The 412,144-nt window shown below is 36.4% G+C and overlaps 26 protein-coding genes, 3 long non-coding RNA genes, 1 other non-coding gene and 2 pseudogenes across 38 annotated transcripts; 16 read left to right on the top strand and 16 right to left on the bottom strand.

The window, feature by feature from the left end:
• Positions 1 to 451: 451 nt before the first annotated feature.
• Positions 452 to 4,978, bottom strand: zgc:153441 (retinol-DH_like_SDR_c domain-containing protein). The gene is made up of 7 exons (XM_051137384.1): positions 4,786 to 4,978; positions 3,337 to 3,471; positions 3,012 to 3,203; positions 2,751 to 2,912; positions 1,387 to 1,506; positions 1,074 to 1,278; positions 452 to 943 (listed from the first exon to the last, which is right to left on the bottom strand). Exons 1-7 carry the CDS (start codon positions 4,877 to 4,879, stop codon positions 838 to 840), a joined length of 1,014 nt encoding a protein of 337 aa, XP_050993341.1. The 5' UTR covers positions 4,880 to 4,978; the 3' UTR covers positions 452 to 837.
• A 2,961-nt stretch (positions 4,979 to 7,939) lies between these two features.
• pogza (pogo transposable element derived with ZNF domain a) lies at positions 7,940 to 20,701 on the top strand (the record flags this gene model as incomplete). Its single annotated transcript, XM_051137382.1, has 18 exons — positions 7,940 to 7,974; positions 9,868 to 9,965; positions 10,146 to 10,259; positions 10,467 to 10,546; positions 10,627 to 10,720; positions 10,968 to 11,174; positions 11,262 to 11,477; positions 13,872 to 13,960; positions 14,065 to 14,414; positions 14,495 to 14,643; positions 15,008 to 15,108; positions 15,210 to 15,356; positions 15,778 to 15,912; positions 16,006 to 16,193; positions 16,325 to 16,525; positions 16,605 to 16,717; positions 17,571 to 17,595; positions 18,628 to 20,701. Coding segments are annotated over 18 exons (3,978 nt in total), but the record flags the coding sequence as incomplete, so codon positions are not given.
• Positions 20,702 to 21,176: 475 nt separating this feature from the next.
• psmb4 (proteasome 20S subunit beta 4) lies at positions 21,177 to 25,498 on the bottom strand. The gene is made up of 7 exons (XM_051137722.1): positions 25,342 to 25,498; positions 24,456 to 24,662; positions 24,199 to 24,345; positions 22,828 to 22,909; positions 21,850 to 21,966; positions 21,646 to 21,734; positions 21,177 to 21,330 (listed from the first exon to the last, which is right to left on the bottom strand). The coding sequence occupies exons 1-7, from the start codon at positions 25,464 to 25,466 to the stop codon at positions 21,318 to 21,320; spliced, it is 780 nt and encodes a 259-aa protein (XP_050993679.1). The 5' UTR covers positions 25,467 to 25,498; the 3' UTR covers positions 21,177 to 21,317.
• A 3,024-nt stretch (positions 25,499 to 28,522) lies between these two features.
• Positions 28,523 to 40,468, top strand: si:dkey-166k12.1 (solute carrier family 22 member 13). Its single transcript, XM_051136201.1, has 10 exons — positions 28,523 to 29,517; positions 30,593 to 30,696; positions 31,126 to 31,280; positions 32,536 to 32,704; positions 34,500 to 34,614; positions 35,157 to 35,260; positions 37,049 to 37,260; positions 37,396 to 37,504; positions 38,534 to 38,734; positions 38,846 to 40,468. Exons 1-10 carry the CDS (start codon positions 29,179 to 29,181, stop codon positions 38,946 to 38,948), a joined length of 1,611 nt encoding a protein of 536 aa, XP_050992158.1. The 5' UTR covers positions 28,523 to 29,178; the 3' UTR covers positions 38,949 to 40,468.
• A 1,110-nt stretch (positions 40,469 to 41,578) lies between these two features.
• zgc:110239 (uncharacterized protein LOC550326 homolog) lies at positions 41,579 to 46,314 on the bottom strand. The gene is made up of 11 exons (XM_051136225.1): positions 46,089 to 46,314; positions 45,843 to 45,902; positions 45,670 to 45,762; positions 45,411 to 45,583; positions 45,061 to 45,310; positions 44,787 to 44,982; positions 44,449 to 44,639; positions 44,268 to 44,359; positions 43,989 to 44,150; positions 43,611 to 43,800; positions 41,579 to 41,986 (listed from the first exon to the last, which is right to left on the bottom strand). The coding sequence occupies exons 1-11, from the start codon at positions 46,132 to 46,134 to the stop codon at positions 41,799 to 41,801; spliced, it is 1,641 nt and encodes a 546-aa protein (XP_050992182.1). The 5' UTR covers positions 46,135 to 46,314; the 3' UTR covers positions 41,579 to 41,798.
• A 3,364-nt stretch (positions 46,315 to 49,678) lies between these two features.
• Positions 49,679 to 52,196, bottom strand: LOC127181475 (counting factor associated protein D-like). 2 transcript variants are annotated; one of them, XM_051136240.1, is made up of 7 exons: positions 51,980 to 52,196; positions 51,776 to 51,835; positions 51,595 to 51,690; positions 51,342 to 51,400; positions 50,439 to 50,688; positions 50,141 to 50,336; positions 49,679 to 49,894 (listed from the first exon to the last, which is right to left on the bottom strand). In XM_051136240.1, exons 1-7 carry the CDS (start codon positions 52,023 to 52,025, stop codon positions 49,798 to 49,800), a joined length of 804 nt encoding a protein of 267 aa, XP_050992197.1. In that variant the 5' UTR covers positions 52,026 to 52,196; the 3' UTR covers positions 49,679 to 49,797. The 2 variants fall into 2 exon arrangements, with proteins under 2 accessions (XP_050992197.1, XP_050992196.1); XM_051136239.1 differs by having other exon boundaries at positions 51,342 to 51,514; positions 51,980 to 52,195.
• Positions 52,197 to 58,587: 6,391 nt separating this feature from the next.
• Positions 58,588 to 69,256, bottom strand: LOC127181474 (counting factor associated protein D-like). 2 transcript variants are annotated; one of them, XM_051136237.1, is made up of 7 exons: positions 69,106 to 69,256; positions 68,927 to 68,989; positions 59,946 to 60,038; positions 59,698 to 59,855; positions 59,361 to 59,607; positions 59,077 to 59,272; positions 58,588 to 58,975 (listed from the first exon to the last, which is right to left on the bottom strand). In XM_051136237.1, the coding sequence occupies exons 2-7, from the start codon at positions 68,940 to 68,942 to the stop codon at positions 58,843 to 58,845; spliced, it is 843 nt and encodes a 280-aa protein (XP_050992194.1). In that variant the 5' UTR covers positions 68,943 to 68,989; positions 69,106 to 69,256; the 3' UTR covers positions 58,588 to 58,842. The 2 variants fall into 2 exon arrangements, with proteins under 2 accessions (XP_050992194.1, XP_050992193.1); XM_051136236.1 differs by lacking the exons at positions 68,927 to 68,989; positions 69,106 to 69,256 and adding exons at positions 60,124 to 60,183; positions 60,293 to 60,464.
• Positions 63,257 to 64,861, bottom strand: LOC127181477 (uncharacterized; annotated as a pseudogene).
• Positions 69,257 to 70,446: 1,190 nt separating the features above from the next.
• Positions 70,447 to 72,599, bottom strand: LOC127181473 (counting factor associated protein D-like). Its single transcript, XM_051136235.1, has 7 exons — positions 72,433 to 72,599; positions 72,236 to 72,298; positions 72,066 to 72,158; positions 71,809 to 71,981; positions 71,257 to 71,506; positions 70,963 to 71,158; positions 70,447 to 70,863 (listed from the first exon to the last, which is right to left on the bottom strand). Exons 1-7 carry the CDS (start codon positions 72,476 to 72,478, stop codon positions 70,725 to 70,727), a joined length of 960 nt encoding a protein of 319 aa, XP_050992192.1. The 5' UTR covers positions 72,479 to 72,599; the 3' UTR covers positions 70,447 to 70,724.
• A 1,731-nt stretch (positions 72,600 to 74,330) lies between these two features.
• LOC127181476 (counting factor associated protein D-like) lies at positions 74,331 to 77,177 on the bottom strand. Its single transcript, XM_051136241.1, has 7 exons — positions 77,078 to 77,177; positions 76,330 to 76,377; positions 76,154 to 76,246; positions 75,897 to 76,069; positions 75,529 to 75,778; positions 75,235 to 75,430; positions 74,331 to 75,020 (listed from the first exon to the last, which is right to left on the bottom strand). The coding sequence occupies exons 1-7, from the start codon at positions 77,094 to 77,096 to the stop codon at positions 74,903 to 74,905; spliced, it is 897 nt and encodes a 298-aa protein (XP_050992198.1). The 5' UTR covers positions 77,097 to 77,177; the 3' UTR covers positions 74,331 to 74,902.
• A 16,933-nt stretch (positions 77,178 to 94,110) lies between these two features.
• LOC127182120 (counting factor associated protein D-like) lies at positions 94,111 to 98,214 on the bottom strand (annotated as a pseudogene).
• Positions 98,215 to 104,646: 6,432 nt separating this feature from the next.
• sytl1 (synaptotagmin-like 1) lies at positions 104,647 to 111,096 on the bottom strand. 2 transcript variants are annotated; one of them, XM_051136232.1, is made up of 16 exons: positions 110,919 to 111,096; positions 110,115 to 110,169; positions 109,804 to 109,946; positions 109,580 to 109,722; positions 109,307 to 109,472; positions 107,952 to 108,006; positions 107,834 to 107,864; positions 107,673 to 107,737; positions 107,502 to 107,591; positions 107,246 to 107,412; positions 107,063 to 107,165; positions 106,816 to 106,977; positions 106,652 to 106,730; positions 106,195 to 106,294; positions 105,912 to 106,111; positions 104,647 to 105,831 (listed from the first exon to the last, which is right to left on the bottom strand). In XM_051136232.1, the coding sequence occupies exons 3-16, from the start codon at positions 109,917 to 109,919 to the stop codon at positions 105,689 to 105,691; spliced, it is 1,620 nt and encodes a 539-aa protein (XP_050992189.1). In that variant the 5' UTR covers positions 109,920 to 109,946; positions 110,115 to 110,169; positions 110,919 to 111,096; the 3' UTR covers positions 104,647 to 105,688. The 2 variants fall into 2 exon arrangements, with proteins under 2 accessions (XP_050992189.1, XP_050992188.1); XM_051136231.1 differs by lacking the exon at positions 110,115 to 110,169.
• A 2,037-nt stretch (positions 111,097 to 113,133) lies between these two features.
• Positions 113,134 to 120,113, bottom strand: fkbp9 (FKBP prolyl isomerase 9). The gene is made up of 10 exons (XM_051136227.1): positions 119,679 to 120,113; positions 118,747 to 118,892; positions 117,949 to 118,138; positions 116,892 to 117,037; positions 116,615 to 116,804; positions 116,388 to 116,533; positions 116,128 to 116,314; positions 115,859 to 116,004; positions 113,694 to 113,857; positions 113,134 to 113,596 (listed from the first exon to the last, which is right to left on the bottom strand). The coding sequence occupies exons 1-10, from the start codon at positions 119,879 to 119,881 to the stop codon at positions 113,417 to 113,419; spliced, it is 1,698 nt and encodes a 565-aa protein (XP_050992184.1). The 5' UTR covers positions 119,882 to 120,113; the 3' UTR covers positions 113,134 to 113,416.
• LOC127181479 (uncharacterized) lies at positions 113,724 to 116,001 on the top strand. Its single transcript, XR_007829783.1, has 3 exons — positions 113,724 to 113,861; positions 115,634 to 115,697; positions 115,879 to 116,001. It is a non-coding gene; the product is annotated as an uncharacterized LOC127181479 (long non-coding RNA).
• Positions 120,114 to 120,363: 250 nt separating the features above from the next.
• On the top strand, positions 120,364 to 127,240 carry crtap (cartilage associated protein). The gene is made up of 7 exons (XM_051136234.1): positions 120,364 to 121,231; positions 122,561 to 122,710; positions 124,929 to 125,100; positions 125,194 to 125,322; positions 125,436 to 125,581; positions 125,677 to 125,760; positions 127,165 to 127,240. The coding sequence occupies exons 1-7, from the start codon at positions 120,773 to 120,775 to the stop codon at positions 127,210 to 127,212; spliced, it is 1,188 nt and encodes a 395-aa protein (XP_050992191.1). The 5' UTR covers positions 120,364 to 120,772; the 3' UTR covers positions 127,213 to 127,240.
• A 2,183-nt stretch (positions 127,241 to 129,423) lies between these two features.
• On the bottom strand, positions 129,424 to 143,467 carry susd5 (sushi domain containing 5). The gene is made up of 5 exons (XM_051136224.1): positions 142,997 to 143,467; positions 138,891 to 139,086; positions 135,860 to 135,969; positions 133,957 to 134,145; positions 129,424 to 133,818 (listed from the first exon to the last, which is right to left on the bottom strand). The coding sequence occupies exons 1-5, from the start codon at positions 143,070 to 143,072 to the stop codon at positions 132,344 to 132,346; spliced, it is 2,046 nt and encodes a 681-aa protein (XP_050992181.1). The 5' UTR covers positions 143,073 to 143,467; the 3' UTR covers positions 129,424 to 132,343.
• A 1,499-nt stretch (positions 143,468 to 144,966) lies between these two features.
• On the bottom strand, positions 144,967 to 146,382 carry LOC127181478 (uncharacterized). The gene is made up of 3 exons (XR_007829782.1): positions 146,243 to 146,382; positions 145,530 to 145,573; positions 144,967 to 145,218 (listed from the first exon to the last, which is right to left on the bottom strand). It is a non-coding gene; the product is annotated as an uncharacterized LOC127181478 (long non-coding RNA).
• fbxl2 (F-box and leucine-rich repeat protein 2) lies at positions 146,301 to 160,621 on the top strand. Its single transcript, XM_051136233.1, has 14 exons — positions 146,301 to 146,753; positions 147,362 to 147,423; positions 148,907 to 148,961; positions 149,059 to 149,133; positions 149,400 to 149,494; positions 149,896 to 150,060; positions 152,417 to 152,543; positions 153,263 to 153,337; positions 153,447 to 153,577; positions 153,660 to 153,720; positions 153,848 to 153,892; positions 155,437 to 155,493; positions 155,653 to 155,865; positions 158,419 to 160,621. The coding sequence occupies exons 1-14, from the start codon at positions 146,505 to 146,507 to the stop codon at positions 158,524 to 158,526; spliced, it is 1,518 nt and encodes a 505-aa protein (XP_050992190.1). The 5' UTR covers positions 146,301 to 146,504; the 3' UTR covers positions 158,527 to 160,621.
• A 1,901-nt stretch (positions 160,622 to 162,522) lies between these two features.
• clasp2 (cytoplasmic linker associated protein 2) lies at positions 162,523 to 223,405 on the top strand. The gene is given in 44 exon segments (XM_051136219.1): positions 162,523 to 163,409; positions 166,040 to 166,118; positions 169,532 to 169,635; positions 169,908 to 169,999; positions 170,801 to 170,876; positions 172,631 to 172,728; positions 180,127 to 180,197; positions 187,149 to 187,295; positions 190,794 to 190,870; positions 191,029 to 191,121; positions 193,031 to 193,176; positions 193,418 to 193,553; positions 193,637 to 193,707; positions 194,591 to 194,650; positions 194,750 to 194,827; positions 194,906 to 195,073; positions 195,168 to 195,205; positions 196,791 to 196,955; positions 197,214 to 197,234; positions 197,844 to 197,948; positions 200,371 to 200,397; positions 200,955 to 200,981; positions 202,700 to 202,867; positions 203,057 to 203,098; positions 203,766 to 203,873; positions 205,594 to 205,656; positions 206,161 to 206,267; positions 207,925 to 207,948; positions 208,063 to 208,307; positions 208,410 to 208,473; positions 209,255 to 209,311; positions 211,335 to 211,498; positions 211,592 to 211,670; positions 213,975 to 214,118; positions 214,265 to 214,408; positions 215,972 to 216,078; positions 216,213 to 216,303; positions 216,305 to 216,364; positions 218,036 to 218,237; positions 218,317 to 218,510; positions 218,616 to 218,744; positions 218,837 to 219,043; positions 222,061 to 222,177; positions 222,286 to 223,405. Coding segments are annotated over 44 exon segments (4,683 nt in total). The 5' UTR covers positions 162,523 to 163,211; the 3' UTR covers positions 222,376 to 223,405.
• A 1,804-nt stretch (positions 223,406 to 225,209) lies between these two features.
• Positions 225,210 to 250,307, top strand: ubp1 (upstream binding protein 1). 3 transcript variants are annotated; one of them, XM_051136228.1, is made up of 18 exons: positions 225,223 to 225,368; positions 227,928 to 228,103; positions 228,418 to 229,352; positions 235,181 to 235,332; positions 235,434 to 235,510; positions 238,018 to 238,123; positions 238,235 to 238,341; positions 240,235 to 240,387; positions 240,590 to 240,700; positions 242,074 to 242,187; positions 242,348 to 242,454; positions 242,547 to 242,601; positions 242,694 to 242,787; positions 243,968 to 244,058; positions 244,184 to 244,305; positions 246,221 to 246,363; positions 248,451 to 248,502; positions 248,913 to 250,307. In XM_051136228.1, exons 3-18 carry the CDS (start codon positions 229,237 to 229,239, stop codon positions 248,948 to 248,950), a joined length of 1,638 nt encoding a protein of 545 aa, XP_050992185.1. In that variant the 5' UTR covers positions 225,223 to 225,368; positions 227,928 to 228,103; positions 228,418 to 229,236; the 3' UTR covers positions 248,951 to 250,307. The 3 variants fall into 3 exon arrangements, with proteins under 3 accessions (XP_050992187.1, XP_050992185.1, XP_050992186.1); XM_051136229.1 differs by lacking the exon at positions 227,928 to 228,103 and having other exon boundaries at positions 225,236 to 225,368; XM_051136230.1 differs by lacking the exons at positions 227,928 to 228,103; positions 228,418 to 229,352 and having other exon boundaries at positions 225,210 to 225,368.
• A 2,246-nt stretch (positions 250,308 to 252,553) lies between these two features.
• On the top strand, positions 252,554 to 268,800 carry pdcd6ip (programmed cell death 6 interacting protein). 2 transcript variants are annotated; one of them, XM_051136220.1, is made up of 18 exons: positions 252,554 to 252,848; positions 254,557 to 254,605; positions 255,123 to 255,192; positions 258,551 to 258,678; positions 258,760 to 258,913; positions 258,991 to 259,091; positions 259,548 to 259,679; positions 259,794 to 260,016; positions 260,106 to 260,229; positions 261,315 to 261,492; positions 262,576 to 262,687; positions 262,912 to 263,081; positions 263,911 to 264,159; positions 264,254 to 264,388; positions 264,487 to 264,581; positions 264,666 to 264,786; positions 264,863 to 265,062; positions 268,056 to 268,800. In XM_051136220.1, exons 1-18 carry the CDS (start codon positions 252,643 to 252,645, stop codon positions 268,228 to 268,230), a joined length of 2,622 nt encoding a protein of 873 aa, XP_050992177.1. In that variant the 5' UTR covers positions 252,554 to 252,642; the 3' UTR covers positions 268,231 to 268,800. The 2 variants fall into 2 exon arrangements, with proteins under 2 accessions (XP_050992177.1, XP_050992178.1); XM_051136221.1 differs by having other exon boundaries at positions 259,563 to 259,679.
• An 8,229-nt stretch (positions 268,801 to 277,029) lies between these two features.
• arpp21 (cAMP-regulated phosphoprotein, 21) lies at positions 277,030 to 293,205 on the top strand. 2 transcript variants are annotated; one of them, XM_051136222.1, is made up of 20 exons: positions 277,030 to 277,160; positions 282,417 to 282,667; positions 282,774 to 282,821; positions 284,358 to 284,426; positions 284,684 to 284,792; positions 285,586 to 285,664; positions 285,741 to 285,800; positions 285,886 to 286,023; positions 286,105 to 286,204; positions 286,343 to 286,441; positions 286,523 to 286,560; positions 288,691 to 288,747; positions 289,095 to 289,267; positions 290,000 to 290,110; positions 290,233 to 290,381; positions 290,524 to 290,604; positions 291,431 to 291,661; positions 291,746 to 291,821; positions 292,103 to 292,218; positions 292,330 to 293,205. In XM_051136222.1, exons 2-20 carry the CDS (start codon positions 282,536 to 282,538, stop codon positions 292,555 to 292,557), a joined length of 2,094 nt encoding a protein of 697 aa, XP_050992179.1. In that variant the 5' UTR covers positions 277,030 to 277,160; positions 282,417 to 282,535; the 3' UTR covers positions 292,558 to 293,205. The 2 variants fall into 2 exon arrangements, with proteins under 2 accessions (XP_050992179.1, XP_050992180.1); XM_051136223.1 differs by having other exon boundaries at positions 282,777 to 282,821.
• A 1,905-nt stretch (positions 293,206 to 295,110) lies between these two features.
• On the bottom strand, positions 295,111 to 304,604 carry zftraf1 (zinc finger TRAF-type containing 1). The gene is made up of 4 exons (XM_051136780.1): positions 303,597 to 304,604; positions 299,724 to 299,962; positions 297,411 to 297,622; positions 295,111 to 296,858 (listed from the first exon to the last, which is right to left on the bottom strand). Exons 1-4 carry the CDS (start codon positions 303,900 to 303,902, stop codon positions 296,467 to 296,469), a joined length of 1,149 nt encoding a protein of 382 aa, XP_050992737.1. The 5' UTR covers positions 303,903 to 304,604; the 3' UTR covers positions 295,111 to 296,466.
• Positions 303,839 to 310,114, top strand: LOC127181828 (uncharacterized). The gene is made up of 4 exons (XR_007829821.1): positions 303,839 to 303,961; positions 307,139 to 307,294; positions 309,396 to 309,731; positions 310,071 to 310,114. It is a non-coding gene; the product is annotated as an uncharacterized LOC127181828 (long non-coding RNA).
• Positions 305,654 to 312,303, bottom strand: dclk3 (doublecortin-like kinase 3). Its single transcript, XM_051136781.1, has 6 exons — positions 311,897 to 312,303; positions 309,852 to 310,774; positions 309,304 to 309,810; positions 307,516 to 307,648; positions 307,169 to 307,336; positions 305,654 to 306,908 (listed from the first exon to the last, which is right to left on the bottom strand). The coding sequence occupies exons 1-6, from the start codon at positions 311,958 to 311,960 to the stop codon at positions 306,454 to 306,456; spliced, it is 2,250 nt and encodes a 749-aa protein (XP_050992738.1). The 5' UTR covers positions 311,961 to 312,303; the 3' UTR covers positions 305,654 to 306,453.
• Positions 312,304 to 320,599: 8,296 nt separating this feature from the next.
• fabp3 (fatty acid binding protein 3, muscle and heart) lies at positions 320,600 to 323,172 on the top strand. The gene is made up of 4 exons (XM_051136652.1): positions 320,600 to 320,778; positions 322,114 to 322,286; positions 322,637 to 322,738; positions 322,886 to 323,172. The coding sequence occupies exons 1-4, from the start codon at positions 320,706 to 320,708 to the stop codon at positions 322,937 to 322,939; spliced, it is 402 nt and encodes a 133-aa protein (XP_050992609.1). The 5' UTR covers positions 320,600 to 320,705; the 3' UTR covers positions 322,940 to 323,172.
• Positions 323,173 to 323,420: 248 nt separating this feature from the next.
• Positions 323,421 to 327,037, bottom strand: zcchc17 (zinc finger, CCHC domain containing 17). Of its 2 annotated transcripts, none has more exons than XM_051136649.1 (9): positions 327,008 to 327,037; positions 326,788 to 326,815; positions 326,547 to 326,626; positions 326,396 to 326,453; positions 326,203 to 326,303; positions 325,963 to 326,054; positions 325,743 to 325,843; positions 323,880 to 324,004; positions 323,421 to 323,720 (listed from the first exon to the last, which is right to left on the bottom strand). In XM_051136649.1, the coding sequence occupies exons 3-9, from the start codon at positions 326,619 to 326,621 to the stop codon at positions 323,565 to 323,567; spliced, it is 708 nt and encodes a 235-aa protein (XP_050992606.1). In that variant the 5' UTR covers positions 326,622 to 326,626; positions 326,788 to 326,815; positions 327,008 to 327,037; the 3' UTR covers positions 323,421 to 323,564. The 2 variants fall into 2 exon arrangements, with proteins under 2 accessions (XP_050992606.1, XP_050992605.1); XM_051136648.1 differs by having other exon boundaries at positions 326,945 to 327,026.
• A 72-nt stretch (positions 327,038 to 327,109) lies between these two features.
• On the top strand, positions 327,110 to 333,499 carry snrnp40 (small nuclear ribonucleoprotein 40 (U5)). Its single transcript, XM_051136647.1, has 10 exons — positions 327,110 to 327,367; positions 328,786 to 328,915; positions 329,030 to 329,123; positions 329,243 to 329,408; positions 330,619 to 330,741; positions 330,830 to 330,950; positions 332,572 to 332,654; positions 332,891 to 332,952; positions 333,034 to 333,137; positions 333,260 to 333,499. Exons 1-10 carry the CDS (start codon positions 327,257 to 327,259, stop codon positions 333,307 to 333,309), a joined length of 1,044 nt encoding a protein of 347 aa, XP_050992604.1. The 5' UTR covers positions 327,110 to 327,256; the 3' UTR covers positions 333,310 to 333,499.
• Positions 333,500 to 335,118: 1,619 nt separating this feature from the next.
• nkain1 (sodium/potassium transporting ATPase interacting 1) lies at positions 335,119 to 342,710 on the top strand. Its single transcript, XM_051136436.1, has 8 exons — positions 335,119 to 335,330; positions 335,538 to 335,847; positions 337,920 to 338,057; positions 338,178 to 338,258; positions 338,638 to 338,835; positions 338,951 to 339,011; positions 339,100 to 339,181; positions 341,852 to 342,710. Exons 2-8 carry the CDS (start codon positions 335,794 to 335,796, stop codon positions 341,859 to 341,861), a joined length of 624 nt encoding a protein of 207 aa, XP_050992393.1. The 5' UTR covers positions 335,119 to 335,330; positions 335,538 to 335,793; the 3' UTR covers positions 341,862 to 342,710.
• Positions 342,711 to 344,499: 1,789 nt separating this feature from the next.
• Positions 344,500 to 366,206, top strand: pum1 (pumilio RNA-binding family member 1). Its single transcript, XM_051136435.1, is given in 23 exon segments — positions 344,500 to 344,649; positions 351,015 to 351,328; positions 351,424 to 351,492; positions 351,580 to 351,685; positions 351,769 to 351,956; positions 353,525 to 353,694; positions 354,733 to 354,979; positions 355,317 to 355,410; positions 355,502 to 355,603; positions 356,887 to 357,029; positions 357,124 to 357,262; positions 358,856 to 358,984; positions 359,573 to 359,844; positions 359,846 to 359,864; positions 360,447 to 360,683; positions 360,779 to 361,046; positions 361,156 to 361,285; positions 361,561 to 361,695; positions 361,794 to 361,931; positions 364,083 to 364,208; positions 364,293 to 364,414; positions 364,502 to 364,694; positions 364,785 to 366,206. Coding segments are annotated over 22 exon segments (3,462 nt in total). The 5' UTR covers positions 344,500 to 344,649; positions 351,015 to 351,025; the 3' UTR covers positions 364,917 to 366,206.
• Positions 363,833 to 363,970, top strand: LOC127182440 (small nucleolar RNA SNORA5). The gene has a single exon (XR_007829908.1). It is a non-coding gene; the product is annotated as a small nucleolar RNA SNORA5 (small nucleolar RNA).
• Positions 366,207 to 371,118: 4,912 nt separating the features above from the next.
• sdc3 (syndecan 3) lies at positions 371,119 to 411,037 on the top strand. The gene is made up of 5 exons (XM_051136628.1): positions 371,119 to 371,539; positions 398,520 to 398,613; positions 401,315 to 402,009; positions 403,767 to 403,998; positions 407,016 to 411,037. The coding sequence occupies exons 1-5, from the start codon at positions 371,483 to 371,485 to the stop codon at positions 407,180 to 407,182; spliced, it is 1,245 nt and encodes a 414-aa protein (XP_050992585.1). The 5' UTR covers positions 371,119 to 371,482; the 3' UTR covers positions 407,183 to 411,037.
• The last annotated feature ends 1,107 nt before the right edge of the window (positions 411,038 to 412,144 follow it).

A 412,144-nucleotide genomic window follows, 5' to 3' on the forward strand; every position in this document is an offset into this window, starting at 1 on the left:
GATCAATCAGCTTAATGCTGGTCATTTTTTAATAATATTAATATAATTATATTATTAATTTTACATATAACTACTGCTGGTTCAGTTAGTCACTGCTCCGACCAGTTCGGTCTGATTTACGAACTGATTCGTTTAAGATATTCGACTCACGAATCGAACATCGCTAACTCTCTCGACGTATTTTGCAGCTTCTGGACTTTTTAAGTCATTTATGTGTTTTGAATTTTATTTTGCAAACATTAATGTTACAATAATATGTTCATTGTTAGTTATCAAAGGAAATGCTGGCAAAAATTCATTGCCAGTATTATAATATTGCTTCAGTGAGTCAGAGTCGGACCAATTCAGTCCGATTCATGAACGAATTTATTTTAAAGATTCGACACAAAAGAACGATTCAGTCACGACCCACGAATCAGACATCAAAACAACAGACATTAACGTTCACTGTTTTACCAGCGTTGTTATTTGAATTTTATTTAGGTTAAAATAAAGATATCCTTAAATGAAAGCTCTATTAATCATCAAATAAGAAGCTTTAAAATGTCAAATTAGATCAAGTATCTTTCATACTGTCATGGGCAAGACAGGGAACACTGGGACAACTACAGTACTGCTCCAGACAAAAACACCATTCAGATTCTTGTTTCTTCTTCTATAGTTGATTCAACCACTAATTGTGGTTTGCCTAATCATTAATAATTCAATCAAATGAAGGTTTCCATTTAAAAAAAAAATTCAACAAAGATGGAGAAGATGATCTGAGTGTTGATAGCTGCATGGAAAACATTCCTGTATAGGCATGTGGTGTTATAAATGGAGCTTGGTGAAATGCCGTCAGTTCTCTTCATGGTAGCCCACAAGTTTTGCACTGATTTCCCACAATCGCAGTGCAGCGAGATCATCTTTACCTTCAGGAGCTGGTTCCTTCAGCTTACAATCACTGTAAACAGATCTCATAATTATCCAGTGTCAAGCATAAACATATCAGAAAAAGTAACAAATGCAGACTAATTAAAATACAAACCAGTAACACTCAAGGTTAATGCTTATGAATAATATGAACAGCTCACCTGAAATAGCAGCCATTGTGAGTCTCTAGCCCCTCAGCAACCGCACAGTAAATGGACGTCTGAGCACCTTGCCTGGGGGTTTTCATCAGTAAGAGAGCAGGAAAAGACAACAGGGCGCTGAGCAGAGGGTGGCGCGTCTGCACGTAACGCCCCAGTTCAGTGCGGATTACTCCAGGGTGAAGCGAGTACACTGTTACACCGGACCCTGATTTAAAACAGAGCCGGAATAAATAAGTCCAATGCAATATTCAGTTCTTTAAAGCCTTTTCTATGTTTAAACATGACTGATGTATTGGGGATTGAGTGAACAAACCTTTAATCCTCCTTGCTAATTCTCGAGTAAACAGCAGGTTGGCAAGTTTGCTCTGCCTGTAGCTGACCAAGGAATCATACGGTGCTTTGTTGAAGTTAAGGTCATCAAAGTGGATCTTACCTGCAAAAAAGATAATTGGACTAGAATGTTTTGTATCGATATGAACAGTCTCATGTCTATGTGAAATAATGTTTACATTTGACTGAGTGGGGATACACAGTATATCATAATCATAGCAATTATTTTTCAGTGTTAGAGATTGGATATTTAATTGTGAATAATGAGCATTTACAACCTTTGCTGTCATCTAATGCTCACATAAACATGTTTAAATAATACTGTAATCTTTAGCATGTAAATGTACAGTTGAAATCAAAAGTTTACATACACCTTGCAAAATGTTAATTATATTACCAAAATAAGAGGGGTCATACAAAATGCATGTTATTTTTTATTTTATTACTGATCTGAATAAGATATTTTACATAAAAGATGTTTACGTATAGTGCACAAGAGAAAAAATAGCTGAATTTATAAAAATGACCCTGTTCAAAAGTTTGCATACACTTGATTCTTAATACTGTGTTGTTACCTGAATGATCCACAGCTGTGTTTTTTGTTTAGTGATAGTTGTTCATAAGTCCCTTGTTTGTCCTGAACAGTTAAATTCCCTGCTGTTCTTTGGAAAAATCCTTCATGAGTCCCTCAGTTGTCCTCAGTGTGAAAAAATGGATTTCAAAATCATACAGTCACTGCTGGAAAGGTTTCAAATACACAAAAATGCTGAAAAACCACAGAATCTGTGGGACATGAAGGATTTTTTTCTGAAGAACAGCAGGCAGGACAAAAAGGGACTCACAAACAACTGTCACTAGACCAAAAAAATAAATAAATAATAATTCAGGTAACAACACAGTATTAAGAATCAAGCGTATGTAAACTTTTGAACCAGGTCATTTTAATAAATTCAACTATTATTTTCTCTTGTGGACTACATGCAAACATCTTTTATGTGAAATATCTTATTCAGATCAGTAATAAAATAAAAAATAACATGCATTTTGTATGATCCCTTTTATTTTGGTAAAATAATAAACATTTTGCAGATTCTGCAAGGTGAATGTAAATGTTGACTTCAACTGTATATACATTTTTCACATTGGCATTACAATTTTGTAATTTCCCTTTTTTAGCATTAAATTTACTAAATTCATTTATTTTTAATTTTTTTTAATTCAACAAATTCAAAAAAAATTTATATGAAACATTTATGGATGATAGGCCATAATCATGAAAGTATTATTGCCTTCACAATATCGTCAATGATTTCATCATTTTTTACTAACATTCCTGATGGGTTTTACCTCCTTTGTGAGCAATACTGGATACATTAATAATTCGACTAGGACTAGACTTCTTCAGCATGTCCAGGAGCAGAACAGTCAGAAGGAAATGGCCCAAATGATTGACAGCAAACTGGGTTTCATAACCATCCTCTGTAAGGCTTTTAGGGCACATCATCACTCCTAATGGGTTAGTTCACACAAAATGTGCAATAAGTAACAGTGCAGCTTAAAGCACAACGTGATTTGTTGCTTAACTAATAATGGGGTCAAAGGTCTCACCTGCATTGTTAATAAGTATATCCAGTCGATCCTCAGTGGCGGTGTATTCATGCACAAACTGCCGTACGGAGAACAGAGATGCCAAGTTTATGTGCCGGACTACTATGTTGCCATTTCCTGTAGATCTACGAATCTCTGCTGCAGCCTTTTCTGCTTTTGAAAGATCTCGACAAGCCATCACAACCCGAGCCCCTAATGAAAAAAAAAAAAGAAGAAGCCATTGTCCATCAGTCTGACTATGATGCACCTTAAATCCCTAAGATCCTCCAAAATCTAGACCTTTCAGTGGTTTTAAAATGACAAAACATTTCAACAGTGTGTTTACCTCTCAAGGCCAAGTCTCGTGCTGTCTCTTTTCCAATGCCAGTGTTGGCACCCGTAATGATGACTGTCTTCCCATCCAGTCGCACACGACAGCGGCAAACTCCACCTTTAATCCATTTTCTCAGCAGAACCAAACCTGTTTTCAAAGATCTTATAAGCCACATTCTCTCATTCTAGTCCAGGGGGGAATTGTACATGTTGTAAATGTGGTCTACACAGATTTTGTGAAAAATTGAACAATTGCTTTCAATTTTTGGAATGTCTGGTGGAGAGTTGGCTCATTGCCCTTATCAAATCCATGGTACAAAGAGCCATTTTTGAAAAATGTATTTTTAAATTTTGCTGTAAATGTTCACATTTGCTGTGTAAATGCTCTGCAAATCGGACAAATGTCTACCTAAATCTAATTTTCGAGTTGGCATCCGTGTTATTTTCGTATTTCTTATGGCATTAATCTTAATTACACTACCAGCCAAAAGTTTTTGAACAGTAAGATTTTTAAATGTTTTTTAGTCTCTTCTGCTCACCAAACCTACATTTATTTGATCCAAAGTACATTTTTTAAAATATTTTTACTATTTATAATAAATGTTTTCTATTTTAATATGTATTCAAATGTAATTTATTCCTGTGATTTCAATTTCAATTGATTTTTAACATCATTACTCCAGTCACTTCTAGAAGGTCTTTTAGAAACATTCTAATATTCTGATTTGCTGCTCAAAAAACATTTATTATTATTATTATTATTATTACGTTAAAACAATTGAGTAGAATTTTTTCAGATTTCTTGGATGAATAGAAAGTTCAGAAGAACAGCATTTGTCTGAAATAAAAATCTTTTATAAATTATAAATGTCTTAATCATCATTTCTGATCAATTTAAAGTATCCTTCCTAAATAAAAGTATTAATTTCTAAAAAAAAATAAATAAATGCTGATCATCAATGATAAATGTTTCATCAAAGAATCCTGAAAATGTACAACAATGACTATCAGAATGATTTCTGAAGGACAGAAGACACTGAAGACTGGAGTAATGATGCTGAAAATTTTGCTTTGATCACAGGAATAAATTACATTTTAAAATATATTCAAATAGAAAGCAGTTACTTTAACTATTTCACAATATTTCTGATGTATTTTGAATGAAATAAATGCAGGCTTGGTGAGCAGAAGAGACTTCTTTAAAAAACAAAAATCTTGACTGGTAGTGCAATTTGATATTGTGTAGTAAAAGAAACATGAACGCATCTGTATTAGATTAGTAAAAATGAACCAAAAAATGAACCAAATTCCTTAAGCTACATTAAATACCTTTTGAGCCACAAATGTTGTTTATTATATTCTACAATACCTATGAAAGAAACTGATTAGTTCATAACTGACTAAAATGTTATTTTAGCCCACCAAAAGCTAGAATGACAGGAAATGACATTATGTAACTTACTAATAGCTGTGACCGCAGTTACTGTCCCATATTTGGCAAGACGATTTGACTTCAGTTCTTCCCACAGTTGAGTTACTTGGATAGAGAGATACATGTCATCAGCTGTGATGTGCAGTCAGCTCAGCTTTCATTTTATTTTGTTGTACTCTTTTCTTTGCTTAAAAACGCTGTTGTTTCAACTGCACGGCCACTGTCAAGCTCATTGCCGGCTAACGCATTTAAGCACCCTGCATTTAAGGCTGGGTTAAAGGTTTTATAAGAAGATTAAGCCAAGATAATGTTAGATTCCATGGCTTATGGTCAGAAAGAAATGTGAATAACAAAAACAGTGATCTAAACAATTGACGCTTTTAACAGAACATTGTAACACGAGAGCATTTCATTAGATGCTAAAAGTGTTTTGGATTTAAGATTGACTTAATTTGTGCAGTCTGAGGTATTTGAAAACAGCCCCTGATCTTTTAAGCTTTAAAAAGCTTTAGGGGTATGTTGTACGGGTCATGTGGCCCTTCCTCCTATGGCCTTATTTATTTGTTTGGCACTATTTGGATCAATTTATTATATAACCTGACAGGATCAGAAATATGGGAATGTTTGGATATGATAAAGTAGACAAAGATTAGTAAGTCAGGGACATATATGCACATATGTTGCATATATATTTTAAAAAGGTTATTACATTATAACCTGTTGTTATAACCATTTTGTAAACAAGACACATGCACTTGAATATGACCTACTTTTTTTTTTTTTTTTTTCAATTGAGTACAAGGCTTAAAGGGGTTGCATTTTATCCAATGACTATAGAGGGTTTGCACTTACGCCACAGTTTGGTCAGTTACCTGGGTGCGTGGCCATTTGGAGATGGAGATGTACACAAAAACATTGATTGCACAGTTAATGAATATGTTGTTTTGCTAACTTATGCTGTCTAAACCCTGAAAAAAATATGTGGACACTGCTAAATCATATACAAAAAAACTTAGTTAGCAGGAAACGGTGCAATAGTTTGACAAACTAAAGTTAATAGCTGATAAAGATATATACGAGCAGTATTGATTAAGATATTAGCCTAATATTTCACATACCTGACTGGAAATTATAAGAATAAACGTGAATGTTGTCAAGATTCTTGCCCTGGAAATCTTTATTCAGTTTGGCCAACCACAAACACCTTTTGTTCCTCAGACAGTTTTTGCACTCTTCTCCTTGATTTGTTATAACTTTTGGCAGTCTATAGTACTCCAAATGTTTTCCTGGGCCGACCGATTAGAACAATGTAAAACATGAAAATAATTGACCATTTTCAGCAGCAATAATCAGTTGTGAGTTTCACTATGTGAGTTTCGTTCGGTTCAGTGGCATTGTTTACGTTCAGTGCTGCCAATATGGCCGACTGATGATGTGTCTTTAAAACACTCTATTGCAAAAAAAGATAATTCTTTCTCTTTGAAGTTTCCTATGGGTGTTTTATTTTTTTAATTTATGAGCAAAATATGGGCCATGTTTTAAATTAGAAGAGACTTTAACATTTTGTTCTACACTTAGTTCCAAAAGGAAGTTTTCACAGAGATGCCACAAAAAACATTTCATGTTCCCCAAAGAGCCTTTTAGTGAACAGATCTTAAAACCATTTTTCTTAGTGTAAAGAACATTTTAATAATCTAAAAACCTCTTTCCACTATAAAGAACCTTTTGTGCTGTTGGATGTTAAAGGAACCATAGATAGATAAAGAAACACTGAACATAAAATACACAGTCAAACCATAAAAGTGAATTTCTAAGCTACTTTGCTTTAAAACAAATTGCCACATACTTAAAAAAACGAAGCCTCCCTGGTGAAAAAAACAGCATATGCTGGTAGCTGTTTTGATGCTGGTTTAAGCTGGTCTTTAGCTGGTCTATGCTGGTCCTTTGCTGGTTCATGCTGGTCATGTTGCTGGTCAAGGACCAGCATAAACCAGCATCAAAACATACCTAACCAGCATCCCAGCATCAAAACATAGCTACCAGCATATGCTGTTTTTTTCACCAGGGCGCTTCATGCTTAATGTTCAATGTTAAGGTATAAATGTATGTTCTTCAAAACAGAACTTATCTAAGCTAAATTTACACCGTCATTATAAAAAATATATAGGAAAATCTCGAAGGGAAGCCGTTACTCTAAAATGCTAATTCTGCTGTTGTTGGTTAAGTAAGGAGTAAGGAACAGCTCTATACAACATGAGGGGCTTCTCATTGTTTACTGCTTATACACGTTATAACATTAATTGAACTAAACACCAATTCGTCTATAAAAATCCCAAAACTGTGTTGGTGTTGTTGGAGAAACATGCTCGTTTCAATATGAACGAGTTGGCGTTTCGTTCAAAGAATATTTGGACAGAAGCATGTAATATCCTATGTCAATAATGCATTCACGACTTCTAATCCTCAGGCGCCATTTTAGAATTAGTGAAGGGAAAGAGTGAAGCCCTGTGCGAAAAGAAAAGGACTATGCGGGAACATGACTAGGATACACTGACTAAATGTATGACTACATGACTAGCATACATTGACTAAAAAAGCCAACGTTTTCCTTTCAATGATCGAGTCGTGAGTTTGTTATTAACTCTGCAGCCGCGGTGTTGGTTCGCTACATTATGTAGCCGGCTAAGCTAGTGGCTGTACATAGAGTTTAGTGCAGATAAACATCGCCGATATACAACAAGCAAATCAGTGCAGAATATAGCACTACAAATTCTCTTAAAATGTGCAAAAATAATGCGCAATGTTAATATTTACTGGAAATGGTAATTAGCTTCTATAAAACGACATTATAATATTATTGTTTAATATTGGAAATGATAGTCCAGGCACATTTTCATATCATTATATGCGTGTAATGTAACACCGACTCTTCGCTTGCATTCATATTAACTATCTTATTTCGCTTTTTTAAATTAAATAATGAATAATCATGATCAACCCGCCTTTCTCACAAATATCGCAACCAATCAGTGTGCTGGAAAACACTCGTGGAAGTGACGTTTTTAAATGTTTCGCCTACCACCGCGAGCTTAGAGGGAAAAACGTCTGCAGAACAGGGATCGTTGTTTTTCCATCATGCCAAAGCCCGCGAAGAATTAAAGGAAATAACGCGCTGTAAATTTGTATAATATCTTGCACGTATGCAAAACTGTGCACGAGGTAAGAATCTCTCTTCTTCTCTCTGGAAGCAACGCGTCGGTGTTTGCAAAGAAGTTGTTAAAAGTTGTTCAGTCAGGTAAATGCTAAGCCCTGTAGCTATGCATATACAGCTGCACGGGGTCGCGCATTGGCCGGGCACACATGAGTACAGTTAGCAGGGCGGGCTAACGTTAGCCTTGCGCGCGCTCGCGAGCGTGCGTGCGTGCGTCTGTTTGTTATGGCGTTACAGGGGCATATGTTTACTATGACAGGATGTAGAAAGGAATCGATTTAGCAACTAAAACACGATACTTTCTGCCAAAATATGAAAGAAGGTAAACAGATATTTAAATTATTTTAAACTTGAAGCAGATCAGCCACAAAACAAGCAGTGACAACTAAAATAATTAATTTTTGCAGGCACATTTCCACTGCTTTCCACTATCCACATTAGTACGTTTGCTGTTTTGTAGTAATAACTTTGTTATATATATATAAGCAAAAAAATAATGCATCTGGTATCATTGTCAGGATTTTAAATGCTAACTATAAATGTATTTCTGTTCAAACTTTATGCTATTGTTGATTAGAAGCTGTACAAAATGATTAACTGTCATGTTAACTTTTTTTAATTAAATAATTATTGCTATTATTATTTAGTTATTTTAGCAAAATAAGAGAGATTACACAAAATGTTAAATTTGATGTAGTACTGGCCTGAATAAGATATTTCACATAAAAGACATTTACATATAGTCCACAAGAGAAAATAATAGGTGAATTTATAAAAATGACCCCGTTCAAATATTTATGTACACTTGATTCTTAATACTGTGTTGTTACCTGAATGATCCACAGCTGTGGGTTTTTTTGTTTAGTAATAGTTGTTCATGAGTCCCTTGTTTGTCCTGAACAGTTAAATTGCCTGCTGTTCTTTAGAAAAATTCTTCAGGTCCCACAAATTCTTTATTTTTAGCTTTTTTGTGTATTTGAGCCCTTTCCAACAATGACTGTATGATTTTGAGATCCATCTTTTCGCAGTGAGTACAGCTGAGGGACTCATATGCAACTATTACAGAAGGTTCAAACACTCACTGATGCTTCAGAAGGAAAAATGATGCATTAAGAGTCGGGGGGTGAAAACCTTTGAACAAAATGAAGATGTGTTGTGTCCCTAAATATCTTTTTTTTTTTTTTTTCGTTTAGTACTGCCCTTCAGAAGTTACAGAAGATACTTACATGTTTCCCAGAAGACAAAATAAGCTAAATTAACACTGATCTTCAAATTCAGAAAGTTTTCACCCCCCGGCTCTTAATGCATCATTTTTCCTTCTGAAGCATCAGTGAGAGTTTGAACTTTCTGTAATAGTTGCTTATGAGTCTCTCAGTATCAAAAGATGGATCTCAAAATCATACAGTCATTGTTGGAAAGGGTTCAAATACACAAAAATGCTGAAAACCCAAAGAATTTGTGGGACCTAAAGGATTTTTATGAAGAACAGCAGGCAGTTTCACTGTTCAGGACAAACAAGGGATTCATGAACAACTATTAAACAATAAAAAACACAGCTGTGGATCATTCAGGTAACAACACGGTATTAGAAACCAAGTGAATGTGAATATTTGAACAGGGTCATTTTTATAAATTCAACTATTGTTTTCTCTTGTGGACTATATGGAAATATATTTCATGTGAAATATCTTATTCAGGTCAGTACTAAATAAAAAACAACATGCATTTTGTATGATTCCTCTTATTTTGGTAAAATAATTAACATTTTGCAGATTCTACAATGTATGTACATTTTTTACTTCAACTGTAGCTGTCAAAATATATTGCTACTATATGAGAAACATTACTAGTCTTGTTGACAGGAGTGATGACAGTGTATAAGCATCAATATTTGTTTACAGAAACATGGCAGAATCAGATCTTTACATGCAATGTGATGAAGATGATCTGGAGCCATGCCAGAGTTTTACAGAAAACAGGAACCAGATATATAACAAAGGTAATTTTTTTTTTTTTAAGTTTTACTGTAAGTACTCTTGTAATATGTATTGTTGTATTGTTCAAATATATGTGGTACAAAAGGCTTTGAAGTGTTTTAGGAATAGCATTAAATCATATATAATGAGTGTAAATACAAATAAAAGTGTAATAACTTTTTGTTTATTTATTCTTTTCTTAGTTACTGTAGTCCCAAGTGGTAATGATGCACTGATACCAATAGAGTCTGATGGCACCTCTGAACCAACATCAGTTACTACTGACCCCACAAATCAAGCAGTGCCTTTGGCTTCTGGTAAGAAAGAACAAGCAAGCATCTAAGCAATATCCCAATGCTGGGTAGAATTGACTTTCTAATTAGAGGCTTACAACTTCTTTTCCATGTACTGACACCTAGTGGTCATTAGTTTGTGATCACAAACACTGCACAAGCACTGTAACAAAATAGCTGTGGGATTTTAGTGTGGAAAGAAACAACCAAATGTTTTGTTTTTACCTCTAGCTCCTGCTGTTACGTTACTGCCTAATGCTGCCCAACCAGCCGGAGCTGCAGGTGGCCAAACTATTTTCATCAGTGCACAGGTTTCACTTTTCTCTTTTACTATCAATGAGGTGTTTACATATAGAAACTATTGTATTTAAATGATCATCATCTGTTTTAGCCTAATCCAGGACAGCCTCTGGCAGGGTCAATGAGTTTGGGATCATCACTTGGTTACCTTTTGAATGGACAGCCTATTAGTTTTCTGACTTCTGGTAAGTGATTTTATTTCACAGTCAATGCATTAAACTGACGTATGTCACAATACAAAAAAATGTATTGTGGTTTTAACATTTATATGCACATATAAATGATAAATGTTCATGCATTAGACATGTAAAATAAATAACTATGTAATGTGTTCGGAGTCTACAGCATTACAGAAATCTGTTGCCATGCATTTAGTTTTCTGCTCAAAAACAGTATTTATTTTGCTTAAATAGTTTTGTCTGACCTTTTCAGCTCAGACACCCCAGTTAATTGCTCCTCGGATGGTTAGCCCAGCAAGTTCAGTACAGCAAACAACCCCTGGAAAAATGCCTACATTGCAGATCCCAGTCACTTTGACCATCAACAACCCCTCAAACTTACAAAGCATCACCTCGTCAGCCCCTGGAGTGACCACTCTTAACGTGACACCCTCCAACGTCCTACCAGCTACAAATCCAGGTGACAGTTTATGCAGTTTATACTTATGATTTTACATTTTAAAAATTTTAGATTGTTTACCCCTCTTTTTTATTTACATTTTGCTAGGAGCAACAATAAAAGTAATAAAGTTTACAAAGTTTACTGGAGCACCTGGAGCTGCTGGTCAAGTAGTGAGTTCATTAGTGCAGCCCAACAAAGCCGTCACCATCCAAAACAATATAACAAACAGAGCTCCAGCTCCGGTCCTGTCTGGTGGGCTTTTTCAAGTCACGAAACCTCAAGCGCAAAACCTTGTTCTTTCTGCTACCACAGCAACTAACGGTCAGGACCTTTTTCTGATGAAACACTGAATTTCTAATTCTGATTTAATTGCAGTATTAAATGTTGTAGTTGTTTTAAATGTTGACAAAGTTGTATTGATTAAACATCACTGATTGACATCATTTATGAGTTTAAATGGATGGTTCACCCAAAGATGAAAATTGTCATTGTTTAAATTAATTGAAACCATATAAATTTAGTAGGGTTGTCCATTTAACGTCAATTATTTATATAAAAAAAAAAAAAAAAAAAAAAAAAAAAAAAAACTATGCAATTTTTAAATGAGTCCAGATTTTGAACGAATCAGGTGAACTAATGATTCAATGGCTCATTTTTAAAGAGAGCCATTTATTTTTTCACTCCTGAATGAATCCAGCAAAGGAATAATTCATTAAGACATTTACTGCCATTTACTGGCAGTTTTAGTTTCTTATTTAGCGTATAATTTTATTCAAAAACAAAACAAAGCATATTTACATATTCATGAAAAAAAATCTGAAAAATAAAAAAATCTATACTATACTAAAAATAAATACTATAAATAAAAACTAATTAAAGGTATAGTTCACCCAAAAATTTGGGTAAATCTATTTAATCACCTAAATCTATTTTGTAATATCTATGTCATGCTTTTCTCATGTAACACAACAATGATTTTAAATGATCTTTTATGGGTAATTTCTCCGGCAAATTTAATGTGCGATTAATATGAGATTAATTAATCGCCACATTGTGTAATTAATTAGATTCAAACGTTTAATTGGTTGACTGGTCTAAAATTTAGCAGTACATTTAGCAGTACTTAATTTAGGCTTTAGGCTCATTTGTGCTTGCTTGTCATGCAAGAACAAACCTAATTGGTGCTCGCATGTATTTCAAGCATGATTGAGCTTCAAGTTACCACATTTAGTGAGCTCTATAGATAGTTGAGGTCATAAGTTTACATAAATTTACATACACCTTGTAGATTCTGAATAAAAATAAGAGGGATCATACAAAATGCATGTTATATTTTTTTTTATATTTAGTACTGACCTGAATAAGATATTTCACATGAAAGACATTTACATATAGTCCACAAAGAGAATAATAGTTGAATTTATAAAAATGACCCCATATAAAATTTTACATACGCTTACTGTGTTGTTACCTTAATGATTTTTTTTTTTGTTTAGTGATAGTTGTTTATGAGTCCCTTGTTTGTCCTGAACAGTTAAACTGCCTGCTGTTCTTCAGAAAAATCCTTCAGGTCCCACAAATTCTTTTTTTTTTTTTTTTTATAGCATTTTTGTATATTTAAACCCTTTTCAACAATGACTGTATGATGTTGAGATGCATCTTTTCACACTGAGGACAACTGAGGGACTCATATGCAGCTATTACAGGAGGTTCAAATGCTCACTGATGCTTCAGAAGGAAAAATTATACATTAAGATCCAACAGAATGAAGATGTGTACTTTTTTCTTATTTTGCCTAGATATCTTTTTTTTTTTCTTTTAATTTAGTACTGCCCTTCAGAGTTTACAGAAGATACTTACATGTTTACCAGAAGACAAAAGTTAAATTTACCCTGATCTTCAAATTCAAAAAGTTAATGTATTGAGTTTTCTTCTGAAGCACCAGTGAGTGTTTGAACCTTCTGTAATAGTTGCATATGAGTCCCTCAGTTGTCCTCAGTGTGAAAAGATGGATCTCAAAATCATAAAGTCATTGTTGGAAAGGGTTCAAAAACACAAAAATGTAAAGATACAATTAGTGGGACCTGAAGGATTTTTCTGAAGAACTGCAGGCAGTTTAACTGTTCAGGACAAAAAAGGGACTCATGAACAACTATCACTAAACAAACACAGCTGTGGATCATTCAGACAACAACACAGTATTAAGAATCAAGTGTTTGTAAACTTTTGAACAGGTCTTATTCAGTTCAGTACTAAATAACAGATAACATGCATTTTGTATGATCCCTCTTATTTTGGTAAAATAATTAACATTTTGCAGATTCTGCAAGGTGTATGTAAACTTATGACATCAACTGTATGTGCTTTGATTAAAGTTTATTTGTGAATAAAAAATCTAGATGCCTAGATTAAATCTGCTCATTATATAAAAAGATTGTGTCTTTTAAAAGACTTGGATAAAAGTTTGATTCAAGATAAATATTTGATTCATTTGGATCTCTTTTGTGATCACTTTATGAATTTTATAAAGTGTAAAATTTCAGTGGACTTTCAGTGGAGGTATAGGAATCTCTCAGGGTTTGCAGGTTTAAAAATATCTTAAGTTGCATTTCAATGATGACCAAAAGTCACATGATGACAATTTTTATTTTTGTACAAACTATCCTATGAAGAGGTCTGTGAGAAGGGATTGAGAGGAGTATCTTTGTTTTACAGCATTGAAGAGAGGCTCCAGCTCATCAAAATTCTGTGTTCGCTGTAAAGCCTTTTACCAAAAGAGCCAGTCCCTCCGTGGATACTACTGTGTAAGTTTTTTATTCATACCCTTTTTAGATTACATAGATTACAAGAATAATGCTTTAAAGAAAATGGTCTTCGCACATTTATTTATTTTTTTCCCAATTTCCAGCAATGCAATCAAGAACTTATCAAGAGCGTCCATGAGCTGGCAGCCCAAACTAGAAAAAGGATCAAGCGCACAAGTGACAAAACCCGCTCAAACCCCTCCACATCTGAGACTCCAGTTTCCTTTTCCACAACCTCCGAAACATCTCTTACACAAGTCACCACTTCTGAAATACCTGAGGGAGCACCTAGTCCTCGCTCTGGGGATTTTGACGAACAGGGCAGAATGATCATGTTAGTTGAAGACTTCTTCTATGGGCAGCACCCTGGCCAGCCTGCACCAGTAAGACCCGATGCAGAGCCTATCACGATGAAATGCCAACTTTGTGACAAGAAGATGAAGGGCAACATCAAGTGAGTTTGTTTTCAGATAGTTTTTTGAGGGGACTTGTTGGTATCGATAGATTTTTCATCTTTCAACCTTCATTTTAAAGGATGATAAACCACACAAAACACCACATGGAGCACCAAACAGGGGAAGTAGACTATCATACTATGTGCCAGCACTGCTACAGAAACTTCTCAACACCTTTCCGTCTGCAGTGCCACGTTGAGACAGTCCATAACAAAGCAGAGTCTTCAAGTGAGTCAATACTTCTAGAATGATATCCACCTTTTTCTCCACCATGGAAGTAAGAGTTTCGGTTCATTATCCGCTATAGGAAAATAACGAGAAGAATAACAACATGCGAGATAATACATTAAAATAATATGGTGAGCAGCAAAACGAGCTGTTTTGTACAGCTAAAAAATAGCTGGATGTGGATGAGACCGGAAGCTAGACCCATAAAATTTACAAATGGCCGCACATGCTCTTACGGCAAGAAAAAGGTGGATAGCCTTAAAATATTTTAATATGTTTGAGAACTATGTTTTGAAACATTACAGCTAATATTTGACTGCTGGTAATTTAGTGTCAACTTAAAACATTTCATTCTGTTATACAGAAGTGTGTAAGATCTGCGAGTGGTCCTTTGAGACCGAACCTCTCTTTCTGAACCACATGAAACATGCACACAAACCTGGCGAGATGCCCTACATGTGTCAGGTGACTGATTTTGTGTATTCAGGCTTTATGTCATTCCTCTCAGCAGTAATTGTTTTGTCTCGAAAACGTTTGTGTGAACCAATTACTCTTGTGTACCCCAGGTGTGCGAGTTCCGCTCCTCTTTCTACGACGATGTTATAAACCACTTCACAGAGCAGCACAAAAACACCTGCATCCTATTGTGTCCCTATTGCTTGAAAGTATTTCGGTCTTGCGGAGGTTTCCAGATGCACTTCACCAGACATCAGGTAAAGAAAGCTTTTATTATAGAGAACAAGTGTTGTGATATTAAAGAGATAGTTCACCCAAAAATGAAAATTGTGTCATTACTTACTCGCCCTCTTGTCCTTCCAAACCCACAAAGCCTTGGTTCATCCTCAGAACACAAATTAAGATATTTTTGATGAAATATCCTAAGTGTTCCAAAGATGAACAAAGGTCTTATGGGTTTGGAACGACATGAGGGTGAGTAATTAATGACAGATTCTTCATTTTTGGGTGAACTATCCCTTTAATATCATTATTATGAAAAGACTTTCACTTGCATTTTCAGCTTATAAACTAATGCTTTGCTATGATTTGACTATCATATATCATATATTGATTATCTGCTGATTTATTGAAATAGTTTATTTTTCTTATAAATCTGAATACTGTTCGTGCATCTAGAAAAAAACAGCGAGGCACTGTGACAAATGCAGACTTCAGTTCATCCGTGAAAAGGACGAGTGGCATCACAGACAAAAGTTTCACAGGACTTTTGTCAAGCCCAAGCAACTGGAGGGCCTTGTGCCCGGCACTAGGGTTAGAGACATTATACGTTTTTATCTCCCGGTCATATTCATTGCTTTTTTATTGCTTGTTTGATAGCATTACCATTTTCCCTGTTTGTTTCAGGTAACCATCCGAGCTTATGCTGACAGTACTGACAACAGAAATCATGTAGTAGCACCTCCACAGAGTACTCCTTCAAACACCACATCAACAACTGTAGCATCTCAAAATGTAACCAAGAATGTCACTCCCATGAAGAAAAAGCCAGTGGAAAGCATGGTGGAGCTAATGGTCAAGTTGCAGAGTCAGTGGTGAGTTCTATCTATCTATGTATCTATATAAATTGCTTTTAATTTACGTTTGTCTGAAAACAAAATCCGATCAAATAAAAATAAATTTATAGATGATCTTCTGACAAATGGCCATCATCTTGTTCTTCCAGCAAGCCTGCAGAAAAACACTACTGCATGGAATGCAACTATGAAATTCCGTATTTTTCCAACCATTTCCCCACCTATGTGAGCTGTTCCCTCTGCCGATACAACACCTGCTGTTCCAGAGCATATGCCAATCACATGATCAGTGTACATGTTCCTCGCAAAAGCACCAAAAAATATATCACCCTATACAAGCCCTGCCCAAAGTAAGACATTTTTCATTCTCTTTTGGTATGCTTGTAATGTTACTTTAATCATTAATAATGCTCATCAACATGTTTGCAGGAAGGGGCGGTTGAGCTGTACCACATGTAGATACAAATCTCAGGTTGGAGATTTGATGGCCAAACATCTTGCAGATTATCCTACACATCAAGCAAGCCGGTGCACCATACGGGGTAAGATGTTTAAAGAGACACTCCACTTTTTTTGAAAATAGGCTCATTTTCCAACTCCCCTAGAGTTAAACAGTTGAGATTTACCGTTTTCGAATCCATTCAGCCGATTTCCGGGTCTGGCGGTAGCACTTTTTGCATAGCTTAGCATAGATCTTTGATTCCGATTAGATCATTAGCATCTCGCTCAAAAATGACCCAAGAGTTTCTATTTTTTTCCTATTTAAAACTTGACACTTCTGTAATTACATCGTGTACAAAGACAGATGAAAAATGAAAAGTTGTGATTTTCTAGGTTGATATGGCTAGGAACTATACTCTCATTCTGGCGTAATAAAAAAGGAACTCTGCTGCCGTACCATGGGTGCAGGAGGCACAATGATATTATGCAGCTGTCAACTCTTAATATCATTGCGCCTGCTGCACCCATGGTACGGCAGCAAAGTTCCTTGATTATTACACCAGAATGAGAGTATAGTTCCTAGGCATATCAGCCTAGAAAATCACAACTTTTCATTTTCCGTCAGTCTTAGTACACGATGTAACTACAGAAGAGTCAAGTTTTAAACAGGAAAAATATCATCATTATATATAGTCATTTTTGACTAAGATGCTATCGGTCTAATCAGATTCAATGATCTATGCTAAAAGTATACCGCCAGACCCGGCGATCAGCTGAATGGATTAGAAAACAGTAAATCTCAACTGTTTAACTCTAGGGGAGTTGGAAAATGAGCCTATTTTCAAAAAAAGTGTTCATTTAATACTGTCTAAAAAATTTGTGACAATGAAAATTCAAGCTTTTAATAATGATCCTATCACAATCACGTTATTAATAATATTCCTTATGTTTCAGAAGGATTTTCACGTGGCTACAAAAGGTATGTTGATTCAATTTGTTTTAAGTTTTAAAAGGATAGTTCACAATAAAAAATATTCATTATTCATTAATAAATATTCATCATTATTATATTCATCATTATTTACTCACCCTCATGTTGTTCCAAACCTGTATGACTTTGTCTTGTGTGGAACATAACAGAAGATGTTCTGAATTATGTCCTGTGCTTTTTTTTTTTTGTCCATATAATGAAGTTGCTTTGGACCTGGGTCAGAAATTAATGAGGACTGAAATAAATGTCAACAAAACAAACAAAAATGCCCCATAAATTCAAGACAGTGTGGCAAAAAAAATGCCCCCGCATAATTCAACCGTGTCGCTGTTGTAATTAAATAAAGCAGTAAGCCCCAAGAAGCCAGGGTGTACAGTGAATTCATAACAGCTAAGGGGCGCTTTTAGGCAAGAAGTGAAGCGGAGCAGCTAAAACCTCCTTTTCACTGTAAACCACAGCTTCACAGGGCTTATTCCATATAGGTAAGTAAGGTTTCACAAAATAAAATAGAGCAAATAAAGTGTAATGATTTAAAAAAAAACAAAAAAAAAAAATAAAAAAACATTAATCTTCCACCAAACAGCGTAGTTTCTCAGAAACGGTTGTGGTTGCAACAAAGTGGTTGCCGAGCATCACACAGATGTAAGGTGTATGTTTGTAGAATAATTTACAACAGCTCAACCAATCAGAATGCGGCTAGTTTTATAAATTAAATTTGAAAATGGGGCAAATATTGCCCCTTAATGGAGGAGTTCATTTCTAAGCCTGCTTTGAACCTCATTGATTTTTTTCATGCATAGACAAATAAAATGCAAACATTCTTCAGAACATCATTTTTTATGTTCCACAGAAGTCATGACTTGTTCACACAAGTCATGATGTTTCCTCAACCATTCTTGTTCTAAGGAAAGTGCTTTAGAATAACATAATTTGTGTAGAGGCCAAAAAACTATTGAAGTTGCTAGACATTTAACCTTTATTTTGGCATAAGAGGTAACTTATGAATTACTATCATTGTAGATTTGTCTTCATCCCAACGGACCTTCTCAGAGGAGGTTCAAGACTCAACAGTGGGGTCTTTTTGCCTTTGCAAGTGAAGCAAGGGGACGGGAGTTCATTTCCTTTTCCCTCGAAACCCCCTCCTCGACCCAGCTACACAATAATGCTCCCTGCTAGCCCCGCTTCCACGCCAGTACTTCCCATTCAGGTTCAGCCTATTGAACAAAGTGCAATTCCAGACAAAAACCATGAAGCCATGGCAGATACTTCTAAGCCAACTTTGAATGGAGGGCTTTCTGAAGTCAACACAGAACATACAGTGGAAAAATCATTTACTGTCGCACAGCTGAAAGTCATACTGTACGCCCTCTGCTTCGGGGTCCCCCAGGCCGCCAATCACTTCGACACCCCACCAGAAGAAGTCCAGTCGTTGCTTATGAAACGGCAGCTTCAGCTTGATCCCTTGAGAAGCCGAGAATGCTTGACATCACAGGTGGCTGATAGCTTAGTCGAATGGGTGCTATGCCAACGTGAGCAACAACTACCTATCGACGAAGCGAATCTGTTCGGGTTCCTGAGCAGTCATGGTGCACGAGATATCTCTTACAACTCAGTTGTCGATTTCTTTCTACGCCACGATCTAGGCTTGCAGGCGTTTGCAACATCCAACAAGTTGCTACCGTACAAATCCCAGGAGCTTGAAAGCTCCTTCAGCAGCTTTCTGAAACAGCAAGTCGCCTCACAAACCTTTAGGTTGTCTTCTGTTGGCGCCATGGATGAGCTTTCCATCTTTGTGGATATGGAGCAGCTGGATGAAGCCTCTGCGGATTCGTCGTCCATGTTGTCTGCTTTTAAGTTGATGGGCACCACAGATCCTCTCATAGATGTTGTGTTCACAGCCCTGGCTGATGGAACCACATTATCCACCATGGTTTTTCTCAAAGGCGAACCTCTTGAAAAGGATGCAAGTTTGTTGCCAGACTTCTTCATCCTGGAGGCTAGACCAGAAGGGTTTACAGATGAAGAACGACTTCAGCTTTGGTTGAACAAGGTGTGGTGTCGGTACATCGAACCTGGTTCTGGAGGCAAAGGGTTGCTGATGATGGACACGTACAAAGGTCACATGTCCAATGAGTTCTTGGTGACGCTCAACAGTGCAAACACCCTTCCAGGTCTGATCCCTCGTGGTTGTTCTCGTCGTCTACAACCTCTCGAAGCCTGCATGGGGCCGGTGTTACGTGAGTTTCTGCAGGCTCGCTGGAGCGAGCGTGTGACTAAGGCACCACAAGAACTGGTTGGAGCCAAACCAGCTGACCTTGCCCTTCTTCTGTCTCGCTGGCTTATCGAGGTACTGGATGTTCTTAAAGCCGAGCCCAAACTACTTTTTCGCTCTTTTGATCGGGTTTTGAGCACAAACCCAGAGGTGCCATCTGAGGAACCCTCTGAGCTGGTGCGAAGTCTTACTGAAGCTCTCCTTGTCAGTAAATCGCATGGAGAGAAAGTTGAGGAGCAGAAAGTGGAGACCTCCAGTGTCGTTTCTGCAGAATCTCTGTCCTCTCTGCAATCCGGCATGCTTGCGTTGAGAAAGATCTTTGAGAAGGACAGCGACGTGGAGTCTTTCCATGGTTTCGAGGATTCAGAAATTATAGATCATTAAGTCTTTTAAATGGGAACACAGTTGTTGGATCTACAGGTCAAAGATGTTTTTGAAATCTCCAGGTGTTTTGTGCCTTCTTCCACCTAGATTTCATATTTTGTCAGTAAAATTGTGAAATCAACTATGAATATGAGTCATGCAAAGGCAGGTTATTGCTAGCTTGTGTAAATATTTGTTCCATTAATGGGTGTTAAAGATCCCTAGTATTAAGTCCAATGTAGTTATGGCTTCTATTGTTCATTGAACTACAAATGTGCAACGCGTTACCCCTTGTGGTTTAGTTTATCATTGTTTGCCTTTACATCAGGTTTGATCTGTTATAATATAATGTGCATAAATGTAAATAGAAATGATTTGAAATCATTACTTACTGTATTTAGGGTTATACTGTAACATACTTGATCACATGTTCATGAATAAACACTTTTAGGTATGTAATTTAAGCAGTGTTTTTCATTTAAGAACCATCATTGTTTTTAATGTGTTTAAAAAACATTTTACCAGACTGGGATAGCTGAACCAGTATTTCATGCCATTTTTACTTGTTCTGTCAGTGTTTTCATTGGCTTAGTCACAAAACAAATTTTAGCAACATATCTTTATATTTGCTAAAACTATTTAGACATTTTATTCAGTTATAGGTTTCTTATATAATCAAAAAGTTGGAAATGAAACGGCAATAATGTTGGCATATAACGCATTACTGTTTGGACTGGAGTTTTCAATATCAACATCAGTAATTTTTGCAAATTTACAAAAAAAAAAAACAATCTCATGTATGTTAGCCAGTCACTTAACATACTGGTGAAAACAGAATTTAAAAGAACACTGGAGAATGTATCACAGAAAATCATTACACACTGGATTTTTGATTTACTGACCAATTATAGAAGAACAATGACCACATGGCAAACAATTTTATGAATTTTATTTATGTATAACAAAAAAAGCAAGAAACAATTCTAACTGTAGTCTTGACAATACAATAGTGATCTGGTGGTGCTAAGAGCATGTCCAAAGATGATGTGGCAAAACAGGGGCAGCAGAACAGGATTCATTCAAAACCACTGCAATAAAAAACAAACAGCAGTTAGTAGATCAATAAAATGAATCAGAAGTCTTGATTTAACTGAATTGAAATATGCACTGCATTTATATGTATACCCAGCAAATCTGCACAGCACTAAATGCATAACCATTCAAAGGTCTGAAGTCAGTAAAAGAAATTAATAATTCAATGAAGACATTAAATTGATCAAAACTGACAGTAAAGACATTTCCATGTTTCCAAATAGAGGTGTATATTGTACTAATCTCATAAAATGTCTGTTACACCATAAATGTTGAGAAAATATTTTGGTGAATCATGAATTTCAGCCTACCTGACCAGATGGGCAATATCCCAGTTTGTTTCAGATGACAGTGGACCTATAATCTCAACGCCTTCAGCTGTTACAATGGCGATTTCGTGCTACAGAAAGTCCCAAGAAAACCCATTATTTTCTTAAAGCACATACAGTGAAATGCTGCACCTGAGATAAGGATCTAAAGTACAAAAAAAAAGAAAAAAAATGAGCATGTCTTACCCTGTTGTAGGAGCGGGCATCACGGTAGTACAGAACTTTCAGGCATCGCTCTATCAGTGCTCGTGCCTCATCCTTTGTGATTTCTACCTTATTCTCCAACACCTCCCGCATCAAGGGCTGCAGAAACACAAGCATATATGATGAGTTCATATAAGAGTTTTAACTTAATTTGAAGGGAACCCCGGGTAACTTGTATGGCTTAATATAACGTAAGTGATAGAAAACCCATGAAGGATTTACTTTATTTCAAAAATCCACATCGTTTTTTAAATACTTTAGACCAGTGGTTCCCAACCATGTTCCTTGAGGCCTCCCAACACTGCATGTTTTCCATGTCACCTTAATCAAACACTGATTCAGTTCATTAGCTCATTAGTTGAGACTCCAAGACCTGAAATAGGAGAGATGCAAAATGTGCAGTGTTGGGTGGGCCTCCAGGAACGTGGTTGGGAACAACTGCTTTAGACTATGGGGGCGCAACCATTATTTCGATGATGTCAAATGGTTGCACTCGGTGAGCTACTGGCACTACCTGTTGCTATTTTTACCGCAACACAAAAATAAAGTAATGATGCAACGACTTTTGGTTGTAATTTATTGAAGGAGGACAACAAGAGAAATATTTACTGCTTTCCCAGCAATAAAAAGAGGAGAAAAGAATTGGAAGATGCCTGTGGACGAATAAAACTGTTCTCTCCACTTCATCCCTGATGCCTTTGAGACTTTTAGTAGACCACAGCTACTGAAAGAGCTTACAAACGGCAGAGACAAGAAATGCTGGATGCAATCCTGACAGGATGTAAACATGTTGACGCCTATCATGATGCCCCAGACACCAAAGGGGTTTCTCAGCGTGTATTTCACTCGATATTCGGCGGCGAAGTTCACTAAGAGACATCATTTTTGTTATATTAAGCCATGCAAATCTTTCCCATAAAAAGCAAGCTTATCTGATCAACAAAAAAAAGCAAACCTTACCTGAGCCAAATAAGCACCAAATCCTGTTGCTACTGTTGGGGCTTCATATGCAACTCCTAACTTGTCCACATAACCAAGAAAGCTTAAAAAAAAGCAAAACAAAGCGAAAGTTCAGTGAAAGTTACATAACAGTAGAGAACTCAAAGTCATCACTGGGTCACAAAATTGACCTTATTTACTTTATATTACACAGTATACATACAGTGTATATATAAGCATATATTACACAGATACATATAGTACACTTCTGGTAAGTGCTAGAAAATATAGAATTGTTACAATATTTAAATAAAAAAAAACAACCACTAAACATACAGTAAATACAGTAAAATAACCTATAATACACTCATGTAATGTACTCTATAGCAAATAGCAACTGCCTGATTTTTTTCGTCACAAAATATAATTGTATTATCCCCCAGCTCTATGTATAAGTACTATATAGCAAAATGTAAACTACAGTTTCACCCAGCTCTAATCTGCTAAACGAGTTGCTAAGAGATGAAAATATTAGGACATTATTATAGACATCAGATAAAGACATAATGATTTGCTGTAAAGCTTCTTTGAAACAAAATGTGTATTGTGAAAAGCAAATAAATTTGACTTTAAAATAACACTATAACAGTAATCTCACTGTACATTTTATGCAAAATAAATAATGCTCTTTATAATGTTTCATCAAAATGTAATAATTTGTGTATTGTAAATTCCCCTTTTAACAAACTTAGTCACCAATATCTCTTAATTTTTCAACCTGTTATTAGAGAGATATTCTCATTAGATGAAATCAAGCCCCTCTCCCTCTCCGTTTCACTCCTAAATAAATCTGATTACAGAAAAAATTGGATTTTGTTTAATGCTGCCTTTTATTCTAATCCAAGTAAACTACTTGGTGCTTAAAAGGTTGAATACTGACAAAGATGAATATTCTGTCATTAATCACTCACCCTCATGCCGTTTCAAACCTGTAAAACCTTTGTTCATCTTCAGAACACAAATTAAGATATCTTTGATGAAATCTGAGAGCTTTCTGATCCTACATATACAGCAAGGTTTGTCAAGCCACAGAAACACAGCAAGGACATCGGTGGTTCAACCGTAATTTTATGAAGCTATGAGAATATGCATGTGACATAGACTATTTTAACAATGTCCTTGCTATGTTTCTGTGCCTTGTCTGTGGTAGTACCCTTGCTGTCTATGGAGGGTCAGAAAGCTCTCAGACTTCATCAAAAAAATCTTAATTTGTTTTCCGAAGATGAATGAAGGTCTTGGTTTGGAACAACATGAGAGTGAGTAATTAATGACAGAATTTTCATTTTTGGGTAAACTGTCCCTTTAACAGTAGTCATCTGGATACTGTCCTACCTCTCTCCATTGTAAAATCCACCAATGACCACCGTGTTCCACAAGGGGTTCATCTTGCTGCGGCGATTGTACATGACCCGCGTGAGCCAGGAGTGGATGGCTTTGGGGGTGTAGCTGTGTCCATCTCCAAGAAGCTCTTCATCAATCCTAAACAAACACAGATCAAGTTCTACCTATTAACATACACTGATATGAGCCCTCAAACGTGAAAAAACAAAGTATTCAACCAAATTATAAACAAATGTGTGTGTACTTACACCATCTGCTCAATGACCTGTTTAAGGTACTGGTAGTCAGCATAGTCTCCTGAGGCTCCCAGGATGGTGTTCTTGTTGACCTTCATGAGTCGGGAGATGTTGCGGAAGCGCGCCAGAGAGCCGTAAGAGCCGAGCATGTCAGCAGCAATGATCACACCACCAGTGAACTTCACACCCAGCACTGATGTGCCCGTTACCATGGGGTTGCTGAGAATCATTTAAACAGTATAATTTAATAAAACACTGCATTCATGACCAGTCTCCTATGTTCTACATTAATTTGATCAAAAATGTTGTTAAAATGGTAATATTGTGAAATATATATATATATATATATATATATATAAACATTACTCCAGGAAAAAAAAAAAGTACAAAATGTACCTTCATATTATGGCATACTATATTCATATTAATACCTTCATCTGATGTCTTCTTGCATATCACGTATTTATCTTCATTAAGATTTTTTTTAATTGTGTATTATTGTCTTTATTAGTCTCATTTATGTCCACAATTATGTCAAGACATACATATAGTACTTCGTATATACTTCCTCACATATATTGTGCATAAATAAGTCTATTAAAACACTGGTTTTAATATTTGCCTATTCATTAGCATTGTTGCTAACAAGCTAACGTATCCCTTTACCATTAAACTCTTATTTTATTTCTAGATGAAGAGCGAAAATAAGGAAAAGATGTAAATCATATTAAGAGTATATTACAACTAACCAAAGATACTTTTTTAAAATATATCTGAGACAATTTTCCGGGGTAAACAGCAACTTTCCTCCATGATGATGCAGCAGAGAAAGGCAAATCGAAAGCACAAACTAAATAACTAATAAAAGCATAAAACTGACAAGTTGTGATGAACTTACAGTGTGTGTTTGATGGGTCCACATGCTGGAGCCGCACTACTGCTGCTGTTACCCGGGAATGAATAAAACTGACCGGGTTTCGGTCCGTTCTCCCAGAAATTAAGCTTCAGTCCATTCGCCTCCATCTTCAAAACTGACGGAAATGACGCTACCGCTATGCGCTCCATGTAATGCGCGCTAGGCATTATGGGGTATTGGGTTGTGTTTATTTTTTCGGTAATTTCCTTCGGTTTAGAATGGATTGTGATGAGAAATCAATGCCATTTACCCAACGTGATATGTCTGTAGTTCATATGTAAAGCTAAATATAATAATCAAAAAGATTAATCAATAACAAACGATCAAATTAATATTTTACGTATTACTTACATGAGCAAAAATAAACAGAGTATTACAATTGTTAACACTGTATTAAATTGTATTAAAATTTGTATAACCTGACACCTGGAGGAACATTTTCAAGTTATGGGGTCACTGTGGAATTTAAAACTATTTATTATTATTATTATTATTTTTTAATAGTTAAGTCCTTGGTTAACATTATGTTGACATTTTGTTTTAAATAATTTACACACAGCCACACCTCCAGCATTTTAAATCCATGTGCTTTTTTTGAACACAGGTTGCTATTTAAAAGACAACGACTACCACATGTTTGTAAATTCACTTGCTTGACAAATCAAACAACTGTTGTAGTCCTCATGTAGCTTAGATAATATTTTACTCAGAAATCCAAAGCCACTAGCGACTTTCAAAAGGAAATTATAATTCTCTGCTAATTAGTCTTCTTGGTTGGCCTACAACTTGACACCAAGATGGAACAGCTTTAAAGTTTCAGTTCATTATTCAGGCCTCATTAAATGCAGTGTGTAGTTAAAGAGTAAGAGAATATTCAAAGGAAAAAGTGTCTGCTAAATGGCATGCCATATAGGTAAGATGTAACCTGAGATGATGATGCTCTAGTTAATAGAAATAATGAATTGAAAAAGATAACTTTTTATTTCTTAAAACTTGTGGGGGGAGGGGGGGTGACAGTTAAATATATGCTGACTCTAAAGTCACATCAAAAGAGAACAAATTTAATTTAATAAAATCACATAATGACAATGGTTAACTGAAGCCATTTCTGTTCATGGGGTGCCTGAAACCTTCCATGCCTCACAGCACGTAAATAGTGAAATTCTGCTAAAAAAAACCCCAAGCCCACCAGGACACATTCCCGCTAAATTCCATTCACATTAGAAAGTAAAGGCCATTTGTTTTAGCAGCTGAGTAAACGCTGTAACAAACCTTGGGAGTCATTGGCAAGACTAACAAATAAAACGTTAGCTGGATACAGATACATTTCACTTTGTCAATCAGCCATCTCATAATAGATAATGGTGATCATTTTATACACATTGGGCCTAAAATCTTGACATTTACATGTGATTACGGAGCCCTTTTTCATTTAAAAGACTAATTTAAAATAAATATATCAAATACTGATAATAGAAAACTTTGAATGCAATTTGAATGTATTAGTACACATTAAAATTAAATGTTACCAAAATATTACTACGAAAATATAAGAACAGTAAGCGTGTGATCAATAGTGTGTTACTGTGGCACTAGGAAACAACAGATGTCAGAAGGTCTGATGAATGTTGCTTAACATTATTGCTACAGCCCTCTTGCATCTTACATTTCTGTCACGTGGTTGCATAAACATGCAGAGAACAACACAAACATTGCAATAATGAAAACAGAATGTAGCAACAATATTGCCACAATGTAAATGTGTGTGGGTTCAGTCCAGTGGCTCTGCCACCCTGTGTCATAGTGAATAGTTTTTATTAACGTTATATATTGATGGTTAGTAAGCAGTTGCTTTTTCTTACTGCGTTTTCTAACCACTCCTTACTGATATTTACATTTATGTACTCACCACATATTGATCATTTTATTACTAGTTTATTATGCAGATAAGCTGATATTTACTGAAGATGTATGAATAATGTTTTAAGCAGCATGTCCATTATAGGCTGCTCATTATTAAAGTGGCCATGACATGAGAAATCAAATTTCCCTTTATCTTTTGCCATATAAGAGGTCTTTGTAACATTAAAACATCCTGCAAGTTTCATAGCTTAAAAAGTCCTCCTCATTATAAACAAAGCATTTATTTAATCAAGCTCCAAAAATGGCTCATTCGGATCTGAGGGGGCATGATGACATCACAGAGGAACAAACATTTGCATAAACACGCCTCCAGAGAAACACATCAACAAATAGTTGAAACAAATAGTCTCACCATAGGCCCCGACTACTGACATTCAGTCACTTAACATCTGATTATTCGAATATGCTGAATGCTAGTGTCGAACAGAAATTACAGTCACTGCCGCTATCTTGTCTACACTGGATACAGATGCGCGTGCGCTTTCGGATACAGTCCACGCACTTGAGTCTGTCGTCAATAGGACAAATGGAGTGAAAAATAAAAGCTTGTTTTGACATGTTTGATTTGAACAGTTCATTTGCGTCTTTGTACAGATATCAGAAGGATCCTAGCATAAAGAACAAGTGGATAGTTAATTTTTAAAGGCATATCGGATTGTGTCTGAGGATTGTTCGGAACATGTTGTTTTGTAAACAAGGCACTATTGCTATAAAATAATGTTTGTCTGGAAAATACCATTTTATTTTGATCATGTAGTCAAAACACTCACATTCAATGGTGAGGGGGCGTTGATACTGTTTCCTATGCAATGACATTAGCCGATCATAACAGTGGCTGATTCCTGACAAGACATGTTGTTTTAGACAGAGTATCATTTCCCACATATTTATTTTTTGTGCAAAAAACTTTAATGAATTAATTAATATTATAAGTAAACCACGAAAAACATATTTAAATCATAATAAAAATCTATGTCCTTTAATTTTTCTTTTGTTGTTCTGTTGCTGGACTTGTTTATGTTTTTTATTTTAATTTAAAGTAATTAAATATCTGGCGTTTGAAATGAAAAGCTTCCTTTTTTCTGAAGGCATGCTTTTGTTTCTCCAAGTCACCATATCTCATTTGTTGTTTTCACCCGGAGGTTGTTTTTCCCGTGTAAGGTGCAGGAGTGGGTCGCGTGGGACTAATTTACACAGAGCTTTGATCTACACAGTCTCATTATTGCTCGCGTCCCATTTAGACTCGCACTTCACCGGTCGCAGACTTCACTTCAAACTCCAAACTAATCAGCCATTTCACTCCAGACAATAGCGGAGAAATACTAACGTTTGCTTTTTATTATTCTTTATTCTCTATGATCAATAGGCGAAAGACTGAACGCAACACAGCAGTTCTCGATCCATTCCAGACGATGTGGTTCAGTTCCAGCATTTCTCGTTGTTCCAAGGTTTTGTAACAAGCGGAGAGCGCGGGGTGTATGTATTTTGGCGATACGGTACAGTCAAACCACATCTGTTGCGAGCCATGGAAATATACGCGCCTGGAAAGTGGACATCAACTCATTTTTTGTTTTTTAACTGTCTTTTTTCTTAGTTTCTTGAACCGTGCAGGGGGTTTGTTTAAGCGTCTTTGTAAACCACAAATATAATTTTAAGATGCTGATGTTGTGGACTAACAACAGTAACGCTATGGCACGCTCTGCCTAAACATGTGTTATTGATCTCCGTGTGCTTTCCATAAAAAAAAAATGATGGATTTAATTTTTGCTCGTCTTATATCTGGTATATATTAAGAAATCTAAATTTATTTTGATCGTCGCTGTAAACTTTATCACTGTATTTTGATGGAGGTGTGAAACTCGTTTGCTTCGAGACTTGTTTTTCCAAGGTTCGGGAATGAATTTTGATCAGCTGCTGGCCACAATCGGTGGCTTTGGGAGATATCAGAAGCTTCTGTATGTGTGGATATGTCTGCCGCAGATCTTTCTCGCATTCCACATGATGGCGAGCGTCTTCACAGGCGCCACGCCACCCCACTATTGTTGGGGTTCAGAGATGAAGAACGCGTCCCTTACCGTCGGCAATTTTTCACATGTGAACCTGAGCATCTCCCTTCTGCCAGGACACGCGGACTCGTGCACAGTAGTTTCAGGAAAGAACCACAGTACACGCTCAAGTTGTGAGACAGGATGGGTGTACAGCCACGAGATCTTCCAGAGCACTACTGTCACTGAGGTAAACGCGGTCCAAGCTGCATTCTTCAGAATAATTTAATGAGTACAACGAAATGTAATTCAATAATAAAAAAAAAAAAAAAAAAAAAAAATATATATATATATATATATATATATATATATATATATATAAAACATATACATATAAACAATATATAATTAAATGATTTTTTTATCAAATATCTATAAAAAAAACAGCAATACTGCAAAATATCATTATTGTTTAAAATAATGGTTTTCTATTTTAATATATTTTAAAATATAATTTATTTCTATGATGCAAAGCTGAATTTTCATCAGACATTACTCCAATTTTAAGTGTCACATGATCCTTTAGAAATCGTTCTAATATGCTGATTTATTATTTTTATTGTCAATGTTGGCAACAGTTGTGCTGGAACCTGTGATTCTTTTTTAGGATTCTTTGATGAATAAAAAGTTAAAAAGAACAGCATTTATTCAAAATAGAAATCTCTAACAATATAGTCTTTGCTATCACTTTTTATCAATTTAGCACATCCTTGGTAAATAAAAGTATTAATTTCTTTCAAAAAATTAAAGAGTAAACATTTACTGACCACAAACTTTTAAATGGTAGTTTATACTGTTACAAAAGATTGTTATTTCTTATATATTTAAACTTTTAATTATTAAAGAATCCTGAAATAAAGTATCACAGGTTCCAACAAAATATTAAGCAGCACAACTGTTTTCAGCAATGATAATAAATCAGCAAAATGGAATGATTTCTGAAGGATCATGTGACAGTGAAGACTGGAGTAATGATACTGGAAAATTCAGCTTTGCATCATAGGTATAAATTAGATTTGAAAATATATTCACATAGAAAATGGTTATTTTACATTTAAATAATATTTCACAATATTACTGTTTTTTTCTGAATTGTGATCAAATAAATGCAGCCTATTTAAAATCTTACTGATCCCGAACTTTTGAATGGCAGTGTATATCAATAAACTATTTTAAAAAATGTGCAAATAAAATGTAAACTCATGACACGCCAATAGTGATTTTTCATGGACTAATACTGTGGTTTTGTGTATGTATTTGTGCAGTGGGATCTGGTGTGTGACAAGGCAGGTCTAAACAGTCTGGGTTCCTCTGTCTATATGCTGGGGTTGCTTGTAGGAGCTGTTGTGTTTGGAGCAATGGCAGACAGGTATATACACACACACATTTGCATCCCTACACTTCACATGTGTGCTTTGCTCACCCTAAATTACCTGAGGGAAACTAGTAGTCATACCCTGCTCATAGCTCTCTTTCTTTGTCCTGCTTCCCATTCAACTCTTTTTGCATTAAATGCCCACAGCATTTTAGTACATTTTTAATATCAAATACACATTGCCTAGAGCTATTTATGCATTCACGGAAAGTAAATGCACTTCTCTTTGTCCAACTTAGTGATGTATATACTTTGTATGTACTATATAGCAGTGGTTTTCAACCCACTAGGGGGCCTCAGCAAACTTCTGGAGAGTAAAAATAAGGCAAATTTAGCTGAATCCACACTATATATAATTTTAAGTCAATTCACCAGCATTTCTCATCAAGTCTTTCTCATTTTCTTTCTTTCTCTCTCTGTAAGGTGTGGGAGGAGGTTTGCCATGCTCATGTCTTTAGCCCTTCAGACAGTGTTTGGTGTGGCCACTGCCTTCGCTCCAAACTTCCCCGTTTATGTCACCCTACGCTTCTTCATAGGAATGACAGTGTCGGGTGTGATAATCAATGCGTTTGTTCTAGGTGAGCCTTGGAGCACTAACGTAACTCTTTAGTCATTAAAGGATAGTTCACTGTCCAAGCCTGTATGACCTTTTTCTTCTGTGGAGCATAAAACAAGATGTTTTGAAGAATGTTGGTAACCAAATAGTCTTAGGTCCCATTGACTTTGGTAGTATTTTCATTCATACTATGAACTGAAACCATTCCTTTATTATCAAGAAGACATTAACTTAATTTAATTAACATAATCCATCTTCTTAGTTATCTCTGATCATGTTTTCATCAGATGGAAAAGAAGATGATAACCTGACATTTACTAATAACAGAATATGAGTAGAGCATGCCATCATTGAGGATCTACATCTTTGATGACCAGTGACCTCTGACCTCTCTATTGTTTAAATGTTTTTGTGCCTTTGAACCTCATGTTATCCAACTTTTTTTTCAACGCAGACGTAAGCCTATGGGTGACACTTCCAGTTCATTATCCGCTATAAGTAAATAATGTGAAGAATAACAGAGTGCAGTAAACAGTAAAACTGTTTGCACTACAAAACAGTGTGCTCATAATTAAGTTAACACATTAAAATAAAATGAATAATACAAGCTGTTTTGTACAGCTAAAAATAGCTGGATGCGGATGGCCACTCTTACGGGAAGAAAAAGGAGGATAGGTGACAATTTTTTCAAAAGTTAGCCATGTTGGATAAAAAAAATCACCTACGTGACATTTTAAGTAAAACTACTTAACTTAACATACTGAACTTCTGCTCATCTGTATACTTAATTTCTTACATATGAGAAAAGTTAAAAAAGTTTTTTCTAACACAGGGTGACTATCTGAAAACCCCAAATATTCATTTCAATTCATATAGGAATTTAATATTAATATTAATATTAATATCCCAATGCCTTTGCTAGACAAGTCAAGACAAGTTCAGACATGCCCTGACTTGTAGCAGGTGGGCTGTACCATAGGAGGAGAATCTGACTGACCTCAATATTATTCTTATGATTATGTTCTGGAGTTCTTCACTTTTTTCCTGATTTATTGGAAAATCTCTAATACCAATATGCATACAAAATGTACTCAATAAATCCATGAAGTCTCTAACTCATTTCTACCTGTGCTCAGCCCAAACCCTTTGAGTGCCCCCCAACAGTAACAAACACTCATTTCGTTTTTACCACAGACCTAAATACCCTAGATTGAACCCATAAACCCCAAACCTAACCACCCCCAAACACTTAACCTCCCCTCACCCCTCCTGCACAGGTACAGAGTGGACCTGCACACAGAGACGGATGCTGGCCGGCATCTTCACCGACTACTTCTTTGGTTTTGGCTACATGCTGCTGGCAGGTGTGGCTTATCTCATCAGAGACTGGAGAAAACTGCAGCTAGCAATCTCTGCACCAGGATTTCTCTTCATATTCTACATATGGTGAGGCAACGTAGAAATCGAGTTAACAAGTGAATATCGAGTAACGGAATTTAAAGGGATAGTTCACCAAAAAATGAAAATTATCATTCTAGGCATATATGACTTTCTTTATTCAGACAATTACAATTAGAGTTAAATTAAAAAAATGTCCTGGCTCCTCCAAGCTTATAATGGCAGTGAATGGATGTTGAGATTTTGAAGTCCAATAAAGTGCATCCATCCATCATTGCACCATCCACATGGCTCTGGGGGTTAATAAAGGCCTCCTGAAGTGAACTGATGCATTTTTGTAAGAAAAATATCCATATTTAAAACTTTATAAACTGTAATCTCTAGCTTCTGCTAACTGTCGTATGAGTGTGCATGACAGAGTGGCGTAGCGTAAACTCTGGTGGGAATATGCTAATCTCACGAGAATCAAGTTTTGTTTACAGCAAAGGAAAAACAGTCTCCTCTTGGCTTATATCGAAATCAGGGTTGCCAGGTTTTCACAACAAAACCCACACAATTGCTACTCAAAACTAGCCATGTTTCAGTGGGGTTGAACCCCAGGTAAAAATCCAATTCCGGGGGGTTAAATAGGCCTCTTTTAGCAGGGTTCCCCTGCTAAAATTCGCATTCCAGGGGCTAAATATCATATTCTTGGGGTTGCTTCAACCTGCAGCCATGAAAAACAGCCCACAGCAACAGTGTTAGAGGAGCCCAATTCTGTGGGAAAACCTTGGATTTGGCAACACTGATTGAAATCCTCTGACATTTTTTCTTTACAAATCCTTGTTTTGTACTTATAATTTGTGACCGGTTTGTTTTGCTTTCTCCTCTGTGCTAACATGTTTGTCACTTCTCACTAGAGTACGCTACGCCTACGTCATCCACTGAAACAGCACTCTCACATGAATGCGCATACAGCAGTTAGTGGAAGCTAGAGATTTCGGTTTATAAAGTTTTAAATATGGATATTTTTCTTACAAAATTTCATTGATTTGTTTCAGGAGGCCTTTATTAACCCTCTTGAGCCACGTGAAGCAGTGTTGCCAAGTCTGCAGTTTTCCCGCAGAATTGTTTTTCATGTCTGCGAGTTAAAGCGACCCCAGTAACATAATATTTAGCCAATGGAATGTTCATTTTACCAGGGGGACCCTGCCAAAATGTGTATTTTACCCCCCTGAAACACAGTAAAATACCTTGCAAGACTGATGTGGAGCACTTTTTATGATGGATAGACCCACTTTATTGGACATCTATTGGGCTGTTGAATATTACCACCCATTCACTTCCATTATAAAGCTTGGAAGAACCAGGAAATTTTTTTAATATAACTCTGATTGTTTTTGTTTGAAAGAAGAAGTCATATACACCTACAATGGCTTGAGGGTGAGTTAATTATGGCATAATTTTGATTTTTGGGTGAACTAACCCTTTAATAGTTTTTGTGGTCGATTTTGAAAAACATTGCAACTTCAACACTGCACTCATTTGATCAATAATTCAGCGCAGTAATACTGCAAAATATTATTACAATTTTAAATAATTATTTCCTTTAAGATAAACATTTCAGAATCTGTTAAACTTTATATATAAATATACATTTATTCACTTATTATTTCTAAAATAATTACTGTAAAAAGCACTGATAATATACTTTTCAGTTTATCTTACCTTACACAATCAGGCCTTGCAGAAGACTACATAAAAAGCAGTACTTTTTCATTTACTCTTGTTATTCGCCTTCCTCTGCCTTTATCAGTCTGACAACATAAATCTCCTTTCATTCTCCTCTACTTCTTTTTCTCAGGGTTCTTCCACATTCAGCCCGTTGGCTTCTTGTGAATAACCGAAAAGAGGAGGCGATTGATCTTCTGCGCAAGGCAGCTACGGTCAATGGTCGCACCTTACCTCCCACTGTTCAGGTATCAAAAATTTTCTCATGGACTCTTTTTCACTCTCTCTGCTCTCTTTTTGGCCTCTTTTCTTGTCATGCCTTTGGCATAATCTTTAAATCCCATAAACTCTCTAATAGCACTGTTAGCGTCACCATGACAACACCATCCCCCACCCTAGGCAACCAAGGGACCTTTGTTTTTAGTGTTTAAGAAGTGATGGTCTGAAGCTTCACTTCTCATCACCAGGGCAACAAGGAGATGACTTTCACATCATCAGGTCAATAAGTGCATTTAGCAAGGTTTCTCTTAATGTTATGAATGTGTTTGTGTCTGGAAAACATTCATTTCATTTCTTTGATCAAAAATAAAGTAAAATCTGAACTGTATAATTTACAGTTTAAAACAGTTTAAATATTTAAATAAAAGTATGTGTAAATGTAAATGGCAGAGCTGTATGTTCAGCAGCATTACCGCAGGCTTAAGTATCATAACACTTTGGAAACCATTCAAGACAGGATGTTTTATAACATTTGTTACAATGTATTAAAGTGTAATTTTTGCTACCACAGGTGGAGCGATATGAGGGCCCACAAGAACGGAGTCAATATACAGCTGTTGACCTGCTCCGAACTCCCCAAATGAGGAAGAGAGCTCTTATACTCTTCTACATCTGGTGAGATTACAATGAGTACAATGAGTACAGATATACAGTTGAAATCAAAAGTTTACATACACAGAATCTGCAAAATGTAAATTATTTTATCAAAATAAGACAGATCACACAAAATGCATGTTAATATTTATTTAGTACTGACCTGAATAAGATATTTCACATAAAAGATGTTTACATACAGTCCACAAGAAAAAGTAATAGCTGAATTTATAAAAATAATCCTATTCAAAAGTTTACATACACTTGATTCTTAATACTGTGTTGTTACCTGAATGATCCACAGCTGTGTTATTTTTTGTTTGTTTGTTTAGTGATAGTTGTTCATGAGTCCCTTGTTTGTCCTGAACAGTTAAACTGACAGCTGTTCTGTAGAAAAGTATTTCAGGTCCCACAGATTCTTTGGTTTTTAAGCATTTTTGTGTATTTGAACCCTTTCCACCAATGACTGTATGATTTTGAAATACATCTTTTCACACTGAGGACAACTGAGGGACTCGTATGCAACTATTACAGAAGGTGCAAATGCTCACTGATGCTTCAGAAGGAAAAACAATGCATTAAGAGCCAACTTGTGAACGAAATGAGGATGTGTACATTTTTCTTATTTCGCCTAAATATCATATTTTTTTCATTTAGTACTGCCCTTCAGAAACTACAGAAGATACTTACATGTTCCCCAGAAGACAAAATAAGTTAAATTTACCCTGATCTTCAAATTCAGAAAGTTTTCACCCCCAGCTCTTAATGCATTGTGCTTCCTTCTGAAGTATCAGTGAGCTTTTAAAGCTGTTGTAATAACTGAGAGAGTCCCTAAAATAATTAACATTTTGCAAATTCTGCAAGTTGTATGTTAACTTCTGACTTCAACTGTTCACTTTTATATGAGAAAAACCAGAAAGAGTGAAAGAGAGTTTCTATTTTTATTAAAACAACTTTTGAAAACTTCTGATTATGCCTTTATTTTTTATTTTTGATACATTTCAAATGGTTATTATGTTACAGTTAATCAGATGCCCATTTTCCACAAGTTGTTATGTTTCTTTAGGGTCTTCATGACATGTCTGTAACAAGTTCATCAATGGTAGTGTAAAACAACTCTTTTTTACCTTGTCAAAAACAGCTCTGTTTACAGTGAGCCGTTTCGGAGCATGTCTCTTAAAATGATATTGAGCTACTGCTCACTTCGCCCCTCTCTTCCATTTTTTTGTGTATTCGGTGGTGCATTAACATCAAAAACAAAATTAATCCATTGCGTCAACAGTGGCTCTTTTGTCAGAAGAAAATGAAGACACTTATGTTCATATTCATAACCAACTACAAAACACCTGCATTGCTCACGCGACGTTGTTGTCACTACAGCTGCTCGTGTGCAAAGAAAATGGCGGACAGCGTACAACAGGCTGATAGTGGAAAAATGCAAATACAGGACAGTCCGTCAGCAGTCATGACATCACACTGCTCAGAAAATTAAAATTAAAAAAAGTTTAATAATTGGGATTGTTTAGGTTTTTTGTTGAATAGAATAGTGGTGAATAGTGAATAGATTTTTATCATTGTAGGGTGGTTGTGTCCACACACGGCTAAGACACATTTATATGCAAACATCATGTAAAAGTGAATTTTCCATCCGATGTCCCCTTTTAATGTTACCATTATAATACTAGTATTGGTGAATATTACCCAATAAATAAAATATTTTTGATGTGTCATTTCCATTAAAGCAGTTTTATTACATTGTTATTAAATTGATTGTCCCTTCGTTGACTCTTTGTCTCTGTGTTTCTCCAGGTTTGTTAATGTGTTGGTGTATTATGGTCTGTCTCTGGGTGTGTCTGACCTCAGTGCAGACCTTTACCTCACTCAGTTCATGTTTGGATTGGTGGAAATTCCTGCAAGGTCGCTGGTGTTGGTTCTCCTGCCCTGCAGTCGACGAATCCCACTGAGTGTGTTCCTTGCTATTGGAGGTGGTGCATGTCTACTGACCCTCATTGTTCCAGCAGGTGACCAGTCCAGTCAAACATGACTAGAATTTATTTGTCTTTTTAATTCTTTTCCCAAGGATGTAGTACTTTCTTACTCTATTGTGACCCTACTCTCATTTCCTTCATTTTCTTATCACACGCTCTTTCTCTCAGAAAGCGCTCATATTCGGACTGCTTTGGCCATGGTGGGGAAATTTGGAATTACAGCATCTTTTGCCATCATCTATATCTATTCTGCAGAACTGTTCCCAACTGTTCTCAGGTACTCTCGTTCAGTGATGGGGAAAGTTACTTTTAAAAGTAATCCATTACAATATTGAGTTGCTCCCTATAAAAGTCACTAATTGTGTTATTTAGTTACTTTTTATGGAAAGTAATGTGTTACATTACTTTTGCATTACTTTTTCTTATCTGGGCTGGGCTTGTTTGCTTTTGGCAAATGTAAAAGCCCTTTCATTCGCTCAGGCTGAAGGAAATGTAAAATCAGCATGTATGATTTTGAGATCCATCTTTTCACACTGAGGACAACTGAGGGATTCCTATGCAACTATTACAGAAGGTTCAAGGAAACACAATGCATTAAGAGCTGGTGGGTGAAAACTTTTTGAATTTGAAGATCAACTTATTTTGTCTTCTGGGAAGTATCTGGTAAGTATCTTCTGTAGCTTCTGAAGGGCAGTAGTAAATGAAAAAAAAAGATATTTAGGCAAAATAAAAAAAGTAGTACACATTCTCATTCTGTTCAAAGGTTTACACCCCTGGCTCTTTATGCATCATGTTTCCTTCTGAAGCATCAGTGAGCATTTGAACCTTCTGTAATAGTTGCATATGAGTCCCTCGGTTGTCCTCAGCGTGAAAAGATGGATTTCAAAATCGTACAGTTATTGTTGGAAAGGGTTCAAATACACAAAAATGCAGAAAAACCAAAGAATATGTGGGACCTGAAGGATTTTTCTGAAGAACAGCAAGGCAATTTAACTGTTCAGGACAAACAAGGGACTCATGAGCAACTATCGCTAAACAAAAGAAAACAGCTGTGGATCAATTAGTAACAGTATTAACAATCAAGTGCTTGTAAACTTTCAAACAGGGTCATTTTTATAAATTCAACTACTATTTTCTCTTGTGGATTATATGTAGATATCTTATTGAGGTCAATACTTAGTTAAAACGTAACTGCATTTTGTATGATATCTATTTTGGTCAAATAGTTAAGATTTTGCAGATTCTGCAATGTGTACGTGAAAGCATTATGTGTAAATAATTTCTGACTTAGCTTTTTTATTTACAGGCAAACAGGTATTGGTGTTTCTTCTATGTTTGCACGGATGGGTGGCGTTTTAGCACCACTAATAAACCTGCTTGGACGCCACACACCTGTTGTGCCCATGGTGATATTTGGCTCCACCCCTCTGCTTGCTGCAGTGCTTGCTCTAGCATTGCCTGAAACTGCCAATCAACCACTACCAGACAGCATCTATGATACTGAGAGGTAAACAATGACACCACATACATTTAAAGGAATGGTTTACCCTAAAATATAAACCCTGTTACCTTGAGAATACTTGTCTCAAATAGTTTCTCCTCCTCTCTCCTCCTTTAGGTCCGCTCTGAAATATGATGCACAAATTCCTGTACATACCAGCCAATCACCAAGCAACCCAGAAGGACAGGAACTGCAGAGTTTAGCAGATGAGTCAAGTTAGACATATATTATCACACACAAACTTTATACAGTGTCACATTCTAGTGCGTTTACATTATCAGTCTTGCTGATGATCAGTGAAACTTGAAATTGGTTAAGGTTTTGATAGAAAAAGCCTTTTTTGTGACTTTTATGACAGATATTTGAACATTTTATAATTTTTTTTTAATGGCTGTAGGTTGGGTATTTGACTGATTTACATTGAGGTTAGCAGTTTTAATAAAACTAAAGTGTAAAGTTTAAAACATGGATGACTGGGTCTGAAAACAATGCAAGTTGTGCATCAGGCCTTTCTATGCAAAACAAAGAGAGATGCTCTAAACAAACATAAGGGAACATTTGTGAATTAGTAAGCCAAACTAAATTCAATCAGTTTACTTTTTTTGGCATTTCTGCCTTTAAAATGACAGGACAGTGTAGAGGAGACAGGAAGTGAAGTGGGAGAGAGAGAGGGGGCAGGATATGGAAAGGTGCTTGAGCCAGGATTCAAACTCGGGACGCCTGTAGCGCAACGGCACTTTATGTCAGCCAACGATTCAGTTTACTTTTAACAGATATTTAAATTTAAAATGTGATATTTTTTTTCTTCTGGCAAATGGATCAAAATATTGATGACTGGTCCTGTACAACACAGATTTTTTGAATCATATGCTCTCTAGAATGAGAATGTCCCTCCCATTAACACCAACTACCACTCACTAAATGGCAAATTTGTGAGGGTTTGGTCTAGTGGAGAGTGAACCAGTGCCTTCTTTGTAATGTAGTTCTTGACACATCATGTCCAATGTTTGGGAATTAACCGGATTTGTCTTATGTGAGGACAGTTCCCAAAGCTTATGCCTGGTTGAAAATGTTTTAATCGCATGTTAGTATCCTGAATTATCTTAGCTCAGTAGGCGAAGGGGAAAGTACACGTATCTTGTTTAGTGCTGTTTTGTCTGTTGTTTGATTGCATTTGATTTTTCTCTTTCTTTAGTGAAAAAAAAAAACATTATCATACGCACAATTTAAGAGTGGGATTTATGTGTGTTGCCAATTTTACTTGAGCCGACGATACACACTCTACTGATGCATATGCAAACGCATAGACTTCAATCTCAGTCGCACACACTGCCAAATGACACAATGTAGTTTTTACCTTTATATCTTGACATTCTTTTTAAAAACAGGGAAATGTACTTTTACTGCATGAAACTGTTTAATAGAAATGAACTCTATTTTATTATTATGCAATTTGTCCAATGTTCTAAATATTGATCAGATCTTAAGGGCATACACCTATCATTATTTACTCACTCCCCATGTCATTTTAAACCCTTATTCTGTCTTACAGAACACCATAAAGCACTGTATTAATATTCTAAGTCATCTGAATCCATGTGAAAAGTTCTGAATGAGGAACAGGGAACAGAATAAAATTTTAAAGGGATAGTTCACCTAAAAATGAAAATTATGTCATTAATTACTCACCCTCATGTCATTTCAAAGCCGTATGACCTTCGTTCATCTTTGGAACACAAATTAAGATATTTTTGATGAAATCCGAGAGCTTTCTGACCCTGCATAGACAGAAATGCAACTACTATGTTCAAGGCCGAGAAAGGTAGTAAAGACATCATTAAAATAGTCCATGTGACATCAGTGGTTCAACCGTAATATTATGAAGCTACAAGGATACTTCTTGTGAGCAAAGAAAACAAAAATAACGACTTTATTCAACAGTCTCTTCCGTGTAAGTCCTCGACGCACATTCACTACAGTACCACAACGCATACGTGTGCCTCTGCTTCTAAACAAGGCAGAAGGAGAAGAAAATTGTTGAATAAAGTCGTCATTTTTGGTTTCTCTGCACACATAAAAAGTATTCTTGTAGCTTTATAACATTATGGTTGAACCACTGATCTCACATGGACTATTTTATCAGTGTCCTTACTACCTTCCTGGGCCTTGAAAATGGTAGTACCGTTGCCAACTATGCAGGGTCAGAAAGGTCTCAGATTTCCTTAAAAATATCTTGAAGTGTTCTGAAGATGAACGAAGGACTTACGATTTTGGAACGACATGAAGTGAGTAATTAATGACAGAATTTTCATTTTATTCATTTGAGTCATTACTCATAGAAAAGCCTGAAAACTGCTGTGACCAGGTCACTGAGTCAGTGGCTCGCACTAGGTTAGTGAACTGATTGCTCTTATTAGGTGGCTTGGGCTGAATGATTCATTACTGAATCTGAATTTGACACACTGACCAAAATTCTTCAAAAGTTTGGAAAAGAAGGGGAGTAAATAATGGTTGAATTTTCATATTTGGATAAACTATACTTTTAACCAAATAATTGTTATATATCACTGCATGATTAATAGGATCTAAACACTTTCGCTTTGTCATGAGATCTTAATTCATCTGTAATTGTATGGTGTGCACCTGTAACTGTGATGTCTTTTAACATGATGAAATGAATAGACTTTTTTTTTTTTTTTCAATCAGCAGAGCCAATATTAAGAAAGCTGGATGGTTACCACAGTCCTCAGTCTTAAAATGATGACGACACGAGAATGAATCAGTTGAGGTCTAATGAAACTGTTATATAGGCTTGCTAGTTACTGACCTTTGCCTGTGAACAAGTATGAGTGTGTTTGTTACTTTTGCTGCATGATGGAATGCAGGTCTTAATGTGATTTTACAATGAACAAGCATTTTGTTATTAAGACTTTCCATTTATTAACATTCCAACTGATGCACAATAAAACTGTGATCAATTGTCCAGCATCCAGGATCTGCAATAAAACTGTTGAAAACAATTCGTCCATCACCTTGCGTGATTTTCTTTTCTTTGAAGGCTGTACGTATATTAAGCTAATGTCACATAAGTAGCATCAGTAGCCACACCACAGTTGTTGTCTTTCATGGACATCAGTATATAACCATCATTGCCCCAGTAAGTGGACCAGGAGTTTTTCACTAGCCAGTAGGGCTCATTATTTATTATCCCATAACCAACTGCTAGCACAGCATGATCCAAGTCATCAGTCCCATTTTCTGTGGATATATAAGAAATATAAAACATGAATCACTGGTTTCTTTAGAAAAGAGTACTGGATACTTGATTTTAGGCAATCTGTGAGGCATTGCTACACTCAAAATAATATGTATGAGTATGTACTTGAAATATGTCAAATATTCACATTTTTATTATAAAATAATAACAAAACAAAATAACCTATAAAACTACAATACCAATTTATTATTATGTATATTAATATGTATAGTTAATATAAATATATTAATTGCCAAAATGTTTTTCATATATAACCCATGCTGCAGAATGTTATTTTATATAATGAAATAATTTAAAAAATAATATATAACATTACTTTGCAGATGAAAACATATACCTGTTTATTGCTGTTAATTGTTTCTGTATATACCAGCGGTGGCGAACGTTGGTCCCGGAGAGCCGCAGCCCTGCAGAGTTTTGCTTTAAGCCTAATCAAACACACCTGAACAAGCTAATCAACGTATGAAGGGTTACTTGGAAGCTACAGGCAGTTGTGTTTTTATTAGGGTTGGAGCTGAACTTTGCAGGGCTGCGACTCTCCAGGACCAGAGTTCGCCACCCTTGGTATATACAGTTGAAGTCAAAAGTTTACACACACCTGGCAGAATCTGCAAAATGTTAATTATTTTACCAAAATAAGACTGATCATACAAAATGCATGTTATTTTTTTTTTAATTTAATATTGACCTGAATAAGATATTCCACATAAAAGACGTCTACATATAGTCCATAAGAGAAAATAATAGCTGAACTTATAAAAACGACCCCATGCAAAAGTTTACATACACTTGATACTTATTACTATGTTGGTACCTGAATAAAAAAAAAAACAATGCAAAAGCAAAGAGCTTTTTGAATTTGAAGATCAAGGTAAATTGAACTTATTTTGTCTTCTGGGAAACGAGTATTTTCTGTAGCTTCTGAAGGGCAGTACTAAGTGAAAAAAAAAGATATCTAAGCATGTACACATCTTTATTCTGTTCAAAAGTTTTCATCCCAGCTCTTAATGCATTGTGTTTTCCTTCTGGAGCATCAGTGAGTGTTTAAACCTTCGCTCAGTTGTCTTCAGTGTGAAAAGATGAATCTCAAAATCATAGTCATTGTTGGAAAGGGTTCAAATACACAAAAATCATTCATTTAGATAACACAGAATTAAGAATCAAGTGTATGTAAACTTTTGAACAGGGCCATTTTTTATAAATTCAACTATTATTTTCTCTTCTGGACTTTATTTAAACATATTCTATGTGAAATATCTTATTCAGGTTGGTACTAAATAAAAATTAACATGCATTTTGTATTATCCCTCTTTTTTACATTTTGCAGATTCTGCAGGGTGTATGTAAACTTTTGACTTCAACTGTATATATGTTAACAGTTAATATATAGCAATATTTCCCAAAATGTTTCCATCTGAAAAAATGTTACAAGTTTTACAGATGGAAATCTTTTTAGGGAAATGCTATGAATATTATGATATTACTTTTTATTTATTTTGTAAGATATATACTGTAAGGTATAATGATTAAGAAGATGACAGTTGTTTTAAGTGTGACATATTAGGATTTAAGTTTGTGAGATGGTATGAATGTGTGAAGACTCACTGCATGCTGGTTCATAGTAGACTCCATTGCTGTAGAAAGCGAAGGAACGGTGAGCAGCATCAATGCTGACTGCTGCAGGGCCGAATTTAAAGATAGCGGCCTTCAGTGCCACAATATCACCACTGGTCACATTAGTGTACCCACTCAACTTCGCCACCATGGAGGACTTATCGTAATGACACAAACCATTCTGAAACACACATTGATTTCATTAGTAACCCTTTTTTAACCACCAATATCTGATGGATCAAAAATAAGGTACTGTTTCAGATTATAGATGTCAATTCAAGCAGTTTTCCAAGGTGGAACCTAAATAACTATTTAAAACAATCAAAAGCATTTGGGTTAGGTGGAGATGTGTGGTGTATGTACACACACCATGCCCATATATCCTCCATAGCTCTCTGCAGTAGAAATGCCACCATGTTTCATCATCCACTCAAAGGCTCTCCATTCCTCTCCTCCATCACAACCGTTGTTCCCAAATCCCCATGTGCAGTCCACCAGCATCTGCTGGGACAGTGGGGTCAGCTCTCCAGTCTAAAAAATAAAAAGAGAGAGAAAGACAAGGACTAGTTCAAATCTGTGTCACTTTTCTTTTTTTTCAGTCGGACATTACAAAGATCAACTTGTCTAGAGCTTATTGTGTAGATTTACCTTCAGGAAAAGTGCTCCCTCTAGTGTTCCAGTGGTGGCAAAGCTCCAGCAAGATCCACACACAGCCTGGTCTTTCACTGGTGTCACAGCACCTGAAAATACATAACAATATGTCTGTGTATCATCTGAATCACTAAACATGCATTGAACAATTCTAACTGCACATACAAGATATACACACCATACAGCCTCCAGTCTATGGTATCAGGGGTGTCTATAGAGCGGATTTCAGAGGGAAAAGGCTGAGCCTTTTTGTGAACATGAGTCCTTTTATGTCCTCTCATCATGGCCAGCTCTTCCTGTGACCGATCAGCCAGGTGATTGACAGTGAGGGAAAATGAAAGACCTGCTCTATTCATGGAGTGCACATACCTGAGGAAAAATGTATGTAATTAATGTTTTCAGTCAAGTTCACAGCCTGCTTATCATTGTATAATTTTGTGTAGTTAGTGGCTATTTTCTATGCATATTTATTCAAAGTAGTTTTTCTAATTTTAATACAAAAGTTTTTTCCCTCACCGAATATTATGCACAAAGTTGTGCTCACGTTCCTCATGCTCTTTTTCATTTTCATATTGACGCTCATACTTCTCTTTAAAGTGGCCAAACATACGATGGGCATGACCGACGGGGGAGGTGTGGACAAGGTCTTGGATGGGGTTGGCCAATAAATGATGCTCCAGACCAGGTCCAGGAAAGTCACCACAGGTCATTCCTAAACACAAAAGTGAGTATTCGATTAGATGGTTTGTAAATCAAATCACTGAACGCGTGTTATGTATTTACTGCATACCTGCAGGCAGTTTGAAAATGTCTGAATCAATTCGAGAGCTGAAGTCACTGTAGTCGATAAGGTATTTATCGTAGTGGGACCCCAAAAGAGTGTTGAAGCCCATCATCTCATAGTGGTGTGGGGTGGCTGGGGAATCATTTCCCTCCGGACGTGTGACCCACAGACGATACGTGTTCTTCTTGTGGCCAACCTGTGTGACGTTTTTCCAGACCTCACACAGATTGCCTGCGTAATACTCCATCTTCTCAAACTGCAAAACAATTTCATAAGCATTTCAGCCTTGTTGCTTTGGTTTTCTCCACAGAAAACAGTAAGTAATGAACTTAGTAAGTCATATGGGTAGTACATACTTCAAAGCCCTGCAGATCAGGCAGTGCTGTCTGTGGAAGTATTGGACCATCCTTGGTACCATTAAGCTGGAAACACTTCATAGTATTGAATTCAGTCTCAGTGGTGACTGGTGTAATCTTGTAAGTGGCACCGTAATCCAAATCATTTCCAATGAAAAAAGTAGACACTGTACCTATAGACAGCAACAATTAGGAAAGCTAATGTTACATGCAAACATGTTTTAATACTGTCTGATTTTATTATCTGATGATCACTGACCATGATAATAGTCGATTCGACTTCTGTTCCCCTTGAGGTCATACCAAGCCTCAAATGGTTCCTTTATCTCAGCATATGGCAAAGAAAGCAGACCTACATAAAAGAGGAATATGCAACTTGTGACAAGAAGTCTAGTGTACTGGCATGTACTGTGTACATAGATAAAAATGTACCTTTAACATGATACATCTTTCCAAAATCAGGCACCGTTCTTCCAGCAACTGGTGTGGCATCTGAGAAAGAAAACATAATATATACACTACAAATGCAAAACATAACATTCGCTAATGACATCGCATTCATCCGCAACTCGTTTTAGCGTTAACAACATAACAGGAAATGCGCTTCAGGCATTAAATCATAAGATCTACTTCTTCCTGTTGTAAACAGTGTTTTCTTTTACAAAGACAACACTTTACCTGCAGCACACACCAACACAACGAACCCAGCTACAAGAAGCAACATAGTGCAATCTAAAGAAACCAGACGGATATCCACCGGAGAAGATAATACGCTTTCGTCCGTCTGAAAAAATGTTCCGAACGAAACACGAAAATCACGCAGAAGTTTAACGAGAGCGTTTACGCCAACGACGACGCACGATAACAGAAAGTTCCCAAAAAACACGAGAAGGAGGGACTGAATTAAAGTCATATGACAAGTGGGTCTACTGCCGTCACATGACTGTAGTCAGCTGTTTTCCTTAACTGGGGTTAAAATTGCTGACTTCATTTGTAACTAGATGTTCACGTGTGGTACATGTCTTAAACATGTTTCTGAATACAAATTACTGTAAATCAGAATATAGCGACAAAACGAGGAAGGAAAAAAACACTTTTACAAGTGAAATTAATGTAGTGATATGAGAGATGGGTAGTAACATTGCAGAAATGCTTGAAACATGAGCTACTGAAAGTGAAAAAAAGCAGACCAAAAACAAGACATAAGGGCCCGGTTTCACAGACAGGGCTTAGGCTAAGCCAGGATTAGGCCATAGTTCTTTTAGGACATTTAAGTAATTTTTATAAACATTCTTAATAAAAAAACATTACTGGTGTGTATCTTGAGACAAAACAAAGGCACTGATGTATTTTAGGATCAGTCAGTACAAGTTTCTTTCAGTTGAAACAGCTCAGATTTACATTTTAGTCTAGGACTAGGGTTAAGCCTTGTCTGTGAAACCGGGGGAAGAGGTTTAGGCTTTGTGATTAAATTATCACAGGGACAAACAAATAAAAAAAAAACAGGTTTAAGTCATGCCTTACAAAAAACAAGCAAGCAAACAATATATATATATATATATATATATATATATATACACACACATGTGCATCTCAGTAAATTAGAACATTGTGGAAAAGTTCATTTATTTCAGTAATTCAACTCAAATTGTGAAACTCGTGTATGAAATACGTTCAGTGCACACAGACTGAAGTAGTTTAAGGCTTTGGTTCTTTTAATTGTGATGATTTTGGCTCACAAAAACCCACCAATTCACTATCAAATTAGAATGTGGTGACATGCCAATCAGCTAATCAACTCAAAAAACCTCACTGGGTTGCACAATCATGGGGAAGACTGCTGATCTGACAGTTGTCCAGAAGACAATCATTGACACCCTTCACAAGGAGGGTAAGCCACAAACATTCATTGACAAAGTACAGCTGGCTGTTCACAGAGTGCTGTATCCAAGCATGTTAACAGAAAGTTGAGTGGAAGGAAAAAGTGTGAATGAAAAAGATGCGCAACCAACCGAGAGAACCGCAGCCTTGAGAGGCTTGTCAAGCAAAAACGATTCAAGAATTTGGGTGAACTTCACAAGGAATGGACTGAGGCTGGGGTCAAGGCATCAAGAGCCACCACACATATGTGTGTGTGTGTGTGTGTGTGTATGTGTATGTATATTTTTTATACACACAATGTTTGTCATTTTATTTATAGGGCTACACAAAGTCTGTCTTTTTTATTTATTTGACTTTTTTGTTTATTCATATAGATAATACAAATAAAAGTAAAGCAGACTACTGTTTTAAATTTATCAGGCATTATTCATTTTTGTTAATGGGTTAGTCTATAGAAATGTCATTTTTTTTCTGTCCCTAGCCCTTACAGAAATATTAAACTTAAACATTTTTTTTTTTTTAAATGAAACAATATGTTATTTGAACAATTACACCTTGAGCTATCAGTGTGCCAATATTTGTTTTTTAATTAATTATTTTAAATACCAAGCACCACAAAACTGCTCGTCCCCACAGCCATGTATAGAGGGAAAGTATGTTACATTTTGATGTCAAAAACAGGTTTTTCTACCATTTAAAATACAGTAATGAATTCACCAACGATCACATTGATGTAAATGTCATATAAAACAAAATGCTGAATAAATATTATAAAATATATAATGAAAGTAGTGGTCCTCTAGAATTGTGTCACTGCTGTGACCGTTTAAGAAAAATTGTTTATTTTGAAATAAAAAGTCAAAATGATGACATCACTTGCCTTGCTGTTTCCTGAAGATCCCTGATGAAAGGCCCATGATAAGTCCACTGTCTCTTTTCAGTTATCAGAAATTTTCTCATTTATCTCATGATTTCATATGAAGCTTTTAGTTGAAGTCACTGGTATGACCTGCTTTGTTGTTAGGGAATTGTAAAAAACTAGAATACAAATGGACTGAATTTAGTGAGTATACCATGACTGACAACATGTGGTTTGATACCTTGCAGCAGCCATTTTGCAAAATGCATTTTCCATGAAAATTGTCACTGGTGTTACCTTTCTTATGGGTAAGTAAATGCAAAAAAAAAAAAAAAAAAAAAAAAAAAAAAATTGAGGTATATTCATGAAGTCAAAAGGTAATCTAATAATGTGGTTACTACATTAAATAATACATCTAATAATGTGGTTAAAAATAAAGTTTATATGTTAGAAAAATAAATACATTTTAAGACATCTTGCTATACCAAAAGTGGAAATTTCTGTAGAATGGCCCTAATACTGATACTATTTACGTTTAATTAAAGTGTGGTTTCAATCAGAAGTTTGTGTTTAATTTCATCTGGGGTTTGACCACACAATCACCCTTTGCAAACAAAATAAAAGCTATATTTTGAACATTTTTTGAAAATAATTTGCCAGATGTTAACCAAATGTAATGATTCAAAAGATGTTTGAAACTTCTGTAATAGCTGTCTATAAGTCCCTCGTCGGGGTGAAAAGATGGATCTCAAAATCATAACATGCTGGAAAATCAAATAATTTGTGGGACCTTGAGGATTTTTTTAAAGAGCAGTGGTCAGTTTAACTGTTCAAACAAGGGACAACAAAACAAAACATCAAAAAATGTTGTAGATCATCTAGGTAACAACAAAGTAATAAGAACCAATTTTTATAAATTCAGCTATTATTTTGTCTTGTAAACTATTTGCAAATATCTTTTATGTAACACTTTATTCAGGACACAGCCCCTATGTGTCCAATAATAACACTGAATCTTTTCCAAAAAAATAAAATTTATAAATAAATTAATTTGTTCACTGCATTCAGTAGTAAAAAATCAAGGAGAGGTCTAACGTTACTGTTTGCACCAGTGACCAAACATGGATTACAGAAGATTTAACATGTGAAGAGGAACTGAATTAAGCCATATAACATAAGGGTTTATCGTTGGAGGATAAATATTTATCGAACCAGGACAAGGTCTATGTTTGTTTCCTCTCAGTAGACATTGCAGGGGTGCATTTACTGCGTTACAGCAAGCATGACAATTCTGGAGTTTTGGCTAAATAAATGCTGTATTCACTGTATAAATCACATACAATAAGCATCAAATGGTTATGTTTGTAATGATTGTAAAGGTAATATAGATGATGTGGTTTACAGTGGTTTTAAAGATTATTGCCATATATGAAACAATGAACAGCTATTTATGAACGTTAATACAACATACCATTTTCTTTTGCTTCAGTAGTAACTTCATCTTTAATATAAATCAATAACTTCATACTCATTGTTTCAATTCAGAATGGTGTTTATTTATGTAACTTTTCAAAGTCACAGTTTATGTAGTCAGCAAATCCATTTTAACTGTACTCACTGATCTATAATAAAGAACATTTATATAGATCAGTGGTAGCGCCTCCTTTCTGTATCCGACCAATCGGCAAAGTCATTGATACCAAGGCTGTATGTAAGACCAGCTCTGTTCACTGTGTGCACATGCCTAAAGGAAGAAAATGTAAGAAAAGAAAGCTTAAATCACAGATTGCTTACTTAAACATTTTGTAATTGTTAAGTTAATATTTGTTTCTGTCAGCAAATCAGCGCACAAACTATGCTGAAGCATCTTCAATAATAAATCTTAATTACCATAATTGATCTAAAGATATGTGGGATTACCATTTACCACTTGTGAGTTTATATGGTAATAGCTTATATATGATTTTCAATTTATTTTTGTTTTACTAACCGAAACGCATGTACAAAGTAGTTCTCACGCTCCTCTTGCTCCTTCGCACTTTTATACTGACGATTGAACTTCTTCATAAAGGGGCCAAACAGACGGTGGGCGTGACTAATAGGGGAGGTGCTCACATAGTCTTGAATGGGGTTGGCCAATATTTGATGCTCCTCTACAGGGTCAGGAAACTCTCTACAGGTCATTCCTAAACACATACATACATACATCACTGAATGTTGATTTGGTTATCTGTTAGCGTAAAACAGGCAGAAAAAGGCATTTCACTGAACGTTTGTTTTCCAGTTACCTCCAGGTCGTATGAAAATGTCAGACTCAGTGTGTGGGCTGAAGTCACTGTAGTCAATAGTGTATTTGTCATTGTAGGACTCCAAAAGAGTGTTGAAGCCCACCATCTCAAAGCGGTGTGGGGTGGCTAGGGAATCATTTCCCTCTGGACGTGTGACCCACAGACGATACGTGTTCTTCTTATGGCCAACCTGTGTGACTTTTTTCCAGACCTCACACAGAACGCCAGTGTGATTCTCCATCTTCTCAAACTGCAAAATTAACAACAAATGTACTTTCCTATATGAATCTTTTGGACAGTGTGACCTAACAATAAAGAATATTGAACTTAATTGACTCTTGAGAAGCAATCTGATCAATCATAACGCAGAATCTGCCATTTTTGTCTGACAAACAAACCAGAAAGGAGAATAGATTAATGTTGATGGATTTGAACTTGAAAAGCAGTGTGTATTGACGTCTTTCAATTGAAAAAAGATACCTTCTAATGTTCATTAATGTTTATTTCACGCTATAAATAGTAAAGAGATGATCGGTTCACGTGCTGCTTGAACTGAGGCGCTACAGCGATCGGTCATGACATATTAAAAAGCCACAAATTGGTATTTATTGTTTGAATTTCTTGACACAATTTGAAAGCTGAGACTTTGTTTCATACATAAAGTAACCTGCTCTGTCAGCACGATGTCAGTTTCCTGTATTTTTCCTGTCAGTTTGCTGATTTATTTTTCATTGTGGCATGCCTTGTCAGATATAGCAGCAGTAACAAAGGGGGGTGGGTCTTTGCGAAGGGTCAATTAAAAAAAGCCTGTTATTGAATTAGAATGATTGATGATGATGCGCCTAGATGTGTCCAACAACACTGAATCTGGTCACCTTAAAAAAAAAAAAAAAAAGTACATACTTCAAAGCCCTGCAGATCAGGCAGCGCTGCCTGTGGACGTATTGGATCCTCCTTGGTACCTTTAAGACGGAAACACTTAATAGCTTGGATTTCAGTCCAAGTGTTAACTGGTGTGATCTTGTGAATGGTACCATAATCCAAGTTGTTTCCAATCAGAAAAGTACGCACTATGCCTGTATAGACAACATCAATGATGAGAAACTACATACATAATCTATTTTGATTGTGTCTTTATCATGAGAAGATCACTGACTATTTCGATAGTCGATTCGACTTCTGTTCCCCTCAAGGTCGTACCAAACTTCAAACGGTTCTGTTTCTGAATCAGAATAAGGCAAAGAGAGCACACCTACACAACACACAGATGGTACATGTAACATAATCAGTTCTACTGTACTGGGATGTACGGTGTAATTAATTAGACAAAAATGTACCTTTGACATGATACATCTTTCCAAAATCAGGAACTGTTCTGCCACCAACAGGTGTGGCATCTGTGAATGAAAACACACAATTCATTTACTCAACTTTTCTATTACTAAGAAAACATATGTACAGGTACTACAGCATACATGCTTAGCATGTTTAAGGTTACAAACACTGCAAGATTTTTTTCTTTTACATAGACAGCACTTTACCTGCAGCACACAACAGCAGCACAAACCCAGCTAGAAGAAGCCACATAGTGTAATGTAAAAAAACCAGACAGATATCCACCGGAGATGATAATAAGCTTTCGTCCGTCTGACAAAACAAAACAAGAAAATCAAAGAAGAGCAATCGTTAGTGCCACCAGCCACCAAATGTGGATAACAGAAGTTTGTAATGAATACATGCAAAGGAAGGGCTGAAGTAAAGTCACATGAAATTATGTTCCAGTGGGGGATGGACAAATATTTGTTGAACCTGGACAAGGTCTATATTTGACTGCTCTCAGTAGAGATTTCGGGGGTCTTCGTTGTGGGACCTCTGTAATCAGTCCATCTTTCTCCCTGCTTGCGACACCCCTGAGCAAACACTTATTAACTTATTAACATATAAGAATAATAAGTAATAATACTTCGTTACAGTACTTAAGTATTTTTTGGGAGTATCTGTACTTTACTTGAGTTTCTATATTTCAGCCTACTTTTACTTTTACTCCACTATATTTCCTAATTAAAATGTATACTTTTACCCCGATACATTTCCCGAAGCATATACGTTACTTACTACAAAATAGTCAGAAGTCAGAAGAACACAGACTGCAGGAAATCAGGTTTGACGAATCAGTGGTCAGGCGCTTGCAAGTTTGACTCCTAAAAACACTTTTGCTCATATGCAAACAAGTGCGCGCACAGCTGCGGATGATTCATTTTCCACTCAAGGCGAGGCTGGGGTGTGCGATATACAGTTTATCTTTTGCAATAATGTGGTAAGCGTTGTTGTAATGATGTGTGATCTGACATTATCAAGTAGGCTATTTCACCAAATCACACACAGAGTGCACGCACGTTGATTTATTAGTCTATTAAAGCTCAATTCCAGGCATTCTAAATTGTTTTTAATGTAGTTAACTTAATCTATATCACACAAAGAGTACCGTTTTCTGCAGATATCAGCATGATAACACATGTAATCATTTTATACAAGCTCAGTAAAGCAATAAGTGAGTTACATTTTAGCCATAATATTGCTTGTCTTTGCTCAATTTTGCCAACTAATTTGATTTGAATGAATCAACTTTCTGAACGAATCGGTTATTAAAAATGATTTAGTGAATCACTCATTAAAACTTTATGTAAAATAGCATGTCCCAAAAGCTTGCCTACTCTTTTCTTCACCAAAAGTAGGCACATTGGGGTGCAGCAATCTCTAAAATTTTATATATATATTTGCTTTATTTCCATTTTGCATTTACTTGTACTTTTACTTGTAATACTTTAAATAAAAAAATAAGATTAAGATAAAAAAAAAAATTGATTAAAAAATACTTTTTGTACCTAAGTACAATAAATATCACATACTTTAAGACTTTTACTCAAGTAATATTCTAAACAGTGACTTCAACTTCTACCAAAGTCATTTTCTGGTAGGATTTCTGTACTTTTACTTAAGTATGGCTTTCAGGTACTTTATACACCACTGATTAAATGAACTTTAAACTACTGGAATAAACTCAGAGAATGAAATGTTTGTTCTATAAGCATCGAATGGTGATCCATAAGTATACATGGTTGTAAAGGCAGGAAAAAGCAATGTAGATATATTGGCTAAATATATAAAATGATAAATTTAACTGGAAATTATTTTATGTTAGAAGAAATAACAGGAGACAATATATAAATAATAAGTTGGTTGGGTAAGCACATGTAGTTACCTGATGTTTAAGCATCAATTGATCCAGACAAAAAAAAAAGAATACTGCAAAAAAACAATAAAAGTGTGGTATTGTTAAAAAGTATGGCTTGCACTTTCATTGATTTTACATTTTTAGACTGATTTTACCTCATAAATGTTTCAGTGTGTACTTTGATGCCATATGTCATGTTGTTGTGGTGTTGGTAGGACATGCCAGCTCTATTCGACTATATTTTAGCAACTTACACAACATAGCTCAGTAATTTCACATTTTTTCATTTAAGAATGGTGTTTATTTACTTAAACTTTCAAAGTCATAAGGTGCATTTCAGTTCACATATTTATGCTCTAGTCCATGCCATTTTGTGGTATGGACGTATCAAAATCTGATGATGAACGACAAAATGACCTTATATAATTAATATAAATATAATTAGTGCATAGTGCTTCATTATGGATGCAGTTTTGTTTGTGTAATCAACCAATCAATTTTAGCAGTACTTCCTCCTCTCTTCATTCGACCAATCGGCTCTGTTCGTAGAGTGCACACGCCTGGGGAAGAAGATATAAAAAAGAAAGGTTTTTTGTTTATCCATACCTATATTTAACATATAGCACCACCTTGTGTACCATATTGTTTAATTAATAGAGAATATAAATAATATAATTTTTCAAATATTTCAAATATTTTTAAATATTTTTAAATATTTTTCAAAATGCCATTATACATCACAAAATCACTAGTGATGTTTGTTGTTTTTACTCACCGAAAAGTATGTACAAAGTAATTCTCACGTTCCTCATGCTCCTTCTCACTTTTATACTGATGATTGAACGTCTTCATAAAGGGGCCAAACAGACGGTGGGCGTGACTAATAGGGGAGGTGCTCACATAGTCTTGAATGGGGTTGGCCAATATTTGATGCTCCTCTACAGGGTCAGGAAACTCTCTACAGGTCATTCCTAAAAACATAATACCTCAGTGAAAGTTTAATTGGGTGATATGTAAATCTAAAAGATGCAGACAAAGGTATTTCACTGAATGTTTGTTTTCCAGAAACATTCCTGTCCCTATGTAGTACATACTTCAAAGCCCTGCAGATCAGGCAGTGCTGCTTGTGGACGTATTGGATCCTTCTTGGTACCATTAAGCTGGAAACACTTAATAGCTTGGATTTCAGTCTCATTGGAGACGGGTGTGATCTTGTAAATTGCACCGTAGTCAAAGTAATTTCCAATCAGAAAAGTCTGTACTGTTCCTGTTTAGAGAATATCAATGATGAGAAACTACATACAAAATCTATTTCTATATAAATACTGCCTGATTCTATTGTCTGATGATCACTGACCATTACGATAGTTGATTCGGCTTCTGTTCCCCTCAAGGTCGTACCAAGCTTCAAATGGTTCCGGTTCCACCTTAGAATAAGGCAAAGACAGCACACCTACACAAAAAGGGGATATGTAACATACTGTAAAAGAAATCTACTGTACAAGGATGTGCTCTGCAATTAGACAAAAATGTACCTTTGACATGATACATCTTTCCAAAATCGGGAACTGTTCTGCCACCAGCTGGTGTGGCACCTGAGAATGAAATCACATAATCATATTTTCAAAAACAAATGTATACTATTGCATAGTTGCATAGCAGGTTTAGTGTTAAACATAAAAACATAACAGAAATCGTGGTGCAGCTATTAAATCACAGGATCAACTGTAATACGTGTTTGTGTTTCTTCCTGTTGCGTGTTTGCTTTTACATAAACAGCACTTTACATGCTGCATATAGTGTAATCTAAAGAAACCAGACAGGCATCCACTGGAAATGGAGAATGAGCTTTAGTCTGCACTGAATTAACGTTAGTTAATATTTATTATAGGATCTTTTGTATCGTTGGCATGATGAAAACAAATAAAACTTAACAGTCAGTGGTTCTCTCCTCCGCCATGCTTGAAGTTTAATATCCGCCCCAGTGGCGATTCTGGCTTGGTGTCCCTGCGAAATCATACTTTGTCCAGTATCACATCGCCCTCTTTCTCTTTTTCCGAAAAGTGACATACTGATGGTTTCGATCATTTCATTCTCAGATATTTTCCCCCTTCACATTTACAATTTATACTTCATGTCACACAGGTTTTTAAGAATCACACAGCATTCTGCCCCCTCACTCAACAGTTCACTAATTTCTATAAATATTAAGAATAAAATATATATGCGGTTGTAAACTAGTATGCTATGTCCTCAGTTTTTTGTAAAAATAAAAGGACATGAATGAACATGCACAGCCAAAAACAACTGATTTTTTTTTTAAAAAAAATGCAGATACATTTTTAGTTTTCAGGATTATTATTATTTTTTTTTTTTTTTTTTTTTTTTTACCAAACTGTGCATAAAGACGAGTCTCAACTATGTTATAACATAATGATTTTATATACCATTTTATAAAATGGTCATAAACAGGTTTTCTCATTTTATACAATGTATCTATAAACTAAATCTAATTCGCATATTAATGTGTTTTTGGGGCATCATGTAAAGAAAAAGAAGTGTAATAATCGGAGTAATAATTGACAAGATTTTCATAATATATAATATTTCATAGGAATAATGAAATACAATTTCTTTCCCTGTTCATTTGTTGTGTCTCCCAAAATGCGTATAAACATGCTTTTAGTCCCGGTGACCTCATATGAGGTCATGTATGAAATCAACGTCCTGTTTCGTAACAGAAAGTCATATTTTGATTTAAACCTCAAAACATTTTCCTGAGATGTTGATTTATGACACACTGTTTAAAAATTAGTCCATAAGATTGTCACTAAATTATTATTAGACATTTTTGAAGACCAAGGAGAGGGAGTGGTAAAACATCCAAACATTTAGTATCTCAGAAAAGCCCTGAATGTGCTCTGTACAGGACATCCAGACTTAAAACTCTGGCATGTACAATCTCAGAGAAATTCACTAAAATATATTGTCCTCATATGAGAACGCTGGGTTTTAGGAGGTTAAAGTCCCACAATGCTGCGTGTTTCATTTTGACAGTTGAGCTAAAAAATAAAGATGTCCTCTAAGAGTTGAGGTTGATGGTCAGTTTGTGTGTGGAATGTATGATTTTTTTTTTTTGTCGACCTTTTTCCACTTTTGATGTCATTTCTAGCAAGAAATTAGCACTGTAGTAATTAGATATCCACAGATAGCCCATGTAACGTCTGCAAGAGGTCTGTTAAAGGTCTCTTGATCTGGAAAGCATCTGCTGTGTACAAATGTCTGGCAGACATCTGTAAGATGTCAGTTTTGCATACACTCTAAATATTAACATCTTAAAGACATAATCTATTTGACATCTGGTAGGAAACGTCCAATAGACGTCTTGCAGATGTAAATGCAGACGTCAAATAGACCTCTCCGAGATGTACGTGTGCTATAAAGGTAGTAATCACCTAATGGTTAGAGAGATGGACCTGTAACCTTAAGTTTGTAGGTTTGATTTTGATGGAATGAACGAAGTTCCACAGCAGCTGAGCTGAACGAGTCTTGCAAGGGTAAATAAAGATCTGGTTGTTTGAATAAGTACAGCATTTTCTTTACGCAAGAAACACTCTGTCTATAAAGGCTCATATTTTGTGTATTTGAGGTCTGAGACGTGTGAGACCGGAGAGAGAGGCCTAGCATTTGCCATCTAGTCTATAGCCAATACACTTAATTAGCCTGTGCATACAGTAGCGTTTCATCTCAAAATGAGATTTTGGCCAAATGTATTTTACAACAGAAAAAACTGAGAACCCATATAGCTACAACAAACTTTGTAACCTGTTTGTAAAGCATAATGTGATGCCGCCGTTTTAATGACGGACAAAATGCACATTTACACACATTCGCTGGTCAAAAACCCCGTAACTGCATTTGAGTTTGACACAATGCGACTGAGTGGTCCTCGTCACCTAAATGTATTTCTAAGAAAATTCTTCTTTACTTTATGACTGCTGATAAACTTAATTTATTAACATTTAAACCATTTTATATTGTCGCATGGTTCATGTTTACACTGTAAATATGCAGGTAAGCTCTAGCTCTCTATACTCTCCGCTCTTTACATGAATAAACGTAGTAAAACATAATTTAAAGTAATGTTTTTCTAACTAAAAAAAAAATAAAAACATTACAAAATCAGATTACTTTTTAAGTTTTAGTACATGCCCCTCAAAAGGTCTGTGGCCGGCCCTGAGTGAAATATTAGGCTAGTGTCTTAATACCGCTCGTACATATCTTTATCGACCTCAACGGCTCTGGCCCAAGCTGTGATAGAAACGAAATGCTATTTGCTATTTAAAAAAGGGGGCGGGACTGCTTGATTTATCCCACCTTGTCTTCCTATTTCAGTTGAGATTATGTCAACATATAGAAAAACGCTGCATATTTCAAAGCACTTCAGTGGACTTTAAAGTCCAAAAACAGAAGTTGCAACAGATATTTTCTTCTGCATTGTGACATACATTCAAGTGTAACAGATTATAAAAGAAAAATATAGGGTGGAGATTTCCAGGGGTAGAGTTTAAATTGACAAATGATTGGAGAAGTTCTGCATATGACAGGGATGTCCAGATCTGTTCCTGGAGGACCACTGTCCTGTGGAGTTTAGCCAGAGATGGTCTTGTTATTAATGTTACAAAGGTTCGCTAGACTAACGACTCTCCTACTTACCGGTGGTAAGAAGGCAACAAGGCACTTACGGATTCAGTGTCTGCTAGGACAGCCCGAGATACTTTCATCTGATTGATTACTGATAGCAGCGTAGATAATCTGTTGTTGTCACTGGAAGGTCCAGTTATAATGTTTTGGATAAAAAATAAGAAGTCAAATAAAAAAAAAATAAAATAAAATAAATGAAACATGCACAGATTTTAACATTTTAAATCCTCAAGCTTTTATTTTGGCATAATACTGTAAACTTCTGCCCACAAAAATGTTGGAAAATAATGATTCAAGTGTGTAACAGCACATTGCATTCCCAAATCCATCTTAAACTCACAGCAAATGAAACTTGCAGCATTGTGAACCAAATGACTCTAATACACTGAAAACAGAATAAAAACAATGAGGTTTATCAAAGTGTATTATATATGATGAAAAAAGACTCAAAGAAATGTGGGAGGACTATTTTGTATTATCCTTCTTCCGAACTGGAATTACTCCTCTCATCCTGGCCTTCTCTGCTTTTGTCCAGTCGGCAAAATTATTGATACCGACGCTGAATGAAAGACCGGCTCTGTTCGTAGAGTGCACAAACCTGAGGAGGAATAGGATGTAAAAAAGAAAGCATGCATATTTCAGACAAGTTCACAGATTTTTTACTACTACTACATTGCAATATTTGTTGGTTTTCCTCACCGTTGAGTATGTACAAAGATGTTCTCACGCTCCTCGTGCTCCTTCTCACTTTTATACTGACGATTAAACTTCTCCTTAAAGGGGCCAAACAGACGGTGGGCGTGGCTAACAGGGGAGGTGCTCACATAGTCTTGAATGGGGTTGGCCAATATTTGATGCTCCTCTACAGGATCAGGAAACTCTCCACAGGTCATTTCTAAACACATAATACCTCAGTGAGTGTTTAATTTGGTGATTTATAAATGTAAAAGAGGCATTTAACCGAATGTTTGTTTTCCAGTTACCAGGTGGTATGAAAATGTCAGACTCAGTGTGTGGGCTGAAGTCACTGTAGTCAATAGTGTATTTGTCATTGTAGGACTCCAAAAGAGTGTTGAAGCCCTCCATCTCAAAGCGGTGTGGGGTGGCTGGGGAATCATTTCCCTCTGGACGTGTGACCCACAGACGATACGTGTTCTGCTTATGTCCAACCTGGGTGACTTTTTTCCAGACCTCACACAGAACGCCAGTGTGATTCTCCATCTTCTCAAACTGCAGCAGAAGAAAGTCATTTAGGTTTGAACAACATGATTTAATGACATTTTCATTCTTAAGTGATCTAGGCCATTAAGTAGTACATACTTCAGAGCCCTGCAGATCAGGCAGTGCTGCCTGTGGACGTATTGGATCCTCCTTGGTACCTTTAAGCTGGAAACACTTAATAATTCGGAGGACTGGTGTGATCTTGTAAATGGTACCATGATCCAAGTCATCTCCAATCAGAAAAGTACGCACTGTGCCTGTATAGAGAGCATCAATGATGAGAAATTACATACATAATCTATTTTGAATTTAATACTGTATGATTGTATCATGCGAAGATTACTGACCATTGCGATAGTCGATTCGACTTCTGTTCCCCTCAAGGTCGTACCAAACTTCAAACGGTTCTTTTATCTCAGAATGAGGCAGAGAGAGCTCACCTACACAAAAGAGGGATATATAACTTTAAAATAAAGAGTACTGTACTGGGATGTACTGTGTAGTTAGCCAAAAAAAAAAAAGTACCTTTGACATGATACATCTTTCCAAAATCAGGAACTGTTCTGCCACCAACTGGTGTGGCATCTGAGGAAAAAAACAGAAATCAAACTCATTTAATCAGCTTCTTTTTAACTAAAACATGTCTGCATGTCATCAGCCTGTTGTATGTTTTATCTTTTACATAGCACTTTACCTGCAGCACACACCAGCAGCACGAACCCAGCTAGAAGAAGCCACATAGTGTAATCTAAAGAAACCAGACAGACATCAACCGGAGATGATAATAAGCTTTCGTCCGTCTGACAGAAAGTCACAAAACAAAATCAAGAAGAGGTCGCTAGTGTTTGAACCAGTGACCAAATGTGGATAACAGAAGTTCGTAATAAATACACACAAAGGAGGGACTAAATTAAGGTCATATGACAAGAGGGTCCAATGGGGGATGGACAAATATTTATTGAACCTGGACAAGGTCTATATTTGACTCCTCTCAGTAGAGATTTCAGACCCTGCGTCCATAGAAATGGACATCACATGATTTTTTGTTTAAACCAATCAAATGTTATGTTTTTAAAATATGAGCAATGCCTGGTCACTGATTGGTCCCTGATCAACCAATTACAATGAAGATCTGACTACTAACTTAATCTGATTGAGCTACAGACATAACAAAAAAGAGAGACATGATAACCAACTAGACAGAAAGAGGTGGAACCCCATATTTTACCTTTTAAATGCAGAGTTAATGGTGGCCTCATCAACGTGCACTGGTTGTAAAATTAAGACTATAAAATAATAATATTCAAAGTTATTTTGAAGATCTGTCAGAGTTGCAGAACACAGGATTTTTTTTTAATTTACTGTTCATCGTAATGGACATGTATTAGTTGTACAACAGGTTGAGAAATTTGTGCAAGCATTTCAAAGCTAAATAACAGAGGTACAAATTCAAATGTTAATGTTTTATGAACATTGATGTTATTTAATGAAATTAATATTAATATGATTTCATTTATGTCTTCAAAGTGACTATAACCTGTAGATCAATTTTTCATTGGTTTTATTGAGAAACAGCCATAGTGGATGAGATCAGTGAATACACAGCAACACACACAGTCACACCCCCTCCACACACACTGATGCCTTGACGCTATAATGCACACAATCATATATTTATCAAAACAATCAGCAAGTACACATAAACCCATACATATACACACAAAGACATTTATACATATACTCAGATTCACCCACTTCAACCAAAAAATATATTTTTTTGAGACTTCATGTCATCTTACCTTTTTTCCACATTCTTACGGCATTGTTCATTCTTACAGTGTTCTGTTCAAAATCTTAAACACTAGTTCAACTATAGTGCACAAATTCTACTTATTATGTATGGTTAAAATATGCAGATTTTTTTCTTCAGTCCTGACGTCCATTGTAGTGGACATGAGAAAAATCTAATAAAAAATGAGTTTGTTCACTGGGCAAGCACTTGTAGTTACCTGATGTTTAAGCATCAGTTGATCCAGACAAAAAAATATATTTGATTATTGCTAAAAACTGATAAAAGTGTGGTATTGTTAAAAAGTATGGCTTGCACTTTTATTTGTTTTACATTTTTAGACTGATTTTACCTCATAAATATTTGAGTGTGTACTCTGATGCCATATGTCACATTGTGGAGTTGGCAGGACATGGCAGGTCTATTCAACTATATTTTAACATTATAGTGCAGTAATTTCACACTCAGTTTTTTCATTTAAATATGGTGTTTATTTCATTTTTCAGTGTCAAAAGCTGTGTACAGTGTTTAAAACCCTTTTGTTGTCATTTGTTAACATTTGTTTAACAATAGTCCAGAATAAATTTTCAATGGGTGTGAGTGCTTGCCTGTCAGAAGATTTGCAAGTAAACAGAAAAAATACTCAAATATTAAAAATACCTTTTTAGTAAATTTATTTTGATTGTGTTTTTTGTTAAATTTACACATATGGCTGTACAACTAGCCCAAAAAACCATATTGCGATAATTTTGTCATATATTGTTTGCGACTTGAACTGCAGTGTGACATTTAATCTCATATGTGACCCTGCCTGGAATCAGTTTTGGACAATCTTTGGCTGAGATACAACTATTTGAAAAACTGTAATCTGAGGGTGCAAAAACATCTAAATATTGAGAAAATTGCCTTTAAAGTTTTCCAAATAAAGTTCTAGCAATGCATATTACTAATCAAACATTACGTTCTGATATATTTACGGTAGGAAATTTACAAAATAGCTTCATGGAACATGATCTTTACCTAAAACTAAATGTTTCTGACCAACTTTTTCCACTCCTGCTGTCATTTCTAGCAAGAAATTAGCAGCCTGGTAATTAAATATTCACTTAGTTATCACCAAAGCTCACTCTATTTTGTTGTAAATCATTACACTTCATGCACAAAAGCTGCCTGCAAAGTCATTGCCTGTTGGAGCAGCAAGACAACAAATCTGCTGCCTAAGCTTTTGGACGAGCCAAGGTCTTCAGACTCACTGGAAACTTTCAGGAAAGTTCAACGAAGCAGGACATTGGCCCTCCAGGAGCAGGACTGGACAACAATGGCATACGTCACCAGAGAGAAATTGTTTTCACAGGAAGGTCAATTTTTAATGTTTTGGTTAAAAATAAAGCAGTCAAATTAAAAAAAAAAGAGAGAGAGACAAGAACAAGAAACGTGCACAGATTTTAACATTTTAAGCTGTTAGTTTGGCATAATGCTGGTGCTGTAAACTTCTGCCCACGAAAATTGTTGGAAAATAGTTATTCAATTGTTCACAATATAATTCTTTTGTTTTGATTAGGCTATGTCTGTGTTGTTTTTGGCCTAAATGTGTGACATGTTGTTGTAATAATGAATGTCCAACTTAGATGTATGAGACTTTACGGTCCTATATCACATACATTTTCACAACTTACACATGAACTGTTTTATTCTTACACACTAGCTGTTAACTCAGGTATACAGTAGTTAATGTTTGAAGCGGATCAAAACCTTTCATCAAAGCTGTTCTAAAACCAAAACAATAGCTGTTCTTGTCTTAGGAGAACTTTGATTTTTTTGATCCACCTCAAATGTTGACTATTATATATGACAATAGGGAAGAAAAGATGATTTTAACTTCTGCTTTATCCCAGTTTTAAGAAAATGTATTCTTTTTTTCCCTGTTACATTTGCATGACAAACTCATGATAAACGCTTGATCTGACAATGAAGTTTACCAAAATCTATTATATACTGCATGTTGGTAACAGATTCAACAGAAATGTGTGAGGACTATTTTTTTAGCATCCCTGGGAAATTCCTCTGCTTTTGTCCAATCAGCAAAGTCATTGATACCGACGCTGTATGAAAGACTGGCTCTGTTTGTAGAGTGCACAAACCTGAGGAGGAATAGGATGTACTTTTATTCTGACGATTAAACTTCTTCTTAAAAGGTCTAAGGTTCCAGACGGTGGGCATAGCTAACAGGGGAGGTGCTCACATAGTCTTGAATGGGATTGGCCAATATTTGATGCTTCTCAACAGGACCAGGAAACTTCTCACAGGTCATTCCTAAACACATAATACCTCAGTGAATGTTTGATTTGGTGATCTGTAATTGTAAACGAGGCAGACAGTGCATTTCACTGAATGTTTGTCTTTCAGTTACCTAAAGGTGGTATGAAAATGTCAGACTCAGTTTGAGGGCTGAAGTCACTGTAGTCAATAGTGTATTTGTCATTGAAGCCCTCCATCTCAAAGCGGTGTGGGGTGGCTGGGGAATCATTTCCCTCTGGACGTGTGACCCACAGACGATACGTGTTCTGCTTATGCCCAACCTGTGTGACTTTTTTCCAGACCTCACACAGAACACCAGTGTGATTCTCCATCTTCTCAAACTGCAGCAGAAGAAAGTCATTTAGGTTTGAACAACAGGATTTCACTGCAAATCAGGCAGTGCTGCCTGTGGACGTATTGGATTCTCCTTGGTACCTTTAAGTTGAAAACACTTAATAACTTGGAGGGCTGGTGTGATCTTGTAAATGGCACCATGATCCAAGTCATCTCCAATCAGAAAGTACGCACTGTGCCTGTATAGTGAGCATCAATGATGAGAAATTACACACATAATCTATTTTGAATTTAATACTGTGTGATTTTATCATGAGAAGATTCCTGACCATTAAGATAGTCGATTCGACTTCTGTTGCCCTCAAGGTCGTACCAAACTTCAAACGGTTCTTTTACCTCAAAATGAGGCAGAGAGATCTCACCTACACAAAAGAGGGATATATAACTTTAAAATGAAGTCTACAGTAGGATGTACAGTGTAATTAGACAAAATGTACCTTTGACATGATACATCTTTCCAAAATCAGGAACTGATTTGGCATCTGACACTGGTGCGGCATCTGAGAAAGAAAACAGAGAAATCTCATTTAATCTTTTTAACTAAACCACATAGCCAAATACACTTCTGCATGTCTTTAGCCTGTTGTATGTTGTTTTCTCTTTTACATAGACAACACTTTACCTGCAGCACACACCAACAGCACAAACCCAGCTAGAAGAAGCCACATAGTATAATCCAAAGAAACCAGACAGACATCCACCGGAGATAAAAATATGCATAATAAGCTTTTGTCTGTCTGACAAAAAAGTCCCAAAACAAAACAAGAAAATCAAGAACAGGTTTATCGTTAGTGTTTGCACCAGCGACCAAACCTGGATAACAGATAATAAATACACACAAAGGGAGGGACTTATTTAACGTCATATGTCATTAGAGGTTCATTCTGGGGGTGGACCAATATTTATTGAACCAGGACAAGGTCTATATTTGACTCCTCTCAGTAGAGATTGCAGGGGTGATCATTGTGGGATGCTTATAATCAGTCCATCTTTCCCAATAGGGTCTGGCTGCAGACATGCACTTGCATTTTCAGACTTGCACTCTCAGACAGCTGCACCTCCGCAAGTGACGTCACTTGCAGTCTTTTTTATTTTATTTTAATTATTTATTTATTTTTTTTTTAATCAAATCTCTCAACATTTTACAACAGTAGCCAGGTGGTGAAGACAAGAAAAAAGAAACTGAATTACAATGTCACTCGCAATCGCCACTTGCACTCTCTGCTACCAGAAATGTCACTTGCAATCCACACAAATTATGCGTGTTATTAATAGAGACAAGACGCTGTGGTTGTTAAACGATTAAAACAAAATTAATAGCATAACGTACAGGGTTGTGGATGTCATCTGTAGGAGATAAAGACAAGACCCGCAAATCCATGGCCACAGAACAGCAGAATATGGACGCATTGCGCAAAGTCTCGTTAAGTGTTTTTACGAGACGTTACATTAGAAAACATCTTAATTTAGTTAATTTAATTTAAAGTTGTATGCTATTTTTATGTCCTGTTTTAACACCCCTCATCAGAACGCTCTGTTTGAATAGCCATGGCAGATTGTAGACTTGTCTAACAGTTGTGTATATTTGACAGCCTACATCCCTCACAGATGCTAGCTGCTGTGATTTAGGTTAAAAACGCATAAACGCACATTTGTGTGGTGCGACATTAATATCAGATTCAATATGCTCAGCACAGCATAGTCTTTTAGTTTCAATCTTTCTGAAAATCCCGCATCAAAATAGTTCTTGTTTGTAAACGAATCTATAGTACAGTGTAGTGTAGTGAAGTTCATCCACTGTTTCCCAATGAAGGAAGGCAATGCAAAGACCACTTGGCACTGCACAGCATCTTGCATTCTGAGCCATTTTTATCAATTGGTTTCTGCGTAAACCTGCGTTCATTATTTACACTGCATGTATGAATTGGTGGGCAAGGCTAAACAGGCAGTGATGTAGAAATAGGCAAGGCAAGGCAAGTTTATTTATATAGCACATTTCATACACAATGGTATTTCAAAGTGCTGTACATAAAAGGAATTAAAATATTGATGAAAAAATCACAACAATAAAAAGTAGAAATTTAAAATTGATTAAACATAAATGAAAACAGTTAAGAATAAAAATGATTACACATAAAAAACAGTGCAATAAGTTTAGACGTAGCACAGTGCTTATTCAGTAAATGCATAACTGAACAGATGAGTCTGGATTTAAATGTGGCTAATGTTTTAGCACATCTGATCTCTTATGGAAGCTGATTTTAAGGCATAATAGCTAAAAGCAGCATAATAGCTAAAAGCAGATTCCCCTTGTTTTGTGTGAACCCTTGGTATTTCTAACTGCCTAGATCCTAATGATCTGAGTGGTCTGTTGGGTTTATATTCAGTAAGCATATCTGCAATGTATTTAGGTCCTAGGCCATTGAGTGATTTATAAACGAGTAAAAGTACTTTAAAATCAATCCTAAATATAACTGGAAGCCAGTGTAAGGATCTGAGGACTGGGGTGATACGCTCAGATTTTCTGGTTCTAGTCAGAATCCTGGCAGCAACGTTTTGAGCTGCAACTGTCTGACGGTCTTCTTGGGAAGGCCAGTGAGGAGACCATTACAATAGTCCACCCTGCTGGTAATGGCTTGAACAAGTTTCTCCAAGTCTTGACTGGAAACAAAACATCTAATTCTTGCAACGTTTTTGAGATGATAGTATGCTGATTTAGTTACTGCTTTGACAAGACCATTGAAACTAAGGTCTGACTCCAGAATCATACCAAGATTATTGACTTGATTTTTTACTTATTTGACTCCTAGAGTCAAGGTATGTATTCACCTTAAGAACTTCATCTTTGTTTCCAAATGCAATGACTCCAGTTTTCTCCTTGTTTAACTGAAGAAAGTTTTGCCACATTCAACTGTTAATTTCATCAATGTTTTGGCAGAGGGAGTCACTGGTGCTGTAGTAGGTAAATCTGGGTATCATCTGCATAGCTGTGATATGCAATTTGGTTCTTTCTCATTATTTCACTTAGTGGGAGCATATACAGGCTAAAAAAGAGCGGTGCACGAATTGAGCTTTGAGGGACTCCGCATGTCATAGATGTCCACTGAGACGTATGGTTTCCTATACTCAGATAATGACCTCTCCTTTCTAGGTATGACCTGAACAATTTGAGGACCATCCCAGAAAGCCAGACCCAGTTTTCCAGTCACTCTAGAAGAATGTTATGATCAACAGTGTCAAACGTGGCACTGAGATCTAGTAGTACCAGCACTGATATATTGCCAGAACCAGAATTTAAGCAAATATCATTTATTATCTTCATGAGCGCTGTCTCTGTGCTGTGATGTGGTCAGAAAACAGAAAATTGTCCAGGTATCCATTTGAGTTTAAGTACTAGTTCAGCTGATTAACCTTTTCAGTAGTCTTGCCTATAAAAGGAAGATTTGATATTGATATATAGTTGCTCAATATGGTGCTATCAAGATTGATTTCAGTAGGGGCTTAACAACTACAGTTTTCAGGGAGTTTGGAAAAGTCCCAGAAAGAAGTGAGGCATTCACCACTTCTAAGAGATCTGCTTCTAAACAGTTAAGCACACACTTTTAAAAAAAGATGTGGGAAGTGTGTCAAGACAGCAGGTTGACAATTTAAGGTGCTGTGCTATTTCTTTCAAAATTTTGCCATCAGTTGCTTCAAAAGCAGACATAGTAACTTCATTTTGAAATTGCGGTCAAATCGGTCTGACCTCTGCATAACTTGAGGATGTGCTAATCGCCTTTCTGATATTATTGGTCTTCTCAGAAAAGACGGACTGCATTTGCTGTCAGAGAGTATTTCTCTGGGAATTTGATGTAGGCGTTGATCTTCTTCTGTGGAGGCGGTGCTTATGCACACTATTATGTCACAATGTGACACATTCCACAAACTGTTGTTTTGGCAAACTGGCTTTTATATAAGCTGATTTTAGACTAACGGGAAAGTTATGAGTTCTGAAACTTGACCTCTTATATGTCAAAATATCAAGGGAATTTTGGTTTATAGTTCAAGCCCCCTTTAAGAAATAGTTGATGAGTATATAAATAGTAAACAAAATTTTATTCTTCAAATTCATACAGATGGATCAAAGGATTCAAATCTCAAATGGAGTAGCAGTGCCATGTTCATTTCTCAGCATAGGCTGAGATTGGGCGGTAGACTAAAAGATGTTCTTTCTGTGTTTGCAGCTGAAACAGCAGCTATTTTATAGAATGGGTAAAGCATGTAAGACCTAATAATATGGTTATTTTATCAGACACTTTTTTATCTTTCACCAGTGAAGTGTAGTAAAATGAGAGATGGGAAGTAACTTCAGATTTATACCAATAAGTGTAATATTTTTTTTATATGTAAATTATATGTTCTAATTATATTAGAATGATACAGAATTAATTATTTTATTTCTAATGTAAAAAGTATAAAATGGAATAAAATTTAGAATTTATTGATTTGACATGCTGCGTATGTTTAATCAATGACACAATAAGAACTTTATAAATAGAACAACGACAAACCATAAATTGAAAATGATAGCAAAATAAGCTTGAAGAGGCATATGCTCCATTTAATCAAATAAAAATGATTTAAAATGTAACATTTTTCTGACAAACTCTACAAAAAACAAAATGCATTCATCATTTCACACCCTGGAAACATGCTCAGAGAAATGTATGAGAACATTTCTGTAGCCTTTGACTCAGCAAATACATTGATACCGTCGCTGTATGTAAGATCCAGAGGATCTTTGTTTGTAGGATCCAGAGAGAGCTCACCTACACAAAAGAGGAATATGTAACTTTAAAATGAAGTCTACTGTACTACAGTGTACTGTGTAATTAGACAAAAATGTACCTTTGACATGATACATCTTTCCAAAATCAGGATCTGATTTGGCTTCTGACACTGGTGCAGCATCTGAGGAAGAAAAATTTAATCAACTTCTTTTTAACTAAACCACATAGCCAAATACACTTCTGCATGTCTTTAGCCTGTTGTATGTTGTTTTCACTTTTACATAGACAGCACTTTACCTGCAGCACACACCAACAGCAGAAACCCAGCTTGAAGAAGCTACATAGTGTAATCTAAACAAACCAGACAGACATCAGCCGGAGATGATAATAAGCTTTCAAGTCCCAAAACAAAACAAGAAAATCAAGAAGAGGTCTGTTGTTAGTATTTGCACCAGCAACCAAATGTGGACAACAGAATTTCGTAATAAATACACATAAATGGAGTTAACATCACAATATGAGGGTTCATTGTGGGGGTGGACAAATGTTTATTGAACTCGGACAATGTCTATATTTGACTCTTCTCAGTAGAGATTGCGGGGTGATCATTATGGGATGCGTGTAATCACTCCATCATTCACCCTTCTTGCGACATGCCTGAGCAAACACACTGCAAATATAAAGTGCGCTTTTTAAAAGTGCACCAATTCCTGCATTAATTGTTGAAATATGAGAACCATTAGAACTAAGAATTAGATTAACTTTAAACTACCGGAATCATCTCAGAGAGCAAACTGAGGGTTGGCCAGCTAGCAGAGTGTTATATGAATTTTTTGAGCAGGTAAAAACAGACAGTGTGCACAGTGTGTAAGGCACTGTTTACAGTGGGCTGAAATTCCATGTTGAACACTGATTTATAGTAATAACAGATTAATCTCCCTAAGAAATAGCTGATAAGTATATTATACTGAATAGAATTTTATTCTTCAAATTTATACAGATGGATCAAAGGATCCAGATCTTAAATGGACTAGTTGCATCATGTTTATTTGACGGTAGATTAAATGATGCTCTTTCTGTGTTTTCTGTGCTCAGACTGTTCTTCAGTTTTAACAATGTACAGTTGCAATCTAGATTATTCAATCCTTGACATTGTTTACCGCCGTAAACAATACAACAAAGACTTCAGATGGATCAAAAGATCCAGATCTCAAATGGAGTAGTAGTGCCATGTTTATTTCTCAGCTTGGGCTGAGATTTAGCGGTAGACTAAATGTTGCTCTTTCTGTGTTAGTAGCTGAAACAGCAGCTAATTTATGTGCAATAGAATGGAGAAGGATGTACAACCTAATAGTATGGTTATTTTATCAGACACTTTTCATCTTTCACCAATGAAGTGTAGTGAAATGAGAGATGGGAGGTAACTTCAGAGAAATGCTTGAAATGAGATGGCTACTGGTACAGTGGAAAAAAAAATGTGTGCTAATAAATGTAACATTGTTTTTATGTAAATAATATAGAATGATGCAGAATGTCTTCATTTTTTAATTTATTTATTCATTCTAATGTAAGAAAAAGTATAAAATGGTTTTAGATTGAATAGTCTGAAACAAAAAAGTACTCAGCATCAGAATGTACTGATTTGACATGCTTTGTGTTTAATTAATGTCACAATGAGAACTTTGTGAACAAACCACACATTGAAAATGATAGTAAAATACGCTTGAGGAGGCAAATACATTGTTTTATCAAATAAAAAATTATATAAAAGACAATTTTGAAACAGAGGTAATGCTGTATTTGTGATAAGAAGGAATTGACCTTTTTTACTTATCAGATTTCTATTAAAATTTCTACCAAAAAAGCAATTAAACTATTGCATACATTGAAAACATACTCAGAGAAATGTGTGAGGACTATTTTGTAACATCATGTTTCTTTACTGGAACCAATAAACCTCCTGTCATCCTGGCCAGCTCTGCCTTTGACCTATCAGAGAAGTGATTGATACCGACACTGTATGTAAGACCGGCTCTGTTCGTAGAGTGTACATTCCTGAGGAGAAAGAGAAAGTAAAAAAGAAAGCATGTGAATCTTGAATCAGACACAGATTTCTTACTACTTCTATATTCCGATGTTTGTCATTTTCCTCACCGAAGACTATGTATAAAGTAGTTCTCACGCTCCTCGTGCTCCTTGTCATTTTCATACTGACGATTAAACTTCTCCTTAAAGGGGCCAAACAGACGGTGGGCGTGGCTAATAGGGGAGGTGCTCACATAGTCTTGAATGGGGTTGGCCAATATTTGATGCTCCTCTACAGGATCAGGAAACTTCTCACAGGTCATTCCTAAACACATAATACCTCAGTGAATGTTTGATTTAGTGATCTGTAAGCGTAAACGAGTCAGACAAAGGCATTTCACTGAATTTTTGTCTTCCAGTTACCTAAAGGTGGTATGAAAATGTCAGCCTCAGTGTGTGGGCTGAAGTCACTGTAGTCAATAGTGTATTTGTCATTGTTTGACTCCAAAAGAGTGTTGAAGCCCTCCATCTCAAAGCGGTGTGGGGTGGCTGGGGAATCATTTCCCTCTGGACGTGTGACCCACAGACGATACGTGTTCTTCTTGTGACCAGCCTGTGTGACTTTTTTCCAAACCTCACACAGAACGCCAGTGTGATTCTCCATCTTTTCAAACTGAAGAAAACAAACAATAAATGTAATGTTGTTCGTATATTTCTAAACCTGTATGACTTTCTTCTACAGAGCACAAAAGATGGCATTCTGAAGTTTTAAGACAAACTTTGATATTGGTTTGACAAAACTTTGTCCAAAAGTTTAAAATAATGTTTAAAAGCTTGAACTTTGAAGCTTTTAGAAGTTAAGAAAAGTAACTTGAGGGGGTAGAGTGGGAACATATATACACCAAACTCTTTCAGGCACTTGTGAGAGGACCGAATTGTTCATTTTTGGGTGAACTGTCCCTAAGCAGTACATACTTCAAAGCCCTGCAGATCAGGCAGTGGTGCCTGTGGACGTATTGGATCCTCCTTGGTACCTTTAAGCTGGTAACACTTAATAGCTTGGATTTCAGTCTCTGTGGTGACTGGTGTGATCTTGTAAATAGTACCATGATCCACGTCGTTTCCAATCAGAAAAGTGTGCACTGTACCTGTATAAAGAGCATTAATGTAGAGAAACTCCATACATAATCTATTTTGATTTTAAGAGTCTTTATCATGAGAAGATCACTGACCATTGCGATAGTCGATTCGGCTTCTGTTCCCCTCAAGGTCGTACCAAGCTTCAAATGGTTCCTGTATCTCAGAATGAGGCAGAGAGAGCTCACCTACAAAAAAGGGATATGTAACTGTAAAATGAAGTGTACTATACTGGGAGGTAGTGTGTAATTAGACAACAATGTACCTTTGACATGATACATCTTTCCAAAGTCAGGAACTGTTTTGAAATCTATCACTGGTCCAGCATCTGAGGAAGAAAACAGTGAGAGTGACGCACAGCAAATGTGTCGCAGCCATTATATCACAAGATAAATACATATACGCATTTGTGTTTTCTTCCTGTTGGATGTTGTTTTCTCTTTTACATAGACAACATTTTACCTGCACCACACACCAGCAGCACAAACCCAGCAAGAAGAAGCCACATAGTGTAATCTAAAGAAACCAGACGGATATCCACCGGAGATGAAAGAAAGTCCCAAAACAAAACAACAAATTCAAGAAGAGGTCTAAAGTTAGTATCTGTACCAATGACCAAACGTGGATAACATTAGTTCCCTATATAGCATGTGAAGGAGGGACTAAATTAACGTCATATGACATGAGGGTCTATTGTGGGGGTGGACAAATATTTATCAAACCAGGACAAGGTCTGTGTTTGATTCCTCTCAATAGAGATTGCAGGGATGATTGCAATTTCTGCATTAGTGGTTATGTAAAAGCCAATAGAGCTTAGAAAAAAAAAATCAATTAACTTTAAACTACTGGAAAAGAGGAGTTTGTAGGTAAAAAGAGACCCACTGTGTACATTATGTAACACACTGTTTACAATGGGTTGAAACTGAACATGAACACTTATTTACAGTAATAACATAGATCGATCTCCTTAAGAAACAGCTGATGAGTATATAAATACCAAAATGGAATTTTATTCTTCAGATTTATGCAGATAGATCAAAGGATCCAGATCTCAAATAAAATTGCTGCACCATGTTTATTTGGCAGTTTATTTGGCATGTGTTTTCCGTGCTCAGACTGTTCTTCAGTTTGAGGGACTTAAACCCAACTATTTAAAAAAAAAGGTTCAAACATTCACTGATACTCCAGAATGAAACACAATGCATTAAGAGCCGGGGGTAAAAACTTTTTAAATTTGAAGATCAAGGTAAACTGTACTTAATTTGTCTTCCGGGAATTTGCTTCAAAGGGGAGTAGTAAATGGAAAAAAAAAAAAGATATTTCAACAAAATAAGAAAAATTTGGACATCTTCATCCTGTTCAAAAGTTTTCTCCTTTTGCTCTTAATGCATCATGTTTCCTTCTGGAGCATCAGTGAATGTTTGAACCTTTTTTAATAGTTGTGTTTGAGTCCCTCAGTTGTCCTTAGTGTGAAAAGATGGATCTCAAAAATCATACAGTTACTGCTGGAAAGCGTTCAAATATGCAAAAGATGCTGGAAAACTAAAGAATCTGCAGGACCTGCCAGATTTTTCTGAATAACAGTGCTCAGTTTAACTGTTCAGAACGAACAAGGGACTCATGAAAAACCATCACAAAAAGTTGTAGATCATTCAAGCAATCACACACAGTATTAAGAACCTGTAACGAGGACGCTGAGGCAGCATTAGAATCCATGTGCGAACGTTTATTGATGATGGCAACAGCAGACAAACACGTGTAAACAGGCAGTGGGTCAGTAACAGTTAAACAGTCCGATCGGTCAACAATCCAAGGGGCAATCCAAAAGACAATCGTGAATAAGCACCCTCTGGGTCCAAAACTTAACATCAGTCCAAACAGGCAAACAATCCAAAAAGGGTAATCCGTGAACTTGTGAGTCAGGAAACAAAGCAGGATCATACACATACACTCAGGCAGAATAATCAATGGAAAACGCTCGCTAAGGCAGGTGAACTGGCAATACTTCGCGATGAGCAAACACATGGTCACTGTTTAAATAGTCCCAAACAGGAAGTGAATGTAGAAGCAGCAGAGGGATTTGATTGCTGGTTTGGCATTACAGAACCAAGGGTTCCCAAACTTTTGAAGGAGGTTATTTTAATATTTTCAGCTATTTAGTCTTGTGGACTATATGTAAACATTGTTTATTTATAACATCTTACTCAGGACAGTACTAAATAAAAAATATCATGCATTTTGTATGATCCCTCTTATTTTGTTAAAATTATTCACATTTTCACAGATTGTGCAAGGGGTTCTCAAACTTTCGCATGCAACTGTATAGTCATGTATTTTGTGAAAATGAAAGACACAAGATGTGGTTTTAATCAGTAGTTTAATCATAACACTGCAAAGAAGTGTTAAAGTATAAACATTTCATTCTAAAACTTGCCCACTGTAATAAAGAAAAGCACAGGCTAAACATACACTTTTACTCATGTGAATATAGTAATTATATACTGTATATGTCTCTTCTGAATAATCAATTATACAATGTATATTTCATTACAGTCGCCTGTAACTATGTCTTAACATGACTTTAGTGCTTTAAGCAGCACATGCATCTTTCAAAGTGCCTGACAGTGCAATTTGCATTTATGCATTTGTTTGAAGCACTTAATATAAAGCATTCTCTCACGTTTATGACAACTTGGCACTTGCATTTTTGCCGCAGCAGCTTACTTTGTCTCCACTATTTTTAGGTGCATTTTGATCATAGAAATTTATTATTCACTGCTGTATTATTCAGTGACTGATTAATGCTTTCTTGATAGTCTGGTGGATGTGATTAATCGATAATCAAATCTGTTATTGATCATTTTCATTATCAGTTATTATTGATTAGTTGTTGCAGCCTGAAAAAAAGAGATGAAAATACCACAAACTTTCTCTAATCTGGAAGCAGTAAACCTCCTGTCATCATGGCCAGCTCTTCCTTCGTCCAGTCGGCGAAGTCATTGATACCGACACTGTATGTAAGACCGGCTCTGTTTGTAGAGTGCACATACCTGAGGAGGAAGAGGATGTAAAATTAAAAGCATATGTAATAAGTCATAAGTTTAACAATGACTTCTACTTGGTTTTGTGTTGCCATTTCTTAGCCATAACTGTAGCATGGATTCCGTGCTGTATTACTTAATTAATAGATACTGGAAATAATATAATTGAGGTCTGTTTTCAAACTTTACTAAATCTCTAGTGATATTTGTTGTTCCTACTTACCGCAGAGTATGTACAAAGTTGCTCTCACGCTCCTCGTGCTCCTTCTCACTTTCATACTGACGTTCAAACTTCTCCTTAAAGGGTCCAAACAGACGGTGGGCGTGGCTAACAGGGGAGGTGCTCACATAGTCTTGAATGGGGTTGGCCAATATTTGATGCTCCTCAACAGGATCAGGAAACTCTTCACAGGACATTTCTAAACACATAACACCTCAGTGAATGTTTAACTGGGTGATATATAAGTGTAAAAGAGGCAGACAAGGGCATTTCACTGAACGTTTGTTTTCCAGTTACCTCCAGGTCGTATGAAAATGTCAGACTCAGTTTGTGGGCTGAAGTCACTGTAGTCAATAGTGTATTTGTCATTGTGGGACTCCAAAAGAGTGTTGAAGCCCTCCATCTCAAAATGGTGTGGGGTGGCTGGGGAATCATTTCCCTCTGGACGTGTGACCCACAGACGATACGTGTTCTTCTTATGGCCAGCCTGTGCGACCTTTTTCCAGACCTCACACAGAACTTCTGCGTGATTCTCCATCTTCTCAAACTTCAAAATAAACAACGATTTCGCAAACATTTCAATGAAACAGTGAAAGTCAGTGGAGTCCAAATCAACACTGGACCCCATGAAAAAAACAACAACAACACTGAGATGTAGTACATACTTCAAAGCCCTGCAAATCAGGCAGTGGTGCCTGTGGGCATATTGGATCCTCCTTGGTACCTTTAAGATGGAAACACTTAATAGCTTGGATTTCCGTTTCATTGGTGACTGGTGTGATTGTGTAAATGGCACCATAATCCAAGTCGTTTCCAATCAGAAAAGTACGCACTGTTCCTGTATAGACAGCATCAATGAAGAAACTCCATAATTCATTTTGGTTTTAATACTGTGTGATTTTATCATGAAAAGATCACTGACCATCTTGATAGTCAATTCGACTTCTGTTTCCCTCAAGGTCGTACCAAGCTTCAAATGGCTCCTTTAGCTCACAATAAGGCGAAGAGAGTTCACCTACACAAAATAGGGATATGTAACATACTGAAAAAGACGTGGACTGTATTGAGATATACTGTGTTAATGAAGCAGATATCTACCTTTGACATGATACATCTTTCCAAAATCAGGAACTGTTCTTCCACCAGCTGGTGTGGCACCGCGGGGGAAAAAACAAAACACAAAACACACAGACAGTTTATTCAATCAGGTTTTCTATAAATATTTCTATTGCGTACTTAATAGGTTGCGTGGATGATCTAGTGTTAAAACATTACAGGAAATGTGCCGAACCATTCAATTTCGGGGCGCAATCACCTAGCCTGCAGTTTTATCTAACTGTAAGGACTGTTTGATTTTAAATCTCCTAAGTAGCTTATGATTATATACATAGTAAACTTATACAGATGGATAAAAAGATGCACATCACACTAGTCGTGGCATGATTATTGCTGCCTTTATCGGAAATATCCCACTTCCCACTTCTGAAGTCGTAACGTCATCTCGATCAAGTGTCTTGAAATCCAGGGGTCACGTAAAGTTAATTCTTGCCCATTTCTTGGCGACATCTTATTAGAATCAAAATGTTTATGATTTAGTCAAAATCTAAAGACTTTTAATCAAATGCAGCGTCCCATTTGCTGATAAACATTTAGCTGTAGCTTCATCCACTGAGCCATAGCTTGCTGATGATTCCCGAATTCTGGTCAAATAAATGCTATTATTGCTGTGTAAAATGCATACAGTAAGCATCAAATGGTTATTTATATACGTAAATATACATGACCGTAAAGGCAAGAGAAAGCAATGTAGGTGAGATGGGTAAAATGAATAAAACTCCACACTCACAGCTTCTCTTCTCCGCCATGCTTGCAGTCTACAGACACACCTAGTGGGAAAACGAAACCGAAACAGCAGGGGCTGGCACAAAATGCGGCATCGGCATCTCGCAGCGGCACTTCCAGCGGCATCTCCAGACAGGTAGGGCTCAACCTGTGCAGAGCACATGCCCTTTTTGTAATTACACTCGGAAGTGCCCTTTTTTTGGGGGAGTTTTTTTTTTTTTTTTTTTTAATAAATCAATGCTATTGGTAACCCTTTACGTCTGTTTGTCTTTTAACAAATATTTAACCAATTAAAGGCATTAAAAAGCGCATCTCTTAGAACCGCTCAAACTGTCAGTCAAACTTCACAACTCCGCCCCCTGAGCGCCGTGAACTTACGTTTCAGCACATCAGTATATATCATATAATGCATCACCACACCGGTGTGATGTTGACGTAATGTGATGTCGTCGTTTTAATGATGGACAAATTGCACACATTCGCTGGTCAAAAACCCGCGGTGTAACTGCATTTGAGTTTGACACAAAGCAACCGAGTGATCCTTGTCAGCTAGGTAAAATATATTATAAGAAATTTCTATTTTGATTTTATGGCTATCTGCTGAATGTGCTGATGCATGTAAATTACATGATGTAATTTATTAACATTTCATCATATTATATAGACTATGGTCACACAGCATGGTAGGTTAAAGTTTACCATGCTATTATATTATATTATGTTTGCTGGCTAGATTTTTAAACAAATCTAGTATTGTATACTCCCCGCTCGTCTTCACATGTATAAACATAGAAAAACATGGTTTACTACTGTAATAATGTTGTATTAAATAAAAAAAACTTTACACAATGAGAATGAGAATCATCAGGTCACTGTGCATTCTATATATTTTATCATGCAGAATGTAATCTGCATGTATGCAAAGCAAAGAAAAAAAGAAAATGAACATCTCACACAACTAAATAAGAGAGAGTGCACAACCAATTCACAAACACAGGACAAATAATACACAGACAACCACCCAGGAGGCAAATTGGTAAAGCTAACTTTACTAGAAGGCCAGGTGTGTTGTTGTAATTAGTTTTAAAGATACCCTCTATATGTATATATTATCTGTATAAAAGTTATTAATACTAATTAAATATAATATAAGAATATTATTGTGTGGGGTTTTTTTTGGTGGTGGAGGGGTTCGTGGAGAGGTTGGGGGGGGTGCCCTTTTTTCAGTTTCAGCACAAGCCCCTCAAAAGGTCTGTGCACGGCCCTGACGACCACTATGTTCATTATTACATCCAGCAACACAACACCTCAATCGCTCAATCTGAGATATTCTTGTATAACTTACATCCCTGCTCCAGCATCGAAACAAAGAGGGCGGACTGTTACAGCTGATTCGAGGTAAATTGCTCATGTCAATCAACTATCGTGGGAGCGGCCTCTGCGGGTGTGACGCAACAACGACAGGCATCTGAGAACGGCTCGATTTGAAAAAGGGAATATTATTTTTACAGATTAATTAAAAACCACTGCATGGATTTTTATCATTATAGGGTAGATTTGTACATACACTGCCAACATACATTAATGTTCAAACAGCATGAAAAAGTGAACTTAGCATCTGATGACCCCTTTAAGGCTTAATATAAATTAAACGGATGAGTTATATAAAAAAAAAAAAATCACCCCCCTCACAGTTGACATAAAGGGCAAAATTAGCTATAAAGATTAAAACCACTTGTTGTACCAGGCGCCAAACATATTTTTTTCTGCTGTAAAGTTGGGCATTTTAACATTGGGAGTCTATGGGATTGACCCACTTTTGCAGCCAGTCTCTAGCGGCCAGTCGATGAATTGCAGTTTTAGTCACTTCCGTATTGGCTTCAAGAAGGAGACCGGGAGGTTGCCGCTTGGCAACTACACCGGCATCTCCAGATGTCAGATGACAAGGACTTTCTTCGCTGGCCAATTGCATAATTCGATCTAACTTTTTATTCTAAAAACTACGTCAACAAAATAACAATATATACCAGGACTGTCATAAGCATTTATCATAAAGTTTGTTAATAAAGTTTTTTGCCAGTATCTTGAAATGACTGTCATTCACCTAAAGTTTTTTTTTTTTTTTTTGTAGAAAGGATGTAGAATGTTTTTAGCAACTTACAGGTGAGATTTTGCCAATATACCTCATTTATTGTATGCACAGTGCACAAATATGTTTATAAAAAATGCTGCAATTCACCAAAAGTTTTTTAAAGGTTCCAGAGGATGTAGTCAGTGTTCGAATTGTGTCAAAGTTCGTGGGGGTTCCCCCTAACCCCCTAACTTTATTAACAAACTTTATGATAAATACTTACAAATGACGGTCCGGGTATATAGTGTTATTTTGTTGACGTAGTTTTTAGAATAAAAAGTATTACATCAAATTATGTAATTGGTCAGCGTAGAAAGTCCCTGACATTTGGAGATGCCGGTGTAATTGCACATGCCGGAGAAAGACTGTGGCATCAAGAGATGCCGCTATAGTCGTGGCATGTGTAGATGTGTACATGCCGCATTTTGCACTAGGCCTCTCTCAACTGAAATGTGAGATGGGAATTATGCAGAAATTATTGATATTGCCATAATGAAAAAATTAAATAAGAAAGCAAATAAATGCAATAACATTTAACATATATTACAATTATACATATGTTTTTTTTTTAATTCACCCTTTGTCGCTCTTATTGTTTTCATAAGGAATGGCATTAATTACCATTACATACTCCTTTACAGGTATATGAAATGATTTTTTTAAGAACTCTGCATAAGTAAGCACGTGACCATTAGAATTCAACAGTTGTGAAACCAGCCAAACATTTTTTCTAAACAATTAACTAATAAAAGAGATATTAGGTGTGTTCGACTTAACGCAGCGCTGCGCAGCTCGATCAAATTCTGACTTGAAGCAGTGCATGCCGGTTAGAAATTTTGTCCGACTTGAGGTGGCGCCGACGCCTGGTGACTGTCACGTGTGGCATCAAAGTACCGCGATAGCGATTCGAGAGCAGCGACTGACTCAGCCGCCGCAGTTTCTCCAGAGCGGCTGCAGGAGCTCTGATCACCACAGGACTGTTTCACGATTGGCCAGATTCACCGCATGACAACGATCACGTGTGTTTTGGGTTTATTCTAACATCCTTAAGTCCGATAATGCTGACAAATCTGTGTTTTTAGAACAATAAAAGTGTTTTTACTGTAGTCGCAATGTTATATTGAGTCAGATCTATCATAAAACACTGATAAAAGCATATACAACCCCATTTTATTAGTATTTAAATAGTATATATTATCATTATTCTTGTTCAGATGGCGCTGTATTAAGCAGTATATGAAACGTGTTTCTGTTGCTCATGAAAACGTTTTTGAAAAGTCGGTGTATTTGATAAATATTGCATTTAATTCACGTCATCTGTGATAGTGCTTGCGAACACCGCGAGAGCTTCACTAACCAGAGTAAAATGTGTCGGTCTTGACGCCTCCGTTTTCAACTCCGCCCCCGACTGCTCTCGGCTGTTCTCGTTGATCGCCGTCTGTAGCCGTGGATGAAGTCGAACACACCTGTATTTTTATTTATTTTTTTATTTTTTTATTCAAACAGATGAAAATATACAATCACCTTCAGGAGAACATTAACAATGTAAAGAAGATAGAAGTAAGAAGAGGAGAAATAAATTACAATAAGGGGGTATGTTGCTTAGAATAAGAAAAAAATAAATAAATAAATGACTACATAATAATAATAATAATAATAATAATAATAGTAAAAAAACAATAATAATAATAATAATATATAAGAGCAATGAAGGAAAGCTATCTAAACCTAATCAGAGTTAATAGAAATAATTTTTCCATATATTTCCAAAAACCTGACACATTTATTATTGCTAGTCAAACAAAAAGATGTGAGCAGTGAGTCAATCTCAATCAGAAAATGTGAAAGAGTGGGAATTGAGCCCATAAATTTTTGCTTATGTATGAAGAATTTGCCAAACAAAATAAAAAAGTTGAAAATATATTCTTTAGGTTTGTTGGCAGAGTCAGAGTAATAACAGATAATATCTTTTAAATTAAAAGATTGCGCAAAGACAAGGGGTTTGTTTAAATGAGAATACAGATCAAACCAAAACTTCTGAACAAATTCACAAGAAAAAAATAAATGTATTAAGGTTTCATCTTCATTGCCACAAAATGTGCAGGTACTAGGAATATCAAGAAATTTGGAAACAGTTGAGTTAACAGGATATATTTTATGCAGTGTTTTAAAGTGGACTTCTTTGGTCGTATTAGGAAGAAAATATTTGTGAGGCAACAACCACGTTCTTCTCCAATCTATATTATTAATTAAGGCAGCCCAATGGGATCTTCCTCGAGGAACAATTCGGTCTCTCTTCTGAAATATCTGGCGAACATGTTTATTATTACATTTCTTGTCATAAATGCCAATGCCGCCCAACAACAAAACCGATTCCTGTATATCTTTGTTGGTGTATAAAATATGGCCTTTAACCAGATGCATTAAACCGGTGGGAATAGCTCTAAGAACAGTGTTGTATTCTTTGAAAGGAACAGGAAAGTCATGGACAGTCATGAAACGTTCATACGACAAGACATTACCAAAATCGTCAAATAAAGGAAAAACATAAATTAATCCTCTATTAAACCAATTAGTGAAAAAAAGAGATTTATTTCTAACAGTTATATCCATATTATTCCACAAGAGAGTTTTATGTGGTGAAAAGTTGTGAACGTAACTTCCATGCAAGAAGAACCTGCTGATGAAAATTTAACTGGGAGTTTATTATACCTATAATTACATTTTAAGATAAAGGGGAGGCCTCCGATTTTATTAAAGATATAATTCGGAATAAGGAACCATACAGAATTTGGACTTATTAAACACCTTCTTAGCCAATTTATTTTTAACGAGAACACACCTGTATTCTTTCTAGCGAGGTCACGCGATGACGTATCGATCTGCTATTGGTCACACGTGATACGAATCGGCAGGTCACAGTTCACGAAGGTCAGAGTTCAACTGTGCAATGCAGTGAAACGCCAAACTTTTGCACACGTTTACTTTTCTAAATGGAAGTCAATGGGACGAAAAGTGTAATCGACTGGGAGAATCTCCTCTCCACCACACGCTACACGATGATTATAGAGAAGAGAAGAAATACGCCCGAATCAACGCTGCAAACGAGCGATTAAGCGATGCGGCTACTACCATGAGTAAAGCCATGTGTCATGACTGTCTACTAGAGGCAACTCACGGATTCGCGGATTTGATGGAAGAAGAAGAGTCAGCCGCTCCTGTCTTGTGGTGAGTGAGAAAATGTAACGTTATTTAAACAACAACCGCAACAAAAGTAGTAACGTTAGTAGTGTATAACCTCAATTAAAGTGCTGCATGACCAAATACCGACATAACCTGAAGGCCTAAATTAGGCTTAAACACCGTAAATATGGCTGTTTGACAATTTTCAAAAAAAAAAAAAAAAAAAACTAGTATGATGCAAAGTAAAAAAAATAATTTTGAATAACACCGTTTATAGGATAATGAGTGCCGCAATCGACGTCGCTTTCTGTCGTTTAAAATGCCGCAAATAACACAATTTGACAATTTTCAAATAAAAAAACTAGTAAAATATTGCAAAAAAAATAATAATAATAATAATAATAATAATAATAATTTGAGTTGCGCCATTCAGGGGATAATGAGTGTCGCAATTGACTGCGCTCTCTGTCGTACAGCACCGTTTAGGGCAGAACTGGGCAAGTTCTATCCTGGAGGGCCGGTGTTCCTGCAGAGTTTAACTCCAACCCTGATAGAACTCACCTGAACAAGCTAATCAGTGTCTTCAGGTTTACTAGAAAGTTACAAACTGGTGAGTTTTATCAGGGTTTGAGTTAAACTCTGCAGGAACACCGGTCCTCCAGGATAGAGCTTGCCCAGATCTGCCCTAAACGGTGTTGTACGACAGAGAGCGCAGTCAGTTGGTGCACTCATTATCCCCTAAACGGTGTAACTTAAATGAATTTTCGATGATGAGTGCCGCAACTGACATCGCTTTCTGTCGTTTAAAATGCCGTAAATAAGGCATTTTGACAGTTTTCAAATAAGGAATCTAGTAAAATGTAAAATAAAAAAATAAATGTAAGTTGCGCCGTTTAGGGGATAATGAGTGCTGGAACTGACAGCGCTCTCCGTCGTACAACACCGTTTAGGGCAGATCTGGGCAAGCTCTATCCTGGAGGGCTGGTGTTCCTGCAGAGTTTAACTCCAACCCTGATAAAACTCACCAGTTTGTAGCTTTCTAGTAAACCTGAAGACACTGATTAGCTTGTTCAGGTGAGTTTTATCAGGGTTAGAGTTAAACTCTGCAGGGACACTGGCCCTCCAGGATAGAGCTTGCCCAGTTCTGCCCTAAACGGTGTTGTACGACAGAGAGCGTTTTCAGTTGCAGCACTCATTATCCCCTAAACGGCGTAACTTAAATGAATTTTTGATAATGAGTGCCACAACTGACGTCGCTTTCTGTCATTTAAAATGCCGTAAATAACGCATTTTGACAATTTTTAAATAAAACTAGTAAAATGCAAAATAAAAAAATAAATGTAAGTTACACCATTTAGGGGATAATAAGTGCTGCAACTGACGTCGCTTTCTGTCGTTTAAAATGCCGTAAATAACGCATTTTGACAATTTTTAAATAAAACTAGTAAAATACAAAATAAAAAAAAATTCATTTAAGTTACGCCGTTTAGGGGATAATGAGTGCTGCAACTGACAGCGCTCTCCGTCGTACAACACCGTTTAGGGCAGAACTGGGCAAGTTCTATCCTGGAGGACCAGTGTATCTGCAGAGTTTGACTCCAACCCTGATAAAACTCACCAGTTTGTAGCTTTCTAGTAAACCTGAAGACACTGATTAGCTTGTTCATGTGAGTTTTATCAGGGTTGGAGTTAAACTCTGCAGAAACACCAGTCCTCCAGGATAGAACTTGCCCAGTTCTGCCCTAAACGGTGTTGTACGACAGAGAGCGTTTTCAGTTGCGGCACTCATTATCCCCTAAACGGTGTAACTTAAATGAATTTTTGATAATGAGTGGCACAACTGACGTCGCTTTCTGTCATTTAAAATGCCACAAATAACGCTGTTTGACAATTTTCAAATAAGGAATCTGGTAAAATGCAAAAAAAAAAAAAAAAGGTAAGTTACGCCATTTAGTGGATAATGAGTGCTGCAACTGACCTTGCTTTCTGTCATTTTTAAATGCTGCAAATAATGCAGTTTGATGGCTTTTTAAATTAAAAAAAAAAAATAAATAAATAGTAAAATGCAAAAAAAAATAAATAAATTTAAGTTACACCGTTTAGGTCAGGCCTGGGCAGACTCGGTCCTGGAGGGCCGGTGTCCCTGTAGAGTTTAGCTTCAACCCTGATTAAACACACCTGAACAAGCTAATCAGTGTCTTCAGGTTTACTAGAAAGTTACAAACAGGTGAGTTTTATCAGGGTTGGCGCTAAACTCTGCAGGGACACCGGCCCTCCAGGACCGAGTTTGCCCAGGTCTGGTCTAGGGGATGATGAGTGCAGCAACTGACAGCGCTTTCTGACGTTTGACAATAAATTGACATTAAATGATGCCGTTTGACAATTTTCAAATAATAAAAGTAAAATGCAAAAAAAAAAAAAATGATGTTAATTTACGCCATTTAGGGGGTAATGAGTGCCACAACTGACGTCGCTTTCTGTTGTCTAAAATGCCGAAAATAACGCCGTTTGACAATTTAAAAAAAAAAAAATAAATAAATAAATAGTAAAATGCGAAAGGAAAAAAATTTAAGTTACGCCATTTAGGGCAGTCCTGGAGGGCCAGTGTCCCTGTAGAGTTTAGCTTCAACCCTGATTAAACACACCTGAACAAGCTAATCAGTGTCTTCAGGTTTACTGGAAAGTTACAAACAGGTGAGTTTTATCAGGGTTGGCGCTAAACTCTGCAGGGACACCGGCCCTCCAGGACCGAGTCTGCCCAGGTCTGGTTTAGGGGATAATGAGTGCAGCAACTGACAGCGCTTTCTGACGTTTGACAATAAGTTGACATTAAATAACACTGTTTGACAATTTTCAAATCATAAAACTAGTAAAATGCAAAATAAAAAAAAATTTATAAATAAAGTTAATTTACGCCGTTTAGGGGATAATAAGCGCGACAACTAATGCTGTTTTCTGCCGTTTAAAGCACCGTAAATAATGCCGTTTGACAATTTTCAAAACAGAAAACTAGTAATATGCAAAATGAATAAACTAATTTAAATTAAATTACGCCATTTTGACAATTTGGAAATAAAAAAATCTAGTCATATGGAAAGTAAACAAATGAAAAAAAAAAAAATTGATGGATTTGCATCTGTAGTCAATTTCTCATGGGATTGCTGTCTTGGTTAGTGGTGGTGGATAACGTTGGGTGGTGAGTGCTGTCCCATCACACCATATCTATGGGAATGAGCCAAGGCATCAGGTGGTGTGACTGTCTCACTCGCCCAATGTTCACCTGAAGCACTCTTACCATAGCGAGACGCTGCTCTAAATTCTCGCACTGTCAGTGAGAGATCAGTAGTGAGGCATCGCTCGGTGGGTGACGGATGGTGTCAAAGACAGCTTCTCGTGAGATTGTTGACTACAAAAATAGCCCTGGCTTACACCTCAGAGGGCTTGCAATGCCTTATAAGTGTAAGGGCCCACTTCACAAACATGCAACTTTTCACTTTACAAGATGTTAAATGATAGTCGTGTAAATTACTTACAGATTATTTTGATGTTTTTATTAGCTGTTTGAACTCTCAATCTGGCGGCACCCATTCACTGCAGAGGATCCATTGGAGGGCAAGTGATATAATGCTAAATTTCAACAAATCTGTTGTGTTGAAGAGACAAGCTCATCTACAATCTGGACAGCTTGCAAGGTGAGTAAATTTTCAGTTTTTTATATCAGTCGGCTATAATCGCATTCAAATACACAGGCCAGATTTGGAACGCCTGTCATTGAAGTCCTACACGTTGGCCGGATGTTCATTGAATGGCTAATTCAATTATGCTGTCAGCTTCCAAGAAGAATGTAGAGAATCTTGGCCCACTTTTACACATTTTACCACCCATTCCACAGAATACTGTAGATTTTAAATTGGCATGCTTTATATATGATGCAAGATCACTAACTAATTTTGCAAATAGTTGCATACATTTGCATCAGAAAAATCTGTAGTGGAAAGGGATTGTGGGCTCCAAAAGCTTCGAAATGCTTCAAATTTCCTTGAAATAGTGCTTTTAGACACATTTAGACTTGAGATGAGATGTACACAACCAATCAAAAGTTTTTTTCATGTTTTTAAAGAAATCTTTTCTGCTTACAAAGCCTGCATTTATTTTATCCAAATTACAGCAAAACAGTTTTTGAAATATTTTTAATATTTGAAATAACTGTTTTCAATTTGTATATTTTAAAAATCGAATTATTCCTTTGATCAAAGCTAAATTTTCAGCATTACTCCAGTCTTCAGTGTCACATGATCCTTTAGAAATCATTCTGATATGCTGATTTGCTGTTCAAGAAACATTTACTAGTATTATCAATATTTAAAACTCTAAAATCTTTTTTTTTTTTTTTAATTAGTCAAAAGTGATGATAAAGGCATTTGTAATGTTTTTTGTAATTTCTATTTCAGATAAATGCTGTTCTTCTGAACTTACTATTAAAAACAACCTGAAAAAAATAATACTGTTTTTAACATAGTAATAATAATAATAATAAATGTTTTTTGAGCAGCAAATCAGAATATTACAATCCTTTCTGAAGGATCATGTGACTGGAGTGATGATGCTAAAATGTAGCTTTGAAATAACAAGAATGAATGACATTTTGAAATATATTCAAATATAAAACAGTTATTTTAAATAGTAAAAATATTTCAGAATTTTGCTGTACTTTGAATCAAATAAATGCAGGCTTGGTGAACAGAAGACGCTTCTGTAAAAAACATTTCAAAATCTTACAGTTCAAAAAGTTTTATATATATTGCAATTTTATTTTATTAGGATTCTGCTTATTTTTTTCTCCTAATTAGCTTTTTTTATATTGATATCTAATGGCTAAATGCTGCTTTAACATGTTTTGTATAGTGCGGAAGAACATGGCCTGATATGGATCACCTCAGATTTAATATCAGTGGCGATTGTCATCGGCATCTTCATTTTTCAGAAGTAAGTGCATCTCTTTTATGTCCTTCAAGTTGTTTCTTAATACTTTTTAATACTGGAAGCTTTTCAACTGATGGCTCTGCCCTTTTCTTCTTGGCAATCTCTACTTTCCATTTTCTCTCTGTCCTCTGCTCTTTGTATGCGCCTGTCCTCCGCTGCTCGCTGAAATTGCTCAGCTATCACCTGATCAGGTAATGAGGATGAGTATTTTAGGGTCTCGATTTGTTCGGTTTCTTATGTCTGTTTGTATTTTTCGTTCCACTAATTATTAATCTTAGTGCTTTTACTTTAGTGTTGCTCTTTAATCCTTTTAAGTCACTTTATCTCATCAAATATTTCAAGATCCAATACTTAATGAGCAGAACTCTGTGGTACTTTCAAAGCCTCAGAAGTGTGTTTTGTTGACTGTGTGTTGTCATGTTTTTTCCTCAGGTGGAAGATGAGTGGTATGCGCAGCTACAACCCTGAGCAGATCATGCTAAGCGCAGTAGTACGTCGGCCGAGTCGTGACGTCAACCTCATGAAGGAGAAAATGATCTTCTCAGGTGAGACTAATGAGCGCACAGCTGTGTGGAGATAAAGTCTGATTAATGGACCCTTATCGCACTGAAACACCGGAAGCGCTTGTCGAAGCAGTGTATCGATTCTTCCGGTTATATATTTTTTTTCAATATGCTGTAATCACTAGTTAAATAAAAGCCTGTTAAAATAAGCATCTGCAGGATGATTTCAAACTCTGGACATTTTCAGAGACAGGCGAAGAGATATTCTGATGATTACTGTGCACAGAATTTTCCAAACACAACGGAACTTGTAGTTTTAATCCAACATACCGATCTGAGAAACTCATGGCTCGTAAACATGCGTGATTTCACCACACTGCGTCAGTGCTGCAGTGTGTGTGAGACCTGATGAATAAGATCAGAATCAACATGTTTATTCATTTGTATTAAATTTTAGTCTTCATTCTGTCACTTTTCATTCACAGTCATTTTTCAGTTGTTTATGGAAATCGGTCAAATCGAGAAGTTTTATTTCATATCGTGTATGAACATCTGCTGTTGCATAAGGAGGAAAAGGCAAGAAATTCTCTGAAAAAAATTGGGAAAAGTGGCTTGTAAACCTGCATCTCCGGTCAGGAGAAGAGTCAGATAATGCTTGTGTGTGTGAATGGTTAATAAAAGATTAATAATATTAAGATATGAAGAAATATATAAACAGATACAGGGTGAGACAGTGAGAATTCACTCAATGCTAAATGCCACACGTACATACAATGCAAATAAGATATTATATTTGCAGTTGATTACAATTGAACCTTGTGAGATTGCGATAAATTGAAGTGAGTGACAGCTTTTTAGTGACTATATGAAAGCGCTATTTGCTCACTTTCTAGGCTATAATCAATTCAGAATTTTAAAAAAAAAGTTTCGCTTTACGTGCTGCTAACAGGACCAAAGGCCAAAAACCCCGTACAGCAGTAGTTTTAGGAGTGACATATATCCTGCATCCTTCATATAAATGTGGGAATCACTTTCGAAAGACTTTGTTTGCTATCAGGCTTAGTTGCGTAGCTTATTTCCACCGCCTCGATGACAGGCAACTATTTCAATTTAGTTGAAAAATCACTCCTCTTCATAACATAAGGATCACATCCAAAATACGTTGTGATTTTCTGTTTATACGTTTCTCCTGTACAGTACAGACATTCCTCCATCTCATCCGTTCTGCTTTTTCAGTCATAATATCTTGTGTCTTAACATACATTGTGTCTGCGTGTGGCGTTTAGCATTAGGTGAATTCTCACTGTCTCACCCTGTATATATTTATCTATTTCTTTATTAATTTTTTAACATATTATTATTATTATTATTATTATTATTATTATTATTATTATTATTATTATTATTATTATTATACGTTTTCTTAACCATTTGCACACACAAGCATTATCCGACTCTCCTCCTGACCACAGACGGAGGTTTACAAGCCACTTTTTTTCTGCGCTTTTCAGTCAATTTCTTGCCTTTCCGCCCTTATGAACAGCAAATTTTCATACATGATAAAAGATATTTTGTGGTTTCTCGGTTTGACCGATTTGAGCATCCATAAACAACACAAAACATAGGCATTTTTGAGTTTCTGCTAGTGATTCCTATGGAAAAATATCACTTCCTGCCCTCCAGCTGCATTTCGCGCCACAGCAATGACGCCATGTGCAAACAACCTATTAACCATGTTGTGTGTAATAAAACTATGGCAATACAATTGGAAATCAGTCCGCGGAAAAAATAAAATATAACATTGTTACTACATTTACTATAGTAAATCCATGGTTCATTTAGTAAGGGTGTTTATTTAAAATGTATTTTAATGTAAACCGGTATAAAATATGATGAGAAAAAAACAGTTAATGAGAAGACGAAATTGACTGCAGCAAGTTAAATTTATTTATTATTCAGAATGCACGTTTGGAAGAGAAATATATTCATAGTAACATTTCAGCGAGTGATATGAGATGTAGGCCTAACCATAATCCGTTTTGAAATGCATACTCCGCGAAAGTGCTCCCACGTAATATTTTAGAAGGACCTTAATTCATCCCACACATCTCATCTGTGTTGTGTCAGGAAATCGTGAAAACTGAGGCAGTGTGTCGTTCTTTAGAATAAAAGCAGCCAAACACACTGCAGTAACACCGGCGAAAGAAAGGAAAGAGAGGATTCTCCCATTAGTTTTCATTGTGTTGCGATGTGGCCGGAAGTGGGGATACACTGCTTCGCTTACCGGATTACCAGCAAGAAGGATTATACGGTAAATTAATAGATTATTATTTACCTTTATTTTTTTTATAAATTGTGGTTTAAAGCACAGTGATTACACTGTTTGATGCAATATTTGATATGTTGCTGTGCGGGGTTAGCGTTTTATTCTGTGAATGATTAATGAACGTTAAGTAGCAGTCTATAGTGAGGTACTTTTTGCCTCAACAAACGTTGTGTGTGTGCACGTGCAAAATTTTATTTATATACAGTACACATGTCCCTTTTTAACGCTTCATGAAAACAGGCATAGGTTAGAAATGCGGGGTAAGTTCAGTTACTGTCTGCATACTGTATGACTTTGTAATGTTTTGTCAGAATTGTCATTTCGTACTAAAATTGATCTTTTAAAGCCATTTTTTTTCAAGTCAATGTCTGTGACGTGCCGAATCCAACAATTGATTATGTTGTGCATTTTCACGTTTTTTTTTTTTTTTTCACGAGAATCATGTTCAGACGTCAGTAAGTTATTCTTTTCAGTGTGTATTTGTATTTGGGGGGTATACCCACTTCTCCAGACACCACGACACCACTGTTTATGAAGTCCTTTTACTCTTCCTCTATTTTAGTGAATGCTTGTGTTGCTTTACAAACTAGGAGACCAGTATAAAAATTAAATGGGTATGCTGTCAGATTTTATTATTTTTTTTGTTTTGTTTTGTTTTTTGTTTTTTTCTCTCTTTTGAGCCGTGTCAGTTCTGCCGCGATATCAGCATTGAATCAGAACTGATCTGTGTTTGAATGATTGTGCTGCATGTAAACGCATTAACCTGCTTTCTATATAAAATAAGTCACTGTAAAAACAGTTTTGTGAAATTCTAATTTTCTAAACCTAAACTTAACCTGCAGTAGTTGAATGGGGGTGGGGATTCATTTGCATTAATACCATTATCATTTTTATTTATTTTTATTACAATTTCATTATTTAAAGAAATGAAGAATTTTTCATATGAAAGTGTTTAAATGTGTTGTTTTGATTATGAGATAAGTTTCACAGTTTGTACTGTATTATTCTTATGGTCTAGATGTTAAAGGGGAGAGTGCTTTCAAAGTCCTGCCCATTCTGGAGGAAGGGTCCACAGAACCACAACCACAGAATTCTGGAAGCCATTCATTGACATACAAACCTGTAAGTTTTGTTTTACTTTTATTTATTTATATATATATAAGGTTGGGTTATTTTTTTTAACCCAGCACTTTTTTTAGAATGTAGTTTTAAGCTTTGCTTTATACGGTTCCATGTCAATAAAACCTGTTTCCTCTTTATACTGTGATCATAATGATGGATTAATCATAGTCTCTAGCAAAGGTGGTATGTCAGACCTGAATTCTGTTGGTTGTGGTTCAACTGGGTTCTTCCCATGTAGGCAAAGGATTTTTTGAGGCCTGTAAGCTTGATAGGAAAGAAAACACAACCTGATTATCAGTAAATTTAATATCCATATTCAATTTGTGCATTATATCTTTTCCAGTAAATTTAGTGGAGCTCCTGGTATGATTGTGAATTTATGAAAAAATGGCTTGCATCCAGGAGCTCTTACTTCCAGAAGGGGCGTTACAGGACATGCAATGTCAGTTCCTGAAATTCCCACAGAGTTTAATTTGATTAGAAATGGGACCCTTATAATGTACAGAGGTCATAGATGATCTATCTGCCCCTGTATCAAAAAGGAAAGTTTGAGGCTGACCATGCACCATTAATGTAAAATATGGTTGATCTTCACCATGATTTGAAAACGTAAGGGTCATCATAGACAAATCGGAACTGACATCACTCTGTAGGCATCCCTATTGTTGTTCATTTTGCCATGTAGTTGGATATTGGGCTGGTGGTGAACCTGTCTGCTTTGGCTGTGGCTGTCTCATCTGAAACTTCCTCTTTATCTGATCTTTTTCCATTTGACCTTGCCATGCCTTACAAAACACTGACTGTGGACCATAAGACCACAACGGTAGCATATTGTTCTTGGCTTTCATGGTTGAGCCAAGTCTGCTTTCTGGTCATGTTGGTTCCCTTTCAATTTCTGGTCTGTGTATCGCAGCCTTAGTTTTAACCATAAAGCCTCCAAAGGGGTCTAGATCTCTAACTCGGTTCCCTAAAGCATCTATCTCCATATCAGATAAATTTGTAGTTGTGATTCTGATTAGTTGAGCTTGTCTTCATTGCATGTTATTCAGGAATGTATTAATAAACAAAGTCTGCATTCAGTGGGAGTTTAGACTCCCAGGTTTTAAACCTTAGGTAGAAGTCAGAAGCAGATTCTTTAGGTTTCTGCTTTGTATTTGCAGCGAATGATAGATCTTGCTTATTCCCCATGCGTTTATCTAGGAAAGCTCTCAGTTCTTTAAAGAAGGTGTCATAGTTTTCAGACTTCTCCCAAAAAAACTCATGAGGATTAGTGGCCGTAGCTGTGCCTGATATTTTATCATTCTCGTGGCTTAATGTTGGACATTCAGTAATCAACATTGATTCAGTAACATCTCCTTCTGTAATCTGCACCAGTAAAGTGAGCATATTTTGTATGTGTCTGCAGAGTAGTCACAAACTTGCTAGGGTTCTGAGGAGAAGGCAAACTTTTGTATGTTGCTTCCATATCTGCCATTTTTATAGGTTTAATGGCTATGCCGTTACTATTGCACTGTTCGACTTCTCATTAGACGCTTCCGTTTTATTGCTGACTTTAGCAGATTTTGAAATATCTGTGTTCATCTTTGTCATTTTAAATTTAGGCGCAGACGGTGCGGTAAGTTCAGGCATGCAGTAGGGGTGGCAGTTAATCCCCATGGGGCAGTTTTGTCTTGCCACATAAGCAGCCACTTGTTTTTTTTTTTCTGGGCCCTGATCCCAAACCTTTGTCATATCTTTCCAAATACCATAACTCTTAGTCATATTGTTGTGATCCCAATTAGGATCGCCCCATCCCTCTTTGACTAGACTTTTAGCCAACTGCATGCCTTCATCTGTAAATGAACCCTCTCGTGGATACAGTGTTTCGATTTGCGGTTTCATTTTTTCTGACCATCCTGCCATATTACTGACATATGGTTCAGTATAAAATCTCTGATTATTTCTGTACATAAAATCAACTGCCGTTTCCCCCCGGTAGTCTCGATACTGAACCCTGAACTGATTACTGTCAGACTTTCAAAATCCTTTATCACTTGACATTATCACCACACAAATAATTAAGTACTAGGACTTATAGTACTAGCTAGTTAGTTATCTTATAGTGTACAGAATAAAACGGCAGCAGCTGCGTTTGTATGAAACAACAGAGTGAGTCCACGATAAAAGGATGACAGAATTAAGAAATTGTACACATAATATTGAGCTGATTTTTAATATTTTTTTATTAACTAATCAAACGCAAAGCTTCCACCAAGAAAAACTATCAAGCATGTAGATCTGACCTAAGTAGCCCAGATGAATCTGCGTTATTAGCTTTTACCAGTTGTTCTCAGGGAATAACATACCTTGGAATGTCATGACTGACCAAGCAGAATCAAGCATTCCACAGAGCCATGTAACAATTTAATTTAAAGCACAGCCACCAAAAATTCAGACTTATGAAATCATAACAAGACATAGTTGAACAACTGGTTTTGAAATCAAATGTCTGCATAGTTTGCATAGACAGGAAACACTGGCATCTAACAGTGCCTTGGAAAGAAACTATTCATCTTAAAAAATAAAGTACACATTGTTTCTCAGTAACTGTAATTACAATTACATTTATTTTGTAATTAAATTACGTAATTCCGTTACATGTAACTACTCCCCATCACCAGTGATTAGTTCTCAATTTTTCAAGTCAGTTGAGTTAGTTGTGTAAAGACAATGAATTCTCAATTTTTCTCTACTCTAGTAAACTCTAGTTTGTCAAACTGTTTTACATATATTTGCAAAACAAACTTTCTCTAAAGCGGAAGCAGTAAACCTCCTGTCATCATGGCCAGCTCTTCCTTCTTCTGGTCGGCAAAGTGATTGATACCGACACTGAATGTATGACCGGCTCTGTTTGTAGAGTGCACATACCTGAGGGGGAAAAGGATGTAAAATTAAAAGCATATGTATTTAGTTGTAAGTTTATTTAACAAGGACTTCTGCTTGGTTTTTGTGTTGCCATTTCTTAGCCATAACTATAGCATGGACTCCCGTGCTGTATTACTTAATTAATAGATAATGGAAATAATAATAATTGGGATCTGTTTTCAAACTTTACTTCATCTCTAGTAATGTTTGTTGTTACCCCTTACCGCAGAGTATGTACAAAGATGTTCTCACGCTCCTCATGCTCCTTCTCACTTCTATACTGACGTTTGAACTTCTTCTTGAAGGGTCCAAACAGACGGTGGGCGTGGCTAATAGGAGAGGTGCTGACATAGTCTTGAATGGGGTTGGCCAATATTTGATGCTCCTCAATAGGATTAGGAAACTCTTTACTGTACATTTCTAAACACATAATACCTCAGTGAATGTTTAATTGGGTGATATAAAGAGTCAGACAAAGGCATTTCACTGAACGTTTGTTTTCCAGTTACCTTCAGGTCGTGTGAAAATGTCAGACTCAGTTTGTGAGCTGAAGTCACTGTAGTCAATAGTGTATTTGTCATTGTGGGACTCCAAAAGAGTGTTGAAGCCCTCCATCTCAAAACGGTGTGGGATGGCTGGGGAATCATTTCCTTCTGGACGTGTGACCCACAGACGATACGTGTTCTTCTTATGGCCAGCCTGTGCAACCTTTTTCCAGACCTCACACAGAACATCTGCATGATTCTCCATCTTCTCAAACTTAAAAATAAACAATGATTTCACAAACATTTCAGTGAAACAATGAAAGTCAGTGTCCAAATCAATAATGGACCTCATGAAGAAAAAAAAAAAAAGACACTGAGATTTATTACATACTTCAAAGCCCTGCAAATCAGGCAGTGGTGCCTGTGGGTGTATTGGATCCTCCTTGGTACCTTTAAGCTGGAAACACTTGATAGCTTGGATTTCGGTTTCATTGGTGACTGGTGTGATCGTGTAAATGGCACCATAATCCAAGTCGTTTCCATTCAGAAAAGTACGCACTGTTCCTGTATAGACAGCATCAGTGATGAAACTCCATAATTCATTTTGGTTTTAATACTGTGTGATTTTATCATGAAAAGATCACTGACCATCTTGATAGTCAATTCGACTTCTGTTTCCCTCAAGGTCGTACCAAGCTTCAAACGGCTCTTTTAGCTCAGAATAAGGCGCAGAGAGTTCACCTACACAAAAAAGGGATATGTAACATACTGAAAAAGACGTGGACTGTATTGGGATATACTGTGTAATAGGCCTATTTCACAACGTGACATCCGCGAGCCGGAAGTAGGGAAAACTGTTTTCCGATAAAAGCACTGCTAGACTTTAACGTTGTCTGTCATTTTAACAGACAGGGTTGTAAAAATTCCATCATAATCTATTATTACCTTTCATTTTCATATTTTAATTATAATAATGCATTAAATTGCTTTTATTTTTGTTCACATTTTCATTTTTAATCATAAACCTACAGGATGACAGCGCAAAAAAAAAAAAAAAAAAAAACGATATTAATAGATTCACATTTTGATATCGATTCTTAAATCCCAGTCGATCTTTTGGTCTACACAGAGCACTGAAAACCAGCTGATGAATGAACAGTACACAGTGCTCTGCAGACCCCTTAGAGACATGCCTACAAACAAATAAGTTTGTTCCATTTTGGTCAAATTTAGTTTTACTGTTATTGCTGTTCTTTGTAACTTATGTTCATAAAATGTATTTTGACCTCCTATTGTAGGCTAGTTATAATTTTTTTGAACCTGTTTCAAGAGTTATAACGTGTTGTACTGCTTTAAGCAGAAGACAGTTCAAACCCTCTACATACTTCTGTTACTTCATAATGGAGTTATCACTTATCTCTCTTAATGTAAAGGGCATTCGAGAGATTGTAAAAAGAAATGCAAAGGCAGAAAAATGAAGGCAGATTTTATTTTTTTACAAGAATCCCATTCGAGTGCAGAGGACGTTTTGTTTTGGAAGAACCAGTGGGTTGATGAACTCTGGCTAGCACATGGAAATAACCACTCAGCTGGTGTGATCACCAGCTTTAGAGGGAAAATTCTTTATAATCAATGTAATGTTATAGGGCATTGGGTATTTTTAGTTGTTGAAATTGGCAGCAATATATTTACATTATGTAATGTTTATGAATATAATTCTTTAGTTTTGAATCATAATCTGTTGGACACTATAGAGGGAAATGTAAACATTCTCTTAACTAAATTTCCAATGGCAAAGGTAATTATTGGAGGAGATTTTAATGTGGTTCATGATAATGCTCTAGATAGATAGGGGTGCTCGCAGGACCGGTTTGAAAACCACTGTATTAGACAATTTGCATGGAGCAATATGCAAATGACTCGAGATAAAGTCGAGAATTGACTTTTGGCTCATTTCCTTGAATAATTAAAGAGATTTGTCCAGTTTCTGCATTCCTTTTCTTGGTTATAGCTCAAGTTTTAAGTAACATGATAAATCAACCTCCTATTGCTTTGGCCAATTATCACAAACAAGCACAAGCACTTTACTGGTCACTTCTGTACAAACACAATTTTTCTCCTAGCAGGTGTTTTATATGTATCAATGGTAATATCACTCGTAATAACAAGTCACCGTACATGGAGAATTGGGTTCGGCATAACATATTAATTGTAAACCAGCTTATTGACAAGAGTGGGCAGTTGTACACTTATTCTAATTTTATTACAAAATATGGCTTTTTTGTAAACGAAAAAGAATTTAACAAAGTAATTAAGGCTATTCCCAATGGCATGATAACTTTAAGCAACTTCTCAGATGCAAATACTAATAATACAACCCTACAAAATCCCCAACTTTTTGTAAATGGTCTTTCCTTTTTTGACAAACGTTTTGATAACAGTTTTATAAGAAGCTCCTTTAATGTTGGATCCAATCCTCCATGTAAATCCAAATGGCTTACACCTAACTGTTTATCTGGGCTTAGCATTTGGACATTACCATATAAATGACATTTCGAATAAAGTAAAAGAAGTACTGTACAAAATTATTCACAGATATTACCCTGTAAATGTAGCTTTTAGCAGATATATTAATAGTGTTTGTGATAAATGTACTTTTTGTAATATGTAGAAGATATTGCACATTTATTTTTCTATTCCTTTATGCCATTTCATTTTGGACTGACTCTAAAATAGACATAACAAAAAAAAATTAAGCAAACCCCTTCATTTAGATTCTCATTATATTTTACTTTGTTTTTTTTTTAAAAACCCATCTTTTTCTGAGAAACAGGTTTATATTATAAACATCTTAATTATCTCAGCAAAGTTTTATATTCACAAATCAAAAGTAAGTCAGAAGAAACTATTATATATTACATTTTGTAACACTGATCTTAAAATTTACCTTGAAACCCTCTCTAATATGAGATCTCAAAATAAGAAGCTCATAAAAACAAAACAAATTCTAAAGCTTTTCAAATTTATGTAACAATTTGAAATGTGAAAAAAAAGGAACACAGTGTGACTTCCTTATATATATCACTGCATATATGGTGCTTTTACTGCTAGAATTAATCGCTACATTTGATATTTACATTGAGACAAGTAATGCATTTTTAAAAAAGCATTACCTAAATCCTGAATGTATTTACCTCAAGCTGCTGTGGTTCCTCATGCTTTCTTAATGACCTGTAACACCTGGCCCTAATTGCCACTTTCTCTACAATAATGTTTGAGACTGAAGTGTCTCTTATTATTGGAAAATTTGTTAATGATTGGAAGAAAATGAAAATGACAATGAATGACAATCGTAATGGGCGGCGACGCAACCGGAAGTACCGCTTCCCTACTTCCATTCTCGGCCGCCATATTATGAAATAGGCCTATGAAGCAGATATCTACCTTTGACATGATACATCTTCCAAAATCAGGAACTGTTCTGCCACCAGCTGGGGTGGCACCGCGGGGGGAAAAAACAAAACACAAATCACATAGACAGTTTATTCAGTCAGGTTTTCTATAAAATCAAATGTATACTATTGCGTACTTAATAGGTTGCGTGGATGATCTAGTGCAGTGGTTTTCAAACCGGTCCTGGAAGCGCCCCTGCCCTGCACATTTTGTATGTCTCCCTCATCTAACACACCTGATTCAGCTCATCAGCTCCTTAGTAGAGGCTGCACAATATGAGTTGGGTGTTTCTGATAAGGGAGACATACAAAATGTGAAGGGCGGGGGTGCTTCCAGGACAGGTTTGAAAACCACTGATATTTAAAACATTACAGGAAATGTGCCAAACCCAGGGGCGTAGCCACGGGTGTGCCAGGGTGTGCCGTGCCCCCCACAGTGGCACCCACACATAAAAAAATGAAAGAAAAAAAAAAATAAATAAATAAATAAATAATTTGCTTTTCGAAATGTCAGCATTTTATTTTAAAAACGGAAAGTGCCAAGTAGACCTGCCCCCGACTAAAGATTTTTCTAGTCAACTACTCTAACCTTTATTTTAAATTGATTAATATAATAACAGAATGTCAACACTGCACTGGCCATCTCCACATGAATTTGTCTTTAATAGAAAAATGTACCTTTCCATTCCGACTACGTAATAAAAGATTTTCTTTTTTTTATTTGGTTCGTTTAATATACATTTCGAGCTTTCTATGGATTTCTTTGTGAGGCAAGTAGCCGGGTCATTGCTGTGACGCGCAGAGACAGCAGAAAGTGCATCTCTATATACAAAAGCACAACCTTTTGGTATTATACGGTAATAATCAAGTTGGTATGCGTATATACAGTGCATATCCAAGAAGCAGATTATTGTCTTCTGCTAGATCCAGCGAACCACTGATGAGCTATCTAAACTGATAAATAACAGATTGGAGATTAAAATAATAGCAGATTTGTCTCATTTCAAATACTGAAATGAAAAAAAATTCTTCAGCCAGAAATGTAAATATCATATAAATCAGGGGTGCTCAACCCTGTTCATGGAGATCGACTGTCCTGCAGAGTTCAGCTCCAACCCTGACCAAACACACCTGAACCAGCTAATTAGGATCTCAAGGAGCACTTGATAATTACAGACAGGTGTGTTTGATTAGGGTTGGAACTAAACTCTGCAGGAAAGTAGATCTCCAGGAACAGGTTTGGGCACCCCTGATATAAATAAATAAATATTCAGCCATATCTTCAAAAGGCTTTTGCATTTTGGCGCACTTTTTTATATAGTGTTGATATGGCACCTAATACTGTAAATTTGGTTATGCTAGCATGTGTGAAATATTTAAATCACGTGTGTTACAATTAACCCCACGTTAGTATGTGCCCCGCGGGCCCCTGTGTAAACTTACGACTTAAATTAAAAATTAAATAAAGCGTGTGTCGCGAATAAAGTGAAAATTAAATGAAAAGTCAAGTGTGTATTGCGGCATTACATTTTTTGATTGTCGGTGGCCGTCTTAAGGAGCAAGAAAGCTTCGGAAAATGACTCAAAAATGACGAGGACGTAAATTATTTTTACAAATCAGAATCTAAAATGAGGGTAGTATGGCATGAAATCTGGTCATTTTAATATGCAACTATCTGTAACGTTAATAGCCTACGCAGAGTAGGATTTTATTTGCACATTAATATGACAATTAATGTGGCACACCCAGTTTTTCTGATGCACACCCAGAATCTCTTTTCTGACTACGCTACTGGCCGAACCATTAAATCACGGGGCGCAAGCCTGCTGTTTTATCTAACTAAGGTCATATACATAGTAAACTTATACAGATGGGTAAAAAGATGCATGATTATTGGTGCCTTTATCGGAAATATCCCACTTCCCACTGAAGTCGTAACGTCATCTCGATCAAGTGTCTCGAAATCCAGGGTTCAAAGTTGATTCTTCCCCATTTCTTGGCGACATCTTGTTAGAATCAGAATGTTCATGATTTAGTCAACATAGCTTGCTGACGATTCCCGAATTCTGGTCAAGTAAATGCTATTATTGCTGTGTAAAATGCATACAGTAAGCATCAAATGGTTATTTATATACGTAAATATACATGACCGTAAAGGCAAGAGAAAGCAATGTAGGTGAGATGGGTAAAATGAATAAAACTCCACACTCACAGCTTCTCTCCTCTGCCATGCTTGCAGTCTACAGACACAGCCAGTGGGAAAACGAAACCAAAGTGTGAAATGGGAATTGTGCAGAAATGATTGATATCAAGTAGGTATAACTGCAGGCTGGAGCAATGGGTGTGCCGATAGGTAAGGGGCGTGTCAAAGGTGCGTTTGCGTTGGCCAATCAGCGGTAACCATACTTTTACGAAACATGTTGGTAAGGCATGCGATCGCTTATTAAGATGCAGTCATAATATATTATTTTCCTTCGCACTGTATTTTTCAATTTTAGTAATTATTTAACTGTTGTTGACAGATACGTTACTGTGAAACAAAGCAACGATTGTATTTGCATCGAAGCTTGTGTCGATGTCCATTTTGTGCAAAGATGTGAAAAACACAAGATACTTGGACATTTGCAACATCACAGACTTTCATCATGAAAGTAAGTATATTTATGATATCCACGTTAAGATAATTTGTTAATGTGATAAATAATAACGTGAACAGCGATGTTACATTTAAAATGTTATGATACGTACGTCAAACATAGTTTGCTTTGTTTATTTTACTGTTTGTAATTGTGTCTGTTGTTCTGCTGTGTTATAGATATATTTCTTTATTGAAAGTGTGACAAATTCAAAAATACGACAAAAGACATAACAGAAAATAGAGGCAAACAACAACCATAACAACTACAACAAAAAGAAATATACAAAAACAAAGAGAAATGTATGAATACATACAGAATGTGTAGTGCAAACATATTCCACAGCCTTTCGATATATGAGAGAGAAGAGTATATAAAAAATAGTAATAATAATACTAAAATACATTTGTAATATATACTGTTACTACTAACAATAATATCCAGTTGTAACATATTTTGTACACACATTTCTTACAAAATATACATTGTGTACATTTTACTGTTGTTTGTATTATATTTTTATGACGGGTTGATGTGTTTGCAAAAGACTGCATTTTATTTCCATCATAGAGCAAGTCACACTGGATGGCTTGTGTAAGTCATAATTAAACATTTTGATGATTCTTTTTTTTTTTTTTTTTTTTTTTTTTTTTTTTGATTTGCTATGCAAGAATGGTCTAAGAGATGGCAGAGACAGTCAAGTGTACAGGTCTTTTACATACAAGTTCAGTAGTTCATGTTCGGATATACCAGTTGAACAGTTCTTTTTCAAATGTTCTCAACTGCTGTGTGGTGGTTCTGTTCTAAATCATTCAGTGTTTTTCTTTTTCTTTTCTTTTTTTTTTTTTTGTGTCATGGTGTTCTTACGAGAATGATATCATTTCTGAAGTTGAAAATTTAAAGGTGATATGCATATTTAAATGTAATATTCATCATAATTTTAATAACAGAGACAATGTAAAACTCTTTCCCTTAAAACACATACTGTAGTACTGTTACTACTTAAGATTCATGTACAGTTGCCTAATGGTGCTGACCTTTGTGTATTTGGGTGCATTTCAGGACAATAATCGAAAAAAAAAAATTACAATTATTATTTTATGCATATAGAATCTCACAAGCTGTTCATAAGTTTGAAATATCTTTTAGTGTTATATTACCATTGTATTGATTACACAGGAAATAATTTTTTTATGGAATCAATAATTTCTACTGTTTTGAACCATGCTTTGCAGTTTTTCTGTACTTTTATTAAAAGTGCATGGAAACTAAAAATGTTTTGCCTGATAAGGGCAAACATATGGGTTAGAATATGTAGAATAAGTACTGTTTAATAACCTTCTGTTAAGTTGCATCAACCAATTTGGCAAACAGACACAATTTTAGCCAATAAAATTGTCTACACAAGTTTTTTTGTCTACACTAAATAAATAAATAAATAATCCCAACAAATTCATTAATACATCAATTTATTCATCCATACTGCAGTAGTGCTGTGAAAACCCCCTATTTTTCTGATGCCACAGTGTCCAGTATTTCTAATTTGTTTTAAGGACTGATGGTAGTTGGATTAAAGAAAAACAACAACAACCAAAAACAATGTTGAAAAAACAACAACCAAAAACAATGTAACATTGTAAATCATAATTACTAATTTATGTCTATAAAATTACAATTACAAATTACATAAACGTTTTAAGAAAAAGGTAGTAAAAATATATGAATATTTGTAATAATTTAAAAAAAAATTGTTAAAAAACCTTTGTGTAAAAAACATTGTACATCTATACCAGTGGACTCCCTCTAGTGGTACGCAGAGGAATCACTAATTACAGTACAGTTTTTATTTAACTTTTAGGTACAACACATTTTAATTTAATCTTTATTCAAGTTCATTTACCTGTTTGTAAGCACAGTGCAGTGTTAATGTTAATGTTCAAACTGTATATTTACAATATTAAAGTGGCTGACAACAATAAATATTCTTATTAGGAAAAAAACATCTCTCTCTCTCATATATCAAAAGGCTGTGGAATATGTTTGCACTACACATTTTATATATATTCATTCATTTCTCTTTGTTTTAGTTGTTATGGTGGTTGTTTGCCTCAATTTTCTGTTGTCTTCTGTCATATTTTTGACACGCCCCCTACCTTTCGGCACGCCCATTGCTCCAGCCTGCAGTTATCCCTACTTGCAGTAACCTGCGGCCATTCAGAATGAAATTCCAAAGGTACAGTACTGTGCAAAAGTCTTAGGCCACTAGTATTTTCATCAGCTAAAAAATGGTTTAAAGTCAGTTAAAGTCAGTCTTTTGCTGTAGTGTGTCAGTAGGAAATATCAGATTACATTTCCAAACATTCATTTTGCCATTAATCGTAATAATCCAGTGAGATTTTTGTTTGCACAAGGAGTCTGACAACAGCGAGTGCTCTGCACAGAGATCTGATCTCACCATCATCCAGTCTGTCTGGAATGACATGAAGAAACAGAACAAACTCAGACAGACTAAATCCAGAAGAACTGTGACAAAGTCTCCAGGATGCTTCAAGAAACCTATGTGCAAAGCCGCAGCACTGTTAAAAGTTTTAGGCACTTGTGTAAAAATGCTGTAAAATGAGGATGCTGTCATAAATAGATTTTCTTTATCAATTACCTTCTATTAACTAAATGAAATCGTTTACAGCAGCTTTTGCCCTAGGTGCACTTGCGCAAAATTTTTCAGGTAGCTTTGCAGGTAGGTATCTTGAAGCATCTTGGAGACGTTGCCACAGTTCTTCTGGATTTATTCTGTTTCAGTTTGTTCTGTGTCTTCATGTCATTCCAGGAAGACTGGATGATGAAGAGATTAGATCAGTGTGGAGTCACTGGCTGTTGTCAGACTCCTTGTGCAAACAAAAATCTCACTAGGTTATTACAATTAATGGCAAACAGAATGTTTGGAAATGTAAACCGATATTTTTTACTGACACACTACAGATAGAAATAACTTACTTTTTTAGCTGGCCTAAAACTTTTGCACAGTACTGTACATTCGAAAGTAATATTTTTAATATCATGATCGCTATTTTTACAGTGAAAGAATGGGATTTGGGTTTATAGAATTATGTTGGATTTATTACTTAAACAGATTAAAGGGATTAATAGCGTTTAAGATAACGGCCTGCCTTTATGTTAGACGGGAAACTCGCAACCAATTGTAAAGACCCTTCGGCACGCCCATTGCTCTAGGCTGCAGCTACCCCCGTCTACTGCCATAATGAAAAAATTAAATAAGGAAGCGAATAAATACAGTAACATTTAACATATATTACAATTATACAGAATTGTATTTATTTGTTTTTTAATTCATCCTAATCCAAGTACAAATAAAGACTGGTTTCAAAACATTACTGAATAGTCTGTCACAAGAAGATATACAGTAAAACATATTGTTTTGTTTTGTTTTTTGTAAAAACTGATGCAATATGCATTTAAGAACAAAATGTGTGATTTTAATCAGTAGTTAGTGTTTCTTTACATTTGGGGCTTGACCTTCAATGTCACCATGAGACCACAAGCAGAAAGATGAAAATACCATTGTTTTCATAGGAGGGCAGTTTAAGTTAGACAGTGAATTCTTATTTCGTTCCCTCTAGGTTTAGCAAATTCTGGCAAAAACACTTAATTTGACAACAAAGTAAATAAAACTGTATCATATAAGTTGGCAACATAGGCTACTCAAAGAAATGTGTTAGAACTATTTGTAACAAAACCACTATGCAAAATGTTTTTTTTTTCTCCATTTCACTTGTAGAATTTTCTCTACACATCTACATGTTTATTTTATGTAAAGGAGGTTGATCTCATTTCTGTCCTGTACAGATACCTTAGTTGGAGGTGAATGGTGTTGGAGCTCAGTTACACTCTTAAAAATAAAGGTGCTTTAAAAGGTTCTTCACAGCAATGCCATAGAAGGACACATTTTGATTCCACAAAGAACCATTCAGTCAAAGGTTCTTTAAAGAAACATCTCTTTCTTTTATAATCTGAAGAACCTTCTTTCACCACAAAGAACCTTTGAAAGGTTCTTCAGATGTTAAAGGTTGTTTATGGAACCATTTAGACAAAAAGGTTCTTCTATGGCATTGTGAAGCACCTTTATTTTTAAGAGTGTAGGTCATGTCATACACTACAATGTGTTCTAAAATCAGCTAAAAATATAAAAACGTATTTGTGACCTTGGAGCACAAAACCAGCCTTAAGTAGGGTATATTTGTTGCAATAGCCAAAAATACATTGTATGGGTCAAAATGATCAATTTTTCTCTTATGCCAAAAATCATTAGGATATTAATTAAATATCATGTTCCATGAAGACATTTTGTAATGTTCCTACCGTAAATATATCAAAACTTAATTTTTGACTAGTAATATGCATTGCTAAGAACTTTATTGGACAACTTTAAAGGCGATTTTTTTCAATATTTAGATTTTTTTGCAACCTCAGATTCCAGATTTTCAAAAAGTTGTATCTCGGCCAAATATTGCCCTATCCTAAACAAACATTCCTCAGTAGAAAGCTTATTTATTCAGCGTTTGTGTCATATATAAATCTCAGTTTCAGAAAATTGACCCTTATGACTGGTTTTGTGGTCCTAGGTCCCATTTGATATCCTCAGAAACACAGTTTGAAGCTAAAAATCAGAGTTAGTGCCCATTACATACTACGCAATTTTCTGTGAAATCTGTCAGCTCCAATGTCCAAAATTTGCAGATTGGCTCTGACTTTTGCCAACTAGCTTCAACCCATCCAGATCGCAACCTGGGTCAAAAATCTGGGAAACATTTGTTTAGTGTATTCCAAAATGTTATCCAACAAAAGACACGGGGTGAATAGGTTAAACAAAGTTCAATCAGAGCAAAGCTGTAAGTTGGTTCTGATTGGTAGACTAGTGTCCACCCAGCTGTTGGGGCTCTGAATCACACTTGACCACACACTGGTCTCATCTTCTGTTGAGTCCATCCAGCAGACAGACTGACCATAACTCACACCTGCAACATATAAACACAGTCTTATCTCTCAGCTATGTTAAATTGTATTGTCAAGTATATCATGTTCAAATGCATGTTACCTGAGCCAGTGCTGAGTCGTACTCCACCTAGACAGCTGGAGGGATGTGAACTCCAGACTGTTATCTCTGCACAGGCCTGAATAAGGTCACTGGACTGAAACCCGTCATAAACCATGGTGTGGTTGAAGACTGGGTTGACAGATCCTCGCACTACCCGAGTCTGCTGGCCACTGACGCCACTTTCATCTGGTAATACCACACTGTACAAACACAACCATACTGATGTGCTCAAAAAATACCAACAAAAATCAAACAGCACACGACTATGAATGCGCACACACACCTTTTCACATATGTACTGGGTGCACCACGTTTTGTGGGAAGTAGACCAACAATCTCTCTCAACCAAATATGGAGCTCTCCAGTCGGTGGACAACCACTTCCTATAGCCACGAAAAAATGTAAATAAACAAATAGGGCTGCACAATTAATCAAAATAAAACTGAAATCACTACATTTCAATATTTTTGTGGACAGTTACCAGCATTTTATCAGATTTGTAACATTTGGAACTGGTAGTTTGTAAATTGTATTGTAATTAAAATGTTTTTTTAATCATTTTCAAATATCAATTTTTATTCCTTTTAATAAAAAATGTAAATAAAAAAGTAATTTATATTTAACTGTATTATTAAGCAGTAATATATTTTTGTCTTCAATTCCACATGTAATTTATCAATGGCCTTGCATATAAATGCAGATATTGAGATTGTAAATATGAAGTGTCTGTTCAGACTCACCCTCTGAACCTGGAGGTACAAACTTAATTGAGAACAGAATGGTTCCTCTGCTGATAATGTCATCTGGGCTTAACTTAACCTGCATTAAGAGAAAGTCAGATCATGAGAGTCTATCACATATTTAGCTCACTACAGATATCAGACTAACTCTGAAATGTGCTTACTCTTGGCTGGAGGTTGTGCCAGGTTGGTTGGCTCTGGCTCCAGTCCCACTGACCCAGCCTCACTTCCACCTCCCCCAGGAAGAGGTTTCTCCTCATTCTCTCCATGTGCCAGACTGACAAACTCAGCACACGAGCCTGGAGGTCCAGTCTGCGCACTTTGTACTGGAAATAATTAGTACTGTAAGTTTGATGGTCATTTTAAATGCAATGGAATAATTTGTGAAATAATAAATGATTTAGAACTAACTCTCATGTTTTCATCGTAGACCGGATTTAATGTTTTCCTCTTCACTGCAGTTTTTTTCTTACTGCGGGATGTGTTGTCAGGGAGAAGGTAAACTTTAACGTATCTGTGTTTAAGAGACGGATAAAGATGTGACTGAATAAAAACGATGATTGAATGAAAATGACCACGGTCAAATACACTTACGGGTCTGATCGATTTTTGCGGGCTGATGCAAGCTCTTGGCAGCGAAGTATGTGCACGTGAAGCTCCTCTTTCTTGACATCATACTGCAATGAGAATTGGATCCGTCCTGATACTACAACATCCCCGAAATCGCCCACACTGTACAGACTCATCAAACTGCCATTCATCTACCCAAACAGAAACTGGACCATTTACACCTTCATAACTTTGTTGGTGCAGAAGATCGAGTGTGAGTGCTTGTTAGAGTGTATATTACCATATGATGGGAGGCCAAGCTGCTAACTGAGCCAAACCTTGTATAGTCTAGTTCAGTGCTACCGGAGTCCACGTCCCCCTCTGAGTCCATCTACAGAGACACATACACACACATAATACAATAGGTTTTTAGGGATGTTTGTATCTGAACATCTGGCCTTGCTGAACAGACCTGTAGAGATGGGGATACACTTGGCAAAATTCTCCTCTCTTTGTCTCCTGACTTTTGAACACTTTCTGTGGCATGAAACAAAAGTGAGCAGAGTGGAGTTTAGATTTATTTATATTTTGTCATTTATCAGATGATTAGCCTGTTATTTTAGGTTATTTTACCTTTAAGACCATTTTCTTTTGCTGCATTACTCTGTTCAAAGCAAGAACATTAGATATCTGTCACATGCAGTATCACATATTTCATAAGCATGTAATATAATCTGAAATGTAAACTGACCTTTGTGATGTGTCTTGTCCTGGACTGTTGTTCAGGAGTTACCATAGGAATGGGACTAAAAGGGAAGTATCACAATATAAGACATATGGATCATATTTACAGTTGAGGTCAAAAGTTTACATACACATTGCAGAATCTGCAAAATGTTAATTATTTTACCAAAATAAGAGGGATCATACAAAATGCATGTTATTTTTTTGTTAGTACTGACCTGAATAAGATATTTCACATAAAAGACATTTACGTATAGTCTACAAGAGAAAATAATTTATAAAAATGACCCCTTTCAAAAGTTTACATACACTTGATTCTTAATACTGTGTTGTTACCTGAATGATCCTGATGATTTTTTTTGGTTTAGTAATCATTGTTCATTAATCCCTTGTTTCTCCTGAACAGTTAAACTGCCCGCTGTTCTTCAGAAAACAACAAATTCTTTGGTTTTCCAGCATTTTTGTGTATTTGAACCCTTTCCAACAATGACTGTACTCATATGCAACTATTACAGAAGGTTCAAACACAGAAGGAAAAACAATGCAAGAGCCAGGGATGAAAACTTTTGAACAGAACAAAGGTGTGTAAATTTTTCTTATTTTATCCAAATATCATATTTTTTCATTTAATACTGCCCTTCAGAAGCTACAGAAGATACTTACATGTTTCCTAGAAGAGAAAGAGAACGAGTTTCCTTCTGAAGCATCAGTGAGAGTCTGAAACTTCCGTAATAGTTGCATATGAGTCCCTCAGTTGTCCTCAGTGTGAAAAGATGCATCTCAAAATCATACAGTCATTGTTGGAAAGGGTTTAAACACTCAAAAATGCTGAAAAAACAAAGAATTTGTGGGACCCAAAGGATTTTTCTGAAGAACAGCAGGCAGTTTAACTGTTCAGGAAAAACAAGGGACTCATGAACAACTATCACTAAACAATAAAGCACACCTGTGGATCAATCAGGTAACAACAGAGTACTAAGAATCAAGCGTATGTAAACTTTTGAACCTACATGTAATTACATCTGTAATTAATTTCTGTAATTACATGTATAATCACGCTGTTGGTCCATCCCTTACACTTTAACCCACCCTTAAACCTACCCATACCACCAAACCTGTCCCTAACCTTACCCGTATCCCATCTCAATAGCAGCAAGTCTTTTGCAATACAATATGAACACAATATGTGCATTGTACTTATTTTTTGATGTAAGTCCACAGTAGTAAGGCCAACTAATATAAGTTTGTCCAAAATCTCTATTTTCAGACATAGTAACAAATCATATACAGACTGTTTAGATGCATGCATTCAGCTTGTTCTGTTCTATAAGGTAGAGAGATGACACCAAAAGTTGCACCAACCTTTCCCCATCTTTTTCTCTTTCCTTTTCTTCCTGACTCTTGTCATCCTCTCTTACACTTACATTTTCCTGCAATTCTCTCTCTGTACTTTTGTCTTCCTCATGCTGCTTATGTAACTGAGAAAAGTTACCTTTTTCCTTATCAAATATTCCTGACAGAGGTATATCTACAGAATAAAACAACAACAGAGTATTACGTGCAGAGACAACACATGCATATACACACAAATACATAAACACTACACTACAGGAATGACTAAAGAGATTATGTAACCTTTTTCACGCTTCTTATGGCGTATGGAGGCATTAACAACATCAGCTCCGCCCTTCTGATATCTCTTAGAGCGCTCTTCATTAAACCATGCACCCGAGAGAGAGCGCAGGTGAAGAGGATCTGACACAGTCTGCTGAAGCTTCCTGAAAACACAAGCAGTTCTTCTTGCATTGCTCATATAACTTTTATTTGCCTAATTAGTTCAGTATTGTACACACACTGACCGTATTCTCCTTTCCTCTTTGTTGCGTAGTTCTGCATCTCTCTGGAGAACATTGAGAATTACGGTTTGCTCCACCTCAGACAGGTGACACAGATCTAGTAAAGGTTCCCCTTCCATTACAGGCACACCTCACACTGATCACACCTGGTTATTAAGATGATTTAGATGAGATTTGTGGGAAACCACACCCAAGAGTTTCAGATAAAAATGTGGGAACTGAAAGAGTTGTGGTAATCATGAATAGACACAAGTTGTTATTTTTGTGTCAAAACATTTTTTAATTGCAATAACCTATAAAATCCATACCCTAACCTGCATTAAATGTTTATTCATGTTCTTTAGATGCAATATAGAGACAATAAATTCCCTAAAAAAAGGAAAGACAACATGTGAACTGCCCACTGATACTCTTCAATAATTTGTTTTTTTATTTTTTGATTTCACAAGAACAAGTTACATTAACAACGTCAATAGCATCGTTATTATATAATGATTTTTCCTATGCTTATATATATATATTTGTTTTATTTCGTTTAAAACGTTAACTTTGTTTTACCCCTTATAACATTTTTTTTTTTTTTTTTTTTAGCCCAAAATGCAATTTTGGGCTCAAAAAAACAAAACAAAACAAACAAATATCACTACACATTATAACTTTCTCCTACTATAAAAGATTTGTATTCCAAACCACTACATTCACAAGCATGTACACAAGTGTATAATATAACGTTATTTCATTCATTCCTATCCGACTATGACTTTGTAATTTCCAATAAATGTTTAACAATATCAGGAAAGTTTATTTCCATACAGACCGAGCGATGCTTGAATCGCGCACGCGCACAACAAACAGTGACAAACAAGACAAAAGTAAACAAATTACTTACCACTTCACTGAGACCAAGTGTAATGTCTACTTTCACATATAACACAAACGGATTATAATACACTCCATATCAAGCTGATAAAAGTCCAGGTTGGTTAAATGTCCAAGACTCGAGGACGAATTAACAGATGGAGTCGCACCTGTCAAACTGTCCCACTTAAACCAAATTCAATCGTGAAATAGAAAGAGAAGACGCAGTTGACATTGGCTTAAACAACAAAATGTAATACCTTTGCCTCATCTAATGTCTTCTGGCTTGGTCATTTTCGTAGTTTTTCTGTGTCAAGTTTAGTTGTCGTTTGTTTCTAAACACACACTCGTTTGTGTCTGATTTGGCAGGGCTGGCACTCTCACACCCGCCCTCGGGCACAGAGCAAAATACGAACCGGATTCTCACACACCACCGACTATGCACTTATTTTACTAATCACTTCACGTTCACATCGCATGGTATGTATGTCTCTCTCCCCCACCTCTCTCTCTCTCTCTCTCTCTCTTTTTTGGTTGTCATTAGGCTATTGTGCTAGTCAGTAAAAAGCTGTTTGTAGTCCTGTGTGGCATTTGAGCATAAAGCTTTTCACGTTTTTCCATGTAATTTGGGGCACTTTGGACTAAAAATCAACGTTTTTGTGGCCTTTGGTGTATAATATAATGTAGTGATGGTGTATTTGACTTTCTGGATATAACGCAGGGTTAAGCCTTGGATTTTTCACACCAATTTAACTAGCAGTCAGTTAACTTTGAACTTACAAAAATAAAAAGAATTGGATAGTTTCTCAATAATGATAAAAAAAATGAATAAAGCATAGGTTAATATTTTCTCAATGCTTGACATGATGGTAATGGCAGCAGTATTGGAGACCGTCATCCTTGTGTGTTTTGTACACAATTTAGAACTACATTTTTAAGTTTGATTTGTGTATGCATTTTACACATACAGTTGAAGTCAAAAGTTTACATACACCTTGCAGAATCGGCAAAATGTTAATTATTTTACCAAAATAAGATGGATCATACACTTACATTTAGTACTGACCTGAATAAGATATTTCACATAAGAGACATTTACATATAGTCCACAAGAGAAAATAATAATTGAATTTATAAAATGACCCTGTTCAGCTTAGTCCCTTTATTGTCCTGAACAGTTAAACTGCCTGCTGTTCTTCAGAAAAATCCTTTAGATCCTATACATTTTTTGGCTTTTTAGCATTTTTGTGTATTTAAACCCTTTCCAACAATGACTGTATGATTTTGAGATCCATCTTTTCACATCGAGGACTCATGTACAACTATTACAGAAGGTTCAAACACTCACTGATGCTCCAAAAAGAAACACAATGCATTCTGAGCAGAATGAAGATGTGTACATTTTTGCCTAAAAATCTTTTTTTTTTTTTCATTTAGTACTGCCCTTCAGAAGCTACAGAAGATACTTACATGTTTCTCAGAAGACAAAGTAAGTTACATGTACCCTGATCTTCAAATTCAAAAGTTTTCACCCCCCGGCTCTTTATGCATCGTTTTTTCCTTCTGAAGCATCAGTGAGCGTTTGAACCTTTTAATAGTTGCATACGAGTCCCTCAGTTGTCCTCAGTGTGAAAAGATGGATCTCAAAATCATACAATCATTGTTGGAAAGGGTTCAAATACACAAAAATGCTGAAAAACCATGTGGATCATTCAGGTAACAACACAGTATTAAGAATCAAGTGTGTGTAAACTTTTGAACGGGGCCATTTTTATAAATTCAACTATTATTTTCTCTTGTGAACTATATGTAAACGTCTTTTATGTGAAATGTCTTATTGAGGTCAGTACTAAATAAAAAAAATAATAACATGCATTTTGTATGATCCCTCTTATTTTGTTAAAATAGTTAACATTTTGCAAACTTTTATGTAAACTTTTAACTTCAACTGTATCTGTTACAGTCAGTTCCAGTAAGAAGTCTCTGTCAGCCCACACCTACTAAACACACACCGACACACGTTCAAAGGATTATAAAAACACCAGGCAGACACTGACATTTAGACGCTCATGTTATACTTAAACATTGAGTTGGGTAGTGGCTGTTTCAGTGCTATTCCTATTTGCTAAGTCTTATCAGGAGGAACATATCAGACATACTCCATCATGAAGAAAACATTCAAAGTGCAAATTTTCATCAATATCATGCTCAAATTACAAACTTCCATTTCAGCATATTGCATTTCGGTTTGCCAATCCACAAGCTAAAACCTTGCATGCAACAAATGTTGTTTTGCAGCTGTTCATGTTAAGAGGAAGCTACAAGCTATTACATAACTTCTGTTGACTTAGATTAGGTTGAAGAAACACCTGGGTTACAGGAACATTGGTCATGGTATTATGAGCATGACTTATGAAAAGGAATATTTTTCAAGTTCTAATAAAATAGTGATTTAGTGAAATCCTCTTTGGGGGTTGGAATGTGTTTATTTAAGGGATTTTTTTTACAAAGTAATGTTTTGCACATTTGTATCACTCCAGACTCTTACAAACAGAGACCCGTACAAAAAAAATCAAATATAAACACAATTATGCACACTCATACATGCACACACCTCTCAGACAAACATCTAAAGTCAACAACATCACAGAGTGACACTTCACTAGCAAATTCAGTATCTTTATACCCTTCCCATTTCTAATATTCAACCACAAGACACAACCAATCAAGACACAACCCTCCATCCCTGAGTCCAGCCTCATAACTCATCATGAGTGGCTGCTTCATCTGCTTTGAGTTTAAACTCATCCTCTGTGATTCGTCCATCCTTGTTGCGGTCCTGATTATCGTACATGTTCTCTATAATGCGTTGCGGGTCAAAACCTGGTGCCAGACGACCTTTGCCCTCTTCTACCTGCTGGAGGATGTAATCTGAAAACTGTTTGGAAGGGAAAGATGATGGACAAATTAGCTTATAAACATTTCGGAGATGTATTGCTAAGCACGCATTCGTGCTATTAAACAGTAGGCTATACCTCAGTCGAATCCACTTGTGCGTCTTTGTTCTTGTCCATCTCAGTGAAAAGGTCGGGCGAGACATCGTTGTTCCACACAAACATGTAGCCATCAGGAAGACCTTCCTCCAGGTCAATCAACTCAACATCAAACACCAGCACAGCACTGCCAGGGACCTCCCCATCTGAGTAAGAAACAGTGCTTAATAATCTATTTTTGTGGGAAATAGTGAGGTTTGAACTGTGTTTATACAATTGGTGGCTCATTGTTACATACTTAAAAATAACATTAATTGACTGACTAAATGACAAACACTGATTTGGGAACCCCATAGTAGCATCCTACTCTTACTATTACTGCCATAGAAAGAATAAATACTACTATGTAGTTCTGTGTTCAGCAAAAACCTCCCTGAAAATTAATATGTCAGCATCTGAATTTTAGCTGAATAGTTGTTAGAAGAATTTACTTTGGCTCCCTCTGGTGGGTCCATTACAAATTGCAAAAGCAAAAAAAATTGAAACAAGTACTATAGCTAAGCATTGTAATAACATGTTTAGCATTAACATGCAATATAATATTTTTATTTGACAAATAAAAGGCTTCTGATATTTATCTAAGGATAAACAGTGTTTCCTGCACAAACACAACATGAGTCATGGCCAGTTTGACTCATGATGAGCAAATGAGTCATATGACCTGTTTCTTTTTAGTGGATGAATTCAGGACAACAAGAGTAGTCCAATTTAGTAACTGCAAACTAACAATGTGCAACACATTTGTTAAAGTATTTATTCATCTTGAATAACAATGCAACTGCTCATTGTTAGTTCATGTTAGTTCAGCCCTATTAAAAATATTAACAGATACAATTTTTGATTTTAATAATGCATTGTTGCATTTTAAATGTAACATTAACTAAGATTAAAAAAGGCTTTAAAAGTGTTAGCTCATGTTAACTATTTTAACAAATGGAACATTATTGTATTGTCACCAAACGACTTTTATGAGTCAGCTTTTTTAATGAATTGTTTAAAAAGATTTGCAAACTCACTAGTATTTAGACATTTTGTATCAGTCAGACAAGTCCTTCACTAATTTAACTAAAAACAGGTAGATTCAGTGTTCACTTTTGATGGTATATCACAGTTTTTCTCTGCCTGTGCCTTTATCTACTGCATTTTAATCACTATCCAAACAAACATGCTGCATATAGCATAAGCAGTTTTTGATGTAAATTAGATTGTATAATTTCTTAGCTGTGATATTATGTTACATAAAACATATCTGAATGAACCAAAATGAAATGAAAGTGAAAATTCACTCTCTGACAGCAGGTGGCGCTTATAGAACAGCAGCAATAGCAAGTTCCCCTCGGAGATACATTCATATAAACCCCAAAGCCCAGTTCAGTAACTACAAATTTCTTCTTTTTCGTGGATCGTGAACAGTGAGTTTGGTCTGACTGCAACAGTATTTTCTCCTCTTTGCATACTTCTTCAGCATCTCTGGCTTCTGTTAATGGCTGTTTATGGTTGGTTTATTTGCCCAGTTAAAGAATTAATTAATTATTCTAACAGTTTTTCAACAATTTATTTGAAGTGTATGCAGTTCCCTTGTGTAAAAACAATAGACACCATGTCAAATTTTGTAATGGTTACTGGTTACAATGGGGCTTCTATTGGTTTTAATTGAAACTGTAATGGACCCTGCGGGTTTCTACTGGTAATTGGTTGTCTTCTATTGGTGGCTTGTTAAAACCTCTAAATTCTATTGGAATATGTCCCAAAACACACTACAGAAAACCATTTTTTAATGGTTTTAAATCTTAAAATTTGATGGTTTGTTTCCTTCTATTAGTGGCTTGTTAAAACGTTGATGATTTGTAATGTTTGTAATGGTATTTGTAGTGGAAACCTTTAGAATTTCTGTGATGGTTTCTATTGTTTTTTTTCAGCAGGGTTAACAGGGATCTCCTCTCAATTGATAATGCTGTGTACTACATTGCTTAGGCATTTAAACAGGTGTGAATTTTTTTTACAAATACATACCATTTGCGTAATTCAAATCGGTTTACCAGTTGAACCTGTATATTGCCCAGCACTAACATTAACATAAATGTATTTGTATTTTTTTAATTAATATTTATAAAATATGTTTTTGTGTCTGTGAGAGGATGACTTACCTACTCCCCTCTCTCCATAGGCAAGGTGAGGAGGAATGACTAGCCTGCGTTTCTCTCCAACACACATTCCTATAAGCCCTTGGTCCATGCCTATGACCACCTGTCCGGCCCCCAGAACCACATCGTATGTCTTGCCATAGGTGTGCCTGCAGTTACACATAGACACAGTGGAAAACATGAATTAGATACAATTTCTTACATATAAACCATTTGTGTTGATTCCCATTTCTATATACTATGTATAATGATAAAACATAATTGCAACGCACGTGGAGCCGATATAAGTGCCATCCATGAGAGTAGCGTTGTAGTGGTATTTGACAAAATCACCACGTTTTGCACTGTAGGTGCATTTCTCTGGTTTCACACTGGTGATCTCAACTGTATCAGATGGGTTGTGGAAATCAATAATGTGGACATCAAACACCAGAACAGCTGAGCCAGGGATCTTAGTTCCTGTATGAGGAAATAGAAGAGGTTAATACAAAGATATGTACTTTTGACTATAAAAGGACTGATAAGCACACACCTGTGCCCTCTTCTCCATATGCCAGGTGAGGTGGGATAATAATCTTCCTGCGCTCTCCAACACACACACCCAGGAGTCCTTGATCCATTCCTGCGATCACATAGCCTTTACCGATGTAAGTGTCATATGTGCGATTCCTTGAGTAACTGAAACACAAATATAAGTTTAAGCATAAGCACATTGTATATCACTTTAAAAACAGTTTCTGTTCAAATCAAGGGCTCTACCTGGAGTCAAAGAATGTGCCGTCCAGCAGGGATCCGTTATAATGGTAACGCATGAAGTCTCCTACTTCACTCTTGCGTGGACAGTGTTCTGGAAGGCTTTGCACCTCTACTGTGATTTCATCTTTGGGGTTATGCAGGTCCAGCAGAACCACATCAAACACCAGAGAGGCCTGACCGGGAATGTCACTTCCTGTAAGTGGAGATAACTGGATGTTGTAATGCTTATTTTGCATACACAAATACTGTTAGTTAGTATTTCTAATCAAATGACCCTCACCATCCCCATTCTCTCCATAGCCAAGGGAAGGTGGCATGGTGATAATGCGTTTTTCTCCAACACACATTCCCAAAAGCCCTTGGTCCATTCCTGCAATGAGCCAGCCAATTCCCACGTAAGTGTCATAAGTGCGCATACGTGTGTGACTGCAAATGAAAGAATCAGAAATATTAATCAGGAAATGCATATAAATATTTTTACATATTTAAAGGGATAGTTCATCCAAAAATTCTGTCAATTAATTACTCACCCTCATATAGTTCCAAAACTCCAAGACCTTCATTCATCTTCAGAACACAAATTAAGATATTTTTGATGAAATCCAAAAGCTCTCTGACCCTGCATAGACAGCAACGCAACTGACACATTCAAGGCCCAGAGAGGTAGTAAGGACATTGTTAAAATAGTCCTCTATAATACTCTAATTTTATGAAGAAATGGTTGAATAAAGTCCTTAGTTTTGTTTTCTTTGCACACAAAAAGTATACACGTAGCTTCATAAAATTACAGTTGAATCACTAATGTCACATGGACTATTTTAACAATGCCCTTACTACCTTTCTGGCCCTTGAACATGGTAATTACGATCTCGGATTTCATCAAAAATATCTTAATTTGTGTTCTGAAGATCTTACGGGTTTGGATCAACATGAGGGTAAGTAATTCATGACAGAATTTTCATTTTTGGATGAACTGTCCCTGTAATATTTCACATGAATACCATGTATTGCATGCACAGATTATTCTGCTGTTAGTTCTGGTCCGTGAACCTGATTGGTCAAGCAGAGGTACAAAAGAGTATAACGACCCAAGTTATACTGTAAATGAATCAATATAACAAAAATGTGTAAAATATTGCTTGTACAATCTTTTGCTTCTATTAACTTATATAATCTTTTGATTTATTTCCATTAGAGATGGGGATTTTTTAGTGTCTCTTTCTGAATGTTACATGATTACGCCAGTAGGTGGCGACATGTGACTGCCTATATGAGTAATTTGACGCCTTCATTCAAACCTATCTGTCTATTTTTTAGGTCCACATGACTCATCTCACCTGGAGTCGAACAGTGTGCCGTCGAGCAGAGTACCATTGTAGTGATAACGGACATAATCAGACACTTGCACAGTGCGGCCACAGTTCTCTGGCTTGTGGTAGGTCTTTATCTGCACCTTGTCCTCTGTGTTCCATATGTCCAACATCAACACATCAAAGTGAAGGATAGAATCTGGGGGGATGATGTCACCTGAAAAGAAATCACACAAAAAAAAATGAAAAAACCAAACCAGCTTGGCAGCTTTAAAATCTGCCCACTAAAGCATGCTTAAAACCAGCTACTCTATAGAAGGACAATAAATGCTTTAGTCTTTGTGTTCACTATAAAGGCTGCATTATTTAATTATTGCATTAAAACTCTGCAAAGGGGAAGTGTGCCACCCTGTGTATTGTGTATTTCACTGAAAGAGCTGATGATGAGATGAATACGCCTGAGATTACTTGTAATAAACCTTGTATATATGTCCAGCCAAACTATACACAACTGTCTGCGTCTTCTGGAGCTGAACTGAACTAGTTCTGACAAGTGGACATGGCTTAACATTCTTCTTCAGATCACTCCCTTTGGGAGTTCACACCCCCATCTGTTCAACTTCCCCCCCTTTCTCTCTCCACCTAAAGAGGCCATGCTTCTCTGACTCAGCAGGAGTTCAGAAGAATCATGGGTATTGTAGGTCTCAGTGAGTTTTACACATTAGCATGTTATCTAGTGATATGTGCATTTAATTGTAAATGTGCTGATGGCACCTACACTGACAGACATTCATGCATGAAGTGTGGTTTTAAAAGTTGTTTTACCATAACCATTCTTTCCGTAGGCGAGCTGTGGAGGGATTTTGATCATCCATCGTTCATTAACACACATGCCAACTAAAGCTTTGTCCATCCCAGCGATCAACTGCTTCCGGCCAACAAACACATTATAGGTTGTGCTACGGTCATAACTGCAAAGAAGCACATTAACAAACATGTATACTGCAAAAATAATTTTCTATGTATGTATGTACATCAAAGCTTAAAACAATATATTTTAATGGGTTAAGAACCCATTGGGTGGAAAAAGCCTTATTATCTCACAATTTCTCAAAATGTAATTAAAATTAAAGAGTTTAGTGCAATAATATTTTTTTCCAAGAACACGTGCAAATAATATTTTTTACATTTTACATTTAAAAATTAAATTAATTAAATCTACACTGGAAAATATTTGTTGATCGTATAATTTTGGCTCAAAAACTGCACATAATTTCAAAGAAAGAAACAGAGGGTAACACTGAATTAAACATGAATTTTGAAGCAGACTAAAACAGTATTTTCTTGTGAGAAATACACTAATCTTTGTTTTATATACAATGTCGAAATTTGACTTTTTAGTAGGCTAAAAAGTATTAATATAGCTCTTTAAAAAAGTTGAAAAAAGTATGTCTTTTCATTAAAGTAGCTATTATGAAAATCACAGCCATTCACCATACTTCATTCATTCATTCACTTATTCATTGATCACTTTTACATTCATCCAGTCATATTAAAATATACAAAATGTTAACTTGTTTAAATCAATTGTATATAATGTGATTTTGCAGAAGTGAATGTTAATAGTAATTGAGCAAGACCCTCTGCTCTGCCTGCGTGGCTCTGTGCTCAGCAGACTGTAAACTCTACAAATGCAAATGGCATGAGGCCATGTAAAAAGAGGAACAATGGAGGTCAATCCTGCATTTTGCACTAACCTAGAGTCAAACTTCTTTCCATCAGGAAACATGCCGATATAATGATACCGAACATAGTCTCCTGACTTAACCATCCGGTCGCATCGCTCCGGAGTGAACGTCTTCTCAATCACGATGTCATCTAACGGTACCGGCGGCGCGTTGCATGCCACGAATGTCACTAGGAAAGCCAGTAGAATCATCTGAACCGTTAACCGTAGCATCTTCCGTTTGTGTTTTCGCAAAGAGCTCGTTGCTGCTTTCGGTGGCTGCAGCAGAGTTTCCTCTCACTCGTAGTGGAGAGGGGAAGTGTGTAGACGTGGTGGACGCGCTGGACGGATCCTCAAACTCCCTCTAACTTCTTTCTATGGCCCCGGTGTCACTTTACATGGAGAATACGCAGGAAAGAGCTCCGTTTAGTAGGGAAATGCGGAAATGCAGGCCTAGAGGCTGGAATGCTTTCTACGTGGCACAGAGAGGGGCGGCTCGGTTTTATGATGGGGGTTTATGAGCACTGTAATTATAGAGGGCCTGCTGAGCGGTGCATAGGCCTTTTTAACTTTAGATTTATTAGATCAAATCATAATATGTCTCCTTATATAGTGAAGTAGTTATGATAAATGCACATATGCGTTATAAAACTTAAGATATAAATTCTTCTTAGACCCAAATGCATCCAGGGACAACTGAATAAAACAATACTTGTGCATGTGAATAATGTTATAAAAATTACTGGTGTATATACACACTAGATATTGCAGCTTTGTATCTTTAAAATTACATATTTTACATGCTTCTTTGTATAGAGCTTGGACAAACTAGAATTAAACAGAAGCCATGAAAAATGTTCACAAATCAAGGCAGTGTAAACTTTCTTAGTTATATAACAAGGCCTGTGTGAAAAAATACTCTTTTTAGACCATTCAGACTTAAAAGTAAATGTTACCCACGGGATTTGACGAATTAATGTATTTTTGGTAAATCACAGTAGTGTTTATTTAGCTGCTTGGGGGAAGGGAGCGAGCTGACTGAATTTGGGGACGTGGAGAGGCTGTGGGGCGGGCGGGTCTTGTTCTCTCAGGCTCCTGCGTACTTTGGGATTCCCATACAGGACCATGGCCTCCTCATCGCACTGCCTCAGACTTGCATTTCTTTTATTCTGCTTTTCTGTTTGCGTTCTTGCGCAGTATGAGAAATACAACTTTCGTAGTTTCCCACGGCACGAGCTTATGCCGCTGGACTCGGCGTACCGACACGCTTTAGACCAGTACAGTGAGGAAAAGTGGCCCGAGACCGTTGAGTTTCTGGAGATGAGTCTCCGACTGTACCGGCTGCTCAGGGACAGCGAGGCCTTCTGTAACCTCAACTGCAGCACGGTGCGTCTCGACGACGAGACGCGCTTTAGCGACTTCCCCGAGCTGCACGCTTTCGGTAACGTGATGAAGCGAGCTCAGTGTCTGAAGCGATGCAAGCAGGGCTTACCTGCCTTTAGGCAGACGCTCCCCAGCCGAGAAACCATCGAGGAGTTTGAGAAACGGGAACCCTACAAGTACCTGCAGTTTGCTTACTTCAAAGTGAGTCTACTACTAAACATTAACTTTCACTCCTTACACCTACAATTATTTATAAAGCAAGTTTAAGGGTGAGTGTGTCGCAATACTGTAACATGGTAATAGATAATAGGACTTCAGATGGTTCACAGTGAAAATACAATGTAGTACGATGGTTGATTTTGCACTTTTTTGCTGTGTAGATTGTATTACATGGTAATACCATGGTACTGAATCATGTACACTACCAGTAAAAAGTTTTTGAACAGTAAGATTTTTAATGTCTTTTAAAGAAGTCTATTCTGCTCACCAAGCCTGCATTTATTTGATTCAAAGTACAGCAAAAACATTTTTAAATATTTTTACAATTTAAATGAATGGTTTTCTATTTGAATATATTTTAAAAATATATACATGTCATGTGATCCTTCAGAAATCATTCTAATATTCTGATTTGCTGCTCAAAAAAACCATTTATTATTATGTTGAAAACAGCTGAGTAGATCTGAGTAGAAAGTTCAGAAGAACAGCATTTATCTGAAATAGAAATCTTTTGTAACATTGTAATATCTTTCTCATTATTTTTCATCAATTTAAAGCATCCTTTCTAAATAAAAGTATTAATTTCTAATTAATTTCCCCTTTTGAATGGTATAGTGTATAATGTTACAAAAGCTTTTTATTTCATATAAATGTTAATCTTTGAATCTTTCTTACATCAAAGAATCCTGAAAAAATGTACTTAACTGTTTTAAATATTAGTGACACTGAAGACTGGAGTAATGATGCTGAAAATCTAGCTTTGATCACAGAAATAAATTACATTTAAAAAATATTCTAAAATAGAACACTGTTATTTTAAATAGTAAAAATATTTCAAAATTGTACAGTTTTTGCTGTACTTTAGATCAAATAAATGCAGGCTTGATAAGCAGAAGAGAGTTGTTTAAAAACATTAAAAATCTTATGGTTCAAAAGATTTTTATATATCAAAATACATGGCATTTCAAAGTTCTTGATGTGCAATGCAATGTTCAAGAGCATGTGGAAAAATCCAATACTATGTCAAAAACTTGAAATTTACGTTGCATTTTAATACTTTCTTAAAGGTAGATTATATCACATAGTTATAACAATGGTGCTGAATGTTTACCTTACGTATGTGCCATGGTACATTAAGTGCATGGTATTCTAAACTAAGCCTACTTATTAACATATATTAACATATTATGGAACATGGCAAAAATTCATTGGTTTACCTTGATACCTTTGTACTATGATTTGTTTGAATATGTGTATGTATACCATTTTGGTTTGGAAATGTCTGACATGGATTGTTATGAATTATTCCAGAGTGATAATTTGGCCAAAGCTGTATCTGCAGCTTACACATTCCTCCTGAAGCACCCTGATGATGAGATGATGCAGAGGAACATGAACTATTACAAGAGCTTACCTGGAGCTGATGAACATTTGAAAGACCTGGAGACCAAGTCATATGAGGTGAGATCCCACACACAAAACACTGAATAAGAGGAAATCAAATCCACATATTAATCCTATTGTTAATGCAGCTGGAGAGCTGCTACCATTACAGCAAAAGCGGATTAAATCAAATACTAGGAAAGAGACCTCTTTCTAAAACATAAAAAAAAATCTCAAGACCCTAAACTTCTGAACAGTAACAGTGGAATGCGATGGTGTTCTAAACTGACAGGTTTATTGTTTGTTTTTTTAAATCAAATGTAAATTCATGTCCCAGTCACATTTTATTGGTTAAATAATCTTTATTTACAATATAAGAAAAAGAAAAAAAATCTATTTTATATTTGTACATTAACAATGTAATCAATATTGTATTTATTGTAGTAAATTATGAATCTCATCAAGTTAGTGTTTTTAAACAATTCATATTTAATAATAACTCAAAGCAGAAACAATTTAAACAATACATTTTATTTGTGAACTTATGTTCAGCTATTCTTTATAATAGTTAACTTTTAACTATATTTGAATTTTTTGGATCATCAATCATCAAAGCTCTGTAAATATTGGTCACAGACAGAGAGATTTACTTTAAATGTTACCAAGATGATACGGGCAACCCCACCCCCATCTCTCTCCCACTTTGTGTCTTGTCCATTCTGATCTGTCCTATCATAATAAAGGCTAAAAATGTCAAAAAAAAAAAAAAAAAATAATAAAATGTAAAAAAAAAAAATATATATATATATATATATATATAATTTTTTTTTTACCAAGCTGACTACCTTTCTAAAAACTCCCACAGATCATGTTTTCATGCCAAGTCTTATTTTGATGTAACAAAGTTGTTAGATCTAAGTATGTGAGTTGTTTACTTTTTTCAATTAGTCTTCCCATTAACACCATTATATTGTTCATCCAAAGTGATTCGCGAGGTGAAACGCACACAAACACAAGAGGCGGGATTTATTGCATGAACCAATCACAGCCAATCATAACCAGTCATATCCGATCATATCATGATGGATGCATTGCCTCCTCTCACCTAACTTTCCCCTATTTATTCACAATTACCCCCCCCAGCAAACTCACTGCATCCTTAGGGGCTCCTTTAAATTTTAACTTTAACTTTACCTGCTGGTGTCGACAATGTTGCTTTAGAGAAACTAATGATTTACATACTTTTTAATTATATATTTTGTAATATTTGCATTATGTACTGTGAATTCTCATCCAATTTTTTGAGGAGGCACTGCCTCCCTTGCCTCCTTAAAGGAACTGCCTCTGAATGGTATAAATATATAATATTAAAGGGGTCATCGGATGCCCACGAGTTGATATTATTCCTTAGGGTCTTAATAAAAAAGTCTATAATATACTTTGGTTAAAAATTCTCAATGGTACATTAAAACAACACCATTTTTATCTTGTCAGAATGAGTTCTGCAAAAATCTACCGATTCTCATGGATTGTTCCTTTAAATGCAGATGAGCTCTGCTCGCCCCGCCCCTCTCTTCTCTCTGTGGAGTGACGAGCCTGTTTACGTTTAGTCACTAAACTTGCTAACTAGCAGGTTATTAGCAAAGGTTATTGCAGAAATTCATAAAAAAAAACTTATAATCACTTCTGCTGTAAGTGAAGCTGGATCACGAATGATTTGCGTGAACATAGACACATTTATGTAGATTGGGAGGCGCATTCCATTAACAAACAAACGTAATCCACTGCATCTTCAGCGCCTCAGATGTCAGGAGTAAATGACAACTACTATATTCATTATTACATCCAGCAACACAACACCTCAATCACTCAATCAGAGATATTCTTGTCTAACTTACATCCAGGTCAGACTGTTACAGCTGATGTAAGATGGGTCTGAGGTAAGCTGCTCATGTCAGTCAACTATCGTGGGAGTGGCCTTACTGACAGGCATCTGAGAATGGCTCAATTTGAAAAAGGGGTATTATTTTTACAGATTAATTAAAAACCACTGCATGGATTTTTTTTTATAATTATAGGGTAGATGTGTACATACACTGCCAACACACATTAATGTTCAAACAACATGTAAAAGTGAACTATGCATCCGATGACCCCTTTAATTTCTAATAATATAGCCTAATACATGTCTACATTTGTGCAATCCAAGCTCAGGTAACGCTCAGTTGTAATACATCTGTTGAATGTAATAAACTGTGTTGTAATTTACAGTTACATGGTGGTCCTTCTTATTTAGACGCTGTTTATTCGGGCCGTGCGGGCCTACAATGGTGATAACTTCAGAACGTCGGTGTCAGACATGGAGTTGGCATTGAGAGACTTTTTCAAGGTGTATGACGAGTGCATCGCAGCATCAGAGGGATCCAGACAGATCAAAGACTTCAAAGACTTTTACCCGTCTATTGCAGGTTGGCATATACCTGCTGCTCTTGTTATGTCTGCCCTTGAGATCCTTTGTAACTCAGCTGAAACATAACAAAGTGTCTTGTTTCTGTCTTTAGATCATTACACAGAGGTTCTGGAGAGGAAAGTTCGCTGTGAGAGCGAGCTGACACCGGTTGTGGGTGGATTTGTTGTTGAGAAATTTGTGGCAACCATGTACCACTACCTCCAGTTCGCTTATTATAAATGTAAGTCTAGAAAGTTCTCTGTTCAAACCTCTTATGTGAACCATGAATGTGAATTAGTGACATATGACGCATACGATTCCATTCAAAAGTTTCTCTCATTCATTCTCATTCAGTGAATGATCTAAAGAACGCAGTACCGTGTGTGGCCAGCTACATGCTTTTTGATCCCAGTGATCAGGTGATGAAGAATAATGTGGATTATTATCGATACCACAGAGAAAAATTTGGCCTCGCCGATGAGGATTTCTTCCCTAGAGCGGTAGGTGTCTCACATCATGATAACCAATGAATAAAACACCTTTATTTACCTCAAAATGTTTGATGTTGTACTCATAATGCATTCTCACGTAACAGGAAGCAGTGCGGTATTACAATCAAACAACACTACAGCTGCAGTTGCTAGAATTTGCTAAACAGAAGTTCCAGCCGGATGATGAGGTGAGAGCTGAGAGTGTTTGAGCACTTTTTGTTGTTGAATGTTCACATACATGAAGTCGTTTTGCAAATATTCGGAATAGTGATGAATGCTTGTAGTGTGAGTTTTAGCCACTTGGGTGCGCACTATGCTTACAGATTCACTCTGAGCCGTTTACTGCGTCACAACGCCCACTAGTGGCTGATACATTAAAGTTTTTAGATTCTTTTTAATTAGCGTGCAGTGCTATTTTAGTATCGTTGAGATACTGTTATTGTTTTGTGTACACTGCCATTCAAATGTTTGTAATGTTTTTTTAAATCTCTTTTATACTAGTCAAGGCTGCATTTAATTGATCAAAAATACAGAACAAAATAGTAATATTGCAAAATGTTATTACAATATAAAATAATGGTTTCTGTTTTAATATACTTTAAAATATAATTTATTCCTGTGATGCAAAGCTGAAATTTAATCAGCCATTACTCCAGTCTTAAGTGTCACATGATCCTTCAGAAATCATTCTAATATGATGACTTATTATTTGAATTGTCTATGATGGCAACAGTTGTGCTGCCAAATATTTTTTTGGAACCTGTGATACTTTTTTCAGGATTCTTTGATGAATAAAAAGTTAAACAGAACAGCATTTATTTAACATTTAAAGCTTTTCTAACAATATCAAAGTCTTTGCTATCTCTTTTATCAATTTAACACATCCTTGCTGAATAAAGTATTAATTTCTTTAAAAAAAAAAAAAGAATAAAAATGTACTGACCCCACACTTTTGAACAGTAGTGTATATTGTTAGAAAATATTTTTATTTTAAATAAATCCTGTTTTTTTTATTCATCAAAGAATCCTGAAAAAGGTATCACAGGTTCCAAAAAAAAAAATAAATTAAGCAGCACAACTGTTTCCAAAATTGATAATAAATCAGCATATTAGAATAATTTCTGAAGGATCATGACATTGAATAATGTCATGCAATGATGCTGAAACGTCAGCTTTGATCAGAGGAATAAATTAGATTTTAATGTGTATTAAAACAGAAAAACATTATTTTACATTGTAATAATATTTCATAATATAACATTTTCTTCTGTATTTTTGTTTAAATAAACAGCCTTAATGAGCATAAGAAATGTCTTTAAAATAATAAATAAATTTGAACAGCAGTGTATAAGCATAGTTTTTTTTATGTCTATATTAAAATTTTATACATTTCAGTTTTAGTTATTTAAGTATATGAAGTTAAACTAAATGAAAATGAGAAATTTTGCTTTGGCAACTAGCTAAAATGAAATAAGTAAGTTTTTAAAAAAATATTAAATATTTGATGTCATTACAGAATAAGAAGCAGATTAAATTTGAAAACAAACACTATTCTCTCTCTTTAACTTCCCCCAACCATGTTTCTCTTTCAGGGTGAAGTCTTAGAGTTTCTTGATGAATATCTTGATGCTGAGGAATAAATCTCATTTGCACTGAAAAAAAAAAAAACATTGTGAAAAAGACCATAAAGGTATTCTCCATTCTGTACCATTTTTCTTCTTGTATTTATTTAGAGATTGGTGATTGGAAGCATAAATATCTTTTTTTTACTGAACACATACGGATTTTACAGATGCACGAGCCAAAAGATAATAAATCTGAGTCCCTGTCAACTTAACTGTATCTCAGAGAAAATAATGTTGTGTTTTTATTTTGTTGGTTGGATTGTTTTAATAAAGATATCTTTTCTGTACTGAATAAAAAGTAGCAATGTTGGATCTGACCCAGATTGGATACCATGTGGAGATATCCAGGCAGACTTGAGCCGCAAAAACTGGTTAAACACTGAAAATGTATTTTTTGGCTGACTGTTACAGATAGAGATGCTATCGTAATAAATCATGTGGATGAAAATGCTTAAACTCAACACTTTTCTGGTGTGAAATACTGGTGAATTTATCAGTGATTTTCAATAACTGTATTGTTTTAGTTAAAGGAGTACTTCACTTCCACAACAAAAATTTACAGATAATTTACTCACCCCCTTGTCATCCAAGATGTTCATGTCTTTCTTTCTTCAGTCGTAAATAAATTATGTTTTTGGAGGAAAACATTTCAGGATTGCTCTCCATACAGTGGGCTTCCATGAGTTTGAACTTTCAAAATACAGTTTAAATGCAGCTTCAAAGAGCTCTAAACAATCCCAGCCGAGGGTCTTATCTAGCAAAATTGATTGGTTATTTTCTAAAATAATTGACCATTTATATACTTTTTAACCTCAAATGCTCGTCTTGTCTAGCTCTTTGTCAACTCTGTGTATTCCAGTTCAAGACAGTAAGGGTATGTCGAAAAACTCCCATCTCGTTTTCTTCCTCAACTTTAAAATCGTCCTACATCGCTGTAGAAGTACCAACCCAGTGTTTACAAAGTGAACGTGCAAAGAAGATTAAACGCTAAAAAGTTAAAGTTAAACCCTTTACAAAAAAAAAGGTAAAACAGCGATGTAGGATGATTTTGAAGTTGGAGATGAAAATGAGATGGGAGTTTTTCGACATACCCTAAACTGTCTTGAACCGGAATACACAGAGTTGACGCAGAGCTAGACAAGATGAGCATTTGAGGTTAAAAAGTATATAAATTGTCAGTTTTTTAGAAAATAACCAATCGTTTTGCTAGATAAGACCCTTATTCCTCAGCTCGAATCGTTTAGAGCCATTTGAAGCTGCATTTAAACTGCATTTTGGAAGTTCAAATCTGGGGCGCCATAGATGTCCACTATATGGAGAGAAATCCTGAAATGTTTTTCCCAAAAAACATATTTTCTTTACAACTGAAGAAAGACATGAACATCTTGGATGACAAGGGGGTGAGTACATTGTACATTTTTGTTCTGGAAGTGAACTTCTCTTTTAATATTGTGTTATTTAAAGTGTAACACTATGTTTGCACAGTCCTCCTTCTGGTAGAGAATTTGTGTTTTTTGGCATTTCAGAAAATCGGACTTACGTTAAGATCTTAAGCTCAGCCATTTTTTTGGTTATGCCAAGCGTCACATAATCTGTTTGGAACAAATGTTAGCACTAATATGTTGTTGATAACTTCACAAATGTTCACTTGGCTGTTACTCAAAATATGTGCAAAATGGTGCTAGGTAGAAGAAATCAAACAAACCTGTCTATTTTCAAAGGCTGAACCAGTATTGCCTGCCCTTAAAAGTAGTAAACATTCAGACTAAATATAATAGCAAAAGACTAAACACTGGACCTTAAGCAAAACACATGAATTTTAAGAGTGCGTGTAGACAGTCATTTTTTAATCCAGACTCCCTCCACATCTCTCGTTCTTCATCCCCCACCCCTTCTTTCCTTTTCTCTGTGGGTTTTTCCTACTATGGTGTGATAAACTGCACAGATACTCCATGTTCAAACACATTTAAGCAAGTCTCTGTTCTCCCGCTGTGCAAGTGTTTGTATGCAGGAGCGTTTCTGAGTGTTTCGTCTTTGTTTTGTGGCAAAAAAACGACAGCATAGACATAGAAAACGTGTCCCTCTTTTGTGATATCAGATTTGGCCCTGTTACTCTTCTACACACACATGCAGATACCTGGCAACGCTATGCAAATGTTTGCAGTCTTATTTTAGGAAGGAAATGTTTTTTTAAGCCTCACAGCACTCAAGGAAGACTAAAGCGGACAATTTTCCCCCAAAGTAATTTATTGGTTAATGTTCCATTAGTTTTCCACAGCTATGTTTAGTCAGATACCCTCATGTCACATCTAAATGACATTGTTACAGTGTAATGTTGATATTATCAAGCAGTTCTAGCTTCAAATGGATTAATAGAACAAAGAGTATGAAATCTCACAGTTCCGTATCACAATAAAAACACGTTACAGTTCAGAAAACAACTTTGAGAAGACACCAGAGCACATAAAACATGTCCCAATAGCCACATTTACCCTACAAATAGTAAATTAACAATTTTATGGTAAGAAGTTTGTGTGTTTATCCACTGTAGCTTTAAGTATAGCTACAGTAGCCAATTGGAATTGATTTCTTAATCTAAAATGTCACTTTTTTAAACTTTCTTCGCATTAAGGCACTGTTTACACTAAAACGGCGTTTTAAAATTCTCCTTTTCACTGCGTTTCAGAAACTGAATGTGGACAGCCACGCTATCGTTTTCAAAGGTCTCCATTTTGGTCCGTTTACACTGAAATGCAACCAGGGGTGAAAACGAGTGCTGTAAAAGAAAACGTTTTAAAACGAAAACGCACGAGTGTAAACGCAGCCTAAGACTGGAAATGCGATTATTTTGTAAGTAAACACGTGTTTTTTGGCTCTTGTGTGAAAAATTATGGTCATTATTTGTAAGTATCTTTGGATAAAAGCATCTGCTAAATGGCTAATGTACTAGCTTCTCTACTAAACAGAGATGTCAGGGTTGAAAAACATATTTAAACAACAACAACCAACAAAAACACGCAAACAGTTAGATAATGTTAATACTGTCAGCCGATCATTAATGGATACTTACAAATGACCCTGGAAAATTCATGAAGCTTTACTCCACTTTTCTTCATTTATGATCAAATCAAACAATGTAAAAAATGCTACATTTGCTCTAACAACACCTAGAAATAAATGGCTTTACTATACTTAGTTATCAATTATTAATATTATCTAAAAATAGCATACTGTATGTTTGACCTCAGTTGAAATATAAAGCTGTTCTAGACATATCTGATTTGTGCTTGTTTTGTTTTAATTCACTAGTTCTAAAATAAAGTTTTTACATTTATAATACACATGATATAAATATGCCTCATAAACGTCGCTGGAGGTGATAAATGACTGAATATTTTGTACAAAACGCAGCCAAAAAGTTTGCACTGAACATCAATGAGATATTTGGGAAAGTGTTTAAAAACAGTCGGCTATGATATAACTTTTTATAGCACTACAAATGTTTTTTTATCTTTTTTTTTTTTAAAAACTGAAACTCAACAAGCTGTAAATGTGTTGAAAGCCAATCAGAGTCCATCCTCAGTTCCTCTGAGAAGAATGTCTCACCTGTCTGTGAGTGTGAATCTTTTCTCAGTCCTGAGCTCAACCCCAAGAAACTCATTTATTTATAGGAAAAGGGTCTGAAATGAACAACTGCTCATTGTATTCTAAATTTAGGGATGAAAGCTATTTATTCTGACTGCTCTAGGTCTGTATGAGTTGAAAGCCAATCAGAATTCACCCTCAGTTCCTCTGACCAGAATGTCTCACCTGTCTGCAAGCTAGAAGCTTTCAATAGCGCACACAGAATACTGAGTTCAACCAGACTCTATTTTAACTGACTGCTCTCTTCCAAAACCAAAATAGGCTAAAGTCACAATGATTCTTTCACACATGCTTACTCACTAATCGACAAAGCTATAAACACGTACAAATCTGGACAGCTGGGCACCGTGTACACACATGCACCGACCCGCAGTCCAATGCAGTCCGTCCAAAGCAAGAGAAGACATCTGATTCATGATACATCAGTTATCCACAATACAATGAAAATAGGCCTTGTGCGATAAAAGAGTGTTGAACAGAAACACTCTTTGTGTTAGTGTGAAAGTCAGGGTTGTGTGGCATTCAAAAATGAATTAAGAATGTTTTTTGTTTCGTTTTTTTGCTTTTGATTCCAATGCAATTCTTGAATTTGATGGATATTTAAAAATTAGCAAAGCAAAGTTTGCCATCTCTGAACGTTGGTTACAGAAAGCTTTGTTATCTAGAAAGATGGAATAGATTGACAGATAGAACAACAGAATGACAGATAGATAGATAGATAGATAGATAGACAGATAGATAGATAGATAGATAGATAGAACGTTGTTTTGGAATGACAAAACAAACAAATGAACGATAGAACAAATGAACAAACAAACAATAAATAGAATGACAGATACGTAGATGGGACGTTAGAATGAACGCATGTTAGAACTTCAGAATGAACGACAGATAAATAGTATGACAGACAGATAGAACATTAGAATGACAGAACAAATTAACAAACGAATGAACAATAGATAGACAGATGGAACGCTAGAAAGATAGAACATTACAACAACAGAAACAAACAAACAAATGAACGAGATAGATAGATACATACATACATAGATAGATAAATGGAACGTTAGAATGATAGAATGACAGAACGAACAAATGAGCGATAGAGAGAATGTTAGAACGACAAAACAAACGAATGAACAAACAATAAATAGAACGATAGATATGTACATGGAACGTTAGAACAATAGATAGACAGAATGTTAAAACAACAGAATGATTGAATGTTAGAACTTTAGAATGACAGAATGAACAAACAAACTATTGATATAGATAGATAGATAGATAGATAAAGATAGAATGTTAGAACAACAGAATGAACAAACAATAGATAGGTAGATAGATAGATAGATAGATAGATAGATAGATAGATAGATAGATAATTCACTTTTTCTACTATTTTGTTGAGCCCCGGTGGACGTAGACTGTAACGTTCACACATAAATGGCTTTGTATGGATGATTGAGTAAGCTGTGTGGATTTACAAGGATCTGTATGACTTTCACACAGTCTGTTGTAATTCAATGCACTGCGTTTGCCTGTTAGTTCCATTGAGCTGGTAGTGCGAGCTCTTTTGTTGCCTCTTTTTATAACACCACACCCCCAAGATCGCACCCACCACTGCTGCAACCACGGCAATGATAATGGCTGCGATCATGGGCCCGCGGCCCGAACCATGACAGGGGTCTTCTGCACAAGCACCCTCTCCAGCTCGCTCCTGTTGATCCAGACTGTGATCTCCACCTCGTTCCATCACGCTCCGATTTTCAGGGTTTTCAGTTGGGACGTGACCAGGGATGTGCTCCAGGATGTGGTCATCAAAGGTTTCCCATGGATCCTTAATGACAGGTGTGGGGATGCTGGTGATAAAATCAGGAATACCATCCAGATGTACCATCCCAGAAGGTGTGGTTGTGCTCTCAAGGCCCAATCCGCTTTGACTGGTGCTCACATTTTCAGGAGCAGAAGCCGGGGTGTATGGCATGGGCCATTTGTGTACAGTAGTATCATCCGGACTGGGTGTGGTCTGAGTAATGAAGGTGGTGGGCTTCACCTCTACAACAGCTGGACTGTCAGTAACATCATCAAACCCCAATGTTTTGGAGTCAGTTTCCTCTGGTGCGTAAGTTTCTTTCACCGTTTCATCTTCTGCAAGTCCTTCAGTTGTTTCCTTATGAGGTGTTACAACAGATTCTCCCTTTTCAAATCTGATTGTCCCTTTACCAAACTCTTCCTCATCTCCTTTCCTGAGGATCGTATCTTCAGGATTTTTCATTTCTCCACCTTCCTCCTCTGGGTTGTCAATCAAACCCCCAGTCTCTTCTTCTTCCACCGGGTTTTTGGCTACATCCTTAAACACCTCAACTTCCGAGTGGCCGGTCAGGGTCTCTGTTTCCGACTCCCCACCTTGTTCTGATCCCACCTCCCCTGTGGACTCACCTCCAGCTTTATCTTCATCCTGAGTAACAGGGTATCCATCTAGCCAGGACTCGTCTGTGCCACCAGCACTGGGGCTGGCAGGTTCATCTGTGGGAGGATCTGTCGGATAATCACGTTCCTCTGTGGTCACATCAGGACCTGACTGGCTGTCGGTTGTTTTGACCATTGTGTGGCTCTCGTCTTCATTGGGGCTTTTGACAGAGGAGGAATCACTGGTGATAACCGGCTGCTTCTTCTCTTCATGGAAGGCCTCTGAAGGGAACCAGAACATGTGCTTCTGACTGAGTTGAGACACTGGAGGTTCAGTGACGGATATAGTTGAATCTTCATCATTCTCCTTCTCCTCCTCAGACATGACTGTCCGCTCAGGCTCAGGCTCAGGCTCAGGTTCTGGCTCAGGTTCAGGTTCAGGAGAGGATTCTTCTACTTCATGATCAGTGGACTGCGTTCCTCCTGGATTCAAAGAAATATGATGCTCCTCCCTCAGATGGCCATCTGTGAACTTATCTTCATAGTCGATGTGGCCTTCAGGATCATCTGCAACAAATAAAACATATTAAGGACTACGCGGCTACACCCGAAAGCCAAATAAACCCTTTGAACCGCAAGAATTAAGCATCTTGAAGCCTCTGTCTCATATTTCGGTTTTTAAATCTCATCATGTTCGCAGCTCACCTTTCACGCAATGCTGCACCAAGCCGTACCATTCTCCACAGCTGTCGCAAAGCAGGCTAAAGGCCGTATCTCCATTGGGGAGTTTGTATCCTGGGTCACAGGCATACAGAAGTTCATCCCCCAGGTCAAGCCCCGTTTTCCCTTGCAGATGTGAGTATGGGAATGAAGGTGGCTGCCCACATGGAGTATCTGATGGATGAAAGGGAAGTGGAACAGGGTCAGTCATGAAGGAGAAGAGTTTGTCATAAATTATAAAAGAAAAAGTTCATAAAGTGAAAAGGATGAATTACCTGTAAGGCAAAAGTAATTTCTGGGTAAAAGAAAAGTAATTTCTGGGGTACCATGGTGAATAATCTTTTTAGAATCCAGTCATAAATCATAACAGTTATAGGAGGTTACTTATAGCACGGGCAGTTGTTTGATGTAATTTAGAATGTAGAGTTAAAAATTTAAAGCATAAACAGAATTGTTTGGCCCTAGTTTTGGGATATTATGCTACATAAAACATATCTGAATGAAACAGAAACAGCAGATGGGCTGAATGAGATGCAAATTCAGTGGCAATACAACTTTTCAGTCTGAATAATCATGTGATATGCGTTTTTGGTTGTGTAGTGTAGACGGAGATTGTTTCTGCAATGCATTGAGAACAAGAGTGTAAACGAGGATCGTTTTCATTTTAAAATAGTGTTTTAAAACGAAAACACACTAGTGTAAACAGGGCTTAATATGCATTATACGGAGGTAGGATGAAACGAAAATACCATCTAAACTTTTCTGAAGACAGTCAAGGCCAAAAACAGGAAACTTTTTTGACGTTTGCCTGTTCGTTTACACGACAACAGCGTTTTTGGGGACTAAAAACGCATAATTTTGAATTTTGTTGAAGATAAGACCCAATACGGGAATCTTTGAAAATGGTGACATAATGCGCATGCATAGTACGTGTTAGGTATGTAGGTATGCACAGTACATATCGATTTTAAAGGCAAGCATGAACAAACAGTGCACCAGTTACTGGCCTGGCATAAGTAATACAGCGTTTTTGGCAGTTTTTGCAGATATGTGTAAATGCAAATCGTTTTGAAAAGGTTGTCGTGTATACGTGAAACTTTTTAAAAACTTTCTGTTTTTGACCACATCATTGTCATGTAAACGTAGCCTCAGATTCCCTCAAAGATACATTCATTTAAACCCTCAACCTCAGCTCGGTGTTTAGAAATTTCTTTCTATATTTTGCACCTTGTAAACAGTGATCTTGATCTGCCTGCTACAGTATTTTCTCCTCTTTGCATTCATCTTCAGCTTCTCTGGCATCTGTTAATTCCGGTTTACAGTTGGTTTATTTTCCCAGTTAAAGAATTAGTTATGTTATCAATAGTATACATTTTTTTCCAACCATTAGTCAGAAGTGTATGCAGTTAACAGGGATCTCCTCTGAATTAATGACGATGTGTACATTGCTTATGCCAGTTTTTAAAAAATTCATACCATTTGAGTAATTCAAACCGGTTTGAACCGGTATATCACCCATCGGTGTATCCTTAAATGGTCTTGTTTAAGTCAAATTTCATTTTATTACCTTGAGAAAAAGTGAGAGCAAAGTGGTATTATGTTTCTGCACACTTAACATTTTATATATACTTGAAAATACATAGCTATTTTTATTATTTATGAAAGTCTCTCATACGAAGATCATCATATTTGGGGGCCCTTGACATAAACGGTTCTCTACTCTAAACTTTACTCACACACATGCTTTTGCTCTTTTGCTCTCGCATGCGGTATGAAACAGGCCAAAGTATTTAGGTATGTTACATGAAATAGTCCCTCATGATCCCTCATAAGTGAAAAAGCACAGTCCCCTTCTCCAATTTCTTTGTTTAAGTGATTTAAAACTGACCGCTATCTTTCACGCAGAACACGCCCAGTCTCTCAGTGTCCGCGGTTAAATTCTCCAACTGCACATCAACTGGCCTCAAACTCCCCGGGACGCCGCTGCACACTGTAGTCCTGAAATCACACGACGGCAAGTTGGAAGTAAATTAGAGGAATTCTTTCTCAATTATTTTTGTCTTCTCCTTTACAGACGTGATGTCACTGTTAAACTCTGCTTACATAGGCAGCTCATGTACTATTTCAACACACACACAAACACACTTTATGCAGTATATCCCCATCACATTGCTATGTCTCCAGTGTTTGTATAAATTTACATCACAGGTCTGTTTTCTGTCGTGCGTGTGTATGTTTTTTAAACTTGTGTTGGCCAGTACTACTCTCTGATTGTGTGTCTGTTAGAACAAAAATGTGTAAGTGATAAAAATATGGAATAGAAACTCATAATATTTGGGATCCTTGGCATAAAAAAATCTGAAAGCACCTGCATTTACAGTGATTTTACCATGGGTTTGTAGACACAACGCAAAGCAGAGTGCCTTGAAACCCTATAACAGTGATCAACACTTTATCAACATTTAGAAAAACATTAAATAATTAAAGATACCAAACAGATGAATAAATCCAAATGAGTATTAATCACTAGAATAAATAGTTCTTCCACCAAGTTATATTGTTCATTACGCCTGTTCAACTGTAGGATGTTCTAAGCCGTAATTAGGAGTTTACTGAGGCAAAAGTCGTAGAATTTCACCTTAGAATAAAGTGTGACCCTTGACTTCACAAAGCCAGTCTAGGTTGCTGGATATACTGTGCCTGTCTACAACCAAGAATGCCTGTCTGTTTTGTCCCAAATCTTTTAGAGACATTCCTCCAAATGTTTGTGAGGGAAGTAAGTTGCTTACCTCACCTTTTAACACTCAGCTGTGAGGTCTTAATCAGAATTATGAGCATGTGGGTATGTCTGAGAGGGTGCAGAGGGGGGCTCAAACCACAACCAGACTGCTTGAGTCCTTACCAGACTGGACTCTCCTGGGATAGTTTTGAGTTACTAGGAAACACCCTGTGTCAAAGTTTAGTGATTAAGGCTCAGCTGCACTGAGGTAGGCTTTCACATGTATGTCATTTATGTGAAATTTTTGTGTCACGACCAAGAAATCCATGTGTAATCTATAGGCTGTTCTGAAGGGAAGGCCACTCCTTTCTGAAAAACTTGCAGATGCAAGTGATATTCAACAAAGGCCTCAGACATTCACAAATTCATACTTGATAACAACAGAATGCTTTGCATTTTGTATCCCAGACTCATTAGAAAGAAGTGTACAGCTTAGAACAAACAATAAGTCTTGAATTAAGCTTATTTTTTATTGTAAGCATAAATGTAAGTAAATACATATTATTGTTTAAAAGTTAAGGTTCTGTAATACTTACTATAATCACTAAGCAAGGATGTATTAAATGTATTAAAAGTGACATTAAAGACAAAATTTATATTATAAAATGCTGTTCTTTTGAACTTTCGATGCATCAAAGTAACCTGAAAGAATGTGAACAATTAAGGAATTAAGCCAATATTATTGATAATGATGATAAAAATTATTCTTGATCATCAAATCAGCATATTAGAATGATTTCTGAAGGAGACACTGAAAATTAGAGTAATGATGCCATCACAGGAATAAATTACATTTTAAAATATGTTAAAATAAAACATAACATTAAATATATTTTAATTGCAATAATATTTCACAATATTATATATTTTCAAAAATATGTAAAACTCTTACAAACTTATAAAAAGCATATATATATATATATATATATATATATACACACACACACACACATACACTATCAGTCAAAAGTTTTTGAACAATAAGATTTTTAATGATTTTTAAAAAAGTCTCTTCTGCTCACCGAGCCTGTGTTTATTTGTTCCAAAGTACAGCTAAAACAGTACATTTTTAAAAATATATATTTTTACTATTTAAAATAACTGTTTTCTATTTGAGTATATTTTAAAATGTAATTAATTTCTGTGATCAAAGCTGAATTTTTAGCATCATTACTCCAGTCACATGATCCTTTAGAAATCATTCAAATATTCTGATTTGCTGCTCAAAAACATTTATTATTATTATGCTGAAAACAGCTGAATAGAATTTTTTCAGGTTTCTTTGATAAATAGAAAGTTTAGAAGAACAGCATTTATCTGAAATAGAAATCTTTTTTAACATTATAAATATCTTTATCATCACTTTTGATCAATTTAAAGCATCCTTGCTAAATAAAAGTATTAATTTCTATCATTACTCCCCTAAAATTCAGATTTGAAATCACATGAATAAATTACATTTTAAAATTAATTAGTTATTTTAAATAGTAAAAATATTTTTAAATATTGTTTTGTTTGGATCAAATAAATGCAGGCTTGTTGAGCAGAAGAGACTTCTTTAAAAACATTAAAAATCTTACTGTTCAAAAAAAGTTGACTGGTAGTCTATATTATGCAGTTCATTATATTTTATTTATTACTATAAAAATAAAAATATAATATTCAGTTTTCAGATGCCATTTGGTTTGATATTTTGTTATGCAAGGCATTGTTATTTAAGGCTTTTTATATTTTATGTATTTCTTTAGTAATACTGTTTTGGGCCCACTATATACAGTATATTTCATTTGAGTCATTTTGGACCACATTTTCGATGTGATAATTATTTTGGGATTTGTGCTCAAGTGGTAAAGTAATACATCTCAGCAATGGAGCAGCACATAAAATAAGAACATGGAAGGTGCTGATGTGTTCCCTCACAGCAGCTCAGGTCCATTTCTCTCAGGCCCTGAGGTGTAAATAGGAATGTTCTGGCTGAATTCACAGGTAGGATTCTCTCTGTCTTGCAATCACACACAAAAACACAGATATACGCAAGCAAGCTATCTCATTATTGTGCCTGAAAAAAGCACAAGGCACATTCAAAAAAAACAACACTTTGATTGACAACATCTGTTCTTCAGGTAATTAATGCTCTTACCCAACACTCGGCCCGGAGAGCCAACCACGCGAGCAGGCTGAGAAGGCACATTCCAACACTGCATGATGCAGGTCGGCCCCGGATGCCACCCGGGCCCCTTGAACCATACAGGCATGTGTTGCTGCCTCGAACCCTTTCTCCTGTCCACCTTTTGAACTCTCCAAATCCAGTAAGAACACACGTCCTAATGGAGAGACTGGTACAAACAGAATGCATTTTACATTACATTAGTAAGAACACATTACCTCAAACACGGGAAATTAGAAGGACATCAAGAAATTAGGAGAATGCAAGGATATAAACACAGCAAGTTGATATAATATCTACAGGTGGTATGAATGGTATGAATTACAGCACAAAGAGCTTTTTATGTCAAAAGGCAATTTTAAAGGAGAAGTCCACTTCCAGAACAACAAATAATGTACTCACCCCCTTGTCATCCATGATGTTCATGTCTTCCCTTCTTTAGTGGTAAAGAAATTATGTTTTTTGAGGAAAACATTTCAGCATTTTCCCCACATAATGGACTGATATGGTGCCCCGATTCTGAACTTCCAAAATGCAGTTTAAATGCGGCTTCAAATTATCCCAAATGTGGTTGTAAATGATCCCACCCGAGGAAGAAGGGTCTTATCTAGCGAAACGATTGGTTATTTTAATAAAAATAATACAATTTATATACTTTTTAATGCCAAACGCTCGTCTTGTCTTACTCTGCCTGGACTGTTTTTTTCTGGTTCATGACAGTTCAACTCCCTCAACTTCAAAATTGTCCTGTATCGCTGTTTTACCTTTTTTGTTAAGGGTGTTTGATCTTCTTTGCATGTTCACTTTGCAAAGACTGGGTCGGAACTTCTGCAGCGATGTAGGATGATTTTTAAATGATTTTTGAAGTTGAGAAAATATGGTCTTATTTTTTGACATACCCTAACCGTCTTGAGCCAGAATACACAGAGTTCAAGGACTGCAAGGCAAGACGAGCGTTTAAGAATAAAAAGTATTTAAATTTTATTTTTTTAATGTAAATAACCGATCGTTTCACTAGATAAAACCCTTCTTCCTCGACTGGGATCGTTTACAACTGCATTTGGGATCGTTTGAAGCCTCATTTAAACTGCATTTTGGAAGTTCAAAATCGGGGCACCATATCCGTCCATTATATGGAGAAAATGCAGAAATGTTTTCCTCAAAAAACATAATTTCTTTACGACTGAAGAAAGAAAGACATGAACATCTTGGATGACAAGGGGGTGCGTAAATCATTTGTAAATTGTTGTTCTGGAAGTGGAGTTCTCCTTTGAAGGAGCAGGATACTCTGAAAAGTCTAAAATGTCTAGCAGTGTTTTGGGCAGTGTAAAGGTGTAAAGCTATACCAAAAGAAGGTTAAAAAACAGAGATATACAGTAAATACATTTTTTAAAAAATAAAGGTGCCTCACGATGCCATAGAAGAACCTTTTTTTGTTTAAATGGTTCCATAAAGAACTTTCAACATCTGAAGAACCTTTCTGTTTCATAAAAGGTTGTGGTGAAAGAAGGTTCTTCAGATTATAAAAAGGTAAGAAAGAGATTGTTCTTTGTGGGACCAAAAATGGGTCTTCTATGGCATCACTGTGAAGAACCTTTTTAAAGCACCTTTATTTTTAAGAGTGTAAGGCAGCTTCTTAATTACATCATTAGTTTGTCACAGTCTCACAAAGAGGAAATAAAATAGCAGCTTCAGTGAGTCAGTTCCTGTGTAAAACTTTTGCAGTTGAGCTCATTTTAGATTACATGAGCATGTCACATGCAGCATTTTTTTCTTATAATAGAATAATGTCTCATACCTCTGTGTCTAATAAATACACATCAGTTAACATCATCATTTGGGATCAATTTGAATTGGAACGGATAAAGTTAGCAGGTTGGTGTTAGTGAGGTAAGTCCATACTGAGTCATGTTCAGAAGTCTGACTAATCAAGATGACCCACCACAAACAACCTGTCATCTATCAATCGTTTGTTACAAATTCATTAGTGTCATATTGATGAGTCTGTTAGGCTGATGTGAAGATATCAGGGGTTTGTGGTGGATGAACATGAAATTCATTAGATCTTCAGTTAAAGGACTTTAACTCTACAAACAACTAAAAAGGTGACAAACATAAACACATCAGTTAATATGTGTGAGAAAGGCTGGTCAAACCTACCGTAACATATTTGAACATACAATACTAAGAGCCTCCAAAACTATGGGACAAAACTGGATAGATGCTTTATTTTGTGTTTAGATGGCTGTGTATAAAAGAAAAATCATAAAAGAAAAACAGCCTACAACACCAAACCAAAAAACATATAAGCCATATTTTGTTTTGTTTTTTTTACTAACATTTGTCATGAATATAAATTTTCTTTTATTTGACTTAAACTAAACAGTTCATTAAAAGGTAAAAATATGTGACTGTGTCTAAAAAAAAACATACTAACCTTGACACACAATTAAACATCTACAGGGATCCTATCAGTTTTATAGTTTCTTGTCACATGACAACAAAATGGCTTCTTTCGTGTTGGTTATGCCAGACTGACTTTTGAATTTGGCTGACAAAAATATTTTAAATATTAACATTTTACCTGACTAACATTTCTAATTTTTAAGATTTTCAGTCTTTGAATGAGCCTCCAACCTCCATCTAAACATTTTTTAAAGCTGCATTATAAAATAATAACTTCAATTTTATTATTTATTGAAGTTGATCTTTAGAATCTGATTTTTAAAAGTATTTTTACAATTTTAAAAACTTACCGACCACACATGGGTCACTGACCCATGCACATATATATATATATATATATATGAAAAGATGAAAAGAAAAGAAGTCTCTTATGCAATATTAAAAATAAAGGTGCTTTACGATATCATAGAAGAACCTTTTTTGTCTAAATGGTTCCATAAAGAACCTTTAACATCTGAGGAACCTTTCTGTTTCACAAAAGGTTCTTTGTGGTGAAAGAAGGTTCTTTAGATTATAAAAAGGTAAGAAAGAGATGGTTTTAAAGAACCTTTGGCTGAATGGATCTTTGTGGAACCAAAAATGGTTCTTCTATGGCATCACTGTGAAGAACCTTTTAAAGCACCTTTATTTTCAAGAGTGTGCTCATCAAGGCTGCATTTACTTGATCGAAAATACAGAAAAAACTGTAATATTGTGAAATGTTTTTACAATATGAAATAATGGTTCCTATTTATTCCTGTGATTCAAAGCTGAATTTCCATCAGCCATTACTGCAGTCATAAGTGTCACATGATCCTTCAGAAATCATTCTAATATGCTGATTTAATTATCAATATTGGCAACAGGTATGGTGTCAAATATTATTTGAAGAACCTGTGATACTTTCTCCAGGATTATTTGATAAATAAAAAGTCAAAAAGAACAGCATTCATTCAAAACATAAATCTTTTCCAACAGTAGAAGCCTTTGCTATCACTTTTCATCCATTTAACACATCCTTGCCAAATAAAAGTTTTAATTTATTTTAAAAAAAGGAAATAATAAAAATTTACTGACCTGAAACTTCTGAACAGTACTGTATATTGATAAAAAAAATTCTATTTTAAATAAATATCGGTCTTTTTTTAAAAAAAGAATCCTGAAAAAAGTTTAACTGTTCAAAAAAAAAAAAAAAACAATACATCAACAATACACGATAATACATCATCATATTCGAATGATTTATCAAAAATCATGTGACACTGAATACTGGAGTATTCAGCTTAGATCACAGGAATATATTAGATTTTAATGTATAGTAAAAAATGTTATTTTACATCGCAATAATATTTCACAGTATTACATTTTTTTCTGATAGAAAAAACGCAGCCTTGATGAGCACAAGAAACTTCTTTGAAAAACTAACTTTTGAACGGCATTATGTGTGTATGTATATATATTTATCACACATGTATAATCACACAGCAAGAACAAATATACCATTCCCACAACGTTCTGATCTTTTGGAAGCTGGACACCTGCATGCGTCCATTCATCACCTCGCGTAGCCTAAATGTGTATTGCAGAGGCGCGTAAAACAAATTACCGCACCCAGATAGTCAAGAGAAACCCACCGTCCGCGCAGGTCAGGCAAGCCAAGTATCCCAGCAGCGACAGGAGCGTGAGCTCTCGGTGACAGGCTCGCCCCATACTGAAAGAGCGTTTCTGGAAAAACGGAGGTAAAACTTTTCCGAATCTGTCAGGAAAGGTGAAAAATCCCAATTGAATAGCGCTCTTCAAACGGACAGGTCCGATGATTCCGATAGCCGAGAGAAAAGAACTAATAGACGCGGTGACAGAGGTGCAAGGGGAGGTTTATCTGACCAAGAAGTACATTACCGAGCTGCTGGTGCGCCCGTGCGAAAACTCGCACGGCGTTGTCAGTAAATACGTCATGACTCAGAACCTGTGCAGTACCGCATGAGAACAGAGACTCTAAGCACTGGGATTGTTCCAGTGCCGTGGGGAGTCCGACTCATAATGGTTTGTGCTTTCACAGAGGAAAGTCTGCCACCGTGTAATGCGTTTTTTTTTTTTTTTTTAGGAGCGGACCCTTAATTTTGGTGCGTCTTGTCACCATAGCGCGCCTGGCTGCATGTCAGTTCAGAACGAGCAGGACAAAACCAACTGTGTCTGTGTCCCAAATTCTTGGGGCCAACGTCAGGACACAGTAACTTTGATGAAGCTGCCCAATATGGGCGCTGTTGGACACGATGTGACTCGAAAGCATAATGGGTGTCTTGGCCCACCACAAACGCACACTCTCACTCACATTCATTCGACTCTAAAAGCTTTTATGTGTACGTCTGTGCTGGAAAAAGAGATAGTGAGTGTGAATTAGCAAGTATGTTTGTTTTTTAGTGAGTAAGTGGCAGGATTGTGGCCAGCGCAGGTTGAGTGTGTCTGAACAGCTTCTAATGTTATTTACTTCAATAACAGAGCTGTGTGTGATCCTAAATTCCGTACCTTATTATTTAGTCAAGGTATTAGCCAAACAATTACAGCTTAAAGCCGGCACACACATATAGAGCGGTGCTTGAGAATTTGTGAACCTGTGTAAAATCTGAACTAGACTGAGATCAGTTCTTCACCAAAAGTTAAACAAAACGTTTAACAAGACGTCCTGGTCTAGAGACACAAAGCCACCAATACACAGCTGACAAACTAACAAAAATATGTTCTATAAGAATGCTTTTATAATGTTCCCATTAAGTTCTGAAAATTATTTCTAAATGTTCTCAGAACATTCAAAACTTTGAGCTTTTTAAAAAAACTTTAATTTATGTGAAAGTTAGCAGAAACATTAAGGGAACATTCCATATTTAACACTTATGTGAATGTTACTTTTGAATGTTCTCTAAATGTTTTGATGCTGTGCGTTAGATGAACATCCAACTAGAATGTTTCAGAAAAAAAAAAACATTCTATTAATGATGTATAATAACATTTGTGACCCTGGACCACAAAACCCGTATGATTTATAAATAAAAAAGCTTTCTATTGATGTATGGTATGATAGAATAGGACAGTATTTGGTCAAGATACAACTATTTGAATATCTTGAATGTGAGGGTGCAAAAAAAAAAAAAAAAAAAAAAAAAAAGATAAAAATCTAAATATTGAGAAAATCACCTTTAAAGCTGTCCAGATGAAGTTCTTAGCAATGCATATTACTAATCAAAAATTAAGTTTTGATATATTTACAGTAGGAAATTTACTAAATATCTTCGTGGAAGATGATATTTACTTAATATCCTAATGATTTTTGGCATAAAAGAAAAATCTATAATTTTGACCCATACAGTATATTTTTGGCTTTTGCTACAAATATACCTGTGCTACTTACGACTGGTTTTGTGGTCCAGGGTCACATTTTTGGTTAGAGAATGTTATAACAACCAGCTAAACTTTGAATGAAGGTTCTTTTAATGCTACTGGAATAAGAACCTTTCCAGAATGTTCCAGAATTCTAAGAAAGTCCCCTGTTAGCTGTGTCTTTTTTGGTCAAATTCAATGCTTCTTATTTTTATATCAATCTGTTTTTATTTCTGGCATTCATTTGTTGACAAAACATTCTTTTCATAGTCTTCTGGCTCATTCACACAGTCTTTGGCAAACTGGTAGCAATGTTCTTGGCTTCCATCTTGTTGTCCTGCCATGCGCACCATTCTTGTGCAGTCCCTGTTGGTGGACTCCTGGACAACCTTAGCCAATGCAAGAAAGGCCTGTAGATGCTGACGTTATACAGAGGTTGTTTGGAACCTTCTGGAATCTTGCTGTTGGAGTGATTTTACTCCTAGGAAGAATAACAGTGATGTTAAACTTCTTCCATTTTGAAGACAAACTCCTTAGTTCTGTATCCTTTTTCAGCCTCAGACTGTTGCAGAAATATGGAGTTTTTAGCATGACTACACATTAGGCACAAACTGCATCTCTTTCCGGTAATTACCTTATAATAAATAGTCCTGCTAAACACGTCATGTTGCAATAGCTGAATAATGACTAACCGGGAAATACTGAAAGACGATTCAATAGCTGAATAATAACTAACCGGAACATTTTCAAGCGCCATTCACAGACTGAAAATCATTAAAGATCATAACTCACCTTCAATGCGGCTCTCTTTCGCCCTCTGCTGTTGACCAGGAATACTGCAATGCAAAAACACTATAAATATCTATTCATGTACAGAAATTAACACTTTATAACATTCAGACTGTATGAGTTTGCAGGGCTGTACTTTTTTTTTTTTTTTTTTTTTTTTTTTTTAGATTTTGTACCATACCAAAGTATTATTGAATTTAGTCGCATTTCCTAGATAAAATAATACATTGATTTTTACTATTGAATTTAGACTTCCAAAGTACATAGTACATTTTTGCAGGTCGTAATGGCATCGCTGACATGTGTAAACAGACAGCAATCAGTTTAGGACTATTCAACTATCAATAAACTATAAAGCTGTATTTAACAATCTCAACTAACTGGTTTCAGGATACTGGATGTAGTTTAACATCTTATGTTAACAGAACCTTACAAAACATGGACATTTTGCAGAAATGTAAAATAAAAATACATAAATACAGTTGAATTTGGAAACGTTTTACTTGTGTATGTTGGTTAGATGCTTCTAAATTAAAATGATCAATTTTGAAAGTATCCATATTTTTACATAAGCATATTTTCTGTGCCAAAATATTGTTTCTGACATTTTATTCTGTATGAATGAAGTGTCTCTGTTCATTCCCCTGCACATCCACTTGTGTGTCAACCACTACACACCTATGCAACCTCATACATCATTATCAAAACAAACCCACCACGCGTGTTTTTCCCGCAAAAGTGACGTCACGACAGCCACTCTTTGGAGCCCCTAGAGCGCAGGAGCGCGCCTTAGCTCCAGTGCTCATAAAAAGGATTATTCTTTAAGCTTATTTGCCAGACACCTCTTGCATTTTATTGGCGTCGTTTAAAGATTAAGCAGCACTCACTTGAGGCAGGAATTTGCGCTCGAGCGGAAATGTAGTCAGAGAGGCAGCTCGGGAGGCGGAAGTGAGGTTAGAGCAGCAGTCTGCTCCGTCCATGTTATTATTGTTATTTTGGCTGTGTGATGGTTCACGGACGGCGGCCAGCCCGGGATTTCTCCGGTTACCAGCGCAGACACGAACGGCTAGCAGGCCACACGTTACAGCTGCGCGTCTGTGTCACGATAGTTTGATCGCCAGCGTTGACAAAACGCGCAAACGTCGCTGTGCGCAGCGCTTGCCGAGGACTGTCTTTATTATTGACACTGCAACAGACATGAACGGCATCACCAAGGGCAGATTTGAGGTAACTCATATCGACTGAACTGTGGACGTGGCCGTTGAACTGTGATATTTTGCCTGGGGAAACGAAAACGGGCGGTGGCAGGTTGTCTGAGCGATGACAGTGTGTTTAAGCGTCTGTTTGTGTTGGTGGGCGCGCGCGCGCGCGTGAGGGACTGACTGCGTGCGTGCCCGCGCGTGTATGTCTGCAAGGGTACTGAGTGTGTGTTTTGGACCGAGCAGAGCTCTATTTTTACGTGCCGTGTTTAGGCTTTTGTTCGTCAAGGGTAATCCCGTCCTAACACAACGGCACCAGCTGACCGTGTCAGCAACGGGCGCTGCGCCTGAATCCGTTTAACGTTAGAGTTGGCTGGTGTTCTCGGAGTTTAGATCAAGCTGATTGGCTTGCTGACGTGCCCTGAATGCGACGGCTTGAGAAGATGTCACAAAGCAGCAGTGTTATCTAAGACACTCGCTGATGCTATTTGTCCTTCTTGTGCAAGTGTTATGGGTGAAGTTGCACCAGGCCGAGGCGTGTCTGAACCAGCTTTGAGCTTATTGATTGTGTGCATGAGCATAACTGGTGCTGGCTGAGCTTTATGTAATGCATCTGTGTCATTTCATATCGTTCAGGTGTTCTCAAACAGTGATGAGGCCCTTATCAACAAAAAACTTCCCAAAGAGCTTCTGCTCAGGTGAGCCCATCATAATTAATAACTCTTATTGCAAGCGATGGCAGATTTTGTTGTAATAAATTTTGGACATATCTATCTGTATGCCTGTCTCTGTATCACTCATCTATCTATCTATCTATCTATCTATCTATCTATCCATCGGTCAGTCTGTCTCTATCTATCCTATTTATCGGTCTGTTTATCTCTATCTCTCTAACTCTGTCTGTCTGTGGGCCTCTATCTATTGGTCTGTCTTTGTCTTTATCTATTGGTCTGTCTATCAGGCTATCTGTCTCTATATATTTTTCTGTCTTTCTGTCGATATCTATCTATCTATCTATCTATCTGTCTGTCTGTCTGTCTGTCTGTCTGTCTGTCTGTCTGTCTGTCTATCTATCTATTTATCTATCTATCTATTGGTCTGTCTATCTCTACATATTTGTCTGTCTGTGTATTGATCTATCAGTCTGTCTCTATATCTATTGGTCTGTCTGTCTTTGTCTGTCTATTGGTCTGTCTATCAGGCCGTCTATATATTTTTCTGTCTTTCTGTCAGTATCTGTCTGTCTGTCTATCTATCTATCTGTTTGTCTATCTATCTATCTATCTATCTATCTATCTATTGGTCAGTCTGTCTGTATCTATCTATCTTATCTATCTGTCTGTCTGTCCGTCTGTCTCTACCTAACTATTGGTCTGTCTGTCTGTTTGTGGGCCTCTATCTATCTGTCAGTCTGTCTGTCTCTATGTATTGGTCCCTCTGTCTGTCAGTCTCTATCTCTCTGTCTGTCTGTATCAATCTATCGGTCTGTCTGTCTGTCTCTATGTATTGATCTGTTTTTCTATCTGTGTCTATCTATTGGTCTATCAGGCTATCTGTCTCTAGATATTTGTCTGTCTGTCTGTCTGTCTGTCTCTGTCTTTCTATCGGTCTGTCTATCGGTCTCTATATATCTGTCTGTCTGTCTGTATAGATCTGTTAATCTGTCTGTCTCTCTGTAATGATCTGTTGGTCTGTCTGTCTGTCTGTTGGTATCTATCTATTAGTTGTCTGTCTTTCTGTCTGTCTGCTGGTCTGTCTGTGTCGATCGGTCTGTCTGTCTGTCTATCTCTATCGGTTTATCTATCTATTGTGTATGTGTGTGTCTGTCTGTTGGTCCCTATCAATCTGTCGCTCTGTCTGGCTCTATCTATCTATCTATCTATCTATCTATCTATCTATCTATCTATCTGTCTGTCTGTCTGTCTGGCTCTATCTATTGGTGTCTACGTCTGTCCGTCTGTCTCTATCAGTCGGTTTATCTATCGGTCTGTCTCTCTCTCTCTCTCTCTCTCTCTCTATCTATCTATCTATCTATCTATCTATCTATCTATTTTTTTTTTCAAATTCAAATTTCTTAATTAGCTTGACATACTTTTGTACAGGAAGTGGGTAGAGAGGAAAAAACAGAATAATAAATAAAAGAAATTAACAAGTAATCAAACACCTCTGTTTTTATTTCAGGATTTTCTCCTTCCTGGATGTAGTTACGTTGTGTAGGTGTGCCCAAGTATCCAAGGTATGTTCAACTGCTTGTTTAGTTAAAATTAAACAAAACTGCCTAGATTAAAATAGTTTTGTAACAATGCGTCCTCCTTTTCTGTGTGGATGAACAGGCGTGGAATGTTCTTGCATTAGATGGAAGTAACTGGCAGAAGATTGATCTCTTCAACTTTCAGACAGATATTGAGGTGAAAAAGCATGTGTGAAGTAAATGTTTTGGTTTGTGGTTTCAGATACAATCTTGTGTGTTATTGGGTTTTGCTTTGTATGTCTGACTTAGTATTTTATCAGTAATATCTTGCTATGTGCTTTAAATTGTCCGTCTGGGCGTTATGTGTGTGGGATTAACACTGGGTCAGTAGGCTTTTCTACTGAATCCATAGACTGTAACGTCATCCCTGATCCTCTGTGCCTGAGCTCTCTTTCTGTCTCTCTCTCTCTGTCTTTTCATTAGGGACGTGTCGTGGAGAACATCTCGAAGCGATGTGGGGGGTTTTTGAGGCAGCTCAGTCTTCGGGGCTGCCTCAGTGTGGGAGATGCCTCCATGAAGTGAGCCACATTACTTTTTGTTAATTAAAACATGCACTGTATGATTGCACAGTTCATGCAATTAATGAAACTGTCCAATCAAAGTATAAAATAGCATTTGGCTGTATTTAAGCAACTCAAAGTGGCAAGTTCTGAGTAAATCAGTTTTTGTCTTAAGTGGCTGTGATTTGTAATTTTTTTTAATATTAAAATATCTTTCTAGTAGCTGATTGGATTGTGCAGCAGTTTAGCTTTCACCGTTACAAAAGTCTTGTCGGTGGAAATGTCATATTGTGGCTGGTTAGGAGATGGTGTAAGGATTATTTGTTGCTGTTGTTGTTTTGCACCCTGTTTACCATGTTTTTACTGTGTAGTTTTTCTGTTTAACATTGTCAGCTGAGAGGTTTCATTTGATTTGGCAGAACCTTTGCTCAGAACTGTCGCAACATTGAACATCTGAACCTCAACGGCTGCACCAAGATCACAGACTCCACCTGTATCAGCCTTAGCAAGTTCTGCTCCAAACTTCGCCACCTTGACCTGACCTCCTGCGTGTCCATCACCAATCATGCACTTAAGGCCTTAAGGTGGGGGGAGTTAAATGGAAAAGTGCTGGGTTATTAGTTTTGATTGTGTAAATAATGTTAAATATCATGACCATAAGTCCTGTTTGGGTTATCTCAAATCATGATGATTATTGGACAAAATATTGACGTAACTGAGCGTAAAATAGGACAACAATAATATTGCTTCATTTTGTTAGGAGTGAAAGACTCAAATTTTAAACACTTGATGATCTCAAAGCTAATACACATGGACCAAAAATGCAAAACTGTGATTTTGTTTTGATGAAGTCTTTAAAACATAACTGGAGAGTGTTAAAGCCTAGTTTTGTTTTTATTGTGTCAGGAGGTTGACTTTGTTAATGATTATAAGTCTGTCACCTCTGTCACATTTCTATATGATGAATCTTTTCCACAGGTGTAGTAGATTATAATGTATGAGCTGGTGAAACAGGAAATTCTGAGAGTGAATATTTAAACAGACTAAGACCAATTATTAACTCATTGGTAGACATTTGAGATAATGTCTGTTTATATTCCCACCTCTTAAAGGGATAGTTCACCCAACAATGAAAATTCTGTCATTAAAGGAGAAGTCCACTTCCAGAACAAAAATGTACAAATAATGTACTCACCCCCTTGTCATCCAAGATGTTCATGTCTTTCTGTCTTCAGTCGTAAAGAAATTTCGTTTTTTGAGGAAAGCATTTCAGGATTTTTCTCCATATAATAGACTTCATTGGTGCCCCAATTTTGAACTTCCAAAATGTAGTTTAAATGTGGCTTCAAAGGGCTCTAAGCCAAGGAAGAAGGGTCTTATCTAGAGAAACGATCAGTCATTTGTTTTCAAAAAATAAACATTTACATACTTTTTAAGCACAAAAGCTCGTGTAGCACAGGCTCTAGGATGCGCATCCATGATGCTACGAATTAGTAATGGGTCATTCTTGGAAAATTCTTTCATTTTGAACGAATCTTTAATGTGACTCGGGAAGAACGAGTCATCTCAGGGAGTGATTCGTTCAGTTGTGCATGCGCAACATCCTATTAGGTTCTGTACTGGAATTAGTTCACTTGTTTTGAGTCTTCAGGTTTTTGGAGTCTTCGTTCATCTTATGGGGCTGTCACGTGATGAACGAACGACTCAAACCCGAAAACTTTTCAGATAAGAGGTGTGGTGAGCTAATCATAGACTAAAGACCCAATTAAACAATGAATTAATGTTTTCTGTTTCTTATAGCATTATAGTTTTGTCTTGTTTTCGTGTGTGATCAGCATTTGTGTAAGCAGTAGATGTGTTAGGGAAGTCACACGTAACATTTTAATTATATTTTGCTAAAATGAACGAAATGACTCAAAGATTCGTTCATTTTGCTGAACGAGACTCAAAGGTCCAAGTCTGTAAAATGATCCAAACTTCCCATCACTACTACGAATCATGTGTAAGTTCATCGTCTATGTACTGAGTATGGCGAAAAACGCCATCTTATTTTCTCCTACAAGGAGGACATTGTTGTACCTTTTTGGTTGTAAACAGCATTTGACTTGCTTGCACTTTCTTAGTCTTTGTGCGTTTGCTTTGTAAACACCGGGTGTGTAGTGCCGCCTACGTTCTGCATGACCTTTCGACGTGATCTAATGGTACGTAGCATCGTGAATGCGCATCCCAGGGCCTGTTCTACATGAGCTTTTGTGCTTAAAGTATAAAAAATGTTATTTTCCGAAAACCCTCCCCGGCTGGTATCATTTAGAGCCCTTTGAAGCTGCATTTAAACTACATTTTGGAAGTTTGAAATCAGGGCACCAATGAAGTCCATTATATGGAGAAAAATCCTGAAATGCTTTCCTCAAAAACCATAATTTCTTCACAACTGAAGACAGAAAGACATGAACATCTTGGATGACAAGGGGGTGAGTAAATTATTTGTGAATTGTTGTTCTGGAAGTGGATTTCTCCTTTAATTCTTCACCTTTACGGCATTCCAAACCTGTAAGACCTTTGTTCATCTTGAGAACACAAGTTAAGATATTTTTGATAAAATCCGAGAGCTTTTTGACCCTGCATAGACAGCAACGCGACTGACATGTTCAAGACCCCAAAAGTTACTAAAAACATCATTAAAATAGTCCATGTGACATCAGTGGTTCAACCATAATTTTATAAAGCTATGAGAATAACAAAAACTAACTTTATTTAACAATTTCTTCTCTTCTGTGTCAGTGGACAGGCATTCACGAGAGTATCATAATGCAGTAGCTTTAAATAAATAACTTTTAATACAATAAATAACTTTATTTTGTAAAGATTTAGATAGATGCAGTGGTGTTAACATTATTTTGTTTGCGACATACCCTTATGTTGGCTCTTTCTGTTTGCTAGTGAGGGCTGTCGGATGTTGGAGAATCTGAACCTGTCCTGGTGCGATCAGATCACGAGTGATGGCATTGAGGCTCTCAGCCGTGGCTGCACAAGTCTCAGAGCTCTGTTTCTGAGAGGCTGCACACAGGTACATACAGTTGAAGTCAAAAGTTTACATACACCTTGCAAAATCTGCAAATTGTTTATATTTTTTTTTTAATTGTATTATTATTTATTTTATAACTAAATAAGAGGAACCGTTTCACATAAAAGATGTTTAAATATAGTCCGCAAGAGAAAATTATAGTTGAATTCATAAAAATAACCCTGTTCAAAAGTTTATGTACACTTGTTTTTTAATACTGTTGTTACCTGAATGATCCAATGATTTTTTTTTGTTTGTTTGTTTAGTGATAGTTGTTCATGAGTCCCTTGTTTGTCCTGAATAGTTAAACTGCCCACTCTTTCCAACAATGACTGTATGATTTTGAGACTAAAAACAACTGAGGGACTCATATGCAACTGTTACAGAAAGTTCAAATGCTCACTGATGCCCCAGAAGGAAAAACGATGAATTAAGAGCTGGGGGTGAAAACTTTTGAATGGAATGAGGATGTGTACATTTATTATTTTTTTTTTTCTCGCCTAAATATCATATTTTTTTAATTTAGTACAGCCCTTTGGAATCTACAGAAGATACTTAGGTGTTCCCCAGAAGACAAAATAAGTTAAATTTACCCTGATCTTCAAAATTAAATAAGTTTTCACCCCCCGCCCTCAGCTCTTAATACATTGTGTTGTCAGCTGTGTAACACTTTGAGAGAAATCGTCGACAATGTAACGTAATTGTTAAATGCATCATTTCAGCTTGATGATACTGCACTGAAGCACCTTCAAAAGCACTGTCCGGAGCTCATGACAATCAACATGCAATCATGCACAGTAAGACTTTGATTCATTACTATGCTAGAGTTAAATATTGCTTATGAAAAACAAAGACAGACTATGTAAATTTGTTGGACATAATTAAGATACTTTATCTGTCTTGCAGCAAATCACAGATGACGGCTTTGTGAGTTTGTGCCGCGGTTGTCACAAACTGCAGATGGTCTGTGTGTCTGGCTGCAGCAACATCACAGACGCTTCTCTGACTGCCCTCGGCCTCAACTGCCAACGGCTCAAGTAAAGCTTTCTTCATCTGTACGCAGATAAGCACACATACCCACACAGAGTCATTCATTCACATCGCATGTGTCTTCCTCAGGATTCTGGAGGCTGCTCGCTGCTCACATGTGACTGATGCTGGTTTTACTGTTCTTGCCAGAGTGAGTAATCACATAAACACCTTGAAACAACAAAACATAAATGCATTGGATTTAGACAGCATGCTTTGTGTTAGAAGACACTGCCGATGTGAGAGGATTCTTAAACAAACTATGCCTTCTGTTTTAGAATTGTCATGATTTGGAGAAGATGGATTTAGAGGAATGTATTTTGGTGAGTTAAGTAGCTATGTGGTGTATATTTCCTAGTCATCATGGACGGGTTCACTTTTGTGCATTGAAGGGTAATGTATACACTACCAGGCAAAAGTTTTTAAACAGTAAGATCTTTAATGTTTTTTTAAAGAAGTCTCTTCTGCTCACCAAGCCTTTGTTTATTTGATCCAAAATCCAAATTTGATCCAATATTGTGCAGTAATATTGTGAAATCTTTTTACTATTTAAAATAACTGTTTTCTATTTGAATATATTTTAAAATGTCATTTAATCCTGTGATTCCAAAGCTGAATTTTAGCATCATTACTCCAGTCTAATTTTCTGTTCAAGAATCATTTTTATTGTTGTCATCATCAATATTTTATCAGTTGAGTACATTTTTTTCAGGATTCTCTGATGAATAGAAGGATCCAAAGATCAGAAATCTGAAAAATAAAAAGCTTTTGTTATATTATACACTATACCATTTAAAAGCTTGGAGCCAGTGTATTTTTTTTTTTTTTTATTCAGCAAGAATGCTTTAAATGGATCAAAAGTGATAATAAAAACATTCATAATGTTACAAAAAATTATATTTCAGATAAATGCTGTTCTTCTGAACTTTCTATTCATCAAAGAAACCTGAAAAAATGTAACTCTGCAGTTTTCAATATAATAATAATAATAAATGTTTTTTGTACAGCAAATCAGAATATTAGAATGATTTCTGAAGGATCATGTGACTGGAGTAATGATGCTAAAAATTCAGCTTTGAAATTACAGGAATAAATTATATTTTATCATACATTCAAATAGAAAACAGTTAGCTTAAATAGTAAAATATTTTAAAATTTTACTGTTTTTGCTGTACTTTGGATCAAATAAATGCAGGCTTGGTGAGCAGAAGAGACTTCTTTAAAAAACATTAAAAATCTTACTGTTCAAAAACTTTTGACTGGTAGTGTAGTAATTCGGTAAAATTCACTTTTCTATTTTAGTAAATGTTTAAAAAAATTAATTTATTCCTGTGATGGCAAAGCTGAATTTTCAGCAGCCATTACTCCAGTCATCAGCGTCACATGACCAGAAATCATTCTAATATACTGACTTGGTGCTCAAGAAACATTTCTAATATCAATGCTGAAAAAAGCTGTGCTGCTTAATGTTTTTACAGAACTGATTTTTTTGAAATATAAAATATTTACTAGCACTTTGATCAATTTAATGCATCCTTGCTGAATAAAAGTATTAATTTCTTTAAAGAAAGAAAATCTTACCAATTCCAAAATTTTGAATGGTATTGCATTCATATGGGGTAAGTTGTCACAAGGCAGCCTACAACAAAATTTAAACAGTAAAACAACTATGACATACATTTATGGTATGCTAATTCATAAAATATTAACTATTCTAATTTATCATTAAATGCCTACCTGTACTATATAGTCAAGGTATCTTAAGGGTTTCTTTTTACTGTTGAGTTGTGTCTGTTTCCTTGCTGCAGTTTATCCTGATTCGTCAGCATGCTGATATTAATGTTCTGTGTCTGTATGTCCCATTCAGGTGACTGATAACACTCTGGTTCAGCTCTCAATTCACTGCCCTCGGCTGCAGGCGCTGGTGAGTGTTTGAGATGGAGAGTGTGTGGGAGTATTGCTTCCATGCTTGTTATTTATGGCTTTCTGTAAAGGAATTATAAAGCATGGCCATTTGTTTTCTGAAGCTCACTCTTTATAGCCTGCTTACTTTGGTGTATATATGTGTGTGTGTGTTTTCTAGAGCTTGTCTCACTGTGAGTTGATAACAGATGATGGAATCAGACACCTGAGCAGCAGTGTGTGTGGTCAGGAGCGTCTGCAGGTCGTGGAGCTGGACAACTGCCCCTTGATCACAGACATCACACTGGAGCACCTCAAGAGTTGCCAGCGCCTGGAACGCATCGAGCTCTATGACTGCCAGCAGGTCACCCGCGCAGGCATCAAACGAATTCGGGTCTGTGGAAAATAATCGCTAGATATGTCACAACGCCCACACATAGTCTCAAATGTAACAACCACATACTGACAAAAATGATCTACATTGAGGTGCAGACTCAAATGTGCAGCGTCTGTTTGAAGTGCCAGCAAGAGAGTGTGTAAATACTATAGGGCCCTATAATTTCCACGGAATCCAGTCATAAAAACAATTTACTGAATAACGTGGAATGTCACGGAAATTGTCAAAGTTTGGATGAATTAATTACAAATAGGTTGTTACACTTAAATCAAAATGTGATACAGACTAGTATCTGTAAATATTAAGCCACAAAAATACCAAATGAGGACATAAATACATGTACAACATCTCCAGAACTGCTCTGAGAGTCACTTCATGAGCATTTGACCATTCCATTTGAGTAAAACTAGCTCATACACACACACAACTGTAAAGGAAGTCACAGCAACTCGTCAAAATAGAAGTCTGGTTTAACTTGAAGACATTGTGCCAGAAATATATTACTATTGTTCAGTAGAATTTACATAGCCTTCTACTACTACTAAAATGAAACAAACATTACTTTTTAGGGTGTAATGACACAACATTTCTTCCATGTTTTAATTTTAATAGTAAATCCCCTTTGTTTGCCAAAAAATAAAGTTTGCTTAATTATTAGTAGTTAAAAGATAAATTAAATGAATTTCTAATGCCTTCATTTGATAAACAGAAAATGTTAAATAGACAACACAGAATTTCTGAGGGGAAAAAAAACATTTCATAAGGCTATTTTAAGAATAAATTTGAATAAATTAAGTATGCATTCAAATTAGACATGCTAAAACACAGAATTTGACAACAGTGAAACATATGGTGACGAAAAACAAAACATTTCATAGGGCCCTAAACTTGTAATTTTTAACTTTTTAATAAATTGATGTGAAATTGTTTCATGATTTTCATGAAAAATCAAGAAAAATTAAAATGGAAAGAATGGAATTTGGGAAAAAATAAAACAGAATTTGGGAAAAAATAAAACTGATTTCATAGGACCCTAATACTAGGGATTGGTTTTGAGTACTGTACAGCAATAATCAGTCATGAAAATATTACTGATCACATTACAGTCTCACATTACAAAGACTCATTTTTAATTTGTTATTGGTTACAGCGTCATTTTGGGAAGTAAACTATGGCCTGTTTTATTGCATTCTGGGCCAGCATCAAATACTCAAGGCACATATTTTTGTTGTATGCATATTTGCACTTTTCTAGTTAATCAGTTGCAGAAATTTTTAATTATAAACTTGTTTTAAGAAAAACAGCTTTGCATATATATATATATATATATATATATATATATATATATATATTTGCCAGTTGTTTTAGAGATGTTGGAGGAGGGAATTTGCTTCTCACTTTTCTCTCCAAAATGGCCCACAGCGGTCTGATAATATTCAAGTCAGGTGATTTGTCTGGCTGGCCCAGATGTTGAGGTTCAGTTTGGTCAAAGATTTTAGATGTACAAAGAGATTGCACTTCTATTATTTATGAATGGGAGAGAGTGCAAATGCGGCTTCAAATGATCCCAAATGACATTGTAAACGATCCCAGCTGAGGAAGAAGGGTCTTATCTAGCGAAATGGTTGGTTGTTTTCATAAAAATAATACAGTTTATATACTTTTTAATACCACTCGTCTTGTCTTGCTCTTCCCAACCTCTGTTTTTTACGGTTCATGACAGTTAGGGTTTGTCGAAAAACTCCCATCTCATGTTGTCCCACAACTTCAAAATCATCCTGTATCGCTGTTTTACCTTTTTTGTCAAGGTTGTTTGATCTCCTTTGCATGTTCACTTTGCAAAGACCGGGTCAGAACATCTGCAGCGATGTAGGATGATTTTGAAATGATTTTTGAAGTTGAGGGAGAAAATACGATTGGAGTTTTTCGACATACACATTAACTGTCTTGAGCCAGAATACACAGAGTTCAGGGAGAGCAAAACAAGGCGAGTATTTGAGAGTAAAAAGTATTTCAATTGTATTTTTTTAAATGAAAATAACCGATCATTTCGCTAGATAAGACCCTTCTTCCTCGGCTGGGATCGTTTACAACCGCATTTAGGATCGTTTGAAGCCGCATTTAAACTGCATTTTGGAAGTTCAAAATCGGGGCACCATATCAGTCCATTATATGGAGAAAAATGCTCAAACGTTTTCCTTAAAAAAACACAATTTCTTTACGACTGAAGAAAGAAAGACATGAACATCTTGAATGACAAGGGGGTGAGTATATTATCTGTAAATTGTTGTTCTGGAAGTGGATTCTCCTTTAATTATTGGTTATCAGACAAGCACTGGACACTAAAAAAAAAGACAATATTGCTTTACTGTAGACTAATGTCTTCTGTGTTAATCTTGAGTTTTGGTCCAAACCAAACGTGAGAAGCGATGTGATTTGTTTTTGTTTTTTTTGTTTTTTTTTTTCTTTCTTGGTTCAGAGTGTGGAGAAAAATGATTTGAATCCAGTTACGTCACAGTCTGGCTCATTCTGCTGTTGTCTCTCCTGTAGGCTCACCTTCCTGAGATCAAAGTCCACGCTTACTTTGCCCCGGTCACACCTCCTCCTTCAGTGCACGGAGGCGGCCAGCGTCTCTGCCGCTGCTGCGTCATACTCTGACAGAAGGAGGGGCTTCTGGTAGATCCCATAGAAAGTCAAGCTGTCAGACAACCTCTAAACTCTGCCCTGCCTCTGCTCCACACCACTACGAGATGCTGTGTGGGGCTGTGGCTACGGGAGGCATGGCTTGTTCACTGAGCGGTTGCCTGGCAGCAGGATGGACCTGAACAAGTTACGCAAAATAAAATACAATGCAACGTGACAAATACTACGTACATAAAAATACCACCTACTGGATATACAAAAAGAAAAATCAAGGAGCTACCATGTAAAATATTTCATATTTGGATATATAGAAAACAAATCGAAGGAAGTACTTCAAGCATTATGGAACTACTGAATACGCAAACAACGTTGCATTTCGATGCCGTTATGACGACTACACAGTGTTTACGTCCTGCTCCTCCTCCTCAACCAATAGGAATGCTTTCTCTCATGACAAGAACAAATAGAACACAAAACGAGCAGCAGGATGCAAGTCTCTGGAGTTTTGTAGGATACGCCTCCCGCCGATTGATCACGTGACTGAGAGCAGGAAGCTTTGAGCGTTTCTGTCTGGTTTCGCGTGTGTGTGTGAGAATGTTTAAATATAGAAAACAAAATATAACACTACGATGAATCAACCCGTATTAAAACTGGAGTAAAATGTTTTTTATTTTCTCAGTAGTGCTCACCCTAATTTTGAGAGGACGACAAAATCACAATTGGAAATCACGAGGGGAAGAGAAGGACTGAGATTGTGCATGCGAGATCAAGTGGATTTTGCTCCAGTGTGGAGTTACAGGACGTCACGATTGATGTGAATGTTCAAATTAAGACAATATACATGTGCTAAGGGTTGGGGGGAGGGGGGTACATCAGGAATAGATTATCAGAAGTTTCACAATGTTTCAGTGCAATATTGAAAGCCCAGGCGTATGTAACTGTGGTATGTGACAGAACACTCCGTATTCAGGCATTTCCTTAATATTGCATATTTTATGTCCAATCCCTGTATATTTACTGCCAATTAAACACTTAATTTAAAGGCACAGTTCACCCAAATATGAAAATTCTGTTAGCACTTTCTCACCCTCATGTCATTACAAACCTGTATGACTTTTGAAAAACTGTTTTTGTGTCCATTTGATGTTTTTTGGAATGCAATGTTCTACATAATATTTTTTGTGTCATACAGGTTTGAATCAACACAAGGATGAGTAAATGATGACGGAATGTTAATTTTTGGTTGAACTAGATCAGATCTGAGCCTAATATGTAAATAATATACACAAAGAATGACCAGTATAAATACGCCAAGGCGAAACTATTAAAACTTAACTAAGCGATCATGATTTAAAGTTTTGCAAAAAATGAATCTTCTGTTATCTTCTCACTCTTATTTTGCTCTAAAACCTTGAAAGTCTTGATGTGTGGAACACAAAAATGTTAGTCCATATTCAAGTTCATTATATAGACCAGGATGCAATGAAAACGAATGGTGACCAAGAGTTTCATTTTGCCTGAAATCTCCTTTTGTGTTTCATAAAATAAAGAAAGTCATACAGGATTTGGTACAAAGTGAATGATGATAATGATAAACTCTTTTGTCCCATGCATAAAACTGATGTTCAACATAGGTTTGATGCATGGCATTGCATATTTAAAAACATGATGAAAACATGATCATCTACTCATTGGAAATGTTTTTGGTCAGTGTGAGTGCCTTTGATTTTTGCAATTGGAGGGAGGGGTGGGTTACAGCCACAGAAATGCTCAGGGCTGCGATGTAGTTCATTTTATCTCTTTTGTATTCCCCCTATTTAAGTTGGTTTTGCCATTGGAAATGATGATGGTGATGAAGAACGTCATCATTTCCTGCAAATGCATACATCAGTGATTCCAGTATTCTTTATCTCGACCATGCAACCACTTTAGAAGGCAATGCTAAACCTGTCTGCGCAACGAAGTTTGTTTAGAATTGTTCTGTAACAGTTAATCGGTTCCCCTCCTTCTCTCCCATATTTTTTGACAAAGATGAAACAAGTTACCTGAATGTCCTTGTGTTCTGGTTGTTAATGTGACATTTCTTTAAATAAAAGATCTGAGCAGTGTGTCACATTCTGGATTGGTTAGTTCTTATGGTTTCATGTACTCTGTTCATTTGTTGATATGATTCATTTAAACAGGACGTAAAGCCTGTGACTCTTTAACAAATGTGTGTCCTGTGGGCATGTTTGCATATTTGAAAATGTAGTTTATCAAGCTTACAAATTAAAGTAGTAATGTCAATACACGTTTTATAAAAGAGTTGCAACCAATTAACAAAAAGCTAGCTGCATATGAACTGCTTGATAAATATAAAATAGAATAAATAATAAAAATGGCACAGACAATCATTATCGCAGTTCAAACAAGAACACATATATATAACATTAAGGTTAAAAAGCAACTTAAAAAGCAACTTCTTTAAAACATCTTTTAAACACACACACACACACATATATATATATATTTTTTTTTTATTTATTTATTTATTTTTTCCTTTTTTAAAGAAGTTGCCCATCAAGGCTGCATTTATTTAATCAAAAATCCAGAAAAAAATTAATATTGTGGAATATTATTTCAATATAAAATAACTGTTTTCTATGTGAATATATTTTCAAAATGTAATTTATTCCTGTGATGCAAAGCTGAATTTTCATTACTGCAGTCTTCAGTGTCACATAATCCTTCAGAAATCATTCTAATATGCTGATTTATTAGGAATGTTGGAAACAGTTGTTCTTTAATATGCTTAATATTTTGTTGGAACCTGTGATACTTTATTTCAGGATTCTTTATTTCTTTAATAAATAAAAGGTTAAAAAGAACAGCATTTATTTAAAATAGAAATCCTTTGTAACAATATAAACTAACATTTATAACAAGTTTGTGGTAAGTAAAAAAACTTTTTTTAAGAAATTAATACTTTTATTCAGCAAGGATGTATTAAATTGCTAAAAAGTGATAGCAAAGACTTACATCGGCTTTTTCCAGCACTGATAATAAAAGAAATAACACTTTAACTGAGACACTTTAACTGGAGTAATGGCTGATGAAAATTCAGCTTTGCATCTCAGGAATAAATTATATTTTAAAATATATTCAAGTAGAAAACCATTATTTTAAACTGTAATAATATTTTTAAAATATTGCTGTTTTTCTGTTTTTTTCATGAGGTAAATGCAACCTTGATGAGCAAGAGAATTCGTTAAGAAACATTAAAAATCTCACTGATCCTAAAATGAATGGCAGGGTATTGTAACAATAATTAATTGTTAATAATACTGTATATATGTATGTAAAATAGGCCATATTTAGTACATTCTATTAACGTAGGTCATTTTATTATGAATACACAAATTTATGAATGAATCTTATATGAATCTGACAAACATATAACCCCACTAGGGGGAGATGAGAGAACATTGAAAATACAATTTGTGTTGTGTAAAAAACAAGCGTGTTCTTATTCATCTTTTTGGTGCTTTTAAGTGCACAAAATGGGTTTTGAAATTATTGTAACAATACGAATTATGTTATAATTAAGAAATAATACTCATTTAATAATATATTCCAATCGTCAACAACTTGATTCAGTCAATACTATGAGAAAAAGTGTCAACATACTGAAATGAACCACTATCATATCACAAATATTTATTGTCGCTGATGTCGGGTGAATATATTGTTAAAGAAATGCATTATTATTAATAATAATTAATGTATTTACTAAACGGTAATGTTAACAGTAACAATATGTTTACAGTAATAGCATTAAATGGGTAGTAGTAGTAGTAACAATAATTATTATTATTAAAACATATAGTGTCTCTCCAGACACGACATAATAAACATGTATGTATGTTGTGTCTATTCAGATACTGTCACACTGCACAGCCTCTGATAAATAATGAATTGTGTACCAAACGAGCATATTTTCAATCAGGCATCATGCTGGACATCTGTGCGGCGTTGAAGGACCTCAAGCCAAGGCCTCGGCCCAATCACTCTGCCGTGGGATCGTTTGCTATTCAGTACTCCAGTATTGCGGCTACTGGCGGTCTAGCAGCCGTGATCGAGGCGTGAGCTCAGAAGGCAGCTGTCAAACTGCGGATTATTTTTGGATTAAGTGTAAACAGGAGAGCTGTGAGAAGAGCGCGCGTCCTGGTGGCTCATCCACTCACCTCCCGAGCGGCGTGAAGCGGGCTTTTCTGAAATGGAGGCCAGGAGGGAAGAGAGCCCCGGCGGCAGGCCCCAGGATACTCGACCATAAGGGTTAAAGCTAGCACTGTTAGCCGTGACTGCTTGCAGTCGGTCGGATACATTTCCACTGTTTTTATACGCGCCTCGCAGCGGATTTCTTTTACTTCGCTTTGCGTCCGCGGTCGCCCACACTTTATTTAGTTGGAAAACCTCTTTCTGTTCGGCGGATTAATCATTTCGTTCCTGGCAAACTTTGTCAAAGTTGTTTATTTTCCGTTACTGCATCGTTTATGTACTAAACAACAGACCTGAAGCACTCTCAGAGTGTGTTTAAATTCAGTATTGGACTTCCTCTTTGTACACATTTCAGTTTCTCGTGCCGCTTACGCGACTCTGACAGGCACTCTGTCGTTGTTATTGTTTCGCCGCAACCGGAGGACTAACCACAAAGCGTCCCGATGGAGGAAAATGACAACATGGACTATTTTTACCAGCAGGTTTTGCAGAAGGACGTGACCCGGCGGCTGCAGGTCGGCCCGGATCTCATAGACTACCTGAGCGACCCGCAGAGGTCCTGCGATGTTGAGCAGGACAAACCCCGCCTGGATAAAACCATAGATGAGCTGACGGGATGGGTCAATTCCAGCAATTACAAGGTACATAGTGTGTGACCTGCTTTGGGGGTGTATATTTAAATTAGGTGTCATAAAAGGTGTGTTATAAGCCGTTTGGCACGTATGTTATGAAGGTTGCCTGCATTGTTCTTGAGCCAAACCCAACAGTTTATTCTCATAAAATCTATTAGTGTAAACCACTAATTGCATCAGGTTTTTTTTGTGATTTTTGTATTCATTTCTGAAGCTTACTGTGAAACTGACAGAAGAATGCTTACGTAATTGTGTTTATGAGAATCTTCTGTCAACGTGTTTAGGTGAAAAGTGTTCAAAGAGTACATTAATATCAATGTGCATACATTACATATTCATTTGTGTCTAGAAGAGAGTGGATTTGCTGGTGGGGGGTGTTGTGAGGATGGGGGAGGGTCGTATAGGGTATTGTTCTGTTACACTGGGGCTGTAAAGGCACATGTCACTGTGTTTTATATGAGCAATCCACTTACATGCTTTTTTTGTGTGTTGTGTTGATTAAGAAAGGCTGTTTGTGTATGAGGATGCTTGCTAGTCATGGTTAAATGGCCTGTGGATGCAAGCAGAAGCTTTTATGCTGGCTCATGGTGCTGCTGATGTTTAAGGCTGAGGCAAAAATGGTCACTTCTGCAAACTGTGACACTGAAACGGGAAGCATGGAACGAAACATGATTGAGTATTGATGTTTTAAAAGCAGCTTTAGACATTTATCTGTTTTTTCTTCAGCTGGTAGTCGTGGTCTTCAGGGACTGATGTTAATGGACTGCTATGACATCAGACTCATTGAGGTCGGATTTTAGAAATGATGAGGGTGATTCATAAATTGGAGACACAGCTGCAGACTTCTACAAATGTATGCGGTTTGATAAATGCAGGGTGTCAAATTCTTTGGCCCACTGGTTGAAAATCTGGTAGACAGTTTTCATCTTTTCACTGAAATATTTTTTTCACAAAATATTTTCATTTTTTATTTATTTAATAAAATCGGTCATTCAAAAGCTTATATATATAAGCTTTTGAATGACCGATTTTATTAAATAAATAAAAATGAAAATATTTCGTATATATACACACATATAATATATATATATATATATATATATAATATATATATATATATATATACACACACACACACATAATATATGTATATATATATATATATAAAATGTGATATATATTCTTTACGTACATGTATGTGTGTATGTACATAATTAATATACACTGTATACACACATTTTATGTAAACAACTTTTATTTTGCATAATTGTTTAACAGCCCTACTTTTATTCAGCAAATACACATTAAATTGACAACAAAGTGACAACAAAAAAATGTATAATGTTACTAAATATTTATTTTTCAAATAAATGTTATTCTTTAAACTTTTTTTTAAATCAAAGAATCCTAAAAAATATTTAGGAGCATAACTCTCAAAATTAATGATAAAATGTTTCAGCATATTAGAATGATTTCTGACAGATCATTTGACACTGAAGACTGGAGAAATGGCTGCTAAAAATTTAAATATTGCTGATTTCACTATGTTTTTTATCATTAAAAAACAGTGTGTAGTAATGTGTGTGTGTGTATAATTTGGTTATATTTTTAAAAGTAATTCCTTTACAATGAATGTATAATTAAAAAAAAGAAAATATTTTATTTTAATATAAATTAATATCAATATTATGTTTATGGTATACATAATACACATTTTATTAACAGTTATTATTAAAAGATATTAATTAATTTTTTTATGATGCTGTTTCGTTCTAAACTCTAATATATCTGTAATACAGTAGTCAACATTTGAAGTGGGGAAAAAAGTTCATCAAAGTTGTCGTAAGACAAGAACAGGTATTGTTTTGGTTTTAGGACAACTTTATTGAAAGGTTTTGATCCACTTCAAATGTTGACTACGGTAGAGGTACCGTTTTACGTAAGAATAGCTTGAGAAGCAATGCTTTATATAGAGTTAAATGCTGACAGAGCTCAATGAGAAAAATGAGCTAAGAATGGACTTGATTTACACACGCAAAGCGTTTTCTCCATAAATCTCACAAGGGATGAAAGCAGAAATGCTTGCTGATTGTGTTAACTTGAAGAAATTAGATAAACCCTCAAAAGTGTAGCTAAACTCATTGCTAAGTGTGTAGTTGAACGCTGTCCAATTAAAACACATTTAAACAATTTCCAAACTGAAATGCCCAGGTGCTTTCCAGTTTTGCCTTTCAGGTGCACCCTCTCTGTTGTCCTTACTCAGGACTCTCTCTGGCTGCTTTGCCTAAAATAGGTCATAACTGGAGCTTATGGGATGTAGTGAATATTTGATTGTTTCTCTGGAATGTGAACTTCCATCCTGCACTGCCAAGAAACACACTGCAACGATCCCACCGCAATCCTCAAATATAGTCCGTCTCACAATCTCTTATTTTCATTCACCCACTCACACACAATAACAATAGTCCTTCTTAAAGACATAGCGCCCATCAACACAAAGCTCTGTAACGGATACTGTATCCGATACTGAATAAGCAGTATTGTGTGTTTAAAAATGCTGTCCCAAACTTTGCCTGCAGGAGAGGAAGAGTGATGTTTGATGTTTTCAGCTGATTTGTCTCTTTCTCGTTTGGTGTCAGGTTATATTGCTGGGGATCGATATCGTCAGCGCATTTGTGGATCGGTTGACTGAACGCTTCAGAGGTTATATCGGCACAGGTAAGCGATGTGCGCCCCCTTGTTGCTTGTTCCACTAAAGTCACAGCTTCAATAAGCCAGCGTTAGCTAAAGATATTCTCCATTGCATAATCAGCAGAAAGGGGAATGCCAGGATGACTTGCCATGTATATGACACAATCCACAGGCTCAGTGCTTGTCTATCAGCTGTTTGAGCCCGGCCTCCTCCTGTTACCACGGGAACGAGTTGTTATGATTCTAACAGATGACCCCCCTCGCTCATCATACCTCATTCATCTGAAAACATGGAACAAACAGAGTATAGAGAAAGGAATGAGATGACTTCACACAAAGAGTCTAGTTTAAGTCTGCCTGGTGTACAACAATGTAGAAAGTTAGATGAAAGGAAATGTCATTTCTGGGCCTCTAGCAGCGCTAAATGACATGGTCTCTCATTGGTCAGCCAAACATAGTATCATTGGTTGAAACTGTGTTACTGCTTTGGGCTTTTCAAAAACATGTATTTGGGAGAAAAATGGTCTATATTTGGTTTACAAATAGTTGAATTTCCATATTGCATTTGGGGATAGAAACAAATACAGTTTATACAACAGTTCTTTCTGATTGGCTGAGAGCCTTTTCTGGTGGTGTGATATTCTAGTGATAACAGATAACAGTGTTTGTATCACTCCGCTTGTGGTATTTCTCACAGCATGTGTCATTGTGGACATCCAAATCCACTGTAATTTTGTAAATAATACTGTTTTGTATCCTGAAATGTTTTTTTAACAGTTTTTAGGTGAGAATGTACTTATTTAGACTTCAAATATGCAATTTGTTAATAAAGGTAACGTCTATATGAAAATTTGCTTAAACGTTTTCGGAAACATGAGCTCCAGGGTGTCAGCAGCCGTTTAGCACTCATGAACCCACCGAGAGCAGCCTTACCTCAGCCAGATCTTCTGGAATTTGCCGCATGCTATGATATCGCTATAGTGGTTAAACATGAGATGTAATTTGTTTTGGATAAATCTAACAGGCAGTCTTTGGTCTCATTAATCTATAATTTGTTCCAGAGCAAATAGTTTTGGCTGAGAGTAAAGTTTCATAACATTATTTTATTTAATTATAGTATAGTGTGTGTTCGTAGTGGTGATTTTTAGTTACGCTGTTTCACCATTAAAGGGGTCATCGGATGCCCATTTTCCACAAGTTGATATGATTCTTTAGGGTCTTAATGAAAAGTCTCTAATATACTTTGATTAAAAATTCTCAGTGGTTTTGTAAAACAACACCCTTTTTACCTTGACAAAATCAGCTCTGCAAAAATCATCTCATTCTAAGGTGTTGTTCCTTTAAATGCAAATGAGCTCTGCTCACCTCACCCCTCTCTTCTCTCTGTGGAAAGACAGTCTTGTTTACATTAGCCGCATTTAGCCGCTAAACTTCCTAACTACCATATTATAAGGAAAGGCGATCGCAAAGATTCATAAAAAAACTCTTATACTCACTTCTGCTGTAAGTGAAGCTCGATCATGATTGATTCACGCAAACATAGACGGATATATGTAGATCGGGAGGCTAATTTACTAATTTAATTTAATTGTCTAGTTTACACTCTGGCATCAAAACATGGAAAGTTACTGGACTGTGACAGCTGGTCTGGGGTAAGAGCTCATGTCAGTCAACTATTGCGGGAGCGGCCTCTGTTGGTGTGATGGCACACCGACAGGCATCTGAGAATGGCTCGATTTGAAAAAGGGGATATTATTTTTGCAGATTAATTAAAAACCACTGCATGGATTTTTATCATTATAGGGTAGATTTGTATATACACTGCCAACACACAATAATGTTCAAACAACATGAAAAAGTGGACTTAGCATCCATCTTTAAAGAGATAAGAGACTGTTTATATGAGTGAGTCAACAATATAAAGACTTTTATATTAAAAGCGACTGAATCACGGTTGTAAACAAGGAAGTTATTTTTACTTTCAACTAGGGCTGGGCAATATGTTTTTAATTTGTCAACTTGAAAATGTAATTACAACATGATTCAAATTACTTTTTCTTTATTAACCTTCTTGTTATAGAAAATTCTATTCCAAGTGCACAATACGTGAAGTTGTCAACATGATGTAAATGTTAAACAAATCACTTGTTAAATATCTTGACAGCAGCTTTCAGTCTGTCATCATGATGCAAATATGAAATATCAGACATACCGTAGCAGTCCTTCACAGGTTTTATCCGATTGCGCTGTTTTTCCATTGATTATTCTATGTAAACATAGACGCATCTCTTGCAGCAACTCGTGCATGAAGCGGCATTCTAAAAACGCAGTGCTCAAGTCAAAAGAAGTTAACTCCCATCTTCTTGCATGTTTTTCCTATTCCACTGCCCGCGTCACATCATCTGTGTGAGTGGCGCCTAGCGTTATGAGCGAGTCACACATGAGCATTTAATCACGTGAATACTTCTTTTCTCTTTACTGTTATTATTATCAAACTGTCTAATTCTAACATTTGATGATATTCCTATTGTAAATCGCGATTCCTCGATTTCTAAAAAAAAAAAAAAAAAAAAAAAAAAAAAAAAGCGTGGCAAAACATTATATTTGAATTAATCAATAAAATCAGAAAAATCACCCAGCCCTACTTCCAACAGCACCTTGTAAGATGCAGCCAATAAATGCACTGAGCAGTGCTGTCATCGAAATACTTTAACAGGTAAAAGGATAGTATGACAAAGATATTGCTTGTTCCTCAGCAAACATTCAGACTGATGTTTATTGTGAAGATGAGATTGAGCTGAAGAATGAATTCTGTGTCAGATGTGGGTAATCACACTTGCTCAGTCCATCTCTCTCTCATAATACTCTACATAATACAGTGATCTTTTAATACTGTAATACAATAAGCTTTCAGTGAAGCAACTCAACATTCTTTCGTTACTAGTTCTAAAGTGACTTTGAATTGGCAACGGAGGCTTGGGCTCAGCTGTTAAACTGTCAACTTGACATTTAAAGAGGGTTTTTAAAGACACTCTGTTGTTGTCTCTTTTTTTTATTTACACACGTGTGCTGTCGAACTGTTGTATAAACGCACTATCACACTTGTAGCTGTGCGATATGGCTTTATATCAGCACACTCTGATTACCTATGGCTGTCGGCCTGCAAATCACAGCTGTGCTGATATACAGCCATATCGCACTGCTACTTGTGTGTTTTTATAATAATAAGGGTTATTGTTTATTATTATTAGCAGTAGTTTTAGTATATTACAGGGATATTGATATAATTAGAAAATATAGGGCCATACAAACAAGTACAGTAAACCTGGAGCTTTTCTTGTAAAAAAACAAAAAAAAACAACCTTGAATTTTAAATTGCACAGCTCCGCATTTTTAAATTGCCTTTTAAACCTCTTTCTTGCTTTTTTCCCCCCATTCAGTGGTGCCTGCATTAGTTGATCGTTTGGGTGATGCAAAGGATCAGGTTCGAGAACAGGCACAAGCACTCATTTTGAGGCTGATGGAGCAGACGGCAACACCCATGGTGAGCTAACTATACAGCGGATGGGCAGTTCAATTTGAAATGATCACACCCATTCACACTGACAAAAAAAAAATCGTAAAGCTGCTGTCTGAATTTTTTGTGTATGAGAGCTGCTGGGTAAATAGAACCACACTTAATTCCTTTTGCTAGTTACTACTGCCAGTGATTCATCTTTTCCTTCATAGCTCATCATCTCTTTCTCTCTCTCTCTGTTTTTGCAGTAATTGATATGCAGTGAACCATTTTTTTTTTCTTTTTCTCTATCTGTGTAGTATGTTTGGGAAAGGCTGTTTACTGGCTTCAAACACAAAAACTTCCGCAGTAGAGAGGGACTCTGCTTGTGCTTGGTTGCCACGCTAAATGCGTAAGTCCTTCATACAATCCCATATTCTCACTTTGTAAACAAACCCACATTTTCACTGGAAATCTTGTCCAATAGGGGACGCTGGTCTTCCACATCACAGTATTTTCAATTTTATTGAATTCTGTTAGTTCAGCATCTGTTTTGACATCTAAATTCACTGAAATTTAGATGTAATCTGCAGACATTCACACATACTAGTTACTTGTCTGTCACACATTGTAAACAAACTCGGCCCACTGAGGTAATCCTCTTACCTGCCTGTAACGATACCAGGAAGGTCAGATTAACAGACATTCTCTCTGAAGCACTACATAAACATTCATATACAAACAAAACTAGTTTCTCAGTAACATTACTCCTCACTGTTGACACAAAAGAGCTGTCACATAGTCTAAAAAGCTTTATACTACATTATTATAATAATAATATGTTGTGTACAGTGTAGTTTGCTTTAATTACAAAACATATGTGAAAATATAGTTGTTTGGGTGTTGCATTACATTATGGGGTAGTTCAGCCTGAAATGAAACATTTTGTCATTGTTTACTCAACCTCATGTCGTTCCAAACCAGTTGGACTTATTTTGAAAAATGAGGGTTTTTTTCTCAGTGGGTTTCAATGCTCATCAACAACAGCTAAAACATTCCACAAAATACAAGTTTTTTAAAATACAAAATAAGCTTATGTTTCTAGCTGTGTATATATACATGCATGGTAATTTGAACTGCTGTGAACTGTGTAGTCCAAGTGGACTCACACTCAGTATTTCTTTGTTTCTCTCTCTCTTTCTCTCTCTCTTAGTTATGGTGCTCAGCCCTTGAGTTTGAGTAAATTTGTTCCACATCTCTGTTCGCTAACTGGAGACCAAAACCCCCAGGTATGAATCTGTGTCTGTGTATGTATGTAATGCTTGGAATGTGTGTGAAAAAGTAAAGTGAGTTAGATGCAGTCTTTGTTTCTGTCCTTTGTGTTTGTGTGTGTGTGAGGGAGGGAGGCAGTACAAACTAATGTTAGGTTTCTAGACATGTACAGCTGAGTTCAAGCTCCCGCTGGGCGAGTGGACCGCTCACAGAGAAAGAGCATTAGATTTGGAGGCTGAGATGGAAGAAATGAGAAAATAAGAGAGATCTTTTAGAGGTTTGAAAAGTAAAACCTAGAAAATTAGGCTGATCAATCCCAATCGTTCCACTCTTTTTGAAGGAAATTAACATGTTTAAGCAAGAATGCATTAGGTCAAGAGCAACAGGAAAGGCATCTATAATGCTGCAAGATTTCTGTTTCAAATAAATGCTGTTAGTTTGAATTTTCAACAATGATGATATGAAATGTATCTTAAGCACCAAATCATCATAGCAGCATGATTTCTGAAGGATAATGTGGCACTGAAGACTAGAATAATAGCTGCTGAAAAATTCAGCTTTGCCATCACAGGAATAAATTACACTTTAAAATAAATGTAAAAATTATTTTTTGAAATTGTAAATGAAAGATTATTAAAGTATGTTTGATAAGAAAATAGTGCTTAAAATGTATATTGTCTAAAAATTCCATGTGTTTAATTTAATGTGTTACTTTCGATTTCTTTGAAATTGTTTGTGAAGCAATTTCCGAGTGAAAATTGTTTTAAAGTAAATCCTAAACCAAATGTTTGTCAGTGTATTAAAATTAGGCATGTAACAATATCAAAATCTCACGATATGATAATATTGCGATATGAAGTTCACATGCAAAAAAAAGACAAATGAAGGATTGGACATTTTAAAGTTAAATTATTGTGTTTAATGCACTTTGAGAGTTCAAAATTAAGAGCTCCAACCCATGATCTTAACTAAGACGTCAGAAAAAAGTCAGTGAATTGACTTGTACCTGAGCTTTAATGGGGACTCAACCCTCTTTTTATTTGTGATATACTGTCTCAGTCTAAATTACATTCACACTGATGTTTTAGGAAGCCAAACAAATTAGAATTCAATAATAACAACAATGACAGTAATACCCATATATTGTAAAATCGTTGCACTGCAAAAAAAAAAAAAAAAAAAAAAGAAATATTTCATAGGTACTTTTTGTGCTTTACACTACAGTAGGGAAATTACAATACATCTTTCCTCATTTCTACACTTGGAGATATTTTGAATTTGGGCTGATGTAACATTACCCATTAAAACAGCAATTCATACTGCACTTTTAAGCTTTTTTTATTTTGATGGCAACGGCAGTAGAGCTTTTATTTTGAAAGGAAACTTCAAAATAAAATGTTTTAAAAAAATACACTTTTTGCTCGGAAGACCTATCGTTTCATATTGTCATATTGATAATATCGTTACATCCCTAATTAAAATAGAAAGCAGTTATTTAAATTCAAATAATTTCTCAGTAGTGCTGTTTTTACTGTTTTTGATCAAATAAATCAGACTTGGTGTGCTTCTTTCAAAACATTACAAAGTATTACCTACCCCAAATTTTTGAGTAGTAGTGTGTGAAAAATCAGCATTCACATAGACAGCAATTTAATCGTTTGCTGTCACTCATGTCACTGCATGTCTGTAAGTCACTAAGTGTGACTGGGATTGCAATAAGATCAACCTGTAGCTGTGTTTTTTCGTTAAGGGTGTGTTTTGTGTTCCACAGGTACGGGAGGCAGCTATAACAACCCTAGTGGAGGTGTATCGGCATGTGGGGGAGAGAGTGAGAGCAGACCTCAGCAAGAGAGATTTACCATCTGCACGGTTAGTTTGATTTACTGTTCAACCCGCAAGCGTTCTGCAAATCTTAGATTTATCAATTTAATGACACTGTGCTAAGCCAACAAGCATCATTCCGTCTCAAATCCAGCCACGTGTTATACCCACACCACACTTTCAGGATGGTATAATTACTCTGTGAGTCAGTTTTAATGACTTCGATCTACCAGATTGTTTGTGCGCGTCGTGGGCGTATTATGAGTGATTTATTATGAAGAATTATACGAATAACTACACATTCACGTAGAGTGGACACACCTATATTTAAAGAAGTCTGTTGCGTGTGGTAATTGAGCATACGTTACGAGTGCTGCTCATTTGTAGCTATTACTAAATACAAGTGGTTATTTTATTTCAGGTGTGACTATTAAAGGAATGGTTCACCCAAAATGAAAATTTGTTAAAATTTTACACACCCTAAGGCTGTCCTAGATGTTGATGAGTTTATTTTCATCAGAACAGATTTTAAGGAATTTAGCATTACAGCACTTGCTCATCAGTGGATCCTCTGCAGTGAATGGGTGCTGTAAGAAACATCACCACAATAATCCACAAGTAATCCACAGGACTCCAGTACATAAATTAACATCTTGTGAAGTGAAAAACAGCATGTTTGTAAAAAACAAAATAGTGGTGTCACAAATAACGCAAGCAATTCATTTTTTCAGTTTAACGCGTTAAAAATATTTAACACAATTAACGCAGGGCCGGGGCTAGGTTTCCCCATCCCACTCACAACTGCTAAACAATTGTTTATTTAGACGCAGAACATCTTTACGAGACGTTTCAGACGCACGCTCCAGCTTAGTGTTTTTTGCCTTTATTAAATTAGTCTATATTTAATTAATTAATTTAAATGAATTGCGATTAACCAGTGGTGTAACCGATTGACACCACTAAAACAAATGTCATTAAGACTTTTTAACTGTTGGTTCTGGCCAAAATACTAGTCCTAATCCATAATAATGCTTCCTCCACTTAAAAAGTCCATCTTATTTAGTCCTCTCACATCAGAGTCCACTGGGATATTTGTTTAGATCAGGTTTGTTTTGTTTCTGACTGTTTTTGGACACTTGTGAATGGTGCTTTATTTGTTTAGATTACATTCCTGTATCAGGAGATATTACTTTTTTCAGTGAAGAAAGCAATATTATGGATAGAGGACTTAGCTGGAAGTAACAATTTAAAGTTACACCTTAGTGGTGAATTTGTTTATTACACACACACACAGAGCTTTTTGCTGATGAACTGGAGTCATTTAGATTACTTGTGGATTATTGTGATGATTTTTTCAGCTGTTTGGACTCTCATTCTAATGGCACCCATTCACTGCAGAGGACTGACTGTTGAGCAAGTGATGTAATGCTGAATATCTCAAAATCTTTTCCGATGAAGAAACAAACTCCTTAACATCTCGGGTGGCCTAAGGGTTTTCAGCTAAATTTAATTTTTGGATGAACTGTTCCTTTAAATATGACACCATAACATATGTATGTAGCATGAGTGTTTTTGAGTGTAGTTAATCAGATTTGAAATATTTTGGAACAGTTGCAGAACAAATCAAAATGAAAACAACATTATTTACAGTTAATTGTGATATGGATATAGGCTCTATCAAAAATAATTTCAAACAAGTATTTAAGTCTTTAGTTTGCACAACTGTTGATATTAGATAATAAATTCACTTTGCAGGTGAAATTTGAATTGATACTGGTCTGCATTTTGCATATGTATTTTAATTATTTATTTATTTTTACACATTCACTAGACTGGATTAATAGATTAGTATGGACATTTTTGTGTGACATTTTTGTGACATTTTAAAGCTTTTTGTAAATCAAAACCTATGAACATCATCTTTCCACACAAAAGCCTTTGGGCCATTTTTTTTTTTTTTTTTGGTTTGTTTTTCCCTCTTGAGATCAGCCTTTTGATTTAATAAAAAGCTAAAGAGCTCTAAAACAGCATTAGATTATTACAGAAATCTATTTGTTAGTCTGTCATTTAGTTCTATTGAAAATTTCAGTACGTGCACTCTGTTATAGTCGGAACATTCAAACTTTTTTCGTTATCTTTGTGTTACATGTGCTGTATAGGCTACATTCCAAGATATTAACTCATGGGTTTCCAGTTTTAGAATGATGACATTCTATTTACATTGTGTTCAAAAAAAGGATTCCTTGTAATCTGATAAAATCTTGCAGGCTGACATCAGTGTGCTGTTGATCTGTGATAAATTGAGTTTTTAAAGACTGTCTCTAATACTCCTGCATTCCTCCCTGTCTGATGTAAGATCCTTAAGGCGCTTGGACAGGCTCCACTGGCTGCATCTTGAACATTTCACGATCAGTTTTCTAATGCCAGTGGATGATGCTGAATCAAGATTTTTTTTTTTCTGTACATAATGGAATAATTTCTGGAAGACTCTGTTGTTGTTGTTTTTTCCTCTTATGGTTTCATGGTCCTAGATTTTGGCACTTTTGCACTGTATTAGTTTTCCCATGAATCAGAATTAAAGTGATTCATGTTTAGTGTTGTCCAGATGTTTCAATACAAACTGAACTATATGGGGTCCAGAATGACCCACGTGATCCACCTGGTTTCCATAGCTATGTGTCAGATTGTCTGGTGTGTGACATGCTTATGACTCTGACACATCATCATCTCAGACAATACCGCTGGTCAGGAACACAAAAGTGCATGTGTCTGCCTGTGTGAAAGAGATGCTCAAGTCTGTTTGATTTGGACCCTGGAACACAAAACCAGTCATAAGTTCAATTAAAGTCAATTTATGGAAATTAGGATTTTGAAAACTGAATAAATCAGCTTTCAATTTATGTATGGTTTGTTAGATTAGGATAGTATTTGGCCAGGATACAACTATTTGAAAATCTGCACTCTGAGGGTGCAAAAAATCAAAATATTGAGAAAATCGTCTTTAAAATGGCCCAAATGAAGTTCTTAGCAATGCATATTACCAATCAAAAATTAAGTTCTGATATATTTAAAGTAGGAAATTTACAAAATATCTTCATGGAACACGATCTTTACTTAATATCCTAAACGATTTTTGGCATAAAAGAAAACTCGCCAATTTTGGCAGTTGCTACAAATATACCTGTGCTACTTAAGACTGGTTTTGTGTGTTTTTTCTAAGCGTGCACCATATTAAATTTCTGGCGGAAAGAATAAGCTGATATATATTTTCATTTTATGACCAATAATCAAATTATTTTTTAAATGAATGGTTTTTTTATGTATAAAAATATATATTTATAAAAATGTATATTTTGTATGTGTATGCACACAAATATATTTTATATATTTTGTTTATTTATAGTTAATATAATAACAAATATATTTTATTTTAAATCAACACAACTACAACTCTAAAATTCAGTAGAGTCGCTTTTGGATTTGCTTCATGTTTAATAATTTTGCAACATTACTTCTGTTAGTTTTGTTAAATACTGTGAAGCTACTTTGAAACTATTTTAGGCTGTTACGAATTATGTTTTAGGCTCTGTTTTAATGATTTAATTTTAAAATATTAATCAAAATTATGTCTAATTAATTGAAAACATTAAACACAATTTAACAGTAGTTTATTAAGCATTTAACAAAAATTAAATTTTAGAGTTCCTATGAAGTATTTATATCAGTTTTATTTTTACCAAATTCTGTTGTCTGTTTAATTTTCTGGATTTTAATAATCAAAAGTATCTCTAATTGATTAATTAATAAAAAAAATATTTTTTCATTATTTATTTTCAGAAATACTATTTTGGTAAATGAATTCTGGTAAATATTAAAAAATAATATTTGAATAATAATTTTATTATCAGCAATAGCATTATCATTGCATTAAGTTGTATGTTTCTGTCCAAGTTTCTTCAAGTTAAACCAAACTTTGATTTTGATGTTGCTGTGAAAACCTTTAGTTTCTGTTCGTAAATGATATGATGATAGTTTTTAGCAAATGAAACGATAAAATGCTCATGAAGTGACAGTTCTTTAGACTATGTTTATGTGTTCATGTACTTGTATATTGTGGCGGCAAAGGCTAAAAACAAGCATCATGTGCGCCATTCATTCACTCAGACATGCAGAACATGCAGGATTCATATTTAAATTACGTTTTTGCAGCTATTCACAGGCACTGGTCCATATCGTGTTTTGATTTAAGTGTACTGACCTATTTTTGATTTATTCATCCAAAATTTGGCAAATTCCATGACATTCCATTTTTATGACTGGAATCTGTGATTCTGTCCATGTTTTTTGCATCACAGAAGTCATAGGGCCCTACAATTTGTGTTGTATAAAGCGCTATATAAAAAAAGGTGTCTGTCTTTATCATTATTTAGTTAAATCAGTATAGAATTTTAATCTTGTTATTTAACATTTATCAACAAAGAGATGAAAATGATTTTTTACTGCTTATAGCATCAGCCAGAATTTTGAGCAATATGTATGCAGTGTTGATTTAAAAAACATCCAATATGTCCAATAACAAATGTTGTACAACAAATACACATTATTCAGTAGAGACTATTTGAGTTCACACTTTCTTGTATAATTTTGTGAGGGTCCGATGTTGTTTGTCTCTTACACGTTGCCTTTGGAGTCATGTTGCATCACATTGATATGATACGATCTGATCTGATCCCCCACACTCGAGGGTGGGTACACAAGCCCAAAAATCACTCTAAGCTACTGTACATATAAATACTGTAATTCAGTGTCTGCTCTGCCCCCGTCTGACCAAGAGATAACAGCTACAAGAAAGGACATGCATATTGTTGACATGGATACGGTTTGAAAGGACGGGGCCGCGAGCTTGGGGCCGTGTCAGTCAAAACAGGAAGGAAGGAGAGCGAAAGGGCAATCTGAACCGACTGAACCGAGCCAAGACGCGGGGGGCAGCAGTTAGGAGAGGGGGAATGCGAGTGGTGCATAAGTGTGTGTGTTTGTGTGTGTGTTTGTGTGTGTGCCCGTGTCTGAAAGGGGGAGGGGTAGGAGCCCTGTCTCTGAGCTCCACAGCTTTAGCCCCTCCCACTGGTGTGTGTTCCAGACAGGAGGTTATGTAAAGGGGAATAGAATCCTAGTGCCGTCTATCTCTTTCACACACATGCAAACACACACACACCCCAGTGGGCAGTTTCTTAGTTTTCCGCGGCGCATATGCAGACACGCAGTCGAGTCTTTTCAGTGCTTCTCGGCCACATATGAAGGGCAATATGTCTGAGCAGGTGGGTGGGACCTTGCATGCCGTCCCTCTGTACCCTCTTTCTTCCTCTCGTCGCATGCTCTCTCTTTCTTCTCGTTCTTCGCTGTTCATACAGTTTTTCTGTGTTTCGTTGCATTTTAGCCTCCCGTCTCGTAGAATAGAAAGAGCAGAGATCCTAAATCGTCTGTGTTAATAGGGATTGATCTGTGTTTGTCTATGTGTGTGCGCATGTTTCTGCGTGTGTAGGAACATGCCAGATTCGTCTGGACTGCAAGCTCTGCGTTAAGCACACGCATGCAACATCTCACGTGTGGCCTTGTATGTGCATTTACATGCATATTGCATGTGAGAAAGTGAACGTTTGCATAATATTATTATTAGTTCATGGTCGTCTGTATGAAGGTCTGCTGGTCTAGCGCACTTACTAAATATCATTTAGTGTCATGCAGAATCTAAGCATCATTCCTGAGATTTTGTACCTGGACTTTAGCATTCGATCTGCTATACATTGAGCTGGTGAGGGACAGTAATTGGGCTGCGGTGTCTTGTTAATTGTTCGTTGTGCTGAAAATAGTCTTGACAGACAGGTTGAGGATAGTAATTAAGCGATGACTTTTAAGTGCACATTGCAGATGTGGTGCGTTTTAAATTTGGTATTTGTTTTGTAATGCACTCATTTGTTATAGTGCTTTTCACTGTGCTTGTGGTATTATGTTAGCATTTGCATCTTAATTGCCTTTAATACGTATCTTTATGGTTAAAACATTTTTCATGCTTGAAGGAAGAAAGTAAATTAAAGGCCTTTAAAGCTACCTAGCAGAACATTTTATGTCAGTGATGTTGTTTGGGCTTTGATAGCGGTGCATGAATGTGCAGACTTGTCTGTATCTGGTTCTGTTTTAATCGGAAGCAGCATTATTGTGATGGACAGATTAAAGCCTTTGGTGCAGTTGACACAGTTTTATTCTGTTTGAAGTGTGCAAGATGTGTTTTACTTCAGAAAGCCTTTTTGTTGTGCAGTGCAAGAGAAAGAAATGCGTTTATTGCATTGTCATTGCACTATACCATCCCATTAGGGTGGGTGAATTTACAAAAAAGAAAGGAAATTTCGGTATTTTTGAGCCTATTGTTGATATTCAATATGAATATTACCGTTGAACTGTTTGGAAAGGTTGGAAAGTTTTTTTTTGGTTTTTTTTTTTTTTCTACTCATGCAGTAAAAAAGTAACAGGAATATTATTACAATCTGAAATGTTTTGTTTTAATATATTTTAAAATGTAATTTTTTCTTCTTGTGATGATCCTTTAGAAATCATTCTAAAATGCAAATTTTTTATCAGTGTCTTTACTGACATTTTTAATAAATGTAATGCATCCTTGCTGAATAATAAAGTATAAATAAAAAAAAAAAAAAAAAATCTTTTAAAAAATCCTACTGACCCCAAGGTTTTGAATGGTAGTAAATGTTCCTACTCAAAGAAAACAACATAATTTTAGCTAATTCATAAATAAACATATTTTTTTACATTTTGACTGGTGCTGTCAAACGATTAATCATGAGTAATTTTGTCCAAAATATATATAGTTTTTGTTTACATAATGTGTGTATACTGTGTATAAATACATGCACGTGCATGAATATATTTAATAAACATATGTTATCTTTATATATTTAAAAAAAATTAATCATTTAACACAAATTTCTAAATATTTTACATAAAACTTTTTTCTACATATTTTTGGGGTTTTTTTTAAAAACACTTTTTATTAACCTTTTTTTTTATTTATTAAAACATTTTCAATTCATGATTAAATCTTTAAATCTGTATTTTAAATTAAGCGAAATTAACCAAGTTGAATGGACTAAAACATCTGTATATTTGCTTACTTGTAAAACAAGAAAGGCCAAAATAAAAGCACATTAAAATCATAATATTTGTTGTTACTTAATTGAATCTCGCCAGCTAAATAATTGTCTATCTTTGATATTACCCAAATTTACGCTTCATAATACCTTAGTTTTTGATCGTTTTCTTGCTTAAGATGGCAAAGTTATGTCCACAATATTCATAATAAAGTTATGTGCTGTTTGTTGAGATTGTGTGCCTCATTTTAATATTAATTTCTAATCATTACTGTTCTTTGTGTTTCAGGTTACAGACCATTTTGAGCCGTTTTGATGAAGTACTGAATTCGGGGAACATGGCTCTCAGCCTGAGTCAAGGTAAGTTAGCTTTAGCATGTTAGTTAGGCTACATCTACATTAATCCAGGTACATTTGAAAATGTATCTCTCTCCGTCCACATTAGTGTTTTTCAAAAGTTACTCATCCACACTGAAATGTCAGAAAACGTTAAATTCGCCTTACTGCGCATGTGTAAAACCTTATAAAAGCTCACTGAAAAGTTTTCACGCAATTCTTCTGGCAGCATCTTTCTATTTATGGAAATATCTCATCATGTTTTATCTAAAAAGCAGCTGCCCTCATGTTTTGCTGCAGGACAGCAATTGTAAGTAAAGTTTCTGTCATCTTTTTAGGTAACAAGTGTGCAAAGTAAACATCTTTAGCAACAGTGTAAGAGTAAACAGCCATAACAGGCACAATTACCCATGCAAACATAGATATCTATGCATCACATGACTAAACGTGCACCATTATTTTCAAAAGCCTCTGTGTTTACAGTCCACACTAAAATGCAAAAATGGTTCTCCACTTTAGAGTGTGTTTTCAAAAAGCTCAGTTTTCCTTGACAAAAATGCTGTCTCAGTGTGGACGGAAGGCTAACGCAAAGAAAAATATGCTTTTCAAATGAAAATGTATTAGTGTGGACATGGCCTTAACTAGCTAAATCCTGTTTACAACACTTGTCTCCATTGGCTTCAGTTGCAATGCTAATATTAGTCTTTGTCAGTGTCTTTAACCACAGTACTGAATATAAGCCTGTGACATCTGAGCCCCAGAATGCTGCTTTCATCTAAATGCTAATCCTCATGTTTTTCATTAGCTTTAGCATTACTAGAGGGTTAACATCAGCATAAAATGATTGGCTGTGTCTAAATGCTGGGTTTCTGTTTGCCACTTCGGTCTCCAGCGAGTTTGATTTAATGTGAGCGCTGGAATCTAAATAGAGGAGATGGTGTCAGACTTCCACGGCCTTGGAAATCTCCATGATGTGTTTGGCATATGTCATATGATGGAAGAGCTGGATCTCCAGGCAGATCACACTGGGCTGCTTTTTTCTTGCTGGTTGTGGTGGAGAGTTGTTGTGGTATAATAATGTGTTTTACAGTGACTTAACAAGCTATAGCATGGTTGCTTTTTTTTTCTTGGTTGCAGCTGTTGACTTTATGGGGGTAAACATGTGTTTATGCTTGTGTTTATGGGTTCAGTAATATCTTTGACTTGAGTGAAGGGCACATGTAGGATTTCAGATTAGTGAACAGTCAACATTTGGGATATGTTTGCTATTAAAAACTTAAAGGGATACTTTACCTACAAATGAAAATTACCCCATGATTGACTCACTCTCAAGCCATCCTACTGTGTATATGACTTTCTTCTTTCAGACAAATACAATTACAGTTATATTATAAATGTCCTGGCTCTTCCGAGCTTTATAATGGCAGTGAATGGCTGTTGAGTAAAGTGCATCCATCCATCATAAAAATTACTCCTTTGCTTTAAAAGTTTCCTTTGCTGTAAACAAAACTTCTCACTGGAACACTACGCCTACATCCTACATCATCCGCTGAAACGCCACTCTCTCGTGAACGTGCGTGTGACAGTTAGCAGAAGCTAGAGATTACAGTTTATTAAGTTTTAAGTATGGATATTTTTCTTACACAAACACATTGATTCAGAAGGCCTTTATTAACCCTCCAGAGCAGTGTGGAGTACTTTTTATGATGGATGGATGCTTTTGTTGGACTTAAAAAAAAAAAATTAACAGCCATTCACTGCCATTAAAATGCTTGGAAGAGCCAGGAAATTTAATATAATTCTGGAATTATATATCATAAATACCTAGGATGACTTTAGGGTAAATTAATGGGGTATTTTTCATTTTTGGGTGAACTATGCCTTAAAAATTGTATTATTTCAAATTATTTAACAGTGAAAAATCATGCAAAATAATTTAATAAGTTAAAGGCAAAGCTAAAAGTATCTCTTTTTCATACTGTAAATTGTTATGATAGCTACATTTGCTTGTAACCTGTACAAGATTAATTGTTTGGAAGTGTTTTGTATTAAATTTATTTAAAGGTAATAATAATAGTAAAATAATCAAGTATTTAAATAAATAATACATTTAAAGATGTATTTAATTTTATTATCAGCTATGTATTGTTTGTTTAATTAGTTTGAAAAAATTTTTTACTTTTGAAAAAATAATTTTACTTTTATAAAAATAAGTATTTAAATAGTATTTTAAATATATATATTTACTAAAAAATAATACTTTAATAATTAAAAGTTATTTATAACTATTTAATATTGTAACATTGTTTTACATATGGTTGCTCCAACCTTGAATACTGAGTACCCTGTAAAAAACTATTTGAGTCAACTTAAAATAATTTACCTGGCTGCCTTAATTTTAAGTTCAGTGAACTCAAAGTTTAGTCAACTTGAAATGTTACTAAGTGACCTCTGCGATATTTGAGTTGATTCAACAAAATTTTAAGACAGCTAGGTAACAGTTTTTTTTTTAAGTTGACTCAACAAAATGCTTTTTTTATTTATTTATTTATTTTTTTAATATACAGTGTACATGCTTAGTTTAACAGTATAATCATGAGTATATGCAACAGGTTAATGCTTGTACAACTTCTTTTGTTTACGCCTCTTTGGTCTTACCTGAATTATGTATTAAAGTCATTTGTGTTTTAAAGCAATTACTTATATTGCTTGACCTTGAACATATGAATTTGGGATGTTACTATGAAGGACCTAATGACTTTTGAGTTAATATCTCAAAGTAGTAACTAGCTGCTGCTTCTTAATGTGAATAAAACTCCAAACCAGTCCCAATGCCTGTAATCTGGAAAACAGATTTAGGACTGTTCCTTTGCTGCTATAGCCCATTAAATGGATAAAATCAGATTCCTATTGGTCTTACAGACCATACACATTTCAACAATGTCTTTTCAAATGTATTGATGACTTCCAAAAGTGTTAAACTGATTGTTTTACTTGGCCATGTGCCTTAAGATGATTCTTGCCAGAATCCAGTATAAGAACAGGAAGGGGGTAGATTGCCATGCAGCCAACTTCCTCACTAGTCATTTTTAAATTTGGCAGAAGACAAAGTAGACGACATTCAAAGAGTTTTTTTCCTACCCATTGGCTTTGCCAACGGAGCCGCTGTGGGGAGAGGGTTATAGAGCGAGAGCTGAGAGCTGTGCCTGTCACGGCATTACTCTGACACAGCGTGACAGAGAGAGAGAGAAGGACGAGAGAAGGAGAGAGTGAAAGAGCTGCCTCTTCTTTCTTCTGTGCATTAAAGCCATGTCTGTGGGTGACGATGGAGATGGTGAGTGCGTTTATATATTTAGTAGTATGGAAATTATTGTAAGCTGTTGCCTTGTTTATGTTCAAGTGGTTTACGGTATGCATTATGCTCTGTTTATTTAAATCTTTTGGAAAAAATGAGGACAATGCAGCGTTATTGTCCAGAAAATACTGTCACCTATTGCTAATTTGCATCTCTTTCAGTTTATAATTTACACTTCTGTTAAAATGAGTGTCCTTAAAGTCCAAACAATGGCATTTAATCAGAATATATTGCATTATGTGTCTCTCAGTGATATACTAGTAACTAGTAGTTTCTGCGTCAGTGGGTTTTTTTCCCTTGGGAGTTCAAGTGTGACCCGGTTTCTAGGGCATTTCGTTGTCGTGGCTACCCATTATTAGACTCTTCAGTTCTTGTCCTGGAAATTGAAGTGCTCTATGAGATGCTGTGTGTCTGTTGACTATAAATGAAGCGTTAAAGCTTTTTGAGTACTTATGTTCGAGGTACGTTTTGGTGGGCTTACTGCACAGGCTGCTTTCTGGCTGTTTGTTTTTCAGGGTAAATGGCTTCGCTTCCTTCTCTCCGTAATCCCGATAACCAGATTAAATAGCCAGTTAAATTACGGATTGACCAGTGAGGACTTAGACATCAACACTCAATCTCCCAACCTCCAATAAGCAATATGGTGTTAATGGCAGTTAGACTGACAGTATGTGTGTTTCCAGCTCAGTTTTGAGTGAGAAATGTGTCTCGTACTGGTGTGTAGTCAGTTGATTTTATTTTTAAATGACCTCTGCTGTTACATAATCCTATTCTTCATAACTGCCAATATGTTGATAATGTGTTGTCACGTCGTTAACTTTGTCACAATACACTTTTACAATTCCTTATATTAAGACTTTATATATTACAATCTTTTCCTTCCTTGAATGGAGCTTTGTAAAATTTAAAGTTAGTGTGTATATATTAGCAAGTTTATATAGCATTCAAACTTTGGTCGAATAAAAATAATTGAATGTGCGTTGACATACAACTGCAGAACATTTCAGTGATGTTTCACAGACTTAATTGCATGATGGCCAATCTTTTTCTCCAAAATACAAAATAAAGTATAGAAACTGTTTTAGAAGGTGAAATATTGCTTTAAAAAATGTGTAAAAAAATTATTTAAGAAAAGATTTCGTCCATTCCTACTACTAATAATATATATATTTAAAAAAAGTTTATTATTTCTGACTTGAGCTGGCCATTTTGGGCAGACCAAAATTAAAACCTATGTAAATTTAGCCTTTAATTCTTCTTCTTCTTCCTAATAATAATAATTATAATAAAAATTGAAAAATAAAAAAAATATTTCTGAATTAAGCTTTGCCATTTTTGGCAGACCAAAATTAAAACCAATGTGATTCAGCCATATTATTTTTATTGTTTATTATTTAAAAAAAAAAAGAGAATAAATGTTTAATTTTTTTATTCTCAGCTAACCATTTTTGGCAGATCAAAATGCAAACCAGTGTGATTCAGTCTTCTTCTTCTTCTTCTTCTTCTTCTTCTTATTATTATTATTTATTCTAAAAAATTAATAATTAATAATAATTAATAATTGTAAAAAATAATTTAAAAAAAATAATATTAAACAAGTTCCTTTTTTGTTTTTAGCTGACCATTTGTGATTCAACCCCATTATTGTAATTTATTATTTAAAAAAATAATAAATAAAAAATATAAAAGTAGTTGTTGTTGTTGTTGTTGTTGTTTTTCAGGCAAGCATTTTTGGTAGGCCAAAATTCAAACCAATGTGATTGAACCATATTATTATCATTTAATATTTTAAAAAAAATAATTAAAAATATAACAATAAAAATATAAAAGTTATTTATTTATATTTCAGCTAACCATTTTTTGCAGACCAAAATTCAAACCAATGTGATTCAGCCTTTTTTTTTTTTTTTTTTTTTTTTTTTTTTTTGCAGAACGAAATTCAATCCAATGTGATTCAGACACATTATTATTTATTATTAAAAAAAAAAAATCTCAAAATATAAATCCACTGATGCAGGCTGCTCTTGTTGTCATGGCAACAGCCTTTTGAGAGTGTCCAGTGCTCACACTCTCACTCTCTCTCTCTCTGTCTTGCTCCATCCTTGCCTTTTCTCCCCTTTTCCCCCTTTTCCCTTCAGCATGTCCCCTTTTCTTGCTTCCTGTTGCTGTTTTGTTCCTTTTGGCCTGCCTCATTCTCGCTTGATCTTGCTCTCTGTGGTCGTCATTGGCCCGTCCTTGCTGGATTGTTGTTCACGCCCTCCCGTCTGAACAAAGGGCGGGTTATGCTACTATGCTAATAATGCTAAACACATAGGCAGACACACAGAGCCCTTTCAGCCCCGCTAGTGGGGTCAGCATCCATAATGTGTCAGTGCAGTCAGCCCTTGGCTTAGTCACAATGTGATTGCCCACACACACACATACTCACACACACACACACACACATTCAGATGCGTAGGGATGTGGCCTTTGTTCTCCCCCGTATCTACTTTTATTCAACCGCATTTCCCCTGAACATGAATGTGCGTTTAAACTACAGTGCACCATGATGCTAATTAGCTTAGCTTGAGCTTCAGACAAAACGAGCCTCATTGACATGCCAGAAGCATCCTCAAATCTCAAAGCTCACTGGCTGGCTAAAGATGATGTCATCAGTCTCCTGATTGGCTCTCAGGGTGCTGGGATGGAGGGGGGGGACGGTGCGGAGCGAAGTGCGAGGGAGTGATGGAGGAGGAGACGAGGGGGGATGGAGCGAGAGAGTAATTGAGAGGGAAGATGCCGACCAGCTTTTGGGTGGTGGTTTCTGCGAACTGTGCTACGTGCCTTGCCGATCCGTCTCGGGATATTTCGTCGCCGTGAGAACCGCTGTCATGTGAGCGGCAGCTTGGGCGTTGCCTCGGATACCAGAGAGAGCCACGCCCGCCTTCAGGCATGAGGCGCCTCATCTGCAAACGCATCTGTGACTGTGAGTGTCTTCTTGAGGTGTTTGAAATGTTGCCGTGTTTCAACTGAACGTTGACGTCTGAATCAATGCAGAAGTAGGGTGTCGCCTAGGTGCCGTGGAGATTTGGGGCGTTTTTAATAGCCGGTGGATGAAACGAAAGACTGTGTGTTCATCTAGCCTGGCTCTTTACTGGATGCGCCCAATCTGTTCTTGTGTGTGGGTGGCTTTGTAGAGTCTTTTGAGTTGTGCAGGCATTGCTCTTTGTTTGTGAATGTGTTTGAGGGATTAATGTTAGTTATACTTCCTGTTTTTGCTGTTCAGTAATTGATAGGCCTCTATTAGGTCCTGGTTTGGGGCTGGTCATTGATTACTTAAGATGATATTGTGGTTGGGAGGAAATCGGACCTGTACTTGGCTGCACTTGATCATAAATCCGAAGTCCTATTGGGTTTTAGTGGGAGTGGAGTTGTTTATTCATATATTCTGATAGGTTTCCTTCCAGCTACAGCTACATTGGAATGAGAATATGAGACTGTTGGTATAAAAATAGTTGTTTTTGCATATCATTGTGCATAAAGTCTATTTTGGAAGCAAATTTGAGGCACTTGACCTTAGCTGGTCTATTGATATCAGACTTAGATATCCCATTGATTCATGCTCTCATTGCTTTTCACAGATCGTAGTTTTGACGACGATGACTCTGTGGATGGAAGCAGGCCGTCGTCGGCTCAGGCCGCGTTTAAAGTGCCCAAAGTACCCAAGAAACCTGGAGACTCTGCCAGCAGTTCCAGACGACCCAGTGCCACTGGAGCTGCCAAGACAGGTGAGATAGTGTGAGATTGCATTTACATATCCTGGGGTGCAGAACAGCTCAGGCTTTAGCCATGATGCTGTTAAGCGGTTTTATGTTGCACGTTATCTGGATAAAATAAACACGTGCTGTGCATTTTAAAAAGTCATGACTGAAAATTAAAAAAACGGGTAGATAATGAAGCTTATTGTAAAGTGTTACCATACTAACTGGTGACTCAATTATTCTGTTCTGTAAGGAACATATAAGATTATCAGCTAGGTGGTATGTCTGAAAAATATTATTGTATAAAGAATTTTATAAAATGGTAACTATGTATGGGTGGAAATAAATAAAAAAAACAAACATGTGGTGATGCCTATTTTTAGACAATCCAGAGGGAGAAAAAATAGTTCACACATGAAAGGCGTTTTGTACTTTGAAAAATATCTTGTTTGATTCTCTTTTCATTTGGAACTTGATGGGTACAAACTAAAACACTGTTCTTAACAAATTATTGGTTTTCACATCAGTGCATTAAAACAGCTTCATATTACGTAATAATGAGAACAAAGGGCTAATATAAAAATATGGATTGTTCCAGTTTTAAATTCTAGTTTGAACCACATTCAGAGCTGTTGTAAAATAGTGGATGTACAGACACCTCATCAGTTCACTGTGGCAAGTTGTGATACGTTCGTAGCCATATATTTTTTTTATGCATTATGGTTAATAACTTAATAGCCTGTGTTCAGTGTCTTGACTTGTTTGGGACATGTTCTGCTGTATATGTTTTCATTATGCTGCATTACCGTTTATGTCTTTGCATTATGTTTGCATTCCCCTTTCAGAATCATTAAAAATATAAATTATTTATTCAAACAATAGGGATCATACAAAATGCATGTTAATGTTTGTTTAGTACTGACCTGAATAAGATATTGTTTTACATGTAATCCACAAGAGAAAATAATAGTTGAATTTATAAAAATGACCCTGTTCAATAGTTTTCATCCCATTGATTTTTAATATGGTAACTGAATGATCCACAGCTGTGTTTTTTTTTTGTTTAGTGATAGTTGTTCATGAGTCCCTTGTTTCGTTAAACTGCCTGCTGTTCTTCAGAAAAAATCCTTCAGGTTCCACAAATTCTTTGGTTTTTCAGCATTTTTGTGTATTTGAACCCACAATGACTCTGTGATTTTGAGATCCTCCTTTTCACACTGAGGACAACTGAGGGACTCATATGCATCTATTACAGAAGGTTCAAATGCTCACTGATGCGCCAGATGGAAAAACAATGCATTAAGAACCGGGGGGTTAAAACTTTTGAACAGAGTGTACATTTTTCTTAGTTTGCCTAAATATCATATTTTAAATGTATAAATATCATAAACTAATCTCAATATAAAAAAAAATGCTTTTTATTTCAATGCAATTCATGTAGCTTTTACAGAATACACAGTTTGCACAAATCCCCTTTTTTTTTTTTTTTTTTTTTTTTTAGTTAAAAATACTTGGTTTGTATCAGCAGATCACAATGAATTGATTTTTTTTTTTGCTGATTACCAAGCTTTCAATTTCAAAAGGTCCATCCAAAATGCTTTGATCTGGGGTTTCCTGAAGGCTGACTGACAGCTCACTGATGCTGTTGTGTTTATCAGACGCTTTGGGTCTACCCCCCATGTGGCAGATCTTACAGGCCAAACCCCCTCTGGGCTTCGCGATTGATCATTCAATTACAGCCGAGGAAGACAGACAGGAAGTCCATTAGGACTGAAAGCTGTTAATGTGTAGGATAAGTTTCTTCCTTCATATAAGACATTAAAGGAGAATTCCACTTCCAGAACAACAATTTACAAATAATTTACTCACCCCCTTGTCATCCAATGTCTTTCTGTCTTCAGTCATAAAGAAATTATGGTTTTTAAGGAAGGCATTTCAGGATTTTTTCTCTATGTAATGGACTTCATTGGTGCCCCAAATTTGAACTTCCAAAATGTGGTAAAAATGCAGCTTCAAAGGGCTCTAAATGATCCCAGCCGAGGAAGAAGGGTCTTATCTAGCCAAACGATCAGTAATTTTTTCTGAAAAATAAAAATTTGTATACTTTTTAGGCACAAAAGTTCATGCAGTTAGCAATGAGTCGTTTTTGGACGATTCTTTCATTTTGAACGAATCTTTAATGTGACTCGGGAAGAACGAGTCGTCTCCGGGAGTGATTCGTTCAGTCACTCATGCGCAACATCCTGTTAGGTTCAGTACTGGAATTAGTTGACCTGTTTCGAGTCTCCGGGTTTTTCGAGTCGTTTGTTTATCTTATGGGGCTGTCACGTGATGAACGAACGAATCAAACCCAAAAACTTATCAGATAAGAGGTGAGGTGAGCTAATCATAGACTAAAGACCCAGGTAAACAATGAATTAATCTTTTCTTTTCTTATAGCATTATAGTTTTGTCTTGTTTTAGTGTGATCAAAATTTGTGTAAGCAGTAGATGTGTTAGGGAAGTAACACGTAACATTTTAATTATATTGCTAAAATGAACAAAATGACTCGAAAAAGATTCGTTCATTTTGCTGAACGAGACTCAAAGGTCAGAATCGGTAAAATGATCCGAACTTCCCATCACTACTACAAATCACATCTGAGTTCATCGTATGTATGGCGAAAAATGTATGGCGATCTTATTTTCTCCTACAACTTCAGAATCGTCCGACATCGTTGTACCTTTTTGTTTGTAAACAGCGTTTGACTTACTTGCACTTTCTTAGTCTTTGCATGTTCGCTTTGTAAACACTGGGTCTGTAGTTCCACCTACATTCCGCGACACCTTTCCACGTGATTCAATGGTACGTAGCATCATGAACGCGCATCCCAGAGCCTGTGCTACACAAGCTTTTGTGCTTAAAAAATATAAAAAAAATTTTTTTCCAAAAAATAAAAAAAATAATGACCAATCATTTCGCTAGATAAGACCCTTCTTCCTCGGCTGGGATCGTTTAGAGTCCCTTGAAGCTGCATTTAAACTACATTTTGGAAGTTCAAAATCGGGGCACCAGTGAAGTCAATTATATGGAGAAAAATCCTGAAATGCTTTCCTCAAAAACCATAATTACTTCACGACTGAAGACAGAAAGACATGAACATCTTGGATGACAAGGGGGTGAGTAAATTATTTGTAAACTGTTGTTCTGGTAGTGGACTTCTCCTTTAACAGCCTCTGTAATGGGTTGCGAAGCGCTATTTCGCTACATTTATTGTACAGATTTGCTCGCACATACTCGCACTCAAACATGTATGTGTATATATAGGTAACTCCCTCCCCCCACAGAGAACACCCTCCCATTTGACTAGCAATACAACAGTTGCCATAGGAACACCTCATTGTGCTCAGTTTCTATGGTAACGGCTGCTACTGTCAGTTAGTTGTCTCCTAGCATGACTGAGATTAAAAATGTCTCAAACTGTGTTGGACAGATTCATAAACCCTCATAGCTGTCTTAATGGAGGTCGATCATGTGTTTTGCAGGTGTCTCTAAGGAGGGGGCAGGAGCTGTGGATGAGGAGGATTTTATCAAAGCGTTCACAGACGTCCCCACGGTTCAGGTGAGATGCACTTGTGTATAAATGGAGGTGTTACGCAATTTCCTCAGAACTGAGTAACAAATCCTCCCGTGGCTTTCATAACGTTCACGTTTGATCAAAGGCTTGGAATTGTTTGATCTGAAACTCATGTGTCTCTGTGCGTCTCTCTCGTTACATAGATCTACTCCACACGAGACCTGGAGGATAATCTGAACAAGATCCGTGAGGTTCTGTCTGACGATAAACACGACTGGGACCATAGAGCAAACGCGGTGAGTACAACATTACACAATCTAAACAGGTAAAGGTACACTGGTCAATATGGCAGTCGCCTTGGACCTACACTGACACATAGTGGTGTGGATGTCACAAAACCACATTTGCAGTTACTAATGCCATGGTCATCCATAATTAATTTATCAATTGATCTTTTGCAAAAACCCACCCCACTTAGTTACTGTTGGTACTGTTGGTCCGGAAAGCCATGGCACTCTCACGCCACACATCATGTTCTCACGCAGTGAAAAACACATCGCAGAGCATAGAGGACACTGACATCGTGCCAACAGACAAGACAGAGCAGGTTGCTTTTGGTCTGAAATAGTGTCTGCTTTCAAATTTTGGTCATGTGTAAGTGAATTCAAACAATAAATACTGTTTTGTGGCTCTTTATGATCTGTCACAGCATGTGCTGTGACAAATCACTGTAGTGCCTTAGTTTAAAGGAGAAGTTCACTTCCAGAACAAAAACTTGTTCTTGTCATCCAAGAAGTTCATGCCTTTCTTTAGTCGTTTTTTGAGGAAAACATTTCCGGATTTCTCTCCATATAGTGAAATTCTATGGTGCCCGTGAGTTTGATCTTCCTCCTTGGCTGGGATTGTTTAAAGCCCTTTGAAGCTGCATTTAAACTGCATTTTGGAAGTTCAAACTCATGGGCACCATAAAAGTCCACTATATGGAGAAAAATCCTGAAATGTTTTCCTCAAAAAACATAATTTCTTTACGACTGAAAAAAGAAAAGACTTGAACATCTTAGATGACAAAGGGGTGAGTAAATTATCTGTAAATTTTTGTTCTTAAGGGGACTTCTCCTTTAAGGAGCATGTGAACCGATCATCTCTTCCTTATTACTGGTTATAGCACAAAATAAACTAAATGACCATGAGAATGTATCTTGCTTCAACCGCGGAAAGACGTCAATACACGCCATTTTTAAATGGATGTTAGTCTACTCTCCTGTCTGCTTTGTTTGTAAGACAAAAATAGCAGATTCAGCGTTATGATTGGTCAGATCGCCTGTCAGTCAAAGCCTGGGCGAAGAGTCAGTTGAACTAAAATGTCTAATAATATGACAGTCGCTGAGATTAAAGGACGTCAGTTTGACTGGTCACTGATCTTAACATGGTGGCCCACGTGAAAAGACCTACCCTGTGTAAAATTAAATTGTTCATACCAGTTTTCATTAGATTACTGATTTGACTGGAGTCTCCATCTATGTTTTATTGATTTCTTTAAATTGAAAAGTTTTTAATATGGGAAAAGTAAGGAATTCTTCACTCAAAAGTTGCAGTGAACCGGAAGTAGCGACAGATCGAAGTATAACGGATTATTGCAAAAAATGTAGGTGGAGACCTGGTTCTATTCACTGGTTGTTGATTGGTTTATAAGATGCTGGCATTTCGCTCAAAATTAATACAAGCTTGTAGTCTAAATGATTGGAGAAGTTCTGTATGCATTACTAGAAGTTTATGACATTTCAATTAAATATTGCAAGGCCACAATTTTAAAAAAAGAAATATAAACATGAATTGTTCACAATAAGACTTAAAATACGCATTCACAAAATAGGGTATGTTTTGGTTTCACGCACACATAATTGACCTAAGTGGCTGAATTTGTTTCCTGAGCAAATATTTGGTGAAATGTTGTTGTATTATTAGTGTTTCCCATGAGAAATGTCAAAGTTCAAGAGGTGATGTCATTGGGATGCACCAGACCTAGAGTTTTTTTTGTGACCATACATATGCTTTATTTGCACTTCATGTTTTAAACCTCTATTCAACATTTTATTGAAATGTAAAAAGTTTCCAGGCTTTTATGTAGTTTTGCTTATGCATTTCCATTCGTTTGTGACAAATCCTTTTTGATGTGGTCTTGTTCCCCCTCCCTCTCACTCACAGCTAAAGAAAATCCGATCTCTGCTGGTTGCCGGGGCAGCAGACTATGATTGTTTCTACCAGCACCTGCGGTTGTTGGATGGCGCATTTAAGCTGTCTGCAAAAGACCTGCGTTCTCAGGTGGTGCGGGAGGCTTGCATCACAGTGGCGTGAGTGTCTAATTTACATCTTGAACAATGTGAACTTGAATCTCTGGCATTAGAACATTGTATGTGCATAGCATGCAGATTATTGAGATCTGTTTTCCATCAGCCACCTAAGTGTTGGAGTCAAGGAGGTGACTACTTTTAGAGCAAAGCACTTCCCTTTTCTAGTCAAATGAATTGTGTTGCTTTTTGTTTGTTGTAAAGAGCACCAATTTATTGTGTCGCTATGTTTGTGTTTGTGCAGGCATCTGTCCACGCTGTTAGGGACTAAATTTGATCATGGAGCAGAGGCCATTGTTCCGGTGCTCTTCAATCTTATTCCTAACTGTGCCAAAGTGATGTCAACATCTGGCACAGCAGCCATACGCATCATCATACGGGTGAGAAACAGCGGTGTGCATAAGTTCATTCTCTGTGACTGCTGTGTCTGTGTGTGCCTGACTTTGTGTTTTTGTATTTGCAGCACACTCATGTCCCACGTCTAATTCCTCTCATCACTGGTAACTGCACGTCAAAGTCTGTGGCCGTCCGGAGGTGAGACGTTACAACTGCTTCAACACAATATCCACCTTTTTTCTGAACGAGGAGTCTCGCCTGACTGGAGCGATGCTTTACATTTCGGGTTTCTGGTGTTTCTAGTCAAATTAATGTATATAATAGTATTGTTAAACCTGTGCAAATTTTTATACTTCGTAGGGATGCACTGAATTTTCAAAACCAAAAATATATATATAATATAATATGCCTATATATGGTGCACCGCACTGCACTGCGACGAGAATGCTTTTTGTACGCAAAGAAAAAAAAAAGATTTTATTCAACAATTTGTCTCCTCCGCGTCAGCATAGTGACATTATAGAGAGAAATACGCTGTTTTCGTTCGAATCAAAGCGTAAATGTACATAGAAAATGGCTGACACAGAACAGCGTACGCAGTTTGCGACCAGCGAATACTCTTCAAAATGGTGCTACGCTGATGCGGAGGAGACGCATTGTTGAATAAAATCTTTTTTTTTCTTTGCGTACAGAAAGTATTCATCACTTCATAAAATTCAGATTGAACCGCTGATGGCAGATGGACTATTTTGACGATGTCTTTCATACATTTCTGGGTCTTGACAGTGGCATTTACCTGGCACTCAATGCCAAAGTCACAAGCCTCATGGTTTTCATGCAAAATATCTTAAATTGTGTTCCGAAGACGAACAAAGCTTTTTATGGGTTTTGACAAAATTTTCATTCTTGGGTGAACTTTCCCTTTAATTGTATATTTTCAACAACTAAATATTGCAGACATCATAAATATATTGTAAATATTGAATTTATCTCCCAGCCCTCCTGAGTCCTTGGCAAGTTTACAGACCTGTGTGAGTACGTTCATTTCTGAATTCTCTTTCTTTCTCTCTCTGTCTGTCAGGCGCTGTTATGATTTTTTGGATCTTCTGCTGCAGGAATGGCAGACTCACTCTCTGGAGAGGTACCACTACAACACAGGCTAAACTAGAGCTGCCTACTGGTGTTGAAAGGCCAAAACTGTTCAATATAACTGCTCTTTATCTTTTCCTCTGTGTCTTAGGCATGTGGCTGTGTTGGTGGACAGTATTAGGAAGGGAATCAGAGATGCAGACTCCGAGGCTCGAGTGGAGGCCAGGAAGTGAGTGCCGTCCTTAAATTACTGCATGTATTTTGTTGTTTCATGTTGTGTTTCATCTCCTACGTTGCTCTCTCTCAGGGCATACTGGGGGTTGCGGGCTCATTTCCCCGGGGAGGCGGATTCTCTGTATAACTCATTAGAATCGTCCTATCAGAAGACACTTCAGTCGTGTCTAAAGAGCTCGGGCAGCGTGGCGTCCCTGCCGCAGTCAGACCGCTCATCCTCCAGCTCGCAAGAAAGCCTTAAGTAAGGATATCTCACTCAACCTAATCTTGACTATACCAGACACCACCAGTACACAGTGAATTTGAAAAAGCTGTGTTTTTTTTCTTTTTTACAGTCGGCCGCTGTCAAAGTGGTCAGCTGCTCCAGGAAGAGGTGAGATACTCAGTGTGTGTACATGTCTTGGAATATGTGCAGGGTAATTGATCTTACGTAGGGCCCTGGATTTTTGCAATGTGGAAAACGCAGACAGAATTGTAAAATCCAGTCATAAAAATGAAATTTAGTGTAAACAGAAAGTCATGGAATTTGGCAGGTTTTAACTGAGTAAATCAAAAGTACGTCAGTACACTTAAATCAAAATGTGATATGGACTAGTGTATTTAAATATATGAATGCATGTCTGCATGTTTCTGGGTGAATGAATGGAGCAGATGCACAGTTTTGTTTACTACACACTACTGAAGCACATGTGATGTTCGCAATGCTTTTAGCCTCTGCTTCCTCAATGTATGAGTACATGAACACACAAACATAATCTCTTGAACTGTTCTAAAAGTCACTTCATGAGAATTATACCGTTTCATTTGAGAGGCTATGCAAACGGAAACTTAAATGTCTTCATAGCAACCTGTCAAAATAAAAGTTCAGTCTAACTCGAAGAAATTGTGAAAGAAATATATTTCTCAATTTAACAATAGTACAACTAAGAACATTTTTTTTATTAAAACAAGGAATAATCAAACTGTTTGTCTTCTATGTTTTAATTTTAACCATAAACCTCAGGTGTGCAGTACATTGTTTTTTTGTTTTTTGTTTTTTTTAAAAAACAAAATGACTGTTTTCTGCCTTCGTTTATTTTCCAGAGAGAGAGAGAGAGAAACTCATAGGGCTCTATTATTGTAAAAAAATAATAATAATAAATAATAATACATACATACATACATACATACATAAATACATAAATACATAAATACATAAATACATAAATAAATAATTTTTTTTTTTTCTAAAATCAATTAATTAGAGATTCTTATTGATTAAACATGCTTTTTGATTAATAAAATGTAATCTAATTATTAAAACAGAGTCCAGAAAAATTAATGGAAAAAAAAACAGAATCCAGAAAAAATAAAACAGAAAAATGGAATTTGGGAAAACGTAAAACAGATTTCATAGGGCCCTGCTACTGTGTTCAGTGACTTTTTTAAAATCTATTTTTATATTAAAAAAATGTGATTATTGAATTGAGAGAAAATTATTTTTAGGTCCTGACTGTTTATTTTAGGCGTTTTCTTTACTAATTAATTTAAAATGTTTATTTTTAAGGTTCAAATATTCCATACATAATTCTAAAGGAAAATTTAAAATCATGTTTGATGTGAGAGCACAAGATTGTAACTTTGCCAGGGTTAAAATGGCTAAAACTGCAACTTATTTTAAAACCTTATTTTTCTTTCCTTTTTTTTTTAATTGAAATAAGAACTGAAATAAAATAAAACCAAATATTTCTGTATTTTTTAGAAATGGCAAAAGCAAACAACAGTTATTAGAAGTAAAATGAAAATTGAAATATCAATAAATACTAAATTATAAATACAGAAATAATACTGGTTCACAGTGAGATAATGTTTTAAAAATATAAATGTGAAAATATAAAAAATGTTTGCTTTTAGATTCCACTTTTCATGCTTCATTTAAATTTTGCATTCACATTTTGTTTGTGTGCTTGTTTCTTTAGTGCCTGCTAGTTCAAAATCATCAGGATCTCCAGGCTCTTTGCAGCGCTCCCGCAGCGATGTGGATGTCAACGCAGCTGCTGGTGCTAAAGCCAGACACAGTGGACAGGCCGGAGGGGCCGGCCGAGTCACGACAGGCCTGGCCCCTGGATCATACGCATCTCTCGGTAGGAGCCACATAAAGTTCATGCACAGCTTTACCAGATTTTATTAACTCACAAATACGCAGAAGAGCTCATACATGTGAATATACAGGCTCTCCGTGCTTTCCTACCACACGTAATGGGAACTAAAGTGAAGAATTGTCTTAACTCCTTCAGGTTACGTGTGTGTGTCTGTGCGGTTGTGTGATTCTCTTGTGAGTGTGTTTGTGTCATTTGTTCTAACTGGTTTGCTGTGCTCCTCTCTCTCTTCTTTGGCTTAAGATGATGCCTCTGATAAGGATGGTAAGATCATCTGCCGTTTGCTCATCCATTCTTCATCTTCTCCTGTCTTACTTGCCCCTCCCCCCTTCTATAAGTCTCCTTTTCTGCTCCTGTAACTCACGCTTTCCTACTGTTTTGAATGTTTGATCAGGATTTTGGGGTGATTTATATACGCGTCGGATCAACATTGAATCATGCTAGGTGGAAAGTTGTTTGCTTTTCGTTGTAGTTATTTCAGTGCTTTGTAGGCATAATAGGGAACCCGATCCACTCACACATAGTGGGTGGAGCTCTTTGTGTGTGATGTAGCGCTGCTGCTGTCTGCTGGTGGCGTGTGGTATTGCAACAATATGACTCATCTGCCTTTCAGCTTGTGGTTGTGCCAAGTTGAATTGCTTCATTAAAAATCCCCCTTACTGATCTGATGCTCTTCTCTTATTCTATCCATTCTGTCCCATCGTCTTTCCTTTAACTCAATCATTACTACTTTCCCTCAATCACAGGACTGGCCCAAGTGGGTGATTGTGGAGGGCCAGCGAAACACTCTGGAAATCTCTTTCAATGCTTATTAGTCATTTGTTGGTGTTTTTGTGATTGAACTGAGGTCTTACAGCATGTTTGTTTCTACAGGGCGACTACGGACTAAGCAGACTTTATCAACGGCATCAAGTATGGGCAGCACTCAGGTGGACTCGAGAGGACGGACCAGATCAAAGATGGTGTCTCAGTCACAACGTAAGTACCTACACACTGTATGTTAACACATTCTATATCTACAGTGCAGTAACAGTATACTAGATAAATACTTACACACATCTTGAATGGATAGTTCACCCAAAAATGAAAATTCTGTCATTAAGTACTCACCCTCATGTCGAACGCATAGAAACTTTTTTTTAATGGCGCCAAGAGCTTTCTGGCCCTGCATAGACAGCAACACAACTGACATGTTCAAGTCCCAGAAAGATAGTGAGGACATTGTTAAATTAGCCCATGTGACATCAGTGGTTCAACCGTAATTTTATAAAGCTACGAAAATTATTTTTGTGTGCGAAGGAAACAAAAACAACAACTTAAATCAACAATTTCTAGGGCTGCCCCCTAATAGTTCCTTTAAACTGTTTACGACTGTGGTCGACCACAATTTTATTAGTCACTTGGTTGCAGAAAAATAATCCACTGGAAGTGGCAAAGTTACCCAATCCATGACGGATAGATCATTAACTGCTGGTCTGTGTGGTATAGTATGTTGGGCAGGACATCCAAACACTCACCTATCATTCATCGACCTCAAATATGGCTTTACATCTAAAAGATGCAAGTAGTAGCAACTTTACATTGCAGCTCAATCTAATGTTAACCTAGAAATATGTGCGCTATTCAAGTGTGGAGTGTGGAAGCTGCTTGACAGATTGTGGTGCCGGTGCGGTGACTTGCTCTTAAAATACTCCGTCATTTTTGCTCATACAGATTAAAGTAATACATCTTTTGACTTTGTAAGGAGTCTACGTTTATTTGTGTCAATCACGATAACAACAAAACGTTGCACTTTTGTAAAATAATGAAAGCAAACAGGATGCACTTTCTGCCATCTCGGTCTCTGTGAACTTGAGCGCAAAACTTCAAAACACTGTGTATACTTGCCTTACAGACATGAAAAATATATCTATACAGAGTGAAATGTCTACTTTCAAATGAACCAATTCAAATGGAAAACAAAAATTCTCCAATTATATAATCTGTATGAAACTGGCCTACTTGCAGAGATGACGAGTCAGTGTCGCCGATTTAATCTCTTAAATCAAAAACACATTTGTAATTATTATATCTGCCAGTTCACTGTGGCAAGCTTTTCTTGCTTGCTCTTGAGTGCTTATTAGGCTATGTAGGCATTTAAAGGCTCATTATTATGATTTATATGGTTTATTAATAAACGTGCGACTAATAGTCAACTAATGCTTAAAATGTACGACTACTAGTTGACCAGAAAAATCCTTAATCCAGGGCAGCGCTTACAATTTATTCTTTTCTGTGTCAGTCTTTGACGCGCATTCACAAGTGTTCCACAACGCATGCTTGTGGTACTGCTGACGCAGGAGCTGGCATTCTGATGTAGAACGTCCATCTCTCTTAGGTCATCATCTATGTATTCTGGTTCAAATAAGTAAGGCTGAGCAAAAAATTGCAAGTCATCCTCTCTGACATGTTCACGAAGACTGTTTTATGCAGTGTACATCTTTCTCTGCTTGTAAACAAGGCACAGCGCACCCTGGTTCAGAGTACGGCCGTTTCTAAAGCATGCATTGGCGTCTGCTGTTAAAAACTAAGCTTACAAACAGAATGCGATACATTTGGGAAAACCTCAGAATCTATGCAGAATCATTTCTCGATTCGCGATGCAGCCATTTATTGTTCCAGCCCTACTACACTCGCGAATGTGCAGCAGAAGAGAAGAAATAAAATTACGATTGAACCACTGATGTCACATGGACTGTTTTAATGATGTCGTTACTATCTTTCTGGGCCTTGAATGTGTCAGATGCATTGCTGTCAATGCAGGGTCAGAAAGCTCTTGGATCTCACTAAAAATATCTTCATTTGTGTTCCGAAGATGAACGACGTCCTTACGGGTTGAGTAATTAATGACAGAATTTTCATTTTTGGGTAAACTAACCCTTTAAGTTGCTCACGTATCACACCATAACATAACGTTATGCTCATGTAAATTGAATAGTGTGTAAATGTAAGTACCTGCAAACGCCCAAAAATGATCCTTACACAAATCTTAAACGGAGTCATTCCTATTATGCAGTACATTTTTACATTTTCAGGATTCTCTTACGAATCCAAAGTTGAAACGAACCACATTTATTAGAAATAGAAATCTTATAAATCTTATAAATGTTTTAACAGTCACTTTTAATCAATTTAATGCAACAATAAATTAAATTAAAAAACATTAATTTATTTAAAAGACGCATTTTTTTTATACATATGCAAAGCATGCAGTGAAACATGGCTGTAAACAGTCTTCACACAACGTGCTGTAACACACATTGTTAACTGCATGTGTGTGTGTGTTCGTAAAAGATTATCAGGAGTCATCCTGCTCTAAGGATGTAACCCACAGCTCCTCCAACTGTTTCTGTGCCTCTAGGTTCCGACGATTCTGATTGCACGCCAGGTACCCTCGTCTAATATGTGGGCGAGTGTGTTAAGTTCATGCAAACGTGTGTGTGAGCGTTTGTGAGCGAGCAAGCGTTTATGTCTTGAGTGGCCTGCATGCTGTGTGGTCTTCACTTGGGTGTGACGGTATCAGTCCATTTCTGCCTGCAGGCGTGTAGAAACGCAAACTCTCAGACACATCGGTTTAGCGGTGGATGTTGGGCAGCCTGGGCTGCTTAAACATATTGAGAGTATTGATAGAACCAAAAGCAGCGACCAACACAACCATGACGTTTTTCATCTTTTGTGTGCCTTCATGGTGATGTTGTGGAGTCACGTCAGTTGCGATGCTGTTGCAGGGCTTTTTGAATCTATGTGCGCGTCTCATACTGATGTTTTCATTTGCAGGCTGATGGTTTTATTCATTTGTACAGTGTGTGTGTGTCAGAACAACACATTGACTGCATGTTTTACCCCATATTGCATTTGTATTCGTTTAATATGCTGTTCCTCCTCCCACCCAATGGGTCTCTTGGCCCCGCCCCGCTCCCTAATCCTCCCCCCTCATTGGCTCAGGATCACAGTCCGCTACCCCTGTTGGTGGTAAGATTTTCAACATATTTCACCTGTCACTCATTCACTTAGTCCAGTCACTGTGGGTCTCCGACTTCTAGTCTTACATCTTCCCTTGTCCTGATTCACGGTGAAAAAAATAATAATAACATGGGTTTTCCCATCAGCCCCCACTCTCTTCACTGCATGGAGGGTGTGTTGCTTGAATCACTTTGGATGGTGTTTTTTTTTTTTTTCTCTCTCTCTTTCTCTTTCTTCAAATCTGTGAATAATTTATTAAATCTAGGCTGGGCGGTATGGCAATATTCATTGTTTAGTACAGATTCTGCTTCTATGAATCTGTGGCGCAATTAAAAAAAAACGTAGTTATTATGTAATGTAAAGTTGATTCATTCATGTGGGATTTAATTGGTTTACCTTTTCTGTTTTGTGTCCAGCAAGGTAAATAAGATGTTCCTTTAATATTGAAAGCATTTAAGCCACTAACTTATTGAAAAATAGACTTTAGTACAATACCCAGTCAGAGTTTTTTTTACAGTAAGATATTTAATGTTTTTTAAAGAAGTCTCTTCTGCTCACCAAGTCTGTATTTATTTGATCATTTATTTATTTGATCATTTATTTTGAAATATTTTTACTATTTAAAAGAACTATTTTCTGTTTGAATATAGTTTTAAATGTACTTTATTCATGTGAGTTCAAAGTTGAATTTTTAGCATCATTAATCTTTCAGAAATCATTCTAATATTCTGATTTGCTGCTCAAAAAACATTTATTATTATTATTATTATTATTATTATTATTATTATTATGTTGAAAACAGCTGAGTACTGTTTTTTTTTTTTTTTTTTCAGGTTTCTTTAAATATAAAGTTCAGAAGAACATTATAAATGTCTTTATCAACACTTTTGTTCTTGCTAAATAAAAAGATTAGTTTTGATAATTTCTTTCCAAAAAAAAAAAAAAAAAAGAATTATACTGACTGAAAAAGTTTTTAGCTTCGATCACAGGAATAAATTACATTTTAAAATATAATCAAATAGAAAACAGCTATTTTAAACAGTAAAAATATTTCAGAATTTTACTGTTTTTGCTGTACTTTGGATCAAATAAACGCAGGCTTGGTGAGCAGTAGAGACTTGTTTAAAAAAAAAAACATTAAAAATTATGTACATAGTTGTGTTACAATTACAATATATTTGCTTGAATTATCAGCAAAAATAATTATTATGAGACATCTATTATTACCATGACGCAAGATTTTGGTCATATCGCCCACCCCTACTTTACACGTCACTGATTGGGGAAATGTAAAGATTTGGTCACTGGTGTGTCAAAGTGCAGCGCGGGCATGTTCATTTGTGTTTGTGTAGAGTTTATAGTCATAGAAACATTTTCAGTTGTTCACTAGGGAAACCTCATTCTTCCCTTTTTGTCTCAGACACAATCTGAATCACAGCACTAGCACTTTTATGTCAAACTGTCATCTGTGTCTGTGATTGTTGTTGTAATGTAAGTTATTGCTGTCTGGATAAAAAATAAATATGTCAGCATAGCTGTGAGGGTTAGTTTGTTGGTGACGTTTGAGTTTGGCTTTAGTGGACAGTCTGTATTTTGTGTTTTTTACATATATCTTCGTGTTTATGTGTGCATACAAAAGCATTCATTGGTAGAATGGAATGATGTAAATTTCAGTGGTCTTTCATGCTCACGAAACTTCTGTTTTTTTGTTTTCTATATATTTGCAGCGGGTTCTCGCTCAGGTTCCCCAGGCCGGGTTTTGACCAGCACGGCCCTGAGCACGCTCAGTACAGGAGCTCAACGTGTGAGCGCAGCTCCAGGCTCCCACCGTCGCAGCCGGATCCCACGCAGTCAAGGCTGCAGTCGAGACTCCAGCCCCACACGCCTCTCTGTTGGTAAGCACTGGCTCCAATCGTTGTTTGCTTGTGGTAAATAAAAGTCTTATTTTAGTGTCCATTGACTCTGTCGGGGCATAAAATCCAAGAGTGTTGCAATTGCACATTGGCTGTGAAACTTCAGTAGGCCTTCACGTAAACAGGAGATAATATTCTTACCAAAACTGAAATGTTTTCTTTCAATCAAAGCTCCTTCAAACATCAGCCACATCTACAATGGATCAAAAGGAGGTATGTTTGGTTTGTTTTTTTTTTTTTTTTTTTGCCTTGGTCTCCACCAGCCATCCCATAATGATAATCCATCTGCCTGTCTAAGCTGGGGCTGTCATCCTAATGGTGTTTCATGCTGGAGGTTGTGCTTTGTTGCGTGTAACACGCTGCTTTGGGAAAGCAGAACATGCCGTCACATTAACCTGCTGGGTCTTCCCTTGTCTGCTGTGATGTTAAACCCCACAGCTTGGTGCTGCTTTTTGCAAAGTGAATGAATGAATGAAGTCCATCTCATGAATGCAGATGAACGTGAAACATTGGTTAAGACAAAGAATATAAAAGCAAAGATCCTGACCTTCCACCTCCCATTTATTAACATTCACCCTTTAATTTTTAACCTTCTAATTGTTCTTCCCCTGTCACTGAATGTCTGTTTTTTTCTAATCAATGTGGAATTTGTGCATGGACCTCAGAAATGTCAGTGTTTTTGTTGTTTGTCTTTCTTTTTTTCTGTGAGGTTCCTCAGGGCTCAGTTTTGGGCCCTTTTTTGTTTAGAAAAACTTGTTATAGCTTTTTCTTCTATATTTCTCCTGCTTTGCCTGTCTGTTATACCTTTCAATGTCTCTGTTCTTCTTTATCTATTTTTTCTCTGCTCTTGTCTTGGTATGTTTTCTTGGGGGTGGGTCAGCGAGGGGTAGTCGTATACCACGGCCTAGTGTGAGTCAGGGCTGCAGTCGTGAGGCCAGCCGAGAGAGCAGCAGAGACACCAGCCCTGTGCGCTCCTTCACGCCGCTCGGTGAGTAACCACGGCAGCCATTTCATCTACCAGGACCAATCAGCTTCAATTCAGCAGGGACCTAAAATGACTAGACAAAATCATGCCATGTTGAAAACTGATACATGTCTTCCTTCACGTCATTTGAAACTGGAAGTCAAGCTTTTGCACACTTTGCTCTTTGCTTCAACATTTTTGCAGCTGCCAACCAGGAATGTTTGTACAGTGATACACAGCACTGCAAGCACACTTTAACGTTGTATTACAAATATTTTTTGAGGCTGAAAATCCCACACATGGTTCAGCTTGGTCAGAAAGCAAATTTCTCCTGGCCTTGTTTTTTTTTGCTTCATCTTACATGGTGAATATTGCTGATGGACGCTGACATGAGCTTCATCTGAGGTCCTTAAAGAAGAACTTCACTTCTGGAACAAAAATTTATGGATAATTTACTCACCCTCCTTGTCATCCAGGATGTTTGTGTCTTTCTTTCTTCAGTCGTTAAGAAATTATGTTTCTTGAGGAATGTTCTCCATATAGTGGACTTCAATGGTGCCCCCAAGTTTGAACTTCCAAAATGCATAAAAAAAAATCGTTAAAGTCGTTGTTTTAACTTTTTTTGTAAAGGGCATTTGATGTTCTTTGTATGTTCACTTTGTAAACACTGGGTCGGTATTTCTGCAGCGATGTAGGACGATTTGGAAGTTGGGGAAGAAAACGAGATGGGAGTTTTTCGACATACCCTAACTGTGTTGACCTAGACAAGACGAGCGTTTGAGGTTAAAAAGTATATAAATTGTTAATTTGTTTCGAAATGACCGATAAGACATTGGCTGGGATTGTTTAGAGCCATTTGTAGCTGCATTTAAACTGCATTTTGGGAGCTCAAACTTTGGGGCACTATTGAACTCCACTATATGGAGATAATTCCTGTTTTTTTTTTTTTCTTCAAGAAACATAATTTTTTATCAACTGAAGAAAGAAAGACATAAACATCCTGGATGACAAAGGGGGTGAAGTAAATGATCTGTTAATTTTGGTTCTGGAAGTGAACTTCTCTTTTAAATACAGCACACCAGAGAACAATTATGTAAAACCTCAGAAAAATATTTGGATTAACCCTAATAGTCAACATAAGATCGAAATCCACTGTTTATTTTCTTAATACAAATTCCCCATCAGTATCTACCAGACATGTTTTTCTTGTTCTTTTGAATGTCCTGTTTTAGAAATTCATGTTGTTATGGTGAGGAAGAAAAAATTGTTTGAGAATGCCATTGCTTGATGACTTTACATAAGTAAATAAGTGTAAAGTAGTTTGATAGTTACATAAATATGTGCAAAAGCTCTTTCTGTAATGCTACACATCTTCTCTTTTTTTTTTTTTTTTTTTTCAAACCTCAAAGTGGAATGAAGATGAGAGAATTTAAGTTAGAGATTCTCTGCTGCCAGCGATTATTTTTGAGATTAGGTATTGAACATTTCAGGAAAAACTCTTTTAGGGGTGCCCAACTGAAAGTTTGAACTGTTACGCTGAACATAAGCAGAACTGGACTAATACCCTTGAGCGTGCCACTTGAAGTGTGTGAAATGTCTTTGTCACAGTAGGGCATGTGTGTGGTTGGTGATGGCACATTCTCACATTACTGCTAATTGGGAGTTTCTCTGGTGAGCTCTAACACTGGCCCGGTTATTTACGCGCGTGTGTGCTTGTTTGCATTCTTGTGTGTGTGTGTTGCAGCATCCCGGCATTATTCGCGCTCAACTGGTGCTCTTCATGCCCCAGATGCCTTCGGGGCAGCAGGTGAACTGTCACCCCAGCCGGCACAGGACTCTTTAATTTTTTTTATTTTTAAGTCATTGTCACTTTTTGAGTTTTCATCTCATCCTTCTGCTTCTTTTTTAGTTTAGCCTCCATCAGCCCTGCATGCTTTAAGTTTAGGCTTCGTAACAGCCGTTCCTCTCATTACGTTGATAACATGTAGATTGGTGTGGAGCATCTTTCACAGTCACCTGTGATTCATTTTTCCTGAATTTAACCCAAGTTTTTTATGTGTGTACTTGTTTTTGGTTGTTTTTTGTTGGTTGTATGGGCATTTGTGGTTAATTGTTATTAACGTTTTCAATGGTAATCATTTGTTTCTGTTTTTCTAGTGTCGATATCCATATTATTGGTGAATTATGTTTTAATTGATTTGTATTAATAAGATCACTGCATGCAGTTTTTTTTTATTTGGAAATGTTGGTGTCATCATTTATTTTGTTGTATTTGTGCATGTGTGTGTAAAATGTGTGATGTGTGTTGTAGGTTCAGGGTTGGGTATGTCTCAGTCCAGTCGTCTCTCATCCTCAGTTAGTGCCATGAGAGTGCTGAACACAGGATCGGATGTGGAAGAAGCCCTGGCTGATGCTCTGGTAAATATACATACAAATACAGGAACTTTGCTTTTCCCCTCTCACACGCAAGTTTGCATCCCCTCTTATATATATATATATATATATATATATATAAACCATTCAAAAAGGTTAAGGTCAGCAATTTTTTTTTTTTTTTTTTTATCAAAGATGAATTAAATTGATCAAAACTGACAGTAAAGACTTCCACACTGTTGCACGACCTTTCTGTTTCAAAACCAATTTCATGGTTTCCACAAAAATATTAAGCATCACAACTGTTTTAACCTGATAATAAAAATGTTTGAGCAGAAAAAAAGCTTATTAGAATGAATTCTGAAGCATTATGTGACACCGAAGGTTATATTAATGGCTGCTAAATTAATTAAATACATCACATTTTAAAATATTTTAATACATTATTTTAAAATATTTAAAAGCTGTTTTCTGTTATAGTAAATTTTCACAGTAATGCTGTTTTTACTGTATTTTTGATAAGATAACTTCAGCCTTGTGACAGTAAGCATAAGAAAACTATTAAAGAAGTATAAAAGATAAAAATAAAATCCTTCCCAAATCCAATCCTACAAAATTCCCAAATTTTGTGTATATCAGGGTCTCAGATATTATCTTTTCCATTAAGGGGCAATATTTTCCAGTTGGAATTAATTGCCAAGAACTTTTTTTTTTTTACATTTGTGAGGGCAGTTTTTATAATCAATTTATTATAAAACCCATATTTTGTCTTTAATGTCAAATACTTAAATTTACCCAGGTACTTTAATCAATATTTTAAATTGTTGTCAGTAACAATAGACTTTAAAAATGGTTTAAATTGTATCTAAATTATACACGTAAAAAAACAGGAGCTCATAGGGCTACAATATTATGACAAAAATCATACAATTTTTGTATGTTATTGCTCTTTATATTGTAATTATGATTATTAATATAGATATAGAAAACTATATAAAACATTTGTTTTGTCTTGCTCACGTTACATTCTGGCTTTATAGACAAACATTTCAGTCTATGACGTTAGACAAATCTAGTTCAAGTTATGCAAAAACTCTCATTATAATGACTTTAAGCTACAAAATTAATCTTCTATTTACATCGTAAGTATGCGCAATCAACACAGCTCCAGCATTTTCAGCGCTGCCTAGTCTAAGCTCCTCTGATTGGCCATTGCATTCCTAAGTTCAACAGAAATGCATTTGATTGGTTATAAGGCTCAATGCTGCACAAAACAGCACATAAAATCAATCTGATACAGTGAGCAAATCCAAATGTAATTGTGCAAATTGACACTTGTCATTCACTTTCACATTTCATCTTAATAGTGGTAGCGACAATACGTTGTTTAGCTGTGCAGATTTTTTTTTTGCCTCTTTGTCTCTTTATGGGGCATTTTTGTTCATTTTGGTGGCATTTTTGCCACAAGCCCTTGTTAATTTCTGACCCTGGCGTATGTAAATGGAATTGGGATTTAACATTGTATAGAAATATCCATATCAGGTTTTTTGTTTTAAAGGTATAAACATCTTGTAGATTTTGCAAGGGGTATGCAAACTTATGGAAAAAACATTACTCACAGAATTAACCTAACCATTGTATTATGTGCTAAATGTCTGTCTTTAACTCATGCTTTAACCTTTGGCTTTATCAATGCTGCCAGCTATTAGGAGATATGCGGGGCAAGGTTAGTCTGTCTGGCTTTCTGTCCGTCTCTCTGCATTCAGCTGACTTTAAACTTCAAGTTGTGTTTACTTTATACCTAAAATGCTAACCTGGATCTCATTGTTTTTCTAAGCAGAAGAAACCAGCTCGGCGGCGGTATGATACCTATGGGATGTACTCGGATGATGACGCAAATAGCGACGCCTCCAGCGCGTGTTCGGAGCGTTCGTACAGCTCCCGGAATGGTAGTATTCCCACGTATATGCGGCAGACTGAGGATGTGGCCGAAGTGCTCAATCGCTGTGCCTCTGCCAACTGGTCTGAGAGAAAAGAGGGGCTGATGGGATTACAGGCCTTGCTGAAAAACCAGCGAACTCTTAGGTAACCCAATCAGAAACAAAATAAGGTGTAAATGTTTTTTCATATTCTAGCTTTACTAAATTGGCTGGTTCATGTTTAATATATTCTTACTGTCTGTTTTAGCCGTGTTGAGCTGAAGAGGTTGTGTGAAATTTTCACAAGGATGTTTGCAGACCCACACAGCAAGGTACTATCGCATGCCGCTTTCAAACATGCTCCAGAACACACATCACACACATCACATACATCACATACACACACACTTCTACACACTTCTACACACTTCTACACACACAAACCAGCATGAACTCCTGCATCACACAAAACCGCTTGACTGTATCGGATTCTGCCTCACCCACAGCCCGTATTCTCGCCACAAACACACAGATCCACACTTTCAGGCATGTGCAGTGCACACTAACTCTGGGGTTAAGGACCGTGGCTAATCGCATGGTTTGGTTTGAGTGGATTTCTGATTGCAGACAGTTCGCTCGTCTTTTTTCAATCACTGTAACGCCCGACGTCCAAACTTCCTCCGTAGCTTTCCTTCTTTTCTTGCTTGCACTCATGCATACACATACTGGGACTGTCACAATTCCTGAAAAATAATAGGGCAATAGGGCTTAAATTCAAAATTTCATGCAAATTTTTGGCCATTAGGAAGAAATTGAGAAAACTCCAAGTTGAATATAGCCTTGTGGGATTTCAGTATAAGCGTTAATGTTTCAAGTGTCTTTTCTGTATAAATTTAAATAGTGTATGTATTAAATACATTAGAAAAAGTGTTGTACAGCCCAGTCTTACACGCACACAGACTAACCCGCGTTTGAGGTGTCTCTCTTTCTCCACTCACAACGTTTTTTCCTGGAACCTCCTTCTGGCATTCTCTATCTTGTCGGGTAGGCCGTAGCTCCGCCCCTTTTATCTAAATGCTGGGCTCATGGCCCGCCACTCTTTCTGATTTGCAGCGTGATTCCAGAGGCTTCGGCACGGCAGAATCCGGTATCAGTTCTGCCTCTTTTAAGGTACAGAAGTCATTCTTACACTGCTGTCCAACACAATCACATTCTACAGCCAGACCCCAAGCTTTTCTTCAGGGGTCAGGAAATCTGGTTCCTTTTATGTGGATAATTGAAAGTGTGGATATTTAAATTTTGAAATATGCTTGCAGATTTTATACCATTCTCTCCCCTTTTTTATACTGGCCTGTAATGTTCTTGTTTTAATGAGGTGCCCTATTTTTCATTTCTCATTTTTGAACTATTTCACAGAATAATTTACTTAAAGAGTTAGTTCACCCCAAAAAAGTAAATTCTCTCTTCATTTAATTACCCTCATGTTGTTCCAAACCCATATGAAATTAAAAGGATATCGTATAAAAGTATTTTTAATGAAATCAAAGATCTGTCCCTTCTTTGAAAGTCTTTTCACCCAGAACTCTTACCCTTCAAAATGTTCATAAAGAAATAAAAGGTTTGGTATGACATGAGCAAATGATGATATAATGTTTATTTTGGGGTGACATCATTCTTTCTTTACAGTACCATGACATGTTTAAATTAGAGCTGCAAAACGATTAGTCACGATTAATCGATTCAAAATAAAAGTTTGTTTACATACTATATGTGCGTGTACTGTGTATATTTATTATGTGTATATATATGAATACACACACATACATCAAGGAAAATGTTAAATTTATATGTAAAATATGTATATTTATATATAATATAAATTATAAGTGTTTACATACATATACATACAATACATACAAATATTTTTTTTAAATATATATACATGTGTGTATTTATATATACATAATAAATGTAGACAGTACACACACATATAGTATGTAAACAAACTTTTTATTATTATTTGGAATCGATTAATCGCAACTAATCATTTTGCAGCTCTAGTTTAAATGTTAAACTTAAATTTAAATGTAATGTATTTTATGTTGTTCCAGAAATGGTTCTGCAAATGGCCAGTATTTATCTTTTATATGTTTTTATGGAAATTCACCAGTGTGTTTGTTTCTTTTCATGCTTTACCCTGTGGTGGATCTGTAGAGAGTAAGTTTGGTTAACTTTTGTGCAAATGTGTTTTATTTTTTGACTGCTTTTTTGTTTTTGGGCAATGCCAGTATCCAGAGTATGAGATGCTGCTCTAATTAATAGCTGGAACGCATTTATTCAGTTTTTGGCTATGTGTTTGGGACTGAGTACTAACAGGGCAATTTACTTTACTAATATACTAATCAGTAACAAAATATGAAAATGTGACCTCTAACAGATGACAAAGATGGTTTTTGATCCTGCTATTAATCTGTGGCTTTGTTGTTAACTAATCACAAATATCTAAAAGGTGTCTATATGGTAAACATTAATTTGGATGTTTAATCTATCAGAATATTTAATGTAACCATAGCATGCAGTTTCTATATTTCTGTGTTGTATTTGTTTTTAAAGGGGTAAATCTTCTAAACCTCCTAAGTAGGTAAATAACTAAGTAGTGCCTTTTATGATATAAATAAACTGCAGACTGAGTAATAATGTGCCATTTGAAACATTGTGAATCTGTTTCATTCAAACTGAAAGGTTTGAAAATCAAATAATGAGGATTCTCAAATATTGTGTGACAATGAAGTTTTAACTTACTTTAAATTTCCCTGTAGTTTTGTATTTTATATTGCTTCCCTAGATCACTATTAATTATATAGAGAACATGATGATCACGTATCATTTGTGCCGCTTCAATTGACTTTCAATAGACTGATGCTATTCAGTTGGAGAGTCAAATCTCTTTATATAAACTTTCATAATTTTATATCTTGTGTATCACTGTTGTATATGAAGGTAGATGATGGCATTGGCACTGCTGAGACATTTTTCTACTGGGAGATAAAAAACATTGCACTGTTAACTAACAAATGAAAAAATGTCGTTTGACTGAATGAGATGAATGCATGAATCAAAACAGTGATTTTGTGGTTTATGATTTAACTGTTGTATATTTCTGATGTCTGCTTTGCTGATGGTGTTTGTACAGGTGTTCAGCATGTTTTTAGAGACGCTGGTGGACTTCATTGCGGTTCATAAGGAGGATCTGCAGGATTGGCTCTTTGTGCTGCTCACACAACTGCTGAAGAAAATGGGAGCAGATCTGCTTGGCTCAGTGCAAGCCAAAGTACAAAAAGCCCTAGACGTCACAAGGTATATTCGTTATTTCAGCCATGCTCTGATATCAAGTGTCCACAGATTTTGGGGCTTAAGAATAAGTTTTTAATTTCTTGTGTCTTTCTTTAGAGAATCTTTCCCGAATGATCTACAGTTCACTATTCTAATGAGATTCACAGTTGACCAAACACAGACACCCAACTTAAAGGTAAGTGCTTTTTTAAGTGACTCTTTATCTTCTTACACTGTGTGGATGAGCGAGTAGGATTGATAGTGTCGTGCAACATGCTGGCATCAGAGAATGTAAAGTAACATGGATCGTGGCTGCCAGGTCTTGCTTAAGTGCTTGTTTTGGAGTTTCTGGAGGATGTTTTGGGTCAGTGCACTTAGGTTGTTATCACTCCATAATATTTCATGCAAGCCACAAGGACTTTGTCTTGCATAAGAATCTCCAACCTCTACCTCACAGTGATTCCTGCACCACAGCTGAAAAGCCACTGTTTTAGTTGTTGCATTGCTAAGGCTTTGTCAAATTTGTGAATGAATCACTTAATTCGTACCATTTTACAGTACAAAAAAAGCACGTTGTGTTTTTTTTTATTGATAGGGTGAAAATGTATTTTTTGTATGAATTACATATTATTATAGTATTTATTAATATTCTGAATTGATAAATGTAAAAAAATAATAATAATAAAGTACAAAAATTGCATATCTGAGATTACATTTTTAGTTATTTTTAATGTATCATTTTTATATATATATATATATATATATATATATATATATATATATATATATATATATATATATATACACACACATTTCTATATAGCTTCATTTTATTTTTAGTTCAGTTTTAATGCTTTAACTTCTTTAAACTGATTTCAGTTAGTTGGCAAGGAAGCATTAGTATGTTTTTTTTTTTTTTTTTTTTTTTTTTTTTTTTTTGTTATTGTATTTGTTAATAGTTTAAATTGCCTTTTAAATTGAACTGTTTTAGTTCATTATCTAGTGCTAGCCTGTGTTGATAAATGTAAAAAAAAAAAAAATAAATAAATAAAAAAATGAGTGCTATTTCAATAATATTATGTAGCAACCTTTTTGTTATAGTCTTCGACTGCAACAGTAAAATCCTGCTGCAAACACTTCACCACACCAATCCCATAAGCACATTTGCCATGTCCACGCACGCAAAATACCCAGCTTCCCTCTAACCAAACCATCTCCCCTTCATCTGCCTCACATTCGGCATCTTTTTTTCAGCAGTATTACTTAATACTGCATCCTGTCCAGTTTTCCCCTCCTGTCCCTTCCCTTATCTGCGTGTCTGTCTGGGGCTTCCTTTCATTGACGTGCTCTCCCTCTCTCTCTCTGAAGCCGGGGAAAAGGCGCTGTTGCTGGTACGGGGGCGGGGCTATAGAATTGCTTCCCCTCAGAAAGCGACGGCATGCTTGCACACTGCAGGAAAGTATCCAAGTGTGGAACCAAGCAGTACAGGTCAGTGAGACACAGGGGAAGCAATTCTATAACGCGCAGCTCCCACAACTAAAATCCCTCCGCTGAGCTAGCTCAACTTAAATCCTGCCAAATCCAGATTCAGAACAGACAATAAGAGAAGTTACTGAATCTTCTTCCGCAGAAATTCACAGATAGATCTGCAGATTTCAACCCATAATTTACAACTTGTGAACACTGCCCATTGCATGCATGTTTATTTTCATAATGCTTTAGTGGCAAGTAAATGAGTGTAGTACTCAAAACTATCCACTATTAAGCAGCATAACTGTTTTCGATATTTATAATAAGAACTGTTTCTTAAGCAGCAAATCAGCACATTAGAATAATTTCTAAAGAATCATGTGACACTGAAGACTGGAGTAATGATGCTGAAAATTCAGCTTTGCATCACAGAAATAAATAGATTTTAAAATAAATTTAAATAGAAGATGGCTGTTTTAAATTGAAATAATTTTTTAATGTTTTTACTGTATTTTTGATTACATAAATGCAGCCTTGGTGAGCATAAAAGACTACTTTAAAAAAAACAACCTTGCTGGCCCCAAAATTGTGAACGGTGGTGTAGAAAACGTGTGGGGGGGAAAGTGCTTTTTCTGGGTTATTACCTCAATTAGTCAGTCTTGACAGAAACAGGTTGTTTTATTAAAGGCTTGAAGTTCGAGAGACTGGGACGTCAGTGAAAGAAAGCAGGACACAACCCCCTGGCAATACAGATTCTCTTGAGACACAAGCTTTTTCGTCTTTGAATCACACCAGTCATGCTCACTTCAACTTCCCCCTGCTGTCTTGCTTCATTTCATGGATTTAAAAGTAGCTGTGAACGTGTGACTTTGTGTACTTAACTGATGGACTACAGCGGTGATGGTGTTTTAATTCTGTGGAGAAGTTTGATTGAAGAAGTTGTTAAACTTTTGGAGTGAATGTTACTGTTGTCCTGAATGACATGATATGCCTTAGTTGAATTTGTTGTAACACAAGGATAATGTTTCAGGTGAAGGTGGCCATTTTGAAGTACATAGAAACACTCACACTACAAATGGAGCCACAGGATTTTGTCAACTCGAGCGAAACCAGACTGGCAGTGTCACGTATCATTACGTGGACCACCGAACCCAAGAGCTCCGATGTCAGAAAGGTACAAGATGAAAGATTTGCTCTGATTTCATTAGTGATATTTTTAAATCTTCCTGTGTTTTCAGCTGTATAATGTGAGTTTATTTATATTTAGTTTTAAATCTCTTTTGATTGGTTTTATGATCCAATTATGTTTTTCAATCGTAGGCAGCACAGTCGGTGTTGATCTCGCTGTTTCAGTTGAACACACCAGAGTTCACAATGCTTCTAGCTGCACTGCCTAAAACCTTTCAGGATGGAGCCACCAAATTGTTGCAGAACCACCTACGGAACACAGGCAACACAGCCCAGGTGATAAACACATTACTAATAGTAATTCGAGTACTTGATTTAAAACCAATCCTTGATTCCCTGATTGCATTTTGCCCGTGTCGAGTAACCGTGGTGCATTCCACAGACGAGAATCAATTAAATGCATTATTAGACCGTTTTCCTAAGCTGCGTGATATATTAAACCCATTTAAATATCATAATAAAGCATGTTTCTATTGTAATTTCACAACAAATTTATTTAAATTAATATATGCAATGTAGGTTTAATATATGTGCTAGAATTATTCACATGCATGTAGGTTGCGTGCATCTCAGAGAGCCTCCATTCACAGTAAATGCTGCTTCACACAAACTGTTGTTATTTACATGTGTGGAGCGTCTCAAACTCCGTCTTGCATGTTGTTTTAATGGGTTTGGGTTTATTATAACATTAATCTGGGAATGCAGCATGCACCATTTCATCAGATTTGTAAGGTAAATCATTTATAAACCTACACAAACACAGGAAAATACATCAGTATCTTTGTCAATATGCTAACTGTTCATTGTGACTTCAAAATAAAAGCTCAAACCCTCACTGAGTTTACACATTTGGATGTCCACATATTCAAGAAATTACAGTGGCCGTAGCATTTTTTTTTTCATAAAGAAATGGCCTAATATTAAAGGTTAAATGTACATTTGAATTAAATGTTGTTTAGTCAATATTAAACAGGGATTATCGTGCAGTGAAGTGTAAAAACAATCATCAGGCCGTTGGCGCCCTCTGCAGTCATTTGTTATAATGCGTAATGTACATTATCTCTATTATTTAAACTAATTATTATTGCTTCATTGCTATTATATATGCATTTTGTTTGCACAGGTCTATTTTCATTCCCTCAAATTAATTGTAATTATCGGATTACTCGATTATTCATCGCGATAATCAACAGATTACTCGATTACCAAAATAATCGTTAGTGACCGCGTACTAATATTCACTGTACTGTATCTTATGCCACCCAGAATTGTACATAGAACAGCCATAAACATGCTAGAATAATGTGAATAATGTGACCCAGGACCACAAAACCGGTTATAAGGGTCAATTTTTTAAAATTGTGATTTATACACATTCTGAAATCTGAATAAATAAGCTTTCCATTGATGCATGGTTTGTTAGGATAGGACAATATTCGGCTGAGATGCAACTATTTAGGTATCTAAGGGTGCAAAAAAATTTAAGTATTGAGAAAATCACCTTAAAGCTGTCCAAATGAAGTTCTTAGGAATGCATATTACTAGTCAGAAATTAAGTTTTGATATATTTATGGTTGGAAATTTACAAAAAATATCTTCATGGAACATGATCTTTACTTAATATCCTAATGATTTTTGGCATAAAAAAAAATCCATAATTTTGACTCATACAATGCATTTTTGGCTACTGCTACAAATATACATGTGCTACTTAAGGTTTTCTGATCCAGGGTCACATATATTTATGCTGAACATTTGTGTTGATGTGAACAGGACTTCTGAACCACTTCTCTATGTCAACAATAAGAAATTATTATTATTTTTTTTTTTTTCTTGCAGGCTCCAATGGGAAGCCCACTCACCCGACACACTCCAAGATCACCAGCCAGTTGGTCTAGCCCTTTAACGTCCCCCACCAATACATCCCAAAACACACCTTCACCAAGGTACACCACTGCGTCACAGACTACAAACATGGACATAGATTCCCTCCACAAATGCTGTAGTTTGAGTTGTGTGGTTTTTGCTCAGTATTTCTCTGTGACTAATGTACTATGTTATTTTGTTTGTGTATCCACAGTGCATTTGATTATGATACTGAGAACATGAACTCTGAGGAGATCTACAGCTCCTTGAGAGGAGTCAGTCAGGCCATCCAGAACTTCAGTGTCCCGCAGCCAAGAGGACATGACTGAGCCACCGCGAAAAAGAGATGGAGATGGTGGAGAAGAGGTAAGAAAGACAATGAGTCAACAAGTGCCGACAAAACAAATGAATGCTGAATTGAAATTTAAAGGAAATCTAATAAAAATGACAAAACTGCATAACAATTACTAAAACTTTTTTTAAAAATAAAATGAAAACTGATTATATAAAAATAAACACACACAATTCTACATTGATCACTCATAAACATGCTGGAATAATGTGAAATGCTGTAAAATTAACATTGTCCTATAAACATCTTTTTACATTAAAAAAGATAAATAAATATAAATTGTAAAATTAAACATTGTTCTGTAAACATAATTTTAAATAAAATCAAAGAAATTATTTATTTATTTATGTAGTAGAAAATATTTATTTATTAGTACTATTTAATTATTAAATACTAAATAATTATATAATTTTTAGTATTATAGTATTATTCCAAAAGTAATTTATTTGTTTTATTTTTATTATTCAAATTCTAATAAAATATATTAAAAATGGGGAAAAAAATAAAATATTTATATTATTATATGGTGGTTATTATATAGTCATATGGAATGTGGGGGGAAAAGTTATTTTTATATGTAATTTTAAAAATATTAAGAAATGCGTTATAAGTAAATATTTAAAATAAAAGTGAATATATAAAAAAAAAAAAAGCTATTTCTAAATATGAGTTAATATATTTTATTTCACACAGAATTCTACATGATCACTCATACACATACGCTATAATATTATGAAATGTGGTAAAATAAACATTGTCATGTAAACATTCTTAAATAAACTCAGAAATTAGGTTATAAATATTAGTATCAGTATTATTCAATTATTAAATACTAAATTAAAAAAATTTTAGTATTATAATATTATTGCAAGAGTAATTTATTTATTTGTTTCATTTTTATTATTCAAATACTAATAAAATCTATAAAACAAAATATTTTGATTTATTTTTATTGTCATATGAAATGTGGAGACATTTTTTTGTAAAAATAAAAGCTATTTTAAAATATTAAGAAAATGCTTTAATTATTAAAAATTATTAAAATGATTATTATGTAAATATTAAAATGAAAACTCAATATATAAAAAATAAAAGCTATTTCTAAATATATTAATTAATATCGTATCACACAATTCTACATGGATCACTCATAAACATGCTAGAATAATATGAAATGTGGTACAAACAACATTGTCCTGTAAACATCTTGTTAAAAGCAAAGAAATTTGTGTAAATATTTTATTTTATTATTAAATTATTAAATACTAAAACTATATGATTTATTTTTAGTGTTATAGTATTTTTGCAAAAGTAATTAATTTTTGATTTGTATCATTTTTATAAGTAAAATTCCAGTCAAATATATAAAAAATAAAACATTTTATTATTTTATTGTTGTTATATAAAAAAAAGTTTTTGTAACAATAAAAGTTCTTTAAAAATATTAATATAAAAATATTTAAATGCTTTAATAGTATATAAGTAATACCAAAAAAAAACACTTGTGTTGGTATAAAAAGAGAAAGACTGTAAATTCCACTCATACAGTTAAGCACTCGTTGTATAAAATGATTTTTGAATTTTCACCTTTGAGATTGGTCATTTCGAATCAGGAATTCCAGAGATCTGTGTAATAAGACTATAACACTGAGGTGTGAATGTGTCATGAATGTGTCTCTGCGCAGGGTGGTGATCAACCCACAGACTCTGGTCGGACGGCGCTGGATAACAAGACCTCTCTGCTAAACACTATGCCACTCCTCTCCTCGAGTCCCCGCCCAGCAAGGGAATACCAGCCAGTCAGCTACTCTGACTCCTCCTTCACCTCCTCCCCTTTTAATAAAAGCCTGAAAGATGCAGACCAAGATGCTGAGTCCCTCACTGATGGTAATGCACTTATCCAGTTATTTGTAGCTACTTTGCTCCATGTGTGGGTTTGACTTCCTTTCTTCTGATGGTGTTACAGACAGTGGCGTGGACCAGTCTGAGGTGGTTGCTGAACTCCTAAAGGAACTCTCGAATCACAGCGAGCGGGTGGAAGAGAGAAAAGCTGCGCTGTGTGAGCTAATGCGTCTGATCAGAGAAACACAACTGCACGTTTGGGACGAGCACTTCAAAACCATCCTGCTGCTGCTCCTGGAAACACTCGGGGATGGAGAGGTGCATGCAAACACACTTACTGCTGTAAACACACTCTAATCTGAGTCATGAGGACAACCGAATGCATCCTGTTTTTCTTTGCTGATCTATATTTTTCTCTCTCAGCATGTCATTCGGGCATTAGCACTGCGGGTGTTGAAGGAGATCCTAAACAGGCAGCCGTGGCGCTTTAAAAACTATGCGGAACTCACCATTATGAAGACCCTGGAAGCACATAAAGACCCACACAAAGAGGTCCGGGGTTCTTGACACACATGAAGCACGTTAGACCAACTGAAGCGCGTGTTTAAACCTAAACACAACATGTCCTTTTGTCTCTGTATCAGGTGGTACGGGCTGCAGAAGAGGCAGCGTCTATGTTGGCGACCTCAATAAGTCCCGATCAGTGTATTAAGGTGTTGTGCCCCATCATCCAGTCAGCAGATTACCCCATCAACCTAGCTGCCATCAAGATGCTCACCAAAGTCATTGACCGGCTACCCAAAGAGGGTCTCCTTCAAATGCTCCCTGAGATCGTCCCTGGGCTCATTCAGGTAAATACTGTATTTTATATACACTAGGTTTGTGCCTAGCGCCGAAACCCTATTGTAGTTGTTAGAATGGCCAAGGATCAGCAATCTTCATGTAAAACTGATCATGCAGACCAAACCAAGGTTTCAAACCAAGGCTCAACCCAACTGGCCTGACGGAAGCGCTACAGTGATCAAAAGTACGAAATCGCTCATAACTCCTAAACCGTTAGTCCCAGACTCAAGTGTCTTATGTCGTTGGAATCCTCAGATTCAAACGTGAGGATTTTTTTGCGATTTATTTCTAGGTTTTTCACCCAATCAGAACCAAACCAGTGCAGGAAGATTCTCTGGAGAGTGAATATCAATAATTATCAAGAAACAGTTGAATTTTTGACTCGCCGTCGCAAAAAGATGGCAGAACGTTAGAAAGGGGTGGGGCCACTTTTGGTAAAATGCCTGTAACTCCTGAACAGAATGAGATATCTTCGCCAAACTCAGAACATGTATGTAAGAGCTCAAACTGAGGTCACAGGGAAAAAAGCATGGAGCTTGGTCACTTGGTGGCTCTGTAATTTTAAAATTAAAAAATTAAAAATGGCTTTAATTATGCAAGCATTTGTCCTGTCAACATAAAAATCGCTACACACTGTCTTGGTTCAAAGTGCCACAAGCTTTTGTAAGGGCATTTGCGTATTTCAAAAACATGGCTGCCATTGGCCGATGAAGTTTGAGCACCTATTAGATAAGGTTAACGGAGGGCGATCGAAACGAAACTTGGTGGGCCTGTTTGATCCTTGGCCCTGAAAGTCTGTAAGAATTTTGAAAAATCGGCCACTTGGGCAATATACAATCATTTATACATGTGTATAAATTATTGTATATTGCACGATTTTTTTTAAACATACACTGAATCTTCATTAGGGTTGGGTATCGAGAAGTGGTTCCACTCTAGAACCGGTTCCAAATTTCCAAGAACCAGGTATTCGATAAGATGCGTGCATTTCAGTTCCGCTTAACAATTCCTGCATTCGCATTTTAATGTGATTTTGAAGTTTAAAATCAAACAATCAATTTGTTTGTTAAATGATTGAGATGATGTAAAAAACCTACTTTTGCAATCTAGTCCAAGGTTTTTCGCTCAATTTGAGAAAAAAAAAACACTGCAGTGCAGTTCTCTGGACTCTCTAGGTCAATAATTACCAAAGAAATGTTAAAATTAACCCTTTGGGAACCTATATGGGGTCATTTAGAAAAGGGGCGTGTCCGAATGTAGTATCTTGTGTAGTGTGGTCGGAGAACGTTTCTAAAACGCAGTGAAAACACCAGTGTAGATAAGGATCGTTTTTTCATTTTAAAACGCTGTTTTAAAACGAAAACGCACTAGTGTAAACGGGGCATAAATGGGATAGTTCACCCAAAATTGTATTATTTATTGCTTTCTTCTGTGCAACATGAAAGAAAATATTTTGAGAGTGCCTCAGTGTTTTGTGTCCATACAGTGCAAGTTATTGTTCACCAGAACTGTTTGGTACCAGCATTCTTCAGAATACCTTCTTTTGTGTTCTGTTAAAGAAAGTCATACAGGTTTTAAATGACATGATGATGAGTAAATGATGAGAGAATTTTAATTTCTAGGTCAGAGGTGCTCAACCTTGTTCCTGGAGATTCACCTTCCTGTAGAGTTCTGCTCCAAAACTGATCAAACACACCTGAACCAACTAATTAGGACCTGAAGGAGCACTTGATAATTTCAAACTAAATTCTGCTGGAAGGTAGATCTCCGGGATCAGGGTTGGGCACCCCTGTTCTAGGTGAACTATCTATTTAAAATTAGGGCGCTTTACCATTAAGGAATCCGAAATGTTTAAAGAATTCAGGAGTGGAATCTTTTAGTTTTTCACTGATCCCAATCCTAATTATGTAGCAAAAGCATATAATGTTCCAGTTAATGCCTTTCCATGCTTTAGTTGAATGGTACATCAGGACAGATTGTCTGTGCTAGGAAACATACTATCAAACTTTGATAGTTCACTTCATTTAACCCCTGACACCCCCTAGTGGACATATTTAGGAAACAAACAAAATCCATTGACTTAAAGAAATTCACTTCTGAATTCAAATATCCTCATAATTTCCTCACCCCCATGTCATCCAAGATGTTCATGTCTTTCTTCAGTTGAAAAGAAATGGAGGTTTTTGAGGAAAACATTCCAGGCTTTGTCTCCATGCAATGAACTTCAATGGTGGCCAACGGGTTGAAGGTCCAAACTGCAGTTTTAATGTAGCTTCAAAGAGCTCTACACAATTCCAGCCGAGGAATAAGGGTCTTATCTAGCGAAACAATCGGTCATTTTCAAAAAAAAAAAAAAACAAATTGATATACTTTTTAACCACAAACGCTCGTCTTGCACTAGCTTGACCTCAAGCCTGATGTGGGCCGAAGTTTCGACCCATTGTTTACAAAGTGAACATGCAAAGAAAGTCAAACGCCCTTTACAAAAAAACAATGTCGGACGATTTTGAAGTTGGAGGAGAAAATGAGACGAAGTTTTTCACCCCACCCTACCTCTTTTAACTGAAGTACACAGATGAAGAACTAACCGCACGTGACTTGTCCAATGTGTGGAGACATGCATGCGCATCACAGAGCTAGTGCAAGACAAGCATTTGTGGTTAAAAAGTATCTCAGTTTTCATTTTTTTTAAGAAAATGACCAATTGTTTTGCTAGATAAGACCCTTATTCCTCAGCTTGTATCATGTAGAGCCCTTTGAAGCTGTGTTGAAAATGCAGTTTGGATGTTCAGTCCACTGGCTTCCATTGAAGTCCACTATATGGAGAAAGTTCTGGAATGTTTTTCTCAAAAAAACTTAATTTCTTTGCGAATGAAGAAAGAAAGACATTAACATCTTGGATGACAAGGGGGTGAGTTAATTCTCAGGATATCTATCTAATATTCTAATGTTAAGCATCAAGGTCATAAGCTCATGGTTAAGATGATCCCTGCGTATTTTGATGATCATGTGCTCTTCTTTCCAGGGTTATGATAACTCAGAAAGCAGTGTACGAAAGGCGTGTGTATTTTGCCTTGTGGCCATCTATGCTGTCATTGGAGAGGATCTGAAACCTCACCTCAGCCAGCTGTCTGGCAGCAAGGTGAGTTGTTTCCTTCTTGCAAAACCTTTTCCCTTTTATTCTCATTATCTCGCTGACTGTCGGTTTTATATTTCAAAACGTTGTAATGTGCGTTCTCTCTTTTCCCAGCTGAAACTGTTGAATTTGTATATAAAGCGAGCTCAGAGCGGCTCCAGCGGAAGTGACCAGTCTTCAGACGTGGGAGGGCAGGGCCTGTAGCCATGCCGTCGCCATTCAGAACTACAGCACTCTCTTAGTGCAGGGGGACCCTAGCTGGCTTTTTAACTCACATGCATACACAAACAAAACCCTACACACGCTTGCCTACAGATACACAAAGCCGCATGCACCTACACTGCTGGACACCCTCCTCCGGCCCCACAACACCTTCCAGTGGGACATGCGGCGAGGAGCGGCGTCGGACTGAAACTCTTCCTCCAAACTTGGATCACCGTCACTCCGTGTGCATGTCCGAGAAACCGCTATCTGTGGCACAGATGGTGGATTGCTGATGTAGTTTTGTTGCCTTGTCAGTGAGAAGATCATGTGTACGAGTGTGTGTGTGTGTGTGTGTCGGTCAGGGAGGGCGGAGACCCAGCAGAAGAGGGGGGTGTCGTGGGTGTCATTTTGTGCAACATGGAAATCGTTTCTTTTTATCAAAGAGCTTTTGAGAAACTCAGATTTTTAAGATGAAGTTCAAAACTTCTTGGTCTGAGCGACGTGTCATTAACGTTCCTAATTGCTCACTATCGATTATAATTATTATTATTAACGGTCATATCAGTTCATAACAGTGAGCGGTTGGTCCAGCTTGCTCTATTATAAGGCATACTTTGCTTGGCTTTATGCATGTCATGAATAAATCTGAACCTTTTTATCTGGTTGCGTACATGGCCTCACGGGCCACGCGTCAGTCGCCCCGCACACCCGAGGTTGTCATCGCAGCGAGGCCACATGTGATACCACACCACATAGGCAATATGTATCTATATATACCATAACAAAGGAATATTCAAGATCTTGTGATGTCCTGAGGGCGTGTGGATTCTTTTAAGTAGCATAGTGTCATTCTTCTCTGATGGGAAATTTGTAGAAATGTATTTACGCATCTAAATGCCGCAAATGTCTTGTCACTTCTTTCCTGTAGTGTCGGTCTTTCTCCCCCGTGAGGAAGTTCTCTTTCTTCCCGCTGCATTTCTAGAACTGAGCTAACGATGAAATTAAAATAAAGAAAATGTACAGTAATGAACTTACTGTCTCCTTGTCATTTTTGCAAAGGGTTATTTGACCCAAAATTGAAAAGGCTTCATTTACTTGATTAAATATACAGAAAAAACTGTAATATTTGCAAAATGTTATTACAATATAAAAAATGGTTTCTATTTTAATATACTTCAAAATATAATTTATTTCTGTGATACAACTCCAGTATTCAGTGTCACATGATCCTTCAAAAATCAGCCTAATATGCTGATTTATTAGAATTATCAACGTTGGCAACAGCTGTGCTGCCTTTTTTTTTTTTTTTTTTTTTTTTTTTTTTGAAGTTGTGATATTTTAAAAAGAACAGCATTTATTCAAAATATAAATCTTTTCTAACAATAGAAGTCTTTGCTAACACTTTTTATCAATTGAACACATCCATGCTAAATGAAATTATTAATTTCTTTCAAAAAAAGAAAGAATAAAAACTTGACTGACCCCAAACTTTTTGAACAGTAGTGTGCATTGTTATAAAAGGTTTCTATTTTGAATAAATGCTGTTTTTAACTTTTTATTCATCAAAGAATCCTGGAAAAAAGTGTCACAGGTTCCGAAAAAATATTTAGCAGCACAACTGTTTCCAGCAATGATAATAAATCGGCATATTAGAATGATTTCTGAAGAATCATGTGACACTGAACACTGAAAATTCAGCTTTGCATTACAGGAATAAATTAGATTCTAATGTAGAATAGAATGGAAAAACGTTATTTTACATTGTAATGATATTTCACAATATTACATTTTGATCAAATGCAGCCTTGATGAACAAAAGAATTATTTAAAAACTTATTTAAACGTCTTTATATACACTACCAGTCAAAAGTTTTTGAACAGTAAAATTTTTTTTTTTTTTTTAAATACTTAAAGAAGTATTTTCTGCTCACCAAGCCTGTATTTATTTAATCCAAAGTACAGCAAAAACAGTAAAATTCTGAAACATTTTTACTATTTAAAATACCTTTTTTCTATTTGAATATATTTTAAAAATAAATTTATTTCTGTGATTTCAAAGCTTAATTTTTAGCATCATTACTCCAGTTTCATTCTTCAGAAATCGTTCTAATATTCTGATTTGCTGCTCAAAAATGTATTATTATTATTATTATGTTGAAAACAACTGAGTAGAATGTTTTCAGGTTTCTCTGATGAACAGAAAGTTCAGAAGAACATCGTTTATCTGAAACAGAAGTCTAAAAGCATCCTTGCTAATGTTACAAAAGCTTTTTATTTCAGATAAATGCTGATCTTTGGATCTTTCTGTTCATCAAAGAATTCTGAAAAAAATACTCAACTGTTGACTGGAGTAATGATGATGAAAATTTACTTTTGATCACAGGAATAAATTACATTTTAAAATATATATCAAATAGAAAACAGTTATTATATATTAAAAACTATTTCACAATATTACTGCTTTGGCTGTAATTTAGATCAAATAAACGCAGAGACTTCGTTAAAAAACATTAAAACGCTTACTGTTCAAAAACTTTTGACTGGTAGTGTGTATATACATGTATATATTCAGGATTCCTTGATGAATAAAATGTTAAAAAGAACAGCATTATTTTAAATATAAATCTTTTGTAACATTAATTCCTTTACTGACACTTTTGATCCCTGTAATGCACGCTTGCTGAATAAAACGATGAATTTCTTTAAAAAAATGTCTCTGCCTGTTCAACATCGTAAATCATCATATAGAATATGTAGTGAAATGAAATTGCATAGTCACGGAGGGGCGATCGAGTGCGCCAACTCGGTGGATGAAGTTCGCTGCTGATAAACAAGAAAGCAACAGTGACTCGATGTAGGACTGTTTTGGTCGCTGTCACTCGCTGTTTTCAGCATTGATCGTTGGAGTCGTAGATAAGTAATGCAATGCTGTTCTGGCAGCTGCACACTGGGAGCTTTGAGAGTCGACAGACATACAGCTGCAGAAACACACGGTAAGACTCAGCGCTGCTCAATAACTCTTGTGTTTAATGCAAATTAAGGGCATAACTTTTATTGGTATTTCCGTCTGAATTCATTTTGAGTTTGCTTTCTATATAGAGCAAGTTACGTAAGTGTCACTATGTGTGTATTTATATACACAGTCCCTTCCATATATACAACGAAATTTTTTCTACTGTTCAAGTTAGTATTTGTCATATCTGTCAGTCGCATCTGTCTCAAGTTTGTTTACTCTGTTGAGAAGCGTCTTCAGCTGGGGTAAATTACAGATAATATTTAATAAATGTATTATACACAATTTCAAATAGCCTATTATATAACAGTTATGTAAATTATGCTGTACTGCTGTTATATGAAAACAATTTCTGAGTAAACAGTAACAGTTCAGTGCAGTTCAGCAAAATGTAAACAATAAAACAAGGATGACGCAAGACTTATAATCGCAAAATAATAATACATTAATTATGTAATGGCCAACGAATATACATATACACTACCAGTTTTTGAACAGTATATATATATATATATATATATATATATTAGCATCATTACTCCAGTCACATGATCCTTCAGAAGTCATTATAATATTCTGATTTGCTGCTCACAAAACAGTTATTATTATTATTATGTTGAAAACAGCTAAGTAGAATTTATTTCAGGTTTCTTTAATGAATAGAAAGTTCAGAAGAACAGCATTCATCTGAAATAGAATTCTTTTGTAACATTATAAATGTCTTTATCATCACTTTTGATCAATTTAAAGCATCCTTGCTAAATAAACGTATTCATTTCAGTAATTTCTCTCCCAAAAAAAAGGAAAAAATTATACTGACTCCAATGGTATAGTGTATAATGTTACATAAGCTTTTTATTTCAGATAAATGCTGATCTTTGGATCTTACTATTCATTAAAGAATCCTGAAAAAATGTACTCAACTGTTTCTTGAACAGCAAATCAGCATAGTAGACTGGAGTAATGATGCTGAAAATTCTGAAAAGCTTTGATCATAGGAATAAATTACATGTTATAATATATTCAAATAGAAAACAGTTATTTTAAATAGTAAAAAAAAACATTCATGTATTTATGTAATTTTTGACTGTTACTGTAACAAGTTACAGTGTTTGTAATATGTAAGTGCTTTTATTAGAGTGCAGTAAAGTCTGAACCAATGAAAAACGTAATTGCAATCATCCTCTGGAGCTTTGACGGCTTCATTTGACTTCAAACCTTACAAATCGGTCTGGTTGACACGCACGATTTCCTGTTTCTCCCGCTAAATAGAAACTTATTACATAACTGCCATCTGAAAGTTATTTATCTACAAGTTCGCAATATTGTTTCTCAAGGACACCAGTGCCCTCAGTGAAAAACTGAATCAAGTGTTTCCCAGCTGTCTCACAGCGCTGTGACTAAATTCCCAGCTGTAAACACCCAAGGCTGTTTTGTTTATAGGTTGGTGGTCTGTTTAAGAGAACCTAATCATGTTCAAAGAACCGTCTGCCTTTCTTTCCAGACTACCACAACAACAACAGGTTAAAAACACCCAAAATGTGCCCTTGAGTAGCCATCCTTGTTTTTCAGAATGGAATTTCAGCCCTGGTGGGATCTGAAAATCTCACGCTGAGGTCCACATGTATCTCTAAACAGCAAAAGCAGTTATCTGTCTATATATTGTTGTCAGTGTACAGCAATGTTGATGTGGAGTTTGGATGTCAGCTGCAGAACTGAGGTTTTGAACATAAATGTGTTGATTGAAATAAACATTCTATGATTTGTTAAAGGGGTCATGACATGAGAAATTAAATTTGCCTTGATCTTTTGGCATAAAAGATGTCTTTATGCATTAAAACATCCTGCAAGTTTCATTGCTTAAAATCTTCTCCTCATTATAAACAAAGCATTTAATCAAGCTCAAAAAACAGCTTGTTTTGGACCCGAGGGGCAAGATGAGGTCACCCGGGCGCAGTTGTTTGCATAAACACCACCTCGAATTGTGGACAAATAGTCTTTTTCTCACCATAGGCCGCACCCGCTGGCATTCAGTCTCTTAATAGCTGATCACTGGAATACACTGAATGCTAGTGTCGCGTCGGGTCAAAAGCAAATACAAATTACAATCACTGCTGCTATCTTGTCTAGTGTTGCCAAGTCTGTGGTTTTCCTGCAGAATTGGGCTACTTTAACACTGTTGCCGCGAGTTGTTTTTCATGTCCACCAGTTGAAGTGACCCTAGTAACGTGATATCTATCCCCTTGGAATGCGAATTTTACCAGGGGAACCCCACCAAAAACGTGTATTTTACCCCATGGAATGCGATTTGAACCTCGATTGGGTTAGTTTTGGGCTAGTTTTGAGTAGCAACTGGGTGGGTTTTGTTTGCGAAAACCTGGCGACCCTGATCTTGTCTACACTGGATACAGTATATAGATGCGTGTTCGCTTTCTGACACGGTTTATGCACTTGTGACTGTCGTCAATAGGACAAATAAAGTGAAGAACGTTCGCTTTGACGCATGTGGTTTAAAAAGCTCATTGGCATCTTTATACAGATATCAGAAGGATCCCAGCGTAAGGAACAAGTGGATAGTTTATTTTTAATGGCATCACGGATCTCGTCAGAGGATTTTGTTTTGTAAATGAGCCACAGTGTCATGGAGAGTTCACAAAGAAACATTTTTTGAAAGATGAAGGAGTACTAGATCTGACTGCAGCTGCATTGCAAACGGTAAGTAAATGGTTTCATAATGCTTTGACCATTTTATTTTGATCATGTTCGTAGTAGTAGCGAGGGGGCGTTAATACTGTTTTCTATTTAATGATGTTAGTCAGACATAACAGGCTGATTACTGTGAAATCTTAAGGACACGCCCTTTAAAAACAGGTCATTTTAGAGAGAGGGTCACAATGAGGGTTGAAAATAATCATTTTTGTGCAGAAATAAGTAAACCTCAAGAAAAATAATTGAAAAAAAAAAATCCATGTCATGACTCCTTTAAAAATAATGTTAAATATTCAACAAGTTTGCATTTCTTCCACCAGGTGACGTGTCGTTTAATTTATGCGCTGCAAGTTAAAGGTTATATTTTGTTTGGAAGCGAGAGTGACTACAGTGCATCGGAGCGCTAGCCAGGGAGACGATGACGACAGATACTCGGAAGCTGATTGGCTGAGCGCGGATCACAGAGCAACGCGATTGGCTGTCAGATTCCCGACCCGGATCCCTGCTGCGGTTGCAGCTATCTCGCGTTTGGGATTTGAATGGTGGCAGACCGAGGGCCGTTTCGATGTGTTGTGATCTTTGGCCTCTTCCGAAAGACCAACGCTTCGGAGCAGCACGATGAAATTAGGCGAACGCTTTCGGAGAGTAGAGAGCGTGAAGACACCGTGCTGCGTTTAGGACTAACGATAGAGTGGCTCTGCCAACCCAATTACTCGAGCGGACATTGCGTGTGAATGCGGTGACAGTCAACAGCGTCCTCCCACCCTGCATTTATATAATGGAAGATCGCATACAGATATGATGTGCTGATGTATACGGCATAACTCACGGGAGCTGGAAACGGATAATACGGTGTTGCGTGGAGGGTTGGGTTGACTTCGCGACGCCCCAGCTCATCCCGAGACTGTTATTTCTCGCCTGTGTTACTGTGAAACTGAAGCAATGGCGAGGCACACGGCAGTCAGGGCTAGAGCCGTTTGCCCTGCTTTCAACAGCTAGCCTTCCGCGGGTGGCCACCTAACCAGCTCTAGTAGGACTAGCTGACTCCTGCGGCAACGCGAGCTCCGCGCAGGTGCTGTCTGTACGAGGTGAAGCTGGCGGCGCTCCGGTTAGAGTCGGAGGAGAAGGATCTGGGCGCCATGGCGTGGGTGCTGAAGATGGACGATGCTACCATCGAGTCTGGGCTGGTGCACGACTTCGATGCCAGTTTGTCTGGCATCGGCCAGGAGCTCGGGGCTGGCGCGTACAGCATGAGGTTAGAGCAGCACGCAAACCGATCAGCAGCTTTCCAAGAGTCCCTAAGCCGGGGGCAATGCATCTCTGACGGCGGGCTAGTTGGCTAGCAGCCTTGTTCGCAGTGTTTCTATTGCGAACTTCGGAATTCCAGCCGGCTTGTGCTTGTGGGTTCCAAAAATGTGTGATTTGATACCATTATTTATCATTTGGCCCTGTGCGGGATTGTTTTTGTCGTCTGCTGGATGCAATATGGCCATAGGATAGTTGCTATAGCTAGCTCAAAACAATAGACAACGAGTTGCATCCTAATGTTGTCAGACCATCCCGAGAGCTGACGAGACCTGATATTTGTTTAATCTCGTTGTAGATTGTTAATCAATATTCTCACGCTCCGTTCGGATAGCCATATAACGCGGTTGCTCTGAAACGATAACAAGCGCGTTTAAAGTAATGTTAAGTAATGTTACTTCCTGGAACAGGGTGTTCTTTGAATTTCGTTCACAGATGCGAAATAAACCGTTATAAAAAATGGTTTACATTTTATTCAAACGAATTCGTTTAAATGCCTCCCCATGTGTTGTTTAAAGGCCATTAAAATGTTTTGTGAATAACACGTTTACTGATTGAAGAAATTGAGACGAACGTTGAACTCCATTACGTCATATGATACTGCGCATAGAAGCTATGATGACGTCATTGAACTGTTGGGGAGACTCGGAAACAGTTGATGCAATATTTAAGATGATGGTCGAGTACCTTTCTGTGTACCTTTATAATAATGATGTTAAATGTGGTGTGTATATTTCCTTTGATAAAATTCATATTCTGGTTTAATATGCAGACAACGGAGCAAGTCATTAGACAGTTGATTCCCAGAAAAAATGTAAATACTGTGGTTCAGTACGCAACAACACTGGCTTAACCAATGATGTGAATCTGGGGGCGGAACTGTTTCACAATGACCAATGGCGCTCAGGGGAACTGGTTCAGGAAACCTGTTAGGGAAAAAAAATTATGGTTCATTTTGTAGTCATTCTGAAAGTATGGGGGGGGGGGGTTGTTTTAGTATTTTTTTTTTTTTTTTTTGCTTTTTTGGGGAATTGATTTTGAAAGATAACTTAAAGTGATAGAAAAATTCTGTCACTAATTACTCACCCTCATGTCCTTCCGAACCCGTAAGACCTTTGTTCGTCTCCGGAACAGAAATTAAAATATTTTTGATGAAATCCAAGAGCTAAAGGGTCTAAAACTAAAATACCAGTTTTATTCAACAATTCTTCTCTCTGATCTTTAAATTAGTAGTTTTGTATTTCTCCATTGTTTCATTGTCATTCGCAATGCTTCATGGGATTGTAGTTCCTTCCTCATTTTAGCCATTAATGGTCAGTCTTATCTTTTTGTTTGATTTTTCAAATCCTTTTGCTTCAAATCAAGATTTGTAATGTTATAGAGTGTTTTCACGACATGTCATTAGACGGCCATATTGGCGGCACTGGGCGTAAACAGTGCCACTGAACCAAACAAAACTTGCATATTTTGTGAAATATTGCTGCTGAAATTGGTCAATTATTGTCATGTTTTGGACTATTAATCGGTCGTACTGGGAAAAACATTTGAAGTACTATAGTCTGCCAAAAGTTATAACAAATTGAGAAGAAAAGTGCAAAAGACTGTCTGAGGAAAGAAGGCGTTTGTTTTTGGCCAAACTGAACCAGGTTTTCCAGGGCAAGAATCTTTCAACATTCGTGTTTGTTCTGATCATTTTCTGTCAGGTTGGTGAAATGTTAGGCTAATATCTTAATACTGTTCATACATATCTTTACCATCTAATAACTTTAGTTTGTCAAAATATTATGCCCTTTTCTGCTTAGTAAGTCCTTCTCCATATAATTTAGCAGCTTCCACATGTTTTTCTGTGGTTTAGACACTATAAATTAGCAGAACAATGTGTTCAGTGTTCATGCAATCAGTGCTATTGTTTACATCCGAATATCTCCGATATGGCTGCACATCCCGGTAACTGACCAAACCTTGATGTAAGGGCGTAGCTGGTTGGTTTGGTTCTTAATTTATAACTTTTAAGCAAAGATTAAAAAATCCCTGTAGGAAAAATTAATGAATGAAATACTTTCAGAACTAATTCTGCTGAAAAAGTGTTTAGGCATGAATGAACTCTGTTGTGAATCAACTGGTTCAACAAGTTGGGCATTGTAATTGATATTAAAGCTAAATAGCTCTATTTTGCTTAAAAATTTGCCTTTACTTTTGGGCTTATTTTTTAGAAATACAGATTGAGAAATATCACATTATTAAATGTCTTGTAATCTTGTTTTCAGGAGCTGCTAACATTGCAGTCAGTTGTTATAGCCATCTGTTATACAGTTGAATCTGAGTGGTATCAAACTGTCCAAAACATCATAGTCTACATTTTACTCGTAGATATGTATTGGTTTTTCCGTGAGTTCCAACGGCATGCCCAGGTGCTTAAGCATCCACAACATTGGAATGGGCAAACCACAATCCCTCTGCATACGTCACAGTTTCATTGGGGTGTAAATGATGGAGCATATTTAAACTGTGTATGTCGCTTTTCCAAGTCACCAGCAGCCTTCGCTATTACCATTTGGCCACAAGGAGTTTGCAATGTGGTCACTGCGTGATAGGAATACACATTATGCGCCTGAGGTCAGGTTCCATGGAACGGTTACTCTGGGATGTGGCGGGCTTCTGGAGGTTGTGCTGGAAAGAGCAACATCAGCATTTTCCCTGAAGCGCTCTTTTATTCTGCAAGTGTGCATATGCAAGTGTCTAAAATATTCTAGTGGTTGAGTTTACATTCTGTGGAGGTTTTGTTAGTGGTGGGAACACTGTAGTGTGAGACAGCGGGAAGAAGGCTGTTCACATGCTCTCCCCCTGTGATATCAAGTTTCTGCTACTCTTCCAGCACCCTGCAGATTTGCAGTTGACACAGTTCTCTACTGACGTTAGAGGACCAGACGGTGTTTTCGGAAAGTAAAGGCATAACCTGTAAAATAGACTTAAGGTTAAAACATATACACATGTCTTAGAGAAAGGTAGTAAGGACATCGTTAAAACAGTTCATGTGACATCAGTGGTTCAACTGTAATCTTATGAAGCTACGAGAATACTTTTTGTGCACGAAGAAAACAAAAATAATGACTTTATACAACAGTTTCTTTGTTTAAATGAAATTAAAATTAACTATAGCATGTCACATTGCATCTGCCCTTACTTCTTTTGGTAACATTAGCCATTTATGGAATATTGAGAGGAATATATTTTCTGCATTCACAGTTTGCAGGTGTTTTCAGTGACCGGGGTCGTATAAGAACATCCAGATATCATGGAGATATGCTTGTCATTTTCCTACTGTGTCTGTAAGTCCGTGCTGTGACGGGGCACTAATGTGATGTTTTCGTGTTGCGTTTGAGGTGAATGAGGGTGTGAGATGCTGATTATCTAACTTGCGATCGTGTGGAATGAGCAGCTGTGGAACGGAATGTTACAGTGGAGCTGCTCATATTTCAGAAAACACTTGCAGATTGGTGGGCAGGAAGGATCCTGCGGGCCGCACTGTTACAAACGTCGCGTCATATCAAGCAGACTGCCAGCTGACTGACTCAGCGTCTTTAGCTGTCACTGCGCCGGCCTGATAGCCCCTGTGCGTGTGTGAGTGTTGCAAAGCCCAGAGCCCAGGCAGTATTTATAAACTCTGATATCTAAAATATAATCATATTTTGGGCTAAATATTATGTAGATTTATTGTTCATTGTTAAAGAAGTTCAATTTCAGAACAAAAAGTTACAGATAATTTACTCGCCTGTCTTTCTTTCTTCAGTCGTAAAGAAATTGTGTTTCTTGAGGAGAACATTTCAGGAATTATCTTCATATAGTGGACTTCTATGGTGCCTGTGAGTTTGAACTTCCAAAATGCAGAATCAAAATGATCGGTTATATTTTCTAAAAACAAAATTACAATTTATATACTTTTTAACCTCAAATGCTCGTCTTGACTAGCTCTGCAATGTGCATGTGTAGTTTGTATTATCCAGGTCAATAAAGTTAGGGTAGGTCAAAAAACTCCCATTTCATTTTCTCGTCCAACTTTAAAATCGTCCTACATCTACAAAACTTTTTGTTTGTTTGTTGTTGTTGTTGTTTTTTTGTTTTTTTTTGTAAAGGGTGTTTGACCTTCTTTGCGCGTTCACTTTGTAAACACTGGGTTGGTACTTCTGCAGAGATGTAAGACGATATTGAAGTTGGAGGAAAAAATGAGATTTTTGACCTACCCTAACTGTATTGACCCGGATTACACAGACTGCGCATACACATCGCAGAGCTAGGCAAGACAAGCGTTTGAGGTTAGAAAGTATATAAACAGTAATTTTTTTTATTTTATTTTATTTTTTTTTTATAGAAAATAACCAATTGTTTCGCTAGATAAGACCCTTCTTCCTCGGCTGGGATCGTTTAGAGCCCTTTGATGCTGCATTTAAATTACATTTTGGAAGTTCAAACTCGCAGGCACCATAGAAGTCCATTATAAGGAGAGAAATCCTGAAAAAATTTCCTCAAACATAATTTCTTTATTACTGAAGAAAGAAAGACAAGAACATCTTGGATGACAAGGGGGTGAGTAAATTATCTGTAAATTTTCGTTCTGGAAGTGAACCTCTCCTTTATTAGTTTGATATTGGTTGTAATATGTACTGCCATCAAAATGTCAGTAAGATGTTTTTACCATTTTCAAAAGTCTGTTATGCTAAAAATTCTGTGTGCTAAAAATCGTAAAACTGCAAAATGTTTTTACAATTTGAAATAACTGCTTTCTGTTTGAATATTTATTTTATATATATATATATATATATATATATATATATATATATATATATAATTATTCCTGTGATGCCAAAGCTGAATTTTCAGTCTTCAATGTGACGTGATTCTTCATAAATTATTCTAATATGCAGATTTGGTGCTAGTGGTTGGCGATATAATGGTAGACACGATTAACCAGTAGAAATTTGTCAACTGGTGCAGATTTTGGACTATCGTCTCTATTCTGGTTACACGCCCATGTGATGTTGCTTTGCTATGTGGTCACGAAAACGTTTCACTTACATGCGTTTTTAAGCATTGTGGTTAAAAAAAAACAAGTGATTTTAAGCCGTTAAAGCGCAATCAGCTGCAAAAGAGAACTCATTTCGCTATATGTGCGCGCTGTCTTAGAGATTTCCACATGAAGTTTGTACCAATGCATATTAGTAATAAAAAAAATCTATATATTTACTGTAGGAAATTTACATAATATCTTCATTGAACATGATCTTTGCTTAATATCCTACTGATTTGTGCCATAAAAGTAAAATCAATTATTTTGACCCTACAAAAAATTGCATTTATTCGAAATAAAAATGATAACATTATAAATGCTTTTACTGTTATTTTTGAGCACATTAATGCATCCCTCCTAATTAAAAGTATTAGTGTGTTTTAAAAAAAATAAATCAAAAATCATATTTGAATAGTAGTCTATTAATTTATGATTGTAAATGCATACCTCGCTTTTGTTTTACTTTTATTTCCTAGCAGCCTGATGAGAATATGTCCTTTATATGTTTGTGGTTCAGAAGTATGCAAGAACGGTCATGTGACATGTGGTTTTTAAAGCGTCTATAGGTGTGAGCAGGCAGGGGGCTCCCCATATACCTGTTTCCTTGACAACCATTTCCATGCTGACGGGAGAGGTTCTGTGGTTTCTAACCGACAGAATTCACCATTTCATAACTTCTGTTTTTCTCTGTGTCTGTGTTTGTTTTTCCTCAGCGACGTGTTGGCTCTGCCCATCTTTAAGCAGGAAGATGTTAGCGTTCCTGTGGAGTCCGACACCAAGAATCCTCCGTTTCAGTACGTGCTGTGTGCCGCCACCTCCCCCGCTGTTAAACTGCACGAGGAGACGCTCACCTACCTAAACCAAGGCATGGATTTCATTACCTGTGTTTTTTCCTCTGTTCCTTAAAGAATACCAAGACCCTTGTTGAAAAGATATTCAGTAACACACTTCCCTTTCGGTCTGTAGGCCAGTCGTATGAGATCCGATTGCTTGATAACAGGAAAATAGGGGAGATGCCTGAACTCAACAACAAGAATGTTAAGGTGAGAGATTGTGTGTGTTTTATCAGTGCAGTGCACTTGGGGTTTTGTGTGGTGTGGTGTCTCCTGCACTGGTATTCAGTGGATCTACAGCGTCATGGCAAAATAAATATTTTACTCAATTTGAGAGTTTGCGGTCTGAATTGAATTTGAAGAGGAAAAAAAAAAATCAGAGGTAGTTTGTTCTGCAACATAATACAAATCAACCAGTATGATACTGATTTTTTTTTTTTTAATAGTAGCTACATGGTTTATCACAAACCTTTTAAGGCAAAAGGTTGTTTTGCAAGACTAATATTACGCTGTGTAATAAAAAAATAATAAAAACAATTTGAGCAACACATTAATGGGATAGTTTACCAAAAACTACTACGTTCAAGGCCCAGAAAGGTAGTAAAGATGTTGTTAAAATAGTCCATGTGACATCAGTGGTTCAACCTTAATTTTATGAAGCTACGAGAATACTTTTTGTGCATAAAGAAAACAAAAAATATCACAAGCAGTGATTATTGGGGTTCAAGCACTTCAATGCATTAAAGCACATATGAAAAAAATACATTATTTAGCAAGCCTTTAACCACCTAAATAAATTATTTAAAAAAAGCATTTTTGACAAATCCAGGTAATTTACCATAGAAATATCATGTTTTTTAAAAATGTTTTTAACTGTTATAGCACCAACTTTTGTCTGATCTCCTTAAAACTTTGCATGCTTGTGTAGAATCACCTGCCACATGTGCCCGCCAAGTTTCGTGACGTTTTCTTTAGGTTTTATAGGAGTTTGGGTAAATTTGGACAGGCCTAATAAAAGTTTCTAAACGACCCCATTATAGCTTTCCAAAGGGTAAATTTTTTAATTTATTTTTTGATAATTATTGACCTAGAGAGTCCAAAGAGTTGTACTGCAGTGTTTTTTTTTTTTTTTTCTCCAGATTGAGCGAAAAACCTAGGAGTAGTTTGCAAACGTAGGTGTTTTTACATTATTTCACAAACATTTGATTGACAGCAGTGATTCTACAGACAAAGTTGTTCGGGATGAGGAGGCCTATAATACGATATAAATATTGCGTATATGTGTGAAAAACCACGCAGTGTACAGTCGTTTGCGCCCTTGGTGCTCCGGTATAATATTGGTGCCCCTAGTGGCCGATTTCTTTCAAATTTCTTACAGAGCTTTGAGGCCGTGAGTCAAATAGGCCCACCAAGTTTTGTTTCCGATTGGCAGATCGAACCTTGTCTAATAGGTGCTAGTACATCGGCCAATGGCGGCCATGTTTTTTGAGGTATGTAAATGTCCTTATAGACACTTGTGGCACTTTGGACCAAGACCGTGCTCAGCGATTTACATGTTGATAGGGCAAATGGTTGCGTAGGTATAGCCATTTTTTTTATTATTATAGTGCCAAGATGTGTGAAGATATCTCATTCTGTTCACGAGCTACAAGCATTTTACTAAAAGTGGCCCTGCCCTTTTTCGAACGTTTTGGCATCCCTTTGCGACAGTGAGTCGAAAGTTCAACTTTTTTTTGATAATTATTGATATTCACTCTCTAGAAAATCTTTCTGCACTGGTTTGATTCCGATCTGGCAAAAAACCTAGGACTAGTTTGCAAAAGTAGGTTTTTTTTTTTTAAAAAAATACCCAAAAGTTTCACCCGGCTGGCGATCGAATCTTGGCAGGCGTTTTGTCCAGCGTAACGGAAGACATAAGACACTTGACTGTGACTGACGGTTTAGGAGTTATGAGCCAGTTCGTACTTTTGATCATCGTAGCATCCCCATCAGGCCAACTGGGGCGAGGCTTGGTCATGTTGTAGACGGTGAGTACTACCATCCCTCTAAGTTTCAAGTCTCTATGATTTACAGTTTGGTCTGCACGGTCAGTTTTACCTGGAGATTGCTGATCCTTGGCTGTTCTAATGGCTACAATCAGTTTTACCATAGGGCTACATGCTTGAACCCCAAATAACAACTTTATTCCACCATTTCTTCTTTTCCATGTCAGGCTTCGACCTGTTCACAAGCGTACCACGACGCATGCTAAATAAAAGTATTTCATCAAAAAAAGAAATCATACTGATGCCAAACTTTTAAATAGACAACATTTTTTTTCCATGATTCTCATAATGTACATAAACAAACATACAGCGTGATCAATGTAATCTGATTCATGAACAAATGACTCTTAGGAACAAATGACGCATCACAAATAAAGTTTTGAATCAGTCTGAGACCAGTTAATGAGTGAACGCACTGATTTTAGTCCTGCTGAATGTTAGTTTTTGACTGCAGCGAGTGAAGACGCAATGCATGTCTACACAGTCTTTTTATATCATCAAATTCAATTCCGGCTACCGCTACAACATCTCAACTAGGATAAAATCTCATTTTGCCATGGTGCTGTAGTTTCAGTAGTGCAGAAAGGACTGGTATGGTGTATGACTCTTTAAGAGTGCTGCTTGTCCTGATGGTTTTGTGTTTGTGTGTGTTTGGTTTGGGGTGAATTATAGAGTATAGTTAGGGTGGTTTTCCATGACCGAAGGCTTCAGTACATGGAGCACCAGCAGCTGGAGGGCTGGAAATGGAATCGGCCTGGCGACCGTCTCCTTGACATCGGTGAGAGCTTATGTGATCACGTCTTTTCACGACTTATCGGGTGAACAGTATCAAAGCAGCATAAAGCCTCAGGAGAGAGAGTTTGTACAGTGCGTCATGTGTTTGTTACAGATATCCCCATGTCAGTTGGCATCACTGAGCCCCGCACACACGCGTCACAGCTAAACGCTGCAGAGTTCCTGTGGGATCTCTCCAAGCGAGCGTCTGTATTTGTGCAGGTAAACCCGAATTCAGGATCAAGCCACGAACACCCAGCCATGTTGTCATAGTTTAAAGGTTACAAATACACAGTTTGAAATGTCGTTTCCAAATAGTTCTTGGGGCAGCGGATTTAATGTTTTATATCTCGCTGTGTTAGATTACACTTGTTGCAACATTGTACATAATGTTTTTCTGCATATGCCTTTTGATAATTGACAAGAAAGTCAGCACCTGGGAACAACACTGTTTTACAACCAATTTTACACATTTCTGGATTTATTTAATGTAAACACACTTGATTTGTAAATGTAAATAGGTTGGACAAAAAATAGTAATTAGAATTGCATTAGGCTTTGTATTGTAATTGCAATAGACCTATAGCTGTTTTATTATATAATTAATATCAAGTTGTTTAAGAAAAACTTTTAAAAAGTTAATTTCATGATTTCTGGCTTGACTTTCTTTACTTGAATATTTACATTAACTTTATATAAATTTTTACTTCAAGAAATACCATAAGATTACAAGTCATTGTTTTATTTTTTTATATATTTTTCACAGAATTTGGCGATTTTTTTTTTTTTGGCAAAGTTAATAAAACTAATTTGAAGAAATTGTGAAAAATATATATTACTTAATGTAATAATAGTACTACTAATAACAGAATTATTATTAAAACAAGGAATAATCACGCAATTTTTCTTCCACGTTTTAATTTTAAGCATAAAATAAAAAATTAACCATTGTTTCATTTTCAGTTGATTTAAAAAAAAATGTTTTTTGCCTTCATTTATTTTCCAGAGAGAGAAAGCGGGAAAAAACTCATAGGGCTCTATTACTGTAAAAAAAAAAAATAAATAAATAAATAAATATTAAAAAACACAAATTGTGTTTTTTATGAAATCTATTTATTAGAGATGCTTTTGATTACTAAATTTAATTAAATTCAGAACATTTAAATGGAAAACATGGAATTTGGTAATAAAAAAACTAAATAAAATGTTTTTTATAGGGCCCTAAAATATAATTTTTGTTAAACTTTATGAAATTGCTGTTAAATTGTGTAAGTTTCATGATTTCAATTAACATGCCTTTTAATTAATAAAGCTTAATTTAACCATTAAAACAGAGTCTAGAAAAATTAAACGGAAAAAATTGAATTTGGTAAAAAAAATGAAATTTGGGGGAAAATTTCATAGTACCCTATGAGGTCCGTGTCCAGTGTTGTTATTTATATTACATTAAAATATTACAATATAACATTTATTATTATTATTATTATTTTATTTTTGATATTGAATTGGTATTAAGAATTGTGAAAATTATGAGACATTTATATCAAGTACAACCATATTGCTTGAATTTGGTTGAATAATGTTTTCTGTACAATGCTTCTCTGTGAACCCTTGACCTTTATTATTCTAGATGCCCCTGTATAATAGTACTAATTGTTTTTCTGCCAAAATTGAGCATGTAATGTGCAGTTGAGCGTTCACTGTTGTATATTTCTTTAGGTCAATATTTAATTCTGGCTATCAAGATCACCACAGCTGTTTTGTATAGTTAATGAATAGAACATGCCTGAAGCAAAATTTCATTGGCCAGAAATTCTCTCTCACACTTAAAGGAGCTATGCAGATGTTGTGCCAATAGCGTCTGACATGTTTGAGACGATCTTGAAGTCCTAGATATGTTGGACAGATTCTGATTAGGGCTATTGACTCTTTGACATTATCTCTTGACCTTGAAAGCGTCCGATCAAGTTTCAAACATGTGAATATCATTCCAGTTAATATCTGGCACATCCTAGTCTGTGCAGAAATACTGCCAAAGATACTCTTAAAAGTGCTTCATGTGCTTCCGATCATGTGTTCCACATTAATTATCTTTCCTTCCTTCCCTCATTGAAGGTTCATTGCATAAGTACAGAGTTCACCCCGCGGAAACACGGCGGAGAGAAAGGAGTTCCGTTCCGGATCCAGATTGACACTTTTAAACAAAATGAAAGCGGAGAGCACACGGAGCACCTGCACTCCGCCAGCTGCCAGATCAAAGTTTTTAAGGTGATGCCACATGCGTGCAAACATGCATTAAATGCCAGGAAATATCTGTGGTGTTTCATTGAAGATTGCAGATCTGAATCCATTTCATCTTTGTGCTATATATAATGAATGCTAATGTTCATGAAGGGTGTTTTGAATCATTAATGTGACATTGAAGCCTTTAGTGTGTATTAAAGCGTATCTCATACTCTCCTATTAACAGCCAAAGGGAGCAGACAGAAAACAAAAAACAGACCGAGAGAAGATGGAGAAAAAGACTGTGCAGGAGAAAGAGAAATATCAGCCCTCTTATGACACCACTATTTTGTCAGAGGCAAGAATGTTTAAGTATTTTTGGTTTGATTTGACTCTTATTGACATGGATACAGCATCACATTGAAAAAACGATGTTTTTTGGCTACCAATTGTAAAAATAGCCAATGATTGTCGCCAGTGATTAATGTACACTGATAGTAAGGGGTTGCTGAAATAAAGTGAATAGCATTTAGCTGGTCATGTTACAGCCGCCATATGGCAGGGACAATTTTATATTGAGTTTAGTATCAGTAGCCTAAAATTAACTGTGACTGAAAGGAATAGTTCACCCAAAACTAAAGAAATTGTGTTTTTTGAGGAAAACATTTCAGGATTTTTTTTCCATATAATGGACTTTTGTGGTGCCCCGAGTTTGAACTTCCAAAATGCAGTTTAAATGCGGCTTTAAACGATCCCAAATGCGGTTGTAAACAATCCCAGCTGAGGAAGAAGGGTCTTATCTAGAGAAATGATCGGTTATTTTCATAAAAATAATACAATTGATATACTTTTTAATGTCAAATGCTCGTCTTGTCTTACTCTGCCTGAACTCTGTATTTTTCTGGTTCATGACAGTTAGGGTACATCGGAAAAACTCCCATCTCATGTTCTCCCTCAACTTCAAAATCGTCTTATATCACTGTTTTACCATTTTTGTTAAGGGTGTTTGATCTTCTTTGCATGTTCACTTTGCAAAGACTGGGTCGGTACTTCTGCAGCGATGTAGGATGGTTTTGAAATGATTTTTGAAGTTGAGGAAGAAAATGCGATCAGAGTTTTTTGACATCAGAATACACAGAGTTCAAGGAGAGTAAGACAAGACGAGCATTTGAGATTAAAAAGTATTTCAATTGTATTTTTTTTTTAATGAAAATAACCGATCTTTTCGCTAGATAAGACCCTTCTTCCTTGGCTGGGGTCATTTACAACTGCATTTGGGATTGATTGAAGCTGCATTTAAACTGCATTTTGAAAGTTCAAACTTGGGGCACCATATCAGTCCATTATATGGAGAAAAATGCTCAAACGTTTTCCTCAAAAAACACAATTTCTTTACGACTGAAGAAAGAAAGACATGAACATTTTGGATGACGGGGGGTGAGAACATTATCTGTAAACTGTTGTTCTGGAAGTGGACTTCTCCTTTAATTACTCACCATCATGTCGTTAGAAACCTGTAAGACCTTTGAAATATGAAGGTCTGACCCTGCATAGACAGCAACGCAAGTGAAACGTTCAAAATAGTCCATGTAACATCAGTGGTTCAACCATAATGTTCTAAAGCTATGATATTACTTTTTGTGTGCAAAGAAAACAAAAGTAATAAGTTCATTCAACAAATTTTTCTCTTCCCTGTTTGTTTTTTCACTGTGGTTTGTCTTTTTTGCGTAGACTCGATTGGAGCCTGTGATTGAGGAGGCTGTAGAACATGAGTTAAAGAAATCCAGCAAGCGGACACTTCCTGCAGACTGTGGCGATTCCATCGCCAAAAGCAAAAGAGGAAGTGTAAGCGCCCACTCGCCTCTCCTGTGTTAACAGTTCTCTCATACTAAACTCCAAAACATTGTTCATACTTGCTTTTAGATCAGTGTCTTTCATCAGTGTGTGGCAGGTCATAGATTTGCTCTTTGGACTTTCTCACATTTCTCTCTTTCTGTCATTGTAGTGCTCTCCATGGCCAGATAATGCATACGTCAACCCCAACACAGCAGCTACACCAACCTTCACCTCCAGCACACACACCTACAGCACTAGCAGCACAGTACCAGACAGGTGACACACTCATAAAGCATCTCTTTGCTCCTTTTACATTGTTTCATGAATCACAGTTATGCATTTTCTAATGCTTGTACTTTTGTTTTTAGTGAGTCGTCTTCACCTAACCATCAAGGGGATCTTGGTAGCCTCATATCTATGGAGGTTTGTGCATGTTTGTATATTATATTTTTACCAGTTTGCCTTAAAGATGCACATTTGCATCTGAAAATAATACATTTGTATACTTTCTGCAGTCTCTGAGTCCCACAGCGTCTATACAGGATACACAGAAGTGGCTGCTTAAAAACAGATTTAACTCATACAGTCGTATTTTCACCCATTTCTCAGGTATGGTTTTGTTGCAAATATTATATTGCACCAGGGCTGAGTAACATATCTGTTTATGATTAATTGCAATCTCTATTTGAATTATCCTGTTATTGATTCTTCGTTGTTTTCACAGGGTGTGTGTAGCATACAGCGTATTCTGATTCACCAATGAGTTAATCATCAACTGGTTCTTTTAACAAATAGTTAAAAAAGATCAGTTGTTTAAATCAGTCTGAAACAGTTCCTTAATATAATTAAAGGGGACATCAGATGCCCATTTTCCACAAGTTGATGTGATTGTTTAGTATCTTCAAAAAACCTGATATAATACAGCCATAATATTCTCGCCATGAAAATAACCATAGAAAGTGAAATGGCGTTAAACACAAACAGACAAACTTAAGTGTCTTCATGAAATGTCCTCACAATACTTTGGTTAAAATTTCTCAGTGGTTGTGTGAAACAACACCCTTTTTTACGTTGTCAGAAACGGCTCTGTTCACAGCAACCTGTTTCGGTGCATGTCTCTTTAAATGATAATAAGCCACTGCTCACCCCGCCCCTCTCTTCCATTTTTTTCCTGTGTATTCAGTGGCACGTTACCATCAAAAACAAAACTAATCCACTGCATTCTCAGTGGCTTTGATGTCGGGAGAAAATGAAGACTCTTATGTTCACTTCTCGAGCGCAGAGAAAGCGCAGAGAAAATGGCGGACAGTGCACAACTGGGTGAGGGCAGAAATATGCAAATACAGAACAGTCCGTCAACAGTTGTAGGCGGGGCTTGCGCAGTATGATGTCATACTGCCCAAAAAAATCAAAGCGGCTTGACAATTGAGACTGTTTAGGTTTTTTGGGGATTTAAAAAAAGGAGTAAATGGATTTATCATTGTAGATTGAATGTGTCCGCTCACAAAGACACATTGATATGCAAACACCATGTAGAAGTGAATTTTGCATCTGATTTCCCCTTTTAACAACATTAACATAGAGAGAATCTCTTTCAAACGTACATAAATTGTGCATTTAAACTGAAATATCAAAATAGACTGAATCTGCATTTAACAGAATCTGGAGTTCTAAATTAGAATCTAATGGAATAGGGAAATCTGTGTTACTATCCAGCCCTAACAGACACACAGCATTACACTACAAGTAGTTATTACGGACACTGATTTGATATGGTTTTTCATCTTAGGTTCTGATCTACTGAAATTAACTCGTGAGGATTTAGTCCAAATTTGTGGTGCAGCTGATGGAATCAGACTCTACAATGCACTTAAGTCAAGGTATGATTCAAAAAAAAAAAAACAAGAAAAAAAAAGTCAAGTGATGTTAATATATAATTGAGTAGTTTTCTTACAATTATGAATGTTTAAACTAAAGAATTGTGTGTGTTTTTGACCCCGTACAGAGCAGTGCGTCCTAGACTCACAGTCTATGTGTCCCTGGAGGCGTCTCAGAGTGAGAGCCCTCTACTGGAGAAACGTGGCCACAGCAAAAACGGCGAACACAGCAGTCCAACATCCATACCTGGTATATAAATCTCAATCGTGGAGACGTATACACCCATTCCTAACATAGCACAATCACAACAAATACATAACATCTATTGTGTTACAACAACAAACATGCAGTCCAGCATTAGGCTGTGTTTACACTTGCTGTCTTTTTTTAAACCGCCATCCACATTAGGATGTTACATTACAATATTACAATTATTACAAATCAATAGTTGTAATAAACAGGGCAGACATGAGACAAATTAGTATTACCATTTAAAAGTTGGTAAGTTTAGTAAGTTTTTCTTTTTTTTTTTTTTTTTTTTTTTTTTTTTTTTTTTTTTTAAATAAAGAAATCACTACTTTTTTCAGCAAGGATGCATTAAATTGATTAAAAGTGACAGTAAAGACTTTACATTGTTACAAAAGAAATTCTGTGCTGTTCTTTTGACTTTTTTATTTATCGAAACAAAAACAAATCCTGAAAAATCCTCTGCACAAAAATATTAAGCAACACAACTGTTTTCAACGTAATGATAAGAAATGTTTCTTAGAATTATTTCTGAAGGATCGAGTGACAGTAAAGACTGGAGTAATGGCTGCTAAAAATTCAGCTTTAACGTCACAGGAATAATTACATGTTAAAATATTAAAATAGAAAACAGTTATTTTTTTAGGGTTCCCATCGATCCTTGAAATCCTTGAAAGTTTGTGAATCTGAAAAAAATTAAGGCCCTGGAAAGTTTTTGAAAATAAACGTACATAGATACAGGTCCTTGAAAGTGCTTAAATTTATTTTGTGCAAGAAGTTTTCTGGAAAAAATCCTATATTATTCCATCTGGTCTGGTCTGTAAGACCTCTGTTATATGTGACTCTGGACCACAAAACCATTTTTTTAAAATTGAGATTAATATGCATCTGAAAGTTGAATAAATAAGCTTTCCATTGATGTGTGGTTTATTAGGATAGAACAATATTTGGCCGAGATGCAACTATTTGAAAATCTGAAAAAAAAAAAAAAAATTCGCTTTTAAAGTTGTCCAAATTAAGTTCTTAGCAATGCATATTGCTAATCAAAAAATTACGTTTTGATATATTTACAGTAGGAAATTTACCAAATATCTTTATGGAACATGATCTTCGTATAATATCCTAATGATTTTTGACACAAAAGAAAGATAATTTTGACCCATGCAATGTATATTGGCTTTTGCTACTAATATACCCCTGCTACTTTTGGACTGGTTTTGTGGTGGAGGGTCACATATGGCCAAAAATACATGCAAAAAAAAAAAATGCTATTTGACACATGAAAACTGAAACAATGTATCTTACAAGGTAACACGATGTAACCTTGCTCTTACTTAAAATGTGTCACACATTAAGTCCTTGAATTTGAGGGTACTGGACCTGGAAAGTCCTTGAAAGGTCCTTGAATTTGAAGTTAACCTAGGTGTGGGAACCCTGTATTTTAAATGGTAATAATATTTCACAATATTACTGTATTTTTGATCAAATAAATGCAGTCTTGGTGAGTGTAAGAGACTTCATTTTAAAATGTTAAAAGAACTTTCAATAAGATACATTTTAAAAAATTGTACCAACCCCAAACTAATAACAGGTTTTTTATAAAAATAAAGATGCAGCGAAAGCCATGATAAGAAAAAATCTTGTTCCTCATCCTGTTATCAAAACACAACAGCATAACAACTGACATTTGACACAGCAACAAGACCACATCTCAAACCCGGCATCATTGCAGTCTAATAACAGACTTGTATAGCAGTTTAACCACTGTGCTCAGACCCCAAACGCAATTACCAAGAAATAATCAGGTTACCTAATGACTGTATAAAATGAATTCTAACAATTAATTTTATAGAAATTCACTGATGGATATATTTCTTAATTTGGATATATGAAGTACTGTGTCTGTGTTTGTGTTTAGTTTACCACGCTCTTTACCTTGAAGAGATGACCGCTTGTGAGCTAACTAGGAAAATCTCCAGCGTGTTGGCGCTGCCGCTGTCCCACATCAACCAAGTCTACAAACAGGGGCCCACAGGGATACACATACTACTCAGTGACCAGGTAAACACAGACCTACTTCACAGATTCATACAACCACAGTAAAAGCAGCCAGAAACAGTCTCTTATCTTTCCCTGTTATCAGGTGGCGGTAATAAGTTGGCCAACTGTGGGTGCTCATTTGAATAATGTTTTGCATCATGCAACAGATAAAACACACTTCATTGTAGACGTTTTTCTACTGTTATCATTTGTCATGAATAAATGGATCATGTAGGTGAAGAACATCACGTGACAGATTTGTCTAGTGAATGGTAATATCTTGTATTGTTGGAACAGAATGCAAATGTCCGTTACAATGTAAAATAAAGGTTTTCTGTTTTAACACCTTTTAAAATGTCTTCCTGTGATGGCAAAACTGAATTTTCAGCAGCCATTACTCTGTCACATGATCCTTCTGATCATTCTGATATGCTGATTTGGTGCTTTAAGAAACATTTCTAATTATTATTATTATTTTGCATAAAAGATGTTTACATATAGTACACAAGAGAAAATAGTAGTTGAATTTATAAAAAATTACCCCATTCAAAAGTTTCAATATACTTGATTGTTAATACTGTGGTGTTACCTGAATGATCCACAGCTGTGTTTGTTTTGTTTAGTGATAGTTGTTCATGAGTTCCTTGTTTGTCCTGAACGGTAAATCTGCCCGCTGTTCTTCAGAAAAATCCTTCAGGTCCCATAAATTCTTTGGTTTTCAGCATTTTTGTGTGAACCTTTTCTAATGATGACTGTACGATTTTTGAGATCCATCTTTTCACACTAAGGACAACTGAGGAACTCATATGCAGCTGTTACAGAGAGTTCAAATGCTCACTGATGCTCCAAAAGGAAAAACAATGCATTAAGAGGGGGTGAAAACTTTTTGAATTTGAAGATCAGGGTAAATTTAACTTATTTTGTCTTGTGGGAAACTTGTAACTATCTTGTAAGTATCTAAAGGGCAGTACTAAATGGACAAAATAAGATATTTAGGCAAAATAAGAAAAATGCACACATTTTCATTCTGTTCAAAAGTTTTCACAGCTATTAATGCATGGTTTGAACGTTCTGTAATAGTTGCATATGAGTCCCTCAGTGTGAAAAATTAATCTCAAAATCATAGTCATTGTTGGAAAGGGTTCAAATACACAAAAATTCTAAGAAACCAAAAAATTTGTGGGACCTGAAGGATTTTTTTTGAAGAACAGCGGGCAGTTTAACTGTTCAGGACAAACAAGAGACTCATGAACAACTATCATTAAACACAAACACACAGCTGTGGATCATTCAGATAACAACACCCTAAGAATCAAGAGTATGTAAACTTTTGAATGAGGTCATTTTTATTCAACTATTATTTGTGACCCTGGCAAATTTTTCAAAATTGAGATTTCTACATCATCTGAAAGCTGAATAAATAAGCTTTAATAAGCTTTTTTTTGTATGGTTTGTTATGATAGGACAATATTTGGTGAGATACAACTATTTGAAAATCTGGAATCTGAGGGTGTAAAAAAAAAAATATATATATTGAGAAAATCACCTTTAAAGTTGCCCAAATGAAGTTCTTAGCAATGCATATTACTAATCAGAAATTAAGTCTTGATATATTTACAGTAGGACATTTACAAAATATCTTCATGGAACATGATTTTAAGCATAAAATAAAAATCAGTAATTTACAATGTATTTTTGGCTATTGCTACAAATATACCTGTGCTACTTAAGACTGGTTTTGTGGTCCGGGGTCACATTTTCTCTTGTGGATGTATATGTAAATGTATTTTATGTGAAATATCTTTCTCAGGTCAGTAATGAAAAAAAAACAAAAAAAAACATGCATTTTGTATGATCTCTCTTACTTTGGTAAAACATAATTAACATTTTGCAGATTCTGCAAGGTTGTAAACTTTTGACCTCAACTGTATACTGTATATACACATACAAAGCTGACAGCTACTCATAAAATTACAGTAGCAACCAATATTGATAGTGACTGCACAAACTAATATGATTTAATCACTTACAAAATGACATTTAGTCCGAAAGATAACTCAAGTAACTCAAATATGTCCTAATATATAAGATCATTTTTTTGCTTACAGATGGTTTATAACTTCCCTGATGAGAGCAGTTTCATTGTCAGCACAATACAAGGTAAAACATTTTCAAATAACAGAGAATCTATGCTGTCGTCTTTCAGACGAATACAAACTCTTCCAAGCTTTATAATGGGAGTGAATGGCTGTTGAGATTTTGAGGCCCACACATAGACAAGCACATAGATTCACTTTAGAAGGCCTTTATTAACCCCCCGGAGCCATGTGGAGCACAATTTATGATGGATGGGCGCATTTTGATTTTGCTTCAAAATCTCAACAATTATAAAGCTTGGAAGAGCCAGGAAATTTTTTAAAAATAACACTGATTGCATTTGTCTGAAAGAAGAAAGTCATATACACCTAGGATGGCTTTATTTTGGTGTGAACTATCCCTTTAAAACCCCTCATTGCTTTCCTCATTCTCCAAACCATTTGGCATCATCTGTGGCTTTTGTGCGTCCTCAGATGACACCAGTGATGGATTCCACCTTGTCCTGAAGTAGAGCGACATGAAGCACAGTGTGATGACATCACAAGGCTCCGTACTGCCGTTCTTGAGCATTGAACATGTTCCCTCCATCCTCCTCTCTCTTCCTTTCCTCATCTCTCTCTCGTTCTTCACGTCTCAAGCGCGTCGGAGAGAGAGAGAGGTAGCTGGGGTTGGGCAGGGCCTCCTAACTGTTAGAATCTGACTTCAGTGTGTAAATTGTTTCATATTGAAAACACTTAAACTGATGCCAGTGTGTGCGAGCGGTGGGCTTTTAAGTATGCGTGCGAGTGCGTTTTTAAAGGTTGAATCGGGAGGGATGGAGGTGGGCAGAAACCGCAAGGAAGTGGAGGAGAATTGTGACCACTTTTACTTCAGCATGGTGTTCGAGGAAGAATCTGAGCGTCCGGCGCCGCGATACATACGGCTGAGCTCAGACTCTGTCCTCACTTTGCTAGTTCTGAACGTACAGTACTTACTTGAGTCTGTCCGCCTTTTGTCTGTGAGCTGTCAAGCATTTCGCTGCCTGCCCTTTCGAAATGGCCTGCAGACGCCATCACAAACCCCTCGGTAGATAGTAATGACCTCTTTTTCAGATGTGGGGAAACACGTCCTGACTTAGGCATGCGCGGGACGTCTTTATGTCTGTCTGGATGAATAATTCCTTGAGTTTGAGTAAGGTGCCCTGCAGCTAACGTGAGGTTTTGGCTGTATCCTACTCTCGTAGACGACATTGTCAGTGCTGATATCGTTTTCCAATTCCTCTCTCAAGACCAATCGTTTCTGGTGCCATTGTTTCTGTTGACTAGATTCTGTTAGTTTACTTTGTGCTTAGCGGGATGAATTAAGCGTCAGCTGGTTCCACATGTTTAGAATTAAATGATGGTTTTTAGATTGTGATTGTTGTGCTTCATATTCTCTGTGCCTGGTAGCTATTACCTGCCCTTTATAGTCAACCCTGGCACAGATTATAACACAATTATTGATAAATGTGCACAATCACAAGCAGCCATAAATTATATTTCCCATAATGCCTTTGCTTTCTATTATTTAAAAAAATTTTGACCTAGGACGTGACTTCAGCTGGTGCTTTTCTAAACGCACATGTGGTTTACCGTCAGCTGCTCCAGTTAAAACTAGCCATCATGGCTGCGGTCAGCCAGCATTTTTTCATTCTTTTTTTTTTTTTTTTTTTTCTCCTTCTTAAATAGAGGCTGACTCAATAGGTCTTCTATCTCAGTAGTCATGTATTGGGCAGCTGTGCTTTGGCATGTACTGTGCTTATTATTGCCACTTTATAGAGGAGCATGGTTGTGAGAATGTTGACTCCTTTTAATTCTCATAAAAAATGGAAAAAAAAAAAAAAAAAGAAATGACCAAGTCTGCACTGAAACTGATACCACAATAAAATGGATACTTTGCTGTTGTTGGATGCTCACTTATGACTTTTGGTGTACACGGTGTTTCCAGGTTGAACAAATGATCAAATCTAAATCCATGAAGAGGTGTGTTGTTCTCTTCCTCAGATCGAATGCTGTGGATCACCGGTCTGTCCTCTGCGTTTCCGTGATGATAATCATGGTGCCCTCATGTCACTGTCTGTCTAAAGAAGCCTCTCTTCCATAGGGAGAGCTGAGATGTACACAATTAATGCCTGTACCAGAAATAAAAATAATTTTCATATGTTGTCTCTGGAGTACTTTTTATATTGTGAAGTAATAACAGCTTTCACTTAAGCTGTTTTCTAGAAGGAAGTGAGCGTTCCAAATAGGCATTTCACCAACTTGTATGAGATTTATTTTTAGACATGCACCAATTTGTTAGATGCATTCATTTTGTGTGCAATGTAGAAAATGTACACTACCAGTCAAAAGTTTTTGTTACTTAAAGAATTCTCTACTGTTCACCAAGCCTGCTTTTATTTAATCCAAAATACAGCAAAAGCAGTAATTGTGAAATATTTTTACTATTTAATATAACTTTTCTGTTTGATTATATAACCCATATATAAATATATATCAAAGGTTTGGGATCAGTAAGAGTTTTAATGTTTTTTGAAAAAATTATCTTATGCTTATCAAGGCTACATTTACATTCAACAGTAATATTGTCAAATATTACTGCAGTTTAACATAATGGTTTTCTATTTTAAAATATAATTTATTCCTGTGATCAAAGCTAAATTTTCAGTATCATTACTCCAGTCTTCAGTGTCACATGATTCTTCAGAAATCACTCTTAATATGCTGATTTTTGTACATTTTTTCAGGATTGAACAGAAAAATCCAAAGATCAGCATTTATAGAAGAAGAATAAATTATAGAAATGCATAATTTTATTTACCAAGGATGCTTTAAATTTATTAAAAGTGATGATAAAGAAATTTATAATGTTACAAAATATTTCTATTTCAGATAAATTCAGTTCTTCTAAACTTTCTATTCATCAAAGAAACCTGAAAAAACTACTCGGCTGTTTTCAACAACAATAAATGGTTTTTGAGCAGCAAATCAGAATATTAAAATGATTTCTGAAGGATCATGTGACGAGTAATGATGCTAAAAATTCAGGTTGAAATCACAGGAATAAATTTTAAAATATATTCAAACAGAAAACAGTTATTTTAAATAGTAATAATATTTCAAAATTTTACTGTTTTTGCTGTACTTTGGATCAAATAAATACAGGCTTGGTGAGCAGAAAAGACTTCTTTAAAAAACAATAAAAATCTTACTGTTCTTACTGTACTGATATTTGGTATGACAAAATACACTACCAGTCTGGTAGTGTATTTTGTCATACCAAATATGTGGTAACACTTTACAGTAATGTTCAATTCATTAACATTAGTTAGTTATATGAACTAACAATAACAAACAAACAATAACAAACACTCAAGAATTTGTTAGGCTTTTGTCAATTTTAACATTTACTGAAACACATTTTAATGGATGTATGCATAAAATGTATCTGTCAGTATTATTTAATAGACCTGACCTACCATGAAGTTGTATTAAAAAAGTAAAAAAAAAATACTGTAACAAATGTATTGCTTATTGTTAGTTCATATTAGTTAATACATAAACTAACGTTGACTAATTCGACCTTATTGTTAAGTATTATTAAATATGTTTTACAATCAAGATTCTTATCACTTTTTCCATTGTTCAGGCCATTACAGGTAATTACAGGTAACTATGTGATAGGACTAAACAAATGAGTCACTGGGGTAAGGTGTGTCTCTCTGACCCTATTCTTCGCTATATTTAAAGTCCTGCATATACATGTTTATTAAATTCCTATATGAATTAAAGAATATATATATATATATATAAATATATATATATATATATATATATATATATATATACACTGTACACTTGATAAGAAAAGTTGAAGTTTTGTCTTGCACCTGATGTCACACCCAGCAAACACTTATAGTTATATTTATACTATACCAATATACAGTTCTACATAAGCCTCCTGCACGCTGTTTACGTATTTAGGGATTTACATGTAAGAAATCAATACAGAATTCGTTTAACGTTGGCGTGATTGCACCCGCCAGCGCAGAATGCGCATGCGTTATTTTGACAGTACATTTGACGTGATGACGCACTGCAGAGAACCAGGAAGTGCTCTGCCTTTGTTTTTATCCGTCTGCAGTGTTCTCATTCTCCACTAGAACTGTGTTTCCCGCGGGCCGTAATGGCGACGTTTATTTCTGTCCCGTTGAAGAAGTCCTCGGAGGTCGATTTAGTGAAACCGCTGTCGAAATTTGTAACGGCCACGTATCCTCAAGGTGAGGAGCAGGCGGAATATCTCCGTGCCGTGGACGAGCTCAATAAGCTGCGTAAAAGTGCTCTGGGGAGGCCGCTGGACAAACACGAGAGCTCGCTGGAAATCCTGCTGCGGTGAGAGCCTGACAACCTGATAACGAAGTTTCAATGGGTGTTTATTTCTACTGCCTGTTAAATATTGATAACTCTGTATCGTGGATTGTGACTGTATGATTTGTTAAAGTGCAGATTCATAGAAACATGAAACGTGAACTGGAGGTGTTGCTCTTGCTGGTTGCCCTTTTTTGCTGCTCAAATGAGAGTATTGACGTCTACAGAGTTTCATTGTTTTAAAGTTTGGACTGCACATATGTGTCTAGTGCGGTATGTGGTGTACGTCATTATATGAAGTTGAGATTTGAGAAGTTGACATCCTGTAAGAGGCTAAAGAATATTTGTACTTTTAAAATTAATTCGTCACACCCAGAGCATTTAAAATGAACTAGTAATAAAAATGTGGGGAAACAATATAAAACGTTGACAGGTTACAGCATCTACATTATACGTTAATACACCCTCATAAACTTAACTCTAAAATCTTAAAGTTAATTAAAAAGTCCAGAACACGCTATGCGTCAACACCCATTTATCAATACGTCACCCGGCTTCCTGGTTTTGCGTGACTCAGGTGTGTCTTTAAGATTGACCTCTACAAACATTCACTATTGATTAATATTACATCGTTCGACGGAAATAACAGGAATACATGAGAAAATATGTTCTGAGTTGTTTATATTATGTTCGCTGAGTTGTTTAAGCAAATTGGTCAGTTATCGTCGACCTAGTTGTCACATGATTCCATTACGTCATGCGTCACTTAGGTGTAAGTGACGTATACGTTTTATTTTGGGGAGAATTTATTACATGCTTTATTACTTTCTCTATAGGCCAGCAGCTGATGTTTTGCTTTGAAAGAGTTGAGGAAATGGCTAGTTAATTTGTTTAACAAAATCAGATTTGCTGTATCATGCTTTCAGTAGCCTACTTCATTAGTCCCCTTTTATATCCATTGTTTTGGTCTTTACTGAAATGTTTATTGTATATTAATTGTTAAAATATATCATCTACTTTCAATTAATTTACCTGCTTATGATACCTTAACATTAACATAATTACATCATTTTTAACATTGAAAAAAGTAACAAAACTGTGTATTTTAATTCTACCTAAAACTCTTGATTGTTCATAAGAATTAGGCCCTGTTTCCCAAGTCAGCGGTTCAGTTCTGCATTTCATTTGCGGTTAAATGTAGTTGAGTTAATGTTGCGACTGGGACTTGCGCCATCTGGAGAGTGAATGAGGAGTGTGTTGCTATAGGAATAAGCTTTTTGTTTGCTGCTTTGTAGCCATGCTTAATGGTCAAGATGAATGGACTGCTTTGTAGCTGCTGTTTAGACCGGTGTTTGGTTTGTGTGACGAAGAACCCCTTGGACACACCCGTCAACAGTATTCCCTCTCCTCTCGGAGTCTACAGTCATGTTCTTTTTATAGTGCTGAGAGGCAAAATATAGCAGATCTAAAACATACGGAGCAGAGATGTAGGGAAATGCTCTTCTTTCCTTCCAGGAAGGAAATGTTTTTGTGTCACTCCGTAACAATGAGGTTAAGTAACTTCAGTAACGTCACTTGATTCTTGGGTTCAGACTGACAGTCACATGAGAATGCCGTCATGGCTAAATTATGTGTTGTTATGGTTTACGTTCCGTCTAAAGAAACTAAAGTGTTTTTCCACACACTTTCTGTTTTAACAACTTTTTTCTTTGTTTTTCTCTCTCCTCTTTAGATATTATGATCAGCTCTGTGCAATCGAACCCAAATTTCCATTTCCAGAGGTAACCTATATAAATTCTCAGTTCTTGGTGTAACATTAACCCATTCATTTTTTAACGACAATAATTGGTTAGGTCCCATTTTATATTAGGTGGCCTTAACTACTATGTACATACATCAAAAAATAAGTACTATGTACTTATTGTGTTCATATTGTATTGCAAAACACTTTTGTTTCTGTTGAGGTTGGCTACGGGTAAGGTTAGGGAAGGGTTTGGTGGTATGGGTAGGTTTAAGGGTGGGTTAAGGTCAACAGTTGAATTATAAATGTAATTACAGAAAATAAGTACGCATGCAGGTATTTCTTAAAAATATAAGTACAATGTGAAAACATGTATGCAATATTTCCGTTATATCAACTGATTAATTTAAATGTAAGTACAGAGTAGTTAAGGCCACCTAATATAAAGTGAGGACATTGATTATAATAACATAGTTATAATAACATAGAGCAATTTGAGCATATTCATAAGTGTCTGTATGTAATAGACAACTGTTTTTTGTTTGTGTTTTTTTCAGTTATGTCTGACATTTACATGGAAAGATGCTTTTGATAAAGGATCTCTTTTTGGAGGCTCAGTCAAGCTTGGTGAGTTGATTTCTGATTTTGAATCAAGATCAGCATATGTCAACACAAACAAATGCACCGAAAGTGAAATTATTTGTTTGTATCGCATACTGTAATGTTTCACATTAGTACTTTCGATTTCACTACAAATTTGCCCTATGGGTAAATTGTTTTAAGGCATGTAAGCTCTTGGTTGATGCTTTATTGCAGATAATTGTATACAGGATGTTTGAAGAATTATGTAAATGCCTTTGGAGTATGCATCAATAAATATTATATTTCTGTTTTCCATATTCAAGGAAAATATGGAAACAGGGCCAGGCACCTAGTCTAGTAAAAAAAGAAGGGCAGCACATCTTGTTAACTAAGAAACATACATAGTGAAACATTTTTATAAAAGTTGTTTCACTTTTTTGTTTCTTTATGAAGTCTAACATGCTAAATACAAACATTACTTTACTTTTTTGTGTATCAGTAACAGTGAAAACTAAAAAATATATTGACAACTTATACAAGCTAATGTTTTATTACTCCTGCATAACTAGCTAACCACAGTTTAACATAATTACCAATAGTGAGTCGTCCAAAAAAAAAAAAAAGTGCACTTTGGATGATTTTTGTCTTTTATGACTAGTCCCACAATGTTCTGGAATGTTCCAGAAAGTACTATAATATTGCATAATATTTCAGAATGTTACAGAATGTTTTAGAATATGCAAAAACAAAATGTCTTTGAAAAAAATAGTGCAAAAATAAATACAAAAATGTATCTGTACTAAACCAATGTTTCATAATCAATCATAGAAGTTCTAAAATTTACCTGGCCTTAATATTTACCTACATATTGATATCGGATAAATGGGTAATAATAATTAGCACCACAGAATTAAAGAGAAGCCATTAAAAATTTAAGTGAAACAATTTTGTTACATTGTTATTGTGTTTGCACGTAAGTAATGTTATCTCTAGTAATTCCATTACCTAATCATTTGGCTCACTGCATTCTTTATTACTGAATATTTCATGGTACCACCAATTTCTCAACTATGCAGATTATTTAATGTAGAGTTTTCTTTCATGTGTTTTGGACTGTACCATGTTTACAAATGCATGATAAATCCCTTCTATATTCTTGTTAAATTTAATTATCAAAAATAGTAAAGTTACTTGTTATTTATACATGGGCCATTGTACACATTGTATGCAAATTGTATAATATCAGAGGTACATTTTTCTAATAATTGTGCTGTTAATTCTCATATTGTATTTTTAGAAAGTCTTTTTATATATATTTTTCCTCTCCCCAAATTTGTCACTACCGAAACACAGTAATATATAATTTAATAAGAAGGGTTATATTGACCTATTAAGATTTTGTTTATGTCTACCTTGTAAATATATATTTTCCTATTTTATTAAAATCAATAACAATTACAACTAAATGTTTCAAGTTTGACTTATGAAATTTGTATTTTGAACTTGATCTTTCTTTGTAAAGGGCATAAAGTTGATCATATGGATTTCAAACTTAAGATTTATTAGTTTGAATGTACACTGAACCAAACGCTATCATACAAAACTCATTTTTGACAGAACATCCCATGTTTCAGTCATGACGGCACATTTTCGGTAGTGACAGTAATGTTTTGGTAGCACAGCATCACATTACATAATTTTAACTTGCATATTAAAACATACTAAAATAACTAAAATGCTTGTATATTTGCTTTGTTTATTTCCTCCATATAAAGGATTTGGTGTTCCCTTTTTTCAGTGCTGAAATAATAATGATGATGTGTTATGGTCGTGACTGTTTTGGTAATGACAGTTTTAAATACTTCAGCTCAAAAGATGCTAATCAGCACATGGTTAGCACAAAGATGCTAATCAGCACATGGTTAGCTAGCACAGTTCTGAACAGTTGTACACAACAAAACAAAACACATTTACCTCAAGATTATGGGACCTATCTTCTCACAGCTATGAGAGCAAGGACACTTTTTTTTTTTTTTTTTACGTTTACAAACGTTTCATGGTTTATAAAGAAAATATAAAATAAATCTATTTTTGTAACTTTTGTAGCTTTTTTTAAAAAAAATCAAAAATATATTTTTAAAAACAACAATAGAATAAAAAGCAAAAAAAATTTAATATTATTTTCATGAATGAAATTTGGGGGTTAGGGTTTGGGACAGCCACCTCACATTTGAAAGTACTCAATAAAATGGTGATTTTTATATATATTAAGCTTACTGATCTTTTAAATATTATTGTGGGTTTCAATAGATAATCAAAGGATCTTAGTAAACATCTAAAATTTGAATACTTAAATGCTTTTTAAACTTTTTGTTGTTGTTGTAAAACAGCAGCTTGCACCAGTTCTGTAGAATGGCCCATATATGGATGATTTTTTGGTGTTATTAGTAAAACGCTTTGACAAAAAAAAACTATATTAATGTAACACATTTTATACATAGATGTTTCATAGTGTTTTGCTTGTGCAATATCAAAGTCAATTAATTTAAAAAGGCTTAAAGGAGAAGTTCACTTCCAGAACAAAAATTTACAGATAATTTACCCCCTTGTTATCCAAGATGTTCATGTCTTTCTTTCTTCAGTCATTTCAAAGAAATTGTTTTTTGAGGAAAACATTTCAGGATGTCTCTCCATATTATGGACTTCTACAGTTTCCCGAGTTTAAACTTCCAAAATGTGTCTTATCTAGCAAAACAATCGGCCATTTTTGAAACAAATTGACAGTTTATATACTTTTTAACCTCAAATGCTTGTCATGTCTAGCTCTGCTTGCATTCTGTGTATTCTGGTTCATGACAGTTAGGGCATGTCAAAAAACTCCCATCTCATTTTCTTCTCCAACTTCAAAATCATCCTACATCGCTGTTTTACCTTTTTTGTAAAGGGCCTTTGATCTTCTTTGCACATTCACTTTGTAAACACTGGGTCGGTACTTCTGCAATGATTTAGGCAATTTTCACGCAGAGCTAGACAAGACGAGCATTTGAGGTTAAAAAGTACATGAATGGATTAAAAAATGACCAATTGTTTTGCTAGATAAGACACTTCTTCCTCAGCTGGGATCATTTAGAGCTCTTTGAAGCTGCATTTAAACTGCATTTTGGACACCATAGATGTCTACTATATGAGAGAAATCCTGAAATGTTTTCCTCAAAAAACATAATTTCTTTACGACTGAAGAAAGAAAGACATGAACATCTTGGATGACAACGGGGTGAGTATATTATATGTAAATTTTTGTTCTGGAAGTAAATTTCTCCTTTAATTAAAAACTGCTTATCATAAAAAGGAAGTAAAAGAACGGAAATAGTGATTAATCCACTGTGTGGTTTGTGTGTTTCAGCATTGGCAAGTGTGGGCTATGAGAAGACGTGTGTGTTGTTCAACGTGGGGGCGCTGGCCAGTCAGATTGCTTCTGAGCAGAATCTCGACAATGACGAGGGACTGAAGACCGCTGCCAAGTTCTACCAGGTTTGATTTTGACCTTAAATCCTTCAACACAGACAATCGAGAGAAATAAAAATGTTTCAAGCATTTCCTGTCTCTTTCCAGCTGGCAAGTGGAGCGTTTGCTCATATAAAGGATACGGTGCTGTCTGCACTGAATCGAGAGCCCACCATGGACATCTCCCCCGAGACGGTGGGCACGCTCAGTCAGATCATGCTCAGCCAGGCACAGGAGGTTTTCGTTCTCAAAGCCACCGCTGGTGCGTCTGTGTTTATGTTTGTGCATTTTCTGCTTGTGGTTGACACAGGTTTAACTGTCTAATGTTTCATCTCACAGATAAAATGAAGGACGCCATTGTCGCTAAACTTGCCAACCAGGCGGCAGATTACTACGGCGATGCTTTTAAGCAATGTCAATACAAAGAGAATCTCCCTAAGGTATGTGTAGTTTCCAATACACATGACAGACACCTTAGAGGGGGAACTTGATCCACTAGGGGTCACTGTGCAATCAAACTAGACACTGTTAAACATCAAGCAAAGATCCCCACATACTGCATGCAGCGATCACTGTGGGTGTGTCTGTATATGTGCACCTAGAGATTTAAGTTTCCTTGATTCCCATAATGACTGCTAGTTACCCCTCACACGCACACACGCACTCTCACAGCCTCAGCCTTTGTTTTCTTCTCCTATTGATCTGTGAATGAACGCTGCATGAGCGTTGTGTGAGGATTTGGTTGGGGTTCGCTGAAGAATGCGTGCTGATTTGCTGTTCTGTTTTCTCTTCCTGCGCCCTGTGCTGTGTGTCTGTGCTCGTTTGTGGTTGCCCGTGGTGTTGGTTCGTGGTTGCCGTGGCGTTTGTGATTGCTGTGGTTGCCTCTCCCTGGTCAGTATTTTTATTTCCAGGAAGTGCTTCCCGTCCTCGCTGCCAAGCACTGTATGATGCAGGCCACCGCAGAGCTGCACCAGTCAGCCCTGGCCAATCAGAAGAAAAAATTTGGAGAGGAGATCGCTCGGCTGCAGGTGTGTTTGTCTGTGTGTGACAGACTGTTTATTTTTGTCGCTTGTTTTATTCATTCGGTTTTGAGCTTCATTAATAGGACGTTGACGTTCTGGTCTCTCATGCGTGTCTTGCAGCATGCCACAGAGCTGGTGAAGACCGCAGCTTCTCGATACGACGAGTACGTTAACGTAAAGGATCTTTCAGATAAGATCAGCCGCGCACTCACAGCTGCAAAGAAAGACAATGACTTCATCTACCACGACCGTGTGCCAGAGGTCAAAGACCTGGAGCACATTGGCAAAGCATCTCTGGTCAAAGCAACTGCAGTTCAGACACCACTCAGCCAGAAGTTCACAGGTCAGAATGATGCACACATGACTTTTCCTTGGTTTCTTATGTGGAAAAATTCAACTAATTGCATTACTTGCTGCTTTGTTTGTGTTTAGATCTGTTTGAGAAGATGGTGCCGATGGCAGTGCAGCAGTCAGTGAGTGCAGCCAATTCCAGGAAGGCTGACACAGTCAACAGACTGATTGGCAGCATGAGGGAAGCAACGAATCTCTGCAACGGGTTAGTGTTGGTGCATCTTGCATGAGTCCATTTGAACTCCATTAAAAGTCCATTAACATGTACAGTGAGAACTGTTACTGCTTTGCTTTTAATTGTTTTAAATGAGAAGTTCATTTCCAGAACAAAAATTTACAGATAATGTACTCACCCCCTTGTCATCCAAGATGTTCATGTCTGTCTTTCTTCAGTTGTTACGAAATTGTTTTTTTGAGGAAAACATTTCAGGATTTTTCTTCATATAGTGGACTTCTATGGTGCCCAGAGTTTGAACTTCCAAAATGCATTTAAATGGGGCTTAAAACAATCCCAAATGCAGCTGTGAACAATCCCAGCTGAGGAAGAAGGGTCTTATGTAGCGAAACGATCGCTTATTTAAAAAAAATAATAATAATAATTCATATACTTTTTAACCTCAAACGCTCATCTTATTTTGCTCTGCTCTGCCTGAACTCTGTTTTTTTTTTTTTTTTTTTTTTCGGTTCAAGACCGAATCTCCCATTGTATTTTCTCCCTCAACTTCTAAAATCATCCTACATCCCCCAGTCTTTGCAAAGTGAACATGCAAACACTCTTAACAAAAAAGGTAAAACAGCAATGTAGGACAATTTTTTTTTTTAACAAACCCTAACTGTCTTGAACCGGAAAAAAACAGAGTTCAGGCAGAGCAAGACAAGACGAGCGTTTGAGGTTAAAAAGTATGTAAATTGTAATTTAAAAAAATATATAATAACCGATCATTCTTCCTCCGCTGGGATTGTTTACAACCGCATTTGGGATCATTTGAAGCTGCATCAGGGCACCATAGTCCACTATATGGAGAGAAATCCAGAAATGTGTTCCTCAGAAATCAATTTCATTATGACTGAAGAAAGACATGAACATCTTGGATGACAAAGGGGCGAGTACATTATCGGTAAATTTTTGTACTGTTTTGTTTCTCTTTTAAGGCATCAATCACAGATGTAATACTGCACATAATGCTTTTACTTAAACCTGGATATGCTAAATTTTCAATTTTATCAGTATTTTGGGTGGATAAATGAGGTTTGGTGGTGGTGATTAATTGCGTTGTTGCTAATTGGTAGGGTGTTGGCGTCTTTGAACCTGCCGGCGGCTCTAGAAGATCTGACGGGAGACGCGGTCCCTCAGTCCATCCTTGAGAAGAGCCGTGCTATTGTTCAGCAGGGTGGCCTACAGAGCATCGAACAGCTCATTAAAGATCTCCCTGAACTGCTGCAGAGGAACCGTGAGATCCTGGATGAGGTGATGCGCACGTTCACCATCTGTTTTATGGTCTTTTATACAGATCCAAATGTCTGAGATCACTAGTAATAATGCTTCTGGTTTTGCATTTTTTTCTCATTTAAAGGGATAGTTCACCCAAATCATGTCATTCCAAACCTGTAAGTTAATCTTTGGAACAAAAATATCTAAATTTGTGATGAAATTGTTGAGCTTTCTGACCCTACATGGACAAATGCTTCTGCCACATTCAAGATGAATGCATAAGCATGTGTCGTGGTACTCTTGTAAACGCACATCAAAGACTGACACACAAGAGAAGAAATTAGTGAATGAAGTTGTTATGTTTGCTTTCTTTGCACACAAAAATATTCTCGTAGCTTCAGAAATTGAAAGTTGAACCACTGATGTGACATGGACTATTTTAACGATGTCCTTACTACCTTTCTGGTCCTTGAACGTGGTAGTTGCATTGCTGTATGTGCAGGGTCAGAAAGCTCTCTGATTTTATCAAAAATATCTTAATTTGTGTTCTGAAAATGAATGATGGTCTTACGGGTTTGGAAAGGAATGAGAGTGAGTTATTAATGACAGAATTTTCATTTTTGTCCTTTGACCACAAAACCAGTCATGAGATTTAAAAAATAAGCTTCACATTGATGTATGGTTTGTTAGTATAGGACAATATTTGGCCAAGATACAACTATTTGAAAATCTGGAATCTGAGAGTGCAAAAAATAAATTTAATTTACCTTTAAAATTGTCCAAATGAAGTTCTTAGCAATGCATATTACTAACCAAAAATTAAGTTTTGATATATTTACGGTAGGAAATTTACAAAATATCTTCATGGAACATGATCTTTACTTAATATCCAAATGATTTTTGGCATTAAAATATAATAATAATTTTGACCCATACAATGTGTTTTTGGCTGTTGCTACAAATATACTACTTACAACTGGTTTTGTGGTTTAGGCTCACATTTTTTGGGGAACTATGCCTTTAAACCCACTATATATGTCTATGACACCATCTGACTGTATGAACTTGCATTTGATACTATTTAGTATCATGAACAAAAATTGTGCGTTGTTGTTACAGTCCTTGAAGATGTTAGATGATGAGGAAACAACAGACAATGAACTCAGAGCCAAATTCAATCAGCGCTGGAACAGAACTCCCTCTGGAGATCTGTATAAACCACTCAGAGCAGGTACATACACACTTCCACACGGCATTTATGCATTTAGCAGATGCTTTTGCCTAATGAGACTTACAGTGCATTCTAGGTAAACACATTATCAGTTTGTATGCTTTTCCTGCTTATGACTTTTATGTTGCTGGTGTCATGCTCTACCAGTTATGCTGTCAGAACCCATCTCGAGGATCGCTTTGCTCATAATGGTTTACCCCCTCTCTCTCTGTTTCTCCATGCAGAGGGAAATAATTTTCGCAATATACTGGATAAGGCAGTGCAGGCTGATCAGGTTGTGAGAGAGCGTTACACTGCACATTGTGAGATGATTGCTTTGCTCTGCAAGCCAGAGAATGAGCTCAGTGCCGCCATACCGTCTGCAAACCCCGCCAAGACTCTGCAGGGCAGTGAGGTGAGTGTTATGATTGTTAACTTACTAAAACTATCAAAAATTATTAAAGAAAAAAAGAAATGAACAAATATGACCCTGGACCAGAAAACCAGTCATAAGGGCCAGTTTTTGGAAATTGAGATTTATACATCATCTGAAAGCTGAACAAATAAGCTTTATATTTGGCCGAAATACAGCTGTTTGAAAATCTGGAATCTGAGGGTGCAAAATATTGAGAAAATGCCTTAAAAGTTGTTCAAATGAAGTTCTTAGTAATGTATATCACTAATCAAAAATTAAGTTTTGACACATTTACAGTAGGAAATTTACAACATATCTTCATGAAACATAAAAGAGAAATCGTTAATTTTGACCCACGCAATGTATTTTTGGCTATTGCTACAAATATACCCATGCTACTTATGACTGGTTTTGTTGTTCAGGGTCACAAATGTTTAAAAAATATATAAATATTAGTTGAAAAACTGAAAGTAAATGAAAATCAGAACATTAGAGTTAAATTAGAAATTTTGCCTTGGGAGCTAACTGAAATATTAAGCTAAAGTACTAAAATTACTAACTGACGTAAACTGAAATAAAAATAATTTTTAAATATTTAAAACTAATAAATGACAGAAACTAAGATTAAAATTAAAACTAAAAATATACAAATAAATGCACATTTTATATATAAAGAAGCTTACTCAATAATATTAATAAAAATTAACCTAGTATTTAAATAATACTAAAATAAGACTGGGTGTGATATACACATTGACCCATTTATTTCACTGACTAACCCTGAACCATCATGCTATCCTTCAGTCCGGGCTTGTCCTCTTCTGTGCAGGTGGTAAACGTGCTGAGAGCTCAGCTGGCACAGCTGGATGAGGTGAAGAGGGAAAGAGAAGTTCTGGAGGGAGAGGTCAAGTCGGTGACCTTTGATATGACAACGAAGTTCCTTACCGCACTGGCTCAAGATGGCGCCATTAACGAAGAGGTCATGACCGCCAGTGAGCTGGAGACCCGTTACGGCTCTCACACACAACGTGTTCAGCAGAATTTACGCAGACAGGAGGAACTGCTGTCACAGATACAGGTGCACACAAAAACTCACACATGAGCAACATTTCAAAAAGTGATACTCACAGAATTCTAATTTATAAAAAAAAAAAATTTCCTTCTTGTCTCAGGTGTCTCACCAGGAGTTTTCAGCACTCAAGCAGTCCAACTCTGAGGCTAATAACAGAGAGGAGGTCTTGAAGAAGCTCGCCTCAGCCCACGATAGCTACATAGAGATCAGCTCCAATATCAAAGAGGGGACTAAAGTAACTAACTCATGCACTAATATTAGTTCTGCACACATGCACGATCTATAAGATGTCTCTCAGCTGTCTCATTCTCTCTTTTCCTCCTCCTCTTTCAGTTCTACAATGATCTAACAGAAATCCTGTTGAAGTTTCAAAATAAGTGCAGCGACATTGTCTTCGCTCGCAAAACTGAGAGGGATGAACTGCTCAAGTATGTACTTCAATTGTGTGCACATATTAACAAATCCTAATGGTTTCAGATGACTCTAATTGGCTTACGACTGTTTGATTAAAGGGAGCTGCAGCAGAGCATTGCTCGTGAGCCGAGCGCTCCTTCATTCAACGTCCCGTCGTACCAGTCCAACACTCCTGCGCCTGCCTCAGGAGGCCCGACCCCTGCACCCAGGACTGTGTTTGTGAGTTTGCAGACTGATAAGCTCTAAAGAAAGTCCTTGACTGCAAGAAATAGTCTTATTTATATTTCCATTCCAGACCCCGCAGCAGCCTCAGGCTAAACCCCAGCCGCCAGCGAGACCGCCACCCCCAGCCATCACTCCTCAGGCGGCCAGTACTGCAGCTCCAGTCAGTACTCCAGTGGCTCCCAGCAGCACTAATCCCCCACCTGTTGCACCACCCACTGGACCCTCACAGGCTCAAGGACCACCCTACCCCACTTATCAAGGCTACCCAGGGTAAATAAAGACTTTCACAAGTACCTGTGTGCTCAGAGCTGTATGTAAGTGACAGTCCATAGCTCAGTTCTAAAACCGTGAGGTAGTTTCCTCATGGTCAGCTTGATAATGCTGCCTTCTAAGATGCGGTCTAAATCTAAGGCTGCATCCAAATATGCAGACTTACCTACTGCATATAGAATAGGCAAAAATGGTATGTGAAAAGAGTAGTATGTCCAAATTCACAGTATTCATAAAATAGCAAAAAGTACCTGAATTACCTACCACAGGGGTGTCCAAACACAGTCCTGGAGGGCTGGTGTCCTGCAGAGTTTAGCTCCAACTTCCCTCAGCACACCTGACTGGAAGTTTCTGGTATGCCCAGAGATTTTCTTACTATAGGGAGATGAGAGGGTCTGTTACTTAGTATTGTAGAATAAGCGTAACGGCTAATTAGGATCATGTGTCCCTTAATAACCAATCACATTACATCCTTGACGTCATTGAATTTCAGAGTTGTGCGACACTCAATCGCCGTTTACGGATACCATAATGAATAAGAAGTGCTATAAGCTGAATCCCACCTTTTGCAAAAAGTTATTGACCTCTCTTATAAAACTGCATTTTTTTTCATGGTAAACTCTAAAAATAGTTTAATCCAAAAGTATTGTTTAGTGTAAAACATGTTGAAAATTAGCAGATAGGCTGTCGTTTCCTCTAAAAAGCTGTTTATTCAGCGTAGTGAAACCTCTCTTCCACTGACATCCATTCAAAGAAAACGGCCTCTCGTCGTCTTTCCCACGTACTGCCAGACTGGAAGCGTTAGCTTTAGCTGTTACGATTTTTCAGGTAATGGTTGCAGGCTTGCCATCTACTGGCTTTGGTATGCCTACCTAGGAAGACCTTGATTAGATGATTCAGGTGTGTTTAATTGGGGTTGGAGCTAAACTCTGCAGGACAGTGGCCCTCCAGGAGCAGGATTGGACACCTCCATCCAATGATCCCACTTTTTGTGGAAAAATGCAATGCCAGGTGATCTGACCAGTCTGCCATTTTGTCTGTAAAAAAAAACAGACCTAAAAGTAGATTAACATCAATGGGCATGAACTTCAAAACTGGTGTGTATTGATCCAAGTTTGATCTTTCTGCAAGGGCTGGGCAATTTTTTTATTTTTTTTATTTTTTATTCCCACCCTCCGATTTTGATTAATTCAAATTTAATGTTTTGTTTTTATTTTTTAGAAATTGGGGTTTTGAGACCGTAACGAAGGGGGGAGGGTCTTTGTAAAGGTTCAATTCCATTTCTGCAAAATACTGTAATTAATTACAGTTCTATATCATGATTCTTGAACTTGTGTTCTTCTGCTGATGAAGATGGAACATAAAAACAGTTTATTTTTTCATCCTTTTATGTAAGAACGCAGAATCGTTCAGAGAAGCCAGAATCGTTAAATTTAAATTTCTATTCCTGCCTACAATACCTAAGCCTAATTGTAAGTCTCCCTTGCACTTCGTGTAATGAATGCCATTTGTGTCCACAGAATTACTGCCAAAGTAAAGCGTTACAAATCAGTCACTTAAAATCCAATTCACACTGCAGGCAAAACTTTTTTTTTTTTTTTTTTTTTTTTTTCCTTCCACTGGTCAGTTTTAAAATTTTGGACTATTTTCCTTTAATTCCATGTATCCTGTTGGAAAGAAAAGATCCATAATACACATTTGTTTATTTTTATAAACTTTTTTTTTTGTATTTGTTTTTATAGATTTAAATGACAGTATATCTTCGAAGTTTGAGCCAGAAATTTTCACTTCAGTAGCACTCTTACTCCAGACTTTCCAGTTTTATTCCTATGTATATTCTGATGGTTTTTCAAGAGGGGTTTATTCATCTGATTTATTTTATTCCAACAAACATTCTGACTTTTGATAGTATTTTCTGACCCAAAATTCTGAAAACTTCTTTTGAAGGAGAAGTTCACTTTCAGAACAAAAATTTACAGATAATGTACTCACCCCCTTGTTATCCAAAATGTCCATGTCTTTCTTCAGTCGTAAAAAAAATTATGGTTTTTAAAGAAAACATTTAAGGATTTCTCTCCATACAATGGACTTCTATGGTTCCCCTGAGTTTTAACTTCCAAAATGCAGTTTAAATGCAGCTTCAAAGGGCTCTAAACAATCCCAGCTGAGGAAGAAGGGTCTTATCTAGCAAAACAATTGGTTCTTTTCTAAATAAAATTACAATTTATATACTTTTTAACCTCAAACAGTCGTCTTGTCTAGTTGAATTCAACATTTTAAATCTGGTTGAACAAATGTTCAGATTTCTGTTCTGGAAATGCTTGTGAGTACATATTTATTTAGATAAAACTTAAAGCATATAATATGAACAATTATCTTGCTATTCATAAAACAGAAAAAAGTTCCCACATGACCTGCAGGGGTGTCCAAACTCGGTCCTGGAGGGTCGGTGTCCTGCAGAGTTTAGCCAGGAAGTTTCTAGTATGCCTAGCAAGAGCTTGATTAGCTGGTTTATGTGTGTGTAAAACTCTGTGGGACAGTAGCTCTCAAGGACTGAGTTTGGGCGCCCCTGCCTTAACGGTATAGTTCACCCAAAAATGAAAATTCTGTCATTAATTACTCACCCTCATGTCAAACCCGTAAGCCCTTTATTCATCTTCAGAACACAAATGAAGATATTTTTGAGAAAATCCGAAAGTTTTCTGACCCTGTATAGACAGGAACGCAACTGACACGTTCAAGGCCCAGAAACTTAGTAAGGACATTGTTAAAATAGTCCGTCAGTGGTTCAACCTTACCTTTTTTGAAGCTACGAGAATACTTTAACATTTATTCAACATGAAGGTAAGTATTTGACAGAATTTTCATTTTTGGGTGAACTATCCCTTTAATGTACCATGATTAGTCAACCAATTAAGTATGGTGATATCAGTTAAAACGTTTACCCAATTCAGCTTAAAACTCAATTTTGTTGTCTCACTCCTCTCTTCTAGGTATTACCAGATGCCAGTGGCCTATAACCCATATGCATATGGGCAGTTTAATATGCCCTACATGCCCTATCAAGCCCAGGGGCAGGCTGGATACCCCGGAGGCCCCCCTGCACAGCAGCCCTACCCTTATCCTCAACAGCCACCACAGCAACAGCCCTATTACCCCCAACAGTAGAGCGCACCTCTCGCTACTACCAGCCACACTCATTCCTGTAAACTAGCAATCCTATTACTGCACTTAACTATTAACACTTCTGCACTCACACGCGCTCTCTCTACTTAACATCTGGCTTAATCTGGGCGGGGCTTAGAATACAGGCCCCGCCCCCCTCTTTGTGGGTGGACTTTTAGGCCAAGGTTCACAAAGCAGGTGTGCTCGTCGAGGGAAGATCTGATCTCTGTCTCTATCTGTCTCTCTCTGTCTTACCCTCTAGCCCAAAGTGAAGCTGCTGGCTGCCTGCCACTGCTTATATCTTATTTTTGTAATGAATACTGACATATAATCTAATGCAAGAGCTGTTGATTTCTTACCTTGATGATGATTTAATTGCTGGGAGAAAGACTGTGGTTCTGTCTTACTGTAACCCTAGTTGTACTATTATACCTCCTTCTGTTCAGTCTACAATCATCGCTTCAGGAAAGGAGCAGTTATACAGCTTAGAGAATGGATTTGTCACTAAAATAATTCATTTTCATTTTTGTGTTTCTATTGTTTTCATGTGATTAAAACCAGTCTGATATTAAAGACGGTCTTTTTATTCCCTTTCTATGCATGGTACTTGGAGCCTGTGGGTGTACTTTCAGCATTTTTTGTCATTGTTAGTGACTCTCTGCATTGTTCGGCATTCATCCAGTGCCAAATCCAACAGCTGAGCAGATTGAGTTCAGATTAATAGGCTGGGCTATGAACGTGGCTGCAAGTCTGACTGTCACCACACATGAATTCAAGTGTGTTTGTTCGATAATTATTCCCATGCTATTTTTGTCTTGAAAGAGCCATGCTGAACCGACTGTCTCCATGGATACAGATGGAAGAGGATGGGTGTTTTTTTTTTTTTGTTTTTTTTTCCAAGTGCGGGTAGATGAATGTTTATCGAGGTATTAGAGTGTTTTGATTATGTAAGGATGTTTTCTTTAGGACATAACACAAAGTCTGTTCACATATACTTGAGCTGTGCATTGTTGTTTTGACAAGTGGCATTTGTCTTTAACAGTGCATTTTAGGATAATGACGCAACTTCATTCACCTGATTAATTGCAAAAGCATATTGTGGGTGTAAAAGAGAATACATAACTGCAACTACGGTCAAAACTTTTAGGATCTATAAATGACTGTCTAAAAGCCTCATACACATGTTAGATAATGTAATTAACACCACTGGCATTAAGCCTCCTCAGCTGTTGGCTCTTACTGGCAAGCATTCAAATGCCCTTCACTTCCGGAAATAGTTTTGCATCGCAGTCTAGTTTGATAATAAGGTTGGGGCACTGACAGATCTCCTGATTTGTTTCAATTTCTAAAGCTTTGGAATTTTGTTTTGATTCAATCCCAGTTTATCACTGCATGGTTTAGTTATAATGTCCATTTTACTTGTATATGAAATAATTTTTTTCTTAGTTAATGCTTTAAAGTGTAAATAAAAATTCCGTTATTAAATACTCACCCTTATGTCGTTCCAAACTCATTCCTTCGTTCAACTTCGGAACACAAATTAGGATATTTTTGATAAAATCCGAGAGCTTTCTGACCCTGCATACACACAACACAAGTGAAACGTCCAAACAGCAGTAAACACTATGTGACATCAGTGGTTCAACCGTAATGTTATGAAGTTACAAGAATACTTTGTGTGCTTAAAGAAAACAAAAATTACGACTTCATTCAACAGTTTCTTCTCTGCAATTGTAGGACTGATACAAATGTTTTTCACATTATTCAAGTGCCTTGGACTTACAAGTTTTTTGATGTCACAAAAGAATCCCACATCCAAAGAGCACCGATTTATGTATTTTTACACCCCAGCAGCAGTTTTTTGCATTTTCGTATGTATACAACTGTAGGAATCGGGATGTAGAGTCATTCAAATAAGGATGGCAATTAACTCTTTGGTATTGTTTGGTCATTCTAAACCCCCTCCAAAAAAGTTTTGAACTTTTAAAAATCGCTACTTCATTGGAGTTACACGAAACTCTTTGATTTTTATGGCAATCACTATGTGAGGACTAAAAAATTGTAGACTTGATTCGAAATGGCCTAAATAGTCGTAAAAAAAAAAGTCACACTTGTGTTGTTCGTGGTCAAAAGTGAACGCCATTGGAAATAAATAGGAAATACACACAAATACAGAGAATATTTTGTGTGTACAATCTACAAATCATTCACGATGCAGAAAAAAAAGTACACAGCAATGAAAAGGTGACACTCTAAAATATCAAGAGTGCAAAATAGACATTTCAAACCAACATTTCTAACAAAAAAAACTTTAACAGAAAGTTGTATTTGAGAATGTCTAAATATATATTCAAATCCACAACTTAAAAAAATAAGTATTTATGTCTAAAAGCAACTAGTGAATCTACAGTCTTTTTCAGATTCATATTTTTCCACGTGAAAGTAAGCGGGAAACAACGAGCAGAGTAACAACGTAAAACCGTTTGCACTACAAACTTGTGTGCTCATAATTAAGATAATACATTAAAATTATAGGGATGCACCGAAGTGGAACTTCTGAGCGAAAACTGAAAATTCTGAATGCACTTGGCAGAAAACTGTAACCGAAAATGCTTTGTAATAGTTATTTACTATTTTGTTAAATAATATAAAGTCATTTCATTTTTAATTTAACTCAAAACGTTTAATGATAGTAAGTTTAAGAAACACAAGCCAATAAAATAACCACAATTTTACTGAAAATGTGATTTTTCTGCCGATAATCTTCGGGGGCCAAAAATTTGGTGCATCCCTAATTAACATTATATGGTAGGACACACCAATTTGCAATATCAAGCAGCAAAATGGGCTGCTTTGTACAGCTAAAAATATCTGGACGCAGATGAGACTGGAAGCCAGACCCATAAAATTTACAAATGGCTGCGCGCGCTCTTACGTGTTTTTCTTTTTTCACTATCACCAGATGGGACTAATATGCCTTCAAATAGAGCAATAAGCACCAATAAGCTGTAGTTTACAGTGAATTTATAACAGCTTTGTTAGGCACAACACGAGGTGTTGGGTCAACTTTGACCACGAACAGCCCAAGTGTTAATCAGAAACAAAATGTACATTTTACTATTCATTTTAATTCAATTTTTACTCATCACATGTGAACGTACTCTGGTCATGCCCACCCACAAGTCATTCTGCATTCGTGTATTGTTAGTCAAATTGTTAACATTGCTGCTGTTGTGTTTACATATACTTGAAGAGGACAGAAATAACTCAAGATGGATCATGGCTATTCATTGTATTCATGACCAACCTGCTGAAAGCTCATTTCCTGTCAGTGCTTAATTTCCCAAACTCATTTGACCTCACCCAATCAAACTGACAAAAAGCAGGTGTGAAATTCTCCCTATGCGTGTTTACCGTAAGAGAAACGTTCTATGGTGATGATGAGAGATTTATTGAGCGAGACAGGTGTGTGTATATAAGTGTATAAATATCAACGTATTTAGGAGGGTCGACAGTATCTGCATTGTTGACGCACTGCCAAATCTTCTAACCTTTGACCCGGAGAGATGAATCCATCGCTGATGACGCAAGAGGCAGAGTCATTAGTGAAAGCTGAGAGTGCAAGAGATTGGTCTATTTGCATGTATGTCTGTATGTCTTTCAAGTTAAGTAAAAAGGAATGCTTTGATGTGCCTCGCCATTGATTGACCTCATGCTGTAGCCAGACATACTGGGACATTATGAACAAGTGTATTCCCAGCAGGTGCACGTCAGGACATCGCATCCTCAAGAGCGCAAGTCAAAGATTCTTGTGTAGTGAATATGGCCAAGTTATTTAAACATCTATGTTTATGTAATGTAATTCCTCATCTAGAAAGAAGGATTTCATATAAGGAACAGACTGCTGTGCACAACAAACTCTATGAACTTTAGAATACATTAAAGGCTCTGAGTGGCCACTCCTTACGTTCTCTGTTTTAGGTGTACTGTATGTAGTATATATTAACTGTACATATGTATCTTAACTTTTTCTCAGTTTCTGAAATTGCATATATGCACTGCACTGAAAAAAAAGGTGTAGGATTTCCTTTAAAACAACTTTCAATGAGAAATTCCTAGTAAATAAAAAAATATTACAAAGAATTCACATTTTACAGTTCACCCAAAAATGAAAATTCTGTCATTAATTACTCAACGTCATGTCGTTCCAAACCCGTAAGACCTTCATTCATCTTTAGAACACAAATTAAGATATTTTTGATGAAATCCGAGAGCTTTCTGACCCTCCATAAACAGCGAGGGTCCTACCAAGATCAAGGTACAGAAAGGTAGTAAGGACATCATTAAAATAGTCAGTGGTTTTACCATAATTTCATTAATCTTTGAGAATACTTTTTATGTGCTTAAATTATGGTTGAAAGATTGGTTGAAAATTATTTGATATTCATGGATAAATGCCAAGTTTTGTCATGAAACTCTAGATGGCGCAGACTAATGGGTCCTTAACTCAAACTGATAGTATTTACAGCGTTAAACTACTTGGCACAAGCTGATTGGTTGATTGGTTCATGTGGCATATATGCAGCCAATGAGCTTGCTGCTTTACATTTAAATAACTGGTTAGCATTCACAAGGGCATTTCGCAGTACACTTTCAGAGTTCCTCTGAAACCCTCCACTTCCCCAGCTCCACCTGTATAGACCTACGGGTTATTATATGCTATTTGTGCAGCAGCAGTATGTCTTAAATACTCACAGCAGCATATCGGTTTATGTACTGGCAATAGCAATTTCCAGTACTTGCTTTGCAGTAGCAGCAGCAATACACTGTGTGCAGAATTATTAGGCATGTTGATATTCTGGTCATATTTTTTTTCCAAACACATTTTACCAATTCCAAACCACATCAGTCTTAGTAACTACTGTTAATTTTGTGTTTAATCATTTATATGTGATGTATAATTGTCCGTGAAGGCTGGAAGTGAAAAACTCCTTATATTCAGGTGTGCAGGATTATTAGGCATGTTTTCGTTTACAGCTAAAATGAGCCAAAAAAGAGATTTAACCCAGACTGAAAAGTCCAAATTATTAAATGCCCATGAGAAGAATGCAATACTAATGCATTACAAGAATTTGCAAAGTTAAGGCTTGACCATTGGACAGAGAAATGCTTGTTGAGTCTGCATGGTCAGAAAAAACAGGTGGAGAAGAAAAGATGCATGTTAACTGCAAAAGAATTAGGAATTAAGGTGAAGAATTAGGTATGACACCATCAGGAACCGTTTAGTCTCCAGCGCCACCATTTTCCAGAACTGCAACCTACCTGGAGTCTTCAGAAGTGCAATGTGTCAGGTTCTCAGAGACTTTGCTTGGTAAAAAATCCTAAAAATGCCCCTTACTTAATAAGAATAACAAGCTGACGTGTTGTGAAATACATGAAGACAGTTTTTTTATATGCTTTAGAGACAGATAAGTTGAGAGTGACTCTTGAAGGACAAGCATCACATCCTCTTGTGCCTCTGATTCAAGAATTTATCTTCCAAAATCTGGCAGTAAGTTTTGGGAGTTCATGTTTAGTCTCTTATCCTGAAAAGTCTGACTTGCAGAGATGGACTAAAATGAACTCCCAAAACTTACTGCCAGATTTTAGAAGATAAATTCTTGAATCAGAGGTACAAGAGGATGTGATGCTTGTCCTTCAAGAGTCACTCTCAACTTATCTGTCTCTAAAGCATATAAAAAAACTGTCTTCATGTATTTCACAAGACGTCAGCTTGTTATTCTTATTAAGTCAGGGGCATTTTTTAGGATTTTTTACCTAGCAAAGTCTCTGAGAACCTGACACATTGTACTTCTGAAGACTCCAGGTAGGTTGCAGTTCTGGAAAATGGTGGCGCTGGAGAACTGGAAACGGTTCCTGATGGTGTCACACCTAATTCTTCACCTTAATTCCTAATTCTTTTGCAGTTAACATGCATCTTTTCTTCTCCACCTGTTTTTTCTGACCATGCAGACTCAACAAGCATTTCACTGTCCAATGGTCAAGCCTTAACTTTGCAAATTCTTGTAATGCATTAGTATTGCATTCTTCTCATGGGCATTTAATAATTTGGACTTTTCAGTCTGGGTTAAATCTCTTTTTTGGCTCATTTTAGCTGTAAACGAAAACATGCCTAATAATTCTGCACACCTGAATATAAGGAGTTTTTCACTTCCAGCCTTCACAGACAATTATATATCACATATAAATGATTAAACACAAAATTAACAGTAGTTATTAAGACTGATGTGGTTTGGAATTGGTAAAATGTGTTTGGAAAAAAAATATGACCAGAATATCAACATGCCTAATAATTCTGCACACAGTGTAATCTACAACAACATCAATAATCAACAGCAGCAGCAATTCAGCAGCATAGCAGATCTATTCTGGACCAAATGCATTTACATGTTGCAAATACTGACAATATATACGCAGAAGTAGCATAGACAATAACCCATAGCAGATATATACAGGTGGATCTGGGGAAGGTGGGGGGTAGTGCACTGCGAAATGCTTCAACAGGGTGTCATTTTTTGAAGAATGTAAAAAAATAGAATAGAAGAATAGAAGAAAATAAGCATTAAACAAATTATATGACTTTCATACAACTAAAGACGTTAGCAATGGGCTTAATGTTTCTTTGGCTCTCTCATGTACTAGGGATAGCTCACCCAAAAATGAAAATTCTGTCATCATTTACTCACCCTCCACTTCTGCTTAACACAGAAGAAGATATTTTGAAAATGTTGGTAAACAAACAGTTGAGGGTAGCCATTGCCTTCCACATTACCGTCAACTGTTTAGTTACAAACATTGTTCAGAATAATTATCTTCTTTTGTGTTTAGCAGAATATAGAAATTGATAGAAATGATGACAGAATTTTCGTTTTTTGGTGAACTATACCTTTAAGAAAATGCAATCATGAAGAATTGACTGAATACTGGAAGACTAATAATAGTTAGATACAAAATTGGGCTCTTTTGTAAGACAAATACAAAAATATAGATATCTCTGTAGAATTTTTCAACATCTTCAATCCTGCCCACTGCCTCTTACCGTCTCTCACTCAGTCCTGTCAACTGCACAATGGCAGCTGCTCTGCCCACCATCCCACACAAAATAAACACACCGCCAAAACACAACAGACTGGTCACTCATGAGGGAAAAAGCGAGAAATGTGACACTGGACCACAAAACCAGTCATAAGGGTAAATATTTAGAGATATATATATATCTTTATACATATCTGAAAGCGAATATGCTTTCCATTGATGTATGGTTTGTTAGGCTAGGACAATATTTGTCCGAGATACAACTATTTGAAAATCTGGAATCTAAGGGTGCAAAAAAATCTAAATATTGAGAAAATCACCTTTAAAGTTGTCCAAATGAAGTTTTTAGCAATGCATATTACTAATCAAAAATTAAGTTTTGGTATATTTATGGTAGAAAATTTACAAAATATCTTCATGGAACATGATCTTTACATAAAGGGAAAAGAAAAGACAAATTGATAATTTTGACCTATACAATGTATTGTTGGCTATTGCTACAAATATACCTGTGCGACTTATGACTGGTTTTGTGGTTCAGGGTCACAAATAATATGCCATATTGCATTACGATTCCTCATAGGCATAAATACAAATTATCCTGTGTGTGTGTGTACTGGTATTCACTACATTATGTGGATCAAATTTCCCAACAAGTATAGCAATACCAGTAAATTTCGACCTTGTGGGGACATTTTTTAAGTCTTCATGAGGAAACAAGTTTATAAATAATAAATGAAGTAATTTAAAAACCTAAAAATGCAGAAAGTGTCCTGTGAGGGGCAGGTTTAAGGTAGGGGATAGAAAATAGAAAACAGTTTGTACAGTAGAAAAACCATTATGCCTATAGAATGTCCCCATAATGATAATACTAATAATGTTTGTGTGTTTGAGAGTGACAGCCTGACAGCCAGGCTTTTGGGCTGAGACTACAGGTTCAACATTCATAACACACTTCAAAAACATCATGTTCTCTTATTTATTGGCCTGAGTTGAACACTATAATTGTATTCATTTAATTAAGGAGACAGCATCAGGTGAGTCTGTTTCTCCCTCGCTTTCTATAAAGCTTCTTTATAGAAGAACATCTCTCTGATTCTCTGAAATGGTAAAGCCATATGGCAGAAAAAGCGTCTCCGTGCAGCTGTGAAGTCTAGTTGCGGTATATGCACCCATATATGTGTGTGTGTGTGTGTGTGTCATTGTGAGTGTCGCATTATCTTTTCATCTAACAGGTGTTCATAGCAGTATTTGGTGGGTTCTCTTTGTGTGCTTTTGCACAAATTCATGTTAGTATCTGTAGAAGAGAATATTAAACAGCTTAGTTGATGCTGAACCATTGATATATTTTATACATTAAATAAATAAATACCTTTAAAAATTTGATTTTTTTTATCTTACACTGTAAGACGCCTTATTAATCCATTAGAATGTTACAATTTGGATAATAATTGTAATAGCCTATCTGTTGCATTCTTTGGGTACATGGGGTACATGTGAATCAGTTTTAATTGTGTTAACGTATCATACGTGTTATTTTTATAGTGTTGCTGATAGCGTAATTTCCTCTAACTAATGTTGGAGGTGGGTGTCTAGAATTCTTTTGCTTAAAGGCTCTCTTGGTGCTTGTGTATGTTTGTGAGCGCGCAGCGTGATTGCCAGGAAGAGGCTGAGCGCACGAGTGCGCGCGCGTATTTAATTGAGTGTGTTGAAAGCGGGTGGCGTGAGTCTGCACGCGCTCTGCTGTCAGTAACAGAAGATGTTTGACAAGCTCACCGGAGACACAAGCGCTCATTTCTAACCATTTCAGTTGTTTGTTCCGGTCGCGTTACATAAAGGTAAGTAAAGTTGGTTGTGTGTCATGTTTTTGCGCTTAATTAAAAGCAATTCGATGCTGTAATTGAATTTACGCTTTATGGTAAGGCGTGTTGTCAAGTGTGTATTAGATTGTGTGTAACGCTACGGCTCTCAGGCAATATTTAGTCAGCTTGACCACAGTAATATCGCACTGTAAGGACACTTGTCTGATTCATTCTGCTATTGACAGTAATTCCCTGGAGTTCAAACAAGTTTGTGTTGACAGAAACAAATTCAAAGCTTGATTTTTACGCTATTTCTATAAGGAATTGTTCTGTTGCTATATACTGTAATATAGGGCTTAGGGTCGTTCAACAAAAGAGCAACGGTAGAACGGGATCTAGGTTCGTTTTTAGAAAGCACAGCTGCTGCTCCTACGTCGTCTAAGTGTGCGTCAGTGACAGCAGTCTGAGATCCCCAAACAGCCGCTCCAAATATAACCCGTGCCAGACTGTGCCCGGAATGCGGCGTAGTGGTCGAAACCGAACCCCATGTCGGCTGCTACACCTTCATCCTGGCAGACAGACACATTGCATCTCTGCACACAGTTCTTTGCGCTATTCTGCAGCGCGCAGCGCGTCTGTGTATGTGCGCGCAACTTTTCCACAAGCTTTAATTTACCCACTGCCTTCACAAGAATTACTATGGTAACCATGATGTCTGCTAAAATGCTATATTAAATCCACTTATTGTCAATAGATTAAATCAAGTTTGCTTAGCGACTACTGTCATAAAAATTAGTTTGGTACATCGTTTGAAGGACAGTACAGTAATATTACAGAACTACTACATTCTTATTACTGTTGCTTTAAACAGCAGTTCTGTAAACAGGTAACCTAAGTTAATATCGAGTTACGTTTCCGACATAAAATAGCCAGTAAATTCGTATATCTCTACGGAAAAAAAAAAAATAGTTCCACATGAAGCCAAAGCATCATGTTATGAGAGTCACGAAGCAAAGAATAGGCTCAGAGGCGAACTGGAACTGGAATCCTCCGAACGATCCATTATTTTTACAGATTATAAGTTTATATTTTATTTTATTTCTGGGGAATTTTGTGATCATAAATATGATACCAATATACACCAAAACATGATCACAAATATAGCCTATATAATATTTCTTAGGGGTTTCAGCGCTATGCTGAATTGCGATTGTTAGAATGGGCAAGGATCAGCAATCCCCATGTAAAAATGATTTTGCAGACCAAACCGTAAGTCGTAGAGACTTGAAACTTGGAGGGATGGTAGTACTCGGCCACCAACAACATCACCAAGGCTCAACCCAATTGGCCTGACTGGGGCGGTACAGCGATCAAAAGTACAAAATCGCTCATAACTCTTAAACTAACGGCAAATATTCGGGTATTTATTTTATTTTTATTTTTTTTTAATGAAAAAACTAATTTTGCAAACTAGTGCTAGGTTTTTCACCCAACTGGAACCAAACCAGTGATGAAATATTCTCTTGAGTGTAATTATCAATAATTATCCATGCTAAAATGTTCGAAAGGGGCATGGAGGCTTTTACTACAATGGCTATAACTTTTGAATGGAATGAGTTATCTTCGCCAAACTCAGAACACATTTGTAAGAGCTCAATCTGAGGTCACATAAAAAACACGGAGCTTGGCCACTTGGCCGGAAAAAACGGCTATAACTACACAACCATTTGTCCTATCAACATGAAAATTGGTATGCACAGTCTCAGTCCAAAGCTTCAACAAGTGTCTATAAGGACATTTGCATATCTCAAAAAACATGGTCAGCACTGGACAATGAATTTTGGGCACCTATTAGACAAAGTTAGCGGAGGTTGATCGGCCTGTTCGACTCATGGCCCTCAAGGTCAGTGAGAAATTGGCCACGGGGGGGGGGTGATATTGCTTTTTGCAAGGCCGTAAATGATTGTTTGTTGCATGGGTTTTCATACATACAATATTGATTTCATATGATAGACCTCCTCCTTCCGAAAAAAAATTTGCAAACCAAAAAACGAACCAGTGCTGTCAATCAAATCATTTGTCAAATGATTGAGAAGATGTAAAAAACATACTTTTGCGAACTAGTCTTAAGGTTTTTGCTCAATCTGAAAAAAAACACTGTAGTACAATACAGGTCAAAAATGTAAAAAAAAAAAAAAAAAGAAAGTAGCCTATAGAAAGCTGTAATGGGGTCATTTAGAAAAGGGGCTTGTCTAAATATACCCAAAAGCCTATAAAGCCTAAACAAAAACTCAAAACTTCACAAAATTGGGTGAGCACATGCGACAGGTGATTCTAAAAAGCATGCAAAGTTTTATGGAGATCAAACCACAGCAGGCACTATAACATTCATAAACATTAAAAATCATCATATTTCTATGGTAAATTACCTGAATTTGCCAAAAATGCTTTTTATAATTATTGATTTAGGTGGTTACAGGCTTGCTAAATAATATGTAATGCCTTTTTTCATATGTGCTTAAATGTGTTAAAGTGCTTGAACCCCAGTAATTGCATAGTTTATGCAGAAACATTGGTTACCATAGTAAGTTAATGAAGGATTAATCAGTAGCAAACACCCAGACCAATGTGCTGCTGCCCATCAGATGTTAGAAGCATGTTAGATGGCATCTCTATCACACAATTATTTAGCATCCAAGTTTGAGGCCACCTGTTTGATAACCCAGAGAAGACCTTGATGAAGATGCCAGGAGCTACTGCAGTGGCTGCGTGTGTGGAGGCGTATGGCTTAACACTGGTGAAAGTGAGTCAGTGACTCAGTGGTCAGACATGAAGACGAGTTCAAACATGATGAGAGCGATGACACAAGAATGAAGGTTGCAGTCTATCCAAGCAAACCTTGCGTGTGTGTGTGCTTTCCATTCAGGGAGCCATCATTCTGGGAATATAATTTACAGCACCTGCCCCTGCTATGAAAGAAGTTGCACATAATGCATGCATACAAATCCATGTTTGTAAACTGACCCGTGCTCTTGCACGCATTGGTATTTTTATCCAAATCTGCATACTGTATGTTGCTGGAGAGACCTGTGCTTCTCAGATAGTTTTGATACAAGACGTTACATGAAACATGAACAGAATCATCATCATACAAGTCCTTAAAGGGCACCTATTATGCAAAATCTACTTTTAAAAGGATGTTTGGACAGAAATGTGTGCTGGAATTGTGTGTACACAGCCATTTTAGAATGATAAAAATACATCCAGTCTTTTTTCAAATCTTTATAAAATCAAACCAGGCTCAAAAAACAAGCACTTTGGAGCATGTCTGCAAAATGGCATCATATTTCTGTAGCCCCACCCACCGCTATTGACTGACAGGCACGTATTACCATATCCTCAGCTATTTTGTCTGCATGCGATTGGAGTCGAAAGCATTGTCCCATCAGGAACACCCTTTCTCAGTTTCATGATCATAAAACATTCAAGGATGTTAGTGTTTCTGCTGTAAATTGTCTATTGAGGCTTTTTAGGAGGTTTACTAAATTTTCTATAAGTCTATGCACATCTATGATTTGGTTTTCCAAATGTTTGTAAGAATTATTTATATATAAGTTCATTGATATTTTTCTATACCTGTAAATAAAGGAAAGTATTTACATTATGTAAGTTTGCATGGAATACTTGACGAATATAACAAAAACAGTAAGGTACAGAGTTATCTTGTTCATTGACTGTTTATACGTTTATTAGATTTAAGTAGGAAAACATGAAGCTAAAAGTTTTGTAAGATCATCTAACAGGCTACTGCAGTTTACATGGAGCACTGTAATCAGGTTAAAAGTCCAATCTGAATTAAAATGCTTCATATAAACACCTCAATCGGAATAAAACTGCTCAAACTGAATGAAATTGTAATCGGTTTGAGAGGGGTGGGATAAACCTTTCTATTAACCAAACTAAATTAAAATTCTGCCATGTGAAAGCGTTAAACAGATTACTTTGCATCTGGTGGGGGGCATTCACGGGCCATGCCCCCTTGCCCTATGACCATCCTCTCCCCTCCTTGCTAAACCTGATAGATTTCGAAAACGAAAGGGAAACCGGTGAAACAGAGCACGTTAGAAAGCAACTGCACACGATCACAGATTGCACGCTTTGATTCATCATTCAGCAACTCTTTGTAAGAAATCGTGTATTTGTTCCATTTATTACCATACGCAAAAAAGAGATGTCTACGCCCTGCCCCCGTCTGGAGTTGGGCTGGATGCTGCAGCTCATTTTCATGTAAGGGAACACATCCCTAAAACAGCACTTTTTAGACCCGCCCCAAAAATGACACTTTTCAAAACGTTATAATAAACGATCTGTATTGTATTTGGATTTGAAATTTCACATGTACATTCAGGGGAGCCATAAGTTTAATATTACATCTTGTAAAAAGGGGCATAATTAGAGCCCTTTAAAATCAATCATAAATGATTAAGATTTCTATGAATTTTTAAACGCCCAAAATTATTAATATAACAGGCCGAACAGGTTTTAAAGCCTATTTATTTTGCTACCTTAACTAAGGGTTGACCGATCTTTAGCCTTACCAAATATCGGCGCCAACATATACATATGGACATATATATCGGTTCAAAATATCAGTTTGCCTATTGGTCTACATGATCTGTAATAATGTGCATCAGCATCTACCCTTACAAAAAAACACATATCAGTCGAATCCTAATCCTGAAAAACTGCACAATTATGTGGTTATATCCATTTCATTTTACTTTGAGCATGGGCAAGTCAGTTCATGAATGAATAAAAAATAAAGATATGAAGAGGTTCAGATGCAAAAGCCTCTAAATCCATCTGACGTATTTCTTTAAATGAGCATTTCTTTCTGGCTACTTTGTGTAGGTTTCTATGAAAGTACTGGTACTTCTGATTGGGCTGAGGCTGGAATTTAGCGAGTTTGAAGTAAAAGTATTTGATGGATGTATATTATGTGTCAGGAGCATTCACTCAGTATCATTATCTCACTTTTGACCGAAATGGCTTTTAGCTGGTTTTGCATCTGAACTCTACATATCTCATTACTATTGATACTTGGTTGGAGGCTTAATAGGTTTAATCACTGATTTGAACTTTTTTGACTGTCAGCTGAGTATTATAATAAATCGTGCATAGTGCTCAGAGTAAATAAATGTTTACAGATCTGAAAAGGATTTTTATTCTGAGTGAAAACCTCACACAGAGATGTTTTTTTTTCTCTCCTTTACTGAATAATAATCTGTCTAGCCATCTGTTCTGGCAAGAGAAGAAAAGAACATAACAAGAAAAAAAAGAAGGAAAGAAGACATCTTGTCTTTGTACTAATTGGCTTGGATGGTCATGGGGCATATGGTGGCCTATGACTGATGACCTTTGAATCTGAAAATTTCAAGATGTCAGAAACAGGAGATTCTGAAAATATCTCAGAATGCACCGTGGAGGAGACTTCGCCTCCATGTTGTACCACAGACACGGAGGATTGTCATAAATCCACCCAGGTGATGATGCAGATTCAACAACTTCCATCAATTCACTCTTTATCTTCTTCCTTGTTTCATTTCCTCCTATCATTTTCTCTTTATCCGGTTTGTCTTTTTCTTTAAGCAGCCAAAATCAGATGATAACCATGGACAACTCAAAAAGAAATTGAAGGTAGGATTGCAATTGAATCTAATCATTAAAGCGCTCTCCCTATAGAGCATTCATTTCATTTATGAGTTTATTTTCCTTTCTAGCTTGCCAGACGTTTATGTTAGATTGATGTGGCTATGCTCAGCAGAATATTGCTTTTTGAATCATTCTCTCCCTTCAGTGGGTAAATGCTGTTTGCTACTGACTGTTTAACCTCAACTGTTATGTGTCTCAGTCCAAATACCATTAGTAAACATTGCATTCACTCCCCTGATAGTACAAAGTCACCCAGCTCCATAATATAAATCACATCAGAAGCTCTCAGACAGTCTGGGACCAGGTCCAAATAGTTTAAAAATAGCGTAGTTACACTTTTCACCCTGTAGTGTTGATCCAATCATCTAGAAATGCAATACAATTAAAACCATTCCTAGCTGCTGCATTTACAAAATGAAACTAGTGACGTGTTCAAAATCATATTTATGAATGACAATATAAACGTTAGAAATCTCATCTCCACATATGTTATTCAAAATTGATGTTTTGCTCATGGTCAGCTGCAAATGGCTATTTACTAGGGCTGGGATTTGACAAATTTCACGATTTGATTTGATTTGATTTCTGATTCGATTTAATTCAGTATTGATTATTTTAGATATATACCAGGTACAGTACATGCCAAATTTTCTCAAGAAAAAAAAAAAATCTCAACTAATGCTGTAAAATATACATGACAGTCAGCTGGTACTACATTACTATAATATTGAAGGTTAAAATGAACTGATTTGTATACAAACACTTGAATTATAAGTTTTTATAATAAAATTGCATAATTAAATTTATACTCTTGTTAGTTTTTTAAAACATAAATATTTAAATGCTGGCTGTCATAAAAACTTGATGGATTTATTCAGACATAAACATTGAAGAACAGTAAAAATTATCATAAATATGTTATATGGTGCATGTATTTAGCAAAATGTTACTCTGTAGAGTTAATTTTTCTAACCGACTAACGAATTTTTGGTTACCGAATGTTTTTATTGGGTAAATTTGACAAGACGTGACATTGTTTACAAGCTGTTATACTGATGCCTTTGTGCTGTTGAAACAGCGATTGAGCGATTACATGAGACAAGTTGAACTCTTTCTTTTTTTCATGTTTATTTTGTGCTGAAACTGGTATTAAAGCAGAAGAGAGAAGTAGCTTATTGAAATTAATTACATGGGAGGCGCTCTACAATGTAAAAAAGGCTAGACTAATCAATTCTTGGGATTTAAGATTTGATATTGTTTCGTAAAAATGAGAATCGATTAAAACTGAGAAATTTATCTTTTTTACCCAGCTCTACTATGCACATTTAATTTTCTTTTGTCAAAATGTCATATCATTTTAGTATTTCAATTACCATACAGTTAAGTTAATATACTGTATAATATCACTGAAATAAGAAAAGTAGCAATAATGTGCACTGAGAAAGCTCTTCTTTAGAAAAAAGAATCTTTTCCTGTGTGATGTAGAGAATGTTACTGAATGAATATGTGCATGTGTTACAGACCAAAGGGAAATTAATTCGGAGCACAGCTGTGTGTGATGAGTCTTTATCCACTGAGGAGAACAGCAAGGTAAGAATCCTTCATAAACTAGACATGTTTACAGTCTTGCATTCACCATTAATGTTCATTTAAATAGACTAGTAGGCCTGATGGATAGGAGCTAAGTAAGTGAATCAAAACTGTAACACTGCTTTGATTAGCGTTTAAACGATATTATATTCTTAAATCATATTTAGTCCTTAAATCCTAAATATGCAGTTATGTCTATTACATGCTTGAAGTGAATGATAGAGTTTGTGAAGGAATTCTGTTCTGTCTGGTCCCAGGAAAAAGAGTGCAAGACAACTGTATCTAGTAACCATGGAGACAGTCCTGAGTGCAATGAGGAGGAAGAGGAGACAAGTGTCACATCGAAAAAACCAAGTTTATCTAAAGGTAATTTGCATTGTGTGTAGGTATATGTGTGTTATATTTGCATTTAAATGCATACTTATTTTAACTAGAGCTGTGAAAAATATTGCATCACATTTTGAAATGAATGTGGCATATTTAAAGTGTTATTTTAAATGTATTTAAAATAAACTTCCTTTGTATTGATTCTAAATTAATTTTAGGACATATGTATATATATATATATACTACTGTTCAAAAGTTTGGTGTTGGTAAGATTTTTAATGATTTAAAAAAATAAGTTTCTTTTGCTCATCAGTGCTGTTTATTTGACATAAAAAACAATACTGTTGTGAAATATTATTACAATTTGAGAGAACTGTTTTCTGTTGTAATATATTTTAAAATGTAATGTGTTACTTAAGTCTTCAGAGTCACATGATCTTTCAGAAATCATTTTAATGTGCTGATTTGGTGCTTAAATGCATTCCTAATTATGTTGTTTTTAAACAGAAATTTAGAAACATTCTGAATGTCTTTACTGTCACTTATGATAAATTTAATTCATCCTAATTCATCCCTGGTGAATAAAAGTGTAATTTTTTTCAAAATAAAAAAATGTTATGACCCCAGACCTTTAACCGGTAATGCATATTACTACAGCTTTTAATAGTTTGTGCAAAAAGGAAATGTAGGAAATGCAGGACTTTTTTTTTGTTTTTGGCTTTATTTGACAAGTAATAACTTTCAAAGTAATTACTTTGACAAGTAATTTGAACTTGCTTCCTGTACTTTGCGTATGTAAAAATGTAATTATATGCATGTCTGTATCTTTTAGAGCCCAGTCTGGAATACACCGACTCAACAGGCATTGATCTAGAGGAGTTTTTAATCACTACTTTGAAAAGCAGTCCCAGGTGGGGAAAAGTTTGAAAATATCCCTTCATTCTCCTCCTTCCATATGTGCTGAATCAGATTATTTTTGGATTTCAGGGACAGACTGATGCTTCTAAAACTCGAGCAAGACATGACTGACTTTATGACAGACAACAGGTACCGTTCCATGCATGTCTTTCATGCTTTAGAGATAGACGTGTTTGTCATGTGATATAATGTGTCTCTTTTTCTCTCTCTGTAGTTCCTATAAAAAGTTCCCTCAGATGTCCTCATATCACAGGATGCTGGTCCACAGGGTTGCAGCTTATTTTGGTCTGGAGCACAATGTGGATCACAGTGGAAAAGCGGTTATCATCAACAAAACCTGCAATTCCAGAATGTATGTGACTGTTACAGAGATTACATACAGTATGTGCATTTGATGAAGGAATGGATGTGAGTTTAACATAATGTATTTCAGACCAGAGCATCGGTTTGCTGAACATGTTCAGGAGGAGAAAGCAGAGGAAAGAAGATCAATACTAAAGAGAGACACCAGTCAGGAGAAAGAAGACAGTCAGGTATGGACAAAAACACACTTCACTGACCCCTGGCATTATCACAAGGGTACAAAAGAGCAAACAATGGTTCCTCTAATAGCTCTGATCTTTCCAGCTGGTTAATTTGTGTCTGCACGTCTGCTGTTGTTTTTTTTATAGCTGAGGGTTCCATCTCTCAAAGAACAAATGAGGAGCAAGTCAATAGAGGAGAGAGAGGAGGAGTACCAGAGAGTCAGAGAACGCATATTCTCACAGGATGTAAGAAAGCTCTTATTTAAAATGCACATACAGAGGTACATTAAAGTCTGGCCTCTCATTTTGTGCTCTTTTATTTTTCAGTCCACATGTCTGTCGCAGAGTGTGTATATTGAGACCAGGTAAAAATCTTAATATAATATAACTTCTATTCAAATAAATATAATATTATTTTATATAATCTGTTTTTAACACTGTTTTGATAGTCCATTTAGACATTCTACTAACTACCAGTCATTAGAGTATTAGTAGACTGTTTGCTTAATATCTGCTAATGTAATATCTATTTGGTTGTAAGGTTGGTTTCACTACAGTGGTTCAGGCTGTAGAATTGCTAAAAGACTAAAGAAACGTTATCAGCACAATGATATAAAACTGTACATTTATTGTCTGTTACTACCACCCACTGCTACTTAAATCAACAACGAAAAATAAGTGCAGTTAAAATAGCAGAATATGTGGGAGAGCATTGCTATTGTGTGGCTATAGTGTATTGCAGTAAGTAGCACTTCAGTGTTAATGTTGAATCAAGAATGTATGAAATATTATTTGTATTTAATTTGTATTTCAAATGGTTTAATAACAGTATTTCACTCGGATTACACTACAAAAAAATGAAGGATGATAAAAACATATACAGTTAACTGTACCCAGCATGTATGTGAAATGTTACCTGAGAGAGAGAGAGAGAGAGAGAGAGGAGAGAAATAGAGGAAGAGAGGGCAGAGCCCCAAGAAGAGAGTGCCAGCAAAGTAAAGAGACAAAGCAACAGTTACAATCTTCTTTTTTCCCTTTCTTGACCATGTGACTAAAAACCACATCTGAGACATTCAAACTGACCAGTCAGCAGATTATAGCTTTCCTAACCATGCTAAAGGTGTGACAACTGGTAGACCCCCAATGTATATACATGCTTGGCACCTCTGTGATTTCAGGAATGCCAAATGGCCCTTTTGTTATGGAAGATGGATTTGTGACAGGAAAGCACAAGTCTTTGATCATTTTCAACCCTACATCTGTAACTGAACAGTCTTACTAATAATAGTTAGTTGACGTGTGTATGCAAATTAATTAGAGTTAGTTGACTTGCAGTTACTTGCAGTTAGCACAGTGTTTAAAGTTGGACTATTGAAATAACCTGTAATATAAATACTAAGCTTTGTAAAGCAAAAGAGGTAATTAGTAGTTTGTAAACCATGTAACTGGTTTAAATTTAAAGAGAAAGGTCACCCAAAAATGAAAATTAGCCCATGATTTACTCACCCTCAAGCTGTCCTAGGTGCATATGACTTTCTTTTTTCAGACCAATACTATCGGAAATATATTAAAAAATGTCCTGGCTCTTCTATGCTTTATAATGGTAGTGAACGGCTGTTGAGATTTTGAAGTTCAATAAAGTGCATCCATCTATCATAAAAAGCACTCCACACATCTCCGGGGGGTTAATAAAGGCCTTCTGAAGTTAATCAATGCACTTGTGTAAGAAAAATATCTCAATTTAAAACTTTATATCCTTAATCTATAGCTTCTGTCGTATGTGCCTTCACGAGACAGTGTCATTCCAGCGGGTGAGAATATGGTGAGAATATGCTAGTTTCGTGAAAACCAAGTTTTGTTTACAGCAAAGGAAAAGCAGTCTCTTGCTTGCTTATATCGAAATCCTCTGATATTTTTCTTTACAAATCCTTATTTTGTACTTCTATTTCATGACCGGTGTTGCTTTCTCCTCTGCGCTTCTGCATTCATTACTTCTCAGCTTACATTACGTCTGCATCCTACGTCATCCACTGGAACGCCACTCTTTCAAGAACATGTGTATGACGGTTAGCGGAAGTGAGAGATTGCGGTTTATAAAGTTTTAAATATGGATATTTTTCTTACACAAATGCATCGATTCATCTCAGAAGGCCTTTATTAACCCTCCAGAGCCACGTGGAGTACTTTTTATGATGGATGGATGCACTTTATTGGACTTCAAAATCTCAACAGCCATTCACTGCCATTATAAAGAGAGCCTGGCAGAGCCAGGACATTTTATTAATATGACTCCGATTGTATTCGTGTGAAAAAAAAAAAGTCATATACACCTGGGATGGCTTGAGGGTGAGTAAATCATGGAGTAATTTTCATTTTTGGGTGAACTATCCCTTTAAATATGTCATTTTACCAGTGTAATTATTCTAAATCAGTGAACTGCACTCTAACTGTTCTCTTTTTATTTCTGCTTTTATTTATTTATTTATTTATTGCAGAGGTCTAGATGACAGCAGTATTCTCAGTGAGACGCAAAGAAGACGGCAGCTATTTAGGTGAGAAATGATTTTTCTCCGTCATCCGTCCTCTGAGGATATGTCAGAACAGAGAGTGCTCTCTGATAAGCTAAGCTTTTGTGATTGGCTAAAAAAAGGGCTGCTCCCCTGACTCAAGGGCTGTCACAAACACAGGTGTTATTTCTCATGACACCTATTTCAGTAACATTAGGGAGATTTGAAGTGTGGTATTACCCTCAAAAAGAAACAAAACACCTTTATTGCTTTTCTTATTTCTGAGCTAAGAAAATTTAACTTACTTTGATACGTTTTGAAAAATATTTAATATGAAAGGGAGCTCTTCTTGCAATAAGTAGGCACAAAACATGTTTCTGCCATCCCGACAGGGGTAACAGGGACGGTTCGGGACGGCTGTCAGGCAGCAGGCAGAGCAGCTTTGAGCTGGACTCTCATTGGAATGACCCTCGACCTTGGAGCAGCACAGACTCTGACAGCCCGACATGGACCTCGAAATCTGGACACGCTCGTTCAGACAGCAGCTCCAAACACTGCAAACCAGGTGCAAAAATAACATCAGCCATCATGTCCCTGTCAGAAAAAAAGATATGTGACCCTCGACCACAAAACCAGTCATAAGGGTCAATTTTTTGAAATTGAGATTTATACATCATGGAGATACATCTATTTAAAAATCTGGAATCTGAGGGTGCAAAAAATCTAAATATTAAGAAAAACACCCTAAAAGTTGTCCAAATTAAGTTATTAGCAATGCATATTACTAATCAAAAATTACATTTTGATATATTTATGGTAGGAAATGTACAAAATATCTTCATGGAACATGATCTTTACTTAATATCCTAAAGATTTTTGGCATAAAAAATTTATTAATTTGACCCATATTGTTGGCTATTGCTACAGATATACTCGTGCTGTTTAAGGCTGGTTTTAGAGTGGGGTTTAGATGTGTAATGAAAATGCTTTTATTTTATACTCTTTTCAAATTGAACATAAAATCAAATTATGTTTATTAGCATAAAAATTAAATGTTCAGTGTCAACAAAAATCACAAAATGTCTCAGTATTCAGTTTGTCTCCCTTCTGCTTTAATGACAGTGGCATTCGAGTTGTCTGAACTCCACAGATCTCATAAAACTAGATGATGCTCTTCAGCACGAGTCATATGATCAATATCAAAAATATCCTTATTTGATTAGCGAACCTAGAAATAGTGCAGAATCCCTCATAATGTTTCTGACCTGCCATTGTTTCTGTCTGATCGATCCGACAGTGTCCGAGCCAGCTCTATCATACGCTCCACCCAACAACAACCCTGCTTACATTATCGTGCCTGCTGAGTCATCAATACCTCCTGGGAGCATCTTATTGAATCCACATACAGGTACACACACATACACTCTCCCACACTCACAATTCCCTGAGTAGAAGCTGACTCACTGGTTCAAATGACTGTAACTCTACACACCAAATAATCTTTCTCATCTGACTATGGATGTCTTTTAGGACAGCCATTTTTGAATCCTGATGGAACTCCAGCTGTTTACAACCCGCCAGTAAGTCAGAAGCCATGTAACCAGCATAACTCAGTACAGTCACAAGTCCCGCCCCCTCCACCTCAGCAGCAGCCAATAGCAAGCCATGGTGTCCCACAGGTACGTGAAACATGTAATGGAGACTAATGGTGTGCAATATATACCATACTGCTTATCTGATTTTATTTTATTATTTTGTGTGTGTGTGTGTGTGTGTGTGTGTGTGTGTGTGTTACATTCTGCCCTCTCATTTCTGATTTAGGTTCAGTACTCTTCTGTGACATACCTTCCACCTCAGCAGTTAAACATTTCTACCTCTCAGCAACACCCAATAGAGCAGACTGTAAGTGAGACATAAGTGATAATATTATCTAGTTATTTATCTAGTTATCTAATATTATTTATATTTGGATTATTATTTGCATAAAATATTTAGTATATATATTTATAAAATATTTAGTATATAGCCTACCATTCAAAGGTTGCAAGGATGCATTAAGCTGATCAAAAGTGACAGTGAACACAAAATAGACTTTAGTACACTACCAGTCAAAAGTTTTTGAACAGTAAGGTTTTTAATGTTTTTTAAAGAAGTCTCTTTTGCTCACCAAGCCTGCGTTTATTTGATCCAAAGTACAGGAAAAGGAGTAAAATATTGAACTATTTTTACTATTTAACATAACTGCTTTTTATTTGAATATATAGTTTAAAATGTAATTTATTCCTGTGATTTCAAAGGTGAATTTTCAGCTTCATTACTCCAGTTTTCAGTGTCACATGATCCTTCAGAAATCATTCTAATATGCTGATTTGCTGTTCAAGAAACATTTATTATTATTATTATTATTATTATTATTTTTAAAACAGTTGATTAAAACAGTTGATTTTGACTGGTAGTGTATAATGTTGCAAAAAATGTCTATTTTGAATAAACAATGCTATCTATTCAGCAAAGAATCCTGAAAAAAGGGTGACACTGAAGACTGGAGTAATGGCTGCTGAAAATTCAGTTTTGCCATTACAGGAATAAATTATATTTTCAAACGTATCAAAACAGAGAACAATTTAAATTGTAATAATATTAGTTTTTTACTGGATTTTTAATAAAAAAGAAATGCAGAAATGCGGATAACAGTACAGTACATGACAAGCCTATTTTTGATTCTTAGAGGGAAGACATGACTGCTAAGTTTGGTCACATGACCTTGAGTCGCCAGTCGTCATCAGGGGATCTTCCAGATATGTCCTCATTCTACATGCAAGGAGCTCCACCCACACACAGCTATGCTCCGCCCCACCACAGTTACGCTCCGCCTCACCATTCAGACAGTTACATTACCCCTGGAATGACACTGGCTCCTCCCACAGCCCCGCCCCCTCAGAGTCAGCCGAGCAGCCAGGTACTTCATCATTAATGAGTAATGAGATACGATGTAATGTCATACTGTATGTCTAATTATGAGTCAACTCTGGTCTCCCCTTAGGTTTCAGTGTACAGTTACCCTGTTCAGTGTCCCAGTGCATCTCAACAATACGCACCAGCCAGTTACACACAAACAGGTACACATGAACCCCCTCTGCGTTCCCATATGCCTGAGTCTCACAGTAGTAGGGAAGGGGGCCGTTACACTGTAAGAGATGGTGGCACTGGTCTCACAGTGAACCGGTCTCTTTTCCTGCTATTCACTTCAGCTGTCATGAGACATAGATATAGACGCTTCAAGTGCTGTGTACATGCATTAAAAATACATACATAAGTAAATTAGCATATGTGGTACTACTTTACTGGATTAGTCTATAATCACTAAATAATTAATAAAATCTCATGTACTTGTAAACAGTATACCCACCTGTCATATCAAACCAACAAGGCTGCCCAGGCATGATGGGAAGTCAAATTCTACCCCAATCACAGCAAAGCATTATGGGACCTTACCCATCTGTATCGTCCTATCAGGTACTCATGCAAAAAAAAAAAACTCCAGACAATATCGTTCTCAATTCCAGTTCATGTTAATGTTCTAATAATATCAAATGTATGTATATGTGCTTTCTTTCTGCTAACAAGGTACCACAGCAGCAGCAGCAGCAGCAGCAACAACAGTCCTATCCTGCAATGCTGGTGTCAGGACAAGGTGGACAGACACAGTGTTTGGTGCCCCCTGCTGGAGTTCAAGTATACTGCAACTCTTTGGCCCCTTCATCTCCTCCACCACTCAACATGATGGGGGTCTCCTTCCAGTCAAGTAGCTGCAAAAATGGCTGTAGCGTTAATCAAAACCAGTGCTGGTACTAAAAGACACTATGTGTTCACATATAGTGTTATTATGAATTCATATGCATTCAGTATTTGTAGCTACACAATAATATTCCGTACAGTCTGTAGCAGTCGAGTCTGATGACAGCATCCTTCAGATTCAACCTTTTCTACTTTGTCAAAAACACATTTTGAATTTTACTTTACATGGACATGTTTAAAGTGCTGTTAGAGCATAATTTATACTATTTATATTATTACTTGTGTTTTTTTTGTTTGTTTGTTTTTTTGCATAATATGCATAAAATGTTATATTTGAATAGTATTACCAGTGGTCGATTTGTAAAAATGGGGATGGTGAGGTCCTGTGATTACAAATGATTATTTAACAAAAATAAGCTTTATTAAACAAACTATGGTTTATGAGCTGTTTTCCAGGCCCCACAATGTCAAAAGTAATTTTTTATTTTTTATTTTTTTGTGGGGACGTTTAGTCCTTGCAGTCGTCCTGAGCTGGATGATAACATCACTGAATCAATGATGAACTGACTTTCACTGAAAAACTGAGTGTTTGCTATTGTCCTTTTGCATTATCGACACATTATTTTCCTATTTAATACTGTAAAGCTGCTTTGACACAATCTGTATTGTTAAAAGCACTATATAAATAAAGGTGACTTGACTTTACTTGACAATGTAGGTTAAACCAATGCACACACACATGCATGCACACAATTTCTGAGTGTCTGTGTGCCAAATGACCTAAATGATGCCTCTTATTTGTGACCTTGGACACAAAACCAGTCATAAGGGTCAACTTTATTAAATTGAAATGTATACATCATCTGAAAGCTGAATGGATAAGCTCCACTGATGTATGGTTTGTTAGGATAGGACAATATTTGATTTCAATATTTTCTCAATATTTGAGAAAATCGCCTTTAAAGTTGTCCAAATGAAGTTCTTAGTAAAGCATATAACAAAAAAACAACAACAAAAAAAACAGTTTAAATATATATTTATGGTGCCACATTTACAAAATATCTACATAGAACGGAATCTTTACTTAATATCCTAATGATTTTTGGTATAAAAGAAACAATCAATAATAATTTTGACCCATACAATGTATTTTTGCTACTAAAGACTGCTTTTGTGGTCCATGTTCACATATTACTTATTACTATTACTAATTATTACTTATTACTACTACTATTTACTACTTATACTATTTTACTATTTATCTTGTTTATAGAGGGCTATATCTCATAAACTGGGAATGAAACTAGATTCGGTTCTTTGTTATCAAAACAGTATGTCAACCATTTTAAAAGAAATTTTGGTTTGTTTGTTATAATTGTATTAGGATGTAACATTTGACGAGACCAGACAATATCTAAGTGGCATTTCTTAAATATATGGACTTTTAATTGGTAATCTGTTTGATGGCTTCTATGTTTTACATTCATAATAAGATCAGCTGATGTTCTCATAGGCATTTTTGGGTTGTTGCAGACATTTTATATTGATGTTGGCCTTTGCAGACATTCAGGGCAATTAAGTGAGTAATTTTGATTAAAATACTTTGTAAATTTGACAAGAACGAAATATAACGCCCTCTGCTGCTTATAAGAGAGCACTACAATAACAAATCATTCATTTGTTTAGTTTTAATCGAGAACGAATCATTCAGACAGACTGAATTGCTTCATTAAAAAGAATCGACACAGAATGATTCATCAACAAATCGGAGTCGCTAGGTAGGAGCCCAGTGAAATTTTACTGATAAAAACTTGTCTGACAATGTAGATACTTTCCGATATTTATTCTCCATATTATTTCGCCATTATTATTGTCGTGTTTACTATCAACTGTTCAGAACTGAAATGGTTCGCGAATCAGTTTAGTTCATTCGGACCAACAAATTATCCCCTTTGTGTTCCACAGACGAAAAGTCAGTCAGGTGTGGAACAACACGAAGGTAAGTAAACGTTAACATAACTTTATTTTTGGAGGGTGAATTGGTGTTCAAAAAGCACGTGATTTGTTACCTACATGACATGTTGTCATATCGTAAATTACTGTTAATAAACATGCATTTAACAGAGAATAACCGGTTTCCCAGTATAAAATGTGACCCTGGACTACAAAACCAGTCTTGAGTAGCACGGGTATATTTGTAGCAATATTCAACAATACATTGTATGGGTCAAAATTATAGATTTTACTTTATGCCAAAAGTAAATATCATGTTCCATGAAAATATTTTGTAAATTTCCTACCATAAATGTATAAAAACTTAATTTTTGATTAATAATATGCATTGCTAAGAACTACATCTGACCAACTTTAAAGTTTTTTTTTTTTCAATTTATTTTTTGTACCCTCAGATTCCAGATTTTCAAATAGTTATATCTTTACCAAATATTGCCCTATCCTGACTAATCATACGTTAATGAAAAGTTTATTTATTTAGCTTTCAGATGATGTATAAATCTCAATTTCAAAAAATTGACCCTTATGGCTGGTTTTGTGGTCCAGGGTCACAAACAAGTGTTCGTCAACTGAGGTAGTCAAGAAAGAAAGCAGTGACAAGTTTAAATGAGCTTTAATAGAAAGGCACATATACAGCCAGAGTGAGAATTAAAAGCTTTTAAATGCAGAAACAGTTTAAACTAAACTCCTCTAATCAGACGTGACAGTCTCTGCCACATCAGCTAAACTGTTTGTTGTTCTGTCTTTCATGAATTCAAGTATGTCAAAACTAAGTCACAGCCGCGTTCATCTGAACTGAGATCCGATTACCCCATTGGCTCTTTTGTACCCCCAGCTTTGAGTGTGTGTGTGTGTGTGTGTGTGTGTGTGTATTTTTAATGAAAGTTTGAAAGAAGGTCATTTGTGTGCGTGTGTGTGTTCATGTGAGTGTATGTGGATGAGGGTGGAAGAAGGGAAGGGGTCTTTAACAATGGCTCACAATCAGATCTTTCCAGTCTCGCAGTGTTAAGTGAGTGAAAAATGTCTTCTACCTCAATTAATGCAGGTTAAATAAAAGCAATAAATATAAATATCTATAACCCAATGACATCATGATGTGAGCAATGTACCTGTGGTTCACAAACCAGGGGCGTTAAACAGGACAAGGTAATGAGGAAAACAATTCACAAGAGGGGGGAAAAAGGCAAGATTCACAGGTTCTTAAATAAATGTGTTAATAAGGTCAAACTTAAGTTAGATTACAAGGCTATGATGCTACGCAACTAAAACTGTGCGTTCCAGAGAGCACACCGAGAAACTAAAAACATGCAAATCGCATCTTTCGGGTTGTGGGTTCGGCAGCCATTTTGTTCAGCTTAACTGTACTGCTGCTCTTCAATGAAAATGGCCACCTTCACATACGAAAATACACTTAAAGCAGTTGCGGCCTCTGCGCCGCAGCGTCTGTGTGGGTAAAAGCCTTGAGAGGAAGGTCTGAAAACTGCGTGAAAACACACGAACGCAGAGTTGAACGCTGCCTGAATGATTGGTTGCACTACACCTGTTTCTATCTCTAGCACTCGCTCAGCCTCGTTCCTTACATCACACATTTTGTTGGTGTTTACGTACAAACAGGCCCAGGAAACACACAAATACAGTCCCAGACTTTTGGTGTTGTTCATTCAGGCCCGTCCCGCTCTGCCGACGAGACATCAGCAGGGTGTCGGGTGAGACTGTTGACTTGTTTTGGCCGTAGAGGGTCTGAAAGCTAACCAGCAACAACACACACTCACACACAAACAAACGATCTACTGCAGTACTGATGGGCCGTGTTCATCCTTCTTTTGCTCCCGTAGAGGTATCTGTGGTTCAGTGGTGCTTGTCTCCCCTCTTCGCTTTGCCTTTGTTCACACCATCCCCTCTTCCTCCTACCGTCGTCGGATCCGTTTCTTCCATCCCCGTCGTCTCGTGCCTCTATTTCTGGATCTGAAAGATGAAGAGGCGGAGGTTGATGTTTTTGGCAGCCAGCAGCTTGTTGCACTCCACGCTGTCGCTGATGGGCAGCGGGGCGTACTCGGTTTCGTTGGCGTCGTTGGAGAAGACGTGGTGCTGGATGACGGGTTTGATTTTCACGTCGTCGTACGGGCCCTTCAGGAGCAGGAAGGAGCACTCCAGTGCAGAGTTCACTTTGCTCTTCAGGATGAGCTGGAAGGAGAGCGTTCGTTTGCAGGACAGGTTGGGGTTGCGCTCCGAGTCGTTGACCCGCGCCTTCAACACCCAGGTCTGGTTTAGCACTGTGAAGCGCGGCGTCTCGTAGTACAATCGCGTGATGAAGTCGTCGGTGCGGTACGGCCGGAACTGCACCTCTGGAGCAAAGATGAATGAGATTACAGGTTAGCAACTTACTTCAGCACAGATTTCTGTGCTTTAAATCTAAGCAATTTTCTTGGAGTTGCATAGAGCCACAAAAGTAGCTTTCTCACAAATGAAAATTTACACCATCCAAGATATAGATTAGTTTGTTTCTTAATCACAGCAGATTTGGAGAAATTCAGCATCACACCATTTAGTCACCAACAGATCCTCTGCAGTAAATGGGTGCCGTCAGAATGAGTGTTCAGACAGTTTGTGAAAACATCACAATAATCCACAAGTAACATTGTGAAGTAAAAATCTGTGTTTGTAATAAAATGTCCTAACTTTTCTGGAATTGGGGTTGTATCAACTTTTTAAACTCCCATTTTGCCAGCACCCATTCACTGCAAAGTATACACTGGTTAGCAGACGGTGTAATGCTGAGTTTCTCCAAATGTGCTCTGAGGTAGAAACAAACTCATCTATGTCTTGGATGGTGGGTGAGTGCAATTTTAGCAATTTTTTATTTATAATTAACTATTTCCTTTAGGGTTTTTATGTACCTGTAAAACCAATCTTCTCAAAGCACAGCAGGCTGAAGATGCTGTTGTAGAGCTGTAGCTCTCTGCGATGGCTCTGGTCCATCTCGTCCAGGATGCCCATCAACTCCATGCCGGTTTTGGATGGGTGGGAACACTCGGCCTCATGGGCGCTGAGCTCATGGAAGGGCCCCTGCCACGGGCAGCCAATCCGCTTGTACTTGCACTGCGTCACTCTATTACCAACAGAAATAATTAAAGAAATGACTACCCAGCATCTCTAGATGTATAGTATAAAATCATCAATGTCATAAATGAATCAAGTTAATCATTTTTGAAAACTAACTATAAACATATCCACCTACCCACATCCATCAGTATACTCACATAAAAAGATATGTACTATATACCATATCTCAAATGTAAAATATATTAACGCCCAACTTGAATCTGCTAAATGTGACTGTAAAGGCCCGACCACACCAAGAAAAGTAACTATATTTTACAAATTCATTGGTTTTTCAGCATTTCTGTGTATTTGAACCCTTTCCAACAATGACTGTATGATTTTGAGATCCTTCACACTGGTAGCAACTGAGGGACTAGTATGCAACTATTGAACTAGTATGCAACTATTACAGAAGGTGCAAATGAAGGTTCACTGATGCTTTAGAAGGAAACAATGCATTAAGAGCCGGGGGTGAAAACTTTTTGAATTTGAAGATAAGGGTAAATTTTACTTATTTTGTCTTCTAGAAAACATGTTAACAAGTATCTTCTGTAGCTTCTGAAGGGCAGTACTAAATGAAAGAAATTTGATATTTAGGCAAAATAAGAAAAATGTACACATCTTCATTCTGTTCAAAAGTTTTCACCCCCTGGCTTTTAATTCATGTTTTTTCCTTCTGGAACATCAGTGAGCATTTAAACCTTCTGTAATAGATGCATATGAATAACCTGGTTGACCTGAAGGATTTTTCTAAAGAATACCGGGCAGTTTATCTGTTCAAGAGAAACAAGGGACTCGTGAACAACTATCGCTAAACAAACAAACAAAAAAAAAAAAACACAGCTGTGGATTATTCAGGTAACAACACAGTATTAAGAATCAAGTGTATATAAACTTTTGAACAGGGTCATTTTTATAAATTCAACTATTATTTTCTCTTGTGAACTATATGTACCTATTATATGTGAAACATCTTATTCAGGTCAGTACTAATTAAAAAACAACATGCATTGTGTATAATCCCTCTTATATTGGTAAAATAATTTACATTTTGCAGATTCCGCATGGTGTATGTAATTTTTTTAATTTCAACTTTCTGTGTGTGTGTGTGTATATATATATATATATATATATACACAATTCAGTTCAAGCCAAATTAATATGTTTATACATCTTTATGACTATAAAGTTGGGAAAATGGGAGAATTCACTAAACACAAATTGCCACCGCTGATTGCAATAATATATATGCACCAAAGCCTCAATGACTCCATGGCCATCTTAGTAATGTCAAATCACTATAAAATCGAGTTTAAAAAGCGTCTTCTAAAAATCTTTTTTAAAATGATAAATGTGTGCTTGTCTACTTTTCTGGATATTTGCCTGTTTGCAACCCTTAAAAAAGGGCAGTTGGAAATTTATTTTCAATACATTTCACTAGAACAGATGTTGCCTGCTTTTTACAAGTTATAACAGCACAACATTAAAGTTACAATGAAATCAAAATCGACCATTCTTATTTGTAATGGAATATTGCAGTATTTATTATAAATGATTTATAAATTTTTCTTTAAAAAAAAAAGTCATCTTTCATCAAAAACATTAACATTCCCGTCGCCTCTCAAAGACATCTCCTCTCCCGTGATAAACACCGGCACAAGGGCTGGACAAAAACGGTTGTCCAATGGCCGGATGAGTTTCAATCCTTCCCCTCCAGCAACCTGTCGCTCAAAGGAAACGGTTGCAAAAATTAGCAAATGACAACGGTCTAATCAATTGCCAAAGGACAAAAGCAAGTCCCCCTACATTTTTTCTCATCTCACTAATGGTCACTTGGATAAACTACACACAATACAGAAGAAAATGAAGGTTTCGATTTCCATTTTATCCTGACTTTAGTAGCTTTTGGATTAAAAAAAAAAAGTCATTTGTTATATAGCACAATCCATAGCAATTTACATTTAAAGGTGGCATGTTGTGCTGAAAATAAATGAATTATAAACAAAATGGCACAACTGTTTAGTGAATTCACCCTTTTGGCTTTATATGTGTGTTGGATACAATCTTGCTCATTCGGGTGTGTGTTTTGTAAATAGGTGCAACAGTACCTGTCCTGGCACTCTTCTGTTTGATGGCGGTCGAGGCTGGATCGAGGGAACTGTTTGAGGCAATAGCTGCAATCAGAGGGCAGTTCACTCACAGCTTTCTCCACCGCCAGGTTCCTGCAACACAGACTCTTACTGATCTCACAGCGGCAGTTGGGACATGTGGCCTGCTCCTCTTTTAGACGCGCATCAGCAAGCAGGTGGATGAAGCAGCCTGCGCACATCAGGTGCCCATTTGTACACTGTAAAATGAGAGCACACATCTTCACAGAGCTGAAACAAAGGGATTTTTCACAGGGATTTTTAAGCAATGTATGTGTTCTTCTCAAGGAGTGTGTTTTCAATAAATGTACTCTTGTTGTTATGATCGAATTTCCTATTGTTCCTCAAAAAGACACAATGCAGTAGCATCCTGAATTATTTAAAGGGTTGGTTATTAATTACTCACCCGTAAGACCTTCGTTCATCTTTGGAACACAAATTAAGATGTTTTTGATGAAATCTGAGAGTTTTCTGAACCTGCATAGACAGCAACGCAACTACCACGTTCAAGGCCAAGAAAGCTAGTAAGGAAATTGATAAAATAGTCCATGTGACATCAGTGGTTCAACCGCAATTTTAGGCTACGAGAATACTTTTTGTGCAGAAAGAAAATGCGTTGTGGTGCTCTTGTGATCACGTGTCGAAGACTGCCATGGAAGAGGAAAAAACTGTTGATTACACAATTCTCTGCACACAAAAATTATTCTCATCGTTTCTTAAAGTTAAGGTTGAACCACTGATGTCACATGGGCTATTTTATCAATGTCTTTACTACCTTTCTGGGGCTTAAACATGGTTGCATTGCTGTCAGGTTCAGAAAGCTCTCAGATTTCATCAAAAATATCTTAATTTTTGTTCCAAAGATGAATGATGGTCTTATGGGTTTGTAATGACATGAGGGTGGGTAATGAATGACAGAATTTTCATTTTTGGGTGAACTATCCCTTTAAGCAGAAATAATTTGAAGCTGAGTGTAATGAGGCAATGACAGCATGTTTATCTTTAAAGAGATCATATCACAAGGAATCAAATTTTACTTACAAACATTATGTACTATGAAAGCATGTGAAAACTTTGGACGTCACACAGATGAAATGCATTACATAGATGCATACATTTACACATCAGTGAAGCCTAATGGCTGCCCAGTCACTGTGAGGTAATAAGGTAACAAGTTATCATTCCTAAACACAACTAAGAATAATCAAAATAAAGTAAAATAAGAAAACATTTGTCAAACCTTGGGCTGTTCCCCCAGTGTGTGGTGCCTTCTGCTCTGCATATACTTATGTAAAGATCCCAAAGGTTAGGAAAGAGTAGCTAAGTAGGTTTATTTATTTATTTATTTTTACAAAAACCCAGTCTGAATTTAACAGTATGTGCAGAACATTTCAGCACAGAGAAAATGCTTAGCACTGTTGCTTGAGTGGATCTTAATGGGGAAAAAAATAATTATGAATAATAAAAAATGACCTCTTTAGGATAAGAGAGAGGTGTTACAAAATTTGTTTCATAACCTTTGATTCCTTGTATAAATATATGTGTCTAACATGGTCATTTCAGGTTACACTTTATTTTAAGGTGTCCTTATTACAGTGTAATTACTCATTAAGTACTGAGTAATATTAATTAAAAGCTTACTATAAGATTAGGGATTGGTAAAAGGTTAGTTTCATGTAATTATGCGTAATATATTGTTATAATAAGTACATGTAACAAAGACACTGTAAAATTACCCAAATTTACTGTTACAAATACATATAACAAAAATTTTTTTTTTTTAATGAAGACCATTAGACTTCATCCATTTTATACCGCAATTCAATTTCAAGTGTTAAAAAACAGCTGAATGCTTTAGTGTTATTCTTTATTATGTTTATATGTTAATATTTTAGGTTGTTATTTTAATTTTAAAGGCTTAGTTACTTTTGTAATTTTTCATTAGTTTTTGTTTTAAAAAATACTTCTATTTAGCTTTATTTTAATTTTAGTTTTAGTAATTGTAGTACTCAAACTTATTTTATTTTAGTTAGTCACCAAAGAAAAGTGCCACGGGCATATTTGTAGCAATAGCCAACAATACATTGTATGGGTCAAAATTATAAATTTTTCTTTTCTGCCAAAAGTCATTATGATATTAAGTAAAGATCATGTTTCATGAAGATATCTTGCAAATTTCCTTCCATAAATATATCAAAACTTAATTTTTGATTAGTAATATGAATTTCTAAGAACTTCATTTGGACAACTTTAAAGGTGATTTTCTCAATATTTGATTTTTTTGCACCCTCAGATTCCAGATTTTCAGATCTCAACCAAATATTGTCCTATCCTAACAAACCATCAATGGAAAGCTTATTTATTCAGAATATGTATGTATAAATGTATGTATAAATCTCAATTTAAAAAAATTATTTGGACCCAGGGTCACATTCGGGTTTTTCATATAAAAATTATTTTATTTCAGCTTTACTTCAATTAATGGAAATTATTTTAATATACTTAGTTTTATTTAACTATAATTACACAATAAGGTTCCATTAGTTAATGTTAGTTCATAAACAATACATTATTTACAGTATTTATTAATCTTTGTTAATGTTAATGAAAATACAGCCGTTCATTGTTAGTTCATGTTAATTCACAGTGCATAAACTAATATTAACAAACACAACATTACTAAGATTACTAAATGCTGTAGAAGTATTGTTCATTCTTAGTTCATGTAAGCTAAAGTAGTTCACTAATGTTAACCAATGAACCTTATTGTAAAGTGTTACCACACTGACTATTCTAGTTTCATGATAAATTCAAAGTTTCATTTAAATAACCGTTAGTAAACTGTTACTAATTCACCAGCTCATCTATATCACAAAAGGTAAGCTGCATGTCAGGTCTGTGTTTGATTAATTCAGCAAGCAGCTGATTTGAGTTCTTCCTGACTTGTTTGTTTTGCTTCAGGGCGTGCGCGTGTTCACCTCATTTAATGGGATTCAAACCCTGATTCAGTAATAAACGGATTACATAGCATGAGCTTAATAGCGCTGATGCGGTGAATCACATGCTTTTTTTAGGGGTCAGTGTGAGAGGATGTCAGTGTTTCTCATGCTCTGTTTTTTATTTTGCATGTCTAATTTTTCCTCTATAGGCCTGTCAGCGCAGCAATCATCAGATTGACGCATACTCCAACAAAATGATCATTGTATTGTGGATTTATGTAATTATCCAAACAAATCCAATTAATAAATGGACACTTGTAAAAATGTTATCAAGGGTATGCGAACCTAAACAGTACAACAAAGTGTGTGAAAGCATGAGAGGAAGTTCTTTTACAGCTGGTTTAGCCTGTGGCTTCAGAGGGATTATATGGGGTGCATATTTGGGGGAGGGGTGATCAGGAGAGGCCAGCAGCGATTGGGTTAAACAGGTCATGTGACCAACCTGATTGTCATGTTTGCCTTTGAAGGCAAAAAACAGCTGCTCAGGTCAGTATTACTTCTGAGTATAACATCTGAATCCTACAAAAATACCTTCATACCAGCTCTTAAAAAAAAAAAACGTACCTGAAATGGCAACAAATGTGTAAACAAACATTTTATTAGAAATTTCATCACACATTATAAGTCACAGACAGTGTGTATTCAGCTATATTGTTTGGAAATACACAAACAATAGACAATCACAATGACAAAACGCTATAATAACAGACTGTATATATTATCTATTGCATTCCAAAAGGATGCTGCGTTATTATATGTCTACGTTGTGTTTATGATATATACATAATACATAAAGATTTCTCTGCACGGTAAGCTTCATAATGGCATTGTTTACCTGGTACACCGAGGCTTTAGGCAGGTCCAGACACACCGTGCAGCACAGCACCGAGTACAGGCGCTCCTCGAGCTTCCCCGCTTCCCCTTCGTGCTGCCTCACGCGTTTCTTGGGCGGCGCGTCCGGGTCGGCCTCGGGGCCCGAACCGTCTCTCCGCACGCCGGACTCCTCCTGGATACCTGCCAGTCCGGCGCTCCCCGGGCCAGCATCCAGGGCGCCCCCCACAGGACCGACACCCAGACCCGATGATGAGGAGCCCGGGGCGGCCGCGACGCCTAATTCCATCCGTTCTTCCATCGAAGACATCCGACTGAGTCACGGGGGGTATTTGGGCTGACCGAGCACAGGATCCGCTGATTGTCAGGGTGAGATTTCCAGCTACTTGGCCTGTAATGATGGGGGGTCTGGACAGCCAACAATGCACTCAGTTGTAAACCATCAAGCGTCAGTTCAAATAGGTAAATTTGGGGTAATATGACACTAAGTTATGGGACAGTGAATTTAAATTCATCTGTGTTTTACTGCGGTTTGGCCTGCATGAATGCCTGGATTTTTTGGGGGTAGATCTCAGGTAAGCTTCAGCTCTCAGCTGGTGAAGAGAGAGAAAAAAACAGCTAAGACTCAACAAAACAACAGGCTGTTGTTTAGTGCCGTTATCCGCCGTGACAGCACGCACACAGCGACTCTCCGCGACCCGCCTGGGCTCTTCCCCTCCGGTCCACCTTCCGATCACAACCGAACCGCTCCGACACGATCCGGATTCGCCCGAAAGCCTAAAAGTTATCAGTTTGCTGCAGAGTCTCTTCGATAGTCCTTCCCTTAATCTACACTGCCATCTTTGTTTTTTTCCTGTCTGTCTCCTCCTCTCCCCCTGTCCCCTTGTCCGTTTGTGTTTCTGCCTATCCGAGGTCGGTTTACTCAGAGCGGGGTGAAAAACAGGCGAATTCTGTCGTCCGTTATTGATCTGTCAGTGAATGCGTTGCCACTAGTAATGATGGCCGCCCTGCCCTTCTCGTTCGCGCTCCCTGATTGGCTGCAACAAATGTTGTGCTTCATCAGATGACTGGGGATATTTAAAGAGCTGTGCGCTGCGCATGCGCACCGGCCTCCTGCGGGTCATGGCCGAGGCTTTTTTTTGAGAGAAAGGTGACAAAAAAACTTTTGTGATTTGGGTAGTGTGATGCTTGGTTTTGTTAGTATGTTTATTTCCAATTCTGTTGTGCTAGTTTGTCGTGGTGATTATATTTCAAAGTAAGAGTAATAGATGACCAAACCTTGTCATACCTTGCTCAAAACCCCCCTCATATGCGACAAAATGGCAACGTCATCGTCGGGCGTCATTCCAAATGATAGTATTTGTCAAAATAGTAAATGCAAGTGCTAAATAAATTATTGTATTAGATATCTAGGCTTGAAAATGTACAGTGTGGTCTTTTTATTTTTTATCCCTTTTAATTTTTTTTTGACCCGAAACTAGTGTGACCCTGGGGGGAGGGGAAACTGCCTCAGCCAATCAGATGGCAAGGTCTGTGATGGACTAGTTTGGGCAAGACAGCTGTCAGTCTTGCCTGCCCAGCCTGAATGAGCTGTGTGTTTCATGAGGGGGGATGGGAGTGTTTATATGTGTCTTCATGATTAGGACTGGATACTAAGAAATATGATTAATAATACGCATACAACAATGTAATACAGAAGGTATTAGTAATGCAGCTGAGATTAGTCGTGTTATTTGAACATTACAATACCACTGTAGTACAGTTAAAATACCACATTTTACAGCTTTTGTTTTGTTTTGCCACCATGAAGGTTGAAGGACTGAAGTCACTTGACAAGGACAAAGGCTTTATTCATTAATAATTACCTTTGAACCACTTGACATCTCAGAATTTTTAAGCGTTAAAAGGTGAACAGAAGAAAAAAACCCTTTTTGTCATTAAAGAACATTATTTTACTCACCAAATTATAGAAACGTGTTACTGAACAGCTAATAAAGTTTAATTGTGTTTGTCTGCAGTCTAAAACATTTACACAGTACTCATAATGTTCCAAAAGACCTCTAATTTGCAAAACAACTTTATTGAAAAAAAAAGAAAAAGACTGAATAAAATTGAGGATGTGCAATATAAATACATGAAATGAGACATGGGAAGGCAAATAATACTAAATACATTTAGCTTATTACTAGTTAGTCTACCCAACTAACATTCCCACAAACATTGGCAGAGGCCAAGCTTGACCAATACATTTAAAAAACAAAACTAGTCCTTCTATATTGAAATGCCTTTCTTTTAAAATAACACAGATTAGGAAGACAAAACAACATAAACTACCCTTCTGCCTCTAGTCAGTAAATAATGTCTTGTTCTAATAGTTACTTTAATGTCCTGTATCATTCATTAGTGACCTGTACGCGCACATAGAATTTATACAGAATTCTGATATTCAGATGTGTTTTTAAAAATATTGGATTATGCCTTAAACTACCAAGAAGAGTGCACTATAAGCTCCTTTTAATACATGTAACCATATTTACACTAATTCAGCAGATTTTCCTCCAAAATGAGTGGAGATCAGTGCAGATGTCATTTGAGCCTTGATAAAACTGAGTGAACTCTCAGTCAGAATCAGTGCTTAGAGTATATGTGTAGGTTTGAGAGTATGAGAAGACACTATATGTTGTTTACTACAGAGTAATATGTATGTTATGTTTGCCTCAGGTCTGCTGTTCCACTTTGTTATGTTTCACATGGCTTATTTTGTCAGGACTATTTAATGTATGATTAGTTTCTTCTAATCACTTGTCTATGCTTGCTTCTTCAGTCTTCACTGCCCTTTAACTAACTCATTACTCAGCAGGTCACTCATGTTTTGTGTCAGTGTCTTCTTGCTGTGCTGGTTTCTCAGGTTTGTGCTGATCTGTGGTATATTGCTTGGTCGTGGTGGTGGTGTCCTCTGCATGGGATGCATTTTGTTGGTTGCTTGTCGTGTTATGAGTCTCTTGAATCTGCTGGTCTCTGTCATGCATGTTAATATCTGGTTCATATTTATGATTCAGTATGTTCTCATAAATTTGTGCCGCATGACAGTTCTCTGCCAACATTTCTGGTTTGTGAGAATCACTCTTATTTTCACCAATTTCCAGCTGTCTGCTCAGTTTCTGCTGATTGCTGGTGGAGTCAGTGGCCTTTATCGCTCCCTTATGGTCTTTTTGTGCCGTTGCATGCTGAAGCCAGTCGTGCTGCAGGGTTTGACTAGCAGTCAAACGCCTTTTGGGGTTGACCTCTAGCAAAGCCATAACTAGAGCTTTAGCCCCTGGAAAACACAGACATCAGCACTTATCATATTTTTAGATTACAGCATCTAACTTACAGTAGATATGAAGGGTTAAACGAAATAGTTAAAATTCTCGCATTTACTCCACCTTTGAATATAGCGTCTAAATTGTAAATGGAGCTTCTTGAAAGTTTAAAAACAAAGGGATTGAGGAAATGATGATAGACGTTTCTTTTTTGATTGATTTACCCTTAAATCTCTATTTGTAGGGGGTCAAATGCTGGAGTTCAGTGTCTTACCCTCAGATACATTATCCCAGTAAGGGGACAGAAAGTGGACTTCTCCTTTCTGGATGAGACGGAATAGTTCCTCTTGATTACGATCTGGACTGCGGAATGGAGGAAACCCGCTCAGCAGCACAAACAGTATGACTCCCATCGCCCAAACATCTACTCCAACACCGTAACCTGTTCATACATAGACATATACATACGCATAGCTGAACTTCTGAAATATTATGTCAGATGTTAGTGTCACATCATGCTACAAAAATGTTTAAACCTCAATGTAGATCTAGGACAGAGCTGTAGCTCAGTTTTTTTGCGTCCAACCAGTCCCAGCTGATGTAAATGAGTATAGACTTTACCTGTCTCAGCAAGTATCTCTGGAGCAACATATGTAGGTGTGCCACAGACTGTGAACACTGGTTCCGTTACCACCAAAGCTAATCCAAAATCAGCCAACTTCAGATTCAAACCTCCAGTGCTATTTCGCTGTACCTATTAATCAGTTTAAAGAGAGGGAGAGATAACATCAGCTGAATATTAGGTTATTAGGTTTATTCAGTATTTTTAAATGCATGACCATTTTTCTAAATGATGAATAACAAAGTAGTTGGTTGGAAAGTTCAGCAGGTTTTTTTTTTTTTGAGGTAATGAGCAACGATTTCCAACGAGTGGCGCTGTAGCGCGACCAAACCTTACATCGCTGCTTTTGCTGTGTGAGAGTTGAGGGAATAATGATGGTGTTCACCAACGGACCTCTTTTTGTAGAAAAGTCCGATTTATTCTAAGAAATGGGTACAACTTAAATGGTTTTCTCTCATATGTAGTGTTGGAAAATCAAATTAATTCCATTTTTTCTTATGTTTTATGAAAATGAACAGATTCAATGATTCACTGTCCATGTACAATATAATGATTTACCGATTCGTTGTCCATGTACTTGTATACATGTATTCAGTAGTTCATGTAAATTTAGTTGATTTTAGTAGTAGTATATAATTTGCTTCTAATATGTTTGTACTTTATGAAATAATGTTTAACAATCAGTATTGTATTTTAAGCAGTGTTGTTAGTGTTAAGCAGTGTAATAACTAAAACTATTATAAAATAAAGGTGAAATAAAATATAAATAACAGATGAAAAATTTAAACCTAAAACACTAAATTGATTAAACACTTTTAAAATGGCTTTTCAAAGTTGTAAATAAATTAGAGGGTTTTCAATTACATCTCGGTTCAGTCAGTTACCCAGATCCGCGGCCATATTGGAGATGCTCAGATGTAAACGACAGCATGGATTGCATGATTAATGTACTACTAAATACATTTTTCTGCTAATTTATGCTGTCTAAACCACGGAAAAACGTGTGGAAGCTGCTAAATCATAGAAGGACTTAGTAAGCAGGAAATATTAAGGATATAATAATAGTAAGGATATTTTGACAAACTAAAGCTAATATGTGGTAAAGATAGGTACAAACAGTATTTATGAAGATATTGCCCTAATATTTCAACTACCTGACTGGAAATGATAAGAACAAACATGAAGATTGTCAAGATTTTTGCCCTGGAAATCCTGGTTCATCCTGGTTCAGTCTTCTCCTTGATTTGTTATAACTTTTGGCAGTCTATAGTACTCCAAATGTTTTTTCTGGTCTGACCGATTAGTACAGCCCAAAACATGACAATAATTGACCATTTTCAGCACCAATAATCAGCTCAATTTGCGAATTCAGTTCGGTTCAGTGGCATTGTTTGCACTCAGTGCCGCCAATATGGCCGATTAATGACGCGTCATGAAAACACTCTATAGATTATTGCAGTGTATTTTACAAGAAAATACTTTAAAATAATTTCAGTTGTTCTACTTTGAAATTTGCACATTTGATTTAATTTAATTTGAGTGAAAATTGTTTCAAAGGACATACCATACCAGTTTTTTTTTCATAGTAGAGTAGAAATATTAAAAAAAAATGCAGATGACAAAAATACTAAAATTAAAATGAAAAACTGAAATGATACAAATAAACACTAATTCACACTATTAAAAAACGTAGAAGTAAGCCTATGGGTTAGACTTCTGGTTCATTTGCTGCTATAAGAAAATTATGTGAAGAATAACACTGATCATAAATAACTGTCATCTCTTACCAAAAGGTTTTCAGGTTTGATGTCTCGGTGTGCAATGCTCTTGTTGTGGATGTATTCCAGTGCCTGACTGATGTCTCTGATCATGCATGCAGCACTTGGCTCGGTAAACCTGCCGTTCTGAGTGATAGCATCAAACAGGTCTCCACCGGTCACCAGCTCCATCAGCAGGTAAACATGGGTGTGCGTGTGATGAGAACGAAACAGCTGGATGAGCCGAGGATGTTCCAGACTACGCAGCAGAGCGATCTCATTCTGAATCATGTGACCACGGCCCTGCAGCTTTGCATTGTCTACAATCTTCATAGCGAAAGTTTCAGCCAGGCCTCTCACACGGCACTCCCTGACCACCGCAAAGTTCCCGTCTCCTACCACACGGCCCATGTCATAGCAGCGCTCAATGTCCTCCAGCGACACTTCGGCACCATCAGGTAATATGCTACTCTGCATATCTTTTTGCTCAGCTGTTTGCTGCTTATTAACATCCTGCTCAGTTATTGTCTCCAAATCCTGGTTTGAAGAAGAGTTGGGCTTGATTTTGTATTGGCAACTTGCTTGTTTGCTTTCAGTGATCTTTGTGGTGCTTTTTCCATGTTGTTCTGAGTACTTTTATTACTGTGGTTATTTGGCCCGTCCGGTTGAGAACATCGAGTGCTTCTGATTGGAGGTATTGGAGGGCCGCATCCTCGACAGCTCCGGCAGTAAACAGCTTCTCTCTTTCCTTCCTCCTTCTTTATCTCCTTCTCTTCCTCACCTCTCCTCCTCCACAGTTCTCTCGGTCTTTCTCTCTTTACCTTTTCTTTTTGCCTTCCAACAGGCTGCAAGTTGTTGACAGCTGGTTGGTTTACCTGTTGATTACGTACCATAGGTAAGGACATCTCGGCTCCGGCGTCATCATCATGGAACCCACTATCCGCCTTAGTGGCCTTGGGTCTCAGGATACGCTCCCATACCCTCAGCAGGTGTTCGCAGTGCCCGGGGTTTTCCGGATATAACTCGTCTAGTGCTGCTTGTACCTCGTCAAGAGATGGCCGGCTATTCCCAAAAGCAAGGAAGGCATGGTCAAAGCGAAAGAAGTCAGCAAGACTGTGGATTTCTCGGCCTGCAGGGCTAAAGAGTCGTCGTATTCGACCGTTGTTCCAGCAGGGGAAGCCAAGTGCCTCAGACACATCTGCCATTAGCTGCTCGAACGTCTGCACAGCGCGGCGGTTTAACAGCAGTGAGATCTTCCGCACACTCTCCTGTCCGCACGGCCGCACCACCGTCACGATTCGTGGGCGCACCGGGCTTGATTCTGCGTGTCTGGCATGGTAGCCGCTCGCCTTGGGTACTCCTGCTTCCTCCCAGTGATACACAGGGCTTTCTGAAGGCCTGAAGTCTGTGGGAGGCCTTCGGGGTCGTGATCTGTGCAGGTAAGATGGAAGAGATTGCCGAGGGGCGGCATTTGGGCATTTTGGCAGTTTAATCCTATGATCTGGAACACATAAACATGTCAGGCATGAACTGTTAGGATACAATTTGTTGTTTTTTTTGTTAATAGAAGACCGTATTCAAAGATATGCTTTGTTCATCAAGAGCACAGGACACAAAATTGCTTGATCAGATTTTGGAAGAAAAAAAAAAGCGTATGCAGGTGAATTAAAGAGGAAGTGTGCAACATTAATAATTGAGAGCAGGTGTGTATTGAGGAGCAATGCCGAGACATGCAGATTCTCAAATTGCACCTCATGCTCCAGGGGTAACGGAAAAGGATCAAATCTGATCGTGCCGGATCACTTTACTCTGGAACACAGCTTGTTTTTCTTTCTTTCTTTTTTCTATGCACTCCCTTAACACACGTCTTTAAGTGGAAGGATGCAGGTAGGAGGCATTAAGAAACTGAACACCAAAACGGTCAAAGATGCTGTTTCACTTTTAAGACAATACTAAGAAGGCTCTTTTGAAAGGACTGTTACTGAAGCAAAGCCATTGTAAAACTAATTAACTGTGTATATTAATTAATAAACCTAATGTAATGTTGCTTATGTTTTGAAAAATATACATTTATTAATGACACATTAAAGTTAGTGATGTTCAATGATTAATCACGTTGAACTGCATCTAAAATAAAAGATTATTTATATAATATATATGTGTGTGTGTACTGTGTACATTTATTATGTATATAAAAATACACACATATATGCATGGATATATTTAATGTAATGTAAAATGTTGCTTATATATAATATTAATTATATGAATAAAAAAATAAATACATGTAAATATGTTCAAAATATATACTGTATGTGTGTGTATTTATACATATACACACAATAAGTATACACTGTACACATATTATGTAAACAAAACTTATTTTGGATGCGGTTTGTCAGCACTAACTAAAGTATAATATAAATAATGTTATTTATCTAAATAATAACATCATATTGATTGTTTCGTTTATTCAGTGGCAATTAATGGCAAGAATCATAGCCTTATAGCCTAGGCTATTCGTTACGTGACTAATGTGGACTAGTTAATTGGCCTAGTTAAACTTTTACAGTCATTGCCCCATTTCATTTGATATATTTATTTATTAATCGTTCGAACTCACCTGTCAGTCCCCATCTGGGTCTTGGTGGCTCTCGCCCCGGTCGCTGGTTCCACACCGGTGTCATTCTGTTCCACGGCCCGTAGTATCTTCAGTATTAGTGCTAATATAAACCCATGAGTCTGACTGACTATCCATACTGTCCCAAAGTGTCCGACGGGTTCACAAAATGGTTTAAAAATCTGTAGCCATGATGAAATCAACGCGCACCTCTAAACTTGTCAATGTTTTGGGGGATTCGTAAAAGTTTGAAAAAACAGCGCTGAATTTAAAGCTTTGAATCGGACAGTGCGCACCCAGCCAATATTCAATCAGCGTCTATCAGACCTGAGGTAACACGGGGATATCGCGAAGCCGCATCTTTTGGAAAAGCTACGAGCGCGTTACCGGATACTCCGCATCCTGCTCCAAGCGCGTCTCCCCGGTAACCCACAGAGAACTGAGCACACACACACACACACACACACACACACACACACACACACACACACACACACACACACACACACATATGTTGGGTTTACATGTTTTATGGGGACATTCCATAGGCGTAATGGTTTTTATACTGTACAAACCGTATTTCCTATCACCCTACACCTACCCTACACCTAAACCTAGCCCTCACAGGAGACTGTGCACACTTTTACTTTCTCAAAAAAACTCATTCTGCATGATTTATAAGCCTGTTTCCTCATGGGGACCTCACAAATGTCCCCACAAGGTCAAAATTTACTGGTATTACTATCCTTGTGGGGACATTTGGTCCCCATAACGTGATAAATACCAGGTGCACACACACACACACACACACACACACACACACACACACACACACACAAAGGTTTGTTTGACTACATTACTGAGGGGTTTTCGTCATGTTTCGCTGTAGTGAGGACAAAATATATAGCAAAACCTATAGCCCAAACCCGTATGGGGTATTTATTAAAAAAAAAAAAAAAAATCAATAAATATATAAATAAATAAAATCATCTTGTTTTCTAAAATGAAATGTATTATTCATTTAATATTATTATGGCATAAAATGTAGCCTATATTTAACGTAAATTATTTCTGCCACCATAAGGAATGTTAAGTGATCACCTTAAGTAATCTCTATAGTGAATATGATTATTTATATATATATATATATATATAGACATGTTTTGGGACTATTTTAATGATCAGTGTTGGGGGTAATGCATTACAAGTAACGCAAGTTACGTAATAATATTACTTTTTTCAAGTAACTAGTGAAGTAACGCATTACTTTTGAATTTCTAAGAAAATATCTGAGTTACTTCTCTAAATAAGTAACGCTCCAAGTCTCCTGTCGGGAAACTGGGAGTAAACATGATGTTACTGTATTCTAGACTAAATGTGAACATGCATTAATTCATCTTACTCACCAAAACAGATTCAGTATTCCTCAAAATGAAAAAAAAAACAAAAAACAGTGAAATGCAAACTCAGAATATGAGGCAACCCTGCAATAATTAAATATGTTAAGTAAAACAAGTATCCTTTATGTATTTAATCCCATTTTATTAACCAGTGTCTTTGCTGCTGACCTTCGATGATGCAATTCAACCATACTAATAAGCAAAAATTACTTTAGATAAACTAACATTTGTGCTTCATTTTTTTTTTTTTTTTTTTTTTTTTTGTGATTTCCTGCAAAAAATGTAATCTTCTTTCAGCCTGAGGTGAATTCATTTCACTTTTGGTGTAAAAGAGCTTTTACGTTAGAATTGTTTTATATTAAAAACAAAGATGCAAGCCCTGCCCAGATTTAAAAAGTAAAGCAAAAGTAACGTAACACATTACTTTCCATAAAAAGTAACTAAGTATAGTAATTTGTCACTTTTTCAGGGAGTAACGCAAAATTGTAATGCATTATTTTTAAAAGTAACTTTCCCCAACACTGTTAATGATTGCTTCTGTTAGTAAAATGAGTATGGATAAAGTGAAACAAATTCAAACTAATTAAATAAATCAGCCAATCAGCTGTTTCCTAATCCCTTATATACCAACTTTCACATTTCAGCCTTATACGCTACAAGTCAAAAGTTTTTGAACAGTAAGATTTTAAGTTTGTTTTTTAAAGAAGTCTTTTCTGCTCACCAAGCCTGCATTTATTTGATGTAAAGTACAGCAAAAACAGTAACATTTTGAAATATTTGTACTATTATATATATATATGTATATAATATATTTTGAAATGTAATTTATTCCTGTGATTTCAAAGTTGAATTTTTATCATCATTACTCCAGTCACATGATCCTTCAAAAATCATTATAATATTCTGATTTGCTGCTCAAAAACATGTATTATTATTATTATGGTAAAAACAGCTGAGTAGTTTTTTTCAGGTATCTTCAATGAATAGAAAGTTCAGAAGAACAGCATTTATCTGAAATAGAAATCCTTTGTAACATATGTCTTTATCATCACTTTTGATCAATTTAAAGCATCTTTGTTAAAAACAAGTATTAATTTTTATACTTTGTCTCCCAAAAATTTTGAATTTGAATGGTAATTGTGTATAATGTTACAAAAGCTTTTTATTTCAGATAAATGCTGATCTTTGGATCTTTTTATTCATCAAAGAATCATGACAAAACTGTTTTAAATATTGCTAAAATAATAATAACAATACATGTTTGTTGAACAGCAAATCAGCATATTAGAATGATTTCTGAAGGATCATGTGACACTAAAGACTGGAGTAATAATGCCGAAAATGTAGCTTTGATCACAGGAATAAATTACATTTTAAAATATATTCCAATAGAAAGCAGTTATTTTAAATAGTAAAAATATTTCACAATATTACTGCTTTTGCTGTACTTTGAATCAAATAAATGCAAGCTTGGTTAGCAGAAGAGAATTCTTACAAAAAAAAAAAAAAACATTAAAAACCTTCAGAAACATTTGACTGGTAGTGCAGATATGCACGAGGCTGAATCCTGCTTCTTAGGGCCTACATCTGTTCCTACCAGCCTCCTATATTCGTTGCTTTCCTTATTTTGGTTTAAGGTATAATTAATGTAAACGTCTCAAGACTTCACTTTGTGTTAGGTCTCTCAGTACGGCTGTGTCGTCATGGTTACTGTTAACACAGCAGCGCTGCTTTGTGTGTGTATGTTTGCGCTGGCCTTTTCTGTGTGTGGACAGCTGTAAATGGGTATCTGCATTCACATGTCCATTAGAGGGCAGTGTGTGTTAGAAGGTAACGGGGCATGGAGGAGAGGGGCGGAATCAGTTTACAAGGTTTTCCAACAACATACTACTCAAAACAGGCGTGTAGTAGCCCACCAACATAATGTAACGTTAGCCTATATTTACTTATAGTTATGATGCTAACAATGCAAAACTAAAAACTAAAATTTTTTTTTCATTTGTCTAATGTATTTTAATATTGGAAGGACAATGAAACATTTATTGAAACGTCAGGTAAATATAATACAAGTTAGTGTTTTTGCACATAAATACAAAAGTCGAGTTCGTCTGCATAGCAACAGCGATTTCCGTTCAGTAGGGGCAGTACTACAAACCGTGAGTAGTTTATTTTTATATTACTTTATTAAACTGCCCAAATATATATCAAAACTCTTTATTTTGTTTGAAAAGATAGTAGATGCTTAGCTAATTGTGCTACGTGGACCACACGAACCTCGACGGATCTTTTAAAAAGTTATGATTCGCGCTTTGTTAACATAATATATTTTTATTGTTTACTTAAATTGGTTATTAACAATTAGCATACCTCCATATTTAATTCAAGACTCTGCAAATGATTATTTTAAATGCAGCTGACAGGAATGCCAACAAGATATGCAGGTATTTATACTATAGAGTAACAGCAGTTGGATTTGTGACCTGCTTGTAACTTGGACTGTTTACCCTGATTTCATGATCTGTGTTTTGTATGTTTTAAAAGGAGGTTGACATCTCACCTCTTTCTCTAAAACTGCTCCCTCACTCCCTCACTGTCTCTCTTTCTCTTCCCCTGTTTCTGTCCACCACCTGTTTGTGTCAAATGTCAAAACACATGAACTCTGCATACCATGTTTAGTCACACATTTGTGTTGGGTTAGACACAGTAACAGTCCATTCACTGTATGAGTGTGTGTTCAAATACCAAGTGTATAATGGTGAAAACCCTGCATATTATAAATCTTTCTGGAAGAGCCGTTATACAACACATAAGGTTATATCATCAGTGCCTTTGAGAAAGCTGGGCTGTAATTTACATCATTCGGTTTACATGGATACGCTTCCAAAGTCAATAGGAAAAACTGGGAGAGCAGGAATAGAGAACTTGCAACTGAAAGTGCAAATTGTTTTTGCTTTGCCGCTTCAGCCTAATGCGCTTCTTTGGAGCATACAGTTCTGAAGGCTGTTTGTTAAACCATCTGAATGTTGTCAATACTGGCACGCCTGCAATATTTGCAGTTTATGGAAGATTTATCTTGCATTTATAATATAATCCAGCAGCAATTGATCAAAGTCAATTGATAATAATCTGCAGATTAGATAGGTATGGTATGATAGCTATAAAGATAATAAAATATAAATGGAAATATCTGGGAGAAGTGACAAAGCGAAGGGTGTGTGTCTGTGCGAATTTGTACGTGCTCAAACAGTTGCATGTTTCAGAAGATGTGTGAACGTTTTACATTATGTTCCCACAGGGGAATGATGAGTACAAAAGGGAAAATCTAGGAACATTTCCTCCAAACAAACCTCCAAGGAGATGAACTGGGTTTTATGGATTGTAGTTGTTAGTGACGTGTAGTTTGCGTAGTCACTTATTACAGTATTTTGAAATGTCTTTTATTTTTATATTATTTTCAGTTAATTCGATGGTTTAAGCATTAGTAATTTTTTATGCTACAGAATTTTTTGAATATATCAATATGGCTTTAATTTTTGTAGTAGAAGTAGTTCAACTGCAGTGTATTTATTTCAGTTGCATAATTTCTGAAGTTTTTCATCTAATATTTATTTATTTTTTATTTTATTTCAGCTCTATTTTAAGTACTGATAACAATTTTTAATAGTTTTAGATTTAGTTAAAGATATAGTTCATCCAAAATATGAAAATTCTGTCATTAGTTACTCACCCTCATGTCAATCCAAACCAGTAAGAACTTTGTTCATCTTTATAAGTCGTTATTTTTGGGGGTTTTTTGTGCACAAAATTTTCGTAGCTTCATGAAATTATGGTTAAACCACTGATGTTACATGGACCATTTTAACGACATCCTTACATTTCTGTGCCTTGACCGTGTCAGTTGCATTGCTGTTTATGCAGGGTCAGAAAGCTCTTGGATTTCATCAAAAATATCTTAATTTGTGTTCTGAAGATGAAAGGTCTTACTAATTAATGACAGAATTTAAATTTTTGGGTGAACTAAGCTTTCAGCTTTTTTCTTTGCCTGTTATAGAAGGGTGTAGACTCTTAAAATCCTTTAACACTTCTTGGTTTTTTTTTTTTAGATTAGATTAGATTGCTTCATAAATGTAATGTGTTTTTTGGCTTTTCCTTGAAAGCTATTGTTGATCAAAAGAACCTACACTAATGTCTAATGTTCCTGAACTATAAAACAGCTGCTCTCTGATAACAATCTTCAACCTAACGTTACAAACTATAAAAAATTCAAGAGTTCAGCTTTAACCTCAGACCATACTGTGTGCAATCTTGGTATTCAGACCCTTCCCGCAGTTGTGTGGGGAAAGACTGTTCACACATGCGTGCTGAAACAATCGTGCATTTCAGACCATGCGGCCTCATTTACAAACACTTGTAAATTCAGCCTTGCGGCTCAAAGGATGGGCTGGGAAAGAGGTTTAGCAGTACTGGTACAATGTTTTGGTGATTGTTGTACAAACAGCAGCTGATACGGCTAGATCTCCACTGCGTCTAACTGAGCAGAATGGCCAAACACCCAATCAAAGGGTGTAGAGGGTGGGAAGAAAGAGTCCTCTGACATAAGGTCATGTCCTTAGTGGCTTGTAAAAGAAAGAGACACAAAGAGAGAGAGAGGAGAATATGGCCTGACCTTGGCCCCCATATCAATCATTCCAACCCCCCTCCACACAGAGCTTATGCTCACTCCCTTTCTTGCTCTATGAACCACACTTAAAATGAATGAATGCATTACATAATGCTTAGAATATTCCTGAATTGTAAGTCACTTTTGATAAAAAAGCATCTGCTAAATGTAAAGAACAAAATATCAAACCAAATGACATTTATTTCAAACAACTGTAGACATTTAAAGTATTGTAAAGTATTTTAGTGACAAAATATGTTTTTATCAAAATGAAAGGGGAACTGACTTTGTACATTCATATACATTATACATATTTGCCATTTATTTAATTGTTTGTGAAATTTAATAACAATTTATGAATAATAACAATCTTTTGGACTGTATATGGGTTGATAGTGGAATTAAAGGGATAATTTTAATTTTTGGGTGGACTATCCCCTTAATAGTACATGCTCATTTGCCCAATTTTCACATTTAAATTTATTTTGCTTTCACCAAAAAATATTTTTTAAAAAATTATAATGCACTCTAAAAAAAAAAAAAAACAGCACTGGGTGAAATATGGACAAACCCAGCAATTGGGTTGTTTTGATCCAGCAGACCCTTCTGGGTAGTTTTATTTAACTCAACTATTGCTTAAAAAGTACTTTATTTCTTGCTTAACATGAACCCAAAATAGATTGGAAATGAACATTTATTAATATGTTCAACTAATATGTTGAATAAATATAAATTAAATTATAAACATTTTTAAAATTGCTTATTAATAAATGTTCACCTTCTAATTATTGCTGTTTTGTTTATTGCCTTTAGTAATTATGTGTCTGATTTTTAATTTACAACCTATTTTGGGTTCATTTTTTTTTAACAATAGTTAAATAAAACTTCCCAGAAGGTTGGGTTAAATATTTAACTCAACCGCTGAGTTAAAACAACCCAGTCGCTGGGATTGTCCATATTTCACCCAGCGCTTGTATTTAATTTTAACCCAGAGTTTGTGATGTCTAAATTTGTTTGTAGCATTTAAAAGGATTTTAGTTTTTATTTTTAATTTATCAAAACAAAATAGAATTTTAATATCAGCCATTTTTTGGTTTTTAACATTATTATTGGCTTATCTGTATCTGGCATAATTTTAATATAAGTCCATCCCAAATCAAATCTTCAATCTAAAAAATGCTGGGTTAAAAACACCCCAGCGCTAGGTGAAATATGGACAAACCCAACAATTGTTTTTTTTGACCCTGCTTCTGGTTGGTTTTATTTAACTGAACTATTGCTTAAAAATTACTTTATTTCTTAATTATTGCTGTTTTGATTATTGTCTTTAGTAATGATGTGTCTGATTTTTAATTTACAACCTATTTTGGGTTCATTTTAAGCCAGCCATATAGTAATTTTTAAACAATAGTCGAGGTCAATAAAACTACCCAGAAGTTTGCGTTAAATATTTAGCTCAACCGCTGGGTCAAAACAACCCAGTCGCTGGGATTGTCCATATTTCACCCAGTGCTTGTATTTAAGTTTAACCCAGCATTTTTTAGAGTTTGTGATGTCTAAATTCGTTTGTAGCATTTAAAAGGATTTTAGTTTTCATTTTTAATTTATTGAGACAAAATAGAATTTTAATGTCAGCCATTCATTGATTTTTAACATTATTATTGGCTTATAAGCCATAGTTTTAATACAAGTCCATCCCAAATCAAATCGTCAATCTAAAAAATGCTGGGTGAAATATGGACAAACCCAGCAAATGGGTTGCTTTGACCCATCAGTTGGGTTAATCGTTTAACCTACCTTCTGGGTAGTTTTATTTAACTCAACTATGGCTTAAAAAATGATTATGTTTTTGCTTAAAATGAACCCAGAATAGGTTGGAAATTAACGTTTATTAATATGTTCAATAAATAAACTTCTAATAAGTTTAATAAAAAATAATTACATTTTGATTATTGCTGATGCCCCTAGTAATTATGTGTGTGATTTGTAATTTACAACCTATTTTGGGTTCATCTTAAGCCATTAATATAGTAATTTTTAATAGTTAAACCAAATAATACTACGCAGAAGGTCGGGTTAAAGATTTAACCCAACCGCTGGTACAGAACAACCCAGTTGCTGGGGTTGTCCATATTTCACCCAGCGCTGGGTTGTTTTTAACCCAGCATCTTTTAGTGTGATGTCTAAATTCACTTGTAGCATTTAAAAGGATTTTAGTTGTTATTTTTAATTTATCGAGACAAAATAGAATTTTAATATCAGCCATTTATTGTTTTTTAATATAATTATTGGTTTATCTGTAAGTTCATTCCAAATCAAATCTTCCTTGAAGGAACCTTTGGACGAATACATTTACATTCATTCATTTAGCAGCCGTTTCGAAAGTCAAATTAATATGGAAACTCTGAAGAACGTCAAATGCTTTCGAATGTCTTACATCAGTTTTTGCACACCTCCTTGATTTCCTTATCTGTCTTTCTTCTGTCTTTCATAATTGATTCTCCTGCAATTGCCAGCTCCCCATGTCTCTGACCCCCCTCCCGCCTGTCTGTCATGTCTCCTCTTCTCTCCTGGCATTGCTCCGCCTTCATCCACCCCCAAGCTTGTAGTGATGACATCACAAACAGCAGTTATAAATCAGCCAGTAAGATTGCAGAAGCTCAGTGGTGCTGTCTTACCCTCCTCGCTCACTCACTCTTTCTTTCTTTCTCGCTCTCATTCTTTGCTCTTGTTCTCCCACTCAGCACTAAACATGGCAGACGTTTTTGTTGGCACATGGAACTTAAAGGAGAGCAAGAATTTCGATGACTACATGAAAGCCCTTGGTGAGTAAGGAGGGGGTGAAGGCTGTGGATGTATGCGGTGTGTATTGCTTTACTGCTAAACGTAGGGTGTGCCTTTTTGATGCAAGTAAGCACATGTAATTTGGGCGTGTGTGCTTCTGATAGCTTCAGAGTGGGAAGTGTGATCTGGGGAGCATTTATTCTGCAGGTGCATGTGTGTGCTGCTATGTGTGTGCATGGGTGTGTTTAAGATGGAGTGCATGTGGCGCAGGGAGGGTCTCCTCGATGAACCTCACACACATGTGCTTTCACACACAACCAGACTCAAGCTACAACCACGTGTGTCTGTAGAGCAACTGCAGTTCTCTTGTGTAAAACACAATGAGCCTTTTATTTTCCCATTTAGCTTAATGTGTGTACTGCCTATAGAACTTCAAATATCATGACCTTGGTGTTTTGTTACACAGAACATATGGAAATGTGTTTTAGAAACTTGTGTAGTATTTCTGATGTTAAGGTAGCATTTTGTGAGTTGTGGCTTATGAGTGGAAGATGAGGGGGAAAAATCAATCAGTGAGCAACTGTATGGAGATGGTGATAAAAGGGAAGGAGGGCGGCAAGTGTGGGTTAGATAGAGTGGGTGGGGGTAGGTTTTTTTCTTTCCACCAACCAGTTTCAACTGCAATGAACTCTGATTTTCTGTTCTTTATCTGTGGTCAAAGAAGAGTCTGTCCTGTCTCAATTTGCCCGCACACTCTCTCACAGTATTTGCTGAACAAATCAATAGTAATTGCTGCATTCTCCCAAAAGTGCACGTTTGCTGATTTGACCATTTTGACCGTTCCAGAGATTGGCTATTTGCAGACATGTGTGACTAACCCTTGAATATATATATGCGATCTTTGTTTAATTATTACTATTCTGCCCTTAGGCTATGCAGATGATCTTTCTTAATTTGCATTTTCTCTATAAATGGTGGTCCCTTTTGAATTATTTTTAATTTTAAAATTAAATTTTAAGACTTTGAGCTCTTCAGATTTTGTATTTTACTTTAAATAAATAAATAAAACTAAGGACCTTAGAATTTGAACTCTAAAAGTTTTTCAGCATATTTAGAGTAGCTGACAAACTTTTTAAACGTAATTTTGATTCTTGAAACTATTTAAGGAATTTATTTAATTAAGCCCGTTAGAAATGTTTAAAATTTGTACAATTCGAACATTTCATAAATGATTTTAAATACTTAATTTTGACCTTCTTTACAGTCTTTAAAATGATCTTTGGTTCTTGATGTTGTCCGTATGAATTCCTCTGCATATAAATGATTCAAATGGCTTCATAACATTTTTAAAATTGGGTGTTGTGTTTATTTACCAGGCGTGGGCTTTGCCACACGTCAGGTTGGCAGCATGACCAAACCAACAACCATTATTTCCATGGAAGACGATGTCATCACACTCAAGACCGTCAGCACTTTCAAAACTACAGAAATCAAATTCAAACTGGGAGAGGAATTTGACGAGACCACTGCAGATGACCGTAAAGTTAAGGTAATATGTGCATGGAACACACGAGTCCCATTTTCAGTAGTCCTGTGCTTTAAGATTGCTAAAGGCACTCATGACAATGAGGAATTTCATGCCTGACACATTGTGAATTGTGTGAAAGACGTTTAAGCTCGTTTTGGATAACACAATAGGGTCTTGTTGGTGGGATACAAGGGTTTCTTAGAAGGCCCAATGGGAGATTGACCTATCCCGTGACATTCATCGGGTCAATCATTAATGTAGACATAGAAACGCCACTCATCGCTGCTCCCAAGAGTAACAATGAGACCGTTTTCCAAGTAAGAACTGTTTGTCTTATTACCTTTACCCTGTTGTTTCTGTTTGTTCGTCAGTCTGTGGTAACTGTAGATGGAGGCAAATTGGTTCATGTTCAGAAATGGGACGGTAAAGAGACGACCCTGGTTCGAGAAGTCGATGGCAACAGCCTAACTCTGGTAAGTATTGTGTGTACTTACAGTAAGTGCCTTTTTGGCTTGGAACAGTCAATTCTGCTACCCATTTAGTAATTACTCCTGTCAATATTTATGGGCGTTTGACTGAATGAATATACATCAAGAAGCCAACCTCTCTTTTATTAACAGACATTGACGCTCGGTGACGTCGTCTCCACACGACACTACGTGAAGGCGGAATAAAGGGAACCTTCAATCACAACCCGTCCTCTTCAATGGTTATGTACATTTCCAGTGGTTTTTCTGTGGTGTTCATCCATTTCATTTGTGCAGTTCCTCAAACACTGAATAAAATTCCAACTTCGTACCTCCAGATCTGTATTTGAGCTTGTATTCTGGATATCTGATATGTTTCTTTTGTCAGTGTTATGGCATATGCCTTTGGTCTACAATAAATGACATTTGCTCCAAATTGACCACGTGTCAAGTTTTCCATCAAGCGCTCCAGTGTTGCTCCACGTGTGTTTGTTTTTTTAACAGGACTCAGTGTAACGCACTGTTATATTTCCGTAAGGTCTTTCTAATTTAAGCATGTTCCTGTGTCTGCTGGGTGACGCGCATGTGGTCTAAATCAAGCGAGTGGGTCTTGTGTCTTTGTTTCTGGGTGAAAGGCCACTCGGAAGTTGCGCAGTGAACTTTTTAACCTTCACACATGAAGCCGGTCACTTTTAAGGGTCAAACTTTTAATAATAACAAAAACAGACATTCCAAAATCGATCTGACACATTTGATCTTGATACACATGCAAAAAAACCTGTTCTTAAACAAGCATGTACATGCATATCAACTGTTTCGCAAACCAAAATGATCACTTTGTCTTGTGTTTGTGCTTCTTGTGTTTTTTCTTCTTTTCTGAATGTGAGTGTGAATGCCGTGGCCGTTTGGCATCTTCGTCGCTGCTTTCAGATGAAGAGCTGTGTCTTTTCTCTTTCTTCTTCTTCTTTTCTTTCTTTGCCTTCTTTTCCTGCAGATAAGATGCAAATGAAAGGCACATCAAGATCAAATCTGCAAGTGGGAACTATTGCAGAAGTTGGCAACCAGTAAAGAGCTGGGTTACACAACCTCTTGCAGACAGCATGTCATCTGGCGCAATAATTTTGCTGTCAAAGGGGTGTGTCTGTACCTTTTTACGTTTCTGGGGCTCTGACTGGGTTTGCTGACTGGTCGGTGGCGGCTGCTCCTCCTCTTCTTCTGGCACTAAACTGTACTGCAGTCCAGGCTGGGAGAAGCAGTCCTTTGCAAAGTGACCTTACAATCAAAAAGGTATACACATCATTATTTATGGCTTAAACACTGTCACGACAGGTGGTCAGAGATTAAAAGTACAATCTGCAAATAAAGACAGTGAACAAGAGATCTAAAACTGACACTTCATGATTGTGTCTAAGTTAATAATAAAACACAGGGTAAAGACTAAACAAAAGTGCATGCTGATTTAAGAATATGAACTTTTTTCATCAAAAATATTGAGCAGCACAACTGGTTTCAACATTAATAGTCTTAAAGGGGACATTGAATGCAAAATTCACTTTTACATGGTGTTTGCATATGATTATGTCTTAGCAGTGTGTGAACACACCATCATAAAATGGTAAAAATTGACAAAAAAAACCTAAAGAATCTCAGTTATCAAGCCGTTTTGATTTTCTGAGCAGTATGATGTCATATTGCTCAAGCCCCGCCCATTTTCTCTGCACTCGAGCAGCTGTAGCGACAACAATGTCTTGTAAGCAATGTAACTCTTCTATAGTTGGATGTAAAAGCGAACACGAGTCTTAATTTTTTCCCGACATCAGAGCCACTGGGGATGCAGGGGATTCGTTTTTGATAGTAACGAGCAGTAGCTCATTATCATTTAAAGAGCCAACGGTTGTTTTTGAGCTGTTTTTGACAAGGTGAAAAGGGTGTTGTTTTACACAACCACTGAGGAATTTTAACCAAAGTATGTTGTAGAGATTTCATGAAGACCCTAAAGAATCATATCAACTTGTGGAAAACAGACATCTGATGTCCTCTTTAAAAATATTTCTTGAGCACCAAATCAATATATTAGGATGATTTCTGACAGATCATGTGATATGGATGACTGCACACATTTTTAAAAATCTAACCCCAAACAGTGCAAGCAGTGTATTATTGTAATGTGTTAAATATTAAAGTCACATCACGACTAGCAGTAGAGTTGTTTTTCAGTAGATGATCTTTGTTACGAAAACATGTATTTAAAGGGGTCATCGGATGCCCATTGTCCACAAGTGGATATGATTCTTAACGAGAAGTCTATAACATACTTTGGTTAAAATTTCTCCGTGGTAGTGTAAAAACACCCTTTTTACCTTGTCAATATCAGCCCTTTTTAGAGCAAGCCGTTCTGTAACGTTCCTTTAAATGCTAATGAGCTCTGCTCGCCCCGCCCCTCTCTTCCATGGGTTGATGAGCCGTAATGTTTACTTTAGCCAAATTTAGCTGCGACACTTGCTAACTAGCACATTATTAAGAAAGGCGATTTGCAAAGATGCATAAAAAACCCTTATGCTCACTTCTGCTATAGGTGAAGCTGGATCAAAAATGATTTATACGAACATAGACACATTTATATAGATTGCTGGACACATTTCCTTCAAACACGAAAGTAATGTTAATCCTCTGTGTCTTCAGTGGCTCAGATGTCAGGAGTAAAGGATGGCTGCTATGTTCTTTATTTATCAAACAATAGAATACCTCAATTGGAGACTTTGTCGACACAATGGTGGTCGGACTGTTCTCAGTTCACGCAGCTCATTCAGGGCGGGTCTAAGGTAGGACGGTCATGTCAATCAACTATCTTGGTAGCGGCCTTGGTTGGTGTGACGTCACACCGATGATTTTAATTTGGCTGAATATTTCTTCATTGAGTTTAAAATCAAATTAGATTAGTCTGTAATAGGGTCAAAAGCCTAATGTACTCTGAAATAGGGTCAGGTTGCCATAACCTGGAGGTTCATACCTCTGCAGCCACACTTTTTGCATGTGGTGTTGAACACAGCCTCCAACGTGATCCTCTGATCAGTATGATCTCTAAACTGTCTCCGGCGTCGTTCGTCTTGCCTGTGTGAATATTTATTAATGCACAATTTAGTATGGTTAGGAATTACCTCAGTCAACCTTCTATGATTACAGGGTTTGGTTTGCTCAAACAAACACTTATGTACCATAAAACCACTTACTCTGCCATAACATTGTTGGGGTCTAGGTCCCGCCCAGTGCCTTGATTGACAGACTTCATAGAGAAGGACAGTTTTACTTTATCATCTTTCATCTGATAGTGGACGGAAAACAAAAAGCATGATAAAAATACTGTATAAGGACACTAAACCAATATTTAATCAGTGCTGCATGTGTATGCAATGTAAATATGTTGGTGACATTGTTATTGTTATATTGGCATAGATGTAATTTGAATGTACCTCTCTGCCGATGACTTTTATCCACACTTGTTCCCCAACATCTACAATTTCAGCTGGGTTATCCACCCGACAGGACGACATCTCACTCTTATGAACAAGGCCTGCCAATGCAAACACAAATAAACACAAAAATAAGTGTGCATTCATCTTCATTTAAATAAGAACACGCATCTTGATAACGCCCCAGCTTTACCTTGTTTTCTATATCCTGGAATCTTAACAAAAGCACCGTATGTTGTAACAGAAACGACCTAATAAATAATAAAAGGAGAAGGTGAATAAATCAGTAAGAGGATATTTCAATGAAATGTTATATTCTGCACACGGTGATTTTTAAATCTAACCTCTCCCTTCAGAATGCTGTACATTGGTGGCAGTCCATCAAGACCAGCTGGCTCTCTCATCCGCTCCTCCGCCATCACACCTGCAGAGGTACACATATGGTTTGCCATCTGTCTGTAAATAGTTCTTTAACTAGTCATGCTGGAGCATGAAGCAAATCCAGTGCATCTAAAGATGCAAATATTAGTGATTATGCAATGCGACTCATGCCAGATGAGCATATGCCAAGATGAATGAACTTACCAGATGGGATCAGGTCTACGACTGCTTACTGTAATTTGAAAACAATCTAACTTGTAAGAGGACTGCAATATGCACGTTCTAAATGATCACAGCTTTAAACACAAAAATCATTATGCAATAAAATATGGTAAAATGTAAATACTGAGTGCCACTTTACTGTTTAATTCGCTACAAAACATCCCAACGCAAACCGTAAATACATTTCGAGCAATACACTCCCCTTGTTTGGATGAAACGTGAGTTCCGCAAGTACATTGTCTTCCGGTTCATAGATTTAACAGTAGCCAATACGACCGCGTTGTGCTTGAGCCAGCCAATCAGAAGCCTTTGTGTTACCGGATGTGTTTTACTCGGCGAGCGTGTGTAGCTCGTTGGTGGTTGGAGGCTTGAAAAACTCATTCATTTGAAAACAAGCTAATAGTTTTGAAGGTTTTTGATTTACTGTTGGGATTATCGTTTTGTAACAACAATGATCGAACCGAAGAAGCGCGGCGCAGAGATGGCAGTGGTTCCCGCCGGGGTGAAGAGGCCCCGGACAGAGCTGGTGGCTGCAGCGCAGTCCCAGCAGCTCTCTGCTATGGTAAGACTGAGAGCTAAATTAGATGGGAGAAGACTTCTGGTGCTTAAACTTTTGTATTCTGGTTAAGTTGTAGTCACGGGACTTTGATTTACCATACTGACTCAAATCTTTTGAATCATTTTATCAAGAAGATTCATTCAGTGAATCTTTCTGCAGGTTGCATTGTTACGGTGGTAGTGTTTTATTATTAGTGTTCAATAAACATTAACATTGTATGTGACCCTGGACACATATAGAACCAGTTATAAGGGTCAATTTATGAAACTATGTGGAAGCCGAATAAATAAGCTTTCCACTGATGTATGGTTTGTTAGGATAGGACAATATTTGGAAAATCTGGAATCTGAGGGTGCAAAAAAATCTAAATATTGAGAAAATCGCCCTTTAAACTCGTCCAAATTAAGTTCTTAGCAATGCATGTAAAATAAATTTTGGTATATTTACGGTAGGAAATTTACAAAATATCTTCATGGAACATGATCTTTGCCTAATATCCTAATCATTTTTGGCAAAAAACAAAAATCGATCATTTTAAGCTCTACAATGCATTGTTGGCTATTGCTACAAATATACCCGTGCTACTTATGACTGGTTTTGTGGTCCAGGGTCACATATGCACTTTCGTTTTAATTCAAATATTGAACATTTTACAATTATGCAAACAAAAATTAAAGAGAAAAACGACTACAAATATAAATAAACAACGTATTAAAATATCTAATAAATTCTTTGTAACGCTCACAATCTTCACAGCTTTCTTATTTAAAGAGTCTCTAATACTGTGTACAGGCTTCAGTTTAAAAAATCATAAAGTTATTTTTTTTTATAAGTAAATTTGCATTTATGAGTGTTACATTTGGTAAAAATATAAGTAAATGAACTAAATGAATGCACTTTTCATCCTCTAAAACATTTAGTGAAGGCAAAAGATGAATTTTCTCATAAAAGTGAGAGAGGTCTGAAACACTGAATATTTTCATGGATTATATTCTGTATCTTAAACCAAAATACTACTGAATGTTACAGAGAAAAGTATTCATTCTTGTTTAATCAAGAGGTTAATTTAATTATTCTTTTTAACTGATTCATTCAAAAACACAGGATCGTTCACAACCAAAACAGGTCCTGTTGTTTTTTTTGCAAGCTTAAGCATTATTCACACTTTCTCCAAAATTAACAACAACAAAAAAGACAATGGGAAAAAAAAAAGGAAAAAAAGGACTGAGTCCATAAAAGTAAACAAGAAGCATTTGTTCACTTGAAAGATTCATTCAAAACATATTTTCGATTCTAAAACAGATTGCCATCTGCAGTCAAAGGTTAGTGTGTGCGTGATTAGCGGGGAGGCATCATCTTTGAGTATTTCTAACAGCACCTGCATAAACATTCATCTGTGTGTCTATTTGTGTCAATGTCAGGGCCCCCCGCGCAGCTCCAGTCTGCAGGCTCCCATAATGCTGCTCTCTGGTCATGAAGGTGAAGTTTACTGCTGCAAGTTTCACCCCAACGGAGCCACGTTAGCCTCCTCTGGATATGACCGCCTCATCTGTGAGTCACTTGACATTTATTTTTGTTATCACGTTTTTTTTCAATGTGTAGGTAGTATTGTTGTATTGATTTGAATGTGTGTTTGAATTGCTTTTGTCTCTGATGTTCTTGTAGTGCTGTGGAACGTATATGGAGACTGTGAGAACTATGCAACACTTAAAGGCCACAGTGGAGCTGTGATGGAGCTTCATTATAACACTGATGGCAGGTGTGTTTCTGCATCATTTGCACTGTCATTTTAAACTTTTATACTGTAGGTTATATATTATTCTTGTATAAATGCATCACTCTATCACATATTAAGTGTGACGTGTTTGTGTTCTCCAGTCTGCTTTTTTCAGCCAGTACGGACAAGACGGTGTGTGTGTGGGACAGTGAGACAGGGGAGCGTGTGAAGCGTCTGAAAGGTCACACGTCCTTCGTGAACTCATGTTTTCCGGCTCGCCGTGGCCCACAGCTGGCCTGTACAGGCAGTGATGATGGAACTGTAAAGGTAAATTTAATTCAACAAGACTCGAAACTCTTTAGAAGTCTGTGACATGTCTTGACTTCATAGAAAAAAAACTTAAAATATGTTTTCTACATTTTTAATCATTAAAAGCATTTAAAGCATTAAATGTTCTGTTAAATGGATAGTTCACTATAAAATGAAAATTCTCTCACTGATTACTCAGCCTCATGTTATTCCAAACCTGTAAGACTTGATCATCTTCGGAACACAACTTAAGATTTTTTTGGAGGAAATCCGAGAGCTTTCTGACCCTGCATAGACAGCAACACAACTGCCACTTTCAAGGCCCAGAAAGGTAGTAAGGATATCATTAGAAGAGAAGAAATTGTTAAATAAAGTCATTAAAGTATTCTCATAGCTTCAAAACATTGCGGTTGAACTACTGATGTCACACGGACTAATTTAACGATGTCCTTACTACCTTTCTGGGTCTTGAACTTGTGTTGCTGTCTTTGCAAGGTCAGAAAGCTCTCGGATTTCATTAAAAATATCCTAATTCATGTTCTGATGATGAACATATGAATCAAGTGGTTTAATCCAAGTTTTCTGAATCTAGTCTTCAGAAATGATCGCTTTATATGGCACAACTGATTTATTGTTGACTTTTATTTATATAAACATTGGCCTGTGCACATACATAGAGTGCATAACATGTGTCATGGAGCTGTCTGAGGTTTTGTAAGAAGTTAAGTATGTTAATGGCAGTTCTTCTGTATCCTTCCTGCATCCTTCCTTTGACCCAGATATTAGCTTTTATCTTTTAACAGTTATGCCAGCACCATTTAATTGCCACAGCTTGGTTTACTGAGAAAACAGGAAAACATTAGCACAGAGTCTAAAGGCCCTCCCTTATTGTGTGAAGATAAACTGAAAATTGTTTGTGTGATTCTCATAACTTGTATCAAACTGTTGCACTGAAGGAAACCCTAGTTCAAATGCAACCCAGTTTGTATCCAATATAGCCATTAAACCAATAAATTAGATACATTTTGTTGTCTGGAATGTGATAATGATTCAATGTTAGTTGTTACAGTCAGTCTTCAGGTTGCTTCTTATCATTCATTTTAATGTTGATTGAAATGTCTTGATTGACTAAACATGAGAGAATTTGAAAGCCATTTGTGTGTCAGGCTAATAGTATTCAGATGGTTTAAAAGTATGCTCAGTGTTTCATGTTCTTGTGTTGTTGTAGCTGTGGGACATCAGGAAGAAGGCCTCTGTTCACACATTCCAGAACACATATCAGGTTCTTAGTGTGACATTCAATGACACCAGTGACCAGATCATCTCAGGGGGCATCGACAATGACATAAAGGTTTGTGTGGTACAAATACTTTACAAGTGATGTCGGGGCTCTTATGTTTCCATGTATATTTATTCCTGTGTGTGTGTTTCTATTGCAGGTGTGGGATCTTAGACAAAACAAACTGATTTACAGTATGCAGGGTCATGGAGACTCTGTGACAGGTCTGAGTCTGAGTGCAGACGGGTCCTACCTGCTCTCGAACTCAATGGATAACAGCGGTAAGCCTAAATGCACATGTGCATTTGTACACACACTATAGTTCAAAACGTTTGGGGTTAGTATGGTTTTTTTTTTTTGTATATGAAAGAAGCCTCTTCTGCTCACCAAGGCTGCACTTATTTGATCAAAAGGACAATAAAAATGATAATGTTGTGAAATTATTGTTACAATTTATACAACTGTTCCCCAAACTTTTAAATAGTATTGTACACTACCAGTCAAAAGTTTTTGAACAGTAAGATTTATATTGTTTTTTTTTTTTTTAAGAAGTCTCTTCTGCTCACCAAGCCTGCATTTATTTGATCCAAAGCACAGCAAAAACAATAACATTTTAAAATATTTTTTACTGTTTAAAATAACTGATTTCTATTTGAATATATTTTAAAATGTCATTTATTTCTGTGATTTTGAAGGTGAAATTAGAGTCTATCTGTTCAGAAGTGTTTTCAGTCAATAGGATGACAATTGGGTGTCAGTTTATGCCCTGTTTTATTTAAAGAACGGGGATCTATTACAGTCTGATCATCTTTGTGAAAGTAAATCATGGCACAAACAAAGGAGATCCCTGAGGACCTCAGAAAAAGAGTTGTTGTTGCTCATCAAGCTGGAAAAGGCTACAAAACCATCTCTAAAGAGTTTGGACTTCAAAATCCACAGTCTGACAGATTGTGTAAAAATGGAGGAAAGTCTAGACCACAGTTACTTTCCCCAGAAATGGTCGACCAACAAAGATCACTCCAAAGCAAGATCTATAATAGTTTCTGAGGTTGCAAAAACCCCCAGCATAACTTCTAAGGAACTAAAGGCCTTTCTCACATTGGTTAATGTTGAAGTTCATGAGTCCATCATCAGGAGAACAATGAACAACCGTGGTGTGAATGGCAGGGTTGCAAGGAAAAAGTGCCTGTTTGGGCCCGTTTTTTTTTTTTGCATCTGGGCCAGGACGACTTGCCATCATTGATGGAACAATAAATTCTTAATTATACCATCAGATTCTAAAGGAAAATGTAAGGACATCTGTCCATGAACTAAAATCTAAAGAGAAAGTGGGTCATGCAGCAAGACAACGACCCCAAGCGCACAAGCCTTTCTACCAAAAAAGAACAAAGGTAATGTTTTGGAACAGTCGAGTCAAAGTCCGGACCTTAATCCAATTAAAATGTTGTGGAAGGACCTGAAGCAAGCAGTTCTTAGGAGGAAACCCACCAACATCACAGGGTTCAAGTGTTTCTGTATTAAAAAATCATTGTGCAGGACTGATCAGTAGTTACAAAAAAACGTTACCTGCAGTTATTGCTTCAGAAAGGGGTCACAACAGATAATGAAAGCAATACTTTTGCACCTCGCAAATATTTAACACTGGATAATTTTTCTCAATAACTAAATGACAAAGTATATATTTTTGTCTTGTTTGTTTGTTTGATTGGATTCTATTTGTCAACTTTAAGGACTTGTGTGAAAATCTGATGACGTTTTGTGTTATATTTATGCAGAAATCTAGAAAATTCTAAAGGGTTCACAAACTTTCAAGCAGCACTGTATGTGTACAAGTTATTAATGTATGCATGACTGACTGTACATCATCTACATCTACTAATGTTTTATGTGTTTCTTGAACAGTGCGTGTCTGGGATATCCGTCCATTTGCACCAAAGGAGAGGTGTGTGAAGATCTTTCAGGGAAATGTCCATAACTTCGAAAAGGTAAGGCCAGTTCTCTCTGTATATTTACAAATGAAATTACCTTCTTTTAAAGCTCAGTTGTTTATAAATAGGTGAATAATTTCCACCGTGTTTGCTATGAAATGCTTATTTATAGGCTTTTAATCAGAGTAAATAATCAGTTTATTCTTTCAATAAACTTTACTTTACTGACGCCAAGATGGAAGTTCATGGCAGGGCCAATGGGTTTTGTAATTAAAGGTTTTTGTGTGTTTTAGAATCTCCTCAGGTGCTCCTGGTCTCCTGATGGGAGTAAGATTGCAGCTGGTTCTGCTGACAGGTATGGGCGTTTTTGTGTGCTTTATGCAGTGTTTGTACAGTATGATTATGTATGAGGTTAATGCCATGTGTTTGCCTGTAGATTTGTGTATATTTGGGACACAACATCCCGTAGGATCCTTTATAAGCTCCCTGGTCATGCTGGGTCTGTGAATGAGATTGCGTTCCATCCAGAAGAACCAATTGGTAAATATATATTTTTATTAAAATATTATACTCATCTGGAATTGTAAAAGGAGCACCCTCCTCCCATACTGTTTACCCATTTCCGCTCCATGTGTAACACTATTATTTTCTGTCTCCCACAGTTCTCTCTGGATCCAGTGATAAACGCCTCTACATCGGAGAGATTCAATAACTGCGTGTTTGTGTGCGCGAATGCTGTTAATGTGTGTGACTGTGTCTGGATGTGAAGAGGATGGCCTGAGGAGGATATGATTTGGATTCTTGCCATTAGTGTTTGATTTAAAAACAGCAATGACCATTTGGGGGAAAAATGTTGAATGATTGCTTTTTTTATGCTTTTAATAAAACTGTTTCTAGAATGATGTGCACTGTCTTTGTGTAAGAAGTGATATATATCCAGTTGAAAATTGAAAACTGATGATCCATGTTATTAGTTAATGTATTAACTAACATGAATGAACAATGAACAATACATTTATGACACTATTTATTATTCTTTAAGGTTAGCTAATAAAAATACAGTCGTTCATTGTCAGTTCATGTTAGTTCACGGTGCATTAACTAATGTTAACAAACACAACTTGTGATTTCAATAATGCACTAGTAAATGTAACACTACCTACAATTAATAAATACTGTAGAAGTATTGTTCATTCTTGGTTAACTAATGTGAGCTACCAGTCAAATTTTTTTTTGATCAGGAAGATTTTTAATGTTTTTTTTTAAAGAAGTCTCTTCTGCTCACCAACCCTGCATTTATTTAAGATGAGATTTTTTTTTTTTTTTTTTTTTTTTTTTGAATAGAAAGTTCAGAAGAACAGCATTTATTTGAAATAGAAATCTTTTGTAACATTATAAATATCTTTATCATCACTTTTGATCAGTTTAAAGCATCCTTGCTAAATAAAAGTATTAATTTCCATACTTTCTTTGCCAAAAAAATAAATAAAAATTATACTGACCCCAAGCTTTTGAATGATATAGTGTATAATAAAGCTTTTTATTTCAGATAAATGCAGATCTTTGGATCTTTCTTTTCATTAAAGAATCCTAAAATATTGATAATTAATAATAATAATAATAAATGTTTCTTTAACAGCAAATCAGCATATTAGAATGATTTCTGAAGGATCATGTGACTACAGTAATGATGCAGAAAATTTAGCTTTGATCACAGGAATAAATTACATTTTAAAAATATGTTCAAAAACAAAGCATTTATTTTAAATAGTAAAAATATTTCACAATATCACCACGTTTGCTGTATTCTGGATTAAATAAATGCAGGCTTAGTGAGCAGAAGAGACTTCTATAAAAAAAACTTTACAGCTTAAAAAAAATTTGGCTGGTACTGTAGTTAACTAATGTTCATTAAAGATGTAAAGTGTTACCTAAATAAAAATAATATGCACTTATCTTATAACACTTATATACAGTTACTTAATATCTATAATGATATGCATGATGACAAGATAAACAAAAACATTAAAGCCCAGTATTGGGCTTTAATAGTAACATAAACACATACATTTAGATTACTTTTGACCTGTTCATCACATTGATTTAAATAGGTCTTGTACCATATTGGTATAAAAATACAAAGAGATAATAGAAAATAGAATAGAAATAGTTTTTAACTATATGAAATGCGCTAAATATTAGATTACGTCGAAGTTTCGCAAACTGGGGGTCATGAAGGATAAAATAAAATAATTTCATAAAATAATAAAATAAATCATGACAACAATCACAAATAAAACCTAGTAAACATTTTTTTAAATACCTGTTACCCTGCATGTCATTTTACCATGTGAATAGTATGTAATCATTACGAATGTAGTAGGCTAGTAGGTGTTTATGTTGTCATCATAGACAGGTTCATTTGACGTAACATTAGTGTTAAACTAGTAAGGTTTCCAGGTTGTCCACAGCCGCATGATGATTTTCTTTGTGCTCTGTAAAACGCCTCGTGTTGTGCCGAGCGGGCGGCGAGCGTCTCTATGCGGTTGCGCGAGCGGGTTGCAGACTCACACGAGGGTGTCTGATTTCCACCCACAAACCCCGCTCCGCTCACCCTCCCGGTGCCGATGTTGACAAAGAGTCGGAGCAGGAGGATGGTTGCTCAAGCTACAGCGCCCGTCTGAGACCCCCGACGGTAAACCGGATACCGAAAAACGAACACCGGACCTCACTGTAAGTCACAAAGGCTCGCTTTGTGTCGGCTCCAGATTTCATTTGCGTTATTTTCTTACCTCTCGCCCTTACACCCCCCGCTCGCGTTCCGTCTGATGCTTATCATATGATGCTCATTTCTGCCTGTTAAACGCGCTCTCTGACTCTTCCTCTGTTCTTTGTGCTATTTCGGGTTTGTCTGCGCCTGGTACCCGGTACGGAATGAAGGTGTGGCTCGGGTGATTCGGAACCGCAGCGGGGCTGTAGGACGCTTCGGTTAGGACAATTCAGCGGAGGAGGTCCGGTATGACCAGCAGCCATCCGAAAGCATCGACGCACCGAAGCATGTACGCGGCCCGGTGGGCTTCTTGATGTTTTGAACGCTAATCGTGAAGCAAGACCCCGAAGCGCGCTGGACCTCACCGGGGACTCCGCTTTCTCCCGACGCCTCGCGGGGCCCAAGCCGTGCCTCAAGCGGGAGAGCATGGGTCGGTGCGACGGGAGGTGCACGCTGGTGGTCATCTGCTGCCTGCAGCTGGTAAGACAAGCTTGTTCGTGTTCATTACAAATCTAGTCTTTCCTTAAAAAAAAACTACATACAGAGAAACTGTGTGAGAGGGCGCAGGGGTTCTGATTTGGGAGGGGTGAAGCCAAGGGAGAAGGTGTCCTGGTTCCCATTTCTTATGGGGCCAGTGGAGTAGCCTGTCAAAACTTTCCTTGGAGAAACTTCATGCCCCAGATATGTATGCATATGCATGATTTGTTGGTGTAATGCACAGACTAGACACATGTGGGGATGAGGGGCCTCCTGAGGAAGGGGCTCTTTTCTCATAGGGCTGTGGGCTGGGGCTCCAGGCAGTTTCCATGGAAACAGCTGCGGCACCGAGCTTTGGGATTGCTCCTGTGTGTGCGGAGACAATATTTTTATTTATTTGCCATTGGCTTAAGTGGGTTTAATGGTCCACTGCAACCTGTACTGCTGATTCAGTGATAACAGGTAGGGCCTCGCATATCTGAATCCTTTGGTTGTTTTTAGGCTTTTCACATCCATTGATTTTCATAAATATCTGATTTCCATCCAGAATAAGTCAAAACAAGTTAAAACTTAAATTAAAGTGTACTTCTGGTTAGAAGTTAAAAAAATATCATGTTCTTTTACTGTTTTGAAAGATGTCTCTTATGCTTAGCAAAGCATTGTGTTCATTTAATAATAATTAAATGGTAATATTGTGCAAAATCGTTACTATTTAAAATGACTATTTTCTATTTGAAATGTAGTTTATTCCTGTGATGGCAAAGCTGGTCACATGATCCTTCAGAAATCATTCTAATATACTGATTTGATGTTCAAGAAACATTTATTATTATTAATGTTGAAAACTGTTTTGCTGCTTAAAATTTGTGTAAAAATATTTAGCTTTGCCATTACAAGAATAGATTACATTTTAAAATTTAGTCAAATAGTAAATTTTATTTTAAATTCTAATAATATTTCACAATATTACTGTGTTTTTACAGTATTTTTTTTTTTCAAATAAATATTTGCTGCTTAATATTTTTGTGGAAATATTCAGCTTTGCCATCACAAGAATAAATTGCATTTTAAAATTTTGTCAAATTGAAATTGTAATTTTAAATTCTAATAATATTTCACAATATTACAGTGTTTTTAAAGTATTTTGTTATCAAATAAAAATTTGCTGCTTAATTTTTTGTGGCAATATTCAGCTTTGCCATCACAGGAATAAATTACATTTTAAAATCTAGTAAAATTAACATTTTTATTTTAAATTCTAATCATATTTCAGAATATTAATGTGTTTTTACAGTATTTATCTAAAAAATATTTTTGTGGAAATATTCAGGAATATCACAGAAAATTATTTGAAAATGTTATATTAAATTCTAATAATATTTCACAGTATTACTGTGCTTTATTTATTCAGCTTTGCCATCACAGGAATAAACTGCATTTTAAAATGTAGTCAAATAGAAAATGTTTTTTACAGTATTTTTTATCAAATAAATGTAGTTTGGCAAGCATAAGAGGGTTGGAAGTTTGGCTAAACTAACCCACCAACACAGCCAAGCAAAGCTTGTGGCCTCCTCCATCAAATTAGACAAAATATTTAATAAACCCTTATGTGAGCAACAGAGGATGTGCAGTACTTTGTCAGTGACGGACGCTCAAGTGTACGGAAATCATCTGAGCTTTCTGGCATGTATTCCCTGTGAGTGATGATTCGTCTCTGAAGAATTTTCCATCCTTACTGCTTGTGGTTAATGCGCAGTCGCGTACTGGACCGTTTCTTGGACGGATGCGGCGCGTGTCAGTTTCTGCCAGGAATAGTAGCCAGCAATACCAGACTTTGTGTACCGTTTTCCTGCCAATATAACTTGGGAGTCTACTGCACAAGCTTGTTTTGCCAGTCTAATATTTGCCTAAATAAACCCAGTATAGCTCATTTTGAAGTCTGCAAAGACAAGGGTCGATGAGTATATATGATGTTCTCTGTATTGGTTCCAAGCTTTTCATGCACATTTATGCATGCATACATTTTTGTGATGTTGGATGGTTGTGTATGTAAACTGTTCTTGGTTTGTTAACAGGTCGCTGCATTACAGAGGCAGGTGTTTGACTTTTTGGGATATCAGTGGGCTCCCATCCTTGCCAATTTCCTCCATATTATGGCTGTCATTTTGGGAGTGTTTGGGACTGTGCAAATCCGTTCCAGATATCTTATACTGGTAGGACAAAAGAGCTGAAAATATTTTGATATTTGCATTGTCTGTGTTGTCTTATATGTCTTATATTCATTAATATTATATTTTTATATGTGCACATATATGCATGTCTGTCACTTTCAGTATGCAGTGTGGCTTGTGGTCTGGGTTGGCTGGAACTCTTTCATCATCTGTTTTTACCTGGAAGTTGGTCACCTGTCACAGGTAGGTGATTTACAGCATTGGTCCAGATGCTAGTCACTCTGGAAATAGCCCAAAGAGTCTGATTAAATGTTTGATTTTATGCCTTGTTATGCTTTAATATTAGAGTCATCATAACATGGCATTCATAATCCATTTTACTACTGTATTTACGAGAGAAAGGGCATTTTATTTGATTTCGTCAGTTGGGATCCTGCAAAACAGTTTATCGGTTAACGGTCCATAACGATAATAGGGCTTCTTTGTAATCTTTAAATTTTAATTTTCAAAGATTACAAAGAACACAAGCAATTTTTCTTTGAAAAGTTTGGATTATGGGTCAATGTTGAGTTCATGATTAGGGGATTTTTGCCTTTTAAATCCTCTTTGTGTTCTGCTGTAGGACAGGGATTTCCTAATGACATTTAACACATCGCTTCATCGTTCCTGGTGGATGGAGAACGGGCCTGGTTGCTTAGTTACTCCAGTGCCTGACTCACCATTGGCTCCTGAAGATCATCATGTGATTACTGTCAGTGGCTGCCTACTGGACTACCAATACATAGAGGTGGTCAGCTCAGCCTTGCAAGTGTTTCTTGCAGTGAGTACTTACATTTTATCTCTTTTTTTCATTTACAAAAGTACATGCATTTAAATGTTTGGCAGAAAAGAAGGACACCTGAATGGCTCTAAACATGTTTTGTTCTGCGTTTCAGCTCTTTGGATTTGTTTATGCCTGCTATGTTAGTAAAGTCTTCCTGGATGATGAGGACACCTGTAAGTATTCTGGACTGTTAGAACCTGAACGTGAATTACAGTGACATTACAGTGTTTGAGTTTTCATTTTTCTCTCTCTCTGTTGCAGTTGATTTCATTGATGGATTGGGCTCGTATACTTACCAGGCTCCACAAAAGAGTTCTCACTTACAGCTGCAGCCTCTCTATACGTAAGTACACATAGATTCAGATGCATTCTCAATTATCAGAGCCATTTGTTACTTACAAATGTTACTCTTTCAAAATTTATAGTCTTTAAATATAGTGTGTAAAGATACCATGTTAAAGGAGTAGTTCACTCCAGAATTAAAGGAGTTCACCTCCAGAACAAAAATTTACAGATCATTTACTCACCCTTTGTCTTTTTTTCTTCAGTCGTAAAGAAATGATGTTTTTTGAAGAAAACATTTCAGGATTTCTCTCCATATAATGGACTTCAATGGTGCCTGTGATTTTGAACTTTCAAAATGCAGTTTAAATGCAGCTTCAAAGGGCTCTACATGATCCCAGTCGAGGAAAAAGCGTCTTATCTAGCAAAACAATTGGTAATTTTCTAAAAATAATTTATGTAGTAAGATTCTGAAGTTGGAGAGGAAAATGAGATCCTGAAACCCTAACTGTTTTGAACCGGAATACAGGAGTTCACACAGAGCTAGACAAGATGAGCATTTGAGGTTAAAAAGTATATAAATTGTCAGTTTTTTAAAAATAACTGATTGTTTCGCTAGATAAGGCCCTCCTTCCTCAGCTGGGATCGTTTAGAGCCCTTCGAAGCTGCATTTAAACTGCATTTTGCAAGTTCAAACACAGGGCACCATTGAAGTCCATTATATGGAGAGAAATCCTGAAATGTTTTCCTCAAAAAACATATTTTCTTAATTAAGGTATCAATGGAGCTTCAAAGGGCTCTACACAATCCCAGTCGAGGAATAAGGGTCTTATCTAGCGAAACAATCATTTTCTAAAAAAAAAAAAAAAAAAGGTACTTTTTATTCATGAATGCTCATCTTGCACTAGCTCTGTGTCCATGACTTGACACATTACATAATTACCTAATGTCATGTGTGATGTAGGCGGAAGTACCGACCCACTTTTTACAAAACGACACGTACTCTAGAAAACTTCATCCATGTCCATTGTCTGCTCTATATTCTCCTATAAGTATGACTGATAACAAATATTTTTGAACTCTTTTAAACCAAAGCTGAGCTGTCTCATACCCTCTCGCTCACACGCGCTTGTTAATGTGAGCTTCTTTTGTTGTTGCAGTCTCTGCTATTTTGTTGTTTTTGTTCCGTCTCTTTAGTTTTGTTTTCTACTGTGAAAAGTGACCTGGGACAGTGTTGCCACCCTGTGGAACATCTGATTACTGCAAAATAACTTCAATGCGCATGTGCAACAGTTAAATGGGGTGGTGTGCGTACAACGAAACCCACCCAAAACTAGACCAAAACCAAGGTCCCTTTCAAGGAAAGTCTGTTCACTCTGCGGCCATACATGCAACGCCTCCTGGCAGTTCATCCAAGACCAAGTCCTGTCTAAATGAATGGGGAAATCCTGAAAACTAAAAAAACTGCTTGCTGAACTTGCAATTAAATTACATATTTGAAATTAGCAGCAAAATCTGAGATGAACTGCCCAATGAATGTTGTTTCATATGCTCAAACGCTTATTTTTCAAGCTAGGCCAGCCATTGTGCATTCGCAGCCACAACACGCTTATGACTGCGCATGCGCATTGGCCGGTCCAGCCTCAGATTTCTACGGGAACCAGCAATTCTAATGGCAGCTGCAGTGATGCAGTGACTTTACCAATCAGTGATCGGTTCTTTCATTTAGAAGGCGGGAATATTTCATCATATTGCGCATTGCAGTTTCTCCCATTCATAAGAGTAGGAGTGAACAGTCTTTGTATTACTATATTCTTTGCCCAAAACGTTTCGAGGGGAGTCCAAACAATTGTACTGTGCATGTGTCGAACTCAGCGATCTGCGTTTGTCCGTGGATGAGTGTTTCTTTGAAAGCTGTGCGGATGCAACTGCATGCGAGACGCATCCGGATGTGAAACGTGAAATATTTAGGGGCCTTAACCGTGTATGACTTTTCCAGCATGATTACGAAATGCATGAAGTCACAGACTGCAAGATGAGCATTTGTGGTTAAAAAGTATATATATACTGCAATTGGGGCCTTCAACACCACTTTTTTAAAAAGTAGTGTGCCATGTTGTTGTTACATAATATTGCTTATGTAAAGGCACAATATGTTAGATTTTTTTATTAAAATATCCAAAAACCAATAGAACAGTGTTATATATTTTGCTGACTTGTGTCAGCTTGTGTCCCATGATTCCACACTCAGTCACAGCAACATCAAACTACGCTTTTGGTTCTTTGTTTGTTTTGAATATGCGCCCTCTAGCAGCGAAAGCTTACATATTGTGCCTTTAATTCAGTAAATGGTGTCCAGGAAGTGTAAGTTCATTTGTAAATTTATTAATAATTTATTTACCGATTTATTGATTAATAACTTTTTTTTTCTTTTGCTTTTTTATCTTGTGTAAAAATGCCTTAAGCAATCATTCATAAGTCACGAAATATGTTATAAAGAGCTGCTGATAGTACTTGGGATATGGAATTAATAGTGTGTCATTAGTAGTGTGTTCTATGTACACCACTTATGTTGCCATATATGGTCATTCTGCTGTTGAAAATTTGCATACTGTCCACATAAACAAACTATGTAGTACAAGTAGTATGGTAGTACTTCAAATGCAGCTTATTGCTTTAGAAACCTCACTTTGCATCTGTTCATAATTTGTTTTAACATATATACATCTAGGACTGGATAGAAACCAGAGGAAAACCCCACCCTCAGAGGAAAACAACTGCTTATCTCTGAGAGATGAAGTCCTCTGCATCGTGGGAAAAGTTCTACCAGCTTCAACGTCTGTCTTTGTTGAACTTTGTCTCCCTCTACTGGAGAAAATCTATAGTGCAGCACCAGCCAGAGTTCTAGAGAGAGAACAAGCATATGGACAGGACCACAACAGGATGCTTAAAGTCTCATCGAGACAAGCGTTATTAAATAGGACTTGAAGACAGTAACAGATCTTCTGTGTGTGTGCGTGTGAGTGTGTGAGAGTGTGTGTGAGCACATAGGCCTTTGTATATGTTTGTGTATTCACAAGGTGGCCAACCTTTGACCCAGGTAATCTTTGAACACATCCCGGAGCTGCCCGTTCAGCTCTTTCTGGTGTGTTTTTGCGTGTAGGAGAAAGATTGTTTATACTCTGATATAAGACACTATAATGTAATGTGTTAGATGAATGTTTTAGGTTGGGTAGATGTGTATTTGGGGAATGCTGTAGGACTTTGTGCATGTAAAAACTCACAATAGAGGAGTTGTGCCTCTGGGTGGCCCTCATGTGTCTGCGTGCATGAATGTGTGTTTCTGATTGTGTCGATGTACATGGACAACAAGTTTTGATATGTACTTATGCACCTCACGCATAATGTGACTAGCCATAAATGTTTATTTGAACACAAGCTTAGAATGAATGTATGTTAATGTACAATACTTGTTTCAGGAAGGTTGTGTTTGTGTGAGTGAGAGAGAGAGAGCGAGTGTGGGTGGGTGAGAGAGGGACACACCTGAAGGGTGGGACAGTTGCTCAGCATAATAAACTCTTTCTAGATTATTCTTTGTCCTGGTCACTTAGAAATGCACCTCAGAGGGCTTGTGTGAAATAAAACACCGTTTTTGTTCTCTCAAATACATATGGATGAGGATAAAAGCCTCGTTTTCACAAGGCTAAGTGTATAAAACTAGAGCTCCCTAGGGAGAGCAGCGAATCAGATAGGAAGACAATGGACAGACCTGTTTTATCTCATTGAACGTCATTTGAAATAGCTCGCTCGCAGCCAATGTCCTCCTGCTCTTCACACAAAGGCAGTTAAGTAGCTGCTCACATTTCAAACAGCCTGTTATTTCAGAATGAGCGCCGTTTGTAATGAAGAACGTGCATCTTTTTGACTAGCTTATGGCTTGCATAGCTGTTTGTGAGAGAGAAAAGAAACACTTATTAATCCCACTGGTCCAAATTTACTTCTAAGACACTATGGACAAAACCTGTTTATTTTCCCCCTTTCAAGCACTGATCTTTTTTGTTTTGTTTTTTAACATGTCTTCCTTAAAAATAGTTGAAAGAAAACATCCAAAATACACATTTAGTGTTTATTTTAATACACTTTTCTATTGCTGTACTTAATGAATGTCAGTACATAATAGTATTTTTTAATTTATTAAGTTATCCACCTTACTTTTCCCGTAAGAGTGGGCGTGGCAATTTGTACATTTTATGGATTTGGCTTCCGGTCTCATCCACTTCCAGCTATTTTTAGCTCTACAAAACGGCTTGTTTTCCTGTTTGTTGTTGGAAATTGGTGTGTCTTACCGTATTGTTTTAATGTATTATATCATTTATGAACACGCTGGTTTGTAGTGCAAACAGTTTTACCCGTTTCCACGTTGTTTTCTTCTCTTTATTTTCCTATAGCGGCTAATGAACCGGAAGTCTCGCCCTTAGGCTTTAAAAAGAAATTACAAAAATCTTTTTCAAAAACTGTAAAACAATTTACTTTGTACATTATGATGAAAGCATAACAATCCCTAAAATGTAATACACATACAACTACAACATTTGATACATTTAATTTTTAAAGGATCTATTATTAACTCATTATGGTGTTAAGATATTGAGATTATAATATATGTGATCACATTTTGAACAATAGCTGTTTTATTCACATGAGTGTAATTTTTAAAAGTGAACATGCATGTTTTTGCAACATATATGTTTTTGCAAATAAATAATAATGTAATAAATAAAATAAACCTTGTAACTAAATTGATCATATTTAGTCTGCAACTCATAAAGGCATGCAAAATATACCATAATACTCAAACAAATACAAATACAATATTTATACAAAACGTATTCGTGTATTATTAACGATGTATTTTAAAAATACCAAGATTATAATTCATGCAAACATGTCGGTTGTCGTTTGGTTCACAGTAGCCTACAAAATTGTAGACTTGTAGACGTATTAGTCTATATTTATTCTGATAACTATTAATAACATACTTAAATTTAACTCACACAAATTACACATCTGACTGCATTATATTATCTTATTTTATAAAATCAGGCCAGGTATGATTACTGGCTATAATGGCGAAAAATTCATGTGCTCACGTTGGAAAATGATATTAAATAGATGAAGTTGTGTCCAAAACAACAGATACAGCAAACAAAGATGAATACATTTCTGCTCTTTTAATGCAAACAAAACGCCAGTACTTCGCTTTCAAAAGCCGACGCTGGCTCACTGTGTAGAGATGTATGTCACACATTATGAGCGCCTGTAAATCGGAGTACATTGTTGTATGTGTGTCGAGCACAACAAAGGACGACACTCCCCTCTTGGCGCAATGAACCGCACGCGCTCCTTCTCATTCTACCCATGATGCCCCGCGCGCGTCTGCTTGGATCGAGCCGCCATGTTGTCGGTGTGAAAGCTAGGGAGCTGCTGCGAACCGGGGCTGAAATCCGTCACCATCCGCATCCTCCACCTGTGAGTAACCCTCTATTCTGAAACCTACTTTTCATCCGGAACCGTTTTAGCTAATTGCGCGTTTATATTTTGGCGTTATGAGGCGTAACGGCTGATTTTGAGGGCTTTGTTGTAAGGCAGTAGCTCCCCCTCCTCTCCCCGGGTCTTCCTCCTGCTGTAGTGCTCTTCCTGTCCAGACGGCCCGGGCCTTTTGTTAACGGGAAGAGGACCTGTAGAATAGCGCAGAGCCGGCTCGCAGACTCAAAGGTACCGGTCAAAGCGTTTCACACACCCGTTTGTGTCGGTTTCCGTTGGAAACCAGCGTCATTTCACCGTGTAAGAGTCATTAAAACGTTTCATCAAAGCCTTGCCAGACAGTTCCGCCCCTCACCGATTGCCATGTCGTGGATTAATGGGTGACAATTCATATAAAAGCGTCTGTTTCGCGACTGTCTGATGTCAACGGGTTCATGTACACCGTTAGTGACAGCGAATGCTCTCCCTCCTCCTCCTGTGGTTTGCTAGTGGGCAAAGGCTCACGTCTTTTGTTACCTGTTTGTGTTATCGTGATGCAAACGCATGCTTTGGTCATGGGCAACCAGTTACGGTATCTCTCCCCACTTCCGGGAGGTGTGCATACAGCCGCCCGAGCTCAGGAGCGCTTGTTTCCGGGTGTCTCTGGCGCTTGGGCCATGTAATGGCGAACCTGATCAGCCTGCAGGCGACTGTAAAGTACATGTAATCTGTGAGGACAATGGCTGTGTCTAAAAACTTTTTTAGCCGTCATATCCGTCTGCTCACTTCTATGTAGGCCGTTTAGTAGCTTGTGAGAGCCAATATGTCAGTTTTGAGTACAACAGTGTCCACCCACTTTTTAGGTGGCCTTGATACTGTAGAGATGAGAAAAAAAAAAGAAAAAGTTTTGAATAAACAAAAAGACAAGACTGTCCACTGAAAGACTTTACTGAGGGAAAGAATGACAATCACATCCTAATCCCATGTATGCAATCACATTAAAAACAAAATATGGAACCATTCATTTAAATGTCTTAAAAATGTGGTTTCTATATATAACCATTTAATGCAAAATATGCATATAGATACACTACCAGATTAAATTTTTTTTAAAGAGTTTTCTTCTGCTCACCAAGCCTGCGTTTATTTGTTCCAAATTACAGCAAAAGCAGTAATATTGTAAAATGTTTTACTATTTTAAAATAACTGCTTTCTATTTGAATATATTTTAAAATGTAATTTATTGATGTGATCAAAGCTAAATTTTCTGCATCATTACTCCAGTTTTCAGTGTCACTTGATCCTTCAAAAAATCATTCTAATTTGCTTGTCTAGAAACATTTATTATTATTATTAATATTAATATTTAAATTGTTGAGTTCATTGTTCAGGATTTTTTGATGAATAGAAAGATCCAAACATCAGCATTTATCTGAATTAAAAAGCTTTTGTAACATTATACACTATACCGTTTAAAAGGAAAAAAAAATATTAATTTTAAATGATTAAAATTAATACTTTTATTTAGCAAGGATGCTTTAAATTGAATATAAGTAATGGTAAAGACATTTATAATGTTACAGATTATTTCTATTTCAGATAAATGCTGTTCTTCTGAACTTTCAATTCCTCAGAAACCTGGAAAAAGTTCTACTCTGCTTTTTTCAACATAATAATAATAATGATGATGTTTTTTGAGCTGCAAATCAGAATATTAGAATGATTTCTGAAGGATCATGTGATTGGAGAAATGATGCTAAAAATTCAGCTTTAAAATCACAGGAATAAATTACATTTTAAAATATATTCAAATAGAAAAGTTGTTTTAAATAGTAAAAATATTTAAAAATTTTACTGTCTTTGCTGTACTTTAAACCGAATAAATGTTAGCTTGTTGAACACAGGAGACTTATTTAAAAAAACAAACAAACAAACTTTTGACTGGTATTTAAGTCTTTTGAAAGCGTATAGAGGCTGTCTACATAATTTGTGGTACTTCACAGGATTAAGTGTTTTTTGTGCAGTTTGGTTGTTTTGATTCTCTGCTTGGTGGAGATTTTTTCAGAATCCTGGGTAATGTAGTTTCTTGTCAGGGTTTCTGTTGTTAACATGATTATGAAATAATATGTGAAAATACATGCTAATGGCTATAACAAAGTATATAGCATTGATTACCAACCTCGTAGCTCGCAATAGGTCCACCTTTAATGGTTTAAAAGTTGTTTAAAATCAATTACCTCATGGATAAAATGAGTGGGATTTTTATTTCTGGCTGTTCTGACTGTTGCACTCTCTACCTGGCATGAGAGTATCAGAGAAAAAGGTTGTTAGGTTCAATAGAAAGGCTAATAAGGAAGCATCTGATGAATGTGAAGGGGAGTTTCAGTTTGATCCTGTACTTGGGGGAATTTCTGTAGCTCTCATGGTGGGATTTTACTTTTCCACTAAGTCACAAGTGTGGGAGTTAAATGTGTTGAATGTGTTTCTTCCATATGCAGGTGTTGTGAAGCCTAGACTAGTGGTTTTCAGCTGGTTTTGCTTCAGAACCTAAATTTGTCTGTGGATAACCTAATATAACCTATTTTATGTAGTCAGAGTCTTATTTTCTTGTACCTTGCATGGTTTTGTTTATGTTGTTTGAGAATGAGGGTGTATCACATAACCTGTTGATACGGGTACACATCTCATTTCTACTGAGTAACAGGAGTTTTTTTTTTTCTTCCACAATGCTGTAGAATTTGATTGACATCAGCAATACAAGATATAGGAATAATTTTCACGTACATTTTTTTTTTATTCGCCTGTTGTCTGTGACACAGACCAGCAACCGAATTTTGGATTGTAACCCTCCAGTTAAAAACTACTGGCTTAGAAGTTGGGAAGGTAATGATCCTAATGAAGTCATAAAGCCAGCCTGATCTCATGAGAACAACGTCACTGTTTTACCAGGTGGCGATTTTGTATGGTTTTGTGCCAATGTAATTTTTAGAAGAAACCTAAGCATCCTCCCCTAAGCTTAACCTTTAGCGGTGCATAAGCAGATCATACGTAAACGTACAAATAGCTACCAATTTGCCAAAATTGTTGCAAATTGCTATGATTCATTAAGCTGTCCTGTGCTAGGCTTAAACCTATGTCATGTCACAAATAGATTTAACCTGTCACGCCTAATGTTGGACCATGTTTATTATTTAAAGTAGGTGTGGGATGAATATTGTTCAAGGAGCCCTCAGGATTACTAGAGTTCTGTGCACACAGTCATCTCCGTCAACAGTGAGTTGCTTCTCCCTGTGTACTAGCTTGATTTGAAGCTCAGGGCATTACTTCATCTATGTGTACAGGATTACACCTAATGGGGATCTTGTGCAGGTGTATAATCTAGCTGCACTGCAAAATATAGCATTTGATGTTCCAAGGGACAAATTAGAAAGCAGACTTTTAAAAAATATATGGTAACTGATAGGTAAAGAGATAAAACAGGGGTATGGAGTGTGTACAAGACATTACCTAAATCCAGTGCTTGTATAGTATAGTTGAGATTATTTAAAATAGTTTTAAGTTTTATTTATAAAATAACTATGGTAAAATGTATATTTCTTTTTATGTTCGTGATGCTGTTGTCAATTACTATTCTGTTCATTCTTAATATTTAATTTGATGTTATATACAAATCTTTAATTATACCTTGTGTGTGATTTTAAAACAGGGGCTGAATGGAGTAGACTGGAATTTGGCACTGAAAATTGTTTAGCATTTTCGTGGGCAGCTGGCACTTTATCCAGGTTGTTTTAAAAATCCAGCCATTCTTTCAGGTCGGATGACTGGTCAGACTTGTCTTAGTCACTGTTTAAATTGGGAAATTTAAACTGATTGAGGCTTTTGTCCCAGTAAATGATCTCCAAACCAGTTGTTGTGCCAGCTTTCTAAACCTCTGCTACTAATGGGGCTAACGACAAATCTGTGGTGCTTTCAAACAGTTGTCAGGGTTACATGACACAGTGTCTATTTAGAATGTAGGTGGTTTGTTCTTAAACTCCTTTTAGGCGTTGACTTTAATCTTGTGTTGCCTCAGTATGCCAGTGATGAAACCCAGTTTCATTTCATGCTCAAACACATGTGTTTGCATGAAAGCTTCAGTACCTGGTGAATATTCCAATTGAGTGAGACACTCAGCTAACTTATGAATGTTGGTTATGGAATACACTTAATCTCCAAATTAAAAGAGGTCTAAAAAGGCTCCCTCTCTTATTTCCAGAACGATCTCTGTGATATTATTTACCCCCAGTGCTGCCAACACCTCTGGCACCATTTTAGGGTGAGATTACACCAATCTCAGGATTTTGCTGTTGGGATTAATTTGCTGCTTGTGGTGGCCTGCATCCGCATATCTCTCTGAAAGATTGGTTCGGTTTTAGGTATGAAAGCAGGAGCAAAACTGATGTGGCCTCCTTTATATGTTTCTGAAACCAGAAATGCTCTTGTTAGTCCTTTTAAGGTATTTATAGCAATAGCATTAAACATGACAGTTAATACTTTAAGCTTGTCACAGTTAATTTCTTCCAAATAGTTTCTTTGTCATCTTTCATTAGGTAAATAAACAGCTGTTAAAATTAGTCATAAAACAAGGCCAGTTATAATTTTATTCATTGAATAATTGTTACATTTAACGACAGTGTTTAAATGCAAGAAAGATTAATTGATTGGAGCCTGTTTTAACACAACAGCAATTATGATGTTTATATCCACATGATGTCCTCATTTAACTCTTAGAAAGTGTCTTTGTTTGTTAATAAGTAGAAATACTTAGAAATTGTTATATTATTGATTGCTGACACATCAGCATGTGAAGTGAAATCCTTTGCTTGCAAGCCGAAATAAAGAGAAAACAAGTGAAACTGCCACAAGAGGAACAATTTTTTTTTTTTTTTTTTTTTTTCTTCTTGTTATTGCACATCTTTTGGCAAGAGTTGCTGTGGTAGGAAATTTTTGCAAATAACCCTGTTATCCATGATAAACGGTGGTTATTCACCTACTCAGAACAGAACTGAAAGTAGTGGTTCAAAATGTGTATGTCAATTTTTTTTTTTTTTTTTTTTTTTTTTTTTTTTTTTTTGTTATTGGTAGTTGGTGTTTATATTCCTTTTTTTTTTTTTTTTTTTTTTTTTTTTTTCTCCATGATAAGTGTCTCCCTTATGTGTCACATGGCCCAAAGGATAATGTTTTTTTTATTTTATTTTTTTATTTTTTTATTTTTTTTTTTTTTTTTTTAAAGCAAGGTGGATTGACAAAAACAGGCAAATGATTAAATCTCTTTTTTTCTTCTTCTTGGTTGTCTGTGTCAGTTACAAGAGAAATAGTGATACTGCTTTTAAAGTTGTAATTGTTACGCATTGTATCCTTGATAATGTGCATCCTCCCCAACATGAAAAGAAAATGTAATCAATAAAGACCAGCTGCAAAATGTCCTACGTAGATGCAATAATCCTAACCTTCATTCCTTTGCTTAATTGTGTACTTAGTGGTGTATTTATACAGAATTTATACTTTGGGTTTTCAATTTAGTAGACCAAGTTCACAGAGCTTTTTAATGAACTTTGGAAGCAGTCAGAAGTAAATGTTTTGTACCTTGATTTAAAACTCATGTCAGCGATTTAGTAATATGACAGTGCTTTTTTTCCACCCGTTCTGCTGGATGCTTTGTAATGCTGTGAATGTGATGAAATATTTATGTTCTCTTTTCAAAGAGCATATTTATCAAGCTGCAAACTGACCTTTTCTCATCAGGAAAATTTGTTCTAGTGGAAATTCCTCCGTTGTTTCGACTCTTGACTTTCCCAGTATGTCAAAGTCATTCTATGAGAATGATATCAGATGCACATTTGAATGAGAATGAAATGAGTCATTTTGACAGGCCCGCTCTGCTTGATTAACTAGAACAACAACCTCTGCTTTCCCCACTGAGCCTCAACAAGTGTGCGCAATGTAGTAATGAGCACTTCCAGTCCAACGCTGACTCTCACACTGATAGATTGAATTGACCTCATTCTAGCCCAGACTGTGTGTGTCTTCTCTTCTATTGCCCTATATTTTCATGGGTCAGGAATTTTATTTTATGTTTTTATTTACTGGAATCATTCATTTGATTCTGTATCTCTTGCTCTGCTGTTACTATTCGCATCCATATAGGGTTGATTTCTTTAAAATAAGTGAAGTTGGTTTCGATTTTGCCGTTTGTATTTCTGAGCTTTCTCATTCTTAGCTAGCTTTGAGAGCTACAGGTGTGGTAATACAGTAACTGAATACACTTGAAGCGCAAAGCAATCCCAGATGCCTTTGGGGTTAATAGTGTTTTGTTTGTTCTTGTGTTACAGTCTCTGGTGGAATGAGCGTAGCGTGTGTGTTGAAGAGGAAAGCTGTGCTCTGGCAGGATTCGTTCAGCCCCCACCTGAGACTGCCTCCCCCTGACAGGCCATTACCCAGCATGCCTGTGGTGCTGAGTGCTGCGGGCCACACCCCCCAACCTGGCCCTTCTCCTCAGGCCCCTCCCCCTACGCAGGGAGCGGGACGCTCTCAAGATGACGCCATGGTGGATTACTTCTTCCAACGGCAACATGGCGACCAGCCCGGCTACAACAATTGCAAACACCGCTGGCCGACTGGTGACAACATTCATGCAGACAACCAGGTATTAGTTAGTGACCAGAAAAACACTTTTTATTTGTTTGTTTTTTTACTGGTATGAAATGTAATCTAATTATAATTGTTTAACTTTTCACACAGGTACGATCGATGGATGAGCTTAACCATGACTTCCAGGCACTTGCGCTGGAGGGCCGAGCAATGGGAGAGGTGAGAGTCCTTACTTTCTTCATCTTCTGCCTAATGCTTTGCGCTTGTCATGTATTTATGTTTCTGTCTGATGTTCCCGCTCTGCAGCAGCTCCTTACTGGGAAGAAGTTTTGGGAAACTGATGATTCAGGGAAAGATGGACCAAAAGGGATCTTTCTGGACCAGTGGAGAGACAGCGCTTGGGGAGCCTCTGGTATGTGTGTGATTAAGATGCAATAATTATATTTTACATATTTAGTACTTTTCTTTCTAACATCCCTTTTTGTTAATCTCTAGATCACTCAGTGTCCCAGCCAATCATGGTGCAGCGCCGACCAGGCCAGGGCTTCCATGGCGTCGGAGAGGCTGGATCTGTGCTGTCGCCACGTTCTGAGAGCGGTGGATTAGGTGTCTCCATGGTGGAGTACGTTCTTAGCTCCTCTCCTGCTGAGAAAATGGACTCGTGTCTGCGCAAAGGAGCCTTTGTGAGTCACTTTCATCTTCAAAATATTCCTCTTACTTTTTTATTAAGATACTGTTTAAGAAATAGCTCACCTAACACTGAAAATTCATTATACCCTTACGTTTTTCCAAACTTTAAAAGCTCAGATGGGTTTGTGATAGGGCTGCCCTCAACTAAAGATTTTTCTGGTCGACTAGTAGTTGTTCGTTTTAAGCATTAGTCGACTATTAGTCGCACATTCATTAATAAACGATATAAATCATAATAATGAGCCTTTAGTTGCCTACATAGCGTAATAAGCACTTAAGTGTACGCAATAAAGCTTGCCACAGTGCACCAGCAGAAATAATCATTATGAATGTGTCAGGGAAAAACATAGGGTTCCCACGGGTCCTTGAAATCCTTCAAAGTTTGTGAATGTGGAAAGAAATTCAATATAATTAAATTCCATATTATTCCCTCCAGTCCGCTAATGTGTTATTTTGCCAGCACTTTGTGGCCTGTGCATACTAGCTTGCTTGATTTACGTTAATTACGTGATTATTTATTTATTTTTTTTACGTTAACTTAACGTTACATGAGCCTAATCTCTTTTCAATAAAAAAAGAAATATGGCCAAAAAAAAAAAAGTTTTCATGTTTGACACATGAAAACTATCAATGTATGGTAACACAATATTAACCTTGCTCTCACTTGAAATGTGTTCACACATTAAGTCCTTTAATTTGAGTATATTGGACCTGGAAAGTCCTTGAAAGAATTTGAAGTTAACCAAGGTGTGGGAACCCTGAAACAGCAAGGAGACTACTTTACATTTTTATTGATTTATTGCTAAACTTTATCATCTTAAGAGATAAAGTCGATGACCCTGACTCATCATCTCCGGCAGAAGTGATGTGCCTGCATCCATGTTTCATATGGATTACATAATCAGAGAATATTTGTTTTCCACTTGAATTAGTTAATTTAAAAGTAGACATTAGACTCTCTGTAGATATATTTTTCGTGTCTGTAAGGCAACTATACAGAGTTTCGAAGTTTGGCACTCAAGTTCACAGAGACCGAGACAGCAGAAAGCGCACCCTTTTTGCTTTATTATTGTACAATAACGCAACATTTCATTGTTTTGCGTGCACGCAAATAAACGTCCTTACAGATTCAAAAGACGTATTACTCTTATTTGTATGACCAAAAATGACTGAGTATTTTAAGAGCAAGTTATCGCACTGGTGCCTCCATCTGTCATGCAGTGAGTGCGTTACTGTTCAGCTTCCACACTCCGTAGTGGCTACTACTTGTATATGTTGCTACTACTTACTGGATGTACTATATTACCACATAGACTTGCTGTTAACGATCTGTCCGTCACAGACTGCGTGGCTTCGCCACTTCCTGTGGAATTTAATTTTTCTGCAACTAATAAAATTTTGGTTGACTAAACCTCTAGTGGTTAGTCAACTAGTAAGGGGCAGCCCTAGTTTGTGACAACGTGAGGGCGGGTGAATATTGGCAGATTTTTTTTTAATGAACTATTTCTTTAGTACCTAAAGTCCTTCTTTCTGTTTTGTTCTCCCTTTCTGTTTGTCTTAGGGTCCAAGAGATTCAGAGGCAGATGACCCTGAGAAAAGGGTAGAGCAAAAACCCAAAACAACCTTTGACCCTGAGCGGAAGGAGCTTAAGGAGACAGAGCCAGATGTTTTGGATAACCCCAATGGACTACCCAATCAGAATGGACTTGATGTTGACGTTAAGGATTTTAGGTACATACCATCAAAAAAGTATCAGTGTTGTAATTTAATCTTAATTTAAATTTAAAGTTGATTTATTCAACAAGGATGAATTAAATTGATCAGATGCAGTGTTGGAAATGTTACATTTTGGAAATGTAACATGTTACCGAATACAACTTACCCTATTTAAAATGTAATAAGTAATGTAAACATTTCAATTACTTTAAGTGATGTAACTAAATACATTTGATTACATTTTTGATTACTTTTCTAAATTTCTAGTGAATGTTTTCAACACTTAATCAGTTAATCAACTCTCAGACAGGTTGTAGCCTAAAGTTTTCAGCAGCAATGTAGGTTGAAGTAATAGGCAGAAGTGGTGCACTACAACAAGATCCAATCAAAAGTATCAGAATAGCATCGCTTCACTAAACAGCCTTTAAATGGCAGGAGCACATCAAGAACAGGCAAAGTGACAACTTAATATTATTCAACATCCTAGCTTTTTACAAAAAAATATTTAGATGTGACCCCCTTTGTAATCGTTAAAATTTTCATAAGTAAGATTTTTTTTCTCAGTAACTGTAACAGATTAGTTACATTTATTTTGTAATTAAATTACGTAACACTGTTACACTAGTTACTCCCAAACACTGATCAGACTTTTAAAATATTACAAAATATTTCAATATTTAAATAAATGCTGCTCTCTTGAAAGTTATTTTTGCCAAAGAATCCTGAAAATATGTATCAGAATTTTCACAAAATTATTAAGCAGCTTTCTGATTTCTGAAGGATCAGGTGACATTGAAAACTGAAGTTATGGCTGCTGAAAATTCAGCTTTTCCATCCCAGGAATAAATATAACTTTAAATCAATGTATTACATAAACCGTTATTATTCCACAATATTACTGTTTTTATTTCTAAGTAAATTCAGCCTTGAGTATAAGAGACTTCTTTCAAAAATAATTTAATTATATCGACCCTTTATGTGGCTTTACGTATGTCTCTTTTCATTATTTCTAAAATGTATTGAAGACAAACCTCTCTTTTGTTTTTCCCCCAGCCGTACTCCTGGCAACTGCCCTCCGACTGGTCCAGAGGTGGAGTTGGGTGGACCAGAACTGGCTGGAGGTGCAGGGCCAAAACCAGCAGAGGAGTTCTCAAATGTTGAAACCCAAAATGTGACCCTGGACCCCATGGAATCTGTTTCCATGGAGACTTTACAGTTTGCAGATTACACTGGAGGCCAGCTGCCTCTTGACTCCACAGCTGCCACTGTCGGCCTGTTTGATTACAACTCTCCTCAGCAGGTAAATATCTGATGCTGCTAGCACTTTGAACATTCAAGACTGTAATTAGGGTAGGGTAGTAATAATAATAATAATAATAATAATAAAAGCTTGTCTCTTTATAAATATTTGTATTCAGTTAATTGCTATCACAGGCCACACATGTGAAGGCTAACTTTGAACAGCCTTATTTTGAAGTAATCTGCGACAATACTGTTCAGTCTCTTTAGAAGTTATTCTGCAACAGTAATTATTACTCACATTTGCATGTGCTTCCAAATCCTTGCATTTATGAATGTAAACAAATGCAAATGTGTGGTATAAATTTCATGCCTGATAAAAGCAACCTGTATTGCAGCTGTTTCAGAGGCCCAGCGCTCTGGCAGTGCAGCAGCTCACCGCAGCCCAGCAGCAGCAGTATGCTCTTGCCGCCGCTCAACAACCACACATTGGTGAGTCTGAATGTTGGTACAAGTGTCTAGACTTAGAGCACAAAAGTTCAGGTGTTTTATTTAACTTGGTTTCTTGTTGGTTGTGTGTTAGGTTTGGCTCCAGCTGCATTTGTACCGAATCCGTACATCATCAGCGCTGCTCCACCCGGCACTGATCCATATGCTGCCGGCCTCGCTGCTGCTGCCACTTTAGGTGAGAGCTCATGGTTAAAATTTGAGATATAGATGTAATATATATAGTTGGTGTTTCAGGATATATCTCTGGCATGAGTATACAGGATGTTAATAAGAATAATACATTTTCTCAGCCCCATGTCATCCAAAATGTTAATGTCTGTCTTCAGTCAAAAAGAAATTAAGGTTTTTGAGGAAAACATTCCAGGATTTTTCTCCATATAGTGGTCTTCAATGGGAACCAGCAGGTTGAAGGTCCAAATTGCCATTTCAGTGCAGCTTCAAAGGACACTACATGATCCCAGCCAAAGAATAAGGGTCATATCTAGGAAAACAATCGGCCACTTTCTAAAAAAAATACAAATGTGTTTAATTTTTAACCGCAAATACTCGTCTTGCACTAAGTTGACTTCACACATTGCGTAGTTACGTGCAAAGAGTCAAATGCTCTTTACAAAAAAAAGGTGAAACAACGTCTGACAATTTTGAAGTTGGAGGAGAAAATGGGATTTTTTTTCGCCCTACCCTACCTTTTCGAACTGAAATACACAGATGAAGAACTAACCGCACGTGAGCTTTCCAACGTGATAACGTGATGCATGCAATCGTGGACGTGCATTGTAGAGCTAGTGCAAGACCAGCATATGTGGTTAAAGAGTTTAGAATTTAATTGCTAGATAAGACCCTTATTCCTCGGCTGGGATCGTGTAGAGCCCTTTGAAGCTGCATTGAAATTGCAGTTTGGTCGGTTGGACATCCTTGCTGAATAAAATAATTTCTTTAAAAAACAAACTCTTACTGACCCCACACTTTTGAATAGAAACATAAATGCATATTAAGTGTCTACCAATGCCATATTCACTATGCAAATATTTGAAAGTGGCATGATAATGAAAGCGTCTTAGTGCAGCTGATTTGTTTGTACTTGTATGATAACAGTACAGAAATGTAGACTGCATTCGATTGCGTTTCTGTGGCAGAAATGGTCTGTTGCTAAAGGGTTCACTGCTGAGCAGTCACAGTCTGGAGTGGATGAGAAGTGTTGCTCATGATGGCTGATAGTTTGGACTGCGTCCTCCAGGGGCTTGAGATTTAGCTCTAGGATTGAGGCAGTCTGCTTGATTAAGCCTCACACACACACAAGCACACACCTGCTTTGATGCTCCTAAAGCAGAGTACAAAGGCAAAGGAAATGGCTGCCGACTCTGCGTCCCGTGTACATCAAAGCTCCTGAGCCTCCTCCGAAAACAGTGTGCTTTGGCCCTTCATCTGAGAGATGACGTGTATGTTTGTGTCTTTCAGGTCCAGCGGTGATGCCCCCTCAGTACTATGGTGTGACTCCATGGGGCGTGTATCCTGCCAACCTATTCCAGCAGCAGGCTGCCACCCCCTCCAACTCGGCCAACCAGCAGCCTGCAGCACAGACCCAGCAGAACCAACAGCAGGTACGAGTTCAGCCAACCAGACCACTGATGTAGGGAATACGCAGCATGCATACATTAAACTCATCCACCAATCTTTGATCTTTGTTTGCCCCAGGTGATGCGTGCAGGTGGAAATCAACGACCTCTGACTCCCAGTCAAGGACAGCAGGGTCAGCAGACAGAGCAGCTTGTAGCAGCAGCAGCTGTGAATTCTGCCTTGGCATTTGGGCAGAGTCTGGCAGCAGGCGTACCTGGTAAAAAAAACTCTTGATATATCTTTTAATGGGGTGTTCACACTGAAGCAGTTATGTTTTAATAAAAGTTGTGATTGAGGTAATTGATACGGTTGCCAACATAACAGATCAAGTTTAATCTCGTAATCATAGAAAACCCAAAAAATATCAGTGGTTTCTTGGCCTGAAAAGTGATGGAAATATATATTCTAAATAGCCAAATTTCAGTTGTGAATATACACTACAGTTGTGTTTGGGTTAAATTGATCAAAAGTGACCGATTACTAGAGAAATTGTAATATGGTTCCACAAAATATTAAAAAAAAATAAATAAATAATCGCCAATAAATGAAAATTCTGTCATTTAATTACTTGCCCTCATGTCGTTCCAAACTGTAAGTCCTTTGTTTATCTTTAAACACAAATGTGACCCTGGACCACAAAACCTTAAAAGTCTATTTGTAGCTAGGCGTGTAACGGTATGGTATGGTTCGGTTCGATACAATACGACACAGAGGTGTCACGTTTTGTTGTTGTCAATTCAATCATTTGACGCTGAATTGACGCTAATTCGAAATGCGCACAGGTTTTTACAAGCTATTTAAAAGCTAATAAAAGCGAGCTAAAGTTGGAAAACTAATGAACTACCTCACCGCACACCCTACTAGAGTAGTGTGGTGTTCTTTGGGGATTGGAGGGGCAGATATCACATTGCCTGTTATGTCATTTGGGCTGCCTTGTTAAGCACAGTGGCAATGAGAACATTATATTTCACACACTGTAAGCTCTTTTATTTGCCAAATGTAATAGAATTAGTCCAACGAATCGTTAGGTTTGTAATGCATACTGTACCGAACAGTTCAATACGAATATGTGTATAGTTATACACCTATTTGTAGCAATAGCCAAAAATACATTGTATGGGTCAAAATTATAAATTTTTCTTTTGTGCCAAAAATCATTAGGGTATTAAGTAAAGCTCATGTTCAATTAATATATTTTGTAAATTTCTTACTGTAAATATCTAAACTGAATTTTTGATTAGTAAAATACATTGCTAAGAACTTCATTTGGACAACTTTAAAGGCAGTTTTCTCAATATTGTGATCAAATACCAAATATTGTCCTATCCTAACAAACCATACCTCACTGGAAAGCTTATTTATTATTCAAAGCAATTTATTATTCAAAATTGACCTATATGACTGGTTTTGTGGTCCAGGGTCACAAATTAAGATATTTTTGATAAAATCCGAGACCTTTCTGATGCTGCATTGACAGCAATGCAGCTACCATGTTCAAGGCCCAGAAAGGTGGTAAGAACATAGTTAAAACAGTCCACGTGTGTCTGTGCTGGTAACCTTGTGGGCAGCGTGCCAACATATGCCACAGTTGCGCTTCGGGTGTCCCGAGACAGAATTTTCTTTTTTGGGGGAACTATCTCTTTAAGAAGCACTACTGTTTTCAACATTGATGATAATAACAAATGTTTCCTGAACACGAAATCACAATATTTAGAATTATTTGCTGTCTGTGTGAACGCCCTTTAACAAGAAAGGAACAAGAAACTAAACTGGAATAATGTCTAATGAAGATATGTTTGTTATATTCCAGGTTATCCCGTGTTAGCTCCAGCTGCATATTATGACCAGACAGGTGCACTTGTGGTGAATACAGGTGCTCGTGGCGGCCCTGTTCGACTTATGGCCCCTGCATCGGTTATCATCAGCCCATCAGCAGCAGGTACACATTTGAAAATGGCAAATCAGGGTTGCACAGTCAACAACCACCATTATAAGGGTCATGAACTGCCTTTTTATTATTTTGTACTGTTTTTTTGTGGTCCCCTTATAATGTTATCAAGATTCTTGCATCAAAAAACATCTTGATTTAGAAGTAGTAGGCTTTTTTCTGTCCTGTTTTTAACCCGCCTTATCAGAACGCTCTGTTTGAATAAACATGGTGATTGTATACTCAGAAATAAATGCCCTCTGTTGTGGCTAATAGCTGTGTATATGTTTGACCGTCTACATCCTTCATAGATGGCCCCTCCTGTGATTTAGGTTAAAAACGCATAAATACTAAGTCAAACGATCTGTAATAACAGACAAAGCAATAGTGACCACATAATAAAAACAGTTACTCTCACTTACGTGGTTCGACATTACTGTCGGATCCAATATAGGCAGCATCGTCTTTTAGTTTCGGTCTGTCTGAAAATCCTGAAACTTACAGGAAACTTACAGTACAATGACCTCTTATATGTATGTCTTTAAACATTTTCAAAATGTTGAATTGTATTTTAATATAATTTTCTCTTTTTAAAAACAGTGGCTGCTGCTGCTGCCTCAGCAGGTGGGGCTAATGCCGGCCTCGGTGGTGGAGCAAGCGGTGCTTTCCGTGCATTGAGTTCCCAGCAGGCTCCTGGGCAGCAAGGGAGCGGGGCTTTGGGAGGAAGCTCTTTTTATGGGAGCGGCTCCCCAAGCTCCTCCTCACAGAGCTCTTCGCTATTTTCACAAGGCTCTGCTCAGCCAGGAAACACCTCACTTGGATTCAATGCCAACCCATCATCTTCTCTGGGAGCCACGCTTGGAGCAGCACTCGGGGGGTTTTGGCACAGCAGGTATTGTGATCTCAAGTTTAGTTATTTTGAAAATAAAAATCACTATTGCCCAGAGGTGACCCTTTCCGCTTTTTAAATGCCCATTCCTGGTAGTGATGCACCAAAATTTCACCCAAAATATTCGGCTGGCAAAGGTTTGGAGGGCCGAAATCATTAAGTGAAATGTAATTGGTTTAATTAGCGCTGCTTCAATGGAAGTTGATGTAAATACTGCCTTTTGTGTATTTTTTTTAATTTTTTTTATTTGAGTGTTCACTATTAAATATAAACTTAATTCATTTATGATTTTTAACAAAATTAAAATTGGTAAAACATTTCGGTATTGCATCAGTATTTCAGAAATATTCCATAATATTATATAAAATCTTTCATTATAATGAAAGAACTTGCTTTCTCTGAAAAGCTGTTTCATAGGCAATGTTGCCAAGGCTGCTCATGAGTCACGTTACATAAATAGTATGTGAATGTTGTTTGATGTTTGCATTTAATGCAATGGGGGAAAAAAAAAAAGATTTGATTTGCATTTAATGATTGGTTTAGTTTGATTCCTGTTTAATTTTTCTATATGGTTTTGTTTTGCAGTGGCTAATTCCAGTTCCAGTGGGTCCCGTCGAGATTCCCTGACGGGTAGCTCTGATCTGTACAAGCGCACACCCAGTAGCCTCACCCCTATTGGCCATGGGGGCTTTTACAACGGCCTCAGCTTTAGCTCCTCCCCTGGCCCAGTTGGCATGCCTCTTCCAAACCAAGGCCCCTCCCACTCTCTCACCCCGCCACCCTCGCTCTCGACTCATGGATCTTCAAGCAGTCTTAACCTTGGTGAGTACAACATATATGTTGCAGTTATCTTTTCATCAAAAATCTTTAATAAATTGAAACTAACAGATGCCCACTTCTGGCTCCCTCCCCCTTAGGTGGACTGACCAATGGCAGTGGGCGATTCATCTCTGCGGCTCCAGGAGCAGAGGCGAAGTACCGTAGTGCCACCACAGGCTCGTCTCTCTTCAGTCCTAGCAGCCAGCTCTTCCCATCATCACGGCTACGCTACGGCATGTCTGACGTGATGCCATCGGGACGCAGCCGTCTGCTTGAGGACTTCAGAAACAACCGTTACCCCAACCTGCAGCTGAGAGAAATCGCAGGACACGTTATGGAGTTCTCTCAGGACCAGCATGGCTCCAGGTAATGCAGATGTCTGTTACAGCTCACAGATGACAGGAAGTCAGTACTTGATGTGAATAATAGTTGGAATAATAAGTAACATGTCCAAAACCAATTGGATTGTGTGCAGGTTTATCCAGCTGAAACTGGAGAGAGCAAGTCCTGCAGAACGTCAGTTGGTTTTCAATGAGATACTCCAGGCGGCCTACCAACTCATGGTTGATGTCTTTGGAAATTATGTCATCCAGAAGTTCTTTGAGGTAAGACCGAAGGTCTTTTGTTGATACATGCATCGTTTTTGGTGTTCAATGAACCACTCAGTTACTTACATGAGGATGGAGGTTGCAGGTTCAGACTTGAACCTGATTTATTTGGTACTGGATTGTGCAAGAGAAGTCAGTGCTTTGTGCAATACAGGTTGTTTCAAAGCAAGAAAATAGCAGTGCCAGTGTTACAAAGTTCATCAGTTTGGTTTAAGCGTACCTGATGTCAATTAAGAGTAGAAGCAACTGCTAAAAGCTGTTTATGTGTTTAGTTTGGCAGTCTCGATCAGAAGTTGGCGCTGGCTGAGCGGATCCGTGGCCATGTTTTATCCCTGGCGCTGCAGATGTATGGCTGCAGAGTGATTCAAAAAGCTCTGGAGTTTATCCCTTCAGACCAACAAGTCATTGTAAGTTTATGAATACTCATTTTATAATTGTTCACAGTGCTGTGGTGAAGTTACACAAGGTGTATGAATTGAATCTAATTACTTTGCGTCTTTTTCAGAATGAGATGGTTCGGGAGCTTGACGGACATGTGTTAAAATGCGTGAAGGATCAAAATGGCAATCATGTTGTGCAGAAGTGCATTGAGTGTGTCCAGCCTCATGCTCTGCAGTTCATCATTGATGCCTTCAAAGGACAGGTGTGTCTCTATTGAACTGTGTGAAACGCTGTATGTTTGAATAGAAGGGTTTGAGGTATGCAGGTTCCATGGGAACCTTTGTAATTTATTTATGGAGGGCCTGACTTTTGAAGTGCAGTGCACTTTTAAGACGCGCAGTGTAGCAAATGAAAAAAGCTAAAAGTTGTATCATATTTGCAGAAATATAATAATGGAATAGTATAAAAAAAATTGCTTAAAAGATAAAGAAAGCTTGATTTGATACTAAGGGTGTGCGATAACGATATCTCTGTTTTCTGATTTTTTTTTTTTTTTTATTTTTAAGGGTCATCTTTATCATCTTTTCTGTCAAATTCTTAAACTTAATCAGTACATTTAAATAGTAAGACACTATAGGGCTTATACCAATCAAATGAAATCAGTATCAACAAAATTTGTTTGCAGTGCAGTCTGGATTTACACAGACTTGTTAAGCAATTAATGAATGCAATCAACCTGAAGTTACAAATACATTTTAAAAACAAAACGTTCAATAGTGATATTTGAAATGATTTTTGGAAAAAAGGGAAAATGTACTTTAAACACAAAGCTAAAATTGGTGGCGGGAAATCACTGCGTGAGTGAGTCATTGAGTCATTTATTCAACTGATGCGTTCAAACAGCTCATTGATTCAGTAATTAAACACTGTCATGTGTTGCTCAGACTCAGAACAGTTCTGCTGAACTGTTTTATTAAATATCACATTTGCATTTGTATTGATATGTGGAGAAAAAAAAACTACTCGTGTGACAGTGATAGGGTTGCCCTCAACTAAAGATTTTTCTGGTCGATCACAAGTAGTCGTTCATTTTAAGCATTAGTCGACTATTAGTCGCATGTTTATTAATAAACCGTATAAATCATAATAATGAACCTTTAATTGCCTACATACCCTAATAAGCTACATAACCTGTATACCCAGAAAAAGCTTGCCACAGTGCACAGGCAGATGTAATAATTATGAATGTGTCGGAGAAAAACAGCAAGGAGACTGATTTTAACGTTTTAGTAATTTCTTGATAAACCAGTGCTTTTTTTGTTTTTGGCTTGAGAGATAAAGTTGGTGACGCTGACTCGTTATCTCCTCAGTAATGATGTGCCTGTATGCATGTTTCATACGGATTACATAATCTGTATGAAACATGCATACTAACTTCCTATTTGAATTGGTTCATTCAAAAGTAGACATTTCTTGGAGTTTTGAAGTTTTGCGCTCAAGTTCACAGAGACCGCAGAACGCAACCACAGATCCTGTTTGCTTTAATAATTTAATTAATAATAATAATCCTACACAGTGATGTTACCTATCAGATGATATGAATATAAAAGACACCCAAAAGTCCCCCCCACCCCCCCACCCCCCCCCCACCCCCCGCCCAATTTTTGTAATTCTGAATGTTTTTTTAATACACTAAATCACGCAGTGAAAGTGTTAACTCTAAATGTGCTTGTCCAGTACATTAGGTAGTGTTTGCATGCACTCTCTGGGTTTGTTTTTGCTGTTGTCGCTATAGCTGCTTGAGCGTAAAGGAAATGGCAGACAGTGTACAACTGTTTGAGAGTGGAAATATGCTAATACGGGACAGTCCGTTAGCAGTCGTGGGCGGGGCTTGAGCAGTATGACATCATACTGCTCAAAAAATTTAAACGGCTTGATAATTGAGACTGTTTAGGTTTTTCAAGCATTAAAAAGGAGTGAATAGATTATCGTTGTAGGGTGGTTGTGTCCACATGCTGCCAAGACACATTTATATGCAAACACCATGTAAAAGTGAATTTTGCATCTGGTGTCCCCTTTTAAGACTTCGTTGTGGTAGAGTCAAAGTTGCAGGACTTCAAAAATATATATATATATATACATTACATTAAATATTTGTATAACTGCAGTCTTGTCAAATTCAGTGTTTCCTCTTCAGTGGACCACACTGGCCAAAATGGCTGCAACAGTAAATAAGTAGTCTAAAGGCCCCATGTTCTTATCTACAATGAGCTCTGGGGACAGAATAGTCTACTAACATGCATTTTGTTACAAAAAAAACTGCTTTATCATCCAGTCATGGTTCTGGAACGGAATGTATTTAAAACCTTTGTCTCTTGGGTGTATGTTTAACTAATAACTGTGTGTCATGCAGGTGTTTGCTCTGTCCACACACCCATATGGTTGTCGGGTGATCCAGCGTATTCTGGAGCACTGCCTGCCTGAGCAGACTCTACCGATACTGGAGGAAATACATCAACACACCGAACAGCTGGTCCAGGTAATTTATGAAGCAGTCTCTTTCTGTACTGACCCAGGATCTTATCCATTCCTTTCATCAAAACCCTTTTTCCCCCCCATATAGGATCAGTATGGGAATTACGTAATTCAACACGTGTTGGAGCACGGCCGCGCAGAGGACAAGAGCAAGATTGTATCTGAAATCCGTGGAAATGTTTTGGGGCTCAGCCAGCATAAGTTTGCCAGGTGCGCACAAAGCATTTATACATACGCAATAAAGGCACAAAGGAAGAGGCATCTTATTTATGTTTTTTGGTGTGACTAATTTTTCAGTAATGTGGTGGAGAAGTGCGTGACCCACTCATTGCGTGCCGAGAGGGCGATGCTGATCGATGAGGTGTGCAGTATGGCAGACGGGCCCCACAGTGCCTTATACACCATGATGAAGGACCAGTACGCCAACTATGTTGTGCAGAAAATGATCGATGTGGCTGAGCCGACACAACGCAAGATTGTAATGCACAAGGTGCTGCTTTTATTTCGCTAACAGTGATTCTTCTTTTCCTGCTCGTGCCAATTGTGACTTTAACAATGAATGTCATTGTTTTTTGTGTAGATCCGGCCCCATATTGCGACACTGAGGAAGTACACGTACGGAAAGCACATTTTGGCCAAGCTGGAGAAGTACTACATGAAGAATGGAGTTGACCTCGGGCCACTCTGTGCACCCCCTAATGGCATCATGTAAACCTTTCCCATAACTCCTTTCGGATGGCCGTCTGTGCACACGTGCGTGTGAGCGTGTTTGTCCACACCCGACAACGTAGAGGGAGGTTGGGGTGGAATCACCGAAACCTTCCCCTCATCACTGAATCATCCCCCGGGTTGTTGTGACCTCTTTATTTTTTTAAATTTAGTTTTTCCTCTCCCTTTTAGCGTTTCCTCCCGTTTTCACTCTACTACCTAAATGATGGTCCTTTTTTGGTCCTGTATGAAATGAGAATATTTGATTTATCCCACGTTCGATCATGTAGGCTTGCGCAAACACACTTTATTGCTTCGCGACAACTTTCTAACGCGCATATTCTTTCATAACACACACGCACATTATCGCTAACACTTGATTGCTAACACGCAGACATTTAGCATGGGAGACGTTTTTGGTCTTGCTTCTATAAACTATTTAGTGCATACTTGGTGTAGACCTTTGCATATATATATAAATATATATATAAAACTTTGTAGTTTTTCTGGTTTTTGATGTCCAATCTGTATCTATAATCTTCCCCTGTAGTGAATACATACTTCTGATTGTATAATTGTACATTTGTAAACCTTCGCTAATGTAAATGTGGACTCGCTTCTACAGCCCTTTTTTGGTATGAGGAGAAAAAGAAAAAAACGACAAAATGGAAAAAAGAAAAATCTTGTGCATTTCAGTGTAAATTCTCACCTCTTTGGTTGTGGTTTCTGAGTTATGAGTTGTTATATATTGTAAATTGTAATATCAGATTTTTTTTGTTGGTTTTGAAGCCCTTTGAATTATTACTGCATAGATGTACAAAGAACAGAGAAAAGTGCGCACTCTGCTTTTAGCCATTCACCAGCCACCTCTTTTTCACCTCCACTCATCCCTTTCTTTTTTTAAGATCTTTTATAGTCCCTCCCTCGCTCCGGGGCGGGTAGCAGCAAGCGCGTTTGTGTGTATGTGTGTGACGCGTTCCACCGCCCCGGGTCAGAGTCGGAGGTGTGTACAGATTTGCCATTCTTTTGTCTACTTGTAAGTGATTGTAACATACTGGCCATTGGTTTTTGATTTGGAACACTCTCCGGTGTATATTTAAACAGCCTTGTGTATATTTCCTATGATTCTCTTTATGCAGGCACACTTGTAACCATAATGTGTATAGGTAACAGATGCTGTGTGTGCTTTCTGCCTGGGCAACTATTTTTTGTAACTCCAGTTGTAGATTGTCTCTAAACAATGTGTGATCTTTATTTTGAAACAAAACAATGAAAAAAATTCAAAATTTCACAACCGTCTTTGACTCTTCCTTTTGATGTGCTCCTTTTGTCTTTAGCACTGTGATTCATTTGGAATGAAGACTAAGGCCATGTTCTCACTTTCAGTTGTTGGGATTGACAGCCTTATTTACTTACCGGTGTGAGTCTCGAAATGTTCCGTTCACACAGCAGCTTAAAGTCGTTTTCGAATATTCTGTCTGTATGAACGTGCAACAGGAGTCACGCAGTATTCCTTAAAAGCAGTCATAGCAACACAGACCAAAGCAATATCAATAATGGCGACGTCCGTAAAACCGAAAGTATTACCGGGTTCTAAAACGACATAAATCCAATCTAGCCGCGAGTTCATCCATTAAATGGACCTTTCTCACATTTCCGGGTTTCTCAGAGTAAGTCGTCATAGTTGGGTAAAATCCGAGAGCAGTGAATGGGAGAGTACCATAAATATATTTTTTTGCATGCTCATTTGCTCAAATAGCAAAAGAAAAACTACACCATAGTGTTTTCACGACTTTCAATCAAAGGGAAAAAAATGAGCTAGACAGATATCAGCAGTCAGAAGAGAGAACAATGTCAAATTTACCGTCCCTCCCATAGACGCGGCATTAGAAACACCCTCGCATTAGGGTAAAACTAGTTTTTTTGTAACTTGATGAAAGGGTGATATAATACAAAGTATAGTGTTATAAATGTACATACATATTTTTAAAAATCAAAATATAAAAAACTTTGAAGGATTTATGATGATGATGACCGTTGAAACACGTCATCACAGGCTTCTGAAAAGGGTCCGTTATCATTAACCGACAGCAGCGTTTAAATTTGAGCGGCGCGAAGAACGCAAAACATACGGGAGAAAGCGGCTCCGGTGGAGACTGGATATAAAACTTTCAGATGACACGACACCGCTCATTTCTCCTTCACTGTAAGTTACCGAAACCACAAATTAAACACGATAGACTCGCGTTTGTGCGGCAGAGCGGCTCTCTCGCACTCTATGACGTGACAGACAAGTAGTTGTCCGGTCCTGTTCCGTTCACACAGTTGTGAGTCCTGAAAATTTACAGGTGTGAGTTCAGTTATAGAATACGGTTGTCACACCCGTAAATAACCGTACTGTGTGTGAACGTAATCGGTTTAAGGACTCAAATATGGTATTGACAACCGGGTTCTGCTGCTGTGTGAACGTGGCCTATGGCTGTGTTTGAAAGGATTTTAGTTCGTCATTAAACAAATGTGTGATATTAGTCAAACATTAATAGTATTTTCCACAAAGGATATATTTATGATCATTTTCCTGTAGCAGTAATTTGATAAAGTTTCCTAATGACACAGCCTGAGGATACTGTGTTGATGAAAGTAGCAGATATGTTTAGATGAAAAATTATGTTGGTGTTGAAATCTAAAACTTGCATAACATCTTTCCAGGGAACACTTTATTGCAAAATGCATACCTTGAATGCACCACAAATCTCTTTAGATAAACGCGTCTGGCAGATGTGCAATTGTAAATCTTGGATTTTTCAAAGTCGGCTGAAGGCTTGTTCACACTAAGGACTGTAGCTGTAACTATAAAGTTTTAATAATCGTTCTAATTATATAATGGTAATAAATATGTCCAGAACGCAATGATAACATACTACAGTGATATCATTGAAATTTCTTTTAAAACAATTTTTTTTAGCTGATGAATAACAAAAGCATTACCAGCCCATCAGAGTCCATCTGATTTTAAAGACCTTGTGCATTTGAAGCAAATGCAGTGCGCTTATCGTTCTTCTTATGAATGGGCGTAAAATAAATTTGATAAGAATAGATCTTTGTTCCATCATAAAAGTACAATAAATATTAACATTGTAAAGCATGATGTATGAATTCATATAAAAGAAATCAAGTTTTTTTGAAGTGGAACGGTTTAGTAAACCTTTAGGCAAAAAAAAAAAAGGGATTTGTATTATATTTGGATCGTTAGGCTTTTATGGCCCATATAGCATGATAGTGAGAATACAGAGCTCATACCTGAGGAGGAAGTGCAAACTGAGCAAAAAGATGCAATTTGATGCAGTTACTGATATTTATGTCGAAAAAGCAAGAGGAAATTCTGATACCTCAAATCAATTTTTATAACAGTATAACAATTTACATAAAATGCATGTAAATATCAGTCATCACACGATATCTTTTTAATCAGTGTTAAAAGTTAATTTTAAAAGTAATGCGTTACAGTATTAAGTTACTCCCTAAAAAAGTAACTAATTACGTTACTTAGTTACTTTTTATGGAAAGTAATGCGTTACTTTACTTTTGCATTACTTTTTAAATCTGGGCAGGGCTTGCTTGTTTGTTTTTAATATAAAAAGTTATATTTTTGGCAAATGTAAAAGCCTTTTCACACCAAAAGCCTCTGGCTTTGAGAAAAGTAAATTCAGGCCTGTACAGTAAGGCAGAAGAAAAAATGTCAGCTCTTCAGGAATAAAAAAAGGGAAAACAAATGTTAGATTATATTGAGCTTATTAGTACCATTGAATTGGATCATCAAAGGTCAGCAGCAAAGACATTGGTTAATAAAATGGGATTAATGCATAAAGGATATTTGTATTATTTAACATATTTAATTATTGCAAGATTGCGTCATATTCTGAGTTGAATTTCACTGTTTTTATTAATTTTGAGGAATACTTTTTATTCATTTTTGTGAGTGAGATGAATTAATGCATGTTTACATTTATTCTAGAACTAATATCTTTCTCCCGATTTCTCTCAACATGGGGACAGATAAGCTTTTAATTAATAAATGGGGGGAAAGTAACTGGCTTTACTTTTTTTGAAAAACGTAACTCAGATATTTTCTTGTCAGTTAAAAAGTAATGCATTACTTTACTAGTTGCTTGGAGAAAGTAATAATATTACGTAACTTGCGTTACTTGTAATGCGTTACCCCCAACACTGGTCTTAATATAATGTCTTATTAGGTTGATTTTAAATGCTTATATGACTAAAATCTCTGTCATTTTAATTATTAGGGAAAAACATACACTACCAAGATTTTTAATGTTTTTTGCAAGCCTGCATTTATTTGATCCACAGTACATCATTCATGTGATTTCAAGCTGAGTTTTTAGCATCATTACTCCAGTCACATGATTCTTCAGAAATAATTCTAATATTCTGATTTGCTGCTCAAAAACATTTATTATTATTATGTAGATTTTTTTCAGGTTTCTTTAATGAATAGAACAGCATTTATCTGAAATAGAAATCTTTTGTAACATTATAAATGCCTTTATCATCATTTTTGATCAATTTAAAGCATCCTTGCTAAATAAAAGTTTGAATTTCTATAATTTCTTTTCCCAGAAATAAATAAATAAAATTATACTGCCTCCAAGCTTTTGAATGGTATAGTGTATAATTTTACAAAAGTGTTTCATTTCAGATAAATGCTCATCTTTGGATTTTTCTGTTCAGCAAAGAATCCTAATAAAAATTTACTCAACTGTTTTAAATATAGATAATAATAATAATAATAATAATAAATGTTTCTTGAAAAGCAATCAGCATATTAGAATGATTTCTGAAGGATCATGTGACAATTAAGACTGCAGTAATGATGCTGAAAATTTAGCTTTAATCACAGGAATAAATTACATTTTAAAATATATTAAAATAGAAAGCAGTTATTTTAAATAGTAAAAATATTTCACAATATTACTGCTTTTGCTGTACTTTGGATCAGATAAATGCAGGCTTGATGAGCAGACTAGACTTTTTTTTAAAAAACAAAAAAAAAAAAAAAAGTCAAAACTTTTGACTAAGTGTATGGATAAAGTAAACCTAAGCTGCCAGTCCAGTAAATGTTTATACTGAAATATTACTAACAATATAAAAGTTATTTTTGTAAGATTTCACAACAAGACTGTAGTTTTAAACTAAAATATGATATGTGTAGCGAACATGAATATGTGTAGTTTTCAGTGAATGATACAATATGCTTTATAGGGTTGAGCAACATTTTTGTAAGACTTTGTGAGTTGATTTCTCTAATACCAAGTCCATTTATTAATAACAAATCTTACATATCTCTAGATGCATGTAGCTCAAAAAACGTCTTGATTTGCCTCACACAAGGCACATGTGTGTGTGTGTACCTGGTATTCCCCACATTATAAGGACCAAATGTCATTTATAATCTCATTTATAAGCTTGTTTCCTCATAGGGACAAAAAATGTCCCCACAAGGTCAAAATTTACTAGTATAACTATACTTGTGGGGACATGTTTGGTCCCAATGAGGAAACAAGCTTATAAATCATACAGAATGATGTGTTTTAAAAATCTAAAATAGCAAAAGGTTGTGTGAGGGGTAGGTTTAGGGTAAGGGGATAGAAAATACAGTTTGTACAGTATAAAAACCACTAGATGTCTATGGAATGTCCTCACAAAAAATGTAAACCAGTGTGCATGTCTGTGTATGAGCTATCTATATGCTATCCAATCTCACCAGCTGAGTGTGCCTAATAATTGAGCTCAGTGCATCAGACTTTCCTAAACACAGATAAGTCATGAATAATGTAGTAGTCTGAAGGTATCTCATCCATACTCCTACTCAAATGTCCGACAACCAAAAAACTGCTACTTTCATTCATGTACTTGATTCTTAGGCACTACTGTTAAAAGACCTTTGACTCACATATTTACGTATTGAAACGCCACCAAAATCATTAAAAAGGACATTCAAGGTGATACTAGGAGCCAAAACAGTAGCATGAGATTATGTAAGCAGTGTTATCAAAAACATATGTCCACACTACAGACAAAATGTTCAGGATCTCGGGAGGCTTTGATGTAAATCGCGATAGGGGAGGAGAAGGGAGAGGCAGGAAAGACGTCGATGCTTCACTGGGCTGCAGGGGGCATCCTCAACCGCACGAGGAAAATCCACCCAATGCCCGTCCTCTTCTCACACACGCCATAGCGTAAAGAAGAGAAAGAGAGAGAGAGGAGTTCTGGTCTTCCCTGCTTCCATATCCATCAAGTCTCAACCACTCCAGTCAGAGGGGAGGAAATCACAAGAGGCCGTGTTCGTGCTGCTGCTTCTGCTTCTCCTCGGTCTTGGCGTGGTTTATCGGGGATTTGACCGTGCCGACGCGAGACGGATGTGCCGACAAAAGCGCCTGCCCTGAAGTTGGATACCGAAAACTGAGCGAAAGGTTTACTCATACCTAGCACCTCAAAGAGGAGCGCGGAGACGAGAGCGGGAGCCCCGTGTTTTGCTGCGTTCGGAGCACCATGAAGCTCCCGTGCTGGATGGCGCTCACGCTGCTGCTGCTGGCGCAGACTGCACTGGTAAGAATAATGACACTCTATTGTGATCTATTGTTACGAGAGGGCGAGTTACCGCCGGTCACACGCGTTCACAACACGTCCGACGTACACATTCGGGATTATGTTCGTGTATGCTTGTTCGTGTATGCTTGCGGTAATCTTTATGAGAGAGTGTGAATTGTAAGGTCATTAATTAGGCGACAGTAGCCGTGTGCGCTGTTCGGTTGTAAATCTTGGACGCGACCCACATTCTCTCGGCTGACCGCAGACAGCGCGTCTCTGGCGGCCTGGGAAGCGCTGCAAGTGGGTTGGAGAAAGCTCTGAGCTGGGACCCACAACGGCGAGCCAGCCACAACGGTGCGGATTTCTCCTGGGCACCTTTGCCTTGTTTGGCCATTTTGGGCTGGATGTGGGTGGGTAGGTGGGTGTGTGTTGGTGTTGTGGGTCAGGGACGCACCGTTAGTCGCCTTCCCCCAGGTTGTCTGATTATGCTGGCGTGAAGCTTGGGTGCGTGTTGGGATAAACTATAATTAACGCGTCGCATCTAATTAGGTTTTAATTGCAAGCCTTTTGTCCCCTCATGTTTGCCAGTCGGTGGTCCCTCCACACGGACCGTTCTCTTTGTGGTCAAGAGTGGTCGGTGGGTTCCAGACATGGTGGGTAATTAAAGCAGGGCTGCATTATAATGGGTTGTAGCGGAGGTGTCGGCCGAGCTTTGAAAGTGTCGCTAATGATCGGCGGATGATATTGGCCGGAGATCGCCCGAGGTGGGGTGAATGGGGTGTGGAGGGGCGGCAGGCAGGCTGCGGGGGGATGACGTCATTGGCCTTCGCGGCGAGAGAGAGCGGAACCCAGATTCAGCAGGGTATCGAATTCATTCACGTTTTTTGGCATTTATATGTGTTGTGCGAATTAAAAAAACAAGACCACGGGATTCACCTCGAGACATGCGTTTACCTTTGAGCAGTGCGTTATGAAAATCTATTATGATGGAATCCTTTAAGCAAATTAGAACAGAGCTCTCAGTTTAGTCTTTACTACGGATGCTATGATTTATTTATTTTTTGTTACTGAGCACTTGTGTTGAACACAAAGCCCTTCTTTTAAACAACTGACTGGCAATGATAAACTACTGGTGGTCTAGCAAACACTACAGAGTGCAACAGTGCCCCTCCACTTTTTCACACAGAACATAAACAACAGCATGGATTGCACAGCTAATGTACTACTGAATACGTTGTTCTGCTAATTTATGCTGTCTAAACCATGGAAAAAATGTTTTGAAGCTGCTAAATCATATGGAGAAGGACTTAGTAAACAGGAAAGGGTGCAGTGTTTTGACAAACTAAAGTTAATAGGTGGTAAAGATATGTAGGAGCAGTATTAATTAAGATATTAGCCTAATATTTCAACTACCTGACTGGAAATGATAAGAACAAACACAAATGTTGTCAAGATTCTTGTCCTGGAAATCCTGGTTCAGTTTGTCCAACCACAAACGCGTTTTGTTCATCACTTTTGGCAGTCTATAGTACTCCAAATGTCTTTCCTGATTAGTACAGCCAAAAACATGACAATTATTGACCATTTTCAGCAGCAATAATCACCAAAATATGCGAGTTTCATTCTGTTCAGTGGCATTGTTTACGTTCAGTACCACCAATATGGCCGATTATCGACGACTATACAGAATCCTTAAGTTAGCAACAAACAAATGGACCTGCATTGTTTGCGTTCACCTCATAAACAAATAACACTGTAAAACTGAAGCTGACTTTAATCAGGGCACCTCCTGAGATGCTCCGAGTTCATTTTGCGCATTTACATAAAGGAAAAAAATGTGGAAACTGCATAAAGGCCAGTGAACATCCGGCAAACAGAATCAGCCACTAGGCACACAACAGATAAAATCACATGTGGTTTCTCAAGTGTGTATTTGCATCTAAGCTACTTGTTGAGTGTCAGACTGAGATATCACCAAGTACAAGTCAGAGCGGGCTGGCTGATGAGCGAGTTTACATACTACTGCGCAAAAATAGCCAAATTTGGTTGGTGGTGATCTTGCCCACTTGAAATGAATCAACACACTTGTAGTATAATGCATGATTGGTCGAGTTGTTGTGGCCACTTCAAACGGAAGTCTCATGTTGATCAGGTCAGTGGTGTCATATCCTTTCTGGCTTTGTGCGCCAGAGATGGAGTTTAATTTAGATCTGGGAATTGAGCTAATGGACACACATCCGCTCCTGAGAGCTGTGCGTGTATGTGTGTGTTTTAAAGGATCATGTTGGACTCCTGGGTTCAGCACTGAATCAGTGTTTTGTGCTGTAGACGACAAAGACAACCATAGAGAGGGAGGGAGATGAGGAGGAGGGAATGAGGGAGAGAATGAGAGAAAATGAGTGGAGAGGAATGTGTGAAGCAATTTGACACAGGAAGTTTCTGCTGCTGATTTTCTCACTCAGCTGTATAAAGCTCCTGCTTACAGACTCACAAAAGCCAGACAGTGTTTTAAAGTTTTGATTGGGACATGCCTCGCTCAAAGTCTGCGTAGCCTTTGAGGAGGATTAGCATTGCTTGGGAGAATAAACCAATATGAGATTGGAGCCAAAGTGCTTGGTTTATGCAACATAGTTTACCCAAAATGAAAATTCTGTCATTTAATCACCCTCGTGTTGTTCCAAACCTGTATGATTCTCTGCTGCAAAACAAAAAGGAATATATTTATAGATATTTTTGTCTCATATTTCAACTGTAACAAAATAGACTCCACTATTGAGACATTTACATCTTTTGTGATCCACTGTAAAAAGTCATGCAATTTAGAAGCATTTGAATTTCTCAGGAGTGTTAAAATGACTCATAAATGAGACAACCATTGGCATACATTAAAGCCAGCATCTCAGTAGTTGGTTTCCAGTTGCTAAATAATCTGAGTGCCAGTGCGTAGGGCTGCGTCTCTCTGCAGGTGGGTGTTAACAGCCCCGATGACCCAGAAGCCTGCTGAGATAATGACCCTACAGTCTGAAAGTCAACTTCCGTCCCGTTTGAAATGATCAGAGGTGGTCTTTGGGGCGGGCCTCCGACCTTCAACATAAGAGGGAGGGATTTCAGCAAAAACAGTCAACAGTTGTGACACACCCGACTAAAATTCAGTTGCACAACAGGGATCGTTTGGTTTTGGAAGAATGTAATCAGAAATGTTTGTCTTCATTTTGTAATCTGTACGCTTTTGCTTTCTTGGAAATCTGAGCAGATCTGTTCAGATCTTTTCAGGTGGTGTAAAACGAGATTTTTTTTATCAAGAGACAAATGTGAGAGAGAAGAGATATCGTTTGATCTCAGTAGTATAGGTTTACAGTTGAGGTCAAAAGATTACATCCCACTTCCAGAATCTGCAAAATGTTAATTATTTTACCAAAATAAGAGTGATCATATAAATATTTTTTTTATTTAATACTGACCTGAATGAGATATTTTACATTAAATATGTTTACATATAGTCCACAAGAGAAAATAATAGTTACCCCAGTTTACCAAAAATTACCCCATTCAAAAGTTTACATACACTTGATTCTTAATACTGTGTTGTTACCTGAATGATCAACAGCTTTCCACAGGTTTTTTTGTTTAGTGATAGTTCATGAGTCCCTTGTATGTCCTGAGCGGTTAAACTGCCCGCTGTTCTTCAGAAAAATGAAGAACAAAAACGTATTGAATTTGAAGATCAGAGTAAATGTAACTTATTTTGTCTTCTGGGAAACGTGTAAGTATCTTCTGTAGCTTCTGAAAAAACAAAATTTGTGGGACCTGAAGGATTTTTCTGAAGAGCAGCGGGTAGTTTAACTGTTCAGGACAAACAAGGGACTCATAAACAACTATCGCTAAACCAAAAAAAAAAAAAACAGCTATGGATTCTTAAAGAATAAAGTGTATGTAAACTTTTAAATTATGTGTACTATATGTAAAAATCTTTTATGTGAAATATCTTATTCAGGTCAGTACTAAATAAATTATAAATAACATAAATAAATAATATTTTAATAAATAAATAAATAATAAATAAATAAATAAATAATAAATAACATGCATTTTGTGTGATCCCTCTTATTTTGGTAAAACAATTAACATTTTGTAGATTTTGAAAGGGGGTGTAAAGTTTTGACCTCAACTTTACATAAACATTCAATTTCAGTTGGTACTAAAGCAGTCATTTGTCTAAAGCAATAAAATGTCACTTAAACACTTTAGTCTGACTGAAATGTCTGACTAGGTCTGTTAGTCTCGTAATGTGATTGTAGCTCATTTAAACTTGTTAATCAGGCTACAGTTGGCTTCTACATTGTTCAAATGCTTGCCAATACCAAACCCCAATGTAGCTCGATTTATAAATCAGCATGTAAATCTACTGTAAATTTGTAATATTAAAAAGATGTCATGTGTGTCATTCACACAGAACCTGTTTTTCAGTTCAGCTGTGCTTTTACATTGTGTTACTACACAAACATGCATGCACTAGGCGGACGTGTTTGACTGTGGTGTTTCATGTCTCATGTCTGAACACGCATGACACAGCGTTTTAAAAATGTGCCGCACAAGTTCAAAGTAGTTCAGCTTTTAAAAAACATGTTTTTCTTTAGTCCGCTGCCCCACATTTTAATTTTAAATGCATCATATGTTGTTTTTTCCCTACATAAAAAGCCTCTAATAAAGCTTGTCAGTTCTGTATAACAAGTTCTGCATATAAATTTGAATATGAATTGTTGAATTTGAATTTGGTCCTAATTTGACAGTGTTCACAGACACTTTTATTTAAAGCCTGTCTAAATGTTTAACATTAACCGCTCTAAATTTCTCTAAGCAAATCTCAGTCCTGGCCACAGACTTGGAACAAACATTGCGGTAATTCCATGTTGACATAAGTGCATTTCCCAAGGCTTCCAGCTGACGCGTAGTGTCGCTAAAAAAAAAAAACATTATTGGGTGCACCAAATGGCAGTGTGTTCTGGTGTGAAAACGTTTAATTTAGAGGTGTCAGCCTAGGAGATTCACCTTATCAGCCCACCTGCTTCACATAAACTAAATGAGCCACATCACGCTCACCTCCCTTTGACCTCCTCACATCAGGCAGCCGCCTTCTGCCCGATAACCTGAAGATGATGGATGCAGGTAGGTGAAATCTGGGTCAAATCATTGCCATGCGTGAGTGTCGTTCATTCATTCAGTTGGAAAAAACACTTGTGGATTTATCTGAAGGAACGTATTTGAGTTTTTTTTGTGACAGTGTTGATTACCATATAAAGTGATTGTGTCTTATCCCTTCTTTTCTTTGAAAAATAAAAATCTGTGATGTTACAGTGAGGTGCTCTCAAAGGAAGTGAATAGGGCTGATCCGTACATGTTGAAAATAAAAATTCAGTTTCATCTGTAAAGCCACAAGGCGTAAACAACATGACTGTTAACATAATTTTAGTGTGAGGGGAAAAAATTGCTTGCTGACCTCTTCTGTGTAAAATTATATCCAGTTTTACTTTGTTGCCATGACCATATAAATGACTTACAGCTCAATTAAGCTTTTACAGCTCAAATAATACAAAGTTTTATAGATGTGCTTTTATAAAATTATAAGCTTCACATTTCTGCTTTCTGCTTTGCAATCCTCCAAAAATGAACCTCATTTCCTCTTTAAGTGCATCACTATGTATATAAATATAACTGTAATGCTCAGTGACGTTTTAAAATAACGTACCATCTGCACTACTCTAATAGTGTGAACAAAAGCGAATGTGACTTAAAAAATCAATTGCAAGCCTGCCCTTTAACCTCGTTTTTCAATCCATTTTTCCACTCTTTTATCGCGAGTCATGTTTTTCGTGGGATTCGTACCCAACCATATGTCGCATCTTGCAAAAACGTTCTCAACAGGTACGTTTTCATCATGAGGTCAGGTATATTTATTTGTGAACTTATGTTCAGCTATTCTTTTTAATAGTTAACTTTAACTGTATTTGAATTTTTCAGATCATCGGTCAGCAAGCTGATAACTCACTAAAAGCTCCCACAGATCATGTTTTCATGCTATTTCTTATGCTTTATTCTTGTGTTTACTGCTAAGTCTTATTTTGACATCATAAAGTGGTTATATTTAAGGGTGTGTTTACACTTGTCATGTTTGGTTTGATTAATACAAACTCTGGTGCGATTGCTCTGTTAGTGCGGTTCATTTGAGTAAGTTTGAACACGAATCTGAACCCTGGTGTGCACCAAACAAGCAGACCGAGACCACTAAAAAGATGATTAAAATATGAATGCAACAAGGACCCAATACGTCTAAACAAACCAAAAACAGGAAGTAATGGCAAGATGCGACGCTATGCGCCATAATTTTATGAAGGGAACAAGCGGTGTATCCAAAACAAAATGAGCAGAGGGCAAACATGGAGCAACGAGGAGGTAAAGTGCCTTTCATGAGCTCTTTATGAGTTCACAGGTGGTGAAAACGAAATTATATACATGCAACAATGTAAGCGCTTAGTCCAGCAGACGGTGTTAGGTGTATTTCTTAAAGTGGCGCTGAGCAGACCGATCAGTGAATGGGTACTTTGGTGTCATACTGTACACCCACAGTGCTGCTTTAAGTCGAACGCACCTTCTCATTTTGTTTGGAATGTTCGGTGAGCTCCATCATGAAATATGAGTCATTCAACCCAACCAATCAGGTTGTGAACTTAGCGCTATGCCTTTAGGTTCGCTGTCAAAAATGACAGTGTGAATGCTAAGCGGACCAGGACTAAATGTATCATTTTCCCTTTTGGTCCGGACCAAATGAACTGAACTACATCTGTGAACATACCGTAAGTGTGTGAGTTGTTTACTTACTTTTTTAAATGAGTCCTCCCATTAACGCCATTATTGTTAATTCAGACTCATTCACAAACATGCAACGCACAAGAGGTGTGTTTTTTGCATGTACCAATCACAGCAGAACATAACCAGTCATATCTAATCATATCGCGATGAAGGCATTGCCTCCTCTCATGTGGCTTCCTCCATTCATTCTCAATTACTCCCCACCAAACTCAACGCATGCTTTAGGGGGTCTGTTAAAACTCAGTGGGCTCAAGGGAGGCGAGAGTGACGTGGACTCCCACTGTCACTTTACCTGCTGGTGTTGAGTTTGGACAATGTTGCTTTAGAGAAACAAGTGATTTATACACTTTTTAATGTTATATTTTGTAATATAGCAGTTGTTTTACTTTTGTACCATGAATTAAAGGTTCTTTATTGGCATCAATGGTTCTATGAAGAACCTTGAACATCCATGGAACCTTTCAAATGCAGAAAAGGTTCTTTATAGTCGAAAAAAGGTTCTTAGATTTCCAAATGTTCTTCAAAATGGTTCTTTTAGGAACTTTTGGGGAACCAAAAATGGTGGTTCTATGGCATCACTGCAAAAACACCCTTTTGGAACCCTTTTTTTTTTAAAGCCGGCAATGCTTGTTTCTCATTCTATCGTTCACCCAAATTGAACCTGGAATGTTCCTTTCACACCTTGACCTGTGAGGTAGTATGAAGAACATGCTGTAATTGAGTATTACAGGCTCTGTACTGTAGAAACCCATTTTAAGATCAGAGCTCGCATAGCCACGCAAAGAGAAAAGAGAGAGGGATGAATTGCTGAGAGAGGTGGAAACAGAAAGCTGGAGGGAGAAAGGTGGAGACTATCAGGCCTCGTTGCTCTTTCCCAGGAGACTGTGTTCCTCTACCTGTTCTCCACAGTGTCACCATGACAACGGCAGAGCACATCTCCGTCACCGCCGTATCTCTGGCTCTTCCTTTTCTTTGCCCCTCTCATTCTGTCATTCACGCTTTTCTCTTTCCTAGCTTGCTCTTTTTCGTTCTGTCTCTCTCTCTCGGTCGGTCTCCCTCGCTAATTAAGATGCGGCTCCAGCAGTCTGGTGGGGGAGGGGAAATCATACCTGAGAGAGACACAGGAAGAGAGGCTGGCTAGGAGGAAAGGGACACGTAAACTATATTTTACAGTCGGATATGTGGGCACTGGTGCGTTTATAATGGGCTGGAGAGTAATGTTTTTTTACGGGTGTGGTTTCATATGTGTAAATAGCAGTTGCGATCGGTATCTCGGAAAAACCCGCAGCGTGATTGAATGTCTTTCCCATCTCCAAAATGACGAGTGCTTTTCTGTCCCAAATTTATGTGCGCTTGCGTGCATGTGTGCGCCATGCTATAATAAGACCCTAAATTAGAGAGCATTGGTAGGAGGCTTTCCAAAACCACAATGAGTTTTAAGATGCCTCACCAAGCCGCTCTATAAATACGAATACAGCTATTGTAGCCAAACAGGACAGCCTTTGCCGGGAGAAAACGTGTTTATGCGCATGTGTCCTTCCTTTTCCTCCTGCTCCTCCTTCCCTGTCTGTTTGTTTTTTCTGCAGATGTTCTCATGGCCTCTTGCTTGGAGAAGGGGTTGGGGGTAGTGACGTGTTTCCGTGGAGATAGAGGAACCACAAGGATAATTAGGTTAACGAGAGAATGGGGGCGTGGCCTTCTGCTCTGGGGACTTCTGGAATGTCGTTAACTTTCCAGTAGCAGGGTGGGGCGAGGTGAGCGTCAGACGAGCGTCTATACGATGTTCAAAACAGCCCTGGAGTTAATTGGGAACAAGGAATATTTAGATAACGCTGGCGGAGCGTGTCAGATGCGACGTGCAGGCCATTAATCAACAAGATTTGCGTTTATTATTAAGACAAATGATGAATCGCATTAAAGTAAGTGCTTTCGTTTGAAAGCATGCATTCATGCATCTAATGAGATGGCTCTGTGAAAAAATACAGCGTTTGTTTACATATATGTTTACATTGAGACATAGATTTAATCCAAAGCGGCTTACAGATGAGGTCTTAAGTAGCACGGGTATATTTGTAGTGATAGCCAAAAATCCACTGTATGGGTCAAAATTATAAATTTTTCTTTTTTTGCCAAAAATCATTAGGATATTCAGTAAAGATCATGTTCCATGAAGATTTGTAAACGTCCTACCGTAAATATATCAAAGCTTAATTGCTTAGTAATATGCATTGCTAAGAACTTCAGTTGGACAACTTTAAAAGCGATTTTTTTTTTCTTATATATATATATATATATATATATATATATATATATATATATATTATTATTATTATTTATTTTTTTTTTTTGCACCATCAGATTTGAGATTTTCAAATAGTTGTATTTCGGCCAAATATTGTCCTACCCTAACAAACCATACATCAATGGAAAGTTGATGTATAAATCTTAATTTCGAAAAACTGACCCTTATGACTGGTTTTGTAGCCCAGGGTCTTACCATTTAGCTGCCACAGCTTTGTTCGCAAAGTCATAGACAGTCACTCCTGAAAGAGCTATCACAAAATTGCGTCATTTACTAAATGAGTCCAGCGACGGCATGACCTCATCTGATAAATCTTAATTAACCGGCAGAAGCTTCAAAAGCTTTCTGGAAAAGAAAAGTGTAGAGTACAGGATTTGGGTCGTGCACAGACCACGAAACTGATGAGAGAGGCTTGGTTGGAAAGACAGTGATGGGATTTAAAACTTTCTGAAAGCTCAAAGCTTGTATTTGCGTCTCTGTGAGTTACCGTGAAAACATGCAAAGCGTACACAAGACAAATGGGACCTGAAAATTCGAGAGAGTCAGTTCAGAATGCGTTTTCTCATTTAAAGCTAAAATATGGGTAACGCTTTACAATAAGGTGTCATTTGTTAACATCAGTTCATTTGTTAAATAACATGAACAAACAATTATTACACTATTTATTAATCTTCATTGTTCATGTTAGTTCACCAATATAGTACCGTTTACACCTGTGATCAGTACAATTTTGAAAAAAGCTTTTATTGAGTAAGGATGGAATAAATTGATCGAAATGCACAGTAAATACATTTAAAATTACAGAAGTTACAGATGTTTCCATTTTCAAATGCATGTGGTTTTTTCTAACTTTCTATTCAACAAAGAGTTTTGGAAAAAATGTATCACTGTTTCTATTAAAATATTAGGCTGCACATCTGTTTTCAACATCGATAATAATATGTTTCTAGAGCATCAAATCATCATATTAGAATGATTTCTGAAGACTGGAGTAATGGCTGCTGAAACTTCAGCTTTGTCATCGCAGGAATAAATTACATTTAAATATATGCAAACCAAAAACAGTTATTTTGGCATTCAAAAATCTGACTGGCCACAAACTTTTGAATATATATAGTGGAAGCATTTAGCATCAAAAGGGGACTGACAACTGTATTCTGCTGCTGTGTGAACGTAACCTATATGCGTGTGGTATTTCTGAAGGGATTTCCTGGCGAGAAGGATTTTACATTATTTAGTAGTCAGTCCCCATGGTGGATGACACAAAATGGAGTGTGAACTTCACAGACATATAACACGTATAAAGCTGTATTAGCGCCTGTTGCAATTCAGCTCATTTAGAAAATTCCGCTTTGAAGTATTTATCCGTATCATCAAACTAAGTCTAAATGAATGATTCTTCAGGGAGTTTTAGTTCCAGTGGATTTATGTTATATAATATGACTCTGCAAGACTGTACATAACCGATCTGGCACCAAACATTGAGATAATAGTTTTAAAATATTTGTTATTCACACAGACTTTAAGGATTTATTTATACCAAATAAAAACTTCCAGATAAGAGCTGAGGGGAAAAACGAGCCTGAAGCCAAAAGACACAAAAAAAAAAAAATGTGTGAAAGCACACGCATAAAGTAAACTGTCTGCGCACATATTTGAGGATTTAATACCGTTCACAGTTTAATCCATTTGCATTTTCTTTGTTTCTCCGCCTGCATGCACAAACATGTGCACAAAAGGTCATCCTCACCTTCAGTATAACCTCTACTGAAGCTTAATCACTCAACAGTTGCCCGCTTTTGAAGCTCAAAGAGTCGTTTGAGTGACGGTGGTGAAGGCTTTGCGCACATTGATGTGCAAATTAACACACCGTCTTTGCAACTCAATAACTTGAACATCTTCCTACAGTAGGTGCAGACGAGAGGCTCGTTGAATCTAAGTTCAGGCTTGTTACTCTGATAAAATCTTACTACAAGATGTTTTCCAGCAACCGAGTGATAAAGATGTTTACTAAAATGTGTTTCATCTTGATTGGAAAACTAAGGACATTGTTCTAGACTATTTACTGTAGTGAAGCAAAATATTGTAATCCAGGCAATTTAGTAGTTATTACAATTTCGCCCCTGTAGTGTTTTTGGACATTTGTATGAAACAAGATTGTAAATCTTTTAAAAAATGAGCCCTTTAGTTTCCATTAGCTGTGACCATGGCTTGCCTACAAGGAATATTAATTTCAGTACCGATTTTTAGTCAAGATTTTCAATGACTTCTCAATGCATGCTGCAGTACAAGATGATGTAATGCACAGGATTATTGCACACTTTATTGAACAACCAGTGTAGGTTGTTTTGTTTGATGGGAGAAAGAATGCTACACTTTCTATTTATTCATCAGTTTTCGACAAAAACAAGCATACTAATCTGTACCAGTGACATGATTGTGAAGTCGTTTTAAAAAATGTGATGAAATGTCAGAATGTTGGCTGAAGAGATTCTGCGCTGCTCAGCCAGACTCTGAGTGTTTGATAAGAGGGACCTGGCACACACACACATATATACACACACACAGCTGATGAAATGCAGACTTCTGTCAAGTGTGGAGAATGACTAAGAGAGAAACCCTGTAAATAACAGATCTTTCAGTTCTGCACAAAAACTGTGATGTTACACGAATGGTGGAGATATAAAAAGAAACCGTTTAAACTGTTAAAGTTTTTGAAATTTAATTAATATTGTATGCATGTCTTCATTATATGTGACACTGGACCACAAAACCAGTCTTATGTAGCACAGGTATATTTGAAGCAATGGCCAACAATACATTGTATAGGTCAAAATGATCGATTTTTCTTTTATGCCAAAAATCATTAGGATATTAAGTAAAAATCATGTTCCATTAAGATATTTTGTAAATTTCCTACCATAAATATATCAAAACTTAGTTTTTGATTAATAATATACATTGCTAAGAACTTCATTTAGACAACTTTTAAAGGTGATTTTCTCAGTATTTTGCACCCTCAGATTCCAGATTTTCAAATAGTTGTATCTCGTCCTATCCTAACAAACCATACATCAAAGTTCTGATGATGTATAGATCTCAATTTGACAAAACTGACCCTTATGACTGGCCTTTTGGTCCAGGGTCACATATGTATAATGGAAGATTGGCATGTGCCATTTTTCCCATTGAACACACAGGATAGTTTTCATTATTAATTTAAAAGGATTGCTCACCCACAAATTAAAGTTCTGTCATTAAAGGAGAAGTCCACTTCCAGAACAACAATTTACAAATAATTTACTCATCCCCTTGTCATCCAAGATATTAATGTCTTTCTTTCTTCAGTCATAAAGACGTTGTTTTTTTTTTTTTTTTTTGAGGAAAACATTTCAGCATTTTTCTCCATATAATGGACTGATATGGTGCCCCGATTTTGAACTTCCAAAATGCAGTTTAAATACGGCTTCAAATGATCCCAGCCAAGAAAGAAGGGTCTTATCTAGCGTAACGATTGGTTATTTACAATTTATATACTTTTTAATGTCAAACGCTCATCTGGTCTTACTCTGCAGTTAGGGTATGTTGAAAAACTCCCATCTCATGTTCTCCCTCAACTTCAAAATCGCCCTATATTGCTGTTTTACCTTTTTTGTCAAGGGTGTTTGATCTTCTTCGCATGTTCACTTTGCAAAGACTGGGCTGGAACTTCTGCAGCAATGTAGGATGATTTTGAAATTATTTTTGAAGTTGAGAAAGAAAATACGATGGGAGTTTTTCGACATTCCCTTAACTGTCTTTAGTCAGAATACACCGAGTTCAGGGAGAGCAAGACAAGACGAGTGTTTGAGATTAAAACGTATTTAAATAATAACCGATAGTTTCGCTAGATAAGACCCTTCTTCCTCGCCTGGGATCGTTTACAACCGCATTTGGGATCATTTTAAGCCACATTTAAACTGCATTTTGGAAGTTCAAAATCGGGGCACCATATCAGTCCATTATATGGAGAAAAATGCTGAAATGTTTTCCTCAAAAAACATAATTTCTTTAGGACTGAAGAAAGATGTGAACATCTTGAATGACGAGGGTGTGAGTAAATTATATGTGAATCTTTGTTTTGGAAGTGGACTGACATCACATTGACTATTTTAACGATGTCCTTACTACCTTTTTGGCCTTGAATGCTGTAGTTGTGTTGCTGTCTAGGCAGGTTCAGAAAGCTCTCGGATTTCATCAAAAATACCTTAATTTGTGTTTTCAAAAATGAACAAAGGTCTTACGGGTGAGTGATTTAATAACAGAATTTTCATTTTTGGGTGAACTATCCCTTTAAATGAAATGAAAATTCAGGTATTTTGTAAATGCATCTTAGTGATAATATTTATACATTTAATCCATGCATATTTTTACAGTTTGTTCAAACAAAACGGTAAGGAAGGATAGAATTTATATTTTTTTCTTGGGTTAACTACCCCTTTGAAGGCTTGTCTCAGTGGTCTGACCCAGCAGTGTTTCCGACAGCAGAAGGCCACGGCCTGCATCATCAACAATCTGCTGGATGTCAGGTTCACTACAGATATAATGGACTTGATGGATTCTGACTCAAACGTGATGTCAAGGCTCACGCTCGCACCTCCCCCATCCTTTGGCCTCCGAGTCAAGGGCTTAGGCCAAGATCAGCGCTACGCTGTCATTGCCACAAACACTGAATGATAGTACAGCTGATATTGCCATGAGTGTAACTAAACGAAGGTCTTCTGCCTGTCACAGCTTTACTGTCAGTGGAATAAATGAGTCAGTAAAGTTCATTTATAGAGCGCAGATAAAACCAAGAAGTATTGACCAAAGTGCTGACCAGCAATATTACTTTTCAACACCACAGCAAAAAAGAGGGAGGCCTGTAATTAAAATGAACTGTAGTTTGTTTTTTAGGGTTAACTTGTCACATTCAGTTGTTAAGAGCTTATTAAAAACTGAACTGATCGAGCCAGGAATAGTGTCAGGAAACAAGAACAGAAACAGGAACCACTACGACATAAACGTCCAAAGATGGCGCAGTGACAGGCTTTATATGAAAACTTATGCACAGATCTGATATTTGACACAAATCTACTTTTTTGAGTCTGCAGGATTTTTTTTTTTGTAATAGAATTTGCTATGAAAACAGTACAATTATATAAACATTATATTGCATCTATACAAAAGTTTGACCGCACAAGTATGTAAGTACATAAGAAACAACAACGCCGTGGATTCACATGTCCGAAAACATCAGAGCAAATTTTCAAATAGACGTTATGTATATTAACACACTGCATATTTGAAGTCTAAACAAGTACATTCTCGCCTAAAACACTACTAAAACTACATTCCATGACACAAAAACAGATTTGGGCGTCCGCCATGACACTCGCTATGAGAAATACCACGAGTGGAGTGATACAAACGGTGATATTTATTATGTATACATATATATACACACACATGCATGTGTATATATTTAAGAAAAATACAGTATGTTTATACATTATACATTTATATATAAATTATTTGAATTTAAATATATACTAGGGCTGGCAAACGATTGATCGCGATTAATCGCATACAAAATAAAAGTTTGAGTTTGCCTAATATGTGTGTGTACTGTGTAATTATTATGTATATATATAAATACAAGCACATTCGTGTATATATTTAAGAAATATTTACAAGTATATGTATTTATTATAATTTTTATAGAACTTATATATAAATAAAAATATTTTGTACATAACATATTTCTCTTAAATATTTACATTTAATTTGTGTGTATTTATATATACATAGTAATTACCCACACATATATTAGGCAAACTTTTATTTTGTATGCGATTAATCACGATTAATCGTTTGCCAGCCTTAATATATACATGTAAATATTTTCAAAATATATATATTATGTACACAAAAAATGCAATTAATCACGATTAATCGTTGCCCAGCACTAAAAAAAAAAATAGTCGTTTGGATCATCTCAAAAAAGCATCATATTGTATACGGCATATTTTCTCATAAGTGCTCCTGCAGTGTCTGCATCTAATTTATATGAATAAATGGATGTCGAAGTCTCTGAATATCACAGCCATTTGTGAGTAATTGCAATTACCTAAGGTATGATTATATTTTGGCATGTCAGTAATAAGAGCAGCTGTGTTTGGAGGAATGTGACTGTCAAGCTGCGAGTGCACACCGTGTTTCCCGTGCAGTGATTTTCAGTATAACCCCAGATAAACTTTCCAGTGGGAACAAATGGATGCATACTAAATTCTCAATGAAGACACGCTGCAAACGTGTTAAATATCTGCCTGTAATTTCATGCATTTGCAAAAGCAGGTGGAGTGTGAAAGCTAGAGAGAGAGAGAGACGGATGGAGAAGACCGGAATCAGCTGCCTCAGTCAATCTATTTTTCTCTCCATTCCTTCCTGCTAATCTCCTCACTTATCATGTTGTGCATGGAAAGTGATATTGATCGATATGAGTTAAGTGAGATACGCGTCCGCTTGGGCAGATGTGCTGGAAAGCAGATTACGCTACTGCTAATCCACAAGTGTAAGGATGAAAGATTACAGCAGAATCACCTGCTGGAGGTAGAGCAAACTGACACACAGACCGAGAAAGAGAGAGAATTAAACACAGTCGCTAAAGAGCTTTGTGGGATGGTACACAGAGCAGGACAGTCAACACAACCTAGTCAACAGATTACAGAGAGAGAGAGACGTCACTACAGCAGAGCTCCAGACTGCGGCTAAAACGGTTGCTTAAAATCAAATCGGACTAGAAAACATGGTTTTGGGTGAATCAGGTTCGCATGGTGAGAAGTTGCATGTGATGTCTGAATCATGAGCGAATTAGTTCACTCCAGAAATAAAATTTTCTGGTAATTTACTTCCCTCAATGTCATCCAAGATGTTGTCAGTCGAAAAAAAATTAAGGCTTTTGAGGAAAACATTCCAGGATTTTTCTCCATATAGTGGACTTCAGTGGGGAACCAACGGGTTGAAGGTCCAAACTGGAGTTAAATAATATAAATATACTTTTTAACCACAAATGCTCGACTAACCCTAAAATAGGTGGAAGTACTGACCCAGAGTTTACAAGGCGAACGTGCAAAGTCAAACGCCCTTTACAAAAAAGGTAAAACAACGATGTTGGATGATACCCAATTTTTTTGATCCAAAGTACACAAATGAAGAACTAACCATGCGTGACCTTTCCAACGCGATTACTCAAGGCGAGCATTTGCGGTTATATAAATGTTTATTTATTTGTTTGTTTTAGAAAATGACAGATCGTTTCATTAGATAAGACCCTTATTTCTTGGGTGGGATCATGTAGAGCACTTTGAAGCTGCACTGAAACTGCAGTTTGGTCCTTGAACCCATTGGCTCCCAATGAAGTCCACTATATGGAGGAAAAAATCCTGGAATTTTTTCCTCAACAACCCTAAAGAAGTCCACTTCCAGAACAAAAATTTACAGATAATTTACTCACCACCTTGTCATCCAAGATGTTTGTGTCTTTCTTTCTTCAGTCAATAAGAAATTATGTTTCTTGAGGGGCAAAAAAAAATCTGGAATTATCTCCATATAATGGACTTCATTGGTGCCCCCAAGTTCGAACTTCCTAAATGCAGTTTCAAATGGCTCTAAATGATCCCAGCCGAGAAAGAAGGGTCTTATCAAGCAAAAAGATCAGTCCTTTTCGAAACAAATTGACAATTTGTATACTTTTTAACCTCAAAGTCTGCGTGAACTCCCAAACTCCTATCTTGCTTTCTTCCCCAACTTTAAAATCATCCTACATTGCTGCAGAAGTATCGACCCAGTGTTTACAAAGATGAACATGCAAAGAAGATCAAACGCCCTTTACAAAAAATGATAAAACAGCAGTGTAGGATGATTTTGACTTTGAAGAAGAAAATGAGACGGGAGTTTTTCGACATACCCTAACCGTATTGACCCGGATTACACAGACTACGCTTGCACATCGCAGAGATGAGACAAGACAAGACACGCATTTGAGGTTAAAAATTGCATAAATTGTCAATTTTGCTAGTTAAGACCCTGCTTTCTTGACTGGGATTGTTTATAGACCTTTTAAGCTGCATTTAAACTAAAGTTCAAATTTAGTGGCACCATTGAAGTCCATTATATGGGGTAATTCCTGATTTTTTTTTTTTTTTTTTTTTTTTTTTTTTTTTGTGAAGTTCTCCTTTAATTTCTTTTCAGCTGAAGAAAGAAAGAGTCATCTTGGATGACATAGGGGTGAGTAAATTATCAGGTAATTTTACTTCAGGAAATAACTAGTCCTTAAATGAGTCAGGTCAATTTTTAGTTTGACTCACTCACTGAACCACATTTTCTGAGTCATTTTCAGTCACGTCTGATTAAAACTGAACAGATTCCAACTATTAAGGCCCGTTCAGCGCGCTGAGAGGTTCAAGCTTTTTAAAAGGATGGATTCTGACTGGCTGTCATTATTTTTATCATTCTTCAGCTGGAAAAATCTTTCTAAAAGTGATTTCAGTGATATCGTTCCTTTGTGCCATTATCGTCACGGTTTTGATGTGTCTTTGCAGTTCTTTTAAAATGATTAAGACTAGCCTATATCTTTATCATTGTCATTATAGATATCACTCTTGGTGTGAACGGGCCATTAGTCTTTTCTTTTAAGTTGTGTGAGGCTCGCTAATTACCAACATATATACAACAATTTTGTTGCAATAAATGGTATTTGAATGTTTTGTTTCAGGGGCCATTTAGTCTGGAGGCCTGTATGTGGAAAATGAGATAACGTTGAGGAAAACCAGTCCACTGCTTTCATGATTGCATTCGCTGTATATTTGCACTCCTTTGACTACACACATTCCACACTCCGCTTTTATCTTTCGGTGTGGAAAAGGATCAGTGTGTGACGGCAACTGCATTCCTGTCTTAACCTGATGTTTTTAATGGGTGGTGATAACCCTGAGATGAATTCTGGTCAGATGAGACTCATTCTGAAGCAAATGTGACTCTCATTTATAATGCACATGCACAGACGCGCACATCACATGATGGGTGAGTAGAGGTTAATGATGTGGGTTGGCAACTCGGAGCTTACGGATTCTGAACTGGAGCGTCAGACAGATGCCCTGTCATTACTGTGACCTTAAGTAAGACTTGTAACCTCAAGTTACTTGCGCAGGATAGTCCCTGCAATTACTGTACTGTATGTCACTAAATGACATGTAACATAATCTTCGGTGGTGTAACAACTGGATTTGAATGACATCCAATTCTTCATTTTTTCCTCTTTCCACATTGCAAAATCATTGTATATCATATGCGTGTATAAAACTTTGGTAAGATTTTTTCGGTAACACTTTAGTATAGGGAACAATTCTCACTATATTTCTTAGCATGCGTATTATTAACATATATCGTGTTTATTAATACTTATAAAGCACCTATTCTGCATAACCATATTCTACATCCATAATCATACCCGATACCTGACCTTAACAACTACCTTACTAACTATTAATAAGCAGCAAATTAGGAGTTTATTGAGGCAAAAGCCATAGTAATTGGTCTGTTAATGGCGAGAACTGGATATTTTGTCAAAATATAAATGTTCTACTGTCACTTTTGATCAATATAATGCATCTTTGAAAAAAGTTACGTAGTAGATTCATTTTCTTCACTTCGTCTATAAATTTGTAGGATGAGGAAATGCCTGCCAACCCTGTACACACCTGTACACACAGGAAATACAGTGCAGTGTGTATCTCCAGTGTCTACCCTCTCAGAAAAAAAATATATAAAACTGTCACTTGGACCCTACCTTTTCAAAAGGTACTGATATGTACTTTTAAGGTGCCTTTTAGGTGTTAATACATACCATTTAGTGGTAAATAAGGTATTTTAACATGCACCTTTTAGCTTTTGTACCTTAGGGTACCGCCCTAGTGACAGTTTTTTTTTTTTTTTTCTCTTATAGTATAGTTGTCCACATGACCATTTCAATTGCTTACTTGTTTGACTATGTGTTTGAATGTTTACCTTTGAGAACAAAACTCCATCTGTTCATTTTACTTGCCTTTAAAGACCTGTTGAGCCATTTATAGTTCAGCCAAAAATTAAAATGACCTCATGATATACCTCAAGCCATTCTTGGTGTATATGACTTTGTTCTTTCAGATGAATACAATCAGAGTTGTATTTAAATGTCCTGGCTCTTCCAAGCTTTACAATGGCAGTGAATGGCTGTTGAGATTTTGAAGTCCAATAAAGTGCATCCATCCATCATAAATAGTACTCCACACAGCTCTGGGGGGATAAAGGAATAGTTCACCCAAAAATGAAAATAAGCCCATTATTTACTCACCCTCCAGGTATCCTAGGTGTGTATGACTTCCTTCTTTCAGACGAATCCAATCTGAGTTATATTAAAAATTATCCTTGCACTTCCAAGCTTTAGAATGGCATAGGCGGGTGTTTCTCTTCATCAGTCCAAAACAAGTCCAATAAAGTGCATCCATCCATAATAAAAAATGCCTCACACAGCTCCAGGGGGTGAAATAAAGGCCTCTTGTAGTGAATCCATGCATTTTTGTAAGAAAAATATCCATATTTAAAACATAAGAATCACTTTAAAGGCTAGCTTGCTGTTCATACATGAAAGCAGCTCTGGGCGGATGGCGTTTGATGAATGTGATGAACGCAAATGGGCCATTGAGAAACCAAAACAAAGGTCATGAATTAGAAGTTCAAAACGAGGATTTGTAAATAAAAATGTTGGAGGATTTCGATATAAACCAAGAGGAGACTGGTTTTCCTTTGCTAAAGTAAGGAAACTTTGCTTCCTTTGCTCCTGTAAACAAACACTGGTCTATGCGAGACTCACTGGCGCATGCGCAACACCAACGTCCTACGTCATCCACCCGGAGCTGCTTCCATGCCCAAGCAGTTGGTGCAAGCTAGTTTAAAGTGATTCTTACGTTTCAAATATGGATATTTTTATTACAAAAATGCATCGATTTGCTACAGGATGCCTTTGTGCGGCACTTTTTATTATGGATGGATGTACTTTATTGGACTTGTTTTAGACTGATAAAAAGAAACACCATTCTATGCCATTTTAAAGCTTGGAAGTACCAGGGTAATTTTTAATATAACTCCGACTGGATTTGTCTAAAAGAAGAAAGTCATATACACCTAGGATGCCTAGAGGGTGAGTAAATAATGGGTTAATTTTCATTTTTGGCTGAACTAACCCTTTCATAAAGGAAGTGAATTGACATGTTTGTGAAATATACATATTTAAAACTCACAATCATGTGAGTGTGGCGTTCCAGCGTAAACTCTGGTGAGAATATGCTAGTCTTGTGATAACTAAGTTTTGTTTACATCAAAGAAATCCGGTCTAATTTAGCTTATTTAGAAATTCTATGACATTTTTCTTTACAAATCCTAGTTTTGTACCTCTAATTCTTGACCGGTGTTTTGTTTTGCTTTCTCCACTTGCTGTCATCTGCTGAAAAACAACTCTCTTGTGAACGTGCATACGACAGTTAGCAGAAGATAGAGATTACGGGTTCTAAAGTTTTAAAAATTGATATTTTTCTTATGCAAATACATTAATTCACTTTAGACAAAAATCTCAGCCATTCACTGGCATAATAAATATTGGAAGAGCAAGGATATTTTTAATATAACTCAGATTGTATTCGTCTGAAAGAAGAAAGTCTTCCACACCTAGGAGTAAATTATGGGGTAATTTTCATTTTTGGCTGAACTATCCCTTTAACTGATCCTAGCCAGATATAAGGTTAAAAAAAGAAGCAATATTATAGTGTGTCCTAAATAATGATCTCATTACATAAAATGCGTACTCCTTCATTGGTCGGTCTGATTCTGTAGTGGCGGTAGATGCTATTAAATACTTGACACTGGACCAAATTTCCACAGTGTTTCTCATCCACTTCTGTACTCAAGTCAGGTATGCTGTTACTGAGCAACAACTCTCCATAATAGTCTAGAATTGCTCCTATTGCACTTTCAGCTACTGCTATTCTAGAAAGCCTGCCATCGCTCTTATTCCCTCGGTTCTATGTACCTTCTCCTCCTCTTTATTTGTGCAGCAAAATTGAGATTGTCCCCAAAGATATGGGAAATGAGGATCTCCGGGCACATACAGAAGTTCAAACACACACACACTGCGAACAGCAGGGGATTCTGGGAAAGGGGGTGGACTGTTCGTAATCACAAAGACGGGCCACACACACTCGCCCTTACATGCACACCCACATATTCACAAAGGCAAGCCATTCCCTAGCCCCTGGCTGCATTTTTTAGCTCCTTTGAAAAGTTTCTTAGAAACACAAGAGAAGTTATGATCCACAGGAAGCCCCATCTGCTCGCAGGGAGAAAGAGTTCATTCACCCAGACACTCGCGGACATACAAATACACACACAATGCCATCCTTTAAACTCCACAAACACTCCATACTCAAATCACTTGATCTGCACTTTTGAGTTTATTATGAGTCCATGTGACAGCGGTCATGTTACGCACATGCTGTCGTGAGTTAACCCTGCTTTACCCTGTTATCCCAGACGCCAGTGATTCCGGGTGTCGTAGGCTGGCTGTCGTGTGGGAAGAGCGGTCATGACTCGGATAATATACCATGAAAGTGTTTCCATGGCAACTTCTCACCAGAAAGCTTTCCAGACACATCACGCTTGGAAAACCCAAGCCAAAACTGCCTTAACTGCTCATCCAATCTAGCAAACTGTTTATTAGGAAGTTCAGATTTCACCTCTAACACAGAAGCCACTGTTTTATGTTTGAGTAAAAAACAACTCTTGCAGGCAGCATGAATCAAGATTTCTTGCATTTATTTACTTTAATACACACTTTTATTGTGAACAAACATTTTTACATTTTAAATTTTCTTCTTAGAACTTGAAATTTATTCTCTCTCTCTCTCTCTCTCTATATATATAATAGAATTCATATTAGAATATAATGTTCTTTTTTTTTTTTTTGGATGGATGTGTTAAATTAATAAAAGTGATGGCAAAGACTTGTATTGTTAGGAAAAAAATCTATTTTGAATAAATGCTGTTCTTTTTAACTTTTTATTCATCAAAGAATCCTGAACAAAGTATCACAGGTTTCATAAAAATATTTGAATTGTTGCAAACTTTGATAATTCTAATAATAAATCAGCATATTAGAATGATTTCTGAAGGATCATGTGACACATAAGACCGGAGTAATGGCTGATGAAAATTCAGCTTTGCATCACATGAATAAATTATATTAAGTATATTAAATTATAATAAGTATATTAAAATAGAAACCATTATTGTATATTGTAATAGCATTTCTCATTCTAACTTTTTTCTGTATTTTTGATCAAATAAATGCAGCCTTGATGAGCATAAGAGACTTCTTTAAAAAACTTTACAAGTCTTACTGATCCAAAGCTATTGAACAGCAGTGCATCTATATATTAAGTATTACATTTATATAGAACATTGAATAGTATTTTAACATTTGTTAACTTAAATTTAAATGTGTTTTTCAATTTCTTGTATCCATATATGTAATTGATTTATATTTCATTTATAATTTTTTTTTTTTTTTTCCCAACCCCTCCCCTCCAAACACCTGTCACTTTTAACAGCCCAGTTAATTCCAGATGGATAAATTCTAGCTCCGTCCTACAACTGTTTCTCATTTAATATCCTTTTTTACTTTAAAATATGTCACATTACTGAAGTACGGAGGGTTATTGTTGATTTTGAATTTAGAATTTAACTTTTGTAAAATGCATAATAGTTTGGTTATTGGTGCCCGGCTTCGTTGATTAAACCAGGTTTAGGTTTTGTCACCACATCATAAATGCTGACTACTCGTATGCTGTGAAGGAGCTCTTATACTGACACGCGGCGTCTTACCCATATGGGCATCTGACATGGTCCTAATCCCGTGGGATTATGGGATCACTTGCTGGTTGGATTAAGGATTGTCCCACAGAAACAGCTGTCCACTTTATACACGTATATAACATGCATTTCAAGAGACAAAGTTTAAACTTGAGGGTCGGATGTTTTATAGGTGGAGGTGGTGTAATGTATCTTCTTTTTTTTGCTTTTTTCTCTTTTATAAAAATGGCATATATAGATGTGCATTCAGACATTTGTGTATTTAACTTTAATAATGAGGTCATCACCTAGTGACCAACTCACCTCTTAACTTTACTTACACGGTGATCTCTCTCTCTCTCTTTCACACACTCTGTATCTCAAGTGATCCTCACAGCTGTTCCTCTGGAAAGAAGCCAATATAGAACATCATCAAATTTGGCAGAGAAAGAGAGCACTATATATATATATATATATATATATATATATATATATATATATATATATATATATATATATATATATATATATATATATATATATATGTATATATATATATATATATATATGCATTGTACTTGTACGCATTATAGATGCACAATTATACAAATAATCAAAATTGTGTTTATAGCTGCCACTTACACTTTTGAAAAGTTTACATGTAGCCATTGTGTCACAAAAAAAGCACTACAATGCAAATTCTATTAATCAAAATTAAATATCATTATTACCACATCAAAGCAAATGATAATTCATAATCATGCAGGCCTACTGTGGATTTTTTTGTCATTATGTGCTGCCAGACGGATGGATGTTATATTTACATTTGACTCTAAAAAGCTTTTACCCACACCCCCTCTCTATCTCTACGCACACACACACACCCACACACGCAAACTGTTTGTGAAAGAACCCTTGCTGTGCGAGCCAATTCTAACCCTTAATCATATCGTAGACCAAATTACACCACAAACCAACCCCACCATTACAGGGGAGGATACACAGACATCCACAAACACACAATCTATCCAAATATGCATGCTGGCTTAGTCTTGCATCTTGAGCACCAGGTTTCGCAGAGACGTATGTGATTTGGAAAGGAGATCCGGCGCATCTGCAGCATGTATTTTTGAGCGTTGTACAGGTTGGAGAGGAAATCGCATTAGACTTGATTGCATTTGGTGAATGGCCTGTGGTTATAAGCAGTTCAGATTGAGGCACAGTGGGATCTGATTCCCTGGTGTTCACATGCACTTTGTGCTTAAAAAAAGATCGGCACAAATCCATAGCACTATTTAGGACTGGTTTAGTTGATAAAATGGCTAGAATAGTAACTGGAATTGCTTCAGATTGCTAGGATGTGTTTGGCGCTAAAGAGGGCTGATATAGTCCCAATAGTCTCAAAGATTCTGCTGGCAATATAACATTAAGCATCATGAATATTTTGGTGATTTAAATGTCCTTTTTATCAGGCTATTAAATGCCCTAAAGGTCCTTTCCTTGTCTCATGACTATATTTGAATATGAGAGCATTAAGACAGAGATGTGTTTCTAACTGTCTGTTTGCCTCAAAATGGTCGCATTTGTTAATATATTACAAGCTAAAAAAAAAAAAAAAAAAAAAAAAGTAATACTTTAATTCTGGAAAGACGCATTAAACTGACCGAAAGTGGAAAGACATTTAATAATGTTACAAAAGATTAAGATTTCTAAAGAATCTTTAGTTTCTACAAAAATAATCGGCACAATATTGATAAGAAATGTTTCTTGAGCAACAAATCAACATTTTTAAAATGATTTCTGAAGAATCATATGACACTAAATACTGGAGTAATTCAGCTTTGATTACAGGAATAAATTAGATTTCAAAATATATTAGAAATGCATTTTGATACATTTGGTATCATTTTTACAGTATTACCTTTTATTGTATTTTTGATTAAATGTAGCCTTCCTGAGCATGAGACTTCTTTCACTAACATTTAAACAAAATCTTAGCGATGCATGTTATAAATACATATTATGTATAATATATGTGTAATAAATTATTTATAATATATTATTTAATATATTTAAGTATGTATATATTTACATTTTTGCTGTGTATATAGGGCTGTCACGATATCAGATTTTTCAACACATTTGTGTCCTCAAATTCACAATAAGGATGTATTGAGATATCTATAGATATTTTGAAAAATTAAACAAAAAAACAAATAACAGTAATACATTTTTAATAATATTTTTTTTCTTTTTTTGACCAATGAATCATACCATTGCAAACAAAAGGAACAATTACACCAAACAGAAGAACCTGAAATGCTGTTTTTAGTTTATCACAGTCAATTTATTAGACAATTTATGAGATTAACCACATTTTTACTCCAAACTTACATTATAGCATCGATCGAGTGTTTGAAATAACTTCCTTCTGTGAACTGATTCTTATTTTATAGCATTGTATCATGGATTAGCATTGTAATATAAGCATTTATTATCCATATGAAAATACCTGAGATTGCTTGAAGAACACAGATAAACCATATACTGTAATCGTGTGCTGATTCTCATCATGTTTCGTCAAACAAAACATTCCTTTCTGCATTTTATTCAGCTATAGTGATAGCTGTATGCCTTTGTCCTAGAAAGTCATTTTTTTTTTTTATCATTCATGTGAGTCTCGCTGGTCTTTCTGCGTCTCATCTCGAATCACTACAGTACACTTACAATAACTGCTTATATTTAGACAATTGTAGCCTGGTCGGGTCGTCACCGCTGCGGAGTAACACATACCTGCGTGAATCGCTATAGACACAAACTTAGAGAAGTCGCTCCGGTTAGAATGTTCTTCCGCGGGATGCGTGCAGTTCTGTTTATTAAGCGCTAGAGCGCCAAAAGTTACATAGTGCTGTTTTAAATATAGCCTAGTAAAGAGCCCTAACAAACAGTAAGTAAAACTTCATCAAAATTTCCTAACCCATGTGAAAGCAAGTACATAAATATGTATATATATATATATATATATATGTTCATATCTGCACTTTTTGGGGCATTAGTGAATGACACATGCTTACAGTGCAAAACGTGAAGGCGCATAAATAGACATTATGTGTGTAATATATAATTAGACCAGATACAGAACTGGCACAGTTATAATAGTGTGTCTGTTTGTGTATGAGGTTCTTAAGCTTAAGTGCATGCTGATGACTGACAGCATTTTGGGGCCAGTGTGTGTTTATGGGGGATTACAGGGAGGGCATGGGGTCGGTTTATGGGTCTGAGTATTTATGGGGTGTTGCCAGATTGGAGGCAAACCAATCATGAGAGCGGGGGGGGAGGAAAGCAACCGCAAGAGTAAAGAATGAAATAGAAGAGGGGGGTAGAAGTGCTTTTACCCCAATGGTTAGGTGTTACGTAATGTTTTGAAAGCGTCGATCTGAACACGTTGGCTTCTGACTATACTTACATTCAATATTTCTAAAGGACATTTGTTCCCAGAAGCAGCCTGTAAAAGTTTTATGTTTGATGTGAACTGCTAATTTATTTTACTAGGGTTTTTGTTTATTTGATGACCACATCTTTCTCGTTAGTGTGACACGTTGGGTCTGAGGACAGTCGAGAGCTCTTTTTCTGCTGAATTTTCATCCCTATTTAAGAAATTGGGTTAAAGGCAAGTGTTGCCCCTAGCAACGGGCCTCTCGATGAATCGGCTCCCTGCGCTAGACCCCTTCACACTTACACACGAACACACACACAGTGAATCTGATATTGGTTTTAAAATAATGTACTGTTAAATCATTCCACTTCCGGTAGATTTGCACAGGTTGATGTCACGAGTGTTTCTGACCACTACTTCTCTTTGTTTTTCAGGCACAGCGTCGCACAATTCGACCAAGCGATGATGAGAGTTCTGGAGATGGATTTTACGACGACGAGGACTTATTCTCCGGATCTGGCTCTGGCTGTGAGTTTGATATGCGATGCGTTCGTGCATGTGTCACTTTAGTGTGTTTGTGACGTGCGAGTGTGAATCACTCATTAAGAGGTCACAGCTGCCTTGTTTTAAAGTCCAGCCCGGGCTTCCAATCCCCTCACCAGCTGGTATAATTCTCACAACTCGACGCCTTATCCCCCTCTTCATCTCTTGCTCTCTCTCACTTTGCTTTCTCTCTCTCAGCCCCTCTGTCTCACATTCCTCCCACAACTTCATACATTTATTTTAGCCTCCGCTAACTGGAGCCCACAGACTGACAGTAAAATACACCCTTCTCTTCTTGTAAATAAAGAGCACTTCTTCATATATTTGCATGTCTGTGGGTCTTTGTGAGTGATCATCTGATCCTCACTAATCAGATTGCTGTAAATAAGATCACTTAATCAGCAGGAATCTGGGTGTGGACGGTCAATATCCGCTAGTGCTTGGGTGTTTCTCCAGAGCAGTTTTGGCCCTGTGGTCGTTTAGAAAATGAACTCTCTTCAAAAACGCTTTTCACACATTATTTAATTTGACCGCTAACGTTATTGAACAAGGGACATAAATGCCTCACAGGAGACTTCTGTGATTTTGTTGAAATTCATTTTGTTGAATTTCAACTCCACTGGCTTTGCCATCACATCTCAAGTGATGTATTGGGTTTCTGAGGTGGACATGACATTTTAAATGGACTAAAAGGGAATAAACAGCTAATTGTCATTGTTACCATTTTATACGTCTTGAATGTAGACTTTTAAATAATATTTAATGGTCTCTTTGGAACGTTTTTGCAATTAATTGAAAAATATAAGGACAAAAATATAGAAAAACAAAATCAAATCTCAGTAAAATGAGTTTGTTTGCACAAACATAGAATATATACAATTTTACACTGAATTACAATTAAATGTATTTTTACATTTAAAACGTACGATTCATATACTGTGCTGAGAGAGGCAGAAAACCCAAAAAGTCTTATTTAAAGAATAATAAAGAAAAACAGAATATAGAAAACAGAAATGACTTATTATGGAAAGAGTTAAATTACAAATATAACAAATATGTACACTACCAGTCGAAAGTTTTTGAACTGGAAGATTTTTAATAATGTTTTTTTTTTTTTTTATAAAGAAGTCTGTTCTGCTCACCAAGCCTGCATTTATTTGATTCAAAGTATAGCAAAAACAGAAACATTTTGAAATATTTTACTATGCAAAATAACTGTTTTCGATTTGAATATATCTTAAAATGTAATTTATTCCTGTGATTTCAAAGCTGAATTTTTAGCATTGTTACTCCAGTAGCATGATCCTTCAGAAATCATTCTAATATTCTGATTTCCTGCTCAGAAACATTATTATTATGATTATTATTATGTTGAAAACAGCTGAGTAGAATTTTGTCAGGTTTCTTTGATGAGTAGAAAGTTCAGAAGAACAGCATTTATCTGAAATACAACTCTTTTGTAACATTATATATGTCTTTATCATCACTTTTGTTTCTTTTAAAGCATCCTTGCTAAATAAAAGTATTATTTTCTATAATTTCTTATAAAAAAATTATACTGACTCCAAGCTTTTAAATGGTGTAGTGTATAATGTTACAAAACCTTTTTATTTCAGATAAATGCTAATCTTTGAATCTTTCTATTCATCAAAGAATCATGAAAAAAAAATTACTCAACTGCTTTAAATATTGATGATAATATAACAATCATAATAAATATTTCTTGAACGACAAATCAGCATATTAGAATGATTTCTGAAGGATCATGTGACAGTGAAGACTGGAGTAATGATGCTGAAAATTTAGTTTTGATCACAGGAATACATTACAACTTTAAATATATTCAAATAGAAGGCAGCTATTTTAAATAGTAACAATATTTCACAATATTACTGCTTTTACTGTGTTTTGGATCAAATAAATCCAGGGTTGATGAGCGGAAGAGACTTCTTAAAAAACATTAAAAATCTTACTGTTCGAAAGCTTTTGACTCATAGTGTAAATGTAAATGATCAGATTAATTACAACATATATCGAAAACCCAAAAATAATGTATTCTAAAAAAAACCTTATAGGGCACATAAACATCACAATTGTAATAGTAATTTGTTTAAAAATTAGGTTATATACATGAAAAAATAGATTATTTAAATAAAACATTGAAGCAGTTTCTAATTATTTCACTCTGTATTATCATAGTTTCATAATTTAAGATTAAACATAAAGGTCAAGGATAAACAAATAAATTTATTCATAAAGCATTTGAAACACAAAACAGCAAAAAATAAAGCAAAGTTTCTAAGACAATATCAATGTAGCTTTCATTTAATGAAAAGAAAAATCTGTTCAAATCAGTTAGCTTTAATAAAATCAACCCTTGGAACATAAGAGCCACTGTCTGTGTGTGTGCGCGCGCTTGATGAGCAGAGTTTGTGAGTTGCAGTGGCGCTCGCTTTGTTCTTTGTTTCTAGTGTGTGTGCATGTGTATTTCTTACCAAGGTTATTGATATTTTATTCATGTGTTGCCATGGGGATGTTCACATTCCTGGGCTGACCAATCTAAAGGTTGCTTTGAAGCCTTGCAGACGCTTTTGCTAGGTATCATATGACACATTAACACGGTCGAAAATGGCTGTGAGTATTGATCTTCTTCACCCTGTCTCACCGTGTGTCTTTACGCCTCCAGTTCCAGATATGGACGTTAGACCAACTGCAGCAGGTGTGCCTGTCACTACAGAAGAGCCCCTCCCACTTTCTACCACACAGGCTACTGGCCCCGCCCCCTCGGCCTCTCCAGCCGCAGAGCCAAGTAGCCCACCTCCAGCAGAGGTAGAGCGCGAAAGCGGCTTGGGACAAGATATACACCCAGACAGCAAATTAGAGATTGGAAAGTGGGAGGAGGAGCTTGCCGAGGAAGTGAGGCGGTTGAAGGAACAGGATAAAGAACGAGAATCTGAAATCTCTGCTGATAAAGTACAAGACGGAGAGTGGGAGCAAGAGAGGTCGAAAGCTACGGTTGCCCCCCGGCTGACTGATGTTCCTATAGTGTTGGTGGACTCGTCCACCGCTCTGGATGAGACTACAATGGCCACTAGTGAACCGGAGGACCTCCCCACCACAGAAGAAGAGGATGATCTATACATTACAACAGAAACTATCATGTTAGAGCCATCCAGCACACCAGAGACGACAACAGAGGACATCACAACCACTGAGGTCATCCCAACCACCGTTGCGTCCACAACTGCTAAGCCAACCAGACCACGTCCTGCCCTGACTACTCCAAGCACTGCCCCCGTGCGACCCCGGAAACCACACACTACCCCCAGTAGAGCCGCCCCAACTGAGAGCAGCACTCGTTCAGTGATGACCACAACACAGGTTAGATATTTTTCCTGTAAGAGCGGGCACGGACATTTGTTAATTTTATGGGTGTGGCTTCCGGTCTCATCCGTGTCCAGTTATTTTATGTTGTACAAAACAGCTGTTTTACTGCTTGATATTGCAGATTGGTGTGTCTTTCCATATTATTGCAATGTATTATCTTACAAGTAAAAAAATAAATATTACATGCAAGGATGCACTGATATGAAAATTCTGACTAATACAGATATGCTGACAATCATTTTTAAAAAACAGCAGATATTACAATTTTATATTATTCTATATGTCTTAAATGAATAAATACATACATAAATATAATAAACTAACATATAAATAATATTCCAAGAATTGCACTAGTATAAAAATGATGGCCAATACAGATAAGTCAGTAATTATTTTGAATAAATATAAGATGGTAAATTTTTTTTTATTCATATTACTCCAGATATTAAATATTAAACATTTTTAATGTTATTTTAAATGTATGTGTGTGTATATATAATGTTATTTTATGTCTTATATTAATTCATTAAAAATTTGTTAATATATTCATACATAATTAAAATAAACTAACAAATAAATACTATTCCAAGAGATGCACCAATATGAAAGTGATGCCCAGTACAGAGCAAGTAATTTATTAATAAATTAATAGATATTGAAATTATCTTAAGAATGATCTATTCATAAATTAAACATAAAACACTAAAAAAAAAATAATATCATTAAATGCTTCAAGTTAATTTCGGGCAGCATAACATTTATAAATATGCAGACAGATTTAAAAATGGATATCTTGAGACTTGCAAAAGATTACTTTTATTTATGAGTATTGTTTGAGTATTACAGTATTATTAAATTATTAGTGTGTTAAAGATTAAGTCTAAGTGAGAGATACATGTTGGCAAAGGCAGTGTAAATGGTAAAATAGTGGAAATGTGTGTTGAAAATTCCATTGTTAAAAATGAGTACATTTTTAAAACATTCGGTAACACTTTACAATGTGTCATTTGTTAACATTAGTTAATGTATTAACTAACATGAACAAACAATGAACAAAACATTTATTATACTATTTGTTAATGTCAGTTAATAAAAATACAGTTGTTCATTGTCAGTTCACAGTGCATTAATGATAACTAATGATAACAAACACAACTTGTGTTTTTAATAATGCGTTAGTAATGCTGAAATTAACATTAAGATTAATAAATGCTGTAGAAGTATTGTTCATTCTTAGTTCATGGTAACTAATGTAGTTAACTAATGTTAACTAATGAACCTTATTGTGAAGTGTCATATTGACCAATAACTGATATGGTATTAATGTAATATGCATCTCTATTTCCATTTTTTGCTTTTGACATGAATGATTTGCTCTGTACGTATTCTCTTATTCCCTTTGGGATCAAATGCAGTGGCCCCAAAAGATTTATGGACATTTCAGAGGGAAAAAAAAAAAAAAAAAAAAAAACAAGGAATGAGTGGAATTTTTATAGAAATATGAATGAATTCCATTCATTTAGAATGTGCATATTGCATCAAAAGCACACTTTCATCAGATGATTTAGACATCTTTCCTAGTTCTACTCTCACAAAGTTTGTAATATATTAAAACTAAAAACTTCTACACGAGTCAGTCAGCAGTTTTCATCTGCTTCTGTGGAAATGTTCTTTTCAGCTACACATGATCTGTTGTGCAATGGTGAAAGGTTATCATTTTTCCTTTCCTTTTTTTTTTATTCCTCATTTAGACACAAACACCAGATGAAACTGTAAATAATGAAGTTGCAGGACCAGGTCCAAGTGGTGATTTTGAAATCCGCGATAATGAAGGTCACCAAGGCAACGAGCTCGGGAGAGGCAAAGGGGCGCCTGACATGGCAGGAGGACCAGATCTGACGGGAAACACAGTAGATGCTGCTGGAAGTTCAGCTGCTCAGCTTCCACAGAAGAACATCCTTGAGAGGAAGGAAGTTTTGATAGGTGAGCGATGCCTGACACATTCAAAACCACTTCTACAACCCAGTCTCTCCAACCTTATTTGGCTTTGAACCTGTCTGTCTATTTGTCTTGTATACATCTTTCATTTTTTACTTTTGTACATGTTTTTGTCTGTCTCTCTGAAAACCCTACAGTGGGATAAATGTATGGCTTTATTGTACAGCTTAACATTAAAAAGTGCTGTTCAAAAGTTTGTGGTTGGTGATGAGAGACTTCTTTCAAAAAATATATATAATAATTAAATGTAATATATATTGTGAAAGGTTTTCCTTTCCTTTTTTATTCCTCATTTATTTATATATAGGTTGTGCTAGACTTTAATATTGTCCATCATTTTGACGGACAGGGTCGTAAAAATTCCGTCATAATCTATTACTACCCGTCATTATATATATATATTTATATTTATATATTTATATTTTAACTAGCATAAAACATTTAACTGCTTTTATTTTTGTTCACATTTTCGTTTTTAATCATGAACCTACAGGACGACAGTGCAGTGTTTAAAAACCACAAAATACACTAGGGCTGGGTAAACAAAACAAAACAAAAAAAAATATGTATAATATGTAATATATGTAATATATTCTCATTTTAATGAACCAAAATCAATTCTTAAATCACAATCGATCTTTTGGTCTATGCTGTTTTTAGTTAATGAATAAACAGTAACGTTACATAGTGCGTCTTCCTTCCAAAGAATAGCAATAGGCTAGGATTTGTGTTACTTGTATAAAAACTCTCAGATTTCAAATTCTGTCCATTTCATTGGGAAATTCAAGCAATAAATACCGTTTTGGCGCAGTTTAATGTTTTGTGATAGATCATTGTAGCTTCTGTGTACTTGACTGTACCTAATCAAACAGAAAACATAGAAATCATAGGAAAACATTTGTGACAGGTCCGTTTTTGTTCTGGATCCAGTGCTCTGCTGCTACATCACTCGCCACCAACTGGACAGGGGTGGGAATTACAGCTACAATTTTACAGTAGATCACCCTCAGTGGAATCCGTCAAACTGACGGGCGGCCTTCGGATTTTTCCCTCACTGATAAAAAAAAATAAATAAATAAAGCTGTCAATTCAACGCATCCTTGCTGATTTAAAGTATTAATTTCTTTAAAAAACACTTTTTTCATCATATGACCACAAAGTAATGTAAATATTATTTTCAAGGTTTGAGCACGAAATAGGATTTCATAAAAGCTAGTCTTTAGTTAGCAATATTAATATAGCAGTATTATTAGTAGGAGTTATGTTTGGAGTAACAGTTTAAAAAACATCTCACCCCAAAATTGTTTAATTTATTTTTTGTTGTACTATCCCTTTAACAAGAGCGTACTCTTATGATCTCAAGCGAGAGTCTCCAATGGACTTTATACTATCTCTCTGTGGAGAACACGGTCTTCTGCTCTTGTCTTTTTTTCTTGTTGCCGTTCACCTTCTCCTCTGTTTGTTTTGCTGCCTCTCTGTCTCCATCTCCCCTCTCGTTTCTCTCTGTCATCTGATATGCTGTCTCTTTCTCCTCAGCCGTTCTGATTGGAGGACTGTTTGCCTTTGTATTTGCAGACTTCCTGGTCATAGGTAAAGATGTAGGAGTCAAAGGCTATAGCGTAAAAGTATTAGGATTTTTAGCTCGTATTTCACACTTTCCATTCTCGCAGTTAAGCTTTAGTTAGAAAATCTCCCTGCCTTGATTAAATGTTTTGTGTTTATTTGTCTGTGTCCCTATTTGTCTGTTTTTTTGTCTTTTTGTTGAAAACATCAATGAAACTGATATCAGCTCAGAAGAGTCCATTTGTAGTTGTGCTTATTGCTGGCGTTGCATTCCCTAAATTCTGACTGATTTTCAAAGTAATTTTAAGGGGGTCAGTCTCATAACATTTTGTTTATTTTTATATTTATTGTCCTATTGATTTGTTCAAAAATACATTTAAAATTCAGTTTATACACTACCAGTCAAAAGTTTTTAATGAGATTTTCTAAAGATTTTCAATGTTTTTTTTTAAAGAAGTCTCTTCTGCTCACCAAGCCTACATTCATTTGATCCAAAGTACAGCCAAAGCAGTAATATTGTGAAATATTTGTACTATTTAAAATAACTGTTTTCTATTTGAGTATATTTTAAAATGTCATTTATTCCTGTGGTCAAAGCTTTTGTATCATTATACACTATATAATTCAAAACTTTGGAGTCAGTATATTTATTATAAATGATAGAAATTAATACTTTTGTTTAGCAAGGATGCTTTAAAAGGATCAAAAACGATGCTACATATATTTATAATGATACAAAAGATTTCTATTTCAGATAAATGCTGTTCCTCTGAACTTTCTATTCATCAAAGAAACCTGAAAAAATTCTACTCAGCTGTTTTCAACATAATAATAATAATAATAAATGTTTTTTTGAGCAGCAAATCAGAATATTAGATGATAATTTCCGAAAGATCATGTGACTGGAGTAATGATGCTAAAAATTCAGCTTTGAAATCACAGGAATAAATTACATTTACGAATATATTCAAATAGAAAAAAGTTATTTTAAATAGTAAAAATATTTCAAAATTTTACTGTTTTTTGCTGTGTTTTGATCAAATAAATGCAGGCTGGGTGAACAGAAGAGACATTAAAAATCCTACTGTTCAAAAACTTTTGACTGGTAGTGTACACACAATGCCTGAAATCCTTATTTTAACGTTTTTAATTTCTGAATTAAACTTATAAATTGTTTATAAATTGTAATCTGTCATTATTGATTAGAAAAAATATTTTATATTTAAATAATTTATTATTATATTTTGAAACCAGATGAAAAGAAATGCATTTAAAAAGCTATTTAAATTCTTTTTCCTTATCTTAAACACTTTTTTATGGACCAAGAGACATTTGCACATTTATGGATTGTGGGAGAGAACATAATTGTTGTTGAAGCCTTCATGGTGATTTGAATTTGAAATGCTGTAAGTAATCAAAATGTCTTGTTCTTTCTCCAGCGGTGATTGTCGGAGGTGTAGTCGGAGCGCTCTTCGCAGCATTCCTCGTAATGTTACTCGTCTACCGGATGAAAAAGAAAGACGAAGGCAGCTACACATTGGAGGAGCCTAAACAAGCCACCGTCACCTACCAGAAACCGGACAAGCAGGAAGAATTCTACGCCTAACGTCCATACGTTCATCCTCCTTCATCTCTCCAACCTTGTCCCGTCTCTATCTGACCCCCCCCTCCTCCTTTCTTTTCATCTCACCTCTTTTCCTTTGATTCCTTTCTTCCCTCGTTTCCCCATGAGAGTGCCTCTCATTCCACGGACTCGGAACTTTCTTTTCCAAAAAACAAAAAAACTGAAAAAGATCAATGTAGAAAAAAAAATGGGTGGGGCTTGGGGTGGGAGGGGGCGGGTCCTGAGAGGGCGGGGCGTGAGTCTACACATACACAGAGAAGAAAAAACTTTTTTAAGAACATGTTATTATTGATATGTTTAGGATCGTTGTTCTATGAAATTATGACCTGAATCTTTTTTTTTGTAAAGACACTGCGTTTCAGATGTGTTTCCTGCACAATATAATGGGAGTAAAAAAAAAAAAAAAAAAAAACACAGCATGAAAAAATGAGGGAGAGGGAAAGAACACAGATGGGGTCATGGAGGGATTGCGAAAGTCAGGCGAGAGATGCAGGCAGAAGTAGAGGAGGAATTTGGAGTCCGTACTCGAAATGCTCTGTCACCAAGGTCAGTGATCCAGCGTTGTGTGGTGCCTTCCATTTCCCTGGTGCTAGAAACAGAGCTCAAGCAGAGCGAGTACGTGTGTGTGTGCCGGCGCATATGTGTCCGATTGTATGTCTAAGGTGCCCTTGTGACCCCATCCTAGACTCGCGCGCGCACACACGCACAGGTGCACACACACTCATCCCGACTCCCTCTGCTGGTGAGAGCGTGTCAGCACGAGCACGAGCAGGAGCAGGGGGCCCGAAACACGTACACAGCAGCACATTAAAAACACAGAAGGTTTGCTGTGAGGGAGCGCATGCATAGAATCAGAGGACTAGCCTCTCCTCTGCTCTGTATAAAGACTTTAGTAATCATTAGTAATAATCAATAATATATCAGCAGCTCAGAATGGAAGGAAAATGGTGATCATAATATTCGTAGTGAAGGATATTATCTATTTAGCTGTGCAGTAAGGTTTTATCGGTGTAAATATCAACTCGACGACTTTTTATTTTTGTCAAGCTTTTAACCATGCTATTGTAGAAAAGAATTAAACACGCTCAGACACACATGCTAATTTTTCCGTTAGAGAAATGCTGAAAACTGCTTTAGGTTTATTAGCATTTCGCAAATCATGGTTTTTGTTTTGAAAGCACAATGTTAGTCTCTCACATTTCCACTCGCATACACTCCACACAAACAACCCTGATGGACGGACATGCTCAAGATGATGAGGAACTTGTAAAGGGGACATTATCGCTGTGGGTAGGTGAACGCAAACGTAATGGTTTGGGAGAAAAATAGCGTGTCTAACATTAAGACATCCGAGCTGAAAGCCTTTAAATAGTGTCGTTTGAGTGATAGCTAGTCTTACTATCACTTTTTTCCTATGTTGTTTTGTTTTATTTGATGTTTATATGTCGGGATACGTTAAATTCATAAAAAAATGACTAGAAATGCATGAATTAGCAATAACAAGCTATCAACAACAGACTCTGTGGTTGACATGCTCAGAATGTATGTGACATGTCATGTGGTGTGATGTCAGTGTTACTCGCAGCTGTAGCACAAGATGTTAGCAAAACGCTGAAACGACGACAACTTGTCTTAACACATATCATTTTAAATATCTGAACATGTACTATATCGAATCTGGGACGGCTTGTGCACAGTATCAGCACTCCGTCCATGAAATTTCTTTTTTATATCCACTGTAATGGAGAATTATAACTTACCCCACCCCATTTATACATATACATATCGCTGAGGGTAAAGCTGCCATAACACTGAAACGTGACATCAACTAACGCTTCCTGTTACATCACAAATCATGCGTTTGAAATGCATGGTGATGATAATTTAAACTCAAGCATATTCGACTGAGTGTACTAGAGCACATTCAAGATTTTTGGCCGGTGGGGGGAATCTTGAGACCCTTACGGGGTGGTCGTACATCAGTCTACGATTGTAATGCCACACCTGTGCAACAGTACCTGTAGCTTGAATACTGTACTCTGTCCTGACAGTGTGCGTGAGTATGTATGTGTGAATATCAGCTTGTTTTAATGCATCTGCAAGTGTGTTTCGCTCCCCAGTTTGTTCTTCCGTTGTGGGGACGTATTCTCCTCTCCCTGCACTTAAATTGCTATGTGACACTGACAATTGCACAAACACACAAAACATGTTACATAGCATCACAGCCTCGGCCTTGTAAATAGGACCTAGAGTGATTTCTGACCCATCACAGCACACCTTTAATTAAATTACTATAAGGGCCAGTCTCCTGGACACTGAATAAACGTTACAGACCGATAATCGGTTTGACCAGTATTTTTTGGGGGGTTTGTTGTTGTTTTTTTTAACCAATATTCACATTTCTACTTGGCTGTCTGTTGTTTAATATTCAGTCTACTAAATAAGTACACATCTAGTAGATGTCTAAAGAACAGAAGCGATGCCGTTACACCACTATATGTTCACATGTAAAATAAAGAGTTGTAAATGTTTGCATAATTATGTCATTTTTTACATAAAACAATGAGAAACATGAAGCATTTTAAGCTTGAGACTTAGACCATAATAATGATGAAAATTAACTTGTGACTGATCTCAAAACAACTAAACAGAAATAAATAAATATATTGCAATATATTATTGAGGAAAATAATTATAATGCATGTTTTTAGTAGTGCTGTCAAATGATTAATTGCGATTAATCGCATCCAAAATAAGTTTTTGCTCGTTTACATAATATATGTGTGTGTGATGTGTATATTTATTATGTATATAAATACACACACACACACACAGTATATATTTAGAAAATATTCACATGTATTTAAATTTGTATAATTGATATTATATATAAATATTTTTAATATATAAACATAATGTTTTTCTTAAATGTATACATGTGTGTGTGTATTGATATATATAAATAAAAAATATACACCGTCCACACACATTATTTAAATATAAACTTATTTTGGAATGCGATTAATCACAATTCATTTGACAGCACATTTTTATTTAATTACTTTGTCAAAAACATAAATGGTAATCAAGGAGTGAAACCCAAAATAACCTTCATTTAAAAAAAAAAATTATCTGTTAGTTCACGATTTGTCTTTAGTTGTGTCTAAGAGACTGGCTTTAACAATCAATACTCACGAAACCTCAGCAATCATTAGTGTCTAATTGGAATATTGACTTGAATAATGTAAATCAATTGCTTACATGCTAAACTTATAGTTGCAAGCCTACAATTAGTATGTGAAATTCAGGTATTAAGACGTGATGATTGTTTAAAATTTTTTTGTACAAAAAAAAAAAAGCTGTTGGTGCTGGAGGTTTAATATTTTGGTCATTCACAGCTTTCACCCCCACCACTCCTACAATCGAATCTTGTGAGCAACACATTCACATGTCCTTGTGAAGCCCCCCCACTTCCCAACAACAAACATGCACCTGTCCATTCAGGACCGTCTGGAGGTCACTGTGTGTTAACGTTATGGACGTCAGTGGAACTTTGAGTTTGCATTGCGGTCTTTTCTACTCATTTCTACCTGTAATCTGTCACTCTTTCTATTCATAGCCAAAAACGAGGCGGGCCTTCCTGTGTCTGTGTGCCAATCACAGACCAGCGCGGTCCTGGTCTGACGGTCGCCCAGCGTGGTTTTATACATGCACATTTTTTTAAAGAACTTGTTTTGTTTTTTGTTTTTTGTTTTTCTCATTGGTTGATTTGTGTATAAAGAGGCAAAGTTCTGTCACTAATATGCCACTCTATTCTAAATAAAACCTGATTGGTTATCTCTGTAGCTGTTGTGATTTTATTGGTTAAAAGACTGAAGTTGGCTAAGGTGGAATAAAAGCACTATACTATTCTTACTATAATTGTTTATATGTATACTAAGTACTTAGAGATCTGCAATCTATAATGTCAAAAGATTTTGAACAGTAAGAGTTTTACTGTTTATTTAAATATTTTTAAAATTCTCTTCTGCTCACCAAGCCTGCATTTATTTGTTCCAAAATACAGCAAAAGCAGTAATGTTGTGAAATATTTTTACTGTTTAAAATAACTCTTTTCTATTTGAATATATTTTAAATTGTAATTTATTCCTGTGATAAAAGATACATTTTCAGCATCATTACTCCAGTCATCAGTGTCACATGATCCTTCAGAAATCATTCTAATATGCTGATTTGCTGTTCAAAAAACATTTATTATTATTATCAATATTTAAAAGAGTTGAGTATATTTTTTCAGGATTCTTTGATCAATAGAAAGATCCAAAGATCAGCATTTATCTAAAATAATAAGATTTTGTAACATTATACATTACACCATTCAAAAGCTCAGAATTTCTATCAGAAATGATAGAAATTAATACTTCTATTTGGCAAGGATGTTTTAAATTGATCAAAAGTGATGAAGAAGTCATTTATAATGTTACAAAAGATTTCTATTTTAGATAAATGCTGTTCTTCTGAACTTTCTGCTCAGCTGTTCTCAACATAATAATAATAATAATAATAATAATAATTTTTTTGGAGCAGCAAATCAGAATATTAGATGATAATTTCCGAAAGATCATGTGACTGGAGTAATGATGCTAAAATGTCAGCTTTGAAATAAATGATATTTTAAAATAGAAAGAAGTTACATAGTTAAAATATTTCAGAATTGTCCTATTTTGCTGTACTTTGGCTTAAATAAATGCAGGTTTGATGAGAAGAAGAAACTTCTTTAAAAAACATTTAAAAAATATTGACTGAAGGTAAACTATTTTTCGTGAGAATAACTGAATGCCACTTGCTGACTTCGGAACAGGGTTATTAACTAAAATTAGCTAACAAGGCAAGATTTCTCATACTGATTTAGTTTAAGTTATTTATTGAGTTTCCCTTTTATTA

The sequence above is a fragment of the Labeo rohita genome, chromosome 19 (genome assembly GCF_022985175.1).
Source record: "Labeo rohita strain BAU-BD-2019 chromosome 19, IGBB_LRoh.1.0, whole genome shotgun sequence".
NCBI lineage: Eukaryota > Metazoa > Chordata > Actinopteri > Cypriniformes > Cyprinidae > Labeo > Labeo rohita.

Excerpts from the sequence above, each read along its gene's own strand:
- zftraf1 (XM_051136780.1), bottom strand. The coding sequence starts at position 303,902 with ATGTCTTCGATGGAAGAACGGATGGAATTAGGCGTCGCGGCCGCCCCG. Across the intron at positions 299,963-303,596 it reads CTAAAGCCTCGGTGTACCAG|TGTACAAATGGGCACCTGAT; the intron begins GTAAACAATGCC and ends CTCATTTTACAG. Across the intron at positions 296,859-297,410 it reads TGAGAAGATTGGTTTTACAG|AGGTGCAGTTCCGGCCGTAC; the intron begins GTACATAAAAAC and ends TCTTTGCTCCAG.
- LOC127181473 (XM_051136235.1), bottom strand. The coding sequence starts at position 72,478 with ATGTGGCTTCTTCTTGCTGGGTTTGTGCTGCTGGTGTGTGGTGCAG. Across the intron at positions 72,159-72,235 it reads AAAGATGTATCATGTCAAAG|GTGAGCTCTCTCTGCCTCAT; the intron begins GTACATTGTTGT and ends CCTTTTTTGTAG. Across the intron at positions 71,982-72,065 it reads CCGAATCGACTATCGCAATG|GTACAGTGCACACTTTTCTG; the intron begins GTCAGTGATCTT and ends CTCTTTATACAG.
- fbxl2 (XM_051136233.1), top strand. The coding sequence starts at position 146,505 with ATGTTATTATTGTTATTTTGGCTGTGTGATGGTTCACGGACGGCGGCC. Across the intron at positions 146,754-147,361 it reads TCACCAAGGGCAGATTTGAG|GTGTTCTCAAACAGTGATGA; the intron begins GTAACTCATATC and ends CATATCGTTCAG. Across the intron at positions 149,134-149,399 it reads ACTTTCAGACAGATATTGAG|GGACGTGTCGTGGAGAACAT; the intron begins GTGAAAAAGCAT and ends TCTTTTCATTAG.
- LOC127181476 (XM_051136241.1), bottom strand. Across the intron at positions 75,431-75,528 it reads CATTTTCATACGACCTGGAG|AAATGTCCTGTGAAGAGTTT; the intron begins GTAACTGGAAAA and ends TTATGTGTTTAG. Across the intron at positions 75,021-75,234 it reads AACTTTGTACATACTCTGCG|GTATGTGCACTCTACAAACA; the intron begins GTAAGTAGGAAC and ends CTTCCTCCTCAG.
- sdc3 (XM_051136628.1), top strand. The coding sequence starts at position 371,483 with ATGAAGCTCCCGTGCTGGATGGCGCTCACGCTGCTGCTGCTGGCGCAG. Across the intron at positions 398,614-401,314 it reads CTCCGGATCTGGCTCTGGCT|TTCCAGATATGGACGTTAGA; the intron begins GTGAGTTTGATA and ends TTACGCCTCCAG. Across the intron at positions 402,010-403,766 it reads CAGTGATGACCACAACACAG|ACACAAACACCAGATGAAAC; the intron begins GTTAGATATTTT and ends TTCCTCATTTAG.
- fkbp9 (XM_051136227.1), bottom strand. The coding sequence starts at position 119,881 with ATGCTACGGTTAACGGTTCAGATGATTCTACTGGCTTTCCTAGTGACA. Across the intron at positions 118,139-118,746 it reads CTACGGAAAGAATGGTTATG|GTGACATCATCCCCCCAGAT; the intron begins GTAAAACAACTT and ends ATTTCTTTTCAG. Across the intron at positions 117,038-117,948 it reads GGCACACTGTTCGACTCCAG|TCACACACGTATGCGCACTT; the intron begins GTGAGATGAGTC and ends TTTCATTTGCAG.
- arpp21 (XM_051136222.1), top strand. The coding sequence starts at position 282,536 with ATGACCTTTGAATCTGAAAATTTCAAGATGTCAGAAACAGGAGATTCT. Across the intron at positions 285,801-285,885 it reads GACTTTATGACAGACAACAG|TTCCTATAAAAAGTTCCCTC; the intron begins GTACCGTTCCAT and ends CTCTCTCTGTAG. Across the intron at positions 291,822-292,102 it reads AGCCAGTTACACACAAACAG|TATACCCACCTGTCATATCA; the intron begins GTACACATGAAC and ends ACTTGTAAACAG.
- fabp3 (XM_051136652.1), top strand. The coding sequence starts at position 320,706 with ATGGCAGACGTTTTTGTTGGCACATGGAACTTAAAGGAGAGCAAGAAT. Across the intron at positions 320,779-322,113 it reads TGACTACATGAAAGCCCTTG|GCGTGGGCTTTGCCACACGT; the intron begins GTGAGTAAGGAG and ends TTTATTTACCAG. Across the intron at positions 322,739-322,885 it reads ATGGCAACAGCCTAACTCTG|ACATTGACGCTCGGTGACGT; the intron begins GTAAGTATTGTG and ends TTTTATTAACAG.
- dclk3 (XM_051136781.1), bottom strand. The coding sequence starts at position 311,960 with ATGACACCGGTGTGGAACCAGCGACCGGGGCGAGAGCCACCAAGACCC. Across the intron at positions 309,811-309,851 it reads CACTGAAAGCAAACAAGCAA|GATTTGGAGACAATAACTGA; the intron begins GTTGCCAATACA and ends TCTTCAAACCAG. Across the intron at positions 307,337-307,515 it reads AGAGATACTTGCTGAGACAG|GTTACGGTGTTGGAGTAGAT; the intron begins GTAAAGTCTATA and ends ATGTATGAACAG.
- LOC127181475 (XM_051136239.1), bottom strand. The coding sequence starts at position 52,025 with ATGTGGCTTCTTCTAGCTGGGTTTGTGCTGCTGTTGTGTGCTGCAG. Across the intron at positions 51,691-51,775 it reads AAAGATGTATCATGTCAAAG|GTGTGCTCTCTTTGCCTTAT; the intron begins GTACATTTTTGT and ends TGTGTTGTGTAG. Across the intron at positions 49,895-50,140 it reads TACTTTGTACATGCGTTTCG|GCATGTGCACACAGTGAACA; the intron begins GTTAGTAAAACA and ends TTCTTCCTTTAG.
- LOC127181474 (XM_051136236.1), bottom strand. The coding sequence starts at position 60,338 with ATGTGGCTTCTTCTAGCTGGGTTCGTGCTGCTGGTGTGTGCTGCAG. Across the intron at positions 60,039-60,123 it reads AAAGATGTATCATGTCAAAG|GTGAGCTCTCTCTGCCTCAT; the intron begins GTACTTTTTTTT and ends TCTTTTGTGTAG. Across the intron at positions 59,273-59,360 it reads TGACATTTTCATACCACCTG|AAATGACCTGTGGAGAGTTT; the intron begins GTAACTGGAAAA and ends TTATGTGTTTAG.
- snrnp40 (XM_051136647.1), top strand. The coding sequence starts at position 327,257 with ATGATCGAACCGAAGAAGCGCGGCGCAGAGATGGCAGTGGTTCCCGCC. Across the intron at positions 329,409-330,618 it reads GTGATGATGGAACTGTAAAG|CTGTGGGACATCAGGAAGAA; the intron begins GTAAATTTAATT and ends GTGTTGTTGTAG. Across the intron at positions 332,655-332,890 it reads ATGTCCATAACTTCGAAAAG|AATCTCCTCAGGTGCTCCTG; the intron begins GTAAGGCCAGTT and ends TGTGTGTTTTAG.
- psmb4 (XM_051137722.1), bottom strand. The coding sequence starts at position 25,466 with ATGGAGGCGAATGGACTGAAGCTTAATTTCTGGGAGAACGGACCGAAA. Across the intron at positions 24,663-25,341 it reads GGACCCATCAAACACACACT|CAACCCCATGGTAACGGGCA; the intron begins GTAAGTTCATCA and ends AATGATTCTCAG. Across the intron at positions 24,346-24,455 it reads CAGGTCATTGAGCAGATGGT|GATTGATGAAGAGCTTCTTG; the intron begins GTAAGTACACAC and ends GTGTTTGTTTAG.
- sytl1 (XM_051136231.1), bottom strand. The coding sequence starts at position 109,919 with ATGGAAGGGGAACCTTTACTAGATCTGTGTCACCTGTCTGAGGTGGAG. Across the intron at positions 109,473-109,579 it reads CCATAAGAAGCGTGAAAAAG|ATATACCTCTGTCAGGAATA; the intron begins GTTACATAATCT and ends TTTATTCTGTAG. Across the intron at positions 106,295-106,651 it reads TGTACCTCCAGGTTCAGAGG|GAAGTGGTTGTCCACCGACT; the intron begins GTGAGTCTGAAC and ends TCGTGGCTATAG.
- si:dkey-166k12.1 (XM_051136201.1), top strand. The coding sequence starts at position 29,179 with ATGAATTTTGATCAGCTGCTGGCCACAATCGGTGGCTTTGGGAGATAT. Across the intron at positions 37,505-38,533 it reads CTGTTCCCAACTGTTCTCAG|GCAAACAGGTATTGGTGTTT; the intron begins GTACTCTCGTTC and ends TTTTATTTACAG. Across the intron at positions 38,735-38,845 it reads AGCATCTATGATACTGAGAG|GTCCGCTCTGAAATATGATG; the intron begins GTAAACAATGAC and ends CTCCTCCTTTAG.
- zcchc17 (XM_051136649.1), bottom strand. The coding sequence starts at position 326,621 with ATGGCGGAGGAGCGGATGAGAGAGCCAGCTGGTCTTGATGGACTGCCA. Across the intron at positions 326,304-326,395 it reads TCCAGGATATAGAAAACAAG|GCCTTGTTCATAAGAGTGAG; the intron begins GTAAAGCTGGGG and ends TTGCATTGGCAG. Across the intron at positions 324,005-325,742 it reads CAAAAAGTGTGGCTGCAGAG|GTCACTTTGCAAAGGACTGC; the intron begins GTATGAACCTCC and ends TTTGATTGTAAG.
- zgc:110239 (XM_051136225.1), bottom strand. The coding sequence starts at position 46,134 with ATGTTGCTTCTTGTAGCTGGGTTCGTTGTGTTGGTGTGTGCTGCAG. Across the intron at positions 45,763-45,842 it reads AAAGATGTATCATGTTAAAG|GTCTGCTTTCTTTGCCATAT; the intron begins GTACATTTTTAT and ends TCTTTTATGTAG. Across the intron at positions 44,640-44,786 it reads AACTTTGTGCATAATATTCG|GTATGTGCACTCCATGAATA; the intron begins GTGAGGGAAAAA and ends ATTTTTCCTCAG.
- crtap (XM_051136234.1), top strand. The coding sequence starts at position 120,773 with ATGGCCTCCTCATCGCACTGCCTCAGACTTGCATTTCTTTTATTCTGC. Across the intron at positions 125,101-125,193 it reads CTTTTACCCGTCTATTGCAG|ATCATTACACAGAGGTTCTG; the intron begins GTTGGCATATAC and ends TTCTGTCTTTAG. Across the intron at positions 125,761-127,164 it reads AGTTCCAGCCGGATGATGAG|GGTGAAGTCTTAGAGTTTCT; the intron begins GTGAGAGCTGAG and ends TTTCTCTTTCAG.
- ubp1 (XM_051136228.1), top strand. The coding sequence starts at position 229,237 with ATGGCGTGGGTGCTGAAGATGGACGATGCTACCATCGAGTCTGGGCTG. Across the intron at positions 240,388-240,589 it reads GCCAGATCAAAGTTTTTAAG|CCAAAGGGAGCAGACAGAAA; the intron begins GTGATGCCACAT and ends TCCTATTAACAG. Across the intron at positions 246,364-248,450 it reads ACATACTACTCAGTGACCAG|ATGGTTTATAACTTCCCTGA; the intron begins GTAAACACAGAC and ends TTTTGCTTACAG.
- pdcd6ip (XM_051136220.1), top strand. The coding sequence starts at position 252,643 with ATGGCGACGTTTATTTCTGTCCCGTTGAAGAAGTCCTCGGAGGTCGAT. Across the intron at positions 255,193-258,550 it reads TGGAGGCTCAGTCAAGCTTG|CATTGGCAAGTGTGGGCTAT; the intron begins GTGAGTTGATTT and ends TGTGTGTTTCAG. Across the intron at positions 260,017-260,105 it reads ACTCAGCCAGAAGTTCACAG|ATCTGTTTGAGAAGATGGTG; the intron begins GTCAGAATGATG and ends GTTTGTGTTTAG.
- susd5 (XM_051136224.1), bottom strand. The coding sequence starts at position 143,072 with ATGGGGCGAGCCTGTCACCGAGAGCTCACGCTCCTGTCGCTGCTGGGA. Across the intron at positions 135,970-138,890 it reads CTCTCCGGGCCGAGTGTTGG|GACTACAGTGTGCAGCGGCG; the intron begins GTAAGAGCATTA and ends GTGTGATTTCAG. Across the intron at positions 133,819-133,956 it reads GGTGCAGCATTGCGTGAAAG|ATGATCCTGAAGGCCACATC; the intron begins GTGAGCTGCGAA and ends TATTTGTTGCAG.
- nkain1 (XM_051136436.1), top strand. The coding sequence starts at position 335,794 with ATGGGTCGGTGCGACGGGAGGTGCACGCTGGTGGTCATCTGCTGCCTG. Across the intron at positions 335,848-337,919 it reads TCATCTGCTGCCTGCAGCTG|GTCGCTGCATTACAGAGGCA; the intron begins GTAAGACAAGCT and ends GTTTGTTAACAG. Across the intron at positions 338,058-338,177 it reads GTTCCAGATATCTTATACTG|TATGCAGTGTGGCTTGTGGT; the intron begins GTAGGACAAAAG and ends TGTCACTTTCAG.
- zgc:153441 (XM_051137384.1), bottom strand. The coding sequence starts at position 4,879 with ATGTATCTCTCTATCCAAGTAACTCAACTGTGGGAAGAACTGAAGTCA. Across the intron at positions 2,913-3,011 it reads TATACTTATTAACAATGCAG|GAGTGATGATGTGCCCTAAA; the intron begins GTGAGACCTTTG and ends CTAACCCATTAG. Across the intron at positions 1,279-1,386 it reads ATTAGCAAGGAGGATTAAAG|GGTCCGGTGTAACAGTGTAC; the intron begins GTTTGTTCACTC and ends GTTTTAAATCAG.